General features: G+C 61.1%; 45 protein-coding genes and 3 long non-coding RNA genes across 89 annotated transcripts; 25 read left to right on the forward strand and 23 right to left on the reverse strand.

Annotated features, from left to right (window-relative positions):
- Positions 1-15,615: 15,615 nt before the first annotated feature.
- PPIA (peptidylprolyl isomerase A) lies at positions 15,616-18,102 on the reverse strand. The gene is made up of 5 exons (XM_072846336.1): positions 17,945-18,102; positions 16,638-16,668; positions 16,439-16,527; positions 16,069-16,241; positions 15,616-15,931 (listed from the first exon to the last, which is right to left on the reverse strand). The coding sequence occupies exons 1-5, from the start codon at positions 18,011-18,013 to the stop codon at positions 15,796-15,798; spliced, it is 498 nt and encodes a 165-aa protein (XP_072702437.1). The 5' UTR covers positions 18,014-18,102; the 3' UTR covers positions 15,616-15,795.
- A 1,203-nt stretch (positions 18,103-19,305) lies between these two features.
- Positions 19,306-24,892, reverse strand: ZMIZ2 (zinc finger MIZ-type containing 2). The gene is given in 19 exon segments (XM_072846337.1): positions 19,306-19,438; positions 19,556-19,663; positions 19,665-19,764; positions 19,854-20,040; positions 20,134-20,378; positions 20,486-20,554; positions 20,663-20,730; positions 20,818-20,975; positions 21,189-21,294; positions 21,372-21,582; positions 22,116-22,260; positions 23,044-23,215; positions 23,292-23,357; positions 23,452-23,625; positions 23,705-23,959; positions 24,041-24,233; positions 24,320-24,522; positions 24,622-24,736; positions 24,828-24,892. Coding segments are annotated over 19 exon segments (2,733 nt in total). The 5' UTR covers positions 24,878-24,892; the 3' UTR covers positions 19,306-19,330.
- A 2,297-nt stretch (positions 24,893-27,189) lies between these two features.
- On the reverse strand, positions 27,190-62,915 carry OGDH (oxoglutarate dehydrogenase). 4 transcript variants are annotated; one of them, XM_072846332.1, is made up of 24 exons: positions 62,846-62,915; positions 59,353-59,601; positions 52,228-52,416; positions 46,268-46,370; positions 41,294-41,338; positions 38,846-38,961; positions 37,478-37,632; positions 36,889-37,035; positions 36,309-36,399; positions 35,143-35,322; positions 33,907-34,035; positions 33,216-33,395; positions 32,700-32,852; positions 31,919-32,021; positions 31,585-31,713; positions 30,530-30,680; positions 30,307-30,434; positions 30,043-30,221; positions 29,787-29,858; positions 29,179-29,301; positions 28,533-28,605; positions 27,742-27,905; positions 27,507-27,661; positions 27,190-27,418 (listed from the first exon to the last, which is right to left on the reverse strand). In XM_072846332.1, exons 2-24 carry the CDS (start codon positions 59,572-59,574, stop codon positions 27,298-27,300), a joined length of 3,108 nt encoding a protein of 1,035 aa, XP_072702433.1. In that variant the 5' UTR covers positions 59,575-59,601; positions 62,846-62,915; the 3' UTR covers positions 27,190-27,297. The 4 variants fall into 4 exon arrangements, with proteins under 4 accessions (XP_072702433.1, XP_072702434.1, XP_072702435.1 ...); XM_072846333.1 differs by lacking the exon at positions 46,268-46,370 and adding an exon at positions 46,500-46,590; XM_072846334.1 differs by lacking the exon at positions 41,294-41,338.
- Positions 62,916-64,879: 1,964 nt separating this feature from the next.
- On the forward strand, positions 64,880-66,303 carry LOC140643877 (interleukin-1 beta-like). The gene is made up of 5 exons (XM_072846181.1): positions 64,880-64,920; positions 65,014-65,333; positions 65,442-65,612; positions 65,722-65,867; positions 65,955-66,303. The coding sequence occupies exons 1-5, from the start codon at positions 64,880-64,882 to the stop codon at positions 66,165-66,167; spliced, it is 891 nt and encodes a 296-aa protein (XP_072702282.1). The 3' UTR covers positions 66,168-66,303.
- Positions 66,304-67,280: 977 nt separating this feature from the next.
- CKAP2L (cytoskeleton associated protein 2 like) lies at positions 67,281-74,879 on the forward strand. Of its 2 annotated transcripts, none has more exons than XM_072846269.1 (9): positions 67,281-67,360; positions 68,640-68,706; positions 70,327-70,393; positions 70,728-71,827; positions 72,267-72,459; positions 73,138-73,293; positions 73,831-73,894; positions 74,232-74,379; positions 74,476-74,879. In XM_072846269.1, exons 1-9 carry the CDS (start codon positions 67,333-67,335, stop codon positions 74,717-74,719), a joined length of 2,067 nt encoding a protein of 688 aa, XP_072702370.1. In that variant the 5' UTR covers positions 67,281-67,332; the 3' UTR covers positions 74,720-74,879. The 2 variants fall into 2 exon arrangements, with proteins under 2 accessions (XP_072702370.1, XP_072702371.1); XM_072846270.1 differs by having other exon boundaries at positions 67,318-67,360; positions 68,643-68,706.
- A 732-nt stretch (positions 74,880-75,611) lies between these two features.
- On the reverse strand, positions 75,612-80,383 carry LOC140643944 (cytosolic purine 5'-nucleotidase-like). Of its 4 annotated transcripts, none has more exons than XM_072846323.1 (18): positions 80,137-80,382; positions 79,594-79,667; positions 79,390-79,507; positions 79,219-79,314; positions 79,039-79,130; positions 78,881-78,938; positions 78,670-78,763; positions 78,506-78,559; positions 78,324-78,407; positions 78,145-78,186; positions 77,954-78,061; positions 77,760-77,826; positions 77,510-77,680; positions 77,258-77,309; positions 77,099-77,159; positions 76,804-76,980; positions 76,550-76,651; positions 75,612-76,438 (listed from the first exon to the last, which is right to left on the reverse strand). In XM_072846323.1, exons 1-18 carry the CDS (start codon positions 80,223-80,225, stop codon positions 76,385-76,387), a joined length of 1,593 nt encoding a protein of 530 aa, XP_072702424.1. In that variant the 5' UTR covers positions 80,226-80,382; the 3' UTR covers positions 75,612-76,384. The 4 variants fall into 4 exon arrangements, with proteins under 4 accessions (XP_072702424.1, XP_072702423.1, XP_072702426.1 ...); XM_072846322.1 differs by having other exon boundaries at positions 77,954-78,064; positions 80,137-80,381; XM_072846325.1 differs by lacking the exon at positions 78,324-78,407 and having other exon boundaries at positions 80,137-80,383.
- Positions 80,384-81,515: 1,132 nt separating this feature from the next.
- SLC20A1 (solute carrier family 20 member 1) lies at positions 81,516-90,649 on the reverse strand. Its single transcript, XM_072846113.1, has 11 exons — positions 90,500-90,649; positions 89,880-90,351; positions 89,648-89,788; positions 89,461-89,546; positions 87,793-87,889; positions 85,951-86,070; positions 84,051-84,299; positions 83,419-83,968; positions 83,132-83,317; positions 82,717-82,801; positions 81,516-82,215 (listed from the first exon to the last, which is right to left on the reverse strand). Exons 2-11 carry the CDS (start codon positions 90,193-90,195, stop codon positions 82,054-82,056), a joined length of 1,992 nt encoding a protein of 663 aa, XP_072702214.1. The 5' UTR covers positions 90,196-90,351; positions 90,500-90,649; the 3' UTR covers positions 81,516-82,053.
- A 7,823-nt stretch (positions 90,650-98,472) lies between these two features.
- LOC140643926 (coiled-coil domain-containing protein 81-like) lies at positions 98,473-111,688 on the reverse strand. 6 transcript variants are annotated; one of them, XM_072846283.1, is made up of 6 exons: positions 110,997-111,688; positions 106,158-106,368; positions 102,373-102,520; positions 101,626-101,882; positions 100,709-100,794; positions 98,476-99,502 (listed from the first exon to the last, which is right to left on the reverse strand). In XM_072846283.1, exons 2-6 carry the CDS (start codon positions 106,179-106,181, stop codon positions 99,448-99,450), a joined length of 570 nt encoding a protein of 189 aa, XP_072702384.1. In that variant the 5' UTR covers positions 106,182-106,368; positions 110,997-111,688; the 3' UTR covers positions 98,476-99,447. The 6 variants fall into 6 exon arrangements, with proteins under 6 accessions (XP_072702385.1, XP_072702379.1, XP_072702384.1 ...); XM_072846279.1 differs by having other exon boundaries at positions 106,158-109,936; XM_072846282.1 differs by having other exon boundaries at positions 106,158-106,330; positions 109,557-111,688.
- An 823-nt stretch (positions 111,689-112,511) lies between these two features.
- LOC140643879 (uncharacterized) lies at positions 112,512-114,957 on the forward strand. The gene is made up of 3 exons (XR_012039679.1): positions 112,512-112,738; positions 113,487-113,580; positions 113,692-114,957. It is a non-coding gene; the product is annotated as an uncharacterized lncRNA (long non-coding RNA).
- A 1,155-nt stretch (positions 114,958-116,112) lies between these two features.
- On the forward strand, positions 116,113-148,954 carry NUDCD3 (NudC domain containing 3). The gene is made up of 6 exons (XM_072846046.1): positions 116,113-116,373; positions 119,056-119,363; positions 135,096-135,228; positions 139,921-140,064; positions 146,881-147,069; positions 147,743-148,954. Exons 1-6 carry the CDS (start codon positions 116,176-116,178, stop codon positions 147,851-147,853), a joined length of 1,083 nt encoding a protein of 360 aa, XP_072702147.1. The 5' UTR covers positions 116,113-116,175; the 3' UTR covers positions 147,854-148,954.
- A 1,404-nt stretch (positions 148,955-150,358) lies between these two features.
- CAMK2B (calcium/calmodulin dependent protein kinase II beta) lies at positions 150,359-172,462 on the forward strand. The gene is made up of 21 exons (XM_072846265.1): positions 150,359-150,488; positions 153,268-153,362; positions 156,010-156,069; positions 156,607-156,661; positions 156,768-156,833; positions 158,581-158,653; positions 159,300-159,402; positions 159,938-160,021; positions 160,527-160,621; positions 160,854-160,976; positions 161,074-161,157; positions 161,704-161,746; positions 162,245-162,319; positions 163,905-163,945; positions 164,017-164,088; positions 165,429-165,473; positions 165,793-165,841; positions 169,454-169,529; positions 169,629-169,723; positions 170,861-171,095; positions 171,171-172,462. The coding sequence occupies exons 1-20, from the start codon at positions 150,424-150,426 to the stop codon at positions 171,091-171,093; spliced, it is 1,632 nt and encodes a 543-aa protein (XP_072702366.1). The 5' UTR covers positions 150,359-150,423; the 3' UTR covers positions 171,094-171,095; positions 171,171-172,462.
- A 480-nt stretch (positions 172,463-172,942) lies between these two features.
- Positions 172,943-180,767, reverse strand: YKT6 (YKT6 v-SNARE homolog). The gene is made up of 8 exons (XM_072846262.1): positions 180,670-180,767; positions 180,055-180,177; positions 177,072-177,154; positions 176,154-176,254; positions 175,468-175,572; positions 175,229-175,294; positions 174,588-174,689; positions 172,943-174,122 (listed from the first exon to the last, which is right to left on the reverse strand). Exons 2-8 carry the CDS (start codon positions 180,156-180,158, stop codon positions 174,087-174,089), a joined length of 597 nt encoding a protein of 198 aa, XP_072702363.1. The 5' UTR covers positions 180,159-180,177; positions 180,670-180,767; the 3' UTR covers positions 172,943-174,086.
- A 366-nt stretch (positions 180,768-181,133) lies between these two features.
- On the forward strand, positions 181,134-189,137 carry GCK (glucokinase). Of its 3 annotated transcripts, none has more exons than XM_072846250.1 (10): positions 181,134-182,614; positions 185,270-185,432; positions 185,569-185,723; positions 185,963-186,082; positions 186,173-186,268; positions 186,517-186,616; positions 187,474-187,657; positions 187,951-188,106; positions 188,500-188,733; positions 188,831-189,137. In XM_072846250.1, exons 1-10 carry the CDS (start codon positions 182,570-182,572, stop codon positions 188,973-188,975), a joined length of 1,398 nt encoding a protein of 465 aa, XP_072702351.1. In that variant the 5' UTR covers positions 181,134-182,569; the 3' UTR covers positions 188,976-189,137. The 3 variants fall into 3 exon arrangements, with proteins under 3 accessions (XP_072702351.1, XP_072702352.1, XP_072702353.1); XM_072846251.1 differs by lacking the exon at positions 181,134-182,614 and adding an exon at positions 184,417-184,550; XM_072846252.1 differs by lacking the exons at positions 181,134-182,614; positions 185,270-185,432; positions 185,569-185,723; ... (1 more) ...; positions 186,173-186,268; positions 186,517-186,616 and having other exon boundaries at positions 187,515-187,647.
- Positions 189,138-191,921: 2,784 nt separating this feature from the next.
- Positions 191,922-193,929, forward strand: MYL7 (myosin light chain 7). The gene is made up of 6 exons (XM_072846089.1): positions 191,922-191,972; positions 192,283-192,358; positions 192,863-192,967; positions 193,059-193,137; positions 193,245-193,293; positions 193,828-193,929. Exons 1-6 carry the CDS (start codon positions 191,937-191,939, stop codon positions 193,927-193,929), a joined length of 447 nt encoding a protein of 148 aa, XP_072702190.1. The 5' UTR covers positions 191,922-191,936.
- Positions 193,930-194,198: 269 nt separating this feature from the next.
- On the reverse strand, positions 194,199-197,420 carry GNLY (granulysin). Of its 2 annotated transcripts, none has more exons than XM_072846174.1 (5): positions 196,513-197,420; positions 195,797-195,921; positions 195,534-195,671; positions 195,269-195,441; positions 194,199-194,318 (listed from the first exon to the last, which is right to left on the reverse strand). In XM_072846174.1, the coding sequence occupies exons 1-4, from the start codon at positions 196,550-196,552 to the stop codon at positions 195,274-195,276; spliced, it is 471 nt and encodes a 156-aa protein (XP_072702275.1). In that variant the 5' UTR covers positions 196,553-197,420; the 3' UTR covers positions 194,199-194,318; positions 195,269-195,273. The 2 variants fall into 2 exon arrangements, with proteins under 2 accessions (XP_072702275.1, XP_072702274.1); XM_072846173.1 differs by having other exon boundaries at positions 195,534-195,674; positions 196,513-197,418.
- A 174-nt stretch (positions 197,421-197,594) lies between these two features.
- Positions 197,595-204,371, forward strand: POLD2 (DNA polymerase delta 2, accessory subunit). Its single transcript, XM_072846249.1, has 11 exons — positions 197,595-197,710; positions 198,434-198,709; positions 200,941-201,062; positions 201,952-202,075; positions 202,153-202,267; positions 202,519-202,717; positions 202,855-202,935; positions 203,335-203,492; positions 203,612-203,739; positions 203,837-203,938; positions 204,048-204,371. The coding sequence occupies exons 2-11, from the start codon at positions 198,490-198,492 to the stop codon at positions 204,203-204,205; spliced, it is 1,407 nt and encodes a 468-aa protein (XP_072702350.1). The 5' UTR covers positions 197,595-197,710; positions 198,434-198,489; the 3' UTR covers positions 204,206-204,371.
- AEBP1 (AE binding protein 1) lies at positions 204,343-211,429 on the reverse strand. 2 transcript variants are annotated; one of them, XM_072846241.1, is made up of 21 exons: positions 211,129-211,429; positions 210,483-210,959; positions 210,139-210,210; positions 209,618-209,689; positions 209,412-209,498; positions 208,987-209,085; positions 208,713-208,802; positions 208,286-208,363; positions 208,137-208,211; positions 207,944-208,053; positions 207,724-207,863; positions 207,538-207,622; positions 207,300-207,444; positions 207,128-207,216; positions 206,895-207,018; positions 206,604-206,800; positions 206,326-206,505; positions 205,906-206,248; positions 205,660-205,799; positions 205,475-205,574; positions 204,343-205,386 (listed from the first exon to the last, which is right to left on the reverse strand). In XM_072846241.1, the coding sequence occupies exons 1-21, from the start codon at positions 211,376-211,378 to the stop codon at positions 204,836-204,838; spliced, it is 3,504 nt and encodes a 1,167-aa protein (XP_072702342.1). In that variant the 5' UTR covers positions 211,379-211,429; the 3' UTR covers positions 204,343-204,835. The 2 variants fall into 2 exon arrangements, with proteins under 2 accessions (XP_072702342.1, XP_072702343.1); XM_072846242.1 differs by lacking the exon at positions 210,139-210,210.
- Positions 211,430-213,927: 2,498 nt separating this feature from the next.
- Positions 213,928-219,593, forward strand: CAPG (capping actin protein, gelsolin like). 8 transcript variants are annotated; one of them, XM_072846260.1, is made up of 10 exons: positions 213,928-214,034; positions 214,693-214,776; positions 214,844-215,016; positions 215,099-215,253; positions 215,666-215,833; positions 216,452-216,601; positions 216,699-216,791; positions 217,116-217,248; positions 217,328-217,416; positions 217,515-218,286. In XM_072846260.1, exons 2-10 carry the CDS (start codon positions 214,754-214,756, stop codon positions 217,578-217,580), a joined length of 1,050 nt encoding a protein of 349 aa, XP_072702361.1. In that variant the 5' UTR covers positions 213,928-214,034; positions 214,693-214,753; the 3' UTR covers positions 217,581-218,286. The 8 variants fall into 8 exon arrangements, with proteins under 8 accessions (XP_072702361.1, XP_072702354.1, XP_072702360.1 ...); XM_072846253.1 differs by lacking the exon at positions 217,515-218,286 and adding an exon at positions 219,177-219,593 and having other exon boundaries at positions 213,942-214,018; XM_072846259.1 differs by lacking the exon at positions 217,515-218,286 and adding an exon at positions 219,302-219,451 and having other exon boundaries at positions 213,969-214,034.
- Positions 219,272-234,708, reverse strand: DBNL (drebrin like). 2 transcript variants are annotated; one of them, XM_072846247.1, is made up of 14 exons: positions 234,591-234,708; positions 233,821-233,876; positions 231,196-231,308; positions 230,583-230,657; positions 229,969-230,115; positions 228,688-228,765; positions 227,889-228,040; positions 226,669-226,723; positions 226,024-226,098; positions 225,792-225,894; positions 224,212-224,361; positions 222,598-222,704; positions 221,055-221,160; positions 219,272-220,447 (listed from the first exon to the last, which is right to left on the reverse strand). In XM_072846247.1, the coding sequence occupies exons 1-14, from the start codon at positions 234,671-234,673 to the stop codon at positions 220,308-220,310; spliced, it is 1,440 nt and encodes a 479-aa protein (XP_072702348.1). In that variant the 5' UTR covers positions 234,674-234,708; the 3' UTR covers positions 219,272-220,307. The 2 variants fall into 2 exon arrangements, with proteins under 2 accessions (XP_072702348.1, XP_072702349.1); XM_072846248.1 differs by lacking the exon at positions 224,212-224,361.
- A 5,038-nt stretch (positions 234,709-239,746) lies between these two features.
- Positions 239,747-257,788, forward strand: TCF7L1 (transcription factor 7 like 1). The gene is given in 14 exon segments (XM_072846047.1): positions 239,747-240,048; positions 240,127-240,187; positions 241,070-241,100; positions 241,102-241,175; positions 241,178-241,197; positions 253,294-253,377; positions 253,533-253,665; positions 254,378-254,480; positions 254,796-254,879; positions 255,339-255,482; positions 255,574-255,733; positions 256,047-256,154; positions 256,499-256,559; positions 256,633-257,788. Coding segments are annotated over 14 exon segments (1,731 nt in total). The 5' UTR covers positions 239,747-239,850; the 3' UTR covers positions 257,103-257,788.
- Positions 257,789-258,436: 648 nt separating this feature from the next.
- Positions 258,437-264,271, forward strand: LOC140643801 (uncharacterized). 2 transcript variants are annotated; one of them, XR_012039656.1, is made up of 4 exons: positions 258,437-258,646; positions 258,723-261,993; positions 262,374-262,486; positions 262,995-264,271. It is a non-coding gene; the product is annotated as an uncharacterized lncRNA (long non-coding RNA). The 2 variants fall into 2 exon arrangements; XR_012039655.1 differs by having other exon boundaries at positions 258,437-261,993.
- Positions 264,272-265,019: 748 nt separating this feature from the next.
- TGOLN2 (trans-golgi network protein 2) lies at positions 265,020-269,228 on the forward strand. Its single transcript, XM_072846053.1, has 4 exons — positions 265,020-265,145; positions 265,611-267,220; positions 267,953-268,036; positions 269,009-269,228. Exons 1-4 carry the CDS (start codon positions 265,088-265,090, stop codon positions 269,012-269,014), a joined length of 1,758 nt encoding a protein of 585 aa, XP_072702154.1. The 5' UTR covers positions 265,020-265,087; the 3' UTR covers positions 269,015-269,228.
- Positions 269,229-272,735: 3,507 nt separating this feature from the next.
- On the forward strand, positions 272,736-277,055 carry LOC140643861 (uncharacterized). Its single transcript, XR_012039673.1, has 3 exons — positions 272,736-272,893; positions 274,656-274,779; positions 275,761-277,055. It is a non-coding gene; the product is annotated as an uncharacterized lncRNA (long non-coding RNA).
- LOC140643860 (caspase-10-like) lies at positions 274,856-277,698 on the reverse strand. The gene is made up of 4 exons (XM_072846151.1): positions 277,414-277,698; positions 277,094-277,266; positions 275,083-275,212; positions 274,856-274,923 (listed from the first exon to the last, which is right to left on the reverse strand). The coding sequence occupies exons 1-4, from the start codon at positions 277,613-277,615 to the stop codon at positions 274,856-274,858; spliced, it is 573 nt and encodes a 190-aa protein (XP_072702252.1). The 5' UTR covers positions 277,616-277,698.
- A 1,806-nt stretch (positions 277,699-279,504) lies between these two features.
- On the reverse strand, positions 279,505-285,896 carry RETSAT (retinol saturase). The gene is made up of 11 exons (XM_072846196.1): positions 285,731-285,896; positions 285,095-285,277; positions 284,164-284,405; positions 283,341-283,542; positions 282,490-282,687; positions 282,281-282,400; positions 281,417-281,555; positions 281,133-281,242; positions 280,731-280,897; positions 280,240-280,399; positions 279,505-279,776 (listed from the first exon to the last, which is right to left on the reverse strand). The coding sequence occupies exons 1-11, from the start codon at positions 285,894-285,896 to the stop codon at positions 279,631-279,633; spliced, it is 1,833 nt and encodes a 610-aa protein (XP_072702297.1). The 3' UTR covers positions 279,505-279,630.
- A 4,810-nt stretch (positions 285,897-290,706) lies between these two features.
- On the forward strand, positions 290,707-298,096 carry ELMOD3 (ELMO domain containing 3). 4 transcript variants are annotated; one of them, XM_072846198.1, is made up of 11 exons: positions 290,707-290,794; positions 291,086-291,163; positions 291,535-291,604; positions 291,932-291,994; positions 292,370-292,461; positions 292,691-292,814; positions 293,654-293,776; positions 295,212-295,360; positions 295,994-296,070; positions 296,213-296,340; positions 297,111-298,096. In XM_072846198.1, exons 2-11 carry the CDS (start codon positions 291,089-291,091, stop codon positions 297,314-297,316), a joined length of 1,107 nt encoding a protein of 368 aa, XP_072702299.1. In that variant the 5' UTR covers positions 290,707-290,794; positions 291,086-291,088; the 3' UTR covers positions 297,317-298,096. The 4 variants fall into 4 exon arrangements, with proteins under 4 accessions (XP_072702299.1, XP_072702300.1, XP_072702302.1 ...); XM_072846199.1 differs by having other exon boundaries at positions 290,752-290,794; positions 291,060-291,163; XM_072846201.1 differs by lacking the exon at positions 290,707-290,794 and having other exon boundaries at positions 290,832-291,163; positions 295,230-295,360.
- A 1,735-nt stretch (positions 298,097-299,831) lies between these two features.
- Positions 299,832-301,239, forward strand: ADRA2B (adrenoceptor alpha 2B). Its single transcript, XM_072846126.1, has one exon. It carries the CDS (start codon positions 300,038-300,040, stop codon positions 301,181-301,183), a length of 1,146 nt encoding a protein of 381 aa, XP_072702227.1. The 5' UTR covers positions 299,832-300,037; the 3' UTR covers positions 301,184-301,239.
- A 1,333-nt stretch (positions 301,240-302,572) lies between these two features.
- LOC140643754 (glycerol-3-phosphate acyltransferase 2, mitochondrial-like) lies at positions 302,573-315,020 on the forward strand. Its single transcript, XM_072845963.1, has 21 exons — positions 302,573-302,713; positions 307,154-307,294; positions 307,533-307,646; positions 307,885-307,958; positions 309,216-309,326; positions 309,841-309,969; positions 310,897-310,996; positions 311,080-311,216; positions 311,334-311,433; positions 311,638-311,841; positions 311,958-312,068; positions 312,367-312,452; positions 312,544-312,662; positions 313,063-313,497; positions 313,578-313,726; positions 313,843-313,920; positions 314,064-314,192; positions 314,279-314,399; positions 314,593-314,640; positions 314,770-314,825; positions 314,904-315,020. The coding sequence occupies exons 1-21, from the start codon at positions 302,573-302,575 to the stop codon at positions 315,018-315,020; spliced, it is 2,700 nt and encodes an 899-aa protein (XP_072702064.1).
- Positions 314,990-317,348, reverse strand: LOC140643931 (oxaloacetate tautomerase Fahd2a, mitochondrial-like). The gene is made up of 7 exons (XM_072846296.1): positions 316,452-317,348; positions 316,159-316,375; positions 316,014-316,073; positions 315,773-315,932; positions 315,483-315,591; positions 315,307-315,394; positions 314,990-315,199 (listed from the first exon to the last, which is right to left on the reverse strand). Exons 1-7 carry the CDS (start codon positions 316,634-316,636, stop codon positions 315,137-315,139), a joined length of 882 nt encoding a protein of 293 aa, XP_072702397.1. The 5' UTR covers positions 316,637-317,348; the 3' UTR covers positions 314,990-315,136.
- Positions 317,349-319,101: 1,753 nt separating this feature from the next.
- Positions 319,102-322,577, reverse strand: LOC140643874 (calsenilin-like). Its single transcript, XM_072846178.1, has 6 exons — positions 322,244-322,577; positions 320,435-320,559; positions 320,276-320,345; positions 320,075-320,145; positions 319,501-319,608; positions 319,102-319,344 (listed from the first exon to the last, which is right to left on the reverse strand). The coding sequence occupies exons 1-6, from the start codon at positions 322,344-322,346 to the stop codon at positions 319,102-319,104; spliced, it is 720 nt and encodes a 239-aa protein (XP_072702279.1). The 5' UTR covers positions 322,347-322,577.
- A 1,195-nt stretch (positions 322,578-323,772) lies between these two features.
- Positions 323,773-324,639, forward strand: COX5B (cytochrome c oxidase subunit 5B). Its single transcript, XM_072846080.1, has 4 exons — positions 323,773-323,931; positions 324,022-324,095; positions 324,206-324,305; positions 324,382-324,639. Exons 1-4 carry the CDS (start codon positions 323,838-323,840, stop codon positions 324,492-324,494), a joined length of 381 nt encoding a protein of 126 aa, XP_072702181.1. The 5' UTR covers positions 323,773-323,837; the 3' UTR covers positions 324,495-324,639.
- A 1,635-nt stretch (positions 324,640-326,274) lies between these two features.
- Positions 326,275-327,369, forward strand: PURB (purine rich element binding protein B). Its single transcript, XM_072846261.1, has one exon. The coding sequence runs from the start codon at positions 326,302-326,304 to the stop codon at positions 327,319-327,321; it is 1,020 nt and encodes a 339-aa protein (XP_072702362.1). The 5' UTR covers positions 326,275-326,301; the 3' UTR covers positions 327,322-327,369.
- Positions 327,370-334,704: 7,335 nt separating this feature from the next.
- On the forward strand, positions 334,705-339,829 carry LOC140643916 (histone H2A.V). The gene is made up of 5 exons (XM_072846263.1): positions 334,705-334,875; positions 338,327-338,404; positions 338,827-338,940; positions 339,055-339,184; positions 339,478-339,829. Exons 1-5 carry the CDS (start codon positions 334,720-334,722, stop codon positions 339,537-339,539), a joined length of 540 nt encoding a protein of 179 aa, XP_072702364.1. The 5' UTR covers positions 334,705-334,719; the 3' UTR covers positions 339,540-339,829.
- Positions 339,830-341,750: 1,921 nt separating this feature from the next.
- On the forward strand, positions 341,751-345,831 carry MAT2A (methionine adenosyltransferase 2A). The gene is made up of 9 exons (XM_072846039.1): positions 341,751-341,948; positions 343,689-343,766; positions 343,849-343,971; positions 344,054-344,166; positions 344,256-344,399; positions 344,520-344,738; positions 344,814-344,996; positions 345,075-345,208; positions 345,628-345,831. Exons 1-9 carry the CDS (start codon positions 341,858-341,860, stop codon positions 345,728-345,730), a joined length of 1,188 nt encoding a protein of 395 aa, XP_072702140.1. The 5' UTR covers positions 341,751-341,857; the 3' UTR covers positions 345,731-345,831.
- Positions 345,832-346,371: 540 nt separating this feature from the next.
- Positions 346,372-355,507, reverse strand: GGCX (gamma-glutamyl carboxylase). The gene is made up of 14 exons (XM_072846038.1): positions 355,374-355,507; positions 353,443-353,601; positions 352,473-352,638; positions 351,395-351,473; positions 351,201-351,307; positions 350,705-350,868; positions 349,589-349,848; positions 348,522-348,653; positions 348,283-348,434; positions 348,015-348,184; positions 347,786-347,916; positions 347,544-347,691; positions 347,277-347,472; positions 346,372-347,201 (listed from the first exon to the last, which is right to left on the reverse strand). The coding sequence occupies exons 2-14, from the start codon at positions 353,591-353,593 to the stop codon at positions 347,045-347,047; spliced, it is 2,013 nt and encodes a 670-aa protein (XP_072702139.1). The 5' UTR covers positions 353,594-353,601; positions 355,374-355,507; the 3' UTR covers positions 346,372-347,044.
- A 296-nt stretch (positions 355,508-355,803) lies between these two features.
- On the forward strand, positions 355,804-358,398 carry VAMP8 (vesicle associated membrane protein 8). 2 transcript variants are annotated; one of them, XM_072846044.1, is made up of 3 exons: positions 355,804-355,969; positions 356,862-357,190; positions 358,183-358,398. In XM_072846044.1, exons 2-3 carry the CDS (start codon positions 356,915-356,917, stop codon positions 358,324-358,326), a joined length of 420 nt encoding a protein of 139 aa, XP_072702145.1. In that variant the 5' UTR covers positions 355,804-355,969; positions 356,862-356,914; the 3' UTR covers positions 358,327-358,398. The 2 variants fall into 2 exon arrangements, with proteins under 2 accessions (XP_072702145.1, XP_072702144.1); XM_072846043.1 differs by having other exon boundaries at positions 355,805-355,980.
- Positions 358,399-359,303: 905 nt separating this feature from the next.
- Positions 359,304-364,073, forward strand: VAMP5 (vesicle associated membrane protein 5). The gene is made up of 3 exons (XM_072846045.1): positions 359,304-359,389; positions 360,970-361,101; positions 363,678-364,073. Exons 1-3 carry the CDS (start codon positions 359,387-359,389, stop codon positions 363,921-363,923), a joined length of 381 nt encoding a protein of 126 aa, XP_072702146.1. The 5' UTR covers positions 359,304-359,386; the 3' UTR covers positions 363,924-364,073.
- Positions 364,074-364,382: 309 nt separating this feature from the next.
- C25H2orf68 (chromosome 25 C2orf68 homolog) lies at positions 364,383-367,349 on the reverse strand. 2 transcript variants are annotated; one of them, XM_072846042.1, is made up of 5 exons: positions 367,113-367,349; positions 366,849-366,964; positions 365,866-365,984; positions 364,476-364,619; positions 364,383-364,431 (listed from the first exon to the last, which is right to left on the reverse strand). In XM_072846042.1, exons 1-4 carry the CDS (start codon positions 367,205-367,207, stop codon positions 364,497-364,499), a joined length of 453 nt encoding a protein of 150 aa, XP_072702143.1. In that variant the 5' UTR covers positions 367,208-367,349; the 3' UTR covers positions 364,383-364,431; positions 364,476-364,496. The 2 variants fall into 2 exon arrangements, with proteins under 2 accessions (XP_072702143.1, XP_072702141.1); XM_072846040.1 differs by having other exon boundaries at positions 364,383-364,619.
- A 199-nt stretch (positions 367,350-367,548) lies between these two features.
- USP39 (ubiquitin specific peptidase 39) lies at positions 367,549-371,492 on the forward strand. Its single transcript, XM_072846064.1, has 12 exons — positions 367,549-367,935; positions 368,221-368,290; positions 368,410-368,504; positions 368,747-368,883; positions 368,967-369,119; positions 369,227-369,452; positions 369,531-369,608; positions 369,709-369,776; positions 369,862-370,193; positions 370,896-371,031; positions 371,127-371,213; positions 371,329-371,492. The coding sequence occupies exons 1-12, from the start codon at positions 367,572-367,574 to the stop codon at positions 371,374-371,376; spliced, it is 1,794 nt and encodes a 597-aa protein (XP_072702165.1). The 5' UTR covers positions 367,549-367,571; the 3' UTR covers positions 371,377-371,492.
- A 252-nt stretch (positions 371,493-371,744) lies between these two features.
- On the reverse strand, positions 371,745-379,984 carry SFTPB (surfactant protein B). Its single transcript, XM_072845964.1, has 12 exons — positions 379,911-379,984; positions 379,269-379,396; positions 378,457-378,537; positions 377,927-378,117; positions 376,255-376,322; positions 375,773-375,894; positions 374,859-374,927; positions 374,645-374,770; positions 373,871-373,975; positions 372,505-372,828; positions 371,867-371,956; positions 371,745-371,780 (listed from the first exon to the last, which is right to left on the reverse strand). Exons 1-12 carry the CDS (start codon positions 379,948-379,950, stop codon positions 371,745-371,747), a joined length of 1,380 nt encoding a protein of 459 aa, XP_072702065.1. The 5' UTR covers positions 379,951-379,984.
- A 6,483-nt stretch (positions 379,985-386,467) lies between these two features.
- LOC140643814 (small ribosomal subunit protein uS3m-like) lies at positions 386,468-388,642 on the forward strand. The gene is made up of 4 exons (XM_072846069.1): positions 386,468-386,520; positions 387,391-387,465; positions 387,555-387,666; positions 388,303-388,642. The coding sequence occupies exons 1-4, from the start codon at positions 386,488-386,490 to the stop codon at positions 388,584-388,586; spliced, it is 504 nt and encodes a 167-aa protein (XP_072702170.1). The 5' UTR covers positions 386,468-386,487; the 3' UTR covers positions 388,587-388,642.
- Positions 388,643-399,878: 11,236 nt separating this feature from the next.
- On the reverse strand, positions 399,879-410,951 carry MXD1 (MAX dimerization protein 1). 4 transcript variants are annotated; one of them, XR_012039654.1, is made up of 6 exons: positions 410,817-410,951; positions 410,611-410,707; positions 406,367-406,396; positions 403,693-403,807; positions 401,952-402,817; positions 399,879-401,394 (listed from the first exon to the last, which is right to left on the reverse strand). XR_012039654.1 is itself a non-coding variant. In XM_072846030.1 (6 exons), exons 1-6 carry the CDS (start codon positions 410,887-410,889, stop codon positions 402,383-402,385), a joined length of 663 nt encoding a protein of 220 aa, XP_072702131.1. In that variant the 5' UTR covers positions 410,890-410,951; the 3' UTR covers positions 401,906-402,382. The 4 variants fall into 4 exon arrangements, 3 of the variants coding, with proteins under 3 accessions (XP_072702131.1, XP_072702132.1, XP_072702130.1); XM_072846030.1 differs by lacking the exon at positions 399,879-401,394 and having other exon boundaries at positions 401,906-402,570; positions 402,658-402,817; XM_072846031.1 differs by lacking the exons at positions 399,879-401,394; positions 406,367-406,396 and having other exon boundaries at positions 401,906-402,570; positions 402,658-402,817.
- Positions 410,952-412,189: 1,238 nt separating this feature from the next.
- Positions 412,190-414,813, reverse strand: SNRNP27 (small nuclear ribonucleoprotein U4/U6.U5 subunit 27). The gene is made up of 6 exons (XM_072846264.1): positions 414,717-414,813; positions 413,767-413,887; positions 413,535-413,647; positions 413,303-413,382; positions 413,117-413,181; positions 412,190-412,527 (listed from the first exon to the last, which is right to left on the reverse strand). Exons 1-6 carry the CDS (start codon positions 414,751-414,753, stop codon positions 412,473-412,475), a joined length of 471 nt encoding a protein of 156 aa, XP_072702365.1. The 5' UTR covers positions 414,754-414,813; the 3' UTR covers positions 412,190-412,472.
- Positions 414,814-416,779: 1,966 nt separating this feature from the next.
- Positions 416,780-426,461, reverse strand: ADD2 (adducin 2). 3 transcript variants are annotated; one of them, XM_072846245.1, is made up of 15 exons: positions 426,328-426,461; positions 425,498-425,681; positions 424,806-424,944; positions 423,608-423,759; positions 422,372-422,452; positions 422,130-422,279; positions 421,911-422,054; positions 421,715-421,813; positions 421,154-421,330; positions 420,790-421,047; positions 420,250-420,369; positions 420,044-420,133; positions 419,774-419,930; positions 419,552-419,683; positions 416,785-418,549 (listed from the first exon to the last, which is right to left on the reverse strand). In XM_072846245.1, exons 2-15 carry the CDS (start codon positions 425,678-425,680, stop codon positions 418,251-418,253), a joined length of 2,181 nt encoding a protein of 726 aa, XP_072702346.1. In that variant the 5' UTR covers position 425,681; positions 426,328-426,461; the 3' UTR covers positions 416,785-418,250. The 3 variants fall into 3 exon arrangements, with proteins under 3 accessions (XP_072702347.1, XP_072702346.1, XP_072702345.1); XM_072846244.1 differs by lacking the exon at positions 426,328-426,461 and having other exon boundaries at positions 425,498-425,752; XM_072846246.1 differs by lacking the exons at positions 421,154-421,330; positions 426,328-426,461 and having other exon boundaries at positions 416,780-418,549; positions 420,790-421,005; positions 425,498-425,752.
- A 679-nt stretch (positions 426,462-427,140) lies between these two features.
- FIGLA (folliculogenesis specific bHLH transcription factor) lies at positions 427,141-431,564 on the reverse strand. Its single transcript, XM_072846207.1, has 5 exons — positions 431,168-431,564; positions 428,624-428,889; positions 428,117-428,269; positions 427,694-427,849; positions 427,141-427,486 (listed from the first exon to the last, which is right to left on the reverse strand). The coding sequence occupies exons 2-5, from the start codon at positions 428,846-428,848 to the stop codon at positions 427,466-427,468; spliced, it is 555 nt and encodes a 184-aa protein (XP_072702308.1). The 5' UTR covers positions 428,849-428,889; positions 431,168-431,564; the 3' UTR covers positions 427,141-427,465.
- A 9,448-nt stretch (positions 431,565-441,012) lies between these two features.
- On the forward strand, positions 441,013-471,260 carry HK2 (hexokinase 2). Its single transcript, XM_072846243.1, has 18 exons — positions 441,013-441,178; positions 449,911-450,073; positions 456,579-456,727; positions 457,592-457,711; positions 459,177-459,272; positions 459,434-459,533; positions 459,782-459,965; positions 460,569-460,724; positions 460,892-461,125; positions 461,342-461,646; positions 462,174-462,322; positions 463,102-463,221; positions 463,580-463,675; positions 464,194-464,293; positions 464,452-464,635; positions 464,926-465,081; positions 465,599-465,832; positions 466,725-471,260. Exons 1-18 carry the CDS (start codon positions 441,116-441,118, stop codon positions 466,867-466,869), a joined length of 2,754 nt encoding a protein of 917 aa, XP_072702344.1. The 5' UTR covers positions 441,013-441,115; the 3' UTR covers positions 466,870-471,260.
- A 1,137-nt stretch (positions 471,261-472,397) lies between these two features.
- Positions 472,398-493,564, reverse strand: GMCL1 (germ cell-less 1, spermatogenesis associated). 2 transcript variants are annotated; one of them, XM_072846169.1, is made up of 14 exons: positions 493,255-493,564; positions 492,562-492,685; positions 489,643-489,739; positions 488,308-488,405; positions 487,709-487,821; positions 486,934-486,999; positions 486,684-486,768; positions 486,364-486,454; positions 485,699-485,839; positions 481,380-481,449; positions 476,597-476,672; positions 475,565-475,710; positions 475,267-475,354; positions 472,398-474,126 (listed from the first exon to the last, which is right to left on the reverse strand). In XM_072846169.1, the coding sequence occupies exons 1-14, from the start codon at positions 493,434-493,436 to the stop codon at positions 473,998-474,000; spliced, it is 1,506 nt and encodes a 501-aa protein (XP_072702270.1). In that variant the 5' UTR covers positions 493,437-493,564; the 3' UTR covers positions 472,398-473,997. The 2 variants fall into 2 exon arrangements, with proteins under 2 accessions (XP_072702270.1, XP_072702271.1); XM_072846170.1 differs by lacking the exons at positions 472,398-474,126; positions 475,267-475,354; positions 475,565-475,710 and adding an exon at positions 475,733-475,859.
- A 723-nt stretch (positions 493,565-494,287) lies between these two features.
- ANXA4 (annexin A4) lies at positions 494,288-505,752 on the reverse strand. 6 transcript variants are annotated; one of them, XM_072846272.1, is made up of 15 exons: positions 505,526-505,752; positions 505,329-505,424; positions 504,234-504,343; positions 501,384-501,440; positions 500,361-500,436; positions 499,828-499,922; positions 499,435-499,548; positions 499,171-499,261; positions 498,598-498,677; positions 498,138-498,194; positions 497,582-497,675; positions 496,970-497,065; positions 496,464-496,522; positions 496,006-496,128; positions 494,288-495,737 (listed from the first exon to the last, which is right to left on the reverse strand). In XM_072846272.1, exons 4-15 carry the CDS (start codon positions 501,384-501,386, stop codon positions 495,678-495,680), a joined length of 948 nt encoding a protein of 315 aa, XP_072702373.1. In that variant the 5' UTR covers positions 501,387-501,440; positions 504,234-504,343; positions 505,329-505,424; positions 505,526-505,752; the 3' UTR covers positions 494,288-495,677. The 6 variants fall into 6 exon arrangements, with proteins under 6 accessions (XP_072702373.1, XP_072702374.1, XP_072702377.1 ...); XM_072846273.1 differs by having other exon boundaries at positions 504,234-504,348; XM_072846276.1 differs by lacking the exon at positions 504,234-504,343.
- Positions 505,753-509,427: the final 3,675 nt, after the last annotated feature.

The raw sequence follows: 509,427 nt of genomic DNA on the forward strand, positions 1-509,427 counted from the left end.
GTGTTGAATCACGTCCCTGTCCTCCATGTGCCTTAGCACAGCTTCGAGGAGGATCTGTTCCATGCTCTTCCCAGGCACAGAGGTGAGACTGACAGGTCGGTAGTTCCCAGGCTCCTCCTTTCTACCCTTTTTAGAAATGGATGCAACATTTCCCTTTTTCCAGTCACCGGGGACTTTGCCTGACTGCCGTGACTTTTCAAATACCATGGAGAGTGGCTTGGCAACTCCATCAGCCAATTCCCTCAGGTCTCTGGGATGCATCTCATTGGGTTCCCATAGACTTACGTATGTTCAGGTTCCTCGGGTGGTCTCGAACCTGATCTTCTCGTACAAGGGGACTTTGCTCCCCAGTCCCTCTGTCCTGCTCCCTCTTTCTGCCTCTATTCCTCTGTCCCTGCTGCTTCTTTCTCCATCTCTGTCCAGATCTCGGGGGTTTTTTTCTCTCACTGTCCCTCTGTCATTTTTCTTGCCCCCATCTTTTCTGTTTTTCCCCCTCTGTCCCATTCACTGTCCCACCCATTCTCACTATATCCCCCTGTCCAGCTGGCTGTCCCTTCTTTCCTCTCTCTCTTGATCAGGATATTTTCTTTCTCCATCTCTCTGTCCTGCTGCCCATCACAGTTGGTTTTTTTCCTCCAATGCTGTCCTGCTCCCTGTCCCCTTTTTCTCTCTCTGTCATTCTGTCCTCCTCTCTGTGTCTATTTTTTAATTCCTGCATCTCAGTCCTGCAGCCTGTCACTATTTGTTTCCTCCTCTGTCCCTTTCTCCTGCTCCCCATCCCTGTCCTTTTCTCTCTTTCCCTTTGTTCTGTCATGTATCTTTCTTTTTTCTTGCTCCATCTCTCTGCCCTGCTCCCTATTCCTCTCATTCTCTATTTCTCTGTCCTTCTCACTCTTCAGTACTTCTCCTCTCTCTGTCACTCTTTCCTGCTCCCTGTCATTGTTATGTCTCACTCCATCTCTGTCCTGCAGCCCAGTGCTATTTTTTCCTTCTCCATCTCTCTGCCCTACTGCCCATCACAGGCTTTTTTCCCCTCCATCTCTGTCCTGCTCTCTGTCTCTTATTTTTGCCTGTCTGGGACTTTGTCCTGCCTCCCTGTCCCTTTTTTTTCTCTCTGTATCTCTCTGTCCTGCTCCCTGTCCCTGTCTTTCTCTGACAATTCGTGTCCAGGCCCTGTCCTCGTCTTTCCATCTTTGTCCCCCATCCATCTTCCTGTCTGTCTTTTTCCCCTCTCTCTCCCTCTGTCCCTACTGCTTCTTTCTCGACCTCCGTCCTGATCCCTGACCCTTTTTTCCTCTCGCTGTCCCTCTATCCTGCTTCCTCTCCCACCTTTTCTGTCTTTATTTCTCTGTCCCACTCCCTGTTCCGTCATTTCTTGCTATACACCACCGTCCAGACAGCTCTCCCTTTTTTCCGTTCTCTCTTCCTCTGTCCTTCTTCCTGGCCTTTCTTTCCTCTTCCTCCATCTCTGTCTTCCAGCACATTGCTGTTATTTTTCCTCTTGGTCTCTTTGTCCGGATCTGACCTTCTCTTTATCTCTCAGTCCCTTGGTCCTGTTCACTGCCCTTCTTTTTCTCTCTCTGTCTGTACGTCCCACTCCCTGTCCCTGTCTTTCTCTATTCCTTCTTCCTCTCCTTCCCCCACCTTCTCTATCCCTCTGTGCTGCTCCCCGACCCTACTTTTTCTTTCTCCATCTCTGCAGGGCTCCTCGTCCCTGTTTTTCTTGATTTCTCCATCTCGCTAGCCTTTTCCCTGCACTTTTATTTCTCTGTCAGCTCCTCAGTCTTTTCCCTCATCTTATTCTTCTCTTTCCAGTCCTTCTCCCCATCAGCTTAACCTGAATGAGCAGGTGTCCCTGTGCTCTGGTATTTACCTAGCACTGCCCTAGGAAAGATCTGTGGTTTTAGGGCTAGGGATCATTTAGGAGCTGGTCTCCTTATGTAGATGGTGGAGCTAGGTGTAGTTAAAGCAGAGGTTATTCTCAGCTGGTGCTTTATGCATCTTGTTGAAAGAGCAGGCTGTGGGATTTATTTTGAAGGGAGGTTCCTTGTTCTGTGCTTATTGGTCCTTGGGACATTGCACAGGAGTGGTGGTGGGGTCTGCACAGACGGGTGGGACCTGCTGTGATTCCTAGTAAATGTGAACTTGAAATTATCTGGACTTGAATGAAACCACACTGACTGCACATGGTTTTCTTCCCAGCTCCAATTCCAACCTACGTGGTTGGTGCTAATAAACAAGAGGCCCTGAGCTATTTTTCAGATGTCAGTGGCTGCAAATTAGCTGAGAATATAACTTATTTAAGTAACATTGCATTTGGTCTATGATCAGGGATGTGTACTTGCATGATGGTGCTTTCATGAACATTCTTTGGTCTTGCCACTTCAAAGCTCTTCCTTTTCCCAGAAATTTTAATATGGCATTTCTTATTCTGGGGTTCAGACTAGAGTTGGACTTAGTGTTGAACAGCTGATATAATGGACTGTGTAAAATGTGGAAAAGAACCCTGCTTTTTTGGGTTTTGTTGTGGCTTTCTAACACTCTCTGAACTTTGGTAAGCAAAAGGAAGAGTGGTTGAAAGAGTCTGTTCTTTGAGAGTAACACATTCCTGTAGTGTGCCCATCTTTGTACGGTGAAGGTTTCCTACCTGAAGTAAGATTTTGCTGGGCTGTGAGGCTGTATTGGCGTAGTAGAGGAAAGAAGTGTCATCTTTAAAGGTAATGAAGCTGCAGCAAAACTAGCACAAAAGGCTAGTTTCCTAGTTTCCTATTTTCCCTGGCAAAAATAGTAACAATTAAAGAGACTTGCAATTGGCCATTTTTATGCAGTCTTCTTACAGAGCTTTTGATATTGATTGGTTTCTGGGAAGCAAGGCAGCAGGGAGGAAGGAAAGCTGGGGCTTGTCTAAACAGCTTCTCTGCCTTAGGCAGGGTTCAAGCCATTGCGCTAAAACAGACCTTTACTACAGTTTATGAACACAGAAAATGAGCTATCTGTAAGGAAAGTTTCAGTAGAATAAGGCTCAATTTTCTAAATTGGATCCTCTGTAAGTGATGCAAATAAGAGATGACTTGGCAGTGTTTACATCTGAAGTACATGCCACTGTATTAATGCAGGCCGCCGAAGTCTTTTCAGGGGTACTTCTGGACAGTAGGTCATGTGCCCGAGTGGTATCGAGTGCCAGGATGAGCCAGCTCCTGCCGACAATTTTAGCTCAGAGGATGTTACAGAATGGAAACCATCTTTGTTGTGGACCCCCAAATATCAAAGGTGCGGATGTATTGCTGGTGTCCCCCTGGACCAGAGATGTGGGGAGTTTTGCCAACAGTCTGGTAAGGATTCTCTTTTCTGCTGGGATGGGTTTCCAGATGGATTTAACAAATGATTGCCTTTCTGCTTGCTGTGGCCACCTGCAGAAGGGCCTTCCTGTTCATTTGGATTTACCAGTGTAAGGGCTTTGGAGGAGAACTGACTAAAACAACTTTCTTTCCATGGAGATCGCTAACATTTGTGTAGAAAAGTAGAGGTTCAGTCGGTAAAGCTTATAGCATTGTGCTGTGCTCAGACCATGGAGCTCTGTCTCCTGGAGATACTGTTCATTTGGACTCATTATTTTCTCAGCTAAGTCTTTCCAAGTCTTACAGACTTGAGCCCCTTGGGATGGTGACGTTGTAGTTCGAGTGCTCAAGTGGAAATGTTTGGTTTGTTGTCACTTTGCCAAGGCAAAGCCCATGGCAGGATAATGGTCCCACAAAAAGCCTGAGACTGCAGTCTCAGTAGTCTTCTGTAGCCTTCACACTGCCAGGTGCTGATGCTGTTTCATCAGAAGTAAAATTCACCTTAATCCTGGGATGTCTTTCCTGCCCTCTCTGGACGGAGTAATCCCTGGTCATTCATGAACTGGTCATGTTCCACCTTCAACCTAGGCAGGTTATTTTCCCTCATTCCCATCTTTTTCTGAAGTAAACATCACAGTTGTTATAATCATGAAAATGGTGGGTTTTTTTTTTTCCTTGTACAAATATTACTTTATATAATAGTCTCTTCATTTCCCTGTTCTGTGTTGGTAGCTCTGAGCATTTAATCTGGTCTTCCTGAGTCTCCTGAACCCCAAAGCAGTATTCTGGAGGAGGCCTTATTAGGAATTTCTTCAACAGTGTTAAAATAAAAGCTGCTTGCTCAAGTGTCTCTCCAGAGCAATCCAGGCTCAGAAGTTGGCTTCAATCAAGGTGACAGAAGAGGCCACTCTGGTTTCTGAGTCTTTTTTTCCCATCAATTTTTAGATTGGCAGAGGAAACTTCTGTCGGGCTTTCTCTTTGTGTGCATCCTGGTGCTTCTCTCGCCAGCTTTCTTTGCCAAACATGTGCTACTGCTTAAAACTTGCATCAGAGGTGGATGCCTGTCACACGACAAGGGTTCTTTGAGTATTGGACGATAAAACGGCAATGGTCTAAGGACCGAGTCTGATCAACTTTATTATAATAATATAAGTTGATAATCAATATAATTAAGCCTGAGCGGAGTGCAAGAAATCTAAGCATGAGCGAAAGAGAGAAGGGAAAAATTCACGTGCCATGTAGGCAAGGGACAACACTGTTAATGATTAATCTTACCCACTGATGAGCAAGTGAGGGAAATTGTCGACCTGTCATGTTCTCCATCACTACATAAGGACATCTCCTTCACCAGCCAGTACCCCTGGACCAGGCAAGGAGAGCTACCCCGAGTTAGCATTGGGGCACCTTATTTATGGGATTGCACCTTCTCTGTTCAGTCGTATGACTGACAGGTTGATGTAGACATATCCTTTACGTACAAACCTGGACGTGTCTCAGAAGGGTTGGTGATCTGCAAATAGTCATACGTGGTTGGTCACAGGTTTCTGTGTGTGAGTTGGTCCATGCAGCTGTGTGAGCAGTGCAAGCACGCTCTGTAAGCGCTTTCCACTGTCCCATGCTATGCCCGAGATCAGGAGCGTCTCGCCACACTCCAGCCCTTATGGCATGGGTAACGGCGTGATGCAGTGGTTGGGGTAAGAGCCCTGCAGAGTGAGGGTGCGAGCCCCTCTTGCTTCTACACATGCGAAATGGCTGGGCGTGAATGGAGAGATGGTGGAGGAGGAGGAGGACTTTCCCAAGAGGGGGGCAAATGCGAGATTAATTGCTATCGATGTGTTCGATCATTTGGTTCTATGACATATGGCAAAGCAAAGCTTAATCACAATCCAAACAAAAATTATTAATAGGATAAATAATATTACGATAATAAGAGCTTTCATTAATATTTTTTGCAAATTTAAGGATGGTCTCCAACTAAACAGATCAGAAAGTGAAAATCCATCAGCAGATATTGCGATTTGATGTAACGGTTGTAAATGTTCAGAAATAACATGGATGTCACGTTCAATTTGTCAAGATTTATTAACATCGGTGCAACAGGTGGAATTAATCAACACACAGACCCCTCCTTGTTGCAGGGTAAGCATTGCAAGTACTAGACCATTTTGTTCTACTATAATACTAAAGAAGAAACTTCTTGTTGCAAGGCTCAAATGGCATCTACTGTGCAATTGTCTGTGGCTTCCACAGTAGCAGATAGATTTATAAGAGCTCTTTCTAGTTTGTTTACCCCAAGTCTGGGAATTAAGGTTATGATTAAACGTATCCACCTGGAATCATCAGGGGTTCCTCATATACTGGGGTGAAGAGGTGGGGGCAGATCTATGCATGCGCAAGGGGCAGCGTTAACCCCCCTGCCTCCTGCTGCACAAATGACCACAAGCAGAGGCACTGCAAAACAAACACCAAACTTTTAATGAATTAAGCAATAAATAGAGACATGCCAGAGGACTGTGGCTGGAGCAGGTGGGTCAAGGTCTCATGTCATGGGTATCCATGTCCATGCCTTCTCCATCAACAGCGGGAGGGGGAATGGGGGGCACTTTGCCCCCCTGCATCTCCCAGGCTTCTGGCTCGCTTGGTGGGCACATTGCTGCTATTGGATGTGCTTTGCTTGCTTCTGCCCGCTTGCTGCCCACTGCTGCCTGCTTGTTGCCTGCTGCTGCCTGACACTACAGTGTCCCCATCTGGCTTCCTCTCCCACAGTGTTTTCCATTGTTCTACCACGCAGCACACCACCATCTTCTTCTTCTTGGCTGGATTATTGTCCTGTGGGGAAGTCTCTTCTGAATTGTGGGTGACAGCTGGCACAGGGCACTTGGCCTGCTCCAGGCAGCAAGAACGCTGCAAAACTAGAGTTGCTTTGCAAAGTTTTACTCTGATTAGTAATCGGTAGCGTGGGTGTTAGTGATTAGTCAAGTCATCTTGTATCTGAACGATTGAAGGGTATAAGAACCCTGTGTAAGGCATATTCGGGGTGCCCCGATTGGGCTGGGACACGGCATGTGCATGAAAAAATCTTTGCCCCTGTAATTCTATACTTTGCATCCTAGCCTCTCACCTCGGTTGGCACGGGCCAGTTGTGAATTTTTCATGACACCGGCTCAGGGCTCACCTGTGCACAGGGGGTTTTGGTTGATGAGGTCCAGGCAGCACCAGACGAGGCCGTAGAGGGGGTGGACTGAGCTGGGCAGCCAGTGCAGTGCCAGCTCCGGGATCTCAGCATGCGAGCGCCAGCCAGCAATGCCCATTTGCCAGCCAGGTGCAAGCTGAGTTTTCCGTACTCAGCCAGTCCCTGCCTGGCCCCCTGGGGCGGCCGTGGCTCCTTCCCTGGGCTGGATCCGGCTCGCCGGCAGTAATGCTGGTACTGTGGCAGTGATGGTGATGCCAGTAATAGGGTGGTGATGCCAGTACTGAGGCAGTGATGCTGGCCTCCATCCTCCCAGCGTTGATGCTAATCAACGTGGTTTCTCCCCATGAGCACCTGCCACCCAGAGCAACCTCCCGTCTACCCATCCTCTCGGTGGCCATCCCCAGCCCAGCTCAGCCACCGGCAGGGTGGGTAGGGACTGCATTAAACCCCACCCGCTCCACCTCCTGCAGCGCAGATGACCGCAGGCAGAGAGGGAGGCACTGCAAAGCGAACACCCAACTCTTTTATTTAATTAAGCAAGAAAGAGCGATCTGGGAGAGGGCTGGGGATGGAGCAAGTGCATGCAGGTCTCTGCCTCCAGATCTCCTCTGCAGGTGGGTGCTATGGGGGACAGTGCTGGAGCAATGGGTTATGGGTAGTCATACTCATGGCTATCTCCATGTCAGTCTCCCTCTGCACAAAAAAACTGCAGCTAGCCCAGTGACATCTGCAGAGCCGCTTGCTCCCGATCCTCCTGGGCCAGCTTCTTCAGGTGCTCCTGCTTAAGCTGCTGCTCGGGTGTAATGGGCACCAGCTCCTCCTGCTCCTCCAGCGGAGTGGGCACAGCCATGAGGCCCCCCCATGGCCCAAGGGACAGCAGGGAGTCGGTGGGAGGGCGCAGCAGCCTCAGCGGCATGCACAGCTGCTGCGACAGCCCGTCCCATGAGGTTTGGTCCCTGTGGGCAACAGGCACAGCCAGCTCGGCTGCTTGGGTTTGGCAGCAGCCCCATTGCGTGCCTTGCCCCACTGCACGCCTTGCCGCTCGATGCTGCTGCCAGTGTCGTCTCCTTCTTGCCATTAGCTGGGGGCTTGGAGGCAGCCGGCCCCATGTTGGGTCTTGGGGCCGCCAGCAGTGGACTGGAGACCCTGGGGGGCACGCTGGGGCCAGCCTGGGGCTCCGGGTTGGGCGGTTGGCGCACCAGCCTTACCACCTTCACTCTTTGCCCCAGTGGGTGGAAACTCTGGATGGCAATCAGCAAGTGTGCCCTCAGGTCGGTGCGGGTTGTCCTCAGCCCCTGAAGCATTTTGGCCTGGACTTTTTTGCGCAGCAGCCTGTCCTGGGGTCACATGCACCGAGATCCATGCTCCACACCTTCTCGATCAGCAGTGGGCGGCGGGCACGGGGCGCTTTGCCCGCTGGTGTCCCCAGGACTTCTGGGTCACTCAAACACCAAGGTGGGCACACTGGTGTCTTCAGATGCCCTCCACTTGCTGCCACCCACTTGTTGCCCACTGCTGTGACATCCTCATCTGGCTTCCCCTCCCACAGGGTTTTTGAGTGTTTTGCCACCTGGCACACCACCATCTTCTTCTTCTCAGGTGGTGTGTTGTCCCACGGGGAGGTCTTGGGGGTGCCAACCAGCCCAGGGCACTTGGCCTGCTTGCCACTCGATTTGCCTGATCTGGGCACCACCCAGCAGGAGACAATGCCTGGCAGCAGCAGCAAGCAGGTCAAAACCACCCAGGGCTGCCTCTGCAGGGCCTCCTCCACCAGTTGGGCCATGCGGGGCAGATGTCACTGGGGGGCAGCTGGGGGGCTGGCCAGGGGACTCAGCAGCAGGATCCACAGGGGGCTCAGCAGGGGACTCTCTGGGGGACCCTTCAGGGGATGCTTCTGAGGACCCTCTGGAAGACTCTCCATAGGGGTTTCCATTGGAGTCTCCTCTGAACTATCTATGGGACTCTCTGGAGGACTCCCCTTTGAAGTCTACATAGGACTCTCCTGAGAAGGCTCCATGGGACTCTCTGGCAGCCAGGTGGGGAGGACCGCTGCCACCCCGCCCTGCTTCCTCCTGGGTCCAGCAAGGAGGACGTCACCACCACCCCCGCCCAGGAGAGGTCAGCATCCCCCAGCATCACTGCTGCCACTCAATCCTTGGGGCAGTTGCCCTCCGCCCCATACTTGGGGAGGTCAGGGAGTTCATGGACAAAGGCTGTCAAGCTGGGGCTGTTGGGGACGTCGGGGACAGTGTCCATGCCATCCACGGTGTTGAGCCAGGCGAGCATATCGTTGATGTTGGTGCCACCTCCCTTCTGAGGAAAGGCCTCAGCAAAGCTGTCTGGCCCCTGCTCAGACAGGTCCATGGGATTCTCCAGGGCCACTAGGGTGGCCACCGCTGCTGAGAAAGCAAACAAAGCCAACCCAAACCCAGGGCTTTCCTCAGTCTGGGCCGCTTGCAGGCTCTGCCACCCCCAAACCTCACCTTTGGGCTTCATCGTGGTTCTGCTGGTTAGCGGAGCCAGGGCGGGCTGGTGATGGGGACACTGTCCTCAATGGCCACCGCATCCTTGTTGGAGGCCTGCAATGGCTTCTGGGTGCTGCCAGGCAGGGTGTGGAGCAATGCTGAGCCGGGGGGCAGCAGGGTGGCAGGGGGCTGGGGCAGGCAGGAACATGCAGTGGGCAGGAGCCCATGGGGTATAGGGGCTCCCCTGGGCCATGGTCCACTGCCCCGGCCCCATCAGCTGGTGGGGTACCAGTGTCTCTGTCACCACCTGCTGTCCCCAGCCATAGGTGGGGGACAGGGAGCAGCCACATGGGGGAGCTGCTCCCCCACTGCTCCCCACTGCTCCCCACTGCATCCCTGTGGGGAGGCTGCACCACAAGGGGGAGCTGCACCCGGCAGGGGAGCTGCACCACCTGCCCCGGGGCCCCCAGGGGCCCTGGCACCCCATGCCACTCAGTGGCCTGGGCCAGCTGGTAGGTGATGGTGTGGAGCTGGGCAGGCTCACAGGACACTGGCAGCCCTGGGACAGAGGCAGCACGCCGGCAGTGACTGGTGGCAGCACGGCTGGGGCAGTGAAGCTCACTCTGGGCACCTCTGATGCCATCAGCAGCTGGAGAGGGAACCTCTCTACTGGGGGAAGCGAAAAGGGGTGATGGGGGTGAGATGTTGGCGGGCAGAGCTGGCTGGGGCTGCACCTGGAGGGCAGGAGCACCAGGAGGAGCAGGAGCCTGCTGCTGTACCTGCCATGGCAGTTGGTCAGGGTGGGGTTTGTTTGGGGCAAACAGTGTTCTGGGGGGTCCATCCCCATGGCGATCATTCTGCCAGCACCTGCTTCAGCCAGCCTTGTGCGAGGGTTTAATTTTTCATACCACAACAACTTCCCATCCAATGATTTCCCACCCTACTGTCCTCAGTGATGGTCTCCCATCCCCACCATGGTTTCCCATCCCAACAGCTTCCCATCCCAACGATGACTTCCCATCCTGATGATGATTTCCCATCTCAACGATGATTTCTCAGCCCCGTGACGGTTTCCTATCCCAACTGTCTCCCATCCACACAATTTCCCATCCCAAGCATGATTTGGGGGGGGAGGTGAATTTCCTTTCCAAAGGGAAGGGATGGGGCCAGCTCCAGTGGCCCTGTGATGCTGACATGTGTGTGCTGCCCCATCCTGCCCCGGTGGTGGAGATCGGCAAGGTTGGGGCACTTCTGGGTTGTTTTTATCCTCCCCCTCTCTGCCCCAGGGCGGCAACTGCTGCTCCCAACTGTGGTGGAACCAGTGCCGGTGCCGGTACCAGTACCATGCAGCCATGATGAGGAGCTGTCATGAAAATTTGGCAACTGGCCCATGCCAACCAAGGAGAGAGGCTGGGACACAAAGTATAGCATTACAAGAGGAATTCTTGCATTCTTGCGCATGAGGTGTCCAAAGAAGGGCAACGAAGCTGGTGAAGGGTCTAGAGCACAAGTCTTAAGAGGAGTGGCTGAGGGAACTGGGGTTGTTTGGCCTGGAGCAAAGGAGGTGGGGGGGAGACCTTATCGCTCTCTACAACTACCTGAAAGGAGGTTGTAGCGAGGTGGAGGTCGGTCTTTTCTCCCAAGTAACAAGTGATAGGACAAGAGGAAATGGCCTCAAGTTGCTCCAGGGGAGGTTTAGATTGGATATTAAGAACAATTTCATCACCAAAAGGGTTGTCAAGCACTGGGACAGGCTGCCCAGGGAAGTGGTTGGGTCACCGTCCCTGGAGGTATTTAAAAGCCGTGTAGATGTGGCACTTGGGGACATGGTTTAGTGGTGGACTTGGCAGTGCTGGGTTAACAGTTGGACTTCATGATATTAAAGGTCTTTTACAACCTAAACAATTCTATGATTCCATGATTCAAACTGGGGCACCCCAAGTGCAGTCTTACACAGGGTTCTTATACTTTTCAAGTGTTCAGGTCCAATACTATTTGACCAGTCACTACTTAACACACACACACAGGCTGCTGTTTTGCAAAGCAACTCTAATTCTGTGGCGTTGTCATCCATCTGCTTCTTTCTTGATCTAGACATCCCTGGAGTTGGTCTTGCTGCAGTTCCTTATCTCTGATGCCAGATAAGGGGAGGGTTTTGCAGAGGTGTCGGAGGGGCTGGGATGCTGGCGTGATCTGGGTAGTCCAGGGGTATCCTTTCTTCTTCAGGGTGGGGGCTGTCCTTCTCCTCCTTGCAATGAGCCAGGGTCCTTTAGTCATGCTGACTGATCCATCACTGTGCAGTATGCAATGTCAACTCGATGTATCTCTGTCTGTCTATCTTAAGAAACTTGGTCCAATTTCATACTCTCAAAGACAAATTGGTGGAGGTCCCTGGGAGGTACTTGTGGGGGTTGCTCATAGTGGGGTGGGGGATGTGGGTACTGAGGGCGATGGAAGCAGCGTGGGGTGGGGATGCTGTTCCTGGGGATGCTGGTACCAACCTGAGGTGGGGGGCTGAGGCAGGCGAGGGTCCCTGGGCCAGGGCGGGGGCAGTGCTGTTGGTTCACCTCCATTTGAGTTGAAGGCCTCTGATACCACCTTGGCCAAATGAGAAGTTCAGTTTCTGGGCATGTTTGTCATGCTGCAGTGCTTTGCCCCAGTCTCAAGTCATCGGTCAGTCCTGGAAACTCTCAGCTGAACAGCCCCATAGCAGGGAAGGCCTGAGTGCGTTCTGGTTTGGCTCGGTGTAACTTGTGTGACAGTCTGCATCTGCCTTTGCTCATTGCCTGCGTCCTTCTCTTTGAAAGGATGATCTTTGGGAGGTTCTGCAGCACACACCTCCTCCCTCCATCAACCTGTCGCAGCACACCTGCGTTTAATGCCTGCTGTTCCACATCCTTTCCGCTCAGAGTTGCGATCAGAACCTTCACCCGGAGGAGAGATGTTCACCTTGTGACCTCATGAGGAAAATCCAAGAGCAAAAGGAAGAACTAGGCCTGATGGTGGACCTGACGTCCAGAACTCGCTACTAGGGGCCAGAGATCAGTCCTGGTCTTGCTGTCAGGGAAGCGAAGCTCTGTGACATTCACGTGCCCCTTCCTGGGGAGCGCCGGTGGGGCCATGCCGGGAGTCTGTCCCTGGCGCAGGGAAGTGTCGTGGGGCAGCAGGCGTGTGTCCTTCCCTGCAGGGTCTGCCAGTGCAAGGCGTACGCCGGCGGTTAGCGAGAGCTGCAGGGAGCCTTCCCCTGTGCCCCGGCTCAGCCGGGCTCTGGGAGCATCCCCGGTGGATGCTCAGACCCCGAAGGAGGCCGAGGAAGAGACGTCGCAGGGATCACGAGCCCTTGACAGGAGCTCCTGGGGCGCAGGGCGTGCCGCCGCACCGGGCAGACCCCCAGCCTGGAGCATGAGCACCGTGACGCGGGATGTGTCTTCTCCGATCCCGCAGAGCTGCGGAGGGAGAAGCTCATCGGGGGGTCGAGGAGGAGCCCACATCTCGCCTGCCCGTGCGCGTCAAAGGCTTCCCCCGCACTGACGGTGCGACACCGATAGGCTTCCCCCTCCCGCCTGGGTGCAGCACAGACTCACTTCCCCCGAGCTTCGCGTTACGACACTGAAAGGCTTCCCCCGTGCTGCCGCGGTGCAGCACAGAAAGGCTTCCCCCGTGCTGCCTCGGTGCAGCACAGAAAGGCTTCCCCCAGGGGCCAGGACCAACTTCTGCGTGTGCTCCACCACCTCACCCTCAACAGAGCCCAGCCCCGAAAAGGACAACCGCCACCTCGGGTTCCCACACAAAAGCTGCCAGCACCGAAAGCTGTAGCTGGTTTTCACTGTCCCTTGGAACTGCATTCGCTGCCGCACAGACATTCACGCTCTGCACTTGCTTAGCTTCATCAGGGTGCAACACTGTGTATCTCACTGTCAAAGAGCCCGGCTGCCAAATGCGAAACGTCCAGCGATTGCACCCACACGAAAGCTGCCAGCACTGAAAGCTGTTGCTGGCCCTCCCCTTCCCTTGGCAGCGCATTCACAGCCCCACCAACACTGAGGCTCTGCGCTTGATCTGGCACCTCACCCTCACCGTTCCTAGAGCCTAGTGACTGGTAACAGCAGAGGAGGAGAAGGCTGAGGTACTCAAAAAATTTTTGCCTCAGTCCTCACTGACAACCTCTCTTCCCACACCTCTCAAGTGGATGAACCGCAAGGCAGGGACGAGGGAGCAAAGTCCCCCTGTACAAGAAGATCAGGTTCGAGACCACCCGAGGAACCTGAACATACGTAAGTCTATGGGAACCCAATGAGATGCATCCCAGAGACCTGAGGGAATTGGCTGATGGAGTTGCCAAGCCACTCTCCATGGTATTTGAAAAGTCACGGCAGTCAGGCAAAGTCCCCGGTGACTGGAAAAAGGGAAATGTTGCATCCATTTCTAAAAAGGGTAGAAAGGAGGAGCCTGGGAACTACCGACCTGTCAGTCTCACCTCTGTGCCTGGGAAGAGCATGGAACAGATCCTCCTCGAAGCTGTGCTAAGGCACATGGAGGACAGGGACGTGATTCAACACAGCCAGCATGGCTTCACCATGGGCAAGTCCTGCCTGACCAACCTGGTGGCCTTCTCTGATGGAGTGACTACATCAGTGGACAAGGGGAGAGCTAGGATGTCATCTATCTGGACTTCTGTAAGGCCTTTGACATGGTCCCCCACAACATCCTTCTCTCTACATTGGAGAGATGGGTTTGATGGGTGGACTATTCGGTGCCTAAGGAACTGGCTGGATGGCCATGGACTCCAGAGAGTAGTGGTCAACGGCTCAATGTCCGGATGGAGATCAGGGATGAGCGGTGTCCCTCAGGGGGGGTCCGTACTGGGACCAGTACTGTTTAGTATCTTCATCAACGACATAGTGGGATCGAGTGCACCCTCAGCAAGTTTGGAGACGACGCCAAGCTGAGTGGTGCGGTTGACACGCCTGAGGGACGGGATGCCATCCAGAGGGACCTGGGCAAGCTGGAGAAGTGGGCCCATGTGAACCTCATGAGGGTCAACAAGGCCAAGTGCAAGGTCCTGCATTTGGGTCAGGGCAACCCCCAGTATCAATGCAGGCTGGGGGATGAAGGGATTGAGAGCAGCCCTGAGAAGAAGGACTTGGGGGTACTGGTGGATGAAAAGCTGGACATGAGCTAGCAATGTGCGCTTGCAGCCCAGAAAGCCAACCGTAGCCTGGGCTGCATCAAAAGCAGCGTGGCCAGCAGGTCGAGGGAGGGCATTCTGCCCCTCTGCTGCACTCTGGTGAGACCCAACCCGGAGTACTGCATCCAGCTCCGGGGTCCTCAGCACAGGAAAGACATGGACCTGTTGGAGCGGGTCCGGAGGAGGCCACAAAAATGATCAGAGGGATGGAACAGCTCTGCTGTGAGGAAAGGCCGAGAGAGTTGGGCGTGTTCAGCCTGGAGAAGAGAAGGCTCCAGGGAGACCCTATTGTGGCCTTTCAATACTTAAAGGGGGCTGATAAGAAAGATGGGGACAGACATTTTAGTAGGGCCTGTAGTGATAGGACAAGGGGCGATGGTTTTAAACTAAAGGAGGGGAGATTCAGAGTAGATACACAGAAGAACATTTTTACGTTGAGGGTGGTGGAACATTTGAGGTCAGACTGGACAGGGGGGCTCTGATCAACCTGATCCAGTGGAAGATGTCCCTGCTCATGGCAGGGGGGTTGGACCAGGGGACCTTTAAAGGTCCCTTCCAACCCATGCCAGAACCCAGCTCCAAAACGGACCCCACCACACAGTGCAAGGGGGATACGGGGTGGTGCAGCTCTGGGTGCAGGCGCAGGGCTGTAGCTCTCAGCACAGGCAGAGGTGCAGGTAGCAGGGTGCAGCTCCCGGCACAGGCAGTTTCAGGCAGGGAGGGTGCAGCTCCAGCTGCAGGCAGCAGGTACAGGCAGCAGTGTCACTGCAGGCACTGTGGGTGCACCCCACAGGGGGACAGGCTCTGCCTTGCTGGACCCACAGGGTACTGGAGTCTGCCCCCACCCAGGCACCCTCAAACTGGAAGCACTAGGATCATCCTAGAGCTGGGGACCCTTAACTGGGAGCACCAACCATCCCACCCCAAACTGGCCCTGTGCCAAACCAGGAATCTTTACAGAGCTGGGCACCCCCAAACTGGGTTACTTGAACTGGAGCACTGGGATCCTCCCAGTCCTGAAGTCTCCCTCACCAGGACCACTGGGGTCCCCATGTTCCCAGCACAGCCCAGACCAGCAGTCCCCAATGGCACCTGTTGACAGACCCACAAAGCACCCTTGGGTTGGGGCCACCACCCCTCCATGCCAGGGCGGGGGGGGGGGGGTGTTACAGCCCCACAGCAGCAGGGAGGCAGTCCCTTCCCAATTTGCAGCATCGAGGCCCCCAGGGATCAGCTGTGACAGGACCAGCTGCCTGCACCTGTTCACTCTGGACCCTACTGAGGACCTGGTATAGCCACACTGCAGGGGTCCTCATGACCCCCCAGCACTCCCCTCCATCCTCCCCCACCAGCCCCCCAGCACCCCCCTCCATCCTCCTCCACCAGCCCCACACACCACCCACCCCAGTAAGGGGGAGAGAAGGGGCTAACTGTGGTTTAACTCGTTTTATTTAGACTCAAAGGTAACTGCGGCCCAGCTGGACCGTGCACATAGGGCTGAGACCCAGTAGAAATGCAGCAGTAAGTCAGGAGCGGGGTGGGACAGGGTGAGCTGCAGCAGGGCACGGTGCCTGGGCTGCCGAAGGAATGGTCAGTTGTTAAGGAGAGGGTTTATGAGAGCTGCCCGCAGTCAGTAATGGTGATCTTCTTGCTCGTTTTGCCATCTTTGGAGCCACAGCGCTCCATGGCCTCCACCACGTTCATCCCCTCCTTGACGCGGCCAAAGACGACATGCTTGCCATCCAACCTGCAGGAGAAGCACCGGTCACAGCTGGGGCCTGCTGTCCCCACGCAGGGACCTGGGCAGAAGGCCCAGTATGTCACCTCCCCACTGGAGTGGGTGCCAGAGACCCCCAAGCTTGCCCTCCCACAGCCCCAACTCACCATTCGGTCTTGGCAGTGCAGATAAAGAACTGGGAGCCGTTCGTGTTGGGGCCGGCGTTGGCCATGGACAGGATGCCAGGGCCCGTGTGCTTCAGGATGAAGTTCTCATCGGGGAACTTCTCCCCATAGATGGATTTGCCGCCAGTGCCATTGTGGCGTGTAAAGTCGCCACCCTGCAAAGAAGCAGCGTTTCAGGTCACAGGCGCAGGAGAACACTCTCGAACTAGGCACAGCGGCCCTGCAGAGGCTGCAGGCAGGAGGCAGAGCTGCGTTCCCACCCCAAATCTGCCAGCACCCAAGTCCAAAACCAACACAAGCACCAGATCTCCTCACCCGCCCACCTCCCTGCTGTGGTGGGAGCACCACGCACCTGGCACATGAACCCAGGAATGATTCTGTGGAAGCAGGACCCCTTGTAGCCGAATCCCTTCTCACCAGTGCTCAGGGCACGGAAGTTTTCTGCAAAGAGAAAAGGAAAAACCACCATGAACAGCTCATTTTATCCACAGTCAGGGAGAGCGCACAGGAGCTTGGTGCAGCTGCAGCGTGGCCGGTGCTGCTTTACTAACCTGCTGTCTTGGGGACCTTGTCTGCAAACAGCTGCAAAAAGAGGAGAGGCTGTTAGTCAGGTTGGGGTGAGACCGGCTGCCCCCCTCGGGGGGCACCCCCAGCCCGCAGGGATCCTCCCCTCGCTGCTCAGAGCCCGGGGACCCCCTCCAGGAGGTGCATCCAGGCCGTGACTGCGGCTGCAGAGCATTCCCCACCTCACGCTTTCATCTGGAAACTCTGAACTAACAGACATGGCATCCAAATGAGTTTAAATACGCCGCATGCCTCACCAGCGGGGCAGATGCGCATTCGTTCCGCCGGCTGAGATTTAAATTAAAAACCTATTCGACTCCAGCATTCCCAGGCAGAGCGCACGCCGCCTCCCAATGACTCCAGGAGGATTTCGGGCAGGCAGCAGCCATCTACACGGCGAGGCGCTGCCGGGCGGGAGCGCGCTGCCCGCGGGCTCTGCGACAGCCGCAGCGCAGCAATTCCTGGAGCGCAGTCCCGGCCATACCGGAGATGCTTCACCCCCCCCGGGTGCCCGCTTCGCAGGGCGCTAAATGCTTTCCTTTCGCAGTGACAATCCCCCGGCCATCGCTTTGCCACCGCTCTCGCTCCCCGCCGGCCTTCCGAGACCCGGGAGAGGTCGGGCGCCCGAGGAGCATCTCCCCGGGGGGCGCTGCTCCGATGCACCAGGCGGCTCCGGGGGCTGCTGCCGCCCGCCGAGGGGCGGCCCCGCTCCGGGGGGACTGGGACAAAATGGCGGCGCGGGCAGCCGCGGCCCCGATCCCGCAGCAGGGGAAGCTGCGGCGGCCGCCCCCCCCTCCCCGGGGCGGAGCGGAGCCTCCCGGCGAGGCAGGGCAGCCTCGGCAGAAATGCGGGCTGGCGACGAGGCCACCGGGGGCAGGTGCGGAGGGCCGGGGCGCCAGCCGGCTGAGCGGCAGGGAACGCGTTTCGGCGGGCCGGGAGCTGCCGGGCGGCGGCACGCCCTGGGCTGGCACCGCGCCGCCGCTTCCCAGCCGAGCCGAGCCGAGCCGCATCCTCCACCCCGCTCAGCCAGCGGCGGGGCCGGTGGCTGCGCCGGGTCCTTTGTTCGCTCCCCGACGCTGGCGGCACCGGGCAGCCCGGGGCGCCGCTCCCCGCCCCGCCCCCCCCCTCCCGCCCTTACCGAGCGCGGGAGCCGCGGCCACGTGGAGGCGGCGCGGGCCCCCCGCCGCCCCCCCACCCCCGGCCGCGCAGGCGCGATGCCCCCGCCCTCCCCCGAAACGGCCCCGGTGAGGAAATGGCGGCGGTGCCGCCGCCCCCTCCCCAGCCCACCCCCCACCTCGAAGGTGACGCGGCCCAGGGGCTCGCCGTTGGCGGCGATGTCGAAGAAGACGACGGGGTTGGCCATGGCGGGGCGGGAGCGGGGCTACGGCAGCGGCGACGGCTCCGTGCGGCGGGCGCGGCGCAGCAGGAGGAGAGGGGCTGCCCGCCGCCCCTTATATAGGGCCGGGGAGGGCCCGCCTCCCCCGAGGCGTCGGCCAACGGCCGCTGGCGTTGTGGTAGAGCGGCGGGGCGGGCGGCCAATCGGCGGCGCCGCGTTTGAAAGGGAGGGGGGGAAGCGGGGGCGGGGGCCGCGCGGGTCCGGCGGCTGGGCAGGGCGGGGCGCGCATGCGCGCTGCCGGCGGGGTGGGGGAGGCGGGGGATGGGGCCGGGATGGGGGCGGTGGGGGGGAGGGCGCCGGTGTGGGGTCGGGGCGCCGCGCCGCGCTACGAGCGAGCGACGTGGGGTGGGATGGGGCTAGAGCGTGGGCGGTGTGGGGCAGGGCCGGGGGGCTGTGGGGCGGCGGGGAGGTCAGCAGCAGCCCGGCGGTACGGGGCGTGCGGGGCCGGGAGCTGCGGCCTCTCTTTGGGGCGCCCTAGCCCCGGGCTGTGGGGCGGCCGAGCCCTGCCGTGGGTCCAGCCGGGCCCGGGCGAGCCCCGAGCCCCAGCCGGGCCCCGTTCCCGCCTTGGGGAAGCCGCAGAGCCGCCCCAGCCCCGGGCGAGGCCACCTCCCGCCACGCTGCTCGGGGCCTGCCGGCAGCGCTGCCCGTCCTGCCCGCGGTTAATGATTGACGGCGGCGGGCACGGTTCACCGCCCGGCCTGGCCGCGGCCGCCCTGGGAGGGGGCAGGATCCGTCCCGCCACCCAGGTGGGACCCCCTGCCCGCGGCGGTGCGGGGAGAGCGGGGTCCAGCCCCGCAGCAGGGTGACAAAGGACCGAGGGGGGGGACACACCCAGCCCAGCGACGCGCGTGACCCCGCCGAAACGAAATCCTTTAATAGCCAGCGATGAGGAGACGGTACAGGGAGCTCGGCGGCGGGGGGGCCGTGGGGCAGTCGGGGGCCGAGCCCCACACCCCGTGCTCCCCGGCCGGGCGCGTATGTTACAAGGGGAAGCAGCGTATGCACATTTATACAGGGGGCGCGGGCCGGCCCCGCAGCAACACACTTGCCTTTAAATAAGGGGTGGGGGTCTCGGGGGGGGGCGGGCAGTAGTGTTTCTACACTATGTACAGCCTTGTGCTTCTGGGGGGGCTGAGCCCGTCCGTCTGTCTGTCCCATCGCATCCCTTCAGGGGAAGCCCCTTCTTGGGGGGGGCGGCTCTGCGGCGGGCAGGGGCACGCCAGCGCTGCCCCCGGCCCCGTGGTGGGGTGGGGGGTCCGGTGGGGGGCGGGGGGTGAGGATGGCTCAGTTGTTCTCGAAGAGGGAGAGGAGGTCGTCGTTGCTGCTGCTGGGGAGGTCGGGGGGGCCCAGGTAGGAGAGCAGCTCGTCGGGGTTCGTCAGCTCGGGCAGGAGCTGGGGGCGGCAGCCGGTGACGACCGGGCCCCCCCCAGCCCCTCCCCCCCCACCCCGCGGCGGCCGGGGGCCCGACCCGGCCGCGGCCCCCCCGGCCGCCCCCCCCGGGGTACTCACGTCGAGGGCAGGCTCCGACCCGTCGCCCGTCCCGGCCATGCCGGGTGCCGGGGGGAAGGCGAGGTCGGCGGCGTGCGCCGGGCCGGGGGTCCCAGGGGGCCGTGCCGGTGCGCTCCGGTGGTGCAGCGGCTGTGCCGGCTGGCCGCCCGGGGGGTTGTGCAGCCCCGGCTGCACCGGGGTGGGACGGCTCCATCCGCCCGGCGGGGCAGCTGCGGGGGGGAGAGCGCGGGGTTGAGACCCTCCCTCCACCGGGTCCCCCCGCGGGGAGAGGGGGGGTCGGGGGGAGCCCCCCACCCGCACCCAGCTGACCTGTGCAGGGAGCGGGGGCGCGGGGGGCTTCTCAGGGGCCAGGAGGCCGCTGGGGATGTCGGACTGGTAGGAGATGGGGGGGGGTCCCGGCGCGAAGTCGCTCAGCGTCGGTGTGCCGGGGGCGCCGGGGGCGGGGAACGGCTCTGGGAAGCCCCCGGGTCCGGGAAAGCTGGAACCTGCGGGAGGAAAGGAGGCGATTGGGTGGGGGAGGGGACAACAGGGAGAGGGCCCATCCCCCGCGGGTGGGTGTGTGCGTGTCCCCCCCGTACCCGGGGTGCCGTAGTCGGCGGCAGCGCCCGCCGGTGGCGGCGGCAGAGCCGGGAAGGGCGCGGAGCCGGGCCCCAGGGCCGCGATCATCTCCATGATGTTGGGCAGCACCATGTGCGTGGGGCTGAGGGTCCGGCACCGCTTCAGCGCCGGCCCCTCCGGCTCCTCCTTGACGTGGACGTCGGGTTTGACCGGGACGGGTTTCCAGCTGCAGGTCGGGTCGATGGTGATCTCCTCGTGCTCCGAGCTGGGGGTGGCAGGGGGCTCAGGTTGGGGGGGGCCGGCTGCATGGCCCCCCGGGGGTGGCACAGTGCCGGCCAGGGACAGACAGACAGACAGAGTGGGGACGCTTACTTCTGGATGTAGATCAGAATGCCCAGCATGTACTGGTCCACCTCCAGCCCCTCCAGCAGGGCCGTCTTACTGCAGGCAGGGAGAGGCAGGGTGACGGCAGGGAAACCCCCCCGCAGGCAGGGAAACCCCCCCGCAGGCAGGGAAACCGAGGCACGGCCCCGCTGGGCCCCCACTCACTTGCAGACGGGACACCGCCACGTCCCCCTCTCGCAGTTGAGCTGCAGGTAGGACTCCAGGTCGAAGCACTGCGGGGGAGAGCGGCAGCTGAGCCGGCGGCGGGGGGGACACGGGGAGGACAACACCCCCCAGCCCCCTGCCACCACCACCCCTACCTGTATGTGCCGGCAGTCGTGGCCCCTGGCCGGGAGCTGAATCCTCCGGAAGGTGATGGGACACTTGAGGGACACCTTGATGGCCGTCTGCTCCACGCCGTCCTCGCCATTGGGCCCCGGGGTCCCCGGGATGGTCCCGCTGCTGAAGTTGCGCTTGACTGGGGGCGGGGAGGGGGGGGTGTGGGTGAGGGGCACCGAGGGGCAGAACTGGGATGCCGGGATGGGGGTGGCACCATGGTGGCATCTGGGCGGGGTGCCTCATCACCCCCACCATGCTGGAGCCCCTGGACCAGGGTGTCCCCCCCCACCATGCTGCAGCCCCCCCATCCCCCAGGACCCGGCGGGCCAGGGGTGCCGGGTGCGGCGCTCACTTTTGGTGATGCAGTGCTCGGCGGGGAGCAGGCGCTTCTTGATGAGACCCTGCAGCACCGAGCGCACCGAGGGCCGGTGAACCAGCTGCAGGACGAAGAGGTGGGACTGCGGAGAGACAGGGGGGCTAAGCCACGGCCTCAGCCGCCGTCCCCCCCGCCCCGGGACCGCCCCCGGTGACTCACGCAGCAGCAGGCGGTAACGGTGATCTGGATGGTGTTCCTGCCGGGCTGGCAGACGTGCTTCAGGTAGAGCGGCTTGTGGGAGGTCTTGTTGTCGCCACGCTCAATGGTGAGCGGCGTGGCGTTGACGCTCACCTGCACGGAGGCCGGCCAGTTGGTGTTCATCTGCCGGTCCTCGTGGTGGTAGCACTTGAACTGCAGCTCCAGGTCAGGCCTGGCGGGACGGGCAAGGTGTGGGCAGGGGGCGTGCCCACACGCGAGCCACCGTGCCGTGCACCACCGCACCATGCCAAGCCACGCTACGTACCATCACGACATACAGCACCGTGATAAGCCATGCTGGGTGCCACCACACCGCACGGCACCACGCCATGCCACGCCATGTACCGCCACGCATACAGCACCGCGCTGTGCCGAGGCATGCCGGGTACCAGTGTACTGTACAGCACCCCGCTGTGCTGGACCACGCCGTGTACTGCCATGCCAAACTATGCCACGTACCATGACACAATACGGCACTGTGCCAAGCCACGCCATGCCACACACCGCCACGCCACACGGCACTGCGCGGCGACAAGCCGCACCGTGTAGGGCTGCACCACACCATGGCGCGCAGCACCACGCCAAGCAGCACCATATGACGCTGTGCGGCACGCCACCGTGCCGCTCTGCGCCGCACCACGTGCGGTGCTGGACTGCGCTCCGCCACGCCGTGCCGCACGGCCCCCTGCCCCCCACCGCCCCCACCTCATCATGAGGGTCTTGTAGACAGAGTCGCGCAGCTGGAAGACGTGGTTGCTGACGGCCAGGTTGTGCTGCAGGCGGAAGGGCTCCAGCACCACGCCGTCCCGCACCGGGAAGGTCAGCCGCAGCTCCTCCCCGGGAGCCGGCCCTGCCGGGGACACGGTCAGCGGGGACCCCCATGCCCCGGCCCCGCCCCCGGCCCCACCCTGGAAAGCCCCACCCACTCACTAAGAACCCACCCTGCAGGAAGCCCCGCCCTGCAAAGAGGCCCCGCCCACTCCAGGACATCCCACCCCTACGCAGGAAGCCCATCCCGGTCAGGCCCCACCCCTACAGAGCCCCCTCCCACTATGCCAGAGGCCCCTCCCACTCTGGGAGGGCCCACCCCTATGCAAGAAGCCCCACCCACTATAGACGGCCACACCCCCATCCATGCAGGAAGCCCATCCCACTGAAAACCCCACCCACTATCCAAGAGGCCCCTCCCACTCCAGGATACCCCACCCCATGCGAGAAGCACCTCCCACTCCAGGAGGCCCCACCCTTACAGTGAAAGCCCCTCCCACCAAAGCAACCACTCCTCTAAGCCCCTCCCACTGAGGGCCCACCCTTTTTGCAAGCCCCTCCCACTACTCATAGTCCTGCCCCTTTCACAGGAAGCCCATCCCACTGCCTCAATCTGCCCTCTCATTGGATAGTGCCTGCGAGGCCACACCCCCCAGCCACACAACCGTAGCAGTGGCCAACGCCCCCTGTGCTTAAACCCCTCCCTTTTCTTAGAGTCCTCCCCAGGCACCCTGCCTTTAAAGGGGCAATGGCCCCGGGCTGGCGGCAGTGGGGCCCACTCTGAGGCCCTGGGGCGTGGGGGGGGTGTCTCTGCACTATGCCCCCTCCCCCCGGCAGCCCCCCCATCCCCAGCGGGGGTACCTACCCGAGGGGGACGGGTGCAGGGAGGTGACGCTGGGCTTCATGTCCGGTAGGAAGGGCGACTTGATGTCCTGACCCGGGGATGTGTAGGAGGGGATGCCGCTGCCCGGCGTCATGGGCGGCGTGGGGTTCCCGGCCAGCGGTGAGCTGGGGTACCCCGGCAGCGACCGGCCCGGCTGCGGAGGCACCGCGCACCCTCAGCGCCCGGCCGGGCCGGCATTGTCCCCCACCCCACCCGGTGCTGGGACTCACCCCATTGATGGCCGCCTGGCTGTAGGTGCTGAAGCCGGCGCTCTGCCCGTTGAACTGGTCAGCCGGCTGTGGGAAGAGGAAGGTCCCCGGGGGTTAGCACCAGGGGATGGCAGACACCTGCCCCCCCCCCACCCCGTGCCCACTGTCACCCCTCCGGTACCTTGTAATAGGGTCCGGCGTTGCCCGAGGCAGAGAGGTACTGGCCCATGCCCTGCTGCAGCCTGTGGCCAGGGTAGGAGGGGGATGGAGCGGAGGGCTGCGGGGTGCTGGGGGCGTACTGGGCACCGGTCGCAGCGTACTGCCCGCCCTGGAGGTACTGCTGCGCTGGGTATCCCTGCGGGGCCAGGGGGGTCAGCACCGGCGGGGGGGGCCGGTCCTGGCACACTGCGGCCCCTGCCGGCGCGGATGCTCACCTCGTTGGAGTACGCCCGCTTGAGGCCCTGGCGGGGGAGCTGCTGGCTCGGGGGGGGGCCAGCATAGGCATGCTGGGGCATCCGCTGCCCACCATAGAGGGGGCCGGCACCAGGCGCCCGTGCGGGGCTCATGCTTACAGGGGAAACGCCAGAAGGAGCCATGACACCCGCCATACCAGCTGGGCTCATGCCGGCGGGGCCGCGGGGTCCGGCGTGGGGCAGGAACTGGCTGCTGAAGGGCTGCCCCGCGCCCATCTGCAGTGGGGAGAGAGGGGGGTCACGGCAGGGCGGGGGGCAGCCGCCGGCTCCCTGGCTCTGCCGCGGCTGGGCTCTTACCGTGCCGTACTGGCTCAGCTCCTGGCTCTGCTTCTCCTGCAGTGCCGCCACCGTCGCTGTAGCCGTGGCCGTGGCTGTGGCGGCGGCGGCGGCCACGGCAGCGGCAGCAGCTGCCTGGGTGAAGTCGGCGGGGGGCCGGCCGGCGTGCGAAGGGAGCCCCATTCCGCCGGGGCCGCCGGGGCTGCCGGCGTAGCTGGAGGACAGAGAGGTGGGGAAGGGGTGTGCGGCGGCCCCATGGCGGGGCGTGTGCCAGGACAGGGGGCACAGGGCCGGCCTTACCTGGCGGCGAAGCCCGGCCCACCGGGGTAGGCGCTGCGGCCATAGACGCCCGGCTGCACGTAGCCCTTCCCGGGGGCCCCCTCGGCGAAGGGCTGCTGCGGCAGGAACGGCGGCGAGCTCATGCCCGAGCCGGTGCCGGCCATGCCCGGCAGCAGCGGGGTGCTGGAGCTGCTCCCCCCGGGGCCCATGGGGCTGCCGAAAACCTGGGGGGCGGTGGGAGGGGGGCAGCGGGTCAGGCAGGGGCTCGCCATGCCCATTTGCGGGGGGGTCCCCGGGGTGGGGGACGAGGATGCTGCGGGTACCTGGCTCTGGGAGGTGTTGCTGACACCCCAGACGGTGGTTACCACGGAGAGGGATCCCGCCGGCTGATTGGTGCTCGGTTGCCAAGGAACAGCCTCGTATGCAAATGAACCATCACTAGAAAGAAAAACAAATTAATTAAGACGAAGGACAGAGGGGGACGGAGGCCACGGGCCGGGGCGGCAGCGGGTGCAGCCCCGGGGCTCACCCGTGGGGCGTGGGCGGCAGGGAGGGTTTCATGGGGTTCATGGAGTTCATCGGCGGCGGGCGGGCGCAGGCTGGGTCTTCCGAGGCCGCGGTGGGCGCTGCGGGACGGCGTCACCGTCACCGGGGCTGCGGGAGGGAGAGGAAACGGCGGGTGAGGGGGCGGCCACCCCCGGGAGGGGCCGGGGAGCCCGAGGCCGCGGGGGGGGGAGGGAGCCCGGAGCCTGCACGGCCCCCCCCGGCCTCCGGCACCGGGACTTGGCGTCCGGCCCGGGCCTGGCACGGGGAGCCGGCCGGCACGCGCCCGCCCCCGCCGTGGGGCAGGGGGGGGTGTCCGTGGCCCCCCGGGAAGCCCCCCCCGTGCTGGCCCCGTCGCGGCCTCCCCCCCAAAATCCCCGCGGGCACACAGCCCTCCCGGGGCGGCGGGTGCCGTGGGCTTTCCCCCGCGCCTGCGGGTGGGGGGAACGGCGGGGACTTTCCGGGGCGAGAGCCGGGCGAGGGACGCGGCCCCCCCGGCATCGCCCCCCGCCCCCGGCCGGGAGCCGCCGGCGCCGCCCGGGGTATTTCCAGCCCGGCCCAGCAGCGGGGGGGGGGGGCCGGGGGGGTCACCCCGGCGCTTTCGGTTCCCTCCCGGCCCCGCGGGAGGGCAGCAGGGACGGGGCCACCACGGAGCGGGGCGGGGGGGGCCACCCGCTCCGAGCCGGGCCTGCCCCGGCCCCCAGGAGGTGCCACCGCGGGGCCGCCAGCCTGGGGCGCCCCTCGGCCGGCGGTGACAGCCCCCCCTCCCCCGGCCGCGGGCCCGGTGGCACCGCGGGGACAGGCCCCGGGGCCGGGCCGGGCCGGGCCGCCCCCCCCCGTTGCCATGGCAACCGCGCCCGCCGCCCCCGCGCACGGCGCCCGCGGGGGGGAGGGGGGGGGGCGGAGGGGCGCGGGGCCATTTTCAGCCGCGGCGCGGGGCTGTGCGCAGGGACCCGCCCGGCGCGGCGCTGCCCGTCCCTGCCCGTCCCTGCCCGCCCCGACGCTGCCCGCACTCACCGTCGCGAGCGGCCCAAAATGGCCCTGGCGGCGCCGGGCGCGCGCGGCTGCGCGGAAGCTGCGCGGGATTTTCAGCCCGCGCGCGGCCCCGGCTCCATGGCGGCGGCGGCGGCGGCGGCGGCGGCGGCGGCGGCGCGGGGAGGGGGGCGGGGCGGGGCGAACGGGGGCGGGGCGGGGCGGGGCGCGCGGGGCCGAGCCGGGCCGAGCCGAACCGGGCCGGGCCGAGCCGAGCCGAGCCCGCGCCGCCGCCGCCGCCGCCGCGCACAATGGGGCCGCGAGCTCATCAGTATGCACGGGCCGCCCCGCCCCGCCCCGCCAGGCGCGGGCAGCCGAGCACCGAGCGGGAGAGCGGGGGGAGCGTGCGGCTGTGCGGGGGGGGGGTAAAGGGCTGTGCCGGGGGCAGGGGGGGGGGGGGTTCGTGACACGGGGGGGGAGCGCGACCGTGTATGCGACAACCTGTGCGTGAGCCGGTGTGCAGGGCGATATGGTGTGACACGCGTGTGTGACAGCGTGACAGGCGCCCGTGACAGCAGGGGCGGGACCGAGGGCTGCGTGTGCGAGAGGGCACGCGTGTGCGTGGTGCGTGCGGGGACGCGGACCCCACGTGCGCCAGGGTGACCGTGCGACAGCGGACACGATGCGCGACCGGGTGTGCGACAGCACGACCACACCAACGCGGCCGTGCACAACCCTCGGAGAGGCTGCACACGCGTGTGCAAGCAGCCGTGGGTGCGCGACTGTGGGCGGCGAACGTCGCCCCTGTCTGCCGGCACCGCCCGCCCCACGCCGAAGGAGGACCCGGGTGGCCCCGGGCGGGCTCGGTGCTTGCTGGGGAAGGCCAACGCCAGCCCCGGCCGGGGGTCCCCCCCACCCAGGACCCCCCACGGGAGGACGCAGCACCCAGCACGGGCCGAGCGGCTCCAGGGGCAGCGGGGGCTCGAGGCCAGGGTGCCGGTCCCCAGGGTGGGGCAAACCAGGCCCTGCCGGTGCCCTGGAAGCTGGGGGGGGTTGGGGGGGGGGGCAGCACCCCCAGCCCTGTCTGGGCCCTGCCGGGGGGAGGGGGAGGCCACCCCACCTCGCTCCTCTGAGAGAGGCAGCAGCTGCAAGGGCAAGTGCGACGCCGGACTGGGAGGAACTGGGAGGTGGCTGGACCCGGTCCGCTGGAGGCCCCCAGAGAAGAGCCCCGGGGCCCAGCCCCTGCCGGGGGGCGGGGGGCTGAGGGTCTCGCCCGCCATGGCTGGGGGGGCACTTCCCGGCCCCTGTCACCCGCCAGGGTGGCTGCACCAACGCTGGCCCCGGCGCGAGCCAGACAAGGACTCCAGGCGCCTGCATGGGGTTTTACAAGGTCTGTAGTTAAGAAGGGAGGGGGGAGGCGAGCGAGGGACAGACAGATGGATAGACAGACGGACGGGAGCATGCTGCCGCCGCCGGGCTGGCGCTTAGGCCAGGTCCTTGAAGGCGTCGAGGTTGAAGGCCGTGTCGAGGAGCCGCTGCAGCTCCGTCAGGTGGGTTTTCTTGTTGCCGGTAGCGGGGGCAGCTGCCGGCTCCCGCCCCGCGTACCTGCGGGGGGAGAAGGCAGGGGGTGAGGGGGTGTCTGCACCCCCCAGACGCCCGCCCCAGCATCACGGCCACCCCCCCGAGTCCCTACCAGACGGGCTTGGCGCGGTTGATGGTGGTGCGGAGCCGGGGTTTGACGTAGTCGTAGTAGCCCTGGTTCTTGTGCTCCTCCTGGCACCACACCAGCTCGGCGGCCGGGTACTTCTCGGCTTCCCGCTGGAGGAGGTCAAAGGGGAACGGGGAGAGCTGCGGGGGACAGGGAGCGGCGTCACGGGGGTCACGGCACCCCCAGCCGGTGGGCTTGGAGGCAGCCGAACCCTGCTCACCTGCTCCACCCTGGTGATGGCCACGTCGGCCTCCATCTGCCGGGCCTTGCGCTCGCGGGTCAGGTCATAGTAGACCTTGCCGGTGCAGAACAGCACCCGCTTCACCTGCTCGGGGCTCTGGGCCGCGGGGCCGCCGTCGGGGATGACGCGGAGGAAGTGGGTGCCTGCCAAGAGAGAGGACAGCGCTGTCAGCCGCAGCAGCCCAGGGCACCGCACTGGCAGCTGCCTGCACCCGCATCCCACGCCAGCCCTTCCTGGGACCCCAGCCTGGGCAGGCAAACCCGAGAGGCAGAGCCAGACCAGCTGGTACTGGGTCCGGCTCCCAGTACAAACCATCACGGCTCCGTGAGACTCGGGGCTGCCAAACCCCGGCCATGCCACTCCAGCAGGAAGCGGCTGCCGCTGGAGGAAGCACCACGGCAAAGCCTGGAAAGCCGAGTCACGTCTCCCCAGCGTGCCACGCTCGGCACTAACGAGGGGTGGCTCCGATTTGCTGGGTAGATAGCCACAGCCGGCACACCCCAGCCGCAGGGGAGGCAAGCACGCCACCTCAGCGCTGGAGGGGAGCGGGGAGGGAGGAAGGCAGCCTGCGTGCCGCACCGGTGCAGAGCTCCCCGCGCGGGCTGTCTGCGATGCCCCGCTGCCAGTGGCGTCAGCCTCGCTCGGCCGCTCTTCGGCACGGGGAGGCTGCTGCCAGGCGGACTTTACCCGAGGCGGCGGGCTCCTGCCCTTCACCCTTCATCTCACAGAGCGGCACAGGGGGGAAACAGACACCTCCGCGTCGCTCGTACCTGGCAGCATGTCGTCAAAGCTGGAGCGGGCTTCGGGGTGGCGCAGCAGCGACTTTGGAGTGAAGATTATCAGCTGGAGGGGGAGAGAAGAGGCAGAGCAAGGGGGTCAGCCTTGCCAGAAACACCCCGCTGCAAGCAAAGGCCGGAGCGCTGACCTGCCTGTCCTGCCTGCCCTCCCCTGCCTGAGCACAGGAGCAGCCGCGAGAGATTTGCTCCTCGCTCAGCTGCCGTGCTCTGCCAGATAGGGCACCGGTTTCCAACAGCACCGGCTTCCCAGTCTGGGTTTCCCCTGAGGAAGAGGCTGAGGTGATGCCAGGGACCTGCCCGCCCCATGGCCGGAGCGGAAGGCAAGTGGCTGAACCGGGTTATTTAACTGATGCCTGCCGGCCCCAACGTCTCTGAGCTCCCCGTGGAGCGCAGGAAGGAGTTGCAGCCACCCCAGCCTGCATGAGCCGGCCAGCAGCACATCATGTACCGAACCAACCCCGAGCGCCAAGAGGTCCCTGGCCTGGGCAGAGGCAAACTGCCCATGTTTGCTGCCGAGGTGCAAGAACAAGCCCGGCCCAAGTCCCGTCCTCAGGCTTGGCAGGGACACGGGGCTGCCCTGCCTTGGCACCGAGCCGGGCGCGGAGCTGCCGGCACTGACCGGTTTGCGGAAGGGCAGGAGGATCTGGCGCCGGAGGACGTGGAAGAAGTTGGCTGGAGTGGAGCAGTTCACGACGATCCAGTTGCAGTCGTAGAGCTGGCGCACGTCGAAGTCGTCCAGTTTCTGCCTCGGCGAGCGCGGTCAAGGGGATTTCAAGAAACACAAGGTGCCTCTTGGCCTCGCAGCTCCGGCAGTGGGGAGAAGAGTGGCACCCAGCCCTCCCTCCCTCCTCTCCCCCTCCAGGGCACACGGACACCTGGGAGAGGCTGCAGGTCTGTGCCCCCCACCTTGGGGCAGCCACGGGGGTGGCCAGCAGCCCCCTCCCATGCCACTTTTGGGGACACCTCTGCCTCATGCTGCGCGGCAGCCCCAAGGGCGGCGGAGGTGTAGCCTGGGCACCAGGTTCAGCCCCTTTCCCCAAACCCTCCCGGCTGCAGCATGAGCCCAGGGCGTCCCATGCCTCCTGCTACCAGCTCCGTGACACCCGCCCCAATCACAGCGTTGCGCTGAGCCCACCCAGCTGTTATTGCCCCCCTCCCCATTTCAAGGCAGCAGTCGGATCCAGGACACAGGAGGGCCGGGCTGAGCTCAGCGCAGCCGCCACTCACGGGGAAGACGTCGGGATCGTCATTGCACATCTGCAAGAATCGCTCCGGGCGGGCGGAGGAGTGCTCGGGACCCTGCAAGGACCAAGCAGGGGGGAGAGTGAGTGGGGGGGCGGGGGCAAGGCTGGCACGAGAAGCCTATGCCAGGCACGGCCACGCCGTGAGCAGTGCTACCTGCCGCTGCTGCCCTCGGCTCCGCTTCTGGTGCAGGCCAGGCAACAGGCACCCCTGGGTGCCCGTGAGCCGGCGGGGTCCTTACCATGCCCTCCATGCCGTGGGGAAGCAGCAGGACGATGCCGTTCTGCCTGACCCACTTGGCCTGCCCGGGACAGATGAACTGGTCGATTATGCACTGAGCGGTGTTGTGGAAGTCCCCGAATTGGGCTTCCCAAAGCACCAGGGCGTTGGGGCTTGCCATGGCAAAGCCCAGCTCGAATCCTGAGGGATGGGAGAGAAGCGAGGCGGTTATCCTCCTGGAGCGGCCTCACACCCCCGGGTGGTGGGCGCAGACCTCCTCGCTCACCGAGGACGCCGTACTCTGACAGAGAGCTGTTGCAGACAGTGTAAGGAGCCTGGTTGGGCCAGAGGTGGTTCATGGGGATACAGGTCCTCTTGTCCACGTTCTGATCGTGCAGGACGTGGTGGCGATGGCTGGAAGAGGGGAAAGCATTATTTCATCACCACCCTTCGGATCCCTGCTGGAAAGGCTGGAATCGCTTTTACGGCCACCAAAAGCACGGCTTTACCTGAATGTCCCCCTCTCAACGTCCTGGCCGCTCAGGCGGATGTGGATGCCCTCTTTGAGCAGGGAGCCGAATGCCATGTACTCTGCCAGGGCCCAGTCCACCGTCCGGTTCTTCACCATCTCCCCACGGGTCTTCAGAATACGGCTCAAACCTGCCGGGACAGAAGCCGGTTCATAGCCAGCATGGGAGGGAGCTCCAGCAACACTGTGTTTGTCCCACAACCTGCCTGCAGGCTGACAGACTGCAAATGCCCGGGGGCAGAGGAACGGATCCTCCTCTGCCAGAAGGATGAACCAGGGACAAGGAATCAGGACTGCAGGGAAGGATGAGCTCCAAAGAAGAGCTGCTTCTCAGTTCACTTCCCTTAACCACAGCTCCCTCGTGAACTAATTCTCGTAGACCCACAGAAGCGTTTGGGTTGGAAGGGACCTTCAAAGGTCAACTAGTCCAACCCCCCTGCCATGGGCAGGGACATCTTCCACTGGATCAGGTTGCTCAAAGCCCCCTCCAGCCTGACCTTGAACACTTCCAGGGATGGGGCATCCACTTCTCTGGGCAACCTGTTCCAGTGCCTCACCACCCTCCTTACGTCCAATCTAAACCTTTCCGTTTAAAACCCTCGCCCCTTGTCCTGTCACTACAGACCCTGGTAAAAAGTCTCTCTGCACCTTGCTTCTAATCCCCCTTTATAAACTGAAAGGCCACAGTAAGGTCTGCCTGGAGCCTTCTCTTCTGCAGGCTGAACACGCCCAACTCTCTCGGCCTTTCTGCACAGGAGAGCTGTTCCAGCCCTGGGATCATTTTCGTGGCCTCCTCTGGACCCACTCCCAAAGGTCCATGTCTTTCTTGCGCTGAGGACCCCAGAGCTGGATGCAGTGCTCCAGGTGGGGTCTCAGGAGACTGGAGTAGAGGGGCAGAATCCCTTCCCTCGACCTGCTGGCCACACATATCGAAGCACTGTAAGAGGTCCCTTCCTTCCAGGCCACGTTCCAGCCCTATCCCACATCTTCTCTGGAAAAAATTCCCAGTCTGGCATAGCTTCTGCAAGCTCCTACCTCCATGGATAGTGAAATCCTCCACCGGCACTGAGCTGGCCACTTGACCAATGTGCGTCAAGTCCTCTTCGTTCAGACCGGTGGAAGGGCAGGTCATGCTCCGAGGTTGGCCGTCCAGAGTGAAAAAACCTGCAGGAGGAGGAGCAGTCCACCGTGTTGTGGGAGCCATGCCCAGCTCAGGTCACAGGCACCGTTCAAGCAAGGGTGGGGACGCCGGGAGCGCAGAGTACCACCCCACCTCCCCACCATGGTGATTTACTAGAAGATAGCTGCCACAGCTCCAGAGAAGACAGGCTCTTTGCTCGGGACCTCCAAAATGTTGCTAGCGACCTACCAGGCCAGGGTGAGTCCAGCCAGTGCTTGATGTGCAAGATCTTTTCATCCTTGGATCTCGCATGGGCCTCCTCACAGATCTTGTCGTACTTGGCAATTTCCTCCTGAAAGGCAGGACCAGGAGGCAGAAAAGCATTAGTGAGGGGTCTCCAAACAAGGGTGCCGAGCCTGGGGTCCTCGGCGCGAGCTTGCAAGGGTGCTGGAGGGGAGCCCCAGGGTCGCGCAGCTCAGCCTTAGAGAGCAGAGCCACTGCTGGAGGCCCCGGTCCCCCAAGGGACGGCTCTGCTGCCATCCAAAGTGACAACTCGCATTCTACCCTAAAGATGCTGCAAAGCAGTACCGGGGCAAGGAAGAGCTGGCAGAGCTGCTGCCGCGCTTGCTGCCAGGACGGCAGAACCGGGGCAGGGGACCTGCCCCAGATACCCCCAGGCCACAGCGAGCCCGAGTGCTGCAGAGCCCCGCTCTCCCGTGGGTCCCTGCCGTGCCGCAGGAGCCCAGCGCCGTATGGCCTGTGCTGCACTGATCATGGGGCAATCCTTGAACTAGATGTTCCTGTGCCGTTCAGAGCTGGCACAGTCCAAGGACGAGCCTCGGCTCCTAACCCCGTCACTGCCAGGTCTGCAGCGCTCGCCCAACCCCAGCACAGCTCTGCCACCTTTAGGTGACAAGCACAAGCAGAAACAGGCCCAGTCACATCATTCACACCCAGGTCTGAACCAAACAAGTAGTTTTCCCCAGAGATGCTGCCCGCAGTTTTCCTCCCAGGCCCCAAGGGACAGTACCTCATACTCCGGCTGATTTACCACCCCCTGGGAAATCAGCAGCTCTGCGTATTTCTGCAGCACCGGCTTCTGTTTCCGGATCTGTTTGTACATCAGGGGTTGCGTGAACATGGGTTCATCCATCTCATTGTGACCGTTGCGCCTGTAACAAACCTGCCGGGAAGGGAAAGAGCCTTTGAAAGCAGCTGCTTGCAACCCATGGCTCCGAAAGCAGTCAGAGGTACCTGAGTCTCTGTGCTAGGAAGGGTCTGAAACAGCCCAGGAGGGACCCAAGTGTGTCCTCCCCAATGTGGGTGGCAAGGGCAGGCTCCATAAAGAGACAGTGTCGCCTCTCCAAGTGCTATTACAGCCTCATTGCCTTGCTTTACACCACCTCCTCCCTCCCCTCATGTCAAAAGGGCAAGACAAGCCCTGAAGAGAAACCTCAGCTTTCAGAAAATACACCCTGAGAGGTACCGGCGAGCACCCACAGCAGAGCCACAGCTTTAGGATAAAGCCTCATGCCACGTTTCTTACCAGATCCACCACCACGTCCTTATGGAAGGTGCTTCGCCACTCTGCTGCCACATTGCACACGTAGACAACGGCCTCTGGGTCGTCCGCGTTGACATGGAAAATGGGCGCATTCACCACGCGGGCGACATCGGTCGGGTACGGGGAGGAGCGGGCCATCCGGGGGTCTGTTGTGAAGCCGATCTATAGCAGGTGAGAGGGAACAGGATCAGCACAGTGGTAAGGAGCTGGAAAGCAGCACACGCAGCTTCAAGTACAGCTCGACTGCTGCGGCGGAGCTGGAGGTTCCATCACGGCTGCGCTGCTCAGCCGTAGCACAACCTGCCCATCTCCTGCGCCCCGGACACCGCAGCCCATCCCAGTCTCTGCACGTGAGCCATCATCCCACTGCACCTGCAGGGATGGGCTGGTCCCAGTGAAATGTCTCTGGTTTACACAGGGGCAGAACGGAGCAGCCCTGCGTAAACACACGCTGAGCATCAGGTTGCACCACCTCTGCACCAGGCTGGACTCAAAAGCTGCTACTATTGACCAGCTGGGTATAAAGTACCCCCTGCTGACCTCAGGATTATGGGTCATGCCAGGAGCATTGGCTGGGAAACAGCTACTGCCTGCTGCCAGCTACCAGCCAGACCTGAGCCTGCAGAGGCTGGTCTGCGAGGGACCCCACGGATGTAGGGGATTTGCTCCTCACCTGGTTGTTCACCACGACGTGGACGGTGCCGTGGGTGGTGTAGGAGGGCAGGTCACTCAAGTGGAACGTCTCATAGACGATGCCCTGCCCAGCGAAAGCAGCGTCTCCGTGCAGGAGGATGGACATCACCTGTGAGACATGAAGCCACGGCGGTCAGCAGGGGCTCTGCAGGGACGGCGGGCAGGGACGGCCATGAGGAACGGGCCCAAGTCTCATCCCTGTGAGCCTTTGGCATCCCAGAAAGGACACGGAGCAGCTCGTCAATGCATCCAGTGCTTTCTCAGGGGATCAGAGTGGAGCCAGCCATGGTTGGCGCAACCACCAGGAGAAGGCTGTGGCCACCAGTTTTCCCCCCAGGCAAGAGCGGCACGCTCAGGGCGCCTCAACAGGGCAGCGGGATGGCACCCGGCGCACAGCTGCTGGGAGGCAAGTCCCCTTCCCAAACACACACGTCCCAAAGCAAAGCCTTTTTCTAACTGGGGGATGACGAGAAAAATGCCCCTTTCCCCATGCTTTCACCCCAGAAGACCTTTGGGCAGGAGCCAGGCCGGGAGCTCGCGCCGGCTTCGGTGACATTATTCTGCTATCATACCCAGGGGCTGGCTGAGGACGCCGCCTGTCAGATGAGGACAGAGTTTGTCTATTTATACCCAGCCCTTGGGGTGTAGGAGGAAGGAAAGCACTTTTGATCTCACCCTTCTACTTCTTGGTGTTGGAGACAGACAATCAGACCGCAAATAACCCCCTCCCCACAGCCTGTTCCCCGCCTGCTCTCCCACCTGGGTGCGGAGAGCTGCCTCCTGCTGCCAGCTCCAGCTTTCCCAGCCGCGGGAATGGTTATCCCTGGTCACGCTGAGATCCTTCAGCTTCAGGCTCCTACTGCCGAGTCCCACGAGCTGTGATGCTCGGGTTGGCTTTCGGGAGCGTCCCTCATTTCCCTGCTTTCCAAGCAGGGGTTTGGGTGTCTGCTGCTCCCCGCAGCCCGGCTCAGCCGGTCATTCAGAGACAGAGGAAGCGGCAGTGGGAGCCCGGGGTGGGCGAGCCCCTACCAAAGTTATCCCCAAAGACAGCAGGGAAGGATGGAGGAGCAAAGTCAGGGTGACAGCAGGGTGACGGCAGGGGAAGGGGCACAGCAAACAAAAATCAGCCGGTTTCTTTGCTTTCCCACCAGCCTGCCTCCCACCAAACCCCGTCCAGCCCGGGCCACTTCACTGCGGGCATCTCAGCACCACTCACCTTCTTCCCTTCCGTGTCCCCGCAGTAAAACTGCTCTGCTTTAGTCTTGCCTTGAACAACGGGATCAGCTGCCTCCAAGTGAGAAGGATTTGCCACCAAGGAAAGGGTGATGTTCCTGTCGGTGACGCGGTTAATCCGGCGGTGGTACATTCCCAGGTGGTACTTCACATCACCAGAGCCCTGACGGAGGGGAGAGGAGAGGAGAGTCACCCCCAGGAACATGAGCAGCTTTTGGGGCATGGAAGGAGACCCGAGGCAGGGCAGCGCTGGCCCCAGGGGCTGGAAAAAGGGGGCATTTTCTGGAGGCACTGGCAGAAAGCAACAGGCACTCACTTTAGGAGCTGGCCTGTCATTCAGCAAAGCAAAAGTAGCCTGTTCCAGGCATCAAACCGCCAACAAACCTCAGACACACATCAAGCCCATCTAGGTAAGCTTGTAGGTGCAGGGGAAGAAGCAAGTGTAGTGGGTTTGGGGAAGACACTGGAAAACAGAGTTGGGATAACACTCACCCAAGCTCTGCCCGCACTGCCACAGTGCAGCTGTCTCTAGCACTGCTTGCAATATGCTGCAGCTCCCAGTCGGGACACCTCGATGCCCCAGGCTGCTGCTTTCTCACCTCGAAACCCCACCTGAAAGGCATGGCAGGATAAAGCCAGCCCAGCTTTCTGAAAGCCAAATCATCCCGGCTTATGATGCTGGAAGCTTTGAAGCACGAGCGCATCACAGCGACAGAGCCTGCGGCACAAGCGATTCGAGCCTCAGGGCTTTTGGAGCTGCTTTAAGGCCCCATATGGGGACCAGGGGCTGCTGCAAGGATACAAGGCAACCTCTGCTCCTGGCCGCCTTCCCCTCACCTCGTCGTTCACCCCAAGGCTGCTTTACACCCACAGAGAGCCACTGACCACCCAGCCTGCACTGGAGACACCAGCAGCGGCCAGGACACACGTCACCTCCCCGGACAGGCAAGGACAGACCAGCACTGGCACCAACACGAAGGCTTCAGTTGCACGAGCGTGCATGCAACATGGAAATCCTTGCGACGCCGATGCCACCGAGTGACACCACAAGCAGTGGCACAATCCAGCTCATGCTGCATGGCCACAGCCTCCAGGGACCGCATGGGGACAGGTGACAGCAACCTGCTACAGGCAGAGGAGGAGACTGACCTCATCAGCAGCCTCCAGCTTGGAGTCAAACTGGCAAAAGATCTGCTCCAGCTCTTTCCTGATCACGTTGGCAAGAACGTTCAGGCGTCCCCTACAAAAGCAAGACCATTGTTGGCAACCAGCAGTGCCAGCCTGGCATCGAGTGCTGACGGTGACCTGCCATCCCCCCATCTCGCAGAGGCGGTGTGACAAACCCACACCTCCAGCAATGGCTGTAAGGTCAACCGGAGAGGGGACTCTGGTTTCACCCGAGAAGGAGACTGCAGAGCCCTCAGCATGGGGATGGACTGGCTGCCGCCGCGTCCCAACAGCTGCCCCAGAGCAGGCAGGCCGAATCCTGCTCTGGGATTCAAGCTCTGCCGCTCGAGCCACCACCCCTCTCCAGATGAATTTACAAAGTGAAGCTGAAAACACCGCAATGAGCAGAGAGCAGCCAAGGCCTGAGCTCTCCAGCTAAGGTTCACCACCAGCCAAGACCAGTTAAGTGATGGCAGAAACCAGTGTGCCCTCCAGTACCGAACCCCAGCAGCATCCCCCTCCTCCGCACCCCAAGTGCCGCCGTGGATAGAGGCAGGGTTACCTGTGGGGCATCCCCATGATAACATAATCCACTCCCTTCTCACTCGACTTATCAATAATTGTCTTTAAGGCTGGGATCAGCACTTCGCAGCCCTCCAGACCGAAACGCTTCTCCGAAGACCATTTCCGATGGAGGAACTCCTCAAACCTGGAAGGCAAAGGGAGAGAGGGATCAGTGCCAGGGCTACAGCTGAGGGCAGAACCCAGAGAAAGGATGGGGACTGTGCCGAGGGAGCCACAGCACCCAGTGATGCTTAAGCAAGCACCACGCAGCAGCCCAACAAGACTTCCTGGTCACCCCGGCCTCCTCCCGCAGAGCCCAGCTGGGTGCTCCCCCACCCTGACACTGTGCTGCACTTAAACCTTATTTTTAGACCTTTTCTTTCAGGATCATCCATGTTTTCGGGCTCTTTGCCAGCACCTGAGCCTGCCAGCACAGCAGCTCACTGGCACCACTCTGCTGATTAAGCTGACCACAACAGATGACGTCAAGATGTGACTCAGGTGCTGACTGCGTCACTCCGGCTGGGAGAAAACCACCCCGTGCAGCAAGAAAAGAAAAGGGGAAGGTGAAGACCTCCCCGGGGTACCTGGTAGAGCGGACCAGCCTCGCCAGCAGCGTGCGTTTCTCTTCGTTGGTGAACTGCATGATGCCCGGCGTCTCAAACTTCTGCCGGATCCACTGGCACTGCTCCAGGTCGTTGATAAACATGAACTCCACGCCAATGTGCTGGCAGTACGCCATCTGCCCCGACGGGAGAAGAAGGGCCGTGAGACAACAGCCAAGGCTTTAACACCTCCTCACTCCCCGCAAAGACAGGCACGTGCGGCATCATATCGGACCACGGGGCCAGGGACTCTTTCGTTCCCCTCTTTAACCTTTCAGCAAGACAAAGAGCCCTCCTACACCAGCAGAGACGCAAACACTCCTGCCTGGCAGCCGCACCGCACTGCCTGAACACCGGCAAGCACTGCCTGCAACGGCAGCCTGGGGGGACCCATGAGCAGCGCCTGGCAGCCAGCGCTGCGCCAGCCCCGGTTTGGGAGCCTGGTTTGAGCTATTTTCCCAGGAAAGGGAACACCGCAGGGGACGTCCCGGGATGCGGCAGGGCAGCTCGGACCCTGCACGTGACCCAACATCAAAATGTTTAATTCCCTTTCCCCAAGGGGCTCAGCATCAGACCCTCGAGTCCTTTACATCCACCTTGGAGGTGAGATTTTCCCTCGGTGGCATCAGCTGTGTCCAGATCCACAACCCCACTTCGTATGGTGGGGAGAGAATCAGCAAAACAACCTCCCCCCAAAAATAAGGAGCCTGTTCTTGCAGCTTATCGAAGATGTTGACACAGCTTTGCTTCTGCCAAGGTCAACCCGCCTTGGCAGAGACCATCTGAACAAGCCTGCAGCTTGCCTGGGAGCCATCTGCACGCTCAGACTGGGCAGAGCAGGGTATGAAATTTGGCAGCAAAGGGGAACCGGCTGCGAGAGCTGGAAGGCCCAGCCCCAGGTCGGAGATGCTCCTGCACTGAGACCCTCCAAGGGGCCACCGCGCAGGGCAGCAGCACTACTGCAGCGCACGGAAGGGGGTATCGCCTGCCTCCGGCCCGCTCCTGTGCTCTCTCAGCACCGTTTGTTGCTTTGAACTAGAAAATGTAGCTGGAGAGGTTTCCAAAAATGCAATATTTAGTTGCCTGGGGTTTGCTCCACCTTGGGTAGACCAAATGTGTTGCCCCAATGCAGCGTGAAGCTGGAGGTGACCAGAGATGACCAGGTAACACGGGGCAGCTGCTACAAGTGGGGCAAGCGCCAAGGAGCAGCTCCCAACCTGAAAAGCTTAAAATCTGCAGGTTGGCCCAGGCTGCGGGCAGCAGCAGGGCCCAGGACCTCCAAAAAGCAACTGCTCTGCCCCCGCCCCAGGCTGCAAACAGGTCTCACACAGCCCTCCCTGCCCTCCTCACCTCCAGCCGACGGATGATTTCCCGGAGCGGAAGAGCTGATTCATTTCCACCGATGAAAGTGGTTGTGGGCAAGTGGAAGACCTTGTCGAGGTCAGATTCATCCAGCCCGTAAAAGCCTGCAGGATTTTTCATGGGTGGGACAAGCGAAAGCCAGAGAGAGAAGGAAGGAAAGGGGACGGGGGGACACCGTCACGCAGGGACCGGGTGCGTTTGGTAGAGGTGGGGAAGGGACAAAAAAAAAAGCAGCATAAAACCAAAAATAAGCATGAAGGAGGTTTATATGGATAAAAACCAAGCCGTAATTAAACAAAAAGACATTAAGCACAGAACAACAAGGTTATTACGAAAGGTAACACAGGAAACGAAACCCAAAGCAATATATATACGCATGTAAATTGGTAATTAAAATCCAGGGTGAGAGTCAGGAAGTTTGTAGCCCCAAGAACGCAAAAAATACACCACAAATTATAACAGTGGGGAGAGAAAAGAAACAGAGGAATTGAGGAGTCACCGAGCACAACGGAGGTGTCGCCACACGGTGGGAATTAAAAATGAAGAGTCAGCGCGGAGAAGGAAACAGTTAAAACAGACAAACCCCAAAGAGGGAGAGAAAGAGAAGCAAGAGAAAATGGCATCAGGGCTCTGCGATGGACTCTCCTGAATAGCTCAGCCCGGGAGCGGGGCAGCCAGCTGGCCCCTCGGGGGTTTTGCTGCCCAGATACCCCCTCGCCCAATTAACAGCCTTTTAATTAGGGGTTTAGCCTAGCTCTGCTCAGCAAAACCCTCCTTTTTGGTGCTGACACCTCGTGGTTTGTAGGCAGCTCCTACTTACAGCACGTGGGGCTGCAGGGAGCTGGGTGCGCCTGGAGAAGGTGCCAAGCAGGGCTCGGAGCTGAACGTCGGGTTTTAAAGCTGCAGATGAGCTCCACCACCGCCTGCTGCTGCTACAGCGTCGGCAGGTCCCTGCCGGGGCCCGCAGCAGCCCCACAGCACCCCAAAGCCATCAGAGGTGCCTCAGCACCTGCTGAAGCTCATGGTTGTCTTTGGGGAAACTGAGGCACGGAGGAGGAGGGACAATGAACTCGCTGAACCGATGCAGCAAGGCAGAAGCAGAGCCGGAAAGGGGACTGGGGAGTCTGAAGACCCTTTTGAAGCAGGAGCTTGGCTGGAAGGAGGGCAGACGAGTGGAGCTGCCCGCTCCCAACAGGGCCAGGTCTCAAGGCATTTTCTAACCCAGGGCAGGAGCCACAAAGGAGGCAGAGTGACCCCCGCTCCTGCCAGCTCCCTCCAAACCAGCCCAACGCCTCAGCTGGGGTCGCTCTGGGAGGGTACGGGGGATGCCACCCCCTAACCCACCTTCTCCCGGGCAAAGGGAGGCAAAAATTGGCCCCTGCAGAGCTGGCCCTCCTTGAGCTTAATCTTAAAAGAGTCTATCTCTCGCTCTCTGGTCAGGAATGGAGGACGAGCTGGAGACAGGGCTGGCCACGGCTCATCCCTGTGCAGCCTCCAGGACAGCACTTGCTGGAGGCAGGAAACACCCAAAGCAAGCCCAGAGCCAAGGCTTTCCTGGTTGCCACTGCCATCCATCCCCTCCTCTGCCCACATCACCCTCCTGGACACCGCTATTCCCAGGGGAAGGAATTAAGCCAGACCCTGGGGAGCTCAGCTCCAGAGCTGTGCCTGGGAGCACGGAACTGCAGCTGGCAGGAGCTGAGGGTTTGGCCCCACATCTCCAGAACTTCCCTGCGGTTCCTATCCAAATAGAAGTCCTGGAGAGAGGCAGCATCAGTACGGAGCGTCCCAGATAAGCTGCTGGTTCGAGGTTTCAGGGAAGCCTTGGTAATTTGCTGTGGCTCCCAGCCCCGCGGCACAAGGCTTCAGCTTGCTCTGCCACGCCAGTTTGAAGACTCAGGCACACGTTAGGGGTATCAGATTTTCCAAAGAGTTTTCAGGGCTCTAAGCATCTCTGCTTCTGCTTTGCCGCAACCTGCCAGCTTTTTCGACAGTGCTGAGTATTTATAGGCACCAATACGATCAGATGGGGGAAAGGCTAGGGATGAGCTGCCAAATTTTCACTGGGACAAAAGCAGGGCAGAGTCAGGAGAAGACAGCTTGGATTTTTAGGAGACTCAAACCAATAGGGGAGATTGAGGCCTCATAAAATTAATGTTCACAACAAAACATGTACTCTAGCAAGCTAGGCATGCAAACACACAGTACAGAAAAGGCCAGCAAGGCTCTAAATCGGGGATTGCTACAGGTGAAGCATCACTAACCAAGCGCCTACATCAAGACTTTTAGTGAGACAAATTAAAATAAACATGTTACAAAACTCAAGAGTGGTGTGAGACGGGAGGGGACCGCTTTACCGGCTTGGTTCATGCCCAGAATAACCTATTCAAAGAGAGTCCTGCACTCCAGAGGGTTAAAGGCTCATTAATTGCATACCTCCTACTGTTAACACTCTCAGCCGCTCCTTGAACACTGCGAGATCTGGGGTGGGCAGGGAAAGGGGTGCAGAAAGGGAGAAGATAGAGAGACGCAGTCAAAGTTAGTAAAAAAAAAACCTGGAACCGTGAAAACTAGTCATGGAAAGCACAAGTCAAAAAAATACAGTATTTTAAATATAGTCAAAAACCATCAGAGGCAAAAGGGTTGGGATGGAGGATGACTATGCACTATGCGGAAAAGAAATCCCAGTGGAAAGTCTGGCGAGAGGAAGGAGGAGCAGGGAGGGGAATGGGGGGCATCAGACACTGGGGAGTAGTTGAGCTGCATGGTTTGAGATCTCCTCTCGCGTGCACACCTTGGACGGGAAAGGGAGACCGCCCGGCACGGCGCCTTCACCTGCTACGACCAAAAGGCATCTTCCCGTCAAGCTGCATCAAGGGGAGCGTTATCCTCTGCAGAGCAGGGAGCTGCCTCCCACCAACATCTGCTCCCGGAGGGTTTTGCTCTGCTTGTGCTACCGGGAGGACTTCAAGGTCACCCCCAAGGAGACACCGCTGCTGCCTACACACAGGCAGGAGGGGGATCGGGGTGTTAATGAGCGGGCCGTTAATGAGGAAGACCAACGGTGGGGCAGGCACGCACAACGCCGTCATTTCTCGAGCATGCTCGGTGCAGGCGGGAGCACCGGAATGCCGTGCCGGATGCAGGCAAGGCTGCCAGAGCAGCAGGCAGCGTGCGTCACCGGAGCTGCACTCCCCGGCTGGGTTAGGTGACCCGAGTGCCTCAATCTCACCTGGGTTACAAGAAAGGCTTTGGAAACACTTCCCTTTTTGGTCAGCGGGGAAAAATCATACATTTAGGTGAGCCGTTTGGTTAGCAAAGTCTCAAATTGGGGAAAGGGGAGGTGGCAGCGCTCCCAGCCCATCTCCCCGCAGGGGCTCGCCTGGCTCTTCCCGAGCTGGAGGGCAATTTCCATCAGTTCCCCTGGGCGAGAGGCAGGAGCAGCTGCGTTCCACAGAGAGACAGACAGACAGACGCTCAGACACACACCACCTTCCACGCGCCACCTGGATTTCAGCGTGCTAAGGTATTATTTCCTTGGACAGGTCACATCAAGTTCCTGCAGTCATCTTGTCCTTGTTTTACACCACTTACCATGCCAGATCAGCTGCAGTAGAAGACCAGGATGAGATTATTTTGGTTTTTAAAAAGACAAGACAAGAGAAAGAGGAATTTGGTGGCTCCAGCCCCACCACTCATCAGACCAAGTACCCCCAGGCGGGCTTTCCCCCCCTTACATTTTCTCCAAAGCTCACACTGCTTAATGCAAAGAGAGCTTCCAAACCAGACGCAAACCAGTTGCTAAACAAAAGGCAATTGAGAAGATAGATCAATTTCCGAGATTAACCATGCAACTCCTTTGATTCACAGCACTGCCCGGCCACAGTTTAGGCTGTTGGCAGCAGAGCTCACACCACAAAAACTGACCTTTAAGGATTTCACTGCTCAGAAAGAGGAAACAAGATTGTTTCCAAGTTTCAAAACCACTCCTGTTATTAACTGCTCTGTCAAGTGTTAAGAAATACTCTTTCAAAGCAAAAAAAGCCAGCAGGATCTGCTTAGAAATCAGCTTTCTCTGCCACAAGCAGGCGACACCCGATCTTAGGCTCAGCCGGAGCTCTGCCCACACTCTGCATCAGTGCGGCTCTCCTCCCCTCTTGCCGAGCACTGTTTGCAAGCTATGTTCGCCAAGTTGTATTTTAAGATCGACCAGATGAGGTTTTCCAGGATGAGCATATCAGGGGAAAGTCTATTCAGTCATAAATAATACTTACAGCAAGATAACAAAGCCTCCTTTGATTAGACACAGCCATTTGAGTCTGGGGTCCTACCACGGGACACAACCCCAGCGTGAGCCAGCATAGCTTGTTCCCAAGGACTCGTTATTTCCTACGAATTCATGGATTCCTGGTAATTAAATCAACACCAGGAACCACAATGACAGATATCTTAGTATGAAAGCCACAAAGAAATAGAAATTAAACTTAACGCCTGGCTCAGACACGGAGATCGCGGGCAGAGATTCTCTTCCAGCCTATGCCTATGGACCAGCCATGCCTGAACACTTTCCACCGCGGCAAGCCAGGCTGGGTCACGCTGCTGGGCTCGTGACCGCTCACCCTGGGGAAGCAGGAAAAATGGAGCTTATACCCAGATTCTGTGACAGCTGTGACGATGCTGTTAGCCCAGCTCTGCAGTTGGGGCTCCAAGGGAGGACCTGTTCTTGGACCGCTTAGGGCTCTTGGGCTCTTCTGCCTCTGAAGCAAGGACACTGCTGGAGCACACCTTGCTTCAGAGGAACCACACGGTCAAAGCAGAAGAAAAGCCCTCCAAACTGACTTTCCCCATTGAAGCAGCCCCGTTCCCCCAAGTGGAAACCAGTAAGGAGCAGTGTCCCTCAAGGGTCCATACCGGGACCAATACAGTTTAGTACCTTCATCGATGGCATAGATATTGGGATTGAGTGAACCCTCACCAGGTTGCAGGTGACACCAAGCTGAGTGGTGCAGTTGATACGCTGGAGGGAAGGGATGCCATCCAAAAGGACCTGGACAGGCTGGAGGAGTAGGCCCGTGTGACGTTCATGAAGTTCAGCAAGGTCAAGTGCAAGGGTTGAGGCAATCCCCAGTCCCAGCACAGACTGAGGGATGGACAGATGGATGGACGGAGGGCAGCCCTGCGGAAAAGGACTTGGGGATGCTGGTGGGTGATAAGTTGGACACAAGCCATTAATGTGTGCTCACAGCCCAGAAATCCAAGCATCTCCTGGGCTGCATCCAAAGAAGTGTGGCCAGCAGGTCGAGGGAAGGGATTCTGCCCCTCTACTCCAGTCTCCTGAGACCCCACCTGGAGCACTGCATCCAGCTCTGGGGTCCTCAGCGCAAGAAAGACATGGACCTTTGGGAGTGGGTCCAGAGGAGGCCACGAAAATGATCCCAGGGCTGGAACAGCTCTCCTGTGCAGAAAGGCCGAGAGAGTTGGGCGTGTTCAGCTTGGAGAAGAGAAGGCTCCAGGCAGACCTTACTGTGGCCTTTCAGTTTATAAAGGGGGATTAGAAGCAAGGTGCAGAGAGACTTTTTACCAGGGTCTGTAGTGACAGGACAAGGGGCGAGGGTTTTAAACTGAAAGGTTTAGATTGGACGTAAGGAGGGTGGTGAGGCACTGGAACAGGTTGCCCAGAGAAGTTGTGGATGCCCCATCCCTGGAAGTGTTCAAGGTCAGGTTGGAGGGGGCTTTGAGCAACCTGATCCAGTGGAAGATGTCCCTGCCCATGGCAGGGGGGTTGGACTAGTTGACCTTTGAAGGTTCCCTCCAACCCAAACCACTCTGTGAGTCTATGACTTACTGAGCAGCACGGTAACACTGCTCCCCACACCCAGCTCCCTTTGCTCATGAGGGAGAGCAGTCACTGCAACCGCCTGCAGCTGGCCAGCTCTGGGTTTTGTGCAGAGAGGCCTGCTCTCCTCTCAGAAGGGAAACATGTTCACCAGACACAGGACTTCAGGGCTCTCTTCTGCTGCTCTGCTTCAGAAGGACCATAGCGCCCACAGCAGTGGCCAAAAGCCCTGAGCTAGAAAAGGCTTTCCTCACCCTTTCCTCTCCCCAGCCACTGGGATTGGCTTCAAAGTCATGTAAAAAAGTCTCCCTGCTCCCCCTGCAGTGCCGACTACAAGTACTTGCATCCTCTCCTGCGCCTGGGTTTATGGCCATCATCTCCCCATCTCTTCCCATCTAAACCTCCCAGGCACAGGGCTGGCTCCAACCCAGAGCTGGCCAGCTCCCAAGGCACAGCCAGGGCTCGGTCCTCCGGACAAGCACGTCGAAGTCCAGACCTTGGGATGAAGCAGCTTCCCCATCATCCAGCAAGCTGGGACAACCAAAACCTAATCCTTCCCTACCGCTCCCAGTACACATAATCCTGTATGAAGGTCCAGCAGGTCCAAGGCTGGTGTCCCTGTGCTGGCAGCTGAACAAGGAATCAAAATTGTTTACATGCACCGTATGCTCTGATCAGCTGTTTCAGTTGTGCGAGGTTAGTAGTCATTACTGCTGCTCTACTCTAAGTTAGAAGCATGCCTCTCGAGCGCTCGTAGCGCCAGGGTAATCACCCTTGGAAAGCACCAGCAAGGTGAAAGAGCTCAGCGCCGCGACCTTGTTCTAGCTGGAAGAATGGCAGCGTACTACAGAGATCAGATCTAAAGCACATTGAGAGGTGCTGAGTTTAAGCATTTTCAGATTAGGATTTCAAGTCCTAGGCACCACACACGTTTCTGTTCAACACTCATGCATCTTTCACTCAAAGGCATTGGGATTTCCACCTCTCTACTCAGACGGGAATGCATCCCAAAGCTTCCTTGTTATGATCACCGGCAGGGACTCATAGCTCGGTCTGGGAAAAAGGGGGCAATTAAGGGATTTACAGATGCTGCAGCAAGCTGGGAGTGAAGGAAGGCAGGGCATCGTCGCAGGGGCACACCAAGAGGCACTTCTGAGCCCTGCAGAGACAAAGCCAGCCCATTCTCTCCAGCTCTTGGGCACCAAGAGCAGCAAGAGGAGCTGAGGGAACAGATCTCCAGCTCTCACCAACACAAAACCTCTCTGCTTTGCGTTTCCAGAAGATGCAATTGCTTCCACCCCTGGATGAGCGAGTTCAATGACATAATTAATTGGCACCGGTTGGAGGAGAAACATGAGCCGAGCAATAGGGTTTTGGCACAAGACCCATTCGCCGTGACAGCCGGAGGGGGGCAGAACTGCTCCGCGGCAGCCCGTCGACTATAAATTTAGAGTGATCATTACTAAGGAAACTTAAGACCTTTCCCCCCTTACTGGTGAAGCAATCTACCTACAAAGCTGTGAAAGAGAGAGGAGCTCAAGCAATGCAGCACTAACTGCTCTCAAAGCCCTCACCCAGTTTGTCTGTGGATGTGATAATATCGGCTGGAAGGGAGGAGTCCAGATCTGCATCCAAGATGCCCAGTGGGTCGAGTTGTGCTACATGATGCCCTCGAATCTATGAAATGGGCCAGAAATGGAAAGGAGAACAGGTACCAAGAGGGAGAGGGGAAAGGGAGAAAAACAAAAGAGGGGAGGGGTAAAAAAGTTAAATTACATTAGAATTAATTTGCAGAGTAATTCTCACCGACGTTTGGAGAAACAGTTACTGGCGCATCATCAAAATTTACACAACTAATGCCGAGAGGATCAAGCTTTGCAATGTGATGACCCCTGACCTGGAAGCAACAACACAGATTAGTCACTAAAACAAGTTAATTGAAGAGACATTCCTTAAATAAAAAAGAAAAATTTTTTTAAAAAAAGTCATGCACAGTTTCCCTTTTTACATTTTCTGCAGAGCCACCCCAATTTCTGGACGCAGCTAAAGCCTGGAGAAGTTGGGTTTCCTTTCGCTACAGCAGTTAGGTGTGAGTGCCACCAGCTGCAAGGACCGCTCCGCTCTGCCTGACACCAGGCTTTGAAGGCGATCTCCTTCACAGCAGAGACCTTCCAGAATTGAGGTCCGAGGGTCTCCCACCACTTGCCTGGTGTCCAACCCGAGCACCTCCTCTCTACGGATGCAATAACTCCACACTGATGTTTTCCTCCTAAGCATCATAGCAAATGAAGAGAGAATTTTTCCAGATTTTGGCAGATCAGGTGCTCTCCTGCCAACGTGGCAGAGAAAACAAGCACTGCCACCAGCAGCAGTAGCTCCTGAAAGGCAGAGGAACGTGTCTGAGGAACATCTGCCTGGCTGTGCTATTAGAGGTCAGCAGCTCACCGCATCCTTTCGGAGAGAGGAGCCTACAGCAGGACTCGGAGCACTCATGTTGCTCTTCTGGGATGGGGCAGGTGTGGAAATACCAAACAGCTTTGGCACCAAGAGAACCTTGAAAGCTCCCAATGGCAGCAGTCAGGCCAGAAGTCACCACGCTGGGTTTGAATCCGCATCAGGAGCCACAGAGAATAATGAGAGGTAATGAGGAGTTTTGCTTTTCACCTTCACAGGAGGAGGTGCCCGCAGACAGACTCCACCACATCTCACTGGGCAAACTCAATTCATCTCAGTGGCCAGCACTCTCCAGTTGGCAAGGCATGGTTTATTTCTTGAGAGCTCCTGCTCTCGAAGCTTCAGGCTCAGCTACGCTGGGAGCAGGGCAGGAAACACTGCCACGGTACGGGGTGCGGTGCCTTCTTTGCGCTGTGAAAATGATACTCCCGGCCATCAAATCTGTTACCAGTTAGAAAAATCACTCATATACGAGGGGATTGCTAAACCTCTTGTACAAACTAGACGTACTGATCTGACCTTATTTACCAGAAAGGCATTCCTATTCAGAGCATCCCAAGGGGATTTTAGGAAAGGATTTTTGTGGTTTTACCAGCCAAAGAGCCTGAAATCAGCCATCGATGTTAAGGCAAACTGCTAAGAAAACACCGATCCTCCCCATGCTCTCTGCAGGGCCAGATGACGACGTGCTCGAGCACTGGTGGCCACATGGAAAGCTCTTCTTCTGGGCCAGCTTTGTCTGGGAACTATGTGCTTGTCTGTCTCGCAACAAAGCGCAGGGGCTACCCCTTCATTTAGCAGTCAGCAGGATGCAAGCTCACCACGCTGTTCCCCATGGCCAGGATGCTCTCACCAGGACCAGGAGGCTACTTTGTCTGGCAAATGGCTTTAAGCTGGGGGTGCCCAGTGGCTTTGAGGTCAAGTCAGCGGTTTGCAGGTATGCAGCAAATCCTCAAATGGGTGTGGGAGCGAGGAGAAGGTCTTTTCCCCCACAGGAGCCATGCTGCTTGTTCTTCCCCACATGCAACACAAGCCAGGCAGATTTTTTCCCCAAAACCAAAACAAGACCACAGCAGATATTTGCAGGAAGCATCACGCTCGCAGGCCCTGACCCTGACAGGGGACTTCAACCACCCAGACATCTGCTGGAAAAGCGGCACAGTGAACTGCGAGCAGTCCAGGAAACTACTGGAGCGTGTTGAGGACAGCTTCCTAGTAGAGACGATGGAGAGGATGACCAGAGGAGAGGCACTGCTGCTGGACATGTTGCTCACTAATGTGGAAGAACTTATCGGAGAGGTCAAGACTGGAGGTAGCCTGGGCTGCAGCGATCATACTCTGGTCAAATTCTCAATCTTGAGGGGTACAGGACGGGTAAAAAGTAGAGTCAGGACCCTAAACGTCAGAAAGACAAACCTTGGCCCGTTCAGGGTGCTAGCACGTGGGATCCCTCGGGAAACTGCCCTCAGAGGCAAAGGAGCGAACAAGAGCTGGGAGATATTTAAAGACATTTTTCTTAGGGCGCAAGAGCTCTCAATCCCAACGTGCAAGAAGTCGGGCAGGGGAGGCAGGAGGCCAGCTTGGCTAAGTCAAGACCTCTTAGCCAAACTCAAACACAAAGCCAAAATGCATAGGCAGTGGAGGCAGGGATGTACATCCTGGGGAGATTATAGGGATATGGCCCAGGAGTGCAGGGAGGGGATCGGGAAAGCCAAGGCACAGCTGGAGCTGAACTTGCCTAGGGACGTGAAAAATAACAAGAAGGGTTTCTTCAGGTACATAGGACAACAAAGGAAGATGGAAGAAACTGTACCCCCGCGATGAGCGAAACAGGAGGCCTGGCTACAACCGACATGGAGAAGGCTAAGGTACTCAACAACTTTTTTGCCTCGGTCTTCACCAGCAAGTACTCTAGCCACACCGCGCAACTCACAGAATCCAAAGGCAGGGACTGGGAGAATGAAGTACCACCCACCATAGCAGAAGATCAGGTTCAAGACCACGTAAGGAACCTGAACATGCACAAGTCCATAGCACCTGATGAGATGCATCCGAGGGTCCTGAGGGAAGTGGCAGATGAAGTTGCTAAGCCACTATCCATCATATTTGAAAAGTCATGGCAGACTGGTGGGTGAAGTTCTGGAAATGGGGAAACATAACCCCCATTTTTAAAAAGGAAGATCCAGGGAACCACAGGCTGGTCAGCCTCACCTCTATGCCCAGCAAGATCATGGAGCAGATCCTCCTGGAAACTATGCTAAGGCACATGGAAAACAGGGAGGTGGTTGGTGACAGCCAACATGGCTTCACTGAGGGCAAATCGTGTCTGACAAACTTGGTGGCCTTCTATGACAGGGTTACAGCATTGGTGGATAAGGGAAGAGAGACTGATGGCATCCGCCTGGACTTGTGCAAAGCATTTGATACTGTCCTGCACAACATCCTTGTCTGTAAAATGGAGAGACATGGATTTGATGGGCAGATCTCTCGGTGGATAAGGAATTAGCTGGACGGTCACACTCAAAGAGTTGTGGTCAACAACTCAATGTCTAGGTGGAGACCAGTAATGACTGGGGTCCCTCAGGGGTCTGTATTGGGACCAGTATTATTTAACATCTTTGTTGAGGACATGGACGGTGGGGTTGAGTGCACCCTCAGCAAGTTTGCAGATGGCACCAAGCTGAGTGGTGCAGTTGATACTCTAGAGGGAAGGGATGCCCATCCAGAGGGACCGTGACAGGTTGGAGAGGTGGGCCTGTGTGAAGCTCATGAAGTTCTACAAGGCCAAGTGCAAGGTCCTGCACCTGGGTGAGGGCAATCCCAAACATGGATACAGGCTGGGGGATGAGCAGATTTAGAGCAGCCCTGAGGAGAAGGGCCTGGGGATGCTGGTGGGTGATAAATTGGACATGAGCCATTAATGTGTGCTCACAGCCCAGAAAGCCAACTGTATCCTGGACTACATCAAAAGAAGTGTGGCCAGCAGGTCAGGGAGGTGATTCTGCCCCTCTGCTCTGGTGAGATCCCACCTGGAGTACTGCATCCAGCTCTGGGGTCCTCAGCATAAGACATGGCCTGTTGGAGCAGGTCCAGAGGCCACAAAAATGATTGGGGGGCTGGAACACCTCTACTGTGAGGAAAGGCTGAGAGAGTTGGGGTTGTTCAGCCTGGAGAAGAGAAGGCTCCGGGGAGACCTTATAGCAGCCTTCCAGTATTTAAAGAGGGCCTACAGGAAAGGTAGGGAGTGACGCTTTATCAGGGCCTGTAGTGATAGGACGAGGGATAACAGTTTTAAACTGAAAGAGGCTAGATTTAGACGAGGTATTAGGAAGAAATTCTTTACAGTGAGCGTGGCGAGACACTGGAACGGGTTGCCCAGAGAAGTTGTGGATGCCCCATCCCTGGAAGCGTTCAAGGCCAGGCTGGATGGGTTTTGAGCAACCTGATCTAGTGGAAGGTGTCCCTGCCCATGGCAGGGGGGTTGGATCTAGATGAACTTTAAGGTCCCTTCCAACCCAAACCATTCTGTGATTCAAAAAGAAACAATGACTTGAACATGCAACCACAGCTACGATTAAGAAGCCATTGCCAATGCCACAGCAGAGCAGGGTCACTGCTCACCTATAATTACAGGGACAATCCAGCTCGATGCAATTAAGAAATTAATTGCCTGGCATTTTAAGTAGGTTACCCATCACAGGCAGGGTTTCCTCCTGCCTTCCTACTCTTTCATACCTCCATACACTGTGCTGAACCTGGACACCCCACTGCAGCTACAGCCCTGCAGTGATACCAGGGTAGGAAGGGAGGTGGATTTCTCATTGCAGACAGCTTAGAAAAATACATCCAAGAGCAATCATCTCCCAGTGCTGCCATTTGGAGACTGAGGAAGTGACAGGAATGCAGAAGAGGTTACAGATTTTGTGCTCAAATCGCTGACTTGGAGCTGCTGCCTCCACCTACATCAGTAATGACTTGTTTGAACTTGGCGTCTGCCCACTTTTTCCACCAGCGAGAGCTGCACGACCTTTCGAAATGGCTTGCCAGGATCTGCCCGAGCTGAAGAGAGCTGGCTGGGTGGTCACCTCCCATGAAATCAGCCACGAGGGAAGATGCAGGTCCTCACAAACACGTCCCAGCTTCCCCTTCTTAAAGAAAAGCAGGGCAGTGCCTCAACGTTGACGTCAGCACCTGAGCCGTGGAGGCGAGCAGGGCAGGGGCACCTTCTTCAAGCCAGAGAGCAGGGCCAAGGCTGGGCAGACCTTTGGACTTGCCCAGTGCTGCAGTTCTTGCCTTAACCTGTGGCCTTGTACGTTGGATTTTCCCCATATCTGAGCAGGAACATGACCTGCAGCAGGTGCTTCCTTGCAGGAATAGGTGAGAAGACCATGGTCACACCTCCACGGCAGCTGGGTTTGTTAACTTCTCACCACAGCTGCAATTAAGGCCCCCACACTTGACAAACCAGAGTGCAACCAAAGGTGAAAGATGGAGAAATACAGTTAAATGTTCTCTCGAGTTAAAATATTGGCTGGCCATCCCCTAGCCAGAGGATGTTTCCTTCCTGCTCAAAACTTGTTTCTCCCAAAGGCCGATTTTGGCAGCATCGGTCTGAGTTGCAGCCCAGTGGCACCACAGCCCTCTTCCAGGTTGCAAATGACAAGGAAATGTTTCCTGAACTTGTATTTTAGGACCTGAGAAGTTCTCTCAGCAACACAGGGGAAGCGGGATGGGTGTCCCACGCCACTGCTGAGCATGGCAGGAGCCCACAGCACAGGAGCATCATTCCAGAAGCCAGCAAACCACCCTGTGCGCAGAAGACCTCCCCCTCTCTGCCACCTTAATTTCTCTGTTTGGGTGACAATAGCTTTAATCTTCCTACTGTCCAGCAAAACATCAGCTGAGCTTCTGCCCCAACAGATCAGCAGCTCCTGTTAAAAACCAGGCGGCCCAGCACGCATCCTGCACGCTCTCCATGCAAAACACATGCATCAACTGCACTGACTCCAGCCCACCTCAGCCACTGCATGCCCCTCTACAGAGGACACACTCCTCCTCAGTGCAAAGCCCATCTCCTTACCTGATACGCCCTGATGAGAGATTGCACTGCAAGATGGTCCTCCACCAGTTTATCTACATTGGGCTGCGCCTGAACCAGGAACTGGGCTTGGGACAGCGTGGAAAGGCTGGTACTCAGTGGAGGGGGGCTTTGGTAAGCGGTGCCTGGAGCAGCTCCGGCATTGGCGTTGCGAAAGAAGATGTCCCATGACTAGGAAAAGGGAAAGAAGAGAGATGACAGTGTCATTACTCGCGACCCAAACACCTCCTCACTCGAGGTTACTGGGGTCTCAGCTCTGTTGCCACAGCGAGGAGTAAAATCCCCGGGGGGCAGAGCTGCCTCCTCCCCTGCACCCCAGCTCCACGCAGCCGCTGCCAAAGGCGCCCACCTGCCTTGGCCAGGAGAGCACTAAAGCTCTCCCACTATTTCAGTTATGCCATTATCCTACTTCCCATCCATCTGGATTGTTTCTTTTGGCATGAGACCGTCCCCAAAGTCCCCCCGCTCCCTTGGCAGCAGCACTCAGGACAGGACACAAGTGACACCCCTTGCCTGGCTCGGCTCTCAAAACCACTACTCTGAGCAATGAGTCCCAGCCTGGCCTTTGGGCTCTTGTTTCCTTCTCTCCAGGGCAGGAGACTGCCCTCTAAACACCCACAATATTTTCTGAAAAATATTTTTGCCCTGTAATCAAATACACCTCTTCCTCTTTTCCGTGGTCGAAATGGCCTGAGACGCAAGTCCCAGCGTAAGCCATGGTGTCCAGCCCTCAACCAGCAATGGCTTTTTTCTTTTTCTGTCCCCTCTTCAATTTTTCCCCATCCTTTCAGCGCCGCCAGTGCTATGCACATACTCCCATGCCAGCTCTCCCGTGCCCTTAGCGAGGCAGATATCACCCCTGCTCCTGTTCCCCTCTGCAGATGCGCATTTCTAGGTGTTAAGAAAACAAAGCAAAACCCCAAAAAAAAGCCCTCGACAGACTTGGTGTAACTTTGTGGTACTTATCCAGCACTGCCTGAAGAGCCCAGAAGCGTCCCAGGCCAAACCCAAGTGGACAGATTAACTTGGAGAGGCAGCAGTGGACCCGGGGAAGGGGAGAGACCAGCAGAGCAAAGTCCACGCCACGTCCTCCTGCCGTGCTCTCACCCCTGCCCACTTCCCGCATGCCACTGAGCGATAGCAAAGGACGAGGGCAAGGTGGAGTGGCGTCTGCGTGCCTGCACATACCCGAGACGCCAGCTAGAGCAAACAAATCCCATTGGATTTGCATGCTGGTTTCAGCCCAAGGGTCTCCCCACCGACCAGGAGCAAGAGCCCAGCACTCAGCACCCTGCACACCCCTGAGCCTCCTGTCTGCAGAGAGCACCAAACCCAACCTCGGCGATGCAGAGACAGGCGAAGCGCTGCCCAGCCAACCCCAGCATGTTTAAACCAAGTCGAAAAGAGCCATGAGAGCAGCTCCAGTGGTGGTTTGGGGCAGAAAAAGCAGCTTTTGCACCCTGGCAGCAGGGCGGAAGGGACTGAAAATCTGACCTTTGCCAGAGGAGCTCTCCCCCTTCCTTGGAGCTCCTCCGGCTGCAGCGCCCATCACATGCCCCAGGAAGCTATTTCCAGCCTGGATTTACCCAGATGCCCCATCGCACACTGCGCAAGGTGATTAAATTTAGAAACAGGTCACGCTGAAGAAACATAAATAAAATCTGGAACAATTTGGCACCGTAACTGATAAACAATAGCTCCCCTAAAGGAGAAGAAAAAAAAAAACCAAACACCAAACCCCCAAAAAGCAAAGACAGAAAACACCCGACCCCATTCTGATTGCTGTCTGTCTGCTAAAGGAAATTTCAGTAGGAAAAGAGGGAGAGCTGCTTTTTGCATGATCCTTACTGCTGTCCACTGGCGAGAGCAGCCCAAGCCCCTTCCCTTCCCCCGGCTCACAGAGCTCAGGGGTGCCCCAGAAGCCATCGGCTCCTGCGAGCGGGAGGGACAAGCACCCTGGGATGAGCTCCATGCCCTCGGGATGGGGAGGAATCTGGCTGGCTGCCTTGCTCAGTGGTTTAAGGTTGTTTAATGTACTGGAAAATAAAGACAGACAAGAGAAAGGGAGCATCTGCTAGCCCAGGGAGGGGGCTGGCAGCGGTGCCGAGGAGACAGGCACAGAGCCAGGAGGCAGAGGTGTTGCCTTTATGACCTCCTCCCTTCTGACATTCAACAATATTAACCTCTTGGAGATGCAACTTGCTTCTGTTTTGAAAGAAAAAGTTAATTTTAAGCTCTCCAAACAAGGTGCGGCACCAGCTCGGTCAGCTCAGGCACTTTCGCTAAATGCTTTATTGCCCTACATAATTACAGAGTATTTCAGGCTACCGGACTGCAGGCTTTGCCTCAGCCCACTGAAGGCTGTGGCGCTGATAAGCGCTATAAAAACATCAGCTTTCAAGTTGCTGATGTGGTTTCGAATTCACAGGTATTCGAGGGCCACCCCGAGGGTTTCTGGTGACCCGTGGAGGTGCCTCTGGAGCTCACGCACCCCCAGGGAGAGGCTGAACAGCCCCATCAGCGTTATCCTGCTTTATCGCAGGAAGGAGGACTTTGCCTTAATCCAGCACTTGCTGAAGGTAACAGCAGTAATAAAGCTCATCAGGTTACTCCCCTTCGACCCTCTCCGTGCCCACAGCAGCCCTGCAAGCACTCCTCCGGCTCTTATACCCTACATATATAGGGTATAATATATATATATTGGGTATAAGAGAGCTCAGATTCACCTCATTTTTACCAAGAGGGCTCAAAGTCAGTATCTCCCCACTCCTAAGTGCGCAGACAGCCCCCAGGTCTCGGCGTGCTAAATGCTCTCAACCCCAGGTCCCTGCTGTGACCATCCCACAGCCGCATGTCCCACCACGGCCACAGCTCAAGGCGTTAGCCCAGACCGGCTTTCCCAGTGCTCCTCCAGCAAAGCAGGATGGGAGAGCCAGCTGGCTGCTGCAAGCCCGGATAGTTCAGGCTTTATAGAGGGATTTTGAGCTCAGCTCTGAGAGCAGAGCTCACCGCAGGCTTCTCTGTTGAGAACAGCCCCAAAACCAGCTCACCAAGCATCTTTCACTTCATTTATCAGACTCAGTTTCTGGAGAAGGCCGTGGGTCCCAGCCTCTGCCACAAAGCCAGCTCGGAGGTCAGGCACACACGGCAAGGGGAGAGGGGTGACATCTCCCACCCACCGCAGGGCACCTCAAATTGGGCTGGGGCTGCTCCAGGCTGGGAGGTGCACAAGGGAGACATGGCATCTACCTCCAGCTCAGGCTGTGTCCCTGCTCCTTCTCCTGCCACGGGCTCCAGGGGACAGAAAGCACCAACCAGACCTGCTCCGCATGGTTGGCAAGCCAGGCAGCACCTCCTGCTTTAGCAAGGAGGAGGTACATTCAGAGCTTAGGGCTGGAAGAGGAGGAGCCCAAACCAAATTTACAGCAGGTAACCTTTGCTGAGAGTAGGGGGTCAAGCAGCAATCGATCGGTTCGTGCTCTGCATATCGCCTTGTCCCTTATCAACATAAACAAGGACCTTCAATTCTCTGGGGTGCTCGCTTTTCAAGATGGGGGATGAAACCCAAGTGTTTCAAACTCTCAAGCAAGACTCCTACCAAATTCAGCCTGGGCCCCTATTTGTGAGCACGACTGCAAAGGACGCAGCAAAGGCACCTCCCAGGGCCAGGCATGGGGCTCTGGCCACGCTGAAGACTGCAGGTTCCTGCCGTCGTGTCAGCGAAGCTGGGGTTACACAGCGTGGTCTACACGTGCTGTGGTCATATAACCACTTTCAATATAAAAAAAATCAAAACACTGCCATATTAAGAAGTCCATGTTAAAGATTGTTTGATATACATACGTACTGGGAGAGCTGTATCCCTTTACACTAGTTCAACCTGAACACAGGGGCTGCTGTTTAGGAAGGCTAAACTTGTCGCAGATATCTGGCTGCAGGTATCATCTACCTGTAGTCAAAGCTCTCTGGCCACCTGCCGTGAAGCAAGCAAGTTGCTCAGGGTCCTGGGGAGACAGCACGGGTCGTGCCGAGCATCGCTAGCAGCCAGCACCGTACCCGAGTTGGCAAAGAGCCGCTCAGACCTGCGGGGCAGGAGGAGGACATCCCCGCTCCCTTGGGCAGTGGTCCCAGGAGCGAGCAGCACTGACCCTGCGGCAGCCCACCGGCACCGACCCCCCACACCCTCGCCTCCTCTTTCCCCAGCTCTGCTCTTATCTGCTCATCAGACTCAGAAACTCGAGTTCAGCTGAAGGACTGCACACAGAAAAAAGCCTAAAATAGCTTTGTTTTTTTTAAAGTCTTCCCTACTCTAAACAAACACCTAAGTATTTTCTGCAGTTTAAACCACCAGTGTCCGCACAGAGGAAATGAATTCATTTTGCTCAGCCGGGACAGTCGTGCTGGCTGGAGTTCTCATAGGTTTTTGGCAACAACAGCAAACCCCAGCTCTTCCCTGGCTGAAGGTCTCGCCCTCACCAGCAAAAAGCAGCACGGCGAGGCACAGCTGGTCTCTGCTCTGTGCAGGGAACAGATAAGGCACAGCCAGGTCCATGCGACAGCCCGGCTGGTTTTGGGAACTCCACCCTCGGATCTGACCCTACGTATAATGGGACAGAGGCCAACGCTTATCAGGGACGGGGGTGACACACTCCACGGTCATGCCAGGGGGACACAGGCTGACGGGGACTGCTTGCGAGCCAAGACCAGGGATGGCTGCAACCCCAATCCCACTGCAGGGGTTCGGTGTCCCAGCGGGCACAGGGTGAGCCATGAAAAAGTGCAGAGAGGAGAAAGAGGCAAAGCTAGGAGCTGGGAAGGGATCTTGGTAAAGGGGTCACTGGAACGAGATGGGATCCACCCAGGACAGATGAGTCAAGTACGAGGGTCAAGTGCATCAGGGAGCAACTGCAACGTTCACACCAAACCTCAGGTATCAACCCCACCAGAAGTTTTGGGACCTGGAGCTGGATTTCATAGGATCACAGAATGGTTTGGGTTGGAAGGGACCTCAAAGATCATCTAGTCCAACCCCCCTGGTCCAACCCCCTTTCTGCCAAGCCGGACGCCAGCTTGACTTTGGTTAAAAAGCAGTCCGTAAGACTTGCTTTTTACATTACTAATGTCAGGTTTGCTTCCTGGCAATGATAAGATCCCACGTCATTTCACACTGATTTTCCTACCGCCACAAACCACTCCCAGCCGCACTGGAGGCAAAACCTTATGTCAACTCCTGCACTGCTCTCCATGCACTTAAAAGTACTTCAAGGGACACTGATTTCCAGGGGGGACTAATAATACACACTTGCAATTCTTCACCATAAACATTGGACTGGAGGCCTGGAGAGGTGCTGGGAGCTCCATCCTTGTAGGTGCTCAAAACTTGACCGCACAAGGCCCCGAGTGACCTGCTCTAGCCACAAAGCTACATGTCACCTCCAAGCTGGATGCCACCTCCAAGCCAGCCATGCCAGGGCAGAGGCTCCAGAGGCTCCTTCCAACCTAAATTCTCCTCCAATTTCTTCAGCCAAGCATGCACGAGGACTCCCATACAGTACTGCATGCACTGCCTACCTATAGACAAGCGGATGAAGCTACAGGGGCTACATTAAAGAGACAAGACCAGAAGAGATCCAGAGGTCTGGCCTCAGGACCCAAATACACTTCTCCCAGCCAGCTGCCCCCGTTAGACTTGACGTTTACTCTCACATCTGCTCAGGAGCGACATTCAAGTCTGAGCAGGGTCTTTAGATCAAAGAGCTGGTATCAAACCGTGAAGACTCTTGTCAAAGACACAAGTGTGCCTCTCACTGGAACAAGCAGCATTTAACCCTCATTTGTTTTTAAATTAGACTACAGCATTTTGATTCACGGCTTTTAATTCACAGTCCCACCTCTGAAGGACTGGGCTGCACACGTGCGTGTGCTTGGATAGCTTTCAAGTCACTATTTGACAAAGGGCACAACCCAAAACAACATACTTTGTGTTTCCTGAGTTTGTATTGCTTGGCTCAGCCACCCGTTTGCCTCAAAAGAAGCATAAAGTCAACATTGTTTGTGAAAATCCAGCTTTGATCCTAGCTTAAGACCTTTACAGCGCCATACAGTGCGTTTTGGATGTGTGGGATTGGTGCCATCAAAAACACACTCAATGCTGATGCAAGCGTTGGGGCATGAGATTCCTTACTCACCCTTGACTGCTCATTTAACCATCACGTCCTGATTTGCAGACTGCTCACGTGCTACTGAATAAAGAAAATCCCTGCTCTACATCAGGACATGTATGAAACTGTCTTAAAAATCCCCTGGGTAATGCTGAGACGTGGTCACTAGAGGAACATTTTCCTTGTGAAACACTGGGGATGGGGAAAAATGCAGTCGGGTTTCAGAAATCCTCTTCCCAGCTGAGCCCTCACCCACTGGACACTACGTTAAAGAGCTGGCCTTCTCCTCGCTGGAGGAGCTTCAGTAATTCACATCAAGACAGACCTCTGCGCACATTGCCCATGGCTGGGTTGCTTTCCCAGTTTTAAGTTTGGGAGCAGCTGGTGGGAATTCCTCTGGCCACCAGACCCAGTCCCCCTCCCCAGGCTGCAGATCAGCAGCCTGGCTTTATGCACACAAGCTCAAAGTCAAGCTTAGCTACAGCCCGTCTACTCCAACATGTAACACCACCCGTGCCTGAAGCAAAAAGGAAACCAGTCGAGATGTGGAGAATAACACCCCCCCCCCCCGCCTCCTCCCCATCCTCCGCTCCAGAATAAACCCTCCTGATGAGCCATCAGAGATGGAAAAAATAAAGCATTGGGAGCTCGTTAAAGGTGGATTCCCAGGAGAAGGCATTCCTTGTATCCACTTGTGATCCAGGGTGCTGCCCGCGTCCCACAAGCCCATGGCATTCCCTCTTGAACGGAGAAACTCCTCTTGGCTCTTGCTCAAGGAATCGCTGGCGTTTCTTCTGGGCAAAGCGAGGAAGAAGGACCATCCACAACCATCCGGCCCCGCCGGCTGAATTCAGTCCTCCTTGAGATGCGTGCACTTACCTGAACCCGCTGCTCAGACACACAGAGAGAGAAGCAAAGGCGATATCCTGGCGAGGTTGCTCCTTACCTTATGTACACTTTTGGGATTTTCCAGCCAAGCATAATACATTTCCTCCACGTAGTTTGAACTAGTCCCACTCAAAAAAGGCTCGGCAGCCACCGGTGCGCTGTAGCACCTGATCTGTTGAAACGTCCTGGGTGCTGCCGGCCTGTGTTGGGAAATTGTCTTTACAGTCTGCGAGGCCGTCAACGGCCTCAGCTTTGCCGCACAAGTCCTTAAGTTAAGCATGTTTGTCCTGTCGCCTCACACAAGTTCCTGTTGGGAGAGGAGGGAAAAGTGGGTTAGAAATTATTGCAGAGAGCGCAGAGCAGAGACCACCCCCCTCCGCCCCCCGTCAGCCGCAAGCACGGAGAACTGAGCTTAGGATCAGTTTTTAAATTTAGATTAGATCCATCCACCCTGTCGCATGGCCGAGTCCCCGACGGCTGGGAAACGCATTTTCTGCTCAAGACGTTCGGCACGGCCAGGTCTGCCTCCCCCGTCCCTGCCGGCACGGCACTGTCATCTCCCCTGACGTGACGGTGAAAAGCAGATTTGCTCAGTGGGGTACCCAACGCCGGCCCCAAACGAGCCGCTGCACGTCAAAGCCATCTGCACCTTTTTATATCAGCACCTGCGTACAAAATAAGGCATGTTTGATGGCGAAGCGCAGCCCAGATTAACAGTATAAGGTATCAGGTACCTGCAGTGCTTTCCTCTTTAGTTCCTAGCCAACAACATTTACTCCTTTTCCAATAATAAATCCATAAAGTATTCTTTGATTTCTTTTGATTTTCTGATTCTTCCTCTGAGAATCCTCTTTTTGTTTTAAACAGGAAAAGCCTCTCTATGAAACCCAGATTCCAGCAGGAGCTGGACACTTTGGCCCTTCAACCTCCCATTTGCAGCGACGCAGCCAGTTGTACGAGTCTAAAGAAAAGCGCTTTAAAGCACCATGCCCAGAAGGGTGCTGGAAAACATTTGTTGCCAGCTGGATTTTAACACTGAATGTCACGTTTTCCTTTACGTCCAGCTGATCCAGTCTAGCGGGGCACGCTCCTCCAGGTCTGCGCAAGCCGCAGGAGGACAACTCTTATCACGCCGACCCAGCGTGGAAGCTTTTTCCATCGGTCTCTCTCCCATGTAGGTGGTCTTGGCTTCGATTTTTGCTGCGTTACTCACCCCACGACCACTCTGCTTGGCCGAGGTTTTCTTCTCACCGGTTTGTGTTACGTGCACCAGGATAAAGCTGGGAAGAAACCGTCTACGGGGAAGACCCCTCGCAAAGCAGAGGTATGGTGGTGCAAAGCACTTGGGATGTGGGTTCCAGGACAGACCGCTTCATCGCTTCTCCTTAAAAGCTCAGACCCAAGAAGGCCGACGCAGTTGCAAGACCCAAAGAGGGGCTCTCCCCTGCCCAGAGAACCCAGAAAAGCAACACAGAGCTGGCGTGGGAACCTCTCAAAGGTCCCCCAGCAACGTCCACCTTGGTGGAGCGCAGCCTTGCACGGACAGAGGGGCCTAGGGTTAACCACGCTCCTCGTTACACGCATCCGACCAACAGCCACAGCCCAAGGGAAAGCGCTGGAGCAAGATCATCTTGGGGGAAGCGCTGGCACTTGGAGCCAGCTCTCGGAGCTGCCCTTTTCACCCAGCTCCTCCCGCAAGAGACAGGACCCGAGGCTGGAGGTGACCCAACTGGACGGTTTCCATACCCCCAACCAGTTTAACGAGCAGCAGCCCAATGTCAAAGCAGCTATCGTGCGTTCACCAGATTAAAATGAAGTTTCACAGTGGACTGGAGAAAAAAAATACACCTTCATTACTGGCGTTTCATCAGCCGGGCTTCCAGATTTGCCTTGCTGAATCTAGTTCTGGCTACTCAGCACGGCAGCAGCTACACTTCCTGCCTCAAAACACAAGATTTTGGTCCAGAGAGCCTGAGGAAGACCTGGGACCGCTCTAATTCAGCCAAAGTGTTTTACAGATGTCCCCAGGGGAAGGAGGGAAGACCACTCGTCCTTTCCACCTTGCTTACTCACTTCTGCCCGCGGTCAAACCAGGACCGTCACAGGCAAGAAATGGCAGGCAGGTACAAGACAGTGAGGTGGCAGCACTAGATGTTTTCCCAGCTTACCCTCCGCAGATTTAAGCGGCAAAACACACGCAGATATTTTAGAGAGCCGACCGAATTGGGTGTCAGCACACAAGGCACGCACGCGGTGAGGAAAAAGCTTTAGGATGAAAGCGGCGGCGGCATCTCCGGCTTTAGTGTCCGGTTTCGGTGCTGCCACTCAGCAGTGTCCTGGTGACCTCTCTAGAAAAGAGGGGAGTTAATACCAGGGTTTGACCCAAAATGAGCAGAACCAGCCGGTCTTTGAGGGCCTCTCGCAGAAAGGGTCGGCTTCCCAAAAGTGCCGGAGCCCGTGCCGTGCCGCAGACCAGGGCGAGCTCAGAGCAGGGATGTTTCAAGGTAAATCAAAATAGCGCACGATGACCGGGAGCAAGGACGCAGGAAACTGAGCCCGAGATAACCGATACGGGGGTCACACCTGAACACAAAGTTCACGCACGGGGTTACAGCTGAAGAGGCGTTCAGGAGCGGAAGTGCCAACAGGCAGATCAGGACCCAAATTTCACCAAGAGGTCAAACAACAGGAATATTCATAACAGATTAACGGCTGGGACGGGTGAGAGCGTACCGTTAAGCAGATTAAGGTACTAAATTTGACGTCTGGCAGCCAGAATCCATGACATCTGCCCCAGGAGGCTGTTAGTTGGGAATTGCGCTTTTTTTTTGGAGGGGAGGGTTAAAATCCGAACAAATTCAGCGTTAAAGGAAGCGGCGGGGCCGGGGCCGCCCCAGGGCCGCGGGCTCCCAGCGCAGAGGCTCCAGCACCAGGCGCCTCCGGGCCCGCAGCAGCCAGGGGCCCCGGGGCAGCGGGGGGCAGGCGCTGACCCTCTCCGGGGGGTTCACCATCGACCCCCCCCGCCCGTCTGAGCCGTCCGAGGCCGCCCCGGGAGGCCCCGCCGGGTCGGAGCGGGGGATCCACCCGCCGGGCGGGGCGGACCGGGGCACCCTGGGCGCGGCCCCGCGGCGGGACGGGGCGGGGAGGCCCGGGGGGGCCCGGGGGTCCCGGGCGCGGGAAGGGGGCGCGGCACCCCCCGCCCGCCGCCCCCCACCCACCCGCGCGCGCGCGCCGGGCCTGCCCCCGCTCCGCGCCCGCCAATCAGCGCCCGCCGCCGCCGCCCGGGCTTCGCGCCCCTCGCCGCCTATAGGAGCGGCGCGAGGCGCCGAGCCGCCTTCCCACTGGCCGCGCCGGGCTGCCTTTCTAGCAGTAGTCCCGCCCCCCCCGCCCCGAGGCGCCCGGGCGGCGGCGCCAGGACACCGGGGAGCGGCCGCGGCCCCCCAGCCCGGCGCGACCCCCCTCCTCTTCCGGCCCTGGCCCTCGCCCCGGCCCGCCACGGTCCAGCCCGGCGCTGCCCCCGCCGCCCGGCCCAGCCCCGCCGCGGCACCTACCGGCACGTCCGTCCGCCCCGCTCGTGGCCCCGGCTCTGACAGCGGCCCCCAACCGCCGGCTGCCGCCCCGCCCCGCGCCGCCCCGCCCCGAACTCTGCGTCACCGCGTCGCCACACCTTCCCCGCCTGCCGCCACGCCCCCCTCCGAGCCCGTCCCAAGGCGCCTGCGCGGCCGCCTCCGCGCGCCGGGTGGGAGGGACCTTTCAGGGGCGGGGCCAGGCGTCGGGGGCGGGGCTTGGGCGGTGGGGACACTTAGTACGGCCTGGGGACATCTGCCATGGCCTGGGGACACCTAAATATGGCCTGGGGACACCTAGCATGGCCTGGGGACCCCGCCATGGCCTGGGGACAGCTGGTGTGGCCTGGGGACATCTGCCATGGCCTGGGGATGCCTAGAATGGCCTGGAGACCTCTAGTATGTCCTGGGAACCCTGTCATGGCCTGGGGACCTCTAGTCTGACCTGGGGACACGTAGTATGGCCTGGGGACCTCCACCACGGCTGGGGGATGCCTAGTATGGCCTGGGGACCTCTGCCACAGCCTGGAGACCCCATCATGGCCTGGGGACCCCGCCATGGCCTGGGGACCCTCACCACGGCCTGGGGACACCTAAATATGGCCCGGGGACCCCGCCATGGCCTGGGGACCTCCACCACGGCCTGGGGGCCCCCGCCATAGTTTGGAGGACCTCCTGGCATGGGGGACCCATGGCCTGTGGGACCTCAAGCTTTCGGGGGCATCCCAGCATGGGTGACAGCCAGCGGTCCTCGCCCCTGCGTGGGGGACAGGCAGAGCTGGCCGCGGGCGCAGGCAGGGCTGGGCAGGCGGGAGGTGCCCCAGGGAGTTTTGGGGTTGCTGGCAATTTCCTGCCGGGTGAGTCACGGCCACGGCAGCTCCGAGCCGAGGGGCCGCGCGGGGCTGCCCGGCGCTTTCGGGAAGTGAAACGGGCACCAGGAAAACACCCTGACAGCCCGCGGCCACGCAAGCCTGGCCGTGCGTGTCCTCAGCCCGGCCGACAGGATGGTGACGAGGAGTGTCCCCAAAGGCACAGCATCCCCAAAAGCCGTGTCCCCAGGGCGGCGCAGGCGGGCACAAGGGACCAAGGGGACAGCGGGGTCCTGCGCCCTCTGATATTGGGGCGGTGGGGACAGGAGGGGTGATGGAGAGGGCTCTGCCGGCCGAGGTGCCGTAGGCCCGGGGCAGCCCAGGAGGAAGCCGTGGGGAAATGGCGGAGAGGCAGCGCTTGCGCCACTGGCCCCTTCCGGGGCAGCCGCAGTCCCCGGCCCTGACGAGGGTGGGCGTCATCGCGGCCCCGGTGGACAGTCCCTGCTGGGTCAGCCCGGCCACTGAGGGCCAGCACACGAGCACCGGCCCCACACGTTGACCCCAAACATCGCCCCTGCCCTCTGCCCCACGCACCGATCCCAAAGCATCCCCCCTGCTCTGCCCCACACACTAACCCCAGAGCATCGCCCCTGCTCTGCCCCACACACCAGCCCCAGAGCATCCCCCCCGCTCTGCCCCACACACCAGCCCCAGAGCATCCCCCCTGCTCTGCCCCACACACCAGCCCCAGAGCATCCCCCCTGCTCTGCCCCACACACCAGCCCCAGAGCATCCCCCGCTCTGCCCCACACACCAGCCCCAGAGCATCCCCCCTGCTCTGCCCCACACACCAGCCCCAGAGCATCCCCCCTGCTCTGCCCCACACACCAGCCCCAAAGCATCCTCCCTGCTCTGCCCCACGCATGGCCCCTCGCTCAGCCCCACGGCGCTGCTCGGGGGCAGCCAGCCCCCCGGCCCTCCCGGTCTCGCCAGAGGAACTGGGCAAACCCGAGCATTGCAAAACGTGGAAATCCCGCTCTGACGGAGCTTCCTTCCAGCAGCTCTTGAAAACCCACTGTGCCGACGTCGGGCTCAGAGAGCGCCCAAGCGACGCTGCGGGCAGGACAGGCAGGAGCAGGCAGCCAAGTGCTGTAGCACTCGACAGGTACCGGCAAGTCTCTGCCCAGGTTTTTTGCAGTCAGCGGCAGAGATGGCATTCGTCCCCAATTTGGACACACTGGAGTGCAGCAGGTAAGCGTGGCTGTGCCAGAGGGGACACTGGGGACGCGATGCCGCCCTGGTACCGTAGTGGCCCTGGCTTCACCATCTCCCTTTGCCTTTCAGCCTGAACGAGGAGACATTTTATGGCCCTGACTGCCTCTGCCCGCAGAAGGTAACACTGGAGTGGTGGGAATGGCGAGACCCCCATGATGGGGAAGCTGAGTTCTCACCCCAAGTCCCCTTTCCTCCCCAGAAACCCCGCCTGGACGCGGAGGTGACGTCGCCCGGGGTGGGCATCCAGGTGACGGTGACCAAGGGACACCCTGCCAGGAACTTTCGCCGGGCCGCCATCCTCGTGGTGGCTGTGACCAAGCTCCTGAAGCGGCCGGCACGCAAGGACTTTGCTGACAGTGACCTTGGGGACTTCCTGGGTGATATTTTCGGTATGGAGGGGTGGTGTCGGGGGTGTCACCCCAACCGGGGAATGCTCTTGGGGGATGCTCTTGGACCCGGGAGCATCAGCATCCCCCTGACCATCTTCCTCCCCGCAGAGCCTGTCTCCTTCCAGCAGATCGAGAGCAGTTATGCTGGGGCACCCATCTACCGCTACACCCGCTCCCAGTCCTTCGACATCCTCGACATTAACCACAAGTGCTTCGTGCTGGAGTCACCCACCCAGCTGGTGGCCCTGCACCTGCAGGGACCTTCCGCTGGGCAGAAAGGTGAGGGGACACGGTCCCCATCCAATGTCCCCATCCTCAGTCCCGGGACCACCCAGGAGCCGCTCCACAGCCCCGGGACCACCCATTAACCCATCCCTTCTCCCTGCAGTGAAGCTCAACATTGCTCTGTACCGTCCCCGGCCATCGCAGGGCGGCCCAGGGACCGGGCGGATGCCGGTGGCGTTGGGCATCAAGGGCTGCCAACTCTACATGTCGTGTGTGATGAGCAGCACCGGTCCTGTGCTGCAGCTGGAGGTGAGCGGGGGGTCCCACCGGCTCTGTCCCCCGTGGGGCTGGGGGCTCCATCCCACCCTGAACCTTGTTTCCCCGCCCTGGTTGCAGGAAGCCGACATCAGGAGGGACATTGACAGCGTGGAGCTGACCCGCTTCATCTTCTACCGTCTGGACAGCCTGTCCGAGAGAACCACCCGCTTCGAGTCGGCCGCGTTCCCCGGCTGGTTCATCTGCACCTCCCTGCAGCCCCGCCAGCCCGTCGGCATCACCGACCGGCCCGACCAGGTCAACATTGCCACCTACAAGCTGAGCGGGCGCTGAGAGCCCCCGCACTCGACCCAACCCAACCGGCAGTCGCTGGTTTTCAGGCTGTATGTACCGAGTACAAACCCTCCGGCCAGGACCCCCGTCCTCCCCATCTATTTCAGGTGAAATAGCAGCTCTGGGCCCTGTGGGCCCGAGTCACCCCAATTTATACGTATTTATTGTGTCTGTCCAGGGCTTTTATATTTATTGTGTCTACCCCTTGCTTTTAACTTATATGCATTTTATTGGAAATATTGTGCTTTTGTTATCGGGAATGGGGGTATTTGTTGGTGATGTGGAAATAAAAGGCTTCCCAGGATGGCGTCGCTCAGCTCGTTGCTCTCACAGGGGTTAAATGATGCGGGGGTGGTTTATGGATGGGAAAATCCCGCTGCTTCGGCTGCTTTCGGGGACCCCCCAGGCCTGGGTGCAAAGCCCAGGGGGTGGGGGGGCTGCCCCACCGCCCAGGGACCACCCCGGCCTGGCCGGCCCCAGGCAGGACCCTCCGCCACCCCGTGCCCACCCTGCAGCCCGGGGATGGCCGGGGTGGGCGTCCCACGGGTGGGGGTCACCCGCAGCCCCCCAGGGCTGCCACCCCCGCCCCAGCCCCTGCCACCGCCCAGCACTGAGCCACGGCCCGGTGGGCCCTAGCGTGGCGTCACACCGTGGCGCGGCATCGCGCGGCGCGGCGTGGTCTGGCGTGGCGCGGTAAGGCACGGCTTGGCGTGGTCTGGCGTGACATGGCACGGCGTGGCGCGATATGACTTGGCATGGCATGGCTTGGCATGCCGTGTGACGTCATGCCGTTCACGCCTTATCACGCAATGCCATGACGTCACGCCACGCCGCCCCACCCCACGCTAATTGACGGAAATCGGCTCTGATTGACGGGGCAGCCGCTCGGGCGGGGTCCCCCTGCCCCGCCCCCGCCCGACCCCCGCCCCGCCCCCGCCGAGCCCCGCCCCGCCTGGCCCCGCCCCCAGCGAGTAGGGCTGCCGGAGGGGCGGTGTTGTCACCGCCCCCCTGCCCGCCTCTAGCCAATCACGACTCTCCTCTCCCGCCGGCCCCGCCGGTTTCGCTCTCTCCATTGGCCGGTTTGAAGAAGGCGGTGACCAATGAGCGCGGCGCGGCCGTTGGTGGTGGCGGCGGGCCGTTGGCCGCGCTGAGGAGAGCGCCCGGCATGGAGCGGGGGGGGGCGGCCGCGCAGGGTGAGGAGCTGGGGGGACCCATGGGGTGGGGGGGACAGGTGTCCTCTCGGGCCGGGGGGGTGGGGGGCTGCGAGGTCGGGGGTGCTGGAGTGTGCGGGCGGTCCAGGGCCCGGGGGGGGGGAGCGAGATCCTGTGGGGTGGGAGGTGGTGGGGAACAGGGGCTGATATGGGGCGGGGGGGCTGTAGGGGGACTGTGGGTGATCGGAGGACCCCGTGGGGCAGGGACGCGGGAGGGGCAGGACACCACTGGGGTGGGTGGGAGGTGACACCCCCCTGGGTATGGGCTGGGAGCGATCTGCGGGGACCCTGTGGTGACAGAGGCGATCGCGAGTGCCCCGTGGAATGGGGGGCAGGGGGTGATCTGGGGGGTGCTGGGCGTGACCCGGGATAGGCTTGGGTGCCCTTGGGGGGTGGGGGGGCAGGGACAGAGTGGGTGGGTGCTGGGACTTTGGGAGGAATGTCGGGGCGGTTTGGGGCGGTGAGGGGTGTGCAGCGGGGTACCCGTGGAGCGGGCACACTGATGTGGTTTGGGAGGGCAGGCAGTGCGGAGGGGTTTGGGGTGTGCCTTGGAGTGCTGGGGAGAATGGGGGCACCCCGGGGGTGCCGAGCTGCTCTTGGGGCTCTGCGGAAGCCTTGGGGTGCAGCGCCAAGGGAAGGGGGTGGCTCGGGGAGCAGGGGACTGGTGGTGGGGGACTGAGGTGCCCTCAGAGCCCTGGGCATGTGGACTGTCAGGTGAGGGTGGGACAGCTCTAGGGACAGGGGCGAGGCCCTGGGGATGGGGCGATGCTGGACTCCAGCCAGGCCAGGCTGTCCCTACTATAGGATGTCCCAGTACCACAGCCCTCAGCCAAACTGGGGGTGTCAGAGGTGTCCCCTGCCCCTCCCGTTGAGATGCTCCTCGCTTTTCCCACCTGCCTGTGTTAGCAGAAGTCTTGGCCACAGCGGGGTACAGGCTTATGGGATATGTAGCTGAAGCAGGGTCATCGGCAGCGTATCTCCTTTCCTTCTGCAAATTGACTAAGCCCCACGTAACTGAGGTTTTAAGCGGCATCACGCTGCGAGCGTCGGAGAGCTCTGGTCTTTATGTGCCGATGATGGGCAATCTCACGTGCATGGAAATGCTCTGGGAATTTCTGGGAACAGCATTGCCAGGCTTGGGCGGGGAGCGTGGGGGACCTGCACAGTAATGCTGTGAATGTAAAAGAAATCCATTCTTATTGGCACTCCAAATACCGAGGTTGTGGTGCACGCACTGCATTTTCCTACCGTCTCTTTGCAGAAGAGCGGAGAAGACGGCTCCAGGAGTACCTAGCAGCCAAAGAAAAGCTGAAATGCCCGAGTGCAAAGTAAGTCAGGAGGATGTTGGGCTTGGACTAGGTCATCTGTAAAGGTCTCTTCCGACCCAAATCACTTGGTGATTCTCTGAGGTAAAGCTGACTTCCCGGCTTGCCAGTGTCTGCCTTCTCTCTGCAGTGATTCACTAGCATGCAGAGAATCGCCTCCTCCCAGTGCCTCGCTGTCAAGGCAGCGACTGGGGACGGCTCTGCCCCCACAGCACCCTGGCAGCGCTCTGGAGAGCTACTGGCAGCAGGAGCAAAGGGACGGTTTGAGTGTTGATGTTTCCTGCTGGTTGATATTGTCTCTTCTGGGTATTTTCTGAGTCTCTGAAACTTTCTCATCTCAGCTATTGGGTCTGACAGAACAGGCCTGTTTGCCAACAACTCAGCTTCGTAACTGGGTCTTGAAGAAAGGGTGGTTCAAGTCTCACCGCTGCTTTTTAATGGCAGCTTTCAGTGGCCTTCTGGGATAGCTTAGTGTTAGGAAGGGGCATTTTCAGTGCATTTAAAAGGAAACAGATACAGCCACCTGTTAAATGAGTTACCTGGCTCTGGGACCCCTTCGCTGCCTTGCTCGGTTCCTCGGGAGCCGGGCTGCATGCAGATAAACTGCTGTGAGCACAGCAGCTGCTTGCAGGCTGCGGGTAGTGAGGCACCTTTCTGCAAAGCTTTTAATTGAAACTGCTGATGCACTTGGCAAACATGAACACTCCCCATTGCAGTGAGTATTTCTCATGACGTTGTAGTGCAAAGGAAACCATGAAACTTCTCAGTGGGGAGAAGATAAAGGGAAGCAGGATCAGAGACCAGAAAGAGCAAACCAGTCCCTGGTGCCAGGCTCTGGAAAACACCACTAATATAATAGAAATGAGGAGAGAAAATTCATGTTCTTTCTTTATGGCATAGTACACCACTTATATAGAATAGAGGACAATACCCTAACTCTCTGGGCTCTTTCATTACAGAAAAATATCTGCACAGGCATTAATCTTCCCTAACGGCTGAGCTGCTAGCTCCAGAGCAGAGAGGTGGGAGAACCCCGTGGCTGGTTGCCGTCAGAGGGCTCCAATTCGGGGAGGAGGAGAGGATGGGGGCGCTGACAGCCACGGCTGCTGCCCCACCTCCCTGCTTTGCTGCCAGTGTCTGGGCAGCTGAGGGGCTCGTGAATCAGCCGCCGCAGCGCTGTGGCTCACCGTGGCATGGTAAACCCTGGCCGATGTGCTCTGAGACACTGCTGTGACCTGCAGCACGGCAGCAGCTGACTCGGATGCGCCTCGGCTGTCTGCGGCACACGGGGCAAGTCGGGACACCAGCCAGGGGCCGCAGCCCCAGGAGCCTCCAAACCTATTGTGGTCTCCTGCCTGCTAGGCCCTCCTGCCTGCAGGAACCATTTTGGTTACTTTTGTTGTAAGTTTTGTGACAGCCTTGGATGTCAATGCTTTGTGTTGCTTTTCTGTTGCCGCGCAAAAGAAAAAGAAGTAATATTACGTGGTAATTCCTTGAGAGCTTTTTGATTTCCAAAAGTTTTCTGTAAGCTCCTGTGACTGAGACACTCAGCAGTGTTTTAGATATTTAACCTTTTCTGCAACAGCTGTTAAATAACCTGCTATCTTGTTTGACTTCCTAAAGACCCTTTTTGAAGGACCGGACGAATTGCCTGAATCCACCCTTAGAACCAGTTTCTAAACTAGAGCATGTAAGTAGAAATCTTTTGAGTCTAGTTCTGTATTTCATGCTTGAGGTGAGTCTGGGCAGAACAGGGTACCCAAATCAGGGCAGTGAGTTCCTGACCCCAATGGGGTGCAGTCAACAGATTGCTAAATAGCTGGCAATAAGTCAACTAATTATTTTTCAGAGGAACTGAGTGTGGGAGACTCTTCTGCCCATGCGCTGGTGGGTGTTGTGTTACTGTTCTCTGGACGACTGCTTTGTCACTGTGGGCCTTCACATGGACGTCCCCTGTGCTAGCAGGGCTAGGGATTTGACCAAGCTAGCTCTCCTCAGGGCTGAGGTTCGCTTTGTCTCTTCAGGTCGACAGGAACAAGAAGGATGTTCTCAGAAACGTGGTGAAGGGCGCTCAGAGGGCTGGCAAGCTTGGTGCCAAATCCACACAGCACGCTGCTCAGCAGAAGTCTTCAAATACATCCCAGAGAGCAGCAGTGGTGCGTCCAGAGCAGCCGAGGAAGAGCGCAAAGGTTCTCCTGGGGCTCGTGCCGAGCATGAGCCACTCTATGCAGCCCAGAGGGAGGCTCCCAGCTTCAAACTCCGGTCACTTAAATCCAGAAAGGAACAAGAAGCCTGCACAGGAGACTGTCACCACTGCAGCACCTCAGACTGGAAGTGACCACCCCCCTCCTGGGGCACCTTGCTCCCTAAATGAAGGCCTGCAGGACAGGCTGGTCTGCAACAAAGAAAACGTCCAAGCACAAGCCTCTACACACCCTGTGCCGAACAGAGTTTTTCAGTCTGATGGGAACAATCTTGGGAACAAGAGAGTCTTGGCTCACAGGCAAAGCTCAGCCACGATGTCAAGAACCGTCATGGGCCCAAAGGACAGAATTACTAGCCGCCAGGCTAAGGAAGAGCCAATTCAGGACAAATTCAGGAAAACCCTGCCAGGCTCAAAGAGCACGTCTCAAAAACCAAGTGTCAAAACTCAGCCATTGCAGCCCCCTCGCTTACTTACTGGTTCTACTAATTTGCTACATAAAAAACCAGGGGCAAAGCAGGAAAAAAACAGTACGGCAAGGGAACCCGTAGGAGGTCTTAAGCACCACAGTAGACCCCCCCAACTTAAAAGGTCTCCCACAAAGCCTCCGGCCTCCATCCGGCCCCAGGGGACCACAAACCTGAAATCCAGCCTGAAACCAGGTGGCACGGTGCAATGGCAAAAGCCTGCAGCTAAAGGGGAGGTGGGTAGGAAGGACGTGAAGGTGGTGCCTCCTGGACGCGCAGGAGTATCCCGAGTGACAGTTCCCCAAAACCAGCCTCGCAGCGTACACGGCTCCAAAACTCAAGCAACTGAGAGCGATTTTAGGAGTAGGAGAGAGAGGCTTAAGCCAGAGCTGCCAAAGGCAAGTGGAGTACAGGCTAGGCGTGTTCCCAAGACCCCATCGGCTGCAGATCGTAAGTAAGTAGCAGCTTTGGCCGACTGTCCTCGCCTCCAGGGGACAGCAGAGTTTAAAGTGTTTAACTGGGTGAACCAGCGCCAACCTGCTGAAAACAGGGTCCAAAGTCCCCTTGTCAGTGAATGCCTGTTTGGAGGTTGATGTGCCAGAAAAGAGGAGGGTGGGGATGAGATTTGGTGGTACTCTGCGTTCCTCTCCCACTAATTCAGCAAGCGGGAGGAGAGCGTGCAGCTGCTCTCCTGTTTTATCTTCAAGGCACACTTAAACTTGAGAAGGTTTTCCTTTCCCAGCCCAGAGCTCGGATGCATTTTTAGGATAGATGTACTGGGTCTTCCCGAGCAGCTGAAGTTGGCTAGAGGGAGATTCCAGGGGAAAAGAGTAGCCTGGCAAGTGCTGGCAGTCTGCGGGGGTGGTAACAGCGATCCCTTGGTCCTTTGACAGGAAACAGCTGGAGGAGTGGTTGGCATCCAAAGGCAAGACATACAAGCGGCCACCTATGATGCTGCTTCAGAAAAAGCCAGTGAAGCTGTCCTGGAGAAATGTCAAGGAGAAAGAGAAGCAAGAGAAACCAGAGCAGCTCCGCCTGGAGAATATCAACAACATATTAACGGAGTGCCTGAAGCTTGTCGAGGAGGTGGGAATGGGAAAGGAGCTGCTTGAACAGGCTCCTTTTCTCCTGGAGCATCTCAGGAGATGAGGGCCACGTCCCCCCAACAGCACAGAGGGGTTTGGAGCAAGCATTCTTGCTCGCTCAGCTGCAGTTGCCAGAGGGGTAACATCATGCGTAGGAAAAGTCCTCGTGGAGTTACGGATAGGCCAAAGGCACGTGAGATGCGCTGACAGGGAAAATGGAGCGATACCCGGTCACAGGGCTTGCGCGCGTCATTGCCGGTGTCCTGGTACCTGGCAGTGCAGCCTGCAGCAGGAATTTCTGCGGCAGCAGCCCAGGCTGATTGAGGCAGCTTAAGGTACGTCCCTGGTGGAGCTGACAGCTGCTGTGAAGGATCACCTTGGGGAACGCTGACCGCTAGCCCTGCTCCAGGGTTTAGTGGCTCCATTAGTGCCAGCACTGAAGAGTCTATCCCTTGCCATCCCTCTGAAATACTAGACTCATTTTACCGAGGGGAAAATAGAGGCAGGAAAGTTGTTATCTGTCCACAGTCACGTAGGAGACTTGCAAAAACCAGACTCTTCAGAGACTCCTTTTTCCTCGAGAGCGCTGGGAGAGCAGTTATGCACTGACAGCTCCCCCCGTGCACACCGCCGGCCCTTGCAATTGACACCTTTCTCCTGGACCTTGCCCATCTTGTAGGGTGTCCAGGCAGAGGAGCTCTCTGCAGTGCTGTCCCACGTGCCCCAGGCAGAGAAATTTGCCAAGTTCTGGATCTGCAAAGCGAAACTCCTCGCCCGGAGCGGCCCTTTTGATGTGACGGGATTGTACAAAGCAGCAGTCTGCGCTGGTGCTGTGGTGAGTGAGGCGCGCTTCTCTTCGGTAGCTCCCTGTGTTCCCTGCCTCTGCGCCAGCAGGTTTTCTCAAGATCCAGGGGCTGGGTTTTGGGATGAGTTCAGCAGCGCTAGTCACTGCTGAAAAAGCCGTTTAGAGCTGCCGGTCCCATTTTGTCCCATAGGAACACCTTCGGCTTTAGTCGGCCAAGCAGGCAGTGCCGTGTGGGCATGAACGGGGCCGGGGGGAGGATGGGGAGGACAGGCACTCTGCGCCGTGTTGGAGCTGTAGCTGGAAGCGATGTGATGGCAGCTCTGTGCTGGGCTGGGCGGCGTAACTGCAGCATCTGGTGGGATTTACCCACGCAGGGTGGACGCCTGCCCAGCCATGCCTGTGTGCTGACAGATCTCACTTGGAGAAGGGAAATTCTGCAGCCTTTTGCCGCTGTCTCCAGCATGGGGTGTTGCGATGCAGCAAAAACCTTTTCTCCTACTCAGTTGTAACTCCGGTCTCTGTTCCCGAGTCAGGCCTGCCTTGACCCGCATTCTGCTTTTCCTGCAGCCGCTCCAGGAGCTCAGAGAAGTTGTCCTTGATATTTTGAAGGCTACAGATCAAACATCAGAAGGTAACATGTGCATGTGGGGGCCGGCTGGCAGGCTGGAGCGTGGGCAGGCTGGGGTTCCCTGCTGCTGCAGGCAGGGAAGCAGCATGGTTTGCAGTCTGTCCCAGCACCCCATGTCCCTGTTGACTTTGATGGAGACCAAGTGTTGTGAAAGTCCAGAATCCTGATCTCAAAAATGGGGCAAGGTTCCTCTGCCAGGGCTGGGCACGGTCCCAGCCCATCACGCCTCTGTAGCAAGGTGCCCTCGCCCGTGTCTGGAGCGCCGCGGTGTCGTAATCCCTCTCCAGCTGCCGTTCTCTGCCCTCTCTGCAACCACGCTGCCCTTTTCCTCTCCTGTCAGGGGAAAAGGCTGAGCAGCCCATTCCTTGGGAGCCTACAACGCCTTGCCCGAGTGAGAGGCAGCACGTGGTAGCGACTCCCTGCCTGACGGGGAAGTCCCTGACCAGCCTGCCCGTCTCAATCAAGTTACAAGTTACGTCTGCAACCAGGTAAGGCTGAGCTGCCTGCTCCTGGCAGCAAGCACCCTCTGCCTGTGCCAGCGCTGCTCTGCAGGATTTACCTAGAGGCTCTTGTCCTCCCCGCAGAGGAAAGGAGTTGCTGGAAGGCCAAGAGCTGAAATTCCTGACGCCAGTGCGGCGCTCGCTGCGGATAGAGCGGGCTGGGAGCCGCTTCCCGGAGATGCTGAAGGACCATGACCCTGTGGTGTCGTCCCTCAGTGAAATCCTGGATGCTGAGGAGGAGACTCAGTTCTTCTTCCGGAAAAACAAGGCTTTGCCAGAGGTGGCGGAGCTGGAGGGTTTGAGTTTGTATCCCCCAGAGTGCTGCTGAGGGATTCCCGGCGGGGTGCAGGCTGCTTGCTCCCCGTGCTGCCTTGCACGCACTCTACTGACTTCTCTTGTTGCCTTCCAGAAGTAAATATGTAGCGGTGGCACATAATAAGCCTGTTTCAAATATCTAAGCACTGTTTTAAATAAAAACTTGAAGTAGAGATGCAGCATGGCCTAGTGAGTAGTGTGCAAGGTCTGGGCTTGGAGACATGGGCTGCGTCCCCCGGGACTGCCCTTGGCTCCTCTGCTCTGACCCACACCCCGATTTTCCGGCTGTAGGATGAAGTCAGTCAGACTCTGCAATGCTCCAGCCACCTTCCAGTGTTTTGGAAGTGATGTCTTGAGGGATTTGCTCCAGAGCTGCGTTGTGCCCTACCTGGACAGCATCCAAACGTTCCCCGCTGAGAGGCCACGCGCAGACCCCGTGTCTCGAGTCGTGTGCGGCAGCACCAGCTATGCCAGGCTGGCGAGGGGCTGGGGGGCTGGGGTACCTGCGGGACCGCACAGGCCCTGAGGAGGCTGAAGGTGGCGCACGCAAGGGGTGCAGAGGTCCTGGCCATGCAGCTGGCCAGGCTCCCAGCCCCCGGGGCATGGCTGGGGGTCCGGGACAGGACGGCTCAGCCCTGTCAGTGCGCTCAGGGCCCTACAGCAGCCCCCCCTCCCTCAAGGGCTGTCCTCGCACCCAGAGCGAGCGGTGGCACGAGGCTGCTGGTGAAGGGCCGGTTGCTGGGGGCTGCCACACTTTCCCTGCTGTGGTAAGAGGAGTTTACTCTTACAGCGGTACGGCTGCCCTGAAGGGTGGAGGGGAGCCCCCTCGTCACCGTCCCCAGCAAGTCAGCGGTCCTATCCTCATCCCACCCTTTTGCCTCCTCCCAACACAGCCAGCACCAGCGTTGGCTCAGCATCTTTATTGAGAAACCTCGATGCTGTGAGAAGTCTTAGAGCAGAATCTGGAAGTCCCAGCGTTGACCTGGCCCTGTTCTGGGGAGTGCGGCAGGCCCGGCCCTCCCCTCTGGGGTGCGCGACAGTGGCGGCAGAGGCAGGGGTGTCTTGGGGCTGCCACCCTCTGCCCAGGGGCTTGCACTTGTCCCAGCTGCTGGTTGAGGATTTGGGAATTGCCCTTTGCCCCCACCTCCCAGGCTTGGGGGCAAAGCAGTTTTTCCTTTGAAATGGCCAATTTTATGCTTCCATGGTGCCAGGAGTTTGAGTATCTTTTATAAATAGAGACGGGTGGAAAAGAGAAGAGGGTAATAGCAGGTAAAAGGGATTCCCAGGGAGCAGCAGTCGCCCCCAGAGCCCTCCTATGCTTGAGCAACATTCACCCACCTCCAGCCAGAGCCGGGCCCCGGCGCTGCAGTGGCACCAGGGGCACCAAAGCGGGAGGGGCAGGAGCTGCTGGGACCACCGCCCCGTGCAAAGCGGGTTTCCAGCGATACCCGGAGCAGCGGCACTGCCGGCTCTCCCCGCTGTCGGGTGGCCCCAGGCCAGCACTGAGCTGGCTGGGGGGCTGTGAGTGAAGGTGGGGGGGACCAGGCAGCCTGTGGGCTGGGGGGGGAACCTTCTCCTGCCACAGCGTCGGGGGGAAGGGCAGCGCCATGCAGGGAGAGGTGCGATGTGGGGCGCGGGCTAGGGCCACCGAATGTCCTCCATCGGCGCTGGGGTGGGCTCAGGCTTCTCCGTCATCCTCTTCCCCACTAGAGTCCTGGGGGACCCCAGTGACCTGAGATGGAGGTGGGGGACTCAGTGGGCACAGGACCCCAGCGGCATTGGGGTGCTGGCGCCGGGACTCCTGTGCCCGTGGCCAATGGCCCCTCTGTCCTCTGCCACCCACCTGCTGGCCGGGGTGGCCGTGCCGGGCCAGCCAGGGTGCCAGGGCCGTGCCTGCCTCCCCCGTGTCCGGGCGGCTGTGCTCCACCGTCGACTCGTGTGCCATCTGCGGTGGGGAGAAGGCTCGCAGAGAGGGGCCGGCACAGAGCAGCCAAGGGGTTGGGTGCCCACCAAACACCTCCATCAGCCCTGTACCCCCCCAGGCAGGGAGGGAAACTGAGGCACGACGGGTGAGCAGGGGGGCCGGGAGCGGCATACCAAGACTGGGGGTGCCCGGAAGAGGTAGCTGAAGGGGTAGTAGAGGAAGTTGATGAAGGAGGCAGCGTAGAGGTCTGCGTAGCGCATCAGCTGGTTGGCGAAGAGCGTCTGGCGCGAGCCGCAGCGGAAGAGGCTGCCCATCTTCCCGTAGCACATGTCCATCTCGTGTGTGACTTTCTGCGGGTGCAGTGGGGTGATCAGGGCACCCAGCGTCCCCCCTGGGTGCCCCCCATGAGGGGGATCGGGGCGCTGGGGCTGAGCTGAGTGCCGGCTGGGACGGTGCCCTGGGCATCACCTGGATCCGACGCTTGATGGAGCTGATGTCCGGGCGCTCACTGCTGCCACTGTCCAAGTGCCTGAAGTGGGGGACACCCGGCTGGGGGCTCGCCTGGAGGGTCCCCCACGGGTGCCTGCACTCCTGCCAGTGCCCCCTGCCCGCCCCGTGCCCACTCACTGGTACAGCTCTGCCAGGAAGAGGTCCAGGCTCCGCAGCTCCTCAAACAGCTCTGCAAGGGCAACGGGGCCGGCTCAGCACGGGCAACATCCCCCACTGCCCTGCACGACCCACACAGGGCGTCAGGGCGCGTCCCACTGGGGCTGGTTTTGCCATCGGGGTGGGTAGGAGGCTCCGGGCCACCTCCCCCAGCTGGGTTCGGCCGTGTCCCTGGCCGGGCAGGGTCTGTGTCCCTGGCCGGGTGCTGCTCACCGCTCTTCTCCGTCCAGACCTGCAGCTCACGGGCCAGCTCGGGCACCACCAGGAAGGTGCGCCAGCCCTGCCGCTTCTTGGACTTGAGGATGTCCCCAAAGATGTGGTCTCCCATGTAGAGGATGTCTTTGCCCTTCACGCCCAGCAGGTCACACACCACATCCGAGGAGCCTGCAACAGCCGGACATCAGGGCCACGGCACGGGCACGTCCCCATCCCGTGTGCCCGCGGAGCCCGGCTGGCTGCTCACCACCGGAGTAGACGGCGCAGTGCTGGAGGGGGCCGGTGTACGTCCCAATGCGCAGCTTCCCCGTGTCCTGCGGGACAAGAGGCCCCCGGGGTGGGGGGGTACCATTACCCATGCCTGCTCGGCACCCACCCAATGGTGAACCGCCCCCCCCACCGTGCCCACAGGAGCCCCCGTGGCGGTGGAGGGATCCCCACCGTGTTGACTTGGCGCAGAACGGTGCCCTCGGCGAAGAAGAGCGGCTTGCGGGTGTCCACCACGATGAGGTCAAAATAGGATCGCCATGGGCGCGGCGGGGTCTCGGCCTGCTGGGTGTCGGGGTGGGGGGGTCAGTGAGGGGTTGCCGATGGCCCCCCCCGCCCCCAGCCCGCACCGGGGATAGACTCACCTTGTCCCCATCACTGAAGTCGAACAGGTAGGACATGATGGCCTGCAAGGACATCCGGTATTGCCACCACTGTCCCTGGGGAGGGCAGACCCCTGCCTGCGCTTTGCCCCCCCAGGGCCCCCCCAGGGCAGGCTGGACCCGGGGCGGGGGGGAGCGGACACAGACCCCCCCCCACTCACGTCGGTGTAGTTGTAGTCGCTGTTGGTGGCCAGGAAGACCTTCCCCACCTCCTTCATGCGGCTCAGCAGCAGCGGCACCCGGGGCTGGCGAGGGGCAAGTCAGCGCGGGGGGGGCAGGGGGTCCACAGGGACCCGGCCGAGGTGGCCGGGGTGGGGGTCCATGGGGGTCTGCAGACACTCACATCCTTCACCACGTATTTCTCCAGGTTCTCCAGCGTCTTCTCCTTCAGGCAGCCCTGCAGAGAGGACAGATGGGTCTGGCCAAAACTTCCCCGGGGGGGCATCCCCAGCACTATCAGCATTCCCCCCCCAGCAACCCCCCCAGCCCCCTGCCCACCGCACCTACCGAGAGGTGGACGTGGTCCATGGCCTCCCGCACGTCCTGGAACATGCTGCGGAAGGACATGAAGAGGTTCCCGTGCTTGTAGCCGGTGTCGCAGCTGCAATGGTCGGGAGAAGGGGGGTGAAGGGGCTGCTCTGCCAAGGGGAGACCCCCCCGCACCCCCCCCACCCCAGATCCACCAGGTCCAAGCCCCCACCCACCACCTCCCTCTTACTTGACGTATCTGGAGCAGTTGGTGAAGAAGTCCACAAGACAGGCGTAGAGGTGGGCCTCTGCCGGGGAGGGGGCTGTGAGAGGGGACGCAGGGGCACGGGGGGAGGGCAGCACCCCACGATGGGGTGGGGGGCGGCGGAGGGGTGATGTCTCACTCACCCGTGAGGTTGAAGAGGGTGTTGAGGATGTGGAAGCGCTTCATGTCATCCCGCTGGATGAACTTGTTGGGGTAATAGTGGAGGATTTCGGCCCTGGGGAGGGAGCACGGAGTTGCACCCCACGCCGAGGGTCTCCCCCCATCCCCCCCTCATCCCCTGAGGCGAGGGGTCCCAGACTCACCCCTTGAGGAAGCGGAAGCCGTGGGCGCAGACCAGCAGGTTCCCGTGGGAGTCCACCTTCAGCAGGTTCCCGTACAGGGCATCGAACACCAGCCCCCTGCGCCGCACACCCCGTCAGCGGGTGGGGTCTCGCCGACACCCCCACCTTGTGCCCCCACCCCCCAAAACTCACCGGGTGGGGAAGGTGGGGTCGTACTTGTAGGCGAGGATCTCGTGGGGGTACCCGATGGAGACGAGGTGCTCCAGCAGCAGGGCGAAGGCCAGCTCCTCGTAGTCGGGGGACTTGTACACTGGGGGGCAGGGGGCGGTGTGGGCAGGGGCTGGGGGCCCCTGCCACCCCCCACCCTGCCTCAGCCCCCCCCCCAAAACAACGCACTGGCCAAGGTGTAGTCCATGTCGAAGCCGAAGCACTTGATCTTCTCCAGCGCCAGGCTCCGGTTGACGAAGATCCTGGGGGTGACGGGGGCGGGGGGGGGGGAATATGGGCTGGGGGTGTCTAGGCCTGGGGGGGGCACGGAGGAGGGGATGGGGACCTGTCCCACGTCCCCCGTCCCTGGCCAGGGGCTGGGGTGACTGCGTGCCCGCCCTGGCCCGGGGGCCCCACAGGGAGTTATTGGAGCAGAAAAATGGGTTTTTGAGCTGGAAATGGAGCCGGGGGGGCGGGGGGTGCAGGGCAGGGGGGGGGGATGGTGAGACGCCCGTTTTGGCCTGCCCCCCCCCGGCGTGTCTAAATGGGGGGTCCTCCCCAGGGCCTCTGCCCTCTCCCGCACCCCTCCAAGAGTCCTCCCCCGTACCTGCACCCCTGGGGTCCTTCCCCCAGGTCCCCCAAACCCTTTCCCCGCAGCTCCGGGGCCGGCTGCCCCCCACCGCCCCCCGCCCCTGCCCCCGGCCCCCGCCCCCCGCACCCCCCCGGGCCCACCGGTGCTGGCAGTCCCTCCGCAGCGCCCGCGGGTCGCCCTGCCCCGGGGCCGGGGCCGCCGCCGGGCCCCGCTCCCCCTCGCTGCCCATCGCCGCCGCCTCCGGCCGCCGCCTCCGGCCGCCGCCGCTTTAACGGGGCCCCGCGGGACCGCCCCGCCCCGGCCCCCGGCCCCGGCCCCGGCCCGGCCCCCCCGGGGAGCGACAGCCGGGACGGGCCCCGGGGCTCCCTGGGGCGGTGACCCCCCAAATGGGGCGGTGATCCCCCAGTGCCCCCCCTCCAAAACGGAGCAACGCGCCCCCAAATGGGGCAGTGCCCCCCCCGCGCACCCCAAAATGGGGCAGTGCCCCCGTGCCCTCCCACATGGGGCAGCGCCCCTCATGCCCCTAAATGGGGCGGTGCCCCCCGTGCACCCCCAAAGGGGCTCCCCCTCCCCGGCAGTGCCCCCGCCCTGCCCAAGCCGCCCCTCCGGAGGAAGCGCCCTCCCACGGCCCCGGCCCCGCCGGCGCCAGCAGCGGCCGCGGGCGCCCGTCCCGTCTCGGAGCCCCGGGCCGGTGTTTGCCCAGCGGGGCCGCTGGCAGCGGGGAGCGACCGGCGGCGAATCATTAACCGGGGGGGTCAAGGACCGGCCCCGCCGCCGGCCCGGCCCCCCCGGAGAGGGGGCGGGAGCTGGGGGGGCTGCGCCGCATGGTGGGGGGGGACGGCCCCCGGCACCTCACAACCCCGGGGGGCCGGGAGGGGGCCCCCACGTCCCGTGGGACACAGCCCAGACCCCGTGGGAAGCGTCCCCGCGTCCCCATCCCCGCGGGACTTGTCACCACCCCGACGGGGCCCTTCCCCGGGGGTCACATCCCCCTTTGGGGTCGCACCCCAAACCCCACATGTCCCCACCTCTCTCCCCCCACGCAGGGCACAGCACCCCCAGGGAGCCCCGGCTGCCCCCACCCCCCCCACGGCCAGGTCCCACTGTAATCGCCCGCAGCTCTTGCGACACCCCGGTGCCAACCCACTGACGTGGGTCCCCGTGCCTGGCCTTGACCAGGGCTGGGTCCTGGGGACAAGAGGGAGCATCACCAGGGCAGGCCAGGGACAGCAGAACAGCTCCCACCCCAGGGTTGGGGGGCCACAGGGTTGGTGACAGGGTCAGGAACTGCCCCCCCCCAGGTGTGGGGCCCTGATAACCCCCCCGCAGGGCTGGGGCACAGCCCGGGGCTGTTTACAGCCGGTCCTGTGACACCGGGGGACACGTGGGGCTCTTATCAGCTGCCCCAGGCCCAGCTCCCTCCCAGGGCGTGGGTCCAAGGAGGGGCAGGGCAGAGGCCCTGGGGCAGCATGTGACAGGGGGACACCCCCACACCCCCAGATCACCGGCAGCACTGGCATACAAAGGAAATCTTTATTGAGTCCGAGGTAGCAGCAGTGAGGGGGGGGCCAGGGGCTGCCCCCCGGGGACCCCTGAGCGGGATGGTTGGGCAGCATCTGGTGGCCACACCACTACAGCAATGGAGGCAAAGCTGAACACAGCACAGCCCACGCTGGGGGGATGCCCCACGGCCCCCGAGCCCCCCCAGGAGGGGCAAGGACCAGCCCCAGTCCTTACACAAGGAGGAATCACTGCCAGGGGCTCTTAATTAAGTCTTAGAAGTAAGAAACGTGGCCTCCCATAACTGCTAATCTAAAGCTACAGCGCAGCAGGGGAGTCACGCCGGGGCAGGCACATCCCACACTGCACCCCCCACTAGAAACTTAGCGCCAAGACATTTATATTAAAAAAAAAGATACTTCAGTGACAACACTATGCAGAACTGAGGAAGCCCCAGAGATGACAGCAGCCCCCATCCCACGGCGGGATGAGCCCCCCCGGCTCCTGGAGGGGAGGGCGGCAGCAGGGAAGCAGGAGCAGCGCGAGCCCCGGTGCCCTCACACCTTCAGGACAGCGTACTTGAAGACAGCCATGATGGCAGCGCTGATGAGACCCGAGATGGGGACTGTGACAAACCAGGCCATGAAGATGTTGCGGAAGAGGCGCCAGTCCACCGCCTTCCTGGAGCGCAGCCAGCCCACCGAGACCACGGAGCCCACCTGCCCGAGGAGCCAGCGCACGGCTCAGCATCGCAGCAGGGTGGGGCACCCACCGGTTGTACGCCCGCCCCACAGCCCTCCCCAGGGGTGCCCCGGGAAAGCCTCAGCTGCGGGGCCAAGGGTCTGGCTCCAGCCCTCAGGGACACAGCAAACCCCAGGCAGAGAGAGGAGGGCAAGGAGCCACCGTCCTGGAGCAGCGATGAGGACGGGGCACTGTGGCACCGGAGTTCCCATGGCCACTTGGCAGAGCCCAGGGATCCATCAAAGGGGTTTTGTTCTCCCCTCACCTCCTCGAGTGCCCCCTCACCCAGGGACTCCCCCCAGCCCTGGGGAGCCGCTGCCACCCCGCATTGAGATGCAAATGGCAGAGCTGGGACCTGAAGGCCAGCCAGCAGCCTAGTTTGGGACCTCCCACGCAGCTCAGCCTTATTAGCACCAGGATTTGGGGGAAGCTGAGCTTGCACTGAGCCAGCACCATCCCCTCCTGCCACCCCCACCTACCTTGCAGTGGGTTGTGCTGATGGGGAGGCCAACATTGGAGGCAATCACCACTGTCAGGGCAGACGCCAGCTCGATGCTGAAGCCGCTGCAGAGACAGAAAGCGCATGGGAACCCAGGCGCCAGACCCCCCGCACCGCCCGGCGCGTCAGGCTGGCTTAGCCCAAGCCAGACCTGGGACTGCTCTCCCCGGGCAGACCCTGCATAGCGGGGTCAGCTCCTCACTTGGCTCTCCAGACCCCCAGCAGCCCCAGACTGACTCCCCAAGGGATGCAGGGAGGTGTTATGGGGCCACGTGCACCCCAGCTCCACCACCCAAGCAATGAAATCCCCAAAGAGAGCATGGAGAGGGGCTCCAGGAGCAGGATGCAGCTCTAGGACTGCCTGAAGCCTCCCCCTACCCTAAGGCACGCCTTACCTTGATGGCGTGATGGGAGTCAGGTCCTTCCCCATCGTCTGGATGACTCTCCTTCCCCAGACCCACAAGCCGATGCAAATCCCTGCACCTCCATAGAGCAGAAGCCAGATGGGAGTTGCCGCCTTGGTAGCCACATCGCCTGTCTGATAGACCAGGTAGAGCGCAACCAGGGGCCCTATGGCATTGCTGGAAGAGAAAGGAGAGCTGGTCTAGAAGGCCAGAGGCTCTGGGCAAGGTGGGCACCAGCCCCAGCGACCAACCCCACCGCTCCTGCTGACCCCACTGACCTGACATCATTGCCACCATGAGCGAAGGAGCCAAAGCAGGCTGTGAGGATCTGCAGGAACTGGAAGAGGAGGGACACCTCGGGTTTGTCCTGGTCATGCCATTCTTCCAAGGAGCTACTGCTGCCCTTGTGGTCGCTGACTCCCATCTCCACCTGGGCCGTGTTCAGATCCACATCAGCGGCTGGGTGGGCATCCGCCACCGCATTGCAGTAGCTGGTGTAGCTGTCCATGCGGACCCTCTTCTTGGTGTCCACCACGGGCCAGGTCAGCTTCTCCATCTCCTCCCCCTCCTTGGCACGGAGGGAGTCCAGGGGCATGCCGCAGATGGCCATGGTGTAGGAGGTGTAGCTGTTGTTACGCCGCAGGGGCTTGTCCCCCGAGTCCCCCATGCAGTCCCCCATCTTGGCCAGGTGCAGTTTATGCAGCAGCTCCTTGTAGAGGCCAGAGTCCTTGTGCACGGTGTGGTACTGGTACTGCCCACTGGAGCTCATCTGGTGGCCCACAGCCTGGTTGAACTGGACGAGGTTGCCATTGGGCAGCTGCACAGCTCCTGCCAAGAGACAGCAGGAGTTTAGCACCCAGGGGTGGGGGGAGACCACGCCAGCACCCCCATATCACCCCCCGCCACTCACCACTGTCAATGCTGGTTTCCTTCAGGTCAAGGCTGGGGAGCCTCTCCTGCTCCGGGGCCTCCTCCAGGTCCCCCAGGTTGAAGGAGACCGTCCTCTCCTCCACCACTGCCCGATGGGGCACAGCCGGCCCCACATCAGCGACAGGGCTCTTGGCATCACCCAGGGACACCTTGGGCTCCTCGTGGTCCTCCTTCGGGCTGATGTTCTTCTCCATCAAGGGGCTTTCGGAAGGACTGGATTTGATCTCTCCTGTGAAGGGAGGCAGCTGCCATCAAACCCCTTCCCACCACCACACCTAACATCAGGAGCAAGCCCACATCCCTCACCACTCAGATTTATGGCAGCTAAATAAAAATTTACAGCTTCCCCCCCATCCTGAACTTTGGAAACTGCTGGGCAGTCGCACCTTGTCCTGGGCACAACAGCCAAACCATCACAAGCCAGCTCATCTCCTATTTTTAGACCCCCCCCACCCACACGGGGTGTGGTGAACACCATTATGGGGCTTTTATGCCTGTTCTTCCTACGGCAGAGGTTCCTCTTCGAGCCACGTTTGTCCCATCCCCATTCCCAGCAGCCGTGGGATGCTCTGGACCTGCTTCTGGCATGGTTGCAACCCCTGAAGCTGATGGGAAGGTGCCCAGAAGAGCCCAGCTCCTCTGCCAGCCCATCAGCTCCAGCCTGCCAGGAGGACTCGCCTGCCTGGGCTCCTCTCCAGCTCCCACTGGTGGGTGACAAACCCAAACAGGAGCCAGTCTCCACCTCCCGAGGGCAGCCTGGTTTCCTGTCCCACTGGAAGAGCCAAGCCAGCAGCACCAAGCCCTGGAAGCCGAGACTGTTACTCCCCCTCTACCAGGAAAGCATGTTTTCTCCAGGTGAAAACATGAGGTCAGCTCCTTCAGACAACAACAACCACCACCTCCTTGTCACAAACACAACCATTTCCCAGCCCGTTCGCTCACTGCAAGGGCCAGGCTGTGGCATCCAGCCCCTCACCCTGGCATCAAGGCCCCGCAGAGCTCATCTGTCCCTGCATCACCACCTCCTCCTCCCAGCAATGCTCTCCAGCAGGCAGGCTGCCTCAGCGGGCAGGAGAGCCTGTCTGGCAGGCAGGAGAGCCTGCCTTGCAGGCAGGAGTTAAGCCAAAGCTCCAACTGGAAGAATGTCAAGGCAGCCATAAAGCTGTTAGTCACACCCCAATTACACCAGTCCAACAAGGACACTGGTTATCCCCTCATCTCCAGTTCCTTAAGCACCCCAGACTGCACACGAAATTTATATGCAAGACCACACACGACTCCAGGAGAGCTGCCTGTACTTTTCAGGAGGCAGAGCTCAGGACTGCTCTTTTGGATGCCTTTCAATAGAGATTTTTTTTTTTTTGCTACAGGGAAAGGATTTCATCAGCTTACACAGCTTTAAACTTGTGATCTGCATCTGCCAGGCCAAAGATTGATCAGCAGGTATGCAGAGGATTAAAGGTTACACTGGTTAACAGGCAGGTTGTCTCCTGCCTTAACAGTGAAAATCAGGCTGTTTAACAGTGAAATCAGGCTGTTTAATATCACCTCCTGTCCCATGCAGTTCAAGGAGAGATTGCCCTGCTCAGAAATCAGCTGCCAGACACCACTCAGCAGCACAACAGCTACTTGGAGGGGTATTTTGGGGTCCCAGAGAACAGCTTTTCGGTGCTGCTGCGGGTTAGGAGCACGCAGGGTCCAACTCGATGAGATGTGCCCCAGTGACTCAGGCTTTGCAGAGCCGCTTAAGTGATAACTGAAGCTGAGGATCTCTGCTAATAACAGCCCTGCGGCTAATGAGATCTCCCACTGGGAAAAGAAGTTGGTTAGTCCGAGCGTGCCCTTCCCCAAAGGATTGCAAAGAGAGAGGCGTTACTTACGTTCGATTTTCTTCTTCATTCTCGGACATACAAAGAACCAGACGACGAGAGCACAGACAACAGCACTCCCCGCCGAAATTAGGAGGATACCCCACAGAGGAAGTTTGTCAAAGCCCAGCACTAGGAAATAAAACAACGGATCTTTGAAAACCTCCGGGCAAAAGCCTCCTCGACATACGACTTTGCTCTTCCCAGCACAGGGACTCCATCACCTGCAACATCCCTGAGCTAATTCGCCTGCCAGGGAGAAACGCCATCGGAAAGCCATCGCTGACAGCACCGAAACCAAGAGCTTAACCCACACAGAAGCCACCCCAGATCGCAATCTCCCCCATCAAAAGCTAGTCTTTCACATGTGCAGGCACTTTCCCCTCCCTCCCGCAGCCAAACCCCACCAGGGACCAGTGCATGCCCTGAGCAGGGACAGGAGGCTCCTCGCAGCCCTTGTCTCCTCACTTGCTGCAATGTCAAAGAAAAAAAAAAACCACCCAGCACGGCTGCTGCAGCGACAGCGCCGCTTCCCCGGGTCGGGGAGAGGACACGCAGGACCCGGGCTGCTCCCACCGGAGAGCCCCACATCTCTGTTAACTCCTCCAGCTGCTGGGGGAAGACGGTTCTCCTGCTCCACGAGTCCCTAGGAACTTAAGCTCAAGTTTCAAGGCATCTGAGGTGTGACATGACCTAGTTACAAAGCATTTTCACATGCAGTGTGACTTTTAGCAGAGGTTTTGCATTATACAGCCTGCTGCAGCCCCCAGTCGGGGTATCAGGTGCTTGTGACAGCTCAACTCCTGCATCTTCTGCTGCAGGCAATAACTTACTGCTCCTAATGCACCACCAGCAACATCACAGCTACTTTACCCACGCATTTGGCTACTTGCTTGTGCCAAACCTGGAGGCTACAAACCCTGCACTTGAGCAACACAGCTCTCCCAGCCCTCCTGCAGCTGACTCCTCGGGATAAACATGAACCCACCTTGGGGGTGCCAAGTGATAAAGTGACCTTGGAGCAGCACCCCTGCTGCTTTGCAGCCCCAGTGCCCCCAGCAGCACTGCAGCAACCCTGCCTTCTCCCCCAGGCTGGAAAGCCAAGGGAGGGGGAAGCTGACATCCCTCCAAAAATTTTTCTCGCCGCTGTTTACAGAGAAAACCCTGCGGAGAAAGCACTGACTGCCCTCACCCCACCTCCAGCGACTCCTCCACAACAGGAAACCCATGCTCAGACTGAAAACAGCTCACGCCAAGTCACCCCAGCAGATGGAGGTTATGGAGCCTCCAGCTCCGCGGGCAAAGCCACCCTCCCCTGCCCAGCCCTCTCCTAGTCCTGCCCGCGACCTGTCCCCCTACACAACAGCCAAACAAGCATTTCAATTTGGCTTTTCAAACTGAAGTACAAACTCCCCTTCTCAGTAGAGGTGCCAGCTCTTCTTGCCAGGGATAATTAGTTTATTCATAGGGAGAAGGTGAATCAGGAGGCACAGCCTCCGTCCCTGCTCCTAGCCTCGCTACCGGCAGCCCAAGGAGTCTCTTCAGCAGCAGCCGGCTACCTGAGTTTTAGCACAGGTAAGAGAAGGGAAGGGGAAGTCATGTTATCTGCCAGTCCTGTGAAGTCTAAGGAGAAAGGTCTGGAGGGGTTTAGTTTGAGCAGGTCTCTTTGGCTGGGCAACTATCTAGCCCAGAACTCAGCGCACGCTAGCCTGCAGCCTTCTGTAACCGGCACAGGCCAGCCGCCTTCTAGGAGATTTCAGCCCTGTAAAGCAAAAAAGGGGTAAATCGTGCATTTAATGGAGGTTTTGTAAAGAATTTAAAAATTAAGGTTCAAGTATTCTGACGCGTACTTACAAGGTGCACCAGTATACATGATGGAGAAGAGGTTGATCCCCACGGTACAGGCATAGAAGACGGGCAAAGCTCGCAAGCCGTTGGGAACGGGATCTGCCTGCAAAACAAGGATCAGTGCTGCGGAAAGCCAGACCTTGAGGGTCGTGCAGCAGCCGAGGAGCAGCCAAGCAACAGCCCCTTCCCCAAAGGGCGTTTGTGCCTTCGGTCAACTACTGAGAGCAACTCAAGTACCATGCTCCCACAACCTCTGCCAAAAGCCAGAGCTCCCAACAGCTTCTAGAGAATAACCCATGGGGCTGCCACTGTCAGCCCCCCCCGGCAGTCTAGGGGCAGAGAAGGTGGCAGAACACTGTGGGTCCCACAAGGCTCCCCAGGGACCCAGGGCAGGACCAGCCAAGTGTCCCACCCCTCCCAGGGCTGGAGCACCTCATCTGTGCCCGCAGCCAGGGCTGCCGGGCTCCTGAACCCTTCCCGAGGCTCCCCAGCCTGCAGACCTCCACAGCCTCCAGCTGCACGTATGTTTTCTTTCAACTCCCCAGGCACTTTCAGGCAAAACCATTTGTCAAACAAAGCTTTTACCTCTTTCCAGCTGACTTGGACAAAATAAAAAAGTCCATTACTCGCAAAGCAGCTTATTTGACCACATACCTGCACACAGAGGCCCTCACCCGAGCAGCAGGAGCACTTAATCTCCGCTGCTGCCCAGCAATCGGGGTCTAGCATCGGTACAAACACACTGAGCATTACCGAATGCTGAGCAGGATGGAGCAACCCGACTATTCAGCACCAGAATGAAGCATGACGGAGCCAGCCCAGCTTTGAAAGGCCAGTTACGCAAGGTTACTCTGACAGCGGTGACGCTGAATTGTTTTAAAGGGCTGCCAGGTAGAAACCAGCAGCGATAAGATCTTAACATCTCTTGAACCAGAAATAGTTAGAGCTAAGACCTAAAATAATTTAAGTTAACCTCAAATATGCAGAGAAAAATGCTGGAGATCCTCTATACAGCTGGCTGGATACCCCTGTTCTGGGCTGGCAGCATCGTGCTCTCCAGGGTCATCATCATCATCTCAGAAAGACGAGGTCTAAAGCTGCCGCCTTTGGGTGCCCAATCCCTCTTCCTGGGCTTTCAGACACTCCCAACAGGGGGAACACGTCCCTGCAGCCAGCCTGAGCACCCCTTGGTTTACCTGGGGCCCCAGATGGGAGGAAAGCACAGTTTCCACAGCACCAGGGACAATTCTGGCCCTCCAGGCTTAAAAAGAGCCATCGCGGTTGGTCATTGCCTTCATCTGCAGCCTGACACAGGAGGAGGTCCAGCCTTGCACCAGCACTTGGGAAAAGCCTGACCAGAAGCTCTAACCTTATCAGTTCTGGGCTACTTCACTACTTGGAAGCTGCAGCCGTTTCTGCTGAGGACCCTCCTGGCCCAGATGTTTTTTGGAGGAGGTAGAATGAAGCCTCCTCACCTCCCGGGCTCCTCTTCGTGGGTCTAGTTTTCCCATCCCTTCATCTCCTCCTGAAGGAGTCCTGAAGGGCTCACCCAAATGTCAACACAAGGATGGATGTGCCTAGAGAAGCTGTGGTGCACATCAGCCAACCAACCAGCCCAACGAGGGAGCACCCGGCAGCCCCCCAGTGTCAGAAAATGGGGTGGAGGGCCCTTACCTTACGGAGGATGAACCTCCGGACGAGGAAGAACAGGACAGCAGACATGATGCCTGAAAGGAGGGGCGAGATGAACCAGGATAACACTAGGAGAGAAGAGGCACGATCAGCACCCCGCTGCTGGAAGGGGAAGCCCAGGGGGCACAGGGATGCCACCCGTGGGGGTGGTCACACGAGCTGGACTCACCGATCTTTAGCAGCTCAGACCACTTGACACCTTCTTGCCCTTTGGCCACCAGCGAAAAGCCGATGGTCGCTCCAACGATGCAGTGGGTACCAGAAATGGGGAGCTTCAAGAACGAAGCCACTAGCTGCCACACAGCAGATCCTGGAGGAGAAGGAGAAGCCTGGTCAGAAAGCCATCACCGGGGCACCTCGGGGCACACCACCCCCTCCCATTTCGACCCCCCATTCCTCACCAAACATGGCGCTGATCGAACCTGCCATCAGCAGCTGCTGCGTGGAGTTGTACATCTCCACATCGATCAACCCCTTCCGGATGGTCTCGCTGACTTTGGCTCCCAGGAGGACGGAGCCCACCGTCTCAAAGATGCTGGCCAAGACGCACGCTTGCCGGAGGGTCACCACGCCCGAGCCCACCGCCGTGCCGAAGGAGTTGGCCACGTCGTTGGCACCGACGGAGAAGGCCAGGACGAAGGCGATGATGAAGCCCAGGACCAGCATCCAGAGGAAGCCCGCCATGGGGGAGGGGGGCACGGCGGGGGTCGGGTCCATGGTTTGGGGGGAGGGGCGAGGTATAAATAAATTAGGTATAAAATTAAATAGGGGGGGGTCGCTATAGGGCGCGGGGGGGCTCCGCCGTCCTACGGCCCCGCCGGCCGCGGGAGCTGGGGGCCGGGTGCCGCGCCATGGCCTGGGCCGCTCTTCATCCTGCGGGAGAGACAGGGCTCAGCGGGAGGGGGGGAGGGTACCGGATAACGGCCCTTCCCGCGCGCCGGTAACGGCCGCTCCCGCGCGCGCCGCCGCCCCCTCCCCCTCCCCCCGCCATGTGCGCGCCTCGCCCAACGCCGCCGCTCACCGGCAGGGCCGGGCCGGGCCGCGCTCGCCGGGAAAGGAAGAGGAGAAGGGAAGAGAAGGGAGGGGAAGGGCAGGGCCGGGCTGGGTCCGCTCCGCCGCGCGCCGCCCCCGCCGCCTCCGACTGGCGCGGCCGCCCGCCGCCCGCCGCGCTTTAACCGCCTCCCTCCGCCCCACGTGACCGCCGCACCGCCCCCTCCCGCCTGACGCCGGGCACCGCCCGCGGCGGCCATTGGCCCGCTCGCCGCCGGGGAGGGGCGAGGCCGCGCCGCCATTGGGCAGCGCCGAGCACGGCGCTCGGGCCCCGCCCCACCGGCCGCCGCGCCCCCGCGCGGGCAGCGCGCCCCGATACCACGTGCGCGCTCAGCGGCGCCCGGGCGGAGCGGAGCGGAGCGGAGCGGGGGGGGCCCGGCCCGGCCCGGCTCGGCTCGGCCCGGCTCGGCGCGGCCCAACACAGGTGCGGGCCTGGCCCTGGCACGGGCCGGCACCCCCCCGCACGGCAGTGGGCTCGGCCGGGCTCCAGCACGGCCCGGCACGGGTGTGGGCTGGCTCGGCCCGGCTCAGCTCTGGCACAGTCCAGCACAGACCGGCACGGCTGTGGGCTGACTCAGCTCCGGCACTGGCGCGGCATGGCCTGGCGCGGGTGTGGGCTTGGCCCCAGCGTGGTCCGGCACGGCCCAGCATGGCTGTGGGCTCGACTGGGCCCTGGCACGGGTGTGGGCTCAGCTCCGGCACGGTCCAGCACGGGTGCGGGATCCGCTCGGCTCCGGCATGGCTCGGCATGGTTCGGCACAGGTGTGGGCTTGGCTCCAGCACAGTCTGCTTTGGGTCCATGTGGATCTGGCCCGGGTCTGGCATGGATCCGGCTCGGCTCTGAGCTCAGCCCCAGCACTGCCCTGGACCCGGCTCTGGACCGGCCCGCACCAGGCGCAGCACCGGCACCGTGCCGGGTCGGGGGGTCACCGAGCCACAGACCAGCGGGCTGGCAGCGCTGCGCGGCCCAGGGCTGCTCCGGGCTCTGAATCGGCGTCGCACACGGGCCCTGTGCCGGCACGGGCTGGGCGCCAGCACCCAGCAGCAGTACCGGCCCTGGAGGCACCCACCTCACCCCAGCACTAGCACAGCCCAGGTTCTCCTGGGCAAAGGCCCCACGCGGGGACCGAAAGAGGCTCCCGCCAGGACCGGCTGCAGCATCAGCACCCGCAGCCGGGCGAGCACAGCCTGGGGGATCCTGCGGGGTCTCGGGAGGTTCGTGGGTCCCCCCCAGGCCCCCCCCCCCAGCCCGCTGCTGGTGCACACCCCCCCCGTGGACATGTGTGCACGCACACCCCCCACGTGCACGTGCACACGCTGGCTGCACACGTGTACTCCCGGGGCGGTTGGGTGCTGGTGCCCGTTCACGCCTCGGGGTGACCGTTGCCCGGCAGGAACTGCGGCTCAGGGGCAGAGCCACGGCGTCCCGGCCCCGGGGCAGCGGGTCACCCCAGCACAGGAAGCTGGGGTGTCCGGCCAGGGGATTGTGCCCATGCAGGGGTCAGCGGCTTGGTGCCGGGCAGGGCTAGTCCGTCACGAGCCATCGCGTCGCGGGGCCACCAGTGACGTGGGCCCATGGATGGCACCCGGCAGGGGGAAAGCGGCCGGTGAGCCCTGGCTCCGCTGCCCCGCTGCCCCCACGTCACCAGGCCAGAGTCCGTCCCGTGTCCCCGCGGGCCCTGTGTCCCCGGCCACGTGCGGCGCTGGGTGCGCGGAGCCACAGCACGGCCCAGGGCAGGCCTGGGGGGTGAAGGGGGGCACGTGCCTGGAGGCTGGGGTCCCCTCACCCCTCTCAGCCCCCCGAGGGGGTAGCAGGAGATGACCCCGCGCCCTCACCCCATCCCTGTCCCGCATCCCTGTAAGCACCATGTGGCCCCATCTGCCCCAGATGGGCAAATCTTTGGGGGAAACTGAGGCCAGAGCCCCTGGATGAAGCTGGGAGGACCCATGGCCTGGGCCCCCGGGCCCCATCCCTCTGCACCCCCAAAGCAGGGAAGGGACCCAGGTGTCTGGGTCCTCCTGCGGCAGGGCTGCCCCCCCAGTAGCAAGAGCCTGCACCCCTGCAGGGCTGGAGGCAGCCTGGGGGTGCAGCACCGGCACACGGGGTGCAGCACCGGGCATGTGGGGTGCAGCACCAAGCATGTGGGGTGCAGCTCCGAGCACATGGGGTGCAGCTCTGAGCATGCAGGTGCAGCACAGACGATGCGGGGTGCGGGGCCGAGCACGGGAGGTGCAGCACTGAGCATAGGGGGGTGCAGCAGTGAGCATAGGGGGGTGCAGCACTGAGCATAGGGGGGTGCAGGGCCACACACACGGGGAGCAGCACCAAGTCCACACAGTGCAGCACCGGGCACCAAAGGGTGCAGGGCCAAACACTTCAGCTGGGGGCTGGTGGGTGCAGCCCCAGCTCAGGGGGACGGCACCAAAATCACAGGGCGCAGCACCGAGCAAGCGTGGTGCTGGGCTAAATACACGGGGTGCAGCACCGAGCACACAGGGGTGCTGGGGAATGAGCAGGCGTGGGTGCCTCTCCGAGATGCCTCCAGGCGAACGTGCGCAGCGTGGGGACCCAAGGGGAGGAGTCAGCAATGCTGAGGGAGCTGGATCTAGATCAGCTTTGAACGGTCACGGTGATTGGGAGAGGTCCCTGAGGACGGGAAGAGAGCAAATATCACTCCTGTCTTCGAGGAGTACAAGAATGAAGACCTGGAAATCATTTCCAAGTGCATGACGAGCAAGAAGCTGACGGGGAGTGGTCAGCATGGCCTGCCAACAGGGAAATCATGCTTCAGCAGCCAGATGGCCTTCTGCAGTGAGATGACCGGCTTGGTGGGAGAGCAGTGGATGCTGTTCACCTCCACCTCAGTAAGGCTTTTGACACTGTCAGCCATAACACCCTCAGACAAACCAGAGAAGTACGGTTAGGTAAGTGGGCAGTGAGGTGGACGGAAAACTGGCTGAATGGCCGGGCCGGAGCATGGTGATCAGCGGCACAAAGTCCCACTGGAGGCTAGTCACTAGTGGTCTACCCCAGGGGTGGATGCTGGGGCCAGTCCTGTTCAACATCTTCATCAATGACCTGGACACGGGGGCAGATGCACCCTCAGCAGCTTCGCAGATGATATGAAGTGGGGAGGAGCAGCTGACACACCAGAGGGTCACGCTGCCATCCAGATGGACCTCGACAGGCTGGACAAGTGGGCTGAGAGGAACCCCGTGATGTTCAACAAGGGGACATGCAGAGCCCTGCAAATATCTGATGGGAGGGAATGAAGAAGAGGGACCCAGACCCTTCTCGGTTGTTCCCACAGACAGGGCAAGAGGCAACAGGCACAAATTAAAATCCCAGGAAATTCTACCCGAACAGAAGAAAGCACTCTTTTAGGTGGTCAAACACCAGAACAGGTTGCCCAGAGATGTTGTGGAGTCTCCATCCACGCTGATATTCAAAAGTGTCTTCCTACTGGTCCTTCGCTCCAGTGGGGGTTCCTCAATGGGTTTCATTCTCTCAGCAGGTCCCTGCTCCAGCTCCATGGGCTGCAGTCCCCTCAGAGGCGTACCACCTCCAGCATGGAACACCTTCTTCCAACAGTGCCCCCTCCTACGGGTCTCCTCTGCTTCCTCCTCACTCCTCTCCTCACACACCTCCTCACGCATGCCCTAAGGTCTCTCCCTTTGCATCTCCTTTTTGTCCCTCAGGTCATTGGCTCAGCATCTCCTGCCCCAAATGGCTGCTGCTCTTCCTCCTGTGGTTTTGAGCAGAGGTGCCACATGCTCTGGTGGATTGAAATGGTGGTGCAACCCATCATACAGTTGTGGCTCCCAGCTTGGCTCACAGTCGTCCTCAAATGGGAAGCCCATTCTTGACAGCAATTGCCATCCCCAGCTCCATGGAGGGAGGAGACAAGTGCCTCCCTCCACCTCCCCAGCCTTCCATCAGACGAGGCTGTGGCTGTCAACTTATTCAGAAGAGTGGCGGTGCGGTGGCTTGGTGGAGGACCTGCCTGGACACCAGGAGATGCAGGGTCTAGAAGCTGGGAAGGGACATCCCCAGCTCCCAAGATAACTGTGGAGGTGCCCGGCACCGGGGAGCCACAGCAACCAGAAACACGCGTGGGATCTGCGGAGGTATTGGCAGAGCTCTGGTGAGCAAGTCTTTGGGAACAGCACGACAAGACCAGGGTAGGGCATCACTTGCAGGATGGCATCTCCAAACCCCAGAGACCCCAAGACTTTCATTGACTGGTGTCACCTGTGGAAATGCTGCTGTTTCTGGGGAAACAAGAACGCTCATTCATGTAGCAACATTCCTGCCTGCAGCTGTATCTATAGCTGTATCTAAGGGTATGGGCCAAGGGCTGTGGGACAGTTGTGTCCTGGGACTGGGTGGTGCAAGGGGAGACACGGGACTCCCACCTGAAGGGCAGGAGCCCTATGTCAAGATCAAGCAACCCGGGTCAGATGACAGCCCAGCAGCCACCACCGCTTCGCTACGCCATTTGCCCTGTAGAGTGGCTTGCACAGGGACATGGGTTTGCTGTGATGGAGATGTGAAAGACCTGGGGAGAGGGGCTACCACGCAAACACAGAGCCAAAACACAGCTCAGCAGCACCTCCGGGATACCAAAGCACGACAGAGAAAGGCAATCCCTGCAGGTCCAGCCAACACTGGGTGGGGGAACCTTGGACCTGCAGCAGCTCTGCTCTTGCAGCTCCCTTCCCTGAGGAGCCGGGACTATGAGACTTAAGGCACTTAAGGCACTGGGGCAGAGGCACCTGCTGGGAAACAACCTGGGAACTGCTCCAGCCCGTGCCCATTTCACCTCCAAACCCACAGGCTCCATCCCCCTGCCCCAATAACACCAGCAAGCCTGGAAATCCTGCGCTTGATGCACTGGCAGCGCAGGTTTCCAAGGCTGCGGTTTCTCTGCTGGGCGCTAAGCCTTCCCCCAAAATCCTCCTAGGCACGGGGCGTTCCCACTTCGCAGCACGCTCCAGGGAGAGGGGCTGCGTGACTCCCGGAGCACAGGTGCCCAAAATGCCCGTGGGATGACACGGCAGAAGGGGAACGGGGCTCTCGGTGCTGCTGAGCTGAGCTGCTTTGCATCGGTGCTCCCAGCACCACTGGCTTTGGCCTGCAGGTCCCTGAAGATGCCCCAATGGTCAACAGCACCACTGGGCACTCCAGCGCTCGCTGGCCCACCATGGACCCCCCAAGTGTCACCAGCACCCCCTGGACCCCCGCAGCACCCCAATGGTCACCACCCCTCCCCACCCCAGCCCCAGGTGGCTCCACAGCTCCACGGCCCCACTCCTGACCAATCCCCACAGACCCCACTCCTCGCTCAGGTCTCCTCCAGGTCCCCCTGGCCCATGTAATCCCCTGCCAGACCCCCACCACCACCCAGACCCAGCTGAGGGGACGCCACCCCCGGCACTCCCAGACCCCTCGGTTCCTCCCCTGCCCTTGCAGCCCCTGCCTTGCCCTCCAGGCAAGCTCACATTCCTCCCAGCCCACCGCACATCGGATCCCCGGTGCCCACCTGCATTGGGTTTACGGGGCAAGGTTTTCATAGCGGGGGGAGAAGATGCCAGAGAAGATGCCAGAAGCTGGCCCATGTCCAACAGACCCTGTTCCAGCCAGCTCCAAGACGGACCCACCGCTGGCCAAAGCTGAGCCCATCAGCGACAGTGGTAGCATATTTAAGAAGTGATAAAAACTGCTGCACAACAGCAGCTGGGAGAGAGGAGAGAAGACGTGAGAGAAACAGCCCTGCAGACACCAAGGTCAGGGAAGGAGGGGAGGAGGTGCTCCAGGCGCCGGAGCAGAGATTCCCCTGCAGCCCGCGGTGAAGACCACGGCGAGGCAGGCTGTCCCTGCAGCCCGTGGAGGTCCACGGTGGAGCAGAAATCAGGAGTGAAGTTGAGCCTGGGAAGAAGGGAGGGGTGGGGGGAAGGTGTTTTTAAATTTGTTCTTATTTTTTGTTACTCTGCTCTGCTTAATTGGCAATAAATTAAATTAATTTCCCTGAGTTGAGTCTGTTTTGGCCATGATGGTAATTGGTAAGCAATCTCCCTGTCCTTATCTTGTCCCATGAGCTTCTCATCGTATCTTCTCACCCTGTCCTGTTGAGGAGGGAGTGTGATCGAGTGGCTTGGTGGGCACCTGGCGTCCAGCCCAGGTCAACCCACCACACCACCCTGTTTGCTCCCCTCCCTGAGCACCCTCATCCCCTCCCTTCCCCTCTGCAAGCTCCTGGACCCCCTCCACGCCCCCTGTAAGCACTCGTGTCCCCTAGCCTTCCCCTCCCGGCACACCCGGAGCACCTCGCTTCCCCTCCAGGGCTCCTCCAGCTCCCCTCCATTCCCCGCAGTGCCTGGTCACACATCTTCCTGCTGCCCTCCGTGTCTGCTCTGGCCTTCCATTTCTCCTTTTCATGCTCGCATCCCCTTTATTCTCCAGTCTGGAACATTCACTTCTCCTTCCTTCCCCTCTTGGGATGCTCAAAGTCCCTTTCTTCCCTCCACGCATGCTGACATCTCCTCCACTGACCCCTGCCTGAGCCGAGATACTCTCTGCTTGCCGCCGTGTCGGATCCCTTCCCCTCCCAGGATGACGGCTCAGGTGTCCTCCCTTCCCCTCCCGCAGGCTCCCACCTCCTCCGCTTCTGCTGCCCAGCTCTCACCTCTCTCCGCTGCCCTCCGGGTGCCTCACCTGCAGCCCTCGGGGCTGCCCTCTGGGCAGACACTGACCCTACCCTTAGAGAGCCCTGTGCCCCCGGTGTCCACCATTTCGCTTTCTGCATGCTCCCTTCCCCTCCCCTCCCCGTGCCTGCTCAAGTCCCCCGTGGGGCAAGAAAGGGGTGAGCTGCCTGTGCACGGCCACCCCGAGGGGGGCTGCTGGGCCCCCCCGGACCTGCAGCACACCCCCGGACCTGCAGCACACCCCCGGACCTGCAGCACACCCTCCTGCCCGAAACCCTGCAGACCAACGCCCTGCCAGACACAGGCTGGTGACTCCAGCTGGGAGCTGGCCCCAGGGGGCTTTATTTGGCATTTCTGAGGGGGCTGAGGGCAGCAAGAGCAAGAGCTCCCGCACCAGCACACCTCCGCTTGGCCCCAGTGCTGCCGACCTTGGAGTTTCCCTACCTTGGGGTTTCCCTAGGTCCCCTCAAGCAGGTCCGTGTGCTTCAACTGGTCACGCCTCCGCCACCCTGCCAGGAAAGCCTCATACATTTTCCCCATGGTCTCAGAGCAAAATCTTCCCCACAAACCTAATGGCAACCCAGAAGGCGTCCACGTGTACCCATAGAGGAGGGCGAGATGTCCTGCCCACCTCCTGCAGGGTCCGGTTCCTGGAGGAGGAACCACTGGCCCTAAGGGCAAGGTGTCTGCGTGTGGCTGCTCTGCCAGAGGAAGGACAGGCTTTCTGGGGTGGAAGGGCAGAGCCAGACTCCACGTTGCTCCTTCACCTTTCCTCGTAGGCTTTATGTGTCTCCCGCCTTGCCGGAACCTCTCTTGCTTATGGTGGCAAGATGCTACAACGGCAGGGAAAAATTCCCTCTTGATCCTGGCTGAGGCTCAGCCCCAGCCCCTGCCCAGGCACCAGGAGAGTCACCTCAGCAGCCCTGCAAGGCGTCACTTGGGTGTCCCTTGCGGCATTGCAAAAGAGGGCAGGGAATGGCTATTGGCAAAGCAGGACAATCAGGGCAAATCAGAGGTGTCAACGAAGGCAATGCCACGGAAGAGCCCAGGAGCCCTCTAGTGACTGTACAGCCAGTTTCACAACATTCAGCCCCAAGGCCTTTTCCCAACCAAGTCAAAATTTGAGCCTCCATCCCTTGCCTACTGAAGCCAGTGGACGTTTTCATTTCTTCTTTTCCTGCTTTTTGTGCCAGTGTGCTTGGGAGACAATCCTAATGTTTCAGATTTAAAAGAAAACCAAGCCACAACCCCCCCCAGACTTCCCAGATCCATGTTCTATTAATAAACAAAAGTTATTGGTCATGCTAATAGAAGTACTGTAAATAAAAAGACCACTGAGAGCTCCCCGCTACAGCGCAGCTGCGACTAGCTCCAGCCACTGGACTGGAAGAGCCTGAGTCAAACTCCAGGGCAAGCACTACAGGCAACGGCTGTCTAAGTTGCATGGGGTGATCAATCCATGCCCTCCCCACAGCCCATCACTTCTGTCCTTTGGCTTTTCTTGTCAACTCCTCCCTCATGGTCATATGGGCAGGTGAGCGTGAGAGACAAGTGCAGTGTACAAAAGGATGGAGTCATTTGCAAGACTGAAAGGAAGAGCGCACAGAAGTAATTGAACGAGCACATCTGAAGGGCTCTTTCAAGACTCTGTATCCAGAAAGCTGTTTTTCTACACCTGACACCATCATTACATCAGACTGTACCACGTACTGCTTCTGCCCTCATCTGATGCTCTTTTCTCATCCAATGAACAGGAAGTCAAGAAAAAATGCCCAGGAGCTGGCTGAAAGGAAAGCCACAGGTTTCCACCACATGCATTTCCAGTGGTCTGGCTGGAACAGGTTATCCAGAGAGACTGTGGAGTCTCCATTCTTGGAGGTATTCAAAAGTCCTTGGCAACCAGCTCTAGGTGGCCCTGCTTGAGCAGAGGGGTTGGGCCAGAGGTCCCTTCCAACCTAAACCACCCCATGATTCTGTGATTCCATGTGCAGCTGGACCAGAAGGCGGTGGGTGATGTTATGCATGTGTAGTGACGCTGACGGGAAGACCATCGTACATTGAAGAGTCAGCGATCCACAGAACGGGTTCTGTGCTTAGGGATTCAACTTGTTTTCCTTTGATGAGGAAGGTTGTGTCAGGAAGACGCATCCTAGCGTGTGCTCAAACACCACTGCAGCTTGGGAGCTGGTTACTCGATTCTTCTTTTGGAATTGCTCACAGACTCCTCAGAAACAGCGTCTTTGGGCTGACTGGGCCCCCAGGAGCACATCTGCAGAGAAAGGCAAAGAATTTGAGGTGAAGGCACCTCCTGAAGTCAGATTCCCTGCTCTGGGCAGTCACTGAATCACGGAATAGTTGAGGTTGGAAGGGACCAAAGGCTTTCCAGAGAGCCCCGACACAAGCTTTCCGCCGAGCTCCTTGCTTGCATTTGGTGGTCTTGGCTACAGAGGAGGCCTGGAGAAGAGCTCTCTTGGCTCAAGCCAAACACCCCTCTAGCCAGGAACCCCGCACCCAGCAGCTTGGTGAAAGGGTGCAAGACCAGGGCGAGTCCTGTAGTGCAACCGTGCAGCTCTTGGTCACGCTAAGGGAGGGTGCTGGTGGTGGAAGACACGCACAGGAGAGAGTTGCCTTGAGGCAGCTACGCTGCGCGGTGGAAAGGCTTGCTGCCTTTGTGAAGGAGGAGCTCCTTTCCTTGGCCTCACCTGCCACGTCTCTGTGCTTTCTGCAGAACCCACGGACAAGGATTAACGTGGTATCAGGCAATGAACCTGCTGCTTTCCATGTGCGTGAAAAAGAATTTCAAAAGAACTTCAGTCACTGCAAGGTCTCTAGTTTTCTAAACCAGCACATCCAGGCAGTTCAGCACCTTGGAGGACTCAGTCAGGTAACTGTGTGACAAAGCCAAAAGCCCCCCAGCTCCCTGGCAGTCCCTCCCTGATGCACGCTCTAGATGTGTACAGAGCCAGCTCTGTCCCACGCCTCATCAGTGGACCTGCCAAGCAGGGCTTGTCCCAGCATGGAGCTCTGCAGAGCCCGACACCCTCCCGTCAGGCCAGCAAGTCCATCCTCTCCTCTCCCTTGCTCCAAGGAGAAGTAATTCCAGAGACTTTTCATGTACTGGAGTCTCAGGAAAGATGGGAAAATGTCCCCAACAGGACTTGTACAGGCCAGGTCTTTGACCAACCTTGAAGACAGGCTTCTTGGGTACAAGTCAACACACAGGAAAATTGAGAAGCTGTCTTTTGAAATTCTTTTTGCCATCACCCCATCTGGGTCTATAACATGCCAGAGGCACAATCCCTCTGCCAATTAATCCAGGTGAGGATGGTCAGAGTCAGGAAGGAGAAAGAGCAGCATGGAGGTAGCTGGGAACCCTTCCTTTAAGGAGGGATCCTTCAGTAACCTTGGGAGCAGGCAAGGTCTGGCAGCACAGCCCAAGCAAGCAGGAGCTGAGAAGCCAAGCAAATGTACTCACGTGGGCAGCAGGTGGATCCCCCCAGGACGCACGTGGAAAGCAGCAGGTTCATTGCCTGATACCACATTAATCCTTGTCCGTGGGTTCTGCAGAAAGCACAGAGACGTGGCAGGTGAGGCCAAGGAAAGGAGCTCCTCCTTCACAAAGGCAGCAAGCCTTTCCACCGCGCAGCGTAGCTGCCTCAAGGCAACTCTCTCCTGTGCGTGTCTTCCACCACCAGCACCCTCCCTTAGCGTGACCAAGAGCTGCACGGTTGCACTACAGGACTCGCCCTGGTCTTGCACCCTTTCACCAAGCTGCTGGGTGCGGGGTTCCTGGCTAGAGGGGTGTTTGGCTTGAGCCAAGAGAGCTCTTCTCCAGGCCTCCTCTGTAGCCAAGACCACCAAATGCAAGCAAGGAGCTTGGCGGAAAGCTTGTGTTGCTGAAGTCCCTGCCTTGCCCAAGTGGCAGGCCGATCATGGTAGGCCGAGAGAAGCCAGCTCCTGAGTCGTCTGAGAGGACCTCAGAATACTGAGGGGGTCTAGAGCACAAGTCCCACAAGTCTTATGAGGAGCAGCTGAAGGAACTGGGGTTGTTTAGGAACTGGAGAAAAGGAGGCTGAGGGGAGACCTCATTGCTCTCTACAACTACCTGAAAGGAGGTTGTGGCGAGGTGGGGGCCGGTCTCTTCTCCCAAGTAACAAGCGATAGGACAAGAGGAAATGGCCTCAAGTTGCGCCAGAGGAGGGTTAGATTGGGTATTAGGAAAAATTTCTTCACCGAAAGGGTTGTCAAGCATTGGAAAAGGCTGCCCAGGGAAGTGGTTGAGTCACCATCCCTGGAAGTATTTAAAATTAAAGGTCTTTTCCAACCTAAACAATTCTATGATTCTATGATTCTATGACTGCAAAGGAGCCCTGGAAAAAATGTGAAACTTACAGACAGCAGACAGTTTAATACAATTCCAGTGCCATCGATGGTAAGAAGAAAGTCTTCGTAGTATCTTGTTGTGAGGATCCTGTTTCGGCTCATAAGGAAACCGAAGGCCTTGAAAACAAGGTCATAATCCCCTCCAAGCCCTGCACCCCATCTGAAGAGCACCACGATGTCATTCACGCATTCCTTTACTGGCTTCTCTGGAAGGGTTGTCTTCAGGGACAGCTGAGAATAGTCCAGGGAGACGATTTGGAGGTCACCTGGAAAACAGCAAAAGAGGAGCAAGGTCAGGTAGGCAGCAGCTCCACAGGCTGAAGGAGCTGCCCACCCCACCGGCAATCCTGTGCTACAGACATGTCTTGGGCAATGTCCTGGCCTAAACTCAAAGCACTCCGCAAACTGCGGTGCCAGGTAGAATGCAATGGTTTCTTCCAAGCAGAAGCAGGACAAAAGAAGCGTGGCCCCTGGGTAGGAGCCCTCTGCAGGGAGACGGGTCCAGCTCCCATGGCCACACGGAGGGTGCCAGCCCCTGCAGCTGTGCCACACTCAGGCCATCAAAGGCTGCATAACAGCCTTGAGGGTCAGCCTGGCCATCCCACCCTGGGCCCTCACGACTGCTCAGAGGACGTCTCGGCTTTCAGTGACACAGACGTGACACACATCTTGCGTTTGGACAGGGTGAAGATGTTCTCCAGTTCACAGCCCAACGCTGCTGCAAGGGGAAGCCAAAGCTTCATGCTGCTGCCTTACCAGGAATGTCTCTGTTGGCATGGCTGATCCCCTGAGCCTGTGCAACTCTCTCCGGCAGATGAAACCTGGGTGGGACCACATCCCTGGTCACTTCACTGCTGTGCCTTCTCAGCACATAGAAAACACCGAGCACATCTACAGCCACACCCTGAAACCAGCAGAGAGCAGACAAGCAGAAGAAGGGGTTTAGATGCACAAATGGACAGAGGACTCACCTCCTAAGATATGCAGAAGGTAAAAGCCAAACAAATATCTTGGAGCTACGCCAGGTCCAAGGGGCGTTGGGCAATTGAGCAAGCCCTGAGAAGGATTGAGAAGGCTGTCGGCTGGGCCTCTGCCCTCCAGCAGCGAGGGCTACAAGTGGCCAGAAAGGCTCAAAGCCTCTCTTCTACTACAGCCGAATTCCCTTCTTGGCATCCATTGTTGAAGGAGCAGCTCTGTCACACTTTTGTGCCCTTCTGGGGCATTTCCTCTGCTTTCCCAGGAGGGGATGGACACTTGCACCTCATGGTGGGGGGCTGCCTGCCAGCTGATCGTGGAAACCATTTCCAGGCACGTGAAGGACAAGAAAGTCATCAGGAGTTGTCAGCATGGCTTCACCAAGGGGATGTCATGCCGGACCGACCTGATAACCTTCTACGCTGACATGGCTGGCTTGGTAGATGAGGGGAGAGCAGCGGTTATTGTCTACCTAGACTTCATTAAGGTTTTTTATGCTCTCTCTCAGGAGGTCCTCACAGAGAAGCTGATAAAGTATGGTCTGGATGAGCAGACAGTGAGGTAGATTGAAAACTGTGTAAATGGTCATGCCCAGAGTGTGGAGATAAGTGGCACAAAGTCTAGCTGGAGGCCAAGAACCAATGGAGCACACCAGGAGTCAATTCTGGACACGCAGAGCTGGACATGGGTCCAATCCTGTTTAACATCTTCATTAACATCTTCATTAATGAGGGGACATTTTTAATGGGACATAATTAATGGGACAGAGTGCACCATCAGCACATTTGCTGATGACACCAAACTGGGAGGAATGGCTCATAATGCCAGGGTCATGCTGCCATCCCAAGGGACCTCAACAGGCTGGAGAAATGGGCTGGCAAGACCACTGAATGCAAGCAAGGAGCTCTACAGAAAGCTGGCATTGCGGAAGGCCATGCCTCACCCAAGTGCTACGCTTGACGACAGGCCAAGAGAAGCCAGCTCCCGAGTCCTCTGAGAGGACCTCAGAAGACTGCCAAGGAGCCCCCACTCTAGGGCAGGGAGGCTGCCCGGGCTGCTGCAAGCTTCCAGGTACCAGGAGGAACAGGAGGAAAACCCCACCTTGTTCAACACAAACTGCTGTAGCAAACCCAGCAGCCCAGGCAACCACCATCACCTCCGAGCTGTAGGGGACCATCAGTCAGGATCCCCACTGCATCGGAGAGGGCAATTCTGCCACCTCTGCTCTCCAGTACCCCTGTAGTGGGGTTTTGTTTGTTTTAATGCAGCAATCAAAAGCACTTGGCATCCAAGCAAAACTCAAATCCTAGTAGCCTCCTCCAACGACCACCAGCCTGGGGAAGAAATGCTTTTGCCTTTGGGGACCACTGTCCACATGACCTGTCTCTCAGCCTGCCTCCCATCCCTCGCCACGCGTCCCTCCCCACTCCCATTCATGACTCCAGTCATGTCCCCTCCCTAACCCTTCAGAGCTCCTCTGCTCCCCTGCCTGTGAGCTCCCGTCACCCACCAGCCCCGCTCTGCACCCTCAGACCTCTGCTGCTTTCCTCCGTGCACGCTCAGATCCACCTTGCTCCCCTCCCCTGGGATTGCCTGTGCCCTGGTGCATCCCCCTCCCCATACGCACACACACGTGCAGCCAGAGCCCTCCGCGGGCAGCCCACTCTCCTCTCCGTTCAGCAGCTCGTAGATCCCTCCTATTCTCCTCTGTGCTCACATTCCCCCATACCCCTCCACGTTCACTCCAATCCCTCTTCATTCCCGCTCTGATGGATGCTGAAAGGGCAAATATTATTAGAATTGATCAGATGAAGGGAAGGGAAGGGAAGGGAAGGGAAGGGAAGGGAAGGGAAGGGAAGGGAAGGGAAGGGAAGGGAAGGGAAGGGAAGGAAGGAAGGGAGGAGGGGAGGGGGGGAGGAGGGGAGGAGGGAGGGGGAGGGGAGGAGGGAGGGAGGGGGGAGGAGAAGAGGGGGGGAGGGGAGGGGGGCGGGGAGGAGGAGGAGGAGGAGGGAGGGGAGGGAGGGAGGGGAGGGAGGGAGGGGAGGGAGGGGAGGGGAGGGAGGAGGGAGGAGGGAGGGGAGGGAAGAGGGAGGGAGGGAGGAGGAGGAGAGAGAGAGAGGAGAGGAGAGGAGAGGAGAGAAGAGGAGAGGAGAGGAGAGGAGAGGAGAGGAGAGGAGAGGAGAGGAGAGGAGAGGAGAGGAGAGGAGAGAGAGGAGAGGAGAGGAGAGGAGAGGAGAGGAGAGAGAGAGGAGAGGAGAGGAGAGGAGAGGAGAGAGAGAGAGGAGAGAGAGAGGAGAGGAGAGGAGAAGAGAAAAGGAGAGGAGAGGAGAGGAGAGGAGAGGAGAGGAGAGAGAGAGAGAGAGGAGAGGAGAGGAGAGGAGAGAGAGAGAGAGAGGAGAGGAGAGGAGAGGAGAGGAGAGAGAGAGAGAGAGGAGAGGAGAGGAGAGGAGAGGAGAGGAGAGGAGAGGAGAGGAGAGGAGAGGAGAGGAGAGAGAGGAGAGGAGAGGAGAGGAGAGGAGAGGAGAGGAGAGGAGAGGAGAGGAGAGGAGAGGAGAGGAGAGGAGAGGAGAGGAGAGGAGAGGAGAGGAGAGGAGAGGAGAGGAGAGGGAGAGGAGAGAGAGGAGAGGAGAGGAGAGGAGAGAGAGGAGAGGAGAGGAGAGGAGAGGAGAGGAGAGAGGAGAGGAGAGGAGAGAGAGAGAGGAGAGGAGAGGGAGAGAGAGAGAGAGAGAGAGAGGAGAGGAGAGGAGAGGAGAGGAGAGGAGAGGAGAGGGAGAGGAGAGGAGAGGAGAGGAGAGGAGAGAGAGGAGAGGAGAGGAGAGGAGAGGAGAGGAGAGGAGAGGAGAGGAGAGGAGAGGAGAGGAGAGGAGAGGAGAGGAGAGGAGAGGAGAGGAGAGGAGAGGAGAGAGATTTCAGCTGGAAGGGACCTACAATGATCATCTCGTCCCACTGCCTGACCACCTCAGGGCTGACCAAAAGTTAAAGCACCTTATTAAGGGCATTCTCCAAGCACCTCTTAAACCCTGACAGGCTTGGGGCATCGACCGCCTCTCCAGGAAGCCTGTTCCCGTGTTTGACCACCCTCTCGGTAAAGAAATGCTTCCTCATGTCCAGTCTGAACCTCAGAGGACATTCCTTCCAGCCCTGTCACCAGCTTGGTTGCCCTCCTCCGGGTGCTCTCAAGGACCTTCACACCCTTCTCAAACGCTGGGGCCCAGCACCGCACACAGCTCTCCAGGTGAGGCCGCACCAACGCTGAATACAGCGGGACAATCCCCTCTCTTGACCGCCTGGCCGTGCTGTCTTGGATGTCCCCCAGGATGCCCAGTGCTCCATCTATCTAGACCCTCTGCAAGGCCGCTTGTCCCTCAAGAGAGTCAACAGCACCTCCCAGTTTGGTATCATCAGCAAACTTGCTCATGGTGCATTCAACTCCTGCATCCCGATCCCCAATAAATGTAGTGAACAGCGCTGGCCTGGGGACGGAGCCCTGAGGACCACGCTGGTGAGCGGTCGCCAGCCCCATTCCCTGCAGCCCTTTGAGCCCTGCCGTCCAGCCAGTTCCTCACCCAGCGCAGCGTGAACTCGCTCATCTCACAGCTGGACAGCTGGTCCACAAGGATGCTCTTCTCCAGAAGCAGAGGTAGAACTCCACCAGGGACAGGATCCTCTGGACCAGCTGCAGGTCGGGAACGGAGCAGTGGCAGCCCAACAGATCAGTCCCCAAAGCATCGGTCACGCTCTGGCAGAGCAGCAGGGACACAGGCTTGAGTTGGTGGCCTGTGGGATAGGCAATAGTCACAAATACATTGGCCGTGTGGCACAAGGAGGCTGCGGATGCAGCTCATCAGTGAGGGGCAGCTGCGACCCAGGCAGCTCATGGTCCCCACAGCTGTGCAAGAGCAGCTGGGAGAGAGGACTGAGAAGATGTGAGAGAAACAACCCTGCAGACACCAAGGTCAGGGATGAAGGAGGGGGAGGAGGTGCTCCAGGCGCTGGAGCAGAGATTCCCCTGCAGCCTGTGGAGAAGACCGTGGTGAGGCAGGCTGTCCCTGCAGCCCGTGGAGGTCCATGGTGGAGCAGGTATCCACTGCAGCCCGTGGAGGACCTCACGCTGAGCAGGTGGATGAGCCTGACCAGGCGGTGACCCTGTGGAGAGCCCAGGCTGGAGCAGGCTCCTGGCAGGACCTGTGACCCTGTGAGGGACCCACGCTGGAGCAGTCTGTTCGGGAAGGACTGCACCCCGTGGAAGGGACCCACGCTGGAGCAGTTTGTGAAGGACTGGAGAAGTTCGTGGAGGACTGTCTCCCGTGGGAGGGACCCCACGCTGGAGCAGGGGTGGAGTGTGATGAGGAAGGGGTGGCAGAGACAACGTGTGATGAACCGACCGCAACCCCATTCCCCATCCCCCTGCGCCACTCGGGGGGAGGAGGTGGAGAAGCTGGGAGTGAAGTTGAGCCCTGGAAGAAGGGAGGGGTGGGGGGAAGGTGTTTTTAGATTTGTTCTTATTTCTAATTACCCTACTCTGGTATTAATTGGCAATAAATTAAAATAATTTCCCCAAGCAAGTCTGTTTTGCCCATGATGATAAATGCTGGGTGATCTCCCTGTCCTCATCTCGATGCATGAGCCTTTTGTTGTATTTTCTCTCCCCTGTCCAGTTGAGGAGGGGGAGTGAGAGAGCAGCTGGGTGGGCACCAGCAGCCAGCCAAGGTCAACCCACATGGAGAGACTGTTTGCAAGGCTCAGCATCTCCAACACAGCCATCCCCGCGGGGGCACCCCCGGGCAGCGACGTCCTCCTTAGCCCCTGTGCTGCCCCCCACATCCAAGCCATTGGGGACCCGGCAGGTGACACTGCACTGCCCAAGGCGATGCTTCGGGATTGCTCCCTGGTCGGCCAGGATGGTCCCAGCAGCGAACCCATGCCTGGGGACCCTGGTGGCACTGGCAGAGCCATCCCCCACTGCGACACTGGCTCGCATTCACTGCCCATGGAGCGGCTCAGCCCCGACTACAGCGTCCCAGAGACCTCCAATGCCGTCCTGAGCCTGGAGCAGTTCACCACCATCAGGATGGGGCCCCAGGAACCATGGGGGGGGGTGCAGGGAGGGACCTGCACTGTCCCAGCCTGGCATGTCCCAGCCTGGCAGGAGGACATGAAAAGTGGGGAAAGCCTAGAAAAGCGTGGGGAAAAAGTGGAAGAGCACCTGGCCAAACCCACCGAGCAAGCGCAGGGCTCTGGCAGCCAGCACTGGGGTGGGAGGGTGGGATTAGACACAGACACAGGAGAGCGGGAGGGGTGGGGTGCATGGGTGGGGGGGGTGGTGTATCTGGGGGGGCTGGTGTTCTACTAGAACAGCTTCGATGAGTCCTTTCCTCTTGGTTTTCTTTCATTAAAAGCCATTTCTCCAGAACCACTCCGTGCCTGCGTGGGAGTGGGAGGGAGCGCAGGGAGCACCAGGAAACGGCACCCAAGAGGTGCAAAAGTCCCACAGAGCCCCAAATCAGAGCCAGCGAGCCCCAAAGGGCACCCAGACGCCCCCAGGGACGAGTCACCGCCAGTGGGGCAGGCAATGGCGGGGGGACGGACTGCCCTGTCCCCTTCCCCAGGGGAAGCAGCCCTTTGGCGGGGGAGCCAGGAAGGCTCCCCCCTGCAGGACTCACAGACACGGCTCCACGCAGAAAGCTGGATGGAGCCCCTGGGACAAGGACAGACCAGGGGGGCAGGAGGGGGACACACACATGAGAACAAGGGCTGCAGCACCTTCGTCTTGAACACGACCGGCATCCCCTCCAGTGGGGTCAGGGCTCGCTGTAAAGCCCTTCAAAGCCTCAAGACAATCACGCCTTTCCTCGGGTCCCAATGTGCTCAGCTCTGGAGCCCGGCTTTGCCTTGCTGCCGCAGCAAGACAACCCCAAAGCACCCCAAGAATGCCGAGGGAGGGAGCTGCAGGCCAGGCAGGGGCCTTCCTCCCTTTGTCTGGCTGCATCTTGGGCAGCCGCAAGACCAGGAAGGGGGGAAAAAGACCAGGGGTGGGAGGAAGGTGTTTTTAGATTTTTTCATATTTCTCATTACCCTACACTGGTGTTAATTGGCAATAAATTAAATTAATTTCCCCAAGTTGAGTCTGTTTTGCCTATGACGGTAATTGCTGGGTGATCTCCCTGTCCTCATCTCGACCCACTAGCCTTTCATCATATTTTCTCTCCCTGTCCAGTTGAGGAGGGGGAGTGAGAGAGCAGCTGGGTGGGCACCAGCAGCCAGCCAAGGTCAACCCACCACATTCCCCCTGAGAAACACTATTTAAAGCAGAAGGCTATCAGGCACCCACAGCCCCTGATAGCCACCTGTAGGGGTTAGGGGCACCCCAGCCCCCCACTACCCTTTCCCTCCCCAGGAGGAGCTGAGAAGGAGCCCCCACATTCCCTCCTGGGAGACCCCCAAACAGAAGGCCAGAGCTGGCAACCCCAGAGAGTCCTTAGCAGCCAACAGACAGAACGGACCATGGCGCTGCCAGCCCTGTGGCTCACACTGTGCAGAACCCGGCTCCCCCTGGCACCCCAGCACCTTCAGCCTTTTGTCCATCCTAAAACCTTCTACCCCCGAGGTAGGGACCGACCCGACCCCTGCAGCCCAGGGACACTCTCACCACCCGGGCAAGAGCGGAGGGGACCACTGGCCATCGATCCTGTCTCTCTTTCAGGCTCAGCCAACCTCTGCCGACTGCCTGGACAGGAGCAGCCCTTCCCCGCAGCCTGGGCACCCCGGGTGGGGGGAACACCGCAGGCACCACCAGCAGGTATGGAACCCCTGTCTGCTCTGGCACTCCGGCACCTTCAGCACCCCCTGGCCTCCCTGGCACTCCCAGCACCCCCGGGCACGGGGGGTTCAGCAAGCCCGGGCGAGTGTCCTTCACCAGGGACCCTCTTCCCCTTGTCTGGTTCACCTGGGCGGCTATAACTGACCAACACTTCCAGTTCATCCTGTTTGTTTCTCATACTGTGCGCATTGGCTGGATGTTGACCTCCTTTCTCATGTTCACGTTCAAGTTCACGTCCTCACTACAGAGCTGCCTCGAGGCACAGGACAGTCTTGTGGCCAGGAGCGGGGCTGGGCTTTGAAAGTCTTTGCTCCTTTCCAGGCAACACAGACGTTGAACCACGGAACTTTCTGCAGTCATCCTGGGCCACCTGCATGCCCTGGAGGCGGTTAACTGGCAGTGCCGCTTGTCTCCCTACATCCCCGTCTCCTTCTTTCACGCTGTGCCCCAGCAGCAAGGCCTCCTGCAGCCCTAAGCCCCGCAAGGTGACCACCAAACAGTCGTTCAAGTCGTCAGTTGGGGGATCTGCAGGAGACAATCATTTCAGATGATGCAAAGAGGGCCCGTCCTGAGCACCCCGAGCACCTCTTTCTCCATGTAGAAGGCAAGGAGAACCTTGCTCACCCCCCTTCTGCCGCAGAGGCAGGTGCCCAACTCACAAGCCTGTGCTTGCAAAGGAGATGTGAGTATATCTGGTGGAGTCCAAACTCTGCCCGCTCTGTATTTTCAGTGTGCTACTGGTGATTGAGGGGAGGTCTGTGCAGGAGGGCAACAGCAAAACGACTCATCAAGGCAGACGGAAAACTTAAATCCCTGCTTGCAAAGGCCATCGGAGAGCGGGACAGGTACGAGATCTCACCCCATGTCACCACCATGTCATAGTGAACAGTCAGAGGAGACGATAGAGATGGATGTGGAGATGGAGATGGGGCAGAGAAAAGATGGGGACAATTCAGAGTGGCCCATGGTGGGGCCAGAGTCAGGCACAGCTGCAGCGTTGCTTACGCAAGGACTGAAGGCCCCAGCCTGGCCGTTGATGAAAGCTCCTGAGCCCACAGGCAGGCTGTGGGGGAGGCCCCAGGCGAGGCTGGCCGAGGCCACCAAGGCCTATGGGTGCCCTCTGGGCCCTGACGGGTAGGATGAACCACCGCTTGAGAGGTGCAGGCAACGTGAGGTAGACCCCTCCTGCCCCGTGTATCTCCACGGGGATTCAGTGGTGGGTTGTGGCCTCTCCGAGGCCCCACACATGTCCCTGGGCACATCCACAAAGATGAGTCGCTTATGCTGCCAGTGATGGGGAGGGGACAGCCATCGGCAGGAGATGACATCGGCAACGTTTGTGTCTCCTGCAGTCTGGCCCTCCTGGAGCACAACGCTCGCTCCAGCTGTAGCATGCCTCAGAGACAACTCTGCATGTGGAGACCAGAACAGCAGGTGCTGCAGCTCCAACTCACTGAGCATTCCTCCTCAACCCAGAGGAGAGAGGATTTGAAACGCAGGGCTGCTGAACGAGGCAGGTCCTTTCTCCAAAGAACTTCAGCCCACAGGACCCCACCTTCTCCCCACCACTTGCTTCCCAACTTACAATAAACTCAGCCCAGGCAGATCTTTTCTGGATGAACTCTTTGCATATGGCTTGCATCTTTCTTTGGAGGTTTCTGCAGAAATAAAGCTGTTTCTCAGGTCACTGGATAAACTTTCTTCCACACCAGACAAGCAGGCGAGAGGCCACACCAGAACAGACGCGGGTCTCCGTCTCCACGTATGCAAGCCACAGGATGCGACTGGGTGGCCAAGCTCCCAAAGGGAAACCTGAGGCCGGAAGGCGTAAGGGCAGCGCAGCCACCAAGGGCTTCACTGACACCGGGACCCAAAGCTGAGGGGAGGGACAGAGTCCAGACGTAGCGGTGGGACAGGGTAACCTGGGCATCGGTTCCTGACGCCATTTCTGAGGCCTTTGGGTATCTGAGACCTCTGGGTGGGCAGGGGGACACGACACGGAGCGTGGCGTTAAGTCCCCCCCCCACTGGCAACGGGAGGAAAGAGCAGGCCGAGGAGGCAGAGGAGACCCAGCCTGGGACAGCTGTGGCCGGTTTCGTGCAGCGCGGCTGCTCGTCGTTACCGGTCTCAGGACCGGCGAGGTCTCCCGTCGGTACCCCGGCTCTGGGGCCAGGGGCGGGTGAGGTGGCAGAGCAAGCGCAGAGCCCGCGCGCTGTGGGGCTCAGGACTTGTCCACCCCCCCAGGCGAGCGGCCGGCAGGAAGGGGAGAGCGGCCGGCAGGAAGGGGAGAGCGGCCGGCAGGAACAGCGCGCCCACCGCCCCCCCGCGCCTCAGCACCGGCCGCGGGGCTGCCCCACGGCCCACGCCAGCCCCGCCGCAGCCCCCCCGCCGCCCGCCATGTCGGCGCCCCCCCGCCGCCCGCCACTTCCGCTTCCGCCGCCTGGTTCCCGCGGCCCCGCCGGCCCCGCCCCCGGAGAGGAGGCCACGCCCCCTGCGCCGCGGCGGCTGGAGGCGTGGCGCCGCCTGGCGGTTGGGAGCAGGCACCGCCGCCCCGGCCCCGCCCCGCCCCCGGCGGGGGAAGAGCTCCCGAAACGTCATCACGGGAGTGATGGGGCGTCGTGGGGTGGGAGAGCATCCCCGGGGTGGGAGAGCGTGGGGTGGGAGATCATCGTGGGGATGGGAGGTGATCACTGGGGTGGGAGACCGTGGGGTGGGAGATCATTGGGGTGGGAGGTGATCACTGGGGTGGGAGGTGATCACTGGGGTGGGAGATCATGGGTTGGGAGATCATTGGGATGGGAGGTGATCACTGGGGTGGGAGGTGATCACTGGGGTGGGAGATCATTGTGGGGTGGGAGATGATCATTGGGGTGGGAGATCGTGGCGTGGGAGACCATCACTGGGGTGGGAACCCATCGTGGGGATGGGAGATCATTGGGGTGGCAGATCATTGGGATGGGAGGTCATCATTGGGATAGGAGATGATCACTGGGATGGGAGATGATCATTGGGAGATCATGAGATCATCATTGGGGTGGGAGATCATTGGGATGGGAGATCATTGTGGGGATGGGAGATTGTTGGGATAGGAAACCATCATGGGGCTGAGAAATCATCGTTGAGATGGGAAACCATCATGGGGATGGGAAACCATCGCAGTTAACCAATTCGATACCGTTCTACGACAAGGTCACCCACCCAGCGGGTGAAGAGAAGGTGGTGGAGATAATTTTTCTTGATTTTAGTGAGGCTTCTGATCCTGTCCCTCACAGCATCCTTGTGGACCAGCTGTCCAGCTGTGAGATGAGCGAGTTCACGCTGCGCCGGGTGAGGAACTGGCTGGACGGCAGGGCTCAAAGGGCTGCAGGGAATGGGGCTGGCGACCGCTCACCAGCGTGGTCCTCAGGGCTCCGTCCCCGCGCCAGCGCTGTTCACTACATTTATCGGGGATCGGGATGCAGGAGTTGAATGCACCATGAGCAAGTTTGCTGACGATACCAAACTGGGAGGTGCTGTTGACTCTCTTGAGGGACAAGCGGCCTTGCAGAGGGTCTAGATAGATGGAGCACTGGGCATCCTGGGGGACATCCAAGACAGCACGGCCAGGCGGTCAAGAGAGGGGATTGTCCCGCTGTATTCAGCGTTGGTGCGGCCTCACCTGGAGAGCTGTGTGCGGTGCTGGGCCCCAGCGTTTGAGAAGGGTGTGAAGGTCCTTGAGAGCACCCGGAGGAGGGCAACCAAGCTGGTGACAGGGCTGGAAGGAATGTCCTCTGAGGTTCAGACTGGACATGAGGAAGCATTTCTTTACCGAGAGGGTGGTCAAACACGGGAACGGGCTTCCTGGAGAGGCGGTCGATGCCCCAAGCCTGTCAGGGTTTAAGAGGTGCTTGGAGAATGCCCTTAATAAGGTGCTTTAACTTTTGGTCAGCCCTGAGGTGGTCAGGCAGTGGGACGAGATGATCGTTGTAGGTCCCTTCCAGCTGAAATCTCTTCTCTTCTCTTCTCTTCTCTTCTCTTCTCTTCTCTTCTCTTCTCTTCTCTTCTCTTCTCTTCTCTTCTCTTCTCTTCTCAACAGGAAGTTGTTGTGGGATGAAAAATCAATCATGATTGCCGTGAGGACAGGACCCCCACAATGCTGTTTGCCCCACCCTGACCAAGTGCCACGGCAGGTACAGCAGCAGGCTCCCGCTCCTCCTGGTGCTCCTGCCCTCCAGGTAACCCCCCAGCCACTCTGCCCACCAATATCTCACCCCATCACCCCCCTTCGCTTCCCCCAACAGAGAGCTTCTCTCTCCAGCTGCCGATGGCATTGGAGGTGCCTGGCATGAGGTTCACCGCCCTGGCCATGCTGCCAGGGACACTGGTGCCCCACCAGCCGATGGGGCTGGGGCCGTGGGCCGTGGACCAGGCAAAGCCCCACGGGCTCCTGCCTGCTGCACGTCCCTGCCCACCCTGGCCCCCCGCCACCGCGCCGCCCCCCGGCTCAGCATGGGGTGCGGGGCCCCCCTGTGCTCCACACCCCGCCCGGCAGCACCCAGAAGCCGTCAGAGACCTTCCTGAGCTGGCAGGGGACAACCTGCAGGTGCAGGACCAGCAGTCATTCACCACGGACATCACCAACATCCACAATATGCTCACCTGGCTCAACACCACGGACGGCAAGGACACCATCCCCAACGTCCCCAATGTCCCCAGCGTCCCCGACAGCACCATCTTCTTCAACCAGCTCCCCGAATTCTCTGAGTAGGGGGCGGAGGGCAACTGCCCCGAGGACCAAGTGGCAGCAGCGATGCTGGGGAACACCGATCCCTCCTAGGGGGGTTGGCAACGTCCCCCTTGCTGGACCGCAAGAAGAAGCAGGGTGGGGTGGCGGCGGTGCTCCCCACCTGGCGAGAGTCCCGTGGAGCCTTCTCAGGAGAGTCCTACGGAGACTTCAAAGGGGAGTCCTCCAGAGAGTCCCACAGATAGTTCAGAGGAGACTCCAATGGAGACCCCTATGGAGACTCCCCCAGAGAGTCCCCTGAAGGTCACCTGAAGGGTTGCCCAGAGGGTCCCCTGAAGGGCATTCCCTGAGGGTCCCCCTGAGGGTCCCCCGAAGGGTTCCCTGAAGGCTCTCCTGCAGCCGGCATCCTTCCGTATCGATTGTCCGGCAGTTTCTGCAGAACCCGCTGTCTCCTGAAGCGGTGCAGACCAACCCCCCAAGCTGGGAGGCAGGAACACGTCAGCTCACCCAGAAAGCGTTGGAAGGGGATCCGGCATCCAGCAGCAGCCAGGCTGCTGAGCGCTCCTGCTTCCCGATGCGATGCAGGGGATGCCCGTGCCGCAGGAGGAGGAGGAGGAGGAGGAGGAGAAGGAGGAAGGACGAGCGCCCTCACCCTCTCCCACCTCATAGGAGCAGGAGTTAGAAGGTCTAAGTTACGAGTTATGAATTAGAGAACTTGCGGGTGAGAAGCTCTTGATGCAAGCGACGCGTGAGTGAGTTCAGGAGTTGGATGGGTCTGTGCAGAGGGGCTGGAGCCCTTGTTTGTGCGTTTGTCTTCTTTCCTAATGAGGTCATAAAGTAAAGTTTAATTTACAGAGAACGTTGTCCTGTAAATTTGAGAGATGCAAACAGACCCTAACAGGGGACATGGGGACAAGGTGGGTGGGACACGGGAACGGGGACAGGGTGGCTAGGGACATGGGGAGATACGGGGGGGAATGGGGGGCATGGGAGGCATGGGGAGGGGATGGCTGGGGACAGGGGGGCGCACGGGGACATGGGCGTCAGGCCAAAGAGGGGATGGAGCCGTGGGGGGACAGGGACGGGGGGGACACTGGCGATGGGGTGCGGGGCTCAAGCCGGGGGATCTGCCCACCCACGAGGGCCTGAAGGACCCTGTGCCCCCCCCAGATCTGGAGGGGGGGAAGCAGACCACCTTCACGCTCCTGAGGGGCAGGACCCCCACACCCCAGAGGTCACGGTGGCCTGTCCCACCAGGCCCAGTGTGGGGCTGGGGTTTCCCCGCCATGGGGTGACGGCGGCAGCCGTGGAGCCCCACCTGCCGCCGGGGCCCCCCAGAGCGCGCGGGCCGGTGGGGTGCCGTGCCCCATGAGGATCCTGTGCTGGGGCCAGCCAGGGCCAGGCCAAGAGGTGTCCCCGTGTCCCCCCTGGCTGGGGCCGGGGGGCGGTGGGGGCCGCAGCGAGGCGGGGGTCCCACTGCCACCCTTGGGGTGTTGGGGTCCCCGGGGTACTGCAGCACAGCGGGGGGGCACTGGTGCCACTGGGGCCTGGGGTCCCCTGGCTGTTGGAGTGAGGCGGGGGGACGGGACTGGTGCCATCGGGGGCTGGGGTCCCGCTGCCGCTTTGGGGGCTGGGTGTCCCCTGAGTGCCACAGCGGGGCAGGGAGGCACTGGTGACACTGGGGGGCTGGGGGTCCCCTGGGTATTGAAGTGAAGTGGGGCGGCCCATGGTGTCACTGGGGGCTGGGGGTCCCACGGCCACTCTCGGGGGTCCCCTGGGTACTGGGGGGGAACGAGGGGGTCCCATGGGTGTCACGGGGGGGCAGGGGGTGCCACTGCCACTTTTGGAGGGCTGGGGGTCCCCTGTGAACCACAGCAGGGCGGAGGGGGCCCGTCGGGGCGGCCGGAACGGCGCGGCGCGGCGCGGGTTCCGGGCGGGCCGAGGCGCGGGGAGGGGCCAGACCGGAAGTGCGGGGGACGGCGCGGGGAGGACCGGAAGCGCGGCCGGGCGCGGTTGCCGTGACAGCGGACCCGGAGCCGCCATGGAGGCCGCGGCCGCGCTCACCGACATGTACGACCAGGCGCTGCTGGGGATCCTGCAGCACGTCGGGAACGTGGAGGAGTTCCTGCGCGTCCTCTTCGGCTTCCTCTACCGCAAGACCGACTTCTACCGCCTCCTCCTGCGGCCCGGGGACCGCCTGGGCTTCCCGCCCGGCGCGGCGCAGGCCATGGCTCTCCAGGTACCGGCTGGGCGCCCGGGCCTGCTGCACCCTCCCGGCCTTGAGGGTCTCCCGGGGCCGGTGGTCCTCGGCAGGCCGTGGAGGCGACGGGGCCCGGCGTGCTGGCTGTCGGGCGGGAGGCGGAGGCCGCGGCGGCCGGCGTTGTGCCGGTCGCTGGGCCTCACCGGCCGTGTTTGTCCCCTCCGAGCCGAGCGGGCCGTGTTCCCCGTGGCTGGGCGGGTGTCTGCTCTGTGGCAGCTGCGGTGGAGATCCGGGCAGGACAGGGCAGACCATGAACGGGGGCCGGACAGCACAGCAGCCCCCGGGTAGCCGACTCTGCCCGGGGAGGGGGAGGCGGGAGAGGTGTCCTGGCAGGTCGGGCGGGGGGTGGATGCTGGCATGGACGGGAAGCGTCACCGTTGTAAAAAGACGAGGAGCCCCGGGGCAGGCGGGGACTGCGAGACCCTCATGGAAAGAGCTGGGGTGCCATGCCCCTCTCGGAGCTTGGCCCCGGCTGAGGACGGCTGCCGGCGGCCCAGGGGACAGGCCGGGCTCGTGAGGAGCTGCCACCGTGAGCCGTGGGAGCAGGGAGCCTGGAGAGCGGCCGAGGGCAGGCGGGGGCCTCGGAGTCGTGTGGGGGTGGTTTGGGCTCTGCTCAGCGGGAGCTCGTGGCCAGCACTGGGCTCGCCTCAATCGTGGGCGAGGGATGGCAAAAGCCCTGAGCTGCTGTTTTTGCTGCCCGACGGGGCTGGGCTCGGTGCTGGGGCAGCGCTGGAGGTCTCTGACTCAGGGCTCTTCTGGGCTGTCATTAATCTTTATTAGTAGGGAGGAAACGAGCTCATAAAACTAGGGGTGAGGCTGCATTTGGGGTGTTTGTCTGCTCGGACCGGGCGAGTTTCCCTTCCCAGGCCTGGCAGGGCGGGGGGTGACGCAGGCAGGCTGAGGGAGATCCCTGCCCCTCTCCCTGCGGTGGTCCGTGGCATGAAGGGGTCCTCATCACCCCCCGGCCCCCACGTCCCTGTGTCCCAGGATTAGTCTGTGCCGTGGGAGTGCACTGGACTCTGCAGGCGAGCGGGGAGCCCAGGGAGGTCTCAGGCTGCAGAGGGGAGAGCACGGAGCCCAAACCACTCAGCAGCAGGGCAGTGATGGCGGGAGGGCCATCTCTTGTGTGCCCCAGGGACCGTTTTGAGCCTGGGCACAAGGAGGGAGCTGCAGCGCTGTGGCTCCAGCTTTCGTTCCCTGGAAAGGTGTTGGCCAGGGCGGCCTCGCAGCTGCAGCCACAGGGACCCGGAGTGAAGGGAGGATGTGGGGGGGCAGTTTGGAAGGGACTCATCCCCTGTCCCAGCTTGGCTGCAGCCCAGGGGAAGGACACAGTTTTGAGCTGTCGCTCTGCATGCTCTGTGTGGGGCTGGCTTGAGCTGGGGCTTCAGCTGGGGAGAAGGAGCTGGGAACGGGCACCCCGGCTGCACGCAGAGTAAAAGCGATTGCAAAGAAAGAGCCAAATGGAGCGGGGACGATGCCCGGCACTTGCCTCTCCCGCATCCTCGTCCCAGGGGCTGGTCCCCACGTGGGGAAGAAGCATGGTGTGAGGGGCATGAGCACGCACCACGATAAAGCTGCTCCTGTTCTGCTGGCGCTGGCGAGAGCCCTCCCGGCACTGTCCCTTTGCCTTGCACTTCCTGTGACCGGAGGAAGACTCGATCGAGTGATGCCGTGGGCGGGTGTGTGGCTTAGGGTTGGTCTCCCACTGGAAGCACTGGAGCTGGCTCTGAAATATTCCCAGGAAGCAAGGGAGGGCTGTGTTCGAGGCTCGCTTGCTTTCCAGCATGTGTTTACAGTGAGAAATGCCCTGGCAGTTGGGTGGGAGAAGCTTCGGTTCCTTCAAGGAGCAGGCGCAGGTCCCGTACGGCTGTGTCTCCCTCGACTGTGTCCCGCAGTTGCGGGTTTAACTCCGGCCTGCGCTAGGCGGGCACAGCTAGAAGCAAACTGCAGGGTGGGATTACACATTCCCCTGCTGCCACTGGCTTGGGCAGCGACCTTCTCACCTGCCGCACCGCTGGGGGTGGGGAGGGGTGGCTTTTCTCTGAGCAAGTGCATGTTTTTGGCCTGAATCAGTCTGTTCTGGCTCAAAACCCCACATAAGGTCACTCTGCTCCTTCTCCTGTGCCGGCTAAGAGAGCTCTGAGTCCCTTCAGGCTCAGCCAGCACCAGCTAAGCCGCCCTCCACCTTCTGCTGGGGCAGCTCATCCCATTTGTGCCTCGGAGGTTTAGTCTGAGCTTTGGGTCTGCAAACAGCCCCTTGGTGAGCGCTGGAACGCAGTGCGAGGGGAGGCTGGGGGGGCGACGGTTCCCTCGGAACCCCCTTCCCAGCCCGGAGTCAGAGCTCATTGCTTTTCCCTGGAGTAACCAGCCCTTTTCCCGGCGGCAGAGGGATTTCAGTGATTTCAAAGCAGCTCCCAGGAACTCGGGCTTTCTCCTGAGATGTGTTTATTGTGGCTACGTGAGTTTTGAAATAGTCGGTGGCTGGTTTTGTTGGCGATGGAAGCAACTCGGTGTAGGGAGTGGGGGGCGTGTGGTGTCCAGAGAGGGAGGGACAGTAATGAGTGCCCCAGCTGTCCGATGCTTCTCCTCTTCTTCTCCCCCAGCTTCTCAGGCAGAACTTGGCAGCTTGACTACCTGCTCGGTTTGCTTTTTATCTTTCAGGCGTTCAAAGTCTTTGAGCGGATGGCCCGGCAGGATGATGAGAAGAGGCGCCGAGAGCTGGAGGCAAAGCTAAGGAAGAAGGAGGAGGAGGAGGAGGCTGCTGCATCGGCTGAGAGGGTGAAACTGTCCCCTGCGGCTCAGGAGGTTGAGGTAGAGACAACAGTGGAGCATGTCCCAGCACCGGATGCTGCGGGAGCTGCGGGGATGCAGGAGTCGGCCATAGCCCAGGACGCAGCCCCCAGTCCTGTGTCGGCAGAGCCCCCGGGGGCTGCTGCCCCGGCGGAGCCCCGGCCAGCAGAACTGCCCACGTAAGGGTCTCTTACTTTCTTCGTGCTCCTGGCAGGGGAGAGGCAAAAACACCAAGGTGGTGTTTGCTGTCCTGCTGTACATCCCTTTTTTTGGGGGGTGGCCCTCCTCTGTGGGCACTCAGCCCTTCGGGAGGCTGCGAGGATTTCCCTTGTGGGCTCCTGTGGTCGGAGACGTCGTGTAATTCCCCACGGGAAGGCAGGGGTTTGTTCTCCTACGGGTGGTTTGGTGTCTCCCCCTCCGCTCTGAGCAGGGAGGGTGGCACGTCCCTGTACACAGCCCCGCAGAGCTGGGCCGGTCCGTGCAGCTTCTCCTTGCGCTGGCTGCGGTAAGCAGTGTCCCTTTTCCCACGCTTGCCGTAGCGCAGCTGGGCTGATGGTCCTGTCTGTCACAGCTCTGGGAAACCCTGGCACCATCCTGTAACCCTTTTCTCATGGAAATCCGGTGTCGGACTCCCCTGGCGTGCTGTGAGACATCCCAGCAGCCAGCGAGGAGCTTGCACAGATACCCACAGTACCTGCGAGTCGGTGTGGGCAGGCCTGGCTGCATGTCAGGCAGCAAGGCCAGGCACGGCATCAAATACGCGTGGCAAAAAATGGGTTTGGAGACCTCCAGAGGTCTCTGGCCCAACCCTTTGCTCAGAGCAGAACCAACTTTGAAGATCAATCAAGTGCTGCAAAGCGTTTTCTCTTCATCTGTCTTCTTTCACCAGACTCAGTCACTTTCAAACGGGGCTAAGCAGCCTTGGTTTTTACAAAAATGTCCTTGTTTCAAAGTCCTTCCAGGGTATCTGTGACTATTCCAGCTCAGCTCTGTCCACTGAGCAGCGGGAGGTGAGTGTCAGCAGGCCGGCATGGCCTTTGTGAACCGCTTACCTGTACAGGGCTTGCTCATCCTTCCCTGGGCGTCACCTTGACCCCGAGCCGAGGCAAAGCTGTCTCACCCTCTCTTGGGGCCTCACACGCCATTGAGTTTCGAGCTCCTGTGTCTCCTCGCTGCCCGAGTCAGTGCTTTGCCTCGCCTCGGGGAGGGAAGCCGCGAGCGGGCCGTGGCAGACCACTGTCTCCCCCTTCCTTCCCCGGTGTCTCTCATGGTCAGAGCCCCACGCAATGGCCGCGCCGCCCCCCACCCACTCACCGCTGCTTTCCTGGTCGTACGTTGGGGACGGACCGCAGCGAATCCCCCCTGTCCCACTGGTGCTTGGCAAGGAGGACAGCTTGGGCCAGTGATCCCTGTCCTCTGGGCCAGGTTTAGACGTATCAGTGGTGAGAGCAAGCCACTGGAGAGAAGCAGCCTTTCCTGGGAGAGCCCCAGTTCCTGGAAGGACTGGGAGGGCCAATGCCCCTGAGGGGCAGAGGGGATTTGGAGCCCAGACTTTGGGGGCTGTCGGCCCTTGGCGTGTGGAAGGGGTGATCTGAGGACCAAAATCTTGGGGGCAGTGGAACGATAAGTGGCAGGACTGTGGCGGAGTCAGAGCCTGCAGCCTCGGCTCCAGACAGTGGTAGAGAGGAGGGCCCGAGCGTGGCAGCCATCGGATGGAAGGGGAAGGGTGCCGGCTGCGCCCGGGCAAAGTGCCTGCCGAGTAACTTGATCCAGTGGGAAAGAGGAGAAGGACTTGTACTTAACTTGACCGGTCTGACACACATCCCACAGGATAAAAATAAGCCAGAAGCCAAAAAAGAAATCACCTGAAAAGCCACATTCTGCTGCCTGTGCCAGAGCTGTCCTGTGAAAGAAAGATTGTCCCCGGGGCTGTCAGTCTGACACCTCTCCCAGTGCAAAATTAACGAGCCAAAAAAAGCCGTTAGAGCTGGCAGGTCTCTGCAGCCGGGCTGTGTGGCCGCGGCGCTGACCTGTGCGTTTCCAGCCCGGCTTTATCCTAAACGGAAAGGAGAAGGAGAGACGTGAGGCCACGAGTGGGAAGGAGCTGGGGCTGGCCTGAGCACCAGCTGCTTTTGCCCCCTCGCAGTCCACGGTTGTTGCATTCTGCCACATGAAATTACGACTCAGGCCTTTTGTTGTGGGGGCAGCAGCCGTTGCGAGTGGTATTTAGCTGCCTGAAAACAGATGTCAAGGCTGTGGGAAGGAAACTGGAGGGATTAGGAAGGAAGCTGAGGGCTGGTGCGGGGGCAAGACGTGTCTGACGGGGACGGTTTCTGCTGCGAGTGGGGAGAGCCGGCCTTACATGCTCAGCTGGGTGCAAAGCCCGGCCCTTGCATCCTCCACCCTTCGAGCATCTGTCCTGGCACAGCCGGAGAGTGGCCCATGACAAATTTCAGACTCTCAGATGCTGTTTTGCAGCCTGCAGACATGGCATCAAATGCAAAGCCCTGCATGGCAGCTCTCCCACCGGCCTAACCATGAAAAGAAGGTGCCTTCAGCTGAATACAGGTGCCGCTGCGGCTTCTGCCCTGCCCGACGGGCTTTTCTCCCTTTTCTCTCCCTGCCTGCGCCTGCTCCCCCTGCCCCAAACACACTGGAGGGGTAAAACTTGCAGCCCCCTTGGCACCTGCCCAGTTTGGGTGCGTGGTGGGTGAGACTGGGTGCAGGAGGACCTGTCCAGTGAGGCTTCGGAGCCCAGTGGTTTCCAGGCCGGGAGAACAGGGTGTCCGTGGGCTCTAAGTAGGGCAGAGTGGCCAACAGGTTTGTCAAACGGCTGTAGTTGGTTTCTGTGCCTCTGGGGGGCACTGGAGCCCCCCAAAAGGCAGCAGGGACCAGGAGCGGGCGTCCAGGGCACCCCCCGACAGACTATTAATAATTTAACCGTCTGCTTAATTCTGCACAGCCCCTTCTGAGCAAAACCCAGAGCCACCAGCCTGGTTACAAGGGGCGCATGAATAATGCGCGACTCTGGCAGCATGAATGCAGAAAAGAGCTTAAATGAAAATATTTTCCAGCTCCCTTCCTCCCCCCCTGCCACCGGTGAAGAAAACCGCTGCCACCAAAATCTATATAAAAACTCGCTCATTCTGTCAACCTGACTGCTCCGTAAATGTAGGGCAGGTACCATCCCAGATCTGCCAGCTCCCATCAGAGCCTCACTGTGCGCCTGGGTGCTGGGGCGCTGTTCGTGAGCATCTTGCAAAGCGCAGCGAGATGGTAACAGCTTTTTTGGGGTCGATTCAGAAGGGGAGAGCAGAATCAAGCCGGCTTTGCGGGTGCGAAGGATTGCCCGCAGGCGAGGAGGGTAGCAGGGCCCAATTCCTTGCTCTGCCAGGGCCTCAGCCAGGTCTCCCCACATCCCTCACCTTCCCCGCCTGTGAAATGCAGGTGATGCAGTTCCTCTCTGCTAGGAAGGCCGCCCTGTAAACTCACTGAGGACTGGGGTGTCTTTGGGGTGACCCATGTGCCAGGAGCTGTGCCGAGGGGGACCAGAGCTCTCCTTTGTGCCGCTGAAGAAGCCGGCTCCTGCCGTGGGCACCCTCACCATCCTTCCCTGGCCGTTGCGGCTCTCGTGCTCTCCCCACCTTGCCGGGAGGGCAGAGGGGAGCGTGCCCCCCTTGCAGCCGCGACCACGGGGCTGTTCATCCCAGGAGCGCGTGGCCGGGGCCGGTGTTGCAGCTGCACATCTCACACAGGCTCCGGCTCTTCCCCCATCTGCTCCCAGAAGCCATCCTCGCCTGAGCTCAGCTCCTAATTTTGAACACCTCTGCCGCCCAGCACCCTCCCCTTCCCCCAGCTTGGATTTCATCCTGCATATATTTGCCACACAGCATTTAAAATAGAGCCCGGCAGCCCACGTGTGGCACTGCGCAGCCTGGCCTGGGCGCTCGGCTTGTGCTTTCTGAGTCTGGTTCCTGGCTCCCCTCTGCTCCTTTCTTTCTCCGAGTATGAATGGAGGGAAAGCTCTCCTCCCGCTGTCCCACGAGCCCCATCCCGGGGGTTACTCCGTGTGCAGGCAAGAGGTGGTGGCAGGAGGTTAGGAGCGGCAGCTCTGGAAGCCTGTGCCTGATGGTGAATGCCTCACCTTCATGTATTTCTCCATCCAGCCTTTGCATCTCTCCCAGGTGCTCTGGCCAGGCGTGCTCAGCACTGGGCTGTTTGGGGTGCTCTGTTAGACACTGTCTTGGATCTTGGGATAACGACCCACTGGAAAGAGCAGTTTGTCAGGCCGGGGAGGTCTCCTAGAGAAGGATCTTTAGGGGTGGACGGATGTTGAACATTTTGGGTTCCCCCAAAAGATGATGGTTCCCTCCAGGTGACTCCAGCCTGGCTCCTGCCTTCCCTGGGGAGCTGGGGGAGCAGCTGATCCCTCCGCTCCCCGGCCTGTGTAGGGCCACGGCTCAGGTTGGAGCAGGCTGGTGTGGAGCCTTGGCACCCACGTGCCCCAGGTCGGGTTGCCTGGCTGTGCACAGCGTGCCCGGGGCTCGAAATGGGACCAGCGGGACACGGAGCACCGGTGAGCGCTGGGCGGGCTGAGGAGGACATGCAGCACCTCATCCCTGAGGAAGGTTTGTGGCTGCTGCCGGGGGACTTGGCACGGTGACTCGCATTGCTGAGCCAGAGCAGAATGAAACCCTGGGGCCTCCACGGCCTGACTGTTCACCTCCTTCGGTGTGGAGAGGGAAGAAGAGGCTGGAGGAGGGGACTGTGGTGAGACGGGGGCTGTTCGCGGCTCCACCACTGCCTTGGTCAGGCCTCGAAGGAGACCCTGCCGGTCTTCCGCTGTGTGTGACCTGGGGAAGAGACTCCCCCCACCCTGTGCATGCAGTGCGGTTGTGCTGGGGAAGGGGACGAACAGGCAGCAGCTTTGCCTGCGCCCCGTCCTGGCCCTCGCTGGCCAGCAGAGCCCAGGTGAGCTCTGCCTTGGAGCCGATTGCCCGCTCCCTGCTCTGCTGTCCCCGTAAGTGGGTGGCAGGGCTCGGCAATGACCTACAAAAATCACTTGTGTACTTTCTGGCTCGCTGTCCCTAGCGAGAAGCAGAGCAAAATTGAACTGAAATGTGTTAATCGGGTGAGCTGACTTTTCTGACGCTCCAGCTCGGAGCCCGTGCGCCCTGGCATTAACCCTTTGCAGAGCACACTGGGGAGCATCCCTGAGATGACACAGCAGTGCTCTGGGAAATTTCCGCGAGGCTCCTGTGTGAATGTAATTCGACTTAGCAACGGCTTGGCTTTGCCGAAAGCCCAGATGGATTTTTTTTCGTTGCAAGGTGCTTGCAGGATGGGCTTTCTGGTGTGGCTTCATTCTCCTTGGGGTGCCAGGGAGGGGAATTTCACTGCTGGTCACCCTCAGCGGAGGAGCAGGGCTGTGGAGAGGAGGTATCGCTGCATGCTGCTGGCTTTGAGGCTGGTTTTGTTTGACTGAGAGGCGGCGTTACCGCAAGCTTTCTTCTCTCAAGCCTTTTCCGGAAGAACAGGCAAGGGAAGGGAGTGGAGCCCACGGATGCTCCTGTTCAGCAAGCTCTGTCTGGGACCTGTCCAGACCAGAGGCCGGTTAAACTGGTTTCCTTCCCCGATGTCCCTGTGGGCTTTCCAGGTGAGCTCACAGCAGGAGCCCAGGGTCCGTGCTGTTCTTCCAGCCTGACCCAGAAAGATGGAGCTGATCCTGATCCATATTTAAGGGAGAGTCTGTCCTGGTTCTGATTCCTTTTGCGCATGTGAGCTGCGCAGAGGTGCCGCAAGGCACCCGGGGCTGCGTGCAGGGAATTCCCCCGGCGCGGCTGAGGCCCATCACAAGCAGGAGCCAGACAGACCTCCGGAGAACGGCCTGACCTGGTACAGCCGAGCTCCATCTGGCCCCGTATCCTGTCTCCATCAGCGGCAGACGCTTGGGGAAGAGGAGAAGAACAGTACAAGCGTGCGGTGATACTGCCTCCGTGTTTTCCCGCTGCTGCCGGCAAATTGTGGCTCAGCAGGTTTCTGAGCCAGAGTGAGCGCTTGGTCTTTCGTGTCTCTCGGTGGATTTTTTTCCTTTTGTCTCTGAATTTCAGCCCTCGCACGCCTGGGGTCTCCGTGGCAGCGTCCTGCAGCAGGTCCACCACCGTACAGCACCACCGTGTGCAGCTTTTGTTTCTGCGCAGGTGGAGAGGCAGCAAGCGGTTCCCCATTTCCCTTCTCCACCCCGTGTGGGGTTTTCCTATCATATCTCTTTCCTGCTTTCAGCCTGTTTTTAGGCTGAAGAGTCTTCATTTTCTTGGTTGTTTCTCACTTAAGCATCCCTGTGCTCCTCCTGGTCCTACACCATCCTCCGGTGTTCCTTGCTGATGCTGGGGCGGCGAGAGCCCTCCCCATGCTCTGCGTGTGTGTGAACCCATCAGGGTTCTCCACTTCCTACCCCGTTTCTTTGCTCCTGGGCTGTCCCAGTGGGGCCAGGAAACCCTTTTCCAGGCACATGGTCCCCCCCCAGTCAACTGGCATCACTCAAACCCTTTTCCTCCCCTCCCAGCGCTCCCCAGTGCTGATGACCAGCTTTCCAGGTGGGAGCTGCAGCCTGTTCTGGCTGCGAACATGAGCTTCGTTCAAGCCTCGCTGCTCAAAAGCCCTGTGTTGGCCAGACCTCCCTCCTCCAACATGCCCAGGAGAGGAAAGGCAGCGTGTCCTTGGCTCGTCGTGTAACACAAGGCCATTTCGCTCTCGGGAGCTGCAGTGCTGGACTTGTGGTGCTGTCGTGTTTGGTTTCTAGGAGCATGTGTCCAGGTTATACTGGAGGAAGCGGGGAAACTTCTCTTTAAGTTAAGTCCTCCCTGCCAAGCGGAGTCTTTCTTCTTGCAATGGAGAGAGGCTGTAGCTTCCTGCTGGGAGAATTATTTCAATATGTAAGCCTTCTCCCATAGCGGTGGAAACTCAACTGCTCGGGAAGCATCTTTTCAAAGGGCTGAAATGCTTGAGCCAAGAATGAGATCCCCACAGCCCTCTGTCTGGTGCAGCCCTCGACTGTAACGAGCCTTTTGCAGCTGATGAGGAATCAGTCAGGGCCCAATTTTCCAGCTCTTTCACAGGGAATCGGACTCCTCCGGTTGGGTTGCTGAGATCAGCAGCGGAGTGCCAGTTCCCGTGTCACGCACTGAATCGCTTAGGGCTTTGGTTGCCCTACCAAGGTACTGAGCTCCAAAATTAGGTCCCGGGACCAAAAATAACTAAATTAAAACCTATAAATTTTTCTCTTAACAAGCAGAAAATCCCAGGGCTGGAGGCCGAGGGACAGCGTGTGCCTGATTCTTATTTAAAAAAGCAATATCTGTTTGCTTGTTTTAATATCACGTTGTTCACCAAAGGAAGCGCCATAATGTGGAAAACTACCACGAGCGCACAGGTCTGGCACGGCCCCGTTGTGCTGTCGAGTGCCAAGAGAGATTGGGCCAAGTCGTGTCGGTGGTGTGAGGGTCTGAGAGACCACCTTGTCCCACAGTTCAGTCCCAGTGGATTTCTTTGGCCTTATCCCCTTTTCCCAGGGGAGCTGTAATTGAATCCAGCCCGGTTTGGCTGCGCGTAGGTCTCTCAGAGGAGATCTCTGAAACCCAAGGTTGTGTAAGCTCTGCAAACAATAAAGATCCCAGGAGACTTTTCCGAATGGTAGCGTGTCCTGCTGTCCTTGACCTAAATATCCCAGCAGTAGTGAAATCTAGCCCTCTGGTGATGACGCTCCGGAGCTCTCCTGCGAGCTGGCGGTGGCATTTAAACTCGCCTAATGTCAGTAAGTTGGCTCAGCCGAATGGCTCCGTAAATAACTCAGAAACCAAAAGGGAAGGCTAAAAGCTCCCCTGAAGAGTGCGAGCTTGGAAAAGAACAAGGCTCTCACCTGGCAGGGAGAGGGGCAGAGCGTCTTGGTCCTGCGTGGTGGGACTGGTGGGACTCCAGCTGCTGCGGGTTGGGTGGATTCGCTGTTTGGCTGCTGGGTCGGGCAGTAAAGGCATTGTCTCATGTGGGTGGTATGTTGGACACCTTGTACAGGGGAGCCTTGGCCCCCTCTCCCCACAGCATCGTCAAGGCTTGATGATATGACATGATACAGGGGGGAAAGTGTCTTGATGTGCTCTGTTTTTGGTCATTGGTCCCATCCTGGTGATGAGTCGAAGATCTGAGGCTTCCTGAAGGCAAGGAGACCTTTCTTTAGAGCTGACGGTGGGCACCACAGGCTGGAGCCTGGGCTGCACGGCCTGGCTGGGGTGTGCCTGAGTTACAGGACTGAGGGGGAAGCCATGGGCTTCCATTTTTCAGTCTTCTCTTGAGAGCAGGACCACCAAGGCTGTGCCTTGGAGGTATGTGCTTGGGAGCCCTGAGGCCAGGGTAGCGGGCAACTGGGGAGCCACTGATGAACTTCTGTCCACCTCAGGGGTGAATGAGACCTTCCAAAACTGGATTTGGGCTGTTCTCCCCCAGCAACCCAAACACACCTGGGCCGGAAGAAACCTTGAGGGTCAGGAGGGCCCCGGGACCTGCCCCGGGCCCCTGCTGCGCTCGGGGCTGGAGCTCCCTGACAGCCAGAGAGCAGCGGAGTGGATCGGAGTGGATCCCGAGGGTTGTTGACTGCGGGTGTGAATTGAGCTGTAAGAGGGAAGGGTTTGGTATTCAGCTTGCTTAACGCTTTGCCGGAGACCTAATTAACTGAAGTGTTCTGTACAAAGGGAGCCCTTATGAAACACTGGGTGCCTCCAGGACCTCGGCAAAGGTGCCGAGAGCCCGCAGTAAACGTTCCTCCTGCCTCGGCACTTCTCGGGCAAAACCAAGAGAGACGAAGTGCAATGGTCCTGATGTTTTGATGCCAAAAGATGTTAAATCTGGAGGTGGGGGGAGGCTCCTTCACGGCTTGCTTGCAGAAGGAGCACAGACCTGCTATTTTCCACGCACACAATCCCTGCAGCTTTGGAAATGCAGCTTTCCAAAGAGGTTAAACTTTTGCCTTCTCTACCTGTTGCTCAGCTGCTCCAGCACCCACGTTGGGACCCCGAGGAGCAGAGGGCACATTTGACCCTCTTCAAATTCATCTTAAAAGATGTGGCTTTTTCCCTCTGGCTGTAGACCAGCTCGAGCTCTGGGGCTTGACAGAAGCTGTACAGGGTGCACAGACCTTCCTGTGGCTCGAGGTGGCTTTGAGTTTTCATCTGGTCATGCTGGAAAGCAGGAGGCTGGGAGTCAGGAGCTCTGGAAATCTGTATTCCAGTGTACGTGTTGGTGCTGTCAGGCGAACGTGGTCTTTACGTTCAAATGCAGAGAGGGCCCTGCCATCCACCTGCCGCCTGCCCAGCTCAGCCGGCCCTCGCCCTGCTTCTCCTGTGATGATTTCCACCCCGGTGGGCTGCATGCAGCCCCTTAGCGCTGGGAAGGCTGAACGCAGGTGTGGTCCAGGGTGCTTCCCCAGGAGGGAGAGGGGATTTGTGATCGTGTGAAGGCCTGGAGGCTGCCAGAGGTCTGACGGGAGCAGGAGCCTCGCTGGGTGACCCAGCCTTTGCCAGGGCAGGAGGGAGGGTGGTGGCTGCTGACATGGCACTGGTTCCCAGCAGCCCTGTGCTACCTGCAGCAGCAGAGCTGAGCATATTGCAGTGGTTTCAGGGGGACAGACTGCAAACGCTCCTCTCACCCTCCTCTACATCGTCCTCCCCGCTCGCTGGGAAGCCCAGCAAGATGCTTTGAGCCAAGCAATGCCAGCTGTGAGCTACCAGAACATCTAAACGCTGCCGCCTTGCGCGAGGCAGAGAGCAGGGCTGCGGCGTGCAGGAGGTAGGGCTCTTCTTCCACCTCACCTCGGGTCCTGTCAGCGCTGGCACTAGGAGCTGCAGTGGAGGCGTCTGGCTCGGAGAAACCCACCCCAGGGCAGGCGTTTCCACCCAAATCAGAGGGGAAAAGCCCTCCGCTGCAGCCTCGCTGCCATGCTGGGTGTCTTGCAGCACGGCAGCCTGCCTGAGGCGCTTGCCTGTCAGCAGCAGCTTCTCTTCCAGAATTTGCCGGTGCCTCCTTGAGTCATCGCAGTGCCGGGGACGCAGGATTAATTATGTTGATGGACGCCACTCGCTCTAGGCTGCTGTCACGGAGCAACAGCCTTGATCCAAACGTCTGATCATTGCAATAAATGCTGGCTGGATTGACGGCGTGCAGTGCATCTCCCTGGAAGGCCCCGCTTGCTGCATGCTTATTTGGGTTAGGCACACGGACACGTTGTGCCTGATTTTCTCTTTTCCTACTTGCTCGGAGCTTCATTATTACTTAATGAGATCTTTCCATTCTTGGCAACCTCTCGAGCTTGAAGAAGGTTTCATGCATCGCACGGGGCCTCTGACAGTGGTTAAAATACAGAGCTGGGGTGTTTTTTCTCTGCTGTTTGCTGACAGGGTGACTCCGTACACCACCATTCCCCTCTGTTTTCCCCACTCTAAACGGAGGAAGGTCTCGTGGAGGGGAGAGGCTTGCTTTTCCGGTTGGGATGTGCTTGTGGGACCTGATGGGATGTGTTGTTGATGGCAGAGCACAGGTAGGGTAGGACTGTTATAAATACCTCCTTCAGGAGCAGCTTTGCAGAAGGGAGCGGGTCTAGGTCTCCGTTTCTGTGTACACCGGGTTGGTTGTCTCACAGCTGGGCTTTCTCCCCACATCTTCCTCTTCAGCCTCAGCCGGTCCCGTTTGCCCAGCTTCAGCTGTTGAGGTTGTTTCTCTTTTCCACCCGCCTCCACATCTGCATCACTTAACTGGCTTGACACGTTTTCCTTAAAGCTGCGTAAATAATTCACCTTGACTAAGAGCAAACAGCAGTGCCGGCCCCGGAGGAAGCTTTCTGTGAATGCCAAGTGACTGGAGGGTATCTGCTGTACTGGCCCTCTGCAGCGGCAGCGCCGCTGGCAAGGTGCAGACCCCCACCCTGCGCTCAGCGGTCTGCTCGGCCGAAGAACCAGCGCTGGCTGAAGCAGGGCCCCGGCCCCGACAACGGTGGACACTGAGCCGTTGGAGTGGCGTGCCTGACTCTGCAAAACCCGCGTATCCTGCGCTTCCATCGGCCTGCTTCTCGAGAGGGCAGGGATCCTGCATCGGAAAGCTGAGATGCTCCAGGCTGAGAGGATCAGTTTCCTTAAGTAGTTCTGAAAATCCTTGGGATTTTTTTTCTTTTCTTCTTTTTACAGAGAAAAAAAAAAGTCCATTGCGATTAGGCCCATATTAACTCCTTCCCATGACACTTGCCCCCCCCGCACCTCCTCAGCCTGCAGCATCGGGCTGATGGACGGCTGCTCCCGTGCTGCTGTATCTATTCCTCAACTTTTGCGTTCTTGCACCAGAAATCCTCAGTAAAGAGGAACTCGATGAGCTGCCCTACTTCTCCTCATATAAAACATTAAAACAAATCCTTCGGCGTTTGGTTCCTGCTCTTGGTTTGTGTCCGGCGCTGCTTTTACAGAGCTGGTGCTGGAGCTGTTGCGCTCTGAGGCCGGAAGTGCGTTCAGCCGAGTGTCCGCAGGGAGAGGATTGCTCTGTCGCCATTTCCGCATCGCTCTGCTCATCGTGCATCACCAGCCCACGGAGCTGGAAATCCCGGAATAAGAAATGCTCAGAAATCTGTATATGGGGCCTGGTGTGCAGCTTGACCCTCGGGCATCCAGCCTGCACGCCGGGGCCAGCTCTGCCTCGGCCAGTCTCACTTGAGTGGCACCTCCTGGTGACACCGCCGCCTCTCCTTGGGTCGCAGCCCTGCCTCGCTGCTGTGGGGGGTCTGACCCCGCGCGAGGGGAATGGCTCTGGTACCAGTGAGAGCGCAGCCGTGCAGTGCGGCTCCTAGGAGTGGAAAACAGATCGGCTGCTTCTCGACAGTGCATTGTTAAAGGTTTCACCTCCCCCAAAATGACACATTGCGAGCAAAAATAGAACAAGACAGAACACACAGACCCACCCACACCATCCCCACCACCCGGCAGCCAAGTGCACGCGGTGCCAAACCCTTGGGTTTAAAAGCTGATGCTTTTTCACCCTCCCTCTCCTCAGCCCTGCCACCACTTGCCCTGGCCCGATGGACGGTTCGGCATCCTGGTGAGCTGACCATCGCCCCGGGAGCCGCTATGCTGTCTCCAGGCTGCCGGGAGGCTCGCCGTCCAACCCATGCCGCACTCTGGATCTGGCCTCGATCTTCGCCTGGTGGGTCTGGGGATGGGGATGTCTCCTGGCGATGGTGTTTCTGCAGGAAATTCTCTCGCCCGCTGCACGGTGGTGCTGTTGAAGCGACTCGAGGGACAGGTTTGGCTGGGAGAGCCACCTTGGTGTGAGCTGGGGCTGTCTCCTGCGGATGGCAAGGGAAGCTGCCTCCCAACCAAGGAGCTGGGTCCAATTTCTTGAGTGCCGCTGGCTTGAAGGGTGGCGTGTGCTAAGCACAGTTGGACCGGGCAAGGATCTGGCTGGAAAACCTCCAGGAAAGGAAGGGTTGCTCCAGGAGATGGTAGAGCTGTCAGCTGTTTGTCAGAGGCGCCTAACGAGGCTGAGGCCTGCCTTCATCACCCTGAATCCTCCTTTGCTCAAGAGCAGGCAGTTAAACTTGCAGGGGAATTTACCAAGGCCTTCGTGAGTTCCCCCTGTGATCTGGTTTTGGGGCACAAAGTTGCCCCATTAGTTTCACATCCAAGGATTTTGAACATAGGGAGCAGAGCTGGAGCAGAGATCAGTGGCGGTGGCTTCCGCCAGGAAGGGCTGGAGGGGTTCGGGCTGGCTGTTAGGAAAGAGAGGAGCGGAGAAGCAATGGCACCGGTCCCCACACCCCTGGGACAAGCAGCCACGGCTGGAGGGAGGTTTAGGTACAAGGGGAAACTTCTCCCCGCTAAAGCTGCCTGAGCATGGGAATGGCTTGGCTGGGGCATGTGTTGTCCGGCCAGGCTGGGAGGGCTGTGAGGACGAGGCAGTGGGGCTGAGCTCGTCCCAGCAAGCTGCGCGTGGAGGCAGAGATGGGTATGAAACATTCCTCTGTCACCCAGCACGCTGCTCTAGTTACAGCACGGAGGGAGCAAGGACAGAGCCATCCCGCAGGGGCCGGTCGGGGCTGGGAGGAAGACTGCTTTTGCTTGTTCAGTAGCAATGCCATGCAAAGAGAAGTTCAACAGAGTCATTGCAGAGCAAGTCCTGCCTCAGTTTCCCTGTGGAAGTAACCCCATTAACGCTGATATCTCCCGGGGCTGCCGTGAAGCCAGTCGTGGCCTCATGGGACAATGAAATCATGCTCGGCGAGCTCTTGGGAGGGCAAAAACGTCCAGGACGCACCTGGCCAGGGTCTGCTCAGCCCCAGCACTTTCCTCCCAAAGAAGAGGAGACACATCAAGGACAGACCTGGTGGCTTTGTGGCAGCAAGCGGCTGCCCTGGGATCATATTTATCCATGACGTGGCTGTGAGGCATTTGCAGCTGGTGTCTTACCCACCCTTGCCTTTGCGCTGATGGATTTTCTCCCATCTTTGATGCTCTGCATCTCCTCTAACAAGCCTTGGCCCAAGCACGGGCTCGCTGCCTCCCCCTTTAGCCTTCGAGCTTTTCCCAGGGAAGGCCGGGGGGAGAACGGCCTGGAAGTAAATAGCCATTTGCTGGTTCTTGTCCAGTTCTTTGCTCGCGCTCAGGGAGCTGACAACACTTGGGATGGCGACTCCCAGCCGACATGCCTCCCCTCCGGGGTCTCGCCGGCAAGGAGCACGGTGAGCTCTGCCTCGCAGCTCAGGTCCACGCTGATCAGAAGCAAACGCTCTCTTAGGAGGAAAAAACCCAGCTGGTTTTAAACCCTGGTCAGGTTTGTCCTCTGGTTCACCACGCAGCCACGTACACGCTTGCTCCAGCCCGAGGGAGTCGGGGTGGAGGGCAGGAGCCTCGTGGACCTGTGCCGTGCCCGGGCAGACCCCACCACGCAGGGACACCGTCCTGCGAGGGCACTGAACCAGCCAAGCTGCCCCGGGCAGCACACGGATCCTCACCCGGGAGGGAAACGTCCCTTCTCTCTGCCTGGGGCTTGTGCAGGGTGGCCTCTGGGACGATCGTGCCCCGAGATCGGGGCCGGGTGCCACCGCTGGGCTGGCTCTAGGTGAGGACCTGGGGACACACCAGACGATGCTCGGGGACGCGCCACTTTGTTTCAACTCCTTTACTTCCCACGGGGTGAGAGCGGGGCCCCGCAGACCCCGGTTGCCCGCACCGTTCCCCCTCTCGCCCTCCAGTCTGTTCGACTCCTACAATCCGGGGGCGGTTGGGAAACCGACAGCTGGAGCCAACCCGCGCCAGCGCCGGTTCGGCGCTGCCATGCCAACCCCGTTTCCATGGCAATGGGCACCCAATGGGTGACCGCCAGGCAAGGCCAAGATGCCCGAAAAAAAGTGATGCGGTGCCCCCCGAAATCGTCGGCTTCAGGCTGGGAGCCTGCAGCCGCTGCCGCTGCCCGGAGAACTGGATCAAAACCGCCCCAGGGCGTGGGTGGTTGTAACAGGGCAGGTAAAACCCGGTGAAACCATCAAGAAAAAGAAAAAAAGGGTGTGTGTCTGTACACACAGCCCCTTCGACAACACCCTCCGACCATCTTAGAGCCTAATTTAATTAAAAGCGATGGATCTTACATAATCCTCAGGGCGCCGTGCTGCTGGAAGCCACCCCCGCCTGGTGCTGGCGACGGCCCCTCGGTGTGGGGGTGTCGGGAAGACAGCGGGGCGCAGGGAGATGCGGTCCCCGGGGCCAGCCAGCTGCCCCCGGGGCCACTTGTCACCGGCCCCCCCCTTACGTAAGTTGCTGCAGCCCCGTGTTTATACAGCTCCAGATTGAGCACTAGGTGCATATCAAAACATTTTAAAATAACTCTGCCTTTTGTTAGCACCGCAGCTATCTTTAGGAAAGATTTTATTTTATTTGAAAGCCCTCTCCGGGAGGTTTCGATGGAATAGATCCTGGGCCTGCCAGCGGTTTAAAGGGACACGGGTGCGATGGAGATCTCCTTTCTTGGCTGGAAACACTGTATTGATTATTGCTTATTGATCTGATAGATACCATCCTACCCTCACAACCGCCTCCTCATCCTTCTCCTGAGATTTCCGCAGCTGGAAGTGGCTGTGTTTTGCTAGAAGTGTTGCTCGCGATCCACTTGTCCGGTTGCCCCCTTCCAGTGCCACGCCAGGCTGGCTCTTCAGGCGTCCTGCTCCACAGCTCCATCACCTCTGTCAGCCGCTGCCCGGGTCACAACACCTGATGGTTTTCCCAAACACGCTAAAACTGGGAGGAAAACCAGCTGTTTTTTCATGGTGAACCCAGGTCGCAGTGATGGGCGACCACCTCTGCAGCCACAGCAGTGGCTCAGGAAAGAGCACGCACCCTCCGGCGCGTGACACTGTCCCCTGCTCCAGCTGGGGTGGGCACAGTGGATGCAGCAGGGAGCTGGAGGGGAAGAGGAGCTCTGCACTTGAGCGGAGTTAGTCAGGAAGGTGCCTCGAGCCAGCCGGGGGCCAGCTCTGCGCCTTTTGGGCAGCCAAATTATCGTGTGTCTCACCAGTTGTCCCGTTAGTAGCCTGACTTCCGTTGCGGCACACTGGGGAAGAGGGGTGTGCGAGTCTCCTGCAACGGGCAGGGTGTCTGGGGTCTCTCTGTGTCCTGGGGCTGCTCACCTGAACCTTCTGCCTTCCTAGACAGGGCTAGCAGCAAGGGAGATCAGTGGGCATCAGCCTGAAGCATTAGGGATGCTCGCAGGATGGCCAAGCAGAGGCTCTGCCCTCCCTTTCTGCTTCTTGTACCCTGCTCTCAGGTTTCCTGCTCTCTCCAGGCTCTGATCTGTCCAACACTTAGCATGTCACCCTTTTCTTCCCCCCCCAGGAGACAGGAGCAGTTCCAAACAAACCCCGACAGTTACAACGGAGCTGTGCGAGAGAATTATGCCTGGTCCCAAGACTACAGCGACCTGGAGATTAAAGTGCCCGTGCCCAAGCACATTGTAAAAGGCAAACAGGTAAAGTGGTGTTAATGGTGTGTTTTTCAGCATTTCCGTTTCCCTTGGGGTGCCTAGCTTTCCTGGGAAGCAGTGTTTGGAGCAGGAAGGCTCCTTGTCCTTCGTACTCAAGGAGCAGGATGCAATTGTGCCTTTTTTTCTGGTGCTGGGTGTGTGGCTGGTGGGGACTGACAGTCCCAGCCTGGCCACGTTCCTGTTGCGACTGCAGTGTCCTGTTGCTCCGGCCCCAGCGGGGGTTCCCTGGCACCACATGGCACTTTCTGCGCTTCTTCTCTCCGCTTCCACTGACTGCAAACTCGCATGCGGGTTTCTGAGCCTGGCTGGGGATGGACGCTCCTTCCCTGGTTGCTCCCTCTGGCTTGGAGTGTCTCCTGCCTTTCGTTTGCAAGCGGGAGCTGCTGGAACGGGTCCTCTGGCACTCGGGAACTGGAACAGGTCAACAGCATTGACCTGCTCTGCATGGAAGGGAGCTGGGGCTGGGGTGCAGGCTGAGCGGCCAGACCCTCTCCCTGACTGCCTGCGTGGGCAGGGAGGTCTCGCCCCCACCCCTGCCTCAGCTCAGGCAGGAACTTTCCTTCTCTGCTCGTGGCCACGAGCGGTCACATCGGTTTTCCTTCGCTCTTCTGTTCCCTCCCAGCAAGGGACTTGAGAGGAGCGTGCCCACGGCTGGCGTTAGTTGGACCTAGAAGTTTGAACTCTCCTGTCTTTCCCGAGTGCTGCCCTCCCCACGGCCGATTCTGTATTTTTCCATTTGGGAAGTCCGCGCTTCCCCACCTCCCGTTCTCCTCTGCTTCCAGGGCGGCTGAAATGAGCACGCTTGGGTTTGTTCACCGGCTCCAGCCTACACAGCTCCTGATCATGCCAAAAGAGTGTAATTGGCAGCAGCAACCCGGACCGGAGGGGTGAGGGAGCAAACGGCTGCCACAGGGACAGCAGGGGAACCAGGAGATGCATCTCTCCCAGTGGGTCTCTAAAACAAATCCAGGCTGTTTCTTGGAAGGATTCGGGGGCATCCGGATGGATGTTCCATCCCTCTGCATCATATTGCGATCACCATGCCTCTCCCTGCCCAGGGAAGTGCCCTTTGTGCCAGGGGAGTTGTGTCCTTGCCAAAAAACAATGCATCAGGCTTTGTCTGCCCCATCCTTTGCCACCCAGAGGTGCAGGGGCCTTGTAGGTGCTCAGAGGAGCTGGGACGGGACCTTTCCTCAACTCGAGACTGTGCCATCGCTGCAGAAGAGCCCCTGCATGTCAGTGGGGGGGATTATCGGGGCAGCTTCTCCCCACGCTGTTGCCTGTGGCATGGCTCTGCCTGCCCTGGCCCCACTTTCTGCCTGCGCTGCCCTGTCGGAGCAATCAATTGTTCAGTGTCGGACTTCCCTTATCCTTGCAAGGTGTCTCCTGGTATTTGGTTTATACATCCCTCTTGGGGCTTCTCTTGGCAGCTGACTTTTCATTTTGAAGTGATTCTTTAAATCTCTTCCAGCCTTGAGGGACTGGAAGCAGATAGGTTGGGTCACAGGCCAAAGCAGGACGGTTCAGAGCCATTTTAAAGCTCGATGGACTTCGGATGCGTTGTTGATGGGTTCCTGCAAAAGAGAAGCGTTCCCCTATATTCACCACACAGCTTCATCTTTTTAAAAAATTATCAGGTTTTTGGCTTCTGCCTGCCAAGGCGAGATTAAAAATCTCCCCCGTTTGGTCCCTGGGCTCAGAGCGCGCCCAGCTCTAATGCTGCTCAAAATCTTCCTTATGACACTTTTTTGGATTCAGGCTGTTGCTATGGCACATTTTCGCTTGGGTGAGCTTAAAGTTTCCTTGTATGGAGCTCCAAAAAGGTGTCCATGGAGCAGGAATGGGCGATGGGGTAGGTGGGAGCATCTTCCTCTGCGGTCTCCACCTCTCTGATCTACTTACAGGCGCAACAGGGGCCCATGGATCCGAGCGCTTCCCGAGCACTTAAATAGAGATAATGACAACAAGCCTCTCTTTTTGCCTGGCTCAGAGGAGACGAGCTAGATTCCTTCATAGGTTTGTGTTTGCTTGTTTGATTTGCGTGGGCGGGTGTGGGCGTTTTAGTGTGCACAGAAATTACTGTGGTGGAAAGCCACAGCAGAGAGCCGAGATCTGGGTTTCCTCGCGAGTGCCAGGAAAGGCAGGCATTTTGGGGGGCAGAGGCGCTCGTGGGGAGCGCATGGTGGGAGACAAGCAGCCTTGGAGCCTCCGGGGTGCCCCTGCTCATGGCTGCGCTGCCGGGACAGCGTGTTTCCCAGCAGATCGCCCTTGGCTTCCCCCCAGCCGCTGCCTGGGGTCAGGTGCAAGCTGTCTGTGCCTGGTTCTGGCAAACCCCGGTTTTGCCAGCCGTGTGTGCCCTGAGCGCAGCGCGGTGGGACGGTTCAGGTGGTGGGGGGCGGAGGGAGGAAGGGCAGCCCCTCGGAGAGCCCGGCCACGCTCCCCGCTGGAGCGGGGATGCTGAGCAGAGGCAGTTTTTCCACCAAGGCACTCAAGAAGGAGCTGCTGCCCACATGCACCAAACCCCTGCGTTCACCGGGCACCACCACGTGCCCACGTGAGTGCTCTTGGACATTCTCTCCACACAAGGGGGGTCAGGGCTCTCTGGCAGTGTGTGCTTTGCTCTTGTCCCCTGTCACCGCTCCCAGTGGGCTGGCGTGCCAAGAGGGGCCTTTTTGCTGGCTGCAGGTAGAAGCGGGTGTTGCGATTGCTTCTTGCGCTGGCTGGTTGCGCAGCAAAGTGGCTGGGTTAAGGCTGCCTGGTTTGGATCTCTTCTTTTCTTTGAGTTTCTCTGCTCCCTCTCCTAATGCCCTGCTGGTCCCAGAGCCACCTCAAAGGTGTCCCTCAGCCCCACCAGCTGTCTTGTACAGCGATCTTGGAATAAAACCTCTCTCACATTTGATTGCTCCTGTCCCCGTGGATCCCACAGCTGCAATGCTGCGTCTGTGCCGTCCATGTCTCCAGCCTCCCTGGCCCTCTGTGCCCCAAACAAGCCCCCCCCAGAAGGTGACGTGGGGGTCACCTTGCTTTTTTTCCTCTTGACCCTTTCTGGGCAGGCGCTGTGCCGTGCCGAGAGCCCAGTGTCAGCAACCCCATCCCTGCGCCGTGGGAGCAGAGCAGTCGGTAGTGGGGGAGAGCAGAGCCTCGTCCCCACACCTCGTCCCTGCAGTGGGGCCTCAGCCCTGGGCTGGAGGAAGCTGCTCTGTGCTGCAGCCTCTCCAGACAGGTTTCCTGTCCAGGAGGAGCTGCTTTCGCAGAGGCTCTCTGCAGCCACATGCCGGGTGAAAGCCAGGCGTCCTCTCCCGTCTAGCAGACCCAGACCTCGCGTCCCTTCCCCGATCCCCTGCGACCTCAGTCCTGCTTCCGGCCATCGGCGTTGGAGCTCAGTCCCGGTGTCACCCTACGTTGTGTGTGCTGGGCCTCCGCTGCTCCTGTCGAAGCCCTGGCAGCTCCCCGTCACACGCAGTGGGTTTGGGGGCTTTATCTGGGTGGCATCAATCAGATGCAGCCGTGGTGCCCTCCCCGGCTAGAGCAGCTTTGCCTGTCTCTTGCCTGTGTGGAGCTAGTGAGCCGCTGGAAATCTCCTAGGTAATGGATAATGTAATAACATTTCAAATGAGATCTGCAGAGCGGGAGGAAGATCTGGGGGAACTCTGGGAGAGAATGCAGGCAAATCTCACCGCAGTCTCCTCCTCTCAGGCCAGAGACAGGCCAGTGCCAGGGGCCAGAAACCTGCCCCTTCCCATCCAGGTCCTCCCTTAGTCCCCCGGCCCGGCCCGGGCTCTCTGCTGGCGGCAGCTCAGGGCCAAAGGGGAAAGGAGAGAGCATATGGTCTCTCTGGAGACCGAGGGTACTGCGTGCCATGCAGTGAAGTCACAGTCTGCCTCTGTCTCCCCAGGGGAGAGCCATGTCACCTCCGCGGCAGGTCGGAGCAGGGTTCCCCATATGGCTGCTGCAGGTGGGAGCTGGCCCCGTTCCTGGGGATGGAGCTGCCTCGTCCCCTCGCCCCCGCGGCAGGGAGAAGGGGAGCCGTGCCGCAGCGTCCCTCCCGCACGCGGCCCCTCCTCGCACACCCAACGGGAGGCCTGGGCTGAGCCCAGCACTGGCTCTGGCAGTGGAAATGGAGCCAAGGAGCGTGCTTTCGGTGCTGTGCAACAGAAGGGGGGATGAGCCGCTGCAGCCCTTCCCAGTGTAGAAATCCCCAAATTGCTCCTGCTCGGTAGGGAAGCGCTCAGCCCCCAGGAAGACACACACCCATGCCCAGCTCATCCCGGTGACGGCCGGGCACCCGCTGTGCTCCTCACAGCTCAGTCGCAGCAAGCGGGCTTCCAACCTTTGAGCACTGTATGGAGGAGGCCTGTAGCATTGCTGGTTTTCTCTGTGGGGAAACTGAGGCATGGGGCAGTCGCGGTGGCAGAACCAGCTGCCTCGAATCCTTCTAGGGCTCCGTCTGCTGGGCCATGCTGCCTTTCGTTCCCCAGAGAGGTTTCCTTTCTTCTCCAAGCTGTTGCTATTTGCTCTGAAATGACAGCGGGATTCCCACCCTCCCGCTACAGGCAGGTCTGAAAGCTCTTCTCTCTCTCTCATCCCCAGCGAGTGCACTTGACCCCACACCCCAACTAGCACAGCAAGAGGGCGAGCAGGAACCTTCCTGATTATTTTCTCTCTCTGTGTTTCCAGGTGTCTGTGGATATCAGCAGCAGCACGATTCGCGTAGCAGTGCTGGAGGGTAGCAGCCAGCGCGTCCTCATGGAAGGGAAACTCACCCACAAGATCAACACGGAGAGTTCCCTCTGGAGCCTGGAGCCGGGGAAGTGCGTTTTGGTAAGGGTGGTCCATGCCAGCCATGTCTCCGCACCCTGGCTTGCAGCTCCGCTGGGCTTGCCCTGGAAAACCAGAGGAGCTGGAAGTTTGAGCCAGATCTGGACATGTCTGGCTCTCCCCATCTAATGTCCGTCTGGCTTTACCCTTGCCTGTGTGCCATGCCCTGCCTCCAGCTCCTGAGCTGCCCCTCCGGGTGAGCGGCAGCAGCATGGCGGGGTGCTGGCAGAGCAACACAGACATCGGGTTGGGTGAGGAGGGTCCCGAAGTTCCAGCCTGCAGTGGTGAGAGTACGTCCATGATGTAGAGGTGGTCACTGTCCCCTGATCCTGGCACGCAGGGTCTGCCAGTGGAGAGAGGCCGTGGCACTGCACCACAGTGCTGGTGCTGCGCACCCGTCCTTGCAGGCTTTGCCCTCTGACTCTCCTGGCCCCGGTCCTACCCCAGTATCCCGGCAGATGCCTGTTCCCTGACGTTCATTTCTGTTCTGCCTCGGGCTTCTTACTTATCCTGTTTGAAGCAGTCACTGTGGCTTCTTCTCCATTTGCCATGCGCAGGCACCGTGGCTTGCCATGTGCCTGCCACCCCAGTGTCATAAATCTTCCCTGGCGAGGTGGTCTGGGGGTTGTTACCGCCCAGCGGTGTGTTACTGGTGGGTTCCCATCCTCGTGACTCGTTTCTGGTGTGCTCCAGATGGCCAGGCTGAGGGTGTGAGTTCTGCTGTCCTGGGGCTGTGTCCACAGCTGAAGCTGTCCTGGGGGTTGCGTTGCTGCCCATCAGCCTGGGATCTCAAGTGTCAAACAGTTACCAAACTCCCATGCAAGTTTTGGGGCCAGGATTGTGCTGGGAGTGGGGTTTTGCCACCTCTGGCCATCCTTGCCCTCTCCTTTTCCGCCCAGAGGCTTTCCCAGATGCGTTTCAGGAGGTCTCAAGGCTGTTGTGAGCCCCAGGAGGGGATGCCGGCTGCCTGGGTCAGGCAGGCGAGGCGGTTCCTGACCTGGTGCAGGCAGCACCGTCCCTGCAAGGGAGGGAGCGGGCTTCAAGCCTTCCACCGCGTGTCACGAGGATGGCAGCAAATGGGCACCCAAAGCCAAGCCCCGCAGTGGGAAATCGAGTGGGAATGTGCTGCTGGAGGCAGAAGTGCTGAGGGTGGGGCGTGGGGAGGCTGCACGGGCACCGCCTGGCCGCTGCTGATCCATATGGGCGTACCCCAGGATGACGGACCTGGTGCCAACAGAGTGAGGTCCCTGGCAGAGAGAGGAGCTTCTCCGACTCTGTTAGGCCGTTGAAAGGATGTGAAAAAGGAGGCGGTGACATCATTAACCTGCATTTTTTAAATGTTCTTAAGCTGCTTGAAAATTAGATTATCTGGGAAGAGAAACAATCTTGGGAAGGAGTAAACCCGTTCAAGAGGAGGTGGCCCAACGGGTGGCTGCTCTGCGCCGCGGTTGGGAGTCCCTGGTGGGTGTTCCCAGGATCAGGAAGGGAGGCAATGTTTGTTAAATACCCGGCGCCGGAGGAGGACGGGAATGGCGCGCGGGTGGAGCGAGACTCGGGGCCTTCTGGAGCGGCCGCGGGCAGCGTGGTGAGCGGTCCCATTACCTCCAACCCTAGAGCTGGGTCTTGCCTCAAATTAGCACGAGCGCAGGGTTGTGAGGATCTCCAGCTGGCTGCCAACATATTGATGGTGGGATGAAATTTCGCTTGAAGAATTGTAAGGTAACTGGAGCAGAGTGAGTAATTCTTGCCCGAGAGCATCTCCTTTTTCCGTGCGCAGAGTTTGCGACTCCTCCCGATTCATTCATCAGGAGACACCCAGCCATGTGTTAATGAATTTATTCGTTCAGCGCCTGGGAGGGGACTGGACGGGAGCCCTTTGGGTTTGGTTGGAGGGCTGACGGGGCGTACGGGCCCTTCTGTACCTGAGTTTGCACGTCCACATGTTGCGCAGCTCCGTGTGAACTCCGAATGCGGCGGTCGGGAGTGTCTTCATCCTGCAAGATGTCACAAGGTGCTTCCCTCCCCAGGACCCAGGGGACAGCGTCCCCCAGCAGGGTGGCGATGCAGCCGAAACTGAAATCACTCAGTGCCAGCACCGGAGTTGTCTGAGGAGATCCTGGCCGCCTTGGTTACTGCTTGGGGCACCTCATCAGCTCTGTCCGGAGAAAAATCTGTGCACCTTTGTGTTTTCGTGCTCTGTGAGTTGAGGCAATCCCTGCGGGCAGAGCTCGATCCGTGTGCCGAGGAGGTGAAATCTCTCCTGCTTGGTCTTTTCCGACTAGGAAAGTCCCAGTTCTGCGCAGAGAGGCCGTTGAGTCCCACGTGTTCTTGCAGGACACATCAAGGATCATAGAGATCCCTGTGCTCTCTGGGCTGCTGTTACAGCCGCCTTTCACATCCTCGGCTTCCCGTGCCCCCCGCTCGGCTCCCTTCTGGGACGCCCTTTCACGGGCTCTCATTAACTGGCCTCCCTTTTCCCCCGAGCTCGTATCGTGTGAAGGTTAATTTGCCTTATAACCCCTGCTGGCGCTGCTTTCCCCATCCTGTCTGGTGTTCTTATCAATGTATGCTCTTTGCCACACGTCTGCCCGCTCTCCAGCAGCCCCAGCGCTCCCCGCTTCCCGGTGCTCAGGGACCGCTCTGCCTTTCCCCTCCTGCCCCGCAAGGTTCTTCCTTCCGGAGCCTGGGCTGAGCACCAACGTGTTTCCCATCTCATCCTTTGGCATGCTCACGGTTTGCGCGACAGCCCGGCTGTGGCAGAAACCCAGCGGGCGTCATTTCGAAACAGAGCGCTCTGCCGATGCCCGCGATGTGTGGCAGGGGCTCTGTCCACACCTCCTCCCGCTCGGGATCGTGTCCCGGGCTTGTGCCCCTGCCTGCGGCACCATGCCGAAGCCCCGGTCCCGGGTATAATCCCTGTGTTCTCCCTTCTATGTCACACCCGCTCGCTTGTCAAAAGTGAGATTAAAATAGCCTCGCATGAGCTGTTTTTAGAAATCTCCACTGGGTGTTGTGCGCAACACGTTTTGGGATTATTTTCGTTGTTGAGGATTTTTTTCCCCCCGTTCCCTCTCTTTTTCTCCTCCTCTCCCGCATTTGTTATCCACGCTTGGGCTTTTGTCACCAAGTCCTGCCTTGAACAGCTATTACAGTCTTCAGCTTGTCATCTCGTGAGCCGCGAGGCCAAGTTAATAATAATCTGTGGTGCTCTCCCTCTGCCCTGCCCTCCACACACTGCTGGAAACATCGCCTGCATCCTCCTCCATACCCCCTAAACATCTCCCGCTGACTTTTGGGGCGACGGCTGCTGTTGTTCCAGAAAGAAAGCAGGTGGTGAGAGGTTGTTTTTCCAAGACCTACTTATGTCCCTTGGCAGCATCTCTCCAGCTCTGACAAGGTATTTAGGATCAGGGAAGAAACCTCGTGCTATGACGAAGCCCAGCACCAGCAACAACGGGTTGTGACCTTCTTGGCAGGGTGTGGAGATGTGACGTGACACCGTGTCCATGCGGATGACGCCTGTCACCCTCGTCGCATGCTGCCCTGGAGGATCCCTCCTGGCCGCAGACGTGCCTGCCGAGTGTCCCGTCCCTCCCACGTGCCCATCTCCACCTGCAGCGATCCTCCTTGCGATCCGTCCTCGCCCGGCCCCTGTGCTTTGCCAAGCATACCAGCGTGGGATCAGCCCCTTCCCCTCCTGGCTGACAGCTCACGTCTCGGACATTGGCTTTGGGAACATGGGCACCGCAGCACAAGGACACTGCCAGCGTCGCATGCACCAGCGAGGATGTCCCCCCTGCAAGCCTCCCTCTCTTCAGCCCGCCGTTGCAGAGGCTGTTCTTGCCTCCCTGTGCACCCCAAAAGACTCAGCTGGGCTTTTACCCCGTTCAGCCGTGGGTGAAGGATCTCCCTACAGCCCAGCAGGCCCTTTGGGACCCACCAGCCTAAAAAGCAGAGCTGAAGTCTGACCGAGAGCCCGGGCACGCTGCAGGGACCCGATCCTTCCTCTGGCAAATGGCCACCAGCATTTCTAGGACCCTGGAGGGTTGGCCTGAGCTGTCGGCTGGGAAACTTGTAGTGGCAGCTTCAAGTGCGGGCAAAGCTTTTGCCTTGTCTCGAAAGCAAGAAACATAATCAGGTCAAGATTTGTCCTTGTGAAAAAAGCCCTGCTCCCTCCTGGAGCCCCCCAGGGTTTCCGGAGCGCTCCCCAAGGGAGCGTGCAGCCTTGCGTGGTGCTGCCGATCGAGTGCCGGAGCCTTTCTCTGTGGGTGGGTGAGGGCTGGCGCTCACAGGGCATCACCCTGCCTGGGCTGAGCCCAGAGATCAGCCACGGTCTCTCGGCTCTCCCTTACCTCGCCCTTCTCGCACCCAAGCGCTCAGTGAGGCTACCGCCTGCGTCTCCATCGTCCTCTCATAGCCGACGTGCCCAGCCGAGTGACAGGCTGAATCAACGGAGACCGTTGGCAGAAATATGTCTGAGAAATCAACCTGAGCTTGTGCTTCCCATCCTGGAGGTTGGACCTGTCCATGGCGAGTTCTCCAGCACCACTTTGAACCACGAAACCCCAAACTCAAGGTGATACAGAGAGCTTTGCCCTGGCCCATGGGCATTTCGGAGGCTTGCGTTGGAAAGTGGGGCTCCCACCTTGGAGCGAGTCCCACTTTTACATCTCTCCTCCTGGAATAAAGGGGGATGAGCAAATTCCCCCATGCGCACAAGGCGGGCTGCAGAGGTTAATTAATTATTGTTTGCAAAGCACTCAGCGCTGTAGCGATGCGCACCGCAGAAAAGCTGGCGAGGAAATGAATAATTCTGTCTTCCCAGCAGGGTGGGAAACAGTATGCGGTAAATAAAGCGAGGGCCACGCATGGGGTGGGGAGGAGGAAAGGATCCCCGGGCTGGCGCTCACGGCAGCAGCTCCACTGGGGGTGGTCTGCGGACGAGGGGGATTCGGGTCTTGTGGGTGTTTCCACCTGGTCCCTGGCTCCATGGGGGTTCCCTGGGGTCTGCTGATGGTGGGGGACAGTGGTGGGGTGCTGGGCGAGGAAGGGGATTTGGTAGGGAAGGGAGAGGGGATGGGTTTTCCTTCCCCTGGTGCTCTGGGATGGAGGTGGGGTGATGCCTGATAAGCCACAAAGTCCTCTGGCATCCGTTCATCCCTCTGCGGCCAGCCTGGCTCTGGTGGGGACGTACCGAGCGGGGCCTTGCCGTGCGTGCTCCGCAGCAATGCCGTGAGAGCATGGCTCACACCGAAGCCATCACCAGGGAAGCTCACAGCTCACCGGCAGCACCGTTGGGACATTCCTCTTGTTTCGCACCCAGAGGAGCAGCAGCGAGCCTGCAGGGTGCTTCCTGCCACAGGCTTGGGCTGGCCGGGCCTGCTGACCCACGGCTCATCTTACCTGCCGAGGGGACGACGTTTCTGGGCGAGCTTGCCGATCCCCCGCCTGCCCACCCAGGGTTGGGAAGCCCAGGAGCAAACCCTCAGCGGCTCTTCTTTCCTTCAAAAGTGGAACTGTGCAATTAAGAGGAGAACAAGCACGCCTGTCTAGCTGGAAAAACTAACGCCTTCCCCAAGCTGGAATATTTTACCGGCTCTGCTCTCCCAGAAGGATTAAGCCCCAGCCACCCCCTCTCGTATTAATTGGTTCCTTTTCTTTGCACCACAGAGAGACACCCGGCTCCATAACTTTAATGGCTGCCCGTGTTTTCCCCTCCAGAGCTGTTGAGCTTCCAGGGAGGTTTGAGTAAATTGTATTGTTTGCCTTTATTGATGATTTTGCAGAGAGGCCGACGAACACCATAAATCTTCCTTGCTGCTGGGATTATTGCTAAAATAATACAGGAGAAAGAAGCCCACCCCTTCTGGCAAAAAAAGAAGCAAGTTGGGGTTCCCGGCGCAGGATGCCCCACAGTCATGCCAGCGCTCGCTGGCACCCGGCACAGCCCCTCCGGCTGCCTGGCTCCATGCAAGGCGCTGCCCGTGCTCGTGCATCGGGGAGGCCCGTGGCTATGGCCGGTGGCTTTTGCCAGCGAGGATGTCGGCCGGAGGCGAGGGGATGTCCCCTCTCCTTGGGCCATCCCTCTCGAGCCGGCCAACGAGCCACAGTGCCACGGGAGGCAGGTGCTGGCGGCGAGCAAAGACGGCATGGAGCGGCGGGTGACATTTTTACCTCCTTTGCCACCCACGCTGCCGCCCGCAGAGCGAGCCCCAGGGGAGCCGGGGCGAGGGCTCCTGGGTTAGCGAAACACGAAATGGCAGCGCTGCGATGCTGGGAGCCCCCGGCCCCACGCTCTGCCGGGCAGGGCCTCTTCATCTGACAGGTCCCCAGGCTCTCGGCTCCTCGGTGGCTGCAGGCGAGCCGGCCCGGCTCTCTGGGCCCCATACTTTGTTGCTGCCGCCGCATCGGCCACGCAGCCCCGGGCTGGTGTGACCCGCAGGCAGGCCTCCGCAGAGTACGCCTGTCCCAGCCTCGAGCCGTGGCATGGGATGAGATTTTGGCCGTGCCATCCAGCCCAGAGGCTTGAGCTGGGGCTGCGAAGGGCCACAGTGGGGTTGTGCAAAGCCCTCGGACTCCCGAGGGAGGGACGGATGAGCCTTTCTCCCCCTCTGCCAGCCACGGTGGGGAATCAGTTGGTGGCAAGCGGGACCTGCGCTCATGGGCGAGTCCCAGCCACGCTGTGGAGCGATGCGTGGGCACGGCTGAGCTCACGGCATTGCTGCCACAGAGGTGTGGGGTGGGTGGGGGGAAACACATCCCGGGGGGAGGACGGGGGCTCCCCTCCCTGCTCTCCTCTGACCCACACTTCATCCCCAGATCAGCCTGAACAAAGGGGACGAGTACTGGTGGAACGCCATCCTGGAGGGCGAGGAGCAGATCGACATTGACAAGATCAACAAGGAGCGCTCCATGGCCACTGTGGATGAGGAGGAGCATGCTGTGCTGGACCGCCTCACCTTCGACTACCACCAGAAGCTGCAGGGCAAGCCCCAGAGCCATGAGCTGGTAGGTGCCGGCCGCCCCGTGCCGCCAGCCCAGCCCTGCCCTGCCACGCACCCTCCAATCTCCCGTAAAAGTGTGTGGCGTGGGGCAGCACGCAGCTCCGCTCCATCTCGGAGCTCCTCTTCGCACAGCGTCCCCCCACATCTCCATTTTGGGGGCATGAGGTTCCGTTAGTCCCTGTCTTTTGCCCACACGTTCCCGTCTTCCCCTTCCCGGCACCTTGGCAAATGCCTGTGAGCCCAGACCCACCGGCACCGGCGATGGGCCCACATCCACACGCCTCCCTCCGGAGCCAGCCCTGCCGTCTCCCCGCTGCCTCTGCTCTGGGCTGAACCCACGCCGGTCTGGGTTCAGCCCAACCGAGGAGCCGCCTTTCGCTGCCCGTCGCTCCCTCCCGGCCCCGTGTGCCATCTGCCCTTCCCTGGGCAGACGAGAGGAGGGTGGGTGAAGCAGGGAGGTGGTTGCGTGCCCTTGGAAATCGGTGCTGCCGTCACCCAGGGCGGAGGGGTGCTGTTGCTGAGCCCCAAAACCCCCTTTGATGCATCAGGTGGCCACGCAGCCCTGACGCCTGCGGGATGAGCCCGTACCCTCGGCTGGGGTGGCGGGGAGCGCGGGGGGCGTGGGCGAAGGTGTGGGGCCAACCCCGGCCTGACGGGAGCCTGGGGCCTCTTTGCAGAAGGTGCACGAGATGCTGAAGAAGGGCTGGGACACCGAGGGCTCCCCCTTCCGCGGCCAGAAGTTCGACCCCTCCATGTTCAACATCTCCCCCGGCGCCGTGCAGTTTTGACGGCGGCAAAAAGCGGCCGAGAAACGAAGCGGGGAGAGGAGAAACCCACCCGGACGCCCACGCGGGACCCTCGCACCCAGCGCTGGTGCCTGTAACCCGCTCGCCAATGATGCACGCTGCCGGCGCCCTTCCACTGCCTTCGCCAACCTGCGCCGGCACCGGCACCGGGCTCGGCGGTTTGATGGTTTGATGTGCATGCGGGGAAACCTGGCGAATGCAGATTTACGTCCCGTCACCAAGGCAACCTGAGCGGCTGGGACCCTTCTCCTCTCCTCGCCTCGCACTGGCGACGGCTCTGTTGTTTTTCAGGAATAGACGGAGCTCGTTGGGTGACATAATTATTATTTCTGGTGGCTGAGGATGCTTCTTTTTGGGCTTCTGGGGGTGCAGATCCCTCCCCGCCCTGCCACAGGGCAGCTTTGCCCCTCACAGGCGGAGCTGTGCTCTCCGCAGCTCCGGGTGCAGGCGGCGGGGATGGGGGGGGGCACACGGGGAGAGAGCCCGCCCCTGCCCGTGCCCTGCCTGCTGCCCTGCCTGCCTGGCACCCCCAGCTCCCCTCACCGGGCCCTGCTCCGGGGTCTCCCATGGGTGCTGCGCTGCCCCTGGCCCCTGCCCGGCCGGAGAGCCCCGTCCAGAGACGTGGGGGTCTTCTCCTGGGTTCACCCCCCTTCAGCCCATGGCCGGAGGGGGTCCAGGGCGCACCGGAGTGGGCACAGCCCCTCGGCGGTGGGCAGAGACCGCAGCCAGCCCCGGGGGTCTGCTTCCCCCCTCCTCGGGGGGGTCGGCAGGGAGCAGCGGGGCTGTCACCCACAACTCGGGGGTCCCTGGCAGGGGGCTACAGGCCCAGCCCTCATGGCTGCCAGCCCCCCCATACCAGCGGGCGGTAGCCCCAGAAACGTCTGGGCTTCCCTGGCACGGCACTTTGGGGTCTGGGAGGGGGCACGTGGGAGCCCTGGGCCCCCCCTCCAGGCCCAGCCCAGCTCTTGCAGCTTCCCACCGGCCCCCACCCTGGGGCGCGTGGGCTGGGGGTCCCCGGCCGTCCCCTGACCCCCCCCCACCGCCTCCCCGTCCCCTTGGTTTGCAATAAACACGTTTGTCGAGCGCGGGGCCTGCGAGTGATTGCGTGGCACCGCCCGGGGGGGGTGCGTGTGCCCCGACGCCCCACCACCACCCCACTTAAAGGTCGGGGGTGGGGACACCCGAGGGGGGTGCCTGGGGACATCTGCAGGTGGCCCTCATGTCCCCCACCGTGGGCCCCGGGGAGGGGCTCCCACCCATGTGGTGGCAGGGGCTCGATTGCGGGGTCCTCTGGGGGGTGGATATGGGATCCCTGGGAGGGGCTGGATTTTGGGGGCCCTTGGGGGGCTGGATATGGGATCCCCCGTGGGGGCTGGATTTGGTGGGGTGGGCGCCGGGTGCCTGGCGGCTTTGGGGGTGCTGACCTCGGGGTCTCGCCCCCCTGCTCCCCACCTCCCTGTCCCTGTCCCCCCCCATCTCCCCCGCGCCGGGCGCCGAAATTTCTCCGTGGCGATGCACAAATATAACCGGGCTCGGCGCAGTCCCCCACGGCCGCCCACGGTCCCCATGGCAACGGCAGCGCCAGCCGCCAGCCGCCCACCCGCGCTCGCCCCGCGCCCCGGGGTGGGCACCCGCCTGCCCGCGCCCCTCGCCGCCCACCCACCCGCTCGCCCCCGGCCCCAGGGGTGACGTGTGCCGCACCCCAGCCAGGCCCTGGGGCTGCTGGTGGCCTCCAAGGTGGCCTCTTGTGTCCCCCCCCAAAAAAAACCTGCCCCCCCCAGCAAGGCTCTGGCACTGGGGGACTTCAAGGTGCCCTTGGGGGAGGCGGGGGGAGGGATTTTTGCCCCCCCAGACCCCTCCCGGGTGTTTTGCTTGGGGGGGGTTGGAGCCTGGAGGGGTTGTTTGGGGTGACATTGGTGCGGGGGGGGTGTCGATTTGGGGGGCATAGGGGGTGTCCCCGGGGGGGTATGCAGGGATGGTGGATGTGGGGTCCTCGAGGGGGGTGTCTGGATATTGGGGTCTTGAGGGGGTGTCCGGGGCGGGGGGGCGAATTTGGGGTCTTTTGAGTGGGATGTGAGATCCCCGGGGAGGGGACATGGGGATATTGGGGGGATCCCGGGGAGGGGGCTGGATATGGAGATTTTGGGGGGAATCCCGGGGAGGGGGCTGGGTACGGGGCCTTTTGGGGGTGGATGTCAGTTCCCCCACCTGGGGGGATTCAGAGTAAGGAGGTCCGGGGGGCTGGTCTGGTTATGGGGCCCTGGGGGTTCCAGCCGCGGGGGTGCGGACGGGGACCGGGCTGTGGGGGCGATCCGGGGTGGTCCCCGGCGCGGGGGCAGGTCCGAGCCGGGGGGTGCCCGGGGGGGGTGGGATCCCAGCCGGGGGGGGGGGGGGCGGGCGGGCGGCGGGGGCTGTCCCGGGCTGGTGCCTCCCCCGGCCGGTGCCTCCCCCGGCCCGGCAGCGCCTCCTCCCGCCCCCCCGCGCCAGGCGGAGCCGGAGCCGGAGCGGAGCCGGTGCCGGGGCGGCTCATTGCGGCGCGGCGCGGCGGCAGCATGGCCACCACCGTGCCCTGCACCCGCTTCACCGACGAGTACCAGCTCTACGAGGAGATCGGCAAGTAAGGGCCGCCGGCACCGGCACCGGCACCGGCACCGGGCACGGCCCCGGCCCCGGCCGCGGGCGGAGCGCGGGGGGCGGCGGGGGGCGGGGGGCGCTGCCCGGGGCCCCGGCCGCCGCTCGGTGCAGACGTGACGCATCCCCCCCCCCGCGGGACGGGGCACCCGGGACCGGCCCCCCCGCCGACCCCCGGGACCGGCCCTGCCCAGCCCCCCCGCACTGCCCTCCCCGGTACTGGCCCTGCCCCCCATACCGCCCCCCGGTCCGGTACCTGTCGTGTGTGTCCCCCCGCACCCCTCCCGGCTCCGGCCGCAGGGACCCCGGGCCTTACAGCCCCCCGGCGGCCCGGACCCCCAGTTGCTCCGGGTCCCCCGTCCCCATAGACCCCGTCCCCCGTCCCCGCAGCTGCCTCATTCCCGAAGGACCCCCGATCCTTATGGACCCCCATCCTGACAGACCCCCGATCTTTCCTGACCCCCCAGTCCTCAGCTATGCCCCGGTCACCCCAGACCCCCCAGTCCCTCCAGTTCCCCCCAGTCCCCAATCACCCAGCCCTGTAGGCCCCCCCAGTCCTTATAGCCACCCCTGACCCTATGGACCCCCATCCTTAGAGACCCCCCGTCTCTCCTGACCCCCCGTCCTCATGGATCCCCCAGCACTCCCGATCTCATCCCTGGCTCCTACAGACGCTCCCAGTCCTTATAGCCCCTATAGACCCCCCTCCTCACAGACCCCCCATCTCTCCAGATCCCCTGGTCCTTATAGCCGCCCTGGTCCTTACAGACCCCCATCCCTCCAGACCCCCCAAAGCCCTTACCGACACCCCCAGCCCGCATAGCCACACCGTCCTTATAGACCTCCCAAGCCCCCCAGACCCCTCAATCCTGATAGACACCCCCCCGAGACCTTATAGCCCCCTGGTCCCTATAGACATCCCTCATCCTCCAGACCGTCCTTGAGTCCTTATAGGCACCTGCTCCTTTTAGACACCCCCCCATCCTCCAGGCCCCCTTGCCCCCACCCCTTATAGATACCCCCATCTCTCTAGCCCCCCCATATCCATAGACCCCTCATCCATATATCCCTTCTGGTCCCTATAGACCCTCCTCATCCTCCAGTCCCCCAGCCCCTGTTAGACCCCTTTGGGCCTTATATAACTCCCCAAATCCGCTTGTGTCCCCCCCGCCGGTCCTTGTAGACGCCAGCCCTTCTGGACCCCCCTAGTCCTTAACGACCCCCAGGTCCCCCTGCCCCCCCCCGGGTCCTTCCACCCCCCCGCGACCATGACCCCCCCCCGGGCGGGGGTTGGGGGGAGCTGAGGAGGAGCCTCTCTGGGGGGGGCTCATTTGGCCCCAAGGCCGCGGGGGCAGATCCCCCGACCCGCGTGCAGGGCTGGGGGAGGTAAAAACGGGGGGGCAGGGGGGGCCAGACCTCGACAGGAGAGGGGGGGCCCGGGGGGGACCCCCCCATAGCAGGGGGACATTTTGCAGGGGTAGACGTGGTCCCTTTGGGGGTACCGGGGGGGGGACGTGGTGCCATCGGGGGCTGTTCCCTCGCTCTCCCCAAAATCCAGCCTGTCCTGGTTGCCATGGCAACGTGGTTCCCCCGCCCCCCCATCCCTCCGTGTCACCCGCCAGCCACCGCGCGTGTGTCCCCGTCCCCGTCCCCCCCCGCCGGGATTGTCGGGGACATCTGCCCCCGGCGGGTGGGGAAACTGAGGCACAGCTGGGGGGGTCCATGACAGTCGTCCCTCCCGCAGGAGCTGGCACCCACCGTGTCCTGTGTCCCTGGGGCCGCGTGGGGAGGGGACGGGGGGGGGGGGACGGGGGGTGCCAGGCCCTGGGGAGTTCCCCCTTGTCCCCCGGCGGTGGCACGGTCCCCACCATCCCGGCCAGCGCGGGGCCCTCGGTGTCCCGGGACGTGGGGACCCGGTGTGGTGGCAGGGGACGGCCTGGTGCCCAGCTCCCGGGGCCCACGTGTCCCCCTCGGCGGGCCCGGGGTGCTGCCGGGCTCTGCCGTGTCCCCAGCCCGGCTCGTCCCCTCTGTGCCCCCCCCGACGCTGCCCTGACCCCCCCCAGGCACGGGTGCTGCGGAGCACGGGCAGAGCGGGGGCACCCGCTGCCCCGGGGGACCCTGGCGGGCAGGGGACGGGCAGGGGACGGGCAGGGACGTTGGTCCTGGCAGGTGGACAGGTGGTGGCGGCACCTGGAGGGGCCGCGGGCGAGCGGGTGCTGCCGCCCGGCGTGGGCATGGCCACGCTGTCCCCGTCCCTGTCCCCGGGGGGCCGGGGGCCGGTGGCTCCCCGTGCCCCGCCGCGCCCGCAGCCGGGCCCTGTGCCCGCTGCCACCACCGCCATCGCCGCCACCATCGCCACCGCCATCGCCGCCGCCACCGCCGTCGCCACTGCCGCCACCATGGCCACCGCCGCCATCCGGGCCACCCGCCGTCCCCATGGCAACGGGCTGCCGGTGCCGGCTCCTTCCCGCGACCCCCCCGGCGATGCCGGCCCCAGCCCCCGCCAGGCGCTCGCCCCACCGAGCCCCCCCCCCCGGCACCCCCAGCACCCCCACCCGCGGTTCCCCGGCGAGCCTGCGGCGGGGGCCGAGCGGCATCGGGGCCCCCCCGGTGTCGGGGCTCACCCCCCCGGGTGCTGAGTCACGGCCGGCGCAGCCCCCGGCCACAGGGTGCTGAGTCACGGGTGGGAGCCCACCCGTGCCTGCTTTGGGGGGGGGGGCTGAGGCAGGCGGGGGCGCTGAGCCTGTCCCCCTCCCCCTCCCCAGGGGGGCTTTCTCCGTGGTCCGGCGCTGCGTCAAGCTCTGCACCGGCCATGAGTACGCCGCCAAGATCATCAACACCAAAAAGCTCTCTGCCAGAGGTAGGACCCCCCCGGGACCCCCCGGCACCCATGGGGTGGGTGCCCTCGGGGCCACCCCAGCCCGGCCACCCCGGTGCCCATGGTGACACCCGTGGTGCCCATGACACCCACGGCACCCGTGACACCCATGGCACCTGTGGTGCTCGTGGCAAAGGGTGCCGGCCGAGGGTGGGGAGTGCTCCGTGGGGGGCCGGATCGGGCCCTTCCCATCCCCGTTCCCTCCCGCTGCCCCGCGGGGTCCGTCCCCCCCGCCCCAGGCTGCCCCTCGGTGCCCGCAGCACCCGTGGTGTCCCCTGCGGGGTGTGCACACGTGTGAGCAGGCTCTGCGTGTGTGTGTGTGTGTGTGCGCGTGTACATGCATATGCTATGTGCAAAGGTGCGTGTGCGTGCACGGGTGTGAGCAGTGTGTGTGCACTGGTGTGTGTGTGTGTGAGTGTGTGTGCACACGTGTGTGTGTTCATGGGGGGGTGTGTGCATGGGGGGGGTGTGTGTTCAGGGTGTGTGTGTGTTCGTGTGTGTGTGTTCATGTGTGTGTGTGTGTTCATGGGGGGGTGTGTGTGTTCATGGGTGTGCGTGCACGCGCACACATGTGAGCAGTGGGGGCTGTGCATGAGTGTGTGTGTGCATGGGGGGGTGCTGAGCGTGCATGGGGGTGTGCACACAGGTGTGAGCAGGCAGAGTGTGTGTGTGCGTGCGTGCGGGTGTGTGTGCACACATCAGCAGTCTGTGTGTGCAGTGTGTACCCAGGCGTGTGCACTGCACGCATGGGGCTGTATGTATGTGCACGCGTGTGAGCAGGGCGTGTGCGCGTGCATGTCCCGTGCCATGGGGCGTGTGCACACCTCAGCAGCGCGTGTGTACGCTGTGCGCAAGGGGGGGTGCGCGCACACCCGAGTGGTGTGTGCACCGTGCGCGTGGGGCGTGTGCAGGTGTGGGGCGTGTGTGTGCGCAGCGTGCGCGGGTGTAGGTGTGGGGGTGTGCACCCGTGTGAGCAGGCAGCGTACGGTTTCACTGAGCGCGTGGGGTTACTCTGCGTGTGTACACACGTGTGCGCGCACAAGTGTGAGCAGCGTGTGTTTGCTCTGTGTGAGTACGGTGTGCATGGGGGGGGTGCGCACACACGTGTCCACATTGTGTCTGTGTGTCCATGTGTGATCATGGCTGTACACGTGTGCGTGTACACACGCACACGTGTGCGGGGGGTGTGGGCGTGTGCACACCCCTGTCCGTGTGTCCGTGTGCCCTCTCCACCCAGCACAGCCCTTCCCTGCTCACAGCCTGGGCTGCCCTCGCCCTGCCTGTCCCTGCCTGTCCCTGCCTGTCCCTGCCCGGCCCCCCCCTCGATCCCCCTGAGCCACCCCCCAGGCAGCAGCGGGGCTGGGACAGCCTGTGCGCACAGGGACAGCCGCACACAGGGACAGCCACGCACGCGGGTACAGCTGCACGCCCCGGTACACGGGCACACACAGGTACAACCGCACACACAGGTACAGCCGCACGCTCGTACAGCGGCAATCGCAGGTACACGCGTGTACAGCCGCGCACAGGTACACGCGCACACACAGATACAGCCACACGTAGGTACACCCGCACCAACAGGTACAGCCGCGCACATGGGTACAGCCGTGCACCCTGGTACACGGGCACGCACGGGTACAACCGCACACACAGGTACAGCCGCACGCTCGTACAGTGGCAAACACGGGTACACGTGTGCACAGACATACAGCCACACACAGGTACAGCCGCATGCACACACACAGGGGTACAGCCGCACACACACAGGTACAGCCACGTGCAGGTACAGCCGCACACACAGGTACAACCACATGGATGTACAGCTGCAAACGTGTGTACTGCCACACACTGGTACAGCGGCACACACAGGTACACGTGCACGTATGTACAGCTGCACACAGAGGCACACCTGTGCACACGGGAACAGCCGCACACAGGCACACCCGCACAGACAGGCACACCTGCACACACGCGCACAACTACAGGCACATGTACTACCCCCCCTTGCATGGACAATCACACATACACCCACACCCACACGCCTGCACACCCGCAACGCGTACACAACCACAGATGTGCACAGCCACACACATGTGCGCAGCCACACGTGCTTGCACACTCACACACACGTGCACACACATCCATACACGCACAACACAGATGTACATCCACACGTGCACAGCTGCATAAACATGCACAGCCGCACAGACGTGCACACCCGCGCACGTGTGCGCACACCCGGACACCTGTGCACACCCGCACACATGTGCACACCTCCACATGTGCACACCTGCAGACACGTGCGCACCTGCACGTGTGCACACCCAGACACACTAACACCCACGTGCACACGCCCACAGGTGCACACCCACACACACGTGCACACCGGCACACGCCTGCACAGTCCCCACACACGCGCACCGGCACCCGCCCCCCGCTGCACCCCTGTGCACGCCTGCACACGCACGCACACCCCCACCCGCACACCCGCAGAGCCATGGGCACCTGCAGGCTCCTCCGGCCGGGGACGGGGACGGGGACGGGGGACCCCCTGCGGTGCGGGTGGGGCCAGGGTGTCCTGGGGTGGGGGATGCGGGGCGGGTGCCCTGCCTGACCCCTGTGTCCCCAGACCACCAGAAGCTGGAGCGGGAGGCCCGCATCTGCCGGCTGCTGAAGCACTCCAACATCGGTGAGTGGCGCCCGGCCCGGGACACGCTGGGTGCCACCCTGGGGACAGGCTGGGTGCCACCATGGGGGGTCTGCCACCCTGGGAACAGGTGGGGTCCTGCTGGGTATCAGCCCTGGGACAGGCTGGGTGCCACCACGGGGCTGTGCTGACTGCCGCCCAGGGGACACGCCGTGTGCCACCCTGGGGACACAGTGGGTGCCACCTGGAGATACGCTGAGTGCCCCTCTGGGGACATATGGGGTCCCACCCTTGGGGTCCTGCTGGGTGCCACCATTGGGACATGCTGGGTGCCCCCCTGGGGACACAGCGGGTGCCACTCTGGGGTCCTGCTGGGTGCCACCTTGGTGACGTGCGGGGTCTCACCCCTGGGGTCCTGCTGGGTGCCCCCCCGGGGCCATGCTGGGTGCAGGTGTGAGGGCTGCACGTGACACAGGCACGCGTGTGCCACACGTGTCGGCTGCCCAGGGGCCGTGGGCTCCCGAGGCCGAGGCTGAGCCTGTCCCCGTCCCCGTCCCCGTCCCCGTCCTGTCCCCGCAGTGCGGCTCCACGACAGCATCTCGGAGGAGGGCTTCCATTACCTCGTCTTCGACCTGTGAGTGCGGCAGGGGGGGTCAGGGGGTACCGGCGGCTCCCGGGGGGGTTGGGGGTACCCGGACGCCGGGGTCCCGGGGTGACGCGGTGCCCCGGCTGCGTTGCAGGGTGACCGGCGGCGAGCTCTTCGAGGACATCGTGGCGCGGGAGTACTACAGTGAAGCCGATGCCAGGTGAGCCCCCGCGCCCCCCCAGACCCTCCCCAAACCCCCCTGGACACCCCCAGCCCCCCAAGTGCCTCCCCCCGGGGGGGCTGCAGGGATGGGGCAGCTCCAGCAAGGCAGGCAGGGGGAGCACCCAGTGGGTGGGGGGTGCCCCCCCCCATTATCGTAACCCCGCCACCGGCTCCATCCTGCTGCCGGGTGCTCAGTGGGGCCCCCCCACGTCCCACTCCCCACTCCATGCTCCCCCCCCCGCCGCTGAGGCCTGGCGCTGTCATGACATGTGCTGAGGGGGGGCTGGTGGCGGGTGGGGGGCCCCCCGGGCCCCCCGTGCCGGTACCGAGCCCCCAGTGCCCTGTGTGCCCGCCGTGTGCCCGTCCCCGTGGTCTCTGGGCTTTCACAACATTGTTTCTCCCCCTCTCTCGTTCCCCCCATCTCCGCCCCGTCCCCGTCCCCATCCCCCCGTGCCCCCATCCCCCCGTCCATCCCCACCCCGTCCCCCCGTCCCTCCCCGTCTCCCATCACGCGTCGCTCGGGCTCTGTGCGTGTCCGTGTGTCCGTCCGTGTGTCCGTCCGTCCCACCGCTGCCCCTCCGCTCGCTGACCCCCCGGCACCCCCTTCCCTCTGTTTTGCCTCCTGCCGCCCCACCTGCCCCCTACCTGCCTTCCTGCCCCCAACCTGCCCCCAACCTGCCCCCCCCGTCCTGCTCCCTCCTGCCCCTGGATCCTCCCATCCCCCTCTCCTGCCCCCCTCCCACCCCCTGCCCCCCACCCTGCCCCCCACTCCCACCCCTTTACCCCCCATCCTGCCCCCCACTCCCATCCCGTTCCTCTCCATCCTGCCCCCATCCTGCCCCCTTCTCCCACCCCTGCCCCCCTCCTGCCCCCCACCCCTTTATCCCCCTCCTGCCCCCTCCCACCCCCTTTACCCCCTCCTGCCCCCGCCCCCGCCCCCGCCCCCGTTTTGTTTTGCAGTCACTGTGTCCATGAGCTATTAGCACGCGTTTCTCCCACCCATCACTTTGCCCCTGTGCAGAGGGAGCCGCAGGTCAGTATAACGGGGGGCCGGGGGGCCGTGCCCCGCGCTGCCCCCGCCCGCCGGAGCATCCCGCTTCCCGGCCCCCCGCTCCCCTTGCCGGGACCCCGCTTTGGGGCTCTCTCCTCCCTCCTTTTCTGCCCCCCCCCTTTTTGCCCCCCCGCCCCCCCCGCAGGGAGGTTGCCCCCACCATGCCCCAGCACCCCCAGCCGGGCAGGGGCCCCCTTCACCCCCATTTCAGCCTCTCATCCCCCGCTCCTTCCCTCTTTCTTTCTTGTCTCGTCTCCATCCGCCCTCCCCGCACCCCCCGTCCCCCCCCCGCTGTGAGTCCTGTCTGGGGACCCCGGTGTCCTGGCGGCAGCAAGGCTGGGGGGGTCCCCGTGGTGGGGGGGGCACAGCAGCACCATTAGGGTGTCGCCCACGGCTCTGTGCCGAGATGGGAGCACCCCCTGATGGGCACCCAGGGGTGACCCCCCAGGCGGTGACCCCCCAGGGGTGATCCCCCCAGGCAGGGGTACGGGGGGGTGCCATGCTCAGCACCCCCCCCCCAATACAAGATCACCGCTTGTTTTTGTAGGGTCCCCCCCAGGGTGCAGCGGGGTGCCGGCAGTGGGGCGGGGGGGTGGTTTGGGGGGGGCACAGGTCCCGGGTGCCCCCGGGCAGGGGGTGTGGGGCTGGCAGGGGGCAGCGTGCCCCTGACCCCCCCCCCGACATTTGCACGCAGCCACTGCATCCAGCAGATCCTGGAGGCCGTCCTCCACTGTCACCAAATGGGGGTCGTCCACAGGGACCTCAAGGTGAGTGTCCCCCCCCTTCTGTCCGTCTGTCCATCCCTCTGCACAGGGTGGTCCTCCCCCCTCCAGCTCTCGGGGTCCCTGGGTCCCCACAGCTTGGGGGGGGCCCTGGCTCAGTGGGTCCCCAAGGTCCTAGGGGGGGTCACTGCGCTCCCCCAGGGGCTGGGGGGGTCCCCTCTGCTCTGAGTGCCCCCAGCTGCCATCTCCCCTTTCTGGGGGTGGTGTGACCCCCCCCAGCCGCAGCACACTCCTGCGCTGAGCTGGGTGTTCACTGTGACCCCCCGCTCGGCCCCACATCCCCCTGTTGGGGTGTGGCGGGGGGCACGAGCCGGGTGGGATGTGGGGACGGGGACGTGCCGGGGGGGCTCGCGCTTGGCTGTGGGGTGGGGGGTGGGACACGGGGCTGGGGCTGGGAGGGATACGGGGTGACGCTGGGTGACAGGGTGACACGCGCTGGGGCTGGACGTGGGGCTGTGCCACCCCGGCACCCCCGGGCGTTCGGCACGGGGCACACGCAGCCGGCAGAGCCGCTGCCCGTGGCACGGGGCTGGCAGCCGGGCAGGGCCCCCTCGATGGCGGCTGCAAAGCCCCCTCTGCTTCCTCCCCTCTCCTCCTCTTCCCACCCCGTGCCCGGCGCTGCCCACGGCAGCCGGAGAACCTGCTCCTGGCCAGCAAGTGCAAAGGGGCGGCGGTGAAGCTGGCCGACTTCGGCCTCGCCATCGAGGTGCAAGGGGATCAGCAGGCCTGGTTCGGTGAGTGCCACCGCGTCCCCGTGCCCGCTGCATCCCTGTCCCGTGCCCGCCGCGTCCCCGTGCCCGCCGCGTCCCTGTCCCGTGCCCGCCGCGTCCCTGTCCCGTGCCCACTGCGTCCCTGCCCTGTGCCCAGCACATCCCTGCCCCATGGCCACCACGTCCCTGCCCCGTGCCCGCCCTCTCCCTGTCCCGTGCCCACCGTGTCCCCCCCATGCCCACCGCGTCCCTGTCCCGTGCCCTCCGTGTCCCTGCCCTGTGCCCAGCACATCCCTGCCCCATGGCCACCACGTCCCTGTCCCGTGCCCACCGTGTCCCTGCAGTGTGCCCACCACGTCCCCCCATGCCCTCTGTGTCCCTGCCCCACGCCCAGCACAGCCCTGCCCCGTGCCTGTGCCCCAGTCCCGTGCCCACCGCGTCCTGCCCTGTGCCCGCCCTGTCCGTGTCCCTGTCCCTGTCCCTGTCCCTGTCCCCGCCCCGTGCCCGCTGCCTCCTGCCCGCCGCGGCTCAGCTCGGCTCCCACCCGTCTCCGTCCCAGGCTTCGCGGGCACGCCCGGCTACCTCTCCCCCGAAGTCCTGCGCAAAGAGGCCTACGGCAAACCCGTGGACATCTGGGCGTGCGGTAAGAGCCTGGCCCTGGCCCGGCCCGGCCCAGCCTGATCCCCTCCTGATCCCCTTCCCAGTCCCCTCCTGATCCCACCCTGATCCCCATCCCACTCCCAGCCTGTCCCCTTCCTGTCTCCATCCTAGTCCCATCCCATTCCCATCCCAGTCTCATCCTGATCCCCACCCCAGTTCCAGACTGGTCCCGTCCCGGTTCCTATCCCAGCCCTATCCCAGTCCCTCATCCCGGTGCCATCCCTGTCCCCATCCTGGTCCTGTCCCCTTCACCCTGGTCCCATCCTGGCCCGTGGCCATCCCAGGCTGCGTGCCCCGGCCGTGCCACGCTCTCCCAGGCGGGCGGGCGCTGCCACGGGGAACGGTGCCATCCCGGCAGCACCGGGGAGGCTGGCATGGGGACAGGCCATCCTGGGGACACCGCTCCCCTGGGGCAAGGCTGGAGGGAGCCACGGGGAGGCTGGGGGTCCCCGTCCCCCCCGGCCCTGACCCCGCTCTCCCTCGCCCAGGTGTCATCCTGTACATCTTGCTGGTGGGCTACCCGCCGTTTTGGGACGAGGACCAGCACAAACTCTACCAACAGATCAAGGCCGGTGCCTACGACGTAAGTCCCCGGCGCCAGGCAGCCCCCACGCTGTGGCCGGCTGGCTCGTTAACCCTGGAACCTACTGAGGGACACTACAGCTAATGACCACCAGGGAGAGCCTGGGGGGGGGGACTTCGGGCCACATCTCCAGTGGCTGGCTGGGGATGCGTGGGGAGGTGGAGGGACACAGGTGCCATGAGGCTGCCCCTCCCTAGCCGTCACCCCGCCATGTCCCCATCCCCCCCCGCAGTTCCCTTCGCCCGAGTGGGACACGGTCACCCCCGAAGCGAAAAACCTCATCAACCAGATGCTGACCATCAACCCCGCCAAGCGCATCACAGCCCACGAAGCCCTCAAGCACCCGTGGGTCTGCGTAAGTGCTCTCCCCCCTCCCCGGCGTCCCCTTGGTGGCCCCCCCCCAGGCTGGTGGCCGCCGGCGCCTGGCTCTGACCCCCTCCCGTCCCCCACAGCAACGCTCCACCGTGGCCTCCATGATGCACAGGCAGGAGACGGTAGAGTGTCTGAAAAAGTTCAACGCCCGGAGGAAGCTCAAGGTGAGTGAGGGCTTCTCGAGGGAGAAGCGTGGGCTGGATCCGGCCCTGGCCCTGCCTGGTGCCTCCCCCACCCCCGGCACGGCACCACCCTGCCCGTCCCCGGAGCTTTCCCACGGGCACAGTCCCACCCGGTCCACGCCGCGGTGCAGTACGGTCGCATCCTGGCAGCGCCCGGTGCAGCGCGGTCCTGTCCCGGCCCCCCCACGGTCCCATCCCGGCCGTGCCCGGTGCTGCCCTGCCCAGCGTGGTCCCGTCCTGGCAGCGCCCCGCGCTTTCCCACGGGCACGGGCCCATCCCAGTGCTGCCGTGGGCCCATCCGGGCCGGTCCCGGTCCGCTGTGGTCTCATCCTGGCCGTGCCCGGTGCTTCGCCGGGGGCCACGGTCCCGTCCCAGCGGTACCCGGCGCAGCGCGGTCCGGTCCTGCCCCCGCCCACGTCACGCGGTGCCAGGGCCCCATCCTGCACCCCCCGTCCCATCCCCGCACCCCACGGGCCCCCCCCTGCACCCCACTGCCCCCCCGCCCTCATCCCGCCCCCTCCCTTCCAGGGCGCCATCCTCACCACCATGTTGGCCACCAGGAACTTCCCAGGTAAGGGGGGGCTCCCGCTGGCCGGGGGGGGCCGGGGGCCGCAGCCCCCCTGCCCGCAGCCCCCGCCGAGGCCGGTGCCCCCCTCCCCTCTCTCTGTCGCTGTCTTTCTCTCTTTCTCCCCCCATCCCCTAACCCCCCCATTTTTTCCCTGTCGGCGAGGACGGGGCGTGCGTTAGCCAAGGGGGGCAGGATCCGGCCCCCCGCCCCACGCACACAGCAGCAGGTAGTGCCCGGTCCCCGTGTCCGTCCCCCCACTCCGGTGGCTGGCGGGGGGACGGGACACGGGGGGAGGGGGAACGACGGAGCAGCGCCAGCCGCCCCCAGGCCTGAGGCCGGGGTGATGGGCACCCCAGGACTTGTTGTTGGGGGGGTGGGGGATGGGAAGGTGGGGGGCCCGGCTGCAGCCCCCCCCACCTGCCCCCTCCCCTAACAGGAGCTCTGCTCCCTTTCTCTCTCTCTCTCTCTCCTGCCCGCCCTCTGCCCGTCTCCTGCCCGCAGTGGGCAGACAGACCACCGCTCCTCCGACCATGTCGGCGGACGCCGCCGGGGCCCCCCTGGGGCTGGTGGAACAAGGTAGACGCGTCCGCAAAGGGCCCCCCCGGCCCCCCCGGCCCCGCTTGGTTTCTGTGTGTCCCCGTCCCCCAGATCCTTCGTCCCCATGTCCCCGTCCCCCCATCCTCTTCCTCACGCCCCCACCCCCCTCAACGGGTTTCGGGTGCCCTCCTCGGAAATCGGAGCGCATGCATGGCCCCCCGCATTGCCCCCCGCACCCCTCCTGCATCCCCCTCCCCAGCCTCTCCCCCTCCCCACGGGGACCGAGAGATGCCACTGTCCCCCTCCTGCTGTCACCCCCGGCTGGCCCCGGGGGGTCTCTGCACACCCCCTCCCCCCCGCAGCGCTTCCCCCCCATCCCAGGGGGCTGCTTGGGTGCTTGTGCCCTGCTCTGGGCCGGTGGTCCCTGGGTGGGGGGACACACTATGGTGGCACCCCAAGGACCCCCGCCTGGGTCAGCAATGGGGAGCTGGGGGTGGGGGGATAATTTTAGGGTGCCCCCCATTGCTCCCACCCCATGGCACTGCCCCCCCGCACACAGGGAGGCACACCGGTGCATGGAGGGGGGCAAACCGGCCGCATGCCCCATGTCCCCCCGTGTCCCCCCTGTGTATCCCCCCGCACGTCTCCCCCGCATGTGCCCCCCGCATGCCCCCCGCACGGCTTCCCGAGAGCTGCAGCCGGTGTTCGTGGCGCCGCGAAACACTCGGCGGGTCTTAAACCGTGCCCCCCAGGGCTACAGCTGCCCTCCCCGCCGGGGATCCCCCTCGGCCCCCCCAATGCGGCTCTGGTTTAAGCCCCCACCTCTCAGCGCCCGCCTGCTTTCGGAGGAGGGACCGGGACCCTTGGGGACACCCCACCACGGACCCCCGTGGGCACATGGGTCTGCCGGGGGGCAGGGGTGTCCCCTTCCCCCCTTCCCTGCCCCCTGTTGGGTGCTGCTCCGTGCCACCCTGCTGTCACCAGACTTGTCACCTCACAGCCCCCACCCCCCCGTGACACTGGCAGGGGGTCCCCAGCTCGGAGGAGCAATGAGGATGCTCGAGGTGACCCCTCCCCTGGCCACTTGTGCCCCCCCAGGTCCCTGTCACCCCCCACTGGCCAGAGATCTCGATAGCAGTGACAGATGCTCCTCCCCACCCCCGTCCTCGTCCCCTCCAGGGTGACAGCAGGGGGAGCACAGGGACCGCCCCCGGACTCAACTCATCTTTTTATGTTTTTTATGTTTTTCCCTTTTTCCTCCTTCCCCCTCCCCGTTTCTCTCTCGCCCCCCCTCTCTCGCTTTCCTCTCTGCATTTCTCCAAGGTAAGCCAGCTCTGCCCCCCCCCGCGGGGGCCACCAGGATGGGGGGACCCCCCCAGCTTATCTGTGTGTCCCCCAGGATGGGGACACCCCCCAGGTTGGGGACACCCCCCCTAAGATGGGGACACCCCCAGGATGGGGACACCCCCCTCCCAGTGTGTGTGTGTCCCCCGACACCGGGGTGGTGGGTGCTGCCAGCACCTGGGGGGCATCAGGGTGGGGGCCGGGGGGTCGGGGGGATGACACGGCGTCCCTTGTCCCCAAGGGAGGGGACAGCCTCTGACGCTCTCTCCCCCTCCCGCAGCAGCTAAGAGCTTACTGAACAAGAAGGCGGACGGCGTGAAGGTGAGGGGCCACGGGGAGGCCGTGGGGGCCTCCCCCCCGTGTCGCTGAGCCCCCCTTTCTCTGCCCCCCAGCCTCAGACCAACAGCACCAAAGGCAGCGCCGGCGTCACCAGCCCCAAGGGGACGCTCCCGCCCGCCGCGCTGGTAGGTGCCCCCGCACCCCCCCGCACCCCCCCCGGCCGGATCCATCCCGCCAGCCCATCCCATCCATCGCCATGCGCCCCCCCGCCTCGTCCAGCTGTCTGTCCGTCCGTCAGTCCCTGGTGTCAGTGGGGATGGGGGGGGTGTCCTGGGGATGGGGATGGAGGGGGGGGGGTGCAGGATACGACCGTGGGGTGCCCCGCAACATGGACGGCAAGGTGGGTGCAGGGCACGGGGGTGCCCCACCGTGAGGACAAGGTGGGTGCAGGGTACGGGCACGGGGGATCCCCAGTGACATGGACGGCAAAGGTGGGTGCAGGATACGACTGCGGGGTGCCCCGTCGTGCAGACGGCGAGGTGGGTGCAGGATTCGGGCACAGGGACGCCCCACCGTGCAGATGGCGAGGGGGTGCGGGATACGGGCGCGGGCACGGGGGTGCTGAGCACGGCCCTGCCGGAAAGGTAAGCGCCGGGCACGGGCACGGGGCTGCCTGGCCGGCAGAGCGGGTGCGGGATGCGGGGATGCCCTGGCAATGCCGACAGCAAGGTGGGTGCAGGATGCGGGCACGGGGGTGCCCACCGCGACCCAGCCGGCACGGTGGGTGCAGGATACGGGCACGGGGGTGCTCACCACGAGCAGGGCAGCACAGGGCGTGCAGGGTGCGGGCATGAGCCTGTCTGGCTGGTACCGGGAGTGCAGGACACGGACCTAGGGGTGCCCAGCCGGCACAGCGGGCGCAGGATTCGGCCGTGGGGATGCCTTGCCGGTACAGTAAGTGCAGGATATGGGCACGATGACGCCTGGCCGGCACAGCGAGTGCAGGATACGGGCATGGGGATGCCCAGCTGGCAGAATGAGCGCGGGGTACGGGCGTGAGGATGTCCGGCGGGTGCTGGGAGCGCAGGACGCAGGCGAAGGGACGTCCAGCCCGCGCGGCGAGCGCAGGACGCGGGCCTGGGGATGCCCGGCAGGTACAGCGAGCACGGGCGCGGGCGGAGGGATGCCCGGCCGGCACAGCGAGTGCAGGATACGGGCACGGGGCTGCCCTCCACGACCCGGCCGGCTCCTCCTCGCCCATCCAGGGGGTCCCGCTGCGTCTCTCTCTCCCCCCGCTATCTCCCCCCTTTCCCCCCCCCCGCCTCCGTCTTTCTGTGAATTAAACCATTTGGCTTTCGCTGGACTAATGACTCTCTGCTTCTCTCCCCCCTCTGCCCCTCCCCGAATCCGGTCTGGGTCTCTCTTCGCCCCCGTCCGCGTGCCGCTCACTCCGTCGTCCCCTCCGTTGTCCCTCCCGGGCTCTCGCTTCCTCCCCCCGCCTCTGTCTCTCTCCCTTCTCCCGTAGGAGCCTCAAACTACCGTAATTCATAACCCCGCGGACGGCATAAAGGTATTGCTGCCTCTCTTCCCTTCTCGCCTCGCCCGCGTTCGTTAGCCCCCGGGGTCGTTTGGGGCCCCGCTTTCCGCCTCCATTCTCCCCCCAGCATCAGCCATGGCGCGGGGCGGGGAGGGGGCTGACGTGGTGCTGGAGCGGATGAGGATCGCGCACGGGGCGCAGTGACGGCGGGGGCTCCCCCCCCACAGCATCCGGCATCGCCGGCGTCCTGCCGAGCCCCAGCCGGGCTCACCCCCCCCATCCCCGGCTGGGCCGGATTCTGACCCTCTCTGTTTGTGTCTCTCCCCCTGCACCGCCGCCGTCCCGCTGGCAGGAGTCGTCCGATAGCACCAACACCACCATCGAGGACGAGGACACAAAAGGTGACGGGAGCGCGGGAGGGCTGCGGGGCGGGGCTGGCGCTGGGATGCACTGGGATGGTGCTGGGATGCACTGGGATGGCGCTGGGATGCACTAGGATGGCGCTGGGATGCACTGGGATGGTGCTGGGATGCACTGGGATGGCACTGGGATGCACTGGGATGGCGCTGGGATGCACTGGGATGGTGCTGGGATGCACTAGGATGGCGCTGGGATGCACTGAGATGGCACTGGGATGGCGCTGGGACGGCACTGGGATGGCACTGGGATGCACTAGGATGGTGCTGGGATGCGTTAGGATGGCACTGGGATGCACTGGGATGGCACTGGGATGCACTGAGATGGCACTGGGATGGCACTGGGACGGCACTGGGATGGCACTGGGATGCACTAGGATGGTGCTGGGATGCGTTAGGATGGCACTGGCATGCACTGGGATGGCACTGGGATGGCACTGGGATGCACTGAGATGGCACTGGGATGGAGCTGGGATGCACTCGGATGGCACCAGGATGCATTGGGGTGCACTGGGATGCGCTGGGAGGGTGCTGGGATGCACTGGGATGGCGCTGGGATGGCACTGGGATGCACTGAGATGGCACTGGGATGCACTAGGATGGTGCTGGGATGGCACCAGGATGCCTTGGGATGCACTGGGATGTGCTGGGAGGGTGCTGGGATGCACTGGGATGGCGCCAGGATGCATTGGGGTGCACTGGGATGCACTGAGGTGGCACTGGGATGCACTGGGATGGAGCTGGGATGCACTGGGATGGCACCAGGATGCATTGGGGTGCACTGGGATGGCACTGGGATGCACTGGGAAGGTGCTGGAATGCACCAGGATGCGTTGGGGTGCACTGGGATGGCACTGGGATGCGCTGGCATGGCACCAGGGTGCATTGACGTGTGCTGGGATGGCACTGGGATGGAATGGGATGGCATCAGGATGCCTTGGGATGCACTGGGATGGAACTAGGACGGAATGGGATGCACTGGGATGCACTGGAATGGCTCTGGGATGGCACCAGGATGCATTGGGTGCACTGGGATGGAACTGGGATGGATCAGGATACACTGCAATGGCATGGGGACACACTGGGATGGCACTGGGATGCTCTGGGGTGGCACTGAGGTATAGTAGGGTGCACTGAGATGGACTGGGATGGCACTGGGATGCATTGAGATGGCACTGGGATGCACCAACATGCACTGGGGTGGCATTGGGATGCACTGGGATACACTGAGATGGCACTGGGGTGGACTGGGATGGCACTGGGATGCATTGACATGCACTGCGTCACACTGGGATGCAGTGAGATGGCAGTGGGATGCACCAGGATGGACTGGGATGGCACTGGGACGCAGTGGGATGGTACCAAGATGAGTTGAGATGCACTGGAATGGCAGTGGGATGCACTGGATGGAACTAGGCTGTACTGGGATGGATTGGGATGCACTGGAATGGCACTGGGACACAGCAGGGTGGCAACGATATGCAGTGGGATGTCACTGGGATGCACTGGGACAAGCTGGAGTGTAATGATAGGCTCTGGAATAGCACCGGGACATACTGGGATGGAACTGGGCTGTGCTGGAATGGCACTGGAATGGCGCTAGGATGCAATAGGACAGCACTGGGACGTACTGGGATGGAACTGGGCTGTGTTGGAATGACACTGGAATGTCACTGGGATGCAATAGGATGGCACTGGGACATACTGGGATGGAACTGGGCTGTGTTGGAATGGCACTGGAATGCACTAGGAAACACTGGGATGCACTGGGGTGGCGTTGAGATGCACGGGGACACACTGGGATGTAGTGGAGTGGCACTGGGACACATGCGGGTGCCACAGGGATGGACTGGGATGGCACTGGGACACAGTGGGACGGGACCAAGATGAGTTGAGATGCACTGGAATGGCAGTGGGATGCACTGGATGGAACTGGGGTGTACTGGGATGCACTGGAATGGTACTGGGATGCACTGGGAAGCAATAGGATGGTACTGCAATGCACTGGAATGGAACTGGGATGGATTGGGACGCACTGGAATAGCACTGGGACACAGTAGATTGGCACTGAGATGCAGTGGGATGTCACTGGGATGCACTGGGGCAAACTGGAGTGTAATGATAGGCTCTGGAGTAGTACTGGGACACACTGGGCTGGAGCTGGGCCGTGTTGAAATGCACTGGAGTGGCACTGGGTGGCACTGGGATGCACTGGGGTGGCATCAGCATGAAATGAGGCATTGGGATATAGTGGAGCGGGCTGCATTGGGATGGCACTGGTACATACTGGGATTGCACTGAGTGCATTGGGACACACTGGAATTCAACAGCATGACACTGGGATGGAACTGGGGTGAACTGGAATGCGCTGGAAGGGCGCTGGGACACAGCAGGTTGGCACTGGGTTGCATTGAAATGCACTGGGATGGCCCTGAGATGTACTGGTGTAAACTGGGGTGGATCAGGATGCCCCGGAATGGTACTGGAACAGTCCGGGATGTTACCGAGATGTAGTGGAATGCACTGGGATGGCACTGGAACGTACTGGGGTGTCACTGGGATGCATACGATTGCACTCGGGGAAAACTGGGCGTATTGGAATGAACTGGAATGGCACTGGGGTGCAACGGGATGGCACTGGCATGCACTGGGATGTATCGGAGTGCACTGGAGCGGCACTGGGATGCACTGGCACACGCTGGGATGCAATAGGATCGCACTGGGATGTGTTGTGATGCACTTGCATGGAACTGGGATCTATTGTAATATACTGGGGTGCACTGGAACGGCACTGAGACACAGTGGGATGGCACTGGGAGACAGTGGTGTGGAACTGGACATATTGGGATGCACTGGAATGGCACTGGGATATACTGGGACATGCAGGGGTAACATTGGGATGTGCTGGGAAGCACTGGGACATGCTGAGCTGGTACTGGGAGGGCACTGGGGTGCCTGAGCATGCTGGGAGGGCACTGGAATGGCACTGGGCAGCACTGGGACATGCTGGGAGGGCACAGGATCCCCGGGCTGTGGGGGTGCTGATACTGGTGTGGCAGAGCTGCGGGGGCCCTGGGCATGCAGAGGTCCTTGTCTCTGTCCCCATGGTCCATCTGTCTGTCCCCATGGCCCACGTGTCTGTCCCCATGTTTGGTCTGTCCCCAAGGTCCATGCATCTGTCCCCATGGTCCGTCTGTCTGTCCCCATGAGACTGTCCCCATGGTCTGTCTGTCCCCAAGGTCCCTGTCTCTGTCCCCATGGTCCGTCTGTCTGTCCCCATGACCCACGTGTCTGTCCCCATGGTCCATGCGTTTGTCCCCATGGCCCGTCTGTCTGTCCCCATGGTCTGTCTGTCTCCATGGCCCCCCCCACGTGTCCCTTCTCCATGTCCCATGTCACCATGTCCATCCCAGCAGCCCATCCACCCATCCCCATGGCGCGTGTCCGTCCCTCTCCCACCCAGCCCCCCGCCGCCGTCTCCATCGTCCCGTCCCCCCCATCCCTCCGCTCCGCCCCAGGGGACCCCGGTGCGGGGACGGGGACGGGGATGGGGACGGGGACGGGGCGCTGACACTGTCGCTGGCCGTCCCCCCCCAGCCCGCAAGCAGGAGATCATCAAGATCACGGAGCAGCTCATCGAGGCCGTCAACAACGGGGACTTCGAGGCCTACGCGTGAGTGGGGTCCCGCGGGCGGGGCCGGGCGGGGCCGGGTGGGGCGGGGCCAGGTGGGGCGGGGCAGGGTGGGGCCGCTGCTCACCCGCTGCCTTGCAGGAAGATCTGCGACCCGGGGCTCACCTCCTTCGAGCCCGAGGCCCTGGGCAACCTGGTGGAGGGCATGGACTTCCACCGCTTCTACTTCGAGAACTGTGAGTGCCCACCCTGCCTGCCCTGCCTGTGCCCTGCCTGCACCCTGCCTGCTCTGCCTGCCCTCCCTGGCCAGCCCAGCCCCCTCATCCCGCCTGTCTCCTTTGCTGTCCCCTGCCTGTCCACCCCTGCCTGGCCCCTGCCTGTCCCGCCTTTCTCCCTCCCCATCCTGCCTGTCCCTCTACCTGTCCCCTGCCTGTCCCCTGCCTGTCCCCCTTGCCTGTTTCCCGTCTGCTTGCCCGTCCTGCCTGCCCAGCCCATCTGGCTGCCTGCTTAGCTGTCCATCCTCCCGTCCTGCCTGTCCCTCTGTCTGTCCTGCCTGTCTGCTTCCCTGTCTTGCCTGTCCGCAGCCTTCCCCCTGCCTGCCCATCCTGCCGGTCCCCTGCCTGTTTGCCTTCCCTCCCCGTCTGCCCCCCCGCCCGCCTGCCAGGCAGTCTTGTCCATCCCCGCCCTTCTTCTGCCTGTCCATCTGTCCATCCAAACTTCCCAGCCCCTGCCTAGCCTCTGCCTGTCCTGCCCAGCCCCTGCCTGCCTGTCCCTCCGTCCATCCACCCTGCCCATCCCCTGCCTATCCTTCCTGCTCCCCTGCCTATCCTCTGCCTGGCCGCTGCCTGCTGCCCTGCTTGTCCTGCCTGTTCCCCATCTGTTTCTCCTCTGCCTGCTTCTCCATCCTGCCTGCACCCTCCCTGTCCGTCCTGCCTGCCTGCCTGTCCTGCCTGCCTGCCTGTCCTGCCTGCCTGTCCGTCCTGCCTGCCCATCCTGCCTGCCTGTCCTGTCTGTCTGCCTGCCTGTATCCGTCCCTGCCTGCCCGTCCTGCCTGCCTGTCCATCCTGCCTCTCCTGTCTCCCTGCCTGCCCGTCCTGCCTGTCCTGTCTCCCTGCCTGCCCGTCCTGCCTGCCTGTCCATCCTGCCTTTATCACTCCCTGCCTGCCTGTCCATCCTGCCTGTGCAACCTGGCCGCCTCTCATTCTGTCTGCCTGTCCATCCTGCCTGTCCAGCCTGCCTGCCCATCCTGCCTGCCTCCCTGTATCCCTCTCGGCCTGTCCATCCCCGTGCCTGCTTGGCCGCCCATCCGCCTGCCCTGCCAGCATCCCTGCCCGTTCCCCTGCCTGCCCCGCTGACGGCCGCCCACCCCGCAGTGCTCTCCAAGAACAACAAGCCGATCCACACGACCATCCTGAACCCCCACGTGCACGTCATCGGGGAGGACGCTGCCTGCATCGCCTACATCCGCCTCACCCAGTACATCGACGCCCAGGGCCGGCCCCGCACCAGCCAGTCGGAGGAGACCCGCGTCTGGCACCGCCGCGACGGCAAGTGGCAGAACGTCCACTTCCACGGCTCGGGGGCCCCCGTCGCCCCGCTCCAGTGAAGGTGAGCGCGGGATCGGGGTTAGAGGGGTGCCGGGGTGCCCCGGTTCTGGCTCATCGGGGTCCCCCATCCCCGCAGAGCTCGCGGTGGCTGTCCTGGTTCCAGCCTGACGGAGACGGCGATGGGAGCCGAGCCGGCAGCCGGAGCTGCGGCCCCGAAGCACGCGTCCGCATGCCTGTCCCCCCTCCGCCCCGGCCCCTGCTCCTCCCCCCTCCAGTGCCTGTGTTTGCAGAAAACAAAAAGAAAAAAAAAAAAAAAAAAAGCCAAAATGACAACAACAACAAAAAAAAGGCAAAAAAAAAAAAAACCACAAAAACAAAAAGGGGGGAAAAAAAATCTAAACCCCAACCCAACCACACACACTCAAAAACCAACCCAGCCGCTCGGCCACAGACAGGGGGGGCTGGGGGGGACGCCCCCGCAGCCAGACCCCCCCCTCTCTGCCCGTCTCCGCCTGGGGGTGTCTCCCGGCTGGCGGGGGGGGCGGTCCTGGCCCCCGCTCCCGGCTGTGCTTGTGGCGTTTCGCTGTCGCTGGTGGTGGATGTTGTTCTTTGGACTCCGCTTTCGCTTTCCCTCCCCAGTCCCTGTACATAGAGAGAGCTCTTTATTTTTGAATTCCCACGGGGGTCCCCGGCCACGGGGTGCTGCCGGGTGGTAAGCGAGGTGGGGGGGACACAGACACCCCCCCAAAGTCCGGCGCTGCCCCCGGGGGACCGAGGCTGATGCCGGGCGCTGCGGGGGCAGGGGGCATGGTGGGTGCCTTTGGGAGGGTCCCCCGACGGCCACCCCCGTGTCCCCATCCTGGTGACAAAGACCGGGCACCCACACCCCATTTCCCTCTTTCCAGGCAGGCGGGTGGCTGGGTGCCGGCTCTGGGTGCTGGTGGGTTTTGGCAGGGGTGACAGGGGTGGGGAGGGGGAATGCAGGTGCCACGTAATGGGGCTGGGGGTGGCCGGGGGGCTGCGGCCCAGGCGGCGGGGATCGGGGCGGGGGGATCGGGGCGATCCAGCCAGCACTGACGCAGCATCGAAAGCACTTTAGACTAAGAGAACGGGTCTCTTAGGGGGCACAGGCTGCTCCGCCGCGTGCCGGGGGTCCCCCGGCCGCTCCCCGCCACGGCACGGGGGCACCGGGCAGCACCCCTGGCCCGGCCGAGGGCGTTGGCTCCCCTCCCGCACCCCCACCCCCCGGCCGGCGCTCGGGGGGACCCCGTCTCCCCCTGACTCCCCTTCCCCGGGGGAGGCATCACCCCGCTCCGGGCGCTCTCCGGCTCGGCCACACGTTTTCCCCGGGGTTTCCGCTTCCTCCATCTCCGTGTCCGGAGGTGCCGTGTGTTGCTGGGGGCTGTTTTTTGGCTGGGGCGGGGCGGGTGGGGGCTGCGGAGCGGGAGGGCCGGGGGAGATTTTTTTTTTTTTAAATTATTATTATTTTTTTTTCTGCATGCCCTTTGCGCGGGAGCAAACCTCGGGCGCTAACGCTGTATGTCGAGGAGCTGAGCTGAGCTGTTACTGTCCCATGAATGCTGGTGGATCGTTGCCAAATTTTTCTCTTCTCCTCCCCTTTTCTCTCATTCTTTTTCCATCCCCCCCGCCCCCCCCCCGGCATATCCCCCCCCACCCCTTCGTCTTTTCTTTCTGAGCCTTGTAAGTGTAAAAGATGACTCTGATTTCGTTTTTGTCTCGGGAAAACTGCAAATAAATTATGAGGAAAAACAACCAACCAAAAAAAAACCAACCCTAGCTGGAGGGAGAAGCCTGAGTCAATCCGTACCCGCCGCTTTGCCCCCGTGGCCATGCCGGGCCCCGCCCCATCCCCACCCCGGGAAGCCGCAAAGAGGCTCAAAACCGGGCTACAACCGCCAAAGACAACTTTATCCCAGCCTGGCCGGTGCGGCCAGCGGCACAGAAACGATAGGCAACACCGATCACGATACAATCTCGAGCGAAAGCTTTTTTTTTCCCCTTCCAGAGGAGGAGGAAGAGGAGGCGGCGAGGGCTGCTGGGCACCCAGCGGGTGCTGAGCCCCCCCCAGGCTGACAGGAGCAGGGGAGGGGGTCTCCGAGCCGCAGGGAAGCCAGGCGAGCCCCCCCCGGCCACCCCGCAGCCCTGCTCCCCTCCCGCCGGCGCAGAGACCGGGGCCGGTTTCCAGCCGGCCCCGCGCTGCCCCAGCCTCCCTCTCCCCTCCCGGCAGCTGGTAAACTGGGGGGCTCAGACACGGCCCCAGCCAGCGCAGTGGGGGACAGCCCCCCCCAGCCAGCCAGGGGGACAGGGGGGCCAAGGGCTGCCCCAGCCCCCCCAGCCCCGGCTCGGCTCTTTCCCACACCAGCACCAAAGCGAGGGAAGGGGCCCAGAGGGGACCCCCTCCCCGTCACCCCCTCAGCCCTGCCCCTTCCCTGGGGACGGGGGCCACGGCTTCCAGTTCACCCGCACCGGGAAAAGCTGCCCAGGCAGGCAACGGGCGAAGCCGCAGCGGCAAGTAACCCCCACCAGAGGAAAGGGCCTGCTCTTCCCTTCCCCCCCCCCACCCCCCAGGCTCGCTCTTAGGACACAAACACATAAAAGACCCCCCCAGCTCCCCCAAGCAGCCCCGGGCAGCGCAGCGGGGAGCCCCGGCTCCTCTCTCCCGACTCCCCCGTGCTGGCAGTGCCGGGACGCCGAGGTGCTGGCTAGTGTTTCAGGTGTAAAGGCAGGGGAGGGCGTGCGGCCGGACGCCCCCTGGTCCGAGCCGCCCTCGGGAAAAGCGAGGCCGGCGGGTCTCCGGCGCTCCCCCCACCCCACGGGGTGCTGGCCCGATGCCGGCCTCGGCATCCCCTCGAGATGAAAACAAGTCACTTAAGCCCACGGCGCCGAGGACGCCCAGCCCTGGCCCCGGCCGCCGCAGCGCAGCCCAGGCCTGGGAACCCCCCTGGGCTCCTGCTTTCTGTCCTGGGTGAGGTCGAGGTCCGAAGGGGAGCGAAGGCCTGGTGGTCCGGAGCAGGAGACCCCGGGCTCCGCGTCACATGATTTCACAGCACGAGTTCTGCTTTCGGGCCTGGGAAGAGAAGGAAAACCGGCAGTGACGCTCGCTGCAGCTCCCCGAGGGCCAAGGGGGGGGCCCAGAGCTGCCGGCCGGGGGGCCCGCACAGCCCTCCTCCCACCGGAGGAAGCCGGCACGGTCCCAGCCCTCACGGCTTGCCAGAAAGGCAAACGCTCCGTGCCCACGTGCCGAAGGCTCGTGGCACGGATCCGATCCCCTCAGCCGGGACCGGCATCACCCTCCACCAGCCGCAGAGCAAGGAGCAGCCCGAGCGAGGGGCTGAGGAGCTCCGCAGCGCAGCTGGAGTTTGGGAAACCGAGCTCCCTCCAGGTCCAAAGCAGCTGCACCAGCGGATGGTGACCCTGGCCTGGCACCCACATCCGCTGCCCCGGGGGTTTACTCTGCCCTTCCCCAGCCCCAGGCCACCCCTGGCGCCTCAGGGAGGGGGTGACCCTGCCCTGGGATAAAGTCTGCACTCACAGTTTTGTAGAAAGCTTTGGACTGTGCCCCGAGCACCTCCGATTTGGAGACCAAGTCGTCCAGCTTCTCCCCTCGCTCCAACAGTGACTCCATGGTGTTGTGCTGCCGAAAGAAACCGGCGCTGGCCCACGGCGCTGGCACCCTGGGCCCTCCCCGCTCCCTCCCCAGCCCCAAGCAGAAGGTGGAGGTGCCACCACGTCCCCATCCACACACGAGGGGACGAGCCTCTGCCTTTCCATGGCCGCCGCAGCGAGGGAGGGAGCAATCCCAGCCCCGATAAAGATGAGAAGGTCGCAGTGACTGGGAGGAAAGGAGCCCCCCGGGAAGGCAGCAGCGCACGCGGGTCACTTAAAGAAGACGACAAGCGAGGGCGTGACACTGCGCAGGGAAGGGACCGTGGTTTGGAGGAGGGTCAGTGCCCCTGTGCTTGCGCCAGGCCAGCCTGGAGGAGCCCGGAGGGAAGGGAAGGGGAGAGGAAGCTCCCACAGCACCAGGAACATCGCTGGGGAATGGAGAGGGCAGGACGGCCCCATCGCCTGGAGGGCCACCCTACGCCCGAGCCCCCCGGAAAGGTGTCCCCACGGCCCCGAGCAGATGTGCCAGCTGGAGCGTCCCGGCTGCGGGCCCAGCGTCCTCCTCACCAGGATGATTTTGGTCTCGTCCAGCTCCGCCTGCACTCTGGTCATCGGGTCGGCATCGCGGGGGTTCTCGGAGAGAAACAACACGGCATCGGCACCGCCGCCGCAGGGCCGCCGGCGTTCCCCGGCCCACAGCCCCGCAGCATCGGTGTCCCGGCACCCGCCGGGGCGTCACCCACGCTTCCACCTCCAGACTTGGGGGCTGTGGGGAGCGTTTCCCCGCCCCCGCGGGGATCCCGTACCTGGTATTTACTGAGGTACCCGTCCAAGGCGGCGTAGCTGATTGTCGCTGGGGATCCTGACGGCCAGTCTATTTTGCTGACCTGCCTGGAGAATTCATCCAGCACCTGCGACGCAAGGAAGCGGGCAGTTACTGCCTGGCGGTTCTGCCTGTGGGGCCATGGCAGCCAGAAGGGATTTTCTCCTCAAAAAAGGAGATTTTTCTCCTTCTCCTTGCTCCCTTTTGAACAAACCGAGGTAAGAGACAGAAACCAACTTCCTTGGCAAACGACCGACAGAGCGGTCCCCACGCCAGGTAGGGGTGGCTGTCCCTGACTGTCCCCAAAGCCCCGTGCTCTGCCAGGGCGCCCAGACACATCATCACCAGTTTTCGGCAATGCCGGGCGCGCGGCCGCACCCAGTTTTCCCACATAAAACCCAAGGCAGACAGGGAGCACGAGGCGTTTGCGAGGCCAGCGCCTGGGCTGGCCGCAGAGTAGAGCTGGGACTAAGTCCTAGCGGGCAAAGCCACTGCACAGCCTGGAAGTCTTTGGGTTGGTCGGATCCTGCTCAGCTCTGATGTCCCCCAGCTAACAAGCAGGAGGGTCATTTCCTTGTCACAGCGTGAGCACGAGATCTGGAGGAGCTCCCTGGAGCAGCCCCACCACAGACCGTTCCCTTTGGAGTTGCTCCCGGCCCGTGCGCTCACCTTGTCCAGCAAGGTGAAGCAAACCCGCTGCGGATACTCGTTATCTGCAATCACCACTCCGGCCAGCCCGTCGTTCCGGACGTACACGTGGCAGAGGTAGTCTGGGCAGAGAATTCACGTCAGAGATGCAGCGGGAAGGTCCAGAGCCTCTCCCAGCGCCCACCGCCTCCCACCCAGCTCCGGCAGCTCTTCCACACCCCACGAATTGCACCGAAGGTTTCATTCAGCGACTGCATTTCACATGATTTCATTAGAAGAGCAGGAAGGGCTCAAGGGAGGATCAAAATCAGCCCCAAATTGTGCTTTAGCAGGTTACCGCAGCCTGGCCGTGTGGTGCAGGACACGACGCTAACTTTCCAGGGCAGCAGGCACTGCCAGAGTTAAACAACCAGAGGAGGAAGCGCTCAGCCTGAATTTAATAAATAACAACTCGTCACAAGGCTGGAGTGTCATTAAAGAGGCTGCAGCGGCCAACTCCGGGCCACACCCTGCACGTCTCAGGGTTCGGGAGGCACGTGGAGCGGCGCGGGGAGGCTGGAGATGAGGCCAGAGATCGGGGCACGGAGCCCGGACTCGCAGGGCAGAGCTCAAGGGAGAGGGGAAGGAGGCAGCTGCCGTGCGGGACAGGACAAACCCAGCAAGCTGAGGGGCGGCGGGCGCGCAGCTCAATGGCTCCAGGCGTCCCGAGGGTGGCAAGGAGAGTAACGAAGCTCGAAGGCGGCAGCTGGCTGTCAGGCAGGTCCCTGTTCTTCCTGTAACCTCTCTCACGGGGCAGGCTGGGCTCTCGCCCAGCTCAGCCACCTCACGCCTTTAGCGTTACTCACCTGGGCGCTGTTTCGAGGTCTCATTTTTTATCATAAACGGACAAGGAACGAAGCACGTGTGGCTGCGCGTGCTGACCCCGGGTTATCCTCTTACCTTGCTCCTTGACGGAGGCTCTGCTGCCCAGCTCCGAGCGCTCCACGATCAGCTGGCTCGTGAAGGTCATGAATTCCTGCACGCTGCAAACACAAAGCGTTGGCGTTCGAGTCTGCCAGGGGACCCGGGTCTGCCAGAGCTCCGTGCGGCCCAGAGAGCTACAGGGGTGCTGGCGCAGCAATGACAGGGGAGATCACCTGTCCCACAGGTCCCCGGTGTTTTGGGTGGACTGAAACCCTTCCCCACGGCCCCACCACAACGTTTGGGTAGCGGGGATGCGGCCGAGCCGTGGGTTTTCCTCGGGGAAAAGGCCAGACCTTGCAGCTACGCAGAGCTGCAGCCACCACCCAAACACCTCCAGCTTCGCCGGGCCCAGGGGAGCGTCCACATCCCTCTGGCTGCGGCGAGGGACTCGCGTCCTTGGGCTGAACTCGGTTTTTGGTGATTTAGCAGAAAGCAAAACACCGCTGAGCCATGGATCTGCCTGGCTAAAGCCTGACGAGCGGCTACGCCCTGCTCACGCGCAGCGAGGGCCTGCAGGAGCGCTCCAGCCCCTTCCCTCGCCTGAGCTTTTATCCCGTGCTTGGGGCCCTTACCCAAATCCCATGCAAGGCGCCAGCGACCCGGGGAGGCTGTTCGACCCGCACACACACCTCACCCACCTACCAGTTTGATCAGAGTTAAGGAACATCCTTAAGTCAGACTCACTCTACGTCTGGATGACGTTCCCGAGCCCAGACTCGAGCCCTGCCCAAGAGGCTTCTCACAGAAACCCTCTTCTTCACCCCACAGTAAAAGAAAAAAAGAGGCCAAAATTCGTGAGGAAAGGAATAAATCTGTTCCCAACGCACGCTGGAATTAACGAGCATGAGGTGACAAATTCCCCACTTCAGCTGGAAAGTCCCAGGAAGGGAAACCCGTCAGAACTCGGATTACAGAGTTTGCTCAAACACCCCCCGCACCAACAGCTCCCGCTCGGCAGTTTCACGCGCCGAGGAAATGTCAATGAACACGGACACCGGCGCGGCAGAGACCGCGGCCTCCCTCGCTGCCTTCCACCGCTGGAAGCAACTCCAGAACGGGGATTTGCCTCTCACAGTTTATGTATTCCTTAGGGGCTTTTGTATTTCTCCCAGCCCAGACACCAGGCGATCAGACGCCGGCTCCACCGAGACTCCGAACCGTCGGGTTTCCAGGTGCTGAAGAGAAACGACCGGCCCAAAGATTCCTTAACATCGACCTTCAGCAGAAACAGAGGACCGAAACGTCCCTCCTGGTCTGGAGGATCGGCTGGCAGCCGCAGCCGTCGCAATTCCAGTATTTCACAGGATTCCTGGAGAAATTCCTGCCACCGAAGACTTCATTCCCTCACACCGCCTTCCTGACCCTCCCAAATTATTCGGCAGACGTTTGACGGCAGACACCCCGTGCTGGCACGGCCACGTCCTCCTGCCCAGCAGGTTCTCACGGCTCCCAGGAACCACAGCCACGTTCATCCCAGATTCAAACCCCAAACCCAACTCTCTGGTCACTCCCCAGCCTCAAAAAATGTACACGCAGCATTTTTAACCCAAATTTAAGTTAATCGCACCTTAAATATCACACCCAGGCTGCGCTCTCACAGGCACCGAGGCACAAGCAGCCCCTCCGAGCACAGTCGGGCAACCAGCTCAGGACAAGGATTAGCCACCAGAGAAAAGCTGCGAGACTAACGAGCACAGACACCCCCTCACCCTCCGTAATCGCTGCTCCCAAAAAGCCAAGACTTTTTTTTTAACTAAAGAAATAACCAGCTGCCGGGGAAGCGGCTCTTTCGGCCGTAGCCGATGGCAAAACCACGCAAGGAATTTCTCAGGATTTGGTAAACCAAGAGCTGCGACGACGAAGCGATTTGGGTTTTTAAGAGATTACTTCACCCGCCGCAAGCCATCTTCGAGCGCATGCGTTGGCAGCGCTGGCACAGCTCCTTTATCCCTCTCACATATTTGGCTAAGAGAGTATTTTTTAAGACGCTCCGACTTCAGTATTTTCCCTTTATCACTGAAATTGCAGAACCAAATGTGCCCGAGGCTCCATAAAATCTTGGCAGGGACAGGGCATGGAAAATTCGAGTCCCGTAGGTGAGTATTTCCTAAAGCCTTTATCGTCTGGAGCCAGGGGCTGGGAAATGAGCTGTTTCACAACAGGCACCTGCTTTATTTTACAACTTTTAGAAGTTTTTGGGAGCTCCCCCCAGCTGCAAGCTCAAGGGTGGCTGCCGAGAGAGCTCCGTGACCTCTCTGTGTGCACGGAGCGGGCAGCAGGATACCTAAAAGCCCAGATCGGCGTTCAGGGTTAAACTGGTTCACCCAAAGCTGTCAGAATAACCCGAGCGGAGGTTTGTGGGCTGGGAAAAGTTTAAGATTAGCCCAAACACCTAAATAAAAAGATCCCGGAGGTGTCAGGTGAGCTTTGTTAGTCTGACAGGAAGACAAGCCTCCTCCCACTCGCCTCTCACTCCCCAGGAGCCGCCATGACTACCAGGCTCAGGCACTCACTGGAGGGAGCGCAGCTGACCCGAGCACTCGGGGTGTTTCCCCGCACCCAGATTTTATCGCTCGTCTACGGTGGGTGATTCACCAAGTCAAACCTGACCCCCTGCTGCTGGCCCTGGGCTCTTAGGGGAAACAAGGTTTCGCTCTCTTCCGGAGGCTGAAAGATGGCTCAAAGTGGATTTTGCAGCGCTGAACCGTGCGTGCGGGGTCACAGCTCCCCACGGGAGCGTCTCTGGGGGGTTGATCCCTTGGGAGAAGCCTGTTATCGCTGCCACTGCATCCCCGGTGACACAGGAGCAGAACTTTTTTGGGGAAGAAACTCCCCCAAAAGCTTTACTCCTTCTCCCCAAGGTCCTGCCCGAGCCGCGTCCCAGCCTCGCAGCGCACAGGGGAGATTCCCCCCTCTCCCCAGATCTCCCTCGTAAGGTTCTGGCGCTCCAGGCACCCACCTGGACCTCTGGAAGAAGTTGAAAGTGGAGACGTCGTAGGCAGCTTTCAGTAAATGCACTTTGGGGTCTCCTTTGTAAAGGACACTTAGGCTGTAGAGCCTCATCGTGGCGTCTCCCGCTCTCCTGGGCGGAAGAAGGAGACCCGGGGCTGAGCCGGGGGCCGGGCTGCCGCCAGGCTGGGAGCCCCGGCGGCCGGTGGGACCCCGCCTGGGCGGCCGGGCCTCTCCCCTGGACCTCACCGGGACCCCTCCTCCCGCCCCTGGGGCCGGGGCTCCCCCTGCCTCACCCAACCCTTCCAATGCCCGCCCAAGGCACCCTGCCCTCACCCACCCGACAGCCCCACACCCGCCCTCTCCGCCCACCCCTCGCCTCCCCCGGCCCGGCCAGGCCCCGAGCCCTGGCCCCCTCAGCCAGGACGGCCCCGGCCATCACCCCCCGCCCTGGTCTAATCTCCCCCTGCCCTCAGCCGGCCCAGCGCCCCCGGCGTGGCCCAGCGCCAGTGCAACCCAGTCCCAGCCACGTACGACCCCGCTCTCCATCCCCATCTCCCCGCGCCGCTAAATCTCCCGGTCCAGCCCCCTTCCCGGCCCCCCAGGTCCCCCCGGCCCGCGGTACCGGTGGCTCCGGCCCTGGCTGTGAGGAGGCGGCGGCCGACAGGGGGGGAGTGAGCCCGACCCGGAAGCAGAACCGCGGCGGCCGGAAGTGACACCGGCCGCGGGCAACTGCCACGGGGGCCTCGCCCGCTCTGCGCACGCGCTGGCTCCGCGCCCCGCCCACTCAGCCTCTTGACCAATAAACGCCTGCCTCTCCCTCCGGCCTCGCCCACCGGCCGCTCGGGGCCCGCCTCCGAGCTGGGCGGCCAATCAGCGCTGTCCTGGCGTCATGGGGCGGGGCTTCTTCCGCAGGGACTCCAGCGGGGGGCGCTCTATCCCGGCGTCCTTTGCGGGGGGCCAAGGGAGGGGTCCCGGGGGGGGGGTGTCCCGGTGGGCCCCGTCGGTGGGGCGGGCCTCGCCCCACGGGACGGGCCCCTCTGTGGGGCAGGCCCCAGCCGTGGGGCTGGCCTCTCCCCACGGGGACCACCCTGTGGGGTGAGGGCCCCTCTGTGGGGCTGTTCTGCCCGTGGGGTGGGACCCCTCCGCGGGTGGGGGACCCCTCTGTGGGGCCGTCCTCTCCCCATGCGGTGGGGGCCCACTGACGAGGTGTGGATGCGCCCCCTGAGAGTTTCGGACCCCTCTGTAGGGCCAGCTCCCCCCACGGGTGGGCACCCTCGCATGCCTGAGCCCTCCCTTGCCCCGCCCCGTGCCCCCAGCAGCACAGGGCCACGGGCAGCGTGGGGACGCGGCGCTGTGGGGTGACCGCGTCCCCACCCGGGCCCCGCCGTGACACCCCCAAACCCTCTGTCCTGCTCAGAGCCCCCTTTTTCCCTTGTGGGGCTGCTGCCCCCCCCCAGTGCCCATCCCGGGTTCCTGGGGGTCCCTCCCCAGCTCCGCGGCCGGGGGATGCCGCCATGGACCAACCCGGGGAGGTTTCGGGGTCCGCCCACGGCCGGGAGCGTCCTCTTGCCTGTCGGGACCCCCATAAGCCGGCGTTTCCCCAGGTGCCCCCCAACGCTCAGCCGACGGCACCGGTCCGGGGGTAAGGGGGGATCGCCATGTCCCCGTCCCCCAAAACCGGCGGCTGTCCGTAGTCCGCCGCGGTGCCCGGCATCGATCCCGGCATCGCCGGCGCTTTTCCCGTCCTAGGGGCAGGGAGCGCTTCCCAGTCACCCTCGCCCCTCGCTGGGCGGCCGTAACCTTTGTCATCGAGCGACCGGCTCCTCCGGCCCGGCGCGGTCTCCATGGGAGCGTGCCAGGTTGCTAAGCCGTCCGGTGGAGTGCTTGCCACCACCGCCAGGACATCGAGCCGTTGATATGACAACTGGAGTGGGGACACGGGTGGCCCGGGGCGTGGTGCTTCGCATGACGGGGCCAGCGGCCCCCGGCGGGGAGGGGTCCCGGCCAAGCCTCGTCGCCACGCCGGGACTTCCCCGCTGGCTGTAGAAACCCACCGGGGTGGGCTCGCGACCCCTCGCCGCGCTGAAAACCATCCGGCGCGTCGGTAAATAAATTTACCGGTGAAAGGAAGGGAGCGGGGAGAGCGCGACCCGCATCGCCCCCCGCGCAAAGGGCTGCGTCCCCGAGATGTGGGGCGAGAGGGCTGAGCCCGCCGGGGTGCCGGGCCCCTCTCCCTGCTCCTCCGCTTGAGGGTCCGGAGGCGGGGGGGGGGGAAGATCGGGACCCCCCCCTCAGCGGGTGCTGGAGAGGAGGCGGCTGCCGCCGGGCGTTGGATGAGATAACGCGGCGAAAGTGGAGCATCCCCCGGCGGAGCGAGGGACGGAGCAGCCCAGCGCCGGCCGGACGACTGCCGGGACGGGGAAGGGGGCTCGCTCCCCGGGCCAGCGGCGGCGGCGAGGTGCCCGGGGGTTGCAGGGGGGACGGCTCGGCCCGCAGCCCACCCCGCCCCGACGGCTGCCCCCATGCTGGATCACCGAGCCAGGATGGAGAGCGGCAGGAAGGAGAAGGTGAGGCCGCTGCCGGGGCGATCCCGGGGGACTGGTGGGGAGACGGGGTGGGGGGCACCCGGCGGGTGCGGGGAGCGGCACGGGTCCCCCCTGGGCTGCCAGCCATCCCTGCGTCGAGCAGCCGGGCGAGGTGCCCCTTGGGGACGGAGGTAGCCGGGAGGGGAGGACGGCTGGCGGGTCGGACATCGGCTCCAGGGGCAAAGCCGTGCAGCCTAGGGTCAGCCCCGATGCGCCCAGGGGGGTCCCCGTCCCCGCGGTCACACCCCGGCACACTCCAGGGAGGGGACCCAGCGCCATAAGCCAGGGCTCCGCGTTTCGGTGCGCCGGGTCTCAGCACAGCACGGGCCGTGCCCCGTCCCCACGCCGGCGAGGACTCGGGACAGAGCCGGGGGCGTCCGTGGGACCGCACCACCTGGCTGGGATGCTCCCGCCGTCCGGGCATCGCCGTTGGCATCTTGCTGCCAGCCAAGCGGCTGCCGTTCCCGGGATGAGATGGGGCCCGTCACCTCCATCGGACGGTCGTCACGTTGTCACCGAGGCACCCAGGAGGACGGCACCCGGCTCATCCCCGACCAAAGGCTGGCTGGGGGCAGCTGCTCCCGTCTCCTCTCCCGGATGGATTGAGCTCACGGGGCCGTGCCACGGGTGAGGACAGCGAGATGCTTCCCCGCTGCGGACTGGGACGTCCAAGGGGACACTGAGGGGACACGGCACGTGCTGGGGGCAGGAGCGCGTGGCTGCCAGAGTCAGGCATCGCCGGCCACCGCAGCCTTCGGCCGCGAGGTTTCCAGCTTTGTCCCCTTTGCGAGGTGCATCAGAGCAAACAGTTTCCTTGGGAAGCCGAGAGCCGGTTTCAGTCGCATGGGAAGAGCCGAATCCCGCCGAGGAAGAGCCAAGCCCGTCATTTTGGAGGCGAGAGAAGGGACGAGTAGGGGCACGCGGTGCCTGAGATGGAAAAAACATTGGAGAAATAAAACTTGGACCGTCGGGTGCCACCCTCGGGTGCCAGCCCTGGGGACGGGGACCCTCTGGCCACGGCAAATTTGGTGTTCACGTGCCAAACGGTGCCGCAGGATGGCTTCGTGCTGGATACCTTCAGCCAACGACTCAGGCGAGATGGTCGAATCCAGCTCCGTGCTTTTCCTGGCAGGATTTTTCCAGCCATCCCGCGCTGAACACCCTCTGGGTTGTGGCGAACCTCGCCGTGGTGCTGCCGTGGGCTGCCCCGGCCCCTTTCTGGGGCGGCCAGCAGTGTCCCCCGGCACGGCGGCATCCTCGTGGTGCAGCCACGTCTCTTGGCATCTCGTCTCACGGCACCTTGGGGGTTCAGGGTTAATGGAGCCCCCGGGCTTCGGCACCGGGACGGACCGGGGAGGATGGCTGGAGAGGTGCCGGGGTGCCGGGATCCCACCCGGCTGTGGGTGGTGGCTGAGGCCCGCCCCGGCGCAAGGGCTCTGCGGGGCAGGAGCTTTTGGGGCGAGAAGATATTTGGGATCAGCCCCCGCTCGGGGGGGCTGGAGGCCGAGGGACGGCATTCGGGGCCGGGTGATGTATCAGGGTGAACCAGGGGGAGCGGGGCGAGCGGCCGCAGGTTTGGCTGAGCCGAGGTGGTGGGTGCTCTCCCCATGCCGGCTTGCTCCAAACCACGTCCCAAAGCCTTTTACAGAGCCCCCCACCCTGAAACACATCGGGAAACGGCAGCAGCCTCGAGGAAAACATCCGTCTGCCGGCGAAAGTGCAAGCGGGAGCATTTTAAGCTTGCCCGGATCCCGGTGACTAATGAGCCCTCTAATGCCGCTGGCTACATCTGGCCGAGCAGCGAGCGCTCGCTCTCCCCCCGGCCCCATCTGACAGCCCGGGGCTGCCTGCCCCCGATTACGTGCCGTGGCTAATGGAGGCTGCGCCGGCGGCGGAGCCCGGGGTTGCTACGTAAAGGGTAAATACAGGTCCTGCTTGCCAGGCGCTTCCCTCGAGTGGGCCCTGCGATTCTCCCTGGCAGCGAGGCAAGGGAGCATTTCCCGATAATACTTTTTATATCCTGCCCGCCCGCCTGCCCTCGGCCCCCGGCTCGTGCCAGGTTTGATGGGCGGAAAATGGAACCCGTGGTTCCAGGGGGATACAGGGAGAGGGATGCTCCCGGCTCCCGGGGGAGCGAGGAGGATGCGGCGTCCTTGTCGCAGACACGGAGGGGTCCCACGTCCTCGGTGGGAGCCGCTGAGCTCCTGAATGGCATCGCTGGAAGCGCTCCTTGCTGGGAAAGACCCTGGGATTCGGCGGGATGGGACGTCCCAGGTCACGGGTCCAAGCCCTGCTGGAATGGCGCCGGCTTCGATGCAACCGTCCCAGCTTGTGGAAAATCAATCGGCTGAAGGCGGCGGCACGGGGATCGCTGTGCTGACTGCGGGTCTCTCGCAGGCGGCACCGGGAGAGGACGTGGGGCCAGCAGCGGCTCATGCCAGTCCTGCGGATTCTCCAGTGCGTCAGTTAGGTTGGAGGCAGGGCGGCGGAGAGATGGGATAAGGTGTTTCGTGGTGTCTGTGCGCTGATGGGGAAAAGCAGGGCCAGGGGAAGGAAAATTTGGATTATTTATTGCAGTTCAGGCCACCCACGTCCCATATCCCCTGTCCCCAGCTGATGCCATCCGTCCCACCGCAGGTGGAGCAGATCCTGTCGGAGTTTCGGCTGAAGGAGGAGGACCTGAAGAAGGTGATGTACCGGATGCAGAAAGAGATGGACCGAGGGCTAAAGCTGGAGACGCACGAGGAAGCCTCTGTCAAAATGCTGCCCACCTACGTCCGCTCCACACCCGAGGGCTCAGGTAGCGCCGGGCTGGACGGGCATCGCTCCCAGTCCTTTGCCGCGTCACCTCTTCCCCGGACCTCGCCGAGCCGGGTGCGGGAGGCCGAGACCCCCCCTGAGCCGATCACCTTGTGTGTCCCGCCCCGGCTCTGCAGAGGTCGGAGATTTCCTGTCGTTGGACCTCGGCGGCACCAATTTCCGCGTCATGCTGGTGAAAGTGGGCGAGGGGGAGGAAGGGCAGTGGAAGGTGAAGACGAAGCACCAGATGTACTCCATCCCGGAGGATGCCATGACGGGGACGGCCGAGATGGTGAGCTGGGCACACGGGGCATCCCGTCCCCTCCCGCACAGTCCCTGTCACCGGGCAGGGGCACACGGTGCCGCATTTTGGTGAGGACGCCGGTGGGTGCATCCCTCATCCGGCAGAGGCCGGGGGGTGGCGGGGAGGTGGCCGCGCTCAGGGGACCCGTGGTGGGGACGGTGGCCAGCCGCGCGCAGTGGGAGGATGGGGGACAGCCCCCGGCGAAGGCTGGACCTCCTCTCTTCCAGCTCTTTGACTACATCTCCGAGTGCATCTCCGATTTCCTGGACAAGCACCAGATGAAGCACAAAAAGCTGCCCCTGGGCTTCACCTTCTCCTTCCCCGTGCGGCACGAGGACATCGACAAGGTGAGGGGGTGGCCAGGCAGCACGGGGACTCGGGAGTCCCCGTGACCCAGCTACACCCCCGGCCCCATTTTGGTCTTACCCTCGCTCCAGGGCATCCTCCTGAATTGGACCAAGGGCTTCAAAGCCTCCGGCGCGGAAGGGAACAACGTGGTCGGGCTCCTGAGAGACGCCATCAAACGGCGAGGGGTGAGATGATCGTACGGTTTGTGCCGGTACCGCAGCGGCAGGGAGGTCCCGGCACCCCCGGCCCTCCCCACGACGGGGCCGCTGGAGCCCGGCGTGTCCCTGGGAAGGGTCGCTCCACGCGCGTGCACCCACGTGTGCGTGACGCGTGCATGCGTCCTCGCCCTCGGGGACCCCCCACCCCAGACCCGCTTGCTGCGGGACGGCCGGGACCCCCGGCGAGACCCCGATGGTGCCTCTCCCCTCCCCAGGACTTCGAGATGGACGTGGTGGCGATGGTGAACGACACGGTGGCCACGATGATCTCCTGCTACTACGAAGATCACCGGTGCGAGGTTGGGATGATTGTGGGTAAGACGGCCCCTTCCCGCAGGGACACGCGGCAGGCGAGGGGGGGGACCGTTCCCACGGCCCCGCTCACGCTCCCCTGCTGCGAGCAGGGGTTTGTCCTTTTGGGGGGACACGCCGAGGACAGGGGGGCGGCAGCGGCACCCTGCCGAGGTCTCCTGAGGTTGGGACGCCGGACGGCATCGCCTGGCCCCAGCACAGCGGTGGGGGCACCTTCGGGGTGGGAAGGGGGTGGTCACCGTAAGGGGTCTGGTCACCCGCGGCACGGGTCTGTCCCCAAGGGACGTCCTTCCTCCAGGCTGCCGGTGGCTCCGGCATCTCACCGTATGGGTGGGGACCCACTGAAGGCAGCCAGTGCCGGTTGTGCCGGGGAGCCCGGGAGGTGGGGATGGGTTTGAACCCCGCAGGCTCCTTTGCCCCCCGCCGCCCCCCAGACCCCCGCTATCTTTAGTGCCATCAACCACGCGGCCATCTGGGCTTTCCGCACCAGCTCACGCCGTCCCTTCGGCCTGGGTAAACACCACGCTGCCGGTGTCGGGCTGTTTATCAGCTCCTCCGGAGGCCGGGCTGCCCTCGCCGCCCAGCAGCCAGAGCCCCTGGGACCCCGCGGTGGCCGTCCCCAACACCCACCGGGGACAAGCAGCCGGCTGGGGCTGCGGGGAAGGACCGGGGGGGAGCGGGAAGGCTGAGCTTCCCGATCCGCATCGGGATGGGGACGTGCAGGTCCGAGCGCAGCCCCCCAGCCGCGGTGCTGGCTGCCCCGCGGAGCCATCGGGATGGGGGGGACGGGGGCGTTGGGGGTCAGTGCTGTCCGTCCCCCCGCCGCCACCACCGGTCCCATCCCCGGTTCCTGCTGGCAGGGACGGGCTGCAACGCCTGCTACATGGAGGAGATGCAGAACGTGGAGCTGGTGGAGGGCGACGAGGGGCGGATGTGCGTCAACACGGAGTGGGGGGCCTTCGGCGCCTCGGGGGAGCTGGACGAGTTCCTCCTGGAGTACGACCGCGTGGTGGACGAGACCTCACTTAACCCCGGTCAGCAACTGTAAGGAATAGGACAGATCCAGTTCCTCTGGGCATGTCCCCCCCACCCCCGGCCGCGTCCCCTCCGCCCACCCTTCTCCTTCCCCCTGCCCACCCGCGCCACGCCGGGCTCAGCTGAGGCCGGAGCAACTCATCACAGGTACCCCCAAAGCGGGGGTCCTTCGCCCCGGCCGCCGTGCCCACGCGCAGGGACGCGTCCGGCGAGGGGGGAGGAAGGAAAGAGGGGGTGCTGCGGGACGTGGCCCCCCCAGATCCCGGCCCTGACGGCTGTCCCCTCGCCTCTGTCCCCCCCAGCTATGAGAAGATCATCGGGGGGAAGTACATGGGGGAGATCGTCCGGCTGGTGCTGCTGAAGCTGGTGGACGAGAACCTGCTCTTCAACGGGGAGGCCTCCGAGAAGCTCAAGACCCGCGGGACCTTCGAGACCCGCTTCATGTCGCAGATCGAGAGGTACGGGGCTGGCGGGGCCGCGGCAGGGGGCCGGCACCCCCAAACCAGCCCGCTGTGCTGCCCCGCACTGGGGTCTTCCGTCCTGTCACCCCACACTGGTGCAGGCGTATTGGGGTGTCTGTCCCGTCACCCCGCACCAGGCTGTCCCACGTGGGGGTCCCCATCCCACAACCCCACTGTCCCGTATTGGGGTCCCTTGTCCCGTCACCCCGCACCAGGGTGTCCCACATCAGGGTCCCTATGTCCCATCACCCCCCACTAGCCTGCTCTGTCCCGTATTGGGGTCCCCTGTCCCGTCACCCCACACCAGCCCTCTACAACTGCCCCACACGGGGTCCCCATGTGTGGTGTGTGTCCCCCCCCGACCGACGCACCCCTCTCTCCCCGTCCCAGCGACTCCGGCGACCGCAAGCAGATCTACAACATCCTGACGGCCTTCGAGCTGCTGCCCTCGGGGACGGACTGTGACATCGTGCGGATGGTCTGCGAGAGCGTCTCCACCCGCGCTGCCCAGATGTGCTCGGCCGGGCTGGCCGGCGTCATCAACCGCATGCGGGAAAGCCGGAGCCAGGAGACCCTCAAAATCACCGTGGGGGTCGACGGCTCCGTCTACAAGCTCCATCCCAGGTGAGGATCCCCGGGAGCCTTCCTCCCGCCATGATCCCCTTCCTCCTCCTCCTGCATCCCCCAAGCCTTGACCCTGGTTTTTTTCCCTCTCCGGCAGCTTCAAGGACCGCTTCCACGCCACGGTTCGGCAGCTGACGCCCGGCTGCGACATCACCTTCATCCAGTCGGAGGAAGGCAGCGGGCGCGGGGCCGCGCTCATCTCGGCCGTCGCCTGCAAAATGGCCTGCATGATGGGGCAGTGAGAGAGGACTCGGGTGGAGGATGAGGATGATGATGGCGGGGGGGTGGGAGGACGGTGGTCCCGCTCGGAGCTCTGCGAGGAGCAGAGACGGACGCGGGAAGGGATTTGCCGCCGGCGAAGGTGGCTCCTGGCTCCCCAATAAACGGGGTTTGCGTGGACTTCTCCTCTGGGGCCGCTTGAGCGAGAGCTCCTCGTCTTCCTCATGCTCGCAGGGAGACCCCCCCCGCCATGGGGCTGCCCCACACGTGTGGGGCAGCCGAGGGTCATCCTGCGCCTCCCTGGCCCCCTGCATCCTCCCCGCCGGGGGGGGACCCCTCGGGGGACCCCCCCCAGCGCCCCCAGCCCCTTTGCTGACCCCCTTGGGGGGCCGGCCGAGAGGTAGGGGGCTGGTTGGGGGATCCTTGGGGGCCGGGGGGGAGGAGGGGGCCGGGCCGGCCCCCACCAGGGAGCCCCGGGGGTGCAGAGACCGACTGGGGTGCGCCGGAGCTGTGCCGGCTAGCGGCGAGGCACTGATTTTTGGGGATCCCCTCCAGCCTTGTCCCCGCAACGGGGACAGGGCGGGGGGGCAGAGCCTGGGGACACCCCTGCCTCCCCCTCCCAGCGCTGACCCCCCCCAAAAGGGGGCACAGACCCCCCCGCAGGGGCTAAGTCCCACTCCCGCCAGCAGCAGGACCCCAAAACCCAGCGGGTCCCAGCCCGCCCCGAAGACGTGCCGTGGCTCGGCCCCCTTCCCAAGCAGCCAAAAATAGTGTCCCCCCTCGGTGACGCCGGGGCCCCGGCCTGGCCCGTGTCTGGCACAGCCCGGCCGTGTCAGCGCCCAGCGCCAGCGCCAAGTTTGGCTCGGCCGCCCGCTCGCATCCGCTGCCCGATTTAGCTCGGGGCGATAAGGGGGGGATAAAAGCCGGGGCGCCCCGGGGAGCCCCAGCCCAGGGCTGCGGCGGGGATGGTGAGTGCGGCCGGGGACCCCCACAGGTGCCAGGGGTGGGGGCACCCCAGGGTGCGGGGATGCCGCAGAGGGGACGGGGGGCACCCCTGGGTGCTGGGGTCCCTCAGGGGGTCTGGGGTCACCCCAGGGTGTTGGGGTCCTCATGGGTCACCCCAGGGTGTTGGGGTTCCCTGGAGGGTCTGGGGTCACCCCAGGGTGTGGGGGTCCCCCTCGGAGATCTGGGACACCTTGGGGTGTCGGGGTTCCTCTGGGGATCTGGGGCACCCCAGGGTGTTGGGGTCCCTTTGGGGGTTGGGGGCACCCCAGGGATTTGGGTCCCCAGCAGGGTCCGGGGCACCCCAGAGTGCTGGGGTCCCTCCGAGGGTCTGGTGCACCCCAGGGATGTGGGGTTCCCTGGAGGGTCTGGGGCACCCCAGGGATTTGAGTCCCCCAGAGGGTCTGGGGCACCCTAGGGTGCTGGAGTCCCTCTGTGGGTCTGGGGACACCCCAGGGTTTTGGGTCCCCCTGAGGTTCTGGGCCACCTCGGGGTGTTGGGGTCCTCGTGAGGGTCTGGGGCACCCCAGGGTTTTTAGGTCCCCCGGAGGGTCCGGGGCAGGGTGTCGGGGTCCCCCTGAGGGTCTGGGGCAGCCCAGGGTGTCGGGATCCCCCGGGAGTCGGGAGCACCCCAGGGTGCTGGGTCCCTCTGAGAGTCTGGGGGCACCCCAGGGTGCTGGGGTCCTCTGGGGTCTGGGGGCACCCCAGGGTGCTGGGGTCCATCTGAGGGTCTGGGGCACCCCAGGGTGTCGGGTCCCTCCGGGGTCTGGGGGCACTCTAGGGTGTTGGGGTCCCTCTGGGTGTGTGCGAGCACCCCAGGGAGCTGGTGTCCTCCTGGGGCACCCCAAGGTGTTGGGGTCTGTCTGGGGGCACCCCAGGGTGTTGATGTCCTCCCGGGGCACCCCAGGGAGTTGGGTTCCCTCTGGGGGTCTGGGGCACCCCAGGTCCGGGACCCACTCAGGCTGTTGGGGTCGGCCCCGGAGCTGTGGGGCCACCCCGGGGGTGTGGGGCCACCCCATGGTATGGGCCATCTTGGGGGTCCGGGGACACCCTTGGACATCTGGGGCCACCGCATGGCTCTGGACCACCCGAGGGGGTCTGGGGCCACCCTGGGACGTGGGGACACCCCGGGATCTAGGAACATCTCAGGGTGCGGGGGTCACCCCAGGGTCCTGGGGCCACCATCGGGCACCCGGGGCCACCCTGGAGGTCTGGGGCCACCGCAGGGGCTGGGGTCACCCCAGAGTGTGGGGTCACCCTGGGGGTCTGGGGCTGCCGTGGGGTTTTGGGGCCACCCCAAAGTGCGGGGTCACCCCGGGGCCCCCTCAGGGGGCTGGAGACACTGGGGGGGCTGGGCTTCCCCGGGGGTCTGGGTCACCCCAGGGACGGGGCCCCCCCAGCAGTGCCGCCCCTGAAGCCCCCAGCACCGCGGGGGGCACCCGGCAGCGCCGGGATCCCCCAGGTCATTGGAGGAGGGGAAGGGGATCCCTTCTGCTCTGATTGGCTGTCCGGGACAGGGGAGGGCTGCGCTCTGATTGGCTGCAGCCAGCAGCCAGCAGGATTCCCTGTGTTCTGATTGGCTGCCACCAGAAAGACATCCTTGAGCTCTGATTGGTGGCAGCCCTCAGCCAGCAGGATTCTCTATGTTCCAATTGGCCAAGGCCAAACAAAAGGGATTCCCTGCGCTCTGATTGGCTGGGGTCAAACAAAGGGGATTCCCTGCACTCTGATTGGCTATGACCAAAAAAAAAAAAAAAGGGCGGGGGGGGCGCCCTGCACTCTGATTGGCTGGGACCCAAAAAGGGATTCCCTGCGCTCTGATTGGCTGGGACCCAAAAAGGGATTCCCTGCGCTCTGATTGGCCGGGGACGGACCAAGGCTTCCCCGCGCCCCGGTTGGCTCCCGCAGGCCGGCAGGAGGGCGGGCACGCGCGGCAGGGCGGCGGCCAGGCGGGCGCAGCGCGGCTCCTCCAACGTCTTCTCCATGTTCGAGCAGTCACAGATCCAGGAGTTCAAGGAGGTAGCGGGTGGGGGTCCGGGGGCAGGGGGTCCCAGGGTGGGGGTCCCGAGAGGGGGTCCCAGGGTGGGGGGTCCCAGGGCAGGGGTTCCCAGGACAGGGGGTCCCGGGGCGGGGCGAGGCAGGGTGCAGGGTCCCGGGGGCAGGGGGTCCCAGGGTGGGGGGTCCCAGGGCAGGGGTTCCCAGGACAGGGGGTCCCGGGGCGGGGGGAGGCAGGGTGCAGGGTCCCGGGGGCAGGGGGTCCCAGGACAGGGGGTCCCGGGGCGGGGGGTCCCAGGGCTCAGCCCCCCGCCCCCTGCCCGCTCCGCTCCAGGCCTTCAGCTGCATCGACCAGAACCGGGACGGGATCATCACCAAGGCGGACCTGAAGGAGACCTACTCGCAGCTGGGTCAGCGGTGCCGTGTGGGGACGGGATGGGGATGGGGACGGCTGTGGCGCCGAGCTGGGGTGGGGACGGTGATGGTGGCAGGGGCCAGTGACAGTGCCAAGTGTGGGACAGCGATGGTGCCAAACTGGGGACAGTGACAGTGCCGAGCTGGGGACAGCGGTGATGCCGATTGCAGGGACAGCGACGGCGCCAAGCCCATGGCAGTGACAGTGCCGGCGACGGTGCCAAGTGGGTGACAGTGACAGTGCCAAGCGTGTGGACAGATGTGGTGCCAGGCATGGGGAAGTGACAGTGCCAAGTGCGGGGACAGCGACGGTGCGAAGCCCGGGGCAGCGACAGCCGGGGCCACCCGGGTGTGCGGAGGGAACCACTCGCTGCCTCTCCCGAGGGACACGTCCCAGCGCTCCAGCTGGCTTCTCCGGTGGCACCTCTCCCCTCCCCGGGCCAGGCTGTCCCCTGTCCCCGGTGCCACGTGGCCCTGTCACCGTGTGTGTCCCCCCCCAGGGAAGACGAACGTGAGCGACGAGGAGCTGGAGGAGATGCTGAAGGAGGGGAAGGGGCCCATTAACTTCACCGTCTTCCTGACGCTCTTTGGGGAGAAGCTGAACGGTGAGTGGCCCCGGGTGTCCCCCGACATCCCCTGACACCCCCGACACCCGCAGGGGTTGGCCCCGAACCCCACCAGCACCTTCCCCCCCAGGCACCGACCCCGAGGAGTCCATCCTCAACGCCTTCAAGCTCTTCGACCCCGCCGGCACCGGCACCGTGAACAAGGACGAGTGAGCGGGGGGCAGCAGGGACCCCTCGGGGCACCCGGCCGGATCCTGCGTCCCCCGGGATGGGGACAGGAGCCAGCGCCAGGCTCAGCTGTTCCCTCTTCCCACAGGTTTAAGCAGCTCCTCCTGACCCAGGCGGATAAGTTCTCCCCAGAGGAGGTGAGGTGGCTTCCTTGGCCATCACCGTCACCGTCATTGTCACCATCGCCGTCACAGTCCCCTGCGCTGGCCCCTGCCCACCCTGTCCCCTCACAGTGTCCCTGCATGAGGGGGGACACCAGGACCCTCGGGGGAAGCGGGTGCCCAGGACGCCTGGCTCTGCCTGCCCAGGGGGAGACGCGGGGAGGGGGACGCAGCCCCCAGCCCCAGATCCCCGTGTGTCCCCCAAAGATCCTGTCCCCAAGGTTCCCGTGTGCCCAGCCCCATACGGCCCCATCCCTGAGATCCCATGTGCCCCGCTGGCACCCTGTCCCCAAGATTGCCATGCGTCCCCCATAGACCTCGTCCCCAGGGTCCCCATGTGTCCCACTGGGACCCTGTCCCCAGGATTGCCACGTGTCCCCCGCGATCCCCGACTCCAAGATCCCCATGGGCCCCCCACAGACCCCGTCCCCACAGCCCCCGTCCCCGCGATCCCCACGTGGCACCCCGCAGGGACCCAGCCCAGCCCCCCGGGCGCGTGTCCCCACGCAGGTGGAGCAGATGTTTGCGGTGACGCCCATCGACGCCTCGGGGAACATCGACTACAAGTCCCTGTGCTACATCATCACCCATGGGGACGAGAAGGAGGACTGAGGGGACAGCGGGTCCCCCGCCCCCCGCTCCGGCCAATAAACCCCCACACGAGGGGATCTTGTCCGTCCGTCTGTCCGCAGCGGCCCCGGGGAGGGAGGTGGCTCCGTTCAGCCTGGGCTTTGCACCCCCGCATGGCTCCCGGTGTCCCCATGGAGCTGGCATGGCCCCAGCACAAGGGACACAGCCCCCCCCCCCCCCCCCCAGGATGGGCTCCCAGGGACCCCCGGCACGGGGGACGGCAGGGCCACCATCCCCAGGAGACGCGGTGGCCTGAAGCCAGATGCTTTATTGCGTGGGGAGGGGGATCCGGGGGCCGGGGTGGCAGATGGGGCTGGGAGGGGGTTCGGGGTTCGGGGGGTGGCACTCGGGGCCGGCTGTGGGGCTGAGCCCTGCGGACACAAGGAAGGAGCGGTGAGTCGGCGGCCACCGTCACCCCGTCACCCCCAGCGCAGGTGCCAGTGAAAGCGGCTCCTCCAACCTTCCCCCCCTCTCCAGGATGCATTTTGGGGTCCCCACCCCACGGGGGTGCAGGCAGGTTCCCTCCTGGAGGCACAGGACCCCCAGGCGCCCTCCCACCCCCTGGGCAGCTGTGGGGTGCGGGGTGCAGGATATGGGGTGCGGGTGTGGGATACGGGGTGCGGGATGGAGGATGTGGGGTGCACGGGGCAGGATGGGGGGTGCTGGATGCCAGACGCAGGACGGGGGCCATGGGGTGCAGTGTGGGATGCAGGATCAGGACGCGGGGTGCAGGACGCGCAGGACGTGGGGTGCAGGACGCGGGGTGCAGGACGCGGGGTGCAGGGCGTGCAGGATGTAAGGTGCAGGACGCGGGGTGCAGGACGCAGGGTGCAGGGCGCGCAAAATGTAAGGTGCAGGACGCGGGGTGCAGGACGCGCAGGATGTAAGGAGCAGGACGCGGGGTGCAGGGCGCAGGGTGCAGGACGCGCAGGATGTAAGGAGCAGGACATGGGGTGCAGGAGCGGGGTGCAGGACGCGCAGGATGTAAGGTGCAGGACGCGGGGTGCAGGACGCGCAGGATGTAAGGAGCAGGACGCGGGGTGCAGGATGCGCAGGACGCGGGGTGCAGGACGCAGGGTGCAGGACGCGCAGGATGTAAGGTGCAGGACGCGGGGTGCAGGACGCAGGGTGCAGGGCGCGCAGGATGTAAGGAGCAGGACGTGGGGTGCAGGACGCAGGGTGCAGGGCGCAGGGTGCAGGACGCGCAGGATGTAAGGTGCAGGACGCGGGGTGCAGGACGCAGGGTGCAGGGCGCAGGGTGCAGGGCGTGCAGGATGTAAGGTGCAGGACGCGGGGTGCAGGAGCGGGGGCGGGTGCTGACCGGGCTCAGGCCTTGCAGAAGCCGATGGCGGCGCAGGTGTCCTGGGCCCGGTCGCCGTTCTGCAGGGACTCGCTGATCTGCTCCCGGAACTTCTTCACCAGCACCTTGCAGGCGCGGCCCAGGCGTCTCCCCAGCGCCCGGCAGCCCTTGCCCAGCGCCGCCTCAACCGCTTCCTGCCGCAACCGCCCCGGCAGCGTCAGCGGGGCCGCGTGTGGGGCGCCGGCCCCCCGTCCCGCTGCCCCGAGCCCCCCAGCCGCCCCCTCACCTCGTCGGGGTCGTCGCCCGCCATCGCCTTGATCTGCTCCAGGATTTTGATGCACAGCTTGCACTTCTTCCCCTTGCCCGGTGCCGCCACGTCCCCTTCGGCCGCGTCCCCTTCGGCCGCGTCCCCTTCGGCCACGTCCTGCTGTGGGACGACGATGCGGACCCTCAGAGCCGGGCCGGGTCCCCCCGGCGCGGCCCCGATGCAGGCGGGGGGCTGCCCCACGGCGGGGGCGGAGGCCGTGGGGCAGCGGGGCCGGTGCTCACCAGGGCCAGGCTGTCCCAGAGGTCGCGGCAGTACTGCTCCCTGCGGCACTGGGCGGCCGTGGCCGCGTCCTGGCACCAGGACGCGGGGCCACCCTGGCAGGGGTCGGCGACCACGGCCTGCGCCGCTGCACGGGGACGGGGACGGTGAGCACGGCCGCGGCAGCGCGCGCCTGTCACCGAGGTCCCTGCGCGCCCCGGGGTGCCCGGACCCCGTCCCCACGCAGACGCCGTCCCTGCCATCCCTCCTGCCTGTCCCCGCGTCCTCCTGCCCCCACCACCCCCAGGTGCCCATGCAGACCCCGTCCCCGCCATTCCCCGGTTGTCACACAGACCTCGTCCCTGCCATCCCCACGTGCCTGTCCCCTCCCCGCCACCCCTGGGTCCCCATGTGGAACCTGCACCCGCCCGTCCTCAGGTCCCCACACCGAGCCCGTCCCCACCAGCCCCAGGTCCCCACGCGGACCCTGTCCCCATCGTCCCCAGGTCCCCACATAGACCTCGTCCCCGCTGTCCCCACGTGCCTGTCCCCACGAGGACCCTGTCCCCGCCATCCCAGGGTCCCCACGCACACCCCGTCCCCAGGTGCCGTCCCCAAGCGCACTGCCACCCACCCCGCTGTCCCCCTCGTCCATCCCCACGTGTCCCCCCCATCCCCTCGCCGCCCCCTCCCCGCCCCCTCCTCCTGCGGGACGTGGGGCAGGAGGGACCCCCGTTACCTCCCACCGCCACCAGCACCAAGAGGAAGGCGGCAGCCATGGTGAGCCCACTCGAGAGGGTGACGGCGGGTGAGGGCGGGTGACGGCGGGTGAGAGCCGGCCGTCCCACCCTGACAGCTTTTATAGCCCAGCGAGCGGGCTGCGGGGACGGCCGCGTCACTCAGCGCCACCGAAACCCAAAAAGCCCTTAAAATGGAGCCGCGCCGGCTCGCAAACCCCTTCCTCCCTCGCGCCTCCGCCCCCGCGGCAGGAAGGGGGCGTGGGGGCCCCCCCGAGCCCTGGGGCTCCCCAGAAGCCCCCCGAGCCCCCGCGAGCCCCAGCCGAGGGAGCGGGGGTGCTGCCGCCGGCCCCAGACCCTCAGCCCGCCTGGGGCCTTGCAGAGGCCCCGCCAGCCCCCCGGCCGTGGGGTGGGAGGTGGGTGTGGGGCCGGACCCTCGTGGGGTCCTGGGGGTCCGTCCCGGTGTCCCCTCCCGGGCTCTGTGGGGTCCCAGGGCTGGGGCCCAGTGTCCCCCCGGGCTCGGTCCCGGTGTCCCCTGTCCCCCCATGAGCTCCATGAGGTCTCAGGGCTCCGTCTCGGCGACTCCCCGGGGTCGGTCCCGGTGCCCCCTGTCCCCACCCTGGGCTCCGGGGGGTCCGGGGGGCTGGTCCCGGTGTCCCCTGTGCCCCCACGAGCTCCGTGGGGCCCTGGGGCTCCGTCCCGGTGTCCCCCCCGACCCCTCCCGGGCTCCCTGAGGTCTCAGGGGTCGGCCCCAGTGTCCCCTGTCCCTCCACGAGCAATGGGGGGTCCCGGGGGCCCGTCCCGGTGTCCCCCCGGGGGCCGGTCCCGGTGTCCCCGTCCCCTCCCGGGCTCCGCAGGGTCCCGGGGCTCGGTCCCGCTGCCCGCCCCAGGGCTCGGTCCCGGTGTCCCCGTCCCCTCCCGGGCTCCCTGGGGTCCCGCTGGGTCCCGGACCCCCCCGTCCCCTCACGCTCCGTGTCCGCCCTCTGCCCCGCCCCCCGTTTCCACGGTAACGGCCTCGCGCCGCCGCCGCCACCAGCGGTTGCCACGGCGACCCGCCGCTTTGACGTCACTTCCGCCCCGCGGCCACGCGACTTCCGGGCTTTGCGGCGTTCGCGCCTTTTTCCCCCCCTCCTCCCCATGGCGGGGCTGTGGTGCCGGGCTGGCGGCCCCCGCCACCTCTGACCTCTGACCTCTGACCCCGTACGTCACCTGCGGCCTGGGGGCCCGGAGGGGCTGAGAAGTGGGGGGGAGGGCTGGGGCTGCCCCGCGCCGGGGCCCCTCCTGCTTGGGGGGTCCCTGGTCCCTGGGGGGGTGTCTGGGGTCTCTGGGGCTCCCTGGTTGGGGAGGGGGGAGGGAGGTCCTGGTGCCCCGGGGGACACGGGGGTCCCTATAGGGCCCTGCTGCCTGGAGGGGGTCTGGGGGGTGTTTTTGGGTGTGTGTGGTGTCCGGGGGGGTCCTGGTGCCAGGAGGTGTTTGGGGGGTCTCTGTGCCAGGGGTGTGTTTAAGGGGTGTCCTGGGGGGGCCCTGGTGCCAGGGGGCTGTGCAGGGCTCTCGGTGCCAGGGCGCATTTGCGGGGAGTCCCGGGGTGGTCCGGTGGCCAGGGTGTATTTTGGGGGGGCTTCAGGTGTCCTGCTGCCGGGCTGTGATTTGGAGGGGGGGGGGTCCTGGGGTTTTCCTGGCACCAGGATGAGTTTGGGGGTGCCCTGGTGTTGGAGGGGGTGCGGTGTTCAGGGGGGTTGGACCCAGGCCTGGTTTGTGTTTTGGGGGGCGAGGGGGTCAGGCTGGGGGTGGAGGCTGCTTCTAGGGAGGGATTCACGGCGTCTCGGGGTGACGGCGACGGCCGGGGTGTGCCGGGCTTGGGGCTGTGCCGCCTGCATTCGCCTTCATTTGCCAGGATCCTTAATTTTCCCCTTTGCTTTCCAGACCCTCCATTAAACCCCCCCCGCGTCCAGCCCTGCTGCTCCGGCCCGGCGCCCGCCATGTTTTCGGAGCAGGCGGCCCCCACGGCGCAGGGTTTGCTGGCCCCCCCCTCCACCGAGGCCTCCACCTTCGCCAGGGTGCCGGTGTCGGCGTACGCCGACTGCTCCCAGCCCTTCCGGCTGGGCGAGCGCAGCTTCAGCCGCCAGTACGCTCACATCTACGCCGCACGCCTCATCAAGATGCGGCCCATCTTGGAGGAGCGAGCGCAACAGAAGTGGGGTGAGTCGGTTTGGGGAATACCCCCCCCCCCCCCAATTTGGGGGAGGAAGGCAAAGCCCTGCAGCCGACACGGCGCCCGCTGGAAGCTCGTCGGTGATTTTTCGGCGGGTGGTGGCCGTCGGTTCCTAAGCTTACGCACACGTTAGGGGTCGAATAACCCAGAGGTGGTTTTTTGGGGATGGTTTCTCTGCCGGATGGTGTCCCAGCGTTTCTAAAATCACCTTTAAACATCAGCTGTGCGGAGAAAACCTTCTCGTTTTTGCTCACCAGGCCAGGTCAAAACTTCTGCTGGCTGTCGGGAGCACGAGCTAAGCGCAAGGTTTGCCGGGGCGAGGGGCTGGCGGGTGCCTCGGCCAGGAAGCGAGGTGTGGGGGGCGGGAGAGGCGCCGCTTGCACCGGGGGGGCCGTTTCCTTGCCCGGCGGGGCCGCGTTAGCGGTTAGCGGGTGGGATCCTCGTGCTAGAGAGTTTCCACCCGAAGGCGTAACGGCGGCACTGGATGAAGCAACCGCCTCGCCGCTGCCAGAGCGCAGTGGCTGAGCTTTCTGGCAGGCCTCGGCGTGGCGCGTGGCTCCCCAAGCGTGGTAAAAGCCTGTTATCGAATTTCGCCCTCTCGGGCCAGCTAAGCTTTCGGCTTTGCCCTTCTATGGAGGTTTTTGGGCCGGCCGCTTGTTTTTCTTTTTCTCCCTGGCCCCATGGGCTGCGCGGAGCCGAGGGGAAGCAAAGTCCACGCCAAGCTGTGCCGGTTCCACAGTGGATGTCGTTCCTTGGCCGGCCACCCTGTGCTGTAACACTGGATTTTGCCAAGGTTGATGGGAACCAGCGGCTTTGTAAAGCTCCACTTCCCGGAGTCATGTGATGGGACGAGATTTCTGGGGTTTGTCTCACAGCGAGAAGCGCCTGCAGGCAAAATCTGGAGAGAGCAGCCCCCCTCCCCCTAAACACACACATTTTGGGGGGTTAGAGCCAAGAATAAGAAACTAAAACTGGATTGTTTTTTCTGACTCCGAGTGTTTTCATTCCTGGCATTGATGAACCCATGTTTCCAGCTCCGCGGAGCCCCGGGTGCCTGTGATCGCAGCAGGGTGCTTTCCACCGGACAGGAGTCACGTTCAGCAGGCGCGTGATTAGCAAAGGGAGAGTCTGGGGGGAAAACGTCACCCCACCGCCCGCAGCCAGAAAGGATGGCCTGACAGAGGAGCCAGCACGGCAGCGGGCTTTGGCAGCGTTGCGCTGGGAGAGGAGCCCGGCAGCTCTCGCGGTGCCAGCGCAGCCCGGCAGCCAGTCCTCCTCCCTCCAGGGCTTGAGGCTCGGGATGGATGCGCTTCACGGGTTGATTTAAACAGGGGGAAATAAAAGCTCTATGGACACGTAAAGGATGGGGCTGAAGCATCTCTGGGTCCTTGTGGGTGAGGTGAGAAGTCTCGGGCTCAGCTTGTGGGGAGGGAGGTGCATTTTTTGCTCTCTGCAAATGCTCCCCAGCCACAAAGACAATGAAGCGCTGGGGCTGCAATGCTCTTTGCACCTCCTGAAGCACGCGTTGGTTCCCCCGGCCCAGATCCCCCTGTGGATCCCTGGCCCAGGGACCTGTTTGTGCCTTTCAGGCAGAGGAAACCCTGCTGCTCCCCTGTCTTCATGCCAGGATCTTCCCAAATGCCCGGCTGCGATAGGGATCCTGCCTTCCAGCAGGGATCCCGGGCGGAGGATCTGGCCCTGGCAGAGGCAGAGGTCAGACTTGGGGGTGGTGAATGATCTCTCCCGCCTGTCAAATCTGAGCAGGGTGTTTAGGTCGTCTCCTGGATGGGGAGCAGGGACACCAGCCCCTCATGCCCAGGGGCAAGAGCGCTGGCTCCATGCCCAGACCCGTGCACGCTCCCTTCCTGGGCAGAGCTGGAGCTGTGGCCCACCGGGAGCTCTGCACGCTGTCCTGGGCGGTGGCTGGGAGCTGCGGGTCCCCCAGACCCTGGCATGACCCAGCTTTCCTCCGCCTCAACGCAGAGGAAATGCCTGCAGGCAGTGCTGGCTCTCCGGTACGCTCAGTTCGCCCCATCTGGCCTACACATGTGAATTCGGCTCCGTGCCTCAAGGAAAAGCGAGATGCTTTGCAACATTCCCCCACCGCCTCTTGCTGGCCTCGCTGTTCAGGCCCTTTCAGCTGGTGCCGGCCAGCCTTGAGCCTTGCCTGCCCTCACGGCTGTCCCCGAGGCCGGCTGAGCCCCGTTTCTCTCCGCAGGCAATGGCGTGGCACTGAGGAAGCTCTGCGAGCTGCGGGTGGGCGAGAAGTCCTGCGTGGTGGGGACGCTCTTCAAGGCGATGCAGCTGCAGCCCTCCATCCTGCAGGAGATCAGTGAGGAGGTAACGGCGGGGACGTTCCCTCCCATGGGCCCCCCCCCCGCATGGCTCTGGGGGACGCGCCAACACACATCGGGACCTCGGCTGGCTTCCCATCGCTTCCCTCGTGCTCGCCGTGGCCTAGCGAGTGGGAACTGCCAGGGCTTTGACCCAGGGAGCCGGCGTATAGTCTTCTCTGTGCCTACTCCGTCCCTAGACGTTGCCACTCTTGGTGTCACCCCTTTCTGCCAGCGTGCATCGCGTGAGCACCCGCTTGCTGTCGCTTTTCCTGCCCTCGGAGGGTTTGGATCCAGCAGGGTTGGCAGAGCAAACCTCCTCTCCCTGCTGCAGGGGAGGAGGATGAGGGGGGCGTCCGGGGAAGCTCCGCCATCCCCACGCTGTGCTGGGGGCCCGTCTGCTCCCAGCCGGCTTCGGGGGGAACGCGTTAAGTTTGAAGCCTGCTCGTCACGGCATGAGGTTAGCACCGTGCCTGCCGGGCAGGGTTCAAAGGGAGTGGAGCGCTTGCCCGGGCGGTGATTGCAAACACGTTTCCCGAGGCGAGCCAGAGCGCCGTCTCCCGCCGCCTGGCTGAGCCGCTTCCTCCTTGGCTGGGGAGCCGCGCTCGTGTTTGCTTCGCCGGGGCGCTGCGGGGAAGCGTTAAGCAAAACCAGCTCAGCCGGGTGGTGTGCAGCTGGCGAGCAGCACCGAGAGCTGCCGGGGCCTCCAAAATGCCGCCTTGAAAGCAGCAGCAGGGGTGTTGGCCGGGCCGGCGGTGGCGGGCTGCGCCGGCGGCTCTCGTGAGTCACGCGCCCACGCTCTGGTTTCCACAAGCGGGGTTTGGCTGGGGGGGAAGGGCCCTTTGGGGCAGCCCGGCCTCGCTGAGGCCGTCACAGCCTGCCCTGTCCCCCCGCAGCACAACCTGGTGCCTCAGCCGCCCCTGCCCAAGTACGTCCACCCCTCTGACGAGCTGATCCTGGAGGATGAGCTGCAGCGGATCAAGCTGGAAGGAGCCATTGAGGTGCAGAGGCTGGTGACAGGTAAGGGACGATGGCTTCTCAGTGCGAGCCACCTCACGGGCACTGGCCAGGGGCTGACCGCCTGCTCTCTGCCATAGGAACCATCTTGGCCGTGTACGGCTCCGAGCAGGACAATGGCAAGTTCCTGGTGGAGGATCACTGCTTCGCCAACCTGCCCCGGCCGCTGCCCTGGAAAGGCCCCACCTCGGACCGGTGAGTCTCCGCAGTGACAGGAACGGGGCTGGCACCGCGTCCCCCGCCGTACCCCCGAGCCCTGGGGACCATTTCTCCCAAGTGCCCATCAGAGTAGGTGCCTCGTGCCAAGAGAGATCGCAGACAGGGGCTCGCGTCCCCCACGCCTGGCTCTCTGAGGCCCCTTGGTGCGGGCAGCCCTGGCATCGCCACGCAGGCAGGGATTGGCGCAGGCAGGGAGCGTGGCGTGCTGCCCGAGCATCTCCGCCTAGGTTCGTCCTGCTGGTGTCGGGGCTGGGGCTGGGCAGCGGGAGCGGCGAGTCCCTGCTGAGCATGCAGCTGCTGGTGGACGTGGTGACGGGGCAGCTGGGCGCCGAGGGCGAGCAGAGCTGCGCCGCGCAGATCTCCCGTGTCATTCTGGCGGGGAACCTGCTGAGCCAGAACACGCAGAGCCGGGACACCATCAACAAGGTACGGCGGGGAAGGGGTCCTCAGCCTCGACCGTGCTCTCCGCAGCCCAGGCTGGCACGGGGAGTCCCGTGGAGGTGGGGAAGGAGGAATCGGAGAGGGCACGGGGTTGTTCCCTCACTGTCTCCCCACTGACCCAGGCCAAGTACTTGACCAAGAAGACCCAGGCTGCGAGCGTGGAGGCCGTGAAGATGCTGGATGAGATCCTGCTGCAGCTTTGCGTAAGTGCTCGGAGCAGGATAGGGTTGGCCGGGGACTTGGCTACCTTCTGGGGGAGGGAGCCTGGCTCCCAAGCCAGGGGAGCAACGCTCTGCCAGCAGCCCGGGGGTGCGGGGTGGCAAACACCCCTTCCCTGGCCCCCAGCTTCCCTTTGAGCACCGCATAAGGTGCCGTACGGGGATGCAGCAAGAAGGGGAGGCAGCGCACAGCCCAGCTTCAGATCCCTCTCCCAGCATCCGGTCTCTGCGGTAAAGCCAAGCAGGGCTTCCTGCGGGGAAGTGGTGGGAGCCAAATCGGGGAGCGAGGCAGAGGCGGCAGCAAGCTCCAGCCGGGGCTTTGCTCTGCGCCCCTTTGAAGGAGGGTGGTTTGGCCGTCCCCGGTAATCCCCGCTCTGCCCGCAGACCTCCGTGCCTGTGGACGTGATGCCCGGTGAGTTTGACCCCACCAACTATACGCTGCCCCAGCAGCCGCTGCATCACTGCATGCTGCCCCTCGCCAGCGCCTACTCCACGCTCCAGCTGGTCACCAACCCCTACCAGGCCGACGTGGACGGCATCCGGTAAAAAAGCCTGGTGTGCCACCAGCTCTGTGACAGCTGCTGGCGGCGTGGGATCGTGGGGCAAGTCGCGGCAAGTACAGCCATCCGAATCTCTCCTTCCTTCCCCCAAAATGTTGTAGGTTTTTGGGGACGTCAGGGCAAAACGTCAGTGACATCTTCAAATACAGCAGCATGGATGACTACCTGGAGATCCTGGAGTGGACGCTGCTGGCGGGACACATCAGCCCCACAGCCCCGGACACCCTGGGTAAGGCCAGAGCTGGGTGGCTGCCGAGGCTGGGGGGGCGTTTGCCCTCCGAAGGGGTGCAGGCGCAGGTTCCCCTCCTAATTTCCATCCCTCCCAGGCTGCTACCCCTTTTACAAATCGGACCCTTTCATCCTCACCGAGTGCCCTCACGTCTACTTCTGCGGCAACGCTCCCCGCTTCCAGTCCAAGCTGCTCAAAGGTGAGTCCCGCAGCTTGCAGGACCCTCCCCGATCCTCGCTCGGGGCTGGGACCCCGCGCCAGGGTGCCGACCGAGGGCTCATCCGCCTGACGCCTGCCTGTCTTTGCAGGGGAGGACGGGCAGCAGGTCCTGCTGGTGACGGTGCCTGCCTTCAGCACCACGCAGACCGCCTGCCTTGTCAACCTGCGCAACCTCAGCTGCCAGCCCATCAGTTTCTCCGGCTTTGGGGCCGAGGACGATGACGGGGACATGGAGGTCGGGCACTGAGTGAGCAGGCAGGGCACGGACTCGATAAACCCCTGGCCCCTTGGAGGGTCCCGGTGCCCACCGCTTTTGTGTCCTCTCCGTCTGCCCTCCGGAGAGGACTGGCACGGAGCTGTCGGGGGCACGGGAGAGAAGAGATGCTCGTACCAATATAACTTGATTTATTTGTGTAACAAAAACCTGTGCGGAGGGGACAGGGGCTGCACCTGCCTCCGTGCGGGCCCTGCCCTGGAGAGCGGGACCACCCCTGCCAACCCCACTGTGCCGGGAGGTGGGGATGGGGCGAGGGCTGGGTCCCGCTTCACCCCTTCCCTTGCCGGGCAAGGGCTGGCACTGCCCAGCCCCGAGGGACGGGGCAGCACGTCCTTCCCTGCCTGGCTCTGGAGCCCGGCAAGGGGGACGCTCCGCAGCTGCCCAGCCTTCGGGGCGAGCATCGGCATGGCGTGCCCTGCAGTCCTAGGAAGCAGCGCGGGTGAGGAGCTGGAGCCCACCCGGGGCAGGCTACCCAGAGCGGGCTGCCCAGGGCTCCAGGAAGACTTTAGAAGCAGATGCCGGAGCCCGCGGCAGGCGAAACCAAACTGGCCGTGAGCATCCAGCCTTGGCTCGAGGCAGGAGCGAGGGGACAAGCGTCTCCTAGTCACCAAAGTTCACGGTGTAGGTCTCGGCCGTGGTGAAGGGCTGCGCCGTCCCCGTGCCCAGCTCCCAGGCCTCCGTCTCCGTCACCAGCTCAGTCACCACCTCCGTTTCGGTCTCCGTCTCCCAGGTGCTGGCTGTGGGTGGCTCTTGGCTCCAGGGCATGTAGGCAGTGCTGCTGAAGGGGAAGGGCAAGGCCGTGGTGGGCGGCGGGGCCGTGGGGCTGCTGGCGGCCGTGGTGGCATTGAGGCGCCGCAGCCTCATCTGCTGCCGGAGCCGCATGCGTTGCCGGAGGCGCATACGCAGGCGCATGCGTTCACGGGGCGTCATGGGGCGGCCGGGCACGATGCGGCGGATGGGCCGGTTCCCGTTCATGGCCATGATCTCCCGGATGCGTTTCCAGTTGGAGCGCGACAGGACGAAGTTGCACTGGGTGGCTCCGATGTCGTAGAAGACGCTGCAGGTCTTGACGCTGGGGTTGTAGCCCTCGGCCCGAGCTGAGACGCGGTACTCACCCGGGTTCAGGATGCGCCAGTAGTCCCCGCCGCTGGCTGCGGACAGCGAGGGGAGGCCGTGGGGTGTGAAGGAGGCGGCACGGTGCTGCTGGCACCCTGCCTGGCACCCTACCCTGTGCCCTACCTGTCTTGATGTTGTGGTTGATGCCCCCTACGACGATGGTGGCGTTGGCGATGGGTTCTCCCTGCTGGTCTGTCACCAAGCCCTTGATGCCCCGATGGACCTACGGGAGGACAGGGGCCGAGAGGAGCCGTGTGGGGCAGGCAGGGCAGCTGCCGGCTCCCTGCCCGGCGCGTCCCAGCACCTACCTGCTCCATGAAGGTGAGCAGCGACTCCTTGTTGTTCTCCCACTCCTGCTGCAGCTCGCTCTCATGGGGGAACTTGTCGCAGCCCAGGTAGATGGAGAGCTCCAGGCAGTTGGTGTGCAGGTAGCTGAAGTCATTCATGGCTGTAAGACAAACAACCAAGTGCCCACCCAGCCGCTCGCTCACACCTTCAGGTGGAGGGAGCATGGGGCAGGCAGGCCAACACCATATGGCGTGGCACCCACTTACTGCCAGCCCGGGGGTGCCACTTGGCCCCCTGCACGATGCCCATGGCGTTGGTCATGTCCTGCGTGTGGCAGCCCCCACGGAAGGTCTCGGTCATGGTGAGGTGGGCCGAGGCGTAGGAGATGGCGAGCCAGCGGAAGATGGCGTGGTCAGGCGTCTCCTGCAGTTCGGGGTTGTCATCCTCGTAGTCGTCCGGTGGGCGAAGGGCAGTCGCCGGTGTCTCGCTGACGGGCCGGGCCGTGTCGAAGGGGTAGGACACCAGCTTCTCCCCACCCTGAAGGTTGCCTCCCAGCACGAAGGGGTTCTTGTCCATCCACGCCATGATGGCCCGCGTCTCCACCGCCACCTGCCAAGGTGGGCACGGCGGTGTGTGACGCCACCCCCCATCACCGCCCCGCCGCCGTGCCCCGTGCCGTGGCTCACCGCGGCATCCTCAGCCAGGTAGTGCTCTGGGATGGGGATGTGGTGGTTGGGGAACTTGTGGGGCACCAGCTTCCTCTCCTCAGCCGCCCACAGCGCCGAAGCCAAGTCGGGGAAGTTCTCGAAGAGGTCGTAGCCCTCCTCTGTCCAGTGGCCCAGCGCCCAGTTGCCCAGCTCGGAGCCCTGCGGGCAGCCCAGGGCAGTGGTGAGCCCGGGGGCTGCGCCCCGCCGTCCCGTCCCACCACCCTGCCGTCCCCTGCCCTGCCCTGCCGTCCCCTTACCGCCTCGCGGGCCAGCTCGTAGCCGTCGGGGTTGAGGGAGGGCACGAGGTGGATGCGGGTTTCGGTCACCAGGCTCCGCACCCGGGGGTTGCCGTCCTGGTACTCCTTGCACAGGAACTGCATCAGCAGGAGCAGCAGCTCCCGGCCCAGCACTTCGTTCCCGTGCAGCCCCGCCGTGTACCTGAACTCGGGCTCGCCTGCGGGCAGGGTGCGGGCAGGGTCACTGTGGTACCTGCACCCCTGCCTGCACCGGGGACTGGGGCCGGGTCCTCCCACACCTTCCCTTCTCACCCGTCTCGTGCTCGCCCGGGTTGTCAGAGATCTCCATGGCGTAGATCTTCAGCCCCCGCGAGCTCTTGCCGATGTTGTAGATGCGGGTGATGGTGGGACACTCCTCGTTCACCAGCTTCATCAGCTGCGGGCGCAGGGGGGGCAGGCGATGGGGGGCAGGCGATGGGGGACCGAGCTCACCCCCCCAGGGGAGCCCACCCTCCTGAAGGAGCCCACCCCACGGAGGTGCTCACCTGCCTCATGTCCTTGTAGGTGTGGTGGCGGAAGTCCAGGTTGTCAGTGGAGGTCACCTCGTTCTGCTGGGCGTAGTAGCTGCTGACGGCTGCGGAGGGGACAGGGACGTGGCGGTGGGGGGCTGCCACCCCCCCCACACCCCCTCCCCAGCCCCTTTGGGGTGGCTCTTACTGGAGAGGGGGCAGCCCAGGACCTCGAGGCGCAGGCAGAGGCTGCCGTTCCACGTCTGGGGGTAGATGCGGATGTAACGGGCCACCATGGGCTCAGGGAACTCGGTCAGCACCGGCGTGTCCTTGTCCACGTTGCCATAAAACATCTGCCGAGGGGGGCGAGGTGTAGCCGGGGGGGCGGAGAGGGTCCCTATTGTCCCTGTCCACCCCCCCAAACAGCCAGTTTTGGGGTCCCGTACCATCTCCTCGTAGCCGTTGGTGTACATCACCCAGTTCTGGCTGTCGTTGCTGAAGCCCACGTAGAAGCTGGTGACAAAGTCCTCGCTGTGGGAGGAAGGGGACGGGTTGGGAAGGGGGGTCCCGAAGCTGCTCCCCCGCCCCGTGTCCCCAGATCCGTCCCCTCCAACTCGTCCCCAGCCCCGTACTGGATCTGGGAGTCGCGGCCCTGGGTGATGACGCCGGTGAACTTGGTGGTGCGGCGGGTGTCCACCTCGATCCAGTGCGCCCGGCTGTCGTCCTCGGCGCACCAAGCCCCGTCGAAGAAATCATCCTCGTTGATGCCCGCCTGGGGTGGGGACAGCGAGGGGGACGTGGGGGGGGGGGTCCGCCAGCGCAGGGGGTGGGCGCGGGGCGGGCGACCCTCACCTGCATGTTGAGGCGCCCGCGCTGGGCACCCAGCCCATGGCGCAGCATGGAGGAGGCCAGGATCTGGTCGTCCTCGATGCGGTGGGACTCCAGGCCGATGGGGGGACATCCTGGGGATGGGGGGCAGGGGGAAGGTGATGGGCATCCCCCCCAGCGGGGTGCCCGCTTCCCCCCTGGGAACGGGGACACTCACGTGTCTTCTCTTCTGGAGGGGCCCATTCATCCTCGTCCGGCTCCCACTTCTTCCCCCCTGGTTTTTTGGGTTTTCCTGGAAAAGAGGCGCATGAGGGGGGGCAGAGCCCGGGGGGCTGGGGGCGAGGGGACGGGGGGGCTGGCACCCACCTTTGCGGTCCCGGCCCTTCTCCTCCGCCCAGGGGTCCTCCTCCTCCTCCTTGCTGCTGCCGCCTTTCTTGGGCTTCCCTGGGGTGGGAGAGCGGCTGTTGGGGACCTGCCACCAGCCCCGAGGACATGCCACCCACCCTGGGGACGTGCCCCCCACCCCAGGGACATGCCACCCACCCTGGGGACGTGCCCCCCACCCCAGGGACATGCCACCCGCTCTGGGGACGTGCCACCCGCCCCAGGGACATGCCACCCACCCTGGGGACGTGCCCCCCACCCCAGGGACATGCCACCCACCCTGGGGACATGCCACCCACTCCGGGGATGTGCCACCCACCCCAGGGACATGCCACCCACCCTGGGGACGTGCCCCCCACCCCAGGGACATGCCACCCGCGCCGGCACCCAGCCCCTGCCCGTCTCTCACAGGGTTTGAGTTTCTCCTCGTCCGTCTCCATCTCGTCCTCTTTGTCCGGGTGTTTCCTGGGCTTCGGCGGGGGGGGCAGCCCGTACTCCACTGCAGGGTGCAAACGGGGAGGGGGGGCTGGGACACCCCTTCAGGGCCGGGGGGCAGGGGTGGGTGCCACCGGTCGGAGCCCAGCTGGGCACGGGGGGAGATGCCTATCCGTGGGGCTGGGCAGAGCCCCCCCGACATGGGGGGCCCTGGGGTGCCCCGGCCCCCCCCCCCGCTCATCACTCACGGTCATCGTAGTCGGGTCGCTCGAAGCCCTCCTCGTAGTCCCCTTCGGTCACCAGGACGGGCGGTGGGGGTGGCTGTGGAGGTGGCACCTCCGGCTTTGCTGGGGAGGGCGAAAGAGGCTGTGTTGGGGCTTGGGGGGGGAAGGGGGGTACCCCCATGCTTCTGTGGGATCCCTGTGCCCCTCTGGGGTCCCCATGCCCCTCTGGGGTCCCCATGTCCCCGCAGGACCCCTCTATATCCCCATGGGATCCCCGTGCCCCTCTGGGGTCGCCCGTACCCCTATGCAGTCCCTGTGCCTCCCTGCTGTCCCCATGCCCACCCCAGCTCTGGGCTGTCCCAAAGTGATGCTCCCTGGGTCCCTACGGCTGGGGACTGTCCCCCCCACCCCACCCCAAGCGGTGCCAGCCCCCCTGTCCCCCCACTTACGTGGCTCCTCGGGCTGGGGCCAGACTCTCTCGGGTCTCTTCCTGCTGGGGGGCTTGCGGGGTTTCTGCTGCCGCCGGATGTACTCGACTGGGGACAGAAAGAGGGGGTGGCACTGACTTTGGGGGTGCGAGGCGGGGGGGGCACCCCCTCCCTCCTTTCCTGCAGGCCGGGGGACCCCTGTGGTCCCCCACGCCCCGGCACCGTACAGTCCTCGTAGTCCTCCCGCTCCAGCTGCTCGTTGTAGTCCAGCGTTGGTGGCTCCGGCTCCTCAGGGACCTCTGCGGGGAGGGGGCACGTGGGGAAGGGGCGCAGGGGGTGGCCCTGGGGTGCAGGGGGTGGCCCCAGGGAGCAGGGAGGTGGCCCTAGGTTGCAGGGAGGTGGCACTGGGGTGCAAGGAAGTGGCACTTGGAAATAGGGAGGCGGCCCCAGGGTGCAGGGGGGTGACACTGGGGCACAAGGAGGTGGCCCCAGGGTACAGGGAGGTGGCACCAAGGTGCAAGGTGGCCCTGGGACTCAGGGAGGTGGCACCAGGGAGCAGGGAGGTGGCATTGGGGCACAGGGAGGTGGCCCTGGGGTGCGGTACTTGGGAGCAGGAAGGTGGCACTGGGGTGCAGGGAGGTGGCACTGGGGCACAAGGAGGTGGCCCCAGGGTACAGGGAGGTGGCCCCAGGGTGCAAGGAGGTGGCCCTGGGGTGCAAGGAGGTGGCCCTGGGGACAGGGCACTCACCAGGCTCGGGCTCAGGGCGCCAGTCCTCCCGGCCCAGCTCCCAGGGCTCGCTCGGCGGCTCCTCCAGCCCCCCTGGGGACAGGGACACAGAGCGAGGGGCTGGCGGTGCCCCGCAGCCCCCAGCCCAGCCCCCCCGGCAGCCCCACGCCGAAAAGAAAATCCCATCAGGGAGGAAGGCGGGGGGGGCGGGGAGGGTGACCCTGGTGGGGACCCCCACGGGGGACAAAGCCCATCCAGCCATGGGGTGCCACCAGGGAGCCAAGCAGGACACGGGTGATGCCGTGGTGTGCCAAGATCCCCACCCCAAGCCGGCCGGTGGCAAGATGGGGGCCTCCAAGACTCACCTCGGCCACCTCCATCCTCCTCCTCGTAGGGCGAAGGCTGCTCCGGGAATCGGGGTGTCCCCACGTCATCCTCACCCCGTGGGGGCTGTGGGGTGGCGGGGGGCTCCGGGGGGGTGGTCGGTGGCTCCGGTGGCTTCTTGCCGGAGGGTTTTTTGGTGGCCTTGGGTGGCTTCTCCTTGGGTGGCTTCTCCTTGGGCGGCTTCTCCTTGGGCTTTTTGGAGCCTTTTGGGGGTTTTTCGGAGCCTTTTGGAGGTTTTTCGGAGCCTTTTGGGGTCTTCTCCTTGGGCTTCTTGGGGGGCTTGTCCTTGTCCTTGTCCTTGTCCTTGCCCCTCTCCCTGTCCCTGTCCCTGTCCTTGTCCTTGTCCTTGTCCTTCTTGGAGCCCCGGGGTCTCTCCTTGGGCTTCTTGGTGGGTTTGGGAGGTTTTTCCTTCTTCCCCTTCTTGGGTTTCTCGGGCTCCGTCAGCCGCCCCGGGGAGCCTGGGGGGGGGGCAGCCGCCCCGCCGCGGGTGAGGGGCGGCCAGGGCCGGGCTGGGGGATCCCCACGTCCCCGTGCCCCCCGTCCCCCCAGCCCCGCCGCCCCCCGTCCCCCGGCTGTGCCCGGTACCGGGGCAGCCCCGACCCGTGGGTGCCGGTGCCGCTCGCTCACCGGTGCCGGTGCCCAGGTCGGTGCCGGTGCCCAGGTCGGTGCCGAAGCCCAGGTCGGTGCCGTCCCCGTCGCCGTCGCCGTCGCCGTCCCCGCGCTCCCCGGGGCCGAGGAAGCCCCGCAGGAACTCCTCGATCTCGGCGTCGGTGAGCGCGGGCGGCGCGGCGGGGCCCGGGGCGGCCCCGGGCGGCAGCAGCGGCAGCAGCGCGGCCGCCAGCAGGAGGCAGGAGCGGGGCGGCCCCGCCAGCCCCATCGCCGCGTCCGCCGCACCGGCCCCGGCCCCGGCCCCGGCCCCGGCCCCGGCCCCGGCCCCGCACGGCCCGGGCGGGCGGGCCGGGGGCGGGCGCAGGAGCCGGGGGCGGCACCGAGTTGCAGCGGCGCTGCGCGGGACCCGCTCGGCACCGGCACCGGGAGTGCACCGGGACTGGCACCGGCACTGCACGGCACCGGGACTGCCCGGGGACCCGCGCTGCACCGGCACCGGGACTGCCCGGGGCTGGCACTGCACCGCGACTGCACCGGCACTGCACGGGACTGGCACTGCGTGGGGAACCCGCGCTGGCAGGGGAGCAGGGCTGCACTGGCGCTGAATGGGATCCGGGTTGCAGGGGGGGACTGGCCCCGCCCGGGGCCAGCACCGCACCGGCACCGGCACCGGCACCGGCACCGGCACCGCGTGGGAGCTGGCACGGCCCTGGCTGGGAGCCAGCACCGGCCCCGTGCAACCGCGGCAGCGCTGCCCGGGCACCAACGCTGGCACCGTGTGCGGTGCCCGGGCCTGGCACCAACGCTGCACTGGAGCGGCCCTGGCACAGCGCACACCGCGCACCGCACCGCGCACCGTACACCGCACACCGCACACCGTACACCGTACACCGCACACCGTAAACCACGCACCGTACACCGCACACCGCACCGCGCACCGTACACCGCACACCGCACACCACGCACCGTACACCGCACACCGCACACCGCACACCGTACACCACGCACCGTACACCGCACACCGCACACCGTACACCATACACCGCACACCGTAAACCACGCACCGTACACTGCACACCGCACTGCGCACCGTACACCGCACACCGCACACCGTACACCGCACACCGCACTGCACACTGTACACCGCACACCGTACACCACGCACCGTACACCGCACACCGCACCGCACACCGTACACCGCACACCGTACACCGCACACCGCACACCGCACACCGCACACCGCACCACGCACCGTACACCGCACACCGTACACCGCACACCGTACACCGCACACCGCATGGCGCATGCGCACGCTGCGCCCCTTCGCACACCCGCTGCAGGCGTCGCGCACGGAGCCACGGTGCCCTGCACGCCGGCACCGCGTGCGCACGTGGCCCTGGGCACGCAGAGCTCACGTGCTGCGGCCTGGTACGGCCACGCAGAGGTGACGCGGCCGCACGCACACGCACACAAACTGCCGCGGCGCTGCAGCGTGGCACACGCACTGCGCGCACGGCGCTGCACACGCGCCGCGTACGTGAGGGCGTGTGCACGCACGCGCTGCACGCGAGACCCTGCACACGCGTGGGGACCGCCCAGGGGCTCCCCGCACACGGACTGCGCTGCACGTGACGAGGTCCCACGCACACGGGCCAGGCGCTGCACATGGGACGCAGCGCACACGCACTGCACACGCGGCACACACGCAGTGCACGCACACGCGTGACCCCCCGACCCCCTCCACCCACCCCGCTCCCGGGGAAGGGGGGGCAGGATGGGTGCGCGGCCCCGCCAGCCCCCCAGGGTGCCACCCGAAGCGCTAAGGGGGTGCGGTGGGTGCCCCCCACCCGCCCCGGCCCAACAGGCTCCCCGGGCCGCGCGGTGGCCGGTGGGGCCACGTGGCGGGCTCAGGCCGCCCACACTCGTCACACGCGTGGGCCCCCCCCCCCGCCATGAGTCACTTCCCAGCAATGCTGCGGCTGGGGCCTGCGGGGAGCTGGGGGCGGGGGGGGCCTGCCCTGCACCTCCCAGTGCCTCCCAGTGCAGCTCCCAGTGAGCTTCTGCTGCAGCCCCCCACCCCATGCAGCCCCCAGTAGTGCCCCCTCCCAGTGCAGCTCCCAGTACGGCCTCCCCCACCCTTTACAGCTCCAGCCCCCAGTACAGTGCCCTCCCCGTGCAGCCCCCTCCCAGTCCCCCCTACCCAGTACAGCCCTCCCTTCCCAGTAGAGCATCCCAGTACCACCCCCTCCCAGTACAACCTCCCCAGCACAGCTCCCAGAATGCCCCCCCCACTGCACCCCTCCCATATAGCCCTCCCAGTACAGCTCCCCGTACAGTCCCCCACCCAGTATAGCCCCCCAGTACAATCCCCTCCCAGTGCACCCCCCAGTACAGCTCCCAGTACAGTCCCCCACCCAGTACAGCCTCTCCCCAGTACTGGCACCCCCCTTCCCAGTACAGCCCCCCCAGACCCCCAGTCCTGCCCCAACCCCTGGGGGTTGGCACTAGGTCCCCTGGGTGACACTGGGTCCCAGCGGGGTGGGGGGGTCCCAGGAGGGTGGGGGTCCAACAGAGTGGAGGGGTCCCATGAGGGTGAGGGGGGTCCCAGCAGTGGGGGGGCCCAGGAGGGTGGGATGGTCCCAGTGGGGTGGGGGGGCCTAGCAGGGTGGGGGTCCCAGAGGGGAGGGGAGCCCAGTGGGGGGGGTCGCAGCAGAGGGGAGGTCCCAGGGCTCGGTGCCCCCCATGCCCAGTGTGAGGGCCCCACTCGAGGCCACGTGCCCCCCGGGGGGGGCCCACGCGGGGCCAGGCCCGTCCCCCCTGTCCCCACCCTTTCCTGCCGCCTGAGTCACCGCAGCCGCCGCCTTCCGGGTGTCCCACGGCTGGCAGGAGGCTCCGCGGCTGTTGGGGTGTCCGTCTGTCTGTCGGTGTGGTTGTCTGTCCGCCGAGGGGGGAGGCGTCTGTCGGGGTGTCTGTCTGTCCATCCGGGTATCCTTCGGGGTGTCCATCTGTCTGGCCCGGTGTCTGTTTGTTTAGTGGGGTGTCCCTCGGGGGTGTCTGTCTGTCCATCGCGGGGTGTGTGCCTCTGGGCGTGTCCATCTGTCTGTCCTGGGGCTTCCCACCCCCTGGGGTGTCTGTCTGTCTGTCTGTCTGCCGAGGCATCTGTCTGTCCTTCCAGGTATTCACCTATCCGTCGGGGTGCCCGTCTGTTTGTAGGGGTGTCCGTCTGTCCTTCCGAGTGTCCAGCTGTACATCGGGGCACACCTGGCCATTGGGCTGTCCGTCTGTCTGCCTGGGTGTCCATTTATTGGGGTGTCTGTCTGCCCATGGGGGTGTGCACCTACCCATGGGGGTGTGCACCTACCCATAGGGGTGTCCATCTGTATGCAGGGGCGTCTGTCTGTCCTTCTAGGTGTCCATCTGTCCATCGCGGGGTCCACTTGTCCTTCTGGGTGTCTGTTGGGGTGTCTGTCCTTCTGGGTGTCTGTCTGTCCATCGGGGCTCCATCTCCCTATCGGGGTGCCCTTGGCCTCCTGGCTCTCCATCTCTTGCGCTGTCCATCTCATGGTGTCCCTCCATCCGCAGGTCCATCCATCCATCCATCCGTCCGCTCCACCACCCGGCCCGTCACCACCCCCCCGACGCCATGTACACCGCGCTCCCCAAAAGGTACCACCCCCCTCCCCACCCCACCCCGCCCTCGCCCCCCCGGCTCACGCCGCCCCTCGCCCCGCAGCGGTTCCCCCTTCGGCCCCGCCGTCACCCGCCCGGGGCTGCACATCTGGCGGGTGGAGAAGCTGCAGCCGGTGGAGGTCCCCGAGGCGACGTGGGGCGTCTTCTTCTCGGGGGACGCCTACCTGGTGCTGCACAACGGGCCGGACGAGCGAGCTCACCTCCACCTCTGGATGGGTGAGCCCGGGGGGTGGTGGGTGGGGGCACGGGGGGGGGGTGGTGGCGGGACCGGGGGGCTCAGCGCTGGCTGCCGCCGCAGGCCGGGATTCCTCGCGGGACGAGCAGGGTGCCTGCGCCCTCCTCTCCACCCAGCTGAACGTGCTGCTGGGCGAGCGCCCCGTGACGCACCGCGAGGTGCAGGGCAACGAGTCCGACGTCTTCATGGAGTACTTCCCCCGCGGCGTCACCTACCAGGTACGGGCGCTGGGCATCCCTGACGGGTGCTCGGGGCGCTCCTGGCGCTCAGCATCCCCACTGAGCGCTCAGCATCCCGACCCGGCTCTCAGCATCCCGGCTGGGTGCTCAGCATCACCGCTGGGCTCCCAGCACCCTGCTTGTTCCCCACTGGGATCCCCTCTGGGTGCCGGGCATCCTGAGCAGGTGCTCGGCCTCCCCGATGGGTGCTGAGCATTCTCGCTGGGTGCTCAGCACCTCTGCCACGTGCTCGGCATCCCCCCCGGGTGCTCGGCATCTCTGCTGGGTGCGCGGCCTCCCTGGTGGGTGCTCAGCATCACCTCTGGGTGCTCAGTATCCTTGCTGGGCGCTTGTCCATCCCCGTTGGGTGCTGGGCACCCCCACCGGGCTCTCAGCACCCCCATGTCGGCAGGAGGGCGGCGTGGATTCGGCGTTCAAGCCCACCCGCCCCGGCACCGGCGCCGGCCCCGTGCGCAAACTCTACCAGGTGAAGGGCAGGAAGAACATCCGGGCGAGCGAGCGGGGCCTGAGCTGGGCCAGCTTCAACACCGGCGACTGCTTCATCCTCGACCTGGGCGAGGTGGGCGGGGGCCGCCGGGTGGCCCTGTCACCGCTGCCCCTCTCCCTGTCCCCCAGAGCCTTCTCGCCTGCTGCGGGGCGAAGCGCAACGTGTCCTGCTGGGTGTCCAGCTGTTGGGGTGTCCGTCTGTCTGTCTGTCCAAGCCTCCATCCATCCGTAGGGGTGTCCACCTGGTTTTCTGGGTGTCTGTCCGCTGGGCTGTCTGTCTGTCCTTCTGAGTATCAATCTATCTGTTGGGTTGTCTGTCCTTCCAGGTGTCCAACTGTCCACTGGGGCGTCTGTCTGTCCATAGGGGTGTCTGTCTGTCTCTTAGGGTGCTCATCAATCAGTTGGGGCGTCCCCCTATCCATAGGTGTGTTTGATTGTTGGGGTATCTGTCTGTCCATCTGAGTGTCCGTCCATCTCTTGGGGCATCCATTTACCCATCTGGGTGTCTGTCTGTCCGTCCGGGTGTCCATCTGTCGGGGTGTCCACTTGCCCGTCGGGGCATCTCCCTGGGCCAGCTTCAACCCCCGCGACTGCTTCGTCCTCAGCCTGGGCGAGGTGGGTTGGGGGCCCCCATGGTGGCCCGGGGGAGGTGGGATGGCTCTGTCACCACTGTCCCTCCCCCTGTCCCCAGACCCTCTTCGTCTGGTGCGGGGCCAGGTGCAACGTGCTGGAGCGCAGCAGGGCGCAGGAGCTGGCCACGGCCATCCGGGACGGCGAGCGGGGCGGCAAGGCTCGCCTGGAGATCGTGGCAGACGGCGAGGAGCCACCTGAGATGCTCCAGGTGCGCCGGGGCCCCCGGTGTCCCCGCCGGGAGGAGAGGGGGACCCGAGTGTCCCCGTGGGTGGCTCTGTGATACCCCCTGTCTCTTCACCCGGCAGGTGCTGGGCCCCAAGCCCACCTTGCAGGAGGGCAGCCCCGAGGAGGACGTCGTGGCCGATCAGAGGAACGCGGGGGCAGCCATCCTCTACAAGGCAAGGCCACCTCGGGACACCACGGTGGCCCCAGGGCTGGGCATAGCTGAGTGTCACCATGGTGGACCCGGGGCCGGGCACGGCCACACCGTGGTGGCCCTGGAGCTGGGCATGGCTGGGGGATGCTGTGGTAGCCCCAGGGGGGACATGGAGCTGGGCATGGAGCTGTGGTGGTCCTAGGAGAAGGGCATGGCCAGGGGACACCACGGTGGCCCTGGGGCAGGGCACAGATGGGGAATGCTGCAGTGGCTGGGGGGGACACGGGGCTGGGCTCGGCCGAGGGACCATGGCGTGGCCCCATGGTGACATCCCGGCCGCGGGCAGGTGTCAGACGCAACGGGGCGCATGGACCTGAGCCAGGTGGCCGCGAGCAGCCCCTTCAGCCAGAGCCTGCTCTGCTCCGACGACTGCTTCGTGCTGGACAACGGCGCCGGCGGGAAGGTCTACGTCTGGAAAGGTGCCCGGGGACGGGGACGGGAGGGGGGACATGGAGACAGGGGCCACCCCCAGCCTGGCTCTGACGTCCCCACCCACAGGGCGCAAGGCCAACGAGCAGGAGCGCCAGGCGGCCCTGAAAGTGGCCGAGGAGGTCATCGCCCGCATGGGCTACTCGCCCCAGACGCAGGTGGGTGCAGGCGGCGAGGGGTGCCCGGGGGCCGGTGCGGGCGACATCACCCCGTCCCGGTCCCCGTCCCCTCCCTGTCCCTGTCCCTGTCCCGGCAGGTGGAAATCCTGCCCCAGGGCCGCGAGACGCCCCTCTTCAAGCAGTTCTTCACTGGCTGGAAGTGAGGGAGTGGGTGCCCGCGGGGCCAGCGCCCGGCCCAGGGCGTCACCAGGCTTGTGCCGGCTGTGCCAGCTCCCTGCCGACGCCTGCGCCCTGCTCGGCTGTCCCCACGCCTCTGCCATCCCCCTCCCGTGCCATCCCCGTGCCTCTGCCCATCCCATCCCCGTGTCATTCTCATCCCCGTGCCGTCCCCCTCCCGTGCCATCGCCGTGCCCACGTTATTCACATCCCCCTGCCATCCCCATCCCATGCCAACCCCGTACCATCCCTGTGCCATCCCCATCCCCGTGCCACCCCTGTGCCTTCACCCTCCCCATGCCCATCTCACCCCCATCCCTGTGCCATCCCCATGCTCGTGCCGTCTCCATCCCATCCCCGCGCCACCCCCGCATCCATGCCGTCCCCGTGCCTTCGCCCACCCATGCCCATCTCATCCCCAAGCCCGTGCCGTGCCCACGCTAACGCTGTGCCAGCACTGTCTCCCCACCCTCACCGCCGCCGTACCTCTGCCACCTTCACGCCCTCACCACCTTTCTGCTCACGCCCACGCTGCCCCCGTGCCCACGCTGTGCCACCTCTGTGCCCCACCATCTCCGTGCCCACGCCATGCCCATGCTGTCCCCATGCCCACGCCATCTTCTTGCCCACGCCACCGTCTCCCCCGTCCTGCGCCCAGGCCCTGGGCCAGTAAATAAAGCGTCAGTGCCGAGTGCCGCGTCTCGCTGCTCTGGGTGCAGTGCCAGCCCTGGGGACAGGGGGACACGGGCAGGGCTGGGGACAGGAGGGGACGTAAGGCTATGGCAACGCGGGGGCCGTGGCGGTGGCAGATGTCTCCAGCACCCTGGCGTGATGCCCCCCACCGCGGCATCCTGTGGGGCCACCTGTGCCACGAGTGCACCGGGCCTCTGCCCCACAGGGTGACACTTACTGCCGTACGATGTCCCCAGGGCCTGGCAGCACCCATGGGTGCCAAGGTGACCGGGGAGCCCTGGTCCTTGCGTGAGCACCCAGCCCCAACACGGCTGAGAGAGGCGGGAGATGGCCCGTGGCACCCGCCTGGCTGCCAGCCCTGGGGCTCCAGTGTCCCCACATCCCCAGTGTCCCCACGTCCCCAAATCACCCACGTCCCCCAGTCCCCGGTGTCCCTGCGTGCCTGGTCCCTGCATCCCCAAGGTCCTCTCATCCCCGTGTCCCTGCAGCCTCCGTGTCCACGTCCCCAGCGTCCCTACCCCCCCGCTAACTCCACAGTCCCTGCATCCCTGATGTCCCCAGTGTCCCCAAATCCCCAGTGTCCCCAAAAACACCCCTAAAGCCCCTCTATGCACCCAGGGCCATCCAGATCCCGGGATCCCCGTCACTGCCTGCTCATTTCTGCCGGCCTCTGCCTCCGGCTGCTTTTCTGACCGGACCTCCCTCCCTCCCTCATTAGACTCAAATAATTAGTGCTGGGGCTAATTATTTATCTCATTATCCCTGCCTTCGCTCTGCTCTCTGGAGCACGAGCCTGGTCATGATGACCCATTGCGAAAACACGCGGCGATTCCCACGCGGGGCTTGGCTTCGCCTTATTAAAAGATTTCTTGTCTCGCGGCTGACGTTAGGAATACGTGAGCTCTGCCCGGCCCCGTGCCAAAACACCAGCATTTCACCCCAATTCATGCCCGGGACCGCACGGCCGGATCCTGCTGCAGCCATCACCAAAGAAAAGCCCTTTTATTGTTGCCAGGAGGGACGGGGACGGCACGGGAGGACCGAGCGGTGGGGAAGGAGCCCATGGGACCCCGGCGGAACGGGCTCGGAGAAGCCGCCGCGTCCCCCAGCGCCCGTGGGAGGTGTGGGCGAGCCGGGACCGCCGGCATCTCCAAACTCCTTCTAGTTCTAAAGCAACACCAAGGAAAGAAACTCAACAAGGGGGGAAAGGTGGGAGCTGGGCTGGGCTCTTCCTTGTTCACAGTGAATCTGGGGTGATGGGGGGGAGGGTTCCCACGCTCACAGGTTTTGCCAAAAAATAAACCCAAACCACCCACTTTGGCCTCGCTGGATCTCCTCCACGGGGGAGCTTGCTCACACGCGATTTAAATCCCCAAGGCATGGTCTGGGGAGAGGGAAGGGCAGAGAAAACCCCTCCGCTGGGGACAGCAGGGAGGAAAACACAGGGACACTGGTGGCAGCCCCAGTGGCGAGCTCTGGGGTGCCCAGGGTGGTGGTGGCAACACTGCGGAGCCAGGCTTTGGCTCTCTAGGTGATGTTAGACCCCCATGAGATGCTAAAAATCAATCCGGTGAGCTTTGTCAGCGAGCCGAAATGGGGAAAGCAGTTTCTCCGTTGTGGCTACACCAGTTCTGAGGCCACGGGGTGGGAGGGAGCGCAGGGGGAGAGGCAACTTGTTCCCTGAAAATGCCCCGTAAGGGATTTGTCATCCCCTCCTTCAGCCCTGAAAGAGAATTCGCACTCCAGACCAGAGGGAGGAGGGGGAGATCAGCACTGCAGGGGCTCAGGATGGGATCGGACGCTTCATCCCGACCAAGGGCCAGCTATGGGGGATGGGAGAGGGTGGAGAGAGCAGCGCCTGGGTCAGCCCTGCTGCCGAGGGAGCAGGGCAATGGCACTTCACTTGGAGAAAAAAAAAAAGAAGAAATAAAAGCCACATATCGTTTGGAAGAATCAGGCAGGAGCCAAGTGCTCCCGGGGGGCCGGAGCGGCTCTGGTCCCCGCAGCCCCCGCCAGCTCCCTCACTCTATCAGTTCCACGTAATTGGCAGGGAACATGCCGAAGTGGCCGTCGGGACCGTAGCCGCGCCACCAGCCTTCGTCGATCATCTCGATGTTGGTGATGATGTTCTCCGGATCAAACGAGATCTCGGTGTCATCAGCTGGAACGAGACAGAGCGAGGGAGGGGGTTAAAACCAACCCGAATCCCCCCCCAGCACGGCCGGCGGCACCGGGAGCTCCCCGCCTGCCCTGGATGTCCCTCCTGCAGGGACACTGTGCCAGGCAGGCAGCCGCCCCGCCAGACACCCCCTTGCTTAAAGAAAGGGGTCTGGGACACAGTCAGCTTCCCTGGGGCTGTGTCCTGCTGGAGCCCAAACCCCTCGACGGCCACTTTTCACAGCAGACCAGCGTTTTTACGGATGGAGAAAGCAAGGGCAGCTCAGCCCCGCTGCTGCTGTGAAAGGCCGGGGGTCCAGTGAATTCTAAGATGTGAATATCCGGGTAAAACAGGCTCCGAGGCAGGAGGCAGGGGAGGGAAGAGAGGGAGGCGAGCGAGAAACAGATGTTAGGGGAAAAAAAGAGAAGCCATCAGCTTCCTTCCTTCCTTTTCCAGCTCCAATGTGGGTGGAAGACGCTCTATCTAGCACCCTGCCGTGAGATGGCCCGGCATGATGGGTGATGCCTCCGGTCCAGCTTTCTGGGAACAGACTGGGCCCAGCAAACCCCCGCCCAGTTCAGAGGGAAAGCCAGAGCTCTGCAGGTCTTACCAGCCTGATAGTCGTAGAGCGCCCGTGCACACAGCCCCTTCCCCGTCAGGTCCGGCGGCTGCTGGTACTCAACCGGGTAGTCGTATTTGGCATCGTCAACTTGTTCCTTCGGGAAGGAGAGAGGCAGAAAAGGCGTTACCAGCGTGAACGATGCTGTGCCAGGCAGCTCGTGCTTCGCTAGCCGCAGCGAGGGTCTGCGGTCTGGGGCCTCGCCACCCCAACACACGGCACACACGGGGTGCACGTTGCCCCGCTCCACTTCTCGCAGCCCCGCTTGGTTTCCCGGGTGGATCGGGAGGTGTTGCACACTGGGAATTGCAGGAGAAAACAGTGGGAGGGAGGAGTACAACCCCATGCAACACCCACAGATCTAGATCAGCCCTCCAAGCCCCGGAGAACTGCGTGCAGGAGGTCCCAGATGCCCCCCCCCGCCCCCCGGAATAAAAACGCTGGCTCTGGGGGCTTCATGCGTCTCTGCCAGGAGATAAAGGAGATGAGCGTGCAAACCAGCCTCGCACCAAAGAGCGAAGGCGGCCAGCTCTCCGGTTTGGGTCACAAACCGGCACTGATCCGGCAGTGCCTCCGGCCTGGCAGGCAGGATCACGACCAGCAATACCGGAGACCAGCAGCAGACAGCCCTTCTGGAAGCCGATCCCTCGGGATCTCCGCTGCAGACAGTGGTTCATCACCCCCACGTTTAAGCCTGTTGAAGCTGGACAAGCTCCAACTCCAGTTTTCCAAGCATTTCTCTCTCACTACTATTTTGAGACCTGAGCTGGCTGCTTTTTACTTTTCTTTCGTACAGAAAGGCTGAGGCGATCACTCGGCCCATCTCCCGCTCCTTTTGAACCAGCTCGACACTTCCAGACAAATTCGAGAACGAGAAAATTAAGTATGTTTGAAATGCTTATGGTTTTTTGGGGGCGGGGACACAACGGATGAATAGAGAAGAGGAAACCAAACGGCCACCACATCTCCAAGGGAAATATTGCAGCACGACACAACCCCGCTATTAGACGCCGGAGAATCTGACGGAGCATGCCAAGAATAGCTGGGCTTTGTCAGCTCCACTGGTTTTAGACATGCAAAGAAGCAGGAGAAGGAGGAGAAAGTGCTTTGGCAAAGAGGCTGATGAGAGGCTCTCCCCTTGCCCCCTCCCGGGGCTCCAGGGACGGGGGCAGTGACACCCGCCAGAGCACCCCAGGGCACACCCAGGGTGCGGGACAGGTGACGGGAGCTCAGCGCCAGCATCGCTCGCCGTCAGCGCTGGGAAGGGACGCAGCAGCATCCCCTCGCCGTGCAGAAGCGGCCCAAGGGTGTGCGAGCTCCAGGGTTTCTCAGCTTCCTACTGAGTTGAGCCCAGGCAGCCGGGCTCCGAGCACCGGAGGGTGTGTTTGTACCCACAGGGAAGAGACGCTCGAAAGAAGGTTGCAGACTCATCCTAAAAGATGAGACAAAGCCGTGCTCTCTCGCATGAGGGTCCTGGCCAGCTCTCGGGTGCCCTTTCCCCCCCGGGGTCCTCTACCCTCCCCCTTGCACCAACCTGAGGTGGTTCTTCATAGATGGCCGAGGGGTCCGGCGGCTCCTTGTACAGATTTGCCTCTTCTGCATGGGAATCCGGGATGCTTGAATTGTACCCGGTGTCTTGCCCTGCGGAAGAAACACACAGTATCTCACCGTGGTATCTGTCACCAAAACCTCTTCCTGTCCCTGCGTTCATCCAACTCCTGCTCCGGGCTGAAGTGCCACCGAACTTGTGCTACGGGCTGGACGCCACCCAGGTCTCCTGTCCTGCCGAGGGGATGGGTCCAGCGAGCACGAACCCAGCCACGGGGCGAGCAGGAGTTTGGGGAACGATAAAAAGGACAAGGGAGAGATCCAGGATCTCCAGCGGGGAAAGGAACAAGCTTGCTCAAGGTGAACCATTTCCAAGCTGCTCCTCGTGCCGAGCACCAAACCTGACGGGGAAGGCTTGGCTTGGCGCAGAGACCCTGGCCAAGAGCAGCATCTAGTGGTGGCTGCAGCTTGGGGACCGCCGGAGCTCGTCCCCGGCCCCCAGCTCGTCCCCGGCCCCCCATCGCTGGGGTGGATGGGAGAGAAAGCAGTAACAAGCCACTCTGAAACAACCGCTGGTTTTGCTCCACCAAAGAGAATCTGTTTCTGGCTGAAGCATTTTGCTGAACCCAGTCACTCAAAGGGTTTGGTTTTTAACCAGGTACATTTTGGCTTATTTGGGAAAAGGCAGCTTGGAGGTTGTTTCCCAGCTCCCCCCTTCCTGGAGGAAACCTGGGGGGTAGCGTCAGGGCAGGGCAATGAGCAGCCTGGCGAGCTGGGGATGTGAAACCACAGCCCTGCAAGGACAAGGCAACGCCTCCGTGCCACCCACGGCGCATGGGGAGACCTTCCAGGTACAGCCAGCCCTCCTCCAGACTTGCTCTTCCCACCCAAACCACCTGAAAAGGGACAGAGCATCTCACCACCCGCAGAGAAAGCTCTTCGTAGCCCAGCTCCCTCTGCCTGCCCTGCCACCCCAGCTCCGCAGCGAGGGCAGCGATGCCCGGGCAGATGGGTGCTGCCAGCCCTTGGAGCCCTGCATCGACGACACGCACAGATCCTCTGGTTTTTACTGGGATGGCGAAACCCAGCCCTGTCTGACTGCTCGAGCTGGCTGCTGTCGCTGCGCTCTCCTGCCCAGAGGGGAACGACTGCGTGGGAGCAGAAAGCTTTCTCTGCTGGGTCTCGAAGGCATTTTGGAAAGGTCCGAGTGCGAACCTCAAAGCCCCTGCAGCGGGAGGTCTGCCGAGGGGCTCTGGGGCTGCGCGCAGCTGAATTTCAGCCTTTCAGCCAGGAGATGTCCTCATCCCCTCGGCTGCTGAACCTCCTGCTAAGTCTGAGGAGGGAAGGAAGGGACCTTTGGACCAGGCAGCAATAACTCTCCTCCTTCCCCAGCCTCGGCACCACGCTCAGCCCTTGCCGTCCCCTCCGGCTGGAGACAAAGCCCGCGGGTTTCTGGCCTAAAGATGCGCTCGCGCTCTGCCGAGGCATGGGAAAACGAAACAGAAACTCGGAGCCTGGCCTCAACACGCCCAATTCTGGGGACCTGTTTGGAGAGGCGAGGCGAAAAGCTTTGGTTAGGCGAGGAAGCAAAGCCACACACCTGCTGCGGGCACCGGCGAGGCTGGAGGCGTCCCCCAAGCAGAGGAGGGGGCGAAGGAAGCTGGGGGAACATCCCGGGCAGGAGAGACGGGAGAGGCAGGGCTCGGCACAGAGTTCACCTCCTTCTGCAGGAAAGGGCTGCGAAGCTTGCCTGGAAAAGGAGTCAAACGTGCTGCAGGAGTCGGCCAGGCATCGAGGCTTCCAGCCGCATGGCGACAGCCCCGTGGCTCCCCAGGAGTCCGTCACCGAAGGGCGTTGTCGGATGCTTTTTGCCTTAGGAGCCCACCGCTCAGTTATCCTCCTAAGCAGGATTTTCCAGCTCTAATCCTCGTTGTGGAAAACAAGTTTGTCTACTGGTTACAGCAGTAGCTGCAACCAAGTGAAAAAAAAAAAAAAAAAAGGGCATAATTTTGGGGAGGGAGAGCAGCTGGAGGACACCGCCACCCAGGTCCTGCTCGCCGGGCTCTGCACGGTGATTTTCGGAGCACCCTGGATTTCACGGACATTGGGACCAGCAACTGGGAGAGGCACGATTCAAACTGGTTGCTGCCAGCCTTCCAAGCCAGCGCACTTTCCTTTGGCAGAAGGTAACTACGCGCTGTTATCTCCCCCATCTATGCCTCTGAATGCAAACAAAAGCAAAGCAGGAGAGTTAGGAGACAAGCCCTACCCGAGCACAGCAGTGAATAAGCACCAAGACTTGCCAGCCTACCCAGCCTACCCTTAGCCCGCGGGTTTTATCGGTGCCAGGGCATTTGTCTTCCCTTTCTCCATTGAAAAACATCAAATACTAACACAAACGAGGGAAATCCCGAGGGATTTCTCGCCCTCAGGAATCAGCCTTCCCCCCTCCCCGTGACGTTTAAATGGCGAGAAAGACATTTTCCCACCGTGCCAGCTCATCCTGTCCCACCGATGGCTGGCCTACCCAAGAAAGCGCATTTGCGCTCCTAGCACAAAATAAAAGTGCTTATTCCAAATTAATTCAAGCTACTTTCAAGGAGGTTGAGCTGAGGAGGAGACATTCATCCAGGGATATCACGTGTTCTCAGCGACTTCCTCGGCTACAGTTTCAGCTTTAGTTTTCACAGCTTCCTGGTTTCTATCTGATAGATCAGGTCGGTCTCTTCTAAAAGGACGCGCTCCCGCTTGGTTCAGCCAGTGCAAAAAATTGGGTGGAATTTGTGGCAGTCAGGATAGATTGTGACAGTGGTCCCTTTCTAGCATTAATATATTTAATTTTCATTTTAAAAATGAAATTTAAGCTTCATGAGTTGAGCCAAAGTAGGGAAAACTTCAGCCTTGGCTGTTAAAACCTGGCACAGCCCGCAGCAAGAGCCTTACCATGAAAAACATCGCACGAGGTGGGCGCGAGACATTGCTCTGCCTGTGGCAGAGCGCCGGGTGTAACGAGAGCTACCCATGCTCAGCAGGAACCGTGGCCTCACGGGTAACGCACCCATCCCAAACACGTGCTCCCCGCATTGGGAGCGCTCTCCGCACACAGATTCACCCGGTGCGGGGAACGGGAACCGGCTCAGGCTGCCTGACCCGCTGCGAGAGTTGCCCCCCACGCCGTACCTGGCTGGGAAGCCGTCACCGCGTCCGCCGGCACCGACTTCTCCCTCTGCTTGAAGATGTCCCGGGGGTTCACCGCCCTCTGCGCTATCAGCGACGCAGCCTCCTGCGAAGGCGAAGAGAGCACAAACCCCGCGGTCAAGGCACTACAGCCTTGAGGTGGGCAGCAGCACGAGGCGGGGAGCCGAGCCGACGCAGCCCCCCCAGCAAAGCGCTCGGGCTCCTGGCAGCGTACCTGGGCTTTCTCCACCGACTCGCTTCTCTTGAAGCCCTTCCGCTGCCTGGCCTCGTACTCCTCGGCTTGCTCCTTCTGCAGCACAAGAGAGGGTCTGCTGCAGCCTCGGCGGGCGCCAAGCCAGCCCCCTCCTTCCCCACCCAGCCCCAAGGACCGGAGAAATGGGAACAAGGAACAGACACGGCGATGGAGGGTGAATGGGGAGGAAAGCCCCTGGATCTGGGAGGGAGATGCAGGAGGTTTGCTGGGCTGAGGATAAGGACTTGGTTTCCTCCAGTGACCCCAGGCTCTTCTCCAGAAAGAGTTTTGAACTCTGCTTTCCCCAGAGGCTGCGGCCAGACCGGCTGTCGGGAGCACGCAGCCAGCGTGAGCAGAGATATAAAGCGAGATCCAAGGAAATCAAAGCCCAGCCAACGAAATCCCGGATGGAGCAAGAGACCTGGAGGACCAGCTCGTGGCACCTCTCCCACCAGAGCGTGTCCGTGGGTCTTTCCACGTCCCCCACCTGCCGTGACCTGCCCAGGGTGCTCCTCCATCACCCTCCTGCCTCTGCCCGCAGCGTGGTCTGCACCACGGCACCCTGTCCTCTCCGTCATGGGGGATGTGGGAAGAAACCTCGCCACGGGGGACAACGCCGAAGCTCACCCATTGCTGCTGCTCCCTGTCCCTGTTCTCTGCCTCCTGCTGCTGCTGGAGTCTCCTGTGGTGACAAATGACAAACTGGGGTTAACAAACAGGCAGGACGAGCGGTTTGCTCTGCACGGGGCTGCTCTGGGACCTCACCCTGCTGCAGCTACACGGGAAAGACCAAAGGAAGGACATTCCCCCTCACCTCCAAAGCCAGGTGAGGAGCCACAGGCCACCCCAGGAGCTGTGCAGGGGGCAACAGCAAGGAGAGAGGGGCAGAGTAGCAGGAGCTGCTTCAAACAGTGGGACCAAACCAGGGAAATCTCTTCCTTCAGGGGCAAGGAGAAGAGCACGCGGCACGGAGGGGCCAGGCAGACTTCCCCATCCGAGCTCAAAACAGGAAGGCAGTGCCCGCTGCTGCTCGGAGAAGTGAGCTCCACCACCTAACGGGGTCACGCCGGGTTTGGAGAGGAAGGAAATCAGCACAATGCTGGTCCCTGCACACGATGCCTCCTCTCTGCAGGGCGCAGAGCCTCCACCAGCTGGCCCGGACCTCCGGCACCCCACAAACAGCGGCTACAGGTTTCAACAACGTGTTTCAGAAGCACCCTGCAAGGGGGGGACTTGGTCCTGGGGGCAGGATCCACGGGCAGGGAAGACCCACAGATGACGCTGAACAAGCAGCCAAGCTTGTCAGCAGTTTGGCCAGGGAGAAGATGCTCTCTCCACCCCAGGGGCTTGCTGGGGGACCCCCAGCCGGAGGAGCCCAGAAGCCAGCCACATCAGCCAGGCCAAACCTCCGCCACGGCTCCAGGAAGGTGAGCGAAGGCGAACACAACTCATTCGCGTGTGGCAGAAGCAGACTGATGTTCGGGTTGCAAGGGAGCTATCGGGAGGATCGGACCTGCGGATCGCGGTGCCCGAGGGCGGCGTGCTGCGGGGGCAGCTGGGCTGAGCCTGCCCCAGTGCAAGCCGAGGCAGATCCCCTCCGCAGCTGCTGCCTTGAAAGAGGTTTCTGGAATTGCAGCAATTGCAGCAGCAGAGAACGCACGGACACAACCTGCCGCTCCCTGAGGAACAACCCTCCGCTGGCAGCGCAGGGGCTGGAGTGGGGACGGCAGCTCGGAAGAGGTGGTGACAGGGGCACACAGCACCACTGAGAGCAAAGCCGAGAGATCCCAGAGAGCGGGACGGGCTCTGGGAATCGTTACGACCACTTGTCAGCAGCAGGGACTCACTTCTGGGCTTCGATTTCATTGGATCTTGCTTTATATCTCTGTTCTCGCCCCGCCGCTTCCTGCAGCTCCCGCTCCCGACGCTCTCTCTCTAGCCGCTGCCGCTCCTCCTCCGCTCTCCTCTTCTCCTCCAGCCGGCGGTTTTCTTCATCTTTCTAATGGGAGAAGTGCAACAAGTCGTGGGTTTAATCCTGCCAGCTCTGAGAACCGCCCCAGCTCTTTGCACGCCGTGCTGTGCCACCAGCCAGCACGGTGGATCTCCTGGCAGCTCCCAGGGCGTGCGGCGCCTGTAACACTTCCGCAGCCTGAAGGTTCACACACTATTGCTAAACCACTGCAAAACCCCGGTGTAAAGCAACCTGAATGGGAAGCAAATACAGAGCAGGCTTGCCCTGCTGTTCAGTCTTGGAGAGCTGCCTTCAGAAAGGACAAAAACCAGCCCCCTCACCCAAATGGAGTTTGCCATCCGCCGGGAGCTGGGCTGCAGCCCAGCCCTCACCCCCTGCGCCCGCCCCAGCAGCCCTGAGCCAAATTAAGATGAGATAAAAAGCATCTTGCTCTTCAAGACTAATTTCCTCCTCCCCTTGCACCCCGAGGCAGCAGGACCTCTGCAGCCAGCCCAGCTCCGCACTGCTTTCCGACCCATCCATCATCCTCCCTTTGCCAGAGGCCTGGATCCCTGACTCCGGGCAGGAGAGCCCAGGTTAGAGAGGGAAGATACAGACAGAGAGAAATCTCCAGCTGCATCCAAATGCCGCACACTACTCATGCCTGGCTGCTGAAGAGAAGCGGCAGCACTCACCTCAGCTTTGGCCCAGAAATTATCTTTATTGACTCTCTTGATTTCGGACATTGCATTCGTCTTCTGGTAGACAGAGCCCTGGGGGGAGGCAGAAGAAGGCACGTGTGAGCGGTAGTCACTGAGCAATCACGATTTTTGCATTCCTCTGCAGAAATGCATCCCCACGGCTTTCTGACAGCTTTCTCCTGCCGCTACGGGACCGGCCGGACCCTCTTTGCCTTCCCCTGGCAGAGGGCACCCAGCCCCACGCAGCCAAGGGCCAGCAGGCTGGGTTGAAAGGGTCAACAGAAGATATTTAGCATGAAGAAGAAAAAATAAAGAGACACTTTGTGGTAGAATATAACAGCAAAACCAGCACGGTCCCACATTCAGCACAGTCTGTGACTTTTTAAAAGTTTCTGCAACCTGATGCTTTGCCCCAAACTTTAAAGAAGGGCTGGCCGAGGCCCAATGACGTCACCAAAAACGGGGGCTTCCAACCTGTTTTTCATCATGCCTCAAGCAAAAATCATGTCACCTGCGGAGCCCAGGCTGGAGCAGCCAGCAAAGAAGTGACCAGGACACATGGGAACCTGGCAGTGCCACACCAAAGCGGGGCCAGGGGCAGAGCGAGGGTCTTGCACAGCTCGGGTTTGCTCTTTACCCACATCTCAGAGCAGGGTCAAGCGATTCAGCGTCGGAGAGCATGTGCAGCTGAGCTTCTCCTTTGTATAGCTGAGAAACCTCACTTGCTTGGTGTGTGTATTAAAAAACCACCTTCCTGCAGAACATTTCCATGTAGACAGAAAGGAAGTTGCCGAGATCTCTGGCGTTGACACTTCACAGCACCGGGGGAAGCCTCAGTTTTCGTTTGCAAGCAGGTCAAAACGCTGCTGCACCGACACGTCTTGTTCCCTGTCCCTCGGCTGCACCGCAGCCCCAGGCCTCGCAGATACTCTGCAAATTTGAAAAGCTGGAGCTTTTGTGTCTCTAAAAACCTGACTAGAACTGGGGGGAATCAGTCCTGCTTAAAAAAATGGTTGGGCCTATGGAGAGGAGAGCTTAGGCTTTCTGCTTGCTGCAAGGACATCTCGGCTCTGCCACCACTCCGTGCTCTTGCCCTGATTCACTCTGCAACGAGCCAGAGAGAGGAACCAGCCCTGGGTAAAATCATCGGTGCTTCCACAGCCGCATCAAAGCACGGGGAGCCCCTTCCACCGCAGGGTGACGGCGGTCCCGGCCTCTGTCCCTGCCCGACTGCGAGTCCAGAGGGACGAGAAAGCCCCCATGGAGGAAACTCACCACGGGAGCTTGAGGGCCCGAGTCCTGGAACTTGCTGCTCTCCTTGTGGAAGTTGTAGTTGGCCCCAGAGGCCTTGGCAACCTTCTCCATGATGAGTTCAGGCTCCACATCCTCCTCTGCGCGAGCGTTGATGGTGACGTGAGCCCCCTGAGCAGGGAGAAAGCCAGCACAGGAGTGAGAGGGTGACTCCAGGGGCCACTAAACCCACCACGCAGCTTCGACAGGTCCCGTCTGCGCTCCTGGACCTCCCAAGGGAAGGAAAAGGGCTCAGGTGACAAAGGGAGGTCACCGGCCACTCTAAGATAACGCAACGCTGGGAAAGCAAATGCTTGCGAGGGAAAGAGAGGCTTGTTTCGCCTCCTCTGCAGTCTCCAGAGCTGTTTTCGACTGCAAGAGGTTTGTGTTGCAAATCAGCCTCTGAAACACGCTGGGTTATGCACCGCAGGGAGTTTCGAGTGCCGGGGCAGCGCTGCCCAGCCTCTCCTGACCACGGTCCCGCCTGCAAACAGAGGCCTCTCTGCTACCCCAAAGAGCAGCGTGAGCCATGCAGAGCTCAGGTTCCCCGGCCCAGGGCCCACCGATCTGGGGAGGAGGCAATGAAAAGACCACCAGACCTTTAGAAAGTTTGCTACGGTGCTGACGTGGTTGGCACAGGCTCCTTTTCTCACATCATTCACGCCTTCACCAGTCTGCAAAGAGAAACCATCGGCACCTGCTTACCCGAGAGTCCCATCCCAGGCTGTTTTTATAACAGCAGCACCTTGATCTAAGCCTGAAAATCACCCACGCTGGCCACGGTGAGGGCTTCACCAGGGCTTACTGCGTGGAAAAAGACCCCGCTCTGCAGCAAGCACTGCTCAGAGGGAGACGGCAAGCCTCCTGCCCAGGGACAACGGCCACACCGTGAGGGCTCCAGGCTCCTGCTGATCCTCAAGCGCTTCATTCAGCCCGTCTTAGTTTACCGGCAGCGTCACTGCCAGCCAAGCAAGCTACATGGCCAAAGAGATGCAACGGGGACACGAATCCTCCCAGCTTCCATTCACCTGTGTCCACGAGGTTGGGACTACGCACCTACAGCGGTGGGCATGGGACACCCTCCGTGTTGCAGCTTGGTGGAGGGGATCCAACATGTTGGCTGCCGCACGTTCGGCAGCTACGGCTCGAGAGAGAATCGAAGGGAGAAACAGTCATTTATTTCCACCAGGTCTCTCCCAGGTCCCTACTCACCCAGTTGATGAGGACGTATTTGGGCAGGCCGGAGTTGGGATCCTTCACCCTACAGAAGGCATACATCACCTTCCCGCTGTTGAGCTCCTCCACCATCTCCTCCAGGCCACCATCTGTCCCGGGAGAGAAACGAGAGGGCGTGAGACAAGCAGATCAGGTACACATGGTGGGAACGGCCGAGCCTGCAGATTGCAGCCTCCTGGCTGCTTATTTCCCCGAGATTAATCCTGTTAGATTTGGAGTTGTCCTACACCAAATGTATTTCAGGCCCCTCGTGTTTGCCCAAGTCCTTCCATTACCTGCTCGCCTGCGCAGGAGCCGAGTCTCAGCCAGCTCTCACCCACGCCCCCGTCCCCAGCAGCCTTCGCCACCAGAGTTTCTATTCCTCAGACCTTCGCTGTGACAAGCACAACCCCCCGTACGGAAAGATCCCGGGTCCGTAACGCAAGTCACGACGACAGAGAAGGGAAAGGAGATGCTCACGTGTCCCTGACTAATTAGAGGCTTTAACCAGAGCAGGCAGCTGCAAACTCTGCCCACAGGTTCCTGCATGAAATCACACTGCGAGGTCTCCAGCGAGCACCTCCACCACGGGAAAACAGCTCGACGGGAGATCGGCAAGGTCCCGAGAAGCAGCGGAGGAGCCGGCTACGCCTTGTTCCCGTCCCACCTTCTAAGTCGGGCAGCGGCAGTGACAAGCCCTGCTTCGTCAAAGGGGAAGTAGAGAAGAAACCGAGACGCTGGCGCAGGGTAAGTTCACGCTCGCCAACCGTAGGAGGAAACTCCTGCCCTCACGCTTCCCTCGCTGGTGTTAAACCCACACGGCCCCTCCAGGCAGGTCTTTGCAGGGACTGCTCCCAGCTACGAGCTCGGGGAGAAAGGAGGAGAGCCCACCACTGCACAGAGGAAAAAAATTGTGCAAGGCTCAGCAGAGGGGTTGTGCAAGGCGGGCGAGCGATGGAAAGTGCTACGGTGCCCCACGAACCGCAGCATCGCTCTTGCTAAAAGCATATGCCAAAAAACTACCAGAAAAGGAGGAAAAACGCAAAAACATGTGCTCTCATTTCAAAAAAATTCCCACAGACTATGATTCCTCCTACTTTGGTTTGTCTGACCCCTGAAAAGTGGAAAATGAGCTACTGCTTACCATCAAACACCGGCAGCAACTGCACAGCCGAGTCTGTTTTGCTCTGCACTGCAGCAGGACCCGAGATCATTTTCTTCTCCGCTATTAAATATTTACGCTTTGGCTCTAAATTTGGCACAGTGGTTTCCAAGCCCAGCAGAAAAGTTTAAGGCTGGAAGCCTGAAGCCGGTCGGCTGACGGGAGCCCTCACCAGGCACCGGGAGGGCCCTGGGGCTGCGTGTTTGCCGGGTCAATGTTTAACGCCGCGGCGGCGGGCACGGACGGGCACAAAGGGAAGTGCCGGGAGGAGCAGAGCTCTGGGGAGAGGTCGGGGCCCGGTAACAGGGAGCGGCAGAGTTATGCTGCGCCTAACTAAGCAGGGTCCAGCATAAAAACCACACAGGACTTTTAATTTATACACAAATCTCACCAAGCAGCTAACACCTGCGCGAGCCCTAAATTCAGATCTCTCTTCCATACAAGCCTGACTCTTCAACAGCGGCAAATTTGCATCTCAGCCCCACCGACAGTCCCCCGCAGCCGCTCTCTAGCGCAGATCCGTGCTCAGGCAGTTGCATCCTCTGCAGCCTCCCTGAGGCTCCCTGCAGCCCTCGTCTGCAGCTCGGTAAGAGCTTTTGCTGAACAAAAGGCCAAACCACCCGCGACGTGGGCTTCGCCGGGCCCTGCAAAGCTGCCCGGAAACATCTCACCTGACCACGGTCACCGTGAGCTTCGTGGGTTGTGAGAAACACTTGCAAATGAGAAAGGCAGCCGGCGAGGGAATACAGCCGAGCGCTGGAGGATGCAAATCTAGAGAGCGGAGAAACCTGCCTGGATGCGTTGCTTTCTACCAGCTTTAGCTTTGCATCAAGAAGCATTTGTGTGGGAATTGGCAGCCGGATAAAAAATTTTAAAAAGTCCAATGAAGCAGGGAACCAAAGAAAGAAGAGGCACTTTAGCAGCAGCAGCAAGCTGGAATCGCCAGCCTGAGAAAGCCAGCTTTGAAGCGCCTCGTGGTCCTTCCTTCATCTTCCGATGTGGCCGGCTGGGATCTAAAATACCTCAGGACTGCAAAGAGGTACAAGGACCCGAGCTTTGGATCCTTCGGAAAAGAGGAAAACGAAAGGGAAGGAGAAGGCAGAGCCACGCATGCGCCTCTCCCGCCTGCCACCGACTCTTCTCTGTTTTCCTCACTCAGAAACTGCACCAAACACCCCGGTTCTCCCAGACGTGCGCTCTTGCCCTCGTCCCACCGCGGAGGCCACCCCTCGCCAGCGCCGAGGGGCGAGAACAGGCTCAGGGATTAAAATAAAAATCACTGAGGGGCGAGGGAGCGAGCACCGTTTCCCACTGCTGGAGCCGTTCCAGGCAGAGGCTGGATGCCACCAGAAGCACCGAGCGACAAAAGCCAGCCAGACCTCGTGAGCTGAGCCCCGCAAACAACCCCAGACTCGGCCGGCGGCGCCAGGCGAGGGGGGGACGGTCCCTCACACGCTCACCTCCGGAGCCGGCCACTCGCAGGTCATTGCTGTTGCCTTCGTAGGTGAACAGAGCCCTAAAATAAAGCCAGAAGCGGAGGTTTTATCCAGCCCGGTGAGAAACGCTCGCCCCAAACCTCACACCCCATCAGCACCTCCTCTCCTGCACCAACTCCTCTGGACCCTCTGCAGCGCACCCCAAAAACTCCTCCATGCTCATGGTACCCATCCGGGGTGCCCACACCCCCCAATACCCCCGATGCACACAGCTCCATAGGGCCCCCCACCCCCACACCTCCTGCCCCACATCCCAGACTTCCTGATCCCCCCATACACCCCACATCCCCCCAGACAGCCCGATCCCCCTATACACCCCTCATCCCCCCAGACACCCCACACCCCTGATCCCCCAATACACCCCACACCCACCCCACAGACACCCCCCACTCCCTGACCTCTGTGTCCCACCCCCACACCCCCTGCTTCCCCTACACACCCCACACCTCCACTCCAGACACCCCCACACCCCTGACCCCCCCATACACCCCACATCCCCCCCCAGCCCTGACCTCCTCTATACAGCCCCCACCCCATCCCCACCCCCTCAGAGCCCCCCATACGCCCCGGACCCCCACCCCAGACATCCCGGTCCCCGCTGTACACCCCCACCCCCCAAACACCCCCACAGCCCCCTCCCTGGCACCCCCACCCCCACATCCCCCGGCACCCCTCAATCTTCCCTTGCAGACCCTCCCCCACCCCCCGGCCCATCCTCCTCCCCCGCCCCTCACCAGTCGGTGGGGCTCCCCGCCGCCACCACCCGCCCGTAGGCCTCCTGCAGCGCCCGCCCGTTCTTGCTGAGGTTCAGCGCCATGGCAGCGCCCGCTCCCGGCCCGCCCCGCGCCGCCACCGCCGTCCGGCCCGCCCCGGGCCCGCCCACGGCCCCACCGACCGCCCCGGGCCCGCCCCGGGCCCGCCCCGCCGCCACTGCCGGGCCCGCCCCGCCGCCGGCCCGGCCCGCCTCACCGCCTGCCCCGCCCCGGAAACGCCCCGGCAGGCCCCGCCCCGGAACAGCCTCGCCCCCGGGCCGCCACGCCACACCCCCGAGTTGTCACGCCACACCCCCTAGCCTCCACGCCACGCCCTCGGACCGATGCGCCACGCCCCCGGACCGCCAAGCCGCGCCCCCAAATCGCCACGCCACACCCCCGGACCGTCACACCCCTGGATTGCCCCGCCCAGCCGCGGGAACGCCCCGCCCCTAAACCACCAAGCCACGCCCCCATGAGTGCCCCGCCCCACGCGGCGACGCCCCCCTCCGGCTCACCCCGGAACCGGCACCCACACCCCGGGCCCGGGGACCCCGCACCGGGGCGGTTCTCGGGGACCCCCATCCCACGGGGACCCTCGGGGGCCCTGTCCCGGCGCAGCCCCCACAGCCCCGCGTGGCCCCGCACCCCGGACACGCAGACGCCCCCGTGGGCCCCCCCCACTTCCAGGGGCTCCAGCGCAGCCCCCCCCAAACGCAGCCGTGCCCCCTCGCCCCGGGCCAAGGCCATCCGGATCCCCGGGGGTTTCCCCCGTTCCCCCGGAGCGGGGGGCCGGGGCTCTCCCGGCGCTGCAGCAGATTTGAGCCCGGAGCTTTTTGGGGTGCAAATGCGCCTCGATTTTACCCCCAAATCACCAAAATTCTCCTTTTTTTCGGGAAACGCATGAGTTCGGGGTTCAGAAAGGGGGGTATTTTTGCAGGACAAAGATTTTCCCATGCTGGGCGCGGGGGGTCCTCTCCTCTGCCCCCCAAGAGTCACCCCAACAATGAGGTGCTGTGGGAAGGGAAGGGGGGTTCAGGGGCGCGGCACCCAACCAGGGGGGTGCAGCTGGGGGGGTGCCCCAGGCAGGGCAGGGGGCACGGCCAGACTGGGGGTGCCTCCACGGGGAGGGGGTCGCCCAGACACGTGTCCCTGGCGATGCCACCCCCCCCAGTGCCACCTCCGGCCTCGCCGTACCCCGCTTTGCCACCAGCCGCCCTGCACCCCTCACCCGCTCCGTGCCTCAGTTTCCCTGCTCGGAGCAGGGTGCTGAGACCCCCCATTTACTTTCGGGGGTGCTCGTGGGGGGTTACCTGGGGGGGGTGCTCCCCCTCTCCCCAGCCCCCCCAGAGCCCAGCCCCGAGCCAGCTGCCAACCTCTGGCTGGAGCCATGCTGCCCCCGGGTGGGGAGTGGGGTGCTGCGGGGATTTTTGGGGTGTCCCTCCCAGCTGCACCCCCCTCCATGGGCTCCCCTTTCCCTGCCCCATAGTGGGCTTCGCTCCCAGCTCTTCCTCCAAGCTCTTCCTCCGCAGTTGGGGTCACCCTAAAGTGGGGCACGCGGGGGGGACACGGAGGCAGGAGGGTCTCCCCAAAAAATCCGGCAGCGTTTCACCCCCATCCCGCCGGCCTCGGGGGGCAACGGGGTCAAAAACCCACCCGTGAGCCGTCACCGCCACCCACCAGGAAAATAACCGGGGGCCGAGGTCCCGCTGCCGTGGCCCCCCCGGGTGGGCAAGGTTGGGTTTAATGAGCCCCCCTGGGACCCCCCGTTTGTCCCCAGCGCCGGTGACGGTGACGGTGTTGTGCCGGGATTTGTCTCCTTGGGGCTTCAGGCTTCGGCTGGGGAGGTGGTGGAGGGGGCTGGGTGTCCCCCCCATGTCCCCAGCCACCAGGGGAGAAGGGAGTCTGGGCAGAGCGTGGAGGTGGGACGGGGGTGGGAGATGGTGGATGGGGTGGCTGAAGGTCCTGGGGTGGCTGAGGGTCCAGGGGCAGCTGAGGGTCCTGGGGTGGTCGAGGGTCCCATGGTGGCTGCAGGCCATGGGACAGCGGAGGGTCCTGGGGTACCTGAGGGTCCCAGGGTGTCCAAGGTTCCTGGAGTGGCTGAGGGTCCCACGGTGGCCAAGGGTCCCACGGTGGCTGAAGGTCCTGGGGTGGCCAAGGGTCCTGAGGCAGCTGAGGATCCAGGCGTAGCCGAGGGTCCCATGGTGGCCAAGGGTTCCAGGGTGGCTGAGGGTCCCAGGATGTCCGAAGGTCCCAGCTGCAGCACCTCGCTGGTAGAGTCACTTCCAAGCATTCCGCCTGCGGCAGCGTTCCCCCCCGCCTCCTCCCCGCTGTCCCCACTCCAGAGACTCATTTCTCCACCGTACCATCTCCCAGCCTCCGCTCCCTTCTCCATCCCCAGCCTCGCGGCACCTTTGGGACACCGCTGCCAGGATCCCAGCAGCTTTTAACACCAGGACGTGCCGGGGCGAAGGCCGGGTGACGGGATCTGACCTAGGGGCACACGTAAGAGCCCGTAATTGCTTTTCGGTTTGGGCTGCACAGTGGCAGAACATCGCGTGATATGGTTTTGAAGGGCTTGACCCTGCCATTGCCTCCTCCTTCTCATGGACCTCCCATCCCACCATCGTCTCCTCCGCCTCATGGACCTCCCATCCCACCATCGTCTCCTCCGCCTCATGGACCTCCCATCCCACCATCATCTCCTCCATCTCATGGACCTCCCATCCCACCATCATCTCCTCCATCTCATGGACCTCCCATCCCACCATCATCTCCTCCGTCTCATGGACCTCCCATCCCACCATCGTTTCCTCCATCTCATGGACCTCCCATCCCACCACCATCTCCTCCATCTCACCGACCTCCCATCCCACCATCATCTCCTCCACCTCATGGACCTCCCATCCCACCTGCCCAGCCAGGATGCTCCTAATTATTGCTTAACAGGGCAGAGAGGGTCTTGGGAACATCTTAGGAAATGACTTGCAATGAGGTTTTGCCTCCAGCGCACCAGTTGCCTTCTGGTAGCAACCTTCAAACCCATCGTAGAGGCTCTCCTGGGTTTGTAGGACTTGCAAAAAACATTGGGAAAGACCCCAAAACCGCAGCGCTGCCAGCTCCCGTGTTTTTACTTGGGGTCCTGCAAAGCTGGGGGTCACCTGTGGAGCGCCGGGCAGTGTGGGATGGTCACCCTCCACACGTCCCATGCCAGCAACCAGCCAGCTCCACGCTCCTTCATGGACTCATGCCATGCGTTATTTATCTCCTGGCCAGGAGAACGTCGGGAAAAATAATGCTTTAAGTGGTTATTTATATTTGTTAGCGGCCCGGGGCTCGCGCAGCCCCCCGGACACATCCGGACCCCAGACAGGAGGGCTCTCCCCGCCACATCTACCCCTAAACACCGAGCGAGGAGCCGCCTGGGAAGGGGCAGATGTGAACCCCCCATTCAGCACATGGATGGAAATGTTAATTAAAAGCAGGGTAATAAAACATCTGGAGGACTGGGAGCTGGGAAGGGCCGGCCAGCACGATACCCTGCAGCTGCCTCTCGCCGTTCCTTGAGAAACTTGGGCAGGGGGGACCGGGGTCACCAGTTATTTAGATGTTACAAAAGCCTTTTCATGAAGTATTTCAGGCAAGGCAACTGAAGAACCTTTGTGGAGCAGAGCGAGGGGCTGCCGGGCTGGCGGGGAGGAGTGGGGAGAGGCTTGTGGCCCTGGGGACCAGGAATTTGGGGGCTCTCCTCCGTGTCCGGTGAAATGGGGAGGTGGCAAGTCCGGGCGGAGATGGGGGTTCACGGTCAGGCTGTGGGTGATGGGACGGGACGAAGCCCATTGCTTGGAGATGCTGGATGAAGCCCTGTTTGGTGCCATCCCGGCAGCCTCTTGGGTGATGGGCAGTGGGATGAGCACCCGTCCCACCCGTGTGTCCCCGTCACGGCGGGGACGAGTCCACCCTGCGAGAAAAAGGGTGGAAAAACGGTTTTCCAGTGGGGTCTGTCCTCCAGGCTGGCTTGGAGCTAAACAGGCACCATGGTGGCACCCTGCTCCTGGTGTGGGGTGGGATGGGGAGCCTTCTCTGAGCACCCCACTGATGTGGGTGACGAGGACACCCTGCTGGGATGGGGCCACCTGGGCAGACTGGGGACACTCGGGTATGGTGGGACACATGGGTAGGATGGGGCCACCTCGGTGGGATGGGGCCACCCTGGAGGGACAGGGTCACCCTGGGTGGGATGGGGGTTCCCCTGTTACATGGAGGCACCCAAATGGGGTAGGGGCACCCCGGCAGGACAGGGACACCCTGGTAGGATGGGCGCACCTTGGGTGGGACAGGGGCACCCAGAGAGGATGAGGGCACCCGGACAGGATGGGGCAGGGTAGGGACAGCTTAAGCAGGATGGGGGACACCCAGATGGGATGGGGGTACCCAGATGGGAGGGGCGTCCTGGGCGGGATGGGGACACCCAGATGGGGTGTCCCAGGGGCACCCTGGATGGGATGGGGAAACCTCAGATGGGGCACCCTGGGTGGGCTGGGGGAGCCCTGGGTGAGATGGGGGGCTCTGGACAGGATGGGGACACCCAGATGGGAGGGGCACCCTGCACAGGATAAGGAAACCCTGGACAGGATGGGGGGTCCCGGATGGGATGGGGGGACCCTGAACGGGATGGGGGGAACACAGATGAAGTGGGGGGGTCCCCGGATGGGATGGGGACACCGTGGGTGGGATGGGGGGCCCCGGGCAGGATGGGGGGAACACAGATGGGATGGGGGGACCCTGAACGGGATGGGGGGAACACAGATGAAGTGGGGGTCCCCGGATGGGATGGGGACACCGTGGGTGGGATGGGGGGCCCCGGATGCGGTGGGGGGACCCTGGACGTGCCGGGGAGCCCCCGGACGGGACGGAGGGGCCCGGACGGGATGGGGGTCCTGCACGGGATGTGGCCCCCGGACGTGGCGGGGACACGCCGTCGGCTGGCGCCCCGTGGGCGCTCCGTGGGCAGCGGGGCCGGCCCGCCGCGAGCGGGGCCGGGCCGGGCCGGGCCGGTCGGCGGAGCCGGTGGCGGGCGGCGGGGCGGTGCGAGCGCCCTGCCCTGCCCCGCGGTGTCGGTTTGCAGCCGGGCTCCTCCTCCCCCCGCCGCCCCGCGCATTCCCGACCCTCCCGGGCGGCGGCGGCGGCGGCGGCGGGGGCCCGGCGGTGCCGGAGCGGGCGGCGGGGCCGGACCCCCACCATGCCGCAGCTGGAACCGGCGGGGGGGGACGACCTGGGGGCCCCCGACGAGCTCATCGCCTTCCAGGACGAGGGCGAGGAGCAGGACAAGGGCGCGGGGCGCGGCTCGGCCCACGGGGACCTGGACGAGCTCAAGTCCTCCTTGGTCAGCGAGACCGAGAACCGCGGCACCGGCACCGGCACCGGCTCCGACTCCGAGGTGAGCCCGGGGGATGGCGGGGCGGGGGGGAGGCGACCCCCGCCCGGCCCCGCTCCGCTCACCGCCCTCTCCCCGCAGGCGGAGCGGCCCCCGCAGCCCCGGGAAAGTTTCCAGAAGCCGCGGGACTATTTGGCAGAAGGTACCGGCTCCGCTCCCGGTCCCCCCCCCGCCGCCCTCCCCGCTCCCGGTCCCCGCCGCATCCCCCCGGGACCATCCCACACTTCGCAACTTCTTTGTTTCCGCCCCCGGCTCCGGGCAGGACCCCCGTGGCCCCCGGGTCCCCTCCGTGCACCCCCGCCGTGTCCTGCTACTCCCCCGCCGTGTCCCCCGCCCCCGTGTCCTCCCCCGATGTCCTCCTCCTCCACCGGAGGAACCGGTCCCGGACCCCCTCCCGCGGTGAGCCTGACCCCCACCGGCCCCAGGTCCCGCCCCCTCCCCCAGTAACCGGCCCCCGGTCGCTTCCCCACGGATGGATCGGTGCCCACCCCCCACCCCCACGGAAGAACGGGGCTCGGCTCCCCACCCCCGCTGCTGGGGCCTTTCCGGGAGTGACCAGCACCGGGATCCCCCCCGCCGGAGGAACCGCCACCCCGGGACCCCTCCTGCCGCCAGCCCAGACCCCCACCCTCTGCAACCGGGACCCCCCTCTCGCGGGGACCGCGCCCCCCCCGCAGCTGAGACCCCCAAGAAGAACCAGGGACCCCCCAAGGGACTTGGGCACCCCCGGAGCGACCTATCCATGCCCCCCAAGTGGGGGCTCACACCCATGAGGCCCCCTGCCTCTGCAACCGGGACCGCCCGGAGGAACGGGCGCCAGGACCCACCCCTCCCGCGGGGACCGCCCCTCCCCCGCAGCTGGGACCCCCCAGAAGAACCGACGACCCCCCAAGGGACTTGGGCACCCCCAGAGGGTCCTACCTATGACCCCCCATGCTCCCATCCGTGCCCCCCCATGGGAGCACCCCCCCCCACCCCCCGTGGGAGCATCCCCCTCCTGACCCCCCCTTCCTTCTCTCCCCAGTGGTCAGACGACAACAAGATGGGGGGTTTTTAAGGGCCCCCCTACCCCGGCTACCCCTTCCTGATGCTCCCCGAGCTGGGCAGCCCCTACCTCGCCAACGGAGCCCTCTCCCCGGCGGCGCCCGCACCGTAAGTGCCCCCCGAAGCCCCCAGCCCCCCCGCACCCCCTTTTCAGGGATGCTCAGCCCCCGTTTTGGCTCTGGCCAAATCCCGAAGGAAGGCAACCGCCTGGTGGTAAAAAAAAAAAGGGAAGAAATTGGGTTTATTCCCCTTATTTTTGGTTCACCTTGCCCCTTCCGGGGTGGGGTGCACCCCGGGGCGGGGGGGGGGGAGTTGAGGGGGGGGGGGCCTCGCCCCGGGCACCCGGCCCCGAAACCTGACCCTGAGCTGCTGCGCCGCTTTTCTCATTTAAAAAGGCTCCTTTCGACTTTTTAAAGCTCTTAATGGGCTGACATTGTCTGTCCCTCCTTCGGCGCTTAGAAAACTGATTAAGCAAATTGAGCGAGCATGAGATTGGGGGGGCGCAAAGGAGAGCGGGATTGACCCCCCCAACCTCGACAGCATCCCTCTACCCCCAAACCATCCCCAACACCAGCCTGGTCCAGAATCATCAACCTCCTCTAGAAACCTCTTCTAGAAACACAACCTATTCCACCCACAGCTCTTACCTGCCTCAGTTTCCCCTCCCCGGTACCCCGATGGCATCCCGGGGGGGGCGGGGGGTTCTCTGCCCCCCGGGGGGGTTCTCTGCCCCCCGGGAGGGATGCGGTGCCCAGCCGTGGTACCCACTGCATCCCAGGCTGGAGCATCCGTGGGTTTTTGGGTGTATTTCTCACCCCGGAGCCGCGGTGGTGACGCCTGATGGGTTGGAGCACGTTGGTATTTGCTCAGGCTCTATAGGAAGCTGCGTTACCATATGGAATCTATATATATAGAGGATGGCAAAAGTTGCTGCAATTAAAATGGCTTAAAAATCCCCGGTGCGAGCTCGCCGGCCAGGATCCTGCTTTCCCATGGCGTTGCGCGGAGTTTTCTCTGTTTTGGGGGGGGGTTCTTGCTTTTGCTTTATTGGAAGGAACTGGTTTGAATGGCCGTCGAGCGTAAATCCCGGGCTGGGGAGGGCAGGGGGCCCGGCCGGCCGCCGGATTGTCTAAGTATCCCGTGTTTGGCTGGCAGCCGGGTGCCGGATAAAGGTTATATTCCCAATTTGTCACTTTTGGTATTACTACATTTTGGAGATGATGCACAACTGGCCACGATCCCAAGTACCGGCAAGGAATAAGGAATAATTAAAAGGGAGAGGGGTTGGGAGACGTAGAAAACGGCCACTAACGAAGATTTAATGAATCCCAGAAAGGGGGATTAATTAAAAGGGGCTGGGAGAGGAGCTGATGTCGCATCCCTGTTTTGGACCTGATGTTGAGCCTGGAGAAAGGCTGGAGGGATGGGTGGGGATGGGAAAGCCCCGGATCGGGGTCGAATCCCACCGGATTGGGGTGTTTCTGTGCGGAGCTGAGCCCGGGGCACCGAGCAAGCGAGGGGTGTCGTGGTGGGGGTGAACTTGGGGTGCTGGGAGGATTTTGCGGGCGCGCGTCACATCTCGATGCGACCGGGGGGGGCTCTTGGAGCCGAATTTTGCTGCGCCGCCGGGGCAGGGTGAGGCCTCGCCGTATCCTGCGGTCACTTGTGCAATGAAAGCGTCTGAGCTCTGCGCCGGTCAGCAAAACCCCCCCTTTCCACGAGCTCCCACCAAAGCAGCGGCGCAGGGATCCCCCAGATCCCAGGACGTCGTCATGCCGGCAAGCCTGGACCGCATCCCGGTGGGTGCAGCGTCCCCGGGCCCGTACCGCATCCGGCCGGGACTAGCATCCCCGCACGGCAGCATCGCCCAAGGGCGCCGAGCTCTGTGCCGACAAATCCACCGCCCGCCCTCATCCCGGGAGGCTTCGAGGCAAGACCCGACACGTGAAGCACAGAGGTGGTAGGAGGCGGGAGGCCACCGAGCAGCCCTGGGAGCTTTTTTTTTTTTTCCCCGTTTCCTTCATTTTTTCACCCAGCTGTTGGAGGAAATGAGCGGATCCACAGGATCCGGCCATCCCAATGGCCATGGCGTCCTTGCCATCCCTCAGCCGGGGTGCTGCGGATTGAACCGCGTGACTCTGCCGTGTGAAAAAGGAAGATTTGGGGGGAAAAAACCCCAAACCCAAATAACCTCCGTACCTGGGAGATGCTCTGAGGAGGCAGCCGGGGCGGGCAAAGGATGCCGGGGATGGACGCGTCCGCAGATGCAGGTGTTGCACGCGGCAGTGGCGAAACCGCTGGAGGACTTTTTTTGGAGTAATGGGCAGCCAAGCCAGCGCTTTTGCATCTCTCCGCTCCAAAATATTTAGAAATCTGGAAAATATTTAGAAATCTGGAAACGCAATAGCTTCACGCACCCCGAACCAGGAGAATCGCCTCCATCCCCGTGCAAAGTTGCTGGGCACCGAAGCGACAGGATGCTCCTGCCCTTTCTCTGGGTTAATTCACTTTGCTCCAGTATCGCCCGTGTTAGTTCCGAACGGGACCCTGAAATTTGGGATGTCCCCTCCGGTATCACTTTTCTGGCGGTTCCTGGCCAGGGTGGTGTTTTTTCGGGCTCCTCTAAGCTGGCGGAGGAATTTGGCAGGGTCTCATGATGGCATTGCCATTCGGAGCAGCGTTTTAGGCTGGTTTTCCCCAGGAGTGCACTGGGAATCGGGAACTGGGGACCCCCGAGGCTGGGTTTGGTTCCCTGGGAGCATCGGAGCCGTGATTCCCAAAAACACAAGGGTACCCAAGGCGGGACGGAAAGGAAAAGCTCTGGGCAAGCACCGGCACCACGAGCTGGACGGATGCAAACCCCTGTCACTGCCGCGCTGGATCCATCCCATTGGGATCATTTGGAGCCGGCGTCTTTTATCCCAAGCCCAAAACAAGCTGGATCCGTACCGGGGCAAAATCACACCCCAGTATCCTCCGATCCCCGGCTCGGGGAGGGGAAGCGATGGGAACCAGCCGCTCGGCATCCCCAAACCGGGTACGGCACTGCCGGGAAGGCGAAGGCGAGACCACGTGTTGGCGGATAAAAAAACCCCTCGCACGGAATTGTCATTATTTCCCCCAAAAAGCAGTTTAAACCCAGGAATTCGAGTCTGGAGGTGAGTATTTAAATAAACCTGAACCTTCCTCGGGCGTGGAAATTCAGCCGAGGCACCCAAACAGCTCCCATTGCCACGCCAGTGTAATTAATGCGCGCCAGTGTAATTAATGCACATCGGTGGGTTGCGGTCCCAAAATAAATGAGAAAAAAAAACATAACCTGGGCTTGTTTCGGCTTTTTTTCCCCGTTCCCGAGATGAGCTTGCGATCCCCACGCGGGCTGCAATACAGAGGCATATCTGTCTGCAAAAGAAAATATATCCTCTTAAACACGCAGCTGCCAAGAAAAATGATTAAAATACAGATTTTTGGCAAGAAAAAAGGGTTGCTCCAAAAACCGGGCGGGTCTTGCCAGAGGCTCCGGCGGCGGCTCCGGCTGAGCGGGGAGGGTTTTGGCGTGCGCTCGTCGGGATGTGGGATGGAGGTGGTGGGATGCGGGGGGATTTTTTCGGCTGCGGGGGCTCGCTCGGTGCTCGGCATCCTCTAACCGCGGTGGTTCGTCCTTCGCCGGTCGAGCTCCGGGCACCTCCTTGGGATTTGCTGGTTTATTTGGGATTTCCCCCCCCAGCAGTGCGGGCCTTCTTCCCCACCTGGAAAATATTAAGAAAAAAGGGATTTTTCACACTTTTTGCCCTCTTCATCTCGCCCTGTGCAGCTGCCGGGCCGGTCGCATCCCTTCCGGCAGCGAACCCTCCCCGTGCCTCAGTTTCCCCACTCCGAGGTGCTCCTGCCTGTTGAGCCTTTGCACACAATGGCCCCTTTATGTCTCCTCCTTAATTATGCTATTCGGCTAATTACCCTGGGTTGGTTTTTTTTGGGGGGGGGGGGCTAAATGAGACCTCCAGGAGGTTTCCACTAAACCCCCCAACCTCTCCCTCCCTCCCTTTTCCAACACGATTCCCAAATTAAAGCAATGAAGTAAGTGCTCCGGGCGACGCTCATAAGACCTGGTTTTGTTAAGGGGACTTAACGCGCATTCATCATCTTTCTGGTATTCTGAGCAGCTGCTTTTCATTAGTTTTTCTTCCTTGAAGTCGCTGGCGGGAGCGGGGGAAAGAGGAACCCGGAGAGAAGCGCCCGGCGCATCCCGGCCGGAGGAAGAGGAGGGTTAAGGGCAGGGGGAGGTCGGGCTCACGCCGTGTCCCGTCTCTCCGGGCTCGTATTGGGGTTTGAGGGTGTTTTGGGGGGAGAGGGATGGGTTGGGGTGTGATGGGCTGGGTGAAGGTACCCCAGGGAGGAGGAGGAGGAAGGGGGGAGGATGATGTGCGGCTTCACGGCTTGCTTCTTTTTTGGGGTGTTTTGTGGCAGCGATGTCGCCCTGCGCGTGCACCCTGGCAATCCTCGAGCCCCGGGAATTTCTGAGCCCTGGGAATCCCGCCCGGAGCCATGGCAGAGGGCAGGGGAGGCAGGCAGGCTGTGACACTGGGTGAGCTGGTGTCCCATGGGTGCTGCCAGGGGGTAGAAGACCCCTTGGTGTCCCATGGGTGCTGCCGGTGGGGGTACGGGACCCCCAGTGTCCCATGGGTGCTGCCAGGGGTACAGGACCCCCTTGGTGCTCCCCCGAGCCTGGGCGCAGCGTCGCCCGGCAGGATGCAGAGACGCATCTCTGGAGGTGTCAGCCCTCAAAATCATGGGGTTTGTGGCCGGCAGGGGCACGGCAACAGGACCCTCTGCACCCCAAATTTCCGCGGCAGCGTGGCTTCGAGTGACTTTTTCCGTCATCCCCATACCTTGGATGGGATCTTAAACATTTTACCAGTGCCAAAGTCCGTTAAAACACCTTCCCCAGCTGGGCATCGCATGTCGCGTCCCCCCGAGACCAAGGATGCTCGGGGGGGGCTTCGGAGGGAGTGGGATTTTTTTTTGCCGGGGCGGGGATGAGCCCTTTGCACCCGCTGGGATCCCCCCGGCGCGGATGCAGCCGCCGCCTGAATGCGGGATGAATGGAGGCATTCAGCGTGATGGACGGGAGCTGAAAGCTGCAGACAAAAGCCTCGGGGCAGCGGGGAAAACTTGTTGCCGCCAGGTTTGGGGAGCGGAGAGGGAACTGCTGGGGGTCCGGGGTCCCGGCTTGCGCCGCTCATTTCTTTTTCGGTGGCTGGGTGCGTGCGTGAGGGATGCTCGGGGCACCCACGGGCGAGAGATGCTCGGGGTATCCACAGGCAAGGGATGCGTGGGGCGTCCACGCGTGGAGGATGCTGGGGGCACCCACGGGCGAGGGATGCGAGGGATATCCACGGGCGAGGGATGCTTGGGGCGTCCACGCGTGGGGGACGCTCGGGGCGTCCCCGCGCCGAGGTCACTTTGGGATGAGGCTGCGCCCCATGGGCTGCCTGGGAGCCAGCCCGGCCGGCGTCCTGGCGATGCTCCAGCCCCCGCGAGCCTCATCCCACTTCCTTCCATCCCTCCCATCCCGCCTTTCCTCTGGCCGCCTTCCTCAGCGGAGCTGCGGCCGGGGCCAAGCTGTTCAGCAGATGCCACCCGGCATCCCCGGCACGGCGACACGGGGATCTGTGGCTCGAGATAAGGTCGGCTTTAAGCGCCGCCTCTCCGAGCTCATCCCAAATGGGGTTTTTTGGGGGGCTTATTTTTCAGCTCCCAGCCTTTTTTTCTGGTTTCCCATCCCGGCGCCGTTGGCATTTCCCACCCAGTTCATGCTGGTGTCTGCGTGCCACCGGCTGATGGGTTTGGGCTGCGTCGTGGGAACGGTCGAGCATCCTTTATTGAGGGGTTGCAAACTCCCAGCGCAGCACCCATTCCCACCCCCAAATCAGTGTCCCCACCTGGCTTGTGTCACCCTAGAAATGCCGGGAGGGGACACCGCGAGCCGTGGGGACAGCCCGAGACGTGGCATCGTGCCCCATATTGCCCCTTCGAAGCCCTTTAAAAACCTTAAACCCTGATGGGAAAGAAATAACCTCACCAGGAATTTTTGGGGTTCTCCTTGGTGGGATGCGGGGACACAGGAGACCCCCCCCAAACGGTCTCATCCCCGCTGGAAACTGCCGTCCCGGCGTTCGCGGCCAACATCTGGAGGAGATTATTTGGCTGGGAAGCAGCTTGGAGGGGAGCGAGGTGGGGAGGGGGGGCGAGGATTTACGGCTTGTTTCTTGGGCTGTAAATCCCTGCTGTAATTGGGATTTCTCCCTCCCTAATTATCCGCAGGGCAGCAGAACGCGGCAGCTCCCCGCGCGGGGATGCGGGACGGGCGATGGGCCGTGCGGGGCCGGGATGCTTTTTGGTTTTTCCCCCTTTTCTTGGGCGTTAAGGTGATTTATTTCAGCTCGAAGGACACCCGATACCCGGTGCAGGAAGGCGAGAAACGGGGTCCCCTCTTTCCCTTTCTCTCCAGCCCCTTCCTTGCCTTCATTTCCAGCTCCCCGGGGACCAAACCCCCCGCGGCTGGTGTGTTGCCAGCCCGTTCGCTTTCCTTTTCCCCTAAGTGGGACTCGCTTTCCCCATCCTGTGATTGCCTTCAGGAAGGACTTCCCCTCCCCTTTCCTCCCCCCCTTTTTCTCCCTCCTCCCCCCCTTTTTCTCCCTCCTCCCCCCCTTTTTCTCCCTCCTCCCCCTTTTTCTCCCTCCTCCCCCTTTTTCCCCTTCCCCCTCCCCTGTTTTTTCCCCTGTTTTGAGGCTCAGCACCTGCACACCCCCTCCCCACATCTCACTTTGCACCAAAACCTTCGCAGCATCCCCGGCATTGCAGCCCCGAGACCTCCTGCCGGGGAAGATTTGGGGGGTTTCCAGCTTTTTGCTCCCAGGCACAAAGTTTTCTCAAATCAGACAATGTAGAAAACCCATTTCCCTCAAAAATCTCACCTCTCCCTGGCTGTTAGCAGCCAAACTTGGTTGGTTTTAACCCAAACGAGCTGGTGATGCCGCTCAGCGCTGGGATCTTGGGATGCTGCGGGACCGGATAAAGATTTTCAGGGGTTCTGTTAAACATCCCATAAAACCCCATTTGCCGCCCCAATACTCGGCCTTTCCCTTCTCCCCCGGCACGGTTTTGGGGTGTATTTTGGGGAAAAAGGGCCGGAGCGGAGGTGGGAGGGGGAAGGGCGAGCTGTCAGTTATCCTGCAGCTGTGTAAACAGGCTGGGAGCGAGGAAGGCTGGGGGGGATCGGCGGGGGCTGCGGCGGGGCCGCGTTCGGGCTTGCCGAGCCCAGAGGCTTTGCAAAGCCCTGGGAATTTGGGCTGGAAAAGGCGATGGTGTGGGGATGGGCGATGTGGGGTCACTGTCCCCCACCACCTGCCCCAGGCTGCTGCTGGGGACGGAGGTGGCGTGGGAGGGATGGACGTCGAGGATGTGCCAGCGCGATGCTTCCCTGGATGCTTTCCAACTCGTCCGTGGGGTTTTTGGGATGGGGATATGAAGCGGCCGGGTGCCGGCATCACGTGGATCTTCTCCGCGGCGCCGGTGGTTCCTGCGGGGTCACCTCCGGGCTGGAGCACGCGCAGGCAAAGGGAAAAGCCAGCGCGGAGGCTTTCCGCCCCCGGCGTCTGCGGGTAGCGTTTTACCCGGAAAAACATCAGCTCGGGTCCCAAACGGACCTTTTCTCTCCCAAAACGAGAGGCCGGTGGCCGCCGAGCCTGAGCCTTCGAGCCCGGCAGAGAGGAGCCTGCTGCGACCCCGCGCCGTCTTGCTGGGACACGCGATGTCGGGACGAGTGATGCTGGGATGTGCAGCGCCGGGATGCGCGATGACAGGAGGACAGGCAACGCCGGGATACGCAATCCTGGGACGCGCGATGCCAGGACACGTGATGCCGGGACGTGCAATCCCGGGACACGTGATGCTGGGACATGCGACACCAAGATACGCGATGCTGGGACACGTGAAGCCGGGACACGCAACGCCGAGAGATGGAATCCTGGGACGCGTCATGCCCAGACATACAACGCCGGGACACGCGATGCTGGGTCGTGCCACGCCGGGACACGCCACAGTGGGACACGCAATGCTGGGACACGCGACACCAGCCCTGTCGCCAGCCAGGACTTTTCTAGCGGCGCTTTTCCCCCTTCCCAGGGAAAATGTCTCAGCCGGGATCGAGCCCCGCGCGCGGAAGAGGAGAGGAAATCCGCTCATTAAAGACCCTAATTGGGCATTAGGGGTTCCTGCGGCGTTTGCGCCTCCTTCCCGAGCGCGGAGGCGAAACGCCGCCGCTGCTGCCACGCGGCACGACCCCCCCCGGCACGCTGGCCCCCGGCACACCGCCGCCAACCCTTCCTCCGGCTGCTGGGGCCACGGGGCGGCTGCTGGCGGGGGCTCACCCCACCCCAGGGAGGGGACGGACAGATAGACAGGAGGCTTCATTGTGGTCCTACAGCTCCGGCAGGGAAGGGGTTAACTCCCTGCTTTTAATTGGGGGGTGGCTGGTAAGAGGAACCAGAACTTGCTCTAATCTCTCTGGAATGTGACCGATTTTCAACTATTTTCTTCTTTTTTTTTTAATAGCTCCAATCTGCCGCTCGCGCGCGGTTCCCGCACGTGGTGGTACAGTGGGAGCTGTGTCCAGGCTGGGGCCGAGGGGAAGGGGGGGGGGCTTCATTTTTCCACATTACCACTGAACCGTTCGCCAGCTCCCCCCCTCTTTGTATATTTTGAAAGGGTCCCCCCCTTCCTCTCCCCTCCCCGGCCTCCTGAAACGGCTTCAAAATGAGAAGCAGCCTTTTATATACCCGGCCTTTCCCCAGCCGCCGTCCCCCAGCGGCTTCTCCGCTTACAGAATAGACGAGAAAGCCCCCTTTGTGATGGGGGCAGCGGGCAGGGGACGGCGAGGCGGAGCCGAAGGCGCCCGTCGGGGACGCGGGGGGCATCTCCTGCCTCGCCCCGGCGCGGCCCCGGGGGTGGCGGGGGACCACGTGCGGCGTCACCCCGGCGCGGTGGTAGGGATGGTGGGGCACGGTGTGCCTCATCCGAGCGTGGCTACGGGGCTGCTCGGGGCATCTCGTGTATCGCCCCGGGCACGGTCCCGGGGATGTCAGGATATCACACGTGGTGTCCCAGCGCAGCCGTGGGGACGCTCAGGGCATCTCGTGTCTTGGACCAGTACAGCCACGGGGAGGTTGGGGTGTCCCGCGCGTCACCCTGGCACGGCTGCAGGGATGCTCAGGGCATCTCGTGCATCACCCCGGGCATGGTCGTGGGGGTGTCGGGACATCTCCTGTGTCACCCAAGCACACGGGGACACTCAGGGCATCTTGTGTGTTGGCTTGGCACGGCCATGGGGAGGTTGGGGTGTCCCGCGCGTCACCCTGGCACGGCTGCAGGGATGCTCTGGGCACCTCGTGCATCACCCCGGGCACGGTCGTGGGGGTGTCGGGACATCTCCTGTGTCACCCAAGCACAGCCATGGGGATGCCCAGGGCATCTCATTCATTGGACCAGTACAGCCACGGGGATGTTGGGGTGTCCCGCGCGTCACCCTGGCACGGCTGCAGGGATGCTCCGGGCACCTTGTGCATCGCCCTGGGCATGGACATAGGGATGTCGGGACATCTTGTGCATCACCCAGGCACAGCCATGGGGATGCGCAGGGCGTCTCAGGCGTTGCCCTGTGTACCATCACGGAGAGGCCGGGGTATCTCGTGCGTTGCCCCAGTGCAGCCGTGGGGACGCTCAGGGCACTGTAATGCATCACCACGGGGCGGCTGTGGGGATGGTGGAGCATCCGTGGGGATGTCGGGGCATCCCCTGCATCGCCCTGGCACGGCCACGGGGATGTTGGGGCACCTCGTGCATCACCCCGCTACTGCCGTGGGGACGCCGGGGCACATCACGCATCACCCCAGCCGCGGATGCCACCGCAGCCAGCCCGGGAGCATCTCTAGCCAAAACCCTCTCCCTGTCCACGCGACGCCGCAGCGTCGGTGGTGCGCAGGGCGGCAGCGGCGGCGCTCGGCTCTTTGGAACCAGCCCGGAGTTGTACGGCAGCCAGACCCCGGGGCTTCCCCGCCGCAGCCCAGCGTCTTTGATCACCCAGATTTGGAGGACGCATCAAAGCCAGCGCTTCAGGAAACGGCTCCTACTGTACTGGGGAGCGCAGGGTGTGCGGCAGGTCACGGTGCGAGCCCGCGTGGGTCACGGGGCTGCTCGCATACCAAGCGTGCTCCGAGCGTGCACGGCGCCCTGGCTCCCTGCCTCCTCCACAACCGGCCTTCCGAGGAGCGGCTGAGGGCCGGATCCAGTTACGGCTCTCCAGCGCTGACGGGTCCATCTTGCCGCTATTATCCCAGCGGTGCCAAAAATCTCCTCGGGGAGAGCGCGCGGAGGCATCGGGACCAGGATGCTGGAGCATCCCCGTGCGCGGGATGGAGATGGGACGTGGGGTGCCTGGTTTAGGCGAAGCAGGTTTTTAGGGGATCCCCCGTGCCGGTGGCTGCAGGAACGGTTGGGTCACGGGAAATCCTCATACCGGGCTTCGTCAGGACTGCGCCGTGGCCGGTGGGGTTTCCTGCAGTGCCTTCGCGGCAGTGCCATCGGCACGGGGTGGCCTCAGTTTGCCAGCAGGATCATCCCCACGAGCAGTGCCGCGGGACGTGTTGTGGGGTTGTAGCTTACCCAGAGGTGCGGGGTGCCCGGCGGTGCAGGGCCGAGTGCCGGCAGGACGGGGGTGGGATGGGGGATGCTGGAGATGGAGGAGGGGGATACTGGAAATGCAGGGGGGATACTGGAGACGTAGGGGGTTACTGGAGACGCAGGGGGATACTGGAGAAGTAGGGAGGGTTACTGGAGATGCAGGGGGATACTGGAAATGCAGGGGGATACTGGAGACGTCGCGGGGGTTACTGGAGATGCAAGAAGGGGACACTGGAGATGGGGGAGGGGGATACTGGAGGTGGGGGAGGGCTATACTGGGGATGGAGGAGGGGATACTGGAGGGGCAAGAGGGATACTGGAGGTGCGGGAGGGGATGCAGGAGATGCAGAATGGATGTCGGGGTTGTACTGGAGGTGCAGGAGGGGATGCAGGGGAGATACTGGAGACTGGAGGAAAGCGGGAGGTGATGCGGGGGGGATACAGGACACTTTGGGGGGCTGCAGGAGGCAATGCAGGCAGGGATGCATCTGTCCAGCCGTGGAAGAGTTAACGCTCCCCGCAGCTCCTCGCTGGGTTTTCCTTCCAGCTGCTTCGGATCAGGAAGGTTTGTACGGCGGGGAAATTCCTGCGCGCAGCTGCGGCCCGTCCAGGCCACATTCCCCAGCCCCGGCATCTCGCGGGACGTGCCTCCCTCCCGCCGTCTGCCGGGAAATGCCTCCGGCCCCCCTCCCTGAAAAACACAACACAAAGCACCTTTCTTTCGGGGGCCGCTTACGTCCCGTGCCGTAAACAGACGGGACAGGGGAGACAAACCTGTGTGTCACAGCAAAGTTTAACCCAGGGACGGGTGAAACCCCCAAAAAAGCTCCATATTTGCCTCCCCTCACCCTTCATTGCAATATGGGTCTGGTTTCTCGCACTCCGGCAATTCGGGGTTGGTGCCGGTGCCCCGGGGACAGGGAGGGCACCCCCCGGCACGGGGACCCCCCCGGGGCTGAGCCCCACGGGCGATCGCGGCTTGTGCTGTGCTGCCCCGGGCATCACCGTGTCTCAAAAAGCCTGGTTTTGGGGCAGGGAAAGGCGGCATCGGTGCAGGTGGGTGGGGAGGGCAGGTGGGGGCCTCGTGGCTTCCCGGCAAGGCAGCGCTGAGCAGGGGTTGGGATTTGCACCATTTGGGGCAGGGGTTTGGGACCTGGGGCTTTGCACCATTTGGAGCGGAGATTTGGGGTTTGGGATGTGGGGATTTGCATCGTTTGGGGTGGAGGTTGGGGCTTTGCACCATTTAGGGTGGAGACCTGGGATTTAGGATTTGGGGCTTTGCACCATTTACGGGTCCGCAGGGGCTTGTAGGGCTGAAAACAGCCCCGTGTGCCCCCAAAACCCCTTTGCCACCAGCCCACGGTGTCCTCCATGGGTTGGGGTGTCCCCGGCCGAGCGTGCAGCTGGGGTTGGGGGGTGTTTGTTTTGGGGCTGGCGGAGGGTGTCAGCCCGGCTCTCCTGCAGTACCTGCAGATGAAGTGGCCGCTGCTGGACGTGCCCGCCGGCGCCACGCTGAAGGACAGCCGCTCGCCCTCGCCCGCGCACTTGGTAAGAGCAGCCGAATCCCACGGAGGTGACTGGGTTTCCCGGGGGAAAATCCCGCTCCAGCCGCCCGTGATGCTGATACGATGCCCACGGCGGGGCGGGGTTAGGGGGTGGCCGTTGTTTCGCCCTCCCACGTGCTCTCCCTCGCTGCCCCGCAGTCGAACAAGGTCCCGGTGGTGCAGCACGCCCATCACATGCACCCGTTGACGCCGCTCATCACCTACAGCAACGACCACTTCTCGCCAGGCTCGCCGCCCGGCCACCTCTCACCGGAGATCGACCCAAAGACGGGTGAGCGCAGGGCGGGGGGAGATGGCATCAGACACGTTCGGGTGAGCAAAGGGACGGTGACGGTATCGGTGCCGTGCTGGGAACGCGGTGCTCTCCGTCGGATGGTCCCCTGCTTCCCGGATGGTTTTCACAGCCTGGTCCCTGGGTGGTGGGAAGGGGACGTGGCCGGTGGCCGGGGATGGGTCCTTGCCTGGTCGTAGATTTGGTTGGGGTGCATGGGGATCCCTCCAGGTCTCCATTGTGGTTATCCCAGCATCCTCTCCCGGTGCTCCAGACAGGGGGAGATGGGGTGCTCGGAGGGAGATGTGATGCATGGCAGCAGACAGGATGCTCAGAGAGAGATGGGGTGCTCAGAGGGAGACAGGGTGCTTGGAGGGAGACGGGGTGCTCAGCAGCAGGCAGGATGCTCGGAGGCAGATGGGATGCTCGGAGGCAGACAGGGTGCTCAAAGGGAGGGTGCTCGGAGGCAGATGGGTCACTCAGAGGCAGACAGGGTGCTTGGAGAGAGATGGGGTGCTGGGAGGGAGACGGGGTGCTCAGCAGCAGGCAGGATGCTTGGAGAGAGATGGGGTGCTCGGAGGAAGATGGGGTGCTCGGAGGAAGATGGGGTGCTCGGAGGCAGACGGGTCACTCAGAGGCAGACCGGGTGCTCGGAGGCCGCCACGTCCATGTTTTAACACCGCTTCCCCTTCGTCCCTCCCTCCCTCCGCAGGAATCCCGCGGCCGCCGCACCCGTCCGAGCTGCCCCCCTATTACCCGCTGTCGCCAGGAGCCGTGGGCCAGATCCCGCACCCGCTGGGCTGGCTCGTGCCGCAGTAAGGATGGGCTCGACCCTGGGCTGGGCGCTCGCTCCCACCTCCGTGTCCCTGTCTGTCCCTGGGCAGGTCCTGTGAGCCCTGTGTCCCCCTGAACCCCACGTCCCCCCGAGACCCTCCTCCTCTTCCCACTTTATCTGCCTTTGCCACGGTGAGCTTGGTGGGATGGAAGAGCTCCAGGGGCTGGGAAGGGAGGGACTCCCCACCACTGGAAATTTTGGGAATCGGTGGGATGGAGATCAGCCAGGGAGCGGTCCGAGGGCCCCCGTGAACGGGGGAGGGATATTTTTTCCACTAAAGCTTGTGCGTTTGCAGGCAAGGACAACCCGTGTACTCCATCCCTCCCGGTGGCTTTCGGCACCCCTACCCTGCCCTCGCCATGAACGCCTCCATGTCCAGGTGGGTCTCGGCAGGGACGAGGGACCCTCCTTGGGTATCCCGGAGCTGGCAGCGGGTTTTTGGCCACTTCCCTGGGGACGATGCAGGACTCGGCCCCGCAGCAGCATCGGCAGCGGGTGCTCCTGGGGACACCCTGCTCTGCACGGGCACAGACCAGCCCCAGGAGGTTGAGGTGGCCTCCTCGGCTGAAAATACCCCTGGGAGGGTGCAGATGGTCCCCACAGGTGATTCTGTGGGGGAAAAGCAACGTCCCGTGAGCTCAGGGCATCGCTTAGGTTGGGTCTATGTTACCGTCCTGCAAGCTGGGGCAGGATCCAGTGTAAAACCAGACCCCAGCTGGGTTGGGGCTGGTGGTCTCTCAACCCAGGAGGTTCTCAGGAGGGTTTGGGGTAGAAACCGGGGGCTGTTGGTGCCCGTGGGGAGCTGACGAGCCCTCCCCTCCCGCTCCCTCCGCTGCAGTTTGATGTCCAGCCGTTTCTCCCCACACATGGTCCCACCACCTACCCACGGGCTGCACCCCTCGGGCATCCCACACCCGACCATCGTCTCGCCCATCGTGAAGCAGGAACCCACCCAGCCCAGTGTCAGCCCCGGAGGCAATTCGTGAGTCGGGGATGGGAAGGGATGGCCCCGGGGACGGGAGCTTGTCCCCAGGGCATCAGCAGGTCCTGACCCACCCTCTTGCTCATTGCAGGAAATCCCCCGTCACTGTGAAGAAGGAAGAGGAGAAGAAACCCCACATCAAGAAGCCGCTCAACGCCTTCATGTTGTACATGAAGGAGATGAGGGCCAAGGTGGTGGCCGAGTGCACGCTGAAGGAGAGCGCTGCCATCAACCAGATCCTGGGCAGACGGGTACAGGCATCTCCCTCGGGCTTTGTCCCGTGGGCTTTGTGCCCACGTGCTGCCCGTTTGTGACCTTAAAATGGCTTTTCGGTCCCCTTTACTCCACCTCTCCCCATGGCTCGATCCCTTGTCCTGGGGCATCGCCAGCCCAGGAGATCCCAAGGACCTGGTGGGGACCTGGGTGGCAACAGGATGGCAACGTGCTGGGGCTGGCTGGGAGCCCTGCAGCCCCAGGGCAGTGTGTCCTGGGGGCCAGCAGCATGGCTTTGGGGCGTGCAGCGTGGCTTTGGGGCGTGCAGCGTGGTCTTTTCCCCCCCTGCAGTGGCACTCGCTGTCGCGGGAGGAGCAGGCGAAGTACTACGAGCTCGCACGGAAAGAGCGGCAGCTGCACTCGCAGCTCTACCCGACGTGGTCGGCGCGGGACAACTACGTAAGTGTAGCCCCCCGAGCCCCGTGGCCACAGGGACCAGCCGGGAGGAGGTCTCACCTCCTGTCCGCTTGCCGGGTTCCCGGATGGCTCCTCTCCCAGAGGGTTTGGCTGGTGGGAGGTTGCTTGCTGTGCTCGGGGAAGTCGGTGTTTGGGGTGCTAGGGGTGGTGGGTGATGGTGCTGAGTCGCCGGGGGATGCTCTGCCACCCTAAGCAGCTCCTGCATCCCTGCGAGCTGCTCTGAGGCACCATCAGCCCCGTTTCTCCCCGAGGTCTCATCCGTCGAGCAGCTCCCAAGGGCTCTCCAGTGGCAGAAAGACACATAAGGACTTTATAATGTTTTCCAGGGCAAGAAAAAGAAGAGAAAGCGAGAGAAGCTGGCCCAGCAGCAAAGCCACGACACGGAGAGTGAGTATCCCCCCCGTCAGCCTCCTCCCTCCTCTGGCTTTCGGCCGCTCACACCGTCCTCCATCGTTCGCAGGCTCCCTGGCATCCAAGAGCAAGAAGCCGTGCGTGCAGTACCTGCCGGTCGAGAAACCGTGCGACAGCCCCGCGTCCTCCCACGGCAGCATGCTGGATTCGCCCGCCACGCCATCGGCCGCCCTGGCATCCCCGGCCGCGCCGGCTGCCACCCACTCGGAACAGGCTCAGCCCCTCTCGCTCACCACCAAGCCGGAGGCCAGGGCTCAGCTCACCGTGCATTCGGCCGCCTTCCTCTCGGGCAAAGGCGCCTCTTCTTCCTCCTCCTCCTCCTCTTCCTCCTCTTCCTCCTCCTCGAGCCTCGGCAGCCCGCCCTCACTCCTCTCCAGACCCATTCCCTTCACCTCGGTGCCCTCCACAGCTCTCCTGTCCTCGCCTCCGTCCTTCGCGGCCACCATCCCGTCCCCGCAGGCTGCCCTTGCCGTGCTGCAAACGCAGCCCCTTTCCCTGGTCACCAAACCTGCTGACTAAGGGAAAAACTCGTCCCCCCTCATCCCGTCCTGTCCATCCCCTCCCTGCTGTACATTGCAGAAGCCACAATCAAGATTCAAATGCAGCCAAAACCATTATTGGTCAATATTTGACCCTTTCTGAACTCTTTTGTAAGCAGACTCTGGAGGAAAGGGCTTTCTGCTCAGAGCTGCTGCCAGCAGTCGACCTAAAGACCGTTTTTATTAAAAAAAGGAAAAAAAGGAAAAAAAAAGAGAAAAAAAACCCTCCACAAGCTGCCAACAATGGAAATCTCCTGCGAGCTGACCGTGGACGCAAGCCGAGCGCCCGTCACTGCTGCAGGGCACAGTGATGCCGACAGCCCGGCGCTCCCATGCACGGGCATGCCGGCACCGAACGCGGCGGGCATCGAGCTGGGGCCGGCGCTCCGTCCTGGAGGCAAGAGCAGAAACACCAGCTACCGACCCAGTGCCTCCGGATGCTCCCAAGTCCTCCCGTCCTGCGGCTCTGCTCCCAGCCACGGTGATTGCCTTCGCTCCGTCCCGGCAAGGAGCCGGACCCTGCCCTGAGGATGCTGCGCCATCGGCCCTGCTCCTTCCCGCGGTTGTGCTGGGGTGGGCAGGATCCGGGGCTGAGCCCTGGGTGGGGGGTTTTTCCCCTTGAAACCCTGTTATTTTTCACAAAAGGAAATAAAACTACAGCTGCAACTTGCTGCGTGAGCGTGGTCAGTGGGGGAAGCACTCGCTCCTTGCCCATTGCCACCTTCTCCCCGCCAGCGCTCGAGCGTCACCATGCCCCGGGAAGTGTCTCAGGATGGGGCTCTGGTCCAGCCCCAGAGCAGGGCACAGGGCCAGGCATGGCCCCAGCATCGCTCAGATGCCTCCATCGATGGGCGCAGGGCGATTTTGGGGTGTCCATCACGAACTGTGATGGAGCGAGCAGGCAGCATATGGTTTGCTGGAGAGCTATGGGCAGCGGGACGCGGGGGATCAGGTTAAACCAGTTCAGGGGGTGCCTGAGAAGCTGAGGAGTGCGAGTTACTGGTGTGCATCTCACGGCCAGGAACTGCAGGATGCCCTGTGCCTGCTTCTTCCAAACCAGGAATGAAAAGACAGATTAGGATTAAAAAGGACCTGCACAAAAGCAACCCAGGGTGACCCAGTGGATTTTCAACTGATCTTAAGTTCTCAGTCAGTTCAACACTTGAGCTAATCAAGACTCTTCCATCTCACTATATTTTTAATAGGGAAAAAAAAACTATCTCAAAATTTTCCTGTTGAAAGTTGCAATTTTGTTTTCTGTTGCAGATCTAATTCCGAGCTGTGCCTGCCCAAAGGTGATTCATGGTGTTTATAGTCCCGTTTCATTCCCCTTTCTGAATTTCTTGGCCAATTTCCTTTTCCCAGGACCCAGCCGGGCTTCTCTCTACCTGCACCAGTGCTGCGTTGTGGGGACCACAGTGTCCTCGGGCTCCCAGCCCGCGGCAGTGGGCTACGTCCAGACCATCACTATCAGTGATGGGCTGAGCCCTTCCTGCGACTGCTGGCTCTCTGGCTCTCAGTTTGGTGGGTGCTTTTGCTCATTTGGTGGAATAAATGAAGCCTTCGCCTCCTGTTGTGACATTTCTCTTTTCCTTTCCAGTGCTGAGCTGGTGTGAGAAGCCACTGGGGAAGTATTTTTAGCAAATTGGAGCAGCAGCAGATGTCCATCTGCAGGTAGAGGGGAAAAGGGACCATCTTGGTGTCTTGTCCTTAAGGAAGATGGCATCCGTGTTTCCCAGATGTTGTGCAAGATGAGTGCGTGCCACGGGATGACACTGGTGTCTGTAACCCCAGCGGATGACACCTGGATTTGAGGATTCCTATTTCCATATTGGAGCTGGGCAGAACTACCAAAACAGCACAGCCGAGTGATGCCCCCAGCTATGGGTGCAGACAAGAGCACAGCCTTGAGCCCTTGCATGAGCACCAGGGACACATTCGGGGCAAACACTGGCTCCCGTAACCATGTGAAAGCTGCAGATGACTTCTGCAAACAGTGACGGTACCCCCAGCAGGAGCGTGGCTTCTCCCATCCAGCTGAGGATCATCTTCTGGACTGGAAGCTTAAATTCACAGCTCTGAGCATCCCAGCTGGGTGGTAGCTCCTGAAATAATTGCTTTAAGGGGTCCCGGCTACTGGAGAGCCTCAAGCAGCGAGAGGAGCCTGCAGCAGACCCAGCTCCTGCATACCAGCTTCTTGGTGGCCACCACCAAAGCCTCTGAGCATAAGAAAGTGCCTGGAGCATCTTTATTCACTGTTGCGCCCAAGACAGCCCCGAACTCGGTAGGCGTTTCCGTTCCACACACAAAATTGTTTAAAGTTCTTGCTTTCAAAGTACAAATTTGTAAATGCTGGGATAGGGCATGATTCCTCCGCAACAGCACCCAAGAGGACCAGCCACGACGCTTTAATTAATGGCATCCTGATAGCATGTCACGCGGTTGTGCGAGATCCAGGACTGAGAGGATTAGAGTGTCGCTGAAAACGTGCGTGGCCGTCATTTGAAAAGAGGCAAAACGTAGCTTTTTTTAGAAAGGCTGTTCCAAGAAACTAGTTTTCTGCGAGGAACGTCTGGATCGCATGCAGCCTCGCTCTCCCCAACACCGGGAGCAGGCAGCAGACAAACAACTTCTTGAATTAGATTTCATGGGAAATTAAAGGCATGAAGAGACCTGTCACAAGAATTAAAGTCTGAACCGGAGCCAGACAGCTTCAAACAGATGTTGGACTTCAGCAGGAGAATATTTCTTTGTTTTACTCGGCATTTTCCCATACAGAAAAGGAACATCTGTTCCGATGCTTTCGCAGTGCTCTTAAACTGAGATAGGCCTGGATTATCCCCTGCTAGAAGAGAAGCAACTGGCCACCAAAGCCCTCTTGGCTTCGCTCCTCCTGGAGAAGAGGGCAAGACCAGTTACACGTTGCTCCGGTCTCAAATGAACATGCTGAAGCGATCTTAGTTGAACCAGGCTGGTCGCAGTCTCTCTATATCCTTCATGCTTGCAGTGATATGGCTGGATGAAAACTTTGCATTCAGACTGGTTATCAATAGACAACTGACTCCTTAGCAGGGTTTTCTTCGTCCTCTGGGAGGTGCTTCAATAAGAGGAAAATTCTGGACTTTGTCTTCGTTGCAGAAAAACCTGAATACCCGGTGTGTTTCAGTTTGGGCTGTTGTGGCAAGGAGGTGCGGTAGCCCCTCTCCTCATTTTTGGACAAGTTTGAGACTACATTTCTCATGATGCTTAACTTATCCTCAGACCTGGGAGCTGAAATTGAGCCAGGCAGCCCAGGGTGCAGAGGAGAGCCATGCGTGGAGGTCCTGGGGAGCTCTCTAGCAGTATTTCCCAGTTACGTTAATTCACTTTTCAAACTTGCAACAAAAACCAAATTTTGTGGCCAAAGATTCCTGATTTTGCCTTTGGTCTCCTGACAAAATGAGGCGTCTGCCACTGCACACTCCCTGGTCCTGCTTTGTAGATGACTTTTTTTTCATAGGGTGCATCCCAACCGCATCCAACAAAGGGGAAAAGGTCAGGGAGGGAATTAAACGGTGTCCCACGGAGAGTCGGCAGCAGAAGGAAGGGATAGCATGGTGTAAAGAGCAGGGAGAGGTGGGACAGCCGGATTCTGCCTTAGCTGAGAGGCATGAAACAGCTGGGACGGGGGACGTCGTGCCAATGACGGGGTCCCTGTTGCTGTCCCGGCTGCAGCAGATGTTGCTGTTTGCATGCACAGGTCAAGACGGTATGAACACCACGTGGGGCTAAGCCACGGCTGTGCGGAGGTGGGGTGAGGTGGACCTGCTCATTTGGGGTTTGCCGTCATCTCCAACAGTGGAGGTCCACATAGAAAGTGCCAAGAAGCGGCAGGATGTATGGCTGGGTGGGAGAGCTGGGAGCAGCCGGGTGAATTATGAAGCTGGAATTGGGAACGGGTGGCTGCGTCCTTGGGAAATACACGTTCACCATCATTGCCACCCATTCCCAGAGTGAAACGAAGTTCAAGAAGTGCCTGATGTCTCCTGGCTGGGAATACTCCAGGTGAGCAAATACTGCAGAGCTCTGCTTGGGGTGGCCGGGGAGCTGGGCTGCGACGCGGCAGATAGGCAACACCAGGAATGGCTCAGGAGAGGGGAGGATGCGCCTGTGTGTCCGTCCCTATCCGGAAATGTGATGGACAGTAAGAAAAGGTTTAAAACCTCGATTAAAAGGTGCCGTTTTTGTGACAAGCCCAGCCCTAAACTCACTGCAGCTATCGTGGGGTTTTTATTGCCGGGAGCTGGCAAACGTCTCGTTAAGAGCTTGTCAAGAGCAAACTTCTGGGAGAGCTTGCTCTGGTGCGCGGGTAGCATCTGGGAGCCAGCTTGGTGCTTTCCCCACTTTTTTTTGGAAGCAGGGTTACTTCTGTCACCTCCGTCCGCTTGCTTAATTGCAGCCATCTTGATCAAACGGCCCCCAGCCCCCTCTCCCTCCACAGCTCTGGCTATTCACTAATTGAAATGCCTAATGAGGTCCCAGGGGTCTCCTGCAGAGATGGAGCTAATTAGGGGCTCCACCACGAACCCGGCAAGCAGCAGCAAATGAAACGAAGGTTTCCTCGAACCTGCTTTTTTGCAAGAGGGGCCGGGGGGAGGGCGCACCAGATGTCCTGTTTCCCTGCTACGCACAGGGGTAAGGCTGGCGCTCCGCGGACTCCAGACTCCTGCCAAAGCAGCTGGTGCAGAGGCAGTTGCTACACTTAATACATTTTAATTAGCATCATTAAATTCTTCCATTTGCTAATTGTTTCTCCTTTTGATCCTTTATCCTGACCAGATTAGCCCTCGGGGGAAAGGGACGGGATGGGGGATGCAGACACTTCTGACAAGGTGAGGACTTTATTATCTCCAAGCGCAGGGTTGTCACCAGACCTTGGGAGGCCACGCTAAAACGCCCTGACTGGTGCTAAATTAAAGGCCAGGTTTGTGTGTCCAGCCTGTTCTTGGCCGTCATGGCTATTCTCAGAAAGAGTCATCCCCAAAAAGGGACATGCCACAAGGATTTATGAGAAAAGATAGTACCAGTCTAGGAAACCAACCAAAACCTCACTTAACTTTGAATGTAAAGGAGTTGTTTTTCAGGCGATAAAGGACCAACAGCTTGCCATCACGTCGGAAAGCAGCTGGGTGGGACCAAAACAGAATTTCCTCCTTCTGCTTTGCAGCAGACAGATAATAATCCTCAATCCTCCTTCCTTTCCTCCTACCAGTCTACATCCGCATAATCGCACTGAAGCCAGAAGCAACTTCCTTGTTGTCCACGTCGATGGCAGCTTCCCGTTCCTCGGGCTGTGCGGAGAGGGTGCAGCCACACGGAGGTTAGGTAAGGTCGCTGGTCCTGTTTATCACGTTTTAGCCAAGAAAACTGTTGAAGGAAAATGAGCCTGGTGTGAGCCACCAGGCACTGAGCTGATGTCAGCCTCGTACTCAGTATTTTGGGCAGAATTCTGTTCCCAGATGCATTGTTGTAAATCCAGAGGAACTTGGCCTCTGTTCAGTTACTCTTGACTTCCAGGGGTGTGAGTGAAAGCCGAACTGACTGGGCATGAGAAATAGCCTCGCTTGCCTGTTTTAAATCTCAAAAAAAGCATTGGGCCAACTGTTCTTCTGTCTCCTTAGAAAGGCAGGCATGGGCAGAACCGAGCTGCTAGGATTATTGGAATGTATTGAATTGAATAGAGGATTGGAAAAAAAGAGAAGAAAAATCTACCACATAATCCATCATGCTCTGAGGCCAAGTCAGGATTATTCCCCAAAGTATTATCGCTGTGCGGGACTCATTTGGTTTGCATGTTGAATGATGCATGTTGGGATATTTTTCTGTGTTTTAGCATTAAATGGACTGACTGGAGCAGCTAACGAATTCGTGATGTTATTGCGATTCCTTCTGGAGACACGTGAGACTTCACTGCTTGTCCTTCAGCACTCAGCGCTGCAGGATGCCGCGTTATGGATGAGACAGCTCTGGTGACACCAAGCCATAGTGGGAAGCGTGCATGGTCTGGAGTGGTTAAGCACCAAGGAAGTTCACCCTGGGCAGAGATGAAGGCAAATCCATTGATCTAAAAGGAAAGAAATGAGATGACGGGGAGGACAGATTGGGATTGTTACTAATAAGCCAAATTACAGAGACTTGATGGCATAATTCATGCATCTGAAAAACTGATATCTGATAACCGATAACTGAAAACTGATAACTGAAAAGGTCTAGCTGGTTTGGGAAGGACAGGCAGGGCAAAAGCTGGAGATAAAACTTTTTGAAGAACGATGTACCCCCATGCCAACGTCCCTAAACAGAGGGAGACAGATCTGTACAAGGTCACTGGGTAGCAGTAATGAACACGAGGAAGACCGAGGAAGAACCTCTGGAGCTCTTTGTTTTACCAGGATCCCTAAAAAGCCACGGCTCAGCAGACATCTGGTGGAAAGGGAATACAGCAGGAGGCAAACCCTCTGAGAAAGGCTTGGACAGCGGGTGGGGACAACTTGGACACGGCTGGAAGACAACCGCAGATGACATCAATCACAGCTCAAGGACACCCAGCACCGCAGCCACCTTGACTCACTGCTGTAGGGTCGCAGTTCATGGATCTGAGGACATCAAATCCATCTGAGGACCTCAGCTACAGGCTTCAGATCCCCAGAGCTGCCCCAACCATGGTAGAAGGATGATAGGTGGACTTGAGGATCTTTCTACATTTTGATTTTATTTGCATCAAGTACAGGTCATTTTGTATTCCAGGCAGCAGAGCAGGAGGTTGGAGATGGGTAGGATTATCAGTAAGACATGATGAAATCCTTGTTTGGTCTGCTGACCAAGCTGAAGGATCATCCCCAGTTTTGGGCAGTATCCTTCAAGGTGTGGAGCACCTGGAGAAAGCCCAGAAGAGAGCAAGAACACAACCTACAGGAAAAGATGGACATTAATCCAGAGAAGGGAGACATAACAGTCTTCAGTAGGTAAATTATCTACAGAGGAAAGGGATACATATTCCTCGGTGCCCACAGAGAGCCAAAAGCTGATTTTCTGCTGCTGGTGGGAAGAGCTGTAGTTGAACAGGACGTGTCTTGCCTGGCCAAAAACAAAAATAAAAGGTTATCAGAGCTGTTGGGCTGGCCATGCTCTCCCGGTGCAGCCGTTGTCCGCAGGAGCGCTTTCAGAAAGCAGTCCTGAACCAAAGGAAGGGAAACTAGCCCCGATTTCTCACCACTCGCCCCCCGCCACGGCCTGTTTCCCCCCCATAAGACAGAGATGTCCACAGTGTCAGGACACCATCAAACAGGGCCAAACTCGGGGGGAGGGAAGGCCTGGCCCTTCAAAGCACGTCTCGGCGACCCCATTTTGGGCCACTGCTCACAAAGTCCCAGCGCTGGTTTCTCAAGGCCTGGAAACAGGCCCCAAAATGGCAGGTTTTACCTCAAAATGCTGCTTTTACCCCAAAGATAGAGCAGTTTTGCTGAGGCATCGCTGCCCCTGGCAAGGCCTGGCACACGCCAGGGACAGTTAAGCCTCGCCCTTAATTTGCATAAGCCCCACCCAATTTGACAGAGCAAAGCCCGTGCTCCCTAAGCCCCACCCCGATTCTCCACAAGCCCCGCCCCTACTCTCCCGAAACCCGCCCCCGAGTCTCAACAAGCCCCGCCTCAGTCGCAGCAAGCCCCGCCCCACTTCTTAGCAAGCTCCGCCCCGATTCGCCCCAAGACCTGCCCGAATCCCTGTCAGCCCCGCCCCACTTCGCCTTAAACCCCGCCCCAGCCTCAAGCCCCGCCCCTTCCCTTCTCTCACACCCACCTACTCCTTCCCGCTCCCGCCCGCCGCTTCCCCGCTCTCGCGAGATCTCCCCCCGGAAGTAGCCCTTGTCTTACCGGAAGCGGAAGCGGGCGGGTCGGTCGGTGGCGGTGGGGCCGTTACTCTCGGGCCGCCATGCCGCTGCGGCTCCTCCTGCTGCTCTTGGCGCTCTGTGCCGCCGGCCGGGCCGAGGGTGAGAGGCCGGGGGAGGGCGGCTGGGGCGGCCCTGAGGAGCCCGGGGCGGGGGAAGGCGGTGAGAGGGGCCCTGCGGCCGGGGAAGGCCGGGGCGGCGGGGCGCTGAGGGGGAGCGCTTGGGGCGGGCACTCGGCTGTACCGCGGAGCGGGAGCAGCGAGGCCAGGGCAGCGCTTGCCCTCGGGCCGGGGTGGGTCTGACACGGGCGCTTGGTTTGCGGGGGCTCTTCTGCCGTTGGGCCCCTCCTGCGTGTGGTGGGAGCCGGCGGAGGGGCCGGGGGGCTCCCTCGGGGCCCCCCGCCGCCGAGTGTGTCACCCCTCTGGTTCTGCCTTCCCGCCTCCCCTGCGGGGGAGCTTCCTTCCCCTTTTGGCAGCGGTGGGGCTGCTGTCTCAGACAGCCAGGCACGCCGCTTACACCGGGCGCAGGGGCAGGCGGTGACTGTGACCTCTCTGTGTTTGCTGACAGCTCAGGGGCAGGGGCCACAGCAGACAACAGAGCCCAGCAAAACTTCAGTGGCCTCTGGGGGATCCGCCCAGCCGGGACCACCCAATGGCCAGGGAACCCCAGAGACCAAGCAGACGGATGTGTCCAAAAAGAACAAAGAGCACCACACTGAATCGGATCCACGCAAGGAGAGTGAGACCAAACTGAACACGAGTAACAGAGAGGCGATGAATGAGGACCAGAAGGGCACGGGTGTGCCTGGCCACGGCAACAGCATGGAGAAGCAGACCAGTGGCCAACGCAGTGGTCAGAGTGGCAATGGCCAGGATGGCCAAGGTGGCAGCGCTGGTAGCCAGCCCAACAGCCAGAGCAGCAGCACCAGTAACCAGGGCGGTGACAACCAGAACCAGGACAACAACCAGGAGAACAGCGACAATAATAAGGACGGCAACCAGGGCGGCAACAACCAGAACCAGGGCAACAACCAGGAGAGCAGCGACAATAATAAGGACGGCAACCAGGGCGGCAACCACCAGAACCAGGGCAACAACCAGGAGAACAGCGACAATAATAAGGGCGGCAACAACCAGAACCAGGGCAACAACCAGGAGAGCAGCGACAATAATAAGGACGGCAACCAGGGCGGCAACCACCAGAACCAGGGCAACAACCAGGAGAACAGCGACAATAATAAGGGCGGCAACAACCAGAACCAGGGCAACAACCAGGAGAGCAGCGACAATAATAAGGACGGCAACCAGGGCGGCAACAACCAGGAGAACAGCGACAATAATAAGGACGGCAACAACCAGAACCAGGGCAACAACCAGGAGAACAGCGACAATAATAAGGACGGCAACAACCAGAACCAGGGCAACAACCAGGAGAACAGCGACAATAATAAGGATGGCAACCAGGGCGGCGGCAACCAGGGCGGCAACAACCAGAACCAGGACAACAACCGGGACAGCAACAGCCAGGGCCAGGGCAGTGAGAACCAGGGCCAGGGTAATAACAAGAGCCAGGGCAACAACGAGGACAAGAAGAACGAGGACAGCAGCAAGAATGAGGACAGCAGCAAGACCCAGAACAACGACAAGGACAGCAGGAAGAACCAAGCCAACAACCAGGACAGCAGCAACAACCAGAACCAGGGCAACCAGGACAGCAGCAACAACCAGAACCACGGCAACCAGGACAGCAGCAACAACCAGAACCACGGCAACCAGGACAGCAGCAACAACCAGAACCACGGCAACCAGGACAGCAGCAACAACCAGAACCAGGGCAGCAACCGGGGCAACAACCAGGACAACAACGGCAAGAACCAGGGCAGTAACGGTGATAACCAGGGTAATCAAGTGGGCTCACCGAGAGATAAAAATGTATCACCGCAATCAACTTCCTCCACTGCTGACGGTGGCAGCTCTTCAGATGATGGAGGAAGCCCTGGAGAGGAGGAAAATGGGGCTAAAGATGGCAGCAATGCCTCCTCCTTTAATAACGAGGGAGAGAAGAGCATCCCTTCTCCCCCCAGGGACCAGTCGGAGAGCAGCCACTTCTTCGCCTATCTGGTGACCACAGCTATTATCGTTGCCGCCTTATACGTTGCGTATCACAACAAACGCAAGGTGAGTGGCCGAGCTCCGTACCCGGGCTCTCGACATCTCCCCTGCGGTTTAGGAGCTTTCTTTCCTCTTACTGGTCACCGCTGCAGACTGGGACCTGCTCGGTTGAAGACCTTTCCCCTCGCCCTGACTTTTGCTTCTCACCAATACCTCCCGCTCGCTGCTCGGCGTGGGTTTGGTTAATGTTAATTTGAGCCTTGGTCCGAGCAGCTTTGGGAGGAGCAGAGGGGGTGTTGTAACTAGGAACGGGGTCGAACCTCCATGGAAATTGGGTGGCCTCAGCCCTAGTGGTTATTTTCAGCTGAGAGAGGTGAAAAGGAAAAGATGTATGACGTTACCCTGTGTTTTCTCGCTGACAGTGAGTTTTCTGTAGCAGGTTGCAGAAGACTTGTCCTTAAATAGTCCTGCATGGGGGGCATGCAGCTCAAATGATGTAACTTTTGCTGGTTTTTTTTCCCTCCTGTAAAGCTTTTTTTGCGGTAGGAGAAAGAAAAGAAATTCTTACTGTTTTCTGCATGTTAGGCAAACCTCATTATCGCCTTCTTTCGATCTTAGCTGGGTTTATATATTGGCATTTATTTGTTTCAAGTGTTTTTTCAAATGAAATATGGTCACTAGAAGGAGGTAAGTGAAGGTAGTCTTTGGCCCATCAGAAAGCACTTGCGTTTGAAGTGAGAAGAAGCTTATTTGGTCGCTACTGTCCCACTCACCTTGTCCCCGCTTCTCTCTCCAAAGATCATTGCTTTTGCTCTGGAAGGGAAAAGATCGAAAAGTGGTCGACGGCCCAAATCTGGCGATTATCAGAGACTGGATCAAAAGGTAAGATCTACCCGAAACGGGTACTGCCTCGCCCCGGGAGCCAGGCAGGCTGGGAGAAGGGGCTGCGGTGCCTGGTGTATGCTGTAACTGCGATATATTGGCTTTTCACATATAGAAATGGTCACAAAGCCCCTGCTTGGTTGGTATTGGAAAGCAGATTTTTTTAGCAAAAACCCCGCTCTTGGTCTGGAAACAGGGTTTTGCCAGAAAAGGGAGGCAACAATGCTGAGAAATGGCAGCAGAGAGGGCTAAGACAGAGCAGGAGCTTATGAGTCTCGAGCTCAAGTGTGCTTAAGAATAGTTTGTTACTGACTCAAATGACTTTTTCAAATAAGTTCTTAGCAGAGGAAGGGTAGGATTCAGGGAGAATTCCCTTTCTTTTTCCCCTTGAAACTTTTTTCACCTGTTGTCCCTGAAGTCAGATGTGTCCGTAGTTATTTTCTGCAATGGGAAGAGGAGGAGACAACAAAAGACAATTTTTAAAAGCTGAAAAAGTTAAGCTGAAACGTAGTCTTTCAGAAGGCCGTCAGCATTTGGGGGACCGCGACGATGGCCATTTTCGAACTCCGTTAGGGATTTTGTGTATAAAACTCAAGGCAGTGTCGTCCTCAGCCAGTTGTCAGCTCTGCAGCGGTGCAGTGCACCATTGGGAGTGGAAGCTTGGTTCTCTCTCTTCCGGAATTGCAGCCGTGCCTGGCTGGGGAACCTGTCTGAGTGCCACTGAGATGATTTGCCTGCTTGAGCCTCCCCATTTAGTCTCACCAAATATTTTGGGAATCGGTTTCCCTTGCCAGGAATTCCCTGACTTGGTTTGCAGGGGCTCTAAAGCAGGCAGCCAGTTAGAAAGAGCTTGGGTTTTTATTTGAAAGCTCATCAGAGACACTCAGCCCGCTCAAACCCTGATGCTTTGTCAGAGTAGAAAAGCAATGCTGAGCTTTCAAATCGTTTAAACCTTTCTTTTTACCTTTCCAGATCTAGATTCCTCCTTGGATGTTCAGTGGAATAATGACAGCTGGCGATGAAAATGCAGGAACACTGGGACACCCACCGACTCCCCTGCTGTAGTGCTCTGAGTTGTAGCTGTGCTGCCACGTTCAGATTTCAGACAACAGGAAGAAGGGGAAATGCTTTTCGTTTTGCACCTGCACCTTGGTAACGTTAAACCTCTCACTTCCTCAAAACGCATTTCTCCTTTCCCAGCTGCCTGAAGATGAACTCATTTTCCTCTTGGGTGTCTGGCTCCTAGCCTGCGACCCAGGAAAAGCCAGTCCCCGGCACTTGACAGAACTTTTGTGTCCAAATGAAATGGAATTTGCCATCTACTGTACTGACGTCTCCTCTTGGGGGGAAAAAAAAATCTGCCTGCGAAATGAGCCATCTGACTCTTCCCCTTCCAGAGTCATAGAGCTGCCTTTGTAACCAGCACAGTCTTGCTTGAGACACAGACGTTCTCCTCTTCTGTCCATTGTATTTGGATCGTAAAGTTCGGAGCGTGACTGATTGCACTAGTTTGGAAATGATCCGCCAAGGATTCTGACTTGATTTGATTATTTTTCTCTCTCTGTGATGAAGATAATGTTAGAGTTTATCATCTAGATTCTCTTTCATGCACGTCTTTGGAAACGCTGGAGCAGTCTTTGGCCCTTGGGTTGTAGCTTAAACTTCCTCACCTGCATCTTACGCTCCACGCGGGTCTTTTCGAAACCTCACAATCCCCAGAGTTCAGATGTTTGCACTGAAGGTGACAGTTGCGGTTTGGTGCTGTGAAGGAGGACGGGTTAGGCTTAGAAAGCTTCATGCCAAATTGCCGCGGTGTAGTTGTAGCAGACTTTGCCTTGGCAGATTGCTTTCCTACCCCTTGTAAATTGTAGTCATGTGGTAACGTAAAACGTACGGTAATCCTGAAGCGTTTGGGATGAATTAAACTTGTTGTCATTCAAACCTCTTCCTCAAAAATGCAGTATGGAGGCCCTGGAGTATTCAGCTCCTCCGAATGAGCCTCCACCGGTGTTAGAGCTCGCTGCCACTGAGCGCTCGGCGTTGGCTCTTGCTGGAGAAGTGCCGCTCTCTTGCCCGGTTGAGAGGCGAGGCGGCTGCTCGTCCCCGGGTTGCACAGGCCTTGGCAGCACCGCGCCTGCCGAGCACCTCTCGCCTTGGGAAACCGTTGTAACCTGCGGCGTGGGCGCCATCTTTTCTGCCTGTGGGTCACCACGGGGCGTCTTCTCGCCGAGGTCAGCTCCTGAGCAGGTGACCGACATGTGAAAGGGCTCGCATACAGCCGGCACCACCTCTTCCTGCTCTTCTGCGGCTCTGCCGGCCCCGGCTTTGAGGAGTTTTGTGTGGCTGAACGTACACCTAACCAGCTGCTTGTTGCTGAGCTGGTCACTTCGGTATTACTGTGGAGCACTTAAACTAGGGCCTGGGATGCACTGGGTATATTTAAGGCTGCAAAACACGTTGATTCATGAGTTATAGCTGTGAGGTTTTTTTTATTTTTGTAGTTCTACTCCAAAGATGTTTGTTTGAGACGGGATGTTTCTGAAGAGGGCATGAAGTGCCTGCCCGGCTCGTGCTTTTGTTTTTTCCAATATAGGCAGAAAAAAATGGGTATGAGGCATCTAGAGCTCTTCACACGGGTACCCGTCTACGCCCAAAGCTCGTGCCAGCTGTACGTGAGTCACCCTCTCCGTGCACTTGCCGACTGACTGCACAGGAAGAATCCCGGTCGGGTTAACTTCCCTCCAGCTGGCTGCAAAAGCCACTTGTGGGATGAGGCCAGCCTTTTTCCAGCCTTCCCGAGGTTGTGAACAATTGGTAATCTGCCCTGTGGTTGCTAAAGATAGTCACGTTTGACAAGGGCAAAGACATTTCCTTGTCTGGACACGAAAGCTACAGCTGTATTTCTTTTTTTCCTAGTGGTTCATTCCCCATGTAAGAGGGGAGAGAAGGGGCTTGACCCTCTCTTAAAAGAAAAATCCTCTTTTTTTTTTTTTTTTTCTTTTCTGGCTGTTAGCAAGCACAAAGAGTGGGAGAAAGTCCCTCTTGGCTTTAAATAGCTTTCAAGGTTTCCGTAGTAAACTTTTCTGATGCTAAAAGTACTTGCAGAGGCTATTTTGGAGAACGGGAGTGTGAGGTGGAGGGAAGAGAAAGGAAAACAAGTCTGGGAACATAAACCTTGGGGGAAATGTGCCTTCTGAAAAGGGTGGGAACTCCTGCAACAAGACTCCACTGTTTCAGAGATCCCGTAGGATAAGCCTGAGGCTCGCTGTTGCACGACTGATTTATGGACAGGATGCGGGGTGGGAGGTGGTGGCTTTTGTCTAATGACACCAGGGGAAAAAAAAACCCATATTCCAACATGTGAAATACCACGTGCTTCTGAGCTGCTCATTCCTGAATTTTTAGTATGTGTGCACTGTTCTCCTGCTTTGTCCTATTTTTTTTAATTGAAAAATAATTTACAAAGGGTTTTTTTCACCATCTGCTTGCTTTTCTATCCCACGAGCTTTTTCACATGCCTTTCAGTCCTCTGTCGTTCCAAGTTGTGTTGGAAATCCCACCCCCGTTACCAGCAGTTAGCTATTAACAGCAAGCTGAAGCGAGGGAGTTCTTTGGAGAGCAGGACCATCGTACCTCAAACATCTCGATCGTCAGGTTGGACCGAGCACGAGCTCGTTCGTCAGGTTAGCGAGGACGTATGTCACGTCTCGGTGGGAGCTGTTGGTTTGCTCGGTGCCCGGCGTGGCTCTGGCAAAACAGAAATGCCCGGTGCCCGGGAAGTGCAGGGTTTGGGGAGGGGCAGAGCTCACGCCAGGCTAAACCGGGGGGACTCCCCCCTAAATCTCCTCCTACCCAGCAGTTCCTGAGGGCGGAGTGTTTCTGGCAACAGTCACTGTAATTGTCCGAGCTGTGTGAAACCTCTGGGAATGACTCCTGGTTTGTTGATTTTTATGGTATTTAAATTTATGTAGCGTGTTTCAAACGGGTCAAGGTGCGCATAACCTTTTCCCTTTGGACACGACACGATCTTGAATGGATGGTATCTGTCGCTGTGTAGTTTGGTTTTTTTTGTTGTTTTTTTCCAAATGTTACTACTTTTAGGCCAGCTGCCTTGCCGGTTTGAATCAGCAAACGGTTTGTTTTCTGCCGTAGTGAAATGCAACTTGCTTTGAAGGATCAGAATTTTTATATTTCTTTGTACTTTTTTTTTTTCTGTGTGGTGAATTCAATAAATGGATTTAAGAAAAATAAATAAGGAGTTTTCAACTCTTTTTGGTTTTTTTGGTCTGTGTTCTTTTCACGGTCTCCTTTGAAACCTGGCAACAACGGTACAGGTTAGTTCCTCTTTGTGTGAAAACAAAATGGTTTTAACAAAACCAACACTCTTTCAGCTGAGCGGTTTGTGTTCAAAGCTTTGCGCGATTGATTTGCACGTGCAGACTTGGCCCTCAGCGACCAACTAACCCTGCAGCCAGAAGGAGATGAGACAGGTTTCAGCCGAGAGCGGATCTGAAAAGTTTCCGGTCTGCTTCAGCATCAGCCTGTATCGGCAACCCCGTTCCTCTTGACTGGCTTGGTCCTGCATGGTAGTGAGCGGGGTTATTTAGGACCTGACCTTAAGACTGAGTTTAAACTGCTTTTAACAGAGCTCAGTGGTGGATCTCTCCTGTTGTATTTCTTCTTTCACCCACAGGGAGGCTCTCAGGACGATGCAGTCCGGATCCCAGCATGGCCCGTCCCCTCTGAGCAGCAGAGACTGGAAAAGAGAGCCCAGTGGTGCCGGTTCTGTTCCCCCACGGCGAGAGCAGCCTGCGTGGGATGCTGCTGCCCGACCAGCCGTGGAGAGGGGAAGAGGAGGTGCTGTGATCAACAGCAGATGATGAGGGCGCTTCTTGGTAGCGTTTACTGCTGCTTCCTGCAGTAAATGAAAGAAACTTTCTCCTTTCCCCCACTTTTTCCCTAAAAGGAGAAAACCCACCCTCCTGCACTCTCCTCCAACTTGGCTGGACACCAGCTGCCTGGCAGTGAGTGCAGAGGACAGGCTAGGAAAAAGGGAGAACCACTTGTTTTCCTGGTGATGGGGTTGCTGAGAGCTTGAGGGAGGAAAAAAGGGTGGAAATGGGGGATTAAAATGAAAATTCTCCATTCATCTGCACGTGGGGTTGTCAGATTGAGCGCTTGTCCAAGTCTTCCTGCGAGGAGCTCAGAGCACTGCTCTGCTCCGTGTCTTTAGGGCAATTTCCCAAAGAAACAAGAGTTACTGAATTGTGCTCCAAGACCTCTCTGAACCCCTTGCCCGCTTTCACCCTGATTTGAGAGTGCTCTAAAGATCTCAAAACTAATTTATTCCTACAGGTAGAGCGAATGTAGTGAGACAGGAACAACCCTGCGGGTCCCTCAAGGGAGAGAGGCAGCGGCCTGAGCATCCCATCACACGTGCCAGGACGCAGTGAGGGCGAGCATGGGTTGTCCAAGAGTGGAAAAAACGCTAAATGAAACCGAAATTATCTGCCAGCTGGGTTGGGCTCTGCTTATCAGAGCTGAATTGCTCAGGGCTACGCTGAGAAATACCCATACGGCCAGAGTTTATCTGAGAGGCCCTGAGGGTGGAGGCGGCGCAGGTTTAATGAAGGGCTTAATGCATGAGCGCAGGGTGAAACTCTGCCTGCTTCGGTAGAGGTTTCGCCCCCTTCAACCCTTCCCTCCTCCTGCAGCCGTCTGAGGACCGGTCCCCTGTCTTGCAGACCAGGGATGTCCCTGTGTTTGCACAGGAGCCGGAGCTGTTCAGGCTTTTTTATTGACGTGGGGTTTGTGCTTATTCTTGGTACCAAAGAGACAACGGGAGGACAGGACCTTGAGCAAATGCATCAGGTCCATGAGGTGCCCCAGCCCACTGATCCCCTCTGCTCGCATCCTGGCTGGAGCTTTTCCCCTCTCCCCTTGCTCACGTAAGAAGGAAGCTCGCAAAGACCCAATTATTCATCATGAACTCTGAGAACTGCCTTGAGCAAATGCTCCCAAATCCACTCCCTGACCTCGGCTCCAGGTCCCAGCTTAACCCACCGACCTGCAAATCCTCCTAACCCCCCTATATATTTTTTTTTTAACCCCTTGAATTTTTAAACAGCCTCGTGAACAAACGGCTCAAACATGAGGTGATCTTTGCAGCAGGGCAGCAGTATTTTCATTATACGTAGGGCACCAGCCAGGTAAACACATCAGTTTTGCCTCTGTAAGACAAAAGTCCATGGCCTGCGCAGGTTTGTTTAGATGAAAAAAAAACACGAATGGGTGAGATTGCATTTGCAAGGTTGGAGCTCTTTTTGTGTCAGAAAATCAGGGGGAGAAGCAGGTTTATGTCCTGCTCCAGAGCTGTGGGTAGCCATGGCGTGGGGCTGCTGCTGTAGGGCGTTTGGGTGCTGTTGCACTGTCGTGTGCTTAAATCGGATGTTTTTGCTCTGCGGAAGGTCCCGTGGTAAGATTTGCCCCAGCTACGCTTGGCCTGTGAAAACCTCCCCCCGGCTAGCTCTGGCATGTCCCAGGTTGAGCCGGTCACCTTTCCAGAGGGGTTTTCTGTTGGTTTTCTTGTAACTTGTCCTTTTTTCTGCGTGCATGACAGGGAACTTCTGGCAGCCAAGCTGCTGCTGTTCACCCCTTGGGCTTTTCTGCAGAGCTGGCAGCTCTCAAACACCGCCTGTCTCCTCTGCGATGGGCACCGAGAAGGGGAAGACGTCCTGCAGCAGGTTGGTGACGAAGCAGGGCATCTCCTTGCATCCCTCGTAGGTGCCCCTGGCCTGGCAGCAAAACGCCACCTCCCAGTTAATGCGGGTCATGAGGCGGTTGAGGGCCAGGTGACGTTCCTCTCCCTTCAGGACCTTGAGCAGTGCCTGGAGGAACATGGATCCAAAGATGTTGAGGAAGGCCACGTAGCCTGCAGAATGTAACGGAAGGAGAGCAACGTTGGCTGTGCCGTGGCCCTGTGATGGCAACGTTTCCAAAAGGAAATGTTTTTAGCCGGCGTTGGTGTGTCAGGGGCTCTCCCTTACCTGGGCTGCAGGCGAACATCACGGCGGTTTGGGGAGGGAGGGAGAGGTAGTCCGAGAAGCACTCTGGCTCAGGCTCCCCGCTGTCACACTCCACAACCACCCCCTGGTCGAGTTCTCTCCCCCGGCAAGCCTGTGGGCAGAATGGCTGTCATCACCTTCCCCCTGCTCTGCTCTCTCCCTTTTGCCCATCTCCGGGGCGAGCCTAAAGCTCCTGGGGTCTCTGGGGGCTCCCTGTGGACCTGTAGCCCCCCCAAACCAAGCCTACAGCCCACCCCGTGGTGCAGAGCCCCTCCCAGCTCCCATTCCCCCAGTCCTACAGCCCCACGCCCTTCCTCTCCCACCTCCATCCCCTTCCCATCTCATCCATCAAGCATCCTCTTCCCTTCTCCTCCATTGCAGCTCAGCTTTGCCAAGCCTCTCTCCCCGACGAGCCTGGAGATGGGGCTCCCTTCTCTCTTCCCTATGCATTTCTCACGAGGCTGGTTTCCCTTCTCTTTGCATTTGCCCCTCCCCTCCCCGGTAAATGCAGTGCTGCACGTGCGAACCCAGAAATACACCTGGAAACACAAGAGTCCACCGGGAAAGTGCTGGCAGAGATTCCCCTTGGAGCACGGCCCGCGGGCAGCCCAGTTTGTGCATGGTCCTTTATTCTGCGTGACGGTTTGGTCTTTCTTGCAGGGACAGAGTACCAGGCTGGTGTTGGGAAGGCGCTGGAGAGGGACTAGTGCTGCTGAGGCTGCTCTGAGGGCATGTTTCACCCTTACCTGGAGCCAGCTCTGCTGGGACATGTTGGTTGGGACCAGACCAAATGGCAGCGGCGGACATCTCCCAGCTTTAGGAGAAAGGGGAGCATCCCCTCACCTCTCCCTGTGCGAACTCCCTGCCAAACGCCAGCGGTAAATCCTCGCTGGGGATGTGTCCCGCAGAGGTGCCCGCAAGCTGGCTGCAACACCCCGGCACCGAACAGCCCGGAGAGGTGGACGGAGGGACCCGAGAGCCGTGGTGCTGCCGAGGGGAAGCAGCCCTTCTCTTCCAGCCCGGGCTCTGGGCGCCCTCAGCCCTGCGGCGTTTGCTCTACGAGGACAGCGTTCGTCAGCACCAGCACAAGCTTTGCCCGCTGATGGAGGTGCCCAGACCAGTCTCCGGGTTCGTTGGCTCGTCTGGGGGCTGTCCCCAGCTGTCACTGCTCCCTGAGCAGCAGCCAAGCCCTTTACCAGAAGGAAACGAATGCCAGGATTTACACTTGCTTTCAGGTGAAACGATTTCTGTGTAATTGCATAATGTTTGCAGAGCTCACGCTATCTGCTGGTATCCATCCGGTTGCTGAATTACTTGTTTGTTCAGCGATCGAATCCTCCCTCTTGGATCAGCATTAAAGCGTACTTCCAGGGCTCCTTTCCTGCAAGGACATGCTCACACTCTCCGCTGCTTCGGAACCAGCTGTGGGCTTTATTTTTTGTTTCCCTACCACATCACCAGTTCACAGCTGGACTTCTCTCAGCCCTACCCCAGGAGCGTGCTGTGCCCGAATGTCACGGTGATGGGATTTGAAGGCAGCTTTTACTGATTCATCTGTATCCTGGTGGTGTCTGGGAGGAATATTTGATCCCAGCAATGCCATGTATCATGGCAAACAATTTGGTTTTAGCCCAGGTAGTCCAGAGGGTGCAAACCACCAGGAGAAACGCTCCTGTCTGGAGGCCCTGGGAAAAGACCGAGGCTGTTTCCTGAAGAAAGGACGCGTGTATGGGCGATGACACGCTGGGAGAGGAGTGTTTGCAGTGAGCAAAGAAACCTCAAAATCAGTGAAAGCATGAAAAAAGAGGGATGGAGGGTTGTGGTGGGAAGCTGGGGAGCAACGAAAGGATTGAGCTCTCATATGGATGTAGCAAAATCCACGATTAAAACAGACTTATACCAGCAGCAACCTTAAGCCTCGTGCTTGTGCCAGTCTAATTCTGCACAAACTTAGCAAAAAGGGGATCAAATTATCATCCAGCGGCCGTGTTACCTGGATAAAGAAGATTTTGGGTATTTTGGTGACCGCCGGGCACTTCTCTGCTGATAAAATCTGGAAAATCCGGGTCAGCTTAACCCCCTCCGTGTCACAACCGATTATGACCCCCTCCTTTCCGTGGCTGGAGATGATGCTCACAAAGTAGTCCCCGTGCTCACAGCAGCACTCTGCAAAGACACGGCCGAACCGATGCCTTCGAGCATGGAGTCATGCGTGTCGCAGAGGGTGCTGAGACCGGGAGCGGGGAAATGAGAGCGAGCTGGGCTCGGGGGAGGATGAGGAGGGGGTTTAGGGGCTGGCAGAGGGACGCGTACCTTGCTGGTAAAGGTCTTCGATCTCCTTGGCTGTCTTGTTATGCATCAGCTTCACCTTGTAGTTGAGCCGTGAGAGTATGTTGGAAAGCTGCTCTGCTTCTCTCTTGGCTCCTCTCCGGGTCCCCAACACCACCTCACCATTGCTGCTGCAGAAATGGGTGTTGACGATGACAAGAGCCCGGCTTTGCCTTGGCTGGGACATGCTGGGATGTCCCCTCGGATGGGTAGGTGGTCTCTAAACCCGCGCCGTGCGGGCGCGGAGGTCGGGTTTGTCTCGCAGTGAGCCCTGAGCGCTCCTTCGGGAAGTCTGTCCTGCTCTGCTGGCTGACTCAGCGCCAGCGTGGCTGATTTTCAAAGGCAAGGCAGGAGCAATGCCCTGTCACCTGCGAGGGAGCGAGATGGCACCTGGGCGTGACTCACCCCTGGGCTCAGTGGGCATCGCCGGCTGCGAGGGGGCTGGACTGGCACCGTCCAGCCTGGAGCATATGGGGTGAGGCAAAAAAAAAGAGGATTTTTTTTTTTCTCCAGGGGGTTGGAGAGGGCTGGGGGATGGAAATGCCTGCAGTGGGGAAGCACCAGGAGCAGCCAGGCGATCCCTCCCTGCCTTTCTCACCCTGTCTGAGTCTTTGTTTCCCCAAAAAGGCAGGCAATTCCTGCTTCCCATCGCTGACCCTGGGCAAAACAGCCCCTTCCAGCTTCCCCCGCGAGCTCCTAGCAGGGCTTTTTGGCCAGTGTTGCTTATTGCCTATCCCTGCCCGCTCCCCCGGAGGCAGTACGCACTTGCCAGCTGGTTTTACCCACTTGGGGTACCCATTTATGGCACTTCTGCAATTATTCCTCCCTAAAACAGTCTGTGCTGGTGCAGGATGAGCCCCCAGCGACACGCTCCCGAGGACGGGTCTCAGCTGCGTCCCCCCTCTCCTTCCCTTCCCAAACTTGCCGACCTGGAGTGTCGAAAAGCAGCCCTCTCGCGCCAGCCTAACCCCAGCCCTGCTGATCCCACATCACAAGGCGCAAATCACAAGATGATTATTATTATTATTATTTTATTTATTTCTGGTCTCATGTGCTTCCCTTCCTGTTTGGAGAGGACTTTGATCGTGTTTCAAAGCTCTTCCTAGCAGACAGAAGGGCTAGACTTTGTTTTTCTTGCTAAAGGAGCGGGTGTTTGCACCATCGCGCATCGCTGGGCGACGGAGGGTAGAGCAGCGCTGAGATATCGCGGGGCTGAGGGGCTGCGTCGCTGCGGAGCACGCTGGTCCCGCAACAAGGCACGGCTCTGAAAGCACCATGCAGCTGGCAAGCACCGTTGCTCTTAAATAGCTTTAAAGTTGGCTTAAATCACTCCAGCCTTCACGCCTGGCCTTGGCATGCCAGAAGGACCCGCTTAATCCATCGCCCCATTGAACCAGGAGCCGGCTCCTTCCTAAAGGACCACGTCCGTGAGCCTCTCCCGGGTGTCTTTGTTAAAATACGGCGATGGGGCTTAGGTTGGCGTGGTTTCCCCTTGCTTAAATGTGGCTGGCAGGGTTTTACCCAACCTGCCTGACGCTGCCTGGACAAGCCCGTGCGCAGCCCCGTCTGGGGAAGATGCTGCTTCCTCTGCCTCCGCAACCCCCGGGGCTGCTGAGTCCCACGCGGAGCTTTATGAGCCCAGTGAAGCTTCAGGAGCCCAACTTGGCACCAAAGCCACCGTCTGAAAGGGGGAACGCATCCCCGGGGGGCTCGCTCCCCTTGACCCAGCGGGTCTGGGGGATGCAGGTGAAGGTTGGTGCTCCTCCGGTGGTCCAGGCGGCTGGTGGGGATGAAGCGACCGTGGGTGTTGCTGGTAGAAGCTGTTGGGTTTTGCCTTCTGGTGCAGCCTGGTTTTTGGGGTTGCCTTGACTTCTCTCCTGGACACCGCTGCACACGGCAGCTCTTGGAGCCCCTCTTCCCCACACCGGGAGAAGGGTTTTGCCCTCAAAAGGGCGGCCAGGGATCAGCGCTGGCTTTTACTCGCTAGCGGTGGATGTTGTGGTGGAAGGAGGTGAGCTGTAGGTGGGTAAGGTCCAAGGCAAGCTGGCTGGAAATGGGAATGGCATCTTCCTGGGCTGTAATCCTTTGGCTTTGCATTAGAGAAGGATGTGCTCTGGGTGATCGACAGCTGAAAATAAGGCACTGGGGGTGATCCGGTGGGCTGGGGAGAAAGGGAGGTCCTGGCCAGTGGGATGGCAAGTGTTAGTCCCTCTTCTTGGAGTTGGCGGCCTGCGTGCGCTTTTTCAGCCACGCCACGTCGATGTAGAGGTTGCGCTTGAGGACAGCGCTGGCGCAGACGAGGGCTCCTTGCAGGGCTCCCACGAAGCCGCACAGGAACAAATCCTGCCCTGGAAGAGAGCGGGAGGCGGCGATGGCAGCGGCTGCGGTGGGGACCCACGAGCAGCCTGTGCTCTCCGTCCCCAACTGATGCTGCTGGGCAGCACCGTCCCCAACCGCCATCCCCCTTCCCCACCTTCCAGCTGCCCCCTCGCCAACCCTCGGGACTGAACCCACGAAACCCCTCCCTGTTTGCCCCCTGCTCTCTCCCCAGCAGGGAAAGGGCCTCATCCTGCCCAGCTAAAGCGAATCAGTGCAGGGCAGGGAGACCACGTCCCAGAGGAGACACGGCTCTTTGCTGTTGGGACGGATGCGCTTCAGCACCCTCCCTCCAGCGGCTCTTGCGTCACCCCATGGCACGTCAGCAGCTTGTCCTCTTATTTCATTGCAGGACTGAAGGGGTTTTTCCCCATTCCGGCTTCCCCAGAGGCGTCCTCATCTGAGAACATGGTGTCTGCGTGGTGGCCGTGGTACCTGTCAGGTAGAGGTTGGGGACAGCCGTCTGCGCCCTCATGGTGACAATGGCTTCAGCTTGCAGGCGGGCGATGCTGTGGTCGATGCCGTATATCTCCCCCCTGGGGCTGGCAATGTAGTGCTGGTTGGTGAGGGGCGTCCCTCCGGAGATGTACTCGATCTGGGGGGGACAAGGGGACAACGTGGTCTGCATGGGGTAGGCGCGATGGTGTGAGGTGTCTCATTGTGCTCCAGAAAGCTGGGTTTGTGGGGTATGGGCTGGAACGGGTTTCCTTGCAGACCCTTGGGTGGAGGTTCTGGCCAAGTTTGGTCCCAGGATGGTCCTGGAGGACCCCTTGCACCATGTGTGGTCAGGAGGCAGCAATGATGGGTTGATGCTGGACCTCATGTCCAGCAGACGCGGGACCCTACTCCTACGTTTGCGGGATGGGGCTGGGTAGGCAGGACCCAGGAGAGGAGCTGGAGGACCCGTAAACCCCAGGTTTCCTCACCCTGTCCTCGATGCGAGGGTAGAGCTTGAAGACAGCCTGCATGATGGTGTCCACAAAGGTCGTCTTCAACTCCTCATAATCATCTCCCCGCTTATTGACCTGCTTGTCCTTCCATTCCTCAAACCACTCATATTTGGCGAAGGTCACGATGGCCAGCGTGGATTTACCTGCAGCAGGACAAGGTTGGGGCGGTTGCCCCTCTGCCCACCCTCATGCCACCATTTCACTGCCACAAACCCAACCCTCCCCATGCACCTGGGATGTCCCCAGGTCTTTGTGGTCCCATATCCTGGTCCAGTTATCTTGAAGACCGCTTTCCATGAGCAGTCATCAAACAAACCAAACCCCAGCAAGAGTTTTCAAGCCACTTCCAAGCGTGTGTGGTTGGGTTTCAGCCTTTACCTGGGTGCCTCGTTTCCCAGGTGGGGTCCTTGGCTGACGGGCAGGTGACAAACACTAGAGGGATGTTCTTGGCAGCTTCTTCTCTAGAAGAAGCCAGGTAGCGATTCATTCTGCAGAGAGATACGAGGATTTGAGGTGGGTTTTGATGCAAACCTTTCCGTGAATACTTGCTATGTCCGAATCCCCATGCAGCAAGGATCTGCCAAGAGTGTTTTCTGAGTCACCACCGAGGAATTAATCTCCTTACGCTTAATGAAGCATGCCTAAGCTGAAGCCAAACCTACATTTCATCCAGGTCATTTCCTGGGTACATGAAGTAGTTGGTGGGCTCCAGCCCCAGCTCTTCCCTTGAGCCATTAAGACCTACGAAGACGGTGAAACTCCCTTCACCGTGTGTCACCATGCGAAGCTGAGACTGGATCTCTGCGATATGGAGGGAAGAAGGGGAAAAATTAGTATTTTCTGGGATCCTCAGCTGCGGAGAAGTGGTTTCTCCTAGAATAAGCCCCACTCATATCTATGTTGCTCCCATGTTGGCTTGTAAAACTGATTTACCTCGAAACATCCCATGTGTGCTCAAGGGGTGGGATGGCAACTCCTGCAAACTGTGAGGAAGGCAGCAGCGCTGCCATTTCCTATAGGGGATGCTTTAGGGTACCCTTGGCTTGAGCTTTTGCTGGTTTTAATGACCATCTTGGATTCAAATGCGCTCCTGCTCTGCCAGCGTTGAATGCTTGTAGACCAGGACCGCATCATTGCCCAGAAAGCTCTCGCCCAACCATGCCCCTTCCCACCCAGCTGTGCCCCTTCCAAACCAGCAAGAAGATTTTGTGGCAGCACTAAACCCGACTTTAAGTGGACATCTCGCCAACTTTCACACATTTGGGGGCACTACGCCGTGGGTTTTAGGGAAACCAAGCAGCAAGCCAGTGCTTTGCCAACTGTATGGCCGGTTTTGGCAAATTAATTTAGGCTTGATTAAAAACCCTGCAAAGAAATGTATGGCCAGGGATGGTGTTTGGAATGCCGCAACACAAATGACAGGTTTTTGCTGATGTCTAAGAAGTGATTATGAAGAAGCCGCTTTTTGATGTGGCTCAGAGGATAATGCTGTAACGCCAATGAAACCCAACGCTGCCGTGTTTTACCAGGCAACGCCCGCGCCTCCGCCGGCAGGAGCCGTTCGTAGGTGTTGAAGATCCCGGCGTCCGAAATGATAATGGGAGCGAAGACGTTCACCAAATCTTGGCCTTTCTTGACGCTCACGCCTGGAAGGGAAAGGCGAGGGGGGGAGGGACGGATCTGGGTAAAAGCAACGCTGCGGCAGGGAGAAGCCGCATCCCGTGCCGCCGCTCACCGCAGGCTTTGCCCTGGGAGTCCAGCAGGATCCTCTGCACCGGCGCCTTTCCCAGCACGTTGCCTCCAGCTCTGCGGATAACGGGGATGGTGTGGAAGGCGATTTCCCCAGCCCCACCTTTGGGGTACCACGCGCCGTCGAGGAAGTGGTTCACCAGGATGCTGTGCATGGAGAAGCCGGCCTTGGAGGGGACCACGCCTGAAAAAAGGGGCAGCGTAAGGTAAGTTTGTGCCGAATCATGGTTTTGTGGCTTATCCTGAAGTTTTTACGCTGAGGAATGCCCTGTCCTCAGCCGGACACGGTGCTGTAAGGAAGGACGGATGCGGGTGAGAAACGATGGGTCATCGGTACCCGGAGGAGCAGGGAGGGCGTCAGACGTGGGTGGCCCTGTGGCAAAGCCCGTGGCTCTTTCACAACTTGGCCTGCACCCACTGAACCGGCCGAGTTATGGGGGGGCCACAAGCAAATCCGTGGGGCGGATGGGAGGAAGGGAAGGGGAAGGCTCAGGGCGAAAGGGTTACGGTGAGGCTGGAGCGGTGGGTGCCAGCGCGCGGTTAAGGGTGGGTGGATGTCCCCTTGCGTAAGAGGAGTGATGCCGCCACGCCGTGAAGCCGAAGGATGCGGAGGGAAAGAGATGAAGGCAAGCCACAGGGACATGGGGACAACCAGCCGCCGGCTTGGGGACAAGGATGCTGGCAGAGCATCCATGCAGGCAGCATCCCTCGCCCAGAAACCGCGACAGCCATCACGCTTATTAAAGCAGAGAAAAAGGGGGTTTCTTGGGGTTTTTTTTTGTTTCTAAAGGGTTTAACTTCACCTCCACAGCTCCCCGGAGCCTCCTGGCTACCTACCGTAGGTGGGGAAGATGTAGCTCAAGACGGCCCTGAGCTCGCGGTTGGCGGTGAGACCATCCACCACCTCCTTCAGGTTGCGCGACGTCAGCCGGCAGAAGGGGCTGAGCCACGGCAGCAGCCGCGAGCGGCACAGCAGCGTGGCCAGCACCCGGGGGATCATTTTCAAGACGCCCATCAGCACGGTCCCTCTGCTGACGCTCTGCGGGAGGGGAGGCTGCTGCTGAGCATTCGCCGCTGGGTGGGCTGCGGACAGCCCCGGGGTGGGCTCGCGAGATGCTCCAAAGCATCTTTTTCCCCTTAAATTTATTGCTTGGCTGGCAGAGAGGTGACAGCATCTCTTAAGCACCGCATCCCAGGGAGCTGCGGGCAAGGGGAGCACCTGCCCCCCCCAAAAAAACTCCCCTGCAGCAGAGGCTCCCAGCCTTTGCAGTGGTTTCAAAGCATAAATTAATTAACGCTAATTTAGCACCGTTTTGATAACGATTGCAATCACTCCGCTGGCTGGGAGGACCCGGAGCATCATCCCACGGCACTCGGGGGGGGGAGTGTCGGGGCTCGCAGGGGTCCCAGCACATCCCGTGGGACCACGAGCGGGGTTAAAACTCTGGGTGCAAGACCGAGTTTTTGAGGCAGAAAAGGGAGATTTTTGACGTGTTTCCCAATGCTTTTGGGCCCGGGCAGGGGCAGGTTGTGCAGCGCCGTTATTCTCTGTAGTTGCCCAATATCTGAGTGTCGGGGTGGGGGAATCCCCGCAGAGAGGGACCGGAGCCAAAAAAATCCCCCCACCTCATCCCCGCAGCAAAGCTGAAGCCCCCTCTACCTTCACCAGCCGCTCGAACTCATCGATAGCGGCCCCCTCCCCGGGAAACTGCTCCTTCAAGCCTTGGAAATATTCCTTCTTCCCCGAATAGATGCGATATGTCCTGCCGCAGCCGGGCTCCCCCAAAACCACGGCGTCGTAGACAGCCGGCAGCCGAGCCCACTCCAGCTGCCCCTCCGTCAGCTGGTCCACCATGAAGCGGGTGTTGGAGCCCTCCTCCATCTGCCCCACGTAGTGGATACCTGGAAGATGTATTTTTGGTTTATTTGGGGGTTTTTTCCCTTTTTTTTTTACACCCCTGGGAGGCACAGGACCCTCCTTTTATTTCTCCGCCCTCCCCAGCAGCTCCGTACGGAGGGGAAAGGGAAAAGCCGGGAAACGTCTGCCTCCCATTGTAGGTTGAAGGGAAAACCAAGCGCTCGCCGCCAGCTTTTTAAGCAACTTTTGGCAATTTTACTACAAATTGATATTTTTTTCCCCTCTATATTGCTGTCAATAATTAATCCTGTGCAACTGGGGGAATGCATGGAGCTGGACTTTGTCTTGCTGGAGGGAGTTTGTTGAGGGAGATGTGCCCTGAGATGACATGCCCCAGATGAGGGGTTCCATAGGGGCTGAGCCGGGTACAGGGAATTCCGTAGGGGTTTGGTGTTACAGCGACAGGGCGCGACCGGCGGCACCTCATCCTTCAGCAGGAGGATTTTGGGGCGAGGGAAGGTGTGTAATATCACGTCACTCATGCAGAAAAAGCGCTTGTATAACCCAGGGCGGGTGCTGGGGACGCCCACTCTGGGTCCCCACGGGTGTTATGGGTGTAGTTCCCACCACAGGCATCCCTTCCCTCCCCTCCCCGTGCCCCACCCTGCGGCTGAGCCCCCCCACGATGAGCCAGGGGTGAATTTGGGACCCCAAATGCCGCTGGGGGCCGTACCGGTGTCGAACTCGAAGCCCTTCTCGCTGAAGGTGTGGCAGCAGCCCCCCAGCTTCCCGTGCTGCTCCAGCACCAGCACCCGCTTGCCCACCTTCGCCAGCAGCGCGGCAGCCGCCAGGCCCCCGATGCCGCTGCCCACCACGATGGCATCGAGCCCCTCGGGGACTTTATCTGCCGAGAAAACTGGGGGGGGGACACACAGCATCCTCAGCGGTGGGGTGTGGCACCCCCCGAGTGGGCGCATGGGACCCAGCGGGTGGCCCCGAAACCTTGCTGGGGGGTGATGGCTCTCGGGGGGTGATGCCACCACACTGGGGGATGCCACGCCGGGGGAGATGTCACTCGGGGGGTCATACAGCCCCAGGGGTGATGCCTCTCGGGCGGGTGATGCCGCCCCGGGGTGATGCTGCCCCGGGGGTTGATGCCGCGCCGGGGGGTTAATGCCACGCCGGTGGGTGATGCCACACAGGGGGGAGATGTCACTCTGGGGGGGTCATACAGCCCCAGGGGGTGATGCCACCCCGGTGGGTGACGCCGCCCCGGGGGGTGACGCCGTCCCGGCAAAGCGCAGGGATGGGGGTCCCACCGGAGGGTGCCAGGCTGCCGGCGAGCGGCGGGGCGGGGGGACCCCCGTACCTGTCTTGAGGACCGTCTTGCGGGCAGCCTTGTCGGTGACGAGCGGGGCGGGCGGGCGCCGGGCATCGGCGGCGAAGGGGCTGGGGCCGCCGCCCGCAACCCCCAGGAGCCGGGCGAGGAGGAGGAGGAGGAGGAGGGCGAGGAAGAGCAGCGCGTACGGCCACATGCTGCTGCGCCCGTCTGCCGGCGCGGCCCCGCGGGGAGCCCCGCTCCTCCCCGCTCCGCCCCGCGGGGAACGGGCGGGCGGCACCGGGACGGCCCGGGAGGGGTCGGGGGGCGGGCGAGAGCTGGTACCGGGCAGTGGGAGATGGCACCGAGTACTGGGAGCTGACGCTGGGCACTGGGAGGTGGTGTTGGGAAGTGGGAGCTGGCACTGGGAGCTGGCACGGGGCACCGGGAGGGGACACGGGCACTGGGAGATGGCACTGGGAGAGGACACTGGGCACTGGGAGATGGCACTGGGAGACGGCACTGGGCACTGGGAGATGGCACCGAGTACTGGGAGAGGACACTGGGCACTGGGAGATGGCACTGGGAGAGGACAAGGGGCACTGGGAGAGGACACTGGGTACTGGGAGATGGCACTGAGTACTGGGAGATGTCACTGGGCACTGGGAGAGGACATTGGGCACTGGGACATGGCACTGAGTACTGGGAGAGGACACTGGGCACTGGGAGATGGCACTGGGAGAGGACACTGGGTACTGGGAGATGGCACCGAGTACTGGGAGAGGACACTGGGCACTGGGAGATGGCACTGGGAGAGGACACTGGGCACTGGGAGTGGACACTGGGTACTGGGAGATGGCACTGAGTACTGGGAGATGTCACTGGGCACTGGGAGAGGACACTGGGCACTGGGAGATGGCACTGGGCACTGGGAGATGTCACTGGGCACTGGGAGATGGCACTGGGCACTGGGAGATGTCACTGGGCACTGGGACATGGCACTGGGTACTGGGAGATGGCACTGGGCACTGGGAGATGTCACTGGGCACTGGGAGAGGACACTGGGTACTGGGAGATGGCACTGGGAGAGGACACTGGGCACTGGGAGATGGCACTGGGCACTGGGAGATGTCACTGGGCACTGGGACATGGCACTGGGTACTGGGAGATGGCACTGGGAGAGGACACTGGGCACTGGGAGATGGCACCAAGTACTGGGAGAGGACCCTGGGTACTGGGAGATGGCACTGGGCACTGGGAGGGGACATTGGACACTGGGAGATGGGACTGGGAGAGGACACTGGGTACTGGGAGATGGCACCGAGTACTGGGAGAGGACATTGAGTACTGGGAGAGGACACTGGGCACTGGGAGAGAACATTGAGTACTGGGAGAGGACACTGGGCACTGGGAGATGGCACTGGGCACTGGGAGAGGACACTGGGTACTGGGAGATGGCACTGAGTACTGGGAGATGGCACTGGGCACTGGGAGAGGACACTGGGCACTGGGACATGGTACTGGGAGAGGACACTGGGCACTGGGAGATGGCACCAAGTACTGGGAGAGGACACTGGGTACTGGGAGATGGCACTGGGCAGTGGGAGAGGACACTGGGCACTGGGACATGGCACTGGGAGAGGACACTGGGTACTGGGAGATGGCACCGAGTACTGGGAGAGGACACTGGGCACTGGGAGATGGCACTGGGAGAGGACACTGGGTACTGGGAGATGGCACTGAGTACTGGGAGATGTCACTGGGCACTGGGAGAGGACACTGGGTACTGGGAGATGGCACCGAGTACTGGGCGAAGACACTGGGCACTGGGAGATGGCACTGGGCACTGGGAGAGGACACTGGGCACTGGGACATGGCACTGGGAGAGGACACTGGGTACTGGGAGATGGCACCGAGTACTGGGCGAGGACACTGGGCACTGGGAGATGGCACTGGGCACTGGGAGAGGACACTGGGCACTGGGAGATGGCACTGGGAGAGGACACTGGGCACTGGGAGAGGACATTGAGTACTGGGCGAGGACACTGGGCACTGGGAGATGGCACTGGGCACTGGGAGGGGACATTGGGCACTGGGAGATGGGACTGGGAGAGGACACTGGGTACTGGGAGATGGCACCGAGTACTGGGAGAGGACATTGAGTACTGGGAGAGGACACTGGGCACTGGGAGATGGCACTGGGAGAGGACACTGGGTACTGGGAGATGGCACTGGGAGAGGACACTGGGCACTGGGAGAGAACATTGAGTACTGGGAGAGGACACTGGGCACTGGGAGATGGCACTGGGAGAGGACACTGGGCACTGGGAGAGAACATTGAGTACTGGGAGAGGACACTGGGCACTGGGAGATGGCACTGGGCACTGGGAGAGGACACTGGGTACTGGGAGATGGCACTGAGTACTGGGAGATGGCACTGGGCACTGGGAGAGGACACTGGGCACTGGGACATGGCACTGGGAGAGGACACTGGACACTGGGAGATGGCACCAAGTACTGGGAGAGGACACTGGGTACTGGGAGATGGCACCGAGTACTGGGAGATGTCACTGGGCACTGGGAGATGGCACTGGGCACTGGGAGGGGACATTGGGCACTGGGAGATGGGACTGGGAGAGGACACTGGGTACTGGGAGATGGCACCGAGTACTGGGAGAGGACATTGAGTACTGGGAGAGGACACTGGGCACTGGGAGATGGCACTGGGAGAGGACACTGGGCACTGGGAGAGAACATTGAGTACTGGGAGAGGACACTGGGCACTGGGAGATGGCACTGGGCACTGGGAGAGGACACTGGGTACTGGGAGATGGCACTGAGTACTGGGAGATGGCACTGGGCACTGGGAGAGGACACTGGGCACTGGGACATGGCACTGGGAGAGGACACTGGGCACTGGGAGATGGCACCAAGTACTGGGAGAGGACACTGGGTACTGGGAGATGGCACTGGGCACTGGGAGAGGACACTGGGCACTGGGACATGGCACTGGGAGAGGACACTGGGTACTGGGAGATGGCACCGAGTACTGGGAGAGGACACTGGGCACTGGGAGATGGCACTGGGAGAGGACACTGGGTACTGGGAGATGGCACTGAGTACTGGGAGATGTCACTGGGCACTGGGAGAGGACACTGGGTACTGGGAGATGGCACCGAGTACTGGGCGAAGACACTGGGCACTGGGAGATGGCACTGGGCACTGGGAGAGGACACTGGGCACTGGGACATGGCACTGGGAGAGGACACTGGGTACTGGGAGATGGCACTGGGCACTGGGAGAGGACACTGGGTACTGGGAGATGGCACTGAGTACTGGGAGATGGCACTGGGCACTGGGAGAGGACACTGGGCACTGGGACATGGCACTGGGAGAGGACACTGGGCACTGGGAGATGGCACCAAGTACTGGGAGAGGACACTGGGTACTGGGAGATGGCACTGGGCACTGGGAGAGGACACTGGGCACTGGGACATGGCACTGGGAGAGGACACTGGGTACTGGGAGATGGCACCGAGTACTGGGAGAGGACACTGGGCACTGGGAGATGGCACTGGGAGAGGACACTGGGTACTGGGAGATGGCACTGAGTACTGGGAGATGTCACTGGGCACTGGGAGAGGACACTGGGTACTGGGAGATGGCACCGAGTACTGGGCGAGGACACTGGGCACTGGGAGATGGCACTGGGCACTGGGAGAGGACACTGGGCACTGGGACATGGCACTGGGAGAGGACACTGGGTACTGGGAGATGGCACCGAGTACTGGGCGAGGACACTGGGCACTGGGAGATGGCACTGGGCACTGGGAGAGGACACTGGGCACTGGGAGATGGCACTGGGAGAGGACACTGGGCACTGGGAGAGGACATTGAGTACTGGGCGAGGACACTGGGCACTGGGAGATGGCACTGGGCACTGGGAGGGGACATTGGGCACTGGGAGATGGCACTGGGAGAGGACACTGGGTACTGGGAGATGGCACCGAGTACTGGGAGAGGACATTGAGTACTGGGAGAGGACACTGGGCACTGGGAGATGGCACTGGGAGAGGACACTGGGTACTGGGAGATGGCACCGAGTACTGGGAGATGTCACTGGGCACTGGGCGAGGACACTGGGCACTGTGAGATGGCACTGGGCACTGGGAGGGGACACTGGGCACTGGGAGATGGCACTGGGAGAGGACACTGGGCACTGGGAGAGGACATTGAGTACTGGGCGAGGACACTGGGCACTGGGAGATGGCACTGGGCACTGGGAGGGGACATTGGACACTGTGAGATGGCACTGGGAGAGGACACTGGGTACTGGGAGATGGCACCGAGTACTGGGAGAGGACACTGGGTACTGGGAGATGGCACTGGGCACTGGGAGAGGACACTGGGCACTGGGAGAGGACATTGAGTACTGGGAGAGGACACTGGGCACTGGGAGATGGCACTGGGTACTGGGAGATGTCACTGGGCACTGGGAGATGACATCGGGCACTGGGAGCTGACTCTGGGCACTGGGAGCTGGTATGGAGCACTGGGAGCTGGCACTGGGAGCTGGTATGGAGCACTGGGAACTGACTCTGGGCACTGGGAGCTGGTATGGAGCACTGGGAGCTGGCACTGGGCACTGGGAGCTGGTGCTGGGAGCTGACTCTGGGCACTGGGAGCTGGTATGGAGCACTGGGAACTGACTCTGGGCACTGGGAGAGGACCCTGGGTACTGGGAGTGGACACTGGGCACTGGGGGGTGGCACTGGGTATTGGGAGATGGCAAGGGGCACTGGGAGATGACATCGGGCACTGGGAGCTGGTGTTTGGCACTGGGAGCTGGCACTGGGTACTGGCACCGGACACTGGTACCGTGCTCTGGTCCCTGCACCCCGTGCGCCGGCGGGCGGCCGCGTTCCCCGCGGTCTGACCCTCCCGCGCCGCCGTCGGCCGCCCCGCGCGGGGCCTGCCGGGCGCTGTAGTCCCGTGCCCCCCGGGGGGCGCCTGCGCGGACTACATCTCCCGGCATGCAGCGCGGCCGCGCCTGCGCACTGCGCGGCGGCGGAGCGGGGCTGGCGGACGGGCTGGGAGGCCCCGCCGCCGCTTCCGGTGGGCGCGGGGTCAAATGGCGGCGGGTCAAAGGGCAGAGCGGCCCGGTGGGGCGGGGCGGGTGATGGTCGGGGACCGGGACCGGGACCGGGACCGGGACCGGGACCGGGACCGGGACCTGCGGTGGGGTCAGGCCGCAGGAGAGGCCTGAGGCCTCCAGAGGGGCTGCGGGGCCCTGAGGGGCCGGGGGGCTGTCACCCCCCGGGACACCCTCCCGGGGCCACCCGTCCCCGCCACCTGAGGCTCCGCCGCGGCTCCCGCCGAGGGGGGAGGCCGCGTTCTTCCCCGCAGGGCATGAGCGGAGGCGCCGGGGGCTCGGAGCGGCCCGAGGAGCGGCAGCGTGTCCCCCCGCCCGGCAAGTCCCTCCCCGTGCGTGTCAGGCCTGAGCCCTGCCCCTCGTGTGTCCCGCCGTGCCCCGGCCTCTGGGCAGCACCCCTCGGTGTCAGACAGCACCCCCAGACGTTACCGCTTTATTTCTCCCTTTACGTCCGTCTAAAATGATCTTTCGGGGTACGGAAAACGATCTTTCCGTTACCTGGGCTGGTAACGCAACGCAAACGCGCCCAAAGGGGTCTGCTCGAGAGCTGAGCCGCCCTTCCAGCCGGCTGGCGCAGTCCTCGGCCTGCGCGCAGAGGACGGGGTTGGTTCCCTGAGGGAAGAGCTCAGGATTTCGGGGAGCGGTTGGTTTTCTGGGTCTGTTCCGGTGGGTGACGGCTGCGTCTCTCTCTGTCCCCGCTTAGATCTCGGCTCTGAGACAAAACGGTCTCCTGCAGGCTCTCGTGCGGGGAGCGGAGCAGCCCACGGGCACCGGTAAGCTTTTCCGCTGCTTCCTTTGTATCGATGGCGTTGTTTCCTGGTGGGGGAAACGCCTGGGGAGCTCGCAGGGAGCCCGAGGAGCCCAGCGCTGGGCTCACAGGCAAATCGCTTTGGCTCCGGCTTGGCAAAGCCTTTGCCTCGCTTTGTCCCAGGTTTGCCAAGGAGAAATCTCGCAGCATCTCGGGAGACTGGTCAGGGTTTCTCCCCAGAGACGGGGAAATCCTGCCCCGAGGTGTCCTGAGCAGCGCTGGGGGAAGGGAGCAGACACCCGCCGGGGTCTCCCAGCCGACTCTAACCTCCGGCGTGCCTTTCTGTCGGCAGAGATCAGCGAGGAGCTGCGGCGAGCCCAGGAGGAATGGGAGGCTGTGGAAGAGATCCAGTCAGGTACAGCTGAGGCCAGCGGTGCCTGGGGGCTTGTTACAGAGTTGGGCAGAAAAGGCAGAAAAGGTCGGGGCAGGGACCTGGGTCCCAGAGGGTGGGAGCGGGTGGGTGTGCAGCTGGGGGGCATTTTTGGGGTGGGGGAGAGAGCTGGGGAAAGGGCTGAAGCTCGAGGGGGGGGGAGGAGGCGGGAGACCCGCTGCCTTCCCCCAGCTCCCCAAGTCTTCGCCCTCCTGCCATGTCGGAAGCTGGGAGCGAGCTCCCCGTGCCGACACGGCCTCTCTGGCCGGAGGTGGGAGCTCGTTTCGGCACCAGGAAGCTGGAGCGGAGGGCAGGGCTGATGCCGGGGGGGGGCTAACGCTGTGCTCTACCTCCCTGCAGGGCTGGGGGGGACGTCGGCCGGTGCTGCACCCCCGATCTCCTTCAACGAAGCGCTGCAGTACTTCCAGACAGCCGACCTCTCCGAGTGCAGGGTACGGGCAGGGCCCCGCGCTCTCGCCCTCTCCCGGGGGTAGTTTTAGTAAGTAGGAGAGGGGAGTGTGGCAGGACAAGCGCAGCGCTCCCCTCTTTCCCTTCTGCCTTCTCTCGGCTTAGCTCTTCGCGTGATCCCGTCCCTCCCGGCTCGCCCACGGGGTTTTTTTCCTGCCCGATTCCCCGAGGGACCAGCCCTGATCGTTTCTTCGCGTGTTTTCTCCTCCGCAGAAGAAGGTCCGGGCGACGGTGCGCAGGCAAGGCCTGTCTGCTCTGGTTCGCTTCCTCTTCGGCCCTCCCCGGCTCCAGCCGCAGCTGCAGGGAGAGCGGGAGCTGGCTCTGGCCATGGCGCAGTGTGAGTGTCCCCTCTGCCCCAACGCGAGCCGCCGGCCCGGCCGGTGTCACCTTCATCCTGAGCGCTTCGTGGGAGGCGACTCGAGGGGGGCTCAGGGGTGTAGTGGGGTCTCTGCCCGCTTACCCTGTGGCAGCTGCTTGTCCCAAAGGACACGTTCTCCGTCTCATTTGCTCCCCTGCTGCAGACATACTCACTTGTTTTGGGGGAATGATGGATCTCTTGATCCCTTTCCGTCGTGCCACGGTAGCCGTTCCACATGTAGACCTTGACGTGGCACCGGGCAGGCGCTCCACGGCTCTACAGCCCTTCCCGCTCCTCGTTTTGTGACCAAAACAAACGAGATGTGAATCCTCCCGGTACCTTGGCGTGGGGTGTGTCGTTCCTGGCTGTCCCGTGGTGGATTGCATGTGCCGAGCACACGGAAACCCCTCGCCTGTGGCTTGCGGTTGGCCATGGTTCCCTGGGCAGCACCGCTTCAGCCAGCAAAACTTCATGTGATGCCTGAATTGTCCATTACCCCCACGCTCATGCAACACGCAGGCATATTATTTGTGTCTCTGCACCTCTAAGGCTTTTTTTTTCCCTTCCCTTCTCCCCTCCAGCAGGATAAACGCGGCCGGGACGTTCTCCTTGTCACCATAAGCCATTCCCGGCTGCGGGATTTCATTTCCAACCGGACTCTGGCTTTACCCTGCAGCTGGCGGTGGTTTCTTTCCCCACCGTGTCTCTGTGCCAGTGTTCAAGGGCAGCGGGGCAGGGGTGATTTTGGGTGCCGAGGGGTGTTTTTTGGGTGCCAAGGAGTGTTTTTTGGGTGCTGAGGGGTGTTTTCTCTCTGCCAGGTGGTTTGGATGATAATGAGAGAGTGCACATGAGAATCCTGCAGACCATTTACAAGAAGCTAACCCGCTCCAGGTTGGGCTGCCCGCGCTACGGCACGCACTGGGAAGAGCTCGGCTTTCAAGGTAGGGCAGAGGGAGAGACCTCTGGGGCAAACCTTTGCCGAGAGAGCTCGCGCTGGTCCCGTTCCCTCCTCCGGAGGTGGGATCCAGAGGCAGCGCAAAGGGTTTGCTGCTCGTTCCCTCTCCCTTCCCGCAGCCGCTGTCCCTGCTGCCATTTCATAGAATCGTTTAGGTTGGAAAAGACCTTTAAGATCATCGAGTCCAACCGTTAACCTAGCACTGCCAAGTCCCCCACTACACCACGTCCCCAAGCGCCACATCTACACGGCTTTTAAATCCCTCCAGGGACGGTGACCCAACCCCTTCCCTGGGCAGCCTGTTCCAATGCTTGACAACCCTTTTGGTGATGAAATTGTTCCTAATATCCAATCTAAACCTCCCCTGGAGCAACTGAAGGCCATTTCCTCTCATCCTATTGCAGGTCCCTCAGCCGCTCCCCATCAGCCTTGTGCTCCAGACCCTTCCCCAGCTCCGTTGCCCTTCTCTGGACACGCTCCAGCCCCTCAATGTCTCTCTTGGAGTGAGGGGCCCAAAACTGAACACAGCATTCGAGGCGCAGCCTCAGATCAACACCCCCGCCCAACTTGGCGTCATCTGCGGACTTACTGCGGGTGCGCTCGATCCCCTCGTCCAGCTCGTTCACAAAGATATTCAACAGCACTGGCCCCAATACCGAGCCCTGGTTTCGTAGCAGATCTGTCGCTGCCCCAGCCAGCTGTCACAACCAGTACAACATCTGGACTGGTTGGCCAGATAACACCAATACCCGCTGCCACAGTTGCCCCTGTCCAGCTGGCGTGGGCATAACAAGAAGTAGTTGGTGTAACCGCTTTGCCCGGGCCATTAATGCTCTTCATTATCTCTGCAGCTAATGAGCCGTCTCCGGAGGACTGGTTTATTAGCGAAGCGCAGGTCAGGGCTCTGTCACTAAGGTTGCGTCACAGGTTGCTTTCAGCCTCGGCTGTGTAAGAAAAACAGCGTGATTAAAGCTGTCACATGCGGCTTCGCAGGAGTTTTCGGGCTGGTTGACTTGTGAGTTAAATAGGCTGAGTTTTAATGAAGCCTAAAACCCTCAACAGGAGGGGAATGGCTCCCGCTCCTCCGTCCTGCCGAGTACACAACTGGTTTTAAGCGTTAGTTTAGCAGCCAAAAGTGCCCTGGGGTGGGTAGAGCTTGGAGCTACTAATTCCTAGAGAAGGTACAGGAGTGGGTGCGTGGGTAGGAGAGCAAGGGCTTGTTAATGCCCACGTGAAAGAGGCTACGGCACCCGTTCGGCGCCGGTTAGGGAAATTCCCTGAAAGCTTTCCCTCAGGATGTGGTTCCTGAAGGGAATCACTGGGACTCCTCTGCTCTCGCAACACCAGGACAGGGTATAAACAGCCCGTGGAAGCGAGGAGGTGACCAGAGAGCGACTCCGGGCTGTCCCTCGCTTCACCAGGCTCTCCCGCCCTTCCAGGCGCAGATCCCGGGACTGACCTGCGAGGGACGGGGATGCTGGGCTTGATGCAGATGCTGTACTTTGTCATGGATCCTCAGACACTGCCTCTAGCTCAAGAGATTTTCAGGCTATCCCAACACGAAACGCAGGCACGTCCTTCCACCTTCTTTGCTTGCTCCCTGCAGTGGTAGCTACCCGTTTATTCCTAATGCTCGGGGAGGGGGAAGCACGAAAACCTTCTCTTCTAAGGGCTTGACTTGGTTTTTGCGGCTTAATCCCCCTCGCGCTGGTGAGGGGAGGAAGGTTGTCCCCAAAGAGCTGAGGAGCTCCGCTCAAAGGCTGGAGCCAAAGTCCAGGTGTTGGCTTTAAGCTGGGAATGAGATTTTAGCATCCTGGTGGAGATCAGAGATTTGCTCCCGGGATCCTGGGTTGGAGCTGAACCTGCACAGTTTAAAAGGGCCGGAGAAGCGGGCGAAGAGCAGCGCGGCGTGAAAATGGGAGTGAGCGGAGCCTGTCTCCTTAAACTTGGCATTTTGGTCTCTGATTTGGTTGGGTTTAAGCCTGGATATAAGCTCGGCTTGACCCACAGCATCCATCTAAGCCTGTATCCGTAGTAGTATTATCCTGCTACATGGATCTGTCGCCTGCAGCCGCCATCCCGTGGGTTTGGGGCTGCGCGGGTGCGGCGTAAAAGGGCTGGAGGTGTTGTCTGGGTGCCTCCGCGTGCCGGAAGAGAGGAGGCTTTTTCCAGCCGAGCCGCGATGACGCTCCTTCTCTTGCAGAATTTCCCCTTCTGCATCATGTCCGTGAACATCACCCGCATCGTCATCCAGGCCCTGAGGGAGGAACGTCTCTCCAGGTGAGACCTGGAGCGGCCGACGGCTCCGTAGCCGGGCTGGGTGATGTTTTTGGGACCTCGAAGGGCATCTGTCGCTCGTTCCCATGGAGCGGGGTCCCTCCCCGGCGGCTCCCTCGGCTGAGCCCTTCTCCGTCCCTTTCAGGGAGTGCAACCGCCGGCAGCAAGTCATCGCCGTGCTGAACGACCTGTACGCGGCGGCCTTTCTGCGGCTCTACCGCGTCTGGAAATGGCAGCACAAGACCATCGCCGACTCCGGCTTCCTCCTAAAGGGTGCGTTTCCCCGCGCTTTCCCCTCCTTTCCCAGCTGAGGAAAATAACCCGAGGCCCGGAGGACGAACCCGGTGCGTTCTCAGCACGTCCGTGTCCTGCTGAGCCCAACCCCACGGGGTGTAACGCCCAGAAAGCCCCAACCGTTCATCGTTTATTCTTCACACCGAGATTTTCAGCAATTTTTAACTATCCGAGTGCCCTGTGGCGTGGTTTTCCCCCCATTTTGCATCTCAAATCTTAAAGATGAGCACCTGGGGAAGCGCCCGCCGTGTTCAGAGGGGTGCTGTGTCTTGGTGGCTTGAGGCGGGTGACAAAGGGGGACGTTTCTCGCTCCCATCCCGCAGTGCGGTTGCGTAAGCCCTGTTTGTAGTGCGGGGTGTAAGCAGAGTCACCGACAGCGTGCTTTTCCCAGTGAGCACTAAATTAACCGGCAGGGTTATTTACTCCGGAGGAGACTGATGTCAACAGAGCCGCTCGGATGCGCCGTGCTAATGGCTCCCTCTTAAAACAGGGTCCAGCTGTCACGGTCTGGCTCCGCTTCGATCCGCTTTCCATCCCGGGGGGATCTTGGGGGAACTTAGGCTGACACTGAGCTCGGCCGGGGGTTTTGGTGAGGAGCTTTTCGTGCTCTCTCATCCTGAGCAAAACATAATCGTGCCGAGGGGCACGATAATCCCCTTTCCCGAGGGGATACATTGGGACACCAGAAATAATATACAGGTCTGTATATACACTCTCTGTCCTCACGTGTTTCCCCCTGACCTCCCCAGAGCTGGAGTTATCCACCAAAAAGAAACCGAAGCAGCTCCTGAAATCCCTGGAGGCCTACGTGAGCCGAAGCCCCATGGCAGACGGCCTTCAACAGCCGTCCCCTCCCTCCGCCTCCACCGGCAGCAGCCGGGCCGGTGAGGAGATCCACTTCACGGGCGTTTGCGACCTGCAGGTTGAGCTGGAAGGAGAAGCCCGACTGATCTGAAACGGAGGGAGACGCGCCGCAGGGAGCTCTGCTCGCCGCCCCGCTCTCGGAGGATGCCTGGCCGCCGTCGCCTCTGGTCGGGGGGCTCGGGAAGGGCCCTGCGGGTCGAGGTGGTGGACGCAAAGCGATGGGAGGTGGCCGCTGCCCTGAGAAGCGCAGCGAGAGAAGGGTCTGGGACTGAGCTGAGGGCGGTCGGGAGCCTGGGACGCCATCGAGGGTAGATTTTTGCCCTAAATCCCCAGAAAGGGTGGCGCGGTCCTTCCCCCTCTCGCCCCGCAAGCTGCGGTGTCGGCATTGCTCGGGGCTGCGGGAGCGAGCCGCAGGATTTGACCCTCTCCAGGCAGAAATCTCCAGGAGCAAAGGAGAAAAACGTGGCGGAGTGGGTGGATTTTATGAGCCACCAACCTCAGGCTGGGATAGTCCCGTCTGTCTGTCTCGAATCTGTGCTCCCGTCTTTCTTTACCCCCCACAGGAAGGTTTAGCGATGCTCCAGGCGGAGCTGGAGCACGGCGACACGGCTCCTGAATCAAATCGTGGCTCCGGCAGCACCTCGGGAGGGTTTAAAACCCCCCGCTCCGGGCTGCGGCACCTTCGTTTCACCTTGATGGTGGGGTCAGAGGGGAGAGCACGAGCGCAGCCCCGTTGCTGGGGCAGGGGGGGCAGCTCGTCCCCCCAGCTTTGGGGAGCCTCCCTGAACTCCCCCCGAGGCGTTACTGTGCATGTCAGCGCCTAAATAAGTTAATAAAAGGAGGAGAAAATGTTTTCCTTGGCATAACGGAGGCTTTCGGACTTGGATTTGCTTCTGGTTTCTGCGCTGGGGTTGGGGGGAGAGGGTTTCTGCTGGCGGAGGGCAGCTCCGGAGAGCGGGGAAGGGTGAAGCGGGGTCTGGGAGCCAACTTTGGGGCTCGGCAGCAGAAAAGCTGCTCCGGAGGAGGGAAACCAGGGTCGGATTCTGCCCTGCGGTGAGATGACGCCGAGAGCACCGAGGCGGGGGGGGGAAAGAAAAATCCCTCCCAGCCTCCGCGTCTGCAAGAGCAGCTGCTTGATTTCAGGAAAACCTCTTGTTCCAGGGGAGACGGGCCTCTTGCTCGCAGGTTCTCTGAGGCCGAGGTGCGGTTTCCCAACACGCTCCCTCCTTTCCCAGCCCTCTGTGCCTCAGTTTCCCCCTTTTACGAAATCCAAATTACAGCCCCGTCCCTGGGTGAGGCTCGGGGACGAGCTGGGAGCAGTACCGGCCGCTCCGTGCCTGGGAGCGGGTGCTTAGAAATGCTCCGAAAGCATCTTCAGCCCTCAAAAGAGGGGAGAGGGAAAAAAAAAATCCCCAAAAGCCCAGCGCTGGAGAAAAAAGGTGTGTTTGAACAAGAGAAGCGAGGAGCTGGGGGGATAAGAGCGGTGCATCGCCAAACGGCCCCCGACGGCCGCCTGTGCCCTTACCCCCGTGGAAAGGCGATCGCCTTCGTGGCAGCAGGGCCGGAAAATGCTTCCCCCGGCCAAAAAAACCCACAATAAATGGGCAAAAAGGAGCCCGGTGTCGGGCTTTTTTCTCTCCCAATCCTGAATTATTGCATAAATTATTTGGAGGTGTGGGAGGAGGAGGGTGGGATGGGGGCAGCGGGGCTCGGGGGGCGAAGAAAAGCACCTTGGGGGTGGTTTTGGGGGGACGAGGGGAGCGGGGAGGTGGTGGGATGGGGAGCGCGGCCTCGGCTCCCCGGGGATGGAAGAGGGAGATCCCGGCGGGGCTGTTCCCACCGCCGCCTCCCCGGGTGCCTGGGCCGGCGAGGATGGGGGTGCTGGGGGGTGTGGGTGCTGGGGAGGGGAGGCGGGTACCGGGGGGGGGTGCTGGGGGGGGACGGAGGGGCTGGGGAAGGGATCGGGGAGGGAGGGGGTCCCAGGGAGGGAGGGAGGGGGTGCCGGGGAAGGGATGGGGTGCTGAGGGAGGATGCGGGTATCGGGGAGGGGGGGTCCGGGGAGGGAGGGAGGGGGGTGCTGGGGAAGAGGTGGAGGTGCCGGGGAAGGGACACGGATGCCCGGGAGGGACACCCCTGGGGGGCTGGGAGCCGCGGGGCTCGGGGAAGGAGCGGGGGAAGGAGCGGAGCCCGGCCGGAGCCCGGCCCCGCCGGCGGCCGCGTGTCCCCCCCGGTGCCTCCCGGTTCCGCCCCGGGGGCGGCGGCGGCGGCTCAGCCCCCACCCGCGTCCGCTTAAAACCCCGCGGAGGCGGCGCCCGGCAGCGCAGAGCCCGGCGGCAGCGGCACCGGCACCGGCAGCGGCAGCGGCACCGGCACCGGCAGCGGCAGCGGGGAGCGAGGCAGGGCGCAGGCAGCGCGGGGCGCGGGCAGGGCGGGACAGGGCGGGGTGCGGGCAGGGCGCGGGCAGGGCGGTGCGGGCAGCGTAAGGGACCGCGGGCAGCACGGGGCAGGGGGCTCGGAGCGGGCAGGGCAGCGGTGCAGGCAGGGGAAGGCAGGGCTGGGGGCGTGGGCAGGGAAAAGCAGGGGTACAGGCAGGGCAGGGGCGCAGGCAGAGGTACAGGCAGCACGGCAGTAGGGACCGCAGGCAGGGCAAGGCAGGGGTGCAGGCAGCAGCAGGGACCAGCGGGCAGGGCAGGCAGCCCGGTGGGCAGCATGGCAAGGGGCACCGGTGCCCCCCAGCACCCCGCGGCCTCGTCCTCCCGCACCCCGGGGCACCGCTGAGCACCGGCAGCCGGACCCCGCGGCCGGCGGGACCATGGAGGGCCCCGAGGGCGGTTACTCGGTACAAGCCACCGCCGCCATCGCCGCCGCCATCACCTTCCTGGTGCTCTTCACCATCACGGGCAACGTGCTGGTGATCATGGCCGTGCTGAGCAGCCGCTCGCTGCGGGCGCCCCAAAACCTCTTCTTGGTGTCATTGGCGGCCGCCGACATCTTGGTGGCCACCCTCATCATCCCCTTCTCCTTGGCCAACGAGCTCCTGGGCTACTGGTACTTCGAGAAGACGTGGTGCGAGATCTACCTGGCTTTGGACGTGCTCTTCTGCACCTCCTCCATCGTCCACCTCTGCGCCATCAGCCTGGACCGTTACTGGTCGGTCAGCCACGCCATCGAGTACAACGCCAAGCGGACGCCGCGGCGCATCAAGTGCAGCATCCTCATCGTCTGGACCATCGCCGCCGTCATCTCCCTCCCGCCCTTGGTCTATAAGGGGGAGAAGAAGGTGGCGGCGGGGGGGCGGCCGCAGTGCAAGCTCAACGAGGAGGCCTGGTACGTCCTCTCCTCCAGCGTCGGCTCCTTCTTCGCCCCGTGTCTCATCATGATCCTCGTCTACCTGCGCATCTACCTGATCGCCAAACGCCGCCACCGCTCCCGCCCCGCCGGCACCAAACCACCGGGATCGGTGCCACCAAACGTCACCCCCCCAGCCAGCGCGGACCCCCCGGGCACCTGCCCGCCGGCAGACAGGACCTCGCTGCTGAGCCCCGAGGAGCCCCCGACATCCCCCAGCCCCGGGGCAGGGACGTCCCCGCAGCCCGGGGGACGCCCCAGGGACACCTTGGCCACCGGGACGGGGCGGGTGGTGTTGGCACATCGGCCGCCAGCATTGAACCCTTGGAGGAGGAAGACTCAGGTCAACCGGGAGAAACGTTTCACCTTCGTCTTGGCCGTGGTCATCGGCGTCTTCGTCCTCTGCTGGTTCCCCTTCTTCTTCCTCTACAGCCTGGGCGCGCTCTGTCCCCGGCGCTGCAAGGTCCCCGACGGCGTCTTCCAGTTCTTCTTCTGGATCGGTTACTGCAACAGCTCCCTCAACCCCGTCATCTACACCGTCTTCAACCAGGACTTCCGCAAGGCTTTCCGACGCCTCCTCTGCCGCTGCAGAGCCCCGACGCCCTGGTGAGGGGCTCTGGCCACCCCCTTCCTCCTCCTCCTCCTCCTCCTCCTCCTCCTCCTCCTCCTCCTCCTCCTCCTCCTGGCTGCGCTCGCTGCCTGGGGCATCCCTTGGGTTTGGGGGGGGGCTTTGAAGCCCCCCAAAGCGATGATGGGTTCCCCACCTCCCCCCCGCTGCCAGCGCCTGCCCGCCTGCTGCCTTCTCTCGCTGCCAGATTTCCCTGGGGACCCGGGGCGGGGGGCACGTGCCACCGCGCCACAGCCCCTGTCCCCAAGGCCGGTGGCATCCCAGCAGAACCCTCCCCAAGGCGGGGCTGTGGCCTTTTAACAATAAAAGATATTTTGTAATAAGAAAAAATGTCACTTTTTGTCAAGGGAGGGGCGTGGGGGGTTCCGGGGGGTGTCCGTCCCCCCCATCCCTGGGGACCGTTGGGGACAAGAGCCGTGGCCCATGACAGCCGGCAGTGCGGCCGGGAGGAATGTGTGCCGGCGGAGCGGGAACATGATGTCTGGGAGGGGGTGGTTATTTATGGCAGCGCCCGGGAAGGAATAAATAATAATAATTTAAAAAAAATCCCTAAACAACGCCAAAGAATAAATCTCTGCAGCTGCCGGCCCCGAGGGTGTTCAACCCGCCAGGGGCCGGGGACAGAGCCCGGCGTCGGGGGACCCCGCTGGGGGTGGGGATTCGCAGGTGGCTGATATAGGGGACTCGCGGGTGTCTCGTATAGGGTTGTGCTGCCCGCCCGGGGCGAGGGGCTGCAGCGGGGGTTCGTGGGTTGTGGCTCGTGCTGAGGTGTTGTGACCCACACTGGGGTGTTGTGACCCACAGCAGCGGGACCCACACCACCGTGCCATGGCCCACACGGGTGTAACCGCGGCTCATGGTGGAGCATCGTCACCCACGCTGGTGTATTGTGGTTCGTGACAGCGTATCGCGACCCACGGCAGGGTATTGCGACCCACACCGGTGCGTTGTGACTCATGGCGGCATGTTGTGACCCACACCGGTGTGTCGTGACTCAGGCTGCTGTACCGTGACTCACGATGGCACACGGTGACCCACACCGGCGTGTGGTGACCCTCACCGGGCGGTCGTGACCCACGCCGGGGTATTGTGACCCACGATGGTTGTGGGTCCATCACAACCCCCACCGGTGCATCGCGACTCATGGTGGTGCATGATGACCCTCACCCGTGCGCAATGACCCACACCAGTACACGGTGACCCACACCAGTACATGATGTCCCACACCAGTATACGGTGACCCACACCAGTACATGATGTCCCACACCAGTATACGGTGACCCACACCAGCGCACGGTGACCCACGCCAGTATATCACGCCTCACGCTGGGGTACCATCACCCACGTCGGTGCCCCCCATCGCCTGGGGACATGGCCGGGGACAGCTCACCTCCGCAGTGGCGGAGCCGGCCCCATCTCCCTGCCCCACTGCGGAACTTCACCTCCATCCACCCCAAACCAGCTGAACTTTTGGGAAGCCCTTTCCCAGCCCGGCTGCTCTCCTCCTCCCCCGTGAGCCCGGCACAGCCGGCGGCCGTTGGCCCGTCCTGGCGCGCTGGGAGGATGCTCGGGGTGGGAGAGGTCGTGCGAACGAGGCCGGGGCCACGGGGCTGCGCACGCCGAGCCGCTGGACCCCCGCCAGCCCGGCCCCGGGGCGGCTGGACCCGCTCCCCGCCTCGGGCGCCGTGTCCTGCTGTGGCTCCTCTGCCCCATGGCTGCCCCCGTGCCGGTCGCTTTGCACCCCACGTCGTGGGGAGGAGACGTGGTCTTGTCGGGGTGTGGGGTCCTGTGGGGCTGGGCATGGGGCTGGGACTCTCAGCATGGTCTTGTGGGGCTGGACATGGTCCTATGGGGCTGGGCATGGTCCCATGGAGATCTGAGCATGGTCCCGTGGGGCTGGATATGGTTCTATGGGGCTGGACATGGTCCTATGGGGCTGGGCATGGTCCCATGGAGATCTGAGCATGGTCCCGTGGGGCTGGATATGGTTCTATGGGGCCTGGCATGGTCCTGTGGGGCTGGGCACAGTCTCATGGGGCTGGGCATGGTCCCATGGGGCTTTATATGGCCCCATGGGGATGCTCATGGCCCCATAGGGACGGGGATGGCCCCGTGGGGCTGGGCATGGCCCCATGGGACCAGCCTATCCCCACCGGGACCCGATACCCCCTGCCCACCCCGTACCCCCAGCGCCGCCGGCTCTGCCCCCCCCCTTCTCCCCCTTTTACTCCCCACGAATTCCCCCAAAACAGCCCACGGGTTGCCATGGCGATTCCTCGAGTCCCCCCGCCCTGTATATTCCGTGGAACCAGGTTTGCTGCAAAAAAAGGGCCGCGGAAATTCAAGCAGGGTGAGCTTCTTGCCGAAAAATAGATTAAAATGGGTTGAAATGGGTTGGGGGGGGTTATTCCCCCTCCCGCGGCGCTCGGGGCAGCGGCTGACCCCCGCGGTGAAGCCGCAGTGTCGCTGACCCGCCGGCCCCGGCGTTATCGCCGCCGGAATAATCGACATCCCTTCGTTAGCGCTGGGGAAGCAGCCGGAGGGGGAGGTTAATTAAGCGGAAATATTAATTGCTGACGTCCTCCCCCGGGCACTGCTCTGGTTTTGAGCTGGGGTGGGGGTGAATGCTCAGGACCCAAACTGGGACCAGTATGAAGGCGCTACCTTGAACTGGTGTGGGGAACGCTCGCAGGGAGCTTGGGTGAGGCTGTGAGGTGCAATGAGCTCTTGCCAGGGCTCAGCCTGCTTCTGCCGGGGCTGCTCCAGGCCTTGCCCCCGGGGCTGGGCTTTTAATTAACGCCGGTTAATTACATGATGAAATATCATAATAATACGAGAGACGTGCCAAACCCCTCCGCGCCAGCGCCCGGGATGATCCCTCCCGAGATCTTTTACTTTGTTTTGGGGAGTTGTGACAAAATTTGGCCACTTTCGCCGGCGGAGGAAGGTCAGGCGTGAAGCCGGCGGGGTGGGGGGAGGGAATTGCTTCTGCACGGGGGAAAAAAATGCGCGTTCCCGTTCAAATATTTAAAAATAAGGAGCTGGGAACGGCTGCGAAAGCTTTTGATTTGTATTTGGGTTTAATGGCAGAGCAATAAAAGCCGGGGAAGGGAAGATCCGGTAACCATAGCCACCGCGGCGCGGCGGGGGGAGCCACGGCAGCCGATTTATGCTTAAAATATTTAAAAATGTAAAATAAAAATGGGTTGGGTTGCCAGAAATCTTCCTGTTTCGGGGATATTTTATGGGCGACGCTGCGTGAAGATGCTTTGCTGTTATCGGGGTCCCCCGGAAAGCGAGGGAAAAAACAGAAAAAGCAAGGAAAAAAAGGGGAAAAAAGTGAGAAAAAGCCAGAAAAAGTGCGAAGGGGCCCATTTTTGGAGAAGACGGGCTCAGGGCAGGCAGGGTCCCACCAAAACACCCCCCCCCCCCATTTCTTGCCCCCTAAAAAGCCCCCCAAGCCCCCGGGTATGGCAGCAGCCCCCCCGCTCTCCCTCCTCCTCTTCCCTGCCAAGTAAATAAGTTGGTGTTTTTTTTTTTTTTTCCCCTTCTTCTTCTGTTTTTCCTTTTTTTCTTGTCTTTTCTTTGTTTTTTCCCCCTTATTATTTCCCCGCCAGAGGACGATTAAGGGATAAAAGCTCTCAGCTGCACTTAAAGGCAGATTTGCTGTGCCAGCCCCCGGGGAGGTGGGAGCATCAGCCCCGGCAGGTGAAAAACGTTGCCTTTTTTGGGGTGTTTTCAGGCAAATTCGGCCCGTTCGGGCTCCCCCGGCTCCCTGGAGGGTTTTTTTGAGGTCTGGGGTGATGGCCCTGGGGGTGGGGACCGAGGGTGGGGGCTGGCGGCCCTGGGGGTGGTGGGGATTTGGGCTGGGGTTGATGTCCCCGAGGGTGACGGGGACCCGGGGTGGGGCTGGGACCCCGGGATGGGACGGGGGTTGGGGTCCTTGGGGGTGACGGGGTGGGGGGTGGCCCTGGGACCCCGTGATGGGGCTGGGGCTGCGTCCCTTGGGGTGGTGGGGACCGGGACTGGGAGTGGGACTGGGACCCCGTGATGGGGCTGGGGCTGGTGTCCCCAAGGGTGATGGGGACCTGGGAAGGGGCTGGGGCTGATGTCCCCAAGGGTGATGGGGACCTGGGCTGGGGGTAGGACGCCATGATGAGGCCGGGGCTGATGTCCCTGGGGGTGGCGGGGATGGGGACCGAGGGGTGACAGGGGTGGGGCCACGTCCCCAGGGGGGACAAGGGTCCACGAGGGGGGCAGGGGCCAGGCCCGGGGGCAGCCAGGCCCGGGGCAGCCAGGCCCGGCCCCCGCCGCCCCTCGGGGCCGGGCTGTGCCGGGCGGAGCGGGCCGGGGCTGCGGCTGCGGCGGTGAGAGCGGGGCCGGGCCGGGGCTGGCGGGGTGTGACCCCCCCAGGGCTGCGGGGTGTGGGGGTGTGTGACCCCCCCAGGCTCTATAGGGGGTGTGGGGTGTGTAAACCCCCCCCCCAGGTCCTATAGGGGTGTGGGGGGTGTAACCTCCCCCCCCCTCAGGCTCTATAGGGGGTCTGGGGCCTGTGTGGGGTGTGTTACCTTCCCCCAAGGCCCTGTGGGGTGTGTGACCCCTCCCCCAAGTCTCTATAGGGGGTGTGGGGTGTGTTACCCTCCCCCAAGGCCCTATAGGGTGTGTGGGGCCTGTGTGGGGTGTGCGAGACCCCCCAAGTCTCTATAGGGGGTGTGGGGTGTGTTACCCTCCCCCAAGGCCCTATAGGGTGTGTGGGGCCTGTGTGGGGTGTGTGAGACCCCCCAAGTCTCTATAGGGGGTGTGGGGTGTGTCACCCCCCCAAGGCCCTATGGGACATGTGGGGCTCGTGGGGGTGTCCTCTGCCAGCAGCCCCCTCCGAGCAACCCAAACCTGCCGAAATAAGGCTTTCTGCCAATTTCTGTCGTCTTTTTTCCAGGACCCTCGAGCGTCCCGGCACCTCTTCTCCCCCAGCCTGGGGACACCCCCCCACCCCGACCCCACGCCGGGGGCTGCCAGCGCCGTCCCCCCACCCGTGACGGCCGGTCTCGGAGGTACGTGGCTCCCTGGGGACAAGGGTGGGCACCGAGGGGAGGCTCCGATCCCCAAACAAGGGGGGGTGACCCCCTTCCCCCCACACCATGAGCACCCCTCGGTAAATCACGCTGGGGGGGGGGGTGTTTCCCGGTGGGTCCCAAACCTTGCTGGGGTTTCCTTCTCTCCAACCTTGCTTTTCTTTACCCCCCCCCAGCAACGTTTTAAAAACAAATTGGTTTTGTTTTCCTCCCTCCTCTCTTTTTTTGGGGAATAAAATTCCTTAAAACTACCCCATAACAAAGGGAGGGGGTAGATGTGATTTCAAAGCCCCTGACCCCTTGCAGGAGGGGTCTCTCGTACAAGCAGCCCCTCTCCCAGCACCGGTGGGCCATGCCGGGTGCCCCCAGCCCGATTTGGGGGGGCTGAGGCTGGCCAGGGGGCAGGATCTCAGCCTTTCGGGGCAGGCTGCACGGGTGCTGCGGGCTTTTTGGGTACAGATTGGCATCTCCTTGCCGGGGGGAGGAGGGTGTGGGAGGGAAAAGTCAATTGTAGCGGCACCGGAGCTCGATTACGAAGAATAAATTCTTTTCCCGAGGGCTTTTGGCGCGTTGGTTGCTGGGTTGATTTCCCCCCCCACATCTTCTTGTGCTATAAACCATCCATTTCCCCGCCGAGGAGCAGGTCCCTTCCCTGCAAAGGCCTGACATGGGGAGAGGGGCTCGGCACCTCCTCTCCCAGCACCCTGCAGGTCCCATCCTGTGTCACCCCGTTGCCCCACGGCTCTGGTTATGGTGGTGGAAGGGTCTCCTGCTGGCTGCCGGCCTTGGTCGCTGCAGGCGGGATGGGGACGAGGGGTCTGGGGTCTCCCCGCATGCCCCCCCGGCTCTCACTGACCCCCTCTTGCCCGTGTCTCCCCAGCTGAGCTCCGTGGGCCGGCGCCGGACGCGTCTCCGAGGGCTCATCCCTGTGCAGAACCCGCTGCCCGAGCCCCCTCGGGGTGCTAATCCCACCGGATCTGGGTCCCCACGCTCCTCTGGTGACAGCGGCAGAGAAGCGAAGGTGACTCCGTGGCCGGAGAGGTGGGCAGCGTCCCCTCAGCGGGGGAAACCAGCTTGAGTCCCACTTTGTGGCCACCCCTCCGATCCCAGTTAAATTTGCTTTATTTCTCCCCAGTAACAGGACTTCTCCCCGCACTGCGAGTGCGTTTTGGGGAGCGTTCACCAACGTTTGGTATTTTCCAGGGCAAGCAGGGTTCGTGCCATCCCTCGCTCCTCCCTGTCTGTCTTTCCCTCCACAGATGAAAACCTGGGTCTGCGATTCGGGGCAGAAACTGGAAGTTTTCATCCCTTTTTTGGGCAAGTACCGTCCGTTCTCGGGGCGTTGCTGCCAGACCTGCACCCCGAAGAGCTGGGTAAGAGCATGACCCTGGAAGCTCTGGGCTTCGCAGAGCTGGCTGGGAAGAGAGTTTGGGATCCCGGGATGCTGGCGAAGAGGATGAGCCCCATCCGAAGGGTCTCGTGTGCCCGGCGGGAGGGCTGGGGGCTGGAGCGGGGCAGGCACAGCCGAAACCTCCCCACCCCTCCGAGCTGTCCTCCTTCAAAGGCAGACCCGCTGCTGCCGTAAGAGCTGACCCCGCTTTCCCCTTCCAGGATGGTTTCTACCACAAGCAGCTCTCCTCTCTCGGCTTCTGTGATGCCAGCCGGGTGACGGAGGAGGACACACGGTGAGGACGGGACGAGCTCTGTGCCAGGGAACGCTGGGCAAACCACTTTTTTTTTTTTTTTTTCCCCCAGGTTTTATTCTTCCTTTTGTCCAAATCCCCCTGGAAATCCCTTTCCCTGCTGCGCAGGAGTGTGGGGACGCCTCTCCATCACCCTTGCTCCCTAATTAGTCCAAGAAGGAGTTATTTTAATTATATTTTGAAAGGCTGGAAGCCGCATCTCCAAGCGCAGAGGGTTAATAAGAGCAGAGGGGAGAGGGCTTGGTCTGTGCCTCTGGCTACTGTCACGCTCAGGCTGGGAGAAGTCGGCCACGGAGTTGAGGATTTGGGGTTGTTTCTTTTTTTAAACAAAACTTGGTATCTTGATGCCGTTGAGAAGAGCTTGGCGGGGGGGCTGGGGGTGTTTTCGTTCTCTCTGGCTTCGGCACAAGGACAAGCTCACGCACGCAGCGCTTGGAGCAAGCCTGGCTCCCGGCCCCTGGGGAGAGGCGAAACGGCCTCTTCCCCAACCCCTCCTGCTCTTCCTCCTCCCCATGGGCCCTAACTCCAGACCTCCAGCTGGTGTCAACCAGCCTTTTCCTCTGGCCGAGGAGCTGACATGGAGCCCAGGAGCCATTTCCTTGCCAAATGCGTGATATTTTTTGTTCCGGAGGTGCTGGACTCCTTCGGTTCCTCTCCCCTTTCAGAGCAGTCCCTGGTGGCTTAGCAATTTTGCGCTGTATTTTTCCAAATCGGGTCATTATACTCCATTCAGCTTGAAACATCCCAGCTCCAGCTTTCAAACTATTTGAATAATTCATCTCCGCTCGCAGCGACTCAGGAGTTGCGGGATGGCTAAAAAGAGCCCGGTGATGGGTGGCTGAGATCATGAGCAGAAAGACGAAGGTCTGAAGCTCCCCTGTCCCTCTCCGGCCACCTGCAGCCCTTTGGCTGGGTTGCCGCACGCTCTGTGATATCTAAAACCTCACGTACGTCCCTTTCGGGTGCTTCCTAGCTCTGATTTGGGGGCAGACTTGGAAAAGTCCCCGATTTGGGACCTCTGCAGCATCCCCTGCGTGTTTCTAGCAATTGCAGGTTTCCTTCCCACGCGAGGAGCGATGCTGCGAGGACCGGGGCGGCTGGGAGCATCGCTCTGCTGGTGCCTCTGTTTTCCCAGCTGTAAAACGGGGAGAAAAACCTCAAATTCTTGCAAACAGGTGGTTTGAGGGAGGCTGAGCACCCTGGAAAACCCTCTAACCACTGGGACGTCTCCCTGCTCAGGTACCGGGGCTGGCTGGTCCGAAGGGTCTGTGGTTTCCTCGCTGTCTGGGACTGGAAAGTTCTTGCCGACACCCCCGGAGACCTCCCGGCGAGGATCTGCCGCAGCAAGAGGTAGGTGGGAGCAGCCGGAGGGGCTCTCCGGGGTCGCCTTCACCCCTGGCAGGACCCAGGTCCTGCAGTCTCGTCCCCCAGTCCTGTGGGATCCCGTTCGGTCGCCGGAGCGAGGGATGCTCCCGTCTGCTCCCGGCAGAAAGAAATGTGCCAGCTCCTCCTCGCTGCTGTGCCCTTCCCACGAGCTCACCCTGAGGAAGGGGCTTTGCAGCCGCTCCCCCTGGGCTCAGCACCCCCAAAAGGGGCTGGTGCCCCTGTTCGGTGGGGAACCGGCTCTCCCGTCTCCTGGCTCTGCCCGGGATGCTGCCGAGGCTCTCCCAGTCTCGCCCTGTCCCAAGCACGCAGCGTCTGGGGTGACGTGGCCTTGTCAGGCAACTGTCACCTAACTCGTTGTCATCGCTAATTACACAGCACGAGGCTGGCAGCCAGTACACTGTAATTACTGTAACGCAGAATGCTTTTTAACCTCTCGCTCTGCCTCGTGCTTCCCACCTCCCCTCCATCCCCTTCGCAGGGTACGGAATGTCGCTACCGGCCGGTCCCGTGGCTCGAGAGGGGACGGCGAATGCCGCCGGCGGTGGAAGGAGAAAGCACTCGAGATCCTGGCTGAAATCCAGGCCCCGCTCTCCCTTCTCTTGCTGAGGTCTGCACCCCCTCTCCAGGGAGGGTTGTGGGTGCGGATCCCCCTTCACGGGCATCTCCTACCCCCTCCTGGAGGGATCCCAGTTCCTGGCTGGGGCATTCCCAGTCCCTCTCCTCCTCTCCAGGTCTCTCAGGCTCTTAAATTTGTGCGTTAAGCCCCTCCAGATGGGCTTTGAGCGGGGGCTCGGTGCCTCGCTCCCACGAGCCGTCCTTCGGGGGACGCAGGGGGGTCCTTCGGGGGACGCGTGTGCAGAGAGCCCAGGGCTACGCGGGCAGGGCAGGCAGCCCTCGGGGTCCTGCACAGCTCCCTGGGGATATTTCCCCCAGTTCCTTCCAGGGAGCTGGAATCTGACAGGGGAGTGGAGAAGGGAGGGAGAAAAAAAAAACCCCACTGGGAGGATGGAAATGAAAGCAAAGCAAAAGGGAACTTTTCCCCGCGCCCCCCCCCTCTCTCCCGGCTTTTCTTTTTTTCCTCCTGTCATTGAGAAATTGGCAATTAAAGGTTGCATTGTAGCCTAATTGCTTGTCTGATTGAGCTGTAATAAAAGAACCCTCTGAGCAGTCTGAAGTATTTAAAGGGAAGAAACTACCCAGGGGATAAAAGCATTCGGATCCTTCCCGTAAACAGCGTGCGGGAGGACGGGGAGATGGAGGGGTAATTGACTTCAGCTTTTGTTGCCAGGGGGAGAAGGGGGTGGTCTTGTCACATCCAGCCTTTAATGTTTTAACTTAATTTATAATAAAGCTGTTTATTTGCTTTACGGGAGCTGAGAAGTGACATTTTGAGTCGAGCTGTCTCATGCAACCCCCTTTGCTGCCTGGATGGGGAAACTGAGGCAGGGAAGGGTGGCCTGGATAGGGTCTCGGGGGGGGGTTTGGAGGCAGCCACAGCCCCCGCGGGGTTGCTCACTTGCTTGTTTTTCTGCAGGCTGTGCAACTGGGCTCTGCTCAAGCTCCTGAACCACCTCTTCCTCAGCGTGCAGCTCCACCGAGGGCAGCTGGAGATGGTGCTGAGGGCTGCCAGGACGGTAGGGAGCCCGGCGAGCTGCTCTCGGCCCCACGCCTTGCCGCCGGCACACCGGGCGCTGAGCCCTGGCCGCTTTCCTTGCAGCCCGGTGTGCCACTGGTTTTCCTCTCGACGCACAAATCCCAGCTGGATGGGCTGCTCCTGTCCTTCCTCCTCTTCTCCCACGGGCTGGGGGTGCCCAGGGTGACAGTGGGTGGCCAGGTCTGCAGCCCTCGCCTCCGGTAAGGCACGGCAGACACCGGCTTGGGGCACTCGCAAAGCCCCCGAGCTGTGTGGGGGTCACGGGGGACGTGGCCCCACACAAGGTGGGTGTCCGTGGTGTCTTCTTTCCCCTGCAGAGCCTTGCTTGGCCGCCTGGGAGGGATTTTCCTGCCTTCGGGGATGGAGCAGACGCCGAGCGACCGGGACGAAGGGCTCCCAGGGGCTGTCCTGGCCACGGTAGGTCCAGCCCGGGGTGCTGGGAGGGATGAAACACCCCCCCCCCCCCACCCCGAAGCTCCGAAAACGCTCGCCGAAGGCATCTCGGGGTGTCTTGACTGCAGGCTGGCCAAGCCTTTTGGCTGCGCGATGGGTGCCGGCAGCTCCCGTGCATCCCCGCGGCGCTGCCGGTACCCCCCAGCCTCACCCCGTCTCCCCCACCAGTACGTCGAGGAGGTGCTGAGGAGCCGGCAGCCTCTGCTCATCTTCCTGGAAGAGCCCCCCCTCGCCCTGCGCCTCTCTGCCCCTGCCCGGGAGTGGCTGGCCCTGGTGTACCGAGCTGTGCGGGACGGGGCCGTCCCCGATGTCCTCCTGGTCCCCGTGGGCATCGCCTACGACGTGGTCCCCGGCGGTTTGCACCGGGAAGGAGCAAAGGTGAGAGGCCTCGGGGGTGTGGGTGCAGCACCCGCATCGCCGGGCACGTCCCTGGGGAGCGGTGCTCGCCTCCATCGCCCCATTAATGCTTTGGTCCCCTCTCCTCCCAGCACGACGCTCGGCCCCTCAGCCTCGGCGCTTGCCTCTGGGCAGCGTGCCGGGCCGTGCGCCGAAGCTTTGGCTGCGCCCGGGTGGACTTTGCCCAGCCCTTCTCCTTACAGGTACGGCAGCCGGGTTTCCAGCTGGGGCTCCTGGCTGGATCCGTCCCAGCCCTGGAGGGTTTATGGCCGTGATGCCGGTGGCTGCGCAAACCGCTGCGGGTTGGACTGAGGGGTTTGGGGTGGCTGGAGGGGATCCGGTGTTCTCCAGGGGATCCGGTGAGCCCACCTCTTAGGGAAGCTGGGGGGTTGCTGGGGCAATGGGGCAGCGCTCGTGGGCCCTGGGGACCCAAGGGATCAAGTCAGCTTGTTGGCGCTGAGGGCTGCGAGCACTGACCGGCTCGTTTGTCCTCCTTCCCAGGAGTTTGCAGCCAAAAACCTCGTCAGGCAGAGCTGCGAGGGGAAGCCGCTGGAGGAGCTGCTGCTGCCCACCATCCTCGGCACGTGGTAAGCAGGAGCTGAGCCTCGGGGCAGCATCTCGCCTCCGACGTCTGCTCCCAGTCCCGCTTTCTCACCTCTCTCGCCTCGTTTTCTCCAGCCCCAGCCAGCTGGATGGCAAGAAGGCAGAGGCTGGGGGTCCTGGCCCCACATCGGCCGCCAGCTTGAAGGCAGAAGAGGAAATGTTGGTGACCGAGCTGGGCCTGCACTCCCTGAGCGGTGAGGGGCTCTGCTGGGGCAGGCGGGAGTCCGTCGTCCAGCCGTCTGCCCGTCCGTGCGGCGCTGTGGGTCAGCCGTGCTCAGCCAGTCCTGCCAGGGTCACCCCTCGTGACGGCCTCTCCCCGCTCCCGCCGGTGCGGAGGCGGCTGTGCCGTTACCGGTTATTTTGGCATGCCGCGGTGATGCAGCCGGCGGGGTGATGGCTGCCTGTCAGTGCGTGTTCCCCGGCTGGAAATGGAGAGTGCAAACAACCGGGGGCTGGCGGGGAGGGGGCAAAAGCGCCCCGGCACCCGCTGGGTGACAGCCCAAGGGATGTCACCACCGCTGCCTTCTGGTCCCTTTGGGCTCGGGGCGGGGGGCTGATCCCCCGATGGCTAACGAGCGCCTCGCTCCCTTGCAGACGGCGTTGCCTGCTCCGCCGTCATGGCCGTGGGGATCACGTCCGCACTGCTGCTGCACAAGCACCGGGAGGTGAGACAAGGAGGCGTCCAGGTTTCTTTTCCTTTGGAGCAAGATTTCTGGAGCTGCCCCCATCACGTAGGGTGCCAGCTCATCTTCCTCTTCCTCCAGGGCGTCTTCCTTTCCCGGCTGATGCTGGACTTCGCCTGGCTGCTGGAGGAGATCCTGCTGCGCCAGCGCGACGTGGGCTTCTCGGGGCAGCTCCGTGCCCTGGTGCAGCACAGCCTCGTCCTGCTCGGAGCCCGCCTCACCCTCTACCGCCTGTCCCCCATCGGCGACGTCCTGGTGGTCCCCGAGGCCTCGGCGGAGGCCCTGAGGGAGCTGGGCCACCACAGCGCTGCCATCTTGCCTGTCTTCGCCAGCGAGGCGGTGGGAGGTAAGGAGCGAGGTGCGGGGGATCGGTGACACCGGGGATCGGTGACGCTGGAGGAATCGGTGATGCTGTTTTCCCGGCAGCGTGTGCCATCCGTGCCTTGCTGAGGGAGATGCTGCCCTTCCTGGGGGTGACTGTCAGCCCCTCCGGCATCGTGCTCAGCCAGGACGAGCTGCACCGCAAGTGCCTGGAGCTGCTCCGGCTGCTGCCCCCAAACCTCTTGGGGCTCCAGGTAGGGGCTGGTGGCGTGGGGTGGCACTGCCATCGCGTGGAAGTGGCCTGTCACCGCTGCCTGCGTGGCTCTGGGGAGTCCGGCCGCCTGCCAGCCCCTTTCCTCCTCTCCCCCAGCCCTGCCAGCCCCTCGAGTGCCGGAGCCAGGACGTGGTGGACAAGCTCCTCCTCTGTGGGCTGCTGGAGGCTGAAGAGGTGGGTGCCCCCCAGGACCCCCACGCTGGGGATGGGTGGCTCAGTCCTTACTGCATCCTCCCCTCCTGGCTGGGAAGGGGACGAGGAACCGGGGTCCCTGTGGGGTGGCATCGAAGGTCCCCGCACCCGGCTTGTCCCCGCAGCCGGAGAGCGAGCGCTGGGTCTGCGACTTGGCCCCACGGCCCTTCTGCAGGGGACAGCCCTGGGCAGGGATGGACTTCACCGACAGCGACAGTGACAGTGAGGACGAGGTCCCCAAGCGCTGCTTCAAGGTACTCGGGGTGTCCCCCAACGCGCCCCAGCTGCCTCCGTGGCAGGGTGAGGATGGTCTCACCAAATTCTGGCTTCCCCCGTCCAGCTCAGGGAGCCCCAGGGCTCACCCGGCTTCCTCCTCTTCCTCTGCCGGCTCCTGAGCCCTGTGCTGAGGACCTACGCCAGAGCGGTGGCTTTCCTGGACCAACCCAGCTGGCCCCAGCCCGGTAGGACCCCTCCGGTGTGGGCAACTGCTTCTCCAACCACACCAGCCCCCCTTGGCTCACCTCTTGGGGAAACTGAGGCACAGCCGAAGCTCCCTTGCAGCCCTGGCTCTGCACCAAGACCGGAGAGGGGCTGTGCCCCCCGGGAGCTGGGGGCAGTGGGGTTTGACACCCCCTCCTCTCTCCCCAACCCCAGAGGCAGCCTACGTGGAGGCACTGCTGCCATTCCTGGCCGAGGAGGACGGTTTCGGTGAGTCGGGGTGGGGGCCAGACGCGGGGGTCCTGCTTTGGGGTCAGCACCCCCTCAAAGCCGGGCTGTGGGTGCCCGCAGGGTGGGACGTGGGTGCTCCCTCGGGGATTTCTCTCCCCCCAGCGTACCCCAACAGGAGCCTGGCCCTGAGCTCTCTGCAGACCTTCAAGGAGATGGGGGTAAGCACCCCCAAGGCTCTGCCAGCCCCCCCCGACCTCGAGCTGCCCCCCCCCGCTCACCCCCCTCTCCCTCCCCAGGTGCTGGAGGAGGTGCAGACCCCCGCCGGACCCCTCCTCCACCTCGCCCAGCCTTTCCGCTCCAGCGCGAGCCGGGGGAAGCTGGAAGCCTTCATCCGGCAGTTCGCCCAGCCGTAGCCGCCGATAAACCTGGGAGCAGGTACCCCACCCGGCTCATGGATTTATTGAACCCCCGCGGGGGGCGGGGGGCGAAGGCGGCAGCCGAAGCAGGGTGAGATTTGGCGTCCCCCTCTTCACACCACCTTGTTGCAGATGGTGCCCAGCTCCTCGATCTCGCACCGCACCTCGTCTCCTCTCTGCGAGGGGCAAGGAGGTGCTGGCAGCCCCCCTTGTCCCCCGCGGGGTCCTCTATCTCCCCGCTCTGCCACCCCAACCCCCTTTCCAGCCCCTCCTTTCCCCTCACCTTAAGAAACACGGGGGGCTTCCGAAAGGCCCCCACACCAGGAGGGGTTCCCGTCAGCAAGATGTCCCCGGGGACCAGTGTCACAAACCTGCGGGGGGGACAGTGGGAGACGTCCGCACCAGTCCCCGATCCTCCGGGGCACGGTGCCGGTGCCGCTGGCCCCCCCCGGCACCTACCGGGAGACCCAGGCGATGAGTTTGGGCAGCCTGAAGACGAGCTGGCTGGTGCTGCTGTCCTGCATCAGCCGCCCGTTGACGCTGCAGCGGATGCTCAGGTTGTGGACGTCTGTGGGGACGGAGGGGACGCGTCACACTGGGAGGGGACGTGGGGACGGCGCCGTGGGACCCCCGCCACCCTGAACGCCCCCCTTGGGGAAAAAGATGGATGCTTTTGGGCAAATTCGGTGCCCGCTGCCTCCGGTGTTAGCCAGGAAAGAGTCCCCATCCCGTCCCTGTCCTGTTCCCACCTGCCACCGCGTCCTTGGTGACAAGGGCCGGCCCCAGGGGACAGAAGGTGTCGAAGGTTTTCCCCAGCAGCCACTGCCTCCCGTTCCTCCTCTGCCAGTCCCGGGCGCTGACGTCGTTGGCCACTGTGAAGCCCACGACGTGGTCCAGCGCCGATGACTCCTGGGGGGGGTGACAACGGGGACTCGCTTAACAGAGCGGGGGGGGACACGGAAACGCGGAGGGGGACGGTGGGGGGGTTACCTCGATGTGCCGCCCCTTCTTCCCGATGACGGCGGCCAGCTCCACCTCCCAGTCCACCTCCTGGGGGAGAAGAGGGGGGGCTCGGAGGGGCCGCACCCCGCGGGGGGGGACGCGGTGGCGGGGTGGGGGTCCCGGGGCTACTCACGCTGCTCTCCTCGGGGTGCACGATGTCATCGAAGGGCCCGATGATGGCGCTGGGGAACTTGCTGAAGATGATGGGCTCCCTGGGGATCTTCACGTCCTGCTCCAGGCAGTGGTCGCGGTAGTTGAGCCCCACGCAGATCACCTTCTCCGGGTCCCCGACGGGTGCCAGGAGCCGCACCGTCCCCCGCGGCAGCCGGTGCCGGCCCAACTCCAGCGCCCTGCGGGGCCGGCGGGGCTCAGCGCCGGGGCCGCGTCCGGCGGCGTCGTGGGTGACGCGGGCGCGAGGGCACCCACCTTTGGGCGGCGGCCAGGCCGCTCTGGCCGCTCTCCAGGAAGGCCCGCATGGAGCGGGGCAGCGCCGGCTCCGCCGCGCTCAGGTCCACCAGGCTCCCCCCGGCCGCCTCCTCCAGCCCCAGCCGGGGCTCGGCCCCCCCGGCCCCCCGGAACCGCACCAGCCGCATGGCCCCCGGCAGGCGCATCCGTCACCTGCGGGCACCGGGGCCCGGATCCTGGGGATCCTGCCCGGAGTGGATCCCGGCGAGGGCCGTGGCCCCACCCCAGGGTGCCCCCCACCCCAGGGTGCCCCCCGCAGCTGGATCCCTCCGGCGCAGGGTGGGATCCCCGGGGGCTGACGGGCCCTTGGGGAGAGGGGGACGGGGCGGATCCTGGCACAGGAGGGATCCCGGAGGGAGGGGAGATCCCGGCACCAGGGTCCCCGGTGGAGGCAGAGTAGATCCCCCCGGGGGGGCAGATCCCAGCACGGGGTGGACTGGGAGGGGAGGGGGGATCAGGCCCTGGTCAGGAAAGGCTGGGGACAGTGGATCCTCCCCGGGGGGGGGCAGATCCCTGCACAGACCAGATCCCCAGTATGGCTGTGAAACCCTCCCACGGCAGGGCATGGATCCCAGCATGGGGCAGATCCGGGGGAGAGATGGGATCTCCCAGCGCGCCAGATGAGGAGGAGCAGATCACCTGATCCCACACGGCCCGGATCCTGGGGGATCCCCACAATCCTGCACAGCCCCGATCCTGGGGGATTTCCCCCCCGATCCCACACAGTCCTGATCCGGAGGATCCCCCCAAATCCCAGGGGATCCCCCCCGATCCGACCCCAGAGGATATCTCCCCACCAGGCTCCCGCTCAGGCCAATGCCAGGGATCCCCCTGATCCCAGGAGATCCCCCCCGCCCCGATCCCACTCAGCCTGATCCCAGGGGTGCCCCCGATCCCGCACAACCCCAGACCCGGGGGATCCTTCTCCCCCGCCCCCAGTCCCACACAGCCCCGATCACAGGGGACACCCCCCCCCCCTCGATCGCCCTCGGCGCGATCCCGGGGGATCCCCTCTCCCCTCCCCCCGATCCCGCTCAGCCCCGATCCCGGGGATCCCCCGACCCCGCGGTGCCCGCACCCGGGGACGGACGGACGGACGGACGGACAGGGGATTCCCCGATCCGGGGGGGGGGGGGGGGCACAGGGGATCCCGGTGCCACCTACGTCACGCGCCGACCCCGCGCCACCCGCGTGAAGGTCCCCGCGCCGAGTCCCCGCCCCGCCCTCGGGCCAGCCAATGAGAGCCGGCGGCGCTCGGCCACGCCTCCCCGCCCGCTGGAGGGGAGGGGCAGCGGCGTTGCTAGGATACGGGGAGCGGCCGCCATGACAGCGCCCCGCCGCCATGACAGCGCCGCCATGACGGCGCCGAGGCCGGGGCCGGCGGAGCCCCTGGGCGGGAGCGAGCCGGGCCGAGGCGGGTGTTTCTCACCTTTATTTAATGGAAACACGCAGTGAGTGAACGAGCAACAGGCGGGTGCGGAGGAAGGGGCCGGGCCGGCGCAGGGGACCGGGGCAGGGGCCTGGCTGAGGCCTGGCTGAGGCACGGCCTGGCTTCCCCAGCCCATTTGTGAGGAGAAACAAAGCAGAAATAACCCAAATAACCCTCCCGGCCGCGCCACGCTGCTTCGGTCAGCGAAGCCACCTCTGCCACTGCCACCCTGGGGCTCGGGGTCGCCCTCTCCGTCCCCCTCCGGGCTTGCGCGGCCGTTGCTTCCCCCTCGGCTCCCCGAGCGGCACGTTTCATCCCTAAATCATTGCCATTTGTTTTATTTAGAAAAGAAACCCTCTCTTCTCGTACCGCCGGAAGGTGGGGAGCGGCCTCTCTCGTCACTGTGGGTCCCCTTAAGCGATGCGCGGGGCGGGGAGAGGAGCTTCGTGTGCTTTCAATCGGCCTTCGGGAGCTGCCGTTTCATGCCTGCGACACGGAAGCCCCCTCCCCAGAGGGTCCCTTTCCCGAAGGCTCGCATACCGGAGGAAGGGGTCCAGGGTTTGTGCTGCAGCGAGGTCTCCTGCACCACCTGGGGCAGAGGGATCCTCGCTGGGGGGGGCTCTGCCCCCCAAAATGGCTCCGGCTGGCGGGGCGGGCATCGCCAGGCACCGTGCCAGGGAGGGCTCAGGCGGATGAGCCGGCAAAGTCGTCCGTATCTCTTCTCGTCTCTTGTAACTGGAGCACCAGGAGCCAGCTGGATTATTTTCTTCTTTCCTTTAACCTCTCATTTTGTCTGAAATAGTAGAAAAAAGTTGCCCTCGGGCGCTCGCGGAGGCACTGGCGGGGCCGAGCGGGTGGTCCCGGGTTCTAGATCACGTTCTCGAAGATCTGCATGGAGCTCATGATGTCCTCGTCCTGGACAGGGCAGGAGGGAGAGGTCAGAGCCCCCGGTCCCCCTCCTCCTGTCCCTCCTGTCAGCCCCGGGGTGTGCGGAGCTGTCATCCCCCATCTCTCCCGACCCCCCCAGCACGTCATTTTGGGATGGGACAAGGAATGGGGTTGTGTCTCAGACTCGGAAGCCTTGCAGCGAGGAGGAGGAGGGTGCTGGTGATGCCGAAGCCCCCCCTGGAGCTGCTCACCTTCTGGCACGTCTCCAGGAACTCCTCAAAGGTCACCACGCCGTCACCGTTCCTGTCCATCTTCTGCAAGGGAACGGCAGGGGCTCAGCGGGGACGTCCCCGGTGGTGGTGACAGCCCCAGCCCGTGACACGCGTGGGGATTTGGCGGCCGCCAGGAGGGGACAAGGCGGGACGGTCTCACCTGGAAGAACAGCTCCACGTGCTCGGCGGGCGCGCTGTCCCTCAGGGTGGGGTGGGTGCAGCGCCCCATCATGTCGTAGATGGACTTCATGATCTCCAGCATTTCCTAGGAGGGGACAGAGGGGGGTCAGGGTGACAAGAACCCTCTGGACGAGGGCACCTTCATCCCCCAGCACCCATTTCCACCATCCCCGTCCCTCTCTGGGTGTCCCCCGTGATGTTCCAGCCCCCCCAGTCCTCATCCCCCCCCACCCCGTGTCACCTCCTTGGTGATGTAGCCGTCTTTATTAATATCGTAGAGGTTGAAAGCCCACTTCAGCTTCTGGTGCACCGTTCCCCGCAGCAAGACGGAGAGGCCGACGACAAAATCCTGCCGGAGGAACGGCGGCCGTGAGCGGGGACGTCCCATGGGCACCACCGGCTTACCCAGACCCCGGGGACGGACCCACGTCCTGCCTGGCTCGGCCATTCGCCCCCCTCCAACGGTGCCGCGGCACTGCCATCGATCGCGGGACGCCCGGGGGATTTTTTTCCTATTGATCCCATTTCTATTCTCGCCCGGAGCTATTTTTAATCACCACGGTAAAACCGGCGCCGGCCCCCCCACCAGCCACCCCTGCCGCAGTGCCTGGAACTCTCCCGTCGAGGAGTCCGAAGATTTTTGGCCGTCACCGCTGTGCCGAGCTTTTATCCCTGACCACACGCGGGCGAGGAGGAAGATCTGATGAATCACGCCGCTGGGCACGCTTACAGCCGGCCGCGGCTCGAGGAGCGCGGTGCCGGCACGGCTTTTCCCAGCGAGGAGCCGGGCGCGGAAGCAGCGCCGGGAGGCTCACCTGGAAGCAGAGAGCCCCGTTGCGGTCAGCGTCAAAGGCGTCGAACAAGAAGTGTGCGTAGGTGCTGGCGTCTGCGAGGGGAGGAAGGCGAGAGCCGGTGAAGCCCCCACCCCACGCGCCGGGATTGGGATTTGGTGTTTTCTCCGGATGCAGCCCCCGCCCGGCACCCCCACGCCGGCCTCGGGGGACCCCCCAACTCACCGCCTTGAGGGAAGAACTGCGAGTAGATGAGCTTGAACGTCTCCTCGTCCACGAGGCCGCTGGGACACTCCTGGGGAGGAGAGCGGGTGCCCGGTGAACCCCGGCTCCACCGAAACTCGCCCCCCCCCGGCCCTGGCGGTGGGTCCCCCCGACACTCACGTTTTTGAAGCCGCGGTAGAGGGATTGCAGCTCCTTCTTGGTGAACTTGGTCTGTGCCAGCAGCTGCTCCAGCCCCTCGGGTTGGTGCCGTACGGCCGAGAGCTCCAGCTCGGCATCGCCGCCGTCTGCCGGGAGACACCGGCAAAGACCCCCGTGGGTCCAGCAGCCTCTCCGCATCATCCCGCGCTTGATCCCGGGCTGTTTCCCGCCCGGATCCGACCCTGCTTAAAACTGAACCCCCCGACCTGGTGGCGTACCCCAAATTCCCCTCGTGGCAGGGGGAAAACCGGGGAGCTCCGGGTTTCACATCCCGAGGGAGAAGCCGGCCGACCCAGAGGGTTTCCCCAGGAGTTGCCGAACCCGTGCCCGCCTCCGGCAGCACATTCCCGGGGCGCGGAGCATCCCGGAGCCGCCTCTCACCCCGACCCCGCTAATGCTCCCTCCCGCCCGTGCGCAGCCTGGCGGAAGGTAATTAATAAATGATAGCTCATTAATAATTCCAGCTTGGGAAGCCCCTGCGGACCCGTTCAGCGCTGAGACGGAGATATCGGGAACTTTGGGCTGGGAAAACGGAGCCAGGGCTGGGGAGAGGCTCCGCCGTGCCGCATCGGTAGGGACGCTCCGGAGAACCCCGGGGTCCCCCGGGTGCTGCCGTGGGGGGGTTACCCCCCCGTCTCCTGCCGAGCCGGGTTTGCCGGGGTGCGAAGGGGCAGCGCCGAGCACCTTCCACCCAGCTGGGGCGGCGTGGGGCGTGGGGGACCCCAGCGTCCCGTCTCAGGGGGGGCTTGAGGGGTCGGTGGGGGATTGGGGGTCCCTGGTGTCCCATCTTGGGGCGGTTTTGGGGGTCAGTGGGGCATTGGAGGTCCCCAGCGTCGCATCTCAGGGGGTTTTGGGGGTCAGTGGGGGATTGGGGATCCCCAGTGTCCCATCTTGGGCGGGTTTAGGGGTCGGTGAGGATTTGGGGTCCCCAGTGTCTCATCCTGGGGGTTTTGGGCGTCGATGGGGCATTGGAGGTCCCCAGCATCGCATGTCAGGGGGTTTTGGAGGTTGGTGGGGGATTGGGGGACCCCGGTGTCCCATCTTGGGGGGTTTTGGGGTCGATGGGGGTTTGGGGGTCCCCGGTGTCTCATCCTAGGGTGTTTTAGGGGTCGATGGGGATTGGAGGTCCCCAGTGTCACATCTCAGGGGGTTTTGGGGTCGATGCAGGACTTGGGGGTCCCCAGTGTCCCATCTCAGGAGGGTTTTGGGGGTCGGTGTGGGCTGGGGGTCCCCAGCGTCCACCTCAGGAGGGTTTTGGGGGTTAATGCAGGCTCAGAGGCACCCGACGTCCCACCTCGGGCAGGTTTGGGGGTCACTGTGGGCTGGGGGGTCCCCGTCATCCTGTCTCGGGGCTCTCGGGGGTTAACAGGGGTGCGGAGGCCCCCGGCGTCGCCCCTCAGGAGGGGCTCGGGGGTCGACGTGGGCTGGGGGGGTCCCCAGCATCCCCTCAGCCGGGTGTTTTGGGGGGGGCCGGAGCTGGCCCGGCCCCTCGGGGAAGGTCAGAGCAAGGCTGGGCCATGACGCGGCAAGTGCGGGGGGCAGGGCGGGGGGCTGCTGGCTCCCCCCGCGCCCCCAGACCCTCGGGCTTCACCCCCAAACCCTCCTCCGGGGGGGTGCCCCCCAAAAAAAGCAGGTTTTACCCCATGGGGACCATTTATGGGCCCAACAGGTCCTTTAACCCGGGGGGGGAAGGATGGGGACACCCCGAGATGCGTTGGGGGGCCGACAATAAATTCAATGAATTAATTAAGATGCGTTAATTAAAATTACCTTCCACGGAGATGGGCTCCAGGATGCCGAACTGCTTGAGGACGGCGATGAAGAGGAGGATGACCACGGCCACGGCGCACAGCTCCATGCCCTGGATGCCCATGGCCGGCGGAGGCGGGGGGGGGACCCCCAGTGCCGGGGTGTCCTTGTCCTTCTCCTCCCCCTCCCCCCCCCCAAAAAAGGACCCAAACCAACCCAAACAAGCGGGGCACCCCGGGGTGGGGGCGAGGGTGTGGGGGGGCGGGTGCCGTCCCGGGGAGCGCTGGGGCGGCTGCCGCCGGCCGGCCTGCGCCGTCCCTCCTCCCTTGGCACGGCCCACGGCCCCCCCCGCCGCTCCGGCCCCCCCATTCCTTTTTTTTTTTTTTTTTTCCCATATTTCCTTTTTTTTTTTTTTTTTTTTGGATCTATCATCCCCCCCTCCCCCCCCAAACCGGCTGCCCCCGCATGCAGCACCCATGGGTGCCCCCCCCAAGAACAGAGGGCGGGGGAGGCCCCCAACCCAGCGTAGGCCTTCAAACGGGGTAAAAAGAGGCTGGTTTGGCCCCCCCGGGAGGCGCCGCTCCCTCGGGGGGCGTGGGGCCGAGGCAGTCGGCGCCGGTGGCTACCGAGGGCGCCGGACGACGGGGACCAGGAAGCGGGCGAGCCCCGCGGGGGGACACACGTGGGGACGGCCACGCCGCGGCCACCGCCGGGGTGGGGGGCACGGGTGGCGGGATTGTCCCGGCCTGTCCCCCCGACGGCTGTGTCCCCACCCGCCCGGGGATGGCTGTCCCCAGCCCCCCGGGGTGTCCCGGCCCCGTGGCCATCTGTCCCCATCGCCCCGGGGACATCTGTCCCCGGTGTCCTGGGGTGGCCTTGTCCCCAAGGCTCCGGGGACATCTGTCCCCGTCCCTCTGGGGGGGTCCCGTCCCCATGGCCCCAGGGACATCATCCCTGTCCCCCCAGGGGTGTCCCCATCCCCCCGGGGTGCCCCTGTCCCCATGGCCCCAAGGACATCGTCCCTGTCCCCCCAGGGGTGTCCCCATCCCCCCGGGGTGCCCCTGTCCCCATGGCCCCCGGGACGTCGTCTCTGTCCCCCCAGGGGTGTCCCTGTCCCCATGGCCCCGGGGACATCGTCCCTGTCCCCCCAGGTGTGTCCCCATCCCCCTGGGGTGACCCCATCCCCATGGCCCCAAAGACATCGTCCCTGTCCCCGCAGGGGTGTCCCCGTCCCCATGGCCCCAAGGACATCGTCCCTGTCGCCCCAGGGGCGTCCCCATCGCCCCGGGGTGCCCCTGTCCCCATGGCCCCCGGGATGTCGTCCCTGTCCCCCCAGGGGTGTCCCTGTCCCCACGGCCACCCCCCATCACCCTCCCCAGTTCCTAGTGACCCCTGGGGCGGCACAGAGAGGCGGGGCCAGCCGCCAGGGGCGGGGCTCCGCTCGCCAGGGGCGGGGCCTGTTGCTGGGGGCGGGGCTCCGGCCGCGGGGGGGCGAGGCCCGCCGCCCCCCGCCCAAGGGGCGTGGCTCAGCCGCACGCCCCGCCCCACCGCGCCGCCACTTCCGCTTCCGCCGCCGCCACCGGAAGCGCTGGCCGCCGCCGCCGCCGCCTCCGCCATGGCCTCAAGGTTACTGCGGGTGAGCGCGGCCCTGCGGCTGCTGCCCGCCGCCTCCGCCCGCGCCGCGCCCGCCCGCCGCCTCGCCGTCCCCGGTGAGTGGGGGGGAACCGGGAGGGAGGAGGAGGAGGAGGAGGAGGGGGAGCGAGGCCGCGGCCTCCCGGTCTGACCGCGGTGCCCCGCAGGCGGCCTCGCCAGCGACGAGGAGCAGGCGACGGGGCTGGAGCGGAAGGTGCTGGAGGCCATGAACAAGGGCCTGGTGAGTGCGGGGCGGCGGGGGGCTCGGAGCTGGGGGCGCGGGGCCGGGGTGTGCGGGGGCGGGGCGGGGGAGGGGCAGGGTGCCCCGCTCACCCCGCCCCCCGCCCCCAGGACCCCTACAGCATGTTCCGGCCCAAGCGCTACGCGGGGACCAAGGAGGACCCCAACCTCGTCCCCTCCATCGGCAACAAGCGCATCGTGGGCTGCGTCTGTAAGTGTCTGTCCCTCCGTCCGTGAGTCCGCCCCACCCGCGTCCCTCCGTCCCACCCTCCTCTTCCTCCCCCCAGGCGAAGAGGACAACAGCTGCGTCGTCTGGTTCTGGCTGCACCAGGGGGAGGCCCAGCGCTGCCCCTCCTGCGGCGCCCACTACAAGCTGATCCCCCACGAGCTGCCCCACTGAGGCCCCCCCAGCACCCACGGAGGGGTCCCGTGGGTCCCGCCGACCCCCCCACCCCCAGCACCCACCGGGCGTCTCCTGGGCCGAGGTGAGCCGCCCCCGCCTCGCCCCGCTGCGTCTGCCCCCGGATAGAGAGTTTGTGTGTGGAGACCCGGACTCTGTCTGCGCCGGGGGGGGGCGGGCAGCACCCACGGGTGCGGGGGGGTGGGGGGGGAGCACCCGTGGGTGCGGCGGGGGGATGGGCCACGGGGGGGAATGTACAGTGGGGTCACCCCTGGTGGCGTAGGGGGCGGGAAGGGTGTCCCCCGTCCCCCCCGGGACGTGCTCATGACCTCGGAGCGGTGTTTGGGGTGGGGGGCCCCACTTTCCCTGTCCCTCTGCCCTGGGGGTGCTGGGATTGGGGGGGGACCCTGGGGCACGGCTGCTGGGGGCCTCGGTGTCCCCCTGGTCGGGGGGGCTCCAGAAGCAAGACCTGCCTGGGAGCCTGGGGGATCCCCTCCCCAAAACGAGCCCCCACCGACCCCCGCAGACCCCAAGGAGGATGCCCTGTGCCCCACCCCCACACAAGGTGCCCCCAGATGGAGGTCTGGGCTGCACCCCACCCCCACCGCTACACCCTGGGGAGGGCTGTCTGTCTGTCCGTCCACACTGCAGGGGGGGGGCCACAGCTGGACACTGTCCTCCAGGGCGGCCTCGGTGGTGCCCACCGGGGTGTCAGAGGCCCCCTGAGGTCCTGGTAGCCCACGGGCGCTGCCACCGCCGTGTCACCGTGGCGGGCGATGGGTCGGTCAGGCGTCACCCCCGGCGATGGCCTCCAGCTCCTCCCAGGGACGGGGGGAGGCTGGGCAGCCTCCGGATCCCTGGGTGTCCCCCCCCCCGCCCAACAGACGCTGGGCCTGGGGAGAGGTCCCCGCGGTCACGGCCACCGCCGGCTCTTGACCCACGGAGCCTCCTCGGTCCCGCTGACGGGGACGCCCGCCGCGCCCTCGCCACCCCCGCAGCTCTCTGGTGGCTTTCGACGTGCTCCAGGTGGCCCCGGCAGCACCGCCGGTGGCCGCGCACGCGAGGCTCGGGCCCCTCCGGATGACGGTGGTGGTCCCCGTGGGGGCTTTGGGTGAACCCCCGGGGCTGCGAGCGCTCCGTGGGGCGGGGCCGGGGCTGCCGGAGCCTCCCGGGCCCTGGGGCAGGTCCTGCCCGGGCAGCGGCGCCTCCGCCCGCCTCGGGGGCGGGGGGAGGGTCCCGGCAGGACCCGCAGGCTGCCAGAGCTCTGGTGTGGCCCCCTCCCGCCGCTGACGGGATCGATGACGCCAGGGTGGCCGGCCATGACGTCGTGCGTCCCCTCCCCCAGGCCGGCGGGGGGGGGGCGCCTCACCACGACCCACCCACCCCCGGGCGCGGCCAATGGGAGCTGCCGGCGGCCGTGATTGACAGCCGGGAGCGGCGGGGCCGCCGGTGGCGTCACGGCTCCGCTCTTGGGGGGGCCGACGCGCGCGGCGGGGGGGCGGGGCCGGGCTTGGCGGGGGGCGGGGCTCGTCGCCGAGCGCGGTCCGCCCGCGGGGCGGGGCTCCGGCGGCGGGGGCGGGGCCGCGGCGGCGGCAGAGGGCGCGCGGGGGCGCGGCGGGCGGGGCCTCCCCGCACCACGTGATGCCGGGGGTGGGGGTGGGGAAGCGCGCGGGGGGCGGCCGCGGCGGAGTGCGGCGGTGACGTCACCCCTGTCGCAGAGGGGCGGGGCGGGGCGCGGGGCCGCGCGCCGGAAGCGGGGCGGCGCGCGCGGAAGGGCCGGCGCGGGGCGGGCGGGCGGACGGACAAGATGGCGGACGGGGACAGCGGCAGCGAGCGCGGCGGCAGCGGCGGCGGCGGCGGCGGGTTCGCGACCGGCCGCGGCGGCGGCGGCGGGTCCGGGTCCGGCGGGGGGTCCGGCGGCGGCGGGGCGGGCCCGGAGCAGGAGACGCAGGAGCTGGCGTCGAAGCGGCTGGACATCCAGAACAAGCGGTTCTACCTGGACGTCAAGCAGAACGCCAAGGGCCGCTTCCTGAAGATCGCCGAGGTGGGCGCGGGCGGCTCCAAGAGCCGCCTCACCCTCTCCATGGCGGTGGCCGCCGAGTTCCGCGACTACCTGGGCGACTTCATCGAGCACTACGCCCAGCTGGGGCCCTCCAGCCCCGAGCAGCTGGCCCAGGCCGCCGGGCCCCCCGGCGAGGACGGCGCCGGCCCCGGCCCCCGCCGCGCCCTCAAGAGCGAGTTCCTGGTGCGGGAGAACCGCAAGTACTACCTGGACCTGAAGGAGAACCAGCGCGGGCGCTTCCTCCGCATCCGCCAGACCGTCAACCGCGGCCCCGGCGGGCCGGGGGGCTTCCCGGGCGGCCCCCCCGGGCTGCAGAGCGGCCAGACCATCGCCCTGCCCGCCCAGGGCCTGATCGAGTTCCGCGACGCCCTGGCCAAGCTGATCGACGACTACGGGGGCGAGGAGGACGAGCTGGGCGGCCCCGGGGGCGGCGGGCCGGGCGGCGGGGGGCTCTACGGGGAGCTGCCCGAGGGCACCTCCATCACCGTGGACTCCAAGCGCTTCTTCTTCGACGTGGGCTGCAACAAGTACGGCGTCTTCCTGCGGGTGAGCGAGGTGAAGCCGTCCTACCGCAACGCCATCACCGTCCCCTACAAGGCCTGGGCCAAGTTCGGCGGCGCCTTCTGCCGCTACGCCGAGGAGATGCGCGACATCCAGGACCGTCAGCGGGACAAGCTCTACGACCGACGCGCCGGGCCGCCCGGTCCCGGCAGCGGCAGCGGTGCCGGCGACGACTCCGACGGCGACGACGTGGACGACGACTGAGCCCCCCCACCCTCCCCCCGCCCTGAACCCCGCCGCCGGCACCCCCCCCTCCCCGACCCCCCCAGACCCCCTCTCCCCGAAGGGGTCCCCAGCCCCCCCCGCCGCCGCCGCCACCAGAGAGAGAGAGAGAGAAACCGGCCCGACCGCGACACCGACCGCGTCCTCCGCGCTCACACGCGCCACCGCCGGGACGAGCCACCGCCGTCCCCACGCCACGGGGGACCTGCCGCCGGCACCCTCCTCCCTGCAGCCCCGAGGACTCTCAGCTTTTCGGGGGGCCGGGGGGGGGGGCCACCCGGATCCCCTCTCCTCTCCCAAAGCGCGGCCCGTGCCGACACGGTGCCCCCCACCGCCATCGAAACCAGCATCCGGCACCCACGCCGCACGGAGAGGAGCCGCCACCGCGGCTCACCGGGCCGGCCGCCACGCGCTGAAACCCTCGCCGGCGGAGCACGGGGGGGAGAGAGCGACGGAGGCGGCAAGCGGGAGCTTTTGGAAGCGAGAGCCGGGGCGGGGGGGCCGTATCTGGACCAACGTCCGTTCTCTCGTCTTTTTCTTTCTTGTCCTTTTATTTCCCCCTTTTTCCAGATTTTTTTTTTTTTTTTTTTTTTTGGGGGGTGGGGGGAACCACTCAGCTCCGGGCGCCCGAACTGGAACCCGCAGCCGAGTGAGCGGGAAGCCGGCAGGGCCCTGAAATGACGGAAGACTTTCTGGGTTTCGATGATTTATCGCTCTCCCCCCGTGACGCCGGGGGGGCGCGGAGAGAGGCAGGTTCACGCAGGCACAAAGCACAAGGAAAGCTCGACGGGGCGCAAGATCTTCCCCTTCTCTCCAAATACGGCGGCCTCCGGCAGCGCCGGCTCCGTACCGGGAAGGCCGGCTCAGGTTTCCTTCCCGTTTACCGTTTCACCGGTACAACCGGCACCGGCACACCGCCGGGACCCTCGGGCGCCGAAATCCGCCCCTTCTCCTCCTTTTTTCGTTAGCAAAACCAACTCGCCGCCTTTCCTCAGTACCTCACGCCGGCGGAGGCGGTGGTAGCACTGGTGGGACTCGGCAGCCGGGGCCCTCGGTGTTGGGATTTTGGGGGTTTGGGGGTTGTTTTTTTTTTTTCTTATTTTGTTTTTGTTTGGTTTTTTTTTTTTTTACTACCTGGCCGCACCGGCTCTGCCGCCTCGGCCAGCCGCGCCGCAGCCGGCGGGGTCCCTCCAGCCATCACCTCTCGTATTAAATGGATTTTTCCACTCTGAAATGGTCTTTTTTTTTTTTTTTCCCTTTTTTTTTTCTTTTTTTTTTTTTTTTACCTAAATCAGCTCAATCCTGCCCTTTCCAGGAAGGTATTTTTTTAGCCACATTTTATCCCAGGAACTCTGAACTGCACGGGGTTCATCGCTCTTCATTCCAAAGTTTCAGGTCCTCTTGCCCGACGGCTTCTCCACTTTTAGGACTTTTTTGAAAATTCATTTTTTTCCGCTATGTTTTGGGAGCCTGCGCACGCCCCCCCCGCCCCGATCTCAGCTGCCTCCTTAATTTATTGTCGCGGATCCCGGCGTCTCCCTCTCTCCGCTCGCTCCGTATTTATTGGGAAGCGAGGATCGGCCGGCAGCGACTCGTCTTCGCAAGGCGGGGGGGACACCACCTCCGTCCCCCGCCTCGCTCCAAAACCCAGCAGAGCCCCGGGGGACGTCGTCTGTCCATCCGTCCGTCCGTCCTCCGACCCCCCCCTCTGCCCTTCCCCGCCTCCGTAGCTCTTTTTAAAGGGATTTTTAACGCGATTTTCTTCCGTTTATCCCGTTTTTAATTCTTCTCCGTCGCAAAGGACTGGGTTTCCTCACTCACACGGGAGCAATAGTCTTTTATCTCGATGTCCGAACCGCGTCCGTACTGTATTTTGTACCCTCAGGCAGCTCTTTCCAGTGACGTCCTGCTGTATTCGCCCATCGTTCCATTTTTCTGTTCGCGCGCCTTCCGTTCTTTGCCGCGGAGAAAAGCGACGAAGCGCCGCGGACGCTGCCGGGTCGGGGGAGACGGCGGCCGCGCCCCTCAGGGGGACACCCGGCTCCGCGTCCCGGCGGCGAGGGACACGCCGGCGTTCGGCTGCTGGTTGCAAAGACGCAGGCGGTACCTCTCCTTTTATTTTTAAAGAGGATCATATATATATATATATATATAAAAAAATATATATATTCTTTTTTTTTTTTTTTTGGCTGAATTACAGTGATTTAGCCTTACCTTTCTACTCCGGGGGAGCGGCAGGGTCGCCGCCGGCCCGGCTCGGCTCTCGGTAGCCACCTTAGGAAATACGTGGAAGAGGAAAAAAAGGCAAATAACGCCAAAAAAAAAAAAAAAAAAAAGACCAAACCAGGACCCAGTGCCGCAGACGGCGTTCGCTTTGGCAACCAGAAACCTTTCTCCTGCCGGAGAAGCGATGTATCTATGTACAGAAACCTTCCGCAGCTCCATTTGACCTTCCAGCAAACGGGTGAGACGAGCAGAGCGCGTCGGGGGAAGAAATCTCGCAGCAAAAACACAAAAGAAACCAAAAAACCATCAAAAAATAAGAGAAAAATCACTAAAAAGACGGGGTTGTTTAACCTGCCAGCGGCCGGCGAGAGCGATTCGGAGAGGCGGGCGGAGAAGCCTCGGGCGCGAGCGAGGACTCGGGTGGTTTCTGCGAGGGGTTATTTTTTTTGGTGAGTTTTGGGGTTTTTTTCGGTTGCTTTCGCCTGCGGACGGCAGGCTGGGGCCGCCGAGAGGGGGGAGCCGCGGCGAGCCCCCCGCTCGCGCCGCCGAGGAGCAGGCGGAGCGTTTCCCCGAGGAAAGCGGGACGACGGTTATGCCGAAGCCGGGCTCCTGCCTGCGCCGGCGTCTCTCCACAGACCGGACCTCGTCGTCGCCGAAAACACCTGCCCGCAGCCGGGGCGCGGGGAATTCGGCGGCGGCACGCGCGGCGGGTCTGGTTGTTCCCTTATATATATATATATGTATATACACATCCCCGCGCGCGCGCGTGTGTGTATATATGAGATTTGGTTGGGTTTTTTGGTTTGGATCCTGTAGAAAATGGGCAAATTGCTTTTTTTTTTAAAAAAAAAAAACGGAAGGGGGAAAAAATATCCCAAATTCTTGGAGCTTCCAGATTTTTGTTGTCCCAGAAGGGACGGTGTGAGAGCGCGACTATCGCTGTACAAAAAATGAAATCTTGTAAATCTTGTATAGCGCCCCAAAATCGATGTAAATACCCAAAATGTCTGGGCTGGGAGCCGTTGGCGGCTCTGTTCAAAGTTAAAACTGCTTCAGTTTTTTTCCCCTCCTAAGAGAAAAATATGGAAGAAAATCGGAATTATCCTGCCTTGTTTCCAGCCGTTTTGGGGTCACGGGCATGAGAATCCCCTCGTGGTCCCTCGCTGCCGGCGGAGGATGACTTGGGGGGAGGCAAGTGGTCCCCGGGGCTGCCGTGCCGGGGAGAGCGGCGGTTTCTCTTGTTGGCGATTAAAAAAAAAAACAAACCCTCGCCGGCTTCTCTTTTAAAAAAGAAAAAAGTTAAAAAAAAAAAAAAAAGAGAAAAAAAAAAGAGAAAAAAAAAAAAAGAAGCGTGAGCGAGCGATGACGGTACTTGAGCTGATGCACAAGGAATCTCTCAGCAGATCTTCGCCGCCGCGCTCGCCGGGAGAGGGTTCCCGGTGGGAAATCCACACCGGCTCAGCGTCGCGGCAGCTCGCCGGCGTCTCCACGGATGCTCGGAGAGATGTTCCTCGTAGGGTGAGGCTCGGCTGCGGGCGCCATCGCCCTCCTCTTCCTCGTGGAGCCGGTCAAACCAGCGGTGCCTGTGCCAAGCGGAGCTGGCGTTTGGTGCGTCGGCGTGAGATCCCGGCGCCGGAACGGATCTCGGATCGAGCCGGGAGAGGAACGGCCGGTGAAGAGCGTGGCACCGGCGACTTCTCACTGCAGCAGCGGCGACCGTCGGGCTGGCGGTCGCAGGCGAGACCTCCGAGCCCCCGTGCTCTCTGGCACCGCGGTTTGGGGTTGCTGGTGGCGTCAAGGCCTCGAAAGCACGGCGGGCGAGAGGCCCCGGGGGTTTCCGGCCTCGAAGCGGCGCCAACACCGATGCGACGGCCGAGAGCGGGTCCGGCGCGGGCGGCTCTCCCGTCCCCGGCACATGGTTCACCCCGGGCTGAGGTGGAAACGTGCCGGCCAGTTGGTAAACCATCGGTGCGGGAGAGCGCCGGATCCTCCTCCGAGAGTCGCCGGGGCCGGGACTGGCTTTGGCCAATGTCTGCTGAGAGACCAAAACGTTCACCCCGAAGTACCTTGACGAAAGAAGAAAGTTTTATTCCTCTTATTTTTTTAATGAAAGAAAAACAAAAAATAAAGCAAACCATGCACTTTAGGCGGCCCAGCGCGGGGCTGCCGGCGCCTGGGGGGGTCCCGTCCCCCCCTCTCCCTTCCTCTGCGGCCGGCGGGGCGGCTTCGGGAGACGCCGGGGAGCGGCCGGCGGTTGCCGAAGGCAGGTCCTGGATTTTACCACTAGCAAAGACGACGCCCGACGTGACGAACTCCTCATGCTAGCGAGCACTCCTTACCGTAGCAGATTTTTGCAAATGGAGTTTTACAAGTCTATATTTAAAGAATTGTATGTTTGTAACAAATAAAAAGTATGCGGAAAAGTGAATGAAAAACCCAGCCCGGCCCCGTCTCGCTCCGTGGGGGGATTTGGGGGGGGGGGTCCCCAACTGTCCCTGGGGGTCTCACTCGTGTCACCCTCTCGGTAGGGGGTGGGGTGGGCAGGGTCAGCGGTGGCGTTGTGGGGGTGTCTTGGGGACCCTCGGGGCTCTGGGGGGGGGACACGGGTGTCCTGAGGGTTTGGGATAGCACAGAGGGGGCACACGGGGTCCCCAGCATGGGTGCGTTGAGGGCCACCTTGTCCCCAAGCAGGGCTCTGTCCCCAGGGGAGTCCCCAGAGCCGGGGCAGCCGTGGGGGGCACCGCGGGGAATTGGGGGGGCACGTGGGGGTGCAAGGGACCGGCACCGCGGGGAGGGAGGAGGGTTGGGCATGGCACACGCGTGTTGCGTGTGTCACGGCTCACGCAGGCACGCTGGCCTGCGCAGACCGGCCCAGCAAGGCGCGTGCTCCGCGCACACGGCTGCGTGGCGTGTTCGCAGCCGTGTGCGTGGCGTGTCCTCAGCCACGTGCGTGGCCTGCGGCCCGTGCCGGACAGGGTGTCGGCAGTCCCGTGCCGCCCCCGGCAGCGAGGCAGCCCGCGCCAGGCCGGCGTGCAGTGACGCAGGCGCTGCAGCCCGCGCTGCATTTAGCTCTGCGGCTCCCTGCGGGCACGGGCTCATCTGAGGACACGAGCGAGCGGGAGCCGCCTGCGCATGAGCCGCTGCCGCACCGCAGCCCCACCGCCGCCGCCGCCGCCTGTCCCCATCGCTGCAGGCAGCCAGGGCCTAGCCTGACCCCATCCCCAGGGGGGCTGGATCCACTCCGAGCGGGTCCCTCGCCCCTCAGGGAGCAGCTGGCGGCGTCCCTGGGGACCCCGTCCCGCACGTCGCCCGGATGCCGGGGTGGGCAGCTGCTCCAGCCCCCCCGGACGGAGCCGGGGGGCTGTGGGGGGACAGCTGGGGGGGCCCTGGATATGCAGCAGGCGCCTGTGGCAGTTGCTGCCTGTGGGGCAGGTGCGGGCAGCGTTCCCTCCGGGGGGGGGCCGGGAGCAACTGCGGGGCCGGGGGGGCTCAGGGCCCCCAGCGCCTTGCCCGCAGCGGGGTCACCCGGGCACCCCTGAGCCCCCCCACGGCAGCTGCAGCAAGGGGCAGGGGCCGCTCGGTGCTCCCCACACCCTGCCCGGTGCTGGAGGGAAACTGAGGCACAGGGTGGGGCGTGAGCCCAGGCACCCGGGACGCCCAGGGTGGGACAGTGACAGTGCAAAGCCACCTTCCTCGTCCCCCTCTTCTCCTCCTCCTCCTCCTCCTCCCCAGCCCGGCGCTCCCCTACCTGCTCCTTCGTCTCCTCCCTTGGCGGAGCCAAGGGGCAGGGCAGGCTCCAGAGCTCCTTCCGCCATCCCCAGGCAGGGGCTCCGCCGCACGCACAAGGGGCTGTCACACTCCCCAAGCTGCTCCTGTTAGTCAGCGACCCTCGCTCTCTAAAATCCAAAGTTTCTCTTATAAAATTAACCTTGTCACGTAAATCGGGTTGGATTTGGTGCTGGACCAGGCTCATCACGAGAAATTAGAGTTTTTATTTCCCGTGACACGCTCTTCCCTAACACAACACCACACACACCCCCTGCGACAGTCCAGACCAGGAATCTTTTGGGCTTTTTTTGGCCATATTTTATCCCTGCCGCTACCAGCGGCCGTCCCTTTTGCATCTCGATGTTCCCTTGCGCCCCGAGCCCCAGCCCAAATTCCCCCCTGGGGCTGACAGGACACTGTGTTACCTCACTGCCGCTGCCCTTCTTATCCCTTCTTATCTCATCCTACGGGGCAGGACCAGGCTTTATTTCTGAAAAACACACAGGGAAGGACTCAAAGGCACCGCTTGCCCGAGCCACCACCGGGCCTCAGCGTCACCTGGGAGGGAGGGATTCCCTTCACCGCGGTGCTGCCCACGCCAGCAGCTGCCTCCTCCCGGCACGGAGCTGGCGCAGGCAGCGGCCTGGCTGAGCCAAGCGCAGCCGTTTGTAACCGAGGCTTAAGAGTTTCTAGGCTACGCCTCAGGCCCAAGCCCTTCGGTCGGCCGTGGGGGTGATGATGGGGCCTGGGCTGGACGGGCAGCGGGTGGGAAGCTCCGTCCTCCCCCGAAGGAGGCGGAGGGCAGAGGTGGGTCGGGGACAACTCGGGGTGCGTGGAGCGGCCCTGAGGCCTACAGCGGCCGTGGGCCCCAGGGAGGGCCGGGCCCTGTCCGGAGCCGAGCCCCGCTGCCCGGGGAGACGCCGGCCCACGACCGGGCAGGCGCGGCGGGACCCGCCAACGGCCCTGACAGCGGCCGGGGCCGCGGAGCGGAGCGGAGCCGAGACCCCGCCCGTAACGGCGGCGGAGCCGGGCGAGCCCCCCCCGCCGCCCCGCTCCCCTCAGCGCCGCATCTGCCCCCTCCCCCGCTCGGCGCAAACAAACAACCGGGGGGGCGGGGGGAGAGAATGGGCGGGAAAGGGTCCTCTCCTTCCATTGGCTCCGCGAGCTGTCTGTCTGCTCAGCCCCTCCTCGCGCGAGACGGTGAGCTCCTTCTATTGGTAGGCGGTCACGTCACTCCGCTGCACCGCCCACCGGCTCGGAACGGCCGGGCACGCCCCCCGCCCTCACCCCTGCGTGCCGTGTGCAAAGGAAAAACAGCCGTTAAACGGGCCGCGGGGCGGAGCTAGCGAGAGGGCAAGAAGCGGCGCTAGGATTGGTGGTAGCGGGATGTTCAAACTAGTATGGGATGCCTTGATTGGCTTGAGGCCGCCGCGGCAGGCCGGGCTCCCTCCTCGCGCTCGGGCGGGTTATTGTCTGGCGGCTCCTGAGGCGGCTCCAGCGCGGACTCGGGACCGGAGCTCAGGCGGCGGCGGCGGCACCATGGTGAGCGGCGGGGGCGGCGGCCGGGCTCGGTCCGGCTCCTCTGGGGGTGCTGGGGGGGGGGGTCCGGAGCCGGTACCGGAGCCGGTGGGAGGCTGAGGCCGGGAGGCGCCGCTTTCCCGCTGGGCCGGGGCGGCTGGCCGCAGGCCCGGAGGTGACAGGGCCGCCCGGCGGGGGCTGGAGCCGCCGCTGTCAACAGGGCCCCGCGTCCGGGATCGGGCACCGCCGCCGCTCCTCTCGGCGAGAGGCCGGGGCCGCGGCGAGGAGTGTGGGGGGGGAAACGGGCGGCTCCTGTGCCGGGCTCTGTCACCGATCCGTGACCTTGGGCACGGCGCCGCTCCCTGCCGTTCCCGGGGGGCTCCCCCCGCAGCCTCCCCTTGACGGGGCGCCTGGAAGTGCGCCGAAAACCGCTTCGGTCCCGTCCCCCCCCCGCCCCGCGCTCCCCGGGGCTGCCGCCGTTCTGTAACTGAAGCCTCTCGCCGACTTTATCTCGTTGCGAGGCCCTTCGGGAGAGGATTTGTGCCGCTTCCCGAAAGCTCGGCCCCACCGATCGGGCCGGCGGGAGGCGAGCGGTGGAGCCGGTGACTCCCTTGGGCTGTCAAAGCTTTCCCGGGCCGTGACTGCCTCGGTTACGGTTTTGGAGGGAAACTGTCTCTTTCACAGTTACTTTCTGTGCTTCTATATTTTACAAGTTGATGGTGTAGTAAGGAAGTGACTGTCAGGGGCGTAAAACATACTGAGTGTGGAGCAAGTGGCCTGAAGGACATCTGTCAAGCGGCCCGGCCGCCTTCCCCAGGTAGCTCCTGCCCCAAGGAGCGTTTGATTTCCAGTGTTTAGACTCTAACCGACGTCTCCGTGTGCTGTTAGCTCTCAGCGGAGCTCGCCGGTGGCTTCCCAAGGAAAAGTCCGACTCCGTAGGGGAAGAAGGCTGGGGTTTAATCCTCCCTGGTGCCTCGTTCGGGTGGCCTGGCGTCTGAAAGTTGTGGAAGTCACGGTTGTAGGGGCTGTTAACTGTCGTCTAGGATACGAGGAGATTCCGAGCGGGAGATAAGGGCCCCGATCGATCGCTAAGGGTTAACGTGGAAATGCTCTGTGAGATTATGCAACCTTCACTGGCGCTGGGGGATATCTCAACTTGTGGCGGTAGATAAAAAGTTGCTTTTTGAAGTATTTTAGTCCTGTTTGAAACAAGAAGAAGGAAAAAAAAAAAAGCTGCTTGCCGGCTGCAAGAGACCCAGCGTGTTCAATCCAGTGGGGTTTCGGTGTGGGAATGTGCTTCCAGCAAGTGACTTCTGTGGGGAGAAGGGAAGGAGACGTCGCGTTCCTGCGCCCGTCAGCGCGGTCCCCTCCGGACGAAGAAGCGAATCGCTGCCATCTCTGACCTGACTGACCCCCCGCGAGCGGTGCTTCCCGAGGAAGAGAAGGAAACCTCTGTGCTGCAAACGCGATGTTCGTCAAGGAGCCCTCGTTCCTCTGCCGGGACCGTGGCCGGGAGGGGGATGAGCTTCCACAGGGAGCCAGTGGCGGCTTGGCTGTGGGAACCTGTTGCGGCATTTCCTCTGCAAACCCTGCAGAGGGTTTAGACGTTGGTGAAGATGGAGACAAACCTCGGGACTTCCGCTGTGAGACTTTTCTTCCCTATTTTTAGTCAAATATTGTGTAAAGAACCATCCGGCGGGCAGCTGCCGGCTGGAAAACTTGACGGAGAAGTGGGAAAGTTCACAGCTGGCTGATAAAAGCTCTCGGTGTGAACAGCCAGAACTTTTCCCAGAGCCGTCTCTTATTTCTAGAGTAAGAAAATATCCCCAAATCTGCCTTCCTGATTTTTTTAAGTTTTACTGAGTGATGTTTTCTACTGATAAAAGTAACTCCTGATGCTTCACCGCGGCGAGTTGGCACTTCAAAGCGTTTCTGGACGCATCTCCAAGCCACCCCTCAGCCGCTCTCCTAACAAACCAGAGCTGACCACTTCTAAAGACACTCCTGTCCTGGCATCGGCTGCCAAAACGCTGAGCGGTTTTGCCAGGTGCCAGCAATCCCACAGCAGGATCTCTGCTGGCAGCCCTCGCACTGCCATGGGGAGGAATCCACCTGTGCTCGGTGCCGCGGGACGCCAGCCCGGCTTTCCTGCCGCCCTTACCCGGCACTGCTCCGCTTGTTTTCTTGCCTCCAGATTAAATATTTTCCCCTTGCAACTGGGCCGGCGCTCCCCAGCTGGTGCAGGCGCGTGGTGGTGGCTCGCGCCTCGCTGGGACGGGACGTGGATCTTGGACATCCCCCCCCCCCATGTTAAGCCAGTGTCTTATTTTAAGGTTTAATACGCTCAACTAGCATCACCTCGGTCTCCAGGGGATCTCCGGATCCTGCCATTCCTCCCAAATGAGCAGGAAGGGCTGGCGGCAGCTTTCACCCCCCTCACAGCAAGACGTAATTCCCCCTTCTTGGAAGGGGATGGGGATTGTGGGATCAAGGTGTGGCGTAAAAATGGGGATTACAAGCATGGATGCTTTTAGGGCTCCACTTTCCCTTCGCGGCGGCTGTATGGGGGCTCCTCTGCTCATCGCAGGCTGGGAGACTGAATTTGGGGGGTTAGAGTTCTGTTGTTTCTCAAACGGAGCAGATTTTGGGTTGGTAACAGCAGATCTGGATACTGCACGGCCATTAACTGTCATTCCCATCTTCCCGTCTCCTTCCGGTAAAAAAACACACGTTCAGCGGAACGTCTTCCTTCATGTGGGAGGGCGCGGGCACTTCCCAACTGCCCTGCTGCATCGCCTGCTGCTCTCACCTTCGTTAGAAGCAGCTCTCGTTAGCTATTAGCGACGTCACAGTTTCTTTCACTGCCCCTTGGATCTATTGGTTTCCTTAAAGCGGATGCGGGAGTCCGGCAAACCCACGTTCGGTTCTTCCTCATTTTGCGGTGGCTTCTTGCACTTTTCGGCCGCTCCCCCGCAACACAATTTTAATTAAATCCGTCATTTCTGGGGCTCCCTGATGATTCCCCCCCCCCCCCCCCCGCTCTGGAGCAGGACGGGAATTGCCCTTGAATCCCGCAGGCCTGGGCTACAAATTCCTACGTTCAGAAACAGTTTCCTGCTGTGCGACCCATGTCAGCGCCCGCCGTCAGAGCAGGGAAACTGAATCTGAAATCAAACTCTTCTCACAACTGCTGCAAAACAAACAAACAAACAAACAAACCCCATGGGTTCTTTGGGCTGGTTTCCCCCTGTTTAGTGTTTTCTGGAAAATAATGGGAATAGCGGTAGCAGGAAGTGAGACACACCTGGGGTGATAAAGCAGCCGCCTTGTCCCCTTGAGTTCGCCTTGTTTTGGGTCGTTTCAGAGGCCACAAGCTTCCTGCAGCGGCAGAGAGCGTCTTTGCCTCTGGATTATGGTGCAGCAGGTCTCTCTGGATTAATTAAGATTAATTAATAGGCGGGTTTCTCTCTTGCAGGCTGGTGGTAAGGCGGGAAAGGACAGCGGGAAGGCCAAGGCGAAGGCGGTGTCTCGCTCGCAGAGAGCCGGGCTGCAGGTAAGGCAACACCGGCGCCTGCTGCTTCATCTCATCGTAGAACATGAATTTCCGAGGAAAACTTCCACTTCTGGGAGGCAGGTTGCCCCGAACCCTCTGTTTTTTTGGGTGAAAACGTAATGTTTTGTGATGATGGAGCGACGAGGCTCCCTGGGCTCACAGGGGCTGTTTGCTCCCTGACGCGGGCGGGATCCCTCCCTCTTGCAGAGGATTAATTTGGATCATCGTGATGAAATCCCGCGGGAAGCGTGTGGGGAGGATCTGCCGTCGCGGCAGTTCCGTGTCAGGTCATCGTGGCAGCTCCTGGAAGCCGTAGATATGCGGGGTGGGGAGCGATTTGGGCTAAAATCAGCGTAATTTATGGGGAAAAAAAAAATAGGGAGCTATAGGTGTTAACGAGGTGTTGATTGCTCCCACCCCAGTTCCCGGTGGGCCGGATCCACAGACACTTGAAGACTCGCACCACCAGCCACGGGCGGGTGGGTGCCACCGCTGCCGTCTACAGCGCCGCCATCCTCGAGTACCTCACCGCCGAGGTAGGTTTCCCCGCCCTCGCCTTCATCCCGTGGGAATAAAAACAAAACAACAACAACAACAACAACAAAATCGTTTCCCTCGGGATGCCGAGCGTCTTCCCGATTTCTCGGCAGGTGCTGGAGCTGGCGGGGAACGCTTCGAAGGATCTCAAAGTCAAGCGGATCACTCCCCGTCACTTGCAGCTGGCGATCCGCGGTGATGAAGAGTTGGATTCCCTGATCAAAGCCACCATTGCCGGTGGAGGTGGGTGTCGTCCCCCCCTTCCTTCGCTCCTGTCCCTAACCGGGAATTTTAGTGAGAGGAGGGGGAAAAAAAAAAAAAAGGTGGGGATAAATACACGGGAATTCGGCAGCGGTGATGGATGCCGGAGGCTGGCTGCTGGATCGCCGGGGCGGGATCCATCGAGCGGGAGGAAATGTTCGCACCGGGTTGTTGCAAAACTCCGCTGGGAATCGAGGATTTCTCGGAGCTTTTTAGGGAAGTGTGATGGGAGTTTTGGGGAAGTCTGACGGGGAATCCTCCTGTTCTCTCCGCAGGTGTCATCCCCCACATCCACAAGTCTCTGATCGGAAAGAAGGGACAACAGAAAACGGCGTAGAGAGGGGAAAAAACAACGCGGCCGGCTCCCTCCCGTCGTCGTACTGTACCTGGGACAGAAGAAATCTTGGGGATACGTGGCTTTCTTTTTAAGGAATAGTTCAAAGGAAGAGCATAGGCGGTTGACTGTAGAGAGGAGAAAACATTGGTATGGGTTTAGATTCCGGGTTTGACACAAAGTTGTTCCTTGTCAGGCGGCAGCGGGCGGCGCGGTGGGCGAGGGGCTCGGCTGCTCCCCGGGTTTTATACAAAAATGGAACGGATAAACCATTTTTTACAAAAAAAACCCCACCCCCCCCGCCTCTCCTGTTGGTGTCGGCTCTGGGGGGCTGCGGGGCTCGCTGGGGCCGGGTGGGGGTTGGGGTGGGGGGAGGGGACAGCCAGGACACACACACACGCACCCCCCACCCCCCCCCGGCACGGCGCTCTCCCGCGCCAAATGCAAATTTGTCCCCGCCCCGTATGTAAATGAACGCGGAGCTGGGCGGTCCGGCCCCCTATGCAAATAGGAGGCGGGAGGGGCGTGGCGTGGCCCCAGGGCTCCGCCCACCGACCCCGGGACTGGAGCGCAGCGGGGCGGGGTCCGGGACACGGGGTGGAGCTGTCTGTCTGTCTGTCTGTCCTGGGGGTGTGGGCCCAGGTGTCCGTCTGTCCCGAGTGGCCACCTGTGCTGGGGGTGTATGTCCCCAGTTGTCTGTCTGTCCTGGGTGATGGGGTAGGGGCTGGCTGGCTGTCCTGGGCATGTGGGGCCTGGAGGTGTGAGCCCGGGTGTCCGTCTGTCCTGAGTGTCCATCTGCCCTGGGCATGTGGGTGTCAGGTGTCCATCTGTCCCGGGTGTTGGTGTAGTGGGTGTCCGTCTGTTCTCGGTGTCCATCTGCCCTGGGTGTGTGGGTGTTGGGTGTCTGTCTGTCCTGGGTGTTGGGGTAGGGGGTGTCTGTCTGTCCCAGGTGTCCATGTACCCTGGGCATATGGGTGTCAGGTGTCTGTCTGTCCCAGGTGTCCATCTGTCCCAGGTGTTGGGGTAGCAGCTGTCTGTCTGTCTGTCCCAGGTGTTGGGGTAGCAGCTGTCTGTCTGTCTGTCCTGGGCGTATGGGTAGCGGGTGTCCGTCTGTCCTGGGTGTCCATCTGCCCTGGGCGTGTGGGCGTTGGGTGCCTGTCCGTCCTGGGCGCGTGGGTCTCGGCTGTCTGTCCATCTGTCCTGGCCGCAGGGGGCCTTGCCCAGCCCTCCCCTCGCAGGGGCCGGGCCGGGCCGGGCACACCCTGTGCCCTGGGGAGACGCCGGCGCCAGGGCCCGGCTCCCGCGGCTCTGCGTGCCGGCACCTGGCCCCGGGAGGGGCCGAGCCGCACCTGGCCGGCAGCCGGGCAGCAGCCGCGGGCCGGCGGAGGAGGAGGAGGGAGCTGGGAAGGCTCCAGCAGTGGCAACACCGGCGGCCGGTTGCATCAGGCGCCAAGAGGCCACGATGGCCGCCCGGCCCGGGTGCCCTCCACCGCCCTGCCGCGGCCTCAGCCCCGTCCCACCGGGCCGCGGCGCCTCGGGTGGCCCCGGGGACCCGGTACCGGCTGACGGGACCGGGGCCGGCCCGCGCGCCCTTGGCCATGGCGCCGCCGCCGCCGTTGTCGCAAGATGGCGGCGTGAGGCGTTGGGGTGGGGTGTGAGGTGTTGGGGCGGGGCGGGGGGCGGGGGCCCGGGCGGGGCGCGGGGCGCCGGTGTCGGGGTGGGGGGGGGGGGGGGCGGCGGGGGCCGAGGGCCGCACAATGGCGGGGCCGCTCAGCCCGCAAGATGGCGGCGGCGGGGAGGGGCCGTCCTCGCCGCCGGCGGACGACGCACCGCGCATGCGCGCCCCGCGCTGCCACGAGGCGCATGCGCCCGCCGCCCCGCGCCTCGCGCCGCCGGGCCGCGAGGGAGGCACCATGCAGCCGCACCGGGGGAGGCCGGCGGGAGACGCCGGTTCCCGCCCGCTCCGCCGCGCCCTGGAAGGACGGCGAGACGGCCTGGCCACCTTCTCGGCTCCGCTCGACGCCCGGTTGGCCGCGGGGGGCGCGGGGCAGCCGCAGCGGGGGAGGCCGCGCCCGGCGTTACGTAACCCGCCTCCCCCGCCCGCCGGCAGTGGTTCCGCCGCCCCGTCCCCGCGGCGCGTTCGGCGTCCGCCATTGGCAGGAGGAAGCGACGGGGCGGGGCGAGGAGGGTATAAATAGAGGCGGGGCGGAGGGCGCCGCACTCAGTCCTTAGCGGCCGTTCTAACGCCCCGCCGCCTCCCGCGCTCCCGCTGCGCCCGCGCTCCCGCACGCCGCCGCCGCCGCTCCGCCGCCGCCGCCGCCATGAACGGGCAGCTCAACGGCTTCCACGAGGTGTTCATCGAGGAGGGCACCTTCCTCTTCACCTCCGAGTCCGTGGGCGAGGGGCACCCAGGTGCGGGCCGCGGCGGGCAGCGAGCGCGCAGGCGCGGCTCAGCAGCGCGCGGCCGCCTCAGGGCGGGCGGGAGGAGGAGGAGGGGAGGGGAGGGGGCGCGCGCGCGCGCCCGGCGAGGGGGGGGGGGGTGTCCTCGCGGACAGGTTGCGGGGGGCGGCCGTGACGTAACCGGGCGCGCGCGCAGTGCGGGCGGCGCGCGCCGCATTGCGGGCCCCGGCGCGCACGTGCTTCCCGCGTGGGGCGGACGGGGGGACACACAGGGGACACGACACGCACCGGGGGTGGGGGGGTCTTACCGGGTGACGCAACGGCGGGGGGGGCCGGGGGCCGCCGTGACTCAGCCGTGACTAAGCAGCTCCCGGAGGGCGGCGGGACCCGGCGTGTCCCCGGTTCCCCGTGGGACCCCCCAGCGTCAGCCTGGCGGTCGGAGCGCCGCGGGTCTCCCCCGGGGGGGAGCGTGGCTGCTGGGGCCGTGACAGGCCTGGCCAAGGGTCCCCCCCCCCTCGGGGCAGGGCCCCGCCCCCAGAGCACCCTGCCCCCCCCCCCGTTATCCCCACGGGGTCCCCGGCTCTCCCGCCCCCACCCAGCGCTGGGCTGCCCGGGCGGTGATGGAGCACCCTGCCCGCACCCGGAACGCTCCAGATGTGCCCCCCCCTCCGCAGCTGGAGAGTCGGGACCCCCGTGGGGGGCTGCTTTAGGCTCCCCTCGAGCTCCCGGGCCGTGTTCCAGGCCGGTGCCATGGCGTGCCGGGCTCCCTCCCTGCCTTTGTGCTCGCCAGTTTTGGGCACATGACTGGAAAGCTGCGCAGGCAGCTGCCGGCACCCGCTGCCTGGGCGCTCCCCCAGCCCCGGCCGGCCCGCCCAGCCCCCCCCGCAAATGCGGTTTCCCATCGCCCCGCAGCGTAGGTGCGCTGGCACCCACGCCGCCCGATGGCGTGACCAAAGCCCTGCGGCCGGTCCGGGGGTACCTTTGGGGCTCCTCCCCCTCGCTGGAAGGGCTCCCCGTACCTGGGATCGGGCGCTGCCGCAAGGGAAAAGGACTTCGGCAGCCACGCGTGGGTGTAAGGTCCATTCCCTCGCTCTTTCACCCCGGGAAGCGGCCGGGGGAGCCGCCTTCCCTCGCCCCAACGAGGCGCTGCCTCATCCTCTCCCGAATCCAGCCCGAAAGGTCACTGCCAAGGACGTCCGCAGTCCGAGGGAAGTTGCTTATTCACCACCGAGCCCCGAGCGGCCCTTGGGAAGCTCCGGGAGCAGGAGGGGGCTCTCCCTTTCCCAGAATAAAACATCCCGGGTCCTGGAGGGAACTGGGTATCCGGTGGGAGCTGGCCGGGCACGCTCCAGGGCGGCTGCTGGCATCAGGCACCCCCCAAGGAACCGGGGGCAGAGTTGCGGGGAGGCTGGCACGCTCCGGAAAGCCGGGGCTGGAGAAGGGGGTGCCGGTCCCCTTCAGCAGTGCCGTAGGTGGCTGAACACGAGCCCTGACCCGATTGTAACTGGAGCTTAACTGGTAAATGCCTGAGATTCCAGGCTGAAAACCCGGCGCGGGGACAAGGCGAGGGCTGTGTGTGCTGCGGGAGGCTGCCGGCTTAAGGGGACGCTTGTGCTCGGCCGCGGCTGCGCTCCCCAGCTTAGTGTGGACTCAGCTGAGCCGAGGGACAACAGCTCAGGAAGGAAGGGCCGTGCCGTGCCGTGCCGCGCCGCCCTGACGGGCTCCTGCTCTCTGTGTGTCGTCCCCCCCCAGATAAAATCTGCGACCAGATCAGCGATGCGGTCCTGGACGCCCACCTCAAGCAGGACCCCGATGCCAAGGTGGCCTGCGGTGAGTGGCTCCCAGGGGACCCAGGGTGACGCCAGCGCTGCGTGGGTGACGCCGGCACTGACGTCCTCCTCTTTCCCTTCAGAAACGGTGGCAAAGACGGGGATGATCCTGCTGGCGGGGGAGATCACCTCCCGGGCCGCTGTCGACTACCAGAAGGTGGTCCGGGACACCATCAAGCACATCGGTTACGACGACTCCTCCAAAGGTACGTGCCGAGGGGCTCACCCGCTCGCTGCCGGCGTGGGGCTCGGCGCACGGGGCTCACCGCCGCCTCCGCTCTGCCCCAGGCTTCGACTACAAGACGTGCAACGTGCTGGTGGCCCTGGAGCAGCAGTCGCCCGACATCGCCCAGGGCGTCCACCTGGACCGCAGCGAGGAGGACATCGGTGCCGGCGACCAGGTGAGTCCCTGTGCCGCGTGAGCCGCCGCAGTTCAGCCAGAGGGGTCGTGGCTTCATCGCCCCCCCTCCCCCCCCCGCCTCTGCCGCAGGGCCTGATGTTTGGCTACGCCACGGATGAGACGGAGGAGTGCATGCCTCTCACCATTGTCCTGGCCCACAAGCTGAACGCCAAATTGGCCGAGCTGCGGCGTAACGGCACCCTGCCCTGGCTGCGCCCCGACTCCAAGACGCAGGTGAGGGCCCCCACGGACCTCGCTGGGAACCCCGCTGCCACAGGGGTCCCCAAAACCGCTCCCCTGAGTCCCCGGACCTCCCGCCTCATCCCCTGACCGCCCCGGCGTTCCCCCCGGCAGGTGACGGTGCAGTACATGCAGGACCGCGGCGCCGTCATCCCCATCCGGGTGCACACCATCGTCATCTCGGTGCAGCACGACGAGGAGGTGTGCCTGGACGAGATGCGGGACGCGCTGAAGGAGAAGGTGATCAAGGCGGTGGTGCCGGCCAAGTACCTGGACGACGACACCGTTTACCACCTCCAGCCCAGCGGCCGTTTCGTCATCGGCGGCCCCCAGGTACAGCGGCTTTTCCGGTGAAGCCGTGCCGGCGTGGCGGCGACGGCACGGCGGTGACGGCCGTGTCCCTCACAGGGTGACGCCGGTCTGACCGGCCGCAAGATCATCGTGGACACCTACGGGGGCTGGGGGGCCCACGGCGGCGGCGCCTTTTCGGGGAAGGATTACACCAAGGTGGATCGCTCGGCCGCCTACGCCGCGCGCTGGGTGGCCAAATCCCTGATCAAGGCCGGGCTGTGCCGCAGGGTGCTGGTGCAGGTGGGTGCAGGCGGGTCTCCCCCTCCCCGCGCTTTTTGGGGGGGAGCTCCTCGCACTCAATGTGTGCCCCCCCCGTAGGTGTCTTACGCCATCGGGGTGTCCCACCCCTTGTCCATCTCCATCTTCCACTACGGCACCTCCCAGAAGAGCGAGCGGGAGCTGCTGGAGATCGTCAAGAAGAATTTCGACCTCCGCCCCGGGGTGATCGTCAGGTAACGGGCGCCGGAGAGGGGGGGGAACGCGCGCCGCTGGGAGAGGAAAGGGGGGGGCACACCGGGGCGGTGGCAGCGTGTGGGGGTTCCCCTCCCCGGCCCCGGAGCAGCCGCGGTCACCGCCTGGTGCAGCTGGAACCGGCAAGGAGAGCCGCTTATGCCGGAAGATAAAGCGCTTTCGGGCGCGGACGGAGGTAAGTATCTGCCGAGAGCCGAGCGCTTGGAGCTTCTCCGGCTTCTCGGGAATTGGGGGACACACAGACACACACAGACACACGCACAGACAACCGGGGAAGCTCCAACCGCCCCCCGGGGATGGGAGGAGACGGAGGCGACGCCGCAGACCCCCCGGCCAGGCAGGGAAGGGGCAAGCGCGTGGCCGGATCCTCTTTACTGAGTTGAGGACTTGTATATTCCAGGGATCTGGATCTGAAGAAGCCCCTCTATCAGAGGACCGCAGCCTATGGCCACTTTGGTAGGGACAGTTTCCCTTGGGAAGTTCCCAAAAAACTAAAATACTGAAAACAAAACAAAACAAAAAGCCTTGTTAGGCTTTTTCCCCCCACTCCTGCGGGCGTAGGCTACAGAGAAGCTCGCGGGCTCTGGGGGAAAGAGCTCCTCGGCCCCCCCAGGCTCTCCTGGCCCCCTGTCCCCCCCCTTTTCTCTCTCTTTCTCTCTCTCTCGCCATCGTTTCGGTTGCGTGGGGACCACGCGCGGCCTCGTGCCTCTCCCCGAGCCCCCCCCCCGTGTCCCCCCGCCGTGGCCGCCGATCCCTCCGGCTTCTTTTTAAAATCTCGTGTGACGTCTGAGCTCAGAGATGGCAAAAAGCCCCTGAGCGCTTCCCCCCCCCCCCCATCTCTCACTGTCCCGCTGCGGGGGGGACACGATGACAACATTTTGGCTCCCCCCTTTCCCGCCGGGACCTCGCTGGTGCTGGTTTTGTTCTTAACCCCGATTTTAAAAACCTCTCTTCTCTCGGAGGACGCACGTTTTGGGGCAGGGGAAGGGATGGTGTTAAAACCATGCCCCCCTCCCCCAAATCCCCCGTGCGGGTTTGGTACCGGAGGAAAATGTTTTATGGTTCTTTTTTTTCTTTATAAGAAAGCTGAAGTGACTCCACAACTGCACAACTCCCCTCCTTCCCGCCCCCAGCTCGGTGCTGAGGGGGGCGGGGGGGCTCGGCCGACCTTTATATATATATTTTTGGGGGAAAAAGGAGAGGGATTTGGCCCTTCATACTTGAACGTTTTTTTCTAGCGGTGTATTTATTGTGTGCTGAGGCGCGGGGCGTGAGTACAGAGAAGCCCCCGGGCTCAGACGGCAGCTCTTGATTTTCCTGAAAGCCCCCCCCCAGCACCTTCGCCCCCCTCCAGCCGCCTTTCCCCCGCCCCCAGGAGGCCGAGACGGCCTCCGCATTGGGGTGAAAAAGGGGGAAATCGGGTTTATTGACGGAGGGGGAGAGGGGCAGGCAAGCGCTGGGGCTACCTGGCCCTGGGACCGCGGCGCATTTGGCCGGTGTGGTACAGAGAAGCCGGCTTGTTTACCTGCCCGTCCCGGGGGGCCGGTGCCCCCAGAAGTGCCTTGGTGGGGTGGGGGTGCTGGTGGGGGGCTTTCTCCTCTTTTTTTTTTTTTTTTTTTCTCCTTTCTTTTAATATTTTTCTGGAGGTTTTATTACATTTGTTTCGGTTTCACCAACTCCAAAAGAAAGAAACTAAAGAAATCTCAATAAAAAGTGCTGGGTTCGACCATCCCTGCCTCAAATGCCACCCGCTGGGGGGAGGAAACTGAGGCACGGGGGGGTGTGGGCTTAAAAAAACTGAGTTTATTGGGGGCTGCTCAGAGCTCGGGCCCCCCCTGCCCCTCCCCGCCGCCCTCGGGCCGAGCCTCCTCTTCCTCACCGCGCCAGTTGGCGAAGGCCACCTCCTGCGCCAGCTGCTCCAGGGGCGGCCGGCCCAGCGCCAGGTTGCGGAGGGAGATGGAGGTCATCAGGGCGCTGCGAGGGTTTGGGGGGGTCAGTAATAGGGCGGGGGGGGAGAGGAGTGGGGGGGAGGTGATTTTGGGGGCTCACCTGCGGCGGAAGAGGTAGTACTTCTTGCGGAGGAAGCGGTGGAGGCGCTGGGCCAGGCTGGCTTCCCGGCGCCGGCTCTGCTCCTCCAGCCGCCGCTGCCGCCGCAGGAACGTGGTCACCACCGGGTCGGCCACGGCCCCCGCTGCCAGCGGCTCCCCCAGGATGGGCCGCAGCTCGGGGGGCAGCGGCTCCTTCTCTGTGGGGACCGGAGAGGGGTGAGCTGGGGGGGGTGGGGGTGTCCCCGCCACCCCCAGCCCCAGCGCTCACCGGTGCCGTTGCGCACCCGCTCCCGCAGCTCCTGCAGCCGCGTCAGGTTCCTCTCCAGCGCCAGCGCGGTGGTGTTGACGTAGAGGTACATGTAGCAGGAGGGCTCCGCCGACACCGTGTGCACCTTGTGGTACTGCCCCGCCGGCAGCTGGGCGGGAGGGGGCCATCAGCCCCCCCCTTGGGCATCCCCCCCAAAGTCCCCTGCGTGTTGTGTGCCCCCCCCCCCCCCCCCAGGACCTCACCTGCAGCCCCTCGCCCTCCCGCAGGGAGCGGTTGCGGTGCTGCTCCACCAGCTCCACCAGCACCTCTCCCCGCAGCACCCGCAGGCTGGTGTTACCCAGGTCCTCGCTGACAAAATTCTCCAGGTGCAGACCTGGGGGCACACACGCACATTAAAAAAAAAGGGGTGCAGTGCCCCCCGAGGGTGGGCACCCCCCCCGAGACCCAGTGGATCCCCCCCTGTCCCCGTACCGGGGAAGTCGGCGATGAAGACGGCCTCGGTGTGCCCGTCCAGCCGGCTCTCCAGCTCCTGCAGCCGCTCCCGCCAGGGCGACAGCTCCAGCAGCAGCGGCAGCAGCCAGGGCGTGGGGCTCCACGGGGACCACGGCGCCCGCACCAGGTCCACCCGTGGGTCCACCAGCCTGCGGGGAACGGGGGCCGTCAGCACCCCGCCGTGCACCCGTCCCCCCCCCCGCCCCCCAAAACCGGGCGTGTGTCCGTCCGTCCGTCCCCCCCAAACCTCTGCTGGAAGCGGTCGTTGATGGAGACCCAGACGTCGAAGTAGATCTGGGGCTGGGAGATGTTGTAGCGGGGCAGGAGGCGGCTCAGGCAGGTCGAGTATTGCTTCAGCATGTCCGCGTGGTCCTTCCAGCGCCGGCTCTGCGTGAACACCTGCCCGGGGGGGGGGGTCCCCTGGCTGTGACGGTGACGGGGACACCCCGTGTCGTGTCCCCCCCCCGCCCCGGGGTCCCTGCTCACCCCCGGTTTGAGGTAGCCCACCTCCCCGGTGAGCCCGTCCCGGTAGGTGATCTTGACGTGCTGGTGGAAGCGGGAGTGAACCATCATGTCCCAGGAGTAACCGTACAGGCCGTTGGTCCAGTTGTTGTAGCCCTGGGGGGGGACACACACACACACCAGGGGACAACAGTGTCCCCACCCCATGGTGACAAGGAGGGGACGGGGACCCCTGCATCCCCCCCTCCTTCATCCCCTGTATCATCCCCCTCCCGTGGCGGGTAACCCTGTGACCCCCCCATGCTTGTGTCCCCCCCCCAGCACTGTCCCCATGCGCCCACGAGTGTGTCCCCCCCTTACCCTGTGCCCCCAAGTGTCGTCATGTCCCCCCCCGCTAACATGCCCCCAGCACTGCCCTCACCCCAAGCTCCCCTTGGCACTGCCCCCAGCAGCCCCCTTTACCACCATGCCCCCTCCAGCATCCCCCAGCACCAAGTGTCCTTTCCCTCCCCCCGTGTCCCCAAAAATACCCCCACATCCCCCAAAATACCCCCATGTCCAAAAAATACCCCGTCTCAAAAAATGCCCCCGCATCCCCAAAAATACACCTGTCCCCAAAAATGCCACCCCATCTCCAAAAAGAACCCCCATGTCCCCAAAAATACCCCCATGTCCAAAAATACCCATGTCCCCAAAAATAACCCCGTGTCCCCAAAAATGCCCCCACATCCCCCAAAATACCCCCACATCCTCAAAATACCCGTATCCCCAAAAATGCCCCCCGCATTCCCAAAAAGAACCCCCGTGTCCCCAAAAATGCCCCCACATCCCCAAAAATACCCCCATGTCCAAAAAATGCCCCCGTGTCCCCAAAACGACCCCCGTCCCCAAAAATGCCCCCACATCTCCAAAAATACCCCCATGTCCAAAAAATGCCCCCCATCTCTAAAAATGCCCTCACGTCCCCAAGAATGCCCCCCACCTCCCCAAAAATGCCTCCATGTCCAAAAAAATGCCCCCACGTCCCCAAAAATACCCCTCGCCCCCCAAACGCCCCCTCCTGCCCCCTCCGAGCCCCCCCGAGCCCCCACCTGGGTGATGAAGTGGGAGTAGGGCAGGAAGAACTGCTCCAGCACGTAGAGGAGGGTGAAGGCGGCAGCCAGATGCTGGCGAGGCCGAAGGCCCCCGCGCCCCCCGCGCCCCCCGTAGTGGCAGTCGGGGCTGGGCTGGGGGGGCCGGGTGTGGGGCAGGACCCCCCGCAGCCAGGGCGGGCAGCGGGCGCAGAGGCGCCGGGGCCAGCTGGGGTGGCAGAAGAGGCCGCTGGTGGCCAGCATGGTGTAGGGGAACATGCCTGGGGACGGCAGCCCTCAGGGACCCCCGCGCGGGGCCGGGGACCCCCAGCGCCGCGGGGAGGCCCTGCCCCGGATGGGGGGGCTCTGGGGGGTGCCCTGCCCAGGGTGGGGGTGTTTGGGGGGTGTCTGGGTGCTCCTGCCCAGGGTGGGGGTGTTTGGGGGGGGGTCTGGGTGCCCCTGCCCAGGCTCAGGGTGTTTTGGGGGGTCTGGGTGCTCCTGCCCAGGGTGGGGGTGTTTGGGGGGGGTCTGGGTGCTCCTGCCCAGGCTCAGGGTGTTTTGGAGGGGGCCCTGAGGATGCCCCTGACCAGGCTGGGGGTGTTTTTGGGGGGGTCTGAGAGTGCCCCTGCCCAGGCTCAGGGTGTTTTGGGGGGGGGTCTGGGTGCCCCTGCCCAGGCTCAGGGTGTTTTGGGGGGGGGTCTGGGTGGCCCTGCCCAGGCTCAGGGTGTTTTGGGGGGGTCTGGGTGCCCCTGCCCAGGCTCAGGGTGTTTTGGGGGTCTGAGGGTGCCCTGCCAAAGCTAGGGGTGCTTTTGGGGGGTTGGAGGGTGCCCGGGTGCCCCTGTCCAGGCTCGGGGTGTTTAGGGGGTCCTGAGGGTGCCCTGCCCAGGCTGGGGGTATTTGGGGGTGCCCTGCCCAGGCTCAGGGTATTTTGGGGGGGGGTCCTGAGGGTGCCCTACCCAGGCTGGAGGTGTTTTGGGGGTGCCCTGCCCAGGGTAGGGGTGTTTTGGGAGGGTGCCCGGGTGCCCCTGCCCAGGCTGGGGGTGTTCTGGGGGTCTGAGGGTGCCCTGCCCAGGCTGGGGGTGCTCTGGGGGGGGTGGGAAGGGTGCCGTGTGTCCCGTGCCCCCTCCCGCGTCTCACCGATGCTGAAGAGCTGGGAGTTCATGCAGTGGAAGTAGGTGACGAAGACGAGGGCGAGGGGCCGGGTGGCGTCGAAGAAGAGGAGGAAGCCGGCGGAGAGGTCGAGCACCAGCCCCCCCCCGTGCACCACCAGCAGCCTGGTCATCTCCTCCGACAGCACCAGCCTGCAGGGGGGGTCACCCTCGTCATCCTCGCCCCGACCCCGTCACCCCCCTCGTCACCCTCCTCATCCTCGCCCCGACCCCGTCACCCTCCTCATCCTCACCCCGACCCCATCACCCCCCTCGTCACCCTCCTCATCCTCGCCCCGACCCTGTCACCCTCCTCATCCTCACCCCGACCCTGTCACCCCCCTCGTCACCCTCCTCATCCTCACCCGACCCCGTCACCCCCCTCATCACCCTCCTCATCCTCACCCAACCCCGTCACCCCCCTCGTCACCCTCCTCATCCTCACCCGACCCCGTCACCCCCCTCGTCACCCTCCTCATCCTCACCTGAAGGGCGCGAAGAGCCAGTGGCGGGCGAGGGAGCCCATGGAGTAGCCCCCCACCCAGTCGGCGTCCAGCTTCTTCAGCCCCGCGATGAAGTAGACGATGAAGACCTGGGGGGCAGGGGGTGAGAGGGGGTCCCGGAGGGGACCCAGGCCTGCGGGGCGGGGGACAGGGGACCCCGGCGTCCGGGCGCCCACCTGGGCGCGCAGCAGGGTGTAGTTCCACAGCGGCACGTGGGCGTTCCTCTTCTGGGGACGGAAGAGCCCGTCCAGGGACCTGTGGGGACGCGGGGGGGACCCCCAGAGAAAGGGGGTGACCGGCCCGCCGTTGTCGGTGCCACCACCCCACGGGGGATCCTGGGGTCCGTGGAACCCGTGGGGACCCCCCGCTGCCAGCTGGGACACTGGGGTCCGCACCGCCCCACGGGGACCCTGGTGCCGCAGGGGACACCGGGACCCGTGCCAGCCCCTGGGGACGCCGAGCCACGGGCACCCCGGCGCAGCGGGGGATCCCTCTGCCACCCCGCAGGCACCCAGCACCGCCGGCGACGCCGGAGCCCGTGCCACCCCACGGAGGACACCGGGGACTGTGCCGCCCCACGGCTGACCCAACGCCACGGTGACCTCGGCGCCTTGCGGGACCCGGTGCCACCCATCTCACCCCATACCCCAAAAATACCCCCATGTCCCCCAAAATACCCCCATGTCCCCCCAAATGCCCCTCGCGTTCCCAAAACGACCCCGTCCCCAAAAATGCCTCCCACGTCCCCAAAATACCCCATGTCCAAAAAGATACCCCCATGTCCCCAAAAATGTCCCCCACGTCCCCAAATAGAACACCCACATTCCCCAAAATACCCCCCACGTCCCCAAAATCCCCCACGCTCCCCAAAATCCTCCCACGTCCAAAAAATCACCCCGTCTCAAAAAATGCTCCCCATATCCCCAAAAATGCCTCCATGTCCAAAAAAATCCCCCCCGCGTCCCCCAAAATCCCCCCATGTCCAAAAAATACCCCCGTCTCAAAAAATGCTCCCCACATCCCCAGAAATGGCCCCATGTCCAAAAAATATCCCCAGGTCCCCCAAAATCCCCCCGCGTGCCCCCAAAATCCTCCCGCGTGCCCCCAAAATCCTCCCATGTCCCCCAAAATCCCCCCACGTCCCCCAAAATCCCCCGCGTGCCCCCAAAATCCCCCCGCCTCCAAACAGCCCTCCCCAGAAGGGGCACCCCGTGCCTCGGAGGACCCCGGTTGCGCCCGGGGCGCGGTGCCCACCCGTAGCGGTCGGCGCCCAGCAGCGCCAGCTGGAAGGCCAGCAGCCCGTACAGGTAGGAGTGGTTGTTCCAGGAGGTCTTGTCCAGCAGCAGCACGTACCAGTACGGCCCCAGGAAGGCGGCGCAGCTCAGCCGGTAGCAGCACCCCGCCATGATGCCCAGCGCCCCTGCGGGCACCGCAGCCGCCCCGTCCCCGGCCCCGTTCCCGGCCCCGGCCCCCCGCGGCCGTGCCAGCTCCTCCCGGCGCCACGGCGGGGACGGTGCCCGTCTCGGTGCCCGTCCCGGTGCCCGTCCCTCTCTGCCGTCCTGGTACCCGTCTCGGGGCCGTCCCCCATCCTTCCCCGGTTCCGTCCCCGGGCCCTGTCCCCGGGCCCATCCCGGTGCCCAGCCCCGTCCCAGTCCCACTCCCCGTGTCTCAGTGCCAGTGCCCATGTCCCACTCCCCGTGTCCCAGTCCCCGTGTCCCAGCCCCAGTCCTGCTCCCACTCCCTGTGTCCCCGTGCCAGTCCCCACGTCCCTGTCCCACTCCCACTCCCCATGTCCCAGTGACAGTGCCTGTGTCCCAGTCCCACTCCCCGTGTCCCAGTCCCCGTGTCCCAGCCCCACCCCCCGTGTCCCAGCCCCAGTCCTGCTCCCACTCCCTGTGTCCCCGTGCCAGTCCCCATGTCCCTGTCCCACTCCCACTCCCCGTGTCCCAGTGACAGTGCCTGTGTCCCAGTCCCACTCCCCCTGTCCCACCCCCGTGTCCCAGCCCCACTCCCAGTGCCCATCCCTGTCCCACTCCAGTGCCACTCCCCACGGTGGCTCCTGTCCCCATCCCACCCCCGTCTCTGTCCCAGTGCCACCCGCCCGTGCGCATGTCGGTGCCCGTCCCCCTTTGCCATCCCGGTATCCGCCCCAGGGACCCGTCCCGGTGCCACCCCCCGCTCGTCCCCATCCTTCCCCCCCCGCTCCCCACCGCCATCCCCGTACCCAGGAACATGGCGGCGTAGAGCAGGTACATCCAGTCCAGGGGCAGGGGCCGCAGGAAGGGCAGCAGCGGGAAGCGGCACACCTCCAGCCCGTCCAGGAACCGCTGGTCCAGGTGGCCCAGGCCCCGCTCCTGGGGCACGTCCAGCGCCATCAGCAGCCCTGCGGGCGGGGGCGGTGAGCGGAGCGGGCCGGGCCCCCGGGGAGCCGGGCGGGCACTGACCCCCGCCGCGCCCGGCCTCCGCGCTGGCGCGGACGTGTCAGGGCCCGGGCGCCGGCGTGCGCCCGGTGCCTGGGTGCCCCCCAAGTGCCTGGGTCCCCCCAAATGCCTGGGTGCCCTCCGGGTGCATGGGTGCCCCCGGGACCCCTGGGTCCCCCCCCAAATGCCTGGGTGCCCCCCAAATGCCTGGGTCCCCCCAAATGCCTGGGTCCCCCTGGGACGCCTGGGTCCCCCCAAATGCCTGGGTGCCCTCCAGATGCACGGGTACCCCTGGGTGCCCCCAAATGCCTGGGTGCCCCCCAAAGGCCTGGGTGCCCCCCAAAGGCCTGGGTGCCCCCCAAGTGCCTGGGTCCCCCTGGCACGCCTGGGTCCCCCCAAATGCCTGGGTGCCCCCCAAAGGCCTGGGTGCCCCTGGGTCCCCCCCCAAATGCCTGGGTGCCCCCCAAGTGCCTGGGTGCCCTCCGGGTGCATGGGTGCCCCTGGGACCCCTGGGTGCCCCCAAATGCCTGGGTCCCCCAAATGCCTGGGTGCCCCCCAAATGCCTGGGTGCCCCTCGGTCCCCCCCCAAATGCCTGGGTGCCTCCCAAGTGCCTGGGTGCCCTCCGGGTGCATGGGTGCCCCCGGGACCCCTGGGTGCCCCCAAATGCCTGGGTCCCCCAAATGCCTGGGTGCCCCCAAATGCCTGGGTGCCCCTCGGTCCCCCCAAATGCCTGGGTGCCTCCCAAGTGCCTGGGTGCCCTCCGGGTGCATGGGTGCCCCGGGACCCCTGGGTCCCCCCAAATGCCTGGGTGCCCCCAAAGGCCTGGGTGCCCCTGGGTCCCCCCAAATGCCTGGGTGCCCCCAAGTGCCTGGGTGCCCTCCGGGTGCATGGGTGCCCCGGGACCCCTGGGTCCCCCCCAAATGCCTGGGTGCCCCCAAATGCCTGGGTGCCCCTCGGTCCCCCCAAATGCCTGGGTGCCCCCCAAGTGCCTGGGTGCCCTCCGGGTGCATGGGTGCCCCCGGGACCCCTGGGTCCCCCCCCAAATGCCTGGGTGCCCCCAAATGCCTGGGTGCCCCTCGGTCCCCCCAAATGCCTGGGTGCCCCCAAGTGCCTGGGTGCCCTCCGGGTGCATGGGTGCCCCTGGGACCCCTGGGTCCCCCCAAATGCCTGGGTGCCCCCAAATGCCTGGGTGCCCCTCGGTCCCCCCAAATGCCTGGGTGCCCCCAAGTGCCTGGGTGCCCTCCGGGTGCATGGGTGCCCCTGGGACCCCTGGGTCCCCCCAAATGCCTGGGTGCCCCCCAAATGCCTGGGTCCCCCTGGGATGTCTGGGTCCCCCCAAATGCCTGGGTGCCCTCCAGATGCACGGGTACCCCTGGGACCCCTGGGTGCCCCCAAATGCCTGGGTGCCCCCCAAAGGCCTGGGTGCCCCTGGGACCCCTGGGTCCCCCCAAGTGCCTGGGTGCCCTCCGGGTGCATGGGTGCCCCTGGGTGCCCCCAAATGCCTGGGTCCCCCTGGGACACCTGGGTGCCCCCAAATGCCTGGGTGCCCCCCAAATGCCTGGGTCCCCCTGGGACGCCTGGGTCCCCCCCCAAATGCCTGGGTGCCCCTGGGACCCCTGGGTGCCCCCAAATGCCTGGGTGCCCTCCGGGTGCCTGGGTGCCCCCCCGGCTCCCCATCCGCCCTCCCGAAGCCCCCGAGCCCCCCGGTGCCCCCCAGCCCCCGGCCCCGCTCACCGAAGGCGGCCCGGAAGGCGCCCAGCGCGGCGGGGTCGGCCGGCCGGTGCAGCAGCCGGACGAAGCGGTGCCACCGCGCCAGGTCCCGCAGCTCGAAGCCCAGCAGGCGCCGGGCCAGGCCGGGGCCGGTACCGGGCTCCTCGGGGCGGGGGGGGCCCGGGTCCCGCCCCCCCGCCTCCCCCCGCTCCCGCCGCCTCCGCCGCGCCGGCCCTGCAGCGGGGTCGGGGGTCAGAGGTCAGGGGGCGGGGGGCACCGAGCCCCCCCCCCCCCGCCCCGGCCCGTCCCCTCCGCCGCCGCCGCCGCCGCCGCCGCCATCGCTACGGCCCCGCCCCCTCGCGCCACGGCACGGGGCGCGGCCGCCAATCGCCACCGCCCTGGCGCGAGGGGCGGGGGGCGCGCCTCACCCCCTCCCCGTCCGGCCCCTATCGCCCCCTGACCCCGCCGTCGCCCCTGACCCCGCCGCGACCCCTGACCCCGCCGTCACCTCCCCCGGCCCCGCCGCGACCCCCGACCCCGCCCCCGGCCCCGCCGCTCCCGGAAGCCCCGCGCGGGGCGGGGTCAGGGGCCGCGAGGGCAGCGGGAGCCGAGCGGAGCGGGTCCGGGCATGGTGGGGCCTGGGGCGCGTCTGGGGGCGGCCCTGGGGCGCCTATGGGGCGCCTGGGGGGGTCTGGGGCGCCTATGGGGCGCATATGGGGCACGTGGGGGGTGCTCGGGGAAGTGCCCGTGGGGCGCCTGGCAGGTGCTTGGGGGGTTATGGGGCGCCTCTGGGGTGCCTGGGGGGGGCTGGGGTATGTGTGGGGTGCATATAGGGTGCTTGAGGAAGCGCCCAGGGTGCCTGTGGCGTGCTTGGGGAGCGCGCGTGGGGTCTGGGGTGCATATGGGGTGCATATGGGGTGCTTGGGGCGCGTATGGGGTGTGTCCGGGGTGTGTGCAGGTGCCCGGGGTGCCTATACGTTGCTTGGGGAAGTGCCTGGGGTGCGTATAGGGTGCTTGGCGGGTGCTCGGGGTGGACATGGGGCGCCTATGGGGTCCTTGGGGGTGTATATGGGATGCCTGAGGTGCTGGGGGGGGCCCAGGGGTGCCTATGGGGTGCTTGGGGTGCCTATAGGGTGCTTCAGAGCTGCCTGGGCATCATATAGGGTGCTTGGCAGGTGCTTGGGGTGGATGTGGGTTGCCTGTGGGGTGCTCGGGGGTGGATATGGGGTGCCTATGGGGTGCTTGGGGGGTGGATACGGGGTGCCTATGGGGTGCTTAGGGAGAGCATACGGGGTGCCTATGGGGTGCTCGGGGGGTGGATGTGGGGTGCCTATGGGGTGCTGGGGGGGTGCCAGGGTCTATGTGGGGCACTTGGGGGTACGCCCAGGGTACATACGGGGCGCCTGGGGGGTGCCAGGGCAGGTATGGGGCGGGGGAGGGTGTCGGGGTCCCTATGGGGTGCTGGGGTGCCACCCACTGCCCCCCTAACACCTGCCCCATGGCACCGTGCAGGCAGCGGTGCAGGCAGCACGGCGGGCAGTGTCGTGGGCAGCGGTGCGGGCAGCATGGCGGGCAGCAGCGCGGGCAGCGGTGTGGGCAGTGGCGCAGGCAGCGGCGCAGGCAGCGGTGCAGGCAGCGGCGCAGGCCGCGGTGCAGGCAGCGGTGCAGGCAGCGGCGCAGGCAGCGTGGCGGGCAGCGGTGCGGGCAGCGGGCGCGTGCGGGCGCTACAGGAGGAGGTGGAAGGCGTCAAATCCATCATGAGCCGGAACGTGGAGCGGATCCTGGCGCGGGGCGAGAACCTCGAGCAGCTCCACAGCAAGAGCCAGGACCTGGAGGCCACCGTGAGGGCGGGGGCGTCCCCGGGGCGGGCAGCGGGTCCCCAGGGCGGGCGCGGGGTCCCCGAGGTGGGCACAGGGTCCCCAGGGCGGGCGCGGGGTCCCCGAGGTGGGCACAGGGTCCCCAGGGCAGGCGCGGGGTCCCCGAGGTGGGCACAGGGTCCCCGAGGTGGCACAGGGTCCCCAAGGTGGGCACAGGGTCCCTCAGGTAGCACAGAGTCACCAGGGTGGGATACAGGGTCCCCAGGGCGGGTGCGGGGTCACCGAGATGGCACAGGGTCCCCAGGGCGGGCGCGGGGCTCCTGAGGTGGCACAGGGTCCCCAGGGCGGGCGCGGGGTCACCGAGGTGGCACGAGGGTCCCTGAGTGGCACAGGGCCCTCAGGGTGAGTACAGGGTCCCCAAGTTGGGCACAGGTCCCCAAGGTGGCACAAGGTCCCCAAGGTGGGCACAGGGCTCCTGAGGTGGCACAGGGTCCCCAAGGTGGCACAAGGTCCCCAAGGTGGGCACAGGGTCCCCAGGGGACTCCAGGACTGGGGACACCAGGTCCCCTGGGGTGGCACCAGGTCCTCAGACTGGCACGGGGACCCGGGGGGGACACACAGGGCTGTGGGACACCGGGTCCCCAAGGGTGGCAGGGGTGTCCCCAGGGTGGTGGCAGGGATGTCCCCAAGGGTGGCAGTGGTGGTCCCCAAGGGTGGCAGGGGTGTCCCCAGGGTGGTGGCAGGGGTGGTCCCCAAGGGTGGCAGGGGTGTCCCCAAAGGTGGCAGGGGTGTCCCCAAGGGTGGCAGGGGTGTCCCCAGGGTGGTGGCAGGGATGTCCCCAAGGGTGGCAGTGGTGGTCCCAGGGTGGTGGCAGGGATGTCCCCAAGGGTGGCAGGGGTGGTCCCCAAGGGTGGCAGGGGTGTCCCCAGGGTGGCAGGGGTGTCCCCAAGGGTGGCAGGGGTGTCCCCAGGGTGGCAGGGGTGTCCCCGCGTCCCCCCTGAGCGGTGTCCCCGCAGTCGGAGCACTTCAAGACGACGTCACAGAAGATGGCCCGCCGGTACTGGTGGAAGAACGTGAAGCTGCTCGTCATCCTCGGCCTCGTGGGTGCCATCGTCCTCGTCCTCATCATCCTCCTGGCCACCGGCACCATCCCCACCTAGAGCCCCCCGCGTCCCCGCGGGGACCCCCCGTGTCCCCCCGCGCGTCCCCGGGGAATACAGGGGTGATGACGAGCCGTGTGGGGCTGGGGGCCTGTGTGTGCCGGGGGGGCGGCGGGGACACATGGGGACGTGGGTGGGGACGGGCGGCGCAGGGCCGGGAGCGGTGCCAGGCGGGCGGCTGGCACCGGGGAACAAAGGGCGCAGTGTGGTGGCACTGCCACCCCCGCGGAAGGCGGGGCAGGGGCTGTGGGGACGTGGGGGCCCGGGGACCCAGGTATGGGGGGTCTGGGGGGACGTGGGGGCCCTGGGGGCCCAGGGAAGGGGGGTCTGGGGGACGTGGGGGCCCGGGGAGAACCCGGAGCTGCAGGGACCTGGGAGTCCCCACATCTGGGGGGCCGGGGGCTTGAGTGGGGGGTCCTGGGGTCCCACATCTGCAGGGTGTGGGGCCATGGGGGGCCCTGGGGACCCATTTATGGGGGGGCACGGGGGACATGGGGGGCCCTGGGGACCCATTTATGGGAGGAGGGGCACGGGGGCCCTGAGGACCCATTTATGGGGGGGCCATGGGGGCCCTGGGGACCCATTTATGGGGGGGCACATGGGGGCCCTGGGGACCCGGGTATGGGAGGTTCTTGGGGAGCTGGCGCTGGGGGTCTGGGGACATGGGGGGACACCCACGGCTGGGGGGCTGTGGGGCACCCACGGCTGGGCGGTTCTGGGGACGGGGGGCCTTGGGGACCCCCAGCTGGGGGCTGCGGGGACCCGCGGGGCTGGGGGGTCCCGGGGACCCGCGTCTGCGGGGCCGGGGTGTCCGGGGGTCCCCCACACCCGGGGGGCCGGGGACACCCACGCGGGGGCCGGGGGGCCGGGGAGGGGACACCGGGCCCCGCTCTGTGGCCCCGGGGACACTCGGGGGGGGGGCGGTCCCGGTCTCTCCCGTCGGGGGCGGCCGCTGGGGCCCGGGGCGGGACGGGGACGGGGACGGGGACGGGGACGGGCGCTGCGGTACCGGCACCGACCCGGGCACCGAGCCCGGTACCGGCACCGACCCCGCGGGATCATGGTGAGCGCCCGCGGCTCCGCCGCCGCTTTCGCTTTCGCTTCCCGGGGGGGGGCGGGCCGGGACCGGGACCGGGACGTGGGCGGGGGGAGACACGGGACCCCCCGGGGCTCGGGGACCCCCCGGTCCCGGCCCGCCCCCCCGGGCTCTTCCTGCTGGCGGGAGGGACGCGGCCCCAGCCGGGGGGGCCCGCGTGGGACTTTCCGTGTCCCCGTGTTCCGGCCCTGCGTGTCCCCCGGTGCCCCGGGATGCTCGCGTGCCCCGGCCCCGCCACCCCCTGTGCCCCGGCCCCGCCGTGCCCCTGTCCCCACGGTCCCCGTGCGCCCCAGCCGTGGGTGCCCCCGCGCCCTGTCCCCGTGGTCCCTGTCTGCCCCGGCCCCGCGGTGGCCCTGTCCCCGTGGTCCCGGTGTGTCCCGTGGTCCCCGCGTCCCCAGGTCCTCCTGGGCTCCTGTCCCCGGGGTCCCCATGGTGCCACTTCGCCGGGGTCCCCACGTGCCCGTGTCCCCATGGTGCCACTTCCCCGGGGTACCCTTGTCCCCACGGTCCCCATAGTCCCTGGGTCCCCGTGGTCCCCACGTGCCCCTTCCCCGCGGTGCCCATGTCCCCGTGGTCCCCATGTGCCCCCTTCTCACAGTGCCCTTGTCCCCACCGTGTCCCTTCTCTGGGGTTCTCTTGTCCCCATGGTCGCTGTGTCCCCATGGTCCCCTATGTCCCCGTGTGCCCCTTCCCTGCAGTGCCATTGTCCCTATGGTCCCCGTGTCCCCATGGTCCCCTGTGTCCCCATGGTCCCCATGTCCCTATTGTCCCCCTACATCCCCATGGTCCCCTGTGTCCCCATGGTCCCCTATGTCCCTGTTGTCCCCCTACGTCCCCATGGTCCCCTACGTCCCCACGGTCCCTATGTCCCTGTTGTCCCCCTACGTCCCCATGGTCCCCATGCCCCTATTGTCCCCTATGTCCCCATGGTCCCCATGCCCCTATTGTCCCCTACGTCCCCATGGTCCCTACGTCCCCATGGTCCCTATGTCCCCATGGTCCCCATGTCCCTATTGTCCCCTACGTCCCCATGGTCCCCTATGTCCCCATGGTCCCTGTGTCCCTATTGTCTCCCTATGTCCCCATGGTCCCCTATGTCCCCATGGTCCCCATGTCCCTATTGTCCCCCTACGTCCCCATGGTCCCCTACGTCCCCATGGTCCCTATGTCCCCACGGTCCCCGTGTCCCTATTGTCCCCTACATCCCCATGGTCCCCTATGTCCCCATGGTCCCCTATGCCCCTATTGTCCCCTACATCCCCATGGTCCCCTATGTCCCCATGGTCCCCTATGTCCCTATTGTCCCCCTACGTCCCCATGGTCCCCTATGTCCCCATGGTCCCTATGTCCCCATGGTTCCCATGTCCCTATTGTCCCCCTACGTCCCCATGGTCCCCTACGTCCCCATGGTCCCCGTGTCCCTGTTGTCCCCCTATGTCCCCATGGTCCCCGTGTCCCCAAGGTCTCCTTGTCCCCGTGGTCCCCATGTGCCCCTTCCCCGCGGTGCCCGCGTCCCCGGTGTCCCCACGCGCGTCCCCCGTCCCCAGGCGGGGCTGGCGCGGTGCCAGCGCGAGGCAGAGGAGGTGGCGGAGCTGATGAAGCAGAACCTCACCCGGGCGCTGGAGCGGGACGGGCGCCTCAGCGACCTCGACACCCGGGCCCAGGAGCTGCGCGCCATGGTGGGCACCTATAGGGACATATAGCCCCGGGGACACGCATAGAGCTCTGGGGGACACTGCAGGGACGTACAGCCGCAGGGGGGACACACTATAGGGACATATAGCCCCTGGGGACACACTATGGGGACATATAGCCCCTGGGGGGACACGCTATGGGGACATATAGCCCTGGGGACACACTATAGGGACATATAGCCCCTGGGGGGACACGCTATGGGGACATATAGCCCTGGGGACACACTATAGGGACATATAGCCCCTGGGGGGACACGCTATGGGGACATATAGCCCCTGGGGACACACACACACAGAGCCCTGAGGGACACTATAGGGACATAAAGCCCTGGGGACACACTATAGGGATATATAGCCCCTGGGGGGACATGCTATGGGGACATATAGCTCTGGGGACACACTATGGGGACATATAGTCCTGGGGACACGCTATAGGGACATACAGCCCTTGGGGGGACACACTATAGGGACATATAGCCCCTGGGGGGACACGCTATGGGGACATATAGCCCCTGGGGGGACACATTATAGAGACATATAGTCCTGGGGACACTATAGGGACATATAGCCCCTGGGGGGACACATTATAGAGACATATAGTCCTGGGGACACTATAGGGACATATAGCCCCTGGGGGGACACGCTATGGGGACATATAGCCCCTGGGGGGACACTATAGGGACATATAGCCCCTGGGGGGACACGCTATGGGGACATATAGCCCTGGGGACACACTATAGGGACATATAGCCTTGGGGGACACTATAGGGACATACAGCCCTTGGGGGGACACACTATAGGGACATATAGCCCTGGGGGGACACTATAGGGACATATAGCCTCTGGGGGACACACACACAGAGCCCACGGAGACACTGTAGGGACATATAGCCCCTGGGGGGACACACTATAGGGACATACAGCCCCAGGGACACACACACACACAGAGCCCTCAGGGACACTATAGGGACATATAGCCCCAAGGGTGCACACACACACACAGAGGCCTGGGGGACACTATAGGGAGATACAGCCCCTGGGAGGCACATCTTATAGGAACATATAGCCCCAGGAACACACACACACACACAGAGCCCACGGGGATACCATAGGCACGTATAGCCCCAAGGGGGACACGCTATAGGGACATATAGCCCCAGACACGCACATGGACACACATACACACACACAGCCCATGGGGACACTATAGGAACATATAGCCCCTGGGGGGGAGACTACAATAGGGACATATAGCCCTGGGGTCGCACACACACAGAGTCCTGGGGGGACATTATAGGGACACATAGCTCTAGGGGGGACACTCTATAGGGACATATAGCCCTGGGGGACACACGCTATAGGAGGATAGAACCCCAAGGGACACTATAGGAATATACAGCCCTGGAGGGGGGGGTGGGCACAGCCCTAAGGGACACACACAATAGGGACATATAGCCCTGGGGGACACTACAGGGCCATATAGCCCTGGGGAACACTATAGGGACATACAGCCCCAGGGGACACATACTATAGGGACATATAGCCCTGGGGACACACACTACAGGGCCATATAGCCCTGGGGAACACTATAGGGACATACAGCCCCAGGGGACACATACTATAGGGACATATAGCCCTGGGGACACACACTACAGGGCCATATAACCCCTGGGGAACACTATAGGGACATACAGCCCCAGGGGACACATACTATAGGGACATATAGCCCTGGGGACACACACTACAGGGCCATATAGCCCTGGGGAACACTATAGGGACATACAGCCCCAGGGGACACGTACTATAGGGCCATATAGCCCTGGTGGACACTATAGGGACATACAGCCCCAGGGGACACATACTATAGGGACATATAGCCCTGGGGGATGCTATAGGGACATACAGCCCTGGGGACACACACTACAGGGCCATATAGCCCTGGGGAACACTATAGGGACATACAGCCCCAGGGGACACGTACTATAGGGCCATATAGCCCTGGTGGACACTATAGGGACATACAGCCCCAGGGGACACATACTATAGGGACATATAGCCCTGGGGGACACTATAGGGACATATAGCCCTGGGGACACACACTACAGGGCCATATAGCCCTGGGGAACACTATAGGGACATACAGCCCCAGGGGACACGTACTATAGGGACATATAGCCCTGGGGACACACACTATAGGGCCATATAACCCCAGGGGACACATACTATAGGGACATATAGCCCTGGGGGACACTATAGGGACATACAGCCCTGGGGACACACACTACAGGGCCATATAGCCCTGGGGAACACTATAGGGACATACAGCCCCGGGGGGGGGTTGGTGGCTTGGGGACACAGACAGTATAGGGCCATATAGGCCTGGGGGAAGGAACGTGGCGGGGGAAAGCGCTATAGGGACGTACGGCCCGGAGGGGGTGCTATAGGGCCTGCTGCCCTATAGCACCCCCCTCCGGGCCGTACGTCCCTATAGTGCCCCCCCCCGCCACTCTAGGCCTATACGGCCTGCGGGGGTACCCTATAGATCCCCGGCGTCCCCGCAGGGCGAAGCCTTCACCCGCAACACCCGGGCGGTGGCGCGGCAGCAGCGCAGGGGACACCGACGCTGGCGCCTGGCGGCCATCGGCCTCGCCGCCCTCCTCCTCCTCCTCCTCGCCCTCGGCCTGGCCCTGTGGCTGTCGCGGCCACCCCCTGCCACCGTCACCGGCCCCCGTGGGACCCCCCCCGGCGGGGAGCCAGCGCCCGGCCCCTCGGGGAGCCTGCCAGGGTTTGGGGAGACCCTACAATAACAAACCCGAGGGATCTGTTTTGGGGAGACCCTACAATAAATCAGAGACAGGGCTTGTTTTGGGGAGACCCTACAATAACAAACTGGGGGGTCCTGTTTTGGGGAGACCCTACAATAACAAACCCGAGGGATCTGTTTTGGGGAGACCCTACAATAACAAACCCCAGGGACCACCCCTGGGGACACCCGGTCTTGTCCCCAGGTGCCACCAGCCCGGGGCGGGGGAGGGCAGGGGGTGCTGTGGCCCTGCCACCGAGACGGGGGGACCTGGGCGGGGACCCGGGGGACACGATGGCACCCGGGGAGGGGAGAGGATGGGGGGGGGGGTCCCTGGGGACACGGCACCCTTTGTCACCCGCGGGGCGGGGGGGGGCACCCACGGCGGTGGGGCCGTGACGCGGCGACACGGCGCGGTCCCTGCCCCGTGCCTCAGTTTCCCCAGGCAGAGCCGGACACCGGAGCCTCGCAGCACCTTTACTGTCACCCGGCAGCAGCTGGCACCCGTCCCCGGGGTGGTGACAGTGTCCCTGGGGCGGTGGTGACAGTGTCCCCGGGGGCGGTGGCGGTGGCAGCGTCACCCCGTCCCTCGGCGCTTGCTGAGCTCGTCCTGCACGCGCTGGCAGAGGGCCCGGCGCAGGGCGGGCTCCAGCGGGCTCCGGGCGCACACCCGCCGCGTCACCTCCTCCGCGCTGTCCCCCTGCGGCACCCTGTCACCTGCCCTGCCCCACGGCGGCACCCACCCCCACCCAGGGGGGCATCCCAGGGGGGCTGGCACCCACCGGGACCCCGCTGCGCCCCACGGCACCCCTCCGCCCCACAGCACCCCTCCGCCCCACGGCAGCACCCTCACCCCCCCACTTCACCCCAGGGGGGCAGGCACCCACCAGGCCCCCACTGCGCCCCACGGCAGCACCCCTCCGCCCCATGGCAGCACCCTCACCCCCCCACTTCACCCGAGGGGGGCAGGCACCCACCGGGCCCCTGCTGAGCCCCATGGCACCCCTCCACCCCACGGCACCCCTCCACCCCACGGCAGCACCCTCACCCCCCACTTCACCCCAGGGGGCAGGCACCCACCGGGCGCCGCTGCGCCCCACGGCACCCACCCGCCCCACAGCACCCCTCCGCCCCACGGCAGCACCCTCACCCCCCACTTCACCCCAGGGGGCAGGCACCCACCGGGCCCCACTGCGCCCCACGGCACCCACCCGCCCCACAGCACCCCTCTGCCCCACGGCAGCACCCTGACCCGCCCCACTTCACCCCAGGGGGGCAGGCACCCACCGGGCCCCTGCTGCGCCCCACGGCAGCACCCGTCCGCCCCATGGCAGCACCCTCACCCCCACTTCACCCCAGGGGGCAGGCACCCACCGGGCCCCCGCTGAGCCCCATGGCACCCCTCCACCCCACGGCACCCCTCCACCCCACGGCAGCACCCTCACCCCCCCCACTTCACCCCAGGGGGGCAGGCACCCACCGGGCGCCGCTGCGCCCCATGGCACCCACCCGCCCCACAGCACCCCTCCGCCCCACGGCAGCACCCTCACCCCCCACTTCACCCCAGGGGGCAGGCACCCACCGGGCCCCACTGCGCCCCACGGCACCCACCCGCCCCACAGCACCCCTCTGCCCCACGGCAGCACCCTCACCCCCCACTTCACCCCAGGGGGCAGGCACCCACCGGGCCCCGCTGCGCCCCACAGCAGCACCCCTCCGCCCCACGGCACCCCTCTGCCCCACGGTGGCACCCACCCCCACCCAGGGGGGCAGGCACCCACCGGGCCCCGCTGCGCCCCACGGCAGCACCCCTCCGCCCCACGGCAGCACCCTCACCCCCCCACTTCACCCCAGGGGGCCAGGCACCCACCCGGCCCCGCTGCGCCCCACGGCACCCACCCGCGCCCATGGGTGCCCCTCCTCTCGCACCCCCCGGGGGTCCCCACCTGGTGCACGATGACGGCGGTGACGCGCCCGTCGTCCCCCTCGTACTCCAGGCAGAAGAGCCGGGGCCCGCGGGCGTCGCTGGGGGGGGGCCCCGGGCTGGCGTCGCCCCCGGGACCCCCTGCGGCGCCCGCACCCTCAGGGGGCTGCCAGCGCCCCCCGACCCCCCCGGGGCGCCCCCTGCCCACCCGTGGGTGCTCCCACCCAGGGGTTCCCCCCATCCCCCCATCCCAGGGTGCCCCCCAACCCCACCCCCAGGGGTGCCCCCACCCCTTGGGGCCCCACCCCCTTGGGGGCCCCCCCCATCCCCGTGTCTCCCTGGGGTCCCCCCATTTCCCCCATCCCAGGGTGCCCCCGACCCCCCTGGGCGCGACCCCCCCGCTCCCTGCCCACCCGTGGGTGCTCCCACCCAGGGGTGCCCCCATCCCCCATCCCCCATCCCAGGGTGCCCCCGTGTCCCCACCCACCCTGGGGTCCCCCAACCCCCCGGGGTGCCCCCCATCCCCGCGTCTCCCTCGGGTGCCCCCGTGTCCCCACCCACCCTGGGGTCCCCCATTTCCCCCATCCTAGGGTGCCCCCAACCCCCGGGGTGCCCCCATCCCCATCGCCCCCTTGGGTGCCCCCCCGCTCCCCTGCCCACCCGTGGGTGCTCCCACCCAGGGGTTCCCCCATGCCCCCCATCCCAGGGTGCCCCCAACCCCACCCCCAGGGGTGCCCCTACCCCTTGGGGCCCCACCCCCTTGGGGGGCCCCCATCCCCATGTCTCCCTGGGGTCCTCCCCATTTCCCCCATCCCAGGGTGCCCCCGACCCCCCGGGCGCCCCCCCCCCCACTCCCCTGCCCACCCGTGGGTGCTCCCACCCAGGGGTGCCCCCCATCCCCCCATCCCAGGGTGCCCCCGTGTCCCCACCCACCCTGGGGTCCCCCCGACCCCCCGGGGTGCCCCCCACCCCGCGTCTCCCTCGGGTGCCCCCACCCCCGCTCACCGGGCCGCCGGGGCCGGTACACCTGCTGGTCGGGGCGGCGGGGCCGGGGGGGGGTCGGGGTAAGCCGGCCCCGCGCCCGCCCCCGCGCCTGCCGCACCGCCCCCTCGGAGGCGTCCCTGCGCACCGGGGGGACACCGGGGGGTTACCGGGGGGGGGGACCGAGGATGTCGCAGGGGGGGCCCGGGGCCGCGCTGACCGGGGACTGGGGGGGGGGGTGTCCCCGGGAGGCCCCGGGCCGGTTCAGGGCCCCGCCGGTGCCGGTACCTGGCGATCTGGTTACGGCGGATGTGCCGCACGAAGCCGTGGCTCATATCGAGCCGCCCGCCCGGCCGGCAGCGCCAGCTCGCGGCCGCCTCCATCGGCCGCCGTCGCCACCGGGGCCGGCCTGCGGGGGAAGGGGAGGGCCGCGGGCGAGGCTGCCCCGCCGGTAACGGGACGCGGTCCCTTTAAAAGCCCCGCCGGCCGCCGCGGGCCCGGCGCGCATGCGCCAGGGAGGGGGCGCCGCACTGCGCAGGCGCAGAAGAGGCGTTGCCCGCCCCGGTGGCTGCGCACATGCGCAGTAGGACGCCGCCGCAGCGGAGCGGCCGGCTGGACGATTGCACATGCGCACGGAAGCCGGCGTCGCGCTTCTGCGCATGCGCAGTCATCCTCTCTGCACGGTCTGACCCCGCCCCCTCTGTCGCGCCTGCGCGGTGCCGCCGCCGCGCCTGCGCAGTGGGCGGGATGTCGAGCCGCGGGAAGCGGGAGCGGGAGCGGGAGGCCCGGGCGGCCCCGCGGGGCGCGGGCGGCGGCGGCTCCTCCTCCTCCTCCTCCTCCTCATCGCGGGGCTCGTCGCGGAGCCGCCGGGAGGGGGAGGCGGAGCGGTCCCGGGGGCGGCGGGAGGCGGAGCGGGACCGCGGGCGGCGGGAGGCGGCGGAGCCGGGCCTGGCCCTCCCGCTCCCGGTGGATCCCGCCCGTATCAAGCGGGAGCCGGGCACCGGTACCGGCTCCTGGGGGGGCTCCGCCACCCCCACCCCCACCGGCCCGGTGCGGGTCAAGCGTGAGCGTGAGCCTGATGGCGACTCCGATCCTGAGCCCGAGCCGACCGGTGGGGACCGGGACTGCGGGGGCTGCGGGGGTGGGGGCGGGACCGAGTCTACGGGGGCGCCGGGGCGGCGGCGGTGGGGTACCGGCGTGTGGGGGGCGTTGGGGTGTACGGGGGGCACCGGGGCCGGTCCTGGGGGTCCCGGGCTTAGGTCTGGGGAGGGGGGGAGGCACCGGGGGGAACCGGGGCTCAGCCCCGGGGTGCTCAATGGCGGGGGGGGCATTTGCTCCATCTCTGCTACAAGGCGTCATCCTTGACCCCCTCCGCTAACGAGCCCTCCCCCCGCAGTGCGCTACGGCCGTTTCGACCCCGAGGACCAGCGCAGCCGGCACTGCCCCTACCTGGACACCATCAACAAGTGAGCAGAGGGGGACGGGTCACGGCGCTTTGGGGTCCCCCGGGGGCCCCCCTTCCTGGGGGTCCCCCTGTCCCTGGGGGTCCCCCCCCGGCCCACCCGCAGCTCTGTCCCCATCCCAGGAGCGTCCTGGACTTTGATTTCGAGAAGCTCTGCTCCATCTCGCTGTCCCACATCAACGTCTACGCCTGCCTCGTCTGCGGGAAGTACTTCCAGGGTGAGCCCCCCCCCTCGCCCGGGGACCGGGGTGCTGCTGGGGGGGACACAGGGACCCTCGGGGTGGGCAGAAGCAGCCCTGGGTGCGGGTGGGGAATCGCTTCTGTCCCATCTCCACCTTCTCATGGCTTTTCCAGCGCTCCTCTCTCGGGACCCGAGGCTCCCCGTGACTCCCCCCCACCTCCCCCTGGAGCCCCCCTCCCCGTGCCCCCCACCTTGACCCCCCCATCCTCTCCCCCACAGGCCGAGGGCTGAAGTCCCACGCCTACATCCACAGCGTCCAGTTCAGCCACCACGTCTTCCTCAACCTCCACACCCTCAAGTTTTACTGCCTCCCCGACAACTACGAGATCATCGATTCCTCGCTGGAGGACATCACGGTGCGCTGGGGGGGAGGGGAGGGGGGGTTCACCTTCGTGTCTCCCCCACCGCCACCTTTTCCGACGCCGTTTCCCTCCCGCAGTACGTGCTGAAGCCCACCTTCACCGCGCAGCAGATCACCAACCTGGACAAGCAGGCCAAGCTCTCCCGCGCCTACGACGGCACCACGTACCTGCCCGGCATCGTGGGGCTCAACAACATCAAAGCCAACGACTACGCCAACGCCGTCCTTCAGGTATCACCGGCGGGGGGGGGGGCTCCAGGCTTCGTTTTTGGGATGAAAACCCCCCAAAATCCCCCCCTCGAGGCTGGCGGGGATGCTTCCCGGTTCCTCTCCCACAGGCTTTATCCAACGTGCCGCCGTTGAGGAATTATTTTTTGGAGGAGGAGAACTACAAGAGCATCCAGCGCCCGCCCGGGGACATCATGTTCCTGCTGGTGCAGCGCTTCGGGGAGCTGATGCGGAAGCTGTGGAACCCCCGAAACTTCAAAGCGCACGTCTCGCCCCACGAGATGCTGCAGGCCGTGGTCCTCTGCAGCAAGAAGAACTTCCAGATCACCAAGCAAGGTGAGGAGCAGGATGGAACGGGGCGGGGAAGGCACCGGACCCGGCCTCCCTGGTTCTGATTTACCCTCTGGTTTGTAGGGGACGGGGTGGACTTCCTCTCCTGGTTCCTGAACGCGCTGCACTCGGCCCTGGGCGGCACGAAGAAGAAGAAGAAGAGTGAGCACAAGGCGATGAAGGCCCCGTATTCCCTTGGGGCACCCCCTCGGGTGACGCTCCTCATCCCTGGTCCCCCACCAACGTTTTTCTGTCCCCGCAGCCATCGTCACCGACGTCTTCCAGGGCTCCATGCGCATCTTCACCAAAAAACTGCCTCACCCGGATCTGGTGAGTACGTGGAGGGGCAGAGCAGGGGGGTTTCTTGCCCCCGTGGCGGTCTACAAGCCCCCGCTCTGAGCCCCGTGTCCCGCAGCCGGCCGAGGAGAAGGCGCAGCTCCTGCAGAACAGCGAGTACCAGGAGATGATGGTGGAATCCACCTTCATGTACCTGACCTTGGACCTTCCCACCGCCCCGCTCTACAAGGACGAGAAGGAGCAGCTCATCATCCCCCAGGTCCCCCTCTTCAGCATTTTGGCCAAGTTCAACGGTGCCACCGAGAAGGAGTACAAGACCTACAAGGAGAACTTTCTCAAGCGCTTCCAGCTCACCAAGCTGCCTCCCTACCTCATCTTCTGCATCAAGCGCTTCACCAAGAACAACTTCTTTGTGGAGAAGAACCCCACCATCGTCAACTTCCCCATCACGTGAGTGGTGAAGACCCCTGGGCGGGCGCTTGGGGTCCCCATCTCCCTTCCCCTGCGCCCCGTCGGGGGTTTGAAAGCATCTGGAGGAGTTTGTGAGCGTCCGAGGGGGGGGTTGTAGGCGTCCGAGGGGGGTTGTAGGCGTCCGAGGGGGGTTGTAGGCGTCCGAGGGGGGTTGTAGGCGTCCGAGGGGGTTGTAGGCGTCCGAGGGGGGTTGTAGGCGTCCGAGGGGGTTATGGGCGTCCGAGGGGGTTATGGGCGTCCGAGGGGGGGTTGTAGGCATCCGAGGGGGGTTGTAGGCATCCGAGGGGGGTTGTAGGCGTCCGAGAGGGGGTTGTAGGCGTCCGAGAGGGGGTTGTAGGCGTCCGAGGGGGGTTGTAGGCGTCCGAGGGGGGTTGTAGGCGTCCGAGGGGGGTTATGGGCATTTAAGGGGGAGTTGGAAGCACCTAGGAGGGGTTTGGAAGCATCGGGGGGGTTGGAAGCATCTGGGGGGGTTGGAAACATTTAGGGGGGTATAGAAGCATCTGGGGGGGATTGGAGGCATCCAGCAAGGGTTTGTAAGCCCCTGGGGGAGGTTTGGGAGCATAAATGAGGGGGTCGTGAGCATCTAGAGAGGTTTTGTGGGTGGCGCAGGGGTTCCTCCGAGGTTCTGGGTGCTGGTGACCCCCAGCTGCGGGGTGTCGGGTGCTCGGGGGCGTCCCACAGGAACGTGGACCTGCGGGAGTACCTGTCGGAGGAGGTGCAGGCGGCGCACGCCAACACCACCTACGACCTCATCGCCAACATCGTGCACGACGGGAAACCCTCCGAGGGCTCTTACCGCATCCACGTGCTGCACCACGTGAGTGTCCCTCGTCCCCGGGGTGGGGGGGGGGTGGCAGGGCGGGTGACCCCCCCCTCCCGGCGTCACCTCTGTCCCCTCCCGTCCCCTCGCAGGGCACCGGGAAGTGGTACGAGCTGCAGGACCTGCAGGTGACCGACATCTTGCCGCAGATGATCACCCTCTCGGAGGCCTACATCCAGGTGAGGGGCTTCGGTGACAGCAAGGGGGGGGTCCCAGGGGACGCTTGTCACCCCCCACCCCCCCCAAAATGTCCCCTCGCCCTCCCCTGACCCCTCCCACCCTGCTCTGCCGCAGATCTGGAAGCGGCGCGAGGAGGACGAGACGAACCAACAAGGCGCCTGAGCCCCTCGGGGTTGCCCGTTCCCCCCCCACCCCGGGAGCACCCGCAGCCCCCCGGGAGCACCCGCAGCCCCCCCCGCCCCCAATTAAATAACGCCCCTTGTATTTTTGTAAACGTTTTCCGTCTCTCCTCTTCTTTGGGCGCCGCGGGGCGGATCCTGGTTTTCGCAGCTTCTGAGAGGTGTGAAAACCAACTTGCTTTCCGAGAAAGCTGCCCCCCACACCCCGTCACCCCCCCCCGCACCCCGTCACCCCCCCCGCACCCCAAAACGCCCCAAATAATTGGGGAAACTGAGGCAGGGCGGATCCAAGCTTTATTTTGGGGGCGAGGGGGGCGAGGGGGGCGGGTGGGGGGGGCTCCTTGTGCCCCCCTACATCCAGACGTGCTCCTGGCAGTGCTGCAGGGCCTGGGGGAGAGCGGGGGGGGTGAGGTGGGCACCAGGCCCCCCTGTCCCTTGTCCCCTTTGTGTCCCCCTCCTTGTCCCCAGCTCACCTGGCAGCGGCGGGCGGCCTCAGGGCTGGAGCACCAGTAGGTCGGGCCCAGGGCACAGGGTCCCAGGTTTGGGGACAGCACAGGGAGGTCCTTGCGGGGTGGGGACGTGGGTGTCAGGGGGGGTCCCCTGGTACCTCCCCAGGACGGGGACACCCCCGGGAACCCCCTCCCCAGGGCCGTGAGGTCCTCGGTGCGTCCCTTGGGGCTGTGGCACTCTCAGTGCCCCCCCTTGGGGGGTCCTATACCTGGTGGCACCCCTGAGTGTGTCCCCTGGGGGCTGTGACACCCTTGGGGACCCTGGCACGTTCTCTGGGGCTGTGACACCTTTTGGGGACCTTGCTGTGTCCCCAGGGGTCATGGCACCCCCTCAGGGATGTGGCACCCCTGGGTCTCTTCTCTGGGGCTGTGACATCCCGGGATGTGTCCCCAGGGGCTGTGACACCCTGGGGTGTGTCCCCTGGGCCTGTGACACCCTTTGGGTCCCCAGCACGTCCCTGGGGGCTGTGACACCCTTGGGTGCCCTGTCACATCCCCAGGGACCATGACCCCCCCAGGCGCGTCCCCAAGCGCTCGCCCTGCCGTTCCCCCCCCCCCCTTGCCACCCCACGCCACCAAGGCCCCCCCCTCGCCCCGCTCACCTCGGTGCCGGCCCCAGGAGCTGGCGGGGCCGCGGTGGCCCCGAGGGGACGCCGGGGAGGTGACAGCGGGGCGTAACCGTCCTCAGGGCGGCAGGCGAGGAGCAGGCGACAGAGCAGGCGGGGGCCCAGGCGCCCCAGCACCTCCTCCAGCGCCAGCACGGCGTACCGCTGCGCCAGGCACTGGCACGCGCCCACCGCCACCGTCGGCAGCACCCGGCACAGCCCCGCCGCCGCCGTCGCCACCGCCTCCTTGGGGACGGCAGCCTCGGCGCGGGCCAGGAAGGTGCGGCACAGCCAGCACAGCGGCAGCGGCACGGGCAGGGCCTCGCTGGCGGCGACCTGGGGACGGGCGTTCACTCTGGAGGCTAATGGTGGGGCTGCGGCCGTGCTCGCGCCCGCAGAGGGGCCTAGGGGTGCCCAGGCTCGTGCCCGCAGGGGTGTCCCCAAGGATGCCCCCGTTCGTGGCCAGGTGGGGGCCCTTAAAGATGCCCGTGGAGGTACCCATATAGAAGCCTGCGTAGATGCCCACAGAGGTGCCCACAGAGGCACCCACGTCCACGCCCATGGAGACGCCCATGTCCACGCCTACGTAGATGCCCACAGAGATGCCCATGGAGAGCCCGTGTCCGTGCCCACAGAGACACCCGCGTCCACGCCCATGGAGATGCCCATGGAGAGCCCGTGTCCATGTCCACAGACATGCCCACATCCACGCCCATGTCCACGCCTACGTAGATGCCCACAGAGACACCCATGGAGATGCCCATGTCCATGCCCACATCCGTGCCCATGGAGATGCCCACGTAGGTGCCCATGTCCACACCCGTGTCCGTGTCCATGCCCAGAGAGGTGCCCACAGAGACACCCATGGAGATGCCCATGTCCATGACTACAGAGATGCCCATGGAGAGCCCGTGTCCATGCCCGCATCCATGCCCATGGAGATGCCTACGTAGGTGCCCATGTCCACACCCATGTCCATGCCCATGGAGAGCCCGTGTCCATGTCCACAGACATGTCCATGCCCACAGAGTCACCCACAGAGATGCCCATGTCCATGACTACAGAGATGCCCACATCCACGCCCATGTCCATGCCCACAGAGACACCCATGTCCATGCCCATGGAGATGCCCACGTAGATGCCCACAGAGACACCCATGGAGATGCCCATGTCCATGCCCACATCCATGCCCATGGAGATGCCCACGTAGGTGCCCATGTCCACGCCCACGTCCACGCCCATGGAGAGCCCGTGTCCATGCCCGCAGAGGTGCCAACAGAGACGCCCACGCCCATGGGGACGCCCGCGTCCCTGCCCAGCAGACCCCGTGCCGATGCCCCTGGGCACCCCCGGCCCCCAGGACCCCTACCTGCAGGCGGGTGCTGAGGGCCCCGAGGGGGGGCGCGGCCGGGGCCCCCCCGGGCTTGCCCGGGCACAGCTCCAGGCGGGCACAGACGGCTGAGGGCTTCTGGGGGCAGGGTGAGGGCACCCAACATGGGGCACCCCGCGGTGACACGGGGGGCACAGTGTCCCCAAGCACCCCAAGGTGTCCCCAGCTGGCACAGTGTCCCCAAGCACCCCGAGGTGTCCCCAACTGGCACAGTGTCCCCGAGCACCCTGAGGTGTCCCCAGCTGGCACGGTGTCCCCAATCCCCCCAGCACCCCGAGGTGTCTCCAGCTGGCATGATGTCCCCAAGCACCCAAGGTGTCCCCAGATGGCACAGTGTCCCCAGTCCCACCAGCACCCCGAGGTGTCCCCAGATGGCATGATGTCCCCAATCCCCCAGCACCCCAAGGTGTCCCCAGATGGCACGGTGTCCCCAGTCCCCCAGCACCCCAAGGCGTCCCCGGATGGCACGGTGTCCCCAGTCCCCCAGCACCCCGAGGTGACCCGGGGTACAGTGTCCCCCAGCACCCCGAGGTGTCCCCGGATGGCACCGTGTCCCCAGTCCCCCAGCACCCCGAGGCGTCCCCGGATGGCATGATGTCCCCAATCCCCCCAGCACCCCGAGGTGTCCCTGGATGGCACGGTGCCCCCAGCACCCCGAGGTGTCCCCGGATGGCACGGTGTCCCCAGTCCCCCAGCACCCTGTGCCCCCCCGTCCATCCGCCACAGCACCCGTGGGTGCCCACTCACGAGGTGCCCCTCGAGGTCAGTGAGGAGGAGGCCGAAGTACTCGTGCACCAGGCTCTGGCAGGGTGCCACCATGGTGGGCACCGGCAGCGCCGCGCACTCCCGCCGCAGGAAGCCCTCCACGGCCGCCTGCGCCCACGGCCACCATGGCACCTGCGGTGGCACCCACGGCGGCCACCCCGTGCCCACCCCGTGCCCACCCCGTCCCCGTGGGCACCTTGGTGGCCGACTCGTTGGCCATGCGGATGAGGAGGGTGACGATCTGCTGGCAGTCGGCGCACACGTCCTGCGAGAGGTGGCACCGGGCATGGGGACGTGGGACGTGGGGACATAGGGACGTGTGACGTGGGGACATACGGCATGGGGCGTAGGATGTGGGGAAAGGAACTTGGGGGCGTAGGGAGGTATGGCGTGGGGACATGGGGACAGGGGCATGGGGACATGGGGGCAGGGGGCATGGTTATGTGGGGACAATGAGCGTGGGGACGTACAAATGTGTGGCTTGGGGACATGGGGCATGGAGGACGTGGTGTATGGGACATGGGGACAGGGGGAACGGGGACCTTGGGATATGGGGAGTGGGGACATGGGGACATTGGGACATGGGGGCATGGGGCCATGCGGACATGAGGACACGGGGAGTGGGGACATGGGGACATTGGGACATGGGGGCATGGGGAATGGGTTTATGGGGACATGGGGACATTGGGACATGGGGGCATGGGGCCATGCGGACATGAGGACACGGGGAATGGGGACATGGGGACATAAGGGCATGGGGAATGGGGACATGGGGACATTGGGACATGGGGGAATGGGTTCGTGGGGACATGGGGACATGGGGGCATGGGGACATGGGGGCATGGGGAATGGGGACATGGGGACATGGGGACATGGGCTGTGGGGGACACAGGGCTGTGTTGGGACGTACGGGGGTTATGGGGACATACAGGGGTCTGGGGACATTCGGGGGTTATGGGGACGTACGGGGGGTTATGGGGACGTACGGGGGTTGTGGGGACGTGGAGGGGTCTGGGGACGTACGGGGGTCTGGGGACATTTGGGGGTTACGGGGGCGTACGGGGGTTGTGGGGACGTGGAGGGGCGACGCGAGGGGCGAGGGCCTCTCACCGTGGCGGGCGGTGCCCGGGCGTGGCGGGCGCAGCGCCCCAGGGCCCCGCAGCTCCGCGCCGTCTCCCAGCTCTGGCTCCAGGCGGGGGGCACCCCGCAGCGTCCCCCGGCACCCCCGGCCCTGCGGCCGCGTCAGCGCCTGGCACCCCGCCCCGGCCCCCCCCCCACCCCCATGGGGACACCCAGCCGTCCGGGACCCCCCGCCCCCAAAGCCCCTCCCCCGCCTCCCACCCCACCCCGAGAGGGTCCGGGACACCCCCACCCAACGGTCCGCCGCCACCACCACCCCCGTCCTCAAGAGGGGACCCAGGTGTCCCGGCCCTTCACGCCCAGAGTGGGTCCTTCCCCACCCCCAGCCCATCCCCACGTGTCTGGGGCCCCCCCCCCCCCCCCTAGGGCCCCCAGGGGGGCGCACCCAGCTTTAGGGGGGGGACACACTCGGTTTTGGGGGTGCACCCAGGCCAGGGGTGCGGGGTCCCTACCTGGGGTGGCACAGAGCACGGCGAGGAGGAGCGCCAGCGCGGGTGACGGCGACGGTGCCATGGCAGCGCTGGCAGGGCCGAACCCCGCGGCCTCTTATAGCCCTGGCGGGAGGTGGCCACTGGGACGATGCCAGCACCGAGGGGACACGTGAGCCCCGGACACGGGGACACCGGGGGGCCGCCACCCCGTCCCCCGCCTCGCGTCCCTGCTGCTGTCCCCACGCTCCCGTGTCCCCCACGGCCACGTCCCCATCGGGGTCCCCGTGACGCCCTCCCACCCCGATGCCCACGGTGGCGGGGGACGGACACGGTGCCACTCCTGTGGTGACAAAGACTTTATTGAGCGGGGAGGGATGGGGTGGCCATGGCGTGGGGGGACATCATGGGGAGGGCGTCGGTGACATCAGGTGTCCTCAGAGCTGGCTGGTGCCTGGAGGGGGGAGAGGTGGCAGCGGGGACGGGGCACCCGCAGGCACTGTGTCCCCATGTCCCTGTCCCCGTGTTGTCCCTGCGTTACCACAGCCCCCTCTCCCATGTCCCCCCATATCCCCATGTCCCACCCCCCCATGTCCTCTGTCCCCATGTCCCCCCATGTCCCCGTGTCCCATGCCCGCATGTCCCCACACCCCCATGTCCCCACACCCCCATGTCCCCACGTCCCCATGCCCCCACATCCCCCCATGTCCCCCCACGCCCCCATGTCCCCCTACACCGCTGTCTCCCTGTCCCCAGACCCCCATGTCCACGTGTCTCCATACCACCGTGTCCCCACATCCCCATGTCCCCCGCACCCCCATGTCCCCCTTGTCCCCTTACCCCCACGGCCCATGTCCCCATGTCCCTCCATACCCCTCCTTGTCCCCATGTCCTTTCTGTCCTTCCATGTCCCCATGTCCCCATATCCCACGTCCCCCCATGTCCCCCCACACCCCCATGTCCCCATAGCCCTGTTTCCATGTCTCCCCCATGTCCCCCATCCCCCCACTCCCATGTCCCCCCAACCCCCATGTCCCCCATCCCCCTGTGTCCCCACGTCCCCCCATGTCCCCCATCCCCTGTGTCCCCACGTCCCCCATGTCCCCCCACATGCCCACACCCCATTGACCCCACCACACCCCCATGTCCCCATGCCCCCCATGTCCCCATGCCCCCACCACACCCCCACGTCCCCCATGTCCCCCGACCCCCATGTCTCCCCCACGCCCCCCGTGCCCCCATGTCCCCCATCCCCACGTCCCCCATGTCCCCCCACATCCCCCATCCCTGCCCACACTCCCATGTCCCCCCGACCCCCATGTCCCCCATCCCCATGTGTCCCCACGTCCCCCCGACCCCCATGTCCCCCATCCCCTGTGTCCCCACGTCCCCCACGTCCCCCATCCCCCCCACTCCCATGTCCCCCGACCCCCATGTCCCCCATCCCCATGTGTCCCCACGTCCCCCACGTCCCCCCATGTCCCCCATCCCCCTGTGTCCCCACGTCCCCCACGTCCCCCATCCCCATGCCCCCATGTCCCCGCACCTCCCCCGTTCCCACGCCCCCCGCCGTGGCAGCACCCATGGGTGCGCCTCCCCCCCTCCCCTTCCCGTCAGGACTTCGAGGCGCCGCGTCCCCGCCCTCCGCTCGAGAGCCCTCGTGGGCCGGGCGCGGCCCGGCCGCCGGGGTGCCCGCCGGGGCGGGGGGCTCTCCCTCCGGGGGGCCGGGGGGCACCAGCGCAGGAGGGCGCAGACGCTGCCGGGGGTCACGTGCTTCTTCAGGGCCTCCTCGATGAGCGCCAGGGCGCGGTGCAGCAGGCGACGGCACAGCCTCGCGCCCGCCCGCAGCCGCCCGCACACGCGGTGGGTGACGCGCGCCACCCCCTCCTGCGGCAGACGTCAGCGCCCGCCGCGGGGGGCGTCGCACGAGGGGCAGCGCGCGGGGCGTGACGCGAGGGGCGTCGCGCGAGGGGCGCGACGCGAGGGGCAGCGCGTGGGGGCGTCGCCTCGCACGAGGGGCGTCGCGCGAGGGGCACGCGGCCCCGCGCGGGGGGCGTCGCACGAGGGGCGTCGCGCGAGGGGCGTGACACGAGGGGCGCGACGCGAGGGGCAGCGCACAGGGGCAGCGCGTGGGGGGGCGTCGCCCCGCACGAGGGGCGTCGCGCGAGGGGCACGCGGCCTCACGCGGGGGGCGTCGCACGAGGGGCGTCCCCCGCCCCGCCTCACCTCGTCCTCGGGGTCCACCACCACGCCCCTCAGCGCCTTCACCACCCGCTGGCAGAGGGTGCAGCGCAGCCGCTCCCCGCCCTGCGCACCCGCGCCTCAGCACCCGCTGCCGGCCCCGTGCCACCGGTGCCCCCAGTGCCGTCCCAGTGCCCCCCCGTGCACCCGCAACGCCATCGCGGTGCCCCACCAGTGCCGTCCCAGTGCCCCCCGGTGCCCCCACAATGCCATCCCAGTGCCCCCCGGTGCCCACCAGTGCCGTCCCAGTGCCCCCAGTGTCCCCCCGTGCCATCCCAGTGCCATCCCAGTGCCCACCAGCGCCCCCAGTGCCCCCCAGCACCCCCACAAAGCCGTCCCAGTGCCCCCAGTGGCCCCCCAGTGCCCCCAAGTGCCATCCCAGTGCCCCCACAATGCCACCCCAGTGCCCCCAGTACCCCCAGTGCCCCACAATGCAATCCCAGTCCCCACCAGTGCCCTCAGTGCCATCCCAGTGCCTCCAGTGCCCCCCAGCACCCCCACAAAGCCGTCCCAGTGCCCCCAGTGGCCCCCAGTGCCATCCCAGTGCCCCACAACGCCATCCCAGTGCCCCCCAGTGCCCCCCAGTGCCATCCCAGTGCCCCACAACGCCATCCCAGTGCCCCCCAGTGCCATCCCAGTGCCCCACAACGCCATCCCAGTGCCCACCAGTTCCCACCCAGTGTCCCCTCAGTGCCGTCCCAGTCCCTCTCCCCCTGCCCTCCCAGTGCCCTCCCAGTCCCCCGCGGGTTCCCCCCCCCCAGCCCCTCACAGCCCCGCCGCCCCCCGTGTCCCCTCACCACGGTGTCATTGTCACCCAGCTGGAGCCCATCCTCGGCGTCGGGGGGGGGCAGGCCCAGCCGGGGCCCCCCAGCGCCCCCCGGCAGGGTGTCCGGGGGGGGCCCCTCGGCCCCCGCCAGCAGCAGGGCTGGGCAGCGCCTCGTCAGGGGACGTGTCCCCACGTCCCCTCCCCTGCCCCCACGTCCCCTCCTGCCCCCCGTGCCCCTGCTCACCCCCCGGTGCCTCCCCCTCGTCCCTGTCACCCTGATCCCCATGCCCCCATGTCCCCGTCTCCCCCATGTCCCCCTCGTCCCTGTCCCCGCCCCCATGCCCGCACCTCCCCACGTCCCCATCGCCCCCCATGTCCCCGTTGCCCCCATGTCCTCATCCCCTCTTTGTCCCCGACCCCCACGTCCCCATCCCCTGCTCCCCTTCCCCATGTCCGCCCTGGTCCCCACCCCTCCGTGTCCCCTCTATGTCCCCCACGTCCCCGTCCCCCGTGTCCCCATCCCACCAAAGCCCCGTGTCCCCACATACCCACGGCCCTGGTCCCTGTCCCCCCCCCATGTCCCCATCTCCCCCATGGCCCTGTCCCCCTCGTGTCCCCCTCCCCGTCCCCGCCACCCCCATGTCCCCCTGCCCGTCCCCGTGGGGGTCCGCACCCGTGCCCCCGATGAGCAGGGACAGCAGCAGCGGGGCCATGGTTGCCGTCCCCCAGCCCCGGGGGACCTTTATGTCCCCGCAGGGCGGGGTGACACCCAGGGTGACGGCAGGAAGGGCCCCCAAAGCCGCGGCGGCCGCAGCGGGGGGCAGGGGGCCCAGGCATCCAGGAGCAGTGACCCCGCTCGCGTCTGCTGGGGGGCTGCGAGCTTCCCCCCGTGCCCGAGGGGTCGGGGGGACATGGGGACACGGGTGACATTATGGGGACTGGGGGGGCCAGCAGAGAGCAGGAGGACTGGGGGGACACTGGGGGACAAGAGGAGACACGGGGACCTGGGGACACTGGGGGACACTGGGGGACAAGAGGAGACACGGGGACCTGGGGGACACTGGGGACACTGGGGGACATTGGGGGACAAGAGGAGACACGGGGACAAGAGGAGACACGGGGACCTGGGGACCTGGGGGACACTGGGGGACAAGAGGAGACACGGGGACCTGGGGACCTGGGGACACTGGGGGACAAGAGGAGACACGGGGGACAAGAGGAGACACGGGGACCTGGGGGACACTGGGGACACTGGGGGACAAGAGGAGACACGGGGACCTGGGGGACAATGGGGGACATTGGGGGACAAGAGGAGACACGGGGACCTGGGGGACAATGGGGACATTGGGGGGGACAAGAGGAGACACGGGGACCTGGGGGACAATGGGGGGACAAGAGGAGACACGGGGACCTGGGGGACACTGGGGACACTGGGGACATTGGGGGACAAGAGAAGACACGGGGACCTGGGGGACACTGGGGGACATTGGGGGGACAAGAGGAGACACGGGGACCTGGGGACACTGGGGGACAAGAGGAGACATGGGGACCTGGGGACACTGGGGGACACTGGGGGACAAGAGGAGACACGGGGACCTGGGGGACACTGGGGGACATTGGGGGGACAAGAGGAGACACGGGGACCTGGGGGACACTGGGGACACTGGGGACATTGGGGGACAAGAGGAGACATGGGGACCTGGGGGACACTGGGGGACAAGAGGAGACACGGGGACCTGGGGGACACTGGGGGACACTGGGGGACAAGAGGAGACACGGGGACCTGGGGGACACTGGGGGACACTGGGGACATTGGGGGACAAGAGGAGACACGGGGACAAGAGGAGACACGGGGACCTGGGGGACCTGGGGACACTGGGGGGACAAGAGGAGACACGGGGACCTGGGGACCTGGGGGACACTGGGGGACAAGAGGAGACACGGGGACAAGAGGAGACACGGGGACCTGGGGGACCTGGGGGACACTGGGGGACAAGAGGAGACACGGGGACCTGGGGGACCTGGGGACACTGGGGGACAAGAGGAGACACGGGGACCTGGGGGACACTGGGGGATGTGGGGGAGAGGGCAGGGGAGACGGGGGCGACCTGGGAGGACTTGGGGGCTGGGGAGGATAAGGGGGAGCGGGGGCGGCAAGGAGCTCGGGGGGCCATGGCGGGGCGGTGTCACCCGCCCGTACCCGGCAGGTCCCGGGGCCACCGCAAACCCCAAAGCCACCGGCGCCGGGGTGGGGGGTGGGGGGCGAAACGGACACAGGGGCCCTGTCCCTGCCCCCCAGCCCTGCCCCCCGCTTCCTGTCCCTGTCCCCGTCCCTGTCCCCCCCGCGAAGCCACAAACCTCCAGCGCCCGCGGCCCCGCCTTCCTGCGCGGCAGCGGGGCACGGGGGCCGGGGGCTGGGGCCGGGGGCGGGCGGAGCCCCCGAACCCTCCCTGGGCTCCTGCCACGGCCGGCGGGGAGGGGACCCGGCCCCCGGCCCCGCGGCCCCCACTGCACCCCACGGCCCCACTGCCCCACTGCACCATGGCCCCACTGCACCCCACTGCCCCACTGCCCCACTGCACCATGGCCCCACTGCACCCCACTGCCCCACTGCCCCACTGCACCATGGCCCCACTGCCCCACTGCACCATGGCCCCGCTGCACCCCACGACCCCACTGCCCCCACTGCCCCACTGCCCCCACTGCACCCCACAGCCCCACTGCCCCACTGCACCATGGCCCCACTGCACCCCACTGCCCCACTGCCCCACTGCCCCACTGCACCATGGCCCCACTGCCCCACTGCACCATGGCCCCGCTGCCCCACTGCACCATGGCCCCACTGCACCCCACGACCCCACTGCCCCAATGTCCCACTGCCCCCACTGCCCCACTGCACCCCACTGCCCCACTGCACCCCACGGCCCCACTGCCCCACTGCACCCCACTGCCCCACTGCACCCCACTGCCCCACTGCACCCCACTGCCCCACTGCACCCCACGGCCCCACTGCCCCACTGCACCCCACTGCCCCACTGCACCCCACGGCCCCACTGCCCCACTGTCTCCACTGCCCCCACTGCCCCACTGCCCCCACTGCACCCCACTGCCCCACTGCACCCCACGGCCCCACTGCCCCCACTGCCCCACTGCCCCCACTGCACCCCACTGCCCCACTGCACCCCACGGCCCCACTGCCCCAATGTCCCACTGCCCCACTGCCCCACTGCCCCACTGCCCCCACTGCCCCACTGCCCCCCACTGCCCCACTGCCCCACTGCCCCCACTGCCCCACTGCACCCCACTGCCCCCACTGCCCCACTGCACCCCACGGCCCCACTGCCCCCACTGCCCCACTGCCCCCACTGCACCCCACGGCCCCACTGCACCCCGGCACCCCACGGCCCCTGGACACCCCCCAGCCCCCAGTGCCCCCAGTGCCCCAGTATCCCCCGCCCTCGTTGCCTCCCAGTGGCCCCAGTTTTCCCAGTGCCCTCGGTACCCCAAGGCCCCCCTTCCCCCCCAATACCCCCAGCGCCCCAATTACCCCAGTACCCCCAGTGCCCCCGAACTACCAGTACTCCCAGTATCCACCAGTGCTCCCCATTACGCCCAGTGCCCCCAGTACTTTCCAGTACCCTCCATTACCCCCAGTATCCCCCAGTGCCCCCAGTAACCCCAAGTGTCCCCCTTACCCCCAGTGCCCCCAGTACCTGCCAGTACTCCCAGTAGCCCCAGTACCCCTGGTCCCCTCAGTTTTCCCAGTACTCCCCATTACCCCCGTATCCCCCAGTGCTCCCAGTATCCCCCAGTACCCCCAGTATCCCCCAGTGCCCCCAGTAACCCCCAGTGTCCCTCATTACCCCGTGTGCCCCCCAGTACTTCCCAGTATCTCCCAGTATCCCCAGTGCTCCCAGTACCCCTATTACCCTCAGTTTCCCCAGTACCCCATTACCCCCAGTACCCCCAGTTTCCCAGTATCCCCCAGTACCCCCATTACCCCTACTACCCCCAGTGCCCTCAACAACCCCCAGTATCCCCCAGTGCCCCCAGTAACCCCCAGTGTCCCCCCTTACCCCCTGTGCCCCCCAGTACCTCCCAGTATGCCCCAGTACCTCCCAGTATCTCCAATATCCCCCAGTACCCCCTGCTACCCCCGTTACCCCCAGTGCTCCCAGTCCGCCCAGTGCTCCCAGTACCCCCGTTACCCCCAGTCCCCCCCAGTCCGCCCAGTGCTCCCAGTACCCCCATTACCCCCAGTCCCTGCAGTGCTCCCAGTACCCCCGTTACCCCCAGTACCCCCAGTCCCCCCCCAGTCCCCCAGTGCTCCCAGTACCCCCGTTACCCCCAGTACCCCCAGTCCCCCCCAGTCCCCCAGTGCTCCCAGTACCCCCGTTACCCCCAGTACCCCCAGTCCCCCAGTGCTCCCAGTACCCCGTTACCCCCAGTACCCCAGTCCCCCAGTGCTCCCAGTACCCCCGTTACCCCCAGTACCCCCAGTCCCCCAGTGCTCCCAGTACCCCCGTTACCCCCAGTCCCCCCAGTCCCCCCAGTGCTCCCAGTACCCCCTGTTACCCCCAGTCCCCCAGTCCCCCCAGTGCTCCCAGTACCCCCGTTACCCCCAGTCCCCCCAGTCCCCCCAGTGCTCCCAGTACCCCCGTTACCCCCAGTCCCCCCCAGTCCCCCAGTGCTCCCAGTACCCCCGTTACCCCCAGTCCCCCAGTCCCCCAGTGCTCCCAGTACCCCCGTTACCCCCAGTCCCCCCAGTCCCCCCAGTGCTCCCAGTACCCCCGTTACCCCCAGTCCCCCCCAGTCCGCCCAGTGCTCCCAGTACCCCCATTACCCCCAGTCCCTGCAGTGCTCCCAGTACCCCCGTTACCCCCAGTACCCCCAGTCCCCCCAGTCCCCCAGTGCTCCCAGTACCCCCGTTACCCCCAGTACCCCCAGTCCCCCAGTGCTCCCAGTACCCCCGTTACCCCAGTCCCCCCAGTCCCCCCAGTGCTCCCAGTACCCCCCGTTACCCCCAGTACCCCCAGTCCCCCAGTGCTCCCAGTACCCCCGTTACCCCCAGTACCCCCAGTCCCCCAGTGCTCCCAGTACCCCCGTTACCCCAGTACCCCCAGTCCCCCAGTGCTCCCAGTACCCCCGTTACCCCCAGTCCCCCCCCAGTCCCCCCAGTGCTCCCAGTACCCCCGTTACCCCCAGTCCCCCCCAGTCCCCCAGTGCTCCCAGTACCCCCGTTACCCCCAGTCCCCCCCAGTCCCCCAGTGCTCCCAGTACCCCCGTTACCCCCAGTCCCCCCAGTCCCCCCAGTGCTCCCAGTACCCCCGTTACCCCCAGTCCCCCCAGTCCCCCAGTGCTCCCAGTACCCCCGTTACCCCCAGTCCCCCCAGTCCCCCCAGTGCTCCCAGTACCCCCGTTACCCCCAGTCCCCCCAGTCCGCCCAGTGCTCCCAGTACCCCCATTACCCCCAGTCCCTGCAGTGCTCCCAGTACCCCCGTTACCCCCAGTACCCCCAGTCCCCCCCAGTCCCCCAGTGCTCCCAGTACCCCCGTTACCCCCAGTACCCCCAGTCCCCCAGTGCTCCCAGTACCCCCGTTACCCCCAGTCCCCCCCCAGTCCCCCCAGTGCTCCCAGTACCCCCGTTACCCCCAGTACCCCCAGTCCCCCAGTGCTCCCAGTACCCCCGTTACCCCCAGTACCCCCAGTCCCCCCAGTGCTCCCAGTACCCCCGTTACCCCCAGTCCCCCCCAGTCCCCCCAGTGCTCCCAGTACCCCCGTTACCCCCAGTCCCCCCCAGTCCCCCAGTGCTCCCAGTACCCCCGTTACCCCCAGTCCCCCCAGTCCCCCAGTGCTCCCAGTACCCCCGTTACCCCCAGTCCCCCAGTCCCCCAGTGCTCCCAGTACCCCCGTTACCCCCAGTCCCCCAGTCCGCCCAGTGCTCCCAGTACCCCCATTACCCCCAGTCCCTGCAGTGCTCCCAGTACCCCCGTTACCCCCAGTACCCCCAGTCCCCCACAGTCCCCCAGTGCTCCCAGTACCCCCGTTACCCCCAGTACCCCCAGTCCCCCAGTGCTCCCAGTACCCCCGTTACCCCCAGTCCCCCCAGTCCCCCAGTGCTCCCAGTACCCCCGTTACCCCCAGTACCCCCAGTCCCCCAGTGCTCCCAGTACCCCCGTTACCCCCAGTACCCCCAGTCCCCCAGTGCTCCCAGTACCCCCGTTACCCCCAGTCCCCCCCAGTCCCCCAGTGCTCCCAGTACCCCCGTTACCCCCAGTCCCCCAGTCCCCCAGTGCTCCCAGTACCCCCCGTTACCCCCAGTCCCCCAGTCCCCCAGTGCTCCCAGTACCCCCGTTACCCCCAGTCCCCCCAGTCCCCCAGTGCTCCCAGTACCCCCGTTACCCCCAGTCCCCCCCAGTCCCCCAGTGCTCCCAGTACCCCCGTTACCCCCAGTCCCCCAGTCCCCCAGTGCTCCCAGTACCCCCGTTACCCCCAGTACCCCAGTCCCCCCAGTGCTCCCAGTACCCCCGTTACCCCCAGTACCCCCAGTCCCCCAGTGCTCCCAGTACCCCCGTTACCCCCAGTCCCCCCCAGTCCGCCCAGTGCTCCCAGTACCCCCCATTACCCCCAGTCCCTGCAGTGCTCCCAGTACCCCCGTTACCCCCAGTACCCCCAGTCCCCCCCCCAGTCCCCCAGTGCTCCCAGTACCCCCGTTACCCCCAGTACCCCCAGTCCCCCAGTGCTCCCAGTACCCCCGTTACCCCCAGTCCCCCCCAGTCCCCCAGTGCTCCCAGTACCCCCGTTACCCCCAGTACCCCAGTCCCCCAGTGCTCCCAGTACCCCCGTTACCCCCAGTACCCCCAGTCCCCCAGTGCTCCCAGTACCCCCCGTTACCCCCAGTCCCCCCCCAGTCCGCCCAGTGCTCCCAGTACCCCCCGTTACCCCCGTTACCCCCAGTCCCCCAGTGCTCCCAGTACCCCCGTTACCCCCAGTCCCCCCAGTCCCCCCAGTGCTCCCAGTACCCCCCGTTACCCCCAGTCCCCCCCAGTCCCCCAGTGCTCCCAGTACCCCCGTTACCCCCAGTCCCCCCAGTCCCCCCAGTGCTCCCAGTACCCCCCGTTACCCCCAGTCCCCCTCCAGTCCCCCCCCTCCCCCCCATTCCTCCCCCGCGGCCTCCAGCCGCCAGGGGCGCTGCCCTGCCCTGCCCCGCCCCGCCCCTGCCCTGCCCCGCCCCGCCCCGCCGTGCCAAGATGGCGGCGCCCGCGGCTGCCCGGGCGCTGCGGGTGAGGGAGGGGACGGGGAGCGGGGGAGCGGGCGTGGGGACACCGGGGACACCGGGGGTGGGACACCGGGGGTGGGACACCGGGGACACCGGGCGTGGGACACCGGGTGTGGGGACACCGGGGACACCGGGGGTGGGGGACACCGGGCGTGGGGACACCGGGTGTGGGGACACCGGGCGTGGGTGACACCGGGGACACCGGGTATGGGGACACCGGGTATGGGGACACCGGGTGTGGGGACACCAGGTGTGGGGACATGGGGTACAGGGGACACCGGGGACACTGGGTGTAGGGACACCGGGTATGGGGACACTGGGGACACCGGGTGTGGGGACACCGGGTATGGGGGACACTGGGTGTGGGGACACCGGGTACAGGGACACCGGGCATGGGGACACCAGGTGTGGGGACACTGGGTATGGGGGACACCGGGTGTGGGGACACCGGGTACAGGGGACACCGGGTATGGGGACACCGGGTATGGGGACACCGGGTATGGGGGACACCGGGTGTAGGGACACCGGGTATGGGGACACCGGGTACAGGGGACACCGGGCGTGGGACACCGGGTGTGGGGACACGGGGTACAGGGGACACCGGGTATGGGGACACCGGGCATGGGGACACCGGGTGTGGGGACACGGGGTACAGGGGACACCGGGCGTGGGGCACACGGGTCGCAGGAGGCCACAGGGACACCCCGTGTGGGGGCTCCAGCAGTGGTGGCTCCGCTCTGGGGACAGCGGGCGGGGGGGCCCAGGGCGGGGGGGCTGCGGGCGGGGCGTGCCCCGGGGACGCTGCCGGGGGGGGGCACGGGGGCCCCGGCAGGGCCGGCCCCCGCCCGCCGTCCCTCACCCCGTCACCTCGCAGGCAGCGCCCCGCATCCGCCCCGTCCCCGTCCCCGATGCCGCCCGGCACCTCCACACCACCCCCGCCTGCCTCAAGGTGAGCCCCGGGGGTGTCGTGTCCCCGTCCCCGTCCCCCCCGCCTCTCCCGTGGGGGGTGTCCCCCCCCTGACGCCGCCGTCCCCACAGACGCGGGCGGCGCGGGTGCGCGTGGGCAAAGGGGACAAGCCGGTGACCTACGAGAAGGCGCACGCCCCCCACTACATCGCCCACCGCAAGGGCTGGCTCTCCCTGCACACCGGTGGGTCACCCCGCGTCCCCCCGGGGCTGGGGGGGACCCTGACGCCGCGGCGGGGACGGGGGCTGTGGGGCACAGGGCACCCGTGGGCATCGCGGGGGTGGGGGTGCAGGGATGGGGACGTGGGGCGGGGGGCATCACGGGGACGGGCTATAGGGCGTGGGGGGACAGGGACGTGGGGGCACACGGGCGTCGTGGGGATGGGGCACATGGGCGTGGTGGGGACGGGGACGTGTGGGGCACGTGGGCGTTGTGGGGAGGGGACACATGGACATTGCAGGGACAGGGACATGTGGGGCACACGGGGGTCATGGGGACGGGACACATGGGCGTGGGGGGACAGGGACGTGTGGGGCACACGGGCGTCGTGGGGATGGGGCACATGGGCGTGGCGGGGAGGGGACACGTGGACGTTGCAGGGACAGGGACGTGGGGCACACGGGCGTCGCAGGGGCGGGGCGCACGGGGACGGGGACGCGTGGGGCACAAGGAACGGGCCGTGGGGCAGCACGGGGACAGGGCCGTGTGGGGCACACGGGCACGGCGGGGACGGGGACGCGCAGGGCGGGCAGGCGGGCGCGCCAGTGCCGGTGCCGGTGCCGGTGCCGGTGCCGGCACCGACCCTCCCCGCGCCCGCAGGGAACCTGGACGGGGAGCCGGGCGCGGCGGAGCGGGCGGTGGAGGACGCCTTCCTGCGCCGCTTCCTCTACGGCACCTTCCCCGGCGTCCTGGCCGACGAGCCCGTGCTGAAGTGCCGCGCCAACCTGCTGGTGGTCTGCGCCGTGCTGGCGCGGGGGCTGGCGCCCGCCAAGCTCTACTTCCTGGGGGGCTACGCCGAGACCCTGCTCGCCCGCTTCTACAAGTGCCCCGTGCGCCTGGAGCTGCAGACGGTGCCCGCCAAGGTGCCCTACAAGTGCCTCTAGCGCCCGGCCCTGCCCCACGGCGGGGAATAAAGGGGCCTCGTGCCCGCTCTGCCTCGCCCGGGGGTCGCCGAGGGTTTGGGGGGGGCCCCGCGGCGCCCCTGCGCCCCGTCCCCAGGCGCCCCGTCCCTCGCCCTCGTGCCCCACGCGTCCTTGTCGCCACGATGGCCCTGTGTCCCGCGCGGCCCCGGCTTTGTGTGCCCCTGTGCCCCACGTGGCCCTGTCCCCACGGTGCCCGTGTGCCCCACACGTCCCTGTCCCCGTGATGCCCCTGTGCCCCACAGGGCCCTGTCCCTGTGTGCCCCGTCCCAGAGATGCCCGTGTGCCCCACACGGCCCTGTCCCCACAATGCGTCTGTGCCCCACATGGCCCTGTCCCCTGGTGCCTCTGTGCCCCACGCCTGCCTCGCCCTCGTGCCCCACACATCCTTGTCGCCACGATGCCCCTGTGCCCCACACAGCCCCGGCTTTGTGGTGCCCGTGTGCCCCACAGGGCCCTGTCCCCACGGTGCCCTTGTGCCCCACACGGCCCTGTCCCCCCTGTCCCCTGCCCTGTCCCCGTGATGTTCCGGTGCCCCACACGGTGCCGTCCCCACGATGCCCACGTGCCCCACGTATCCCTGTCCCCACGGCGTCCCTGTGCCCCGTCCCCGTGACGCCCGTGTTCCTCGCGTGTCCCTGTCCCCACGATGTCCCCGTGGCCCCGTCCCCACGATGCCCTTTGGCTTGTCCCCACGGTGTCCTCCTGCCCTATGTGGCCCTGTCCCTGTACGCCCCATCCCGTGTGCCCCACACGTCCCTGTCCCCACACGTCCCTGTCCCTGTGGCGCTCGCGTGCCCCACGGGGCTCTGTCCCCACAGCGCCCGGTGCCTTGTCCCCACCGTCCCCTTGTGCCCCATGTGGCCCCGTCCCCGTGGTGCCCGCGTGCCCCACACACCCTGTCCCCGTGTCCCCGTCCCGCACAGACCTCGCGACGCCGGAGCCAAGGTGCAGTTTCTGTGTAAGCTGCCCCAGCCCCCCGCCCGTCCCAGTTAAACCCAGTCCCGAATGTGAGAAAACCAGTTTAAATACGACAGCAGTAGAAAAAGCAGCGGCGGGAGGGGCGGTGGGGGCAGCGGGCTCAGCCCTGCCCGGGGACCGTGGCCTCGGCCTCGGCCTCGAAGCAGGGGTTGCTGAGGGCCAGCCCCGCACCCCGCTCCGCGCCGGCCACCGCGTCCCCCGCCGCGTCCCCTCCCGCGTCCCCCGCCGCGTCCCTCGCCGGCATCCGCGGGCTGGGTCCTGCGGGGACGACAGGGGACGGCGCCGGGCTGCCGCCGTCCTCGCCGGGGAGGACGCTGGGGACGGGGCACCGTCCCCGGGCGGGGACAGGGGGGCCTTACCCACGTAGCTGAGGAGGACGGGGAGGAAGGCCAGGCCGTGGGGCAGCCCCGCCAGGGTGATGATGAGGTTGAGGCGGAAGAAGAAGATCTGGATGAGCTGGGCCTTGGCGAAGGCCAGCACCACGATGCCGGGCAGGTTGGTCATGGCCACCCCGGCCACCACCTGCGCCCGGGACGGGGTCAGTGGCGGCCGGGTCACCCTGTCCCTCCGCTCCCCGGGGCGGGGAGGGGGTCCGCCTGGCCCTCGCCCCCCGTCCCGTGCCCACCTTGCTGCCCATGGTGACGGTGGCCTCGGCGGCCCGTGCCACCCGGCTGGGCTCGGTGCTGTGGGCGAAGGCGCAGGTGAGGTGGGACACGAACCCCGCCGAGATGCCCGCGGCCTGCGGGGACGGGACGTCAGCCGGGGGCACCCACGGGTGCTCCTCCGGGCTGGCACGGCGGCGTGCCCACCCCGCGCTCGTGCACCCCGCCTGCCCCGTGTCCCCGTGCCGCCCCGCGCGTCCCAGGTCCTTCTGCCGCCTCCTGGACCCCCGAAGCCGCCCCGTGTGCCACCCCCGTGCCCCAAATCCCCGTGCCGCCCCCCGTGCCCCGCACCGTGACGAGGTCGACGAGGGCGTGACAGGGGACGTCCCGGCGCGCCACGACGCCCGCGGTGTCCGCGAGGGCCACGGCGACGGTGACGGTGGCGGCCGGAGCCGCCTTCACCCCTTCCTCCGCGTCTGCGCCTTCGCCGGTGACCCCGGTGGCGAGTGGGGGGGGGGGTGTGTGGGGGAAGCGGGGGGGACCCCACAGGTTTTGGGGGTCCGTGTCGGGCTGATGCCACCCGCTCCGTCCCTGGCGGCTGCCTCGCTCTGCCCTCGCATCCGCTGCCTGTCGGTGCTTCGTTAGCTGGGGCTTAATTGCAAGCGGGGAGCCGGGGGGGTGCGCGATTCCTCCTGGGCTGCTGCTGGCTCCTGGTGTGGGGGTGCAGAGCGGGGAGCTCCCCCCGGATCGTCCCGCCCTGTCCTCAGGCACCCAAAGGTGACAAACCTGCCCCGAGGGTGCGACCGGGGTGATGGGAGCGAGTTAAAGTCACGGCTTGCCTCAACGTCCCCCCGAGAAATGTTTTTGCAGGGCTGGAGGGGGGCTTTGGGGTTTCTCTAAGGGTGCTTGGGGTGTGCTGGGGGGTCTTGGGGGGGGTGAGACCCCCCCATGTCCCCCACGGTGCTGCTGTGTGCGGCTGAGGTGCTTCTAAGGACAGAGGCTCCTTTCTCCCGGGTCTGGAAGGAGTCGCGGTCCCGTGGCTGGCCGGTGGCCCCGAGTCCGCTGGTGGCTACTGGAGGGGACGTGGCGGGGGGGGCGGCTGTGGTCCGAGGCCAAAAGCCGTCGCCCGGCTGCCATCCCACCGCGCCATCCCACCGCGACCGGCCGCACTCGCAGCCGGCCGCGTGCCGCGTCCGGTGCCGGTGGGAGCTTTTGGAGCGGCTCCGGGTGCCGGCGCGCTCCTGCCCCGAGCCCGAGGGGCTCTTTCAGCGACCGGCAGCGGCGTCGAGGTGGAAGAGCGGCGGTGAGAGGCGATCCCTCCATCCCGCCCCGAGCGGGCAGGCGCCCCGTTAAATATCTCCTAAGGCCCTTAAGAGCCCTCCTGGGTAAAACGGAGCAGGCGAAGAAAGCCACAAACTGGTTTCCGTTGCCTTTTTTTTTGCCGCTGCCGGTGTTTGCAGCATCTCTCGGTGTCCGGAGCTGCTGGGGGGGACGGGTCGCAGCGGAGCAGCTGGGGTTTAGGGGAAATCCTTGCCCAGAAGCCCCGTCCGGGGCCGGGGAGCGTGCCAGCGGCGAAGGAGATGGGAACCTGGGTCACCCTGGCTGCCTCGGGGAGGTTGTCGTGGGCACAACTGTCTCCGATGGCTGTGTGCTTATATATGTTTATACGCCTTTATATATGATGTTTGGGGAGGGAAGGGTCAGTCCAGCGCCACGAAAACCTGCGAGTTTTCCCCGAGCCCTTTAGAGAAAGCCGCTCTCCGTGCTGGTGATGGTCTGTGCCAGGGCAGGAGCCTTTGTTTAGTGCTTTTGTTCCTCTCAGCTGTAGTTTTGGCCTAGAAAGTGGCACAAATCTCATATATATTTTTTTTTTCCCCTTCCCCCCCCCGAGACAGAGCGCATCCGTCCCTCCCGGCCGCCTGCGCTGGCTCGTTTTGCTCCCGCAAATGCCCCCGTGCACCCCGGGAGCGTGTGGGTGCTCTCGGGGTGGGGGGCGAGGATGTGTGAGGTCCCGCTCCCGGGGATGGCGTCGGTGAAAGAGCCGGCGCATTTGTACCGTGGTGCCGAGGCTGCCGCTCTCGCTGAGAGCAGACGGGGGGGTTTTAAAAGCAGGACCGCTTTTGCAGCGGCCGCTGCTCTCGTGCAGGTAAAATGGGGAATACTGGGCTGGAGCTGCGGCCGCGGGGCAGCCGGTGCGGGCTGGGGACGGTCCCGGTCTCAGCCTTGGTCTCGGTTACGTCTCCCGCCCGTCCGGACGCGTGCGCGGCGTCACGCTTGTGCCGACGCGGATCCCGATTCCCCTTCCCTCGCTCTCGCAGGCCGTACCCGGCTGCCGATGAGCTGCAGGGGACCCTCTCCTCCCTTCCAGGACCGGCCGGCCAGCGTCACCCGGCGCATCCATCCGTCCGTCCGTCGCCAGTGCGAGGGTAAGGCTTTGGGGCCGCCTCGGGGGAGCCTTTGGGCTGCCCCCCCGCCTCTGTCGCTAAGCTCTCACAAGGCAGCGTTGAAGAACTGCCGGCCCCAAGGGAGGCGAGCGCTTTGCCCGGCTTGGAGCCAAATGTTACTCGGCCCTGGGAAGTTTCCGTCGGCTTTGATTCCTTCCCTGAACGTGGGCTCAACGCTCGTCAGCGGCCTGGCCGTGCCGGGGAAGGGAGAAATTCCCCAGGAGGTTATTGACGCGTGGATTCCATAACCTGGATTCAATAACCAGTTCCTTTAGGACTGGGGGTGCCGGTCGACAGCCGGCTGAGTATGAGCCAGCAGCGTGCCCAGGTGGCCAAGAAAGCCAATGGCATCCTGGCTTGTATCAAAAATAGTGTGGCCAGCAGGACTAGGGCAGTGATCGTGCCGCTGTACTGGGCACTGGTGAGGCCGCACCTCGAATGCTGTGTTCAGTGTTGGGCCCCTCACTCCAAGAGAGACATTGAGGGGCTGGAGCGTGTCCAGAGAAGGGCAACGGAGCTGGGGCAGGGTCTGGAGCACAAGGCTGATGGGGAGCGGCTGAGGGACCTGGGGTTGTTCAGCCTGGAGAAAAGGAGGCTGAGGGGAGACCTCATCGCTCTCTACAACTGCCTGAAAGGAGGCTGGAGAGAGGTGGGGTCGGTCTCTTCTCCCAGGTAACAAGTGATAGGATGAGAGGAAATGGCCTCAAGTTGCGCCAGGGGAGGTTTAGACTGGATATTAGGAAATTTTACTTCACCGAAAGGGTTGGAGTTCCAATCAAGCTCCAATCAAGCTCCAATCAAGCTCCAATCCAATCAAGGGTTCCAATCAAGCGTTGGAACAGGCTGCCCAGGGCAGTGGTTGAGTCGCCATCCCTGGAGGTGTTTAAAAGCCGTTTGGATGAGGTGCTCAGGGCCATGGGGTAGTGGTGGGCTTGGCAGTGTTGGGTTTACGTTGGACTCGATGATCGTAAAGGTCTCTTCCAACCTCTACGATTCTGTGATCCTGTGATTCGAACTGCCTGGGGCCACGCAGAAGAGGTGAAGCGAGGCGAGATAAAGCGAGGTGCGATGCCCAACGTGAGGTCTCACAAATGCCGGTGACGCAGCCTTCCTCCCGCGGCTGGCTGGAACGCTCCGCCGTCCTCCTCGCTCCCCCACGTACCCCGAGGGCAGGGCTCTGCTGGGCGCGGGGCTGAGATGCTCCCCAGGCACGTAAGGCTACGGGCGATGGCTTGTGGCCCTAAGACCTGGCTACCGTCACCTGCACCTCTCCGCTGCCCCGGCGAGCAGCAGGGGGCTCGCGCAGGCGGCGGGGGCACGGCTCCGGCCCCCCTCCCCAGGGGGGTTAGTCTATATTAGCTCTGTAAAAACCCCCACCGGGGACGGATTTCGCGTGTCGTGGCTGCTGGGGGGGCTGCGCCGGGCTGGGGCTGCAGGGCAGCTGGGCTCTCCCGGGGAGAAGGACCCCAAAAACATGCCTGGAGGGGAGCAGCTCTTTCCAAGGGATGTAAGAGCGCCGTAAGCGTGTCACGACAGACGAACGCCCACGTCCCGCTGCCCAGCGGCTGTTGGGTGGGCGTCAGCGAGCACGGGCAGCACGGCGGCTGCTGGCAGCGACCGCAAAAAGCCAGGGTCCGCTGTGCTCCGGTCACGGCTGGACTCGATGATCCGAAGGGTCCTTTCCAAGCCAAACGATTCTGCGATTCTTACAGGCGGTTACATTGCCACCGCCCAGCCCCTTCAGCAGCATCGCCCCGGCTTAGCAAACAGCGACCCACAGCCCCAGGGGGCTCAGCCCCCCCCCGCAATCCCCAGGATGGGGCAGACTGGGACACACTGGTCCCGACTGGGTGATGGAGGGACTGGGGTCTCCGGCGGGGAGAGCCAGGGCCGCAGCGGACGGCGTGCGTGGGGGTCACTGCGCAGGGAGACGTTGCCCGTTTGCTCTGTCGGGGGGTAAAGCCGGCAGGCTCTGCTCGGCGCTGCCCGCAGAGTGACGGGAGACAAAGGCCACAAAGGGAAACACCGGGCTCTGAATTCGAGAACGTATTTCACTGTGCAGGTAATAAAATGCTGGCAGTGCTCTTCCAGCCGGCTGCTGGGGGCTCTGGTAGGGGAGATATTCAGGACTTGAGCAGGACGGGGGTGTGCTCGGACAACACGGCCCCCAGCAGCCCCTGCCCTCGCGTTTCTGCCCGTGCAGGCGAGCCGGAGCTGCCGGAGCTGCCGGTGTTCCGCATTCCTCGGTGGAACCGTCCCACGTCCCCAGCGCGCTGCAGCAGCCGGGCTCCCCTGGGAGCACACAGCAGCGGCCGCCCAGCTCCGGTGAGCGTGAGAGGAGCGGGCTTGGACGTGGAAAGCCCTCGGCACACGGACGGAGGCCGGCTGCTTCGGCGGGGAACCAGCAGCAGCGGCAAGAAGATTCCTAACTAACTCCCCTCTGGTTTCCAGCAGCTTTTCCCCTCGCCGCAGCTAAGCGGAAGACACGGGAGCTGGACGAGTGAGCCCCAGCGCAGGGGACACGAGCGACGTGGGACCCACGGTCTCTGCTACAAGCGCTATCAAGCCCAGCCCAAGCCCAGCCTGCCTGCAGCCTGGCCGTAGGCACCAGCAGACGTTTCGCAGGGCACAGGAGCGGCCCGAGCCCAGGCTGCAGGAATAAAGCCAGCCCCAGCCAGGCTCAAAGCTGAGACTCTGTTCCCTGTCACCCCCGCCCAGCTCTGCCCAAGCGCTCGCTGCCTTTGAGCCGAGGGGACTGCGCAGCCCTCGCTGCTGGCGAGCGTCCTCGCTGCTTTGCACCCTCTCTCCTACGCTAGCGTGGAGCATGAAGCCAGGCTTAAGCACACGGTCAGGGCTCTCTGCAAAGTTAAATGCGTCACGTCGGCGCCGCAGGAGCGCAAGTCTCTGCCTCCGCCGCACCAGCACCACCTCCCTTCGTGCCCCCTCCGCCCTTAGCTGAACATCAGCGCAAGCAGAGGCAAAGCAGCTCTCTCGAGCCCGGTGCCAGTTAAGACTGGCTTTAGTAGGCTCTGGATTAACGGAGCCCTGGAGAAGAGCCCGCGGGCGAGGGCAGAGCCCGCTACTCAGGAGCTGGGGCTGCCTCCCAGACGAGGCAGGTCGCTGCAAGCTGAGAGCTGAGGCCACCGCGGAGAAAACCGCAGAGAAAGGGGGAGAAGAAGAGGAAGAAGGGCACCCCCGAGCACCCCCGGTTGCACAGGGAGCCGCAGCTTTTTTCCCCTCCCCACAGCTCTTGTCTGCGAGGCCACAAGTACACGTGGCGCGTCACCAGCGTCCCGCAGGGCAAGCAGATCTTCCGTACGCCCGAGGGAAGGGGGCAAGGCAGCCCCTGGAGCTCCAGACCTTCCTCAAAGTGGGTGAGTGACCTGAGGGGGGAGCGACCCCCCCCCGGCCTCTGCTGCCCTGGCCAAGGAGCTCCAGGGTCCCAGAGGAAGGAGGGACCCCCCCCCCCTCCTTCCCACCCCGGAGGCCAGACCCCAGGGGCAAGGGGCCTGCCCGCGGTCCCCAGGGCTAAGGGGGTCTCCACTAACAAGGACCCCCCCCTTGTTCCTACCCCCACCCAGGGGGGCCCTGAAGCCTAAAGGGCCCCCCTCAGACCCCCTGCACCCACAGGGAGGCCCCGCCCAGAGGAGGGGTCCCACCCTCCCAGGGCCCCCACAGCTCAGATGCAGATGCCCACCCCCACCCAAAAATAACCTCAAACATCTGGGATAGCCCCTGCCACCCTCTCCAGCCCCCACCCAGAAGGAGCTCAGCACCACCAGCCCCCCCCTTGCACTGCTGCTCCAGGCACCTAAAAAACAAAAAACCCCACCAAACACGTTAAAAAAACATAAATCGCAGAGCACGAGGGGGTCCCGGGGCTGGAGGGCACGGCCATGGGGGGCCCTGCGCCCACTCTGTCCCTCTCTCCCCCCAGGAAATACCTCCCCCACCCAGAAGGAGCCCACCCCCTTCATCATCGAGTGGATCCCCAACATCCTGCCCCGCTCGCACATCGGGGAGCTGCGCATCAAGTTCCAGTACGGCCACCACGGCAGCCGCCAGCCGGCCACCAGCCCCGACCGCCAGCCCCCCGCCGCCCTGGAGCCAGCCCTGGAGCTCACCCCGCTCGCCACCATCGCCTTCCCCTGAGCCCCCCCCAAGGGCGGGGGGGGCACAGCCCCAGGGCCAGGGACGGTCACCGGCCACGAATCTGCTCCTCCGCCACCCGCTCAATAAAGCCCCCGCTCCCCGGGTGTCCTGAGCCTCCCCGCGCCCGGCACGGGGCAGGGAAGGGGGGGGCTACGCCCCGGGACCCCCCCGGGGGGGGCTCGCACTTACTGGGGGCTTCAGCCGGGGCGGGGGCACCCGGGAGCGGCCCCCAGCCAGGGCCCGGGGGTCCAGCCCCGGGCAGGGGCACCCCCCACCCCCGGAGCTGGGGGGCACCCCCTGCTCCCGGCAGCGTGGGGACGCGGCCCCCCAGCCCCTGCGGACTGAGGGCACCGGCAGCGCCCCGCGCCCCCCAGCCCCGAGCCGCGCTCCCGGGCAGCGCCCAGCGCCCGCTCAGGGCAGGGCCCCCCCGCGGGCTCCCAGTAGCCCCCAGTAAGCCCCCAGTAGCTCCCAGCAGCCCCCACGGGGCTTTAAGAGGCCCCGGGAGCGGGCCCTGCCCAGACCCGCGATGGGGCTCGGCGGTGGGGGGACCCGCCCCGGCAGCGGGGCTCGTTGCCCCGATAGCGCCGCCGGTCCCGATAGCGCCGGTCCCGATAGCGCCGCCGGTCCCGGTAGCGCCGCCTGTCCCGATAGCGCCGGTCCCGATAGCGCCGCCGGTCCCGGTAGCGCCTGTCCCGATAGCGCCGCCGGTCCCGGTAGCGCCGCCTGTCCCGATAGCGCCGCCGGTCCCGGTAGCGCCGGCCCCCGCACCCAGGCACCCTTCCCGGGGGAGGGGGGGGTCTTCTCTTCGCCCCCCACCCGTCCCCGCCGAGCCATCGCCCACCCGGGGCAGCCTCGCCCCGGCGCTGGGGACCCCCGGCAGCAGCGGGAGCCCCCGCCCGCCCCGGGGCACGGCGGGGCTGGGGGCCCTTCCCCGGGAGCAGGACGGGGCGGGGGACGGGGCGGCTGCGGGCGGGGGTGCGGGACGGGGCGTGCGGGGTGGAGGATGCGGGAGGGGGGGTGCGGGACGGACGATGCCGGTCCCGGCTGCTGCGCGCTGGGGGGCTGCGGGCTGCACCGGGAGGGCTGCGGGATGCACCGGGGGCTGCGGGCTGCACCGGGGGCTGCGGGCTGCACCGGGAGAGCTGCGGGATGCACCGGGGGCTGCGGGATGCACCGGGAGAGCTGCGGGCTGCACCGGGAGAGCTGCGGGCTGCACCGGGAGGGCTGGGGGATGCACCGGGGGGGCTGCGGGCTGCACCGGGAGAGCTGCGGGATGCACCGGGAAGGCTGCGGGATGCACCGGGAAGGCTGCGGGATGCACCGGGGGGGCTGCGGGATGCACCGGGGGGGCTGCGGGCTGCGATGCTGCCTGGAGGCGGTGGGCGCAGGTGGAGGACGCTGCCGGTGGGACGCGGGAGGAAGGGCGAGGCCGGGGGGTGCCGGTGGAGGGTGCGGGACGTGGCGGTGGACGGAGCCTGCCTGGGGCTGCCTGCAAACCGCACCGCTCCGCAGAGGGGCCCTGGCCGGATCCGGGACACCCCCGAGGACGTGGGTTCGGGGGTGCTGAGCCCTGGCACGGCTCGGTGCCGGCCGTGCCCACCCTGCGCCCCGAGCAGCCGCCGCGGCATCAGCGGCTGGGGCCGGGGACGGGACAGGGCCCCCCACCCACCCGGGGGCACCAGCACCCAAAACCAGAGCGCGACCTGCCCGGGGACCCTCAGCCGTGGGGCAAGACCCCCTGCGGGGAGACCGAGGGGGGGCCCGGACCCTTCCTGGCGGCGAAGCTCTGCCCCGTTGGGTGCCGAAAACAGGGCTCGGGCGGCGGGACGGGGAAGGGTGGGATGGAGGCGGCCGCCCCCTCAAATAAAAGCGATGGCAATGAGGTGCCCGCAGCGCCGGGCTCTGCCCTCCCGGGGGGCCTGGATCCCCCCCGCCGCCACCTCTCCTCCGGGTGACGTCCCCGGGCACCTCCCGCTCGCTTCCCGAGGCAGCGGCCGGCGCACGTTTCTCTTTCATAATGAAATAATTTATTTTCTAACAGTCGAACAATACAGAAGTATCCATATACACAGCAAAGGTCTTCTAAAACACGTAGTTTCTAAAAATGCGTGTGCTAACTGTAATAAAAAGCACCATTAGATGGTCTGGACACAGGATTCAGAATGACGACGTGGTATTTACACAGCAGGAACCGAACGGCTGGAAACAGAATTCATGTTCTCCCATCTGCCGCTCCCCGGCTCTCGACTGCCCAAAATAAAGCCGATGCCGGAGCGGGTTCGCTTCTCGGGAAGCAAAAAGAAGCAGCGTGTGAAAAAAAAAAAAAAAGATGGAAAAGCGCAAATAAAACGTGTCAAAAAAACCCCCACCCCAACGCCCAGACGGTTCTGGCTCGGATGTTTCGGACGGCTCGCGTGCCGCTACGCCGGGTAAATTAAACGGATGAAATAAACCTGGCGGCTTCGGCTGGTGCCGCGGCAGAGCGAGGACGCGACGCTTCCCGGGGCGCGAGCGCGGAGCTCGGCTACGGCCGCTTTCCTCCCGGCACGGTGCAGCGTCCAGACCTGAAACCTGCTGCAAACAACGGCAGGCGATGCCCGAGCCTGTTGCTACGCGAGGGGAGAAGTCGGGGAGCAAAGCGCCAGGGCGGCCATCGGCTCCGGAGGGTTTTGGATGGAGCCCCGTTGCCAGCAGCTTCCCGTTCTCCGGCTGGACGTGGGTCCCGTCTCTCGCCACGCGGGACGTCGGTTCGGGATCTGCCTTCTGCAAGGAAAAAGGAAAAAAAAAAAAACCAACCCAAAAAAGCGTGTTTTCGACTCACGCCCGTCTGTGCAACGCTCCGTCGTAAACGCGGGGTGCGCGAGCGGCTCCTCGCACCCCCTTTTTTTTTTTTTTTAATCACAATCTACAAAAATGTCCTTCCTGCAGCTTATTTCTTAGGAATGCTGGTGGATCAGTGAATTCCAGGAAAAGGCTGGCACAGCCGCCGGGCGCCTCGGCCGACGAAGGGGGGACCCGGAGAGACCGAAAGCCGCGGAGACGGTCCCAATCAACCGCCGGATTTCCAGCCTCGTTCCAGGTTAGTGCATCGTTTTGGAGGGTTCCTGTTTCTCTTCGCCCTCAGGCTGGAGAGGAGCACATCCCAACAGTGCAAAGGTCCGATAATTATTAGTTTGGGACAGAAAGAAAAAGGGGGGAGAAAAAAAAAAGCGCAACCCCCACGCGGCGTTTCACCAACAGAAGTAACTCAAAAAGGCACAACACTGAAAAAAATAGTAATTTACGTCGAGTCGAAACCTTAGGACTCGGTCTATCTAAATGACAACCAAAAATCGACTGTTTTCTACCTCCCGCTGAACCCCGGCGGTGTTTTCCCGATGCCTGTCGTCACCCTTCCCTGCTCAAAGGCAGCAAGATCCGCGGCTCCGTTGGGATTCCTGAGGTGGTTTCTAGCAGAGGGCGAGGGAGGGCTCTGGGCAAACGCCTGCCGGAGCCGCCGGCCTCAAAGTGCTGATGTTCCACTTTCTTTTTCTCTGTGCTCTTCATCTTTTTGCTTTCTTTTCCCCCTCCTCTTTTTGAAAGCACAGGGGTTTTGAGCTCACGCGCCGAAGGCTGGCCGCCGGGACTCGGGCACACCGACGCTAATGGCATCCGAGCCGCGGGTCAGTGCGGATGTGCCGGACGTCGGAAAATTCCGGCTGCTTTAGAAAAAAAAAATCCCTCGCGGTTTTGATTTTCTCTCTTTTCAAGCCTAGCACACGCAAAAAGAGCTGAGACTTTGGAGATTTTAGCAATCCGCTAGCTCTGTCTCCCATCCTCTTGCTTCTCAAAGACTTCAAATGATCCCAAAATAGCTTAAGGATGTTAAAAAAAAAACAACCAAAAAAACCCCCAAACAAATTGAATTTTACGTTGTCCATTCACTCGCACTTTGCGAAGCGTCTCGGTGGCTTTCGGCGTTCTGGAAACCACGTTTCTTGAAGGGATTTGTACAGACCGCGGGCGCGTGGGGACGCCCGGTTTTGTCTCCCGCCACCACAAAAAGCCCTTGGAGAGCGAAGCGGCTCCTCGCCGGACGCCGGGGCCTCGCCAACACCGACGGGGATGGAGCGAGAGGTTTGCCGAGGGGGTGGAAAAGACCTTCGGCCGGCTCAAGGGGAAAAGAAACATCTCCGTTAGCAGACCTCTACGTATCAAAGTTTCCAGAACATCTATAAAAGCAGAAAGTCGTAAGAATGTTACCTCCAGTACATAGAAAAATGAATAAATACTATTTATAGCTCGCGTGTTTTCTGTACATTTCCGTGTGCTCTCGGGTCGGGACCCCCCTGCCGTCGGGGCGGTGGGAAGGGCTCTGGCCCTTTCTTGGTGTGTTCGGGTTTGTCTCCCTAAGGCGGCGACCGAAATCCTTCATGAGCCCGTTTGAGCGCCCGAAAAGATCCCCGCCGGCCGGAGAAGCGCTTCGGACGCGCCGGTGGAGATCGGTGGGGTCCCCTCGGGTGCCGACGGCCGGAGGCTGCCCCGCTCCCCCGTCACCGTCGGGTTATTGCTAAACTGTCGCGAGATGGATTTGAACGGGGCCGGGCATCGCTTCTGTAAAACAAATGAGGCATCATCTTTGTTTTTTGTGCTAAAGGGATGGAGATAATCTTTGTTCATCTCTCCGAGGTAGAAAAAATTTGTCCCAGAGACAAGAAGCGTGAAAAAAATTCCAGGAGCCCTCGCCTAGAACAGCGATGTGCAGCCACGATGCAGGAGGTGACGTCGCACGGGACGGGGACAAGGGACCGTTTGGTTTTAGGTAGGACAGAAAACTTCCCAGACCGAAGGCGTCCGACGCGAGGCTCTGCGAGAGGGGGGACGACGACTGCCGAGCCCCGCAGCCCCCCTGAGCAGTGCTCCCCACGCGAGTGAGGCTCCGGCTCCGGGAAGACGGCAGGGCTGGGCTGGGGTGTATATGGCTGCGCTGCTACCCTGAATATTTAGAGTCGGCGGAGACGAGCCCCTCCGACTACCGCGCCGGCGGCTGGCGGTGCAATCCTTGTGCCCGTCAAAATGCCGAAACGCTCTGCGTGCCGATCGCCGACTTGCCCCCGCTCTCTCCCGGATCTAAACTACGCAAGAGGCCGGCTCTGCCTTCAGATCCTCACCCAAAAACTCTACGTTTGGGCCCCGCCGCCAATTATCGGGTACGTGATGTCGCCGGGCAAATGCGGACCAGATCTGGAATACCGGGCGGTGACAGCAAGCCAAAAAACCCAGCGGCGTGCTTTTGAGGTTGCTGTTACTGCTGTGATATTCTCGGGCGCTTCAAAAGGTGGCTGGAATGTACGGTCTCGCAGAGGGGAGTTTCGGACGGGAAGAGAAGCCAGCGGCTGCGAGCGGAGGTGCGCTCCGGGGAGCAGCTTGCACCCGCAGCCCTGCGCGGTGTTTTGGGACTTCGGCAAAGCTCAACTTCGTTGCGGTCGGCGGTACGTTAAGATTTTTTACGTGCAAGAGAATGGCGGGACGGTCCAGTGTGCTACCTAAGGAGATCCAAAAGGGAAAGAGCGACGGGTGAAACGGCTACGGGAGTTGCTTCTTATAGACCGAGAGGCGGCTTGCGATTGCTCTGCGACTTCAACCTCTTCACGCCGGAGCTGGAATAGCCCTCGTCGCTACAGACGCTCTGCAGGCTCCCTCTTTCGTCCGAGTCGCTCGGGCTGCTGCTGCTCCAGTCGAGGTCCGCAGGAAGGTCGTCCGTGCTCTCCACGTCCACGTCTATCTCTTCTGCAAGAGGAACGGTTAGCGTGACAACGCGGCCGGCCGGACCTCTCGCCAGCCGGCCCCGCTCCGCCCCGAGCGCGGGGGCCTCACCTCTATCCGAGTCCGAGCGCTCCGAAGAAACGGTGGATCCGATACTGTCCATCCTTATCCTCTCTATCCCCAGCTTCTCCAGCTGCCTTTTCAGGTGCCGCTGCTCCCGCTGCAGCTGGTCTATTTGGTGTACGGCTTTCCTGTCGTAGTCTTCAAGCTTCTGCAGAGGAGGAAAGAGAAGGCACCCTGAGCTCCCCAGCCTCCAGCCGCGCGTGAAACCTCGCTTTCGCTACCCGAGCCACCTAAACGCGACCGCCGCCAGCTACCGAGGGGCTCCCCGGCTTCAACAGGGTGGCCCGTGCTCGGGACGTCGAGCGCGTGCCGACGCAACTTCCATCCTCCTGCAAGCCGAGAGACGTCGAAGCAGGGTGCAGGCTCTGGGCCAGGGACGGAGAGGTCCAGACCTGCCCCGAGGCCACCGGAGAAGGCACGGAAAGGCCGCTTCCCCCTCCAAACAGCTTATATGCGCAGCTACGCTGGAGCCGGCCCCACCCTATTTATATATTTTTAGTCTTTGATAAGGAGGGAGTCGAGCGCAGCCCGATGCCAGCGCTCCCCCGGTTATCTCACAGCTCATGGAGCTCTAAATACGCCCAGCGAGAAGAGCCCTGTCGAGTTAAAGTCTAAAGGGCAGAGAGCGAAGTACGAAACACTCCAGAAAAGAAAGGAAAGAAGAAGCCGTCCTCCAATCCTGCAGCCAGCCTCATCCCTAAGGCCCCTGGGCATCGCTGCGGCGTGTAAAGCTGCGTGGCCGCCCTCTATGAGCCCGTTGGTAAGGAGAACGGCACGGGCTCGCTGTGCCCACGGCGAGAAGGGCAACGCTGACCTGCAACGGCATCAAGCTCGGGCAGAATGTCCAAAGCAACGTCCTAACCTGGCCATTACCTTCATCCCGCTCGAGGATCCGGACGTCCCGAAACCCCTGCGCCCCGTACGGGGGTGCTGCTCTCGAAGCCGAGCTCGGCACCCGCCCGACGGGGACGGAGCCCAGTTTATTGCGTCTCCCACAGTGGTACCGAACGAGCCCACGCTCACCTTGATGTGCAATTTAGCTTTCGTTAGTAAACTCAGGGTGGTGTGTCTGCTGGCTTCGGGTCCGAGCGGTACCAGCCCCTTCAGCTTCTCCAAACACAACCGCAGATGGGCACGCCTGCGAGAAGATCACACAACACGCTGAGCGTCCAGGTAAAACGGCATTTCCCCCCTGCGAGCGCGGATAATCGGGGTGGTTGGAAGCTAAGCCGAACCGGACGCCTTCCCACCCCCCGGCAGCTTCCGTACACCGGGCAAAAACTGCAGCCAGGCAAAAGGACCTCTCCGAAAAACCCAACTCTGGCTTCGGCCAACCCCACTGACAAAACCCTGCCGGCGCCTTTCGGGCTGTCGGGACGCTTGCTGGCGAGGAGCTGCCAAAGACCTCGACTTTTTGGGCGAGGGTATCCGCTTCTGGTCTTTCTCCTCCCGAAAAGCTTCGCTACAGGGATGCTGTTCGGTCACTGCCTTGCTCCACCGATAGCTGAAGCCGTCCAGGCCGACGCCACGCAGCCGTAAACCCCGCGCGTCCCTTGGGAGCGCTTCCTTTCCCTATTTTTAGTAGGAACGGGCCGGTTTCGGATCCATCGCCTCGGCGCACGCAGCTCCGGTCAAAACAAAACCAGGTCCCTGAGGGAACGCCGGCCCCGAGCAGCACCGTGCCCCTGGCCCGTCCAGCCTCCCTGCAGAACAGCCAGACTTTGCCTGCAGTAATGCGTAGGCTGATGCTTTACCGCTTGCATACGACTGCCGAGGAAAACTCTGGCTCCTCGAGGAAGTCCCTTTACCCGTGGATGACCGAGATCCTCTCGCTATGGGCCGGGTTCCCTCGTCTGCGGCACTCCAACCCCAAGATTTAGGTCACGTTCTTGGGCATCGGTTGCGACACCCGCCTTCGAAATACCCGATCGACACAGGCAGCTGCAAATTGGGATTTTGCAAGTACCTGCCTATCTCGGTTTTGGGCACGCTAGGAGTAAACAGGCCTTTGCCTACACAGAGTGCCTTCTGAATTACAATGCAAACAAAACATGTGGTCTAAAGACTGCTCGGGTAAATCCCAAACACCGACAGGCTCAAAGCTGAACCTCTGCGAAGATTATTTTCCAGGAAGAGCTGCCCGGAGCGGTGCGGACCTGTCCGACCGTGCCGTGCCGGCTTACAAGTGCTTCAACTGCGAGATCTACGGATGAGGAGCTAGCCCAGCCGCCCTCCGCGAGGGCTGCGGCAGCAAAATCGAAATCCTCGGCTACCTCTGCTAAAAAAAAAAAAAAAGCCTTGTCACGCTGGCCGTTCGCACCAGAAAAACAACGAATGGAAAAAAACCAGCCGGCCCTGCCTAGCAGAAGTTACGCAGGGGGGAGCGCAGCAGCAACCCGCCCCGCTTGGCCGGCGCCGAGCGAGTTTCTGGATTACGCAACGCCAACGCCGGAGTCAAAACTGGGGTTCCCGCTTCGAAGTTAGAGGCGCAGCAAACGTAAAAGCGCATTTCTGCCACGCTTCGCCCAGCTGAAACTGCTGCCATGCGTAAAAAACCCCCCAGAAACCCCACTGGCTTGTAATAATCAAAGAGAAGAAAAACAACAACCCTCAAAGATTTCGTTTCCCAGGCAAAGGACCTTCCAAGCCCGTCGGCTCGTTCCATTGTGCTTGTCCTTACGCTCCGTGAGATATCCATCTTCCCACGGCTCTCCCTCCCCGTATCAAGCCGAGCTGCTCCTCGTGCCGGGGGGAAGCCAGCAAACTTTGGTCGAGGCCCAGATTCACCGGCTCGACCGCCGCGGGACGGGATTAAGGTATCTCTAACGAGGAGCGAAGGAAGAAGGGGCGTGAAGTCCCTGTCCGGAGAGAAGCCCATTTCGCCAGCCTCTTCGAAGGGGCGGAAAAGACGGAGCATTTACTGCACTCGCTTGTGCAACGTTACCAACAGGATTTCGACACGGCTCTGGTCTGAACAAGGCGAGAGGGACGCAAGGTGAGCCTGAAGTAATCAAATGCTAATGTTCTCGGTCTTTTCAAACGAGGAATCAACGTCCCTGGCCTTTTCTAACCCAGGTCACTTGGGACACGGGCAGTTCTGCCTCTTAAGATACAAACCGACCGAGTTCACGCCAGTCCTGCGCTGGCAGCGGGACACGGCAAGATTTGAGCCGCGTCCAAGCCATGCCGAGAAAGAGAGCAGCCTACCAAGGACACAAAGCCATCTTTCAGCTGGACCGCGCCGGTCTGTCGCAAATAATCACGGTTACTTGTGTGCACAGCTCCGGCCGCGTACCCGCAGCCCGACTGCGGGCGAGCAGAGGACGGCGGCCATCCCGCCGGCACGGGATTGCCCCCGGGAGCTGGGAGAGGGCTGGAAACCCTTCTCCCGAGCAAGCTCGGAGGCGGGACGAAGGGTTTCAGCGGCGAACCGGGAGCTGGCAGAGGAGATAACTATCGTTCCCACCTCCTTACTGCACAGCTGCGCTGGCAGGCAAGGACAGGGAATGCTTCAAGTCCACGCACTCACCTTGGGCGACATCAGGAACCTCCTCGGTGGCCACTTTATCCAGCCGTCCCCTCCTTTCTCTCCCGCTCCCCATCTCCACACCGCCTCGGCTCCCCGACCCCGGTTCCCAACCCCTGGAAAAGCAGCGATTCACCCAAACCCGGCTCCTCACAAGCCTCCGCCACTCACCTGTTCTTCTCCATCTCGTTGTGCGTTGACCTGAAAAAGAAAGAACGAGTTATTAACTCCTCCGTCTGACTAGGTACACCGCAATTAGGATTAACGCGCAGGCTTTAGTAAACGCCACCCGGAAAATTTCAAACCTCGGGGGCTTTCAGAGCCGCTCGGTACCCTGGGGACTGCGAAAACGGCGGCAGGGACGCAGACGGCCCGGCACAACGGAGAAATTGCCAGATAAATGGCAATCAAAGGGCCAGGAAAACCGTAAGATGGGATTTTAATGGGGAGAGGCTCAGTTTTAGAACCAGGACTATGATTAAGCAGCTGTATCGGCGCCGTGACGCAAGAGGAGGGGACGCCGTCCAAAAGCGAACGCTCTCTGGGCTCGTGGTGGAGAAGGGGAAGCACCAGCCCCGCGACCCACCGCACGAAGGGCTGATCTCTGGGCAGGGAAGTTGCTCCATCTCGACGCAAACCTGCAACCGAGCCTCTATCTCGGCTTTTCGGACAGCACAGGCACGCCGGAGCGTTTGTGGCTTTTTTTTTTTAAAGCAGCTTTTTAAAGACTTCTTGCACAAGAAGGGCAGAGAAAGCAAGAGGAGTATCTGCACTTCTTGGCCCGTAAGGCGAAGAGCCGGGGGCTGACGGCTCCGTGGCACCTCGGGTGCTTGGTGCCACCTTCGGGGAAAGCACTCTGCTTTTTGACAGCTGCGCAGCATCCGAGCGGTCGCGTCTCGCGTCGGGAGCCCCGGACCAGCTCAGAACACGACGGCCGTGCAAGACGGCGACCGGGAACCCCCAAAGTCTCGATGGCGTCTGACGTTCGCGCCCGTCTCCGCTGCTCCGCTGTCGTCTCTCTGCAAAACCGGGGCGGGCTGCCAGGAAGACGACGTGTAAAGAAAAGATTCCCCGCGTCCCGCAAGGGGTTAGCACCTCCTAACGAGAGACGCCAAACGTGATATTGAAAGCCAGGCGGGCGTTACGTCCATTTACAAATTCCCCCGAAGCTCCTAATTTCGACGAAGCTAAGAAAGGGCAGAAAACACAAGCTACTACTTATTTTCTCTCCGTCGAAACCCGGGACAGCTACACGAGGCCACGTTGCCCGTGACGCCGGGACCGACGCGTAGGGAAGAGCCGCTTCCCTGCCCGGGCTCTCCTTAAAAGCTCGAGAGGCCACCTACTCTCATTCAGGAAAAACATCGCTACGTGCCTGAAAACTTAAGGACGTGAAAGACCCAGAGGCTGTTCGGATCAGGACGCCTACCTGGCAGCCCCCGCGGGCTCCGGGAGCGCCGGCTTCCCCCAGGCCCCGATGCTAAGGGAAAAACAAGGGATGCCACCAAGGCACCGGTTGAAGACGCCCTTGAAGACGCTCGCCGGGGTCGTCTTCGCTCCGCCAGCAGCATTTCGCGATGGATCGCCATCGCTCGGGAAGCCACCGCAGCCCTCCTCCCGTCTGTCTAACGAGGTTCATCTTAGCCCGGCTCCTTTCCTTTGCTTTCCGGTGGTGCTGGTTGAAGCAATCCGCTCCCAAAGGCCGGCGTCCCGCTCGCAGGCGACCGCAGCGTCCAAAAACGTTCGATTCCAGTTGAGACGCTTCTCACTTAAACGGGTGGGCGTCATCCTGACACGCAAGGAACGGCGAGTTCTCCCGAGCAGAGCACCTGCAAACAGCCAGGAAGGACTCGGGCCTTCGGCTCCCGTGAGATCTCTCCGTTAAACTTTTTTCTGGGTAAAAGTCCCGTGTTTTACACCGAGCCCTTCGCCACAGCGCTTGCAAACCTCACGCGAGGCGACGAACTGCAGCCTCGCCCTTGGTCGTAAATAAGCCAAACGCTTTTTGAGCATCGGTGCTGACAGATGAAGGCTCCCATCACCACTGCGCGTTTATTAATAACAAATTCATTCCCTCTTCTGTGGCTTTGTTTCAGAATCCTTCTTAGCGTGAGGGTTTCTTTTTTTTGTTTGCATCCACAATTGCTAATATTTACAAGGAGGTTCCTTAGTCGATGGATTTTGTTTTTGGATAAAATAAAAGGGGACAGGGGATGAGAGGGGACGGCAGCCCGCCTCGCCGTGTGCCCCCAGACCCCTTTCCGGGCGCCTTCGTGCCCACGGCGCCGCTGATCGTGCCTCCCGCTAACCGAACCTCGCCGGTCAGCCCCAGCGCTTGAGCTGCTCGTCAGCGCTGCCTTCGAAAAGGGTCTTTTCTCCTGCAGACCACAACAACAGAAGAAGGAGAAGGTAACGGCACGCGCTGCAGCTACCTGTTCTCTTTTTAATACGACGCAGACCTTTCTTCTGCTGTTCCGATTCGCCTCAAGCGAAGAACAAGCTCCAAACCTTCCGAAAAGGAAATCCGGAGCGTGCACGGGCGCGACAAACACCCACGGATTCCCTCGGAGCCTGCTCGAGACGAGACCGAGAGACCTCACCCGCCTTCTGCTCCCTCAACGGGAACCCAGCAGCCCCGAAAGCCCCGTGCGGGAGGGAGACGGAAACGCCCCGGCTCGGGGAGACGCCAGGATTCAGGGTACGAACGAAACTCACGGGGCGTTCCGGGCGGTACTTGTTGTTGGGACAGCTATCAAAGGTCAGCTGTCGCTGCGTCACGCAGATGAGTTTGCTCCCAACCAGGAAAATGTGACATATCTGGTGACATCGCCGCGTTGCTCCTCCCTGGGCAAACAGCCTAAAATAGGCGAGCGAGAAAGGAAGCGATCGGCCGCCGGTGACGTGTCGAGATGAACCTGCTCAGGCTTCGCTCTGCCTGACGGAGTTTCCCTCGCCGCCGTTCCGAGGGGTTGGATGTGCGTGTCCGGGCACAGAGGCGGCGTTCCGCAGCCAGCCCTCCCGAAAGGCAGCCGGTAATTTCACCTCGACGATGACCCAAGTGATTTTTTTTTTTTTTTTTAAACGTTATTAAAGCGACCGACTAAACCACGGCGGGCGCTGGAAAGAAAAGAATTCCGCACGGTGACGCCGGTTTGCACCGTGACACAAACACCGCACAAAACAGGAGAGCGAGCAAATAAAACAAGTCGGGGGAGCGTTAAGCGATTAATCCAGGGGGCTGGGAGGCATAATTAAATATTCCCTGAAAAAAAACAAAACCCAGGCGGGTGGGACTTGCTCCTGCGACACGACGCAGCTGCCTGGATCCGACTTCAACTCGGACAAAAGGCGTTTTGGTATTCCTGCGAGCGCGCTGCGTATTTAACATCAGCGAGGAGTAACCCGCGTCGAGGCTGTGGATGGGTTTCGGGGAGGATAATAAAGGAATTTCCATTTTTTCAAAGGAAAGCAGCGCTAGGTGATTTAATTTAAGCGTGGAACGAAACCCTGCGCTCGGCCGAAAGCGTATGAGAAAAATCTCGCTTTCTTTAGGGAGAATCCTCACGTACTGAGGGCAGTTTCACTTCCCGAGCTTCGGCGCAAGCGAGCCCGAAATCAAAAGCCCAACTTCCACATTCCCTTCAGCAAACCCAGCCGCCACGTCAGACGATTGCACGTTTCGTACCCAAGTTTGCCCAAGACGGAGCTGTTTTGCCCAGGACGGGATGCTCCGGAGAGGCACCGGCCCGGCGCGGTGGGCGCGTCTCCATCCCAATTCGGGAGCCGGTGGTGCCGATGGGAACCTCTCGATGGAGGCGTTACGGGGTGGCGGTGGGGGACCGCGGGGCTGGTGGGGTCGCGGCAGAGCCCGAGCACCCGGGGGCAGGAGGGTCCCCAGCCCTGCCAGCCCCCGTCACGGCGGGATCCTACCGGATCCCAGGCACCCCATGACAGGAGGGGCCCCCCCAGCCCTGCCGGGCCCCCTGTGACGGCGGGACCGTACCGGATCCGGGCACTCGGTGACAGGAGGGTCCCCCCCAGCCCGGCCACACGCCCGGTGGCAGCGGGACCTTACCGGAGCCCCAGCACCCCCCGTGTCGGGGCGTCCCCCCCAGCCCTGCCAGGCACCCCGTGACAGCAGGACCTTACCGTGTCCAAACACCCGGTGACAGGAGGGTCCCCCCCAGCCCTGCCACACGCCCGGTGACAGCGGGACCTTACCGGTCCCGGTCGCCCGGTGACAGGAGCCGCCCCCCCGCCCCGGCCCTGCCCGGCGGGACCCGGGCAGATCCGAGCACCCCGCAACGGCCGGGCCCGGCCCCGCCAGCCCTCGGGGGCGTCCGTCCCTCCGCGATCGCTCGGTGCAGGGCCCCGGGCAGGGCCCCCCCCGCCCCCCGCCCGGTGCCGGCCGTTACCTGCTGCCGCCGCCGCTCTTCCTGGCCTTGGCGCGACGCCGCAGGCCCTCCCCGTCCTTACCGCCGGGCAGCAGCGAGGCGTAGCCGTGCTCGGCTTCTGCGGAGACACAACCGCGGGCCGCCCGTCACCGCCGGGCCCGGCTGAGGGGGGCACCGGGCCGGGCCGGGCCGGGGCGGGGCGGGCGGGGTGGGGGGGAAACCGGTACCTCGCTCCCGCCGCTCCAGGTACTCGGCCGCCTCCAGCAGCATCTGGATGTTGAGGCCGCCGCAGGCCGCCATCTCGCCGCGCTGTGAGGGCCGGGCCGGGCCGGGCCGGGAGCGGCGGCGGCGGCGGGGGGCGGGGGCGGCGGCGCCGTCTGTGCGCCTCGCCCGGCCGCTCCGCCAGGCCCCGCGCCCCGCCCCGCCCCCGCCGCCGCTCATTGGGCGACGCCCCCCCGCCGCCGTTGCCCATTGGAGGAAGGGTGAGGGAGGCCCCGCCCAAAGCCCGCACGGGAGGGGGGGCGGGAGGGGGGTCGTGCCCCAGGCCCCGCCCCGCGCTCGCCGTCATTGGGCGAGAGCGCCACGCCCTCCCACCTTTGGCCCGGCCCCTCCCCTCCCCGCGGCGCCCCGCCCCCCCCGCCGCCGGCCTGGCCCTTCCCAACCGCCTCGCCCCATTGGGCGGCGCGCCCTGCCACACCCCTCGCCCTGACTCACTTCCTGTCCGGACAGCCAATGACGGGCCGGGAAGCGGAAAGGGGGCGGGCCACCACCGCCCGGTGGCAACGTGGGCGCGGCGGGGGGACGGAGACCCCCGGGGCGGAGCGGGACACCCCCCCCGAGCCGGGCCCCCCGGGGCCGGGCCCCCGCAGGCAGCACCCCACCCCGCGGCGGTGACACCCCGCGGCAGGGTCCCCGGTCCCCAGGGCAGGGAGCGCCCCGGGGCCGCCCCCGTTCCCCGGGGCAGGGCCCCCCGGACAGGACGCACCCCGGGACCCCCCACCCCCGGGCAGGGCTCAGGGCCCCCTTCCAGGGTAGACAGCACCCACACACCCCCCACCCCAAATGGGAGCGTCCCAGCGCAGCACCCCACGCCCCACAGCCCCCCCGGGGGACACCCGCACCCCCGGGCAGCAGGCGACAAGGGGGGGCCCTCCCAGCCCCGCTCCCTCCCCAAACCGGTAACTGCGGGCGGGGAGAACCGCCCCTCCACCCCCGCAGCCACCCAGCACCTCCGTTTTGACCCCAGGGCTCCCCTAAGCCCCCCCTCGGAGCGAGCCGGGCGTTAATCAGCAAAAGACGTTAATTAGCAAAAGAGGGAAGTGAAGAAGGGAGCTGTCGGATGAACACCCAGTCGGGCCGTCAAAAAATAAGGAAAAACCCCGTGTTTTTCGGCAATAAAAGGCCCCAAAGGGGCGTTGCCGCCCTGGCCCGTTTTTAATTGATTTGTATAAATTTATACGTATTTGCGTGACACGGGAATTAACGGTGTTTGGGGCGAAAGGTCCCCACCCCCCGCAACGGCGGCGGCTGCGGCAAACGACCGGTCGGAGGTTTCCAGCAGCTTCTTCCCCCCCGCCCCGAGTTATAAAAATCAAAGGAAAAATATAGAGGGGGTTTTATTGTGAGGGGGAACGGGGCGTGACGTCAAAAACCAACAGGAAAACCACGGCGAAATCCCGGCGAGGAACCAACCACGAGGGATACCGTAAAAAAAATCATCAAAGACGCCGGGAAACGGCGACTCGTACCCGCTCCGGCCGCGGGGCAGGGCGAGCGCGGCGGGATTTGTTGGGAATAACCCAAATTCCTCTGAAATCCGGTCTCCGAGCCGCCCCCGCGCCAGGAAGCGGAGTCCTTCTGGGCGGGCGGTGGCGAGCCCGGTGTCAAGCGATGAAATCCAGGGGCCTGTTGAAGCCTCCTTTTCTGTTCATGTACTGCCTGCGGCCGGAGGGAAGGAACCGGCGTCAGCGCCGGGGAGAAACCCCGCCGGGGCTGCCAGCTCTGAAGAAATCCGCGCAAAAATACCCGAGGGCGACGCGTACCCGCGCTCGGCGGCCGCGGGGAATCAAATTCCCCCGCGGATTTGCAGAGAGCAGGGGGGGGTGGGGAAAGCTCCCACCGAGGACCCCGGCGCTTGCCAGGTCTGCGCCCGTCTGGGTAAAAGAGGGGGCAGAGCCGAGGCCTGGCAGCGCAGCCCGGCCGTACGCTTGAGTTTCCATCGAAAAGGAAACAGAATTAACAAACCGAGTGGGGTTTTTTGTGGTAAAGAAACAGGCTCAGGCCACAGCACGCGCACGACGTGCTCTTTCGCTCCTCATCTCTCTGCTTTCGCCGTTTCCAGGAGAAGCCAGAGGCCTCTCGCCTCTGTTTGATGGCAAAAAACGCAAATTTTGCCTTTTTCCGAAGGCCCGAGAAGCCGGGTCACCCCCCGCACGCGCCGAGAGACAGGGGCTTCGAGGTACGGCCGCGGAGTTTCCTCCGCGCCGTCTTATCTCTTCCTATCCAAAAAAAAAGGCTGGGCACAAACCTGTACTTCCTCTTCTGGGACACGTTGATGGCGTACGCGTTAGCGGCGCCGTCCACCTTCTTCCCCTGAAAGACATTTAAGAAAAAAGGTCCCCAAACTCAGCGTATTATCCCCAAAAAGGGCGCGGCGACACCGCGGAGCCCGTCAGAGGCAGCTGCGGGCTCCACCGCACCGACCCGCACTCACTTTCGTCGTGTCGAAAGAGGCGAAGCCCATCGTTTTCATCATCTCGATTTCCTCTTCCGTCTTGCCCTGCAAATCTTCCTCTGCCGAGGCAACAAAACAAGGGAGTTCGACCAACGCAGGCGTCGGCGTGCGCCAAAAACATTTTCAGTGAGCACCCGGGTGTCCCCTGGGCTCGTCCCAACCCAAGCGGGGAAGCCAGGACCTATTTAACGAGGCAAATCCACCCCCTCACCCGTGATCTGACGCTCTTTGCCTTTGGAGTCCTTTATCTCCTTCTTCTCTTCATCCCGCCTTTCCTTCAGCCGCGGCGGGGAGGAGGAGCTCGATCGGTGCCGTCTCGGCGACCTGACGTTGCGAAGGCAGGCGGGTTTACGGCGTTAAACCGTCCCCGTGCCCCCCGCACTGCGCCTCACCCGGGCTCTCCGGCTTGTCCCCACCCCGGCGCTGGCGTTTCTGCCCCTCACCTGGACCGTCTCCTGTGCGGGGAGCGAGAACGGGTCCTCCTCCTGTCCCTGTCCCGGGACCGGGACCGCTCTCTTCGCCTCCTCTCCCTCTCCCGTGAGGTGGAGCGCGAACGCCTGCGCTCTGCTCGGGGAGAGGCAGCGCTCGGTTTACCTTCCGCTGCCTCGCGTCTCTCCCCCTTCGCTGCCCGCTTGTCAAAGAAAATCCCGTCGCCGCTGCGACAGCTTCCGAGCAGAGACCCCAGAACAACCCCCTCCCACCTCGTCCCCCGATCCCCCCGTGGCTGGGCACAAAGATCCCCACCGGCACCCACAGAGGTGGGAAGAGCGGCAGGAAAAGGCCTTCACCCAGGAGTGGGGTGACCGACCTGTCGGGAGAGCGCTCCCCGAAAAGCTGAGGCGTGTGGAGGGGGGCGTGTGGAGGGGGACGGGAGCTGGTGTGCGGGAGGAGGAGGAGGAGGAAGAGGAGAAAGAGGAGAAAGAGGAGAAAGAGGAGAAAGAGGAGAAAGAGGAGGAGGAAGAGGAGAAAGAGGAGGAGGAAGAGGAGGAGGAGAAAGAGAAAGAGGAGGAGGAGGAGGAGAAGGAAGAGGAGGAGGAAGAGGAGAAAGAGGAGGAGGAGGAAGAGGAGAAAGAGGAGGAGGAGGAAGGGACCCTCTGCTCCCCAGAGTGAAGAACCGAGGCCTCATCACCGCCCCCCGCGCCGTGGAGAGGGTTCACCCCCTTGCCCAAGGGCTGGGGGAAGTCCCAGGGCCCGCTCCTACCCTGGGCCGGGGGTCTGGGCTCCCCGGCCCGGGCCTGGCTCCTCCACCTTCCCCCCAGGGGCCCGGATCCTTCCCCGCCTCAGCGCAGCCCCGGCCCGTCCGTCGGGGCCGGATCCGCTCCTCGGCGCAGCCCCGTCCCCCCGGCCTCTCCCGGTGTCCCTCCGCCCGGCTCCCGCCCCCGTCCCCCCTCACCGCGCCGCGGCGGCGACCGGGACCGGCTGCGGCCCATGGCCGCCCCTCAGCGCCCGCACTTCCGGCCGGCCAGCCCCTCGCGACCCGCACTTCCGGCTCCCCGCCCCGCGCTTCCCCCCCGCTCCCCCAGGAACCGGCGCCGCCGCGCTTTGGTTCCGCGGCGAACGCGGTCCCCCAAGGCGGCGGGGCGGCTGGACCCCCTCCCCGGCGGGCTCCCCTCCGCTTCCAGCGCCGGGGGCTGCGGGCCCAGAGCCTCGGCGAGGCCGTGAGCCCCCGACGCCGGCCCAGGCCCGCAGCGAGGCCGTGATCCCCCAGCCCAGCCCCAGCCCCAGGCCCACAGGGCGGCCATGACACCCCTCCGCCCCCCGCCCCGAGCTCCACAGCGCTGGCGGGTGCCAAACACGGGGTTTATTTACAGACAGGCGTTACACAGCGCTTTCCAGCGACGATTGTCAGACACCGGCGGTCGCCCACGCCAGCCCGCAGGCAGGAGGACGCTCCCCTCCGGCCGCGGTGGCAGGCCCGGGCAGCCTCCCCTCCGCCTCATTTCGGTGGGCGTCCAGCAACCACAACCTCGCCGGGACCCTCCGGGCCGGGCCCGGGGTGTCTGCCAGCCCCAGGCGGCAACGCGGGCACTGAATCTGGTTGAAACCCCGGCATCGCCCTCCGTTCCTGCGGCGTGTCGGCGTGTCCGTGGCCGAAGATGGAAATGCGGCCTCTCTTCTTTTCAGTTGAGGGTGCAAACATGGAGGGCGATGAGCACGAGGCCCGTGGGCAGCAATCGGCACCGCTCGGGGCACCGGATCTACGATTTGCCCCGCAGCCGGCAGGCGGGGATCCATCCCTGCCTTCCCGCCGCAGAAAACCCACACCCGGAGCCCGGCCTGGGGTGCCTGGGTCTGGGCAGCCTGGCCAAAAAGAGGGGAGAAGCAAGCAGCGAGCGCGGGGCCCGCCTGCGAGCAAAACGCTGGCGGGGGAGAGGGGGAAGGCGAGCGGGAGGGGTGGTCCCGGGGGGAGCGGGGATGCCCTGACAGGTGGAGGAGCCGCGGCGTGGGTCTGATCCTGCGTCTGTTTTCTTCTAGCTACGCGGTGAGGACCCGCGTCGCGGTGGCGGCCATTTGAGCCTTCCTCCCCGCTGAAGGCACCGGCGTCTTGCTCTTCCCTACGCCGCACGAGACGCCTAACGCGCCCTGGACTTCCGCGGGGCTGGGGGAGGAATAAATCCCCGTCTCCTCTGCAAAGCCCCTGGCCCGCAGAGAAAAGGGGTCGCAAAGCCCCCGGGGCCAAACCCTCGGAGAAAAAGGGGCTGCAGCCTCCCCGCGGCAGCGCCGGCCGGTCCGGCGGTGGGGTGCGCGGCAGTGTTGTAATTCAGGTAAGCGCCCCGGGAGCGACCGTGCCGTGTTGGGGAGGCAGCGCAGCTGCCCCTGGGGGGGCTTCCCTGGCCCGGGCCGTGCAGAGGGACAGGCTAGGTGACAAAAATGGCCTCAAAGAGCCTTCAAAGCAGTGGCAGTAAACAACACCCCGCGGGAAACGGTTACAGAGCTGTGGTTTGGGTCCCAAAGGCCGAACAGGCCGTAAATACAGGCGAGAGCACGGGGCTGGCGCTGGTGCCGTCCCGCGCAGCAGCGAATTTAGGAGCTCAGGGTCGTCCCCCCTGCCCTTGCAGGAGCGCGATGGGGAGCCGTGGCTCTAACCCCGGTGCTGGCGCTCGGGGTGGACATCGGGCAGGGCAAACGCTCTCCCCAAAAACCAGGCTCAGGTTGGGCCTGGGGCTCCAGCAAGATACGTGCCAGCTGTGTATTTTTGCACTTTTGAAAAGCTTTTGACGTTTTTACTTTCCAATTCAGTATTTGCCCGGCGCGCCCCATATCGCAGCCCTGGAAAGAAAACCAACCTGTGTCTACAAACCTCCCTCCCTTTGACCCACAGCTGCCTGCACCGGCCCCGCTCCCTGCCTGCGCCCCGCTCCCTGCCTGCGCCCCGCTCCACCCCGTGTCCTCGCCGCCCCCAAAATTGTCGCCTGGCCCCCGGGCTGAGGGAAAAAAGAAAACCCGGGAGCTGCCTCGCAGCAGCGAAAAGACTTTGAAAACACGGTGGTGGTGCGTGGGAACATCATATTGGGGTGAGGAAACCCAGTGCCCTCGGAGGGGGGGGGTCCTGGGGCTCCCCGCTACAGCCCAAGCCCCCGGCGGACAGGACCCGGTGGACGCTCGGGCTGTGGCGGGGAAGCCCCATCCCCACGGGCAGCGCTGCCCGTGCAGGCAGGCTTGGGGCGAGCACCCCCGGAAAGACGGCAAACCCCTGTGTCTTGCGGGAGGATGGGGGCTGTTCCTGTTGGGTTTGCCCCCTAAATACCAGCGTTGGAGCGGCGGCGGGGCAAATGGGCATCGCTGGTTTTCTTCTTCCCTTGGGGCACGGCCGGGAGGTTGTAACGATGGTCGTGTCGCCGTACGGAGCGCTGGAGGCAGGGAGGCGAGGCCGGGTGGGAAGGGAAGGCCAAGGAGGATTTTCACTGGTGCTCGGGAGTCCAGAGCTGGGGAAAAGCAACGATCCGGCCTCGGCCGCACGCTGAGCCCGAGCTCGGTGCCAGCAGAGCCCTGGCACAGCCTCGGCCGCCCGTGCCGGCGCTGCCGTGAAGCGGTGGCGGGGATGGCGGTGGTGGCGTTGGCAGTGCCTCTGACTGAAGTGAATTGGCAGCGTGTGTTCATCCCGAAGTAGCACTTAGTGAGTGAAGTTTTGCTCAGTTTTAAATAACACAGACACTTCCCGGAGGCTCTTTTCTTCTCTCTTCTCAGGTGCGGTTTGTGCGGTGCGGCATGGGCTTTCCCGGCAACGTGAAATCCTGCTGCTCTTCCTCGTATGGCAGATACGTGCGATGGTGGCACCGGGAGAAGGGGACTGAAAATGGCTCTCCAGACGGGGAGAGGAAGATTACGATCCGGGAAGGAAAGGCTCCCAGGCCCACCGCCTCGGCCTCTTCTTCGGGGAGAGCAATCCCCCCGCGTTCAGCTTGATCCGATCCCCCGGCGAAGCGGCGAACAATTTTGCCTGGGGGTGAAGCCAGCGCCATTCCAGCAGAGCTTGAAACAGAAGGTAAAAAAAAAAAACAAACTAACAACAAAACACCCTTTTCTTCCTCAAACCAAGCGGATCCAGGCTGCGCCCCAACATTTCACGAGGGCTCTGCAAGCGGCGGGTGGGGAAAAATAAAACCCAACCCTCAGCCCACACGTGGGAAGGGGCTGGTGCCCGGGAGGGAGAAGGGAGAGCTCATGGAAGGAGGGAGATCGCAGCGGGTATTTCCCCAAGCGGCAAACGGGGGCCACAATCTTTCGTAAGCTCGGTGACCGCCTCCAAAAGCGGGTGACAGCGGACGAAGTGCCTCGTGCCAGGAGTACCCGGAAAACAACTCGCTTCCGGGGTTTTCGGCTGCGCCTCGGCCAGACGCACGACGCAGGAGCCGTCCCTCCGCCTCGGCGCCTCCGTCCGGAGAGGTGCCCGGCCGCCGCTGCGGCGGGAGGCCTCGGAGGAGACTCAAGATTCGATCTTTTCCTTCTTTTTGCCTTTTTTCAGGAAAGAGGGGGTCCGGAATTTCTTCTTCTTCTTAGAGGGTGATTTGGAGGGTGAACCTTCGGGGGAGACGGGGCTGCTGGTCACCGTCTCCTTCTCCTTGGGGGCATCCGGGTCGGTGTTGGCGGGGGAGGTCGTCCGCCCCCCCCCTTTGCCCAGGCTTTCCTCGGTGCTTTGCTCCTCGTCCTTCCCGTTCACCGCCGGCGGCTCCTTCTCGGTGGCGGAATCGGCCGGCCCTTGGCCGCCGTCCGCCTTCTTGTCACCTTGGCAAGGGGAGAAAGGGGAGAGGTGAGGGTCGGGGCAGCGGCGGCCGGCGCCGTGGAGGTTTAAATCCCCCGCCACTCGCCGGTTTGACCGGGGCAGGAGCAGGATTTGTCCCCTGCGGACGGAGAGCGCTGGGACCCGATCCCCTCCTGCCGCAGGCGCCGCTTTCCTGAGCCTTCCCCCCCCCCCCTCCCTGCGGGACAAGCGACGGTGGGATGGAGAGCGGGGAAGAGGCAGGCGGGAAGGGCGGCTGGCTCCGTCCCGGCCTCGCCGCTGGAAATAAAGCGGGCAGCAAAGAAAACGAGGCGACCCAAGGCATTTCCTTCTGCGAAACCCTGAGCCGGGCGCCGCTCGCTGCGGGAGCGCGTCTGAAACGGGCCACGGAGAGCAAGGTCACCCCGAGCTAGCGGGAAGCGCGGTCGCCCGCGTCCCTTCTCCCGCAGCGAGGCTCGAGGACGGCCCCTCCGTACTTACTACAGTGACAAGTATTCAGAGTCAGAGGTAACTCCTTGGGTGAAAGCCACGCGTGGAGGAAAGAGAAAGGAAGACGTTGTGGAGACAGACAGACAGACACCATGAGACACGATGAGAAAGCGAGAAGCTGCGCGCTCCCGCTGCCCTCTCCCGCGCCCTGAGACCCGCCGCGGTTCGTACGTGACAAATTTGCACTTTGGGGCATATAATAACGGGAATATTGCACCCGTCGGCGCATTAGGAGGGGGACGGAGGCGTCCCCTGCCACCCCGCAAAGCCACCGGCGGACGCTCGCGTCCTCCCGCTGCGACGTTCAAGGCAAGGAGCAGCTTTGGTGCCTTTGCGGTGTGAATCCCCATCGGCCCCACCGGAGCGGGGATCCCCCCGGAGAAAGGCAAAGGGACCCGGGGGTGGCATTTGTCCATGTGGCAGTGGGGTTTGGCTGCAGCCACCCTCGTCCCCTCGCTGCAGACCCGCTCCTCGTCTCCGCTCGGCCGCCGAGCCCGGGTGCTCGCCGGCCCACTCACCCTCCGAGGGCTCGGCCGGCGTCGGGGCTGGGCTCTCTGCCGGCGCCGTGGCCGGGCTCTGCGGCGCTGAGGCGGGGGGAGATTTGGCGGGGGGAGCCTGGCTCTCCTCTGCCGCAGCGTCGTCCTTCTCGCCTGCCAGCGGAGAGACGTGCTGGCCCCGAGGTCCGCTGGGTGCCGGCCCCGAGGGGGATTTGGGACCAGGGCTCCCCGTACCCCTCCTACCCTGCAGCCCCCGCTTTTTCCTCTCCACCTCCTGCTTGTACTCCTCCAGCTCCTGGTCGGTGAGCTGGCTGAAGGGGTTCGGGGGCTCCGGCTCAGGGGGTGCCTCCTCCCGGGATGCCTCTTTGGCCTCCGCATCCCCCAAATGGCTCTCTGTGGACTGAACCCCCCCCCCGCCCCGGAGCGGCGTCACCCCCTGACCGGTGGGATGCCGGGGGGGGGAGAGGGGACAAGGGGCTGGGGACACAGGGCTGGGGACGCGGGGTGACGTACGGGGCTGCGGCTGGTCTCGGCGATGACGCTGGCCAGCAGCTGCGACTGGGGCCCGGCCGACTTCACGTCCTGGCGGTTTTGCTCCCGGATCTGTGGGCGAGATGCAGAGAGAGGACGGGAGGAAGCCTCCCCTGCCACCCCGGGGTCTGCCGCGACCCCCGCACCCGCGTCCGAAAGCCTCTGGGGCTTTCGGGATGGGACCGTACCTTGTTCCTCATCTCCAGCACCTCCTGCGGGTCCGTGTAGAGGGGCACGAACTGGTTGGGGTTCTCGATTCGGATGGGGGTCCCGCTGCTGCCTTTTTCCACCTCGTCCGCTTTCAGCCACTGCGTGTCGCAGAGATGAAACCCCGATAAATACGCGTCGCGGAGAGAGAGGAGACCCCGATAAATGCGTGTTGCGTAGAGGGGAGACCTCGATAAGTGCGTCTGGCGTAGAGGGGAGACCCCAGAAAAGCCTGCGGTGCTCAGCCCCTGGGCTGGGGAGGTGGGATTTTAAAATAAATATTATTACAAGGTTGGGGGGAATAGAGGAGGAAAGGAAAGCTTGCGCTAAAGAAAGGCACCGAATGAAGCATTTCTCACTTCTGGAGGATCCCTGGGTGTTTCTGCACACCAAATTTTGGTGGGATCGATAACATCCCAGGCATCCCCCCATCCGCCTTTTTTTTGGTACCCAAAAATCCAGCTGACGCCGTTCCCCGAGCCAGCCCCAGCCCCCCCCGGGATGCACCAGCACCCCCGCACCGTCGTCTTCGTCTTCTGGCTGCCGGCGCTGCCCTGCTGCTCCTCGGCCACGTTGACCCTCATGTAGGTGTTGGGGGTGTTGAGCCACCGCGTCTTCTCCTTCTGTTGCTTCTGGGCGTGCTGCCGCAGCGCGGGGACGGGGGCGGCCTCCTCCTCGAAGACGAAGGCCGTCACCGTGGCGGGGATCAGCACGTCGCTTTTGGGCTTGCTCTTCTCCTGCACGAAGGGGTAGCGGTAGGTGTAGCCCGTGCGGTAACCCTGGAAAGGCAGAGAGCGCTCGGTCGTGAATAACACAGGGATAAAAAAAGATATTTTTGCGCATTTTGGGGGAGCCGGCCGCATTTCGGCACTGGCTGGCGCTCACCAGGTTGTCCAGCATCCTCATCAGGGCTTCGAATTCGTGCTCGCCCAAGCGGCTCTTCTGCATGGGCCCGAAGGTGCTGCCGGCCCAGCGCACCGAGCCCACCTCGTGGGGCCGGTGCTTGGCGCGCTCCAGCACGATCAGGTTCTCCACGCCGCCCGCGCTCGCCAGCGCCGACACCTACGGCCGAGCCCGGGGAGACGCAGCTGACGCAGCCGGACGGGGAGCGGAGGGATGGCCCCAGACCTGCCCGCGGCCCCCGTGGCCGCAGCGTTGCGCTGGTCTGTCCCATCCTGGGCACCGCGCTTGCGGCAGAGACCTGGCGCAGCTCAGCGCGTGGTCCCAGGGCACCGTGCTGGCAGCAAAGACCCAGCACAGCTCAGCGCGTGGTCTCGGAGCAACGTGCTGGCCTCGGAGACCCGGCACAACTCAATGCGAGCTCCCAGGGCACGGTGCTGGCAGCAGAGACCGTACGCAGCTCGGTGCTTATTCCCGGGGGCACCGCGCCGGCAGCCGAGACCGTACGCAGCTCGGTGCACGCCCCGGCGCGGGCCGGGCGCTCACCTGGATCTCACAGGCCGCCTGCAGATGGAAGATGCTGTAGAAGGCCTCCTCGGCGGTGTCGCCCAGCGCCAGCACGCCGTGGTTGCGCAGCACCAGGATCTGCAGCGCCGAGCACGGGAAGAGGGGGACGTCAGCGGGACGAGGAGGAGGGGACGGGGACGGCACGGTGGCCCTCGCCATCCCCCCATCCCCTCACCTTGCAGGTGGGGCCGAGGGATTTTTGGAGCTCGACCCGATCGGCTTCATCCTCCACCTCCCCATGGAAGTCGAAGTAGGCGACGTCCCCCAGCAGCAGGGCGGCGCGGGAGACGGGCAGCACGCCGCAGCGCATGGCCGACACCTGCGGCGGAGCGGGCAGGGCCACAACCCGCCCCCCCCCCATCACCCCCCCCCCCAAAATCCCCCCTTATCTTACTGCGGCGGTGGCCGGCGTGTGCAGGCGGATGATGCAGCGGGCGTCGGGGCGGGCGGCGTAGATGGCGGCGTGGAGGCTGAAGCTGCGGGCGTCGGGGGCGAAGCCAGTGCTGCCCTGCTCCACCACGGCCCCCAGCACGTTCACCTTGATCTGGGGGGGGGGGGGGTGGATTTGGGGGCTCAGAGCTGGCTGGTTCCCCCCCGGAGCGGGGATGGGGGGGGGGGGGGAACAGGCACGCTCACCAGGCTGGCCGCTGTCACCTCGCTGCATGCCAGCCCCTGCGGGGCCACCAAGAAATGCTCCTGCTCCTTGCTCACCCGCAGCTGCACCGGGAAAAAGCCCATATAGGTATAAAAAAAAAACCAAACCCAAAACAAAAACACCCCAACCCCAAAAACCCCTACCCCCAAAAACCCCCTACACCCCAAAAACCCCACCACCAAGAAACCCCACCACCAAGAAAATCCTCAAAGCCCCCCAAGCTCCCCAAACTCCTCCCCAAAACACACACCCCAAAAAACACAACTCCCCAAAGAACCCCCCAAAACCCGCAATCCCCCAAAATCCCCACACCCCAAACCCTCCCGAAAAACCTAGCTCCCCCAAAGAACCCCATCACCCCCAACCCCCAAAACCCCAACCCCCAAAATCCCCACACTCCCAACCCCCCAAAACCCCGATCCCCACACCCCCCCAAAAACCTAACTCCCCCAAAGAACCCCCAGCACCCCAAAACCCCCCATAACCCCCAACCCCCAAAATCCCCACACTCCCAACCCCCCAAAACCCCCAATCCCCACACCCCCAACCTCCCCCAAAAACTAACTCCCCCAAAGAACCCCCCAAACACCCCAAAACCCCCAAACCCCCAATCCCCACACCCCCAACCCCCCCAACAGCCCCAAAAACCTAACTCCCCCAAAGAACCCCCAACACCCCCAAACCCCCTAAACCCCCCCAAAAACCTAACTCCCCCAAAGAACCCCCAACACCCCCAAACCCCCTAAACCCCCCAAAACCTAACTCCCCCAAAGAACCCCCCAACACCCCCAAACCCCCCTAAACCCCCAAAAACCTAACTCCCCCCAAAGAACCCCCCAATCCCCCCTAAACCCCCCCAAAAACCTAACTCCCCCAAAGAACCCCCCAACACCCCCAAACCCCCTAAACCCCCCAAAACCTAACTCCCCCAAAGAACCCCCCAACACCCCAAACCCCCCTAAACCCCCCAAAAAGCCTAACTCCCCCAAAGAACCCCCCAATCCCCCCTAAACCCCCCAAAACCTAACTCCCCCAAAGAACCCCCCAACACCCCCAAACCCCCTAAACCCCCCAAAAGCCTAACTCCCCCAAAGAACCCCCAACCCCCCCAAAAACCCAAAAGCCCTGCCCCGTCAAATACACCCCCCAAACCAACCCCCCAAACCCCCTCACCCCCCAGAACTAACCCCCAACCCCCCCGGTGTCGGGGTGCTCACGGTGACGGCGGCGTGTCCCAGCTGGGCCCAGCCGTAGAGGTCGAGCAGGCGGTGGATGCTGCCCACCTTGCAGCGCATCAGCCGCTCGCCCTTGGCCAGCGCCGGCACCTCGGGGCCGTGCAGGTCGTTGATGGGGGTGACGGCCGCCAGCCCTGGGGACGTGCCACCACCCCCCCCCCCGACGCCGGTCAGCAGGAGATGGGGGGGTGGGGGTTGACGCCTCCCCCCCAACAGCAGGGGCTTCCCCGGGGACAGGGTGAGAGGAGGGTTATGGAGCTGGGCTTGGTGGCACCCAAGGTCTGGTGGCACCCAAGGTCTGGTGGCCCCCAAGGTTTCACGGTTCCCAAGGTTTGGTGGCCCCAAAGGTCTGGTGGCCCCAAAGGTTTCACGGTTCCCAAGGTTTGGTGGCCCCAAAGGTTTCAGGGCTCCCAAGGTTTGGTGGCACCCAAGGTTTGGTGGCACCCAAGGTTTCAGGGCTCCCAAGGTTTCAGGGCTCCCAAGGTCTGGTGGTCCCAAAGGTTTCACGGTTCCCAAGGTTTGGTGGCCCCAAAGGTTTCAGGGCTCCCAAGGTTTGGTGGCACCCAAGGTTTCAGGGCTCCCAAGGTTTGGTGGCACCCAAGGTTTCAGGGCTCCCAAGGTCTGGTGGTCCTAAAGGTTTCACGGTTCCCAAGGTCTGGTGGCACCCAAGGTCTGGTGGCACCCAAGGTCTGGTGGCACCCAAGGCTTCAGGGCTCCCAAGGTTTGGTGGCACCCAAGGTCTGGTGACACCCAAGGTTTCAGGGCTCCCAAGGTCTGGTGGTCCTAAAGGTTTCACAGTTCCCAAGGTTTGGTGGCCCCAAAGGTCTGGTGGCACCCAAGGCTTCAGGGCTCCCAAGGTCTGGTGGCCCCAAAGGTTTCAGGGCTCCCAAGGTCTGGTGGCACCCAAGGTCTGGTGACACCCAAGGTTTCAGGGCTCCCAAGGTCTGGTGGCACCCAAGGTTTCAGGGGTGGCTGGTTAGGGTCTGTGGAGTGACCCCCCCCGTCCCCCCGGTTCCCAATCCCCTCCCTCTCCCACCTTTCCTACTAGAAATGAAAAGAAAATGGCGCCCTGCGGGATGTTTTCTCACTTATGACGCCATAAATTAAGAAAAGCCCTCAAGAATTTCACCAAACCGTTCCGTTTTCCCCCCCAAAAAGCCCTCGGTGGGCGCAGCCGTACCCATGGGGGAGGTGGGGAGGACGGCGGGGGACGTGGTGGCCATGAAGTCGGCGATCTGCCGTAGGGCCCAGATGTGGGATGAGTTGTTCCCCTTCTTCATCTGCTCCTGGATGAGGCTCTCCAGCTCCTCCCTGAAAGACTGCGACATCCCGGCCCCGCTGGCGTCACCTCCCCCGGGGAAGGGACGCAGTGACCGAACAGGGACCGTCCGGTGGCACCAGGGTGGGGGCACCACCGGATCGGTGGTGGCAACGTCACCAGCTTGGTGGAAGGGGCACCACCGGCTTGGTGGCACGGTGGTGGTGGCATCACCGGCTTGGTGTCAGCGACACCACCGGCTTGGTGGCACGGTGGCAGTGGTGGCACTGGCAACTCAGTGATAGAAGCACCATAGGCTTGGTGGCAGTGACATTGCCAGCTTGGTGGCACAGTGGTGATGGTGGCACCACCAGCCAAGTGGGGACATGCCCCGAGCCAAGAGATGGTGGCATTTGCTTTGGGGCAGGAGGGATATGGTTGGGGACAGGAGAGACGGGGTTGGGGACGAGAGGAATGGGGTTGGGGACAGGAAGGATGGGGTTGGGGACGAGAGGAATGGGGTTGGGGACAGGAGAGATGGGGTTGGGGACAGGAGAGACGGGGTTGGGGACAGGAGAGACGGGGTTGGGGACAGGAGGGACGCCGCCCCTCACCGGGCTCTGGAGGATCATGGTGACCCGCTTCTTCTGCTCCATCATGTTGAAGTCCTGCCGCAGGTCGGCCGCCATGTTCCGCGCCCGCAGGTACTCGGGGTCATCCTCGGCCGAACGCTCCGAGTAACGGGGCCCGGGGGCGGGGGGCGAGGGCAGGGGCTCCGGGCTGGCGGCCGTGCTCATCCTGCCGGCGGAGCGGACGGACGGACGGACAGCGTCGGTCCCCACCACCCTCATCCCCTCCAGAAATACAGATTGCGAAGAAGCCACCAAAAATATCCCCCAGCTGCGCCCCGTAGATAAGCCCGGGCCGGACCCCGCCCTGCGCGAAGGCGCGACCCATCGTGTGACGAGGTGGCAGGCGGGGGACGCTCGGGGGGGACGGACGGGATGGACACACGGACACGGGGGACTCCGTTACCCCCCCGAGGACGCCGCAGCTGAGAACGGGCAGCTCGGTGCGCCGATGGGAGCAGCCCCCAGCGTTGGGGTGACTGCGGACTGGGGCCACCGAGGGGTCGACGCCGCGGTGCCGCCGCACGCGTCGGGGCCCACCCCGACCGCCACGGACCCCAAAACACGGGTGCTGCCCCCCCCCCCCGGCTGAGAGCGTCGTCAATGAGGTGTTTGGGGGTGCTGCTGCAAAGGGCCCCCCCCCAAATACAGAGCACCACTCACCCCCAAAATATGGGGGGGTGCATGTGAGCCCAGCCCCGCGATGCTCCCCAAATCCCCCAACAGAGCCCCCCAATATCGCTCGGTGCTTTCGCCAATGCAAAAGCAGCCCCCCCCCCCCCGCAGCCCCCGAGTTTTGCCGCTCCGGGACCGACCTGGCGCAGAGGGAAGCGGGGAGGGGTCCTAAAATTCCCGGGGGGTGGGGGAGGTCCCACGGTGGCCCCCGGCCCACAGCGGAGGGCGAGCGTCAGGCAGCGGCGAGGTCCTGAGCATCCCAGCGGGGTTTTCCCCCCGGGGAGAAGGGGGGGGAGAGCAGAGGCGTCTCTAAGGGCCCCCCCACATCACTGGGTGCCTGGGGTGGGGGGGACACCCCCAAACTGCACCCCCAGCATCCCCAGCCGCCTCCGCCCTCGCCGCACCCAACGCCGCTGCGGCAGCCGCAGGGATGGCGGATGAGGATTAAAAAATAGGGGTTTTTTTTTTTGGGGGGGGTGGGGGGGTGGCTGCAGCATTGCACCCCCCATGGGTGGGGATTGATGGGGGGGGTCGGGTACCCACCACCCTCGGAGGATAAAGGCCTGGGGGGGATGCGCTGCAGCCCCCATATCTGCATGCAGCCGGCTTGGGGATGAGACAAAAGAAGGAAAAAGGGGGGTCACGCGGCTTGGCCCCCCAGCCCCCGAATCCTCCCCGGGGGAGGGGGATGCTGCGGCCGGGAGGATGCTGATCACCCACCTCCTCCTCCTCCTCCTCAGAGCATCCTGACAAAGGGCCCCCCCGCGCAGGTCCAGCTCCCTCTGCCGACACGCCACGCGTGGCCCCGCCCCGCTCCCCCCCACGGGGGAGGGGGGGGGGGAAGGGCGGGGGGGGGGGGGGCCCACGGTCCCCCCCCGGGAAACTCCATGAGCGCCAATAAGCGAGGAAGGGAAAGGCGCGGAAGCATCAGACACCCCCAAAATCCCCTTTTATTGCCCGGGAGTCCCGCTCACTAAGCGGCTACCTGGCGGGGAAGGGCCAGCCAGGTGCTAATTACATTTGCTAATTAAGTGCTAATTACATTTGCATAGAGCAATTAATTACAGCTCCGGCCTCCCAACGCCTTTTAGGGGTGACAGACACCGCACCCCACCCACATTTTGGGGACAGGGCGGGTCGGGGTGCGGGGTTTAATGGGATGCGGGGCTGGATCCAGCCCCGGACCGGAGCCGTGGCCCCAAAAATGGGTGCTCGAGCATCGAACTTGGCCGTCACGCCGGGTCCCCCGTGGGTGTCTCTGCAGGACACCCCAGTTTTTCAGGGATGGGCGGGAAAAACCTTAAAAAAAAAGAAAAAAGATTTTTTTTGCTTCTTTGGAATATTTTGGGGGGCAAAAGCTGATTTGAAGCAACCCCCGGTTTATGTCGATATAAACCAGAGGCTCCCAAAAACCCCGAGCCCACGGGTGGGAGCTCCCTGCAAGTCCCATGGGTGCCCCGTCCCCCCGACCCCATCGCCCTCGGCCGGGGCTGGCCCCCAACTCACCGGCCCCCCGCTCTCCTGCGGTGGCCCTGGGCAGGGGGGCAGGACGGGGGGACCCCACGGGCAGGGGGGTGCGCTGCCAGGCCAGGTCCCAGCAGCCCCCCCCGGGGGCACCCACCCGCTGTCACCCAGCTCCGGCTCAGCATCGGTGTCCTGCCGCTGGGAAAAGGGGGAGAAAAGGTGAAGGGGGATTAAAAAAACCCCTGAAACGAAGGTTTTTATTTTCCCCCGTCCTTCTGCTCCACATCCTCAGCTGAGCAGCACCCCCCCGCCCTCCCCTCAGAATAATACTTCAATTTATTTTTAATTTTTAAATTAATTGCGCCCTGAAAAATGGCAAGCAAGAAAATCCCTACCAGGCCACCCCCAGACCCTCCCAGGCGTTCGGATACAGGGTCTCTGTTTTGAGGTGAGCCCCCCCCGCACCTCGAAGCCCCCCGTTTCTTCCAAAACCAGGCGCAGCAGGCGGATGTACTCGGCGGCGGCTTTCAGGGTGTCGACTTTGCTGGGCTTGCGGTCGCGGGGGATGAGGGGCACGATGGTCTTCAGCTTCGAGAAGCCGCTGTTCAGGTTTTTAATCTGCCGGGAGGAAATAAAGCAAGTTACACCCCACGGGCATCCACGGCAGGGGGACCCCCGGGTTAAACTGGGACCCCCGGGTTAAACTGGGCCCTCCTAGGATTAAATCAGGGCTGCTCCAGGATTAAACCGGGCCCCCCAAATGCAGAGGCAAAGGCAACCCCCCCCCGCCCCTGCAAAGCGACCTCAGGGCGACGCTGCTGGCTGCCCCCCAGCTAGAGCAGCCCTGGGGTGGCCCCGGGTGCCACCACGACGGGACGTCGCTTGCAGCCCCCTGCCATTTGCAGCCAGCTCCGTGGGAGTTGGTTTTTGGGGGGGGTGCGGAGGAGTTTTGGGGGGGGGGGGTCCCCTCACCCTCTCGCGCTCCTTGGCGTTGGCCACCTGCCGTCGCTCCAGCATCTCCGCCAGGTCCCCGGCCGGCTGGTAGCCCCCGGCCGGCTGCTTGCGCAGACGGGCGATGGCAGCGGCGCGGGGCAGGGGGCCGTAGCGCTGGCTCAGCACCCTCTCCAGCACCTCGGGGGCCGGGGTGGGCAGCAGGACCCCCGCCGGCCGCCCCCCGGCTCCGCTGGCCTCCCCCATACCCAGGGAAGGGACCGATCCTGCACCCCAGCCTCACCCCACTGCACTGCCTCCCAAAAAGAGGGAAAACACTTTAAAAAAAGCCCTTAAATACCCTGGGAGCCCAACGAGCTGCAGGTGGGGCCCAGCCCGGCCTAACGAACGGGGCGGGTGCGGGGATGGGAGGGGGCTTGGCCGCTGAGTGGGGAAACTGAGGCACATCCTGAGCCCCCAAAGCCAGTAGCCACAAAGCCTTGACCCAAAAAGGCACCCGAAAACATCCCCGGGAGGATGAGGAGGGGGACCCTCGTGGGGGACAAGGCCTGACGCCCCGGGGAGAGGCAGCCGGCATTGCCCTGCAAGGAGAAAGAGGGGTTTGGGAGACTTCGTGCGTCCCTACAAACGTGGGAAGCTCTTTTGGGTGGGGAAAATAAAAATATGAGGGGTTTAATAACGGCGAGGGCTGTTTCGGTAGATGGCAGTGTTAGTCCCTGCGATGCTGGAAACCTCAGCGCTGCCGGAAAAAGGGGAGAATTCCCCTTTTGCCCACCAAAAACTGAGGCTGGCGGCCTCCTCGTCACCCCGGCTTATTCACCGTGGGGGGAACCTCATCCCAGCCCCATCTCCGGGGTGGTTTTCTCCCTCCCAAAACCCCTCCTCTGGTGTTTTCAGGGAGAAAAGCCCCCCAAGGCGGCTCACCCGCTTTTCCCGGGGTGGTTTGGGGGCTGCAGGTGGGGAACGGGTGCCCTGTGGGGTGCGGGGGGAACGGACGTGTTCCCCAGTGTCGGGCTGCGGCCGTCGTGCCTCAGTTTCCCCAAACCCGAAAGCACCTGGGGGAGGCTGAAACCATCCCCGGGCTGCACCGGGGTCCTACCATTTTGCTCCTTGCCCGGTGGGAGATCGGAGCTGGAGGAGCAAATTGCAAAGAAACCCCCAAATGAGCCCCAAAACGAGCCTCGGAGACGCCTGGAAGGCAAATGAGTTTTTACTAGAACCTCAGAAAACCCAATTTTCCCTTCTTTAATGCTCCGTAATGAGCTTCCCTATCCCACAGCCGGATCTGGATAATCACATTATTACTGCCCTGATCGGAAGGGGGGGGAACAGACCTTACAAATAAATCTGAGGGCAGGTGCGTTTAAAGCCACCCCCAAAACAAGGGGGTGCACGCCTGCTCGCTTCTGTTTGAAGGTGGAAGCATCTGAGGGGGAATTGGGGCTGCCGAAATCCCCCGCCTGCCGGCAGCCGGGGTCTGCGCCTTTCCCCTTGCTTTATGGCTGGGAAAATCGCCCCGGTTTGGATGGTTTGTGGATTTAAAATCAAGGGAAAAATGGGAAGTGGGGGGAGCGGCGCGGGGGTGGGCGACGGAGGGGCGTGGGGGTTGCTTGTGCAAAGGGGATTTGCAGGAGTCTCGCCCCGATGGGAAGCGAGCAGACCTGGGGGGCGAAATTATTAGGGGCCAGGGTTATTAGGGGTCACGGTTATTAGGGGCCAGGGTTATTAGGGACCGTGTTTTTTAGGGGTCACAGTTATTACGGACCAGGGTTATGAAGGGTCACGGTTATTAGGGACCATGGTTATTAGGGGTCGCAGTTATTAGGGCTCAGAGTTATCAGCCCCTGCTCGCAGCAAGCGCAGGGGAGCATCTGCAGCGGATGAGGATGCTGCAAAGCCAGAAGGGAGTTTATTTTCCCCCCCCCCCCCCCCATTTTCTGCTTGTGCCCGCCCGGGACACAGCCCCCTAAGAACAGCAGCAGCCCGACGGAGCGGGTGCGAGCCAGACGAGAGCAGCAGTGGAAGGCCGAGGGGGAGAGGGCAGAGCTCCTCCAGCAGCGAAGCCTCGCCGGTGGGTTCGGATAACGGCTCGGGTCGCCCCAGCCTGGGCTTAGGGCAACCCCAGGATTCCTGAGTTTTGGGGGATTCACCCCAATTTCCACCCCCTGGGGTCACAGCCTGCTTTGCTCCGGGCCAAGCATCCTCTGCACGGCTCCTGGCAGGGATGGGAGCTTGGGAAGCATCCAGGGCTGAATTTCCAGAAAACAGCATCCCGGCAGCCCGGGGGCAGTTTCCCCATCGGGAACGCTTTGGGCGGAGGCTGTTTTCCAAGCCTTCAGGCTCAAAGGTGCCCAGTTATTCCTTTCATTTTCCCTGCTCTGAGCGCGGCCGGAGCAAGAGCTGGGCTTGGGTCCCAAAGCCCCGGCACCGGCCCCGGGCCCCCGGCACGCTCCCCAAAGCTGGGTGGCTCCATCCCGTTGCCTTCGCCCCATCCCGCCCCGCCGGCAATGCCGACGCTCCGTTGGGATCTGACATTTGCCGTTATCGTGAGAGTGGAAAAATTACCCGGCGGTTTCTAATTACTGCAGCGGGGTCGGTGCTGGGAAGGTCAGGGAAGAGGGTTGGTGCCAGGGCTGCGGCGCAGCCAGACCCTGGCGCGGGACAGCTGTTGACATGCGATTAAGCCCAATCTTTCTTGGCGCGGCCCCAGACGTCTCGGAGGTGGCTGGTCCCTGCCGGAGCTGCCGGCCTCGTGCCAGCTCCGTGCTGCCCGCGAGCACCCATGATGGCCGGATCCTGACCGTGGGTGGGGAACGCCTTAATAAAACATTTTGAGGTGCTTTATCGAGAAGTGGCATCGCCTCCGGCCACGGCAGAGGATGCCGAACTGCAGCCGGTGTTTCCACTTCTCCCTCCTCCTCCTCTTGCTGTCAAACATGTCCTGAGACGCCCGCTCTGCCAGGCAGCTGCACCCAGGAATTCGTGGCATCATTTGCAGCCGGGATTCCTCGTCGGGCTGCTGCTGAATCAGCAGATCCCGGTCCCCGAGCCTGGGGGGTCCGAGCCCCGCTCAGCATCGGGACCACCCAGTGCCTGGGGATGGGGCTCGCAGCCGCCGGCATGGGAAATGGGGGAGCGCCGGTTGCCATAGAGCCAGCGAGGCCTCCTTAAAAGCTTTGATTCTTCCATTAAAGCCATAAAATCATCTCTCCCGCTGCCATCAGTGCTGCCGGCGAAATCAATATCTGCATCTCCCCAACGCCTTCTCTTCGCTAAATATCGCTGTGCTCCGGCCAGAGGCAGAAAGCTCCAGCCCGGCCGCAGTTTCCCGGCTCACCCCGCTGTTCGAGCTGGAAATTCGAAGGCGCCTTTGCGAGGGAAAGTCTGGAGGCTGCTTTCGCACCCAGCCGTGGTGTTGATGTCGTGGGAGCTGCAGCCGGGGGGGTTCCCGGTGCGATGCCTGGGGGGCATCTCGGGGGGCCGGGGGGGATCGCTGTCCTGCCGGCACCCCGGCCGGCCGCTCCTCCGTTGCCTCTTTGTAAAGAGGTTTAACGAAAAGCAGGAGGTGCCGCGCTGGGGAGGCTGGGGACGGTCCCCGGCCACCCACCGAGGACCCCAGGGGGTCCCATGCTGGGAAAGGACAGGTCTTGCCCCCGCCATGTGCTGAATTATACATGAGTCAGGAGGGACAATAACGGGGTTTATCGGCCGGGTCCGGTGCCCGCCACGACGAGGATTTCGGCAGGGATGGCGTGAGCGGGGTGGAAGCGGCTGGGCGACAGGGCTCAGCATCGCTTGGCTCCCTTCGACCCGACCCTTATTATGGTGGGAGATGAAACGATCCCGGCCTGGTTAAATAAAAATAATAATTAAAGTTCTGCTGGGACTGGCCGGGGCGGAGCAAATACCTGCCAGGACACGCAGCGATGCCCCCAGCCCCCCCGGCCTCCCCAGCCCCACTCGTTCCCCGGCACATCTCCCATCACCCAGCGCTCACGGTTCATTTTATTTTCCCTTTCCTGGAGATTCCCAGCGCGGACATGCCAGGAGGTGGATTGTAAAGCTGCCGGCGCCAAGGGCTCGGTGACGTTTCCTCCACGCTGGCAGCAATAGGAGCGGGGACGGAACAAAGGTGGCTCTGTCCTTCCCGGCTTGAAGAAGTCTTTTTGTAAAAGCCGGCGGCCGGCGGAGGGAGGATCCCAGCCTGGAGCAGCCAGAGTTTTCCCCATCCAAGCGCAAAGGAATTTTTGGAGATAAAAGACGTTTCCGTCAGCCGAAGGCGTTGCCAAACCCCCCCGGCACGAGGCAGGTGGCTGCCGGGGGGAGCAGCTCATGGCACGGCTGCCATCGCAGCAGGCGCAGCTGTGAGCACGGTGGGCTTGGGTTCTGGCTGCCGCAAGCCCCCGGCAACCGTGCCAGGGTCTGGGTTAGTCCTGGCTGCCACCGTCGGCCACGTGCCCTGGGGATGGGGACGGGGACAGGGACCAGGATGGGGACAGGGGTGGGATGGAGATGGGGATGAGACAGGGACAGGGACCGAGACAGGGATGGGGATGGGACGGGGACATGGACGGGGATGGGAGAGGGACAGGGACCAGGATGGGGACAGGGATGGGGATGGGACAGGGATGGGGATGGGGATGGGACGGGGATGAGATGGGAACAGGGACCACAATGGAGACGAGGATGGGGACAGGGATAGGGATGGAGACGGGGACAGGGACAGGGATGGGGATGACGACAGGGCTGGGGCTGGGGCTCGGCTCTGCCTCGCTCTCCCCAGCCAGCGCAGCACCTTGCAAAGGGAAAGTGCCGAGCTTAGAGGCTGGACTAAGATTTAGGGCTGGGTTTAACCTTCAGCACATCCAGGTGGTCCCTGAGCCCAGGCAGGGAGCCTGCTTGCCCCAGAAACGAGCCTTGCCCCTTCTCTCGAGCCCCCATCACGGCCCAGCCGTCTGCGACAGGGAAACCTGGGGCTGCGGCCCCGTCCCCCTCCTCCCAGACGGCAATTTCTGCCCTGCCCATCCCGGACAACCACGCCGGCGCCGATTGCTGGTGCTGCCCGGCCCTCCGAGACAGATAATCTCCGTTTGATAGAATTAATAAGTGCATCAACCTTAAACCTCTTTGCTCGGCAGCTCCTCTCCGGCAGCGGGGAGAGGGGACTCGCATGCCCACGGTCACGTAGGGATGGAGCCACGAAGCCACGGGGCTGAGGAGGCTGCCAGGCCACCGCAGCAGCTCTCCCCCCCCTCTTTTTGGGGGTGCTCTGGGGCCCCCAAAGCTCTGCATAAGCGGAGGAGCCGCTGCCGCCGTACCAGATGCCCGCAGATCCCGATTAAGCACTTTGCCGGGTCAGAGCCATGTGGGCGGCCACACGTCCCTGCCCCACGTGCACACGCACGTGCAACACGCACACGTGCACGCACACGATACCTGGTCTCCACGGCTGTTACCGGGGTTGGGGCCGTACAGACCCGGCACAGCTTGGAGCTTCCAGCCCCTGCAACCCCCCCTCCTTGCACACACATCCATCCCGCCCCAGCATTCATTTCCCCATTTTATTTTCCCTCCCCAGGAAAAAGGAGAGAGGATTCACCAGTAAAACTGTCTGCACAGAAATTCGGGCTGGGGGCTAGCAAGCCACGTCACCCCCCCACGGGGACGGGGCACGGCAGGGGTCACCCACGGGCTGGTCCGTGATCCGGCTGCTATTTATTGCCACGCAACGGGGTACGGCACGGAGGGATGCACGGAGGGGGCCGGCGAGGGTGACAGCGTGCAGTGCGGGACAGGAGGAGCCCAAAGCCACCAGCGCCGCGCACAAAGCATCACATCCCAGGCAGCTCCGTCGTGCTCATCCCACGGCTCCGGGATTACACCGGTACCGCTAAAATCCCATCTTTATCTCCGCAGTGCCGAGCCAATGACCTCGGGGCTGACGCGCAGGACCTTCCTCCGCAGGGATCAGAGATGATAAAGCTCTCCCAGTCCCAGCTTGTCGTGGGGCACAAGGTGCCAGTCCCAGCAAACCGTCTCGGATGCTCCAAGGATGACGTCCGAGCACGCAGCGGATGGGATGGACGGCAAGGGCTTCACCCAGGTAAGGGGATTTTCTCCCTGGATTTGGGATTTGGGGTTTTTTTTTCTCCTTGTACCTGGCTAAGGAGCTGCGACGGCCCCGGTGCGAAGGGATGCGTGGTCAATTCAGCTGGCTGCTGCTCGTCAGAAGGGGAGAAACTGTGGGTGGCAGGGGATCACGGGACGGAGGTGAAATAATTCAGGGAAGGGTGTAGAAGGGCAGCTGTTTCCCAAACCTCTGGCCCTGAGCCAGGCGGGGTGATGTCGGAGCAAGGCGGGATGGCATATTCAGGGTGGTTTTCTGCCTGGCGGAGTGAATCGAAGGAAAAATATGTGAGCGGGGGCTTTGAGACGTGGTCCTCCCTGCGGGGAGAGATGCGAGATGCTGCTTGTGGGTGAGCAAGGGTCCAGGGCAGAGCCCGGCTCTGCTCCTGCATCCCGGGGAGAGCTGGCCAGGCTGCGGGCTGGGGTTAGGGATTGCTCCGGACTTGGGGGGGTCAGTGGGGTTTTAATCCTTCCCGGCCCACCAGTAGTGCCATCCGCTTTCGGCTGGGCTTTTTGGAGGGGCAGGAGGTAGATGCCCAAACCAGCCTGAGGATGGGTTGGGAGGTGCGTCCATCCGCACACGGCTTCGCTGCCGTGACGTGGATGCTGGTCCCTGCCTGTGCGATGGCTTTGGAGCCCGGCAGGGCCAAAGGGTGGGATCCCGCCGTAGCCGTGCACCCGGGTCTTCCTCGACACCGAGTTTTGGGTTATTTCCTCTGATCGTCAGTGCTGGGTGGGAAGGGTTTTGCAAGGATCGGCGCAGGCGGAGGCCCCGGGGGGGGTTTGCATTTGGGATTTGACCCCAGCTCAGTCGCTGAGCTTCCCCCAAGCCTTCAGCTTGCTGCTTCGCCTCCGGCTGCTTCCAGGCTGCTGCCTCCGTGGCTCTTCCCTCCCGCATCCCGGTGGAGCTGGAGGCTTCCCACGTGCTCCCGGCTTCTGCCGGCCGGGGCTTGAGGACTGACCCTGCACCGAGCCTGGGCTGGATGCGGCCGTGGCACAGGGGTGTTTCGGGGTGATGGCAGGGTTATCCCACCGCCGGCACGCTGCGGGATGGGACCCCTGAGACCCAGCTCTGGGAGCCTGGTGTAGCGGGGGAAAAACCAGGGGAACTTTTGAGCATCCCAACTCTTTGGATCAGAAATAGAAGCGGCATCCGCACACTTAGCATGAGCTGCAAATCCTCTGGGCTTGCTCGCACCCAGAGCTCCGGGAGGAAGCACATCCCATGGAAGAGACGAGGGAAAAGCCCCTGGCACTGAGCATCCCCCTGCCTACTGCTGCCTGCTCTCTCAGCAGCCTGCCCGCTGCCGCTCGCCCCGCTCATGCCCCAGTTCCAGCTCAGTGGCACCGGGGACGTGCGCTCGCCCCACGCCGTGGGACGTGGCGATGACCCAGCTCTGCCGCTGCCAGCGGCTGGGAAAGAGCCCGGGGGACGCTGGAGAACCCTCTTCTTTCCGCTGCGATTGAGAAAGTGCCACACGTGGGAGTTATTCATCCCAGGGCGGCGTGACTCAAGGTCCTGTGTCGTGGCTGGGACTTTTGACCTCGGAGGTGTGCCAGGCTTGCACGGTGCCCGGCACAACCCTTGCCAGCCCCAGGACCCCCCCAGCTCTCCCTAAGTTTGGCCGTGCCAGCTTTTGGGGACACCATCCATCCTGCCAGGGCTCCTGCCATCATCCAACATCCCCTCTGGGGTTTGGGGACCTTGCCGGGACTTTGAGGACGGTGCAGCTCATGGAAATGCCAGGGGCTCAGGCATCTCCTCTCCCCTTTGCATCGCGGGGCTGATCCTGGGGCACTCTGGGCTGGTCCCATGGGGGGTCCGATGTCCCCTCGGATCAGGAGACATTTGATGGAGTTGGCAGACTCCGTGGCAGCCGGATAAGCCGAGAGCTTACGACCGGCACTGCCACGAGGGAGGTCAGGGCAGGCAGCGGAGAGCAAACGTCCACCTCCTGTCGCAGTAACTCAGCAGGAGGCAGAGGGACAGGCAGGGGAAGAAGCTTGGCATAGATGGGGCAAACTGGACTTGCCAATGCTGGGGGTCCCACTATAAAAATCCTCCTGGGCCGGGGAGGCTGCTCGGGGATGGAGATGCTCCCAAGGCTGAGGATGGCCATCACCAGGGGAGGGTGGCCATCACCAGCAGAGAGTGGCCATCACCAGGGGAGGGTGGCCATCACCAGGGGAGGGTGGCCATCACCAGCAGAGAGTGGCCATCACCAGGGGAGGGTGGCCATCACCAGGGGAGGGTGGCCATCACCAGCAGAGAGTGGCCATCACCAGGGGAGGGTGGCCATCACCAGGGGAGGGTGACCATCACCAGGGGAGGGCAACCATCACCAGCAGAGGGTGGCCATCACCAGCAGAGGGTGGCCATCACCAGGGGAGGGTGGCCATCACCAGCAGAGAGTGGCCATCACCACGGGAGGGTGGCCATCACCAGGGGAGGGTGACCATCACCAGTGGAGGGTGGCCATCACCAGGGGAGGGCGACCATCACCAGGGGAGGGTGGCCATCACCAGGGGAGGGCGACCATCACCAGGGGAGGGTGGCCATCACCAGGGGAGGGCAACCATCACCAGCAGAGGGTGGCCATCACCAGCAGAGGGTGGCCATCACCAGCAGAGGGTGGCCATCACCACCAGTCCCGTCTCGGCAGAGGTCCAGCAACCTCCAGTGCCCACCCGCATACCGCACGCTCGTATCTGCCGCTGGGTGCCGCTTCCTGGCCAAAACGCATTTGGTTTCCTCCTGTCCTGGCTGGTGGCCCTGTGGCTTTGCGGGGAGTGAAGGTTTGAGGAGAGCAAGGGAAGAGCCAGAGCAGGGTGCCTGTGACATGTGAGGAAGCTAAAATTAGGCGGCTACATCTAATCTAATTTAATCTCCCCTTTTCCGTCCGTATAACGGAGATTAGCCTGGTTGTGAGGGGTGGGAAGGCTGGGCCACAGAAGCTCGGGGTGGCCCAGTCCGCGGGCACCCGGTTTCCTGGTCCCCACCTGACCCACGGGGAATCCCTCCGGCCATTTTGGGGAGGGCTGGCTGCTCGGGGGAGGATGGCCTTGGGATGCGGCTAGGTGTTTTAGGATGGGTGGGTTGGACGTCAGCTCCGGGGTTATAAGCATCCGCAGAGGAGCGGCGGTAGGAGGGACGGATGGACAGCTTCCCACCAGCCCCCCAGCACAGACAGGGCACAGTCCTCCCCTCTCCTTCCACCTTTGCGGAGCGGTTTGGGATGGGCGAACCTCATCCCTCGCCGCGGAGCTGGGGAAAGACTGTTTCGCCGAGCTCAGCCCCAAGGTCACGCGCTCCCTCCCACAGCTGCCGAAGAAAGAAAAGTTCTCGGACCGGTTTTCTATTCCCAGCCCCGTGCAAGGGCTGGGTCCGGCCGAGTTCAAGGTTTCCGGTGTGTTGGGTGACCAGGCAAAGTAAATAAATGGTCACCGGTGTCATTCTCTGCTGATGGGTTCGTTTGGGATGTGTGTGTGTGTCGAATGAAACATTGTTGGAAACTATATGGAGCACCGATGGAGCGATGAATCACGGGGCAGGTGATCTAAGATGAATTAATGCCTCTCCTGGAGCGGGTCCAGCTCCGAGATCATCCTGGCTGCTCCGTGCCGCACAGCGGCCGCGAAAAATCAGATGCGCTGGGTTTGGTTCCCAATTCCTCTATGCCCATCCTGATCCGTGCCTCGGTTTCCCCAGTATAAAAGGGGGATATTACCCTCGCCAGGTTTGCAACGCTCTCTCCTGGGGGTCCCCAAACCCCTCGGGCGGCAGCGGTCCAGGGGGCTTTTCCCCGTGCCGTGAGACAGGCTGGCCCCTCTTGCATCCAGAGCTGGTCCCAGGACTCCGGGATGCTCCATCCCTGCTCCGGCTGCTGGGCACGGCCCTTCCTTTCAAGCTCCGACATTGTCATTACCGCAGTCATTCGTCTTTAAAGAATCGCATTAGAGAAATTAGAGCCGGTTGTAACTTCAATCCCTGCAATCAGCCCATTTCCTTTTGCTAAGGAACGCGGCATTAAATGCCGATAGATTATTACAAGCCCATACGAAGCCAGGAAGCAGCTGGGAGGGATGGCTTGAAAAGATTTAGATTTTGAGGTTTATTACGTGAAAGGAATTACGAAACGTGCTAGAAAAACTCATTTTAAATAAAAAAAATCACTTGAAAAGCAAGCGCTATTTAGAGGAACGCATTGACCGAAGACCTGCTCCTCCTGCCTTTTCTTGACTAGGGTGTTACCCGGCAAATAAATTGAGTCTTGGGGAATATGCCTCCCCGAATAAACTGATTTTGCAGAGGTGAACTGAGCTCCCGAGCGGGACAGAAGGACGAGACAGACCCCTCATTTTGCACATACAGTCGCTTCCTTCATCCAGCCCGGCAGGCAGCAGATGGGGAAGGTGGACAGATGTGCCCGGCTATTTTTAGGCTAAAAGCTGCTTTAATTTCATCTTAACCACTGAGAACTTGGATATTTAGCAAAAAAAAAGCTGGATGAGAGGGTGAATTGAAATGCAGGCGCACCGAAAAAGATTAAAAAGCATCAGCTGCCGATACGGGGCTTTAACCGAAACCCTGGACAAACTCGGGCTGGATGGGCAGGGTCCGGCAGGACTGGATCGCCCAGGAAAAGGAGTCTGGCAGCGGGGTTGTCTCGGCTCTCTTTCCCCGGCTCTATTTTGGTTGCTTCTCCCCCTCTCTCTTTCCTTTGAAATGGAGTTTCAATTCCTTGAAAAAATGATGTAAATGACCACTTAGAAAGAAATATTACAAGGTAAAGCCGTGAAGAGTTTGAGCTGCTCAGAACTGGTTGGGAAAGCGCGGCAGGGAGCAGGCAGACGGGTTGGGTAACTCCTGCCCCAGGGCTGCTAAGACCGGCTCTTCTGGGAGCCAGGATCCGGGCAGCAGGAGCTGTTCTGGAGGGCCAGGCGGGCGTAGGACGTGCCACGGCCCTCGTAGGGCTCCTTGCAAGGCCCAGCTGCGGGTCTTCGCACGGCTTCGGCCCTTGAATTCCCCGATGGAGCCAGGAGAAGGGAGCCGGGGTGGAGATGAGGAGGAAGGAGGGATGGTGGAGGCAGATCCCGGCCCCTCCCTGGGATAACACAGGCAGAGGCTTCCCAAAGCTTCGGGGTGCACCGAGCACCCCCCTTCGGCCCTTCCCTGGGCGCGGGGAGCGGTGCACAGCCGTGCAGGCGTAGGAACCGCCACGGGCTGCGGGCTGACGGATGCACGCTGACGGATGCACGCGGGCGCGCACGTTTAACGCGCATGTGATCGCGCGCACACGCGCAGACACACACACGCAGCACGGTGCGTGCACGCCCGTGCATCTGCGGGAACACACCGAGGCACACGCAGACGCCGATGACCGCGACGGCTGCGTGCACCGACGCGTGCCGACGCGCGTAAGCCAGCCTGCGCGTGCACGCGCGCACACACGCACGCGCACACATGCACACGCACACACGTGCTGCTGTGTGCCCCCCCCCAGGGTGCGCGTATGCCGGTGTGCGCACACAGACAGCGGTGCACATCCCCCCCGGTGCACGCAACCCACCACCTCCTGTGCGCTCCCCCAAGCACACCCCCCCCCAGTTCACGCGCACCCCCCCAGTACACCCCCAATGCATGCACACCCCCAGCGCACCCACGCTCATCTCCCCAGACCCTGTTCACCCCCCGCCACCCAGCGCCCCGCACCAGTTCACCCCAGTAACCCCCAGTACCCGCCCAATGTACCACACTCCCCCAGTGTGCCCACACTCCCTCCCCCGCACCCCCCACTGCCCACCCCAGATCCTGTTCACCCCCGCCACCCAGCGCCCCACACCAGTTCACCCCAGTACCCCCAGTGACCCCCAAGGTACCACACTCCCCCAGTGTGCCCACAGCCCCCCAGTTCACCCACACTCCCTCCCCTGCACCCCCAGTGCCCACCCCAGATCCTGTTCACCCCCGCCACCCAGCGCCCTGCACCAGTTCACCCCAGTAACCCCCCAGTACCCCCCGTGCGCCCACAGCCCCCCAGTTCACCCACACTCACCTCCCCGCACCCCCAGTGCCCACCCCAGATCCTGTTCACCCCCGCCACCCAGCGCCCCACACCAGTTCACCCCAGTAACCCCCATTCCCCCATTCCCCCCATTCATTCACACCCCCCTCCCTCGAGCGCCCCCTCGCGGCGGGCGTCAGCCCCCGCGCCGGGCACACACCCTCGCGGCTCAACCAATGAGAAGCCGCCGCGGCGCCGCGTCACTCGTGGGCCGGGGGAACCTCCTCAATGAGCCACATTGTCGCGGGTGCGTACCGCGGCGCGCGCTGCTCCGCCGCCACCTCCGCTCCGCTCCGCTCCGCTCCGCGCCCCGCCGCGCAAGATGATCGCCTCCCACCTCCTCGCTTACTTCTTCACCGAGCTCAGCCACGACCAGGCGCAGAAGGTGAGGGGCGTGCGCGGGAGAAGGGGGCCGGCGGGGAGGAGCGGGGCGAGAGGAGGAAAAAAGGGGGGAAGGAAAAAGGAGGGGGAGAAGTGGGAAAAAAGAGAGAAAGGAAAAGGGGGGGGAAAGGGAAAAGGGGGGGAAAGGGAAAAGGGGGGAAAGGGAAAAGGCGAGAAAACGGAAAAGGGGGAAAAAAGGAAAAGGGGGAAAAAAGGAAAAGGGGAGAAAACGGAAAAGGGGAGAAAACGGAAAAGGGGAGAAAACGGAAAAGGGGGAAAAAGGAAAAGGGGGAAAAAGGAAAAGGGGGAAAAAGGAAAAGGGGGAAAAAGGAAAAGGGGGAAAAAGGAAAAGGGGGAAAAAGGAAAAGGGGAAAAAGGAAAAGGGGAAAAAGGAAAAAGGGAAAAAAGGAAAAAGGGAAAAAACGTAAAAAGGAAAAAGAGGAAAAGGAGAAAAAAGGAGAGGGGGGAAGTAAAAAAAAGAAAAGAAGGAAAAAGAGGGGAAAGGAGAAAAAAGGAGAAGCCGGGGAAGCAGGGGGCGGCGGGAGGCGCCGCTGTCGCCCCGCGGGCTCCCCGCCGGGGCCGCCGTGCCGTACGTGCCGCGGCGGGCGGCTGCGGGACCCCGCGTGGCCGGGCGCCCCCCGCGGGCCGGCGGCGCGGAGCAGGAGGAGGAGGAAGAGGAGGAGGAGGAGGAAGAGGAAGAGGGGGGGAGCGGCTCCGCTCCGCTCCCCGGCCGCCCCCGCCGCACTCGGACCCCCGGGGCAGCCGGGCCGCCCCGCGCCGCACGTGTCGCCGCTTCCTGCCGCCGGCGCGGAGCATCCGCGGGCGCGGAGCAGCCCTCGGGGCCGGGGCCTTCAGCCCCTCGGCGGGACCCCCCCGCTGCCGCCCCGGGTCCCTGCGGGGAGCGGGGCCGGGTCAGCCCGGGCACGGCGGGGATGCCGGAGGGGGTTGCTCGGAGGCAAAGGCGGGACTCGGGGTCCCCTTCCCCAGGCTGCGTGTGCCCCCCCCCGCGCTGGCTGCCATGGCAGACGTCTTCTTGCCTTCCCCCTCCCTTGATTTACGGGTCCTGGACGACCAGAGCCTGTTCCTGGGCCGCAAACGCAAGTCGAAGCGTCCCGTTGGGATGCGCGGGGAGTTTGTCACCGGTAATTCAGGAGTTCAGGCACTTGAAAAATGCAAGTGGTTCTGCTCTCCCGGGGCCGTGGAAAGCAGCCGGCCTTTGTCTGGCCAGGACAGCGCTTAGGCTCTAAACAGCAAGTGTTAAATAAATGATTCCTGGGAAAAAAAAGCTGGCTGGGAGACCGTGCGGGAAGGCTCTGGCTCTTCCCCCCGCCCTCCGCCAGCGTTTGGGGCGTCTAAGGATATGTCGGGGAGGGTTTCGGCTCCGAGTCCTGAGGTCGCACAGCGGTTCCTATTACCGGGGTCACAGTGCCCAGGCGTGGGGTGGTCGAGATTTGCAAATGCCCCCTTAAAAAAAAAAGCAAAAAGCAAAATGCACGGCTGCAGGGAGCCCATCGCTAACGCCGGGGATGCTGATGGAGAAACAAAACTCGCCACGTCGGCCCTTCGCCTGCGTTAAATAGGAAGTGAAACAGCAGAGAACATTAAAAAAGAAAACAAAACCAAACAAAGTGCATAGAAATAACTTCCTAACGCAAAGCGATCCGTAAGGAAATACGGGCTCGGCTTCTCCCTCCGCTCACGAGTGTCCTGGGGTTGTGCAACAGCCAAATCCACGGGAGGGAGTTGTGTAACCCGACGGCAGAAATAGGCCAGTGGCACGGCCCGACTTCTGCCTCTCGGGCTCCGGGCAGCTTTCGAGTTCCTTATCGGGAGCTGGAAATAATGGATGGGAAAGGTTTTGATTTAAGGTATTCGGCTTCGTTACCCATCGGGAAAAGGGTGTGCAAAGCCTTGGGAACCAGCTTCGTTTTCCTCCCGGCTCTGAGCCCAAACAAAATAGGTTGCTGAGATTGTGTGTGTGGGAGAAATATCCAGGAGCCGTCGGCCGGCGCTCTGGCTGCTGTGGGAGATGGCTCTGCCCTCCCGGCCCCAAACGGCCGCCTCCACAACTGGATTTCTCTGGGTTATTTTTAAACAAATGCCCGTGAACCCTGGTAAGGCAAAGCTGGGGTCGGCGCAGCCTCCAGCGAGAGCACGGAGCTCGGCTTTGCTGCAGGGGAGGGGGGAGAAGGGGGGAAGCAGCTGGGTTTCCGAGCTGGATGCTTCCACCATGGATGCAAAAATTATTTCTGGCTTATAAATCTTCCCAGGCAAGGAGGTAAGGGGAGTCCCCAGCACAGGGAGATGGAGGGGCTGAAATTCTTGGAAAACTGTGATTTCTTTTTTTATCAAACCCAAAGGCTTTACCCAAAATTCGAGACTATATTTGGGAAAAGATTTTGGGGCGGTAGCCTGGGGTGTGTTCGAGTCGTGCGTCTTTTTGCTTTGGATTGGGCAGAAAAGGGGCTCGGCTGTGGGAAGGAAGTGCCCTTTCCAACAGCTGTCATTTGTGTCCACATCAGGGCCTTGAAAATAGCCCCCAAAATAGCATTTTTCTTCCCATTCTTGCCACGGAGCAGCTTTACCTGCTCCACTGCCCGCCTGGGGGGATGTCACATACGTCCCCAAACTCCTCCTGCCCTTTGCTTTGCCCGGCTGGGAAGTGGGTTGCAGTACTAATTTATCTAACGCCCAAGGGACTGGGCAAACTTTAATTAACCTCAGCAGCGTCCTTTGAGATCCCAGCTTGAAAGTTTGCCACGGATGAACTACGTTCCCTTTGGATGTGCCGGCTCACTCTGGGTTTCCTGGTCCCCGAACCTCCGCCTCGTCATGCGACGGGAGGAGCGGGAGGCGAATGAGCTAAATAACTGCGTTGGCGGCTCTTCTTCCCCATCACTCCTTCGAAAGAAGGAAAAACTGAAGATGGAGTTGATTTTCCTATATTTGCGGCGGTTCTGAGGCAGGGGCAGGTTTTCCTCTGTTTTTTCTATTTTTCCTTTGCTAGGGGGATTAGTTTTATCTAGGTGATTCCTCCCTGGCTGCCTCTCGCAGACTCCTCTGCGGCTGTGGGAGGGGTGCCTGATTGCAGATTCCTGGAAACCAACATAATAGCTTCTCTTAAGCCCGCCAAGGTCAGCACCAGGACGGCCTTTCCCATCCTCGGCACCTTCGGGGAGCCATCGCGTATCCCCTCGCTCCTCGGCTTCTCATTTGAGCTGCCGGGGGGAGCCCGGGCAGGGCGCAGCCTCAGTTTCCCCAACCGTGGTGGGGTGCTCCCAGCATCTGAGGGGTCTCGCTGCCGGCGAGGCTTTCTGATCCAGCAGCATCCGAGGGGGACGCTGCCTCTTACATCTGCCCCAGAGACCTTCTGGGCTTAAAACGAGAGAGAAAGAGGGAGGGCAGGGAGGCGTCTCAAAGGCCGGCGGGGGCTGCTCAGGGCCGGCAGGAGCTGGGAGCAGTTTGACATCTCCGACTCCTGAGCTGGAAACCAGAACGTTTTCGCGGTTAAATTGGGCTTTTCGTGGGGCTGTGGAGCAGCGGGGTCACCCAAGGACGGGTCCCCGGCCGCCGCTGATGCTCTGCAGCGTGATTTCTTCGCCATGTGCCGCGCTCCACCTCCGGCACAGGGTTCATCTGCCGTCCTGGGGGGGCGAGGATGGGGAGGAACCGGCCGAGCAGGAAACCATCTGACTCACTCGGGTTCAAGATGACTCCAGGCGTGTGTCATCAGAGGCTTGGCTGTGAGGGGAGGGCACGTGGGGTTTAATTCAGCGCGGAGCCCTCAATAGCAGCCAAGGACGTGGGTGCCGCCAGGGTCAGGGCTGGAGAAGGGTGGGTGCAGCCCGGCATCAGCCCTGTGTCGCCGAAGGCAGGGAGGTTGGGGAAGGGGACGAGCCAGTTCCCGGCACTGAGTCAGCCCAGGCTGGGTAACGGCGTGGCAACACGGGGACGGGGAGTGCTGGTTTTCAGTATGCAGGGGCTGAGGACGTGGCACAGGGTCTGTCCCGTGCTGCGGTGCCCATTCCTGATCTGACAATAAAAGCTGCAAAGTGCGTGCCAGGTTATAGTCCCGAGCCAGAAAATAAAACACTCTGTGCTGGATGCTTTCCCGGATTCCACCTGCGACCTTGGTGAACCGCTGTCACTCCCTCTGCCTCGGTTTCCCTGAATCTGTCGCGTCCCGCCGCGGATCCGGGCAGGGTGGGGGCACAGCTGCTGGCTCGCCCTGGTAACTGCTGGGTGCTCGCACAGCATCCTCCTCTGAAAGAAGCAGGGAGAGAGTCGGTATTTCAAAAAAATTCAGTGATTTAAAAAAAAGCAACGTGTTTTAAGGTAAAAACTGGGATAGGGAGGGAAGTAATTGAAATTAAAAATAATTTCAGGCGGAGATTACCCTGGAGAGAGGATTGACTGCACACTTGTGGGTTAGGAGTGCTCAAGCCTTCCCCAAACTTGAACATCTCTCTCTTGTTCTTGTACACAACAAATATTTTACTTTCTGTTACCAAAAAGGAAAAGAATCCGGCCCAGAAGCCAGCTAACCTCTCCCAGCGTTATGCTTTTTCTCCAAACGCTGCTGAAATTATGCACATCCAGCTGAAAACTACAGCGAGCAGATACTGGGGGACTGGAAACATTCGATTCCAGTCTGGTTCTCGCCAGGGACATGACTGTGAAGAGAGACCCAGAGCAAAACTGAAACTAAAGAGGAGCAGCTTCCCCTTCCCAGAGCCCGGGATCATTAATAGGGAAGACGCGGCCGAGACCTTATTGCATGAGAATAAAACACTCTGAGTCCTTCTCCTTCCCTGCCGCTGTTTGCTGGGCAGGAAACGGTTGCGCTTTGCCGGAAGCCGCTGTCACGCTGTAATTTCCATCTCCGACGGCAATCCTGCCCCACGTCCCCACTGAGCAATGGCGAAAAGGGTCCCCGCTGCCGCTGTGAGGGGAACGGCATCCTTCATCCTCCCTGCTTCGACCGCCCGAGCCGTACCACCACCCGTGCATCCCCCCGCCGAGGGGCACAGCGATACGGGATAGATCTGTCGGGGAGGGGTTTTCCACTCTTGCAACTAGCTGCGTGGATGGGACCCTCTTGCAAACGTATCAGCCGAGGAATTAATTTTTTTCTCCGTGATTAGTGGCATTGAATTGGAATGAAGTTATTCGCAGGCTAATACGTTTGCAGCACTGACCCCGTAGGCTCTAGCCCTGATGGGAGGATTAAGAGAAGTCTTCAGGCAAAAGAACATCATCCAGCTGTGGTGCTGGTACTGGAACTGTGAGTTATTACCATCATTGCAGAGGCAAACCTGGCTTTTGGGGTACTTTAAGCTCGGCTCAGCGCTGCACCGCTCACTCAGCTTCCAGCTGGTGGCAAAAATTGGGCAACTTGAGGTTTCTTCAGCCTTGGGGCGGATGGACCTTGCCCAACAGTGGCCTTGCAGCTGGGAAGGGCGACGCCGGGCACTTCCCCAGCACCCGGTGGCGGATGCTCGGTGTAGAAATTAGCTGAGCCTTTGGAGACAGCCCTGAGCCAGGAGGTAGGGATTTGCTCGGTTTTTAGTTCAAAAAAATTGCCTCGAACTTGTTACACCCGCAGCGGCTCTAACGATCCGGTTCTTTAACAAAATGTCCTGCCCTGCGTGCAGCTGTCTGGGGCTGTGAGCATGCCCGGCGCTTCCCAGCTTAAATCTGTTCCTCCTCCATTCAGTTTAGATTTCCTCAGGGAAACACCATTATTTATGATGGAAGCCTTCCAGAAATTAAATTGCCCCACTCCGGATCCTAACCCAGTGACTTTATTTATTTGCAATTGGCCACGATCTTAAAAAAAAAAAAAAAGTTAAACCACCGAGGAGGTTGTTTGTCTTGAAAGATACTCACGCTTGGGTGCTGCGGACTAAATTCCCCTCTCTTACCAGAGCTTCGCTACCATGTGAGCTGTGCTTGGGTGCAGGGGGGGTAATTGGAGCAACGAACCACGGGGGCCATGGGGCTGGGAAGCACTGGGCATGAAGGTGTCCACGGCTCTTCCTTGGCGGGGGTCGGGTGCACGCTAAGGTGGTCTCGCCTGGGAAGGAGCTGAGCTGCTGCTGCCCTGGAGCCGTTCTGCAGGACGCCCTGACCTGCCTTAGCTGCCAAGTGGGACGATGTCTACGTTCGTAGCAGAAGATGATCCAGGTTTTAAAGGGCTTTGGAGATTAGAAGAAGGTCACCCTGTTTCTCATGCTGCCGATTATTCCTGGTACGGTGGAGCCTGGAGGACATGGGGAACGTGCTGAGCGGTGCCTGTCCTGGAGAAAGGAGGTGAAACCTCTGCGTCGTTTCCCCGTGCTGGGATTTTGCGGGCCGGCGGGTCGTGCACGCAGCATCTTCACTGCCCTGTGCCTTGGGCAGGAATCGAGGAGCAAAGAGCGATGGCTTCTTGTGCACCCAGCTTCTCTGGGATGAGATCTTCCCCTAGCAGCATCTTGCCAGTCTAGGAGGAAAAGCAAGCAAAGTCAGGGTGGCAGACAGGAGAGAAACACCAGCGGCGTGCGGTTCGTGCACGGGTGAAGCTCTGCCCTGAGCCCTGCTGGTCTGGTACCCCACCACTGGGATGCAGACACCTCGTTGGGACCCCATCCCCACTCACGATGGTCTCACCAGGACCCCCTGACCACCTTAGGCTGCCAGAGAAGTCCAGTGAAAGAAGGTCTCACGGCAGCGAGAGGCTGCTGGGAGGCAGAGCACCCAGTGTCAGCCGGGTTTGTCTCTAATTGTCACCGACACCCCAGGTCAGATGCTGCTGGTGAGGAGACGGAGTCTGGTTGAGGTCCTCCCCGTGCCAAGGGGCAGGTTGGTGGCTCCCGAGGAGGTTGTGAAAGGCCCCTGCGAGCTGGGATAACACATCTGTCTGGCTCACAGCTAAGAAATGGCGTTGGGCCGTCTGTCGTGGGGCGATGGCATCGACCGATTGCCGTGGGGGCAGCTAAATGGGAGATGTCCTACCCCGGGGCTGGGGTGGAGGTGGGCTCCGGGCACTGGGCCCCTCTTGAAGCTGGAAGAGGAGGGAGAGGGTGGAGGTGAGCTGGGGCAGCAGCCACCTTCCCTGTGCCGGTAACCGGAGCCTGGTCCGTGGAAATTTTCAGCAAGCAAAAGCAAATAGGAGGGAAGTGTTTGACTTCCTGCTGCTGCGGTGGATAAGGAGGTGCTGGTAAACAGCCGGCACCGGGAAACCTCCGAGTTTCCTTACCCTTGTCCTTTCCCTCACGCCTGCCTGGTCTCCCAGCTGGCGGGCGCTTGCTCTCCGCTCCCCATTAATGGGATGGAGCTGAAAGCACCAAGAGAAATCAGGAGGTGGCATCACACCGGCGAGGATGCCATTCCCCAGGGAATAAAGCATCTCCTGGAGCGTGCTCGGCTGGGCTTCCCTCCATCCTCCGACCTCGCCACAGCAAGCAGAGCAACGCGGGGCTCGGCTTCCAAATTTCCAGCAGAGCTGGAAGGGGGAAAGGATAGGCCGGAGCATCCCAAGCCCGAAACGCAGGCAGCCAAAACCACAGCAGAGCTGTTTTGTTCAGCCCAGGGTCCGGGCGGCTGCATCCGTGAGCGAGGTCACGCTGGGGCGGATGGCTATTACTTGCCCACAAAATGCCCATTTCCTATAGCGTAGCCCTATAAAAAAAAAAATCCGTGCTTGATTTCTGATGACCTTATGTTACGTGCCTACAGACAGGTGAGCTAACTGGGTGGAGTTTTCCTTTGACTTCGCAGGGCTTGCAGCTGCCCTTTAATTAATTTTAAGTGAAGTTAATTGAAACAGGGCATAGTTTGGGAGCTGGCAGTCTGTCCACCTCTCCGTTTCCCTTCCCTGCTCCAGCCAGGCTGCAGAGACATGCACGGTGGTAATGGATGGGTCGGGGAGGAGTTTTTCCATGCCTTTCCCGGGGAAGACGAGATGCTTTGATGCCATTTGTAGAAGGAGCCAGGCATCTTCTCAAGCACAAGGGTATAAACGATTGCCAGGAGCAGGGGGGTGGATTTCTTCCCTTCCTGGCCGTGGCACCCACTTGTGTCACACAGTGTTGTTTGCTCAAGGGAGTTTAGCAGCTCTCGGTACCATAACCCTTTGTAGGGGTGATCTCAGCAGTGAAGAAATGAACGGGCAGTGGATTCCTGCCAAGCATCCTTCACGTAGGAAGAAGCCCGGGGTGTCAAGGTCGAGGGACGTTGCCGCCATGGCGTAGGAAGGGCTCCGCAGCTGGAAAAACCTCCGACACTGACCTGACTCACAGCCCGGGCAGGGAAGGTTGTCGAGTTTGGGTCCTACTTCTGTCGCAACCTGTTTGGGTGCCCGTAGGTGAATGAGCGGGGAAGAAGCTGCGGGAGCTCCTCGGCGTTCCCAGGTTGGCACCCGTCTGGGCGTGCTGCCGAGGAGGGCGCGGGGTGGCATTTGGTGAGCTCTTTGGAGAGCGGCCCTGGATGTTCAGGAAGAGGAGCAAGAACGGCGGCGGGCGTTATTGGCGTGCCTGGAGATAAGCTGTTGCGGCACTGCCGGCGGCGCCGTCTTGGCAACGTGCTGGCACAGCCGTGTCTTGCCCTTCGGGGTGGGTCACGACCTGCTCCTGCTTCTTGCATCAGCCCCAGCAGCCATGAGGGGGGTTGAACGCTGTCCTGAACGGGTCATGGGGGTTGTGCCCGTGTCCCCAACCCTCCAGCTGACTTTTTGGCTTTATCTCCACCTTTCAGATCGACAAGTACCTCTACCACATGCGGCTCTCCGAGGAGACCCTCCAGGAGGTGTCCCAGCGTTTTGGGAAGGAGATGGAGAAGGGGCTGGGAGCAGACACGAACCCCACGGCCTCGGTGAAGATGCTGCCCACCTTTGTGAGATCCACCCCGGATGGCACAGGTACTGTGAGAAGGGAGACGCTCCCTCCCGGCAGAGCAGAGGGAGAGCGCGGTGGGGAGGTCTCAGTAGGTGCCAACACGTGCCGGGAGGGAGGGCTGGGGCCACCTCTCCTCACGGCGCTGCCAAAACAGGGATGGCACCCGCAGCCACCTTCACTCCTGGTCCTTGGGGCTTCATCCTGCTTCCGCTGAGCAAGGCTTGGCGTGGGGACAGGTCTCGTTCCCCCCCCGGCTCTGTGCTGGGACTGGGGGGCTCCCAGTTGCCGTTGGTGGGAGGGAGGGTGGAAACCAGCCCTCACGTGCCCTTCCTGGCAGGACGGAGACAGTCACGGGTCCGGCTCATCAGATTTCATTAGCACTGAAGCGGGCAGCGGTGCCAGCCGCTGTCTGAATGCCACAAGGGCCACGGGAGAAGAAGGGGGCTCTCCAGACTCGGCTTCTCACAATACGGCCTTTCTGCCTGCTTCCCGTGCCGGCAGGAGCCGGGCTGCCTGCAGCACGCTCCCAGCCAGGCGCATCCCTGTTTCGGGCTCCAGCTTGCTCCTCTCAACCCAAAAAACTGCTTCCCCAAGCATCCCTATGGGAAATTTCCTTGTGCCTCCCTCTCCTAGCTCGGTGGTTTGGGAAGGAGCTTTGTCACGGTCCCTGCAGCGTCGCCCCTTGCCCGCTGGCGCGCAGCGGGATGCAGATGCCACCCGGGACCTGCCGAGTCTCCCGGTGCTCGAAGCTGGTGGAGCGGTCCTGGCTGCTGAAGGGCAGGGAGGGACAGAGCCCTCAGCAGCCAGAGCTGCCCCCGGCTCCGTGTCTGGGCTGGCACCAGCCCCAGGGAAAGTCCCCGGATCGGCCGGTCCCGTTAGCTGAAGATGCTCAGAGTTAAGGTTGCTCCAGCGGTGGCACCTTCATGGGGGTCCTTGCAAAACCTCAGCCGCAGAGATTGCCGATAGCCAGCAGGAGAGGTGAATAAGCCCCGTCCAGCCTGACCTGGAATGTTTCCAGGGATGGGGCATCCCCCACCGCTCTGGGCAACCTGGGCCAGTGTCCACCACCCTCAGCGTAAAACATTTCTTCCTTATATCTAGTCTGAATCTCCCCTCTTTTAATTTAAAACCATCACCCCTTGTCCCATCGCTACAGGCCCTGCTAAAATGTCTGTCCCCACCTTTCTTATAAGCTCCCTTTGGGTATTGATCATCCCTGCACCCAGAGCCATCCCGCCTGCTGCACCCCACGTGCTCAGCCCCCCCGGTGCACGTACACCCAAAAGCTGGACCTGGCTGCCTGCCCCGGGATTGAGATTTCAATCTGTTTAAATATTTGAGAATATTCTTAATTACAGGGATGGCCGGAATGCCGCCCCTGGGCACGGCAACTATTGCAGCCAAAGGTGCTGGGTGCTGGCGGAGCATGTGTCAGAGCTCCCGAGAGGCAGGAGCCGAGCTCTCCGCACCCTGACCCGTGTTGGGGAGAAGGTGCAATCCCTCTCCTTGCCTTTGCAAGAGCGAGCCCTGGCTTCCTTCGCCGTATCCTCCCAATTTGCAGCTTCTCCAGTGTCCCAGCTGGCATTTCTCGCCCAAAGCAAGCTCAGCACGTGGGGAAAAGCGGCACTGCAGCATGGAAAAGGTTATGCAAAAGGGATGCTGGGGCCATCGCGGGGCTGCAGCTGCCCAGGGATTGGAAAGCGGGAGGTTTTCGAGCAAGTCTTGGGGAGCCAAGAGCTGGGATTCCCTGTACGGCTCCAGCTGGATCTGGGCCGTGAGCGGCATCAGCGTCTCTGCTGCTAAGTTTTGGAGGGGGGACGGGAAGGTGGCACGTCGGGGCGAGCCGAGGCCAGCCCGAGACGGGGCCTCGCTGCCAGCTCCCCTGGCACGTCGCTTCGTGAAGAGACGGTGTGACAACGGCTCGGGAAGAGCTCAACGTCCAGGGGTGCGTCCTTCCTTCTGCTTTTTTTTTTTAAGCTTCTGGGCAAAGTCTGACTTTGGTTGGGCATGAAGTCCTGCTCCCACCCGCTTTGGGTGTCAGCAGCTGCCTCCCACCCAAAAGATGAGGTGCCACGCCGGCTTTGGGGCTCCTCACCTTCCTCCTCCAGAGCATCCCTGCCCTTCCTACCCCTCCTTGCTATAGCACAAGTTGGCTCTGCTTTTGGATTATGCCCCGTCTAATGCCCAGCCGGCAGCTCCCCAGGATCCAGGCGGATGAGAGGTGCTTATAGAAATACAAGGTCACATCTGCGGGTTGAAGTCACAACACAGACCCGGCTCCCGCCTGCTCCACCCTCCTCTGCACCCTCGGTGGCTTCCCTGTTCCTGATGCAGCGTGATAAGAGGCGGGGGATTTCTGCTTCTGAAGCAGGATCTCTCCTAAAAGCAACTTGTCTGGCTTTGCTTGGCTCCAGCACCCACCAAAACGCCTGCTGTGCCATGCTTGCAGTGAGGCAGTGGGCATCCAGCCGCAGGCTGGTGGGGGAAAACAAACCCCGAATCAGCTTTTCCTTGCAGCCCCAGGGACTCTGAGCAAGGGCTCTCCTTGCTTAGCGCAAACACCACCTTCCTCCCTGCTCCTTTCCTGGGTTTTCCAGGCTTTGCCGGCGTCACCGTCTTTCCTCCTCCACGCTAGCGTTGACACAAGGATCTTCGGGTGCATCCTCCATGAAGCCCCAGCAGCTGCTATCCATGGCCTGGGGTTTTCAGGAGGATGCTGCAGGACCTTGGTGGTCAAATCCCTGGAAAGTCAAAGGATGGTTCTTTGCAGCGCCCTTCCCTTGGCTGGTGGGCTCAGTTCCTGCCAATAACCAGCTGCTTCTGCAAGAAAACCGGCTCGCATGGCCCATGGTCTTGAAAGGCTTTCAAGAAAATGCCATTTTTCATGCCCAGAGCCCCTCGCCCGGTGATTTACTGCACTCCCCAGCAAGGAATGGCATTGGGGAATCACTGCTGGGCGCCTCTTGCTGTGGTCGGTGTGAGCTGCTCTTTGCTGGACCCGATTCTGTCCAAAACCACCAGGGAACCCAAGCCACCAGGTTAATCCCAGATCTCTTGTTGCTGCAAACCCCGCATTTCGTGCCCAATACATCATAAGCCCCTTTGCCGCTCTCCAGCGCTAATTCAGTGGAGGTGCTGATGCAAGCACTGGGGCTTTTATATTCCCTCTTCTGCTGGAAGCCTCTCAACTTGCTGAAAGGAGGCAGGGTAGGGCTGGCAAGGCCGTCCGCAGACGGGGACGGAGTGGGAACTGCCAGGGTCTGTGCCGCCACCTCATCCCGCATCTCCCTGGGGCAGAGCCTGGACCTGCTCCAGCTTTTCTCTTCCTCTTATTTTTTTATTAAGCTGGTTCGACCGAGGGTTCCTACAAAATGGGAGTGCTGTCGGTTGAAAGCCTGGAGGTTTGAGGTGGAGGTCTGGGGTGACCGACTTCCGAAATGGTGGGGCATGGTCCTGCACACGATGCTCCCGTCCCCTGGCCCAGGCTCTATTTCTAAGGACGACAGAGCTCCCTGCCCGCTTTGCCCCGTGCTTTCTTCCAGGGAGCGCAGGCATTTTTTTAAAGGCACTAAACACACCCTTAGGTGGGTTGCTGAGAGCAAACAGACTCTCGAATCCGAGCTCTGTGTTTGCCCTCGCTGTTTGGTTTGTGAGCTCAGCCTCTATCTTGCCATGTAACAAGGGAGCCCTAAGCGAAGGGAGGACCCAGACGTGTTATCGGCCGGCGGAGCCCGTCACGCAGCCCCATTGCTTCAGCCTGGGAATTTTCCAAGGGAGATTTTGCTGCCTTTTTCCTCCTGCAAAGCCAGTCCGCCTGGGAATCCACCCCTTGACTCCAGCAGTCGCCACTTGAACCACTTACGCCTCTCCTGTGGCTGTTGAGCAGCTTGTGAGCGGGGTTTTTGGTTGTTAGGTTGGGTCCTGCTGCTGCTTCATGGTGAGGGTCAAGGGAAAGCCTCCCAGGGGTGCTTCGGCCGAAATACCGGGTAGGTGGAGGGCTGGGCAGGACAGGAGGACAGCCCTGTCCCTGGCTCCTTGCCTTTTTTTTTGGATGTCTCTTCCTCCTGGGTTCCCCGCGTTATCTCCAAGGAGCTGAGCAACCTGTAACCCTCTTGGCTCCAGCATTCTTAGCCCTGGCATGTTTATCAGCCCTCTGGCATATTTATCAGCCCCCTGAGGTATTTTTCATGCTCTGCTAGCAAGCAGAACGGCATCTGTGCTGCAGACAGCAAGGGAAGCAGGCGTATGGCTTGACTCATGTTGGGGGCAGAACACGATGCCAGCCGTGCCCAGCCAGGCATTGCATCCAGCTCTGCCCAGCCGTGGCGGAGGCTAAATCCCCACAGCGGGCTTACCAGTGGCGTCAGGACAGCGAGGAGCTTCGCTGAGGGTTTTCCTGGTGCATTTTCAGCGTCCATGTAAAGAGATGTGGCCGAGACATGCTCAGTGGCTGGCAGACAGTCTGCGAAACGAGCTGCCAAACTGGTTTAAACCTCATCCCTGCAAAGGGTCAATGCGGGCGTGAGGCGAGGAGGAGAAATGAAGTCAGGGTTTGACTGCCCCAGCACATGAGCTTGGGCACTCCGATGCTCCGCCGGCTCCCGTGCCGTTCTCCCGCCCTGTAAGCGCCAAATTGGACATCTCTGGGCTACGCTGCCTCGCTTGGAGCTACGCCGAGGGTGTTATTGGAGGAGGGATGAGTTGCAAAGCTTTGATGGGGTCCAGGTTTAGAGTGCTCCGTGGTTCTGGGTTAACGGCTCTTGCAGGGGGTGTGCGTGCATTGCTTCAGAGTTGAGGTGGGGGGTGGCCAGAGCCCGCGCAGCGACTCGGCTGAACTTCAGCTTTTGTTAAAATAATGGCGTAACTGCCTCGGCATCTCCTCGTCCTGCCGGCCGGCTGATCTTGGGGTGTAACCTTAACCGACGGGACTGCAGCCAGAGCATCGCAACCCGTGCAGGGGGGCTTGGCATGGGCTGGTACCACTGAGAGCCGGGACCCAACCTGCACTGCGTCACCCCCCGGGGCGATGCGCTGACCCCCCTGGGGTGACGCACTGACCCGCTGGTGCTCCCCCCGTTCTCCATCCTGAGCGGCAAGGCTGTTGAACGCTGCCCAAGACCTCTGAACCCCGCTTATTCCTCATCTTCTCATTTCCTTGGAGCACGAGGACTGCTTTTAATAGACCTTTTCAGCAGCAGAGGGACTTTATAAAGCTGCTCTCAGCCCAGGCTCCAAGTCCGTTACCGTCCGCAGTTCCCTCGCCCCGAGTCCTCGGAGGGTCAGCCCCAGGAAAGACGCCAGGACAGATGGACGCCCCGCGGGGCTTGGACAGCAAGCTGCCTTTTCAGCTGGAGTCACTGGAGATGCTGGCTGGCCTGGTGTCATTTGAATACTAATAAACCACACTTTTTGTTTCAACTGTAGCCCCTTTGTAAAAGCATCGGCGGGCACAATGCGGCCCCTGGGCGCTGTAATCTGCCCGGGGGAGCCAGCACAGCACATTTAATGCATTCAGAAATCAAACAGTGCTGATAGAGGGCTTTCCCCCATCCCTCTCCCCACACTGCTAGGTATTTAAAACAGCCAGCTTGGCACTTTTCCCGCATCCCAGGTCTCATTTGGTCCAAAATCCAGCGAGCTGCCTTGGTGCCCGGTACAATAAAAACAAACAGGAGGTGAAGCCTGCTGGGCTCAGCCCTGGGGTCTCAGAGGCAGCAGGACCTGGGACTCCTCTCGGCCAACACGGTCGGGGAAACTCTGCTTCCCACGTCTGCCCGGGGAAGGCAGCAATGAGTCCCTGAAGGTCTTTTGGACTTTTTTTCCTCCCTGGTTTCCTGCTTACACCTTTCAGTCTTGCCTTCGGCGAGAAGCCACATGCCAGGAGTGCACGGGATTCCTGGGACAGGGCAGGGGAGGCTGTCCTGGACTGCGGCAGCCAAGCCTGAACACGAGGGGTTTTTTCCATATATCAAATGGTTAGCCAAATTTGAGTGCTTCGGCAGCTGGCTAGCAGGGTTTTAACCGCTTGAGCTAGAGATTTAGGAGCTTTCGCTGACATCCTATGTCAATAGGGTCAGGAACGGGTCTGCCGCAGCCTTCTTTCTGGAGCCTGAGGCTGGAGCTCTTCTTCCCCGGGAGCATCGTGCGTTTGGGCATGGGCTCGTCTGGATGGGGCCGGTGGGATCTGTCCTCCTGCTGGCAGAGGCACTCCTAGCTCAGCCACCGCCTCTGCACTCCCTGCCCAGGGCATCAGGATACGTCTCAAAGATATTGCCTTGATCCCTATCAGCTACAGGGTGCCAGGGGTGCAGAGGAGGGGCAGGAAATACAGCCACAGCTCTGATAAAATAAGAAAAATAACAATAAATAAAATAATGAAAAAATATATTAAAAAATCATACCTTACCCTCATATTTGTGAAGTGGCTGGTTACTTCCTCGCCTGCTCCAGGGCTGTCCGGCACGGGCACCGATGCTGCTGAAAGGGATCCGCCGAGTTAAATGGTTGTTCTTGTCTGGGCTCCCACAGAGGATGGGGACTTCTTGGCGCTGGACCTCGGTGGCACCAATTTCCGCGTGCTGAGAGTGAAGGTGTCCGACAACGGCCTGCAGAAGGTTGAAATGGAGAATCAGATCTACGCCATCCCCGAGGAACTCATGCGAGGCAGTGGGGTGCAGGTGGGTTCAACCCCTCTCTCCCCCATCCCTGCTCTCCTGGGCAGCCCCCCAGCTGCAGGGCTTCCCTCACGGCGGGGAACCACCCATCTTCACAGAATCACAGAATCGTTTAGGTTGGAAAAGACCTTTACGATCATCGAGTCCAACGTAAACCTAACACTGCCAAGCCCACCACTACCCCATGTCCCTAAGCACCTCATCCAAACGGCTTTTAAACACCTCCAGGGATGGCGACTCAACCACTTCCCCGGGCAGCCTGTTCCAACGCTTGATAAACCTTTCAGTGAAGTAAAATTTCCTAATATCCAGTCTAAACCTTCCCTGGTGCAACTTGAGGCCATTTCCTCTCATCCTATCACTTGTTACCTGGGAGAAGAGACCGACCCCACCTCTCTCCAGCCTCCTTTCAGGCAGTTGTAGAGAGCGATGAGGTCTCCCCTCAGCCTCCTTTTCTCCAGGCTGAACAACCCCAGGTCCCTCAGCCGCTCCCCATCAGCCTTGTGCTCCAGACCCTGCCCCAGCTCCGTTGCCCTTCTCTGGACACGCGAAGGCAGTGTGCCTTCTTGGGGCAGTTCTGCCTGAAGGGAGGGCTGGTGTCACCCCAAGACCCCGAGCTGTGTAATGGGGTTGGAGCAGCATCCTATTGCTGCCTTGCCCAGCAGGATCCGGGTAGGTCCTTGCCTTCCTTTGCCTGGAGCTATTAATTCCTGACACCGAGTAACCATGATAGGTGAGGACCGTGGAAGTGTCATGTGGGTGACAGACCACCGGTCCCGCAAGCGGGCAGAGATGCAGGCGCTGCTCTGGTGCATCGTCTCGGTCGGGGCAGCCGGGCGAGGGCTCACTCTTTGCCTTTTTTTTCAGCTCTTTGACCACATCGCCGAGTGCTTGGCCAACTTCATGGAGAAGCTGAAAATCAAAGACAAGAAACTCCCCCTTGGGTTCACCTTCTCCTTCCCGTGTCACCAGACCAAGCTGGATGAGGTGAGTGAAGGTCTCGCCTCCTCGCAAGGGCTGTGGCTGAGCCTGGGATGCAGGGGGATGAGGGCGAGCTCTCGCTGCGGGCAGTAGCCATCCCACACCGATTTAGCTTGTGCTTTTAATTAGGCTTGTTGGGTTTGGGTAGTGTGTAAGGTCTCGGTGCTGATGGGAGCAAAGGACGTGTCCTAGGGCTTGCAGGGGTCCAGGAGGTGATGCTTAACATGCTGGTTGCTCCCTGCTTCCGCTCCGCACGGATGCCTCCACAGAAAGCAGCGTTTTCCCCTCTGCAGAGAGAGCTCAAGGAGAAGCGGCTGCGGTGGGGAGAGCAGCTCCAGCCGCCCGCAGCCAAAGGCAGCCCAGACGTGCCGAGCATCACATCCCCTGTCATGCAGCCGGCGCGGGGAGCGGGGGGGGTGTCACCCGCCCCGGCTGCTCGCCATGCTCCGGGCAGCCGGGAATTGATGGCTGTCAGCTCCGCTCAGCTGCGCCGGCTCTCCGCCGGGAGCTGGTGACCTCGCTGGGGGACCGAGCATCTCGGCAAGCAGAGCCCAGCCGAGGCACGTGGCCTCTCTCCCGCCACCCACGGCCCCTGCCAGGCTCTTGCTCCTGGGGGGCGGGGGGGGGCTGGTGCTTTCCTTGCCCTTATCTCACCCAGCTTCCCAGGCGGATCGGAAAGGAGGGCGGCTCCATGGCGTGCTGGCGATCCAGCACGTCCTCCCCGAGCGGGAACGCGGCGGCATTTTGTACCAGGGATGGGGCAAGTCGCACTCTCGTGCCTGAGCGATTCAGCAAAAGTAATGAGGAAGAAGATTAACGCTTTCCTCGTGGTAGTAGCGAGGGCTGTAAAAAAAAAAACAAAACCAAAACCAAACCAAACAAAAGAAGCTGGGAGAGGGAGCGTCTGTCCCCAGTCACCGTGCCTGGTTTGCTTTTGTCCGTGCCTCAGCTTCCCCATCTGTAAGGCAGGGCGGGTGTTTGCCTCGCTAAGCTATCTGGGGCTCTAGGGTTGGAGATTTCAAATGCAATCGGGTCCTTTCCCTTCCCCCAAGGCTCACCGCAGCCCCCGGCTGGGTGACTGCGACGGCTCTGCTGGGTGGGGACACACCCAGCGCCGCCGGCTGCGGGGGCCGGTGAGACCCCCGTCCCGCAGGGTCTGGTCAAGGAGCTCTCCGTACGCTCGGGATCAGGTTTTGCTCCAGGGCTCCATAAAACCCAGTCACAGGAACCACGTTCCCTCCTGCTGGCAGGAGCGACAAGCTGCTTGCGTGCTATTTCATGGCCATAAACTTTATCTGCGCGGAGACGGGGAAGTCATTGCTGATACCGCAGCTCGCAAGCTCATAACGGGAAGGGGCTCACCTGTGGTGCTGTGTGTCCGTCCAGCCCTTGCCGTGCACCGGGGAGCCCTTGAGACCCATGGCTTGGTGGGTCTGTCCTCCGAGCATTCCTTCTTGCTGTTTCTCCATAGAGCATCCTCGTTACGTGGACGAAGGGATTCAAATGCAGCAGCGTGGAGGGGAAAGATGTGGTGTCGATGCTGCGCAAGTCCATCAAGAAAAGAGGGGTAAGAGGTTGGGCAGGTCTGTCACCTCCTGGGGTGGTGGGATGGGGGCACACGGTTCCCTGGGACAGGATACTTAATGCTCCGCACCTTGGCTCCTCTGCGACAGCAGAGAAGATGTTTTGGCCACGCTGACTCAGTCTCTCTCCTCTCCACCATCTCAGGACTTTGACATTGACATCGTGGCTGTGGTGAACGACACCGTTGGGACCATGATGACCTGCGGCTACGACGATCATAACTGTGAAATTGGCCTCATTGTTGGTGAGCTGCAGCAAGGGGGGAGAATTGGGGTCCATCTCTTCATGAACTCCAGAAGGAGATCGTGTTCTTGCAGGTTTCAGGGTCTTTTTGGGGAAAAAGAAAGGTGATAGTGAAGTTATAAAACCAGCATTGCCCAATGTTTATTTTCTTCCATCTTTGCTTTCTATGGTGCGTTTTGGCTGTTGCTAATTGTGGGGTATAAGGGAAAGGCAGCATCCTCTCTCACCGCATCCCCGTGCTTGGTTCAGGTACCGGTACCAACGCCTGTTACATGGAGGAGATGAGGCACATTGACCTGGTGGAAGGGGATGAAGGTCGGATGTGCATCAACATGGAGTGGGGGGCCTTCGGTGACGATGGCGTGCTCAACGACATCCGGACGGAGTTTGACCGCGAGATAGACATGGGCTCGCTCAACCCTGGCAAACAATTGTAAGCAGATTCTTGGCTTTGGCTCAGGCTCAGGGTTTGCTCGGCATTGTCCGTCCTCCCTTCGCGCTGGCGTTAGTGGGACCGAAGAGGTCATCCTAGTTAACTAGGTCACCGCGTCCTCCGCCGTGCCAGCTACACCAATGCAAATAGGGGCTGTATCACAAATTTGAGTGGGTACGCCCAACTGAACCACTCAACACCCGCTTCCCTCATGAGCCTTTCGCTTGAATGTGTTGATTTCTGCTTCTTTCCCCTGCCAATGAAGTTATTTGCCAGCCAAGGCAAACACCACCACCTAATGTCCACGTCTAAGTCCTACGGATTTCCCATTCCCCAGGTGGCTTCTGGGAGCACACGTGGGATTTGGGGGGGGTCTCTGCAAACTGACAGACTCCTTTCAGGTAGCCATAAGTTCTCCTTGCAGAATGACGGTTATGTCAACATGGCTTTATTTTCTCAGTGATGGGATAAACTGCTCTGGAAAGAGATTATCTGGGTTGCATTTGGGCCCAGAAAGCTGCCAAGTGTTTTTAAGGTCAACCTGTGGCCACCTCACGGCACACGCAGCCAAACAAACACATCTTGTGCTTCCCCCATCGGCAGGTTTGAGAAGATGATCAGCGGGATGTACATGGGAGAGCTGGTCAGACTCATCCTGGTGAAGATGGCCAAGGAAGGGCTCTTGTTTGGAGGAAGGCTCACACCAGATCTGCTCACTACCGGCCACTTTGAGACCAGATATGTCTCTGCTATTGAGAAGTAAGTAGGCTCCAGATGGTTTTCTGGAGTCCCAGCCCATCTCCTGACATCTGTGCTGGGAGAAAACAGGACCCATCACAGGGCTATCCACTGAGCAAACCAGGACACTTCAGATGGCAAAAGTTGGATTTCCAGGCACGAATCCTTTTTTGTTCTTTGATGTGCAGGGAGAAAGAAGGGCTGCAGAAAGCCCACGAGATCCTCACCAAGCTGGGCCTGGAGCCATCTCATGAAGACTGCGTGGCCACCCACCGCATCTGCCAGATCGTCTCCACCCGCTCGGCCAACCTGTGCGGGGCCACCCTGGCAGCCGTGCTGCGACGCATCAAGGAGAACAAGGGGGTGGACCGGCTGCGGTCCACGGTCGGCGTGGATGGCTCCGTCTACAAGAAGCATCCTCAGTGAGTCCATGAGGATAGGCAAGGCTGGTGGGGAGAGAGGGTGAGAGCACAAATCTGTTCCTGCCAGCAGTGGATAAAGCTTGGCACAAGCAGAGCATCTCCAAATATTCCCCTGGGCACCTCCATTTGGATCCCAAAGGGGCCCCAGTCATTTACAACCCCAGAGGGTCACATCATCCGTGGTGGCATACTCAGGTCCTCTTTCCTCCTCCGTAGCTTTGCCCGGCGCCTCCATAAGACAGTGCGGAAGCTGCTGCCGGACTGCGAGATCCGTTTCGTGAGGTCAGAAGATGGAAGCGGCAAAGGGGCAGCCATGGTGACGGCGGTGGCCTACAGACTGGCCGCCCAGCACAAGGCACGGCAGAAGATTTTGGAGGCACTCAAGCTGAGCCACGAGCAGCTCCTGGAGGTGAAGCAAAGGATGAGGATAGAGATGGAGAAGGGGCTGGGCAAGGAGACGCACGCAGAGGCAACGGTGAAAATGCTGCCCACCTACGTGTGCTCAACTCCAGATGGGACAGGTGATGTACCACGTGTGTGAGCCCACGTACGTCCTGCGCAGGGCAAAGAGCCAGCATCGCTGCTCCCAGCATCTGCACCGCTTCGGGAAGGGCTGGGACCTTTGCCATGGCCAGTTCCCTCTTTGTGGTGGGAGTGACGCCAAGCTTTTTAACCTCCAGTATGATACTGGGAAAAGCAGCTGAGCCTCCAGGACGTTCTGCACTTGACTTAACACAAAGCCTGGCTTTCACTGCGGTTTTCGCTGCCACAGGTTTCTCACCACCATTGTCCTGCGCTGCGCTCCCAGTTCTGTTGGTGGCTTGGGTGTGCGCCTGCCCCTTGGCTTGAAACCCCGTGACCTCCCCGAGTCTGGAGCAAACCTCTCCATCCATCGCCTTCCTACCTGCACCTACTGTTCTCCATTCCCAGCCATGTCTTGGTTTCTGGTCCTCTCCCAGGAAGAGGGCAGATTCGGATCAGCTTTGTGCCATGTTCACGATGCCCCTTGTTGGGATCTCTGTCCTAATGATTCTCTCTTGGGTTTCAGAAAAGGGAGATTTCCTCGCCCTGGATCTGGGAGGTACCAATTTCCGTGTGCTGCTGGTGCGTGTGAGGAACGGGATGAGGCGCGGCGTCGAGATGCACAACAAGATCTACTCCATCCCAGTGGAGATCATGCAGGGGACAGGAGAGGAGGTGAGGATGGGCAGCTGGAGGTGGAAAACTGGGGTGTCTTCCCTGGGGTGGCAGCAGAAGGGGCAGGCAGTAGTGCTGGCTGACCCCAGGAGCTGGTTTTGCCTTGCTCTGCTTTCCAGGGTGCAAAACCAGGAGGGTGGAGAAGGCTGGTGCTCTCCTGCCTTTAGAACAGCGAGTTCTGCCCAAGGCTCTGGTGTTTGAAATGTGCTTTACGAAGCTTGAAACTGGTTTTTAGGTTAGAAATTGTGTTATTCCCAGACATGACTGCACCTCCCCGAATCCCACACACTCCGCAAGGGCAGATAAGCATCACCCCCATTTCCCAGATAGAGAAACCACAACACAAGCAGTAAGAGACGTCTCCAGAGTCTTATTTGCAGATGGAAAGAGTTTTGCAAACCACTCCAGGCAGTGCTCGGGGACCGGGAGTATTTCTGGCAGGAGCCGAGGCAGACGGCTCTGGGAATACCTTGCGGAGGGACTGATTTCCCGTGTCACCCCTGGGAAGCTGTCACCTCCCTGCTAGCCCCTCCGTCCCTTCTGGGTGCAGTACAGGACCTGCGAGGTGGAGGTATCACAGTGATACGACCACACTGTCGGTGGGGAGGAGCTGTTTTGGGCTTGCTCACCTCACACAGCGCAGCTGAGCAGCATCCTGGTCTGTTCAAAGCCCTGTTGGCTTGGGAATGGATCAACATCTCCAGGAGGTCTGGCAGGCTGGCAGCCAGCTGAGTTTCTGGCTGTCATGGTAACTTCTCCTTTTGGCTTTGTGCACCCAGCTCTTTGACCACATCGTCCACTGCATCTCCGACTTCCTGGAATACATGGGAATGAAGGGTGTATCGCTCCCGCTCGGATTCACATTCTCCTTCCCTTGCCAGCAGACCAACCTGGATGAGGTAACCCCAGCCCACCTGGTAGCATGCAAGTCTGGTACCCAGGGCTGGCTGAAAAGCCACAGCACGCTGGAAACTCTACGTACCAGCGTCAATGACCATGTGGCAGGTCAGATAGAGACCCGAGAGAGGGGGAAGGCAGGAGCTCGGAGCTGCCGGTGCTTCTGAAAAGCCCCCTTGCTGCATCAAAGCAAACGCAGATCCCTTGAGCTCTAGAGACAACCCGGTTGAGGCATCCTCCACATGAGAGGATCGGATCTCCACGTGCAGGGCAGTGCCTGCCGAGAGCTGGTGGACGTGGGGTTGCTCTCCTTCCCGCCCAGCAGCCTGGGTGATTTACCGTGGGGTATTTCCACAACAGGGGATTCTCCTGAAGTGGACAAAAGGTTTCAAGGCGACCGGCTGTGAAGGAGAAGATGTGGTGAACCTGCTGAAGGAGGCAATTCACAGGAGAGAGGTGAGTGTCCACGTAGCTGTGAGAAGCCGGCTGCTTGCTCCCACATCCCAGCTGTCTTTGGCATCTTTAATTGGCCTGTAAAGCAAATTAATGGGCTGAGCACAGGGCTAATGAGTGTCTGAATTTTAACAGTCACCCTTAGTCATCACTAGAGGTTGGATTTTCAGACCTCGGAGCTAAGAGCTGGCTTCTGGCCAGGGCTGGAGCAGACTTGTCTCGCCGTGAGTTAAGGAGACACCATGCTCGTTTCCTCAGTGCAGACCACCCAAAGCTCCTGCCCTAGGGGCTGTTTCTGGCAGGGCTGTCCCAGCGTGCCAGCTCCTCCGCTGAGGAGCAACAGCAAGTTGTGTCTTGCTGGAGGTATCTTGAGGTTTGAGCGTCCACCTGCACACACGTGGGGCTGCAGGAGGTCTGTGGGTACCTGGCGGACTCCCACGCTCAGCAGACAGGTCCTTTCCCACTTGTGGGAGCAAGCTGTGTCCTCCAGGAATAACCCACACAATCCCCTCCCTCTGCAGGAATTTGACCTGGATGTGGTCGCGGTGGTAAATGACACAGTTGGCACCATGATGACCTGCGGGTACGAAGATCCGTATTGCGAAGTTGGGCTGATAGTCGGTGAGGACTGAAACTTTCTTACGGAGTTCCTCTGCCCGCCGTCCCAAACCTGCCCCCGTGGGGTACTCCTGGCTGCAGGAGGTGTCTGAGGGCTTTTATCTTGCGTACGTGCCCCGCTTCTCCAACGGCCCCACTGGAAGACGCTTCTCTCCCTGCAGGCACAGGCAGCAACGCCTGTTACATGGAGGAGATGCGGAACGTGGAGCTGGTGGAAGGGGAGGAGGGCAGGATGTGCGTCAATATGGAGTGGGGGGCGTTTGGTGACAACGGGTGCTTGGATGACATGCGGACAGAGTTTGACTTGGCGGTGGATGAGCTGTCTCTCAACCCTGGGAAGCAAAGGTGCGTGGTAGCTTTGGGGGGCTGGGGAGGGACCCTCGATGAGGCTGGGTGTCCAGGAACAGTTCAGTGGTGCCCCACCCGTCTCTTGGTGGAGCATCAGGGGATGATGAGCAGGGCAGAGTCTGGCTTTGCAACGCACCGATGTGTCCCTTGTCCCCTGCCCGCAGGGTGGGGACCGCAGCGTGTCAGGCCAGGGGGTTGTGTCAAAGGCATCTGGCAGAGCTGGGGTCCCAATCCAGACCCAGTGTCCCTTCTTATCCTGATGTCCAGCCTTGCCCTCTCCTTGCCAGGTTTGAGAAGATGATCAGCGGGATGTACCTGGGGGAGATCGTCCGAAACATCCTGATAGATTTCACCAAGCGAGGGCTGCTCTTCCGGGGACGGATCTCAGAGAGGCTGAAGACCAGAGGGATCTTTGAGACCAAGTTCCTGTCCCAGATAGAAAGGTGAGGTCCAACGGGCGGGGCGAGCACCAACTCTGGCCTTACAGCTGCAGATCAGAGCAGAGATGTAGTTTGGGGAAAAGCGTTTCCAGGGCTTGTGGGAGAGGTCCCAAGCACTCAGGCTGGAGCCAGGGTGACGTAGGGTGGTGCAGTGCAGATAAGTCAGCAAAATCCACGTTGTTCTGACAGTGCCGGTGTTGAGAGACAAGGAAACTGTCTGGGGTTGGCCACACAGACGCCTCTTTATCCTCTGCCCTGGGCAGAGAGGGGCCATAGGTTAAATAGCGGTTGTGCTCCAAGTCAATGGCTTTGTCCCAAGCTAGCCTCACTAATTAGGATGTGACATCAGAGCCACATCCAGGTCTGAAAGCTGAGGCTAGAGGGGAGCTGTAGAGTCCCTCCAGTCAGTGTCGCCCAAGCTGCGAGTTCCTGGGCTCTGCAGGATGTAGACGAGAAAGTGTCACCACACTTGCAAGTTGTTCCATCTCCTAATGCTGCCTGGCCCTCGTGTCCTCCCCAGCGACTGCCTGGCCCTGCTCCAAGTCCGCTCCATCCTCCAGCATCTCGGCCTGGAGACCACGTGCGACGACAGCATCATCGTGAAGGAGGTGTGCACAGTGGTGGCCCGGCGGGCAGCTCAGCTCTGCGGGGCCGGCATGGCAGCTGTGGTGGACAAGATCAGGGAGAACCGCGGGCTGGACTTCCTCAAGGTCACGGTCGGCGTGGATGGGACGCTCTACAAGCTGCACCCTCAGTGAGTTGCTCAGTGGTGTGCGGTGGACGGGTGGCTGTCCTCCAAGGAGGCTCACGCTGGTGCATCCGCCCATCTCGGGTAGATGGGGTGCTAAGTGTGGAAAGCTTCACGGAGTGGTCGAAGAGGAGAGGAGGTATTTTAGGGTCTCAAGGGCTGCCAGCAGCTCACTGATCTGGAGTCTGTCAAGGCACAGCAAGAACCAACTGCTCCCTGAAGGATGGGGAGCCAGGACAGATAACACAGCAGGGACCTCACACCAGCCAGGGCCCATCCCACAGTACCTGAGGCCAGGTCGACCCAGAGATGGTGACCAGGTTTAACCAGGAGCCCAGATCATCAAGCAAAGTCATGGTGATGACTAAAGGTGATGACTTCGGGTCTAAACCAAGAAGTCAAACCATGATCTGGATCCATGGGCAAGCAGAAATATGACTATGCCTGAGCTGAAGGCTGATACTCCTAAGACAACGTAGCTCAGACAGCGACTAAAGGCACAGGGCTGAGCTTAAATAGGGTTCAGGGGGCCATGGGTAGAGGAGGGCTCTGAAGATCCCCCCAGGCGAGGCTGGTCAGGGCTATTAAGGTTTATTAGTGCTTTCAGGGCTTGGTGGGACTAGAGAAGGGGCCAGATTCAGTCCTGAGTGGAGAGAGAAGGTGAGCGTGTTGTGCTAACTGTGCACTTGGGCTGAAGCATGGAGACTTACGCTTTCCAATGCCTCCTACCTGGCAGCTTTCTCTCCATCCATCCTTCTCTGTGCCCGTAGCGCTGTTTGAGATGCTAGCGAAGGCAGCTACGATGATAGGTGTTTAGTGGTTTGTGCCCTGTGGGGCTGGCGCCTTCAGCCCAAGGCAAGTTAAATCAGCATCTCTTCCTCCCCCCCGTGCCCTACAGCTTCTCCACCATCATGCGTGAAACCGTGAAGCAGTTGTCTCCAAAGTGCGAAGTGACCTTCCTCCAGTCGGAAGATGGCAGCGGCAAGGGCGCAGCGCTTATCACGGCAGTGGCCTGCCGGATCCGGGAGGCTGGCCAGCGATAGAAGGAAGGAAGTTTGCCGAAGAGCTTGGTTTCAGCAAAACAGGATATTTCCCCACCTGGTCCCTCCCTCCCTCCCTCCGTACACACACACACACACACACACACACACACACGTGGCCTCCCCTTGCAAGCAGACTCTTAGCTTTACTTGTTCTCTTGAGATACCACCAGTGGGACTGGAGATGCTGTGTGCTTTGTATAAAGAGATGTCTTAGGAGTTTTATTGCATGCCATAAAACCGTGTATCAAGTAAAGCTAAAAGTGTCTTTTGGCCGTCTACCTACATTTCCAGTTAGAGCTGGGCCTGTTCCACTTGCAGCCTACGTCAAACACCAGCTCTCCTCCCCACGTCTCCTAACCACTCTCACATCTTCCCTAACAGCAGAAAGGATAATGCTAGAATAATTAAGACACTGCATTGTCACTTTACGGTAACCGGTACCTATATATGTATGTCAGAGTCGTAGCGTGTCCGTGCTGTAGAAAGCAAACCTCTTTAAGATTGGGCTAAAGACCTCCATTAGTCTTTTACCCTGATCAAGGCTGTATTATTTCCATGAAAGTCATGGTAACTCTTAAAGCACAGGGTGCAGAATTTCAACCGGCGTGTTCCGAGTCTGCACTGGGAGATACCAAGTATCTCTGTTGGTGAGCAATATTAAAGAACCTGCTGGATCCAAGTTAGAGGTCCCCCTTTGACTGCTCCAGCAGAGCACGTGCCTGGAAATAATTGGGGACTCAGGGTCTAATCCCATTTCCCGACCTCTCACCCGCACCCTAAGTAGAGTGTAGTGACGTGGCATGTACGTACGGTTGTGTTACACCCCCCAGAAACCACTAGCACCCTTCCCTGGTGCACGTGCGGATACAAGGAACCACCACCAGACGGGTCGGTCTCTTCCCTGCAAATCCACTCCCCCAAATGTCGTGGCCGTGTGTCTACACGTGGCGCGGTGAGTTTGGTTTGCTTTTTGTCTGTGAAATAGTTCTGTGTCTTCAGCCTTTTAGGTGACACCTGGGTTTATACAGTGTATATTTATATTTCAAGAGATCTTATGTCTTTTTATGTACATAGTCTCGAGTGGGGTTATATTGCTTAGTTTTGACTTCACCTTTTAATGTCATTTAAGAACGGTACAGAGTACTTATTTTCTTTTTTTTTTTCTTGTGTTACTTTTTTAATTTAAAATTCTCTTGGGGTAGACTGGAGAAAGAGACCCAAATTCCTGAGGACGGTCGTACAAGAGGTTTGGGCATTCTGAATTTATCACCAGAACAAAAGGGAAACCAGAAAGCCAGGGATGCTGCAGTGAAGCTTTCAGGATTAGGCTGGTTTTAACCCAAGGAGAGGTTTTATTTTGTCTCCCTGCCCTCCCCAGCCTGCTTTGCTCTGGAAGGTCACATCGCTTCCTATTGCAGCGTGCGGTGAAATAACCCAGGGCTCTGCAGGGACCCGTGTCCGAGCCCGTATCCCTCACGCCACTGTCCCGGTCCAACAAACGCTGCCCGGGCACGCGCGCTCGAGTGCTGACGGTGCGCACGGGCTCGCGGCGAGGCACTGGCAAAGGCAATCTCGGCTCGTTCGATGAAGTTAGCAGCAATAATTGGTGTCACCTCATTTCCCTTTGGCATCCTCAGGGCTGTCTGCGAGCGTGCCCGGGGCGGGCGTGCCCGTAGCATCACTTTGTGTGCCGTGGTGAAAAGCGGCGATTAATTTTTGCCGACAGAGAAGCCTACGGATGAACTAAACGCTGCAGTTCTCTGCCTGAGTGAGCAGAGGCATACAGATGGGAGTGGGTATGTTTCTGTAAATATTTAGCAGAAGATAATGAACTTCCAGTGATGTACAAAAAAAGAAAAAAAATAATTCCCACGAACAGACCTTCAGTTTGGAGGATAGAGTTTTTGTCTATTTTTATGTATATTTTTATACTGCTTGGGGTAACCTCATTACCAAAAGTATCTCTTCTATGTTGGGGGTCAAGTTCAGTAGCACAATTTTAAAGCAAAATTACTCTTTGGGCATTTTAAATGCTTATTTTTTATAAGCCTCAAGACAATTATAACAAATAAAATCTGACTGTGTATAGAAATGATGTAAGAAACCAAGTTTAGTGGAAGTTTTAGAAGACATTAAATAAATTTTTGAAAGATGATACAGAAATCCTCTAATATGGTACCAAGCAGTTGTGTGTGATTCTTTCCTGAGATGACCAGCATTTTGCCGACTGAAAAATTGAACCAGAAATAGTTTTACCTGCTGCACCGGGCAGAAGGTTGCATTACTGGCTGTGTTTTTAAACTCTTATCCAGCTGTACCCCTTTTGAAATACGTAGTGTTTTCATCAGTTAGCGAGCTAAATTTTGTACAACTGTAGTTTTGGGGGGAGAGGGGGAAAGATTGGGACTATGGGGCAGCCCTGCTTTTGTAGCTGGTTCAGGCTCCAGTTCAGCAATTTGTTGGAGCGGGTGAGTAAAAGGGTGAGAAGAAAACGTGGGGAGTTAAGTCCCTGGTTAGCGAGGACGGGGGGAGCAGGGTAACCTTCCTCCCCGTGCCTTTCTCTGCAGCGCAGGTTGGGCTGTAACTTTACAGCGGCAGGAAGGATTAGCCCTGAGCTCGCAGGGTGGTGGTGACTTGCCGAGCACTTTCTCTTCTCCTGGAACAGAGGGCGTAAAGGCAGTACAAGGTACCTGGAGCTACAGCTGCTTTTGCTCTGTCCCGCAGCCTCCGGTCTGGGGCGTAGCGGTAGCAGCAGCTCTGTGGGGCTGACAAAGAGAGGGAGCCACATGCCGAAGCTCGAGGACATGGATCTAAACTTTCTGTGAGGTCAGGGAGGATTTTTGGCTGGGCTTGGTCAGATGGATACCCACCTGGATACCTACGAGGCTCCTGTAAAGCTTGAAAGCTTTTGCTTCCCCTTTGCTTTGACTCAGAATAAAGCAGGGTCTGAGATGTTCCCAGTTAAAAAGCAATACCTGAAGCGTTACAAGACACCTGTGTTAACCTGTGACCGCAGGTACGCCCTCGGCCGTGGCTGTGAGAGAGGTTTTTATTAAACGCTTTGAGAAGTTTGTGCTCCTTTTTGTCTCAAAGAGGATGAGCACCAGAGACGGTTGCTGTGCAGTCTGATTGTAACTTCAGCGGGACTGTAACCTCACACCAAAATGTTGCTATGGGATGTTATGTGAATGTGTTTAAAATGAAGAAGGGAAGACTAAATCGTAACTGTTGATATGAAGGGAAGATCAAATGTATTTATGTAGGGAGAGATGGACAGACTGAGCAGCTTGCCTTGCCCGGTCCGTCTCTTTCCTCCAGTAAGAAGCACTGCTTTGTGGATTTAGGATGGCTTTTGTTTTGCTTGGTTGTTCCCATTAGGATGCATTTTCTTTGCACTCCTGGTGTTGTGCCGGCACGTTCCCTGGCCACGCCGGCAGCAGAACAGGGTCTTCCACTGTGTCAGCTGCTACGCTGGAGACACTGACCTTTCCTCCCTGGCAATTCTCTCCTCATTGGTACTTTGGACAGAATTTTATTGTCACTGCTTTTTTAAAAAAATATATATATATACACAAGCAGCAAATTATTGAACCTTGCAAGAGGAATTTGCCTCTTCCCTCCTTGGAGTCCAGGGCCGTGTAGGGAGAAGCAGCAATATTCGGTCACCCAAGATGTATGAGGAGCGCCCGAGATGCACAGATCTCTGGCCTGGAAGCAGCTCGGAGGTAGTTTGACCTGAGGTAGCTTGGTGCCTCTGCGCTGCATCGTCTCTTATCAGGCAATCCAAACGCGCCCAGGCTATCTGACAGAGATAAGAGGGTGAAAAGGTCCAGCGTGTGGGAGGGGAGCGGGGACAGGCGTAAACCAGCGACAAAAACCGCAAGTCCCCATGCAATGGGGGGCGAGGTACGAGACAGCAACAAAATAAACTGTAACGGGGGAGAGCCTTGGTCCCCCACCTCGCCACAATCTCCTCCCCTCCAGCAGATAAAGAGAGGAAAATAACCTTCTTTTGACAGATCATTTTGCTTGCTCTGGTAGAACAGTGGTCACTGAAGGCAAACGAGGCAATTCCAGGTCACAAGGTAATTTGGAGTAAGAAAGAGTCAAATTATTTGCCTTGTGACATCCCTGACAAGTCTGGAGTCTTTCTGGCCTGAAGCAAAGAAAATGCATCTTGATGTGGGTGTCAGCTCCATGCAGGGCAGGGGGAGTTAAATAAAGCCAAAGACTGTTCGGCTGCTAGCAGAAATGAGTGACTGTAGATTCACCTGATGTTGTTATTTTGTGTTTACAATATTTATTTTTAGTAATTGACTGCAATTATATTATATATAGGCTTCCTTATTTTTGTACTTTTCATACCGTTTCCCTGAGTGTGGTGGTGTGCTTCCGAGCTCCCCTTTGCCACGATTGCTGCTCCTAGTCAGTGACAAATAAAGGAGAGAAAAAAAACCAACCACCCATTTTCTGGGGCAAGTTGTGATGTGTTTGGGTTTCTGTGCTCCTCTCACTCCTGCCCCCTGCGCTGAGCCACTCCTTAGCAATCGCTTAGGAAGGGCACCTGCACCACTGCCCCATCCCAAATCCCCGGTCCTGTCCCCTGGGAAGAAGGACCAAAGCTGGGAAGGGATTTGTTTCTTTGCGCTGACAGTCCCTCCACAACCAGGAGGGCGAGGGAGGGCACAGGTAGGACCAGGACGCCCACAGATCAAGGGAAGGAGTCATTAATGTCTGGAAAAAAAATACCAAGATGAGTTTCGTGTAAGCTCTTGCTCCACATTCCGCATCCTCATCACGCTGCAGGGTGGCGGTTCCCAGCAGCACGGGCAGATGCGCAGGGGGGCGTGCGGGCCAGCGCTGTGTTTGCACACAGCAATGGCTTCTCCAGGGTGAGCAGGGGCTGTGGGTGGCCGTGGGACCAGGATCTGGACCGGAACGGGAGGTGCTGAGCCCTCAGCACAAAGCAGGAGCCCTGTGGCAGCTCAACCCACCATGAAAGCTTAGATTTCAACCCTGGCATTACATAAACCCCAGGTATTTTAACGTACCTGTTCTCTCCTGCCATTAATAAGCAGCCCACATTTCTTTCTGCTGAATCAATGACAGTTTTAAAGACTTGGTACTTCTAGTTAAAAAAAGAAAAACTGCTTACTTAAGTATCTAAATACCAAGTTTGATGCTGTAGCAGATGAACGTCTTAAAATGCTTTGCTTTCTGCTTCCAAAGAAGTATGACACTGTTGTGGTTTAGCCCCAGTCGGCAACTAAGTACCACCCAGCCGCTCGCTCACCCTCCCCGCCCCGTGGGATGGGGAGAGAATCAGAAGAGCAAAAGTAAGAAAACTCGTGGGTTGAAATAAGAACAGTTTAATAATTGGAACAACAACAAAAAAATTGTAAGGAGAAGGAAAACAAGAGAGCGAGAGAGGAACAAAACCCAAGGGAAAAAAAAAAACAAGACAAAAAAACCAGTGATACAACCACTCACCACCTGCCAACCAACGCCCAGCCAGTCCCTGAGCAGCAACCGCTGCCCCCCGGGCAACTGCCCCCAGTTTCTATACTGGGCATGACGCCCTATGGTATGGAATAGCCCTTTGGCCAGTTTGGATCAACTCTCCTGGCTGTGCCCCCTCCCAGCTTCTTGTGCACCCGGCAGAGCATGGGAGGCTGAAAAGTCCTTGACCAGTGTAAACACCCCTTAGCAACAGCCAAAACATCAGCGTGCTATCAATATTATTCTCATACTAAATCCAAAACACAGCACTGTACCAGCTACTAGGAAGAAAATTAACTCTATCCCAGCCGAAACCAGGACAGACACATCACAAGATTATACAGAGAGGTGCATCCACGGGCTGAATTCAATAGAACAAGCTATTAATGGCAGAAAAGGATAGACACGGGTGAGTATTCCACTGGAAATCATTTATTGACAAGTTGCCATGTTTTTCCATCTTGCCTAACACATTTTTATCCTTGTTATAAAGTACAAATGGTTTTATACTTTTCTGACAACATTAAAAAAATAGGCTACTAAAGAGGCAAAGTTCCCACTTTGAATCCAAAAATCCTGCTGTAAGAATTCAAAATTGCAATAGACAAACATAAAACCCAACACATACGAAGAACAAATACAGTGAACCTCTTACACTTGACTCATTCGTCAAACCAACTGAAAAGGAATCCCTTGTTCCCAGCTCTTTCGTTGGATCCTGTGACCTTGCTTAACTGATGTGAAGTTTGTGTTAACACATACAACTCAAAAGGCACTCAAAGGTCACAAGTTCCTGAGCTAAAAGGGGATATATTCCCAATGTAAGTTAAAACAAGTCACAAAAAAACAACATTTAAAAACTGGTATTTGGTTCCTGTGAGTATAGTAAGCATTCAGTAGAATCCTAGCTGAAAGCTGCTGCTGTATAATAGACTCAAATGATGGTGAGTACATTGGAGTATTTTCAGTACATGGAAAAAAAATAATTCACGAGCATCCTTACTAGCAAATTCACATGCTAAAAAAAGATATTTCCTGCAATGTTAAAAAAAGCCCAAGAACAAGAAAGAAATGTACGTATATGAGATGCAATAAAGGCTTAAAAAGTCTGTACAGTTAAATAACTAACAAAAGTTGACAGGCAACATTTACACAGATATATTTGGCCCTAACGGAAAAGGACCACAAAAGTAAGCAGAATATGGATCTGGTATTTACAGATCAGTTATTAAAAAAACCCAAAAACCACACTAACAAAACCCACAGGTCCTACAACGTGTGCTCAGAATCCGACAGGTAAGTTCGTAAGATGTCATTCACACAAATTCCCTATTTCCAATTTGGCTCAGTTTTCATCCAGGAAAAAAATAAAAGTGTAACATTTCTCAAACACGGAATGGCTACTGTCTGAAGACGCTGAATAGAAATTAAAAAAAAGATAACTAGTTTTGGCCTCTATAATTTCTGATCTTCTCTTCAGATATGCATAGGAGTATACTAAGGCCATATATATATTTGCTACAGTGTAAGGCCTTTTTTGTTGTCAAAGCTCTGTGCGTCAGCAGGGCATTTAACTTAAAGCAGGCATACAGAGTTATAGAAGTGCTACTATATTCCACTGAAGAGGTCTCAGGTTTCCGAATTATCTAGCAGTGCCTCACTGTCAGTCTTCTTCTCTGGTGATGTGTACAAGAAGTTACAGCAGATATAGAGCGGGAAGATCAGGAGTCTGCTGTCCAAATTCATCACTACCTGCTCCTGTAAAGCAAACACAGTGGACATTTGCACAGTAAGTGGTGCCATTAGAGGGAAGTACACCAAAAAGCACACAAGATTGATATTAACAGTCATTCTATAAATTTCCATTACTATGTATTAAAAAGCAGAAGATTAAAAAAACCCTCAAGATAGTACTCCACCTCCACATCGGCCTTATTAAGCCGATGTTTTATAATATTAATGCTGATAAGATAGTCTCAAAATGCTTATAACTCTTTGATCCAGTGCTGCCAACCCTTCTGCACTAAAGATAACAGAACTGTAAGAAATGGCTGAGCAAACCTTCAAGCGCACTGGAGAGAAAGGGCGACTTCTGCCACTATCAGTTTCAGGAGATTTAACCAACCAGGCAATCCACAACAGTCTATACTTCAAAGCAAACTACAGTTTGTTGGTAGGAATTTTTCGGGTTTTTACTCTAGGAACTGGTTTTGGGTAGCAAAAGTGAAACTATACCCTAGAGTAAGGATGGCATTTACAAGGAAAAGTTTTCCATGTACTCACCATCTATGTATCGCTGCTGATTAGGATTTAAGAAACTTGATGATCAAGTCTTTCACATTCCTTACTAAACTCTGTTGTCAGAGATGGGTGGAAGTGGGCATATTCTCTTAAGACAACTCCACTCCTCTCAGAGGCTTTTCTTTCTTTTTTTAATGGAGTAATAAATACCACCCTCGGACAATATGCAGACATTCTTTTAACTCTTCAGCTTACAATACAAGAGAGTCTTCACACAAACTCCAAATTTGCCTCTAAATAAGCCAGAGCCTGATGGATGTATTATTCAGACGGGTAATCTCACCAGTGCTGGAAGTCTGGGAAAACGCGCAGTTGCCCAGCAGAACACTACACTAACAGCAGATAGCTTCAGCAGCACCATGGGAACTGATTTCACTATTAACACCACTAATGAAATCCACACTATCTTACTGTAGTTACACTTCACAAATTAGCTTAATCTTCCAATACCTATAAAAGGAACACTTGAAATTCCACATAAGCAATGACAACAAGAAGAACAGCTCCTCTTCAAAAGCACTGTTGACTTCTCAGCATTTTTTTCATGCCTTGGACTCCACAACTCAAGTGCAACAGCTCAAAAATCCACAAACATACCTGGTCCTTCTCAAGGGTTAGGATCTGATATCCTGTTGTTCTACTGCAAATAATTTTCCCACTGCTATCAAAAGAGGCTAGACGTAACCTAGGGATAGAACAACAGTTAAATTACTTAGACTCCCATAACTTAAGTTCTTCCAGCACAAAGAGTTTCTCCCAAGGAGACAGAATAACATTTTCAAACGTAACTAACTCGGTGGTAACAAAATTTAATGCGAGCACAGATGGAAAGACTTAGTTACAGTAAGACATTTTAGCATACACCACAGGGGCTGCCTTCTTGGTTATTGTTTACCTGAAGGCTATGTTTCTCCGAGGCTGCAGACTGACTGATCCACTGCACGGCTGATTCAGCGTATTCCGTTTGAAAATGATGTAACGATTTGTATAAGTAACAAGAAGGTCAAAGCCAAAGTTGAAGCCAGTCCACCGCCAGCAGTACTGAAGAAGTTAAGTTAAAAAACAAACAAACCAGTCTGAGTATTGGCTACAACACAAGTGATAAGTGCCACTTCTCCAACGAATCAAACTTGGGAATGGGATTCTCGGCTACGGAGATGTATGGTGGATTCAAGGATCCTTGCCAACACCTATTTGAAACATAAGGCATCTTGGTAGGCAATCACTCACTTTAGCAGCCAACCTTTGCAGACAGATGACTACACGAGACAAGCTTAGTATCAGCTGCCTTCCAAACATATAAAAATACATTTAATGCAAGTGGATCTGAAATACTTCTGCGTTCTGGTAACTGGTGGCTGTATTTCTGAGTAGCACTTAACTACACGTCCCATTCACGCTTAAAGCACTCCTTGGTGTACAACATCCTTATGTTAAGCGACTTCGGTGGGAAAAAATTCATGTTTCCTGTTTTTTCACAGACCTGTTACCTAAAGACACATGTACGTATATGGAACACACAGGGGGTTCTGGCTGTGGCTGTTACACATTTTAACTAGAAAGCTTCCTTTCCCAGTTAAAAAAAGACAAAGACATCAGTGATCAGAGCTACATTTTAACTGCACATATTTTACAAGTCTCAAATGATAAGTCATGGCTACATTCCCTCCTTTCACACACTAAAAGTTTTTCCAAACATGGGCTTGCTTGCAGTGCAAGAGCACAATTAAAACACTAATTCCTTATTCATCGCAAAGACAGTAAGAGTTTTCATCCTTCTAGGGAGAACAAAATAATTTCTTTAATGTACCGTCTCCATTACATCTTTTTGATGCAGTTTGACAATTAAGACCTACGTGTTTTGAAAATACCTAACATGTCTAAGACATGTCAGCTATGCACAGGCTTAGCCACATGCCATACTTACATCACCATCCTTTGCAAGTTTGCGACCACACCTCATGCTGTTTCCTTCCAGTTCTTCTTTATTTATTTCTTGAGGCCTACAAAAAATGTGCATCTTTCAGGACACTTAAACAGCTTTGTATGGTACTTTAACGTGGGAAAGATGAACAGACCTGAGTAAACTGGTCTGACCGCACAGCTGACCCTTCTCTGAGCAGAGGTTAGACTAGACGACCTCCCACGATCCCTTCCAACCCAAATTATCCCATGAACATCCAACTACTCTACAAAACCGCAATATAAACCTCAGTCAGGTAGGACTTTTATGAAAGAACCTTTCCTGATAAGAAAATAATAGCTGTTGCAATGACGTACATCCTCCAATCCTAAAAAAAACTAAATCCTTTTTAAACGCAGTAGTCCTGACTTACTAGGCACAAACATAAATGAGTGCTACTGCTAAGGGACAGCTGCAGGACTGTGCAGAATAGCAGCGCTACGAAGAGGCACCCACAGAGACACTGTGAAAGATTTCTCAAGCAGCTGGTTATGCAACTTTTCTAAAAAAAGTCTACCCACAGCGATCATAAAGTGCCACAAGCTTCTCGATTCTGTCATCCTATACCAACGTGAACTTGTTTCACCCAACAGTTTCCACTGGTGCTTCAACACGTAGAAAAATCTTGCAGAGCCAGCGTAAGTAAAATCAGTCCCAGTTTTCCAGAGGTATGTTACTCACTTAGACACAATTACATCATTAACCAAATAAGCAACCACTGCCAGAAAGTCTTCAAGTTACACTGAGGACAAATGCTGTAAGTGAGTATTATAAATCACAATGAAAGGCAACCCCCACATGCAAGTTAAATTATAAACCTACAATATCAAACAATACACTTCAAGCTATACAAGCAAGGAGAAACGCAGCATCGGTTCTCTTCCTACTGTACACACACCACAAGAACTTACAGCTATAGCTTTTATGAACAAACTCAGTCTGTGGTCCTTTCGTCCCCTGTTTCTGTAAAAACCAATCCTGGAAAATTAAGTATTTTATGAATAAGTTAAGCAAATAAGCTAATCATGCTAACCAAATTCATCCAAGAACCTCCCGTGTGCTTTTTCCACATCTTCTAGCTGAACTGGTTATGTAGCTGACCTAAATTCAGTAATGGTGATAAAAGATTTATTTCTGTTTAATTAGTGACAAATTTCACAAACATTAGTACATAATGTTCAGACAGACATTAGTATTCCCCCCTCTCAATTCCTGGAGCAGCCTCAGAAGATGCAAAACTTCCAGCTTTAACCACTTACACTGGCCTACCATATGCTTAGTGAACAGTCAAGTTATTCTATTTCGTTCTTAAAGGCTGCCAAAGAGACTATTAGAGTGGAAACGATTCCAGTCATGGACTTGAAAGATCTGTCTTGCATCTGCCACAGAACAAATGTTTAATTAAAAAAAAAGTGATCCACTTTAGCACAACAAGTAAACCTGGAGCAGCTACAGTTCAAAGTCACAAACTCCAGTATTACACTAAAAAATTCTCTAATTCTGAAGAGTGAATAAAATGTTTAGTCCTTTTAAATGCAAACTACATAAAGTAGAAGAGAAACATTTTCTTCTCGTCTCTAAAGTTACCAAAAGAGCAAACCACATCACACATTTCAAAGCAGTATAATTTCCGTGTTGGCAGTCCTAGAATAAGCAGGTGCCACTACGCTATGCACTAGGTGGGATACGAAAATAGAGCCTTACTTCAGCTCACTGGGAATCAAACTTCACATTTCATGCAGCTTACTAAGTCTGCATCCTTATCTCTAAGGGAAAAAAAGTGTTAAGACACTGATACAGGCAGTAAGTGTGAGAGGAAGGGCAGCAGATCTGGATAAAAGGATGGTCTTATAAAACCTTAATTCTTTTCTTTCAGCTACAGGTTGGTCAAATGTCCAAAATATTTGCTTTAATACTAAGGAACAGTTGCACGTCTTCCCTTCTAAGACATGATTTAGGAACCACAGCATCTCACTGCAGAGTGGCACTAGAGCTTGCCAGTAGAAGACAGAGAAGTGATCTCAGGACTTCAAATAACACTTATCTTCTCAGAGATTGCATGCTATGGACTAGCAACATTACAATTGAGCTGCATATAACTACAGGGAAGCACTCCACGCATGCATGCGTGTGCACCCCCCCCATCTCCCTCCCACACAACTCCAGAGAACACCCCGTTCAAAGACAATTAGTCCATTATTTACTACTACACAAACAGTAACGTGGATGCCACCTTGAACCATTCAGTTTGTAAACTACTAAAGTCAGAAGCTAAGACGTATTGAGAAGAAACACTACATCTCACCCACTTCTTACCATTGCTGTTAATGAAGGACCTTGGCAATGAACACCAGAATAAGAGATCTGGGCAAGCAGATGTCTACTGTTAAGTAAAACTTTCTCTGCCTGAGATTTTCAGTCTTAGCTGTCTTAAAAAAAAAAATAAATCCCATACTGCAAAAGAGAAAACTAGACAAGCAAGAAAAACGTGGAAAAATACTCTGCTCATTCCAAGAGTCACCGAAATCATCAGCACTGTAGCTGAACATGAAAGCTGCTAATTTTAAAAGCTGGTATGATCCCCATCATCTTAACTTCAGTTTTGTATGAGAGCTTACTTTTTCAGAAGCATGTATATCTGATAGCTGACAATTAAAATACTCTCGCTGCATTACAGTGAACTACCAAAAGACATAAAAAATAAGCAAACATTCGGTCTTATCTCGTGTCAGAATTTTGATGACTATGTTAATACTCACTTTCATACTAACTGTGGTTCCCGTATGAGCTAGAAGGTAATGCACAATGTATGTTCGTCTACTGCCAGATACATCAATGACAGCATTACAAGAAAAGCCTCCCCAAGAAAACAATAGTATCAGAAACCAGCTATGACCACCCGACATTAACCTTTAGGAGCTGAAATGATGCGATTCACAATTAGGTACTTTACCATATTCTAAAGCACTGCTATTGACTAAGAGAACCACTTCTTAAAGATCTTCTTAAGACCAAAGTCAGGCTTTTGGGGATTTTTTTTTTTTTTTAACACTATTACATGATAACATCAAAAGGAAGAAATTAAGGAAATATTTCCTATATTATACACAATTAAGCCATGGAAGCCGCTGCCATGGGGCATTGGGGCTAAAGCATAAGCTGTTTCAAAACAGAACTGTACGTATTTAAGAACAGGTCTATCGGTGCTTGGTCGTTCAATAAGGATCCAGTCAAAACCTCCAGGTAGAAAATCCTTAACTACTCACTGTCAGAGAAGTGCATCAAGAGAACGCTCACTCTTCACTTTAAAAGGAAGATGGAAGATTTGTAACTCTCTACTGCTGAATGCTGCCACAGACTGCATGGCCTTTGGTTCAAATCAGGACTGTGGTTCTTACACTTTTCAGACTGCAATTAATAAGTTAAGCCTACCATTGCAACTGAACATGCTCATCTTCAGAACGGCAAATGCTGGGCTAACAGAACTAATGGAAGAAAATAAAGAAGTTGGTTTATTGGTTTTTGAAAGGAAACAAACATTTTGCAGTTTCCTGACCTGGCATTTATTCTCCACAAAGCACACCAAGAACTAGGAGAGAAGACAAAGGCAGGAACAACTTCCCCAGTTGCATTTTGCTACAGTTTTGGTATTTAGAAAGAGGTCAAGGGACCTGGCTCAATGCAACGTGGCAAAAAGCAAGCAGAAGGAAGGGAAACAGTTTGTGGTCACACGCATACATGTAACATACATTAAATCAACATGCCTCGCTGCCCAAGCCACCACCACTGATAGCCCTTGTTAGGCACAGGCTCAAGAAACTCAACTATGCATTACACACACAGACACCAATCAGGGTGTTACACAAAGTACAGCTACATGCAAGTCTTTGAAAGGGCACAGAAACACAGTAGTTGTCATGGAATTTCCTCAATGGCAATGCAATGCCCACACAGTGCAGCACATGGTCTAGGAAGGAGAAAAGACAGGATATAAAGTAGGAGGATTACGGAGAGAACAGGGTCTTAGCAGTGAAGGATGCACTGCCTGGGAAAAGCTGGAGGTGCTGGCAGTGAAGAGAGCTATCGAACATAAACACTGGGTGGGGGAAAGGCTGTGAAATCAGAAGGGAATGAGGCGAACAGGTCACAGGATGCCAAGCCCTGCTGGGTGCTGGGCCCTCGCTGGCTGCCTGGGAGGCTAGGATGGGAGAGGCAGGAACAGAGGTTAGCGTGCAGTTATCCCTGCATAAACAAAAAACGACAAATTGCCTTCTACACCAATACAGTTAGTTACACCGCACCACCACCTCTTGCCCACCTAGCCCAGGGAGGAAGGAAGCAGGACAGAAAAGGCGGCTTCTCCATCTGCAGTACTTTTCCTAAAATTGTCCTTAAAATGGAAGGCTAGTAAGTTACTCTTTCACAGCCTCAATACATATTTCAAGGCAAAGTACCAGTGAGAAGCATTAACCAACATAAAAGAAAATGCAGAACATCCCTCCCCAGCGTTTACCTCTGGTTGCATTATACAAGTTTTCTAAAGGTCTGCTGTTTAAAGGACAGGAGATCAGCCAGCCCAAGGGAACAGACGGCTCCACAGAGAACAACAGAGTTTAAAACCACCAAAGTGTGCTTTCCCCCCCGCTCTTCTTAACGTAAACTCCAAAAGTTAATCATGTCAGAATTTATATGAGAGGAAGGTTTCTAATTTAAGAAAGAAATAAAGGAAAGCCTGTAATATACCTACCCAATATCATTGTCTTGTTCTGCTCTGAGCATGGCAAACCACTGCTGTTTGTAAACAGAGGACAGCCATTCTAAAATTAAAAAAAAATAAATAAGCTTGGTGTTGTCTTTGGAGCTGGGAATGGGGATGTTCATAAACATTTGAAATATAGAAATAAAATTACGTTGAAATAATAAGGTTACACTTATTAACTGGATGGCCTATGCAAACCCACCACCTGATAACGCACTTGTGTTATTCATCTCCAGGCCTCAACTACAGAAGAAGCGGTACAGATAAAAATCAACAACTAATACTAAGTTACTCAGAACTACATTCATCTTATCAAGCATTCATGATTGCCAGAAGTGATGCAACTCAACACATTTTCTCAGCATGCAAAGTTCTGTTAAGCCAAGGAGCTTGTTAACAAGCTCTTGGGAGAAGATGCTGTTTTCTGAATCCCCAATAGAATTCTACACAAGTTAAACAAGAAGAAAACAGAATCAAAGGATAAAGGAAACAGTGACTTATCACAGATACGGTAAAAACAAACAGAAATTGTCCCCTACTAGGAATAAACACAAATCATGTCTTCCTCTGAGAACACCCTAAAGATTTTATCGGCTATATTAATTTAACAGTTGCAACCAAGAGATAAAACAGAACAAAAACTAACAGCTTGTAAGTCAGTTACACAAAAGGGATCAGAGGCACCCAAAAGCACAGTACGTAAGTTCTTCTTAGTCAAGATAACGAACAGGGGCAAGTATGCAAGGTCACGTATGAGAACAAACTCGATGGAGGAATGGACTGGAATGATAGGAACAGTAAGAACCACTGTTACCACAAAAACAAAACAGGTAGTTGCTGAAGATGACAGAAGGGAGAAGAAGTGAGATCACAGTGCTGAGATAGCCTTAGAAGTCCCAGATGCAAAAATTAAAACCAGCCCTTGCCCTACTAACTCTAGAGTTAAGGTTCAGACTGTGATAGGACCAAAATGGGAATTAACCAAAGTACAACAGAAAGTATAAAAATGATTTAAGGAAAACTACACAGGTAAGGAACAGAGAACAGATGTGCTGGAGGGAAAAAAATAAAAATAAAAATTGGGAGAGAGAGCATCTTCTCTATTTTTGTATATGTACATATCTATTTGATGTCATATTTCAACTGTGGTTCATCTGTTAATTTGTAAACATTAAGAGCGAAAATACTGTTTAGGAAATGTTCAGAAGTTACCAGGAAAAACAGAACAAGGAACACTTCGCTTATAGACACCTTATGTATTTCTGTCTCTTACATCTTTTCTATGCAAACAAGAACAGACTCTGTTGTGAACTCCTAATACAGTATTTCAGTTTTCTCCTGCAGGTCCTATGCACATACAGGGTATATAAAAAAAAAAAAATTACTCCATTTCTTTCAACTATTCAACATGATTGCCTTCTTTACCTCCCTGAGAACAACTTCATCTAGAATAATCTAAAAGGCTTACACTACAATACAAACTACCCAGCAATTTCCATGTTGGTAGACTCTCTCAGGTACGATGCAATCACCTCAAATACTGGATGCTTGTAGCCAATAATCTGTTCAAAGTGCACCACCAATATTTATCTGAGCCTCCTTTTAAATGAAAAGCAAAAGTTCCTGATCTTAGCACAGCTTTTGGCTACAAACTGATATCAACAGATTATGAGGGCTATCACGTATTAAACTCCAACAGCACTTCATTACACATGTAGAGGTCTCCACATTATGCTTTTCTTCCCTCCCTGCTCTTCCAGTTCTCTTGGAATTCAAGCTTTTACTTTTTTTTTTTAATTAATAATCAGTGGTAGAGCATAAACATCAGATACTCTTCCTGCACTAACCACACACCCATTGTCACCACACTACCTTTTCCACTGTATGACTACAAAGCGACCAAGCCCATTTCAGCATTTATCACAGCTTATTAACTGTTTAACTACGAAAGAGTAAATAAACATTTTGCCCTCTAATACCTTGTGAACTATGCAAAAATTACACACTCTTTTTCAATAAGCCCAAGCAAATCAGCCTCAAAGTTGCAATTAATCTTGTAACAATTTAAGAAACATTCTTCCTCCGACGTACATAGATAGAAGGCTTCTGGTTTTGAGTATAGACACAAAATTTATCCACTGAAGAACACTAAGAAAAGGCTGCCCATCACTGTTTGGTAAGTGATAACAGCAGCAACATGAAGAGCAGGAAATCAAGTGTATTACTGGTGAATTTCTGGTTTGCAACATCTTATTCACATGCTGACAAAGCTACTTCACAAGGAAATAATCCACAGTTCTCCTGTGTCATCATTAAATTAGGAATCTAAAGGGTTGTTGACCCACATTTATCTTTTTTTTTTACAGAATGAAGATACCTTTGCACTTTGATTATAATCTGTACCAATATCAATCTTAAGTAAGATGGATTATATTTACTTTATACATCACTTAAGCATATAAAACATCAGGTATCTAAGATCAGGTGTGTTCTTCCAGGATTTTTATGCATAATATAAAATTTTAACCACTTGCTCAAGGTCAAAACCTGCCCCATCTACTGGACATAACCGACCAAACCATTCACCCAAAATGCACCTCGGCTTGACACAGCAGTCTATAATGCACTGCCTCCACCTGCTGTTCGAAGAATGCTTTATTAAACAGATGTTTTGAGGACAGGATAACAGAGTTCCTTCGTATTTTACTTTGTCAGAACTAGTGCAGAAGACAGCCTCTTCTCCATCTATCAAGGTATTAATTTAAACCAGAACTGGGAGTAGGGAAAGCCAGTACATGTAAGCAGTAGTAATTGTTCACTTCCACTCAAGAGACTGACAGATTCCTCGTGAGGAAAGGACCCTGCTCCCTCCCCACAGACACCCCTATCGGAAAGCCGTAATTCAGCTTCTGATAGCTGCATTCTTCAAACATTTCAAAGTGTGAGAAAGAGGTGCTCAAGGTTATTCAAACATTCAGCTACGAAGAGCAACTAAACCATTATTTCTGGCAGAGACAGGATACAGCAGTACAAGAAAGACAAACTGAGTAAAGCGATGCTCACTACATCATCTCAATGGCAAGGAAAGTGTTTTAAAAGCATCCAACAATGCAATCAGGCTAGCAGGCTTCAAAAGAAATATCCCGGCAAGTCTGTTTTGGCATTATATCATCATTGTGTTGACATCTATGGCGGCATGAAGGAAAAAGCCAATATGAGATGAAAAAAATAGTTTTAAGTTTTACAGGACGACAGGAGCCTAACTCAAAGACAGGTTAAATATTTACATATGGCAAGAGTCCAAAGTGAACCCCAAGACTACAAGTACGGACAGATGACAAGAACATAGTTGTCAAGAAGTTACAAATAAGAGCAATAAACAGCTCAATAAAAGCAGTCTTAATTGACATTTGGCAATTATACCTATAAATAGACATCAGACACACAGATGAACGGATAGTTATACTGCCGACAGATATTAAAAAAAAATAAAAATCAAAGCTGTGTACACGAGAGCTAGGAAAACAAAAACTGTCAGAGAGTTAAGATGCAAAATTCAATGCTAAGATTCAACTATGATAAGGGAACACTGAACAGAGTGAAATATGGAGCAAGGATACCAGAAGCCAAATTCAAAGGCAGAGCATGAGAAGTCCAAACACTGTTAGAAGAAGCACAACTAACTCTGGGGAGGGGAAAAATAAAAATTAAAAAAAAAAAAAAGAAAAAGGAGGGGCAGGTGTTTCACATGATAAAAGATATGAATGATAATGGAAAAACATTTTCAAGTGAGAGCCCAACTTGATAACTCATTTCCAGTCTTATTCATCTATCAGCAGCCAGGTTTACACAGCTTCCAAGCAAAGAACAAAGCCTATCTGTGAACTCAGGCTTTGGCAGCAAGGTGAGAACGGGGCTTTTTATTTTTCAGTGATAATGTAACGTTAATAGCAGTAATCTATAACAGTTGAGTCCCAGCAAGTTTTGCTCTCTCAAAAGTTTTTTTGCACGTCTGGGGCTCTGGGGTCACTTAAACACTTATGATGTACTATGTATTGATTATAGGGTATTTTGATAAACTGACTGATCAACAAAATGCTTAACACACCTACGTGTGTGTCTTTTAAGACTTTTATGCATGTAAATTTAATATTCAACTTCCGCTGAATCCTCAGCCACAATTCAGACGTGGGAGATAAACGCGTGAGCGATAAGACCAGTAAATGCACCTAGATCTTCCCAATTATTCTAGTGTAGGACAGGCTAGGAAAGGCACACAAAACTTGATCAGCTGAGTACTCACTCACCTGAGGGTATTAGGGAATCTCTCTCAATAATTCTGGCTGATGCCAAGTCACTGATGATATACTGTAATCTCAAGTGCGTGAACACCGACAGGAACGCATTCCCCTGTTCTGATTCCAGGAATGCAATGTCATCCTCAAAATCTGCAAAAGAGAGCACCTGTGTTATAATTTGTTTTCCTAAATATTTTCCAGACCCTATTTATATTTGAGATTGAGTTTTAACTTATTGATCAGAGAAAGTTATTATGGACAGACAAATCATGTTTTGCAGATAAAATGAAGAAATTACTTACATTCAAATCCTTTCAGCAGAAATGTTAGACCAAACTTTTCCTCTTTTGAAATACACTAGTGCCTTCTAGTGAGAAGGCAACAAAAGCTTATCCTAACTGAACAATAGCAAAAGCAACAAAGCAAAAATAGTGACCATGTCTGCTCACTTGAAAACATGTGGACAAAACAGTGAAAAAGCTATGTGCTCACTTGAAAACACGTGGACAAAAGAGGGAAAAAGCTATCAGTGTTGAGAACCTGATACTGGGGACTGCTGGCAGAGGCAAGCCTTCCCAGAGAAAAAGGGAGAAAGTTTGGAAGTGGAGGAAGACTATCATATTTACTTCTAACCAGTGTCTTCCCCAGTCCAAGGCCATGCCAATTAATCCTACCTTTCCTACGCTTGGCAAACCAGGCATCAGCTTCGGTTAAGAGTTGTTTCAAAGACCCATTCCAAGAAGGCACTAGCTGAAGGAACATCCACTAGGTAAAATAAACAAACTCTAGTGAGTTAATTGAAGTTTTCAAACAAGTAATACATGCAGTATTAAAGGGATGTTTTCATAATGCATTCATTCCTACAGAGATTCTGATACTCTATTAAATACTTCCAGTAAATACCAAAAAGGCTAAAATTCTCATTGCGTTACAAATCAACTACTGCTCCCGAGTTCAACTTCGTAAAGCCCCAGCCAGCCCCCTTGCTAAGTACCTTTTTGAGAGCAGTATACACATCCATTTCCACTTGCATTACAAATAGGTTAGAAGAGCTAATCAGTTGTTTCATGAGGTTTATGCTGGGGAAAAAAAAAAGTCATAAGAGTTCTATGAGACAATATAGACAAAACCAAGAAAGCAAGCTAGGTAACAAGCAGCCATCAATAGCCTAGAAAGTCATTTGTAGTGAGCTATATACTTTGGAAGAAATTGTACTTCATCAAAGTTGACTGAAGCCTGAATACCTGAGTTCTTTGAAGAGTTCAACACTCTGGTGCGTCATCAGGTTATTCAAGAGCCATTCAAGGCACCTAGATCAAAAGCAAGGAATTAGTACCTTCATTTTTTTCTTATATATGTCAACATTCCTGCAGCAGTTGCTCAGGCTCACAAAGCCTGATTATGTACCGCATGATTTTGAAAGACTGCTTTAACTCGAGACATGAATGCATAAAAATATGAAAAAGAGCTATTTCAAAAACATGAAGTTTACCATAAAATTTTCCAAAACTCTTAAAATTGCATTTAGTTTCTCTCAGGGTACAGTGAAAGCTAAATTCCAAGCACTATTAATGCCACAAAAAGCTCTGAGAATGCACTAACAGCAGAAGGAAGCAGTTAGCACTAACCTCAGCATTCTGCTCCCAAATGTTGTAATTATCCCTCCTAATTAAGATAAAGTTAAGCTTAAGTTCTGAATATTAAAGTAGCTTTACGATAAAACAGTCAATGATCAGAACTATTATTTCATTGTCACACTGAAGACCAAACATATTGTCTTTACTAATATACTTCAGTAATTAATTCATTCACAGCACAGGCCAATCAATCTACCAGAAGCTACACCAATTTTAAGGTAACTGATTACAGTAGAAACTCAAAAACTAAATAGGACAAGCAGAGCTCAAGTCAGATAGATAGCTTTAAAAAAAAAAATTAACTTCGGCATTATTTCACTGTTTGTAAATTCACACGTTTAATTAGCAAAGTACAAAGCAGCTTGGAGAAAGGAATTCTTACTTTTTCTTCACAGAGTCTAACCCGTATGTCCCCGCTGAATTATAATAACCACACACAGTTTTTGCATTAATGGTTTCCTTCATTGTTTCACCACATTGCTGGATTAAGCCATCCTGTGGGGAGGAAAAAACCCACAAATATTCAAAGTTTTAATTTCCCAACAGGAAGTGTCAAAGATTGTGCAGTTCATACAAATTTTCACGCTTGAACAATTACCAAAGTCACACATGCTACACTGATCTATGCTATGCTATCCAGAAAATTTAGACCGAGGTTCCTCAGAAAAATAGATTTTTCTTAAGAATATATCATGCGAAAGAAAAGCTTAATTAATACCTTCAGGGTAGAACAAAAGCTGTTAAAACATATTTTAATCTACTTCTAGATATGATTCTCAAAGCAGCACTTATTATGACTAAGATTTAGTTGTAATATTATCTTTAAATAAAACCACTGCGTTATGTTTGGGTTTTTTCCCCACTCAGTATGAAAAGATGATTCATTTCTCTGGGTGAAACAGTACATACGTGTGAGTATATTATGAACTGTTATCTTTATCTGAAAAGAAAGCATAAAAATATTGCATATTTATTACTTACAAGCTGCAGCATGCAGGCTGCTGCTAAAAGTGCAACTACTCGACTGGGTTTTATTAACACATCATCTCTATATAGCGAGCCAAAAGCCACCTGTAGAGCTGAAAAGAGTACAAGCGTCAAACAAAGACAGGACATTGAGCACAGATAAGTAAAAGAATCCTTAAATATAACCAAACCACTTGAGTGCACACATTCTCTACAATCTTATTTGCTCTGGATAAAAAGCTAGTATTTATCAGCCCAACCACACACATAAACAGAAAACACAAGAGACAGCATTAACCAATACAGTCCTTTTCGTTATTTAAACAAAATATTCATCTTACAACAGCCACCAAGTCACACCACAGAGCAACGTGGAGAGCAGTAAAACTAGCTAAAAAGAAGCTAAACCTCATGATCCTTCTCTGCAACCGATCACTAGCATAATGTTGAGATATCACTACGATGTTACAAGTTTCTCTGTAATTCTTCTGAAAAACACTACTTCTTCACTCTGTGGTGCTTGGAACCACGGCAAAACATTCTGCCAACTCACATCAGTCTCCTGCCAGCACTCCACTCGGTAGCTTCTCAAGACCAGACAGATGAAGATGTGATTCACACTCTAACACTTGGGTCTCCACAAGAGACCCAAGTCTGATGAGGAGCGGCTGAGGGAACTGGGCTGTTTAGCTTGGAGAAAAGGAGGCTGAGGGGAGACCTCATCGCTCTCTACAACTGCCTGAAAGGAGGCTGGAGAGAGGTGGGGTCGGTCTCTTCTCCCAGGTAACAAGTGATAGGATGAGAGGAAATGGCCTCAAGTTGCGCCAGGGGAGGTTTAGACTGGATGTTAGGAAATTTTACTTCACTGAAAGGGTTATCAAGTGTTGGAACAGGCTGCCCGGGGAAGTGGTTGAGTCGCCATCCCTGGAGGTGTTTAAAAGCCGTTTGGATGAGGTGCTTAGGGCCATGGTGTAGTGGTGGGCTTGGCAGTGTTAGGTTTACGGTTGGACTCGATGATCTTAAAGGTCTTTTCCAACCTATACGATTCTGTGATTCTGTGAAGAGTTGCACACGCTGATCTCAAGAGCCCCGATGCTGAGACAACAGGATGAGCAGCTGCTTTTCAGCTGTGCTTCCCAACTCAGAGGTACAAAAATGAATTCAGCTCTACTGGTGACCCGAGTTAAGCTCAAAACTGAATGAGCACAGAACTCATTCTCTCAAGTTTCTTATTTACTAGTTTGAAAATTTTTCTTAAAAAAACCTTATATGTTTTCAGTTATTTTTTTGTCAGGTTCAACTTAAGCTCTACCTTCAGAATTTATGTTAAAATAAAAGGTTCCCACTTACCTTCTATATCAATATTTTGATCAGGAATCTCCAACTCTATGATGTTCATGCTAGATTCTTTCCAAGATCCACTGAACATACTGGAAAAGTAGCCTGACTATATGAGGGAATATGAAAGAAAAAGAACTCAAGTAAGAGATTTCATTCAAATTAAAACTGTCAAAAGCAGCACATGGAACAAAAAATCATTAATATTTACCTTTATGCAGAACGAAATGTATTAAGGGAACTTTTCACAAGCTAAAACATTCTGACATACTTGAGAAAGGGCTAATTGTAGTTGCTCTATTTCTGAAAGTGAAAATGTGTGTAGAAAATTTGGACTACGTGTCTGTAATCAGAGTCAGTAAAGAGCTTTAAAGAGCCAGAAAAGCCACATAAGCTCTTTTCCTACAAACCACACCACCAATGAGGATACAATTAGTCCAAGAATTAAGTCCTTAATGTTACCGGCAGACAACAAATCCTGCAGGCATTAGGGAATGCCAGTTTGGGTATTGGGGGAGGGGGGGAAAAAAAAAAAAAGGCATGCAAGACATACAAATTAATGTACAAGGTTGTAGTCTCATACCAAGGACACATACACATACACCATTTATGTAAATATACCTTTTATTATAAAGTGTAAGGCATATAAAACTAGAATTTGATAGGTTTCCATCCAAATGAAGTGAAATATACTGCTCTACTAGGATTCATGATTTTCCTTCTCAGCAGCAGATGTGCCCATTATGAGATGCTATCACTCACTGAAGTTTACCTGAGAGATCAAAAAAATAAAGTCTATTTGTACAGTACCATATTCCCTGACCTCTTAACTCAGCATTTCAACTCAGGGCATCAAGTAACATAAAATCAAATTTTGATTTTATTTGATTATGTAAATATTTCTATACCTTTGGCATATCCCCTAACTATGATGACATACAATACACTAGTCTCAAAACCAGGACCTTATTCATCTTACCAATCCTCATGAGGCTACCTTAGCTTTGCCATGTACCTCAACTCCTCAATTTAATGAGAATTTATCATTTTAGTAAATGGTATCAGAAAAATGAAATCCTTCATTTCTCAGATCTGCCATTCACAGGTAGAGCACCACCGTACTGTCATTTATCAAACTAAATGCAGTAACTTGAGAGACTAGGCAAACAGAAACATTCAGACTGAGATAGTCTGCTCAACAAGGCAGAGGAGGAGTCATCATTTCATCGAGAGAGTGTTATTTTTGACATCCGAAAATATTTTACCTATAGTAACATAATTCCAATGACAGAGCGTGAATTGAAATAGAAACCTGACTTAGGAGAAGGGTTAACTTAACCACAAAATTTCATCTCACAAGAACATCACTTGTACAACAAGGCCTCTGCAGAACAAAATTGCAATTTTCAAAGTCTGTTAAAAAGCATTCATGGAAGCCATTTAATATTCAATTTTAGTAATCAACCCACACTAAGTTTTAAGGACTAGCTTCACGAACTTGAGACGTAGCAACAACAGAATCACAACGACCATTAAAAACATCATAGCCAACAACAATCTAAGGATGAACCAGCAATGTGCCCACCCTGTTTATGCTGCACAACGTAAGTCTGACTGTCCAACCCACTTACGTCCTCTCTTTGTTATATAGAGTCAAAAGCAAGCGGATGATTAAAGCTGCGTCTGCCAGCTGTCCTTCCCACCCAAACACACCCACTGTTCTATCCAGAGATGGCTGCCACTGGTCAATCTTGGGCAACAACTTTCCTACCTTCATTTTATGCTCTTTAAAAGAGTCTAATGCATGTAAAAGGCTTTTTCCTACAAGAAAGCAATGAAATTTCCCCCACTGTGACCAATGCAGGTACTTGCTGTACCTGCACTGGAATCATGGCTTTAACACAACAACTACAAGGTCAAGAATTCGCTCCTGCCATCACTTGTTACACCAGAGAAACTGCATTCAACCTGCTGAGCATCTCACAGTGACATCTTCACCTTGTAACACATAAAACTGCTTTGTGTTTGATGACAGCTAAGAAAGAAGTGCACCCGTTTTCAGGTCTAGTACCCGACATTACTTTCTCTTCTCGCTTCAAATAAATTGCTTCCAAGGTTAGACTTCCACTTTAAAGTTAATGGCACAACTGAATTAGACATTTCAAGATAAAGCCACGGTTTCTCCCTACTTCTGTCACAGGAATAGTAATAAAGAGAACAGGAAGTAAAGATAACCGTACCTCTTTGCTCCCAAAACACGAAAAGTAACACAAAGAACTTCACCTTAATACAAGCCCAAAATAAAATGCTTGTAGAAACAACATCTTTTTTGTAGGTACACACTGAGATTGATTCCTTTCTAGAGCTTCTGTGCATACCTTCCTCATGCAGCAGCAAGAAAGCCTTCATCCAAGGATGAAGGCTGCATAACAGAGACCCAGCTACAGCAATTTCACTTCAGGTTCCTATACTTGAGTCCCAATGAACAGTAAAATTGAACTGGGTTAGCACGTGCTTTACAAATCCATTCTGGCAGCGCTTTCTTTGCTCTGCAATAATATTAACACCACAGGAGACTCTCATGCATTTGTTTCGCAAACAAGAACGTGTTCTCAGGACAGCAAAAGACAATTTTCAGGACTGTTTTCACACAGGATGTGCCAAGGTTAAGACAAGTAGATTAAAAAAAATTAATTATCAACACACAGAAGTGAAGAAACTTTTCAAACATGAAGCTACAGCTATGCTTCCTAACATTACTATCAAAAGCACAACACAAGTTGTTTAACTGTTTGCATCCACAGAAAGAGTGATAAGCCTGAAATAGAAGGGGAAAAAAAAAAAGAAAAAAGCTCAAGTCACACAACATTTACCAGATATTCTTTTATTAAAACTACAGTTTCTATTGCGAGTAAGAAAGAAGCCACTTACCTGACACAAATATATCTTATGCAAGTTCCACTCCTCTCCCAGGGCGCAAATTTTGATATCACTGTTCTCCCCATTCAGAAACAGAGTCTGATAAATATACCTAGAAGTGCTTTTCAATTTTTTCCTATACAAAAAGGCAAACAGAGACACAGTCCTTCAAATTTTTCTGTTACAGAAGCAACACCAAGTATAAAGTACTCGACAGGGGTTTTTTTCTCCCCATAACGGACTGACCGCCCCCCCCTCCCGCCCTTGCACCCATGACTTCCCGGCTCACCTCCCCTCTCTTGTTTACTGCAGCTGCTGCTAGGACCTTTCCAAAGCAAACAAGAAACTAACCCCTGCCCCAGGCCCACCACCAACCTCACACCAAAAACCCTTTCCCTCCCCCCCCCCCCCCTCTTCCTGCATGACAAGCCCCTGAAGACCGGGCTCGGTCCTCGAGTGTCCCAACCCCTGCCCCCATAACCCGTCACCCACCCCCGACCTTGCCAGGCCCCTCAGCCCCACACAGCCCCTTCTTCTTGCCTCACCACCTCAGGGCCAACGCGACAGCCGCCGGCCCCGCAGCCCCTTTTCCCGCCACCCACTCCCTGACAGACCCACGGCCACGACTGAGGCCCACAGCCCCCTCAGAAGCGGCGACCACCAGCCCCGCCTCAGCCGGCCTCTCAGCCGCGGTGCAGCCCGGACCTGCGGGGGGTGTTGAGGAGCCGTTCCTCCCGCTCGGCCTCGCCGTCGCTGTCGCTGTCACCGGGCCCCTCGGCCCCACCGCGCTTCCTCTTGCCGCCCCGGCCGCTGCCGTCCCCAGCCCCCCCATCGCCGCGCGGGAGGCCCACCCGCCGCCTCAGCACCCGGCTGCTCAGCGAGCCCATCGCCGCTCCGCCGTCGCCGCCGTCTCCTCATGGGGCCGCCCGGAGCGGAGCGGGGCCGGAGCGGGGACGGCGCCGCGGGCGACGGCGGCGCCTCAGCAACGGCCGGCGGCGGCCATTGCCACCGCGCCTCTGCGCCTGCGCGGAAAGGGGAGGGGAGGGCCCATGCGCAGCAGTGCCTCCACGTTGCGCATGCGCCGGCGGGGAGGTCCACGTGGAATTGGGGGGCAGCTGCCGGGGGTGCCCGGGGGTTCCGGGGCTTCCTCCGGTGCTGCAGGGACAAAGCGATAGTGCAAAAGCAATAACGCAACCCAGCGCAGTGCCCCAGCGTCATCACAGCCCTTGCTTGGCGGCGGGTGACGGAGAGGAACTGTCCGCGTTACTGAGCTGCGAGTGGGAGTAGCAACAGCAATGCAACTGCAGCGGGTGGGGGTGCAGGGCTGCACCCCCAAATCTGCCTCCCCCCCCCCCCCCCCGGGTGATTTCCCCCAGACACAGCATGGCCATGGGATTTTATAAACCAGTTTTCAAAGCGGTGCTGGAGGGGGATTTACAGCAGTGCCACGCGATGGGCCCACGGGGCTGGGGCAGGGGGTTTGCCTCTTTCTAATGAGCAGGAGACTTCTCCCCTCGCAGCGGTGCTCACCCGAGCGGGCAGCGCCCTGGGCACCCCACTCTGAGGCTGAAGAGCTGAAAGACATCTCCCTGCAGCCTCTCCCCACTTCGCTGGTGGATGGAGGGCCACGCGTAGGAGAAAAAGCACTTGTGGAGCACAAAAGTTGTTGGAAAAAACAAGGACACGGTTATTTCACATTACCTCTCCCAGAATACACAATCACGGCAGAATGTACAGAAACTAATTGTTTATTCATTTTTTAAAAGTCAGCAACATAACCCGAGACATTTAAACACAAAACCAAGCCTGAGTGCATCTGTTAGCCTGCGGTACCGTGTAAGACAATTTTTCCTTCACTGAGCGGAAGGCTTCATTAGAACTGGAAAAAGCTCTGCCTCCTCTCCCACCGAAACTAAGGAATGTATCTCCACTTACAGCACAAAGAGCAAGAAAGAAAATTATTTTATTTGAGGCCACAGAAGTATCTCCTATTCAAGCCAACAGTAGCCTAATTTAGAACAAAATGAGTGGCAGAATTGGGTGTAGGCCATATTGGTATTTGCGCCTTCAAATTCTAACCTCAGTGTGATGCCTTCAAAACAGGATTATATGGCAGCAGCTGAAGAAATAAATTGCTAAGCCAAACAAGGACCATATTTTTTGTAGTCAAAGCAACAGTCAGCTTAACAGGCAGTTGCGTAGGGTCTGGGGGAAAAGCCTCTTCCAGAGGTTGGTGTGGAAGCCCGAGTCAGGCGTAGGCACAAAAGCTGGACCCTCTAACGGTAGCGTTACACAGGGCTCCAACCAGCCAGCACCGGTGAGGTTTGGTGAGCTACCCCAGTACAAGGCATCCCAGCCTAAGGCATCAGGTAGTGCTGATGAGATGCGTTTTTGGGGACAGGTCATTCCTTAAAAGGCACCGCTCTAATGACATCACTTTATCCAGAGGGAGAGTTTGTAATGTAATGCTGATCATTTATACTCCCATGAGTCAAGGAAGACAGACAAAGAATACAGGGCTGACCTGTAACCAGGGCAGCAAGAGTTTTTTCTGATGTCACCAGTGACATCTTCCCTACCTACAGATCTATAGGCAACATATACATGAAGTACAGCAAGGCTGTTAATGCTCCACACAAACAGAGGGCAAGGTAAGATCTAAATGTGCTTGTATTTTAGATGATTGATTTCTTTGTGTTTTAATTATCTTGCACAAACTGAAGCAAGCCTGCATTCTGCACTCTCCATGTATTGAGGTTAATTTTTCCCTGTGCAGCCTCTCACATTCTGCATCCAAGTTTGCTTCAGCTGATAAGTTTTGCTGGTGAATGCAACAGAAAAGGGACAGCTCGTCAGGAAGCAATTTAGCTTTTATGTATTTGGTTACAACATTCTGTTTAAGATGGGCTTTACTAGCCCAATTACTAGACAAATGAGTGTTCCAAGCATAAAAGCATAACAAAAGGGTCAACCGGAATGGCCGTTACCTAACCAGAGCATTAACTAACCTAAGTCAATACTCATAGCAATTAATAAGATTAATTAAAAAACTAAATGGCAAAAATTAAAAAGAAAGAAATCCTTATGATCAACTGCTTCTCCTCATCCAGGTAGTACACCAGGCATCTTTAATCCTCCCCACCACAGAGCCTGAGCAGAACTTTCCTATAGTCTCCTGAGCAGTCTCCCTAGAGAGAAAAGAAAAAAGGAACACAATTAATTTTACAGCTCCATACAAGGCTGGATTCTTCCCAGCACATATGATTTGTTGTAGGGTTTGTATCCTCTTTGACAATTTAAGAACTAAGAACATTCAGGAACATTTTCAGTACATAAATGTAAAGTCTCTTTAATTCCAGCTCCTCTAAAATACCCAATAGGTGTCAAGTGGGGACCTGTCTCCTTTAAGCTGCTTAGCAAACGCAGCTCTTTCATTTCTAACACTGAAAAGTTTACCTTAATGAAGGAGTAGAGCGATTTCCCATACATGGTCAGGAATTCCCTTCTGATATCCAGCATATCTATTTCAGAGCGGGATACCATCACTCGGATCAGCGTGTTGTCATCTGTTCCCAAGCCCTAAAGAAATAAACCAACCATGTACGACTACAAAGCCTTTTGGATAAATCAGTGACAGACACAAAGGTTTTATCACTTGGTCTTTTGTGGGATCTGTTCCTAATCAGAGAATTTTTGCATTAGTGGAGTGATCCACTAGCAGCTTGCTGCTGGGTAAGAATATTGCTCTGAGCTTCCTGAGGGAAAAGAGGTCCATATAAAAGTTCAGACTTTTTTTTTTTCCCAGTTAACAGCAGAATTTCTCTTTATCTAGTGATTGCTATCATGCTGCTGACTCGAGTATCGAAAGGCAAGGGGGAAAAAAAAATAGCAATCTCACACCAAAAGCTCTTTACCTTCATGGATTTATACAATCTTTCAGCAAAATAGGCAGGTTTATTTCGCATGCACTTTACTGTAAGGGAGACAAGAACAAGAGAATTAAGGTCAATAAAAACTGAAGGAGAAGGTCTCCCAAACCTTTACAGCACTTTCTCTGTGAAGGTGCTTATTCTGTAAAGATGCAACTCAGGGCCAACTAACAGCAAGTACAATGCAGACATCCATAGTCAGTGACCTGCTGCAAATTGATGTCTCCGTGCCCAGTGCACAGTAATATTTTCTTTAAGGCTTTAATGCTTCCTGACAGCAAATGTCAGGTACCAAAGTATCACTTGGGAAAGCAAACAATATCGTAAAGCATGGAGCTCTCTCACCCGATTGTATCTGCAAAGAGTAGAGCACTGTGGCTCGCAAACAGTATCTGCCTCCTGAAGCTACGTAAACAGCCAGCCAGGGCAAGATACAGTACCTCTAATTATTTAATTACTTTGTAGACAAAGTTTAAAAGCAGGGCACTCACCCACAGCTAACAAAGCATCTTCGAGGTCTCCTGACATCTCAGATTTAATGCTGTCTGTTATGTCCTTATTAGCAATCCTTCTGTATGCATCAAAAACTAGGAGGAAGAATCAGTGATAAAAAGAGCGAGTGAGATGCTTCAGGGCATACAGTGTGTAAACCACCAAGGATCACTTTGCAAGATCAAGCTCCTCATACTCTGTATGAACATTGTACCATTATTGTGACATTGTAAGCTAAATCAGGGCTGTCCCACAGAAATAATTCATTTTAATTATCAACAGTCTTGCTAATTGGCCTACCACTGCTGCTAGCGTTTTCAAGAACTGCTAGTTAATGATGGCAGTTTAAATGCTTAGCTCTGCCCCAGTGGGAGTCACACTTCATTATCTCCAGTTTACAGGCTGGAGCAAGTTGTACTGATGTTTTTCTCAAGTCCCTTTTTGTCTCAGGAGGGAATAAAATGGTCTTAAAGAATTGAATGCAACTGGGCTCTAGGATACCTGCTGTCTCAGGAAGAGTTCACAATTAGTTAATGAACAAGTACAAAGCTCCTACAAAAGCATCATCCTCAAACAAGGAAAAAAAATCAGGACACCGCAGAGGGTCCTACCTCTTAGTAGGTGGGATCTATTCCGTGTACAGAGGATGGCCATAAATTGCACCTCATCTGTTCCCCATTTCTTCTCCCCAGCTTCATACAGGCACTTGAAGACATTACGAATAGACAAAGTAAGGCTAATTGAGAAGACCAGCTGTACATAACATGAGATTTTTATACTTGGTGCTTGAGCACTGCTGGCCTGTGGCTTGTCTAGATCACAGATATTCTCCAACAAATACTAACCAAGCACAGCAACTCTCAACTGAAATGTCATCTCTCCTCCCAAATACCCAGCCTGTCTAGAGACCTCTCACCACAGAGTTGCAAAGGAGGCTAGAACCATCATCCCCATTTCACCAGCTGAGTCAGAGCAGTGAAGAGGCTTCCCTAAGGGTCAAAACTGAGATTAGAGCCCAGGTCTCCACCTAGGGTGCTGCTGTCTAGCATAGCTTCAGGCTTACTGTTCTACCTTGAAAAAAAATGAGGTCTAGAAAAAGCAAGGACTCACCACGCACCACATGTACAAGAACAGACAATTCTTGCAAGGAAGCAAATTGCTACACACCTGAGCATCTTGCTGAGCAAGGGCATCATCCACATACGTTCCCTCATCTCTGTTTCCCTGCAGAGGTACAAGGATGAAAAACTCATTTCACCACAGCAACTAATGGAAGCAAGTCCTGCAAATTCCCCATTCAAAACAAGTTACTGGAGATGCATAATAGGATCCTTAAAATTGAATAGTAGCTTACAAATACAGCGAAATATGGCTCAGATGTGACTCGTACTTCCTTTTGAAATGAGCAGCAATCCACTTCAACTGGGCCATTTTAAAAAGAGCACCTCGTTAATGCATACCCAGAGTCAGACTCCTCTCCCTGCAGAAGCTGGGTGTGAAATGCAGGTGAAGTGAAATGCAAGATAAGTGAAATAGAAGCCAGCCTGAAACACCTCATCACTGAAGTGAGAGGCGTGTCCATCAGCAACAGGAAGATTCATCCTCATTCCCCTTAGCCTGGACTTACCGTCGCGAGGGACACGAGGACTCTTCGAAACATGGAAGATGTGTCAGAGATAATGTCCTCCTCAAGGGTATGGCCATATTCTAGCAGGAGCACACACACATATGACATCTGTTAGTAACAGGTCCACCACCTGGCCGCTGTTTGGCCACAACATTTGCCAGCCGTAAACTAGGTAAATATGTAACTGTGCTCAGGGCTCTAAACATCATCATAGCAGTCCAGCCATCTTATTTACTGCTACAGGCCAAAATTAAGAAGCACAGCCAGTATAAAACTGCCAATAGATCCACACATGGACAGACATCCAACTGATAGACATAACCACCCCATCCCATTTTATTTACACAGATTCAGTTTCTGGGTGAAATTCTAATCCTTGAGGCTGTTAGCAGTCCTGCTGTTGATACCTGCTTAATTCAGAGGATCTCTCTGGACAAATGGCAATAGTTGTATTGGCTGATTTGTCACATATAAAGGCTAACAGACCCCTCTCCATCCTCTTCACGTGTCCATGCATACACACAAGTGACTTTTCAGACAGTATGATAATGGCTTGCAGTTTACACTACATACGAAGTTTGTAGGTCTCATTAATGCGCTGAATCTCTTCGTTTGTGCGAGAAGCCAGAATTTCAATCAGGCAACCTTCATCTGTTCCTGCACCCTAGGGAATTACAAAGACAAAATCCAAGATTATAATGACAACTGTTTTGATGTGCAACTATGATTTTTTTAATGATATATAAGGTAATAATAAATTAATAATAAATGTATAATTATGCCATATCATATTAAATTGACCAGAACTTAAGCAACATAAAAGGAAGATTTCTGAACCTTCATAGCCCTTCTCAGTTCATGCACGTCGTACATGGTGGTAGGAGTCATCATACCAACGATCACCCTTTCAAAATTCCCACTCAGCTCAGACTTCAAGTCATCAATCAAATCCTAGAAGACAGAGAGAGGAGAAAGGAGTTGGGAGAAGATACAGCCTTTGAGAACAGAAAGAACTCATGCACCACTTTTCTTCATGCTCCAGCCCTCCTTGGATGAACAGTTGCTCTGAAGTGAACAAGACCAAAATAAACTTGGCCAGGGAAAGCTTGTGCTAATGTTACTGTCGTGGAGACTAGGATATTGTTCACATTTCACCCAAGTGATATAACCCAACCATTGTCTACATCTCCCAGTTAAAGCCACAGTCACTAATCTCTGAAGACCACCTACCCTGCCAATACTGCTTTTATAGGTGATCAGAACTTGCTGACGTTGGGAAACATTTAGTTTGGTCAAGATCTCGATGATGGCATCTTCATCTGTGCCTGGAAGAAACCAATGGAAACCAGTCAGGCTGCTTGCACAAGAACCAGAAGCATGCTCTGGTCTTGTCCAGAGTGTGCCATTAGCCATCTTCCGTTCCTTACACAACCCGGTTCTCAACATCTTCTGTTCCTTACACAACCTGGTTCTCAACAGCACTGGGGACTAGATCAACATACAGAAGTGCCTCAACCCAGCCAGCGGCATGGCAGTACCACACCGCAGGACAGACAAGACAAGAGCCTGACTAACCATGTTTTTGTGGCCAAGACTTGGATTTCAAGTTGTGTTCAAGTCACTCAATTCCTTTCAGTGCCCTCACAGGGCAGCAGGGCAATGCAAATGGCTAAACTTCCCCTCTAACAAACCACCAGACAAAACATTCCCAATGCTCAGAGAGGGGAAAAAGAGGGTTTAACAGTGGAGGGAGACCAACTCACCAAATCCCTTCATAGCCTTCCTTAGTGCCTGTGCTTCTTGCTCAGCACTGAAACTGGAGACCCCCTTGATTGTTGCCTAAATCCACAGGAGAGGAGTTATCAGAGGCAGACTCAAAGTGATACATAAATACAGTAGAGTTGAATTAAAAAAAAAAAATCCAAAAGATGCAAACACAGTCACAGCAAGTAAAGTCCACCCACCAAACACGACTGATTTTATATCAGGCTTCCACCCTACCCTAAAGAGAAACAGTTTGTTCTAGAGGGTCTTCCTAGCCACATAAGAAACAAGCCACAGGGACACAACTAAAAGGAGAAAATATCTTCATATAGCTGCCCATGGAGTATGTGGTTTCCAATTAAATAATGGCAAACAGTCTGACATCTCTGTTCAGTCCAGCTGGGGCTTCTTCCCAGCAGTTTTCCACGTAAATCATAGAAGAAGCTGTTCCCATCAAAGCCCTATGCCTGACTGCTCTAAGAGCGGCCAAGGACAATAATTCCGTAAAATAATGCACCAGGAAGCGTAGTGTTTTGCTCAAAACAGTGATTCACAAACAGGTTTCTCCTGCCTCCTGCCCAGTGCCATTTCTGTGGGACTACACTGTCTCTTACAAAGCTCTCCCTGTTCCCATGAAAATCATCAGCAAAAAACTGCTTAACATTCGTGTAGGATAGGCTTTCTGAAACAGGCACAGGGATAACTACCATATAGATGGCTAACTTGCAGGTTGAACCTGGAAAGAATAATATGCCCAGGAAGTTTATCTGGAGAAATTCATTCTCTTTCAACTCATATCTGATTGAATTTTCCATTAACTCCCAAAATGGAAAAGCCCGTATGTGTGGATCATTCTCCTCTAGTATGAGGAAGCAGAGAGAAGCAATAAAGTCACCCCCCATAAAGGGACAGACAGTGACAGTGTTCTTCCTGCTGTGTCCTTATCTGAGCTACACTCCCTACGTTTATCTGATCAGAGCAAACACTTGGCACAGCATGGTACAGAAAACACACACACTCACCATCACTCTCGTATTTGGTCAATCTCTTATTGTCCGAGTCCCCAGGCAGTTAGACAACTGTAATAAAAACCAGAGGGAGTGTTAGTTTTCTAGCAAATAATTCATAGAATATACCTACCCTTGCCAGTTAATGGGGCTGGTTAAGTAACCATCTAATTTCTCTGAGGACTAAAAGCAACACTTGAACAGCCCTACTGAACGCCTGTAGCAGCATCCCTGAGTTCCCAGTCCTGCTTTGTACCAAATGAACAAAGGCTGGCTTGCGACAGCACAGGGCCAGGGCGTTCACCCTGTCTGAAAGAGGGATGTGGTGCACAAGCAGATGATTACCACTAGTAATTTAAGAAATTTCTTTTCTAGTGCTAGTGTGACAACCTGGCTGAGGCTACAAGGAGAAGCAGACAACGTTGCCCTGGGAACAAAGAAAATAGACCTGATTCCCATGCCCTTCAAAACACATGGCTTTGACCTTGCCAGGTGAGAGCCTGAGGGTGAATTAGGGTGAGGGTGCCTGCACAGTCCTGACACCCTTCACAGAGACTCCCCAGGAGGCAGAGACCACATCAGGGTGTAGATGAGCATGCAAAGGTAACCTCACTTGACGACTGGGACAGGAAAATTATTTTCCCTCTTACTTAAAATCTGCTGTATTCAACACCTCCTCAGTTTGGTGCAATGTGTAATTCCTTGTAGGACTGCAGTTTTAATTGCCTGTTAAAGCCCTCGAACAAAAAAAAAAAGCTTACTTGCCATCGCCCCAGGGTTATTTTTTCTGTTCATAATTTTGTTTTCCTGCATAGGGCCTATACCTGAACACACACACAGTATTTTCCCATATCCCTGGTCAGTTGACAGGATGTCAAGTACTAGGACAAGGTTGACTTCCCTGCAACTCAAGCTCAACACAGCATGAACTGAGGTTCTCGCCTTAAAGCCCTGAAGTAGAAGCAGTGATGCCAGCGGCTGACAACATCTCTCCTTAATCTTGCTCATGGTGCTTAATAGCTGCCATCGATGAGCCCAGACAGTTGTGCAAGAACAGGAGTGCCTTGGCTCATGCTTCACATGACTCTTACAAATCTGGAATATCATCAGAGGGTGCTGTTCAGGCAAGTTAATTCTCTGGATGACATTTGCCATAGATGTGTTACGCACAGGCACTCCCGAGTGCTCTCTAGGTCATCTGTACGTTATTATACCTTGTGCAATCAGGCAACGTATGGAAAATTATTAGCGTTGAGTTTGCTTTCTTTCATTTGATTATAGATTTCAGTGGTCAAATTATGACCTAGACCTCAGAAAACTCATCTTTGCTCTTCTCTAATCTTTTATGGAAATATAAAGCCAACTTTATTTGCTTTAGCCAGACACTAAGTAATGGCTTCGAATTTCACAGATGTTTTTCTGATGCAGTTTTACCATTCAGTTGGTTTGTACACAGGCTGTTTTAGCAAGTTGATTAGAGGGCAAAAGAAAGGTCAATAAACAAGGAAAAAGGGGTAGGAGGCAGAAAAATTCTGAGTGCAAATGAGCTGGCAGAAAGAAACCAAAACATGAGGAAAGGATGCGTGTACTGGATTCAGGGCAAGTGCTCCTGCAATATCAAATTACAACAGAAATGTCACATTGAATATTGACTGTAAGGTTCCGATTTCTTCATGCAGCTTAAACGTCACTGGGAATATAAAGAGTAGAGCACTGCAAAAGGCAGCGGTGCTAACTGCATTGTGCAATCTGCAAATGCTGTTTTGTTCCCAGTATATTTCTGTGTGTGGTGCCACAAGAAATGAGCCACTGAAGTTACAGGTGGAAGCACTCAGCAGTTCAACCAAGTTCTACAGCAATGGTCCCTGCCCCTGTAACCCTCTTGCTCCCTTTGTCAGGTGAAGGCGTCTCCATTAACTGCTCAGGCTGGGGCATTAGATGAATAAAACTTTCCTAGCCACTCCCTTTGCTAGTAGAGAGAGAAAGGAATTGCTCAGTCAGATTTGCCAGCGCTCTGCAGCTTAACACAATTCCTTGGCCTGCAGCTCAAACGGGGAGAAACAGCTTCAGGATAGAAGCAACACTTAACTCCATGTTTTGAAGAATTAAACTATGCATGCAAAAAGTCAGCTAGCAAGTGCTAAGGTGCCCCAGCTAATCCCTGTCCTGATGTTATTTGCTTCATCCCAGAATAAAGGCCTGAGCTTGCTGATACAGTAAACCTGGCTTAGAACAGGCTCAAAACTCTGTGGCCAGATGACAGAGTGCAGGTGTACGAGGCATCCCTCCCATTATTCAAATTTTTTCCATGGATGACCTTTTCCTGGCAGGCTTTATCAGCTAATCAGGCACTTATAAGTCCACATCAATGTCCTCTAAAAGCTGAATCCAGAATAAATTTCATTTATCAGAAAACAGCTGAAACGATCGTGTGTGCTGGCCAATTCAAATCTAGGCTTGCCCTGAATCAAGTTTTCCTGACTGTGCACAGAGCACACATGGCTCCCAGCAAGCAAAGCTCCCAACGGCTTAACAGGATATAAACACAGGGTTGCTTGGTTTTTTTTCCTCAAGTTTGAGCTCATAGACACATTGCCAGTCCTATACCTAGAGCGGAAAACCACCGTTTTGCAACCCAACCCCTTGCAAGGCAAACACTGGACTTGTTTGACTAGGTCTTTCATTCGGTGCACATACACTTGAACGCAAACCCCCATCCTGCGCCGGATCAGCTTTTCCATGGCTCTGCCACTGCCAGCTGTTTCCAGCGTACTGGATACAGCCTGCCTCCCTCCACAGCTGGCTGTGCTTCAGGGAGGCAGAGTGCCCCGGGGTAGGTCTGGGGCTCATAGCAGGGTGACTGACCTTGATCCCAGCCCGATTTGCAGCTCAGGAAAGGACCTCCCTTCTGCTGTCGAGCCCCGAGCCAGCTGAAATATCCCAGCACCTCCTACACGATGACCTTTGCCTGGCCACTGCCCTCAAAAGGAATAAAAATATAATACTGAGTTAGCAGAGCCTTGCACTCCTCACTTCAGCCTGTGCACCCACGCAAAGCCGCTTCACAAGCCCCCTGCCATGCCCTCCACACTCCAGCATCCAGCGGGGAGGACATGCCAGCTTGGCCACGGGGCACAGCAGAAATAGGAAGCAAAACCTGCACTCCCTATGCCTGGGAAGAGTCAGCCATCTTCCTCCTTCCCACAACCCGCCTCCCTGTCCTTCCTCACCCCAGGCCTGAGCCCTCCAGGGCTGCCCCAATGCCCTAATGCCTTGGCATCATGGCCCGGACAGGGCATCCGCCCAGCCAAGGGCTGACCCGCTCCCGCACAGCCGCGCTACCAGCCGCTGCGGTCTGGCAAGCAGGGATGGGGCTTGGCATCTTCCCAGGCACCTCTAACCATGCAGCCCCTTCCCCATGCCAAAGGGGACCCCCCAGTTAGTTTGGCACTCACCTGCTGTCCCAAGCGGGTGCCTTGGCAGGGATAGGAAGAGTTTTTCTCGGCTTGCCCTGGATGGCAAAGTCCCCGCCCTGGAGCAGGGTGGGACTCGCCGGCGCAAAGCAGCTTTTCTCGAACGCCCAGCTCCCTTCCTCTGCCCTTCCGTAAACAGTTGGTTGTAATCCAGAGCAGGGAGAGATTCCCCAAGGAGCCTCACACACATTTAGGAAATGCACATTTTGGGGTTACACAGAGGCCCTTGCACGTAAAGGTGGCCTGGCAGGCTCAGATGGCTTCCGTGCTCCCCAGCATTGCCTGTAAACATCTCTGGGAACAGAGGGTCCCTCTGACTGCAGCCCGAGCGCACAGCCAGCATCTGATGTCTCGCTGTATGCTGTCGTGTGAAGGGGCATACCCAAGGGGGGAGCGAGGGGGACGACGGCGTGGAGCACACAGGCTGCAGCCGCCTTGAGCAAGAAGTCCTGTTCATCCGCCCATGCCCTTTGTGGGGATTTCTTACCTGTATTGTGTCTCCTTTGCTCCCACAGCACTTCTCCAGCTCTTCAGCATCGTCCCCCCTCGTCTAAGAACTTTGTGTCACAAACAGCCATGATGTCTGTAAGAATGATTATTTTCATATAGATGATTATTTTTGCCCCAATAAATGGCACTGCCCTCAAGTCAAAACACTTCAGGCAAAAGGATTTCAGTTTTTACCCCGATGTGACACTGCCAGGGTCAGCCTTGGACAAGATCATGATGCTGACAGAGGGAAATCAACCTTTCAATAATACATATCTTGTCTTCACTGTGTTTATCCTCGGGGACTTTGGTGTCCTCTGATGCCAAAAGTACAGTTATTATAATGGGTAAATCAGCCCTCTCGGGTTCTTTTTTCCAGCTCGTACGACAGTTGTTATCTCATCCCTGTGCCTCTTTGCACATGCTCTTTTGCTGGAAGAGACCTAAATTTAGCAGCTCAGATGAATGCAGGCTGTGCTCTAGTGAGCATGTCTGCAGCCGGCTTATTATAGCTCCCACTGCAGCGCAGTCGCCCAAAAACAACCTCCCAGAGGCCAGCATCTAGTCATCCCTGCTGATGCAGGGGAACATTGAACAGAGGGTAGCAGAAAAACAGGGTTCAAGCCACAAGCACTCTCCTTTTCCACTGCAGAGTCTCTTTCCTTGCAAAATCTGGCACTTTACCCCAACTAGGATTCAGTGCGGACTAGTACATATTATCAACAGTCACTAAGGAGAAACTCTTCTCTTTCCTACGTCTGTTAAAGTTTCCATTCTCATCCCTTCCTCTCACGTCAGCTGTCTCCTGCTCTGGGCCCATAGCCACTCATTTTAATCCACCAGCAGAACTGCTGTGTTTCTCCATCTTATGTTGCCTCTGATTTTTTTAGCCTGTATATTTTCAAAAGCTTCATTCTTCTGTTTGCTTTCCAGCCTCTTCAACCCCGAGGACTGGATGGCTCTGACACTGAAGTCAATGGTATATGCAACAGTAATGATTCTAGTCAATAAGTTATTAATCTTCTTTGAAAGGTATTTATCCTTTAAATATTGCACCAATCCTGCCATTCATGATTTGCATAATTTAATCTTTTTTTTCCCCCTGGGGGAGGCTCCAAGTAGGGAGGAATACTTGAAGATGCAAAGTGTTTGTGTGGATGTTTTTGGCCATCCAGAATTAGTCATGTAAGTGTAGTCCATTCGGAAGCCAGATTCTGACCCAACACACAGCTGAGTTCCCTATAATCTTGGCTGGTTATGGATGCTGGCTCCGTAGCCATCCGATTCAGACAATCACAATTATTTGGACCAGAAAGGAAAAAAAAATACAAAGTACAAAATCTTCTGACCATGCTGAGAGTTAGCCGAGCTTCTCTGGAAGGTGGATGGAAGGACAGGGGATTTAGGGCAATGGTTGTCTGAACCCTGTTGTACCTTGCTACAGGAGCTGCTCCCTTCAGGTTGGGAGTTGTTGCTGGAGGAGAAATTTCCTATATAAGTTTCAGGAGACAAAGCTTTGGCTCTCCAGGAGCCCTTTGTCTAGGGTCTACTCAGCTTTCAGCATGTTGTCTTCATCTCTTAAAGGATGGAAAGGCTACAGCTATCCTTAAATATCTCCAGCCTGAAGCACTGTCTAGCATAGCTTTGCTGTCCTCACATCAAAAGAGGGACAGTAATGGACAAGCCCACAGTTGCTATCAGTGTAGTAAGTGACGAAGTACATTTCTTTTCACTGATATTTCCTGTTTGTCCTATCGATTATTTTAAACCTCCCTGTTATAAAACTCTCAAAATACCCAGACTTTACTCAGTTGCATACCTGCTCTGTATTCCCACTCCATCCTGCTGCTCTCTCACCTGTACAAAAGACATAACAAAAATTAAAGGTCACAGAAAGACAGGGCAGTGTGCATTAAGTAAATAAATTGAGCTCAAGCAGCCAGCCTGCTAAGCAGGAGGTATTTATTCTAGGTCCCACAATGAGAACAGAGCTGAACTCGGAAAATGGCAGCATTTGTGTTTTTGCCCTAAGGACCTGGCCTTTTAAATTTGCACCTTAAAGAGTAGAGGAGCCTGGTGCTGGAAGGAGAGACTTTCTGTGTGTCATTTGATTAGCACGTACCTGCCTTTAGCTTTAGAGAAACAGCCTCACCTCATTCACTGAGGTCTAAATCCTGGCACTAATGAAGTTGTCAGCCAATCTCCCACGGATTTCAGTGGGGGCCAGAATTTGGGCCTTTGGGGATTATGCAGGTGTTGGCAGGAAGTTCATAAGGGAATGCTCATTTTCATACCTGAGCACCAGCAGTGTGCAATCGGCAGCCCCTGAAAATGGGGTTTATTCAGCTGTTGCACAAGTGCTGTCAGAGCTGTGTTGCAATGCTGTGGCTCAGACTACAGTCTCCATAGCAGCAGGTAGCCGAGGTTAGGGTGGAAGCTGAAGTGCTTGCTTTTCTAAAGCACTGATTTTCATGTGCTTGTAAGAGGGTAAAGGATTCTCACATTCTGCATATTAATATCAGATTAATCACAAAGTTAACTGCAGATATTAGGACTCGCTGCAGAGATGTAGAGGTACTTTTGACGCTTAGAGCAAGAATGTCTCCTTACCTCCAGTTCGGCACTGTATAAGATGAAATGTCCATTTCCACAAAGCAGAGGTAGCCTTGGTAAGAAACAGTGGTGTTTTGGGGAAGACCCTAGGAAGAGCTAGCCGGAAGCTTTTGTTCTATTATTTGAGCAAAGCCCTCTTAACACAAAGAGAGGGAGGAAGATGACAAACACACTCCCAGAAACAGGTAAGCAGTGTTTATTTGAGGTGGGAAGACTCAAATATTCCAATTCACATAAGAAATGGAAGTGTTCTTAGCTCTTCATTACTTACCACAACCATTAGAAACACTGTTTTTACACAGTCAGTATTACCAGGGGAACATGCAGCACTCCACCTCTTAGCAATTCAGACAGGACTCTACAAAGCCCTGAGCATAGCATACCCGTACTGCTATGCAAGTCAAGGGCTCTCTGGATAGACCCGGGTTGATTACGTGAACGTATGTGTCACATAAGGCCAAGAAGGAACAGGGGAGCAGAACTGATCTGAGAAAATCCCTCTAACCTAAAGTTCATTTAAAATGAGACCACTTAGACATGGTGCACTACATGCCTTAGAAAATAAGCTATAAGGGGAGACAGCAATGAGCAGCTGTATGAAAAAGCCAGCAGCCAAACTCCCCATTTCGAGTGTGCTTCAACTACAAGATTTTTAAGACAGGGATGCTCGCACGTTCTGCAGGCAGGCACACAAGAGGAGATCCTGCATGCTATTACAATTTATAACAGTGACAACTATAACAGTGTCTCGGGTGCTACCACGCTCAGTGCTTTCCACGCTGCTGTCCCACAGCATATGCTGTGTTGACACTGTCTCAGAAATACCCACACACTCTGCCTTTCTCTTATAGAGAAACTTCAGGCTGCACTTGGCCATGAGCCCATTCTCCTGTTTTATTAACTAAAGCTATAAACAGCAGGGAAGGCAAACAGTCCTGGGGCATTGGTTGTTTGACAGCTTCGTTGACTGCCTGTGTTCATGAATGCCATCCAAAGGGGGACTGGAGTCAGCAAGCACCTCTGTAGAGGGGTTGTGAAGATGGTTAGGCACTTGTGGGGTCCCGCTTTTCCCTTCAAAAGAGCCCCTTGCAGTCATACAAGTTGTCGCTTGCTCTTGATCCTAGTTGCTTGTGTTGTCTCACCTTCGACTGTTCAAACTGAACCGGGGAAAACAGGCCAGCTTTAACATCCCCAGCAAAGCTTAAGGCACAGGCTGTGGCAGAAGACGCACAGGAGTCTTCACATGATCTAGGGTTGCCTGGCCTTGATAAGCCGCTCCCTTTACTTGCTGGGAAGACATCACCTAGTGTGGATGCAGTGCAATCAGAATTACGTTGCTTGTTGTGGTATAGCCTATTTACATTAAGGACAAGAGATGGGCTAGACCACTATAATTGCATTCACATTACAGTTTGTACAAATATAATAACTTTGTCTCGAACAAACCCTCACTATCAAGACTAATTGATCTAATTTAAACCTCA

Source organism: Ciconia boyciana, chromosome 25 (assembly GCF_034638445.1).
Source record: "Ciconia boyciana chromosome 25, ASM3463844v1, whole genome shotgun sequence".
In the NCBI taxonomy this organism is placed as follows: Eukaryota; Metazoa; Chordata; class Aves; order Ciconiiformes; family Ciconiidae; genus Ciconia; species Ciconia boyciana.

Bases quoted from the DNA above. Each gene is read 5' to 3' on its own strand.
- LOC140643944 (XM_072846322.1), bottom strand. From the start codon at position 80,225: ATGGGCAGCGAGGGGGAGCGGGGCCCGGCGGCGGCCCCGGCCCCGGGG. The intron at 79,508-79,593 runs GTGCGTTGTTTT...CCTGCCCCCCAG, and splicing joins CATGGACTACACCTTGGCCA to TGTACAAGTCCCCCGACTAC. The intron at 76,652-76,803 runs GTATGCCGCTCC...TCCCCACCGCAG, and splicing joins TCCGGGCACCCCCAGTCTTG to ATGGCACACGAGTCGACGGT.
- NUDCD3 (XM_072846046.1), top strand. From the start codon at position 116,176: ATGGAGGCCGCGGCCGCGCTCACCGACATGTACGACCAGGCGCTGCTG. The intron at 140,065-146,880 runs GTAAGGGTGGTC...CTTCATCCCCAG, and splicing joins AGCCGGGGAAGTGCGTTTTG to ATCAGCCTGAACAAAGGGGA. The intron at 147,070-147,742 runs GTAGGTGCCGGC...GCCTCTTTGCAG, and splicing joins AGCCCCAGAGCCATGAGCTG to AAGGTGCACGAGATGCTGAA.
- PURB (XM_072846261.1), top strand. From the start codon at position 326,302: ATGGCGGACGGGGACAGCGGCAGCGAGCGCGGCGGCAGCGGCGGCGGC.
- SNRNP27 (XM_072846264.1), bottom strand. From the start codon at position 414,753: ATGGGCCGCAGCCGGTCCCGGTCGCCGCCGCGGCGCG. The intron at 413,383-413,534 runs GTGAGGGGGTGG...TTGCCTCGGCAG, and splicing joins CAAAGAGCGTCAGATCACGG to AGGAAGATTTGCAGGGCAAG. The intron at 413,182-413,302 runs GTGAGTGCGGGT...AATGTCTTTCAG, and splicing joins CCTCTTTCGACACGACGAAA to GGGAAGAAGGTGGACGGCGC.
- LOC140643754 (XM_072845963.1), top strand. From the start codon at position 302,573: ATGGCCGGGGACAGCTCACCTCCGCAGTGGCGGAGCCGGCCCCATCTC. The intron at 311,842-311,957 runs GCAAAGGTGAGA...CTCTCCTCCCAG, and splicing joins GCGGTTTGCACCGGGAAGGA to CACGACGCTCGGCCCCTCAG. The intron at 313,727-313,842 runs GTAGGGGCTGGT...CCTCTCCCCCAG, and splicing joins CAAACCTCTTGGGGCTCCAG to CCCTGCCAGCCCCTCGAGTG.
- MXD1 (XM_072846029.1), bottom strand. From the start codon at position 410,889: ATGGCGGCCTGCGGCGGCCTCAACATCCAGATGCTGCTGGAGGCGGCC. The intron at 410,708-410,816 runs GTACCGGTTTCC...GTGTCTCCGCAG, and splicing joins CCTGGAGCGGCGGGAGCGAG to AAGCCGAGCACGGCTACGCC. The intron at 402,818-403,692 runs GTGAGCGTGGGC...CCTCCTCTGCAG, and splicing joins AAGCTAAATTGCACATCAAG to AAGCTTGAAGACTACGACAG.
- FIGLA (XM_072846207.1), bottom strand. From the start codon at position 428,848: ATGGGGGAGGCCAGCGGAGCCGGGGGGCGGCCGGCGGGGGTCCTGCTG. The intron at 427,850-428,116 runs GTGCGGGGGGGG...CCCTTTTCCCAG, and splicing joins AAGAAACGGGGGGCTTCGAG to CGGCAGGACACCGATGCTGA. The intron at 427,487-427,693 runs GTGAGTTGGGGG...TTTTTTTTTAAG, and splicing joins CGCAGGAGAGCGGGGGGCCG to GTTTTTCCCGCCCATCCCTG.
- GNLY (XM_072846173.1), bottom strand. From the start codon at position 196,552: ATGGCTGCCGCCTTCCTCTTGGTGCTGGTGGCGGTGGGAG. The intron at 195,675-195,796 runs GTGAGCACCGGC...GTCGTCCCACAG, and splicing joins TCTGGGACAGCCTGGCCCTG to CAGGACGTGGCCGAAGGGGA. The intron at 195,442-195,533 runs GTGAGGGGGCGG...CGGTTGCGGCAG, and splicing joins CGGGCGACGACCCCGACGAG to GAAGCGGTTGAGGCGGCGCT.
- LOC140643877 (XM_072846181.1), top strand. From the start codon at position 64,880: ATGGCATTCGTCCCCAATTTGGACACACTGGAGTGCAGCAG. The intron at 64,921-65,013 runs GTAAGCGTGGCT...TTTGCCTTTCAG, and splicing joins GACACACTGGAGTGCAGCAG to CCTGAACGAGGAGACATTTT. The intron at 65,613-65,721 runs GTGAGGGGACAC...TTCTCCCTGCAG, and splicing joins ACCTTCCGCTGGGCAGAAAG to TGAAGCTCAACATTGCTCTG.
- RETSAT (XM_072846196.1), bottom strand. From the start codon at position 285,896: ATGTGGCCGTACGCGCTGCTCTTCCTCGCCCTCCTCCTCCTCCTCCTC. The intron at 282,401-282,489 runs GTGAGCGGCGGC...TTTCCCTTCCAG, and splicing joins CTCCCAGGGCAAAGCCTGCG to GCGTGAGCGTCAAGAAAGGC. The intron at 280,400-280,730 runs GTGAGGAAACCT...TGTCCCCCCCAG, and splicing joins ACCCTCGCATCGAGGACAGG to ATCGAGTACATCTCCGGAGG.
- LOC140643926 (XM_072846278.1), bottom strand. From the start codon at position 111,053: ATGCAAGCCATATGCAAAGAGTTCATCCAGAAAAGATCTGCCTGGGCT. The intron at 102,521-110,996 runs GTAAGTTGGGAA...TGCTGGTTTCAG, and splicing joins CTGCCTGGGCTGAGTTTATT to GGTGTGGCTGTAGATGTGCT. The intron at 100,795-101,625 runs GTAAGTTTCACA...TGCTTTCTGCAG, and splicing joins TATTAAACTGTCTGCTGTCT to AACCCACGGACAAGGATTAA.
- HK2 (XM_072846243.1), top strand. From the start codon at position 441,116: ATGATCGCCTCCCACCTCCTCGCTTACTTCTTCACCGAGCTCAGCCAC. The intron at 459,273-459,433 runs GTAAGAGGTTGG...CCACCATCTCAG, and splicing joins AGTCCATCAAGAAAAGAGGG to GACTTTGACATTGACATCGT. The intron at 459,534-459,781 runs GTGAGCTGCAGC...TGCTTGGTTCAG, and splicing joins TGAAATTGGCCTCATTGTTG to GTACCGGTACCAACGCCTGT.
- DBNL (XM_072846247.1), bottom strand. From the start codon at position 234,673: ATGGCGCTGAACCTCAGCAAGAACGGGCGGGCGCTGCAGGAGGCCTAC. The intron at 228,766-229,968 runs GTGAGTTTCCTC...GCCTCCCCCCAG, and splicing joins CGGGCCCTCAAGCTCCCGTG to GGCTCTGTCTACCAGAAGAC. The intron at 220,448-221,054 runs GTAAGACCTGCA...GTCTCGTTCCAG, and splicing joins GCTCTACGACTATCAGGCTG to CTGATGACACCGAGATCTCG.
- VAMP5 (XM_072846045.1), top strand. The intron at 361,102-363,677 runs GTGGGCACCTAT...GCGTCCCCGCAG, and splicing joins CCCAGGAGCTGCGCGCCATG to GGCGAAGCCTTCACCCGCAA.
- USP39 (XM_072846064.1), top strand. From the start codon at position 367,572: ATGTCGAGCCGCGGGAAGCGGGAGCGGGAGCGGGAGGCCCGGGCGGCC. The intron at 368,505-368,746 runs GTGAGCCCCCCC...TCTCCCCCACAG, and splicing joins CTGCGGGAAGTACTTCCAGG to GCCGAGGGCTGAAGTCCCAC. The intron at 369,609-369,708 runs GTGAGCACAAGG...CTGTCCCCGCAG, and splicing joins CACGAAGAAGAAGAAGAAGA to CCATCGTCACCGACGTCTTC.
- ANXA4 (XM_072846276.1), bottom strand. The intron at 496,523-496,969 runs GTGAGTGCCCTG...TCTCCCTTACAG, and splicing joins AGATGCTTTGTTAGCTGTGG to TAAAGTGCATGCGAAATAAA. The intron at 496,129-496,463 runs GTAAAGAGCTTT...TTATTTCTTTAG, and splicing joins GATTGTATAAATCCATGAAG to GGCTTGGGAACAGATGACAA.
- OGDH (XM_072846332.1), bottom strand. From the start codon at position 59,574: ATGCTTAACTTAAGGACTTGTGCGGCAAAGCTGAGGCCGTTGACGGCC. The intron at 52,417-59,352 runs GTAAGGAGCAAC...CCCTTTTCCTAG, and splicing joins ATCCCAAAAGTGTACATAAG to TCATGGGACATCTTCTTTCG. The intron at 46,371-52,227 runs GTAAGGAGATGG...CCCATTTCATAG, and splicing joins CTCTCATCAGGGCGTATCAG to ATTCGAGGGCATCATGTAGC.
- COX5B (XM_072846080.1), top strand. From the start codon at position 323,838: ATGGCCTCAAGGTTACTGCGGGTGAGCGCGGCCCTGCGGCTGCTGCCC. The intron at 323,932-324,021 runs GTGAGTGGGGGG...GGTGCCCCGCAG, and splicing joins CCGCCGCCTCGCCGTCCCCG to GCGGCCTCGCCAGCGACGAG. The intron at 324,096-324,205 runs GTGAGTGCGGGG...CCCCGCCCCCAG, and splicing joins AGGCCATGAACAAGGGCCTG to GACCCCTACAGCATGTTCCG.
- YKT6 (XM_072846262.1), bottom strand. From the start codon at position 180,158: ATGAGGCTCTACAGCCTAAGTGTCCTTTACAAAGGAGACCCCAAAGTG. The intron at 175,573-176,153 runs GTGAGCGCACGG...CTTGCGTCGCAG, and splicing joins GCTTCACCTTGCTGGACAAG to GTGCTGGATGAATTCTCCAG. The intron at 175,295-175,467 runs GTACGGGATCCC...TTTCTCTCCGAG, and splicing joins GGTACCTCAGTAAATACCAG to AACCCCCGCGATGCCGACCC.
- LOC140643860 (XM_072846151.1), bottom strand. From the start codon at position 277,615: ATGTCCCAGCCAAGGCAAAGCCGGGCTCTTGTCATCGTCAACACCCAT. The intron at 277,267-277,413 runs GTACGCGTCCCT...GTGTCTTTGCAG, and splicing joins CGAAGACCTTTACCAGCAAG to AGTGCTGCTGTGAGCACGGG. The intron at 274,924-275,082 runs GTAAGGGAGAGC...ATGTTCCTCCAG, and splicing joins GATGTTCGCCTGCAGCCCAG to GCACTGCTCAAGGTCCTGAA.
- PPIA (XM_072846336.1), bottom strand. From the start codon at position 18,013: ATGGCCAACCCCGTCGTCTTCTTCGACATCGCCGCCAACGGCGAGCCC. The intron at 16,669-17,944 runs GTGGGGGGTGGG...CTCTTTTTGCAG, and splicing joins TGGGCCGCGTCACCTTCGAG to CTGTTTGCAGACAAGGTCCC. The intron at 16,242-16,438 runs GTGCGTGGTGCT...GCTTCTTTGCAG, and splicing joins TTCCTGGGTTCATGTGCCAG to GGTGGCGACTTTACACGCCA.
- MYL7 (XM_072846089.1), top strand. From the start codon at position 191,937: ATGTTCGAGCAGTCACAGATCCAGGAGTTCAAGGAG. The intron at 191,973-192,282 runs GTAGCGGGTGGG...GCTCCGCTCCAG, and splicing joins AGATCCAGGAGTTCAAGGAG to GCCTTCAGCTGCATCGACCA. The intron at 193,294-193,827 runs GTGAGGTGGCTT...GTCCCCACGCAG, and splicing joins ATAAGTTCTCCCCAGAGGAG to GTGGAGCAGATGTTTGCGGT.
- GGCX (XM_072846038.1), bottom strand. From the start codon at position 353,593: ATGGCGCTGGACGTGCCCCAGGAGCGGGGCCTGGGCCACCTGGACCAG. The intron at 348,654-349,588 runs GTGGGGGCTCGG...GTCCCCCCCCAG, and splicing joins ACTCCCACTTCATCACCCAG to GGCTACAACAACTGGACCAA. The intron at 347,202-347,276 runs GTGAGCCCCCAA...AAACCCTCGCAG, and splicing joins TACTACCTCTTCCGCCGCAG to CGCCCTGATGACCTCCATCT.
- ADD2 (XM_072846244.1), bottom strand. From the start codon at position 425,734: ATGAGGGTGGTGGGGACCGACGCTGTCCGTCCGTCCGTCCGCTCCGCC. The intron at 424,945-425,497 runs GTGAGGGGCGGC...GGGATGTCGCAG, and splicing joins CCATGATCCTCCAGAGCCCG to TCTTTCAGGGAGGAGCTGGA. The intron at 419,684-419,773 runs GTAGGAGGGGTA...CTCCGCTGGCAG, and splicing joins GAAAAAGCGGGGGCTGCAGG to GCGAGAAGGACGACGCTGCG.
- LOC140643931 (XM_072846296.1), bottom strand. From the start codon at position 316,636: ATGCGCCTGCCGGGGGCCATGCGGCTGGTGCGGTTCCGGGGGGCCGGG. The intron at 316,074-316,158 runs GTGAGTAGCCCC...CTTCTCCCCCAG, and splicing joins TGCACCCCGAGGAGAGCAGC to GAGGTGGACTGGGAGGTGGA. The intron at 315,200-315,306 runs GTGAGGGGAAAG...TGCCCCTCGCAG, and splicing joins AGCCCCCCGTGTTTCTTAAG to AGAGGAGACGAGGTGCGGTG.
- TGOLN2 (XM_072846053.1), top strand. From the start codon at position 265,088: ATGCCGCTGCGGCTCCTCCTGCTGCTCTTGGCGCTCTGTGCCGCCGGC. The intron at 265,146-265,610 runs GTGAGAGGCCGG...GTTTGCTGACAG, and splicing joins TGCCGCCGGCCGGGCCGAGG to CTCAGGGGCAGGGGCCACAG. The intron at 267,221-267,952 runs GTGAGTGGCCGA...CTCTCTCCAAAG, and splicing joins CGTATCACAACAAACGCAAG to ATCATTGCTTTTGCTCTGGA.
- VAMP8 (XM_072846044.1), top strand. From the start codon at position 356,915: ATGGCGGGCAGCAGCGCGGGCAGCGGTGTGGGCAGTGGCGCAGGCAGC. The intron at 357,191-358,182 runs GTGAGGGCGGGG...GTGTCCCCGCAG, and splicing joins GCCAGGACCTGGAGGCCACC to TCGGAGCACTTCAAGACGAC.
- GCK (XM_072846250.1), top strand. From the start codon at position 182,570: ATGCTGGATCACCGAGCCAGGATGGAGAGCGGCAGGAAGGAGAAG. The intron at 185,433-185,568 runs GTAGCGCCGGGC...CCGGCTCTGCAG, and splicing joins CTCCACACCCGAGGGCTCAG to AGGTCGGAGATTTCCTGTCG. The intron at 188,734-188,830 runs GTGAGGATCCCC...CCTCTCCGGCAG, and splicing joins GTCTACAAGCTCCATCCCAG to CTTCAAGGACCGCTTCCACG.
- ELMOD3 (XM_072846198.1), top strand. From the start codon at position 291,089: ATGAGCGGAGGCGCCGGGGGCTCGGAGCGGCCCGAGGAGCGGCAGCGT. The intron at 291,995-292,369 runs GTACAGCTGAGG...ACCTCCCTGCAG, and splicing joins TGTGGAAGAGATCCAGTCAG to GGCTGGGGGGGACGTCGGCC. The intron at 292,815-293,653 runs GTGAGTGTCCCC...TCTCTCTGCCAG, and splicing joins GGCTCTGGCCATGGCGCAGT to GTGGTTTGGATGATAATGAG.
- MAT2A (XM_072846039.1), top strand. From the start codon at position 341,858: ATGAACGGGCAGCTCAACGGCTTCCACGAGGTGTTCATCGAGGAGGGC. The intron at 341,949-343,688 runs GTGCGGGCCGCG...GTCCCCCCCCAG, and splicing joins CGTGGGCGAGGGGCACCCAG to ATAAAATCTGCGACCAGATC. The intron at 345,209-345,627 runs GTAACGGGCGCC...TGTATATTCCAG, and splicing joins CGCCCCGGGGTGATCGTCAG to GGATCTGGATCTGAAGAAGC.
- SLC20A1 (XM_072846113.1), bottom strand. From the start codon at position 90,195: ATGGACCCGACCCCCGCCGTGCCCCCCTCCCCCATGGCGGGCTTCCTC. The intron at 87,890-89,460 runs GTAAGGGCCCTC...CTTGTTTTGCAG, and splicing joins GGAGGTTCATCCTCCGTAAG to GCAGATCCCGTTCCCAACGG. The intron at 84,300-85,950 runs GTAAGTAACGCC...CTCCCTTCACAG, and splicing joins AATGAAGAAGAAAATCGAAC to GAGAGATCAAATCCAGTCCT.
- LOC140643814 (XM_072846069.1), top strand. From the start codon at position 386,488: ATGGCGGCGCCCGCGGCTGCCCGGGCGCTGCGG. The intron at 387,466-387,554 runs GTGAGCCCCGGG...CCGTCCCCACAG, and splicing joins CCACCCCCGCCTGCCTCAAG to ACGCGGGCGGCGCGGGTGCG. The intron at 387,667-388,302 runs GTGGGTCACCCC...CCGCGCCCGCAG, and splicing joins CTGGCTCTCCCTGCACACCG to GGAACCTGGACGGGGAGCCG.
- CAMK2B (XM_072846265.1), top strand. From the start codon at position 150,424: ATGGCCACCACCGTGCCCTGCACCCGCTTCACCGACGAGTACCAGCTC. The intron at 160,977-161,073 runs GTAAGTGCTCTC...CGTCCCCCACAG, and splicing joins TCAAGCACCCGTGGGTCTGC to CAACGCTCCACCGTGGCCTC. The intron at 162,320-163,904 runs GTAGACGCGTCC...CCCCTCCCGCAG, and splicing joins CCTGGGGCTGGTGGAACAAG to CAGCTAAGAGCTTACTGAAC.
- AEBP1 (XM_072846241.1), bottom strand. From the start codon at position 211,378: ATGGGGCTGGCGGGGCCGCCCCGCTCCTGCCTCCTGCTGGCGGCCGCG. The intron at 210,211-210,482 runs GTGAGTCTTGGA...CCCTGTCCCCAG, and splicing joins GGAGGATGGAGGTGGCCGAG to GGGGGCTGGAGGAGCCGCCG. The intron at 209,086-209,411 runs GTAAGTGGGGGG...CGCCCTCCCCAG, and splicing joins GCCCCAGCCCGAGGAGCCAC to CAAAGCCGGAGGTGCCACCT.
- C25H2orf68 (XM_072846042.1), bottom strand. From the start codon at position 367,207: ATGGAGGCGGCCGCGAGCTGGCGCTGCCGGCCGGGCGGGCGGCTCGAT. The intron at 365,985-366,848 runs GTGAGCGGGGGT...CGGGCGCCGCAG, and splicing joins GTACCGGCCCCGGCGGCCCG to GGGGTCCCGGGGGCGACGCC. The intron at 364,620-365,865 runs GTGGGGACCCCC...AGGGTGCCGCAG, and splicing joins CCGCCGTCATCGTGCACCAG to GGGGACAGCGCGGAGGAGGT.
- CAPG (XM_072846253.1), top strand. From the start codon at position 214,754: ATGTACACCGCGCTCCCCAAAAG. The intron at 214,777-214,843 runs GTACCACCCCCC...CTCGCCCCGCAG, and splicing joins TACACCGCGCTCCCCAAAAG to CGGTTCCCCCTTCGGCCCCG. The intron at 216,792-217,115 runs GCAAGGCCACCT...GGCCGCGGGCAG, and splicing joins GGGCAGCCATCCTCTACAAG to GTGTCAGACGCAACGGGGCG.
- LOC140643916 (XM_072846263.1), top strand. From the start codon at position 334,720: ATGTTCAAACTAGTATGGGATGCCTTGATTGGCTTGAGGCCGCCGCGG. The intron at 334,876-338,326 runs GTGAGCGGCGGG...TCTCTCTTGCAG, and splicing joins GCGGCGGCGGCGGCACCATG to GCTGGTGGTAAGGCGGGAAA. The intron at 338,405-338,826 runs GTAAGGCAACAC...CTCCCACCCCAG, and splicing joins CGCAGAGAGCCGGGCTGCAG to TTCCCGGTGGGCCGGATCCA.
- SFTPB (XM_072845964.1), bottom strand. From the start codon at position 379,950: ATGGCCCCGCTGCTGCTGTCCCTGCTCATCGGGGGCACGG. The intron at 374,928-375,772 runs GTGAGAGGCCCT...CACCTCTCGCAG, and splicing joins CCCGGGCACCGCCCGCCACG to GACGTGTGCGCCGACTGCCA. The intron at 371,957-372,504 runs GTGAGCGGGGCG...CCACCCCGCAAG, and splicing joins CTCCTGGGGCCGGCACCGAG to GACCTCCCTGTGCTGTCCCC.
- ADRA2B (XM_072846126.1), top strand. From the start codon at position 300,038: ATGGAGGGCCCCGAGGGCGGTTACTCGGTACAAGCCACCGCCGCCATC.
- POLD2 (XM_072846249.1), top strand. From the start codon at position 198,490: ATGTTTTCGGAGCAGGCGGCCCCCACGGCGCAGGGTTTGCTGGCCCCC. The intron at 198,710-200,940 runs GTGAGTCGGTTT...TTCTCTCCGCAG, and splicing joins GCGAGCGCAACAGAAGTGGG to GCAATGGCGTGGCACTGAGG. The intron at 203,939-204,047 runs GTGAGTCCCGCA...CTGTCTTTGCAG, and splicing joins CCAGTCCAAGCTGCTCAAAG to GGGAGGACGGGCAGCAGGTC.
- CKAP2L (XM_072846269.1), top strand. From the start codon at position 67,333: ATGGAGCGGGGGGGGGCGGCCGCGCAGG. The intron at 72,460-73,137 runs GTGGGAATGGGA...CCCATCTTGTAG, and splicing joins GCCTGAAGCTTGTCGAGGAG to GGTGTCCAGGCAGAGGAGCT. The intron at 74,380-74,475 runs GTAAGGCTGAGC...TCCTCCCCGCAG, and splicing joins CAAGTTACGTCTGCAACCAG to AGGAAAGGAGTTGCTGGAAG.
- LOC140643874 (XM_072846178.1), bottom strand. From the start codon at position 322,346: ATGGGCATCCAGGGCATGGAGCTGTGCGCCGTGGCCGTGGTCATCCTC. The intron at 320,560-322,243 runs GTAATTTTAATT...GTCTCCCGGCAG, and splicing joins GGAGCCCATCTCCGTGGAAG to ACGGCGGCGATGCCGAGCTG. The intron at 320,346-320,434 runs GTGAGTGTCGGG...TCTCCTCCCCAG, and splicing joins TCTACCGCGGCTTCAAAAAC to GAGTGTCCCAGCGGCCTCGT.
- GMCL1 (XM_072846169.1), bottom strand. From the start codon at position 493,436: ATGGGCTCGCTGAGCAGCCGGGTGCTGAGGCGGCGGGTGGGCCTCCCG. The intron at 489,740-492,561 runs GTAAGTGGCTTC...TCCCTCATATAG, and splicing joins ATAAGATATATTTGTGTCAG to TCAGGCTACTTTTCCAGTAT. The intron at 476,673-481,379 runs GTAGGTATATTA...CATTTTTTGTAG, and splicing joins GAACAAGACAATGATATTGG to GCCTCAAGAAATAAATAAAG.